At 35.8% G+C, this 576,716-nt stretch overlaps 1 protein-coding gene across 6 annotated transcripts; it reads right to left on the bottom strand.

The window, feature by feature from the left end:
* Nucleotides 1-4,083: 4,083 nt before the first annotated feature.
* LOC149534775 (ATP-dependent (S)-NAD(P)H-hydrate dehydratase-like) lies at nt 4,084-260,261 on the bottom strand. 6 transcript variants are annotated; one of them, XM_089807175.1, is made up of 14 exons: nt 259,855-259,901; nt 259,562-259,635; nt 259,365-259,442; nt 228,218-228,498; nt 194,714-194,790; nt 194,423-194,532; nt 193,976-194,090; nt 122,759-122,821; nt 121,898-122,088; nt 121,754-121,815; nt 121,513-121,579; nt 87,474-87,539; nt 87,247-87,378; nt 14,369-15,266 (listed from the first exon to the last, which is right to left on the bottom strand). In XM_089807175.1, exons 4-14 carry the CDS (start codon nt 228,303-228,305, stop codon nt 15,239-15,241), a joined length of 999 nt encoding a protein of 332 aa, XP_089663301.1. In that variant the 5' UTR covers nt 228,306-228,498; nt 259,365-259,442; nt 259,562-259,635; nt 259,855-259,901; the 3' UTR covers nt 14,369-15,238. The 6 variants fall into 6 exon arrangements, with proteins under 6 accessions (XP_089663299.1, XP_089663301.1, XP_089663302.1 ...); XM_089807176.1 differs by lacking the exons at nt 259,365-259,442; nt 259,562-259,635 and adding an exon at nt 231,812-231,861 and having other exon boundaries at nt 259,855-259,917; XM_089807173.1 differs by lacking the exons at nt 14,369-15,266; nt 259,365-259,442; nt 259,562-259,635 and adding an exon at nt 4,084-4,514 and having other exon boundaries at nt 259,855-260,261.
* Between the last annotated feature and the right edge of the window lie 316,455 nt (nt 260,262-576,716).

Here is a 576,716-nt window from a genome sequence, read left to right on the forward strand (position 1 = left end):
GAGAATCTAATTGACATTCCACCATCCAATGAGTTATTTACTTGGTAAAATAGAAGGAAGGACTTCTGTTAGATAGCAAAAAGGTTAGACAGATTCATCTTTAGAGGGAACCTACAAATATTCAACATCATGATGTAGTCTACTATTCTCCCTTCTATAGGTTTAGATCATTTTCCAGTCAACTTAGAAATTTCAGAGTAGCAAACACCCTCAAGAAGCCCTTTTAAATGTGAAAAGATGTGGTTCTTGGAAGAAAGCTTTATGGAAAATATTAGCCACTAGTGGCAAGAAGGCCCTCTTGAGGGCTTAAAAATGTTTTTCTTCATTTCCAAACTCAAATTACTCAAAGAAAATATCTTAAAATGGAAAAAAAATCATTTTAATAACATCTTTAAAGAAAAGTTAAACATAGAAGAAGACAGAAAAATTCTTAATGAAGAAGTTATAAAATATGGAATGGACAATAGTAAATTTGAAAAAGAAAAAGAACTCATGTCAAAACAAGAAAACATCCTCACAAAAGAAGAAGTATTATGGAAACAAAAATCTTGAGAAACCTAGCTCCTAGAAGGAGATCGTAACACTAAGTTTTTTCCACAACACACTAAACAATAGAAACATAAATAGAATCACCAAAATTAAAACAATAAAGGCATCTGAGTAGATAATCCATTGCAAATAGAAAAAAACATTTGTGAGCTACTACATAGATATATTAAATAATTATGAACACTCGAATCTATAGCCCAAAATACTATGATAAGCATAATTCTTAAAATAGTATATAAGGAGGACAATAAATTCCTTAATAAGACATTCACACTAGAAGAAATAAAGTAGGCCTTATTAGTATGAATCTAGAGAAATCTCGGGGCCCTGATGGCTTCCAAGCCTTTTTTTCCCAAAAATGCTAGACGATTCTAGGTGAGGACTTATGATAGGCCATAGAAGCTACTAGAAATCCGAGCTCACTCCTAGCACAAATCAACAACACCTTCCTATCTCTAATTCCTAAAAAACTAAACTATGAAAATCCAGGAGACTTCTGTCCAATAACACTATGTGGTGCAGGAGCATCTAGGTAGGCTCATGGAAGACCTAGGCCTCCTATGTTATTTTGGCTTGTAGTGGTGCTAGCCACCCCACTAGGTGAATAATAGGGTTAACCTAATCCTAGGTTGAGGTGAGTTAATGTGAGAAAGCCTAATGAGGCCTAAATTGCTCATAATTGCTTAATTAGGTCTAATTGAGCATCTTTGTGCTTAGAAGGGTAGAATAGTTAATAAGTGTTTTAAGGCCTTTCTTGCTTGTCTTGCATCCATTTAATGCTTTTCAAAAGGTTTTGAAATCTTTGGAGCAAGTTTGAGGTTCAAACACTCAAAGATGTAAAAAATGCTAAAAAATGACAACATTGACAACTTTTTGTTGCATTCGAGCAACTTTGTAGTTAGGAGTTAATAACTGTCTGAAACAATTTAGATAGGAGTTTGGATGTGTTTATAAGGCCATCCTCGAGCTTTTGATAGGGTTGGAAGTTTGAGATATTTTGGTGTGTACAAACTGTTAGCAAGTTAATTAGTTGCAATTTTATGCTTTTGAGGATCTTGGCATGTGAATGGATTGAATTTGGATCTGTAGTGTTTGGAAGCCTTAGAGAAAATTGATTTGTGATTCTGTACAATTTTAGTTTGTACTTTTATAAGGTTTTAGTTACTTGAATAAATTATTTTGTATTTTGTTTACCTGATGTTCTGAATCAAGTGTTTGAGAAAAAGGGAGTCATAACTCTCTCTCCCACTATAGGATCTATACAACCTCTTTGGATTTGGGAGATGACTCCTTGTACATACTGTACAATGAAGGAGGGGCCTTGGGAAGCAAAGTAAGCATTTTTGTGGTGACGCCCTAGGTGAGCCAATGATGCATGACTAGAGATGACAATATGCAATAGAGGTGATATGAGCGATTGAATACATGAAAAACTTCAATCAAAGTATGGATTGTGAAAGGAGGTGGTGTGTAGGAACCCCAACTGTAGGGTGGAGCATTGGTGAAAGGTTTTAAGGAGTATGACACTTGTTCTTGCTAAACTGGTTCAATTACCTTGGAAACCTTGATTTTTGGGCAACAATATAGGTTGCATTGTATGGATGGCTTGAGAGATTGAGACCTCATAAATCCTCAAGTTCTTTGAAAGGGGTGTTAGGATTAGTGGACATTTACCCCCTTGTTAAGGGTTTGCCAAGTTATTCCACTTATTCTTCATTTGGAGGGCTAATTGCTTGTGGCCTTTTAGCAAGCAATTTTGAGCAATTTTGTGTGATTCTTGGAACTCGATTAGGGTTTCATTTCCAATGGTGCAAGCAAGTCTTGGAGAATGTCCTAGTGATCTCTGAGATATTCACACCTTCATTTGTGTGCTAGTTGTGAGGTTGGGGTTGAATGTGGAGTCATTGAAGGAGAAGCCATAGACTAAATCAAGCTTAGGAATGATGAGAGAGAGTGGTTGTTTTTACTTAAAGGTGTGCACAAGTTCAAGGGCCTAGGAACTCATAGTTAGGATCCTAAGGAGATTAGGGTAGGAAGAAACTGTAATTGGTCAAGGGAAAGACCTAAGAAGACCCTAGAGACAGCTCGAGTAGGAGCAAAACTAGTTTGTCACATCATTATGCAACACCATTTACAAAATATTAACCAAAGCTCTATCTACTAGGCTCAAATTAAAAACTCTTCACAAACTTATCTCAAAAGAACAAGTAAGTTTTGTTGCAAAAAAATCAATACCAGACAGAATTATAATCATACAAAAACTAATCCATTCATCTCAAACTAAAAAGAAGACATGCATGCTTATGAAACTTGATATACAGAAGGCCTATGACAAAGTGGATTGGCGATTTTTGTGTAAATCTCTAGAAGCTTTTGGCTTTTCACATCAATTGATTAACCTTATCTATAACAATATTTCAATACCCAAATTTTCAGTTCTCATCAATGGGACACCAAAGGGTTTCTTCAATATTGCAAGGGGTATTAGATAAGGGACCATATCTCTCCATTCTTATTTATAATAATGGCAGAATCATTTGGTAGGGCCATAAAAGAAGGCCTAAATAGATGACAAGATCAAAGGAGTATTGGTCACTGATAATGTAGATAACATTACACATCAACAATTTGTGGGTAGCACAATATTACCAAGAGAAAGCACATTCGATGAAGCGAGAAACTATAAACATATTATTTACACCTACACAGAGGCTTTTGGACAAAAAATTAATGCTAAAAAATCCAAATTTTTCTTCTTCTATACCAACCCAAAAATGGAAAGAAATATTTTCCATTCGATGGGATACAAGAAAGGATCCTTCCCCTGCAAATACCTTGGCATCCAGTTGGAAAAAGGGGCTAGAGATGGCAAATCTTGGGACCTAATTCTTGGAAAACTAGAAAGGAAAATTGAAAACTGGAAAAATAGATGGCTCACTAAAGCAGGCCAAGTTACAAAAATTAAATCAATATTATCAGCAATACCATCCTACCAAAAATCTTGTCTACCAATACCAAAGGGAGTGAAAAGTAAAATAGACAAGAATGTTAGAGATTTCTTTTGGAGATAAAAAAGAAAAAAAACAAGCTTTGATCAAGTGGGAAAACATATGCAGACCCAAAGAACAAGGTGGTTTACAAATTAGAAAACCTGAAATGGCAGAATCAAGCTTTTAGAGTGAAACTAGTATGGAGGATGTATAAGGAGAAGAAAAACCAATCGGCAAAAATCTTTTATCAAAAATATCTTAATCATAATGACCACTATCCCTATTTCGAACTGTTAATCCTCCTTATGGATCCAAAACTTGGAATTTTATGATGCAATGTAGACCTATAATAAGTAGAAAATTAACTTGGGATATAGGTCAAGGAGAGGAAGCCTTATTTTAGGAAGATTCTTGGGATGGACTCCCCCCAACCATTAAAAAAACACTAATCAATCTTTGGGGATTCCACGTGAAGAATTACAAATATAAGATCTATGAAAATCAAACAGATGTTTAGAAATGGAAAACTTTAGATGAAACAAGATTATTTGGACATGAAAAAATATCTTTTTGAGTAATTTATTAATCAAAGACTAGTCAACCATACAGATAGACAAGTTAAGTTGATTTGGGGTGCATAAAACAAAGGATCATACAATGTTTAAAAAGGATATGAACTCATACTTAACTCACAATGATGGGAAAAGATAGAAATTCCACTAGCTCTTTGTTGGGATCCAACTTGCCTACCTAAAGTAGTGATCTTCTTATGGGAAGCTTCACTTAATAAAATTCTCACTACAAACAAATTCAGTAAAATGAGCTTCGAAGGCCCCTCAAGGTGCCCACTCTGTAAGAGAAACTATGAAACAATTGACCATCTCCTATTGCAATGCATCTTTGCTAAATAGTGTTGGCAATGATTATGCCACAAACTAAACTTGTCATCAACACGCCCTGGGATCACATTAAAAGCTAGCCAAAAGATGGTTAATCCAAGATTTACAACAACATATGGAAAATATTGCCTTCACTTCTCTTATGAGAAATCTAGAAAGAAAGGAATACAATAGTATTCAAGAATGAAGAAATGATGACGCAATCATTTTTAAACAAAGTAAAAGCTAGTATCACCAAAGTTCTCAATAATTATCTTAGAAATACTATCAAAGAGGAAGGGACATTCTCAAAATGGGATGCGATAATGAAAAAGAATTGGAACAAGATAATCAACCCCCCTATGTGCTATCAAAAAGACAATAAACTAGCTAGAGAAACTTGCAAATGGGAGCTTCCTCTGCTGGGATGGGCTAAATTAAACTTCGATGGAGCATCTAGGAGAATTCTGGGCATTGCTGGGCTAGGATGCTTAATAACCTCCCCTACCTCATGGATCATTAAAAGGGCCAAGCCCTTAGGCTCAATTTCTAATAACCTTACAAAACTATAAGCTTTAACAGAAGGTCTCAATCTTAGCTTGGATGTTGGGATCGAGAAAATTATCATAGAAGGAGATTCCCAAATAATACTGAATGCATTAAGAAAAAGAAACACCCCAAATTGGATACTTCAACCCTAGTAGATAAATTTGAAGAAACTAGGATTCTACTTAGGAAGGAAATAAGGAGATAGATATGTTAGCTAATTTGGGAGCAGATGGATAAGATGTCGTTTCAAAGAACAAGGTTAGTCTTTTGTCTACATGATAATATTGAATTAATAGTATAAACTAGGCATTTTTAGTAATAGTTATAGCCTATAAACAAAATTAGGATAAGGAATGAATTCAAGTATAACAATATTGTAATCTAATACAAATCAAAAGACCATCAAATTCTAAAGGAATGTAACTCCTAACCCAAAAAAAGTCTATAAATGTTGTTAGTGCTCCAATCGATGAATACAGTTCTTTTTTTCTAGTTACACTAGACCAAATAGTTACATTGTAAATGTTCGATACAATAGTATAAAACTAATAGAACTATCTTAATCGCTCTTACGGTCATAGATAAAAAAAAGTGACTTCAATCTTTTGAATAAACTCTAAAAACTTACATGTAATGTAGACCTATTAATATTTTGCAAATTTGGCTTCTGCGGTAATTCTTAGATAAAAATTAATGCGTCATCACTAAGGCTAGCATAACAAAGGAACCAGATCTTATTGCTTTAATTCCATATGTTATGTAGCTAGTTTAAAATGGAGATTTTAAAAAGGGAATCCATAAATGTGCAATCACAACATAGGTTTAAAACTACTAATATAGTGTGTTTAGGGTTTTTAACTTCAACATGGATTAAATAGCTTATAACTTAGAATCTTTCATATTTTGTATAATTGGTGAACCAATAAGCTTCATTCTATTGTAGTGATCTCTTGGACAGGTTCACTAAACTTTGATTGCTAATTATTTCTCTTCAATTTTAGTTTACTAGCCCTTCTCTCAAAGCCCTCTAATCATCAATATTAAAAATGATATTCTAATAGCACACTATTGATATATCTCAACAATGATAAATCAACATACAACTAAACCAATAATTCTGATCAATACCTAGTAAATTCACCCAATTTTAGACCCAAATATAAATGTCTATTGAAAAAGCTGAATAAGAAATCTTAAATGTTAAATAGTAGATCAATCTATCCAAATTTAAAACAGTAAGGGAATGAAGTTTCTATCTCTTATTTTTTTTAAAAATTATTCATTATGCATACTAACAATGATCTTGGCCAAATCTAGTCATTTTTTGTAGAATCCTTCACAAGTCGCCAAGGAACTCAAGAAGAAAGAAATTAATCAAGCTTGGATGGGGAAACCAATTTATAACTTTAACAATCCAAATTATGAAGCAAGGAATCAATGCGAGTATCCAATTTTGAATCATAACCTACCATAAGGAGTTCACGATGAGTTACGTTAAAAAATCCATCAAAGGTTCAGGCCTTTGTATTCATAATCAAGATTAAGGATAGAAATGTAAACAAGGAATACATTTTCTAAGAAGGTTATCTCTTTTGTCTAGATTAGGAAAACTGAGGTATGTCCCTTTTGAACTATTAATTTATATAAGACCTTGGTCTTGGACAAGACTAGAGGTTTTCTTTCTCTTTTCATTCCTACCAGTGCCCATTTAAACAAAGACATTGTACTTTATTTTAATAGTAATATAATCTATAGGGCTTCAGCCTTTTAGCGACTAAAAAATGTTGAATATTCACATAATTGTTTATCATGTTTACATTGCAAGTTTAGTTGCAGTGCCTAAAAGGGTTTGGTTCTCTTTTAATTGTTGATTTGAAATTAGATGAGTATTTGAGCTTGCAAATGAATTAATTTACACCATATTGGTTAGGTTTGACTAATTTGTGTTTGAATGCATATGTGATAAATAATTGGTTTATTGTTCTTAAGTTAATTTGCATTAAATAACATTAAAGAAATGAAAACAAAACTACTTTACCATAAACTAATCGAAACATCAATCTAATAAACTAACTAATTACTACTTGCTAAATTGAAACACGTATCTCAAACTAAAATAAAATATGACTTGTTTTGACCTTTAACTAGAAGCTCCTACATGTGTGATGAGTTCAATTGGTGATGACACCTTAAATTGAGGTACATGCTTAATAGGTGTTCTAAAAATGCCTATGAATGGTAGATGAGTTATATGATGAATGAATTAATACAAATTTAGTCAATTGTGCAGTGTTCTAAGCCATGAGTGCAGAGAATTTGATTATGAAAATCGATTTGAAAAAGGTAAGTGTTGATAGGAAACAAAATAAACATGGTCGATATTGGTTCACATAAAGGAGGCAAAGTACAAAACTCTACTTAAAGATAACTTGAAGGATGTATGGAAATATATTTTTCTTTTCACAATACATGGTTTAACGTTTAAACACAAGGAAGGTTCTCAATGTCCTAAGACAAAAGTGAATGTTAGGAGACAACAAAGACAAGAATATTATGATGCAAAACTTTCAAAATTAATGTTTTTGTATGCTTTAGAAAAATTCAAGTGACCATTATGACAACTATAAAAAATGTTTACCCATTGGTCAACACCAACAATTTTACCAAAGAAAAAAAAGAGCTTTATAAAATAAAAAATTAGGAATTAAGAGCTACACAAATGGGGATTGGGGTATACATAAAAATAAGGCAATGGAATTAAACTTGGTCTTTAAGAGATATAACTAATTGTAAATTTAGTCATATAATAACACTTTAGCTTGTGTAGGTAATGTCAAAACTCAAATTGTTGTCATTGGAACATGAGCAAAAATCAATGCTCAATGAGCTTCAATCATTAAATCAAACTATAGTCTTCATGGTCGTGTGGATGTTTACATTGTATGTCAACATTCATTATTTTACTTTAATTCAATTTTAATATGGCAAGGCACCCATTAGTTGGCAATATATTAGGTTTAAATTTGGTTAGGGTTTCATAAAAGGGTGTAGGAAGAGTTGTAAACTCCAAACACCTATTCTAATGCTCTTTAATTAGAAGTAAATTTTTAACTAAATATTTTGAAAATAGGAGGAAAAATGTCACTACCCCAAGAAGTAAAAAGAAATCTATGTCATCCCAAGTATATTTGAACCCCAACCCTTTTTATTTTTAATGGAAATATCATCAAATATTTTTAACTATATATTTAAAAACAATAGATGTTTAACTATCTTTAAGATGATCAAGGCACACCTAAAACATACCTAACCATAATTCGAATCACCAAATATCTTCAAGCCATTAATCCATCCTAACTAGCAATTGAAGAACACACACCCTTTTTTGTGGATAGAGAACAACCCACGTGATCTTTTTGCCTTGACGATGTCGAGGGTTAAGCACATCTTCCAATTTTATGTAGGAAAAGTGTGAAATTTTTTTATGAAAAGTTTGTATGTTTGTCTTATAAAACTTGATGATGATAACTTAATAGCTTAGGTGACTTTCTTGGAATAAGATTCAGAGGGTTCTTAGAAAAAATTGATGAGTACATATAGGTAGGGCCCTATATTTTATATAATTATTTTTATTTTTGATTTGGTGAACATAGGTTTTGAAGAGGCCCTAAAACCTGTACAAATATGCGTTTCAAAGGGCTAGAAACCCCACAAGAAAAGATATTCAAGACTAGTAATAAATAAAATCGACAAAACAAGATAGGGAAAAAATAAGAAAAGGGGTCGAATCAACAAGCCCAAGCACCCCCACCTCCACAAAAAAGAGATGTATGAGAAGAAAAAAGCTAAGAGAAACCAACATGCAACCCAATCAAATCAAACTCTAGCTAAGATTTTCCTTTTATCTCACCCTCATGGGAATGAAGGGTCATATCAAATAAGGAATGAGGAGATTTATGTTTCTTTCTTTTAACTATTATCCAACCCTCTTCCACCCTAGAAGCAACATCCAAGAAAGAAAACAAATCTAAGGGCCGAAAAAAGTAACACAAACAAGAAGAATTTGTGAAGGTGAAACAAAACCTGTAGATTTGGTTGGACAAGTAGAAGTAGTAGGTCCAACAAGAGCGTGCATGGCCCTTTATTAACACCACTACATAAGACATCATTTGATAGCACTAACATCCTACCACCATACTTTGCAATGCGACTCATGCATTCTTTGTAATCATTATTTTGAGGTTTAAAATCTGCAATAGAATTTACTTTTAAATGTTGAATTTGAATGATACATACACCCACCTTGGGAGGGTAGAGAAGATCCCAAGGAAGGGCCAACATAAGTAACAAGGACAACATGAATCTGTGAAGGTGAAACAAAACCTCTAGATATATGGTTGGACCAGCATAAGTAGTAGGTCCAACAGGATAGCGTATGGAGCCCTTTATTAAAGCCGCTACATAAGACATCGCTTGATGGCACTAACATCCTACCACCATACTTTGCAATGAGTTAGACATATTCTTTATAGTCAATCTTATGGGTTTAAAAATGTCTACAATAGAGTTTACTTTTAAATGTTAAGTTTGATTGATGCATCTTTGCCATAACCAAATTTTTACACAATGAATCACGATAAACTTACGTAGATCTAACTCATTTGATGTAGCCACTTGTGTAGAGAAAACCATTTGGTATAGTATAAATAGGTGTGACCCCTTGTTTTCATGTGGGGATACAAATCCTTTGAGTTGGATAAATTACATGTACATTGGATGAGCCTATTATGTATGCATACACTAGGGTCGATGAATCGTGGTGTAAGAGCAAATGTATCACTAAACATGTAATATTATAGCATATGAATTTATACTACATAATTAATTCTAGACAAAAATAGATTAATATATCACTAAGCAAAATGGGTAGCGAGGGCAATTGAGAAAATTAAAATTAAATATTTAAGATATCACAATAGAAACACATGTATTTAGTTTATAAGATAAATAAACAATAGTTTCAATTTACTCTATTTTCTTTTGGTTTCAAAAATTACAAGCATATTTATTTAGAGCAAAGATGTTTGTACTATAAATTTGATTTTAAAAGAAGGATATGAAAATTAAACCTTCTAATCTCCTTACAAACATCCACCAAGAAGTTCTTATAAATTGAAGCAGTGTCTCAAATGATAATTATTCACAAAGCCCCTCTTTTTAAATTATTTTTCAACATTTGCATATACATATTGGGAAGGTTAATAGGTACTTCATTAAAAAGATTGGTATCACAACAATAAAGACGAATGCTTCAATGTTCATGGATTTATTGAAATTGACCTTATGTATAAGCATTAATTTATATTAGCAGCACAAGTATACAAGTCAATAATAACATAATTTTCATGTCAAATCTATTAATTTTTTTAAATTATACTTTATATTAATGACAAATGTCAAATTATTATTATATGTGGTAAGAATTAGAATGAATGAACAATGACATCCAAGAGACTGAGCAGTCTATGGGACCACACATCAAAGACTTATACCATTCCATGTTCTTTTTGGTATCAACTTAACTACTATGAATACATATTAGAAAACCTATAGTTTTGTGCAATCTTGTTTCATCAAACACAAATGCATAACCAACCCTTCCTCAAATTGTCTTCATACTATGCATGAATATACTGATAGACAATGCTAAATAATAAAGTGTCATTATGTTTCGACACACTCTTTACTTTAGAAAATGCACATTGTTTCTTCCCAAAACCCGTTGAGCACTATCCATCTACCTATCTAAGCTCACAAATGATGGGATCCGGTTTTCAACTGTCACTAATAGTGTAGCTTTATTTTTTATTACCATTCGTAAGTAGTTTTATCTTCATGACCCCACATGAGATTGGGCTCTTTCACATAGTGGGGTTTTTCATCCCCCTTTGCTTTGTCCACATGACAACTTTGATTTTTTCTATCACACATCTTTTTATCTCTTCTTTGGTATTATGACATTTTTGCATGTCAATGTTCCACTTATTTAGCCATTCCTTATTTTGCCTCATCCACATCTTTTTGCGATCTAATGTCTCCCCAGCCACTAATTTGGGCTAGCATTGTCTATCCATGTTTTCAACTTTGTTTAAATAGCTTAACAAATGGATAACCAAAAAAGCCTCCATTGGGTACACAAGTGCTTCCGCCAAATGAATCTCATAACTAGCTTTTAGATTAGTAGTAATAAGATGTTTTGTATTCTTTCAAAAACTAATTTCCATTTGTTGTTACATCAGCTACTACCCCAAACCTCACAACCATACAACACAACTGGGGTGACTAGAAAACCAAACAGAGTATTATTGGTTTTCCAATACCAAAGCATTGCTTGTCTACACTGGGTTTGTAGCAAAAAGGAAGCTCTCCATCCCCTTACTTCCATTTAGTTCTACAAGTCTCCCAACTAAGCTTGTTCTGAAAGTCAATTCCCAAGTATTTATATTCATCCACAATCTCAAGCATATTTCCTCAAGGAGGAAATTAACTTCTTGTTGCTTCTTTTTGAAAGAGAAAATCATGATTTCAGTCTTGCTAGTGTTCTCCTTTACCCTAACTTCTTGATCAAAACTCTATAGTTTCCTCAAGTTTTTTTTCAAATCCTTAGTTGATTGTGCAATTAAAATAAGATCACCACCATAAAGAAGTAACTTGAGCACATACCTAGCAAGTTGGACAACCTCCCCCACAATTTTGTTTAACCATTCTCCTAATTTGTCAATATACAAACCAAAAAGACTAGATGAGAGAAGGAAGCCATATTTTACACCAATATCATTGTCAAAGCATTCTAACATGCCATCTTCTATCTTGATTCTACTCCAACCTACTCATAGAGTCTGAACTACAACTCTAAGCTCATTTGGAATCTTGAGTTCCTCCCTTCTTTTCCAAAGCTTGTCTCTAGGAACTGTGCCAACAACTTTTTTGAAATCTACGAAATAGCAAAAAACCTCTCTTCCTTGAAGGTCCCAAACTTTCCCAATAAGGTGTCTAAGAGTGAAGGGTAGAGTGTTTCTATCTAAACCAAGCCTTTCCTTTTTCTCTTGTCTTCTTTTTTTGTGCAATTGCTAATTTTGTACTCAACTTACCAAGATGTGGATTCACCATCGCCCTGTTTGATTGCTGGAATTAACCTGGAATAGGGAAACGGGAATAGGAAAATTGGAATAAATCTATTCCAATTTTGGCCCAAAATGAGAATAAATCAAATTCTAATTTTTTTTTGGAATTCGATTTATTTTCATTTTGAGCCAAAATTGGAATAGATTTATTCCAATTTTCCTATTCCCGTTTCCCTATTCCAGGTTAATTCCAGCAAACAAATGGGGCCCATAGTCCTTGTAGTAGTAAGAGGGATTCTTGAAATCGCCTCTTGTGGAGAGGTATAACCACGCTAGCTATCCATTCTGTCCACTATGATTGACATTGTTGAACTTGTTTTTGGATGTGAGGGGTAAGAAGTTTCGCTCCCCACTACAAGAATTCAGCTTACAGCCCATCAATATTTTTTGCTTTATCACTTGCTAGGTTATTTATTCCTTGTTTAACATCTTTCACCAGAAAAAGTTCAATAGACGTGTTAATTCTTGGACAAATACTTTTGTCTTGTATTCGTCCATAAATGACTTTTGCATAATCCAGCCATTGATTATCTATAGTATAGTTTTCAATTCTCTTTTTCCTTTGCTAAATTTCTCTCTATAATCCCTTAAGATTTTTTTTACCTAGAGAGATCAACTATTCCCTTCTTGAAATGACATATCTTCTTTTTCTGTTTTTATCAACTTCTCAAATATTATTTGGCTCTTCTTGTTTGATTCGTTCACTTCAATTGTTCTTTTTTCTGCCTTGCACTCTTCATCATACCATGGATTAGATGGGAAATTGTTGTTGACCCCTAAGAAACATGATCTTTTGCACATCCCTAGAGCTTTATGCATTAAAGGAACAAGCAGACTGCTACAAATATGGTCTTTCTTTTCCCCTATTTTCTTATGCAAAGGAATATCGTTTTATATTTGAAGATGATCCAAGGCAAACACAACTACTTCCTGATTTTCCCTTGAGAATGACTCTTCTTATGCAGGAGAGCACCTTTAGTTTTTTAAGAATTATAGTTGTAGACTCCCAGTTTCACAAAACATAGCGAGCGATCAGATTTCAACTCTATAGGACAAGTCCCAATATTGAACTCCAACAGTCTAGAGGTAGAATCTTGGGAACACATAACATAGTCCACAACACATTGACTGTTGTTGGTTTTACAAGTGATACATCCAAAGAAGGGCTAGTTTTCCATACCATTACATATAACCAAATCATATAAGTTGCAAATGCCTAGAAGCTCACTCTTGAAGTGAGATACATCCCCTTAGCATGATCCCTATTTTCTTCTAACCAAAAGAGGGTTGGCCTCTCCTCCCTCCTTCTTGTCCAACTGAATGGCCTAATTATTCATTCTCCTCACATTAAAGTCACCCACCAAAACTCTCTCCCAAGGCACTCAGGTTCGATATGCTTTAAAGCTGCATAAGGGCCCTCATTGTCAAGGTTCGTCTTTATATAAAACTTCAAATTTTGGGGGACAAAGTAACCGCATTCAGCCTCATAACATCCTTTTCTGCTGATTTCAGCCATATAAAACACTTGTTTGGATTTTCTTTCTCCATTTTTGTAATACCTCCCCACTCTTTGTTGATTAAAACTACAATCCCCCCATGCCCATTACCTGTTTTTTATCTGCCATTGCATACAGAAATTTTATCATAACCTTGAAAATCCAAGACTTCGCAACCCTCATGTTTGTGTTTCCCTTCTTCTATGGGACCCAAACCCGGTCCTCTTCTTCACGGAAAACCTCTAATACTCCACCTTACCATATGTAAATACTCCCGTGGGGCCCTGCATCCCTATTTATTGTGTGACAGTCTTTTGCTGATTTGAGCTTTGCCATTTTTCAGCCAAGCTCAATTCCTTTTTTCTCTTTCTATTTTTACCTTCTCCCATTCTTTCCTGCAACAATATCCACAAGTGCGAGTTGGGGAAGCATCCCAAAGCTAGGTAGTGACCTAGAGGAAGATAAGGAATGTGACGCAAGCATTGTGTTGTGTTGTATCATGAACTCAAAATCAAGTCAGAAATCATTTCACAATGTCCATGCAAATAATTTTTTTAATTGCAAACATTTCATCAAACTTAAAAAAGAATGGATTTTTAATTTTAGACAAAAGTGAAAATCAATCATCAAACAATCAAAAAGATGCTCTTCTGAATGGTGGCATTTGCCTTGGTTGCATGAATGTTACCTGCAAATAATAAATATGATCCTAATCAACGGCAAAAGTTAAAACATGCTATATATATTTTCTGCCAATGCTGTCATTAATATGTAACAATGCCAAAGTAATCCATCCAGAGCTGTGTCTCAATACAAAATTATATCATATCAACGAACAAAAGGGTCTCGCCAAATGTCAAGAATTAAAGTAACGATATGTGAAAGGCTCGAAGATTGGATGAATTTCTTCATGTCAATTTTGCAACAGTATCCAGTTCCTTTGGTACTGTGTCATCCTACTGAACTAAAAATGAAGCTCCAGAAGCAACACAGCAGTTTGAGTGTTATTACATTTTTCCTTCCCATTTGAACAGGATAGAGTTAGTTTCCATTTTATTTCCATCCTTACAAGCATTTTATGTAATGCATTTAGGAAGCCCTTTAGTAGGGAAGACAAAAAAAACCTAATTCTGTTCTGAGTAATGCACTGAAAGGCCTTTTTTTCTATTTCTTTATAATATGTATATTAACAATGTATTTCAGGTGCTTGCACTATCCACTTAAAAGATATGCATTGAAGGGGGTAAAGGTCTTTGAAATGATGATTCAATTTTAATTATGAACAGGAAACACTGATTGATCAGGCACAAAAAGATTTGTAAATTATTGAAAAAAACTTCTAAGATCATTCTTCCAAGTGGTGCCAAGCTTTTCTATTTTACTTGGTAGAGTCGTTTAGAGACTAAACTTATTAGACCTTCCATTTGACATCGTAAATAAAGTCAAATTTTCTCTTATTATAAAGCTGCTTCTGAAAACCCAACTGTTCAAATCAAATCTAGACTACTAGAGTTGGACTACCAAATATGAGCTCGGCTTCGATTGCAACTAGTGATTTTAAGAAGCATGTACTTATATATACATGACGACCATCACTGTGCTGGGCAAATGTCCTCCAAACTGCATAAATACAGCCAAAACTTAAATGTCAAGATCACATGCAAATAGAAATGAATAAATTTTCATCCCTCTTTTATCTCAAAGATCACATGCACACAGTAGTTGCAAAATAAAATCTCCTCTTCATTTTTGGCTTCATATTTTTGTTAAATTTCTTAGAATATCATGTACTGTACCTAAACAGATTTTGAAACCAAAACTTTTCTTGCTTGTATCTACACGAGTCACTTTTGATGCATTAACAAGCTGACGAAGGCATGGGAATGATATCGAAAAGAAGAGATAGAGGAGTAGCAATATAAAATGTTGGAGGTTATAATGAAATAGCAAGGAAGAGCAGAAATTCGTGAGAAAGAAAATCTAAGAAAAAATAAGAGTAATGCAGGGATAGCAAGATGGATATGGCCCATATGCAAGAAAATCTCAAGATTAAGTAGAGAAGAACCCATATTAATAAGTTAACCAAAAAACCGGAATTTTTCCATGTATGACTTCCTTCTGAATTGGAAATATGTTCAGTTTGCCTGTATGTTCAGTTTGCCTGTGGCTCTGACTAGGCTAAGAATTTTTACAAACAAATTCATTTAGAATTGTTACTATCACCTATTTGTACCTCAGCAATTCCAGAAGTGTCAAGGTGATTCTGGTTAGCAGCGGACATCATTTTTCAAGCAGTTTGTTTCGCATTTGAACAATAAAAAAAAAAAAGTAAAACCTTAACCCTTCAATCATTTTCACTTTGACTTGTTTGATTAGTCAAGAAACAGAAAACAAACAGTTTCTTTGTTGCAGGCAACAAGGTTTACAACATATAAAGCTTCCATGCTATATTTGTTGGGGATTCTAGTCAGAATGTAAATGTGGAAGTCTGTTCACGATAACCTTGGTCACTGTCGAGTAAATCTTAGCATTGTTGCTTGATCAAGAGCCATCCTGCTGTGAACTTGTAGTTAATATATGCAGCTATTGAGTGTACTTGTTGGGATAAGGTGACTCAGCCTTACCATGATTTATTGTTTTATTTGTGCTTTCTTTGAAAGTTGCTAAATGAAGCTGGATTCTTCCACAAGAAAAGACTTGGATCAGAAAAACATAAAGCTTATGTTTTTTGGTGATTTATTCTCTTGTGCTTTGTTTTTATGCAAGGGTTGTGCATAAGGAAGTTTCTAAAATAATTTGTAGATGTATTAAATGTAGATGCTTTAAAAACAGTTTCCTCTTGTACAAAAATTCTATAAGTACAAGGCATTGTTGTGGAGAATTAAGTGAGAGATGAGAAGTTATTTGCACAGGGTTATGCTGCCGGACTTTCTCTAGAATGGAGCAAGATGTGAATCTTCATGTGAAGGCTAAAAATATATTGTAACTTGTTGCTGAATAATTCATTAGCTTGATGGTTTGGAGGTTGGGGTTTTTACCTAGATATATTTTCCCCACATATATTTGTGTTCTCTATTCTGTCTCATTCTTATAGTTTTATGATTGTAGAATAATAATCTGTATGTCGTAATGCTGCTGAAATTTATTTAGATCAGTAAATTGCAATCACTTTCCTTTAAGGTTTTAATTGTGGGAAATCAACTATGTTTCTGCTTTTATGGCATAGTAGTATGCACTTGTATTTTCTTATTAGAAGCCATTCAAGGAACTATTGTATATATGATATGCATACTGATCTCAGATGACTTTCTTGGGTGCTCTCATTTCCCTTCAATTAGTATCAGAGCTTAGTTTTGTGAATTGTATGTTGCTTGCATGTGAGGATTCACATTGTTTTTGGTTTTGGGTATTTCTTCTATTAGGATTTCATAGCTTGTAGAGCTTGAAGAAGTTTGTTTTGAAGAAATTCATTGATAATTAATCCATTGATGAGTGAAAGTCTTGCAATTGATTTAGTTTTTCAGGAGACAAAAGACATTTCTTGAAGGATGGTGAAGACAGAGAAAATAGAGTTGGTCATGTTGAAATGACATTGATCTAGAGCTCTTGATTGACAATTGAATAATTCATAATGCACTAGTATGGGAAGATGTCGCTTTTGTTACCTAGAATGCATATAGGCTATGGAGTTGATAATTGTATGATATGGAAGCTTTTGGATAGCCTCTCTCTCAGATGCATGTACTAGTAGTGGTTGTGGAATTGGTCTACAAGTGGGCATGGAGTTCCTATACTATGTTTTCATCTTGGATGCTTATACATGCATGGCTTGGATTCTTGCTCGTTGGATCTAAGGGGTTTATAGATTTTCCTTAAAAATCTATAATGATGCTCATCTGTGAAAATCCATTATTCTAGATTCAATTGTTTGGTGTTTTTTTAGACTTCTGAGTTTTTCAAATGACAAATGGGTGTGGATGTGCATGGGTGTTCTTAAACACAATGTTTTTGCAAATTTTGCATTCTGAAACAAAAACTTGTGGTTTTTTTGTGGATCTATTGAAGAGCTATTTTCTAGACTCTGGTTCCTTCAGGGTGTTGTTGGATGAGATAGTTTTAGTTTTTCATGCATGCATGCTTTGTGCATGGTGAGAGGTGTGTTTCTTGCTCTCCATGGAGAGGTTGGTACGTGATCAGTCACCCGACATTTCTATGGTGATGTTTTGTTGGATTCCTAGACTATGGTGCTCAATGTGGACATAATTGGCAAATGAGATTTATGCTTGATTTGGTGTTTGAGTCATGTTGTCTACATGATTATTCGGTGTAAGACGGGGACCCGTCCTCCTCTCCACCCCCCTCCCCCCCCCCCCCCAAAAAAAAAGGCCGTCTCGAAGATGGGGACGCACCCGGGACTGGGGGACGGCGTCTCGGCGTTTTGGGCGATGCCACTTAGAGTGTCACCTTTGCTGGAGACGGCGAGACATCTCGGCATCCCCTGTGTAGATGCGGGAGGACACGACTGCGTCTCCTTTAATGCAGGGGGACAACGGGACATCTCCTGAGGCAAGCAAAAGAGGCACATGGAAAAATAAAAATTTAAGTTGAGGAACTATGTAACTCCTGTAGCTTAAATTAACAATGATTACTATTAGATAGTAGAATCTAGATACTCATACTATTGATCTGAAGACTTATATATAATAATATAGACTAATATTTATTATTTGTTGATGTTCAATATTCAATGTTCAATGTTCATTGTTTGTTTGTCATTTGATCATGAATCATGATGTTTTAGTTGAAAACTTCTATGCAATGGTCAATGTTTAAGTGTTTTACATCTTTGTATCTTATATTGTATAATTGTAGTACATCTTTTCATATCTAGCATTCTATGTACCATATGTATAGTATATACACCCCTGCTCCCCCTGCTAACACCCTCCCCACCACCGTCCCCCTCGTCCCCTACCGCCGCCCCCTCGCTGTCACCAAATCAAGGCCCCTCTACCCCCTCATCCCACCGTCCCCCCATCTCGCAAGATGGTGTAACTATGTGATTATTCTCTTTTGATCTCATTTGTACACATAACTAATGTAATAGTGGGTTTACATGTTGCAATGATTGGATCTACAAGTTATGTAGTCCGGTGGGTAGGCCACCCATTTAATTGTAGTGGAATAACTTGGATGTGGACTGTCTATATCCACTAGATTTGATTCAATGTTGTTGCAGACTTGTTAGCTGGCCTTGTTTGTGGTCACTTGTACATTTGTATAGTTGCTTTGGGATGAGAGGACGGATGATATTTGATTGCTTGGGTAGTCAGTTATCGAGTCCTATAGCATGGTGAATTTTCTTAGTGTGGAGATCTTGGTTTCACTTAGTGTGATGTATGGACCTTGATAATTTTCAGATTTGGGGTATGGTGTGTCATATGCTTAGATAGCTTAGTATCACATTTTAGTGGGAGCTTTAGCAGTGGTTGTATGTTTCCATCATATAGTGATGGATGATCTTCTTTAGTGTTGCAGATGTTGGAGGATGCCTTAGATCTTGTTGCTATAGAAGGGTCTTTCACATTTTTTGGTTCACTAGTTGGAAATAGTATCTTCGTGTGATTGGCGATGTTGACATCTTTAGGACTAAAGGGGTCCTTGGTAGAGATCTTGTTTATACTTTTATTTGATATGTTATCATGGTGGCTTCTATGTCATGGTTTTCTGTTTATTACCAATTCAGAGTTCTAACATGATACAGTTATTTGATATGATCACATCGAGCATGTTATCTCTTTGGAGATGGTTTGGATCATGATGTCATGTTCATGTTTCTTATTCCATGGTTGGATCTTTAATATTGATCTTGGTTTAGTTTCATGGTATTGAGTACTTTGATCATTTGCTTGATACTTCATGATAGTGCTATGTTGCTATGGATTTTTGCATGGAATGATTGATTACAGTTGCTTGTGGATACTTAGAGACTTAGGTGAGGCTAGAGTTCTCTTCATATGAGAAACATGTTGTTGAGATGTATACTCTTGATGAGATTTCAATAGGAAGTCCGAGGAGCCTATACCTTTGTTAGGCATGAGTTCAATAGACACCTATGAGGAGATTGTTCTTGGATAAGTCACAAGGTGACTTGCATATCTTGGAGGAGCATTCTCATTCCCCACTTTTGGTCTACTCGGCAATTTATCACTTGAGAGGTATTGCTTAATGTTACTTTCAGGTGCTTTATGTTTTCTTTCATATTCATGGATCTTGAGGTGCAGTTAGACGGTTCTGGAGGATTCATTGTGAGAGATGGATAACATGGTTATCTCCTTTAGGTGTATTTTCATTTATGATGACAATATGAGATGGTAGTGGGCTGATTTCCTGAAATGGGAAATGGAGTTGTTTGATCTTCTTTGAAAGGATTACATCCATATAGATTCATGATATCATGTTATATTTGATCTCTTGAGGTTGAACAATTCTGGATGGTGTTGTGGCTTTTCTCTTGGAGCTGTGAAGGAGATCATACTTTACACAACTGACATTTAGAAGTGTTTGTAGGAGGACATGCTACATGCTTATGATTTGCAGGTTCTCTCTTTGGTCTTGGTTATCTTCTTGGATGTTTTGTAAGAAACCTTACTTAGATTGATCTGAAAATTTGAACTTGGGCTAATAGAATTATATCAAACAGTTGGCATGTGACCACCGTATTAAACTATGAACCGCTGAAATATTTCGGTTTGAATAATGCAACCAATTAAACTAAGAAAGTTTACAGAATGTGGAGATCATTTATAATAGCAATCCTTAAACAAAACAACGATATCAGTTTAAAACCTTGTACAAACTACTGTCTAAAAATAAGGCAATGATCATAGAGCGAATACACAGCTACACCATTACATGAAGCAATTAATTTCAGTCATTCAAGTGCAAACAATAAAATAAAGGAACCTAGAGTGAAGTGGTTGTCTAGTCTTTTAATGATGTCTCCATTTTACTGTTCTTTGATTATATCTGTCCAGTCCTATTGCAGAATATATTTCGAGAGCTTGAGATCGAAGTACTTCACATTGCGATGACCTGCTATTGGTTGATATCTTGGTATTGTCTATACTTGCTGAGAGTAACCACGGGCCCGACTGCGTTTTACTCCTACCTTCATTCAATCTAGGATGTCCTATTGTAATTCCTATCTCACCCCCGACTGTCACACCTCCCTTCTGGCCTCACCTCAATTCCAGTCATGGGTTCTAGTTTCTGTAATCAATTCCAATACCTAACATGGCTCGTATCTGCTGGCACAGTTACACAGACTTACCACGCCTAGTCTCTATGTCTCTTCACTTCTGGCATAGACATGAAATCTAAACTTGCCAACCTATCTTACGCAATTGCTAGAGATCACGTGGCCTTCAGCCCAACTCTTCCTCAATTGTTATTGACCTCGCCTTTCACTAATCCGACTATGGTGATATCAGGAATGCCAGTACTGATGTTTGCGGTTGCTACAGCTACCCAATTTAATGCAATAATGACTTTCAATGTTGTTATTACTCAATACTAAGTCGTACTTGTTTTGGCCAATGAACCTTTAATCACCCTTCTTCCTGATGTGAAACTCCAACCTTCTGTAAATTGATGTAACGATCTCAATCTTAGTTCTAAAAGTACAAATGTGAGATGCTAGGTTTGCATCTAGTCTCATTCTTTTCCTCAAGGGGATTCATCCTTAGGAAATATCTAGTCACATTTAAGCAACTCTTAGGATTTTATAAATTAACATATATTCGTTGTAACAATCCCAAAGCAAATGCTTTCATTTATAACTTCAAGATAAGGAGAGGTACAAACAACTTGGCAATGACGGATAAAATACTATTTCATCTTTTAGTCACTTAAGTCATTTTGTCATAAAGTGACTTTAAATAATAAAGTACTTTATATTTTAACTTAATAAAACAATGTGACTTTAACCTTAGAATTTCCCATTTAAAATCTCATCAACTGAAACCAAAACTCCTGTGACTGGCTGGCATTGTAAATCATATGTCATTAGCCTATCCGGATGGAAAGATAGACCGACTCAACGCGATTATGGCTAGCACAGAGAAGGGGACATTACATGTTTGGGTTCACATAACATTGGTTTTTGATATTTATTGGAGCTAAGGTGGTCAATCTTTTGTGGTCATTTGTTATCACTCATACTTGATTGTTTTTTGTGATGACAAGATGATTCCTTTATCTCTTTTCTTTGTTGGATGTGGAGAACATGGGTGGAGACTAGATGAGAGAGATGTTTTTTGCAATATTTTTGCTATAGGATTTGCATATCTTTGTGGATGGTCCTTGGTACTGCATGGTTACACTTTCTTTGTGTTGTTATTAGTAGACTCAATATGCCTTTGATTTTTCAGATTTGACATTACCCATGCAGTGGGAGTTCTTGTATGTGTTTGGTCTTCATCAACTGGTTTTCACATAGAGCTTGAGGTTGCAGTTTATGGGTTGGTTATGTTGCTAGCATGAGTTTTTTGGTGTTGGATAACTTTGAGGTATGGGAGATTGGATGGGTTAGCATTTACTGTGGATGTTGTTTTCAATCTTGTGGGTTTATCAGTTGGATTGGACCAATCAGTTTGGTGGTTGTGCGGGCTGATGTTTTATCTTGTTTTCTAAAGGATGACTTCACAGTTGTGTTGGGCTGAGAAGTTGATGTTTTTGATGCTTCTATGTAGCTCATGAGAACAATGGAGTGGTGACATTATTGTGCAACCTTTGTTATCACTGGGATCTTATGCTTGTGTTGGTTGTACAGGTGCCTTGTTGGAGCACGAGAGCATGTGCTAAGATTTATGTGGTTTCATGAATGGCTGTGATGATATAGTTTTCATCAATTTGAATCTTGTAAGGTCTTCGATAAGTAGGAGATTCTTGACTCAGCCTTACCACGATTTATTGTTTTATTTGTGTTTTCTTGGAAAGTTGCTAAATGAAGCTCGATTCTTCCAGAAGAAACGACTTGGATTAGAAAAACATAAAGCTCATTTTTTTGGTGATTTATTCTCTTGTGCTTTGTTTTTACGCAAGGGTTTTGCACAAGGAAGTTTCTCAAAAAATTTATAGATGCATTGAATGTAGATAGTTTAGAAACAATTTCCTCTCGTACGAAAAATCTATAAGTACAAGGCATTGTTGTAGAGAATTAAGTGAGATTAGAAGTTATTTGCACAATGTTATGTTGCCGGATTTTCTCTACAATGGAGCAAGATGTAAATCTCCGTGTAAAGGCTGAAAATGTATTGTAACTTGTTTCTGAGTAATACATTAGCTTGATGATTTGGAGGGTGGGGTTTATACCTGGATATGTTTTCCCCACGAATATCTATATTCTCTATTCTATCTCATTTTTCTAGTTTTATGATTGTAGAATAATAATCTGTATGTCATAATGCTGCTGAAATTTATTTAGATCAGTAAATTGCAATTGCTTTCCTTTAAGGTTTTAATTGTGGAAAATCAACTGTCCGTTTCCGCTTTTATAGCATAGTAGTATGCACTTGTATTTATGTTAAGGAATTAACCTGGATAATCTATAGGTCTATGGGTGCAAATTGTGCCTAACTCTTACTATCATATACTCCATTATATGGCATTTGTAATTATTTATATCTGTTCTAAAGGTGCCGGCAATCAGAGTGGAACAAGTTTAGTTTTTCCTTAAACTAATCTATCTTAGTTTTAACTAATCTCTACTCTATAGTCGCCGACTTTGGATATATTAATTACTTGTTAAATATAAGGGTGATGTCCCTTAAGAGACATACCCCCTGATATGGATATATATGCTGGGCTAAGAAGGCAGTTTGGGGACACACAGTCACCTACAATCTGATCTCTAGGTCTTCTTTGTAGTGCCTCTCCCATTTGACTTTTGTAAGTCGTCCTCATGGATGCAATCTTGCTGGTCTTTTGTTGTGATGGATCTTGATTGTGACCTTGAGTGGTTTACACCGTTGAGGTGTTTGGATTTACATTTCTGTATCAATTGCTTTGATTATGCTTTTGACTGATCTATGAGATTATGATGTGATTTTGGTTCACTAAGGTTTGTGCCAGTGGTTACCAAGATCGAAATGGTATCATGAGGTTGTTCCGTGATTACCCTCTGATGTGTGCAGAGATTGCACTATGTTCTTTTACCATGCTACATTGGACTAGGTTCCTGTAGCAGTGGTTAGTCATGTTTATGACTGTGTTTGCTTCTGTGTTTTTAATGCAGAGTAAACAATCATTTTTAAATGCTTAAGTAATTAAAATGGGTTGTTCTTGTTGGATTCTTTGGTTATATGCTGTGGACATGTGCCTTGTTTTATTTTGATCTGAGAGATATATGTTACTTATGTGATGTTTACATTTGTGATGACCTGAGGGTCAAATGTTACTCTTTGATTCTAGTATCATAGATATTAGACTACTATGCTATTCAATTAATCATATTGCATGATGATGCCATTTTGAGATGACAGCGTGTTTTATGATGATATCTGGTTATCTGGTGTTTGGAGATACCTCTGATTTTGTTATGTGATGGAATTAATGCTATGGTTATTTACTTCATTCCTGTGTTGTTATGCTTTATGCGAACGTGAGTGATGTAAATAGATTATTTTAATATAATTAAATGAATGGTTAAATTAGGTGATTTAACGCATTATTGCTTTGGCTATGTTATTATATGCAATTGCACTTAATCGTGTTGTTTAGTGTGCAGGATTTATATCCCTGGCAGTGGCACATGGAGTTAGTGATTCAGCCGTTCATATTTTACCAATGTCGTCCTAGTATGGTTGACGTATCTTTAATTAAAGTGTTTAAATTAAACCTTTCGGTGATTGTTAAATCCGAACTCATTTGCATTATGTGATTAGACCAGTAAGCATGTCTGTGCATTTAGAGGTTCACATTGTTGCAAAAGTTGTTAAAGTGATTTCTGTGTTTTTGGGCTTACGGGCTTTTTAATTGATTTATTTTAATTTCTGGCAGCTTTGCCATAGATGAATCCCTATTTATAGGAATAGCCTGTTTTCGTTTGGGTCGATTCGGGGTTTAACTAGATTGGTTGGTTAAATGCCCTAATCGATTATTCACCCAAAAAGTGAATAAGTATCCAAAAAGGAATTTAATTCCTCACTTCTCACTTTCAAATTGGAAAGTTGGAGAGTAAAACCCAAAAATCCTCTTCATGAGGATTTACTGTTTTGTTCGTTGTGGGAGCTATGGGCATGGGATGGTCGCGAGGTTGGGCTCGTTGGATCCAGCTCGGGGAAACCTTGGATTGCCGCGATTTTCAGCTACTTCTGTGGGATATTTATTTTATGGTTCAGATTCCCGTTTTGCCCTTTTGGCTGTGAGGTAGGGCTTTCCTGTTTTATTGGTTCTGCTCCGTTTCTGCTTCTGTTTTTGGTAGCCGTTTGTTTGGAGGCTGAGAACTAGTGTTCCCCTCTGTTTTTGTATGCTAGTTCTACCCAGTTGGGCGGGTATGAACATTTCCCTATTTTTTGGGATGAGGGTTTGGGATTTTGCACTGTTATGCTGGCCGTTTTTGCATATGGTGTCTGATTCTATTTATTTTTGGATTTTTGGGGTTTTTGAACCCAAAGGCCAAATGGGTTTTTAATTTTGAAATTTTTCTAAAATTTGGAGTTTTTACCTCATTTTGCTTGCCACCCTATTTTCTCGGGTTTTCTTGGCACAATGTGGGTCGTGGACTTGGATGATCCGTTTGGATATCAGTCAGACCACTTCTGCACTTTTATGTTGCATTGGGATGCATGTTGCATCCGTACTCCCGACGTTGTGTTCGGTTGAGTGATTTTATACCTGTTATGGTTTCTGTTGGACCTTTGCTTTTGTTTCATGAGCACTAGGATTCGTGTAGAATCCATACTCTCGGATTGAGGCCGGTTGAGTAAGTTCACGACTTTTGGTCTTGTTGCATTATTGGGATTCGTGTAGAATCCATACTCTCGGATTGAGGCCGGTTGAGTGATTTCATGATGTATGGTTTTTTTTTTTTTTTTGGCTTTGGGATTCGTGTAGAATCCATCCTCTTGAGTTGCTTTCGGTTGGGTGTTTGTTTTGCATTGTGTTCTCATTCCTGTCCTTGTGTTATGATCTTTGTGATGGTGGTGTGCCACACACGAGTATATGCGCGTACATTTGTTGGGTGACTTGCGAGGCCTGATCTTTCGTAGATTTGCCGAAAGTTATGATCATTGGGGTTGGGATGGGAGTATGCATGCCCACAGGCACTTGTTGTAGGATGAGCATGGGTAGGGTAGGGTAGCATATGGAGGGGGCTTCTATCTCGCAGCCTGGTGACCTTAGTTCCATAGGGTTGGCGGAGGATAGGAAGTTTTAAATAAGTGATAACTAAATAAAATGTGACTGGTAATAAAACTTAAGATAATAAAATGTGTGTGCGGGGCCCTCCATTGAGGAGTTGAAATGCACGATCCAAGCTTGGGCTTTTCGATGCCAAGCGACTCTCCATGATGCTAGTCCCTACGTAGTAGCCTATTGAGTGTCTGACCAGGACCTGTACTCTTTGCATTGTCTTAGGTTCTTGGTTGCAGCCATCATACTGTCTGGCGTGAGTGCTAGCCTTGGATGTTCTTTTGTGTGTTTGTGGTTGGATCATTATCTCCATCAGCACGGCGGGTGTGGACCTATGGGTGCCACGTGGTTGGGAGGCGTAGCTACCTTCACCACTACTAGGGACCGGTGTACAAAGATGGCCTTTTGTCCTAGTGCGACCGTTGCTGGATGTTTTCACTTGGTACGTCGGGTTTCGGAGTGTGCTTTCTTGTGATTTATGCTTTCTTTGGGATGCTTGGATATCATGTTTAGATGATGTTAGTTTACTTGACGCATTCCCTTATCATGATGTTTAGCATATGATTAGATGATGTTATTTGATTTAGTAGTATATTTGTTGCTTACTGCTGTTTAGCATGTGATAGGTGATGTTATCTACGGTAGGATTATCTTATGCATTATCACTAGCATGTTAGATTTCCTTATATTGTTGCATGTTTTAGTAGTGGCGTCCCTATTACGACAGTACCGACGATCTGGTCGGTGGCTTGGGATGTTACGCGTGGGGGATGGCTAGATCCACGATGGTCTTATGATGCTATTGACGGTTGGGAGGAACAGCGCACTTATTTGGTTTAGTTCTAAAATATATTTTGTTCTTTGCGATGTTTATTTCAGTATGTGCTTTGCTTTTATGTTTTAGATGGTTAGATGTTCCTCTTTCCTTGTTGTTTGTGCTCTCGAGTGTTCATTCCTCGATTTATGTGGATCCGGTACTCCCCGGTGTGGAGGTTTCCTTGTTTGTTTAGCTTTTTGTTTGCGTTTTGTGTCGCGCTGATTTGTTTCCTCGCGCGAGATTGTATTTTCCTCGCGCGAGACTGTTTCTTCCTCACGCGAAAGAATACACTTCCGGCGCAAGAATGTAAATCTTCGTGCGGCGAGTAGGGAATCCTCGTGCGAGAATGTGAATCCTCGCGTGAAGCGGTGAAAGATCTCGCACGAAACTCTAGACCAATTTTCTTTCTCGCGCGAGAAACAAGGGCTATCTAGGCTTGTCGGATGGAAGTTCAGAAGTTGGTTTTGGGCACCCTTTTGGTTTTTACACCTTCCTGGTTCAAAACAGATTTTTTAGGGGTTTAAAATATATCGTTTAAGTATAAGTTGACGTATATTCCTTATATTTAAGATATATTTTAATATATGCGACGAATCTTTTGAGATAGGTTTCAGACCTCTCGGAGATAAGTTATAGATTCTAGGAAATTCCAGGGCTTTAGAAATCCAAACTTAGCCAATTTTCAGGGCTTTAGGATTTCAAGTTTAGCCAAATTTCAAGATTCTGCATTTTACCCCAGCTTGGTGTTTTGTTGATGAGTGGTCGTTTCTTGTGCCCTCATCTTGTTTGTGGTGGTTGTTGGCTTTGTTTGGGTGTGTCAGTTTGGTAGTGGCTTTTGGAGATTCGTTGGTTGCTGGGATTGTGGTGAAGTCTTCCGTTGCGATCTTTGTGATCCTTGTATTATGTTGTCATGTGCATTCATACTTGTGAAACAAAAAAAAATCTTGGCTTGATTTGAATCCTTGTTTCCAAGGATCTCCGAGTGGGGCATTACATTCTTAGCCTTACGGGTTATCTGCTATAGTTCAAAACTCCAGTTCATACATATATCAGGATATAGTCATTTCATCTGCACAATAAAATTCTGAAGACAAGTTTATTGTCAAGGTCATTCCTGTTCTTATCTAATCTTTGCATTCGTAGTCTGATCCTATTATCAGAATTTGCAGATAATTACATGGTATTAGAACCCTGTTAATCAGATCTAGGGCTCTGCAGGTTGTCAATTATCAGACTTGTTCATATGCAGTAGTTATCCTTCATTTCCAAAGGCATATACAATCAGGCCTGAGGACAGATTTGATGGAAAGGAACATTTTGAAGCATGGAAATTCAGAATCTTGATGATTCTCGAAAAAAATAATGTTAGACAGTTTGTTGATGGAGCATCCAAACAGCCACCTGTTGAACCTCACAAATCCATATGGTCCAATGGAAACAGGAAAGCCATTCAAATCATCTTGGATGGAGTTAAGAATGACATCGTACCTATGCTTACAAAACACCTAACTGCCTACGATATGATGAATGCATTACGAAATGCATTTGAAGTAAATAATGCAACGAGGGTCCTTGCACTAAAGAGACAACTAAATCACATCCAAATAAATAAAGGAGAATCAATCAACTCCTATTTTCTAAGAGTTGCTAGTCTTAGAGATGAATTGGCAAGCATAGGAACCATCATAAATGACACCGAACTAATGCTAATGGCCTTAGATGGACTGCCAGAATCATGGGAAACATTTGCACAAGGAATAAGTGCTAGGGATCAGCTTCCGGATTTTAATAGACTTAAGAATGATTGTCTTCAGGAAGAATCAAGAAAACTAAAGAAAGGAGGAAAACCCAAAGTGGAAGATGAAGAACTTCTCATTCTTAATGCCAACTCTTATAAAGGCAAGAAAAAACATTTCAAGAAAAATAAAAGAAATCAGAAGAATGGAAAGTCCAAGAAAAACCTATCAAAAATAAAATGTGAAAAATGTGAAAAATTTGGACACTTCAGATCTGATTGTCCGGAAAACTCCAAACAACAAGCGAATTGCACAAATATTGTTAGAGGAGAAGAAACTTATGATCCAGAGAATTGTGTTTTGTATTCCTCCTTATCAAATGAAATCTCAAATAAGTCATGGGTAATAGATAGTGGATTCTCGAGGCATATAACGGGATACAAAGAAACTCTAGATTTCTTGTCCAAGAAAGTCTACGGTGAAGTTACTATTGGTGATAACTCTACTCATTCAGTTAAAGGGATTGGTAGCTGCACTTTGAAGCTGAAAACAGGAAATACTCTCATTCTGAAAGATGTACTATATGTACCAGGGATAAAAAGAAACCTAATATCAATTACAACGTTAGAAGATGATGGACACAATGTTGCATTCATGGATGGCAAAGTACTAATTTGGGCTAAAAATTCTTCCACCAAGAAAGCTAAAGTAATTGGTCAAAGAAAGGGTATTTGTATGAACTAAATATAGAACCCATTCAAGCCCTTGTTCACAAAGCAAAAGATTCAAACGAAATATGGCACAGAAGATTAGGGCACCTAAACTTTAAAACCCTATCTACTGTGGAAAAGATGGTTACCGGATTACCAAAATTAAAACAAGATCACTCTAGTATTTGCAAAGGGTGTGCCCTAGGTAAAAGTACTAGAAGACCTTTTCATGATAGTACTAGAAAACAAAATAATGTACTAACATTAATTCATTCAGATTTATGTGGACCCATGTCTGTTCCCTCTCTTGGAGGATTCTGGTATTATGTCTTGTTCATAGATGACTTCTCTAGGAAAACATGGATTTATTTTTTAAAATGCAAAGAATCAGAAGAAATCTTACAAAGATTTAAGGAATTCAAAGCATTAACTGAAAATTTTTTAGGACATAAAATTAAAACCCTTAGAATAGATAATGGAGGAGAATACACTTCAGATTTGTTACTTTGTAAAGAATCAGGGATCAAGAGGGAGTATACTGTTCCTTATAACCCTGAACAAAATGGGGTAGTTGAAAGGAAAAATAGGACAATTATAGAAGCTACTAGGCTATGATTTTTTACCAAAATCTAGAATACTATCTTTGGGCAGAAGCCTCTTGTACAGCTCTATACATCCAAAACAGAAGCCCTCACTCCTATCTTAAAGATAAGACCCCTGAAGAAGTATTTACTAAAATAAAACCTAATATAAGTCATCTCAGAATCTTTGGATGTCTTGTATACATTCATGTGCCAAAAGAAAAGAGAACCAAATTGGAACCATCTGGGAGGAAGGGTATCTTTGTCGGGTATAGTGAAACTTCTAAAGCATATAGAATTTTCATACCTAGACAGAAAACTATTGAACTAAGCAGGGATGTAGTCTTTGAGGAAGATCTTGCATTCAAAAAGGCAATAAATTCTCTTGAACCCTCTCCTTCATCAAATTATGGAAGCATAAGTGAGTCTGAATCCCAAAGGGAGAACTTGGAAGAGGTTGAAAATGAAGTAAACCTTGAAGAAAGTTCAAAGAAAAGGCCACTTTGGGCCATAAAAATAGTTGAAGCAGCCCAAGATTTTGCTGCACCTTCAGGATCAGTCAGATAAAGTAAAAGACCTAAAAGATTCTCTGGTTATACAACAAATATGATTGATTTATCCAAAACAGAGCCAATCAATCCTTCTGATGCTATTAAACATCCTGCCTGGAAAGAAGCTATGACAGAAGAGTATCAATCAATTATAAAAAATGATGTTTGGGAAATAGTTCCAAGGCCAAAAGGAAAATCCATTGTTTCTTCAAAATGGTTATTCGAAATAAAGCATGCCGCTGATGGAAGTATTGGGAAATATAAAGCCAGATTTGTAACCAGAGGTTTTTCTTAGAAAGAAGGAATTGATTATGAAGAAATCTTTGCTCCTGTAGCCAGATATACTACTGTTAGAGCTGTCTTAGCAATTGCCGCATCTAAGGGATGGAAGGTACATCAGATGGATGTAAAGACAGCCTTTCTCAATGGGAAGATTTCAGAATAAGTCTATATAGAGCAACCAGAAGGATTTGAAACCCATGATCCAAAGGCCTTTGTTTGCCGACTCAAAAAAGCTCTTTATGGGCTTAAACAGGCTCTCAGGGCTTGGTATGAAAGGATTGATAAATATCTCATTGGCTTAGGATTCTCTAAGAATGAAGCCGATTCGAACTTGTATTATAAAAGAGATAAAGATGGTATGGTAATATTGATATTGTATGTTGATGATTTATTAATCACACATGATGACCATCTTATAGATCAGTGCAAGAAATATATATCAGAGAATTCGAAATGAAAGACTTGGGTCTTCTCCATTACTTCCTAGGATTGGAAGTGTGACAGAATGCTGATAGTATCATACTATATCAAAGAAAGTACACTTTAGATATCTTGAAAAAATTCGGAATGTGGAACTGCAAGTCCATGTCTTCTCCAATGGAGACTAATTTGCATAAACTTAAAGAAGTAGCTGTAGAATCACCTCCAATAGACTCTACTCTCTACAGGCAGATAATTGGATCTCTGATGTACCTAGTAAATACAAGACCTGATATTTGCTATGCGGTTCATGCTTTAAGTCAGTTTATGTGTGAACCTAAGGAGATTCACCTAGTTGCTGTTAAACATATTATGAGATACCTACAAGGTACTCTTAATTATGGACTCAAATATGAGAGAGTTGCTTTAGATTTGCATGGATTCACTGATTTAGATTGGGGTGGAAGTGTTAAAGACAGGAAAAGTACTTCTGGATGCTGTTTTAGTTTAGGATCAGCTATGATTTCATGAATTTGCAAAAAGCAGTCTTTAGTAGCTCAGAGCTCCATAGAAGCTGAATACATTGCTGCTCTCGAGAAGCAGTATGGTTGAGGAAGTTGATTGTGAAATTATTTGGGCAAGCCATGAGTCCTACGATCATTCATTGTGATAATCAGAGTTCTATCAAGCTCTCAGTGAATCCAGTTTTCCATGATAGATCCAAGCATATTGAAAGTCCTTACCATTATGTAAGAGATATGGTAGACAGGAATTCTGTGAAATTGGAATACATTTGTACTGCCAATCAGATAGCAAATATACTCACCGAACCTCTATCTAGAGCAAAGATAGAACATTTCAGAAAGAGACTTGGTATGGTTGACTTGTAATTCATTTTTGTACTATCTGATTATTAATAAAATGATAAATTTTATTTTGTCAGGCTATTGACTGTTATGGGCTCCACCATATGTAATCATTATTTAAGAGGTGACGATCTCTAAAATAATGAATACTTGTGTAATAGGCATTATGAGAGGTGACGATCTCTTAGATAATGTCCTAACAATAGATTTTACTGTAAGATCCAGGTGAATTTTAGATCATCTTGTGACATTGACATGTTCATGGGTCACAAATTGGATAAAGAAAGAATTCTAAAAATTCTTCGAGTTTATCCTGTATTCTAGTAGATCTTAAATTCAAGATCTAGTTGTGATTTAGAAATACCAGTTTCTATGAAGTCACAACATGTGTTTGATCACTAGTAGCAGTGATTTGTCATATCACAAGTTTCGTGATATGACTTTGTATCATATGTTTTATGATGCTATGTATTAAGAAGAGATAGACATATATAGAGTATTAATTCTTGCTTAACATCTGTATGGATGTTGCTAGATATAATATCTCTCTGTAGGATTATCAGGTTAAGAGGGAATGTTAAGGAATTAACCTGGATAATCTACAGGTCTACGGGTGCAAATTGTGCCTAACTCTTACTATCATATACTCCATTATATGGCATTTCTAATTATTTATATCTGTTCTAAAGGTGCCGGCAATCAGAGTGGAACAAGTTTAGTTTTTCCTTAAACTAATCTTACTTAGTTTTAACTAATCTCTGCTCTATAGTCCCCGACTTTGGATATATTAATTACTTGTTAAATCTAAGGGTGATGTCCCTTAAGAAACATACCCCCTGATATGGATATATATGCTGGGCTAAGAAGGCAGTCTGGGGACACACAGTCACTTACAGTCTGATCTCCAGGTCTTCTTAGCCTTACAAGTTATCTGCTATAGTTCAGAACTCAAGTTCATACATATTTTAGGATATAGTCATTTCATCTGCACAATAAAATTCTGAAGACAAGTTTATTGTCAAGGTCATTCCTGTTCTTATCTAATGTTTACATTCGTAGTTTGATCCTATTATCAGAATCTGTAGATAATTACAATTTACTTACAAGGAACTATTGTATATAGGCTATGCATACTGATCTCAAATGACTTTTTGGGGTGCTCTCATTTCCCCTCACTTGTGTTATGCAAACATAGCCTGCACACTATTAAAATCATTTTATTTTTCTGATTTATGTTAAGAAAATTAGATCATTAAGTGATTTATCATCTTAGGAATTCCAACGTTTTAATTTGTTTGGATTCTATAATGTTCCAGTGCTTATACACGAATAGATGTCTCCTCAAATTCTTGGATGCCAGGTAGTCAAGGAATGTGTACAGAATAGAGAGGTAACTGTAGGCCTTGTGGGGACGTATGGTGGCAAAACCGAAGAGGAGTGCAAATGGCCATATGGAATAGAAAGTTGCAGGGCTGTACAGTAGTATTACCTGATGGGCCATATGGTGATATGAATTGCAGAAGGTCGTACAGTCAAATTAAGGGATCTGTACAGTGGAGAGATATGTCCGTACGCTGAGATGGGAGACAGTCGTATGGTGGAGATGTTTGGCCGTACGGTGGCAAGGGAAGTGTATGGTGTTCTTAGGCAAGCTGTAGGGTCTGTAGGGTGAAGGGGTAAGGAGGGGTGAAAGGCTGTATGGAAGCCAAAGGAGACTATGACAGTCAAGGGAAGGCCGTACAGGGGTCAGAATTGCAGTACGGTGGTGGGTTGGGATGATATGTATGGTGAGAACGGATGCAAAGGCATTTGGCAATGCAATTCAAGATACTAATGAGATATATTGAATAAAAGAACTTGCAGATAATTAGAGACCAAATAGATATAGACTTGTGCTAGATAATAATAAAATTTCACATACAAATGATGCTCTGATTTTGCCAAATCCGAGCCAAATAATACATAGATGGAATAGGATGAGGGTTGAATCACACCAAAACCGAATGAAACCAAATAGGGAAAGTCTTTCACTTCAAAAATGGCCAACAACAGAGAACTCCAGCAGGAATTCGCAGTACAAAGAAATAATCCAAAATGCCTACCTAATGACTACCTATAAGCCGTGCTTAAATACCCGTTGGGGAAAACTTTTCGAGGGTGTACAAAGATAGCTGACGGCGACACAAACTACGGAAACAAAATAAAAATGGGTCCGAGATATGTTAAATCAATCGGCCCATTAACAATAGTTTGATCAATGATTTATTTTGTAACGGGAACATTAAAGATTCTAAAATGTGTGTTCAGTGATTGTTTTCAAAACTTGTTGATTAGAGATTATAATGGCAACCAATTCGAGCTTTATTTAACAACTACAATTCAAAATCAACATAAGTTCACCTTCATGAAGGTATATATTAATGATAGAAAAGGTTCCATGTGGTAGTGCATATGTTTAGATATGCAATGGGTCTGGTTATACATTTACAAGATAATATGATCAGATTTGTGTCATTCCTAGAATGAGAATCAAAGCTTGTCCAAAAACAAATGGTGCAATTGTGCCAACTCAAAAAATAATAGAATATATTGAAGAGGGGAAGGAAACAAATGTAACAAGTGTCCTTAGAATAAGACGTCCTTTAAGCAAAAGAAGATTGTCACAATGGCCCCCTATACCCCCATCTCAATAATGTCTTTGATGTTGTGATAGAGACCTACTTATTTTTGAGTAGGAATGAAGAAGAGTCCACTAATACTAGAACAAAAGCACCATTAGAGAGAGTGTTTCAAAAATGAATCTCAAAAGATCACTAATCAAATAGTTGCAATGCACCTCTCTGCAAATGATTTGTCATACAATGTTGTCCAGTTACCATATTGAAAAGATATGCTGAGAAAAGTAAATAGTGCTCCAAAAGGGTACATGAACCCAAGTTATGAGGTGTGCACCGACTTATTGTAAAATGCTAAGTTATCGTACTCATTGATCGACCCCCAAATTTGATAGTCGATTCGGTTGTCATTCGAAGTCAATTCAAATTTGAAGCACATTCGCTTTTTTTTCCTGATGAATTCATTGGAAGTGTCAGGCAAGAGCTTGCTCGAATGACTAACGAATTTGATTGAGTTTTAAATGTTTCGGTCGACTTAGAGTCAAATTTTTATGCGTTTGGACGAATTTTATTATTTTACCCAAATTTTTGGTGATTTGGATTTTGTGTTTGACTCAAAACTGACATGGATTTCAATTTTGACCTGAATTTGAGGTGGCAGTAAGCCTAAACACTAAAGTCAACCGCACATTTGCTATTGTCTTTAGACTTTCATTGTTTTGGTAAACCTAAACACTAAGGGAAAAATGATGTCCATATTATTTGCATTGACTGTCCTTTTCTTTATTAGTGATTACATTGTTTCTCTCCCTTACTAGGTTTATTTTCTTCTTTTTATTTATTAGTTACTTTTAATCTCTCTTATTTTCTAACAAGTAAAGTGAAAAGTTTCTATGATTGTAGATGTGTTTTGTTGATCTACTATAGCTTTTGTGACTGAAAGTTGTTTTTTGGCATTTTTAACAAAATAAAATGATTTTCTAGGATTATTTTTTCATTGTTCTTTTGTTTGTTTGTAGATTCAACTTTCAAAGAATGGTTGGAAGTGGTTCTAGTGCAGAAGACTCCATTTGACATGGGCACCCCTGGATGTACCAAAAAACTAAACCAATTTGCTGAAAGGAATTTTGTCAAATAGTATGCATTCAACCTCTTATTTCTCCGTTTAATGTTTTAAACCCCTTATAACTCCGAAAATCAAACGTTTATTTGTTTGTTGTGTTTTGTGCATGGAATTGGTATCATACAACATAAACAAGAAAGAAACTACAATAATATGCAAAGTGGAAATGAACTGCTGCTAATAAAATGTTATTTTCAGAATTCATAAAACCAAATACATGGCAGATTTATCAACTCACTAATTACTTCAGCAGTATTGACATAATACTCCAGCCCATACTTTCGAACTTGCTGCTAAGTGCTTTGTCCTTCAATCAGTCCACTACCTTCGTAATATCATTCCTTCAAAGCGGCATAAGCGTCGGAAAAGTAATGAAGAAGATATGAGCAAAATACCAAATCTGCCTGTAGCTGGAAATGCAACTAAATTGCCTGATAATGAAGCCAATTGGAAAGAATTCCAAAGGCCAAACCCCAAGGGAATGACGTCTAGAATGTTACAAGAGACGATAGACGTCCTCAAATGCCAAGAACGGAGCTGCAACTCACACACCAATTTTTTTTCATATTCAACCTGGCTAATGAAGCCACAAACGCTTCCTTTTATTCTATTTCCAAGGGTCCGCTCAACTCATATGGGCAATGTGGGATAAAAGATGTGTAGTATATAAAACATATATTAAAATACCCCTTATGTCTCCCTTGGGTACACATCCCCATAAAATAAATATTAAAGTAACACTTTAATATTTTACAATTAAATTAGAGGTTACTTTAATAAAACTTCAGGCATTAAAATGTATAGCAATCGGACTCCGAATAATGTGAGTGATAGCTCATCGGAAAGCTCTCACCGAGGAGTATCAAATCCAATCACCAAAATTGACCTGCACTGTGTCCTGCCGACTTACTAAAAATAGTAAGTATGCCTGAAACTGAGTAAATCAACTTCGTTTTGGCCCAAACTGGAAATGACAAGGCCAAAACACTCCAGGATCCCATTAAACCCTTCGTTAGCCCTCGGGACCATGTAGAACAAGGTTAACGCACACACACTTGGTCAACTGCTAAAATGGGGACATTACAGTCCACCCCCCTTGAAATTGCTTGTCCTCAAGCAATCTCAGTCCAGCCTGCTGAATAACCTGCTCACTCTCCCATGTAGAATCTTCCTCTGGCAGGTCTCTCCATTTGACCAAATACTCCTTCACTATCCTGTTTCTAAGCTTCCTCTCTCTGGTGTCCAGAATAGCCTCGGGTACTAACACAAGCTTCCCCTCCTCATCCAAAGGGGGTAAATCTGCAGAAGGCACTACATTCTGACCAATGGCTTTCTTAAGCCTAGACACATGAAACACATTGTGCACTCAATTGCCCTCTGGAAGCTCAAGCTCATAGGCGACTTTGCCCACTTTGCGAATCACCCTGTAGGGACCATAAAATCTAAGTTTCAACTTTTCAGCTCCGCTCTTCTTGAGCGATGACTATCTATATGGTTGTAGCCTCAAGTAAACCATATCCCCTACCTCGAAGCTACGCTTTATTCGGTGCTGATCAGCATACAATTTCTGTTGATTCTGGGCCTGTTGTATATTCTCTTTGAGCACTTTCAAGATGTCCTGACTATCCTGCAATAAGTTTTTGGCTTTGGGCACTCTATTGTCCCCCAAAACTAAATCCATGAAGCTAGGTGCTTCATAACCATAGAGTGCCATGAAAGGAGTCATCTTGATGGACATATGATAAGTGGTGTTATAACAATACTCTCCCATATGCAACCATCTGATCCAAGCCTTTTGTTGTGCAGTTACATAGTTCCTCAAATATCCTTCCACCCATTTATTCACAATCTCTGCTTGCCCATTTGTTTGTGGACGCTAACTAGTGCTAGGTGTAAGATCTGTACCACACAACCTAAACAATTCTTGCCAAAAAACACTCATAAACTTACTATCCCGGTTGCTGACAATGAATCTGGGCAGCCCATGTAACCTGAATATCTCTCTAAAGAAAAGATCTGCCACTTGTGCTACTGTGTAAGTGGACAGAATAGCAAAGAAGTGAGCAAACTTCGTCAAGCGGTCCACCACCACATAGATGCAATCCCTTCGCTGCACTCGTGGTAAACCAGTGATGAAGTCCATCGAAATACTTTCTCATTTCCTATCAGGAATGGGCAAAGGCTGTAATAAACCTGCAGGAAATGTGTGCTCTCCCTTATTCTGTTGACAAACCACACACTCCCTGACATACCTCTGAACATCATCCTTGAGCCCTTTCCATGAAAACCGCTCTCGGATCTGCTTGTAGGTCTTGAAGACCCCCAGATGTCCAGTTGTGGGTGCATCATGAAATGCCTTCAGTATCGCCTCTCTCAAATGTGATGATAGAATCAAATAAACCCTGTCCTGAACTCTGATCAATCCATCTATCACCTCATAGTGATCATCCTATATGGTACCTGAAATCAATCCAGAAGCCCAAGCATCTCCGACATACTCTGCTATAATCCGATCTCTCCAATCTCCTGAAATCTCTGCCAGAGCACATAAGTGAGGTCTCCGAGATAAGGCATCAGCCACCACATTTTTCTTACCTTTGACAAACTCTATGTCAAAGTCATAAGCCTGCAATTTAGTCAGCCATTTTTGTTGCCGGTCATTAAGATCACGCTGGCTCATGAAGTATTTAATACTGTTGTAATCAATCTTGATCACAAAACGTCCACCTACCAAATATGATCGAAATTTGGCCAATGCATGCATTATGGCCAACATCCCCGATCATAGACAGAATAACTCTTCTCAACTCCTCGGAGCTTCCTACTCTCGAATGCAATGGGATGCTTCTCCTGCATCAACACTGCTCCAATCCCATTACCTGATGCATCACAATGAAGCTCAAAAGGCTTCGTGAAATCTGGTAGAGCTAGAACTGGACATCAAGACATTACCTACTTGAAATGCTCAAAATGCCTTTGTGCTGCCCCTGTCCACACGAAGGCTGCTTTCCTGGTAAGATTTGTCAAGGGTGTAGCAATCTGTGAGAATCCCTTTATAAACCTCCTATAAAAACCACATAAACCAAAGAATCCCTTAAGCTGTGTAAGGTTTGTGGGAGTAGGCCACTCTACAATAGCTCTAATCTTTTTGGGATCAACCCGAACGCCATCTGCACTAATGATATGCCCAAGGTAAAGGAGCTCAGTCATGCCAAACTCACATTTAGATTCCTTGGCATACAATGACTCTCTCTCCAGAATAGATAACACCTCCTCCAGATGATGTAAGTGCTCCTCCCAGGTCTTACTAAAGACCAAGATGTCATCAAAGAAGATCAAGACAAATCTCCTCAGCTGCTTCCTAAATACCTAGTTCATACAACTTTGAAATGTAGCGGGTGCATTGGTTAGACCAAATGGCATAACCATGAACTCAAAGTGGCCATAGTGACATCAGAAGGCTGTTTTCTCAATGTCCTTTGCTCTCATCCTGATCTGATGGTATCCGGATCACAAATCAATTTTGGTGAAGAAGCATGCCCCATGCAACTTATCAATCAGCTCATCAATCCTAGGAATGAGATACCTGTTCTTAATTGTTTTCTTATTCAATTCCCTGTAATCGATGCACATGCGCATCGTCCCATCCTTCTTCTTTACCAATACTACTGCTGAAGCAAAGGGGCTCTTACTGGGCCTGATATGCCCCATCTCCAACAAATCCTTAATCGCCTTCACTATCTCATCCTTGTGTTTCTTAGGATGACGATAGGGAGTAATCATAACTGGTTTGGCTCCCTCCTCGAGCTCAATAACATGTTCCATCCCTCTGTCAGGAGGAACCCCATGAGGAATATCGCTAAATACTTTAGCGTGTCTATCAAGTATCTTCTGGATATCTGGTGGATGACTCTTTTCTTGTGGCTCTAGTGAAGTTGGCATAATGTAGCACTCTGTCGCCCACTCTATGTCATCATGACGAAAAAGTCTCTGCATTCTCCTCAAGGACACTACTCTGCAACCTCCATCTGAAAGACCTCTAAGTACCACAGTTCTGCCCTCATGCTGGAATCTCATCTCCAATTTCGCTAGGTTGAGTGTGAACTCCACTAGTGAAGCCATCCATGTCATGCCGAGGATGACATCATAATCTCCCATGTCCACAACATAGAACTCATCCTTCAACTCGTAGCCATCTCCAAACCTGATGTGAAGATTAGATATCTTCCGAGTGCATAATAATTTATCACCGTTAGCCACCATGGCTCTAAACCCATCATGCTCCTCTGTCTGTAACCCTCTCTTGGCTACCAACTGTGCATCTATGAAGTTATGTGTAGCCCCAGTGTTAATAAGAGATATCACTTTCTGCCCCTGGATAGTATCCCTGACCTTAAATGTGATTGCCTTTTGGGCCCCTGTCAAGTGTGCCAACGATCTATCATCCTTAGGAATGCTGCTCTCCTCTATAGTGTTACCCTCATCTGAATCGGAGTGCTGATCCTCCCCCTCTGACTCTGAATCTTCTGCTGCAAAATACTCCATTTGATTTCCCTTAGCCTTGAGAGAACATTTATGAGATAAGTCCCAAAGCTCTCTACACTGGAAGCACAACTTCTTCTTTCGAAGTTCATTCAAGGTTTCATTTTCTAGTCCTTTTGATCCTTCTTTGGGTTTGCTATACTCTTTTTGAAATGGTTTTTTGTCTTTGTCCTTGCAGTAGGAAGAATCTGTTGAATGGTTTTTTCCTTTGTATACCGAAGGGGCTAAATCTCGTGCCTTTTTAGTTGCTTCAGCTAAGGTGAGTGGATCATGTGCCTTCACCCAACCTCGTAATGGATCAGCAAGACCATCACAAAATAACACCACCAATCTCCTAGGAGAGATATCAGTAACAAGTACAGACAAGTGTTGAAACTCGGCAATGTAAGCATCCACAAAACCTGACTGTTTTAACTGTGCTAGTTCCTTGAAATGTAACTCGGGATCCTTAGTGTCAAATCTCTAAATCAATGTTTCGGTGAATTCCTCATAGGATGTAATCTGATTATGCCCCAAAGTCACCATGCCATGATGCCACCATTCATGTGCAACGCCATCCAAGTGCATAGCCGCATACTTGATAGCCTCCTCCTCAGGCATAGGATTTAGCTGCAAGTATGTATCTACCTTCTGCACCCAAGCTCGTGCAGTCATCTTCCCTGAAGCATCATAATAAGGTAAGGAAAGTTTTCCAACTTTCTTTCTCAACTCAAAGTTCTGATTCCTCCCTCCTGCTCTAGGCATGTGTCTCATCCTCAAGTCCATATAATCTCTGAGGGAAATATCCGCCTGAAACTCCGGTCCACTAGCCTCCCAGTCCCTCCTGAACTGATCCTGTAACTCGGTAATCTGCGGTTCGTTTACTGGTTGAACCGGATCTCTGGGTGGGAAGGTGGGTAGAAGAGGTCTCGAGCTCGCAATCCGCGCTGGGCGTGCAACGTGTCTAAAGTTATCAGTCTCATTCCCATTGTTGTCGTGTCCATTATTACCAATTATGTTATTCTCAGGACCATTGTTGTTGCCTTGGCCTCCATGGTTATTGTTTCCCCCATTGTTATTATTTCCCTCATTGTTATTCTTTCTGTTGTTGGCATCACCTGGATTAATATTGACACCCATCTATCTAGCCATGAGCTGCAACATCATGTCCATTCGCCTATTTTGCTCCTACTGCATACACTGCTCCTGCTGTAATGTATCCAGTAATTGTTTGAACATTACGTCCCCCTGATCTGGACCGGCATTCCCGCCTCTGCCTAATCCTGTATTCCTGTCATCTTGATCACCCATATTGTTGTCCTGATCAAAGAATATCTCCTCTGTGTATGTATGGCTGGATTCAATATCCCCCTGCACGGATGTACTAGACTGTTTGCTTTGCAAGTCTGAAATCCTATTTTGTCTTGCTCTGGTATCGTGGAAATTATAAGGCCCCTATCGCATGCTCAAACATAAATGCTTAGCCTGTTTTTTTTTTTTTTTTCTGATTTTAGTGTTTTCACATTTCGTCAAACACTTTTCCCTGTATCCAGCTGTTCCAAATTCCCTATAAGACCTCCACAGGATGGCAGGACTTATAGCTCTGATACCACTGAAATGGGCACCCCTGGATGTCCCAAAAAACTAAACCAATATGCTGAAAGGAATTTTGTCAAACAGTTTGCATTCAACCTCTTATTTCTCTGTTTAATGTTTTAAACCCCTTATAACTCTGAAAATCAAACGTTTATTTGTTTGTTGTGTTTTGTGCATGGAATTGGTATCATACAACATAAACAAGAAAGAAACTACAATAATATGCAAAGTGGAAATGAACTGCTGCTAATAAAATGTTATTTTCAGAATTCATAAAACCAAATACATGGCAGATTTATCAACTCACTAATTACTTCAACAGTATTGACATAATACTCCAGCCCATGCTTTCGAACTTGCTACTACAATGCTTTGTCCTTCAATCAGTCCACTACCTTCGTAATATCATTCCCTCAAAGTGGCATAAGCGTCGGAAAAGTAGTGAAGAAGATATGAGCAAAATACCAAATCTACCCGTAGCTGAAAATGCAACTAAATTGCTTGATAATGAAGCCAATAACAAAGAATTCCAAAGGCCAAACTCCAAGGGAATGACGTCTAGAATGTTACAAGAGAGGATAGACGTCCTCAAATGCCAAGAACGGAGCTGCAACTCACACACCAATTTCTTCTCATATTCAACTTGGCTAATGAAGCCACAAATGCTTCCTTTTATTCTATTTCCAAGGGTCCGCTCAACTCATATGGGCAATGTGGGATAAAAGATGTGTAGTATATAAAACATATATTAAAATACCCCTTATGTCTTCTTTGGGTACACATCCCCATAAAATAAATATTAAAGTAACACTTTAATATTTTACAATTAAATTAGATGTTACTTTAATAAAACTTCAGGCATTAAAATGTATTAGCAATCGGACTCCGAATAATGCGAGTGATAGCTCATCGGAAAGCTCTCACCGAGGAGTATCAAATCCAATCATCAAAATTGACCTGCACTATGTCTTGCCGACTTACTAAAAATAGTAAGTATGCCTAAAACTGAGTAAATCAACTTCGTTTTGGCCCAAACTAGAAATGACTAGGCCAAAACACTCCAGGATCCCATTAAACCCTTCGTTAGCCCTCGGGACCATGTAGAACAAGGCTAACGCACACACACTTGGTGAACTGCTAAAATGGGGACATTACACCATTTCAAAATTGACAGATGCTCCCCATTAGGGAAATATGTGAAAATGTTTCAAGCGATGTTGGGTGGAGGAGGTTATGTGTGGATTTGTAGCTATTACAAAGACGAATCCAGTAGCTCTTATAGTAGAGTGAAAGCATATTTGTGCTTTATTCCTCAAAAAGGCATTAATTTTTTTTTCTGGGAAGCCGAGAGTAAACAAATGCTACCTAAAACCTCCTTCCAAACCACATTGTGAACTAATACATTCAAAAACTAAATAAGCAAAGGAAGTTGCTAGAGGACAAATGCTTCTTATCCGTTGCAAAGTAGGTGGCCTACAAAGAGAGGAAAAATATCATCTGTCTTCAACAACCAGTCCCAATGAACCACTTACAGAGGACCCATCCATTCTTGCATTCTCCTCAAGAATAGATTGTAAGTAAGAGAGCAATGGGTCCCTTGGAAACGCCATTTCAAAATAAAGCTAGAGATATTGCCAACCAAGCCATAGTGAGATGCGTCCATGCAAATGGGTTGTCATTTAAAGTTGTTCACTCACCATATTGGCAATACATGGTGAGAGGAGTTAATGAGGCTCTAAAGGGATTCAAGGGCCTTGGTTATGAGAAGATATGCATTACTTTATTAGATGATGAGGTGGGCCGTGTAGAGGCTGCCATGCTGCCCATCAAGGATTCATGGAATGAAACAGGTGTGACAATGGTATCAAATGAATGGAAGGATGCAAGAAACCATCCTTTGGTGAATGTTATTGTAGTGTCTACAAGAGGTACAATGTTTTTGAAAGCTATGGATTGTGAAGAAAAGGTAAAGAATGGCCCTTTCATTGCAAACATTCTCATCCAAGGTATTGGGTAAGTTGGCCCTCAAAATGTTGTTCAAGTATTAACCGACAATGCCAAGAATTGTAGGGTTGGTGGCTTATTGGTTGAGCGATACAAACACATTTTTTGGACACCGTGTGTTGTGCACTCACTGAACCTAATGCTGATAAAAATTGGCACTAAAGTTGAGTGGATAAAAAAAAAATACGAAGAGGCACAGGATATCCACATGTTTGTCACAAACCACCATATTACGCAAGCCATATTTAGACAATTCTCCAAATCGGATTTCTTGAAGGTAAGTTCAATCGTTTAAACTTTAAACATGCTTTAGAAATCTGTAATATCCCCATTTTCAGCGAGCTCCTGCAGATGATTGAGTTAGTTCATTATAGCGACCCTTGTGAGTTGACAAGGTAATTAGAAGGTCCTAGTTGTGGACTTACAATTTTTAGTAAGTCTATAAGTCTATTTTTGGCAATGTTGTGGGTGACTTTGGCAGTTGGTCGTCACATGCAGTGGATGTGGTTATTAATTGCATGAGCTCTTATTTATTAACTACTTATTAAAGTCACATTATAATAATACTAATATTAAGAGATTGCTAAAACAGTTGTGTTAGAAAGTTTCAAGAGTTGAGTTTTTTGGGAAACTTTTGCAGTTTCTGAAGTTCTGTTCTTTTGGGAAACTTTTTTCAACAAGAGTATAAATATGAGCTCATTGCATCGGAAAAAGCACACTTAAATATTTATTTTCTTGTTGTTGGCTTTGTGGCATTCTTGAGGTTCTGAATTTTTTTGCCCTTGCTCAAGTATAAGGGTTAAGTTTGAAATTTTGAGAACCGCTCTGAAGTAGCATTGCAAATTGTTTCAGTTGTATAGCGATCTGCATCTCTCCTACTGTTCTTGTTGTGTCTAAATAAATTATTTGTTGGAGGTTATTATTTGCATTTATAAGGAGATCATCTAAAGAAATTACATTGATTTCCTTGCTATTAATTAGGGTTTGATCTTAACGATAGAGACTGTCATTTTTGCAATTGGATGCATCGTGTGGACTCTAATTGCGATTGCGACGTTCCACAAGGCCCAAACATCATCTTTGGAGACTGGGTGTTTTATTAAAGAGGCTGCGATTTAATACATAAGCCTTCATTTCATTTCAATTAGCCTACAAACACAAACAACAGACCCACGTGGTAAAATTGGAGGTGGATGTCTGCAAATTTGGGGCTGCATGATATATGTGGGCTTGCGAATTAATCAGGGTGATTGGCAGCTTGTATCAAGAACCTGCGATTTGGGATTGAGATCAGCATTTTCCTTTGCCAAGGCTTCAGCATCAAAGCACATTCACATAGGCAGCAATTCAATTATTGTTCAACTGGGAGGAGGCTCACGACAACCATACTGGTTGTGCAAAAATAAATCCAGGTTCCATTGATATTAGTTTTAGCAAAGTATATTTCTTTGCTATCATTTGTAATCAACGGGGTTAGAATATATAAAGGTTAATTTTTGAATTAAATATACTGAAGCTGATTTGTTTTCAACACTATTATTTCCACTAAGTATTCTATTATTGGTTGCCTAAAGATTCAATTAACAAACTCCGAGCATGAAACATATTTGTTTATGCATCAGCATTATGATTGCATTAAGCTTGCTTACCAAATGTTTGATGAAATTTAATGTTCCCGTTCTCCTGTATACCAAACAATGTTAAAATAATGGCGTGCGTATTTTGCCGAAGAGAGTGTACAGATCCGTACGGTCTTAGAATCAAGGAATGTTGGTGCAGGAAGTCCATACGGGAGGCCTGGTTAGGCCATATGGCTGAAATTGAATGTTTTGTATGGTGGAATTTGTTTGGCCGTATGGGTAAAAGGGTGTAGGCCATACGGTTGAAAGGGAACAGCCGTACGGTGAAAGGGAATGTCGTCCGGTGGGGAAATGAAGGAGGAAGGTGGAGGATGGAGGAGGGGTACAGGAATAGAGGGAGGATGCTTGGCCGTACGGTATAACAGGAGGGTCGTATGGATTCAAGACCGTACAAACTAAGATAGAAGGATGAGCGGTATTTGTCTTGTGTGTTATGAGTCGCAGACGTGGTATGAGTAGATTTGATTGAGATCTATGCCGGACAAGTAAACACAAGTAATCACGAATATACCAGATAAAGCCAACAAATGATGGTGCCTGACAATGGCTATACGGAAGATATTGTCTTATGATTGTATTTGCCAAGATACCTAACAACGCCAGTACAAGTATGGAAGAACATTCACAAATGGATAAGTATTTGCAAATAATGATGGCACACAATTTTGCCAGATACAGACCAAGTGAACATCGAGGGAATAGGGTGAGGGTTGAATCCCAGTGAAACTGCATGAGCCAAATAGAGAAGATCTTTCACTTCCGAAATGGCGAGTTACAGGGAACTCCAACACGAATTCACAATACAGATAAATATAATCCAAAGCATACCTATAGACTACCTACAAGCCGTGCTTAAATACCCATCGGGAAACTTTCCAAGGGTGTACAAAGATAGCCAACGACAACACAAACTACGGAAGCAAAAATAAAAAATGGGTCCGAGATACATTAAATCAACCGGCCTGTTACAAAAGTTTAATTAAATACATTTATTTTATGACCGGGACATTACAATCCTCTCGTCCCAAAATTTGCTTGTCCTCAAGCAAATGCCAACCCGGTTCTGGGAAACCTTCTGTAATCAGCTCCTTTAGTTCCAAGTCAGGGACTAAGTAGATCTTCTCGTCGAAATAAATTATGTCATCAATAACCTTGTATCTTTTATCGCGTACATAACCATCCATCAACTCACATGTAAAAGTGTTCTTGGAATACTCGGCCAATAGATGGGCCTGCCAATTATCCAAGGAATGCGGTGAAGTGTTGACTATCTTGTTTTTACTTGCAGCATCTGGGGCCAAATCCTGTTTAAAAATTGCCTCCATCTTCTTGATTGTGACTTCCCTCAATCCTTTATTTGACATTCCTCTTAGCAACACCTTCTTGCCATCCATCTCGAATGAAAAGTCCATCCTTTTGAAACTTTGAGTGTATTGGTCAAGAGTTTCCAACCACTGGATGCCTAAAATGATATCAATATCAATGAAGTCTATGACAAAGAAATCATTTGCCAGGGTATAGTTTCCCATGAAAATTTGTAGCCATGGGACCGCATGAGTGCAAGGTAATAAGGTTCCTCCTGCAACCTTAACCTCAAATCCTCCGTGCTCAATTATGTGCAGGCCTTTACTAATGACCAAAAATGAATTGATGAAATTGAGTGTGGCGCCACTATCAATCATAATTGGGACTTGTTTTCCGTGAAGTGTTCTGTGAACTCTGAAGATACCACCTCCAGTCGATGTAGTGAGGGTAGCAATGGAACCCCCTTTTTGTATCAAGGCATTTATTCTCTCCTGCTGGGTAATTCTTCATCAGTCGTTGTAGGTATTTGTTCTTCATCATCATCAGGCATCACCTCAATGTAATGAATCTTTCCCTTCCCAAGGCAGCGATGCCCAGGACCCCATGGTTCTTTGCACGTGAAACAAAGCTTTTTCCTCTGGAGTTCTTGCTAAGAATCTTCATCAAACTGAGGTTTTTTCTGCCTTTGTCTTCTTGTGGGGATGGTGTTGGTGTAACCGCATGAGTTTTGAAGGAAGATGCGGCCATGTCACACACCTTATTAATAGCTTTGTTGAGTGTACCCAGGTTGAACCCTTTAATCCAGCCTCTCAAAGGCTCTCTCAGCCCATCCATGAATAACACAATTCGACATCTTTCAAAGGTGTCTATGACTAATACGGACAGCCTTTCGAACTCAGTGACAGTTGTCTACTATGCCCATTTGCTTTAGCTGAGCTAGATCTTTGAAGTTTAGCTCAGGATCCTTCCCATCAAAACGATCAATGAGTCTCTCAGTAAACTCAACATAAGAGGTCACTTGGTCATGACTGAGAGTGACTAGTCCATGATGCCACCATTCATGTGCCACTCCTTCCAGATGAAGTGCTGTGAACTCGATTGCTTCCTCTTCGAGCATTGGATTGAGTTGGAAATAGGTATCTGCCTTTAGGACCCACGACTGTGCCGTAATGACTCCAGATCCATCAAATGGCGATAAGATCACCTTTCCGATCTTTCTCTTGAGATCATCATTAAAATAACCGCGATTTCCTCCACCAGAATATCTCATTCTTAGATCAACACAGTCTCTGTAAGATATATCTCCTTCCATATTTGCATCCGCCAATCTTCCTGAAGTTTTTCTTGCATTTCCTCAAAAGTGGCCTCTCTGTCTTTGTGTGGTGCTTCCATCCTTGGAGGGAAGATGGGTATCGAGGGTCGAGAGCGAGAGGGTTGAAAGTTTGTCCTTCCAAAAACAGAATCGTTGCTATGCCCATTTTGTTCTCTTGTTGTCTTTCCCTCGACCAATTTTTGTAGAGTTTCTTGCATAAGCCTTTGGGTTTCGTTGATTTGCATTTGATTTCTGTTCAACTCTCTTAAAAGATTCATGAGTTCTGTAGTAGGATCCTGATGATCTGCCATTCTATCAATAGGGTTATTTCATCTTCTCCTCCGAGTATAAACTTGCATTCACTTCCACAGGCAGGCAAGATCAAAAGCTTTGATACCACTATAACGTCCCCGTCCTCGTGTATATCGAACAGTGTTAAAATAATGGTGTGCATATTCTGCTGAAGGGAGTGTATAGATCCATACGGTCTCAAAATCAAGGAATGTTGGTGCAGGAAGTCTGTACAAGAGGCTTGGTTAGGCCGTATGGCTGAAACTGAATGTGTCGTACGGTGGAATTTGTTTGGCCATACGATTAAAAGGGTGTAGGCCGTACGGTCGAAAGGGAACAACCGTATGGTGAAAGGGAATGCCGTATGGTGGAGAAATGAAGGAGGAAGGTGGAGGATGGAGGAGGGGTACGGGAATAGAGGGAGGATGCTTAGCTGTACGGTATAACAGGAGGGCTGTATGGATTCAAGACCGTACAAACTAAAACAGGAGGATGAGCGTTATGTGTCCTGTGTGTTATGAGTCATAGACGGGGTATGAGCAAATTTGATTGAGATCTATGCCGGACAAGTAAACACAAGTAATCACGAATATACCAGATAAAGCCAACAAACGATGGTGCCTGACAATGGTCGTACGGAAGATATAGTCTTATGATTGTATTTGCCAAGATACCTAACAACGCCAGTACAAGTATGGAAGAACATTCACAAATAGATAAGTATTTTCAAATAATGATGGCACTCCAACTTTGCCAGATACAGACCAAGTGAACACCGACGGAATAGGGTGAGGGTTGAATCCCACCGAAACCGCACGAGCCAAATAGGGAAGATCTTTCACTTCCGAAATGGCGAGTTACAAGGAACTCCAACAAGAATTTGCAGTACAGATAAATATAATCCAAAGCATACCTACAGACTACCTAAAAGCCGTGCTTAAATACCTGTCAAGAAACTTTCCGAAGGTGTGCAAAGATAGCCGACAGCGACACAAACTACAAAAACAAAAATAAAAAATGGGTCCAAGATACATTAAATCAATCGGCCCGTTACAAAAGTTCAATTAAATACATTTATTTTATGACGGGGACATTACACAAAATGTCAAAAGTTAAATAATTAAGAAATGTAGTGTTTGTCAAAGCAAGAGCTAGTAAGGGTTCTTATAGTGGTATTAGAGCGGTTTCTTGCCATCTTGCATGAATTGGACTAAGTATTTTGATTTGTGGTTTATCTAGAAGATGTTTTGCAATCAGTATCATGGGAGATGATAGGGGATTTGTGTCAAGTATGCATTATACCTGTAGAGGCTGTACCATTACACCTAGGGAAGGTGAGCATGAGATACAATTTGGGTCTATTGGTAGTTCGGGTGGTTTAGGCCGTTTAGGAGTTAGTGATGTTGATGCTAAGATTGGCAGAGAGGCTATGCAAACATTCGGGAACTTGGTAGTTGAATAGCAGCATGAAGAGCACAAAATTATACTAAGGGGGCGGGCGGGGGGGGGGGTGAGGGGGAGGGGTGAATCAGTATAATAACAAATTTGTCAATTTAAAATTTTTATCCAAAAACTCAACTTCAAATGTTGAATGAACAATTCTACACATGAACACAATGACACAGATTTATGTGGAATCCCAATGCAGGAAAAAACCATGAAAAATAAATGTTTTGTAGGCTATGACCTACTAGAGGCTCCAACGCCTATGCTTATGAGCACCGACTCACTAGAAGCTCCAAGTCCCATACTTTGTAGGCACCGACCTATCGGAAGTACCAACCCCCATTGTTGCCTTCATGAGCACCAACCCACTACACAAACTTCTCTTCCACCTTGATACTGTTACTGACTCAATTGATGATGGACATTTTTCTTGCACAATTGTTCTTTCACAATTAAATATTTTATATTTGCATGTACTTCTCTTCTACGTTTTTCTTTTAACAAATCTGCAATTCTTTTCTTTTCTTTGTCTAAGAACTTATTGTCTTAAAAGCACACTCTTCTTATACTATTTATTTACTTCTACCTTATACACATACTCTTATATTCCTACAGTTTATATTAAAATCATAAAACTGAATATATATATGTTTGTTATATCACACAGCTGTCAAGGTCTGATATAATGTATTCTTTTTATTCTTCTTTCGTCTAGACACACTTCTCACCCTTACAATATAAATATATGCCCACAATCAAAATATATTCCTTTGGCCTTTTCACTTCACCGCTCTGCCCATTTTTCTCTTTATTTATTCAACATATTGCTGTGACGTTTTCACACTATCGCCCCAAAATTTTGGGGACCCCCATTTTTTTGGTTGCCTTAGCAATTTTTCGGTCCGGAGGTTTCAAATCTGAACATTTCACACCTTGGATGCCTTCAGGCCAGGATGGATTTGATTTACTGTGATTTGCTTTTTCACCCGGTTTCAACTTGATTTTCCGGAACAACCAATTTCATCCTTAGGCCAGACAAAATTTCAAAGAGCAACACTTGGTAGGATGAAATTGTAGATTTTGTACATAGACAATTTCTTTTGAAAATTTGGATATAATTGTGTAAATTTAGATAATTTTCAAAAGGTGAAATTTTGTTAGATTTAGGTTTTTGGAAAATCTTGAATTTCTTTTGTGAAGATGAAATCAAATTGCAAAACCGATTTTAGATCTAGAAATGATTTTATTTTTGTCAAAAATTTAAATTGCTTGGCAAAATCAATTTGAATTGAATTACAAAAAATTGGCATTAAATGGATTAAATTTGCCTTGAAAATTTTTAAGCCTTTAATAAAATTGGTAATTTAATATTGAAAAATCTGATTTTAATGATATATTAATGTCACGTCCCCTATTTTTCTAATAAAATTCAATAATATAATAAGTTAAAGAAATAATTAATTTTATAATCTTAAAAGAGAACATAATATTATAATATGATGGTAACAAGAAGGAATAATTAACAAGAAAACATAATATGATAATAATATTATAATATTATTATAATAATATTATAATATAACAAGAAGGAATATTTTAATAAAGGATGATTTTAATAAAATATAATATAATACTATTAAAAGGTAATATAAGATGATGTCAAACAAACCTTATTAATCAAAGGTGAAATAGGATTTTAATAACTATAATCTAAATTATAAATATAATTATAAGTTAAACAATTATTAAACTAATATTAATAATTGTTTTGATGGGTCATGTCTTTTGGAGATTATAATGGAGAACAAATTTAAATGGAAAGATCATCAGAAAATATGATAAGAAAATATATGGAAAACTCTGAGAATAATCAATACTATTAAGGTTTTAAGAACAAATGTCCCTATTTTCTAAATGGAGGAACTGGGGACATTACAATTAATTGCTAAATCGTCATTAAATGGAAACATTTAGCACCTCCAAGGCATTATTTACTTTCTTTTTGCAATTTTGGTCTAATTGGCAATTTAAAAAAAGTAAATTTCATCTTGGCAAAGTTAATTTTGAGCTGGGCATTTAATTGGGGGCCAGTTTTGTGTTCTAATTAATTTATTTTTTTGCTCCCAGGGGTCCCAGTTTGCCAGCTAGGAAGGATGAGCAAGTAGGGTATAAGAGGAAACTCTTTCCCCTTTTCTTCTCATTCCTCACTCCTCCTCTTTGGTGTTTAAGCGATTTTTTACTAAGGGAAGATTTTCTCTTCCTTGAGCGATTTTCCTAAAGCAGATTGGCATCTTCTCTGGGTGATTTTTGCAGTTGGGGCAGATTGGCATTATTGTTGGAAAATTTCTTCATGGTAGAGATCTCTATGTTTGGCGATTTTCCATGATTGAGGGCAGATCTGCACTCTTCTTGCTTGGCGAATTTTGTGGGAGCCGAATTTTGAGGAAGCCGAATTTTGTGGGAGCCGAAATTTGTGGAAGACAAAATTCCGATTTTCAAGAGGGGCTGCGATTTTCTCCTAGAGATCGGAGGATTTTGTTGGTGAAGAAAACAAGTGATAAAGTTTGATTTTTTGGCACATGCATGGGCAATTCCGAAAGCACTAAATTTTGATTTTTCCAGCTAGGGCCTCAAGATTTGCAAGGGGTTTGAAATTCTCGAAGTCTGATCCTAAATTTAAAAAAGAAGACCCGGCTATTGGTAAAGCTAACTTCAAATCATTTAGAGTTGAAAGGGGTCCTTAAGCTGATTTCTCTCTTTTGTTTTTGTCTAGATGTTGTCTCCCTTGGTTCTTCTTGCATTCATCATCCACCACTTCACCATCCCATCATAGGTTGACAAGATGGTAGATGTTAGTGCAAGCAAAAACCCTAAGGGAACAAACACTAAGAAAGACAAAGAGGATACGATGCCCAAAACAACTTTCTTCTCAAGAATGAAGGGAATAAATGATACCAATGTCAGTACAGTAAACATGATATAGGTAAAGGACAGACTAAAGAAAGGACAATCCCCCTTGGCAAAGAGGAGATACAAAAGGTAGTTGCACAGCACAGCCCAAGTGTTGACACTTCCATTTCAACAATGATGAGCGACATTGGGGTGGCACTCGATTTTGGAGACATCACAGAAGAGGATATCAATGAGACAAGACTTGGATCAAGATTGGATGAGTTAGGTAAGGTTGCTATCAAGAAGAAACATTTGAACACCCTTTCCTCCCTCAATGCCTTTATCAGATTTGCAAAAGAATATGAGAAGGATCATGAGAAGACACTACAAGCAGCAAGCAACATTATGAAATTGGTAGAGCTCAAGATAAAGCATACACCTTGTCCTCCCATGGAAGAGGTCAATGAAAGGCTAGCTAGGTTCATTGCCTTAGCTAAAATAATGAAAGAAAAAGGGAGAGTTATATTAGATCATTTCATGTAAGCCCAAGTGGCAATTTCTCTTTCTTCTAGAATAGGACAAGTGTCTAATTCTAATTGGCCACCATTTTGGTGCCTTCTCATTGGTTGCCACTTTTCCACTTTTTTCATTAGTCCATCGATGAGGTGGCGTCTTCTCATTGGCCGATGGGGTGGCAACCCTAATTAGGGTTTCTAAGATCCAATCTGGATTGTTGATTTTGCTTTTGATCTCTACCATCGGTTGTAATTTTGGCCTCTATATAAGGCCATTTTGCTCTCATTTGTGAGGGAGTTATGTTGGAGAATTGTTGCCAAAATACTATCAAAATTGTTCTCTATTCATTGTTGTGGCTTGCATGGTGGATATACATGATCATTTTGGTGTATTGCATGGTTCTTCTCAGCTCTCAAATTAAAGTAGGATTTCATTTCATGTTGTTAGAGTAGAAGTAGATGGCTAATTGTATGGTGATGTTAGTGAATGTTTGATAGGGATCTATAACTAGGTCACTAGCATCTTAGCCGCTGGTTAGGAAGCCTTGTGTGGTAAACTAGTTCTCTTTTCCTTTGAATCATTGCATCTATGGAGGTGGAGCCGCTAGTAAGCTTTCATTAGATTCAATCCCCATCCATTTGCTAATCTTTCCATTCATAGGAGTAGGAGTAGAATAGCGAGTAATTAAGTAGTCGAATTTCACTCTAAGAAAGTTAGGAAGGTAGAAGTCATTAGAAGCATTATTGCCTCCTCCTCGCGCAATCAACATTATCTGGCACTACACCTGCCACCCTCACTATCACCATCAACATCACCTGGCACTCATAGAAAATCATCACCATCTCACCAAAAACCCAAGTCATTCTCAAATGAATAGCATAAGGCCGCCTACGTGATTACCAGAAAATCACATCGATATACTGAGTTAGTATCCACAGTTCTAAGGAACATTAGAGTTATTCTCATGTCCCATGAGTATTAACTTTTCAATAGAGGAATTGTGTGTTTGGTACTCCATATCAGATATTCAATTGCTAATATGTTATGTGGTATAAAAACTGACCTCAACACATACTCTTCCATATATTTATATATATCAGAATTTGTAATTTGATTATATATTTTCCCTTTTACACTTGTCACACTTCTCCAACAGCTAACATTTTTTTTCTCAAAATATTGAACTTTATATTTATATCTTCACATTTTAATGAAACCGTAGGTCTCTTGGAATAAAGAGACTTTTCAAAGAAGTTATGTCTCGTGAAAAGATACTTCGTCATTTTAATTAATTTCATTTTATAACACTCTTTATAACTTCAATCATAGCTTTTGGTGATTAACTTATTACACTCTCTTATGTTTTGGATAAGTACTATGGCCAACACATAATGAAGTCATTATTATTTATCATAGCTTTTATTAGTGTGATCTTCACATAATACCTTTCAACCATATAGTCTTGCTTTTATTCTTTATTATTACTTAAGTTTTCTGCACTATAGTGAATGAAAGCAAACAAAGAAATATTGTCACTCCGTTTGATGTTTGACCTTTTCAGAATAATCTCTGCTACTTTGATCATCATGGGTTGCCTTGGTAATTTTATCGCTGACACTGCTTATACTATCTGTTTACTCCAACATTCACACAATGGTTCGAATATACTCCTCGTACACTTTTTGAAATTCCTGAAATATATATTGTATTATTTCATTGACTGTAAATTATTATCGCTGCTTAGATTTATGGCTATTGAGAAGTGCTACCATATTATTGAAGTCTTCATTTCTGTAAAGTATTTGACCTTCGAACATATCAGACTCGATGGCATAGACTCCATATTTGCTTCTGTATATACAATGATGTGCCAGGTTTAATAGTTGTCCATTGTAGTTCATTTCATATTTTGCTTGCTCATCCAGACTGCTGCATAGATTTTGTTCATCAATTATGATGACTGTCGACCTTGTAAGTACACATTAATCCATGGTATCATGTCTGACATTTCTAATGTTGGTGTCCATCTCTTCGTCAATTTCTTTATTAACTTTTACCAATAGTCTTGTCTACGGTAAGTGCTACATGCTGGAATATAATCATCACCGCCACATTAAATAATCACTTTCAAGTTTCAACCTTTACATGACTCCTATTTAGCATCATTGTCTTCTTCAACTACTAGCATCGCTTCTATGTTCTCATAATAAAATCGTTGTTTGTCATGGTCCATTCAATGTTTCTTGTCTTAGTGTTCCATTTAATAACCGACCATTATATTCTTAAAAGACATTGAATATAAACATGGTCTAGCATCAATTTTAGATATGTATAAGTTTTAAGGACATGAGGAATTTATCTTTATTAGTTTTTCTCCATCATATAATATAAAATGAGTTATAAGTTCATTCAACTTTGATGACATAGACTCAATCTATTAAAACTCCCTCCTTTTTACTTATTATTCAAGCCTTTGATTCTTGTCACAACTATTTGATAACTTGTTAATACTACTGAGTCTTTTCCAAGGAGCCAAGCCTTGTTTTACTCATTGTCTTTCTATCAATCTTATATCCATACTTTCTCAAACCTTTCACATTAATGATGCTTGTAGTTTTGTTCCTGCTCTCGAGCTCCTTTGACGTAAATGACAATATTTCCATCAATCTCCTAAGTTCCTTTGATATCAATGGCAATATTTTCATCACAACAAATGACAAGTGTACTACAACACTTGTCTAACACTCTACAGCGGATAGCATTTCCTTGAAGACGAAGTAGGGAGAGAGCTCAAGATGTTTCTATTGGTTCTCATAGATCTCAAGTCGAGGATAGAACCCGAGATGGTCATAGGAATAGGGATGCAGATCGGGTTTGAGATGATGATTGTGGTGGGTTAGTTGATATATTTGACATATATACTAGCACTCTTGATAAGCTGCAGAGGCCTATGTTTCTGAGACCCAAAGTGGATGTGGTTAGTGTTTGAGTTTGAGGCTGCTCCTTTTGCTGATGACATGGTGGCACACTTTGCGGAGTGGGATGCATTACCTTAGGCAATTAAAGAGGATCTGAACTTTGATAGGTTCTTGACTCAGAAACGGGAACATTCCAAGGTGAGGCCAACACCTAAGAGATTGAAGCCCCGACAGATAGAGTTACAACATGTGAGCAGTAAGATGACATTAGAGCACTTTGATGGTAGCAGGAGAGTTACAACTCGAGCATGGATCCATAAGCTCGGCACATATCTAGCTCTACATCCTATGTCAAAGGTAGGCACTATTAGATTTGGAGTGCTATATTTGGATGGAGTTACCCATGACTTATGGTACCATGGGTGAGTTTCTTTACGACATGATTAAATCACTTCCTATCAGGAGTTCGTGGATCGCTTGATCAAGAGATTTGATAGGAAGGATCCAGAGGTGTACTTCCGTGAGTTGGCTCAACTAAAATAGTTTGGTGAATTAGAGAGTTATATTTGTGAGTTCCAAAGGTTTTCCGTCATGGTTTATGATATTTTGGAGGACAGACAAGTGATGTTATTTATGGAGGGATTAAATGAGCCACTCCGTAGATGGGTGAAGTCATTCCCATCTTCTCTACAGGTAGCAATGAAGAAGGCATGGGACTTGGAGTCATCTTGAAGCAAGGTTGCTTCATAATCTTCTATTCCTCTGCCTGTTGATGATGAGTCCCTAGCAGTTGTTGAGCATAAAGGGAAGGCTAGGATACCAGTTCGAGTTTGGGATCGAAGAACCAGTTCGCTGGTACGTCAAATGCTTGAAATGGGGTTTGGGTTCATTAGTACAAAAACATGCAGAAAAAATATATATAAATATATGTATGCAGCCTACAAAAATGAATTAAGATTAGAATGCCAAATAGTATCATGAAAACAAAAAACACTATAAACTTGTAATCTTAGCATCATATCTATTAGCAACACCAAATATTAATAAAATATCGAGTTCAAGTATCATTGTTGTCATGTCCCTATTTTAAGATATAATTTTAATAATAATTAAATAAATAATGATAATAAAATTGTATTCAAGTATAGAAATAAGAAAAAAAATTACATATATAATATATTATAAATAAAATAATATTTATAATATTTAAAACAATTTAAATAATAATAAATTTACAATGAATAAATAAATAAATAAAATTAAATACAAGAGAATATTGTAGAAAGTATGTTATCTTTCTAAATAAGATTTAATAATAAATGATAATAAATATAGAATACATAAGTAAATAAGTAATATAATATAAATTAACTAAATCTAATAAAAGGTCAAGAGATGTAATAAATAGACGTGACTCTAAAAATTAAGGTATAAAAAGAAGGAGAGTTCATTTTAAAGAGGAAGGAAGAGGAGAAAAAGAGAAGAGTTAAAGAAGGATTGTTAGAAGAGGAATAAGAAGAAAAAAAGTGACTGTTTTTTTTTTCAAATATTTTCAATGATGAAAGGATGTGACTCTTTGAAAGGGTTGTAATTATGAATGGTTGTGACTCTTCAAAAATATTTTAACAATGAAGAGTTGTGACTTTTCAAAAGGATTTTGATTATGAAAAGGTTGTGACTTTTTGATAGTATTGTAATTATGAAGTGTTGTAACTTTTTGGCAGTATTGTGATTATGAAGTGTTGTGACTTTTCCACGGATTTTGATTATGAAGTGTTATGACTTTTCCAAAGGACTGTGACTTTTCAAAAGTACTATGATTATGAAAGTTTGCAACTCTTTGAAAAGGACACGAATGATAAATAAAACATGGGAGGATTAAAAAACAATTATGCCTAAGAGAGTTGAACTACATCAGAGTAGAGAAAGTAAAGAAACTAAACTAATATATATTGAATGTTAGGAATTGAAGTAATATATATTCTATGAATGATTATAAAATGAAAAAACTAAAGGGAACTAGAGGCGTGTTCATTTGATATGTTCATTTCATAAATAAATGTAAATCATTTGGTAGATAAAATTATCAAGATCAAGGATTGAGATGAGCACTTTATAGTTCTCATAAGGATCAAGTAAGAACTTGGTAGAGGGCATTCATTAGAATGTCGAGTTTCTTTTAAAAGAACTCAAAGATTAGAGGACATTCTTGATTGAATGTCGGGATTCCGAATTGGAACCCAAAGAGAGATTTGTAGAGAATCTCTAAGAGACAATGTATATTGTAGTGGTCAAACATATGCACATGTCAAAGATAACAAACTTGGTTAGAGGTGGGATCTCTACCAAGTAGTGTTACCAGATATCCCAAAGAGGGCTAAGAAAGATGTTCTTTATATGATGATTACCTAATTGAGATACAATTCTCACCAGAGGGTTAGGTGGTTTGAGAAGGAACTCTTCCGAAGGATTAGGAAGCGTAGTATTTAGATTAATAGTTGCTTAATCCAATATTTTTAATGTGTTTCACATACAGCTTTTCTATATTATACCGACAAATGGTTGCAAGTTACAACATTCAAATTTAATCCGGAAGAGGGGACATTACAGTTGTCTAGACTTTCAACAATTAGAACTTTATGCTAAGTTTCAATCATCTAATGGATTATCTTAATCTTCATCTTCTTCTTCTTCATCAAAGGCATTAATTGGTTCACAAACATTGTCAATGTTACTAATATCAACTGCACTAATAACATTCCTACTTTCCAAGTTGTCCAACGCTTATTACCTTTTCATTGTACAAAGAGCTTATTTGTTTGTAATTAACATCCTACTTGAATAATGTTATATAAGTAGCTTGCAACTCCCTTCACCTATTAAGGATGTTTAATGTTTCAAATATGATTTATCACTATACAGAGCTTCCAATTATTCAGACAGGGGCCATTATCAACAATTGGATATATAAATTTCACAGGAAGAAATCTTGAGGGCTAGTTTGTTTTGATGCAATAAATATTTGAACTTCAGAAAATTTTGTTTATAATGCTAAAAATCTTCATTCAAATTCTGTAATAATTGTTTTTTGCACTAACATATAGAATGGTTCCAATGGAACTGTACCTGGTTCGCACTCGGTCGACCTAGGTCTTCCCTAATTCGATCTAGGTTTGACCCAAAGGAACCAACCTAGTTGGGTTCAAACTCAAATGGAACCCAAAAGGGAACCGGGACCAAGACCAAGAACCGGCTCGAAATTCACTTGGTTGGAAGGGCCAAGGGGAGAACTATGTAACTAAGAGGGAAGGCAGTGGGGAAGTCTGATGATACTTCGAGAGACGATCATAGTGGTATGTGAGTCTATAATGATGTGGTTGAGAATGAGCCATCACAACAACATCAGGATGATGATGGGGATGATCATAGTGGCATTAGAATTTATACTGTGATGAGTGTGTACCGTCTTATGTTTGACTCACATGTTTAGGATTTGCATCAGGTGCAAAGTTGGTTTGTGCCTAAGCTGGATTGTTTGTAGGATGATTGCTTAGGTATAGTAAAGGAGAATATGCTCAGATATCCTATGAATTTGTCTGCTAGTGATGTCCTGACTTCTACATCATCATCATAGGTATTAGGTGATATGCTACAAGTCATGTTGTTGGTTATGATGATGTTGGCATGTAGTTGGTTTAGTGATGGCAAGGATGTCACATGCTTCTTTTGGGATCCTTGTGGAGGTTTCAATGAGATGCCTGATTGCTTGAGGACAAGCAATCTCAAAGAGAGTGGACTGTAATGTCCCCATTTTTGGCGAGTTCTTGTAGATGATTGAGTCAGTTCATTATAGTGATCCTCGTGAGCAAACAAGGTTTTTAGGTGGTTCTAGTTGTGGACTTACTATTTTTAGTAATTCTATTTTTTGGCAGTTTGGTGGGTGGCTCTAGTAGTTGGTCATCACCTGCAGTGGATGTGGTTATTAATTCCATGAACTCTTATTAATTAATTATTAAAGTTGCATTATTATAATAATGATATTAAGAGATATTGCTAAAAGAGTTGTGTTAGAAAGTTTCAAGAGCCAAGTTCTTTTGGAAAACTTTCGAATTTTGAAGTTGTGTTCTTTTGGGAAACTTTTGTCAACAAGGGATTATATATATGAGCTCATTGCATTGGAAAAAGCACACTTGAATATTTATTTATTTTTGTTGCCTTTGTGGCTTTCCTAAGGTTCTAAATTTTGTTACCCTTGTTGATGTATAAAAGTAGAGTCTGAAATTCTAAGAATTGCTCTAATGTGGCATTGCAAATTGTTATTGTTGTATAGCAATTTGCATCTCTCCTACTGTTCTTGTTGTGTCTAAGGAGATTAGTTGATGGAGGTTATTGTTTGCATTTGTAAGAAAATCATCTGAAGAAATTACATCAATTTCCTTGTTGTTAATTGGGGTTCAATCTAAACCATAAAGACTATCGTGTTTGCAACTAGAGGCACCGTGTGGACTCTAATTGCGTCTACAACCTTCCACAAGGCCCATACGTCTTTTTTGGAGAGCAGGTATTTTATTATAGAGGCCCCGACTTAATATGTAAGCCTGCATTTCATTTCAATTAGCATGCAAACACAAACATCAAACCCATGTGCTAAAATTGGAGGTGGAAGTCTTCAATTTCAAGGCTGTGTGATATATGTGCTTTGTGTATTAATCAAGGTGACTAGCGGCTTGTGTCAAGAACCTACAATCTAGGATTGCGATCAACGTTTTCCTTTGCTAAGGCTTCAACATCAAAGCAGGTTCACAAAGGCAACATTTTCATTATTGTTCAATTGGGAGGAGGCTATGATAACCATACTGGTTGTGCAAAAATAAATCCAGGTTCCATTACTATTAGTTTTAGCAGAGTATCTGCAATTTTTCTTTGCTATCATTTGTAATCATTGGGGTTGCAATAAATAGAAGTTAATTTCTGAATTGAACATACTAGAGCTGATTTGTTTTCAACACTATTATTTCCACTTAGTATTTTATAATTGGTCGCCTAAAGATTCAATAAACAAACTCCAAGCATGAAACATAATTGTTTATGCATCAGCATTACAATTGCATATAGCTTGCCTACCAAATGTTAGACGAAATGTCAACAATTAAATAATTAAGAAATTTAGTGTTTGTCAAAGCTAGAACCAATAAGGGTTCTTACAAATCTAGTCACTTTAGTTTAACAAACTTTCTATGTTTTGAAATTTTAAATCTAATACTATTGTTTTGATCTTACAAAAGGTTCTTCAGACTTGCTTTGCCTCGAACGCTATTGTTTGGAGATGCCTTGTCAATGTTAAAGAGGCATTGTCTAGAATGCTAATTGGTGTAATGTTTCATTTGTGACGTAATAACCCAAAATGGTAGCAAGTTACAGGAAAACACAGAATGGCCGTACGGATGTGAGGAGGCTGGCATACAAGGAGCAGATATGGGGGTCGTATGAACTGGAATGGAGGAAGGTATGGTAGGATAGATGTCACTAGGCAGGTCGTACAGTAGCAAACTAGACAGCCGAACAGTAGTCACCTATGACCGTACGGTAGGGTAGGATGGGGCCATGTGGATGTGTGGGGAGATGAAAGTATGGTGCAGGGCATCCGTATGAAGAGCAATGGGAGCTGTGAATGATGCACGGGGAGACAAGGAAGGCCATATAGTATGTGGAGAGGAAGGCGTCTAACAAGGGAGCAATAAGGCTGTACTATACGTGCTGCATGGGATCATGGACTAGTAGTGGGCTGTATGGTATGTGGAATTGAGCTATGCTTAGTAATAGAACAATACATTTGCCAATTAATATCAAAGCAATTGATTCAATTTGTTACCGGATATATCTATAAATATATGCATCCGCAACAAAGATGGTGCTACAATTTGCCAGATCCAAGCAAAAAAATACATAGATGGAAAAGGGTGAGGTTGAATCCCACTGAAACTGGAATAGCCAAGTAGGGAAGGTCTTTCACTTCCGTAATGGTGAGCAACATAGAATCTCAATAGAAATTAGCAGTACAAAGAAATAATCCAAATCGCATACCAACAACTACGTATAAGCCATGCTTAAATGCCTGTCAGGGAAAACCTTTTTTAGGGTGTACAAAGATAGCCAATGCCAACTCCTATCTACAGAAACAAAATAAAAATGGGTCTGAGATATACTAAATCAATCGGCCCATTAACAAAGGTTTGATTTTATGACGGGAACATTATAGTCCTCTCGTCCCAAATTTTGATTGTTCTCAAGAAATGAAATGTCGGATGTTGCAGAATGTACTCAATTTCCCACGTTGCATCATCCAACGGTCGGTGTCTCTAGTGTACCGAATATTCCTTCACCATGCAGTTTTGCAGGGTCTTCTCATGTACTTCAATGATCTCGGTTGGTTCCAATATAAGCTTCCCTTCTTCATTGAGCGGTGGAAGGTCTACAGCTACCGTGATGTTCTATCCCACAACTTTCTTAAGGCAGGAGACATGAAAAACATTATGAATGCGACTCCCCTTTGGAAGTTCCAGCTCATAGACAAGTTCACCGATGCAGCGAACTACACGATAAGGGCCATAAAATCGTGGTTTCATTTTATCTTTCCCTTTACGTTCAATGAGGATTGCTTGAATGGCTGAAGTCTGAGATAGACCAAGTCTCCTACTTTGAAACTTCTCTCATTTCAGTGTCTATTAGCATACATCTTTTGTTGATTTTGCACCCTTTGTAGGTTTTCCTTCAAGCATCTTAGGATGTCTTGCCCCTCCTGAAGCCACTCCCTCGCCTTTGGTGCGTGACTGTCACCCAGTACAATGTCGATAAATGAAAGGGGTTCATACCCATATAGTGCTTTGAAGGGTGCCATCCTGATTGACATGTCGTAAGTGGTATTGTAATAGTATTCCCCTAGGTGCATCCATTTGACCCACGCCTGTTGTTGTGCTGAAACGTAGTTTTGAAGGTAGCCTTCTAGCCACTTGTTCACAATCTCTATCTGTCTGTCTCTCTGAGGGTGGTAGCTAGTACTTGGCAACAATTCTATTCCTGCCAACTGAAATAGTTATGTCTAGAAGATACTGACAAATCGTCCATCCCAGACGCCAACAATGTTTACGGCTAACATGTGTAGACAAAAGACTTCTCCGAAAAATAGATCAGCTACCTACGCGGCTTGAAAATCTAAAGGGATGGTGAAGAAATGTGCATATTTCATCAGTCTGTCAACTACCACGAAGATACAATCGTTTTCGTTCACCTTGGGAAGTCCAGCAATGAAGTCCATTGAGATACTTTCCCGCTCCTGTTCTAGTATAGGCAAAGGTTGTAGTAACTCAACAAGCACAATATGTTTGGATTTGTTTTGTTGGCAAACTGCACACTCTCTTACATACTGCAATAGCTCTTCTTTAAGACCTTTCCACGAAAACCTCTCTTTGAGTTGTCTGCAAGTTTTGAGGAAACCTAGGTGTCCAACTAGGGGTGAGTCATGTACCTCCTTTAAGATTTTTTGCTTCAGTTTGGATTCAAGCACTAAGTATATCCGATTCTTATAGTAAATGATGTTATCCATCACTTTGTACCAATCATCCTAAGTGTTGCCATCCATTAGCTCATAGGAAAATGTGTTTTTGTAATATTCCACCAATAAATGTGCTTTCCAGTCAGCTAAAATCTGAGTTAGTAAGCAGATGGCAGGTCTCCTGGACAACGCATTGGTAGTGTACTGGTGCAAGATCTCGTAGGCTATAAGGTGTTGATTTTGCATCAGTACCCCACCAAAGCCTTCTTTGGATGCGTTACACTCTAGAATGAATGGTTGAGTGAAGTCAGGTAAGGCAAGTACTCGACAAGTGATAATACTCATTATAAGTTATCAAAAGTGCATTGTGCCCTTTCATTCCATTGGAAGGAACCCTTTTTTGTCAGATTTGTTAATGGTTGGCTGAGCTAAGAAATTCTTTTACAAATCTCCTATAATAACTGCACAGTCCAAAAAAACCTCGCAACTCAGAGAGTGATTTTGGGGAGGGGGCAATCAAGGATAGCTTGAATCTTCTCCTGATGAACATGTACTCCATATTTACTGACAATATGCCCTAGGTACAATATTTTTGTCATACCGAATTCACACTTGTATTGCTTGGCGAACAAAGACTAAGCCATCATATCCCCTAGGACTTCATTCAGATGCTTTAGGTGCTCTTCCCATGTTTTGCTATGAATAAGAATATCATCAAAGAATACTAGTAACTACTTATGTAATCGTTTGTTGAAGATGCGATTCATGCATGTCTAGAATGTAGTAGGTGCATTTGTTAATCCAAATGGCATGACTAGGAACTCATAATGCCCATAGTGACAATGAAAAGCCGTCTTCTCCACGTCTTCTTCCCTCATGCAGATTTGATGGTATCCAAAGTGGAGATCTATTTTTGAAAAATAAACCGCACCATGTAATTCATCCAACAATTCATTGATCCTGGGAATAGGATATCTATTTTTTATCATCTTTTTGTTGAACGCATGGTAGTCCGCACATATGTGCATCATCTCGTCCTTTTTAACCTATACTACTAATGATGCAAAAGGGCTAGAACTGGGACGGATCCATCCTTTCTCATGCAATTCTTGAATTGTCTTTTCAATCTCATCTTTGTATTTCTTGGGATGGCAGTAGGGAGTGGTTATGACTGGCTTGGCACATGCTTTTAACTCGATAGTGTGTTCAAACCCATGACGGGGAGGCATGCCAGGAGGAATGTCTAAAAGAAATTTATCATGAGCACTCAAGATATTTTGAAGATCGTCATCTTGGTGAGGTGTTCGTTGTCTATTTATGGGTTTTGCCAAAACAAAACAGTGTGCAACCCATGCAATGTCATCATGTCGAAAGATTGCCTCCATTCGATGTGCTGAAACTTCCTTCGGTCCCTCATTGGCCATTTCGCAGAGAACAACCTTCTTCCCATCAATAACAAAAGTGAAGTCCATTTGTTTGAAGCTCTGAGCGTATTCATCAAGTGTCTCCATCCACTGTATGCCTAGAATAACCTTCATATCATCTAGCTCCACTATAAAGAAATCCTCTGTCATAGTGTGGTTAGCCATGGTGATACTTAGTTGGGGAACAAGGTGTGTACAGGGCAGAAAGGTCCCTTCGGTGACCTTGACTTGGAATCCTGCACCTCGTACCAATGCTGCAATTCTCTCTATATGGTTTAGACAAACCATTTTGGTGTCCTTGTGAGGATCGTTGACTTCAAAGGGTAGATCTTCCTGTTCGTCCTCATCATCGGATACGACTTCAAAGTAGTGAATTTTTCCTTTCCCGAGGCATCTATGCCCAGGTTCCCACAGTCCCTTGCAGTTGAAACATAGTTTCTTCCTTCGAAGTTTCTATCTAGTACCTTTGTCCAACTATGAATTCTTCGGCAAAGGTTTATTATCTTTGTCCTTGGGAAATATTGGTAGTTTGGAATGTGAGTAACCTCGAGAGGATGACGTTGATAATGATGCCATACTCTGATCCTTCTTAATGGCCTTTGACAGGGTGGCGGAACTGAACCCTTTTACCCAACCATTTAATGGTTCTATCAGTCCGTCCATGAAGAGCACTATTTCTCTTCTTTCGGAGATGTCTGTAACCAAAACAGAGTTTCTGAAATTCTGTAATGTATTGGTTAATTGATCCAGTTTGCTTCTTTTGTGCCAATTCTTTGAAATTAAGTTCCAAATCTTTACCATCAAATCAATCTATCAATCTTTTAGTGAATTCCACATAGGTATTTATTTGGTCATGCCCCGATGTGATGGCGCTGTGATGCCACCATTTATACGCCACTCCCTCCAAATGTAATGCTGCAAATTTGATTGCTTCTTCTTTTGGCATTGGATTGAGTTGGAAGTATCGACCTTCATTACCCATGCTTGAGCAGATATGGATCCGAATTTGTCAAATGGTGACAAATTTACTTTACTCAACCTCCTTCTGAGATCATCGTTAAAATATCCTCGATTACCGCCTCGCTAATATCTCATTCTTATTTTTGCATAATCTTTGTAGGATATATCCTCCTCAAAATTCTCATTCTTCCAATCTTCTCTCAACTATTTCTGAACTTACTCAAAGGTTGTCTTCTTTCCTCCATGTGGTGCCTCTGTCCGTGGGGGTAAAGATGACATGGAATGTTCAAAGCGTGTTGGATGAGGGTTTGCCTTACCCAACATTGCGTCTGCACTGTGCCCATTTTGTTCACTGTATATCTTATTGTTTGCCAATTTCTTGAGAGTTTCTTCCATGAGTCGCCGAGTATCATTGATCTATGCCTAATTCCTCACAAGTTCTCTTAGTAGCACCAAGAGTTCGACAACTATGGGTTCTTGTTCCGCCATTCTATCAACCAAATGGGATCTTCTTCTCTTCCGGCTATAAATTTTCATTCACTGTCCACAAGTTGTCAAGATGGTTGGCTTTGATACAACTGTAATGTTTCATTCATGATGTAATAACCCAAAACAGTAGCGAGTTACAAGAAAACATTGAATGGTTGTATAGATGTGAGCAAGCTGGCATACAAGGAGCAGATATGGGGGTTGTATGGCCTGGAATGGAGGAAGGTACGATAGGATAGATGTCACTAGGTGGCTCGTACGGTGGTAAACTGGACAGTTGTACGGTGGTTGCCTATGATTGTACGGTAGGGAAGGACAAGATGGTACAAATATGTGGGGAGATGACCGTACGATGCAAGGCAGTTGTACGAAGAGCAACGGGAGGTGTGAATGATGCTCGGGAGGCAAGGAAGGTCGTACAGTGTGTAGAGAGGAAGGCATCTGACAAGAGAGCAATTAGGTCGTATGGTAGGTGCTGCTTGGGATCACAAACTGGTAGTGAGCCATAAGGTATGTGAAATTGAGCTACGCTTAGTACCAAAACAATACATTCGTTAATTAATAGCAAATATGGTGCTCCGATTTGCCAGATCCGAGCAAAGAAATACATAGACAGAATAGGATGAGGTTGAATCCTACTGAAACCAGAATAGCCAAGAAGGGAAGATCTTTCACTTCCGAAATGGTGAACAACAAAAAATCCCAATGAGAATTCGCAGTACAAGAAACAATCCGAATTGCATACCAACAACTACCTACAAACCGTGCTTAAATACCCATTGAGAAAAACCTTTCCGAGGGTGTACAAAGATAACCGATGGCTATGTACGGAAACAAAATAAAAATGGGTCCGAGATATACTAAATCAATCGACCCATTAAAAAAGGTTTGATTAATTATTTATTTTATGATGAGAACATTACAATTGGAGTGTATGGAGGCAATCTAATAGTGCCAAGATAGCTACCATTAAGGCATTGATACTAGATGAATCTTGGTGGGATTGTACTGAGTACCTTTTGAAGATCATCGAACCTATTTTGAGCATGATCTTATACACTAATATGAATAGGCTTTTCTTGGGTGAGGTATGTGATGGCATTAATTCCATGATTGAGGCTATTAGAAATACCATAAATGAGAAAGAGCAAGATCCTAATGAAAAACTCTTCAAGGAGCTACATGTAATCATGGTAGAGAGATGGGACAAAATAACTATCCCTTTGCATCTACTTGCCTTTGCATTGAAGCCCATGCTCTATAGCCAATCATTCCTCAAGGAGAGTACCACTAGAGTTGCCCCATACAAAGATCTTGCAGTTGCTCAAGGGTACAAGTCAAACCCTTTGAAGACTCTCTTGAGCACCTACAACTTGCAGTAAGGTCTGAATCTATGAGTTTCGCAAGCACTGATGATTCTGGTCTTGAAGCTCTTGAAGACAAGAACAATGTGCTCAGAAGTGGTGGTACATCCATTGACAAATGTACCAGCACTTGCAGCCCATTGCCATGAAAATTCTAAATTTATGAGTTCCATGAGCATTGATGATTGCAGACTTGAAGCTCTTAAAGACAAGAACAATGTTGATGCTCATAAATGGTGGTACTTCCATGGACAAATGTACCAGCATTTGCAGCCCATTGCCATTAAACTTTTATCATAGGTAAGTTGTTTAATTTGAAGCTGGAGTAGTTCTGGGATGGTTGACCTCTCGAGAAGTCTTGGTGCTTCACCTATCTGAGCATCACCTAGATCCAATGAGTGCTAAATGTTCCATTTATGCTCATGAAAAATGGGCTGATGTGAACCACTACTCATGAAACATTGGTTTGACTCATAAACTACACAGTTGAATCCTAATAGAAATATCAAAATTTGACTTTTTGTGGAAAGTATCTCCTACTTATCAATTGATGAGCTTAAGGGGCTTTCTAATGAATGGTTCATAAGGCAAAACACTTGTTGAAGGTTTTGCAAATGGGGTTGCAAGTAGAGTGGGTTTAATCAAGGAGGAAAATCCATAGTTAAGCTCGCTCAAGCTGGAGTAGTACTAGGATAGGTAACCTCAAAAGTCCCGATGTTTCACCTTTGTAAGCATCACCTAGATCCAATGAGTGTTGGATGTTTCATTTATTCGCATGAGAGATGGGTTCATGTGAACCCTTACTCATGAAACATGGGTCAATGAGTTTGACTCAAAAAATACACAGTTGAATCGTGATAGCAATATCACAATTTCACTTGATGTGGAAAATATCTCCTACTTATCTTAAGATTCTAATTTCTAATTTCATGTTGATAAATATTCAAAAATCTTCACTCTATAATTTCAAATTTGTAAATCTTGAATATTTGTTAGTTCATCATCTGAGAGGAATTGGAGCACATACTCCATCCACTCAATAAAATGTAACTGACTAAACTCCAAGAAGGCAGATAACTTGATCTTTGTGCATTCAAACTTGAGGCTAACAACTCATAAAGAGAATACTTACAAAAAAGGGGAGGCAAAACATTGGGATGTCGAACCAAATTCTGTGGAGTTGGAAGCCCACTTTGATGCACTTGCAATTGATGATGGTGATCATGAGATACATAGTGATGTTGAAGTTGAAGCTAATCTTGAGGCTATGACTGAGACTACTAATGCTAGTGGCACTAACCTTATGTTCCCATGCAGTTGCTTAGGTGGGCTTTGTGCTTAAATTTAAGCTGTTAAGTGTTCTCATGGACATTTTAAATTGTCTAAAAAAGATAATTTAGAATCTTTAGCTATTTTGGTGGAGCAGGTATTATTTAGCGATTGAAATTAAGCTAGAGGAAAAGAGGAGTGACCGAAAATAAGCAGTGGTTGCTTATTGCCAAAAATGCCACCTGGCTCTACAAACTCTTTTCCCTTTTATTTTTTAAGATTTTATTTCTACTTTGTCTATAAAATTATTATTCAATTAATTAATTTACATTAAAAATTTCCCGCTTTAAAATAAGCAACAACATATATATCCATGGGGTCACTAGCTCCACAATTATTTCCTAAAAAAAATGAGCAACCACTGCTATCCAAAATAAGCTAAGCAGTGACATGGGAACATGCTCTATTTGTGCTTGTAATCAACAACTGCCTAATGATGATGAGTTCCTCGATGATTTTTTATTATATTTGATCACATTGACTTATTAGTAATGTTGACATTACTGTTTTTGGTGTATTTTGACATTTTTCCATGACATTCGAACCAAATCGTTAATATATGTGGTGGTGTATTTTGCAAAATTGTTTTAATATTAACATACTGGTGTGTGGACTTATTTGCTGCAACATATTTTTACATACATATAAAAAAAAATTTAAAAACCTATATGGACAAACCCAAAATGAACTTGAACCCAATCCAAAAACAAATTGAGTGAATTTTGAACCCGAACATCGAACCCGCATCTGAACCAAAATCCGAACTGACAACTTAGGTAAAAAGAGGTAAAAAATATGAAAACTTCATTGACTCCCATTAGGTATCTATAGAAACAAACTAGAGTATCTAATATTTCTAATGGATGGAAGGATATTAGAAATCGGTCACTGAACAATGTGAATGTAGTTGCCACAACGGGGCAATGCTTTGATACCACTGTAATGTCTCCTCCTCTTATTAATATGAAAGGTATGGACACTTGTCTAGTAATTGCAAATTAGAGCATTTTCTTTATTGAAAATCTTCATTTCCTTATTGATGCTGACTTACTGTTATTTTTCTATCTCTTATAAACATCCAATTTATGTTGGTGTGCTTGATACACAGTATATGTATTGTCATCTTATCATAAGTTTTCAGTGTATGTCAAGAAGGTATTACTCTCTAAGACTCCGATCTGAACTTTATAGTGTCCAATGTATACATTATTCTTATGGCAATATTGGAATATCGGTAATTACTTCTAGAGCATATGATAAACTAGATATATGTCCCATTTGTTTTGATTCGAAAAGTCTTTCTATATTTATTTCACTGTAACCTTGATTTCAATCCCTCTTCCATCTAATCTGTAATCTCTATGAACTGCAATCTCTGTGATGGTTCGAAACTCTTCTTCAGACTCCCTTCTATGATGACTTCCATGTGCATTGTTATCCTGCTAATGCAATTGTTGGTTATATAATCCTCAAGCATTGATGTTCGAACAATATGTTCTTATCGCATATCCTCAACCAGCTATGCCTTTTGTAAATGGGCAATGAATGGTGAGAGTATATGTTTGCCTCTAAATTTTCTGATGTCTATTTGTCATGATAATGTGGCGGTAAAAGACCAAGTAATTTTCCTTTGTCTGATACAAGACATTTCCTTCAAATAATATTCCCAATCAATGGTCCCTTAGCATGTTCACTGGATGCCAAATTGTATATTATTTTCCTTTAAATCGCAGTCTATTTATCTCTGTCCATGCGTGTATGTGGGATTCTTTGAATGATTGCCTTGGTGCCTATAGCTTATTGCAATTTTTTGATATGTCATGATGCGTATGATCCATCTATTAGTTTCTCTACTTGTCTGTACTATCTCAGCGTTATTGAATCTGTTGCCAGGTGTTTTCATTGTGGCTCAATAGAATATGCCCTCCCGTGCTTGCCTGTAGTGCGACTATGCTTTTGCTCCCAGTTTGGTGTCTTTCCCTTCAACGCTGCTTCCTGTTGCTGATGAATTATTACTATATTTTATGACTATTGCCTGCTCCTTGTATTTTATGATTTGTATGATTCGATGCCTTCCCCTGCTCTACTTTAGTCATCTTCCTCTCTAATATATGAGTATGAGGTGGAGGTCATGACTATTCGTAGGCATATTGCTTTTATATTAAAATGTTTGATTAGTATATATGTATAATATTACAATAATAGATTTATTATTATCATTCATAATATATTTATTTTATGAATTTATCTACGTTATTTTACCAATAGAGTTAGTTATATTATACTATTTTCATAATACTGTTATTTATCAATTGATATAATATTATACTATATCAATTTGATAAAAATAATATATTTAATAATATTAAATTATGCTATAATACTTTTATTATTATTTTTTTATTAATATTATTTATTCAATTCAACCTTATAAATGTAGTATTATTATTTTATTTAACTTTAATAAGTGCAACTATAATTATATTATATTATATTAATTTATTTATTTATTCCCTATATTAACCCTATAATTAAAATTGATCTTGGAAATGGGGACATTACAGAAATTCATGGATTGTGAGGAGCAGCTGAAAAATGCACAATTTATTGTTAACATGCTAACATAGTGCATTGTGGAACTATGTTCTCTAAATGCAGTCGAAGTCCTAATAATCATCACAAATAATTACAAAGAAGATGTGGCAACCAATGAATTACTAATTTTGTAACCTCTAGTGGCCAAAGTGTTTTCACTTTCTGTGACAAGTATATGGATACTCTTGACAGTACCTTAATAATGATAAATTGCCCTGCTAACTCTTGTGATCAAAATTTTATTGCAATTTTCATAATTTTTGTTGTAAACTCTTTAAATCTGCTTTTTTTTTCCTATTTTCCAATTATTATTTTAAAATTGAAGTTCAATTACAATTTCAAACTCAATTTCCACTCACTTCATAAAATTCAACCATTTGACATTGAGGCAGAGGAGCTAGTTTCTATGTACTCTAAAATGCACCTTCATACCCATAAACATAATGAGCATAAGAGGAAAGGGGACTGAAGTTGTTAGATTGTAATGTCCCCATTTTAGCAAGTTCCTGTAGTTGGGCTTAGTCAATTCGTCAGTACAACCCTCACGAGCTAACAGAGTCATTTGAGGATCTTTGTCAAAAGACTTACTATTTTTAGTAGTGCAGTGGAGGCACCAAGCGTTTGGCTTCATCAACATTTCATGCGATCAATTTGTAGAGTTCATGATTATAAGTTATTTATTAAGTCAATCTTAATAAACAACCTCATCCTTTAAGTGTTATAATTTAAAAGTGTGTCCAAGAAGCATCTTTGGCGAAAGGTGTATTGGAGAAGCCATGTTGCAAATTGTGTTATAAATATGACTCCAAGGAGAAAATTGATCCTTGTGTTTTATTAATTCATTTCATGTGTTGATAAGGGTTTTGGCATTGGAAATTTGAGAGGACCGATTCCTCTTTACTGCACTTTGAGCCATTGCAAGATACGGTGAATTGTGCCTGTCTCTTGTGATTTAATTTCACAATCAAGTCTGAAAATCTTGGTGCTATTGTATACTAGGAATATTTTTCATTTGCAGTGATTTGCTACAAGAGATTCTACTAAATTGGGCATATACCTCAGCCTTCTATACTTTGGTGACTGTGACTAGAAGGTGATTTTGGTGCTGCAATTTGGAGTTGTTGTTACCTGTTACTCATACCTTGACTCAACAACATCCTGGTTGGCATTTGGCATTGTGATTGGGCACAAATTCCCAATCGGACCTCTGTGTTGGAATGCCACTAAAGGGTGTTTCTTTGAGCAATGCACATGCCATTAGGTGCAAGTTTCTTTTGTTGCCATGAACCTTTTTGACAGCCAGCATTCTACCTAGTGTGAGGAGTTTGGCACTTGGTTCGGGGCAATGTCCATTCCTTGACAGTTGGGATTCACTTGGAGTTGGAGTTGTACGCAGTTTCCCACATTGCTCAATCGCAAACAATTTATGCAACAGTCATATTCAAGTTCCCGATTTGATTGTAATTTCTTGAAAGTTGTAGTAATAAATTGTAACATTATGATTGCAAAGCTTTAGTTGGTAATTGGAATTTTTAGGAGTTGAATTGTTGATTGCTCCTTTTTAATATTTCATGTATATTTGAAAATACCAAAAATAAAAATTTCAAAAAACAGAAAAATTGAAAAAAACCAGAACACAAAAAAATCATACACTATAACATAGCTATAGAGTGAGCCAATAGGGCTCTTATAGTAGTATCAGAGCGGTTTCCTGTCAACCTGCAGGGATTGGGGTTTAGCATGGTATAGAGATTCAGACCTAGTATGCACTACACTCACAGAGGTCGTAATTCTCCACCTGTTGATGGAGAACCTGAGATACAATTTGGTAGCATAGGTGATAGGGGTGTTGGTGGTTCTGAAAGATCATGTGGTACAAGTTATAGAGATGTTGGCAGTGGTTCTGATATTGACATGGACGCCAGGGAGACTTTTAGAGACTTAGGAGAAGGTTAGCATCATTTTTCCAATGTGTTGCATCAACTATTTGATACATTGCAACGCATTGCACTCCCCAGAGGCCAGAGTAGGGAGAGAGGTACTAGGAGTGATTATTTTAGTTCACATAGGTCCAAGGCTATTAACGTTTCTAGAGTTGGTGACAGGATTAGAGCTGAGGAATGGATCAAATTTGATGAAAGGATTGACAAGACAAGATATACTAGTGTTTATGATAGGCTGCAATGGCATACTTTTGTTAGACCAGAGATTAATGCAGTTAATACAAAGACTAAGGTTGCACCTTTTGTAGATGATGTTGTGGTTCACTAGGCCAAGTGGGATGCTCTGCTGCAAGCCATCAAGAAGAATCTGAACTTTGGCAAATTCCTTACAAGAACACACTAGAGGTAGGCCTGCACCTGAGAGATAGAGGCCTAGACAGACAGACTTGTGTGAGGCAGCCAAAAAGATGACATTGCCCACTTCGATAGCAGTGGCAAGGTTACAACACAAGCTTGGGTTCATAAGCTCTATACATACTTAGCATTGTGTTCCATGACTAAGCAGGACACCAATCAATTTGTTGTACTGCACTTGGATGGAGTAGCTCATGATTGGTCATACCATGGGTTGTCATTACATCACGATCAGAGAGTTTCTTATCAGGAGCTTGTTGATGGGTTGATAAAGCAGTTTAATAGGAAAGATCCTGGGACTTACTTCAAAGAGTTAGCTCAATTGAGACAAACAAGTACCTTGAGGCCTTTGTCAGTGAGTTTCAGCAGCTATTCATAACGGTTTATGATATTTCTAAGAGGCAGAATGTTATGCTTTTCATTGAGGGTTTGGTTGAGCCACTTAGAGGGTGGGTTAAGTCATTGGATCCACCTACTTCGTAGGAGGCAATGAAAAAGACAAGAAATCTTGAGTCATCTACACCACAATGCAAGTTTTTTTTAGTGCCAACTATTTCATCCTATGATAGGGCAGCCCCTAAGAAAGATGATAAAGGTGATTTACAGCGTCCTATGGAAGCCCCTCTAGATCAAGAAACTTTGAATGATTCAAGGAAAAAAATATGCTTCTATTGTAGAGGACCTTTTGATGCAAATCATGATTGCCTTATGAAGCATAAAGGTTAGCATAAGATGATAGAGTGGTTTTATGATGATGAGGATAGTTCTAGTTTTTTCAGACAGCCAGCTGACTATGAGCATGATACACATGGGGCTTTAGGTGATGGTGATGGTGAGGATGATGATTCTAACCTCAAGGTTGTTTACATTTCTAGCATGAGAAAAGAAGGTTCTTTCAAGATGCATGGACTCTTGGTAGGGCAACATGTCATTGCTCTCTTTGATACATATGCTACACATAATTTCATTGATTGACATTTGTTGCCAAGAGAGGGATTAAGACGAAAGATTTTGCAGGACTTAGAGTGCAGGTGGCTAATGGTTATAACCTTACATTTTACAAGATGATTTTCGATCTCCCCATGAAGCTAAACAATTATTCCTTTAAGGCAGATTTCTAAGTGGTAGACATGGGCAGCACTGACATAGTACTTGGCATGAGCTGGTTGCATACTCTTAAGGACATTTACATCAGCAATGAGATGAGGATGAGATTTATTAAGGACGGCAAAACACATTCTTTTAGCCATCAGAAATAGTAATCTAAAGCAGATTTCTTTCTAACACATGCAACATTTAGTCTGGCATGATGATATGGTTTATTGGGCAACAAAGTGTAGGATGTTGCTCACATTGGACAGTACAGATAAGCCAGCCTACCACCCTGATATTCAGTAGTCGAGGACTAAACATTCTAAAGTGTTTAGTGATATACCACCTAGCAGGTCACTTGATAGAGGGATTGAGCACATTTGAGTTAGAGGAGGGTATGATACACATGGGGTTTTAGGTCATGGTGATGGTGATGACGAGGTTGATGATTCTAACCTCAAGGTTGTTTATCTATCTAGCATGAGAAAGGAAGGTGCTTTCTAGATGCATGGACTCTTGGCAAGGCAACATGTCATTGCTCTCTTTGATACAGGTTCTACACATATTTCATTGATTCACGTTTGGTTTCCAAGAGTGGGATATAGACAATAGATTTTGGGGGACTTAGAGCACGGGTGGCTGATGGTTATACCCTTAGGTGTAACAAGATGATTTCCGAGCTCCTCGTGAAGCTAAACAAATATTCCTTTAGAGCAGATTTCTATGCGGTAGACATGGGCAACATTGATATAGTACTTGGCATGAGCTGGTTGCATACTTAAAGACATTTGCATCAGCATTGAGAGGATGGAGATGAGATTCACTAAGGGTGAAAAAACACATTCGTCATCCGGAATAGTAATCTAAAGCAGATTTCTTTCAAACACATGCAATATTTATCTTGGCATAATGATATAATTGATTCAGGAGTAGAGTGTAGGATGTTTCCCACATTGGATGGTACAAATAAGCCAGCCTACCACCCTGATATTGAGCAGTTGAGGACCAAACACACTAAAGTGTTTAGTGATATACCACTTGGTAGGTCACCTAATAGAGGGATTGAGCACATTATTGAGTTAGAGGAGAGCACTAAGCTCATTATGACTACTCTTTATTGACACCCTAAGTGTCTTAAAGATGAGATTGATAAGACTACGAGAGCTTCTCACTATGGGACATATTAGGCCGAGTAATTCTCTATTTGCTTCATCAATGGTTTTGGTGAAGGATAGGACACTCAAGATGTGCATAGACTATTAGATGTTGAATAAGAGGACTATAAAGAATCGGTATCCTATCCCTTGGATTGATGAGTTGCATGCGACATGTTACTTCTCCAAGACTGACTTGAGACCAAGGTATCATCAAATCAAAGTCAACGAGTAGGATGTGGAGGAAGACAGATGTCATTGTGGCGATTTTGAGTTTCTAGTTATGCCCTTTGGCTTGACTAATGCCCCCACCACATTTCAATCTACTAAGAATAAGGTTTCCCATAGTCAGTAGTGAAGATATGTTCTAGTATTCTTTGATGACATGCTTGTTTAGAGTAAGACTCAGGACGATAACGTAGCACAATTGGTTGTAGTGTTGGACATTCTTGATAGGGCTTCCATGTATGCCAAGGAGTCCAAGTAAGCATTAGACATAACTGAGTTGTTGTATCTATGATACATCATCATTGCAGATGGAGTTCACATGGACCCTAGTAAGGTTCGTGCTATTTTGGATTTGCCTACACTAGGGAACCTAACACAACTTAGGGGGTTCATTAGATTATGTGCATTCTACTGCAAATTTGTGGCAAGTTTCTCTCGACACACAACTCCCTTTACTCATTTGACCCATAAGGGTGCTTTTGAGTAGACTTCTCAAGCACAAGAGTTCTTTGAGAAGTTCAAGGAGATCATGATGTTAGGCCTAGTTTTAGCATTGCCGAATTTCACGAAGTGAGGGCATTGGAGCAATTATTTCCTAGGATCGTCATCTCATGGCATTTGAGAGCAGGAAGCTGAGGGGTCTTGAGAGATCTTTCAGTGTATACGAAAAGGAGAGGTTGGCCATTATGCATGCTTTGGCCAAATTCAGTTAGTGGTTAGTTGGCAGCAATTTTTTTATTAAAATAGATCACAATAGCCTGAAGCATTTCCTTGGTCAGCGGGATTTGAATGAGAGAGAGAAAAAGTGGCTCAGTAAGTTACAGTCATATGATTTTGATATCTCCTATATCAAGGGTACTCAAAATGTAGTAGCTGACACCTTCTCATGGAGATCCCACTTATGTGTGATTACCAAAATAGAAGAGGATTGGAGACACTTGATCATTGCAAAGTATGTCAGAGATTTGTGGGTAGCTGCCATTGTTGATGGTAGCATTGAGGACATCAGTTACACCCTTGTAGATGAGTTGATTGCTTGCAAGGGGAGGATCTATCTAGTCCTAGGATCAAATGTTCGGCAAATTATTCTTTGGGCCTTTCATGATTCACCATTGGTTGGACATCCCGGCTTCTTCAAGACCTATAGGTGGATTCGAGAGAGGTTCACACAGAAGGGTTTGAAGTCAGATGTACAAGAACGTTGGAGAGTAATCCGTTTGTTAGCAGAGCAAATAGGAGCATACATATCTAGCAAGGTTGTTACAGCCACTTCCCATTCTTGAGTGGAAGTGGGAATATTTGTTTATGGATTTCACTATATGCTTGTCAAAAGCCCAAGACAGAGATTGCCTCTTTTTGGTGGTGGATCGCCGCACCAAATATACTCACTTCTTTCCCACCACCACAACTTATCCAGTTATTAAGATAGCAGAGTTGTTTTTCCAAGAGGTGTTTAGATTGCATGGTTTACCCCAGACTATAGTGAGCAATCATGATAGTTGTTTCGTAAGTCATTTCTAGCATGAGCAAATTGTGTGGGACAGAGTCGACTTGAGAACTAGTTACCACCCTTAGATTGATTGTCAAACTGAGATTGTGAATGAGTGGAAGGAAGGCTATCTATGGGATTATGTTTCATCACAGCAATGAGTTTGGGTGAAGTGGATACATTTATGTGAGTATTGCTATATTTCACTCACCACATGACTATTCAAATGTCCCCATTCATAGCTCTGTACAGGTATGATCCCCTTAGTTTCATGGACTTGCTATGTCATGATAGTAGGGTACCCAGTGTAGGTGATCTATTATAGGATAGCCAAGATATTATGAGGACACTGAGGGATAATATTTAAAGAGCACAAAATCAGCATAAGTAGTATGCTGATTAGAGGAAGATTGCTTGTTCCTTTCAAGTGGGCGATATGGTTTATTTGATGCTACATCCTTATCGGTGGTATTCCATCAAGAAGAGTAGAACTACGAACCATTATTATGGTCCCTTCTATGTAGTGAGACGCATAGGTGAGATTGCTTATGACTTTGGATTTTCCAAAGGACAACAAAGTGCATAATGTGTTCCATGTATCATGCCTCAAAAGGCGTTAGGCAAACATGTTGTCCCATCTTCCACCTTACCCCCGCTCGATGATGAGGGCAAACTTGAGTTGATCCCCGAGGCTATTCTGGATACCAAGGAGAAGTGTTTGTGCTGGTAGATCATCAGAGAGTTTTTGGGGAAGTGGCAAGAAATTTCAAATGAGGATACCACTTGGGAGCCTAAGGATATACTTCAACACCCTAGATTGCGATTGCTTGGGGACAAGCAATCTTGGGATGGCAGGTCTGTAATGTCCCCATTTTAGTAGGTTCCTCTAGCTAGGCTTAGTCACTTCATCATTACAACCCTCGTCAGCTAACAAATTAATTTGAGGGTCTCTATCAATAGACTTGCTACTTATAGTTAGTCAATTTTGGGTAGTGCAGTGAAGGAACTAGGTATTTGGTTTCATCAGCACTTCATGGGGTCAACTAATGGAGTTCATGATTATGAGTTGTTTATTAAGTCACTCTTAATAAATGACTTCATCATTTAAGTGTTATAATTTAAAAGTGTGTGCAAGAAGCATCTTTCATGAAAGGTGTAATGGAGAAGCCACGTTGCAAATTGTGTTATAAATAAGACTCCAAGGAGAAAATCGATTCATCTATTTTGCCTTGCATTTTTTTTATTCATTTTATGTGCTGATGAGGGTTTTGATGCTGGAAATTTGAGAGGACTAATTCCTCCTTGCTGCACTTTAAGCCATTGCAAGATATGGTGAATTGTGTCTATCTCCTGTGATTTAATTTCACAATCAAGTCTGAAAATCCTGGTGCTGTTGTATACCAAGAATATTTTCCATTTGCAGCAATTTGCTACAAGAGGTTCTGCTGAATTGGGCGTTTGAGTATCCCAGCCTTCTATATTGTGGTGATTGTGACTAGAAGGTGATTTCGGTGTTGCAAATTGGCATTAATGTCACCTGTTATTCATACCTTGACTGATTGGCATTTGGCACTGTGATTGTGCACAAAATTTCCAGTCAGACTTCTGTGTTTAGAAGCCATTGAAGGGCATTTCTTTGTGCAATTTCCATGCCATTAGGCATAAGTTTCTTTTGCTACCGTGGGCCTTCCCAATGGCCCATGTTTTGTTTGGTGTGAGGAGTTTAGCATTTGGTTTGGGGCAGCGTCCATTCCTTGATAGATGGAATTTACTTGGAGCTGGAGTTGTATGTGGTTTCCCATGTTGATCAGCTTGAAACAATTTCTATAATAGTCATATTGTAATGTCCCCATTTTTAGCAAGTTCCTGCAATTGGCTTGGTCATTTCACCAGCCCGACCCTCGTGAGTTGACAGTGGGATTTGAGGGTCTCAGTTGTGTGGTTATAGGTTTTCTAGCAGTCTATGGTGTGTTTTGGCTCTATTTGAGGGACTTACTATTTATAAAAAGTCAATCTGTTGGTTCTGATGAGCTCAATTAAGTTTGAAGAGTTGACTGGTGCTCTCAGTTTTTATTTCGGGCTTCTGGTTTGGGCTCCAAGAATCTTGGAGGGAGTATCTATTTATAGTAAGTTACCCCGTCAGGTTCATTCATAGTCTTTCGTCAGCAAGATCACTCTAGTGTTGTCAGCTTTCGATTATGATTCTTCTTCAATTGTTTTCGCAAGACGGGTGAATTATTATTATTATTCATCTAAATACGTTGAGGTTGCTATTTTTGTTGGTGTTTAATGTTGGTTGCCTTAGTATCATAGCTTATTGGAACCGGGATGAAAATTTTTAAATCATGGGTACAAGAAACTATGGCCTGGTGTGTCAAAATATTAAGTTATGAAGGATAAGGTCATTTTTGAGAGCCAAAAGTAATTAATAATTATAGTATATGGCACTTTGTTATATTTTAATATTATGTTGAGGAAGGTTATTATGTGAAGTTGCATTTGGGACACTTTGTGCCACTTGTAGATTATAAATATGAGCCCATTTGATGGGAATAAATACGCTTGGTTAATTTATATGCTTTTGTGGTTTTTTCTGAGTTTTGACATTTTGTGGCCCTTGCTGAGTATAAGGGTTGAGTCTGAAATTCTTAAATTCTTCGCAATTATGCTGAAGCATACAATTGGCCAACATCTCTTACTGTAGTTGTTGTGGCTAAGGAGAATAATCATGATTATTATATTGAATTTATGAGCATTTGGCTGAGGATTTGAGAAAATTCTAAGAATTTCTGAGTGGTCTATGCAAATTATGCTGAGTTATATAATTTGCATTTCTATTCCTCTGTGATGTTGCGTCTAGAAGAGATTGGGTATTGGAGTTTGGAAATTGAGACGTCGGCTGAATTGTGTGTCAGCCGACTAGATGGTCCCGGCAGTGTTTCTGTAGCCGACGGGGTGATGTCCGGCGGTGTTTCTATATTTTGTAGCCGACGTTGTCGGTAAATAGTTTGTAGCGGATAGAATATTTGTGGCCGACGGACTCCTTCGGGAAGGTTCGGCGGTAGTATTTATATCCCATCTAGGATCATTGTAAATTATCATTCATCTGCTATTGCGAATATTATGAAGCCTAATGTATGTTCTAGCATATGCAAATATTATTCTGCTATTATTGTCTATATGCGTTGATTTCTTTACCAGTACGGTAAAGAATTTGGCGTTGTTGCCTTATGAATCTGGAAGGTGGGAGGAATGAAGATTAATGCCAAATCAGCTTAACAAGATCGAAATAAGGCAAAGGGAAAAGATGAAATCCGTACTGCGCAAGAGAATTTAATTCTGGTACAGCAAGCCGAACGCCGATGGAGATTTCAGAAGATTGCCAACGAACACTGGAGCGCGAAAGAATTGTTGGAGGAGACTCGGCAGGGGGTGGAATCGGTGGAAGAAGCACGGGAGGAGTTCTTGAACTTGTGTTCGCCAAGGGAGGAAAACTCTGACGGAAGAGCATCAACTTGCACGGCTTGCAGTGCCAACGGAGCACGAGCGTGGAGTGATCTCTTCGTCCAGAATAGACTTCCACGGGAAACAATTTCAGAGGATCCTTCTTCTTCACCAAGGTTCGCAGCTGTCAACACCTCCGGTGCGGGAGTTCAGACTGTCGATGCGGGAGTTCAGACTGCCAGTGCGCAAGTGCAGACCGCTAGTGTGGGAGTTCAGACTGTCGGTGTGGGAGTGCCGACCGCCGGTGTAGGAGTGCAGACCTCCGGTGTGACAGTGCAAACCTCCAGTGTTGTGATGGCGGGACCCAAAGAGAAGCTGCCGAAATTTGAAAGCGATGGTACAGCCGACCCCATCCGACATTGTAAGACATGTGAGACGATCTGGCGAGCAAATGGAATCACAGATGCCAACGAATGGGCCAGGCAATTTCCAGCAACCCTATGGGGTGTTGCGATTGATTGGTTTTCGGATATGGATCCGCAAAAGCTGGATACCTGGGATAAGATTAAAAAGAAGTTCCTGGCGGAATTTAAACTCTTACGAAATGATAATGAAATCGTAGCAGAGATCTTCAATACGAAACAAAGGAAACACGAAACTGTCTGCGTCTATGCCAGGAGATTAAAAGACTTAATAAACAAAATGGAAAGCAAGCCAACGGATGGATTGCAAAAAAGTTGGTTTGTGGACGGCCTACGCTCGCAGTTGCGGAGGAAAATGAAAATTGTGCCACCGTCGTCATATGTGGATGCTTATAACAGAGCACTGGACCTTGAAAGTGCACACAAGACAAAGAAATCAACGCATATAGACAATAATAGCAGAATAATATTTGCATATGCCAGAACATACATTAGGCTTCATAATATTCGCAATAGCAGATGAATGATAATTTACAATGATCCCAGACGGGATATAAATACTACCGCCGAACCTTCCCAAAGGAGTCCGTCGGCCACAAATATTCTATCCGCTACAAACTATTTACCGACGACGTCGGCTACAAAATACAGAAACACCACCGGACATCACCCCGTCGGCTACAGAAACACCGTCGGGACCATCTAGTCGGCTGACACCAAATGTTTACCATACAGGTAAAGAAATCAACGCATACAGAAAAAAGAACAGAATAGCAGAATTTATTCGCATATGCCAGACATACATTATGCTTGATAATATCCGTAATAGTAGATTATTGATGATTTACAATGATCCCAGACGGGATATAAATACTACTGCCGAACCTTCCCGAAGGAGTCCATCGGCCACAACATTACATCCGCTACAAACTATTTACCCGTCGGCTACAGAAACACCGCCAAAAATCACCCCGTCGGCTACAGAAACACTGCTGGACCCATCCAGTCGGCTAACACCATCCCCCCCAAAAAGAAAAGTTGTCTCCTGATGACTGACAAAATATCTGAGACAAATTAACAAACAAAATACATTAACAGAGTGACTACAACAAGAGAAATTTGCTTCTGACACATCATTGTCACCTTCGTCCCGTGCCTCTAGCCTCTGCTAACACAACACTGCCTCCTTGATGAAGCTATCCTTGATAGCCACCTGTGCTGCTTTCTCTGTTTTCAATTCCACAGTACCCTGAGCCAAGTGTCGCTGCACTGCCTCCAACTGGATGATTAGCTCCTCCCGAGCTCTCTACGCATCCACCAAGATAGCCTCCCAGCCAACACCTACTCCAAGTGCCTCTAGTACACAGAAAGTCCATGCCTGCAGCAACTTCAACTCTTCTCCACTGGTCAGACTCCCACGACTGATATCCGCCACGACTGGGGGTCCAGGGGGCAACACCCCCGGCGGGGTCGAGGGGCAGCGCCCCCGCGGGGTCCTCGGGCAACGCCCCTCGCGGGCAAGACCAAATTAGCACTTCGCAACCCACACAGAAATGCACGGAACACACCATTTCTGTCATTATCTGCCGATTCTGCACTCTTTCTGGCAACCACGGATGTTTCCCCTTCCCTTTGGCATCATCTGTCACTCATTCTCAAGAAAGTTCTCGCCGTCGTTGAATCCTCCATCGTCGTCATTACAAGACTCCCTGGCGGTGACATCTGGAGGTACCTCTGTCATTTGATGTGTTAGAGGGAACAAAAAAAAAAAGAGAGAACGGGGGCCCCGCGGGCAACAAAGGAAAGACTCTGCGGGCAGTCTCCGCGGGTTTAAAAAAAGGAAAGGTCAGCGGGCATAAAACAAAAAGAACTCCGCCGTCTGCAGATTTCACCAAAAGTAAAACTCTTTCATTCCTTCGTCGCCAGCAGAACACTTCGGCAGGTTGCACGGGTGCATTAAGAGTGGTTTGCCGATCGGTAGTCTTGAGATTGAGAGGGGCAGGCAAAAGGTTTGGTTGCCGCATACTTTACTTGCTACGGCATTTTCAATATGTGCTCGCCTCTGCACTGTCTCATCCTACAGAAGTGCATGGCGTTGTCGTGACAGTTTTTGTGGGTGTGCAGGGCTTTCTACAAAAAATTTTTAAAAAATTTAAAAAAAAGCGACGACAGAATCAAGTTGTTCCGAATGAGTGACAGATAATGCCAAAGGGAAGGGGAAGCATCAGTGGTTGCCAGAAAGAGTGCAGAATCGGCAGATAATGACAGAAATGGTGTGTTCTGTGCATTTTTGTGTGGGTTGCGAAGTGCTAATTTGGTCTTGCCAGCGAGGGACGCTGCCCCTCGACCTCGCCCTGTACTGCGACAGGGAGCGCACCCAGGGCGCTGCCCCAAGACCCCGTGGGGAACCCCGCCGGGGGCGTTGCCCCCTGGACCCAGTCGTTGCGGATATCAGTCGTGGGAGTCTGACTAGTTGATGAAGACCTGGAGCTGCTGCAGGCATAGAGTGTTGTGTACCAGAGGCACTTGGAGTAGGTGTTGGCTGTGAGGCTGTTTTGGTGGATGCGTAGAGAGCTCGAGAGGAGCTGATCATCCAGCTAGAGGCAGTGCAGCGACACTTGGCTCGTGGTACCCAAGAGTTGGAAACGGCAAAAGCAGCGTAGGTGGCTATCGAGGTCAGCTTGAGAAAACAGTATTGTGTTAGCAGAGGCTACAGGCATGGGACGAAGTGAAGTAATGTGACAGAAGCAAATTTTTCTTGTTGTAGTCACTCTGATGATGTATTTTGTTTGTTAATTTGTCTCAGCTATTTTGTAATTGTCGTCCGGAGACGACATTTCTTTTTGGGGGGGATGGTGTCAGCCGACTAGATGGTCCCGGCGGTGTTTCTGTATTTTGTAGCCAATGTCGTCAGTAAATAGTTTGTAGCGGATAGAATATTTGTGGCCGACGGACTCCTTCGGGAAGGTTTGGCAGTAGTATTTATATCCCGTCTGGGATCATTGTAAATTATCATTCATCTGCTATTGCGAATATTATGAAGCCTAATGTATGTTCTGGCATATGCAAATATTATTCTGCTATTATTGTCTATATGCGTTGATTTCTTTACCAGTACAGTAAACATTGTGGAGAAAATCAAAGGAGTTCTTCATTCATACTGTGCAACTGCAATTTAGAATCGAATTGGTTGGGAGAATGTCATTTTGCTTCCACAGGAAGTGTTTGGTACCTAAATTGCATGTGCAAATCAATACAAGGCTGGGCGGATATATCCTTAACACCTACGATATCATTCTCTGCAAATCGCAAGGTTACTGCTGGGTAGAGTTTGAAAATTACTAAGGGCCGTGGCCTGAATTGAGGCAACTGTGGCATTGGATTGGAGGCATTTTGATAGCAGACCGATCAGTCTGGACAGACGGCTTGCATTAGTAATTGGAGAGCCTGCAGATACCATCAGTGTCTAGCCTTTCATGGCAATTTCAGCATTGATATAAGGAAGGAAGCCATAGAAAGTGTGAACAGGCCTGGGTGTGATAACCAATCTGCAAATTGAAAACAGGTTTTTGAAATTATATTTTGCAATTAGTATTTCACTGTTATGCTAAGAAGTGATCAGGTTCAACTTAGTTTGTTAATAAATGGAATCTACATTGTCTCTTTCATCTGATTTAGTATATCAGAATTTGGAAATCAAAGTTAATTTGTGAGCAGGCATATTGGTGGAGATTGTGGTTCAGCATTTAGTTCCAGTATTTACATTTAAATGTATTTAATTTGCAAAATCAAACATGCCTAAAACACAAATAAAAAAGTACATTCCAACATCATATTCAGTTATAACAGAGCTTGCTTGCCAAGTGTTTGATGAAATGTCAAACAACTGATTTTAAGTTTATAATTGGAGTTGTTGAGTTATAAATTATAATCTCGTCAGGATTATTACACATATTCAGGTTCCCAATTTGATTGCAATTTCTTGAATGTTGAAGTAATGAATTGCAACATAATAACTGCAAAGCTTTAGTTGGTAATTGGCTTTATTAGGAGTTGAATTGTTTAATTGTTTGTTTTCAGTATTTCACGTATATTTGAAAATATCAAAAAAGTTAAATATTTCAAAAAAAAATTGCAAAAACCAGAACACAAAAAAATCATACACTACAGCATGGCTCTAGAGTGAGCCAGCAGGGCTCTTGCAAAGATGTAGACGTAGAGTGAATTAACTTGGATGTTTCCATTGCCATATAGTATTCACTTTTTAAGATGTCAAATAACCACATTTTTACTAGGAGAAGCAGTGGGGCTTTCTTTGGTTTTTCTAATCTACCTACATCACTTCATGTGAATATGATGATGTTGATCTTGATGATGGCTCGTTGACATTGGTTACTGGTTGTATTATTTTAGCATTGACCAATGAATATCTGTCACAATATTCAAGTTCAACAAATTGATATCGAAATATATATTTAATTCATTATATTTATAATATTTTCTTTAGCCTATCCATGAGATGTAGAAGTCTGAAGTTGATAGGTTCCATATTTATGTGTGTTGGAAAAATTTACCGTGCCCCCATTTTTTCTTTTCATTTTTTCCATACTAGCGCACTGGAATCAAGTTACCTGTACTATGTACCAATGTTTTATTCCAATTTGGTGACTTGGAGAACTTAAGTACCAAAAACAAGACATCCATTCTTGTGGAGGTAAAATGGAATTATGAATTTGCCACATGTATCGCAAAACTAGTAAAGAGCAAGAAGGAAAGAGCCATGCTATCATAAAACATCTCTTCCAGCATGGTATTGAGATATATCATATATCTTTTGTCTTTGATCAGATCCTACAATGCTGCTCAAATGTAAAAGCCTCGAGAGCAGTAGACTTAAATAAATTACAAGTCCTATCAAACGTTGTCAAAAAACATGAACTTCGTAGCCAATGATTAAATCAAATTTTGTTTCCATATTTAGTATAGAATCAAACATGGACAGAAATTCAGAATATGTTTAATGCCTGGACTATAAATAAATAAATAAGTCAACTCACAGAAAAAGCAAAACTGTCAAAAAAAAACTATTACAGCATGGGATAAAGTTAAGAAACAGATGAAGGAAAGTTAGCTGATGCCAAATACCTTTTCCCAAGAACCTCTATGATATTTGTTGTCAGAGTGCTGCGTTTGTGTTGTTCAAAGGCCACACATGCTGCCTTCCTCATTAGCACAGAACCAGCGATAGCTCCTAAAATTGCTGGATTTGATGAAAACCTATAATTTATTTGAGGAATAAAGATTGATCAGCTTCTGGTCTCCAAGAAATAAACCCTAGTTTCAATCCAAACATTTAGGTATTAGCCACACACCTGAATTTCATGTCATCTTTGTCAGATATAGCTCCATATCTTGTCCATGACAAGAATACTGCAACACTGGAAATTTTACAAAAGCATGCATATTGTAGTTGTTACTTGCTCTAGCTGAGAAATACAAAAATGTTTCCTCCAAATAATCATGAGCCAGAGGCAAATGTGGAACTCCATAGAAAAGAAAAAAGTTGCTGACTCTGAATCAAGTGAACTTATGACACTAAACTTCCATAGCCATTGCCACCAAACATCAAGGGAGAAAGAATTAACTATTGCTATATTTCTCAAGTATGCAATGTAATAATCCCATTCTTTCCTTTGACATTCCCTCCAAAATCTTTATTATTCAATTCAATAAAATTATCAAAATATTTTCAGTGCATCTAGATGATCAGACTTTTATTGACCATAGCAGTCATTACTGATGCCAGTTGAAACTTGAAAGAGAGGAACAGTAGCAAAGATTAGTTTAATTAGCAATATTTTCCAGTGAAATACCTTAAATATTTAAATCAGAAGCAGGAGACGATCCTACAAGCTAGCATTCAAGCAAGATATTATCAATTTGTCCACATACATTATGTTTAATAGGCTGACAGAGGAAAGCTCTATTGTTCTATGAATCAAATTGGGTAGCAATATTTACAATCATTTTGATATACTTATTGAATGGCAATAAAAAATTTAAGCCTATTTAAGATATCTTCACAATAGAAACCTTGCAAAACATATAACTATTAGAAGTTGTGATATCGCTATCAAGATTTAACTGTGTAGTTTTTCTAGTCAAACTCAATGACTCATGTTTCATGAGTAGCAGTTCACATGAACACATCTGTTGTTGTCAGTAAAGTTAATAAAATAACCGACGGGTAGATTAGCATGTAGTTGGTAATTATTATGTAGCCGACGAGTAGAATTAATTATTTCCGAATGGGTATATGTACACCATCCGAAATGGACTTTGGATCATGGTTGTAATCATCATTGTAAGCACTGTGTAATCTCTTTGGCATATATACGAATAATAAAAGGAGTACTATTGTGTTACATGTTCTTGTCTATTGTTAATATGCATTAATAAACTATTTACCCCATACGGTAAACATTTGGCGCCATTGCCCAATGGACCTAGAATGAAGGCAGAAGAATGAAGACTAATGCCGAATCAGCTTAACAAAAATGAGAATAAGCTAAAGGAAAAAGATGAACTACACACCGCACAAGGGAATTTAATTTTGGCACAACAAGCCGAATGCAGACAGAGGTTTCAGTAGATTGCCGATGGACACCGAAGCACTAAACAAGGCAAGAATTTTTTAACCTATATACGCCGAGGGAAGAGAATTCAGATGGAAGGGAATTAACTCACACAGCTTGGTGTGTCGAGGGAGCATGAGCGTGGAGTGAACTCTTCGTCTGTGATACACTTTTGAAATGAACAACTTCAGGAAAACCCTTTTTCACCAAGTAACGCGGTTATCGAAAGTAGGACGATTGTCCGAAGCAGTGCAGTTGTACAGAACAATGCAAGTGTGCAGAATAGCGCGAGTGTTGTGCAAAACAGCGTGGGTGTGCAGAATAGCATGGGTGTTGTGCAAAACAACACAGGTGTTGTGCAAAACAGTGCGAGTTCTCAGAACAACACGGGTACTCGAAACAATGCGGGTGCTCAGAATAGCACAAGTGCTCAGAATAGTGCGGGTGCTCAACATGTACCTAAGAATCAAAAGAAAGTAGCAATGGTAGGCCCCAAAGAAAAATTACCGAACATTGCAAGACATGCGAAACCATATGGATAGCAAATGGCGTGATGAACGAGGATGACTAGGTTAGACAGTTCTCAGCAACCCTACAGGGTGTGGCAATTGATTGGTTTTCAGACGTTGACCCTCAGAAACTTACTACATGGGCAGGAGTTAAAAAGGAGTTTATCACCGAGTTTCAATTGCTGCGAGACCACAATGAGATAGTAGCAGAAATCTACACCACAAAGCAAGGGAAAAATGAAACTGTTTGTGTATATGCCAGAAAACTAAAAGAATTAATAAATAAAATGTAAAGTAGGCCAACAGATGGGATGAAAAAGAGATGGTTCATTGAAGGACTACGCCTGGAGTTGAGGAAAAAAATGAAGATTGTGCCGCCATCATCATACACCGAAGCATACAATCGGGTGATAGACATAGAGAGTGAATAAAAAATGAAAAAAAGAAGAAAAGTAGCTCATCTGACTCAAATGACTCATCTTCAAAAGAAGATAGCGGTGCTGACAAAAAAGGCAATAAGAAGGTCCGAGCTCTCTAGAAGGATATGATATGATGAAAGAATTTGAGAATATGCAGAAAGAAATGAAGGGAAATGAGCTATGGTGCACAAAATGCAAGACAAAAGTGTCGTCGGTAAATATTGTGTAGCCGACAGGGTGTGTGTCAGGATGTATGTCATCGGTAAATATTGTGTAGCCGACAGGGTATATGTCAGGATGTATGTTGTTAGCAAATACTGTGTAGCCGACGCACCCTTCGGGAAGGTTCTTGTTATGTAGCCGACAGACCCCTTCGGGAAGGTTCTTCGATGGGTATGTGTACACCTCTGGGATGGATTTTGTAATCAACATAAAATCATCATAAGCATTCTGTAATATCTTTGACATATGCGAATAATAAAAGGAGTTTTGTTGTTCTTATCTATTGCTTGTATGCATTAATTTCTTTACCCCAATGCAGTAAACAAGGTCACACGAAGGGGTCCTGTCCGAAAAACCAATTTTGTGATATCTGTCCAATTATGGGACATTCCACAAAAGAATGCCCCTTCAATATGAAAACAAGAGGGCATCAACAAGTGCTCTTGACACGAGATTTCCACGTCGGGAGGAAGTGAAAACACTAGCAATGACGTTGCCACTTTGGGTGGGTACAGAAATAATAGAAGAGGGCAAAACAACAATACCAACAATAATAATCGGGGCCACAGCCGAATTCAATACGATGCGAATGACCGCTTGATGGTTCAATGTCAAGCATGCAATTTGTGTGGCCACTTTGCACGAAACTGTACATCAACAAACGCACCAAAGTTGTTATGCAGATGATGCGGTCCTGGAGATCATGAAGATGTCAAGTGCTCGAAATCAGGAGTGAATTTGATCAGCATCGCTATGGACGAAGAAGTCTTGGCAATCACCCATAAACAAGCAAAACTATACCCCGACCCAATGGAAGAAAAGAAGAGATTGGGAGAAGTGTGGGCGAAAATTGAGAAAGCAACGCAGGCAGAGAAATCACAATTGAAGGACACTACCGGTACCTCAATGAGGAATTGCGTAGAACAAAACATCATAAGGCAGATATTACAAACTAAAATACCAATCAAGTTAAATGATTTGATCCTCACAATGCCTCAACTACGTACAACACTCACGAACATAGCCCTGACTATTAACTACCAGGAGAACATGAAAGGGAAAAAGAAAGCGGAGCAAGTGCAGCGGACCCAATGTTGCTAGCCCTCACATCCGGACGGCATTCGACGGTCGTAGAGATGGGCATATTAGGAATGGTCCTTTCAGACACAATTGTGGACGAAGGTTCAGGGGTAAACATCCAACCAGAAGATACCTGGAAGTTGGGACAGCGAACGTTGTGGCCACCTATGTTCCAATTACTAACGGTGGACCAACATGGCATTAAACCTCTTGGGACCTTGATGGCACAACCAGTGACTATTGGAACACAGTCGTTCCTACTTGACTTTGTCGTCATCCCACTGAAAAGGAGAGGATATGACGCCATTCTAGGCCAAGGATGGCTTGTACAAGCAAAGATTAAGCATGATTGGAAGAAGAATACACTATCAATAGAAAGCAAAGGACAAAAATTCATTATTGATTTACACACAAATGGTGGGCAAAGAAGCCGTATCATATGATTCTGAAGAAGAAAATGAAGGAAAGCAGCAATTGGAACCCAATGAGGAAAGAGTCCTATGGATAGAAGGTGGATTGACAAACGATGATTTGGATTCGATGAACGGCCTTTTCCACTGGTAAATGGAGGATTACGAGCTCTTTCCGAGCTGTAATATGTTAAGGGTTGACGAAGGTGAAAAAGAAAAGGGAAATGAATGTCTGAAGGAATATAGAGAAGCGGCGGAAGGAAAGGCGGTTATAACAAACGCTGAAGGGAAGAATATACAGTACGAACCCATGAAAAGGAAAGATTCCATCGTACGGTACACATTGAATGAACCGCACGGAAAGAAGATGTTATGTCAAACCATGGATATAGTAGAAAGGTGCCGGCAGCAAAGAAAACACTTCATACGGTCTGCATAGGAAACAAAGAGGAAGGGTTTAATAAAAGCTTCAACAGTACAGAGTGAAGGTTCTAAAATCAAGAATACAGTTATTGACGGCAAGAAGTGGTAGCCAACGGAATTCATGGTACCGAGTTTCAAAAACAAACTGGGCAATATGGAAAACCTGAGAGAGATCGTGTAACTTAAATAAACTTGATGAGTGACGATTGCAGGCACAATGGGCCACGGAGGTGACATAGAATAGGCGCAAAGCGTGGCATGATAAACACCTAAAACTAAACAAGTTCCAACCAGGATAGTTGGTGTTGAAGTATGACGGACAAAACGAAATCAAACTGGGCAAGTTTAAAGTCAAATGGGTCGGGCTATACCAAATCCCAGAAGTAGGTGATAATGGAGCAATAAAGCTATGGACATTAGATGGGTAGGAAATTCTAAAAACGGTGAACGGTTCCAAGTTAAAAATATATCATGCGCGCACTGTTCCATCATTGACGAATATTGAGGAGCAGTAAAAAAAAGAAAGAAAAAAGAGAACAAATTTTTTTTTATTAAAGATCACTGTACGGTAAACTAATGACCACCGTACGGTGTTTTAAGTGCCCCATCGTATAGCGTTTTAAGTGCCCCTGTACGGTGTTTTAAGTGCCTTCACCGTATGGCAAAGTGAGACCACCTGGCAGACAATAAACGTTAGGCAAAGGATGTAATTGCTGTATGGACATCTTATATTATATGTTGGCATTGTACAGTAAATAAAGGTGACGCAAGGAATTAATGGCTGTATGTCAATTTTATGCCATAGGATGGGCACCGTACGGTGAAGAAGAAGCTGAGTGATGGCCGTATAGTGCAGAAGAAGCCAAGGGATGATAGTATGGTGAAGGAGAAGCAGAGGGATGGCCATACAGAATAGGCAAGGAAGCATGAAGAGACCGTGCAAGGTCATATGGCATGTTTTGAAAACAATCAATCAGAGGCAGACCAAAGGCCGTACAGTGACTACAAAGACCCGTACAGCATATAAGATAGTGAATTGCAGTCAATCAGAAGTTGGTACGGCCGTATGGGTATTTCGTGGAGGTTAGTAAATTGTTGTGAGTAACAGAGGAAAGTTCGTCGTAATAATATCTAGGGCATCACAAAACCTGCATTTAGGCATCTTGCCAGGAGGGGAGCTGTTAAGCTCATCAGCATCTTGATCTATGAAGAAACCAGGGGTGTTTTGAAGATCTTCTTGAAGAATGTCATCAGAGATGTTGTCACTTACACTAAACACGCACGCCGAAAGACAGTGATCACCTTGGATGTGGTCTACTTGTATGGCCGTTTCCTAGAGAAAGAGTGCAAAAGAAAAGGTCGTACGGCCAATCAGATGAAGTAACCTGAACAAATTACAGCAGGAGTCTGATGTCTATATCATTCAGCTGTGCAATTGAGGGATTGTTTAACTATACATCCATAAAGCTTGAAGAAGGGCCGTACAAATCCGAACGGACTCCAGGGAAGGAAAATAATTTGTGTGCAGAGGGATAATTGACCTAACTAAGCAGAAGAACAAATGGAGTCTACAGGAAAGAGGAAGTGGAAGAAAAACTTAGAGGAAGGAGCAAAAAAGAAAAAGGAAGACAAATAAAAAATGTTCAGAATGAATTACACATGATGCCAAAAAGGGAAGGGAAAGACATAAACAGGTAGTAAAACATAAACAGTTGCCAGAAAGAGTGTGGAATCAGAAGAAAATCACAAAAATGGTGTGTTCCATGGAGTTTTGTGTGGCTTTGAGAGTGCTAATTTGGTCTTGGCGGCAAGGGCGCTGCCCCTCGACCCCGCCTTGTATCATGATAGGGAGCGCGCTTGGGGCAGGACCCCACAAGGGTGCTGCCCCTCAACCCCGTTGGGGGCGTTGCCCCATAGACCCCCAGTCGCTTCAGTTATCAGTCGTAGGAAGTAGGACCAGTTGATGAGACCTAGAGTTGTAGGCATGAAGTGTCTGTGTGCTAGAGGTGGAGAGAATAATAGAGCAAGTCTTTCGAGAGGGGTGATACGCTTTGAGGCACTTGGAGTAGGTGTTGGACATGAAGCTGTCTTGGTGGATGCATAGAGAGCTTGGGAGGAGCTGATCATCCAGTTGAAGGCAGTACAACAACACTTGGCTCAGTGTACCCAGGAGTTGGAAGCAAAGAAAGCGGCATGGGTGGATATTTTGTAATTGTCATCCAGAGACGACTTTTCTTTTTTTTTTTGGGGGGGGGGGGGTGATGTTTTCGGTAAAGTTATAAAATAGCCAACAGGTAGATTAGCATGCAGTCGGTAATTATTATGTAGCCAATGAGTATAATCACCCCTTCAGAATGGTATATGTACACCGTCCTAAATGGACTTTGGATCATGGTTGTAATCATCATTGTAAGCACTATGTAATCTCTTCGACATTTATGCAAATAATAAAGGAGTATTGCTATGTTACATGTTCTTGTCTATTGTCTGTATGCATTAATAAACTATTTACCCCATGCGGTAAACATCTCTCATGAGAATAAATGGAACGCTTAGCACTCATTGAATAATCCTAGGTTCATGCAAGATAATTTCATTCTTAATTCGCCCAGAAGCTATGAGTTTAATGTGCAAATAACCGAGAACTAGTGAGATAAAAAATTGTAACACTTAAAAAGCTTACGTTTTAGAAAGACATTCTTCTATTCATGTATAGTTTCTTTCAGCAAGCATATAGAGTGTTCTAGAGAACTATAAATGAGCCATATTTGTAATGCCCCATTTCTGAAATAAGATTTAATAATAAATAATAAAATCACATTAAAATATTTTTTAAAATTATTACTAAAATATATTTTAATCACAAGTTGATTAAGATTAATAAAAGGTTAAGAGATTGTAATGAAGAGTTGTGACTCCCTCAACATTGGATATAAAGAAGTGTTGATGTGGCTTTGTTGCACGCTATGCCAACAAGGTTAAAAGTTCTCACCAAGCACGAGTGCACCGACCAACATCGCATGTAGAAGTTTATCAGAGGATGAATCCTCATAGCTCCCAAGCACCTAGTAATCGGGTCTCGAATGTGCGTGGCTTGGCTTAGTTGGACGAGGTGATTGTTCAATATTTAAAGGGCATGCTAGTAATTTCATGCTATGCTGGGACATTGAAATGAAAGTTTATGAGAAAAACCATTTAACCATTAATAAAGAAACAACAAAAGATAGCACAAAGTTTAGAAACTACCTAACTATAGTCTACTTTCACTATTATTTCCATCAACAATACATGGTTGAAATAGAAACCTACTTAGCACATGGATACTCAGCAACCATTAACATATGCAAGCAATGAAATGAGACATTTAGTGAAAGCAAACATCATTCGAATATTATTCAAGCCAAGGACAGACACAAGAATGAAATAGAAATTCTCACTGTGTTCGGAGATGAAAGACACCAAGAGTGGAGCACAAAAGATCTCTTTATTCCAAAAGTAGCTACAAAGAGGCCACCTTCACTTGTTTGAACTCAAAATACCATTGCTCCAAGGCAACATCCATCATTCATTAACAAACTAGAACTGAAAATACAATATACTCAAAGTACATTTGGCCAACAAAATCATCAATTCCAACCGAACCTTAGAGTCAAATAATCATTTGTTTATACACAAGGTTAGTAGTTGTGAATCGAGAAACCAAACCCTACCAATCTACAACCTATTAACAAGTAGGTACTACCTGTAGAATTTGCACATCTTTCCTATTTACATTGTCGAAAGGGATAGAAAAGAATAGGGAAAAGAGAAAGGGGAAAGGAATTTTGGGGATCCGTTTCTTGAGGAAGATATTGCTCGTTACCTGACAGATCCAGTCTACTCATCCTTCTTGATCTGCCCGCTCCATAAATGCACTATCGTGTCCACTCTTCTAGTACTATCCAGTACAATAACCTTAAATGCTATGCTGGTACCTCGGGAAGTGCACAAGTATCGTGGCCTCTTATCACTTTTTGTGTTGGGCCTTGTCAACAAGTACTTCTGACAACATCTTTGGGAGCAATGGATGGTCAAGTTTGGGGGTATCATTAACACTTCTTGCTACAAAATGAATCAAAGAATATGGTTTCTGTGGTTTCAATTACCTCCGGACCAAAGTTTATACAGCTATCAAATTGTATTTAGAGGAAGCCATCAGGAGTATATGAGACAAGGACAAAATAGAGACTCCAATATATTAACAATATGGATATTCACAACATCAGAAGAAACATGGGAGTAGTAATACTTAAGTATATTACGACAATCACAACAGCAAGCTCATGAGTTTCCATAATAATCATACGCATGTTAGTGTCAAATTCTTCAAGTCATGGTTAATCAAGAGTATTGATAGCAAAGATAATTAAAGATGAACAGAATGAGACAAAGACCATCTATCAATATTTGACAAGAACTCACCTGACAAAGAGGAAGACGTTGATGAAAAGTGTGGTTTTGGAGGAAAACATAGAATAGCGATAGAATCGAAGAGTTTCCAAGTCAGAAACAGAGCAACTCAAATATGAAGATAACACATTTGAATTACTTGAAACAGAAGGGATCGAAATTTATGTAGTCAACATTAAAATTATGGAGCGATGAGGACTATGCCATTGAGAGTATGAAGTTGACTTCAGCTTATCATAAAGAAAATATGGATTGTGCAGTTGCCACATCATTTAAGGAAGACAATACAAATTTTATATAAAAGACCCGATGAAAAGAAAGATCCAAACAGTGCCATCGTGGAAAACTAGTGATGTAGGCATTCCATGTCACATATGGAATGTGTGATCTTGGTTTGGCAAGAAATCAAGAGCTGCGAAATGTCTAAGGAAAAACATCATTAAAACTTTTGGAGTGATTTCTATGAGGACGAGCATCGATCATACATTGTGAAAGAAAGAATATATAGAAGCAGCAATAAGACCAACTAATGTTATGCCAGTAATAGTATGAATAGAAGCAATGATTAGGCAGCAATAATATGTATGAATCAATGGCTGCAGTGATAGAGTTAATGTATTATTAAAGTAATTTGTTATAAATTAAAGCAGGAGACAATTAAGGAGCCAGCCCTGTCAGCATTAGAAATTATGTGAGCAAAGGATCATCTGGATCTCTCAAAACATACAGCAAAAGCAGATGTGTATGTTGCGAAGTGCGTCAACAAGGAAATCATATATCAGATATAAAACACCAAGTGTCAGGTTATAAAATGATATATTGCTGAAGATTTATCAACATGCATTGGCATTGTCTTTACACATTCAATTAGACACAAGTGCAATTATGATCATAAAAATAATTAAGTCATTAATGTCTGATTAAAAGAGCTCAACTAAAATGAAGAGGTACAAAGTTCTCAGGAGATGCTATCCTTGGTCAAAGACTCACAGCCACTCGTAAGATATAATAAGGGATATGATATTTGAAATAAGAAGTGTAAAGTATGAAGAAGTAAGAATAGAAGCACAAGTTTGAGCGCAGAATAACAGAAAGGTATTAAAAAGAAGAATGAATAAAGCATGTGAATGAATAGAGTATAGCATTTATATAAAAGTGTATATATAGATTGGAAGTATGAGGTAGTAATAAGGATACAAAGAAAATCTGAAGAAGTTTATGCAAATAGAATATAAGAGTTATGAAGATTTATATTATACTGAAATAAAATAAGGAGAATTATATCAGAGAGTGTAGAAAATTGATTCAATTGTCCATCATCAGTTGAGGTAGCAACATCCTCAAGGTGGAAAAAAAGTTTGTGCAGCTGGTTGGTGCTCACAAAGACAACAGTGGGGGTTGGTGCTTCCAGTAGGTCCTGCGAAGTGTGGGAGTTGGAGCTTCCAGTGAGTCAGTGCTCAAGATTGTAAAGGAACAAAGTTTATATTAAAGCATTTATTGTTGTGATTTTCTCCTGTATTGGGTTTCCATGTGAATAACTGTGTGTTTGTGTTCATGTGCATAATTGTCTATCTCATCATTTAAGGTTATTAAAGCAATTGTTTGGATAAAAAGTTTTAAATTGAAAAAGTCTTATTATATTGAGTCACCCCCCGCCTTCAATTGATTCAAAAAGTGTTATTATAATATACTGAAATAAAATAAGGAGAATTATATCAGAAAGTGCAGAAAATTGATTCAATTGTCCATCATTAGTTGAGGTAGCAACATCCTCAAGGTGGAAAAAAAGTTTGTGCGGCTGGTTGGTGCTTCCAGTAGGTCCTGCGAAGTGTGGGAGTCGAAGCTTCCAGTGAGTCAGTGCTCAACATAGGGGCTGGAGCCTCTAGTAGGTTGGAGCCTACAAAAGATTGTAAAAGAACAAAGTTTATATTAAAGCATTTATTGTCATGGTTTTCTCCTGTATTGGGTTTCCACGTGAATCATTGTGTGTTTGTGTTCATGTGCATAATTGTCTATCTCATCATTTAAGGTTATTAAAGCAATTGTTTGGATAAAAAGTTTTAAATTGAAAAAGTGTTATTATATTGAGTCACCCCCCCCTCAATATAATCGTGTGCTCTTCACTAATGACAGGTCTAGAGCTGGTGATAGATGTAGAGAAAAGGACCGAATTAGGATTGATGACAGGGTCGATAAGGTTATATTGGCAGTTGTGATAGGCCACAACAACCCACATTCCTAAGACCTGAGATGGATGAAGTTAGAATTGAGACTGAGGCTACACCCTTTGTGGATGATGTTGTTGCACAGTTTATTGAGTGGAATGCTCTGGCCAAAGTCATTAAGAAAAACTTGAATTTTTACAGAAATCTAACACGGAAGCATAAGAATTCCAAAGGCAAGCCTACTCTTGATAAGCCAAGGCCTAAATAGTCAAACTTACAAGAGTTGGCTAGTAAGATGACTCTGGCATATTATGATGGCAATGGTCGAGTGACAACTTGAGCTTGGATTCACAAGACAAACACTTATCTTGCTTTGCGTGCTACGCCTGAGGACACTAAAAGATTAGAAGTATTATATCTTGATGGAGTTGCTCACGATTGGTGATATCATGGATTGTGGGAATCTACAATGGAAAATAAGGATTGGACAAGACAAACAAATAATTTTGGTTTGAAATATTTATATCTCCCTAATATTAAGAAAATAAAAGACCTTGAGGAAGAAGATCAATAAAGTAGACTGGTACATTTATAATGAATATTTCCTAACCCATTATAAAAACTAGATTGGATCAAGTAAAGGTAAGGAAGGTATGATGCTAATGATTTACTTTTAATTATGAATATATTTTTATTGTAATTATGAATATATTTTTTGGATAATTTATGCTTATACATATATATGAAAGCATATATGTATATGTTGATATGGAGTACTAAGAGAGTGATTATACTATGGTTAATGACCTAAGATCAAGAGTCCCTATTAGGGAAGAGAGTGAACTTAATATGGTTATCAGGCTGGAATATACTGTTGAAGGTAACATGTGCACATGTGATAAGGGCCCTAGTTAGAGGATATCTCTTCTAGGAATGACTTTAGAGGGAGTACCCCACAGAAGATGGAGAAGTAACTAAGGATGGTATTGGTTCCCAAAATCGCAGATTGGAAATCCAAGTGCCTGCCACTTCTTCGATAGGATTCCGCAATCAATTCTGGCTAACGAACGAGAATTGCCTTGATTCCCCTCCACTTTAGGCTCCACTACACCTAGGCGGGTAGACCTTCTCCTCGAACCTGATCACTTGGTTCAGAGCTTTTCTATGGCAAATTTAAGCTTTGGAGTTCTCTAGTTGGCAAGGTCCTCGAACTCAATAAAATTGAAATTGGATGCTGAGTGTTTGAATTGAATGAATTGTATAAAGTTTTAATAATGAATCTGATGCTTGTAGAAGGAATATATAGATTTTCTGACTTCACTAATAAAAAGATCAGTGCCTCTGCTCATTCGGGCAATAGAGTCAACTTCAGTGAATTTTCGCGTACAACTTTATAATGTTTTACACTCTTTACTACCAACAATTAAATAATCAAGATGCGACAGATTAAATATATATGCAATCTTAAACTAGTCCAGATTGAACTTTAACTCCTCTGGTAGGGAGACAAACTAGACATAAATACGGAAACAATTAAATATTTCACAATATCTATGTTTATCAAGTTTAAAATGCAAATAATGACCCAGTCCACTTGTCCAAACATTAAAACATTTATAGAAATTAAAAATATATTATTATGGGCACAATTTAATAATATTTTAAACCCGAATGCCAAAAATAGATATGCTTATAGATTGAACCAGAAATAAAAATTGCACATAGAGACACTCCTTATGGATGATCCATCTATTCCAAATTTATCTGGACCACATGAAATTTACCCAATAATGCAATCCACAAGCTTTGTTCAAGAATTCATTTCTTCACCAATGGGAGAATATAATACATCATAAGTGCATCATAATATATTAAATTTTAAAATATGAATATGAATTGTGGGAATTGTTTTTTACATATTGAATTTATAATAGACAGAGAGGTGTCAGTTGCCTTTCCAGGCATCGCCTCCTTTCACAACAAATAGCTAAACACAAAACTTTAGTATAATTTCTGACTTAGCAATTAATGTTTCATGTTCTTTAAATGATGACCAAACTTAATTTTAATAGTTTAGCCGATGGTGGAACAAATTAAATTCCCGTGCTCCATATCCACAAGGGCTCCTCCTTCCAATGTGTAATTCCAAATGCTGCAATCTCTAGATGACCCACATGAAGCGCTCAAGTTTGGTATGCATTCAAACATTGACGTGAAGCTTTCCTTATCTAATCTTTGCTTTAAACTTGTCTTCATTCGATCCATATCTCTGTCGGGCCTGTACTATCCTCGAACTCCACACATACACATTTCCTCTGCGGCTATTCCTACAACAGATACAGAGAAGTATTAAAATAATTCACAAACAATCCTTGCATGATATTCTAAGGGCTTCCTGATGGTGTTCCAGGTTTGCACAATGATTTCTGATGCTCAAATTTGATTTTTTGTTGCCATCTCCTTGACATTTGGCTATCACCATCGGCGAAGTCTGAGACATGGTTTCTAGGAAAGCTCTGTGACTTTGAATAAGTGACACCACACATGAAAGCCCACAATACACTCCAAATCTAGAGAGAGATAATGGTATTTTGTCCAAACATGCCCTTTGACTATTGATACTGTAAACTTCCACATAACTTTGGTGAACGATCATATGGTTGCTCATTTTTCATCACTATACAGCAGTATCTCCAGACTCGAATAAGGTTTTGAGCATTGATATTGATTTCTTCTCAGGAAAATATAAAATGGCATAAAAAGTGATGAATATGTTAATTTTGGGTTGCGCAAACATTTCTGTGCAGATATTGTGTTTAGTATTTGGAGAATTCCAATGGTATCATGATAATAACTTTATATTGTTTGCCACTGCTGTTCATCCAAATGGTAATTAAGCTCGGAACCTATATGTGAACTCGAAAATCTTGCTCAATGAACTATCAGATTTTGTTATAGGACTATATTCATTGTCTGTGGCAGAGACATTTGTATTGTCTCTAAGTTGTTTTCCCTGCACAAATTGTCTGACTTGAGGCTCAAACCATTAAACAGTTTCCAACTTCCATACACACCTGTATATTTCTGAGATATTTAGGCTTCTCATATCATCTCCAGATTTCACGAATATGGTGAAGATTGTAACAATGAACTGCCCCTATATAGTGTTTCTGTATTGGACTCTCATTGTCCTCTGTTTTTCATCAATTTGACCTATGAATAATTCCCCTGTGACTGCAACTATAAGAAACATTGTATCACTTCGTTGCTACAAGTGTGTGCCAATCAAAAGTAAGTATCTCTAGTCATTAAAAAGTAATTCACCAGAAAATAAATGCACAAGAAATACCACTGTCATGATAGTTCCTTTTGAAATTTATGAATTTGACTTCACTAAATCCATTTTACTCACAATATTATCATTTAATTTCTATATACCCTTACAAAGAATTGCTGTTACAAAACACAAGCTTGTGTGTCTCTCATTCCTCCATATTATAAATATGTCCTTTTGTCATATATCTTTACTATATCTCATCCTTTGTTTATTTTGATTTCATGGTTGTCAGCATCCATCACTAACAGAAAGGCTATCCCATGTCAATTGCTTGCTCATATAGCTTGATGAAGATGTATGTTCACTGGTTATTACTTATATGATTACTTTAATTCCCAGTGGTACTGTACAAATATTTTATACTTGACCATTTTGCTAAACTTTACCCAATCATGATATATGCTGCTAGCACTGTAGTTGCTGTAATATATTTTACCGTTTGCTGAGTGTAGCCATTTATCACTATTTCTATAGACAATATGCAAGCTGCAGATGCTTTACTCACCTTTGCCAATAGTATTATTTCAATTAATATTCATAATATTTCAACAAGTTAGGAAAATTGTAGGTAATTTCCACTTTATTCAAACAGTGAGTTTGGCTTCTCGTACTTTCAATATTGGTAATGGGTACCTTAGCATTCTTGTCCATGCTTATAAATCCTTTGATATCATCAATTTTCAACATCATTTCACAAATGGAGACCTAAATTTTTAGGCTCCATCTGATGGTACTATAATTGATGATATTCTATTTGTAAGAATTTGCCTAAGGGCAAAATTCACCCAGGAACTAAGAACTCAAACACAAGCACAACTGTAGACCAGAAAGAGAGAGTATGATCAGAATGACGATATATTCATTCAATATGCATTGTGAAAATACATTAGGAGTGCCTATATCTAAAGGCCTCTGAGATACATCTAGAATGTCTCGAAATCAGCACCATGATATAACATACAACTAGGCACATGTCCACTAGATATGGGTTATCCTCCATTAAGCACAAAAGTATGTGCGATGATGAGAGGATAAGCCAACAAGGGTGTGACACGTAAATCAATGTTGTAGACACCATGTGCTAAAATAGAGTTGCGTACTTTTGTGTTGTCAACATGACAACTCAAAAAGGTGCGCAAACTCATAAGTGTCTCACAAAATAAACTAATAAAATAATGAATTAACCTAAGTAAACTTAAGTATAAATAGTGAATATGTATTTACACCAACACCCCCCTTAAGTGCAACTTCGGGGAATGCCCTTAAGCTTACAAAAACTAGGATGAAGTGCATAATGAGTCTCGGCTACTAGGCCATGTTAGGTACCCATGTACATAATGAAAATGCAATCTCTCATAAAGTGGAGAAAGAGGGAAAACCTCATGGGAAAATCCCTTCCCCAAAAAGAGAGATGAATAGGGATGCATGGATGGATGGAGTAATCAAGACCACCCCATTACGACATACATCCAGTATATACAATAGTGAAGAAAGAGAGAGACAAAACCTCATAAGAAAAAAGTCCCCCCCATAAGAAAGAAGAGGAAGAGAGACAAGGTAGTCCCCCCCCCCCCCCCTCAAATGAAGAATGCCAGGCAGTGAAAGCCGCTCCAATGAAGAAGCTGGTCAAAGAATGTAGAATGACGTTCCTCCCCTTTGGAAGAAACAAAGGCAAAGGTACAATCGTGAAGATGTACGTGGGCCCTGAAACTTGCTCAAGTATCCCTATGCTGATACTGATGGTCACCTCTTCCAATTGTGTTGAAAAGAACGAATGCAAATCTAGCAAGGATGTTTGTTGAACCTATTCCAATGAACCATCTATCTCCTCAACTGACAAAGAGACCTTCGACAACTGTTTTTCATAAGGATCCACAATCACGCCAACCTGTAAAGATTGATCATGTAGAGAATAGACATGAGGGTTAGAGTGAGCCCTTGCAACAACTGTAGAAGGATCACCTTCATCAAAGAGAAGATGTAAGTTGTCAAAGCTGTCTCCCAAGTCTGCAGTGTGTGACTCCATGAACAAACTTGCAATGTTTGCCATGTAGTCATTAGCTGAAGCTGGAGTTGGAAGACGATGTGTACCCTGTTGTGCTAGACCTTTCACTGTGGCAATATAAGCATGTGGACTAGACTGATGATGTGACCTCTCACCGCAACTAGCGATAGAACCCCACGTGTTTGAATCTGTTGAAGCACTACTGCTAGTGCCACTATCAATTTCCACTATGTATGAAGTGCGGAGAGGAGTAGAGGATAAGTTGGGTGAACTTTCCTCAAAGTGAACATTCTTCTCCACAAAAATCTCGTGTCTCAGGATCCATAAGTTTGTAAGCCTTCGCATTGTCTTCATATTCAATGAAGGTACAAGGCCTAGGTGTCGGTGCCTTGCATCTCCTAGAAGATAGGTTAGCCCATGCTAGACAACCAAAGACTCTAAGGTGACTCACAACTGGTTTTCTACTGCACCATGCCTCAAAAGGAGTTTTCCCATCTAAGGCATTATGAGGAGACGTATTAAGTATGTGAGTAGCATTGCAAATGGCTTCAACTTCTAATGAAGGATCAAGAGACTTGGCTTTAATCATGCAACTTGCCATATATTTGAGAGTCCTAATCCTCATAGCTACAACATCAGTCTTGTACGGACTGAATGCTGGCGGATTCTGAAGATCAATACCCTTAAGTCTACAAAAGTCTCTAAGTCTTCTGTCTACATATCTATTCTCATTGTCCACCCTTAGAACTTTGATTGCTTTCCTTGATTTGTATTCAACATGAGTCTTAAAGACTTGAAGCTTATGAACTACTTCATTCTTGTGATGAAGGAAGTAGACCCAAGTGAATCTCGAAAAGTCATCAACAAATGTGAGGATGTAGCAGCCTTGGCTGATTGAAGTCACTGCAAAGGGTCCTGCTAAAACCATGTGAACTAACTGGAGAACAACTGGTGCTCGTGAAGACTTGCCTTTATCATACTTCTCGAGATGCATATCCACTGAACATGATGAACACTCTCCTTTAAAAAAGCTGATGTTAGGTAGACCTTTGACCATGTGTTTTGAGCAAAGTTGTTGAAGATAGTGGAAGTCAAGGTGACCAAACCACTCATGACATAGTTTGATTTGTGAAGTAAAGTGAGTCAACAAGGCTTGAGAAGGAGACTTAGGCACAAAGTAGGAGAAGGAATAAAGCCTCTTGTCATCATTGACTTTCCCCACTGCAACCAATGAATCATCTCTAAGACCGCACCATCACTGAATCTGAAAAGAACTCAACTTTATGACCATCTCCAAGGTGAGTGATTTGGTAAACTACGAGGAGATTGGAGCTAAGGTTTGGAACGTAGAGAAGATCTTTGAATTCCCCATTGTCCATTTCCACATGTCCTTTCCCTTCAACTTCCATTTTAGTATCATCTCCCACGAAGATGTGTGGTACCTTTGACTGCTTCAATGAAAAAAAGTCTCCCTTTGAAGAACCCATATGGTATGAGGCACCTGAGTCAAGTATCCATTCCGAAGAACTTGTGTTTGCAATAAGTGCTTTCCCTTTTCCCTTTGAAGAGGTTGGAGTAGAATCCTTGGAAGTACCTGGCACTTGAATCTTGTTCTTCCTAAGTAGGTTTTCTAACTCATCGATTCTTTTAGTCTTGCAATGATGTACGTCATGATTTGGCTTTTTGCAATATGCATAAAAAAGTTTGTCCTTCTTTTCATTACTTCCCTTCTTGTTGGAAGAAGAACTGCCTTGTGAGGAGGATTGTTGTGTCTCAGATTGTGATTTCTACTTCCACTGCTTCTTCTTCTTGTTGCTTTTCCCTCCTTGACTTGATTGGTGCTCATCACTAGTCACCAAGGCTTTGGTCTTTGATGACTTGAAAATTCCTAAATCCATCAAGTGAGATTGTTCAACAATCAACATCTCCGCAAATGCATCAAATGAAGGCTTCTGGTAAGTAGATCCCATGGTCAACCTATGAGTATTGAAACTCGAAACAAATGAAGCATACTTAGAAGGTGGCCTCTTCAGGATGTGATGAATCAACTTTTCATCCTTCATGGGATTTCCACAATCTTTCAAAAGTGCCCTATCCTCATTGGCTTTGGTGATGTAATCCTAAATTGCGTCAAAGTTCTTTGGATCCAAGAGAAGTAGATCATCCTCAATCTAAAATCCCTTTTCTTCATCCACCTTACCATATAATGTTGCAAGTTTATCCCAAGTTGGTTTCGATTCTGTACAACTGGCAATGTGAAACAAGAGATCTCTATGAACACAAATCCTGATAACTCCTAAAGCCTATCAGTCTTGAGCTTGCCACTTAATGAGTTCTTTAGCATTAGTAGGTTTGGTAATTGTACCATCAACATAAAGACTATATCCTTTTTCCATTAATCTACTCCATGCAATATCTTTCCATGTAGAATAGTTGCGTCAAGTTAGAGGAGGGCATTTAAAACCCATGATGCAAAAAACGGAAAGAGCACAAAGGAGAGATACAAGAAGACAATACACAGCCCCCCTTTTCACTCAATCAAAAGACCACTCCAAAAAACATGTTGTTGGCACTTCATAAGTAGTGCGTGTACAATGGGCCACTTGTTAAAATAAACAAAGTGGACTTTCTAATTTCCTTTTACAACTACCTTTTGAGGCCCAAATCTATCACTAAGCACTATAGCTCAGATGTACAACAATTCTGAAAAGTAATCAAAGCTTTACAATGCAGAAAAAAGCCTGAGTTTTGAAAGTGAGATTTTGGTCCACACGACCCTAGAATCTGACTGGAGATCTGGAAAGTAGACAAAAAAATACACACTTTCACAAAAAATGGAACCTGAAAAAGTGACCAGATGTGCCCGTACGAAGCGTTTGAAGTTGCAAAATGCAAGATTATGCAGGTATAGTTGCCAAAAAATTCAATTTCTGAAAATCCTTGCACCAAAACCAGAAAATAACACCACCACTCGAAAATTTAGGAAATTTAGGAAATTCTACCCAATTTCAAAAAAAATCGCACCTGAATCGGAGTCTGGATGTCTAAGTTATGGGCTCGCAAAGTTAGGCTGTCAAATCGAAAAGCAATCTGGGGAGAGGGGTCTGAAAGAAAAACTGCGAGCTTAAATTTGACAGTCAAACGACCATCACAATAGTTATAAAATGCCTAGTTTTGACGGTCAGAAGGCCATCAATTTTAACACAGTAAAATGCTGATGCAGGCTAAAAATCAGCATACCAGGGGTGACGTAGTAGCTGACTATATCGTCCGTATTGTACAGACCGTACAGCTTGTACGTGTTGTTGTACGAAATAGCTAAGGTGGCAGATGATGTAGCTCCATGTGTACAATACAGTTGGAGCTGACGTGGGCAAACGTGGCAAAACAGTCCACGTAGCGCAGTTTAATTTGCCGTAGGGGTGCAGGCAAACGAGATGATGTGGACGCCAGGCTTAGTACAATAGTGTCGCGTAGTGCATCTGTGAAGTTGTCGCATGTGCAGTCTGTGTGCCTATGTGGCCATGCCAGGAGAGGACGCGTGGCAAGGTTTGTTTCGTTCCTCAAGCAACGCGTGGCACTGCGAAATCACTACGTTATCTGCAAGTTTTAAACAAGCCAGAAATGGTAAAAGATGTCGAGAAACGTTCCACAGGTGCCAAATTTACAAATGTCAGTGGAGGTTGTAAGATTTTAATCCCACATTCGTGGGTGGTGCAAGACCTGTGGTGTTTAAAAAACAAGAAGCCTGTAGGGTTAAATAAAGTGAGGAGCATGCCGGGAGTTACTCACCAGTTAAATGCTTTGTTGGTCCGGTGAGTTGTTCGTTGCTGGAAATGTAAAGGTCGTGGCCAAATTTGGTAGGCCGAGGCGCTGGAGTAAAAATGGAATAAGCCCGCCAAACAAATACTCCTCTATGAATATTCCTCTATGACAAAATAAAATATACCTCCAAATGGCAGAGCCAGGGTGTCACTGCCCGGTTGTGCTAAAAAAATCCTCTGTGCTGGGCGCCCGAAGGGCGAAAAAATTTCAAACAATTTGCAAGAAAAATATGACGGAAATACAGAGACTTTAAACTCAGATCTGAAAAATTAAATTGTAGACCAAGTAATGACCATACTCGAACTGTAAATCGGGGCCTCGAAGTTCCAATTTGCAAAATTTTTTTGCCTCACGATCAACTTTGGGCCAAGGTAGCTGAGTTTATAATCAATTTTCACCAATTCAACGTTCCGAACGCAATGGCGAGGTCAAATCTAGCTCTAGACGCTCTCAATTTCTTCAGTACTTCGGATTCGGGCTAAGGTGTTGAAGCAATAGTGGTCTCGAACGGCTATGTCATGAGAAAATCTCCAAGCTCTGATACTATGTAAAAATTTTCCCCAGGGCAAAATTCACCCAAGAACTAAGAACTCAAACACAAGCACAACTGTAGACCAAAAAGAGAGAGTATGATTAGAATGACGATATATTCATTTAATATGCATTGTGAAAATACACTAGGAGTGCCTATATATAAAGGCTTCTGAGATACATCTAGAATGCCTCGAAATCAGCATCATGATATGACATACAACCAAGCACATGTCCACCAGATATGGGTTATCCTCCATTAAGCATGAAAGTATGTGTGATGATAAGAGGATAAGCCTACAAGGGTGTGACATGCAAATCAGTGTTGTAGACACCATGTGCTAAAATAGAGTTGCGTACTTCTGTGTTGTCAACATGACAACTCAAAAATGTGCGCAAACTCCTAAGTGTCTCACAAAATTAAATAATTAAATAATGCATTAGCCTAAGTAAACTTAAGTGTAAATAGTGAATACGTATTTACACCAACACTATTCAGGACCTAGAGATCCCCAGGGGGGTTATTAACCCTGATGTAGAGACATTTTTAAGGTTGGAGTTAAATTAGAGGGTAGAATAGTATAGTTAGATATGTTATTGTTATGATTCTAACAATCGTTTGCAAGTATTAGTTGTCCCAAAATAACCCTAATAGTGGGGACATTACAAGCCATTTCGAGGTTGAGTTACGTCCTTGGATCCACCTTTACTTTAGGAGACCATAAAGAAAGCTAGGAATTTGAAGGCATCTACATCTACTAACTACATCCATCCTAGGTCTTAGGAATGTGAGTCTTTGTTTGCCTCAAAGCCTTCTAGTTCATCTTATGTCACAAACCCAAACTTATGTACTAATGCTTCAAATATACATATATATATTTGTTCTTAATATTCTCTAAATACACGAGTCCTTATTTAGTCAATGAATTTAACTATATTATAATATGTTGATAAAGAGATATACAACATATAGGTTATAGATAAATAAACAAATATAAATGAATGGTAGAACAAATAAAATATTGTTATAAATGATATGTTAAACATTAATATTTCGTATTAATGTTCAACATATATATTGATAGTAATATTGTTGAACATCATACTTTATAAAGACTAATATTCATTATTACTCAAAACTTAAAAAATATTAAAACCTACCAATCGGCATGTGATGTCCACTTATCTATGATATAATATATTTATAAAATTTAAATAATTATTATAAAGGATGAAACTATATAATATCTTAACTCTAAAGCTTCATGCAAATAAAATAAATATTTCTTACTAATCATGCCGGAAATAAAATTGCACTGGAGACACTCTTTATGAATGATCCATCCAATGCAGTTTGACTCGAGAATCACATAAATATATTTACTCAATAATTTGAATTCACGAGCTTAGTTCAAAACTTCATTTCTTTACCAATGAAAGAATAAAATATATCAAAGTGAATAAATATATAACTTGGGTATGTAAAAATTTGTAGGAATATGAATTGTCCCCTTTCATTTGTTTTTTACATCTATATTTATAGCCGATGGAAAGGTATTCACCCAACCATTGCACCATTTTATAACAAATAACTGAACTTTTAACCTTAATATAATCCTGATTAAATGTGATCAAGATTTATATAGTCTTGTGTGTTATATTTTTAAATAGAGGCCACACTGGGCTCGAACATTTCTTTCCATAAGTATACACTTCAACTCTTCCACTATATATCTCCAGACTTCTTCAAATTCAACGCTTTCCTCAAATGCATCCTATGTTGGACTCTGTCATTCCATTTGTCACACATATAAAATCCCCTCTGGTATGTGCTCTCATGGTGTTTGCATGGTGATCGTTTTATGTCCACAAAGGTTCTTCTGCAAATTTGCATGAATACTAAGATCATTGTTGAGTATAAACCTTTTGAAGTCCCAAATCCTTTCCTGTTTAGTCTTGGATGCTTCCAAGATCGTACTTCTCCATATGCCTGCATCAATAACAAAAAACCAATTAGAAATAAATTTATTAGAGAATGGTTGAAGTCATAAATATATTGTCCATGCTCAAACGGCTCTATGAGACGTGGAAATTAATAACTCCATCATTCCAGCATGCGTTTTCCTGATAATATTGCATCTCTTCATGTTTTCATGTAACCTGATGCTTCCTTGGTCTGTTCGTTCCAATTCATATTGTCTTGATATAGCTTGCATGGCATATTCTTGCAAATGAGCACTTTTTACTTCTTGTAGTATATCAGAGAGCCATTAAGGAAGCATATCAATTGTTCCAGATTTATTCCAAGAATGGTTAAACACCTTTAATAAGCGGACTTCACTCTATTCTGCTCTAGCCTTAGATGCAGTGGCATAATGTCCAATATCATTCCTTTTCTGAGATTAGCAGCAGTGTCATTGAAAACAAAGAAGTTAATGAAGACACCAGTAATTTGCTGTGCCACAATTGAGAACTTCAACCGAGTGAAAGATGACATAGCTTTATATGTATTCAGCAGGACAGTGTAAATAGTTGAGTGTCATTCTTTTCTTTGATTGCTTCATTGGGATGACTTGTATGTAGCGCTACTTCCCAATCGCATGTTCCATATACCTAAATAATCCCATTGTGGTAGTCTTCAGATCCTTTAATAATGGTCATACGATTATGATTGGCCCCTTACTCCTTGGCCAAGGACCACCGTAATCATCTACACATCCCTCCTAAATGAGGGTCCTCTAAAAGGATGCAATTCTACTGTTGAAATTCCAAATATTTTATTGACTGATGATTCCAACTTTTGCATTTAGTTTCCAATGATATCTCTTCACAATAGGAATTCATTCAGAATGTACTGATATACTGACGATTATCTTGTGATCCCATTTTTTGCTTTGCTGGAAGAGAAACAATTCATTATTCATGAGGACTGAATATCTGGAAATGATTGCTGATAGCCTTCATGTATATCACATGATCCTCAAATCATTGCTACTTCTTCCATGCCTTGATAATAAGTTCTGTTTGGACATTACTCTCAGTGGTCTCCACTACTGCATTTGGAAAAACATTTGCATCCTCAGGCACACCACTGACTTGTCCTCCATGTTCAGGGGGTATCCAGACAAAGACATGTTAAAAACACAACTTGTATCTTGTGAGTCAAAGCCTTAACATCCCTTGGTCATCTTTTCTCGAAATTCTCCAAGTCTTACAGTAGTGAAGTAAGACCCCTTTTGGCTACTTGCTCACATTGGTAAAGTGCTAGGTATAGTTGATGTGGATGCATATATTTTTAATAGTATTCCTGTAGGAAACTAAATCAATACAGTCCCTTTCCAATCCCTCATTCTATGGATCAAGAAGCAGGCTGGGAGCTTGTATATGTCGACATACAGATTCTTTTTATCCTGAGTGATCAACTTCCTTTTGTGTACACAATCAAAACAAGTGGCTTCATTTTACACATGTTCCTCAAAGTCCTTCATATATGTAACATACTTCAGTCAAGAAAATATGTGGAATAAATCATTTTACTTGCATCTTCAAACACCAATCAGGCTGATATAATCTCAGTCTCTTTCACAGGCAAAATCTTATCTTGTACACATATAGTTCTATGCTACAAATTCTGCCTGATTATGCTGTGCTGTTTGAAGCCATTGTTACCTTCTGAAGAAGACCTAACATTTATGTCACAAGTCTTTCCATTATGGACATATTCCTTGCAACCATATCGCTTAGGATATATCCACTCTCATCTAACTATATCTCATGAAACCTCCCCATCAGAAGATAGCTCACTGACACAATCATTTAAAGCTGCATCTGTACAATCCACATTAAAGTACTATCACATTCTCTTCTATGCTCCTTTAGGGTGAATAGAGATTACTACATGAAAATCGAGGAGCTTTATCCATAGAATAACATATAGTTTGAATGGTTGAAAACTAGCAGCACTGCTGAATGAAAATAATGATATGAAGCTTAAAAGTAAATCTTAAGAACAAGCAAGAAGATTCATAATTGATTAGATAAAAAATTCATCCTATGAATGAAATGAAAAATATAAATAGAGGTATTCATCTTGTGAATAGTTGGGGCTCCATCACATTGTTCTACATATATAATTTGATATGTATATGTAAATGTATATACAACATATGCATACAGTTATATATTATGCATATATAGTTGAATGGCAAGAATGAGCCTTTCAAAAATAATTTACAGATTTTCTCGTAACTGTAGTAGGTAATCACAGGTTGCTTATTTGCATGAAATATTTTAATTGGTCTTTCTTATTGAGATATTTCCACATGTAAGGAAGGTAATACACACACAAACACCCTTGCAACATAATCTAAATTTGAAATCTCCTTATCCCTGCTATTTAAAAATCATGAAAATCGTAATAAAATCGTAGAATTGAAGAGCATGTGCATTTGAAATAAATACCGCATAAAAATCATTTTAGAAGATTATTATATATAAACAATCATGTAGATTTCATATTTGCATAAAAAGTAATATGCATTCACGTTAAATCTTGTTTCATGTCTCCTACCTCTGCCTAGACCTCTAAGTTGTGCAATTAGCCTATTATGCATCCCGACAAGCTAGTCTAGTGTAATGGGCACCCCTGGATGTCCCAAAAACTAAACCAAATTGCTGAAAGGAATTATGTCAAACAGTTTGCATTCAACTTTTTATTTCTCCGTTTAACGTTTTAAACCCCTTATAACTCCGGAAATCAAACGTTTATTTGTTTGTTGTGTTTCATGCATGGAATTGGTATCATACAACATAAGCAAGAAATAAACTACAATGATATGCAAAGTGGAAATAAACTACTACTAATAAAATGTTGTTTTCAGAATTCATAAAACCAAATACATGGCAGATTTATCAACTCACTAATTACTTCAGCAGTATTGACATAATACTCTAGCCCATGCTTTCGAACTTGCTGCTACAATACTTTGTCCTTCAATCAGTCCACTACCTTCATAATACCATTCCCTCAAAGCGGCATAAGCGTCGGACAAGTAGTGAAAAAGATATGAGCAAAATACCAAATCTGCCTGTAGCCGGAAATGCAACTAAACTGCCTGATAATGAAGCCAATAACAAAGAATTCCAAAGGCCAAACCCCAAGGGAATGACGTCTAGAATGTTACAAGAGAGGATAGACGTCCTCAAATGCCAAGAACGGAGCTGCAACTCACACACCAATTTCTTCTCATATTCAACCCCCTAATGAAGCCACAAATGCTTCCTTTTATTCTATTTCCAAGGGTCTGCTCAACTCATATGGGCAATGTGGGATAAAAGATGTGTAATATATAAAACATATATTAAAATACCCCTTATGTCTCCCTTGGGTACACATCACCATAAAATAAATATTAAAGTAACACTTTAATATTTTACAATTAAATTACACGTTACTTTAATAAAACTTCAGGCATTAAAATGTATTAGCAATCGGACTCCGAATAATGCGAGTGATAGCTCATCGGAAAGCTCTCACCGAGGACTATCGAATCCAATCACCAAAATTGACCTGCACTGTGTCCTGCCGACTTACTAAAAATAGTAAGTATGCCTAAAACTGAGTAAATCAACTTCGTTTTGGCCCAAATTGGAAATGACTAGGCCAAAACACTCCAGGATCCCATTAAACCCTTCGTTAGCCCTCAGGACCATGTAGAACAAGGCTAACGCACACACACTTGGTCAACTGCTAAAAGAACGTGAAGGCCAAAAGATGGGATCATTACATCTAGGCACTTAAGGGATGAAGGGTGGCCTTATTATGATTATATTGCCTTAACAATATTATGTTAATATATGCTTTACCCAAACTGCTCAACATAAAATGTTATATTGCTAATATTATTTGGGCCCAGTAGTGTAACTTGTAACCACATCATATTCTTAGTGGCTGCACCATATCATTATTGCCACCTGTGTGAGTAGTAGATGTAATGCTCCATGCAACTGGTCTTGGGTGGGGTATAGGGGTGGAAGTAGCAGAGAAGACGGGATATTCTGAAATTAAGTAAAAACGCATTTCTCAATCAGATAAAACAGAGACTGAGTCTTAGGACAAAATCCCTAAAGACTTGTGCCTGGACGTCAACCCAGTTACTCCTAGTGTAAGTTCAAGCAGAACTTACCATTTCTATGCTCAAGTAGGTCTGTAGAAATGGATTGGCTGTTGTGTTTCCAATTGTTTTGAGACGATGATAGTTGCCATGAACCAGTTGCGTGGAGAGCTTCCAAATACATGGTCAACAATCCATTTGAAGAGTTCAGACAAAATCGTCTTGGTCAATGATATCAGAAACACATTATTATGGATGTGTAATGAAGATCCAACTTGTTCTTGGAGGATAGATGAGCCAAGCACCACTTATCCTAGCTAGTGTTAACATTCATTCTGTGTTGAAGGTGGATGCCATTAAGGTTGTGATTGATGTTCAATAGACATTTGTTCATCCACATTAATGAGTCATGAAAGTGGATCGGCAACTGTATGAATAAATTTCAATCTTCAATTAAAATTTATTCCAATCATATTCTAACCGTTCTGAAGTTTGGGGTCATGATAGTCTCCCCCTCTTGGAAAATGCTTGGCCACAAGCATTTTTATAATGTCTTGATGATTATTCCCAATTAAAAATTGAATTCCAATTCATCTTTGTGAGTGTACCATTATGTTGGTGTTGTTTCATCCTAATTTTGAAAAGTTGATTCTCATGTGAAAACGTATAAATTTGATTGAGGAATGCTTTGTGATCCCATGGTTAAAACTTGCCATATTGTTCCAAACTGATCTTAACACTTTCTGGATTGAAGTTGAACCTGGTTCCCAAAATTTATTTTCATCTACACCTTGGAGTGACTTCAAGCTAGTTTCTTCATACACCTTTGAGATGAACTGTCATATGTTTTGTCCACTTCAAACAAGGGGTAATGGATAATTTGAAAAATTCTTTTCCCACTAACCTCAGATTTATCTGTCCGATTTTGGGTAACATTTCAAGTGATCTCCTTATTTGTTGACATGCTTGATTGTCATACCTTATCCTCTTGATGTTGATGTCTCTTCCTCTTCTTTTTAATGATTTGCAGTTCCAAGACTTGTAGCTACTCCTCTGTCCCCACTTACCAAATTGTGTTTCATCTTTACATAGTTTTGATGTTAAATCAAGATGATTGGGCTGGATACAGAAAGTGGCTTCATATTTTCTTACACTAGAAGAAGTACCCCTCTTATTGTCAACTATGGATGATGAGTCTTCTTTGGTAGCTGAAAGGGAGTTTTTGTTAACAATCAATTCAACAAAACTTAAATTATGGTTTCAAGATTTAACCTCTATGTTGTCAATTCTTGTGCATGATATCACCCTTATCATCTTTGTGTATCCATGTACTTCATCTATTTGTGATACATGACAAGTCAATAGTTTGCTCTTTTCTCTCCTTGGATTTGTGGACTTTTGAAGGATTCTTGGGTGCTTGATAATTTCTTGTGTTATACTTCCTTTGGTTTTCAGTTTCACCTTCTCCCTTTGGTGCGACTACTTCCATTCTCTCCAATGATGCGTGGATGTGAGAGACTCGAAAGTACAATTGTTGTATTGCAATCAGTTGTCTCGTGTTCCTTGGAGTGCTCATGGCATTCATTTTCCCTTCTTAGGTCCAAATCATTACTACTTTGCTTCCTAGGAGGGTACTTTATTTGCTCCTACGATTGATCTTGTGTAATAACCCCAATAGGTTATAACTTCTTTAAACACCAAAAAATCTTTATACTTCAGTGGTTTGACATTTTGTCAAACACTTTGCAAGCAAGCTCTGATACCACTGAAATAATCCTGCTCAATTTTGATCTCAAAATGCTTATTGAAGGCTCGAAGAATTTTGTCAAACACTTTGTATACAAGGGGTCATATGACTGATATAACTTTTCAAATTGCTGCAATAACTCTTGTTTCGATTTGCATCAAAGAGAATGCTTACAAAAGACTCCAGATTTGTCTAAACAATGACCAAACATGAATGTGCAACTAATTTTGACAATATTCAATACAAATATGAGACTTAACTACTAGTAATATGCAGCTACAGCAACTAGTGATTATGACAAATACTTTGGATGCAACCTAGCATGGCATTAATGCACTTACAACCAATTGATATTTTGTCAAACAATTGGAATGCAAACTAATAAGCTGATCATCAAACTCTAGGCTTGCAATATAGTTAGTCTAAAAATTACAATGCTCTTTCAATTGCAAAATCCTAGCCTTCCTTTGATACCAATAATGCCAAATGGCAAACAAAGACAAGGACACTATGAAATAGTGAAGTGCTGAAGTTATATTTGATACTCAGCTGAAAACCGACATTTCTCAGAAAATATGCCAAATGAGAAGTGAAGAACCTAATTGTGGATGGCTGTAATATTTTCCTTCAATGCTGCCCCTTCTTCTTGCTTTTTTTCGGTTCTGCTTTTTTGGCCTGCTTTTTTCGGACTGCTTTTTCGGCCTGCTTTTTCGAACTGCTTTTTCGGCCTGCTTTTTCGGCCTACTTTTTTCAGCCTGCTTTTTCGGCCTGCTTTTTTGTACTCAAATATTTTTTTTTCAATGTAGCACAAATAGAAGGTTGAATTATCTTCCTCCCAGCTGCAATAATTCAAGTGATATTTCACACTCTCAAAATCGCCTACCAATTGAGAGTTTTCGTTCTCAATGGCCACAAATATTTTTTCTCAATGTGGCACAAATAGAAGACTGAGGTATCTTCCTCCCAGCTGCAATAATTCAAGTGATATTTCACACCCTCAAAATTGCATACCAATTGAGAGTTTTCGTTCTCAATGGCCAGTTGTGACTATTGCAGAAACCCTAGGTTCCACAATGCACATCAACAAACATCAACATCAACAACAACAAATCTGGATGATTAGAATGAAGCTCGGGGTGCCTATTTATTCTTTTTTCTCCACTTTCTCCAGAAGCTTCTAGAACATTATTTTATTTTGTCTATTAAGTGACTTTATAAAATATTTTATAATTCAAGTCACTTTATTAAATTAATTAAATATAAAGTTACCTTTTAATATTTATTTATTTGATAACTTTATAAATAATTAACTTAATACCACTTATTTATTTAATTAAAATAATTAATTAGTCATCCTCATAAAATATTCATTATTTTGGACAACCTAATTAATTAAATTAATTAAATCAAATTGCCTTCAAAATGGGGACATGACAATTATTTATTTGATAACTTTATAAATAATTAACTTAATACCACTTATTTATTTAATTAAAATAATTAATTAGTCATCCTCACAAAATATTCATTATTTTGGACAACCTAATTAATTAAATTAATTAAATCAAATTGCCTTCAAAATGGGGACATGACATCTTGTAAGTCGGCCGAAGTAACTTCTTGTCATTCTTTCTTTGGAAGGAAAGTAGGAAGTGTCGGTTTGTATTTAAGGGTATGATATCTTGAATATTCATCATTTCTTCTTTTTTCCTCTTGTTTGGTGAGTAATCCTACTAGCTTAGCCATTTTCTCTTGAAATCACATTTCGTCCTTTGATGAATTGATCCAAGTGAATGTTAAAGTCTTTAATTTTCACCCATTTTCAGCCCTTTGTTATTTATATACCGATTTCTCAATTTCTCTCATCTCCACAAGCTGGCAAGTTCATGAGCTCTGATGCTGATTGCAATGATCACTTTTTCGGATTATACAAGACACTGTGAATTATGTAATTCCTTATTGAAATATTTATTTATTTGATCAAATACACAATAATCAATGGGAATAAATGCAGATATAAGATAATCATGATATAGATGAAAGGTATGTCCAAATGCAAATGCTGCAATTTAAAATGCTCAAGAATGCAATTTACAATATTGAGGTTGTTTCTTATATAACAATATAATATATGCATAATACCAATGTGGTTGTATCTGATCTTCGTATGTGATGCACGCTGCCACTACATGGTGATATACTGATCTCAGACAGAGATATATGTCATCAATGATATTCTAACATTGTATATGCATCTTCTCTAAAATATGAGCTGTTTTTGATATACTGATAATGGTTTAGGCTTTTCGATTAGATTTTGCCACTGATATTTAAATGAAGTGCCCGCACCAGTGGTTGTTATCACAACCTCCTATGCTCTGTAACCAAGCACTTACAGAAAGGGAAAATATAGGTTTATAAAATATTGATTCTTCCTCCTTGCTGAGCCAATCGGCTTGCCTAAATATTTTCTTTGAAATATGAAAGGGTGCAATGGATAATTGTCGACCATCATAATAGATATTGTTAACAATTGTCTACCAATTATATAATTTTAACAGGAATTATTAATTACCAGCCCAATAATACTATTGGCTTTGTGCAATGGAGAATATATGATACCCAATCCATATATACAATGCATGGTAATTATTGTATGATGTATCGGACTTGACGATGCAAATATATGTTGGTAGCGATCTTTGTAGAGATATGTGTATGCTATGCTATGATCGATTCTTATATTTTTCCTTTGTCATCAATGGCCAAGGTATTGATGCATGGTATAATTTGATATTTTGCTGCTTTCTTGAAACAATTGGCATACTCCATCTGTTTCCCTTCATCCATGTATTACGTACTCTTCCAATTTGTTGTTTTAGATAGATTAATGGTGTTTTGATTCCCACAGTTACTTCCGCCACCCATAAGGGCTTTGACCGATTATGATAGACTTGTGCCAATGTCATTTCTCAACAAACAATGGATATCAACTGCATATCACACATCTCCATAGCCTTTGTCAAATTCTGCTAATAATATCCCTTGGACTAATTAATCATCGCTCTCCTTTATATTATTTCATGCTGATATTATTATGTTGGACATGTTTATCGGATTCAATTAATATCCAGGTGGTCTTTGTACCATTATTATTTGACATGACATATAGATATAGTTAGTGCCTCATGAACGGTGACCCTTCTACTCCATCAATAAGGTTGTGATTGATGTTCAACAGACATTTGTTCATCCTCTTTGATAAGTCATTAAAATGGATTGCCAACAGTATAAATAAATTTCAATCTTTAGTTAAAATTTATTCCAATCATATTCTGACCATTCTGAATTTGGGGATATGACACAACCCAAAGTAGGAGCATTTAGAGCTACATGTACCAATATGATTGGAGCAACAAAGGCACTCGAGATAGCAGCCAACCCCTTTGACATTGGCCCCCTCCTCTGCCTCTATGTCTTCCTCACCCCTTTACCCCTTCACTTTTGATTTATTGATGTTTTTTGTTGAAAGGGACAACAACAAGGCTAGTGGACAGATGTAGATGCAAACAGTAAAATAAGTTGTAATTAAACATGGTCACATTAATGTCTTATTCTATAGGTGGGAGACTAGTGTAGTACTGACTGTTTTATTAGCTGTTGTTGGTACAAGAAGGTTTGTGGTCTAACTTATACAACCTAGGACAGCACTAAGTAGTACGTGGATCTTGGTTAGGGTAAGGAACCTCACACTTATATCTCCCCATACAATAGCATATATGGTAAAGTGATATATGAGTAAAAGAGCATTTCTTTATTCATGTTATGCAAGTTCTCTATTTCTTTAGTATAATTTCAGTTGTTATTTACTGGGGTAAAAGAAATAATGGGATTTTTATTTTATTTTTTCTATAATCCTTTATGGCTGGTTCTGAATTTTCTGTCACTGATATAACCACACAAAATTCATTCAAGGGAAAAGATATTTAATATGTGAATAGAATTCCATATCACATCAATAGCTCTATTTTACATAGTATGTACTCAAGCTGAGGGTGGTAAACATTAGCTGGATTGTCTTATGATCATATCTGTATTACCAGCAAACTTTTATCTGAAGCATAGGACAATTACAGTACCTCTCCGAGAAAAGCCTTAGAAACGATTTACCCTCTTCAGGAAAAGTGCAGTTATTTAGCTAATTCCTGTCTTCTTTGTTAACAATCATACAAGAAACCAAGCACAAAGCCAGCACATACCAGAAAAATCACACAAGGAAATAGGTGCTACATTCAATACTGGCATTACAGGCCTTCAGGCAAGGTTGAGAAAGTTGAGTTAAATGAGCACCGACATAGAACATGATGCACTAAGGATTCTTTCTTGGAATGCCATATCCAGTGGAAAGATGAGATGCAAGAAAAGAATGTTGGAATGAAAAAGAAGGTAACATGATAAGAAGGAAAAATAGCAAAGCATAAAGAAAAATGTAAGAGAAGCATAAATAGTTCCAAACTAGAGACCAGGAGTATGGAATTCAATATGGGAAATTAACAAGTTAAAATTCAGGAATGGAATAATTATTGAACGCACAACTCAGGTTGGGACAGTGGAAACAAAAGCATTGCAAATTCAAACAGATTATCAAGATTAATTAAAAGTCTCACACTTGAGGCCACAAGAGTTTGGAGAGCCTATAATATACTAGAGAGAATTATAAAGAGATAAAAAAGATGCACCATTGGGGGTTGCATTACAATACATTTCAGGCTACCATTTTATTGAGGGAAGCCTGCATCAACCTCACTGAGCACACCTGCAATCGGTTTACATCCATTGTACAGACTTTCAAGTCAAAGTGGGCATCCCAGTCCACCTACTCATCTCTACTCTAGAAGACTAGTCGGTTTGGTAGGGGATGCTACCTGCAAATATGTTGAGAGAATAGGGTGTTATGTTCTGTTATATTTGTCCATATGAATGATCCACTGAGAAGAAAAGAAAATATCTGGACAGCTCCCTACGTGGGGAATCTTTATCTTTCATTCCAGATGTGTCAAGAACCTAAACCATTAACATGCTCACACGGGCTAATAGGCTCCCATAGGCCAACCACCAAACAGGAAAAATATATCGGACCAGCTCCCCTAACTTATGAATCTATGACTGCTGGAATCAATCATAAATGGTTTCTTTTATATAGAACTAGTAATGCAACTTTCACTACAATTGTAACAGTGATGACTAAAATGGGAAGAAACACCTAATATTCTTCTTCTAAATGCTTATAAGTTAGTTATAAACACACCTGTATCTTACTAGGTTCCTTTCATATGCTTTGAAACAACTACTTTGCAAATGCAGACTCACCTTTCTTCAAACTTATTAGTCAGCTTTACCAGGAGTCTATACGCTAAATTCAAGCAATGAAAAGGGATAAAAGAATTTCAAGACGTGATCATTCATCTATACAATTAAAAATTATATTTGCACATAAATTGCAAGCCTCCAAGCTCTAATACAAAAAGTCACTTTACTAACCTGCCAGAAAGAATATCACCCTGGCCACCACATCGACGAGGCGATCCAAAAATACTCACACCATATACTGTACAAATATACTTACAAATCAATTATTAACTAACCTTTCCTTGTATTTGATTACATATGCTCAGTAGCCAGAAGCAGAGTGCACAAAAAATACAGTATAGGGCAAGCAAAAGATCAGCATATACAAATTCCTGCATATATTTCAAAGCTGAATTCATTGCATTTTGCATACCTCTTCTCCCATCACTGATGAGGTCCAGTTTTCCCTTCTGTAAGATTGTCACTCCTCCCATTCTAAAAGAACATTCAAATGAATCACATAAGTCAAGGAAAAAATCTCGAAAGATACTATAGTAAAATACCACAATGATCATACTGCATAGCAAGCATCTGCAATTGTTGTGGGGCATCTTTATCTGTCATTCCATTGTTTTCCCCTAGATGGCTCTGATCCTGTTCCAACACCTTCTGAACTAGCCGTTTGTGCTCATTTACATTTGGTGTGAGTACTGCTAAAGAATATCCTGTCACTAGTTCAGGATTATTGGTCACAAGAAACAGTCCATCCTGTCGAGTGCAAGAAAATAATTATTAGAACACTAATCATCAAAAAGTTAGATCCTAATAATGATATCATTACAAATGTAATCAATTGAAATACACTTGTATCCGTCTATAAAGTGGGCTTTCCACTTCCAATGAGAATAACTGTTTTCATAACCATTCAAAAGTGTTTGCCCCTTTGGGTAACAGATTAATTCATCCGAGAGTGTACAGTGACAGAAAGAAACATAATGCAACATAATTTATCAGAGAACTCACAAAACCTTCTTCATTAACATCAGTGAATGTTTACAGCCATACATTTACCGAACATACTCACACAATGCCAACACAATATTTACAATTTTACTCCACAATAATCATGATTCTTGGACTCATACATTTTATTTTGCATCTCTTGCTCCTTTTCATCCTGATGATCGATCACGTAGTGTGATTCAAAATGTTGATGGTCAAAAATTTCAACACAGTCTAATCCAGAAGCCAATCATTATAATCGTAATGGATTGTGGAAATTTGATCTCTTTGACTCAAATACATGTCATATATAAGTGCTGAAGGGGTGTGACAAGTGACCGTCGTGACCATCCCAAACTACCTAACCATCTGACAGACTAACAAATATGAACAACATCTCATTATACCGACAACAAAAAGTAGAAGTAAAATATACCCCGTCAATAACAAGCGGAGTGTTGCCTCGTCTAGCAAGTAGAATAATTTCTCTCACACATTCCTGCAAGCATATGAACAAATGTTGCAGTGTCAGCTGTCATATACACAACATTCATTTTTAGCTTATATAAAATAATTAAGGCATCTACCAAGTGACAAGCAAACAACCCTCACCTGCACCCCTCCTAATGGATGAGGAAATTTGTAGAATTAACAAATATGATCATTTGCACTTAAAGCATGTAATGACCTAACCCAATGAGTCCTTAACTAACTTAATCACCTCAAATTATCGACATTTTTTTTTGCCTTGCATATATATTTAAACTCAGACATATAGTATATAACATAACAATCAAAGGATGAGTACAATTCTCAGATTAGCTATCACAATTGATATAGAATCATATTTTAAAATTAAATTTCTCCTTAGTTCACAAATTGTTCTGATTCTCACAAGAATCTCATATGATTGAAATTATTCTACACACAACACATATTTCATCCACACAATTATGGGTATAATCAAGCCTCCCTTGATAGGTCTATTTAGATCTTTTGAACATGCCAATCAACAACAATCAAGCAGCTCTCAAATACCGTTCACATGTATTCGCATCACATGTGTATAATCACAAATATTGAATAATAATTAATGAAAATATACTTCCCTATAACTCCATATTACTAAAATCCACCAATAAACAGTGGCACAACCTTTGCAACAATAAAAATGTATTCTTCAATCCAGAAGCAATAGCTAACCAATTAAAGAAAACATAAGGCTCACCAATGGAAAAAATAGTCACAACAATAGATCACAAAAAAATAGACATCAACACAATAAGTAAGAATAAGATCAATCAACAATAAACAATAATTCATCAAACAATCATTACAATAATAACAATAAGTGATTGCAATGCAACTATCATTGCAACAATGCACTAATGTAGCAACAATAAGGCACTGAATCATAAAAATTAGCGTGAATGCACAAATATATTGAATCGTGATACTCCATACAGCAACAATGGGAACTACTTTTAGGTCATTGATCAAATTTATTACTTAGAGTATAGCTATTATATAAGCATTTTTTTTACATGCTGATGATTTAATATGTTCAGCCCATACAAGTTCTAATGCTTTCTCAATAGTAGATTTGTGCTTAGCTATGAGAGGTCCACCCTCAACCTACCTATTTTGCTACAAGATCATGTGAGGGCCCTTCTCCCAAACCCTACAAGGGGAAACTGCCGCCTCACATTAACCCTTGACCCCAAGATGCATACAATCCCTAGGTCCCTAGCTTTAGTTATATAGAGAAACAAACGAATATAAGTGGGGGTTGACCAAACAATTCTATAGATATTAATGGATCCACAAGCAAGGGCCCTTCTCCCAAACCCCACAAGAGGGCACTGCCCCCTCACAATTCCCCTTGACCCCAAGATGAATATAATTCCTAGGCCCCTAACTTCAGTTTTATAGAGAAACAAATGAATATAGGTGGGGATTGGCCAAACAATTCTATAGATATTAATGGAGCCACAATTCCAATAAAATTTGCTTCTTTGGTTAGCCCAAATTAGTAATTTGATTGCCCATAGAACTTTTATATTTACAAAACCAAAGGAGTCACTATGATAATTAATGTATTTACTTGTTATTCATCAAGAGTTTATAAAAAAATCTAGTGATATGCATAAAGTCACGAATTAAATTATTATTTTTTTCCCAAAAAAAAAAGATTTTCCAATAAAAATTACTATTATTTTTTTTAAAGAAAAGTGATCCCAACATTTTATTTAAAAGTAAGGGGCTCATTCTTTAAGTTATTACTAATCATGTGACTCTTTCCCTCCACCTATTCTCCTAGTGATAAATATGACATTCATATCCTCAGAAATCCAATCTATATATTGGGTTGTTATCATCCAAGTCAATGGCATCATGAGACTACTTCCCTCCCTTCATTTTTCCATTAAGGAAAAGTTTTTACTAAGACAAGGTCATTCATATGCTATTGATTCAATTTGATCATTTTCATAGCATGACTAATCTTGAATAGGCTCCAATTATACTCACACTTGAAAAAACAGGAAGGTTTTCACATGGCATAGATGGCTAACATTTGAAGCTAGCCAATTTCGTTAACCGCACAAGAATCTAAAGACCCCCACATTCATCCAGATAGGAATCTTTAGCCATGAATCTCTATTTCTATCATTGTCGTAATATATGACCTCTTTAAGATTGGAATTATTGTCATGAACTTTTCCCATCAAGGAGGAAACGTAGTAAAGTTTGTATTGCTTTGTCATTTACCAAACAACTTCTTCATCTTTTTAGTTTGTGTGAGTTATTTTCCTTCATTAATGGCAATGCTTAACAAGAAATTATTGAGTGAATTAGGCTTAAGTCGATTCCCCTACTAGAGCGGTACATCCTCATTGATCTATCATCAACATAGAATGGTTATACATTGCAATGCATGGTTACCATTTGCTTGATTTCTTCATGCAAATTTAATACAACAAAGTGCTCTTTTATTAATGCTAAGACTACCCATATCAAAGTGAGTTTTACAAAGGATACAATTTCAATTTCCAGCAGTAATGTGCAAGGTGTTCATGGCTGCAGGTAATAATTTGGATTAGAAGTGTTTATGGCATGGTCAAAAACTCTGCGAGATATTGCAGATCTTACAATATATTGCGAGAGAAAATAGAGGGCGATTTTATCGCATTAAATCAGCATCATTTATTCAAAAAATCATAACGGTTTCTACCTCAAAAACTTGCCAAATCGGTTGAAGAGTTCCTCTTTTCCCTCCTTTTCTCTCTCTTGTTTTCTTATATAAAGGAGAGGTCATTGTAAATAATCATATTTTTCTTTATAGAAGAAGGTTGGGCTTGTAACTTGAAGGCTTTGTATTTTTTATTGCAAATCTCTGAAGTAAATAAAGAAGCAATTTTTATCAAACTTCGTGTTGCAAGGCTTGGAATCAATCTTTGTTTCTTCTGTTGCAGTGATTAATTCACCTTTGTTGCTTCTTTCTTTGTGAAGCGTTTGAGCATTTGGTTTTGGTTCTTGAAAGACTTTGAGCTTTTAGAGACGAGATTGCTATAGTTTGATATTGGCTGCAAGTATTAGGATTTAAAGACTTTGAGCTTTGTTAGTTGTTTGCCCTTTCGTTTCAAGAAGGTTGGTTGTAAGAGACTTTGTGTTCTTCCTATCAACCACACAAATCAAGTTATAACCACTATCTTAAGAATGTTCTTACGTCAACTATTAAGCCACTGGCATTATTGTAGCAATAGATTCCTTTTATTAAATTGCAAATAGTAGTTGTTAGTGTAGGATCATTCCTGAAATAAGAGGAATAGATCCAATTAACCACCCATTTGTTAATTCTAGTTGGGTTTCTGTTGTAGCCACCTATGGTAAGAAGGGGGCCTTACCTATTGCTGGGAGGAGAGATTATCTCACTGCACTGTTGCCTAAAGTTCCCATTTTGTAAGTTGTGGTCACAGTGGTTTACAAAAATTTTAGCCAACAACTTTATAACTAGATAAGTTACAGTGAAAAAGAGGGTATGTTAATAGATATTGTGTATACAGAGCTTCAAACAATGAAAATATTAGTGCCAAAAATTTCAGAAAAGAACCACGATGAATACATCAATAATAGATAAAAATAAAAATACCTTCATGAAACTACAAATAACAGCATTAATGAATGTTAACGCCACAATAGCGATAATATTACCAAAAGAGTCATTGTGCAAACCTAGAAATACTATCTGCAGAAGTAAGATGACAAGAGTCAAAAGTCACTAAGTAACAAACGATTAATTTAAACGGAGTAGTTTTCCAAGCGGCAACATACATTGGGATTTTAAAGTCAACGTTATACAATGTAAAGCAACAAAGAGCAAGCAAGTCATGCTAGAAATGATGAATCTAGAGAGGGGTAACATTGAAGAACAGCACCAAGTTTAAGTCAGATAAGAACTATCGCAAAAACACTTATCGGTAAAATAAAATGGATGTCGTTAGATGTTTTTGAGATAGATTTGTGGCTGAAAATGCTAATGAAGGGAACATGTAGAACCTATGTCATTTGACATGGCTCTCATCAACAAACGCTCGTTTTCATTTTGTGTCTCCACAGTGGAAAAGATTGGGTTCAAATTCTTTATCATACACCCCGAACACTTGTTTCTATGTGCTCTCATTTACTCCTGAGATGGCTTTCCATTATCAAGAAGTTATGAGCCATGTCTCAACTCTGAAGATGAATATCGACACATATTCCTTAGATAGCTGTAACACGATACAAAGACACACAGCATGAATGGAAGCTGTCAAGTTCTAAAAGAAGATGTTCCCTTGAATTTTCAAAAAACTACTGCACCAAGATGTAGACTCAGATCACTCCTATCTTGCATATGAATCTATCCTTCCAAGTATCCATGAATTTTCTTTGCAACGTTGAGAGTGTATTTGAGACAACAATGTTGCAGCCAAATGTATACGATGACCATATAGAATATATTAATTCGGCATAGTCAAGGAACCAACGGCACATGCATCCAAGTTCAGACCAAATACGGCTTCCATACTACAAGAAATGGGAAGAAATGAAAATGATTAAGGTCATGAAAAGGAGCCCAACAAACCTTATAAAGGAATTCATAATATTTCCCATGAGCCGATAATGATTACAATTAAGGAATTGTTTCAATAGCGATGAAACTATGTTCACCGCATCAGGAAATCTGATTCTCATATATTCAACATATGTCAAAGTGCCACCAAGGAAACGAGGGCGAGATTATTACAGATCAATATTCAATTGCATATATAGACGACCTTCATCCTGATGTTAAAGGTGGATTTCAAAATACACAGTGTGTGTTCCTAAGAAGCCTCAAAGAAGAATTAGAACAATTTCTTGTATATAATGAAGGCATATACAAAGGTCCAGAGAGATACAAAAAACATACTTCAAATGTATTGTCAAGAATTTGGAGAATTTGTGGAAACAAATTTAGCAAACTATAATCATCATTCATAACACCAAAAAATTATAGTTATCAATCGATACTTCCAGCAGTCACATTTTAGGAACTTTACTAATTTGGAGATTGATTTGTTAAAAGATAAAGTGATGTAATAAGGAGATGTGTCTTTTGTTTTAAATAGACACAACTTTTTAATTAGAAAGAGCCCATATAAATTGATAGTCTATTTTATGCAAACAGACATCGATTTTTTGAAACATGATATTGGGGGAGCATCACACAAAAAAAAAATCCATTTCTTGTAAGAAGGAATAAGGAGAAGGCATGAATTACAAAATGAATTAATCTATTATCTTTTCATGATAAATAAAAGTTTTCGATCTTCATTTTTTTAAAAGGCAAAGAGAGTAAAATTACAGTCTGGATCAATCCCTTATGGTCACCAAAGCGATTAGCTGATTATTCCTAACCAGACATATGTATTAGATCCTTCATAGCATTTTTGTTTGATAATCAAGGATTGTGTGAAGTGCACATATTTTTCCTCATTCGTTTCTAATTGGACTTCCCTCCAAAGAATTTTAAAAACCTTCTAGACTAACATTAATTGCATATATGATTGGTCTACCACATATAGAATACAAAAACAATCGATGATGTATGTCATCCCATAATGTTGTACATAAGTCTCTATTGTAAACTCTATGGCCCAAGTAAACAACACACTGGTCATTTAGAATTGTTGAAAAGTAATCATAAAATTCATATTCGAAGTTTGTGGTCCTTCTCTATATTTCATTCCTATAGAAATCAACTCAATTATTTATAAAATCCTATCTAAAACATTCATTCAACTTTATTTTGATCGAGTTCGAGGACCTTGCCAACCTGAGAATACACAAAGATTTAAATTCGCTATAGAAAAGCTTTCAACCAAGTGATCAAGTTTGAAGTGAATGTCTACCCACCTAGGTGTAGCGAAGCCTAAACTGCAAGGGAATTTGGATTATTCCTATTCATTAGCCAGAACTGATTGGGTGATCCTATTGGAGAATTGGCAAAACTCTTGGATTTCCAATCTATAATTTTGGGAACAAATAGGAGGTAAGAGGAACTTGGATTCCTCTGGGGAAGGCAAAATCAGCCATGCCTAGAGTAATTTTCTCTTTCACTTGATTTCTAGACACTCAGTTTCTTCAACTCAAAGGGTGCATAGATTCATATCAAATACAACATTTAAATATAAGAAAGGACTTTCTTATACTTATATTTCATATAAATATTGTCAAGAAATTTGAAATAGGTTTCAGCTTCATAGGAGTTATAATAAAGATTCTAGATTTTGGGAGTTTCTAAAAATTCTAGACTTAGCCAAATTTCAGAATTCAACATGCCTTGAATAGTTTTACCTTTCACAGCTTTTTCAGACTTTCTGAAGTCAAATTGAAGCTAGAAAAAGTATTTTCTAATGACTCTTACTCATTTCATCACAAGTCACTTGGTTTCAACTCCATATCCTTGACTAGCTTAGCCCAACTCTAGTTCACATCCCAAATAGACTAGACTTCGTAGTAGACCAAAATTGCTCGAACTCATCTTTTCGACATAGAGACTTGAAAATTGCTTGCAACTAAAAGTGCCTAAGACTGCCTACGAGCATCTAAGACCACTACTCGTAATGCTAAAGCAAAAAAAGAGGGGATCCCCATCTGCAATGGCATGATGGTGTAAAAACCTTACCAAAGGAAACATGGAAACCAGAGAAAGAAAATACAAGTGAAAATTGAGTTCAAAATTCTCAAAATTGCAAAAGAAAATTCCCCACGATCTACGCTAAAAAGCTCAAAAATCAGATATTTTATTAATTAAAGAACAATCAAAAAACTCTTGAAAATTATCCCAAGAGGCTCAAATTTTCATTTAAAACTTTGCCAAACTTTATAAAACCCAATTAACCCACTCCAATAACATGCAATGGTTGTAATGTTCCCGCCATAAAACAAATAATTAATCAAACCTTTGTTAATGGGCCGATTGATTTAGTACATCTCAGCCCCATTTTTATTTTGTTTCCTTAGGTAGGTGTTGTCGTCGGCTATATTTGTACACCCTCGGAAAGGTTTTCCCTGACGGGTATTTAAGCACGGCTTGTAAGTAGTTGTCGGTATGTGATTTGGATTATTTCTTTGTACTGCGAATTCTCGTTGGGATCTTCTATTGTTCACTATTTCAGAAGTGAAAGACCTTCCCTACTTGGCTATTTCGGTTTCGGTGGGATTCAACCCTCACCCTATTTTGTTTATGTATTTCTTTGCTCAGATCTGGCAAATTGGAGCACCATCTTGTTGCAGATATATATATATATATATATATATATATATATATATATATATATATATGTATATATATATATGTATGTATGTATATATATATATATATATATATATGTATATATATATATATATATATGTATATATATCTAGAATCTAATTGAATCAATTGTTTGGCACTAATTAGCGAATGTATTGCTCTAGAACTTAGTGTAGCTTAGTTTTCACTCACCGTACGGCCCACTGCAAGTTCTATGGACCAAACAATACCACCGTACAACCTAACTGTTCCACCGTATGGCCTAATTGTTGCTCCACCATACGACCTCCTGGCTGATGACTTGCACATCACCTAGCATACGTCCATGAGGCCTTGAAATCCACAGCATTGAAAACATCACAATATAGACACAATCCGTACATCATTCCCAATACCATACGGTCATATTTCTAGTATCGTACGACCATTTTTGAAGCTCTGTAGGACCCCTAACTGCATTCCATTATCACTGTACAGAATCCATTGGGGTTCACTACCGTCAAACATTAACATACGGTCATTCCATTGGCACCTCTAGCAAACAATTAATAGTCATTCCTTGTAAGAACGTGACAGAAGTAAAACGAATCATTGAAGTGGTATCAGAGCTAACCATCCTACCAGCATGTGGATAATGAATGAGAGTTTACAGCCAGCAGAGAAGAAGATCCCATTCGGTTGATAGAATGGTGGAACAAGAACCCATGGCTGTTGAACTCTTGGCGCTACTAAGAGAACTTAATACTCAGTGACTCATGATAGAAACTCTCAAGAAATTGGCAAACAATAAGATAACTGATGAACAAAATGGTTACAATGTGGACTCGGTGTCAAGTAAGGCAAACCCTCATCCAGTACGCTCTCGACCTTCCATGTCTTTCCCCCAACGGACAAAGGCACCACACAAAGGAAAGAAAACAACCGTTGAAGAAGTTCAAGCACAGTTGAGAGAAGACTAGAAGAATGCAAATTTTGAGGATATATCCTACAAAGATTACGCAAAACTGAGAATGAGATATTTGGGAGGCAGAAATCGAGGATATTTTACCGATGATCTCAGAAGGAAGTTGGGTAAAGTAAATTTGTCACCATTTGATGGATCTAAATCCATATCTGCTCAAGCATGGGTAATGAAGGTCGATACTTCCAACTTAATCCAATGCTAGAAGAAGCAATCAAATTTGCAGCATTACACTTGGAGGGAGTGGCACATGAATGGTGGCATCACGACACCATAACAATGGGGCATGACCAAATAAATACCTCTGTGGAATTTACTGAAAGATTGATAGATCGATTTGATGGTAAAGATCAGGAACTTCATTTCAAAGAATTGGCACAACTGAGGCCAATTGAATCAGTCAACCAGTACATTATAGAATTTCAAAAGCTCTTTGCTTTGGTCATGGACATTTCCGAAAGAAGACGAATAGTGCTCTTCATGGACGGACTAACAAAACCACTGAAGGGTTGGGTAAAAGGCTTCAATCCTGCCACCTTGTTAAAGGCCATTAAGAAGGCTCAGAGTATGGCATCATCATCAACATCATCCTCTCGAGGTTACTAACATTCCAAGTTGCTGGTATTTTTCAAGGACAAAGATAATAAATCTCTACCGAAGAAGCCATTGTTGGACAAAGCTACCAGACAGGAGCTCCGAAAGAAGAAATTATGTTTCAACTACACGGGACCGTGGGAACCTAACCATAGATGCCTCGGGAAAGAAAAAATTCACTACATCGAAGTCGTATCCAATGATGAGGACGAACAAGAAGATCTACGCTCCGAAGACAAACATCCCCACGAGGACACTAAAATGGTTAGTTTTTGCCATATGGAGAGAATTGCAACATTGGTACAGTGCGGAGGAACTATCGCCTTAGCCAAGAGCCCAAGGTGTATAGTGTTTCGTGTGCAGGGAACCCTTCAAGGACAAAGGGTCATGGTGATGGTCAATAGCACAGCCACTCTAAATTTTATAAACTCATCTGGTGAAATGAAAAGGTCTACCTCCTAAGACACACGCAGTATTCTAGGTCAAGGTCGCCAAAGGGACCCTTCTATCCTGTACACACCTTGTTCCCCAACTACGTATCACCATGGCTAACCACACTGTGACAAAGGATTTCTTTATAGTGGACCTAGATGATATGGAGGTTATTTTGGGCATACAGTGGATGGAGACACTTAATGGAGACACTTAATGAATACACTCAGAGCTTCAAACAAATGGACTTCACTTTTGTGTCGATGAGAAGAAGGTTGTTCTCCGCAGAATGGCCAATGAGGGACCAAAGGAAGTTTCAGCACATCAGATGGAGACAATCTTTCGGCATGATGACATTGCATGGGCTGCACATTGTTTTGTTTCAGCAAAACCCATAAATGGACAATAGACACCTTACTAGGATGACGATCTTCAAAATATCTTGAGTGCTCATGATAAAGTTCTTATAGACATTCCTCTTGCATACTTCCCCATCGTGGGTTTGAACATACTATCGAGTTGGAAGAAGGCGCTAAGCCATCATAACCACACCCTATTGCCATCCCAAGAAAGTCAAAGATGAGATCGAAAAGACGATTCAAGAACTACTTGACAAATGATGGATTTGTCCCAAAATAGACCTTTTGCATCATCAGTAGTATTGGTTAAAAAGGACGAGAAGATGCACATATGTGTGGACTACTGTGCATTGAACAACAAGACGATAAAAAATAGATATCCTATTCCTAGGTTTGATGAATTGTTGGATGAATTACATGGTGCAGTTTATTTTTCAAAAATAGATCTTCACTCCGGATATCATTAGATCCACATGAGGGAAGAAGACGTGGAGAAGACGGCTTTTTGTGGTCACCACGAGCATTATGAGTTCTTGGTCATGCCGTTCGGATTAACGAATGCACCTGCTACCTTCCAGTCATGCATGAATTGCATCTTCAACAAACCATTGCATAAGTACTTACTGGTATTCTTCGATGATATCCTTATTTATAGCAAGACATGGGAAGAGCACCTGAAACATCTTAATGAAGTCTTAGGGATCAAGAAGGCTCAATCTTTGTTCACCAAGCGATCCAAGTGTGAATTCAGTATGACAGAAATATTGTACCTGGGGCATGTTGTCAATAAATAAGGAGTACAAGTTCACCAAGAGAAGATTCAAGCTATTCTTGATTGGCCTCCCCCCAAAATTGCTCTCTGAGTTGCGAATGTTTTTTGGATTGTGTAGTTATTATCGGAGGTTTGTAAAAGGATTCTTTCAGCTCAGCGCACCATTAACAAATCTAACAAAAAAGGTTTCCTTCCAATGGAATGAAAAGGCACAACGCACTTTTGATAAGTTGAAAGAAGTAATAAGCACTTGTCCAATACTCGCCTTACCTGACTTCACTCAACCATTCATTCTGGAGTGTGACACATCTGAACAAGGCATTGGCGCAGTACTAATGCAAGGTTGACACCCCATAGCCTTGTTGTCAGTCAGGATCGCGCCTATAGCGAGATGTGAAATCTAGCCATCTTCCTGAAACATGGAAACTCTCTCAAGTGGTGGGTTGTCCTAAAACGAGAGATGAATCTTCGAAAGCTAGGCGAGTTCCTAAATTGTGATCACCTAATCCTAAATTTAATGCGAGATAAGGATAAGAAATGAATAATAAGTAATGAAAAAACTAATCCTAAATGAGGTGATACACCAATGGTTTTGAATGTAACTTTGATCAAACTAGCATGAATTACGAAAAAGACAATTGATTCACAATAATCAGACAAACATGTAACCACAAAAGTGTTTCTATGCAAGGACCGAGATCTTCTGCTTTGAAAGGGATACCTAGGTTCCACCAATTTTCTACAAAAAGACAATAATCACAAACATAGACCTGTAATCACTCGTATCAAGATTCAAATCTGCAATAAGGAACATAACTAAAATGAAGGCAAACACAACATTAACGTAAAAAATCCACAATATTACACGAGAATCAATGAGAAGGAACCGCTGAATCTCTATAATCAATGCTGGAAAACAATATCTGCTACAAATGCCCTCACAATCAACTCAAAATCTGCAATGTGCAAAAATTTGAATCCGAAAGGTCCCTCATAATGAGGTGAAATGTACAATATATAGAAAAATAACCCTAACTCGGATTCCAAGATCATGCCTAGAAAAAATCATCCAAAAATGATGAAAACTATGAAATAGCCTCTAAAAACTGCTCTCAACCATCTGCCCAACAGATAGATAACTCGAAAACTGCACAAAAACTGCTCTCAACCATCATGCACAAAAACCCAAACTCAAATGCATTAAGTAATTCACAAATATAGCATGAAAAACTACTCCTAATTATGCAATATATGCATAAAATAAGCTCTCAATATGAACTACATGCATAACGAATCATAACTACTCCATAAACCGCTAAAAATATCATAAAATATCCTCATCAATGCATGAGAAACTAGAACTGTACTTGGCCTCCATAAATAGCTTCATATTCAAGTGTTAACTGAATGTTCTCTTTGGGGTCCACTGACAGCTCCTTGCTTTTAGGCATTAAATATTTGAAATTCTTACAATTCTCTCTACTTAATTAATAAAATCAATGGTTTTATAATTGTAACCAATTGATTTATTAATTTCACAATAAAAGCTCTTTTTATTATATTTAATATTATTAACATGTTTATTAATATATATTTTTATCAATTTTTTACTTTTACTTTATAAACACGTCAGTAATATTAAATATAATAAAGGGAATGTGTATATATATTTCCTATAAGTGCTATAAATTATGATAAATCTTTTTAAAACTATAAAGCACTTATAAGAATATATATTTCCTTCTTTTTTTATTATATTTATTAAATTTTACTAAGTATTAAATGACACATATAGGCATTTATTTTTTTAATACTTAGTAAGACTTAAGTGAATAAATAAAAATAGAACTTCAAAAAACATACTCAAAATTGCCCATTTCCTTTACATGGACCCGAAATCCCTCTTAAAAATAGCAAAGGAATAATGTGAAATACAAGGAAAGGTAAAAGGCACTTGGTTTTGTTTGCACTTTGTTTATTCAGCTCACGCATGAAGGAAAGATGAAGGGTTTTTTATTTTAAACCCTAGCCACAGAGATCTTCTTCTTGCTGAAATATTCATCTGTGATTTCCTTTTGCCGCCATGATACTGGCCTTGGCCGCTGGTAATGGGTTTTCTTTGGTACTCACGGGTTCTGATCTGTATGTCTAGACTTATTCTTTGCTGGGCACGATTCTTGAACAAATATTGGACGGCCACAGAGATCTTCTTATGCGTGAGCTTGGATATGGGTTTTATTGATGACTGTTCATGATTTCTCTTTGCTGTGAACGCCATATCTTCTTTTGCTAGGCATGATTCATTGTAATTGCCCCATTTTAGCAGTTGACCAAGTGTGTGTGGGTTAGCCTTGTTCTACATGGTTCCGAGGGCTAATGAACGGTTTAATGGGATCCTGAAGTGTTTTGGCCTAGTCATTTCCAGTTTGGGCCAAAATGAAGTTGATCTACTCAGTTTCAGGCATACTTACTATTTTTAGTAAGTCGGCAGGACACAGTGCAGGTCAATTTTGGTGATTGGATTTGATACTCCTTGGTGAGAACTTTCCGATGAGCTATCACCTGCATTATTCGGAGTCTGATTGCTAATACATTTTAATGCCTGAAGTTTTATTAAAGTAACGTCTAATTTAATTGTAAAATATTAAAGTGTTACTTTAATATTTATTTTACGGGGATGTGTACCCAAGGGAGACATAAGGGAAATTTTAATATATGTTTTATATATTACACATCTTTTATCCCACATTGCCCATATGAGTTGAGGGGACCCTTGGAAATAGAATAAAAGGAAGCATTTGTGGCTTCATTAGACAGGTGGAATATGAGAAGAAATTGGTGTGTGAGTTGTAGCTCCGTTCTTGGCATTTGAGGACGTTTATCCTCTCTTGTAACATTCTAGACATCATTCCCTTGGGGTTTGGCTTTTGGAATTCTTTGTTATCGGCTTCATTATCAAGCAGTTTAGTTGCATTTCCAGCTACAGGAAGATTTGGTATTTTGCTCATATTTTCTTCACTACTTGTCCGACGCTTATGCCGCTTTGAGGGAATGATATTATGAAGGTAGTGGACTGATTGAAGGACAAAGTACTGTAGCAGCACTGTTCATGCGGCACTATTCACGCAACACTATTCATGTGGCACTATTCACGCGACACTATTCACGCAGCACTGTAGCAGCAAGTTCGAAAGCATGGGCTGGAGTATTATGTCAATAATGCTAAAGTAATTAGTGAGTTGATAAATCTGCCATGTATTTGGTTTTATGAATTCTGAAAATAACATTTTATTGGCAGCAGTTCATTTCCACTTTGCATATTATTGTAGTTTCTTTCTTGTTTATGTTGTATGATACCAATTCCATGCACAAAACACAACAAACAAATAAACGTTTGATTTCCGGAGTTATAAGAGGTTTAAAACATTAAACGGAGAAATAAGAGGTTGAATGCAAACTATTTGACATAATTCCTTTCAGCAATTTGGTTTAGTTTTTTGGGACATTCAGGGGTGCCCATTACAGTGGTATCAGAGCTATAAGTCCTGCCATCCTGTGGAGGTCTTATAGGGAATTTGGAACAACCGGATACAGGGAAAAGTGTTTCACGAAATGTCAAAACACTAAAATCAGAAATAAATAAATAAAACACAAGCTAAGCATTTATGTTTGAGCATGCGACAAGGGCCTTATAATTTCCGCGATACCAGAGCAAGACAAAATAGGATTTCAGACTTGCAAAGCAAACAGTCTAGTACATCCGTGTAGGTGGACATTGAATCCAACCATACAGACACAGAGGAGATATTTTTTGATCAGGACAACAATATGGGTGATCGAGATGACAGGAATACAGGATTAGGTGGAGGTAGGAATGTCGGTCCAGATCAGGGAGAGTTAATGTTCAAACAATTACTGGATACATTAGAGCAGGGGCAGCGTATGCAGCAGGAGCAAAATAGGCGAATGAACATGATGTTGCAGCTCATGGCTAGACAGATGGGTGTCAATATTAATCTAGGTGATGCCAACAACAGAAACAATAACAATGAGGGAAACAATAACAATGGGGGCAACAATAACCATGGAGGCTAAGGCAACAACAATGGTCTTGAGAATAACATTAATGGTAACAATGGACATGCAACAATGGGAATGAGGCTGATAACTTTAGACACGTTGCATGCCCAGCGCGGACTGCGAGCTCGAGACCTCTTCTACCCACTTTCCCACCTAGAGATCCAGTTCAACCAGCAAACGAACCGCACATTACTGAGTTACAGGATCAGTTCAGGAGGGACTGGGAGGCTAGTGGACCGGAGTTTCAAGCGGATATTTCCCTCAGAGATTAAATGGACTTGAGGATGAGACACATGCCTAGAGCAGGAGCGAGGAATCAAAACTTTGAGCTGAGAAAGAAAGTTGGAAAACTTTCTTAACTTATTATGATGCTTCAAGGAAGATGACTGCACGAGCTTGGGTGCAGAAGGTAGATACATACTTGCAGCTAAATCCTATTCCTAAGGAGGAGGCGATCAAGTATGCGGCTATGCACTTGGATGGCGTTGCACATGAATGGTGGCATCATGGCATGATGACTTTGGGGCATAATCAGATTACATCCTGTCAGGAATTCACCGAAACATTGATTGAGAGATTTGACACTAGGGATCCCGAGTTACATTTCAAGGAGCTAGCACAGTTAAAAAAGTCAGGTTCTGTGAATGCTTACATTGTCGAGTTTCAGCGCTTCTCTGTACTTGTTACTGATATCTCTCCTAGGAGATTGGTGGTGTTATTTTGTGATGGTCTTGCTGATCCATTACGAGGTTGGGTGAAGGGACATGATCCACTCACCTTAACTGAAGCAACTAAAAAGGCATGAGATTTAGCCCCTTCGGTATACAAAGGAAAAAACCATTCAATAGATTCTTCCTACCCCAAGGACAAAGACAAAAAACCGTTTCAGAAAGAGTATAGCAAACCCAAAGAAGGATCAAAAGGACTAGACAATGAAACCTTGAATGAACTTCGAAAGAAGAAGTTGTGCTTCCATTGTAGAGAGCCTTGGGACTTATCCCATAAATGTTCTCTCAAGGCTAAGGCAAATCAAATGGAGTATTTTTCAGCAGAAGAGTCAAAGTCAGAGGGGGAGGATCAGCACTCCGATTCAGATGGGGGTAACACTATAGAGGAGAGCAGCATTCCTAAGGATGATAGATCGTTGGCACACTTGACAGGGGCCCAAAAGACAATCACATTTAAGTTCAGGGGTACTATCTAGGGGCTGAAAGTGATATCTCTTATTGACATTGGGGCTACACATAACTTCATAAATGCACAGTTGGTAGCCAGAAGAGGGTTACAGACAGAGGAGCATGATGGGTTTAGAGTCATGGTGGCTAACAGCGATAAATTATTATGCACTCGGAAGATATCTAATCTTCGCATCAGGTTTGGAGATGGCTACGAGTTGGAGGATGAGTTCTATGTTGTGGACATGGGAGATTATGATGTCATCCTCGGCATGACATGGATGGCTTCACTAATTGAGTTCACACTCAACCTAGCGAAATTGGAGATGAGATTCCAGCATGAGGGCAAAACTGTGGTACTTAGAGGACTTTTAGATGGAGGTTGCAGAGTAGTGTCCTTGAGGAGAATGCAGAGACTTTTTCGTCATGATGACATAGAGTGGGCGGCAGACTGCTACATTATGCCAACTTCACCAGAGCCACAAGAAAAGAGTCATCCACCAGATATCTAGAAGATACTTGATAGACACCCTAAAGTATTTAGCGATATTCCTCATGGGGTTCCTCCTGACAGAGGGATGGAACATGTTATTGAGCTCGAGGAGGGAGCCAAACCAGTTATGATTACTCCCTATCGTCATCCTAAGAATCACAAGGATGAGATAGAGAAGGCGATTAAGGATATGTTGGAGATGGGGCATATCAGGCCCAGTAAGAGCCCCTTTGCTTCAGTAGTAGTATTGGTAAAGAAGGATGGGACGATGCACATGTGCATCGATTACAGGGCACTGAATAAGAAAACAATTAAAAACAGGTATCCCATTCCTAGGATTGATGAGCTGATTGATGAGTTGCATGGGGCATGCTTCACCAAAATTGATTTGCGATCCGGATACCATTAGATCAGAATGAGAGCAAAGGACATTGAGAAAACAGCCTTCCGATGTTACTATGGCCACTTTGAGTTCATGGTTATGCCATTTGGTCTAACCAATGCACCCGCTATGTTTCAGAGTTGTATGAACCAGGTATTCAGGAAGCAGCTGAGGAGATTTGTCTTGATCTTCTTTGATGACATCTTGGTCTTCAGTAAGACCTAGGAGGAGCACTTACATCATCTGGAGGAGGTGTTATCTATTCTGGAGAGAGAGTCATTGTATGCCAAGGAATCTAAATGTGAGTTTGGCATGACTGAGCTCCTTTACCTTGGGCATATCATTAGTGCAGATGGCATTTGGGTTGATCCCGAAAAGATTAGAGCTATAGTAGAGTGGCCTACTCCCACAAACCTTACACAGCGTAAGGGATTCTTTGGTTTATGTGGTTTTTATAGGAGGTTTGTTAAGGGATTCTCACAGATTGCTACACCCTTGACAGATCTTACAAGGAAAGGAGCCTTCATGTGGACAGGGGCAGCACAGAGATGTTTTGAGCATTTCAAGCAGGTAATGTCTTTATGTCCAGTTCTAGCTCTACCGGATTTCACGAAGCCTTTTGAGCTTCATTGTGATGCATCAGGTGATGGGATTGGAGCAGTATTGATGCAGGAGAAGCATCCCATTGCATTCGAGAGTAGGAAGCTCCGAGGAGTTGAGAAGAGTTATTCTGTCTATGACCGGGAGATGTTGGCCATAATGCATGCATTGGCCAAATTTTGATCATATTTGGTAGGTGAACGTTTTGTGATCAAGACTAATCACAACAGTATTAAATACTTCATGAGCCAGCGTGATCTCAATGACCAGCAACAAAAATGGGTGACTAAATTGCAAGCTTATGACTTTGACATAGAGTTTGTCAAAGGTAAGAAAAATGTGGTGGTTGATGCCTTATCTCGGAGACCTCACTTATGTGCTCTGGCAGAGATTTCAGGAGATTGGAGAGATCGGATTATAGCAGAGTATGTCGGAGATGCTTGAGCTTCTAGATTGATTTCAGGTACTATACAGGATGATCGCTATGATGTGATAGATGGATTGATCAGAGTTCAAGACATGGTTTATTTGATTTTGTCATCACATTTGAGAGAGGCGATACTGAAGGCATTTCATGATGCACCCACAGTTGGACATCCGGGTGTCTTCAAGACCTACAGGCAGATCCGAGAGCGATTTTCATGGAAAGGGCTCAAGGATGATGTTCAGAGTTATGTCAGGGAGTGTGTGGTTTGTCAACAGAATAAGGGAGAGCACACATTTCCTGTAGGTTTATTACAGCCCTTGCCCATTCCTGATAGGAAATGGAAAAGTATTTCGATGGACTTCACCACTGGTTTACCACGAGTGCAGGGAAGGGATTGCATCTATGTGGTGGTGGACCGCTTGACGAAGTTTGCTCACTTCTTTGCTATTCCATCCACTTACACAGCAGCACAGGTGGCAGATCTTTTCTTTAGAGAGATATTCAGGTTACATGGGTTGCCCAGATTCATTGTCAACGACCGGGATAGTAGGTTTATGAGTGTTTTTTGGCAAGAGTTGTTTAAGTTGTGTGGTACAGATCTTACACCTAGCACTAGTTATCATCCGCAAACAGATGGGCAAACAGAGATTGTGAATAAATGGGTAGAAGGATATTTGAGGAACTATGTAACTGCACAACAAAAGGCTTGGATCAGATGGTTGCATATGGGAGAGTATTGTTATAACACCACTTATCATATGTCCATCAAGATGACTCCTTTCATGGCCCTCTATGGTTATGAAGCACCTAGCTTCATGGATTTAGTTTTGGGGGACAGTAGAGTGCCCAAAGCCAAAAACTTATTGCAGGATAGTCAGGACATCCTGAAAGTGCTCAAAGAGAATATACAACAGGCCCAGAATCAACATAAATTGTATGCTGATCAGCACCGAATAGAGCGTAGCTTCGAAGTAGGGGATATGGTTTACTTGAGGCTACAACCATATAGACAGTCATCGCTCAAGAAGAGCAGAGCTGAAAAGTTGAAACCTAGATTTTATGGTCCCTACAGGGTGATTCGCAAAGTGGGCAAAGTCGCCTATGAGCTTGAGCTTCCAGAGGGCAATCAAGTGCACAATGTGTTTCATGTGTCTAGGCTTAAGAAAGCCATTGGTCAGAGTGTAGTGCCTTCTACAAATTTAACCCCCTTTGGATGAGGAGGGGAAGCTTGTGTTAGTACCCGAGGCTATTCTGGACACCAGAGAGAGGAAGCTTAGAAACAGGATAGTGAAGGAGTATTTGGTCAAATGGAAAGACTTGTTGGAGGAAGATTCTACATGGGAGAGTGAGCAGGTTATTCAGCAGGCTGGACTGAGATTGCTTGAGGACAAGCAATTTCAAGGGGGGTGGACTGTAATGTCCCCATTTTAGCAGTTGACCAAGTGTGTGTGCATTAGCCTTGTTCTACATGGTCCCGAGGGCTAACAAAGGGTTTAATGGGATCCTGGAGTGTTTTGGCCTAGTCATTTCCAGTTTGGGCCAAAACGAAGTTGATTTACTCAGTTTCAAGCATACTTACTATTTTTAGTAAGTTCGCAGGACACAGTGCAGGTCAATTTTGGTGATTGGATTTGATACTCCTCGGTGAGAGCTTTCCGATGAGCTATCACTCGCATTATTCGGAGTCCGACTGCTAATACATTTTAATACCTGAAGTTTTATTAAAGTAACGTCTAATTTAATTGTAAAATATTAAAGTGTTACTTTAATATTTATTTTATGGGGATGTGTACCCAAGGGAGACATAAGGGGTATTTTAATATATGTTTTATATATTACACATCTTTTATCCCACATTGCCCATATGAGTTGAGCGGACCCTTGGAAATAGAATAAAAGGAAGCATTTGTGGCTTCATTAGACAGGTGGAATATGAGAAAAAATTGGTGTGTGAGTTGCAGCTTTGTTCTTGGCATTTGAGGACGTTTATCCTCTCTTGTAACATTCTAGATGTCATTCCCTTGGGGTTTGGCCTTTGGAATGCTTTGTTATCGGCTTCATTATCAGGCAATTTAGTTGCATTTCCAGCTACAGGCAGATTTGGTATTTTTCTCATATCTTCTTCACTACTTATCCGACGCTTATGCCGCTTTGAGGGAATGATATTACGAAGGTAGTGGATTGATTGAAGGACAAAGTACTGTAGCAGCACTGTTCATGCGGCACTATTCACGCAACACTTCACGCGGCACTGTAGCAGCAAGTTCGAAAGCATGGGCTGGAGTATTATGTCAATAATGCTGAAGTAATTAGTGAGTTTATAAATCTGCCATGTATTTGGTTTTATGAATTTTGAAAATAACATTTTATTGGCAGCAGTTCATTTCCACTTTGCATATTATTGTAATTTCTTTCTTGTTTATGTTGTATGATACCAATTCCATGCACAAAACACAACAAACAAATAAACGTTTGATTTTCGGAGTTATAAGGGGTTTAAAACATTAAACGGAGAAATAAGAGGTTGAATGCAAACTGTTTGACATAATTCCTTTCAGCAATTTGGTTTAGTTTTTTGGGACATTCAGGGGTGCCCATTACATTCCTTCCCTTTTTGGTTGGACAGCAGCCTTTATGCTAGCCGTATGGAGTTCGTTGTGGGTTATATTCTGCTGTTGGTAGCCATTTTTATATGGCTGGCTGCTGTTGTAGATATCACTCTTTCTTTGGCAGCTTTGGATGCCATTCTTCCAGATTACATGAGTTTCCATCTTCACCCGGTTTTTATCCTGGGCGTACTGAGCTCTCCATGTGTAAGCCTTGAATACAGATTTTCTATGGGTTATGATTTGAGTTGCTGGTGATTGTATGGTAGCAGATCTTTAATGTTTGCAGAGGGCTTTTATCACTGAACAACCTGTCCCTTTTTCTTTGCTATGGTCGAATTTCTTGAGGGCTGTTGGAGTTCTTGGCTACAACTCATCATTTTATACTCTTCTTGCTAAAATGCCATGAGTTCTTTCCATGAGGGTTTGGATTTTTTTATGGGTTTACTGTGCTAGACAGATGCATCTTAATGATAACCGTAAGTTACTGAATCCTTTCTTCTTGTGAATTTGTTCACTGGTTATTTACTCTCTTCTCCATGTCTCAAATAGAAATGCTTTGTTGCTTCTCAGACTTTCTAATAAATGACAAAAAATAGATTTCTATTTGAAGTAAATAATAATTTTGAGCAAGTTCCCTCCTATATTTGTTTCCGTAATCACGAAGCAAACTAGATTCCATTTTAGTGTTATCAAACCACATTGTTATTTGGGTTGTTGCATTGTTGTTTGCAATATTTTGTGAATCTTTAGTTTGGAACTACTGTAGCCTGTAGTCAACAGCTCCCTTTAATTTTCTGGTCTCATTTTGTTACTTAATAGTTATACAGCTCCTTTCATTTTTTCTAATAGTTATAGCTTCCATTGCGGTTCTTAATTTTCAACCAATTTGTTGTGTGCTTTACTCTGCATTCTGCTTTGATAGACATGCTTACTTTATTCCATTTGTTCAATACATTTGCTCACCCATATATGTCATCAGCATGTAGACCCTTCTTTATCAAGTATCAACTGTTATTTGAGAGCAACTTGCTATCTTAGCTTGCATTTGGTAAGATCTTGCATTTGTCCCTTGCACTTGAGCATAATGCAATGCCTAATATGCCTTTTGTTGTTACTTTACTTGCTGGTAAATGCTCATTGTTACAGAATTTTCCCAATTCATTTTTGTTAAAAGATTTATGAAGAAAAATCTGCTCACATTATTCTTCACTTTTGGTTTGAAATTCTTGTAAAGACATTAGGAACTTCCATAAATGCTATTTAATATATAAACTGGTCTCTCTTAAATTTCTTCATCAGTTTCTCTAAACGGTTGTAAATATCATACCTCTTGATAAAAAAGTTGGAATCTTTTCTGTGCTGTATTTGATTTTGATCTTTCTCCCATACACTTCTATGGTTGAATATTATCTTCTTACTATTTAAGGGTTTCCTTTTCTATAAATCTGACCATCATTTGATGAACCTGCAATATATAAGTAAGTTGAATATAATAGATCCCTGTATCTGTACTTTCCTCATAAAAGTTTTATCCTTACATTCTAAGTACCAAGCAAGAGTAGGTTCCCTCAAGGAAGATATAACGAACCATGACATCTTGAAACTCATTACACATTGGAATCTTGCTGTAAAAATCTTATTCCTGCTTGATGTGTCGTATATTAAGAAATAATTGCAGCATGAGAATAGAGTCCTTTCCACCCAAATTTTGTTTTTTGTTCTTTTGTAATATACTACAATGTTGAAGTCCTTCCTATTTACTGCATCATTATATTTTTTGTAGCAGACTTCTCCCTTTTCCTATTGATTTGACACTCATAATTTGTTCTGACTGATCTTGTGACTGATTGCATCTTTAATTCTTTCTATATGCTGAAGTATACTTGCAAAGATCCTTGAAATTCCTTTACCCTAAAACTCAAACTTTATATGTCCTCCATGATTTGACCGAAAGGTCCCATACCTGTATTTTATGTATGCCCCCTCGACAGTCTCCTCTCATCTTCAATCTCCTGCTATGGTTCAACCGAAAGGTCCCATACCTGTATTTTATATATGCCCCCTCGACAATCTCCCCATGTCCTTTGCCTTTGCCGCTACATGATTTGACCAAAAGGTTTCACGCTTGTAGTTTATGCGTGTCCCTTCAATGATCTCTTCAATGTCTTCAATCAACTACATTGGTTTAACCGAAAGGTCCCATACCTAAAACTTATGTATGCCCCCTCAACAGTCTCCCCAATATCTTTTGTCTTTGCCTGAACAAACTCAGCCAAAAGGCTTCATGCATGTAACTTACGCATGATCCTTTCAATAGCCTCAAGTTTTCATACCTGTATCTGCACATGGAACAAACTCATTAGTATAAACATGTTTTATCTTCTTTTTTTCAGATTTTTCTTGCCTTCTTGCCTTTTAACATAGTTATCTGAATAACCACGTTGTAAGAACAATAGAGTATAGATGATAGGAAAGTTTTCCATTGCTCAGTTTATATGAACTGACCCATTTCTTCTTTCATTTTTTGCAAATTTACTCCCAGATGGAGATGCGGGATCAGCCCTTCAGCATTCAATGCAACAAACCTTCCATTCAGGCAATGGATTCCTTTCCTCTTATCTCTTTTTCAGTACTTTTCTGTTTGTACAATGTGTTTAATTCAGATATTTATATTAGGAGCTGAGAATGCTTGTAATATCTGAATGCATTATATTCAAGTACTACGTAAACATGAACACCTTGCATCTCCTCAAAACAGTTTTGAATATTTGAATAAAAAATGTACTATTTTGGTACTCGTAAAAAAAAAAAAGATCAATTCTCTTGTTTATTGATTCTTGTACTTTGCATTCTACATTCTTTTCATTCTATAATGTGTATTCTCAGCAACTAAACATGCTTAGTTAGCAGATAAAACATACTTAGTTTAGCGTATAACATAGCAATTTAGGAGGTATGTTAAATTGGTAACAAGCCTATAAGAGTCGAAAGCTTACACAAGCAAAGCGTTTGTATTCCATTTATGACAAAGAAATGTTGGCCATCATTTATGCGATGACCAAGTTACGACAGTATCCGGTGGGTGCCAAGTTTGTCATCCGTACTAATCATAATAGCTTGAGACATTTTCTCAAGCAACGGGACTTGAACAAAAGGCAACAAAAATGGGTAAGCAAGATTCAAGTTTTTTATTTTGACATTGAATATGTGAAGGGAAAGAACAATGTGGTTGCAAATGCCTTGTCCAGAACACCTGCCATTTTCTTATTGACTCAAATTTCAGTTGACTGGATAGCACATTTATTGGTGGAATATTCCAAAAACACATTTGCTAGTGAGCTAATGTGATCGGTACAAAGTGGGGGATGGCATCATTTACTATAAGAATCGGATATACTTAGTGCCTGAATACAAACTAAAGCAAAAAATCTTGAAGAAGGTACATGACTCACCCTTGGCTGAACACCCAAGTTTCCTCAAAACTTTCAGACAACTCAAGGAGATGTTTTCATGGAAAGGTCTTAGAGGACACATATTGCAGTATGTAAGGGAGTGTGCAGTTTGCCAACAAAACAAATCCGAACATACTCTACCCATCAGGTTACTGCAACATTTGCCTGTACCAAAACAAAAGTGGGAAAGTATCTCAATGTACTTCATTACTGGACTTCCCAAGCTGAACAAAAAGGATTGTATCTTCGTGGCAGTTGACACTAACAAAGTATGCACATTTCTTCACCATCCCCTTAGATTTTCAGGTTGCACAGGTAGCCGATCTATTTTTCAAAGAAGTCTTTCGTCTACACGGGTTACCCTAAAACATTGTTAGTGACCGGGATGGACGATTTATCAGTATCTTCTGGACAAAATTGTTTTGGTTGGCAGGAACAAAATTGTCACCAAGTAATAGTTACCACCCTCAGAGAGACGGACAAACGAAGATTGTGAACAAGTGGCTAGAAGGCTACCTTCGAAACTATGTTTCGGCACAACAATAGGCGTGGGTCAAATGAATGCACCTAGGGGAATACTGTTACAAGACCACTTACCACATGTCAATCGGAATGGCAACCTTCAAAGCACTATAGGCTAGACATCCTGAGATGCTTGAAGAAAAACCAACAAAGGGCGTAGAATGAACAAAAGATGTATGCCAACAGACATTGAACCGAGAGAAGTTTCAAAGTGGGAGACTTGGTCTATCTCAGACTTCATCCATACAAGCAATCCTCATTGAAGGTAAAAGGAAAAGAAAAAATGAAGCCACGATTTTATGGCCCTTATCGTGTAGTTCACCGCATCGGTGAAGTTGCCCATGAGCTAGAACTTCCAGAGGGGAGTCGCATTCATAACATTTTTCATGTCTACTGCCTTAAGAAAGTTGTGGGACAGAACATCACAATAGCTACAGACCTTCCGTCGCTCAATGAAGGGAAGCTCATATTGAAACTAGCCGAGAACATTTAAGTACATGAGAAGACCCTGCGGAACCGCACGGTGAAGGAATATTTGGTACGTTGGAGACACCTATCATTAGACGATGAGAAGTGGGAAGGAGAGTACATTTTGCAAGATCGAGCATTTCATTTTCTTGAGGACAATCAAAATTTGGGACGGGAGGACTATAATGTTCCCGTCATAAAATAAATAATTAATCAAACCTTTGTTAATGAGCCGATTGATTTAGTATATCTTGTGTTGGGTGGATATTTTACAACTGATAGTTTTGGGTAAAAATTCAATCGCACGATAGGATGACCAACCACGTGTGAGACAGAGTCTCTCCTTGTCATGTCCCCATTTTGGAGGCAATTTGATTTAATTAATTTAATTAATTAGGTTGTCCAAAATAATGAATATTTTATGAGGATGACTAATTAATTATTTTAATTAAATAAATAAGTGGTATTAAGTTAATTATTTATAAAGTTATCAAATAAATAAATATTAAAAGGTAACTTTATATTTAATTAATTTAATAAAGTGACTTGAATTATAAAATATTCTATAAAGTCACTTTATAAAAAAAATCAAGAGTTCCCCTTTTGAGTACATACATGGACTTTGCAAAAGGAAAAAAAGAAGTAATATTAAAACTCATGTATTATCCCACATTGGCAAGACGGAAGCGTGGAGCAAATGAGGAAGGGATTAAAAGAAAGAGGATAGCTCTCATTTATTCATGCTTGGAAATATCAAAGAAATTGGAAAATTTTCTGGAGATTATGTCTCAATAGTTTGGAGGACGAAATCCCTTCAAGCTGAAAATCTTGACACCATTGAAAGATATGGTCTTGAGATTCAACATAGTAGCAGTCCGAAAAAGCGGAACCGAAAAAGCAGGCTGAAAAAGCGAGTACAAAAAAGCAGTCCGAAAAAAGAGAAACCGAAAAAGCAGGCGAAAAAAGCGGATACGAAAAAGCAGTCCGAAAAAGCAGAACCGAAAAAAAGCAGGCCGAAAAAGCAAATCGAAAAAGCAAAGTAGAAGGGGCAGCATTGAAAGAAATTATTACAGTCATCTACAACCAGGTTCTTTTGTTAGTATTTCTTTTTAGGGTGTTATAAGTTTCAGCTGTAAGTGTGCTTTATACCAACATTATCATTTTGTAATCCATGTAAATGCCAAAAGTCTTGGCCATATTTCATGAGCATTGTATTAGAAATTTCATTGCAAATTAAAAAGATAATAGTTGCTGGTGTCATTTAAGCAATCCAATATCATTATTTATCAGCTAGTTAGTTTGCATACCAACTGTTTGTAAAACTGTTAGTTGGCTGTAGTTGTTCATTTCTCATGCTTAGATCATATATATGCACTAAATATTGTCAAAATTAGTAGCACACTCACGTTAGGTCATTGTGTAGTCCATTTGGAGTCTTTTAGCACATGATTCTCATTGATGCAAATTGAAAAAAGAGTGATTTAAAGCCAGCTGAAATACTATATCAGTCATACGTCCCTTGCATGTGAATTGTTTGATGAAATTCCTTGAGCTTTCATCAGCATTTTTTTGAGGGCAGATTTGAGGAGGGTTATTACAGTGGTATCCGAGCTTGTTTGCAAAGTGTTTGACAAAATGTCAAACCACTGAAGTATAAAGATTTTTGGTGTTTGAAGAAGTTATAACCTATTGGGGTTATTACACTCCTACCTTAAAGGGAAGGCTCCCCCTTCGCACTGTTCCTTGCATCAACTCAAGGTAAGCAAGAAGTTGAGAGATTTTATAAAATGGGTGTTACCAATATCCTTTCTTCTTACATTTCAAGAAAGAATCCACTTACTCATGGAGCGAGTAATGGGCAAGGTGAATCTCTAACTACACTTCTATCAAGAGCTGGAAACAATGATACCAATAATTCACTAACTCAAAGACTAGCTGAAAATGTACCGATTTGGCTCTAAGTCCGGTCCTACTTCTATATGAAAAGTTCTACAATTAGGGCACAAAGACTCCTAAAAGTATAAATACTTAGCTATTTTGTGAATTAAGAAAAAAATATAAGCTACAGACAAAGCTTCTAACTATATACTTTCACAATTGCTCCTGGTCAAAGCTCTGGCTTCAATTGCTTCTTAACTCTTTTCTATTCAATTCACAAGAACAATTACCAATAACACTTCTTAGATACTATAGCAACAAATTCCAAAATCGTGCAATCAGCATATGCAAATGCCATAAGGGTAGAAGCCATATCGAAGACTATGGAAATTGTTGATCTTCCAACAATGCGTGACATCATTGTCAAATTCAAGGCACCGAGAAACAATCTCTAAGATTGTTGTTTTGTTTCACATTAGTAGTTGTAGAAGAACGCATTACATGAAAAAGCATAATTATATGTAATGCGAGTTACATGTATGTAAAAGGATGTACGGATATCATCATAGGTGTTGTGAAATATTAAATTGTTTCCGTACATCCTTATCACATCTTTATAAACTCATGAATTGATTCTATGCTAATGTTCAAATTTCAATCCTTAGAGACACCTAACAATGGTTTTGATTGCTACACATATGATTTACCCCTGTAGATCTGGGAGTACTCATATTGTTCTGTATGCTGGTGTGATGCTTCAAGGTATTCCTTAATTCACAAAATTTAATTGTTGTTTCAAGTTCTTCAAATCTGAAGCCTTCTTTAGATCTCTAACTGATATTTATATCTGTAGCTTATATCAAAGCTATTTCAGATTTTTGTCTTCAGCATTTAAACATATATCAAATATATTCATATTGATGATAAAATTATTATATCAATGTATATTCAATGGTGTATGCATTTCATGTTATATCTTTGACTTTGGCATGAATGATTATCCCTTTTTTTTGGTCTCCAACATCATAAATAGGACTTAATTTTTGCAAAAATTTTAGAGTTCCATCAGTGGCTCTTTTTGGGGGCGTATGCTCCCTATGAGCATAGCGAGATCTCAGTTTTCTCTGAAGAAGCAGACCAAGCATTCATGCTTAACATGATGCAAGGTGAAAATTGGGTGGCCCCAGGCCCACCGAAATGAACATCAATTCTTTCCTCTATCAAACACTTGATTCTGATCATGTAACACCTCCTTTCTTCTAGTCATAATATGTCTTTCTTTCATCACTTCAATCTTCTGCCCATATATCAAACTTGTATTAGGTGCACTATCATCATAGATGATGTTTATTGGTTCTACTTCCTCAATGTAATCTTTGGGATCTGATTTATGTTTAGCCTCCAAGAAGTCATTAGGTGCCTTGTACTCTTTGCTGAATGGAAGATTCTCATAATCATGTGTTTGATCAGTCATCCCAACATTTAGATCAGACTTTTGAACATCTCCTTGCACACAATATGCTTTGTTCCCACATTCCTAATATTGCTTATCCTCACAAAAAGGCTTGGAGAATGGGTCATCTTCATCAATAGTAACTGCTTTTATATCAAGATCAGATGGGATACTTTGATGATTTTCAGAATCATGCTCAAATGTACTCGCCTCACTACGCCTTTCTAATTCTATTGCTCTTTCACATATTTGCTGCAGCTCCTGCTCATGGGATGAGCCAAAAGATGTTTCACCTTCTGAATATACTTCATGGGTTTCATCAATTTCAAAATCAGACCTACTATCTTCATCATGATACTAATGGATTTGGCTGTAGAGAAAATCCTCTTCATACAATGGATTTGAGAATATAGTGAATTCAAAGCTGTCTTCAATCACTTCTTCTTCAAACAATGCGTTTAGGTACATGGAGAATTCAGGCATACTATCATGAGAACTTTCATCTGAATCAGCAAATGTTTCATCAAATAGTGTACTAATTTCATCCTTCTGGGAATCATCATCTTCTTGACCAATAAGATAGATATCTTCATCAACAATATATCCTAAGACTTCCTCATGTTCATATGTCGTATGCAATTCTATATCATCTTCACTATATGATTCCTCGGAATGATCATCTCTTTTGTCCAATACTTTTTGAGAATGCACTATTCCATCAACTTGCTCACCATGGTGATTTGAGAAAAAAATTGGACCATTCCTTCCAACATGTTTTTGATACTCTAGATCTAACAAGGCTGAAATTTCCTCTACACTTAAAGAATCCTCTTCCTCATTTTCACAATCACCGTCATCTATAGGCATATAAGTATCATCATGGGCTGATTCTTCTTCAGAATGTTCAATATTTTCGTCTCTACTTAAATTTGAAACTTCACTTGACCCATTTGTTACTTCAGTCCTGCATTCATTATCCTTTGCAACTAGTTCATTATCCATGAGTTCAAGAAAGTTAAGAAATCAATGATCATATAAGAGGCCTAATTCCCGCATCCTGTAGAGAAGATCAGATGATGGAGGTTTGTATTCTAAAGGTATTTCTTGATAAACATTAAACATTATCATGAAGAATTCTGTTGCAGATTCATCTTCTTGCTTTTCTAAATTCAAATATGCATCCAAAGGAGATATATAACTCGGACTTTCATCCAACATTTGGAAAAGAAGCATCAAATTGGGATCTTTTGGTGAAATTCCCAACTTACAAAACCTTTTTATCAATTCCTTACGTGAAGGCATGATGTCTGAAGGTACTTCCCAAAAAATATCCACCATCTTTATAAACAAATGTGTCAATGTCTCGCCTTCATATCTTTCTAGATTGAAAAATGCATCTAAGGGATGTATGTATTCTTTCTCCATGGTGTAACATAGATCTGTATCCTGATCGTAGTACATATTTGTCCATGTTAGATAATCAAATCATCTCCTTCTAAGTCCTCTCCCTCAACAGAGTTACCAAATAAAACTTTATCGAATAGAGTCGCCACCTCTTTCAAGGAATGTATTTATCTTCCGAGTTCTTACTTCCAGCAAAGTATACTTCCAAACTAACTAATACAACTTTTGATACTAATCTACGAACTTAGAAATTCTAAGTAACTTCGCAATATGTATTGCGAGCACCTCTCCCCAGCAGAGTCGCCAATCTATTGGTTCCCAAAACCGCAGATTGGAAATCCAAGAGCCTGCCACTTCTCCGATAGGACTTCTCAATCAATTTTGGCCAATGAACGGAAATCACCTTGATTCCTCTGCACTTTAGGCTCCGCTACACCCAGGCTGGTAGACCTTCTCCTCAAACCTGATTACTTGGTCCAGAGCTTTTCTAAAGCGAATTTAAACTTTGGACTTCTTCGGCTGGCAAATTCCTTGAACTCGATCTTACTGAAACTGGATGCTGAGTATTTGGCTAAAATTTTAATAATAATGAATTTGATTTTTTGTGAAAAGGATATTTTTAATTTTCTGACTTTAATGACAAAAGACCAATGCTTTGTTAATCTGGGCGATAGAGTCAACTTCGGTGAACTTTCAGGTACAACTTCATAATGTTCAATGCACTTATACTGCCAACAATTTTAATAATCTAGATGTGATAGACCAATTATAATGCAATCTTAAATTAGTCCAAATTAAATTTTAACTCTGGTGAGGAGACAAACTGGACAAAGGTACGGAAACAATTTAATATTTCACAACACCTATGATGATCAAATCTAAAATGCTAATTGACCATGTCCATTTATTTGATATCAAGATCATATACAGAATTCTAAAATATAATTACAAAGGACAATTCGCCTATAGTTTAAATCTCCATGCCATTAATGATAAACAAAGAACATTTTTATTTTATTATTAAAATAAAATAATTTTATAGTAATAAAATAATGAAATTTCATTATAAAGTCATAGGAAACTTATTCCTTCATACAATTAATATAAAATACTCTCCTTATAAATGACTTGTATGTTCGAATGTTGAATCTTGTTTTTGCAAATGACATATTTTTCCTCTATTTATATGAAACAAATAGAAAGGATGCAACTCTTCAATTATGAACAAGTGTGCCTTCTATTTTAAAAAATATTTGATCTTTAGTTAATGGCACCTCTAATTATAATCGTAACTAATTGAACTTCCAAATGTTCCAAATACTTCCAGTTCTGACATGGATTGCCAAAATTATATATCTACTGCACTCTTGGCCATGTGTCATGATGTGTGAATCTGCTAATGCCGCATCTTTCAGAGATATTCCTCCTTGTAAAAACATATACTCCAATCCTCTGAAGATTCTTCAATGCAAAATGAATAGGATATATATGCTGTCATATATAATCTCCAAAATATTGTCATTAATTTCATTTTATCGAGCCTTCACTCTTAGACGTCACCACTTCAAACTTAACCATCACTGCCTGTTCATTTTCGTTTGTGTTATCGCTGCAGCCATATACAATTTAATTAATTTTTATCGCTTCTTTCTATTATTAGAATTGCTGCGATTAAAATAGTGTTGACCTACCATAACACTCTGAAGCAAATAAAAACAATATTTTGTTTTTTACTTTGTTACTGTTTACTGCATGGGGTAAATGAATTAATGCACCCAGACAATAGATAAGAACAGCAGAACTCCTTTTATTATTCACATATGCCAATTATATTATGCTTATGATGATGATTACAATGATCCTGAAGGGTGTATATATACTTTCCGAAGAACCTTCCCGAAGGGGTCCGTCAGCTACATGACAATTACCGAAGGGCCCGTCGGCTACATAACAAGAACCTTCCTGAAGGCCCCCGTTGGCTAATATACAATAGTGGTAAGTATTCCTGCCTGTCACGCGAGTGACTCAGGTTTGATCCCCGGCAATGGTGCCAAATGTTTACCACATGGGGTAAATAAATTAATGCACACAAACAATAGATAAGAACAACAGAACAACTTTTATTATTCGCATATGCCAATTACATTATGCTTATGATGATGATTACAATGATTCTGAAAGGTGTATATATACTTTCCGAAGGGGTCCGTCAGCTACATGACACTTACCGAAGGTTCCGTCGGCTACATAACAAGAACCTTCCCGAAGGCCCCCGTCGGCTGATATACAATTTTATTGACAACAGTTACTTCCTTCCACCGTCATGATTTATTATCTCTAATCATTGTTATTGTTTTATATCTTCATTTGTAGACTTTATGAACTGTGGAAGTCTGATGCGAAGGTCCTTATCACATCTTTATAAACTCATGAATTGATTCTATGCTAATGTTCAAATTTCAATCCTTAGAGACACCTCACAATGGTTTTGATTGCTGCACATATGATTTACCCCTGTAGATCTGGGAGTACTCATATTAAACTGTATGCTGGTGTGATGCTTCAAGGTCTTCCTTAATTCACACAATTTAATTGTTGTTTCAAGTTCTTCAAATCTAAAGCCTTCTTCAGATCTCTAACTGATATTTATATCTGTAGCTTATATCAAAGATCTTTCAGATTTTTGTCTTCAGCATTTAGACATATATCAAATATATTCATATTGATGATAAAATTATTATATCAATGTATATTCAATGGTGTATGCATTTCTTGTTATATCTTTGACTTTGGCATGAATGATTATCCCACTTTTTTGATCTCCAACATCATATATGGGACTTAATTTTTGCAAAAATTTTAGAGTTCCATTAGGCTCTTCATGTATCGAAGGCATACAAGCTTGTGCAGGCTTTGAGGGAGATATGATCATGATTTTCCCTTCTTCCTCTGAAACTTCTTTATCAAATTTTATTTCCAAATCCTCTTCCAATTCTGCTGCTGATTTTTTAATTGACTTACAAACTTGAAATGTTTTACTTCCTTTTCTGCCCTTCAACTTGAATTTGAGGGACTCTTGGCATTTGAAAATGAGGCACCATCTTTCCTTGTAATCTCCAATTCTAATTTCCTGCTAGGAGGACCAAAACTTCCACAATTCAGGCCCATCTTAGGATTTACTCTTTTGAGGCCTTTACTTTTCAACCATTGTTAGTGTTTACTAGGATGGATTGAAACCTGTCCACGATAGATGTACCTTCCTTTTGTTGCCATTGAATAGGAAAAGGACACTTCTTATCAAAGCCGACTTGATGAAATTCCGGATTAAGAATGTCGCCATCATCTTCAACTTGAAAATCTAAAGGGATTTCCAACATATTAAAATCAATTATTTGCTGCAAAGTTAATCTGTAGTAATCCATCTTGATGATGTCAAGTTTAGTTCTCATATCAATCCAAATGTCCTCAATGCGATGAACATGAGTATAGGCTCTTTTTATCTAAGAATTCATTTCTCAATAGTCAAAATCAAACCTAGCTTTGAACTTTTTCAATGTAATCAACTACAATTTTACTTCCAGATTCTTTGCTTTAAGCACAGAAACAATTGAATAATTGCCAATAGCCAAAGGCTCAAATCCGAGCCTATGTGAAGCATGTTGATCACTCTACACGTCCATGAGCTATCTAGCTAGTGCCATCAAAATGATTCGATCTATAGCATACCTAAGTAAGGTATACAGTTCTCCCTTGAAATATCCAACTCTCAAGTATGTGAAAGTAGGAAACTAAAAAAAATAGTCGTACCGGTTCAACTTCTCCCATGCTGCATCAAATACTCTCTTGATGGACAATTGTTTATCAAACAAGCACCTGAAATGTCCGAAGAAAGCATCTCGGACTCTTCTATAGTGGAATTTACTATTTGCCAAAGTGATTTAGTCATAGTAATCCCAAATAGGAACTTGAAGACGATCTCCTTTAGTAGAAAGATCAAAACAAGACCCCATGGCAGCAGTAATGTAAACTAGATTAGAATTCATATAGAAAGGCACTGATGTTCCCACATTACATATCTGTTGGTAAAGTGCAGTACTAATAAGTTCTCCCCAAAAGTAGTGTTCTTTATTCTCCATAATTTGAAACATAAACTTGTACATCCACAGCTCAAAATTAGAAGAATCTTTAAGGCCACAAATCTTGCTGAGAAGGATGATGAGATCCTTGTACTCTTGTTTGAAATTTGATCGATGAACAATCTTTGGCCATCTGCAAAAATTACTTCTTTTATTGTCTAACCAGTAGGTTGACATACTTCTGATAATTGCTCTTGCTCATTCCAACAAGCCAATGATGATTCTTTAGTCAAATCAGCACATTCTGATTTATGCAAAACTTTGAAGATTTGTTCTATAACCTCAAGATCAAGGCTAATGATAACTTTGCCGTCAGCATCTTTGATAGTCTTTGTCTTGGGAGTAAAAAGCCATGCACATCCATAAATGAAGTCAAGTTCTATGATCGCCATAGGAAAAGTTGACACCAAGTGAATGTTGCTTCTCCTAATGCGTTTCATTTCATGGCTAGCCGGAGCTTCAATTCTTTGTAGAAAATTAGCCACATTTACATAACCAATCTTCATGTCCAACACGTTATCCAAAACAGATGTGACTAAAGGAGTTGCATGAGCCAATTCTTTATCATATTAATATTTCATTTTGCCTTTGGACTTGGATGGCAAGGACATATCTTGTGCTTGTGCTACAACACAAAAATCCTAAAACATAAATACATCATCAGAAGGAACCTCCATACAAGTGAATTCTGGATCAGCAGTGAAGATTTGAAAATGGATTGGAGACTTCACAAACCCAACAAAGTAACCACAAAGAGAAAGAATATGCATATGCAATGGAGCGGAAAGTGGAATGAAATGATATGAAAATGTGAAAATGGAATGGAATGAAAATGTGTGAAGGTGAAACACATGAGAATGCGTGCAAAGTGAAAGTTGTTGATTTCAAAAGTGACTTAGCATTTTCAAGGCTTTATTGTATGAAAAATGAGTACATGTAACGGGAGGTGAAGGGTGAAATGAAAAGCAAATGCGAGTGAAGGATACACTTTACATGTATGTGCGAATGAAAGTCAAGATATGAAGTATGGAATGAGGCGGAAACATGTATTTACAAATGTAAGCGCAAATGCATATGAAGAGATGGAAATGAAAAATGAAGGTGAGATAAAGAGTTTTATAATCACTTTTGGGCAAAAGGATAAGTCAAAGTACATGGGAAGTGAAAATGACATCTTTTTTGACTTTCCAAAATATGACTTTTAATCAAAATCAGACCTTTTAGATGCAATTACACATAAGTCATTTCATGTAATCGTGTCGTGCAAATGGAAGCGAAAAGTGAGATGGGTGAAAATGGAAGCAGAAAATGGGATTACATGCATGTACAAATGGCGAATGGAATGAAAAACATGTAATCGCATTTCATGGAGTGAAAGATGAAGTGTCGTGACATGAAAAAATGGAATGTGAAAGATGACGATTCTTTCGCATGAAATGAAGCAAAAACAAGTTTTTGGAAAAAAACTTGTAACTTCTCCAAGTGGAGAAAATCCGGCAAACAAATGCAAAACACAAAACACAAAAGAAACAACGTACCTTCAAAAATAACTCAAACATGCCAAGATGCAATGCACTTCAAAGCTCCAATTCGAAATTTGGACTTAGGAAAGAATCAAAAACACGAAAATGAATGAAAACTTCATATTTAAAGGAAAAATGCACTTCCTATGGCAAAGATCTTCACAAATGGCAACCACCTAATAATTTCATGCATAAAATCACCAAGATAAGCATGAATTAAATTGCAAGAAGAAAGAAGTTAAATTACATGAAGATTAAGTGCCAAATAAGAAGGAAAATGATGCTCCAATGTTTGAAAAATTCTTCAAAAATGGTGAGACCTTTTCCAACCATGCAAATTCGAATGGGAGAGAGCAGCAAACAAGGAGAAATTGTTGCAAGATGCCAAAACGTGCCCTAAAAACTCCCCATATTCCAACATTTTTTAAGATGAAAACTCATAGGACATTTTTGGAAAAAATGTGTTTCACCAAGAATCTCAAACAAATCGATTTGATCTTTAAACACCAAAATATGAACTAATATGCAATGCGATCATCGAATAAGAGCAAATTGATTCATCTTCATGCAAAAACGTTGATCAAAAATGAAGATTTTTGGATTTTTCTTCAAAAACGTGCCCTAGGATTGGGCTTTCAAAAACGATTTTCAGCTTGTTAAATCCATCTTTGATGCAAGCAAACTCATCACCAAGCAAAAATGCCCTGAATGAAAACGATTTCGTTCAAATCCATGAAGAAAATCTTCAGTTATGGCCAAAATTGGATTCTTGGGGAGCAAGTGCATATTTTTTTTCAAAATCAGACTTTTCAATGAACACAACACATTTTAAAATATGCCTTCCTCCAAAATCAGACCTTTTGAGGTTAAATACATGTTTTAAAACATGCCTTCAAGTGAAATCGCACTTTTTGGAGTGCATAGCATGTTTTAAAATGTGCTTATGGGTAAAATCGGACCTTTTGAGGTCACTTGCACATTTTAAAGTGTATCTCACCTTTTAGATGCTTAGGCATAAAAACTTGACTTTTCATGTCATAGCATCAAAAAGGTTCACTTATTGTGAACTTTTGATGTAATGACATGAAAAGTTTCCTCCAAAGTGTGTTTACCATATGGGGTAAATAGTTTAATGCATACAGACAATAGACAAGAACATGTAACACAGCAGTACTCCTTTTATTATTCACATATATGCCGACGAGATTACATAGTGCTTCTAATGATGATTACAACCATGATCCAAAGTCCATTCCGGACAGTGTACATATACCATTCCGAATGGGTGACTCAACCATCACGTGTCCTTTCAGATGCTAATCTACCCGTCAGCTATTTTATGACTTTATCGACAACATGCTAATCTACCCGTCAGCTATTTTATGACTTTACTGACAACAAAGTGAATTTTATATGTAAGGGCATGTAAAGAATCCACTTTTCATAGTTTTTACATGCAATTGCATATAAAAAGTCCACTTTTGAAGCCTTTTAATCATGTAATTCGCTTAAAATTATAAAAATGTCACCAAATGGGTCAAAAACAATATTCATTTATTATATTGAATATAATACATAAACATCATTTTAAAGTGACATTTAAATAAGTATTTGATTTTTAAAACCAAAAATTTAAAATTAAACTATATAGTTATATAGTTACTTTAAATGAAAAATTAAAAAGTAACTCAACTTAAAATTATAACATAAAGTGCACTATAGTCACTTTAAGTTATAAATTTAAAGTAAAAGTAATTAAAAACATAACAAAAAGTGAGTATAATGTTCTATTTTTCAAAAAGTGTAATGTCAAATTGAAAATATAACATCATATTTTTAATTCGTGTTGTTGCATAAAAAAAGTCCACTTTTTGGGTACTAAAATGGCCATATCTCTTGACTGACAACTCCGATTGACCTCTAGGTTAGACTGAATCGAAGGGAAAAACGAAAGGCATGACATGAGCAAAACCAAAGGATTAAAAACAACCAAATGCAAACTCAAAAACAAAGAAAAGAATGATGAAGGCCTCAAAAATCAAGCATAGGCTCGACAAACAAAAAAACGAAAAAGACTTGATGAAGGCATTCAGTAAAAAGATTCATTATATCAATTGGTACTGATTGGTTGATCAATACTAACCAATTAAATAATGAACTAAACTCAGAGAAATGCGAAACTAAGCTTGAAAAAGTTTCGTACTGTTACCTACATTTTGTGGTGACAAACAAAATGTAGGAGAACATCTTGGACCCATTTTTATTTTGTTTCCGTAGGTAGGTGTTGCCGCCGGCTATCTTTGTACACCCTCAAAAAGGTTTTCCCCAAGGGGTATTTAAGCACGGCTTGTACGTAGTTGTTGGTATGCGATTTAGATTATTTCTTTGTACTGCGAATTCATGTTGGGATTCTCTATTGTTCGCCATTAAAGAAGTGAAAGATCTTACTTGGCTATTTTGGTTTCAATGGGATTCAACCCTCACGCTATTCTGTCTATGTATTTGTTTGCTCCGATCTGGCAAATCGGAGCACCATCTTGTTGCATATATATATATATATATATATAGAATCTGATTGAATCAATTGTTTGGCATTAATTAGCAAATGTATTGCTCTGGAACTTAGTGTAGCTCAGTTTTCACTCACTGTACGGCCTAAGTGTTGCTCCACCATATGGCCTCCTGGCTGACAACTCCCACACCACCTGCTGTACAGCCATAAGGCCTTCCACTCCGCAGCATTGAAAACATCACAGTATAGACACAATTTGTACATCATTCCCAATACCGTACGGTTATATTCCTTATACCGTACGACCATTTTTGAAGTTTCGTAAGACCCCTAATTGCATTCCATTAGCATCATACAGCATCCATTTGGGTTCACTACCATCGAATGCTATTGTACAGTCATTCCATTGGCACCTAGCAAACGATTGATAGTCATTCCTTGTAAGAACGTAACAAAAGTAAAACGGATCATTACAATGATAATTCGTATATTTAATAATGGAAACAAAGTTTACAATATGTAGGCAATTACGTTACAATGTTTAGACCAAACAAAAATTGAAGTTGGAAATAGAAACTACCTAAACAAACTAAAATGACCATTAAAGAGACATTACATTATTTTATACAAGGGACGTCTCCTTTCAAAGTTAATTGCTACCTTAGTAATTGACAAATAATTATACTTCTTTCAACCTTAGTTGCCTTCATAAACTACTATTATATTCCTTTGATCTAGGTTATCCCTTTGCTAAAGTCTTTATTCCATCGCATGGTTTTATTTTGCAATATATCCTCTTAGTTGAACACTAAACATTATTCTGAGTCAGAATTCACATTTAACAACTTTTATTATTTATTCTTTTGTCTAGACTCATAAGGCCAGTCCCTTGATTTGCTAATACATTGTCACCTAGGTTTACTATAATAAAGGCTACAATTTGTTTTTATTAAGCTTGTTACCATTAGTTTGGTAGGGATATGCATTTGCCCAACTAATATTCCCATGTTTAGACATTTTAAACCAATGCAAGAGGTAACATAAAATCTTAAAAGCATGGTGGACTGTCTCTATTTGTAGAAAACTATTTGGCTACATATCCAACTACATTGCAAATGACAATTTGAATGACATTCTCCACCCCAACTCTTAGTTAACTGCCTCAAACAAAATGCATTCTTGAATCCTTGCGATACGTCAAAGAACTTCAAGAACACCAAAGTATCAGTATAAGCTGGTAGAAAACTAATCAAGATCCTAATCTTACATTTTGTCCACCCATCAAATAACTCTTTATAGCTCTTTCCTATTGTATTCTCATTTGGCCTTCTACTATGAGCCACACACTTTTGACAACTTCCTCTAGCAATGGCATGCTGAAATTATGTTTTGTTAATGTCCTTGATCCTATAACAAAAATCAACACATTTACCTATTCATCCAAATATGGTGGAATGTAATGGACCTTCAATTTTCCACATTATTAACACCTATAAACATCAATAAGTAGGACATATCTTCCACAAAAGGTCAAATCATCATATTGCTATCAGGATTCAACTATGTAGTTTTTTTAATCAAATTCCTTGGCCCATGTATCATGAATAGTGGTTCACAAGAACTCAGCTCTCATGAGAACGAATGGAGAACTTAGCAATCATTGCATCTAGGTAATGCTCACAGAGGTGAGGCTTGGAGACTTCCTGTGAGGTCACCCATCCCAATACTAATCTGGCTTGAGCTTGCTTAACTACAGAGTTTCCTCTTTGGTTAAGCCCATTTTGCTTGCAATCCCATAGAAAACCTTCAGGAAGTGTTGTGCCTTATGAATCATTCACTAGAAAACCCCTTAAGCTCATCAATTGATAAGTAGGGGATATTTTCCATAGCAAATCAAATTATGGCTTTGGTATCAAGATTTAACCATGCTGTTTTTTGTGTCGGAGGTTCACAAGACCCATCTCTCATGAGAATGAATGGTACACTTAGCAATCACTATGTCTAGGTAATGATTACAAAGGTGAAGCACTAGGACTTCCCGCAAGGTCACCCATCCTGGTATTAATCCATTTCAAGCATGCTTAACTACAGAGTAACTTCCATGGTTAATTATAACCCTAGTGAAAAACCTTCAGCAAGTGTTGTGCCTTGTGAATTATTCATTAGAAAGCCCCTCCAGCTCATCAATTGATAAGTATGAGATTTTCTTTTACAGAAAGTCAAATTCTGATATTGCTACCACAATTTAACTGTGTAGCTTTTTTCATCAAACTCATTGACCCATGTATTGTGAGTAGTGGTTCACAAAACCCATCTCTCATAAGAATGAATGGGACACTTATCACTCATTGCATTTAGGTGATGCTCGTAGAGGTGAAGCACTAGGACTTCCTTGGAGGTCACCCATCCTAGAACTAATCCAGCTTGACCATGGTTAACAATGGAGTTTCCTACAAATGCAATGAGTGTGTTATATTCATTCTCATGAGAAATGGGTTCTTATGAACCACTACTCATGATAAGTGGGTCAATGAGCTTGGCTCAAAAAAATAAACAGTTGTATCATCTTGATAGCAAAATCACAACCTATAAACATTTCCATGACATTTATTGATATTGTTTTATTTTGATATTATATTTCAAGCAACCCAATTGTTAATATGTTGATGAATGTTTGCCTTGGCATGTAATTATTACTAAAATGTGATGATATGTTATGATAAGCTGGGATGGATAAGAATTTTGTGAAAATGATTGATTTCCATGTAGCCAAAAGGTAGCAAAAGTTGATGAACTGTTGTCGGCCTGCAGCAGACAATGGGAGTTCACAATCGCAGCCAAAGGATAGCCACTCTGCAACAATGATGATGAACACCTGTAATTGAAGTACCACATCTAGAGGAACCACAGCATGCAAGATTGTCATGAGGAACAAGTACTGTTAGAAATAAATTAATCGCAATATGCTTTTGTTGTACGATTTTGTCACTTGCCTAAACATGCCTCTAAGACCTGTCGTCGGTAGAAATTGTGTAGCCGACGGGATCATGTCCTCCGTAGAAACTGTGTAGCCAACAGGTTCATGTTGTCAGAAAAGATTTTGTAGCCAACGGGTAGATTAGGATTGTTTTGTAGCCGACGGACCCCTTCGAGAAGGTTTGGTGGAAAGTATTTATACCCCGTCTGGGTACATTGTAAATCATCTTATCTAATCTTATGCTCTGTATGTAATCTGTTGGCATATGCAAATAAAGGAGTACTGTTGCTATTGTTCCTGTTCATTATCTGTGTACATTAATCCATTTAATCTATGTGGTAAACATTTAGCGCCGTTGCCCCATGAATCTAGAAGAAGGGAGGAATGAAGCTTAATGCCAAATCAGCTTAACAAGGATCGAAATAAGATAAAGGGAAGAGGTGGCATATGTACTGTGCAAGAAAATTTAATTTTGGCACAACAAGCCGAACGTAGAAGGAGGTTCCAGAGGATTACTAACGGACACAGAAGTGTGGAACAATTGTTGGAGGAGACTCAACAGCGAGTGGAATTGGTGGAGGAAGCAAGAGAGGAGTTTTTGAATTTGTATTCGCCGAGGGAAGAGAATCGACTCGCACGGCTCGGAGTGCCAAGGGAGCAAGAGCGTGGAGTGAACTCTTCGTCCGGGATACACTTCCGGAAGGGACAACTTCAGAGGATCCTTCTTCACCACCGTTCGTAGCTCTTGAGTCCGTCGGTGTGAGAGTACAGTCCGCCGGTGTGGGATTACAAATTGCCGATGTGGGAGTGCAAAGCCACGGTGTGGGAGTGAACAACGCTAGTGTTGCAGGACCGAGCAACGCCCATTCACAAAATCCAATAGTGATTGCAGGACCAAAAGAAAAGCTGCTGAAGTTTGATGGCGATAGTATGGCCAGTCCCATCCAACATTGCAAGACATGCGAGACGACTTGGAGGGCAAATGGCATAACAGATGCAAACGAATGGGTAAGGCAATTTTCAGCAACCCTACGGGGTGTCGCAATTGATTGGTTTGTGGATACAGATCCACAAAAGTAAACAGCTAGGACAACATTAAAAAGGAGTTTATCGCAGAATTTCAACTGTTGCGCGATGATAATGAGATTGTAGCAGAGATATTCAATACCAAGCAGGGGAAGAATGAAACTGTCCGTGTCTACGCCAAGAAATTAAAAAACTTGATAAGTAAAATGGAAAATAAGTCGGCAAACGGACTTCAGAAAAGATGGTCCGTGGAAGGTTTACACCCAAAGTTGCAGAAGAAGAGTAAAATTGTGTCATCGTCGTCATACACAGAAGCATACAATAGAGCAATGAACTTGGAAAGCGAGCAGAGGACGAAAAAGAAAAAGAAGAATAGCTCCTCTGACTCAAATGACGACACATCTTTCGGAAAGGATAGCAGTGATGATGAAAACAGCAGCAAGAAGGTCTGCACACTATAAAAGGACATGATCCGTATGATGAAGGAATTTAAAAACATGCAGAAGGAGACAAAGGGAAGCAAGTTGTGGTGCACGGAGTGTAAGAGGGAAGGTCATACTAAAGGGTCCTGCCCAAAGAACCAATTCTGCAACATTTGTCAGATCATGGGATATTCCACAAAAGAATGCCCCTTCAATATGAAAACCAGAGAACCTCAACAAGTGCTCCTAACACAAGTAGCTTCCACATCAAGAGGGAACGGAAACACAAACATTGATGGTGCCACTTCGGGTGGGTACAAAAATAATAGCAGAGGGCAAAACAACAACAACAGTAGCAACACCAATAATGGCGAGATGAGTCGAATTCAGTATGATGCGAACGACCAAAAGATAGTTCAATGTCGCGCATGCAATTTGTGGGGCTACTTCGCCCGAGACTGTACAACAGCAAACACACCAAAATTATTATGTAGGTGGTGCGGACCTGGCGATCATGAAGATGCCAAGTGCCCGAAGTCTAGAGTGAATCTAATCACCGTCGAGATAGACGAAGAAGAGGTGCTGGCAATCACATGGAAACAAGCAAAACTATACCCCAACCCAACAGAAGAAAAGATGAGGCTAGAGGAAGTACAGAAGGAAATTGAGAAAGCAACACAAGCGAAAACATCTCAGTTGAAGGATACCACGAGCAGCTCACCAAGGAACTGCACGGAACAAAACATCGTACGCCAGATATTACAAACTGAGGTACCCGTCAAAATAGGCGATCTGTTGCTCACAATGCCTCAACTCCGATTGGCACTCACAAATATCGCGCCAACTGCCAAATTACCAAGAGAACCAGGAAGAGGGAAGGAAATTGCCACCGGTGGAGAAGACCCAATATTGTTAGCCCTCACATCCAGATGGCATCCGGCGGTCGTCAAGATGGGGATTCTCGGAAGTGTGCTGACGAACACAATTGTCGACGAAGGGTTGTCAGCCGACTGGATTGTCGGCGATGTTTCTGACGGAATGATTGTCGGCAGTGTTTCTGTAGCCGACGGAGTGATTGTCGTCGGTGTTTCTGTATTCTGTAGCCGACAAGTAAATAGTTTGTAGCGGACATAATGGTTGTGGCCGATGGACTCCTTCGGGAAGGTTTGGCGGATAGTATTTATATCCCGTCTGGGATCATTGTAAATCATCTTCTATCATTAATCTTATCAAGCATAATGTATGTCTGGCATATGCGAATATAATTCTGCTATTCTATTGTCTGTATGCGTTCATTTATTTTACCTGTACGGTAAACATTTGGCGCCGTTGCCTTATGAACTTGGAAGGTGGGAGGAATGAAGATTAATGTCAAACCAGCTTAACAAGGATCGGAATAAGGTCAAGGGAAAAGATGGAATCCGTACTACGCAAGAGAATTTAATTCTAGCACAGCAAGCCAACTACCAACGGAGATTCCAAAAGATTGCCGATGGAAACAGCAGTGCGGAGGCATTGTTGGAGGAGACTCAACAACAGGTGGAATTGGTGGAAGAAGCACGGGAGGACTTTTTGAACTTCTCTTCGCTGAGGGAAGAGAATCTAGACGGAAGAGCATCGACTCGCACGGCTCGGAGTGCCAATGGAACAAGAGCGTGGAGTGAACTCTTCGTCTGAGATATACTTCCGGAGGGGATGACTTCAGAAAACCCTTCTTCACCGAGGTTCGCAGCTGTTGAGTCCGCCAGTGTAGGAGACTAGTTCGCCCGGGTGGGAGTGGAGTCCACTGGGGAAAAAGTGCAGTTCACCAGTGTTGCAGGACCGAGCAACGCTTGTTTACAGAAACCAATCGTGATGGCATTACCAAAAGAGAAATTGCCGAAGTTCGATGGTGATGGTACGGCCGATCCCATCCGACACTGCAAAACATGTGAAATGATCTGGAGGGCAAATGGCATAACTGATGAAGACGACTGGATGAGACAATTTCCAGCAACCCTACGAGGCGTAGTAATTGACTGGTTTACTAGTACAGATCCGCAGAAGCTGGACAGTTGGAATAACATTAAAAAAGAGTTTCTGGCCGAATTTCAACTGTTGTGGGACGATAATGAAATTGTAGCAGAGATCTTCAATACCAAGCAAAGAAAGAATGAAACTGTCCGCGTTTACGCTAGGAAATTAAAACATCTGATGAACAAAATGGAGAATAAGTCGGCGGATGGACTTCAGAAAAGGTGGTTCGTGGAAGGTCTACGCCCTAACTTGCAAAAGAAAATGAAAATTGTGCCGCCGTCATCATACACGGAAGCCTATAACAGAGCATTGAATCTCGAAAGTGAGCACAAAACAAAGAAGAAGAAGAAGACTGGTTCGTTTGATTCTGACGACGACAAGCCTTCCGGCGAAGATAGTAGCGACGATGAAGGTAGCAGTAAGAAGGTTCGGGCCCTACAGAAGGACATCATCCGCATGATGAAGGAGTTCAAAAACATGCAGAAGGAGCCAAAAAGTAGTGAGTTGTGGTGCACAGAGTGCAAGACCGACAGTCATACTAAAGGATCCTGTCCAAAGAATCAGTTCTGTGACATTTGTCAAATCATGGGCCATTCGACAAAAGAGTGCCCTTTTAACATGAAGACAAGAGGATCTCCGCAAGTGCTTACACAGGAGGCTTCCTCGTCAGGCAGTAGCGGAAATATGAATAGTGCAGGTGCCACATCCGGAGGGTATAGGAATAATAACAGAGGGCAAAATAACAACAATGCGAACAATAACAATAATAATCAGAGCCGAAGTCGAACCCAGTATGATGCAAACGAATGGCCGATCGTTCAATGCCAAGCATGTAATTTGTGGGGTCATTTTGCGCGGGATTCTACAGCGGCAAACACACCAAAATTATTATGCAGATGGTGCGGACCCGGCAATCACGAAGATTCCAAGTGTCCAAAGTCTGGAATAAACTTGATCACTGTCGGCACGGATGTAGAGGAGGTTCTGGCAATTACACGGAGGCAAGCGGAGGAAAAGAGAAAATTGGGGGAAGCGCAGGTGGAAATTGCAAAGGCATTGTCGGCAGGGACATCACCGGCACCTTGGCAAGGAACTTCGTAGAACAAAACACTGTTTGGCAAATCTTACAAACGAAGATATAGGTCAAGATAAGCGACCTCCTCCTCACAATGCCCCAGTTACGGACGGCCATTCTGAATCATACATCGTTTTCGAAAGCAACGAAGGACACAGGAAGGAACAATAGGGAAGTGATGACAACAGACCCAATGTTGCTCGCACTCACGTCCGGACGGCATCCGACGGTCGTCAAGATGGGGATTTTGGGAAACATTCTGACAGACACAATTGTCGACGAAGGGTCCGACGTGAATGTGTTGCCGGAGGATACTTGGAAGAAGTTGGGAAAGCCGACGCTGTGGCCACCTACATTCCAATTGCTCACGGCAGACCAGCACGAGATCAAACCGTTGGGAACCTTAAAGGCGCAACCGGTAACCATTGGTACGCAACCATTTTTATTGGATTTTGTGGTCATTCCATTGAAAAGAAAAGGATATGATGCTATTCTCGGATGGACTTGGTTGGTGCAAGCAAAAGTAAAACATGATTGGAAACGAAATACCCTATCAATGGAGCGCGGAGGCAAAAGATTCATAATTGACCTGCACACACAAATGGTAGGTGAGGAGGCAGCATCGTCAAACCCAGAAGGTGAAGATGATAGTGACAATGAAGGAAAGAGGAGAATGGAACCAAACGACAAAAGAGTATTGACACTAGGAGGATCAAATGATGACGACCTAGGCTCGGTGAATGGCCTTTACCATTGGCAGATAGAAGACTACGAATTGTTTTCGAGTTGTAATATGCTAAGGGTCGACGAAGGTGAGAAAAAAGAGGAAAATGAGTGTCTGAAGGAATACAGAGCAACAGAAGAAGGAAAGGCGGTTACGCCTGAAACTGAGGGGAAGAACATAAAGTCCAAACCCTAAAAAAAGAAAGATCCCACCATTCGGTACACGGTGAATGGACCGCACAGGAAGAAAAGAATGCATCATACCATAAAATTACTTGAAAGGTACCGACAGCAAGGAAATAAGCTAGATGCGCGATGACCACAGGCACAGTGGACGACGGAGGTGACAGAACAAGCATAAGGCGTGGCATGACAAACTCAACAAGTTTTAGACGGGGCAGTTGGTACTCAAGTACGATGATCGAAATGAAAGCAAACAGGAGAGGTTTAAGGCAAGATGGGTTGGACCATATCAAATCCAGGAGGTTAGCGACAACCGAGTGGTAAAGTTGGGGACGTTGGACGGACAAGAGGTACCTCACGCAGTCAATGAATCCTACGGTGCCAAGATGTCATCGCCATCACCGTCACAGAATGATCAGATGATTCCCTTGCCGTCATCGTTGCAGAATGGCGACGCCTAGAGGCAAAATTGAGGTGCTATTTTCCTTTTGGGAAAAAAAAATTTTAAAAATTAAAAAAAGAAAAAAAAATTTTAAAAAATTTCTAAAAAAAAAAAAAGAAAAATATTCTAAAAAAAAAAGAGAGAAAAGTATCCGCGGGCTCATCCCGCGGACTGCGCTCTGCGGGCAGGATGTCCCGCGGGCATTTCCTCGAGGGGTGTCCCGTGGACCCTCCCCGCGGGCTCCGTCGATGGATGTCCCCGCAGACTCCCGCGGAGACCTTTCCCTCCAGCGTGTCTTTTCCGCGAGTTACCTTTACTTTTCCGCAAATCTTCTTTTTCTCTCTCCCGTGGACTCTGTCTTCTCCACGTGGTTCTAATTCTCTTCCGCGGGCTTGTTTCATTCCGCAGATGGTGCTCATCTTCCGCAGAGTCTGTTGCTTGCTTCCTGTGGGTTACTTGCCTCCGCGGCTGTATGTCCTACCCGCGGATGAAGAGGTGCAGGCAGAGTTTTTGGTGCGGCATACGCGGTTCACGCCACAACATTGCATCCGCTACAAACTATTTACCCGTCGGCTACAAAATACAAAACACCAACGACAGTCAATTCGTCGGCTACAGAAACACCGCCAGACCCATCCAGTCGGCTAACACCATCCCCCCCAAAAAGAAAAGTCGTCTCCTGACGATTGACAAAATATCTAAGACAAATTAACAAACAAAATACATTAACAGAGTGACTACAACAAGAGAAATCTGCTTCTGACACATCACTGTCACCTTCGTCCCGTGCCTGTAGCCTCTGCTAACACAACATTGCCTCCTTAAGCTAACCTTGATAGCCACCTGTGCTGCTTTCTCTGTTTTCAATTCCACGGTACCCCGAGCCAAGTGTCGCTGCACTGCCTCCAGCTGGACAATCAACTCCTCCCGAGCTCTCTACGCATCCACAAGACAGCCTCACGGCCAACATCTACTCCAAGTGCCTCTGGTACACAACACTTTATGCCTGCAGCAGCTCCAAGTCTTCATCAACTGGTCAGACTCCCATGACCGATATCCGCAACGACTGGGGGTCCAGGGGGCAACGCCCTCGGCGGGGTTGAGGGGCAGCGCCCCCCCGGGGTCCTGGGGCAATGCCCTGGGTGCGCTCCCTGTCGCAGTACAGGGCGAGGTCGAGGGGCAGCGCCCCTTGCCCCCAAGACCAAATTAGCACTTCGCAACCCACACAGAAATGCACGTAACACACCATTTCTATCATTATCTACCGATTCTGCACTCTTTTTGGCAACCACGGATGCGTCCCCTTCCCTTTGGCATCATCTGTCACTCATTCTGAACAACTTAAATTTGTCGTCATTTTTTTTTTTTTTTTTTTGCTTGCTAAAAAAAATGCTCACACCCATCTTCTACACGAACTCAATGAGAAACAGAACTCCAACAAACATCCGATGAAACGTCTCCTCCAACAATGAAAACCAATACACAGACAAGCCTTTCAAAGAACACCAAGCGGTGGAGATCTGAGTCCCCTGTCACCTCGTATCCATCATGCCAAGTCGATCATTGCACAACGGATGTCACTGTTGTTAAGGATTATCACCGAACGCACAAAGTATGCAAGGAAACCCTGTTGTATGCCCACAGAAAAGAGTTATAAGCCCGCGGAGGAGAGTTTGCAACGGACAGAGGACAAACCCGCGGAGAGAAAAAAAGGGGTCTCTGTGGAAAGAAGTCCGCGAGGACATCAAGCAGAAGAAGTCCGTGGGGACAATGCCCGCGGGACATCTGCCCGCGGAGCACAGTCCACAAGGACACCACCTCAATTTCGCCTCCAAGCGTCGCCATTCTGCAACGACGACAACAAGGGAATCATCTAATCATTCTGTGACGGTGATGGCATCTTCCTAGCATGGTAGGATTCGTTGACTGCGTGAGGTACCTCTTGCCCGTCCAATGTTCCCAACTTTACCACTCGATTATCGCCGACCTCCCGGATTTGATATGGTCCAAGCCCTCTAGCCTTAAACTTTACCACTTTGATTTCATTCCGATCGTCGTACGCCTTACGTTTGTTCTGTGCCACCTCCATCACCCACTATGCCTGCAGTCGTCGCGCAACTGGATTATTTCCTTGCTGTCGATGCCCTTCCACTAATTTTATGCTGTGTTGTAACCTTTTCTTTCCGCGCAGTCCATTCACCATGTACCGGACAGTGGGATCTTTCGTTTTCCTGTGTTCAGACTGTATGTTCTTCCCCTCAGCTTCAGCCATGACAGCTTTTCCTTCTTTCGCTTCCCTGCATTCCTCCAAACATTCATTTTCCTTTGTTTTGTCACGTTCGTCGACCGTTAACATATTACAACTCAAAAACTGTTCGTAGTCTTCTATCTGCCAATGGTAAAGGCCATTCACCGAGTCTAGGTCGTCGTCATTCGATCTTCCGTCTAGTTTCAATATTCCTTCTTCGTCCGGTTCCATTCTCTTCTTTCCTTCATCATCACTTTCGTTGTCACTTTCTGAATCTGACGATGCTACCTCCTCGCCGACCATTTGTGTGTGCAAGTCAATTGTGAATCTTTTGCCTCCGCCCTCCATTGATGGGGTATTTTGTTTCCAATCATGCTTTACTTTTGCTTGCACCAACCAATCTCGTCCCAGAATAGCATCATATCCTTTTCTGTTCAGTGGAATAACCACAAAATCCAATAAAAATGGTTGCGTACCAATAGTTAACGTTTGCGCCCTTAAGGTTCCCAACGGTTTGATCCCGTGCTGGTCCACCATGAGCAACTGGAATGTAGGTGGCCACAGCGTCGGCTTTCCCAACTTCTTCCAGGTATCCTCCAGTAAGACATTCACGCCGGACCCTCCGTCAACAATTGTCTCTGTCAAAACATTTCCCAAAATCCCCATCTCGACGACCGCCGGATTCCATCCGGAGGTGAGTGCCAGCAGCATTGGGTCCGTTGTCATCACTTCCCTACTATTCCTTCCTGTGTCCTCCGGTGCTTTCAAAAACAGTGTATGATTCAGAATGGCCGTCCGTAACTGGGGCATTGTGAGAAGGAGGTCACTTATCTTGACTGGTATCTCCGTTTGTAAGATTTGTCGTACAATGTTTTGTTCTGCGAAGTTCTTTGCCAAGGTGCCGGTGATGTCCTTCAACTGAGATGTCCCTGCCGACGATGCCTTTGCAATTTCCGCTTGCGCTTCCCCCAATTTTCTCTTTTCCTCCGCTTGCCTCCGTGTAATTGCCAGAACCTCCTCTACCTCCGTGCCGACAGTGATTAAGTTTACTCCAAACTTTGGACACTTGGAATCTTCGTGATTGCCGGGTCCGCACCATCTGCATAATAATTTCGGTGCGTTTGCCGCTATACAATCCCGCGCAAAATGACCCCACAAATTACATGCTCGGCATTGAACGATCGGCCGTCCATTTGCATCATACTGGGTTCGACTTCGGCTTCCATTATTATTGTTATTGTTTGCATTGTTGTTATTTTTCCCTCTGCTATTATTCCTATACCCGTCGGATGTGGCACCATCAATGTTTGCATTTCCGTTACTACCCGACGGGGAAGCCTACTGCGTAAGAAGCACCTGCGGAGATCCTCTTGTCTTCATGTTAAAGGGACAGTCCTTTGTCGAATGGCCCATGATCTGACAGATGTCACAGAATTGGTTCTTCGGACACAATCCCTTAGTATGACCGTCGCTCTTACATTCCGTGCACCACAGTTCACTACCTTTTGGCTCCTTCTGCATATTTTTAAACTCCATCATTCGAACCATATCCTTCTGTAAGGCACGAACCTTTTTGCTACTACCTTCATCGTCGTTGCTATCATCTCCAGCAGATTCGTCATCATCAGAGTCAAAGGAGCTAGTTTTCTTCTTCTTTGTCTTGTTCGCACTTTCAAGGTCCAGTGCTCTGTTATAAGCATCCACATATGACGACGGTGGCACAATTTTCATTTTCCTCCGCAACTGCGAGCGTAGGCCGTCCACAAAGCAACTTTTTTGCAATCCGTCTACCGGCTTGCTTTCCATTTTGTTTATTAAGTCTTTTAATCTCCTGGCGTAGACGCAGACAGTTTCATGCTTCCCCTGTTTCGTATTGAAAATCTCTACTACGATTTCATTATCGTCCCGTAAGAGTTTAAATTCTGCCAGGAACTCTTTTTTAATGTTATCCCAGGTATCCAGCTTCTGCGGATCCATATCCGAAAACCAATCAATCGCGACACCCCGTAGGGTTACCGAAAATTGCCTGGCCCATTCGTCGGCATCTGTGATTCCATTTGCCCGCCAGATTGTCTCACATGTCTTACAATGTCGGATGGGGTCAGTTGTACCATCGCCTTCAAATTTCGACAACTTCTCTTTGGGTCCCGCCATCACAACACTGGAGGTCTGCACTGTCACACCAGAGGTCTGCACTCCTACACCGGCAATCGGCACTCCCACGCTAGCGGTCAGCACTCCCACACCGGCAGTCTGAACTCCCACACCGGTGGTCGGCACTCCCACACCGGCGGTCGGCACTCCCACACCAGCAGTCTGAACTCCCACACTGGCGGTCTGCACTCCCGCACCGGCGGTTTGCACTTCCACACCGGAGGTGTCAACAGCTGCGAACCTTGGTGAAGAAGGATCCTCTGAAATTGTTTCCCGCGGAAGTCTATCCTAGACGAAGAGATCACTCCACGCTCGTGCTCCATCGGCACTGCGAGCCGTGCAAGTTGATGCTCTTCCGTCAGAGTTTTCCTCCCTTGGCGAACACAAGTTCAAGAACTCCTCCCATGCTTCTTCCACCAATTCCACCCGCTGCTGAATCTCCTCCAACAATTCTTCCGCGCTCCGGTGTCCGTCGGCAATCTTCTGAAATCTCCGTCTGCGTTCGGCTTGCTGTGCCAGAATTAAATTCTCTTGCGCAGTACGGATTCCATCTTTTCCCTTCGCCTTATTTCGATCCTTGTTAAGCTGATTTGGCATTAATCTTCATTCCTCCCACCTTCCAGATTCATAAGGCAACGGCGCTAAATGTTTACCGTACTGGTAAAGAAATCAACGCATACAGACAATAATAGCAGAATAATATTCGTATATGCCAGAACATACATTAGGCTTCATAATATTCGCAATAGCAAATGATTGATGCTTTATAATGATCCCAGATGGGATATAAATACTACCGCCGAACCTTCCTGAAGGAGTCTGTCGGCCACAACATTACATCCGCTACAAACTATTTACTCGTCGGCTACAAAATACAAAACACCGACGACAGTCAATCTGTCGGCTACAGAAACACCGCCGGACCCATCCAGTCGGCTAACAGATTTTCCCCTAGGGCGTAGCAAACCTGTAGGTATGAAGTAAGCGCGCAACTATCTTTTGGCACAGGTCTGTGGCAGTAACATTGGCATTCATCCGGATTGCCTTCTGGTAAGCCACGAAGAGGCAATTGCCGTCAACATTGACATCCTCACCATGGAAAAGCAAAAGAAGGGTACAGCCGTAGGCATTCTGAGCAAGATTTTTCCCCGTAAACTCTGCTTAGCTCATGGGAAGAGGAGGGTTGGAGGCGTGCAAATCAACGGTCTCAGACTGCAGAGAAATTTCAACATAAAGGCTTGTTTGTGTATTGTTTCTCATTGCCAGAGGAGACGTTTCAGCGAAAAATTGTTGGAGTTCTATTTCTCATTTGCGGAGGAGAGAATATTCGAGTTGGTGTAGAAGATGGGTGTGAGGGGTTTTCTTACCAACAAAAAAAAAAGGGAAAGGGAAGCATCAATAGTTGCCAGAAAGAGTGTAGAATCAGCAGAAAATGGCAGAAACAGTGTGTTCCATGCAGTTTTGTGTGGGTTCCAAAGTGCTGCCCCTCGACCCCACCGAGGGCGTTGCCCCCTGAACCCCCAATCGTTGCGGATATCAATCGTGGGAGTCTGACCAGTTGAGAAGAGTTGAAGTTGTTGTAGGCATGGACTTTCTGTGTACCAGAGGCACTGGGAGTAGGTGTTGGCCGGGAGGCTGTCTTGGTGGATGCGTAGAGAGTTGGGGAGGAGCTGATCATCCAATTGGAGGCAGTGCAGCGGCACTTGGCTCAAGGTACCGAGGAATTGAAAACAGAGAAAGCAGCACAGGTGGATATCAAGGTCAGCTTCATTGAGAAAACAATATTGTGTTAGCAAAGGCTACAGATGTAACGGGATGATTGTGGAAGTGATGTGACAGAAGCAGATTTCTTGTTGTAGTCACTCTGTTAATGTATTTTGTTTGTTTTTCGTCCGGAGACGAGTTTTCTTTTTGGGGGGGATGGTGTCAGCCGACTAGATTGTCGGCGGTGTTTCTGACAGAATGATTGTCGACGGTGTTTCTATAGCCGACGGAGTGATTGTTGTCGGTGTTTCTGTATTTTGTAGCCGACGGGTAAATAATTTGTAGCGGACATAATGGTTGTGGCCGACGGACTCCTTCGGGAAGGTTCGGCGGATAGTATTTATATCCCGTCTGGGATCATTGTAAATCATCTTCTATCATTAATCTTATCAAGCATAATGTATATCTGGCATATGCGAATATAATTCTACTATTCTATTGTCTGTATGCATTCATTTATTTTACCTGTACAGTAAACAAGGGTCTGGCGTGAATGTCTTACCTGAGGATACCTGGAAGAGGTTGGGACAGCCGACGTTGTGGCCGCCTACATTCCAGTTGCTGATAGCAGACCAACACAGCATTAAGCCTCTCGACGTCCTGATGGCACAACCGGTGACGATTGGCACACAGTCGTTCCTGCTTGACTTCATCATGATCCCATTGAAGAGAAAAGGATACGACGCCATTCTGGGCCACGAATGGCTTATTCAGGCCAAAGTTAAACATGACTACAAGAAAAACACTTTATCACTTGAAAGCAAAGGGCGGAAATTCGTCATTGATCTACACACCCAGCTGGTGGGGGAAGAAGCTCTGTCATCAGATTCTGAAGAAGAGGATGAAGGGAGGCAACGTATGGAACCAGATCAAGGAGTCTTGCGGTTGGAAGGAGGAGCAACAGACGACGATTTGGATTCTGTCAACGGTCTTTACCACTGGCAGATAGAGGACTATGAACTCTTTCCAAGCTGTAATATGTTAAGGGTGGACAAAGGTGAGAAAGAAGAGGAAAATGAATGTCCCAAGGAATACAGAGAAGTGGAAGAAGGGAAGTTGGTTACGGCTAAAGCTGAGGGGAAGAACATACAGTACGAATTCAGAAAAAAGAAAGATCCCACCATATGACCACGCAGAAAGAAAAGAATACACCGCACCATAAAATTAGTTGAAGGGTGCCGACAGCAAGGAAATAATTTGGATAAGCGACAATCGCAGTTACACTGTGCCACGGAGGTGACACAGAACAGATGCAAAGCACGGCATGATAAGCAACTGGAACTGAACAAGTTTCAGCCGAGGCAGTGGGTGTTTAAGTATGACGGACGAAATAAACCTGGAAAGTTTAAGTTCAGCTAGGTCGAGCCATACCAGATCCGTGAGGTAGGTGACAATGGAGCAATAAAATTGTGGACATTAGACGGACAAGCAATACCGAAGGCAGTCAACAGTTCAAAGCTGAAGATGTACCATGCCAGGAAGACTCTGTCATTGTCGTAGAAGGGCCAAGTCCGAACGACTCCCTCGTTGTCATAGAATGGCGAAGTCTGGAGGGATAACTGAGTTTTTTGTATTTTGTTCCAAAAAAAAAACAAAAGAAAAGAAAAAAAAATTATAAAAAAAAGAAAAAAGAAAGAAAGATTGTGGTGCTCGTGGACATTCCCGCGGATTACTCTTCCGCGGACAGGGTGTCCTGCAAGCAGTGATTGCCATGGGTTGTCTTAACCCCGCGGGTGTCTTGTTCCCCGCGGATACCTATTGTCTTTCGTGGATGTTTTCCCATGGATGTTCTTCGTATTCCTGCGGACTTCTGCCCTACTCTCTGCGGATGCCGATGCGATATTTCCTCCTATCTTTTCCACAAACGGGTGGCTGGAGGCTGCTTCACTTTTGTTTTTGCGAGCAGCTCTTCATTCCTCCCACAGGTCCCCTTCTAGTCCACGCACTTGCTTTGCTGTCCGCGGGCGACTTCATAGTTCCACAGGTTGCGTTGTGGTTGTGGGCTGCCTTGAGTTATGTCCCCTGCGGATGTCTTTGTTTCCCCTATTCCATGGTGTTCCTTGTTTTTCTGCAACTTGTTGTATTCGCGGTTTCAAATTTTGTTCTCCCATGGATAAGCACCCTGTTCTGCGGATGATGTTATGCTACTCTCCCGCGGGTTCTTTCTGAGATTACTGTTTGTTAGCCATCGCTCCATATTCTATGCCCGTGGCTTCTTTTCCTTGCATCTATGGATTCTCTTATTTCCTCTTCTCGGCGTCATTACTTTCCTCTTCCGCGGAGGTGTTTGAAGCCGTCGGGTCAGAAGCAAGCAGCAAGGGAATATATTTTTTACTTTCCTCTTCCGTGGAGGTGTTTGGAGCTGTCAGGTCAGAAGCAAGCAGCGAGGAAATATTTTTTTTTTTAAATCATATTCTTCACGGGAAGGCAAAAGTGACAAGAACCCTACATATTAGAGAGGCAAAACAGATGAAAGAAGCACAGTAGTGGACGAGTAGAAGTAGAAGCAAAAGAAAAAAAACGATGATAGATTGAAACAGTTCAGAATGAGTAACGCATGATGCCGAGGGGAAGGGAAAGACATAAACAGGTGGAAAACACAAGCAGTTGCCAAAAAGAGTGTGGAATCAGAAGAAAATGACAGAAATAGTGTGTTCCATGCAGTTTCGTGTGGGTTTCGGGGTGCTAATTTGGTCTTGGCGGCGAGGGGCGCTACCCCTCAACCCCGCCCTGTATTGCGATAGGGAGCACACTTGGGGTGATGCCCCTAGACCCCTAGTCGCTACGGTTATCAGTCGTGGGAAGTGTGACCAGTTGATGAGACCTAGAGCTACTGCAGGCATGGAGTGTCTATGTACCAGAGGCACTTAGAATAGGTGTTGGATGTGAGGCTGTCTTGGTGGATGCACAGAGAGCTCGGGAGGAGTTGATCATCCAGTTGAAGGCAGAGAAAGCAGCACAGGTGGCTATCAAGGTCAGCTTGACTAAGGAGATAGTATTGTGTTAACAGAGGCTACAGATGCATCGTGGGTTGGAGACCGGTTTGGTGCAGACACAGGATGAATGTGGAAGTGATCTATCTTGTTGTAGTTCGTCAATTACTGTATTTTGTTTGTTAATTTGTTTGGGATATTTTGTAATTGTCGTCCGGAGACGACTTTTTCTTTTGGGGGGATGATGTCGTCGGTAGAAATTGTGTAGCCGACGAGATGATGTCGTCAGTAGAAACTGTGTAGCCGACAGGTTCATGTTGTCGAAAAAGATTTTGTAGCCGACAGGTAGATTAGAATTGTTTTGTAGCCGACGGACCCCTTCGGGAAGGTTCGGCAGAAAATATTTATACCCCGTCTGGGTACATTGTAAATCATCTTATCTAATCTTATGCTCTGTATGTAATCTGTTGGCATATGCAAATAAAGTAGTACTGTTGCTGCTGTTCCTGTTCATTATCTGTGTGCATTAATCCATTTAATCTATACGGTAAACAAGACCGGGTTCTTCATTTAAGATTAGGAGATTTACATTGGAATTTATTTCTGAATTTTGTGTCACATCTTGAAGGATAATCCTCTTCCTACTTTTCAGGAATAATATATATTAGACTTTGTAAACGAAATGTAATGTGATTTCCAGCAGTTGTATTTTTCTTCAAGTACTAGTAGCAGCAAGCCTTGTATCAATTTGTATAGAGTTAGTTATGATGCAGAGTTGATTGACTGAATTTCATTTGCTTGGAGGAGGATAACTAACCCATGTAAGGGCCCACTTGAGGTAACTGCCACTTGTTTAAAGCTAGTAACTAGTGTTAAAATTAGGAACCAGAATAGCATAAAACAATTAGCAGATATCTAAAAACAAAAGTAACACCAGAGATACCCTGGGAAAACCCCCCTCCTTGACAGAAATCCTTGGCCACACCAAGAAAATCACTTTATTTAGCAATGAATGGGTCTGAATATAATTCACACAAAATACTACTTCTCACTTTAAAGAACACTAACCTATATCTGTTTGCAATGATATAGGTGCAGATAATTTTCTTACAGACTAAAGAATATCTTCATACAGACCTTATGTTACACTATATCATACTCACAATGAATAATGAATCACACACCAATAACAATATGTATCAGGCACACATAAAAATAATCAATAAACACTTGCGATGAATTGCCCATCCAAAGGAACCCACTGGCAGTGAGTTTACATAGTCTATGATCTCTACAGCCATCAGACAACTCTTCAGAAACTTGGCAGTGACCTTAAAATGACCAGCAGATATAGAAAAAGAGTCTTGAAGAATTCCAAATGCCACACGATAATAACCCTCAGAATGTATTATCACTGAGCAATTATTTACAAACTATCTGTGACCTGCGATCCACAAGGAATCACAATAATCAAAACAATGTTCTCTTGACACACTATATCTTCACCAATGCCTTCAGATATTACACCAAAAGACTTATGCATTAGCTAAACACGCCATATAACACAAAGGGTCAACAGCAGTTACACTTGCCCTTTTGTATTCCACCAAACATACAAGCCACGTGATCACTATGAACTGGGGACACTTGATCTTTATAAATGACAAGAACGGAAGTGACAATGAGTGGCCTAAACAATAGTAAACATTCAATGCCACAAATATGATAGCCATCAATACAGCTGCATTAAAGGCATGAAACATATATGAGCTGGCAACAATAACATGGCCTCACCATAACCATAAACAGGGCAGCCGTAAACAAATATGACAGATATGAGAAGGCTGAAAACTGAATCAAGAAACTATCATAGGTTACAGAGAATCATAAAACCCATTCAGAAAAATGAAAGCACAGTTCAGCAGCATAGACTCTTCACAATCTGAGTCACATCACTGAGAAAACAAATCTCATATACAATCTTGGCAACATATTGATAAAGCAACGAAGATGGATATAAGAGATCATGAGCTCAGCAGCATTGCAGCATAGCCCTAGGTGGGAAGATGGATATAAGAGATCATGAGCTCACAGTCATCGCTGGTCAAGTCACATGCCCAAAGCTACAACTGTCATCCATATTTCCCCCACCATTACCACTGTTTGGAATTCTTCACTTCCATTCTCCTAGTCTTGTTGAAATTGCTCATGTAGATCTGTGAGTTGAGGCTCGTTCTTTGGCTGTATTGAGCCCTAGGTGGGAAGATGGATATGAGAGATCATGAACTCACAGTCGCTGGTCAAGTCACATGCCCAAAGCTACAACTGTCATCCATATTTCTGCCACCATTACCACTGGTTTGTCCATGATTTCCACCATTGTTACCACCATATTTTCCATGATTAGCACCATTATTTCCTTCATTGATTCTGTCATCATTAACATCAATACCCATCTGTCTAACCATCATCTTCATCAAGAAATCTATCTGCCAATTTTGTTCCTGAGCTCTTTGTTCAACATGGTGCTTCCCTGTGCTAAACCCTCCAACATATTGAATAATCTTTATTTACTGGATCTCTTGTTTCACCCATATTTCCTGTGACCTGTTCACTTGTATGTCCTGTGTTCTCTTCACCTATAATCCCGTTTTCATCTGAATCCTCTTATCCTTCAGGGCATGTCCTGTTTCTATGCATGTATTGTTTAGTCCATAGTTACATATTGCAATCTGTCATAAAACTGTCCAATAATTTTGTAACCACCAGGATGGAGAGATATACTATGTTGAGATCAGTATAAGAGGCAACCCAGATGTATCTTTATGTTTTTTGTGTTTTTGCAATTTATTGAAAAGATGTAAACTCAAAAGCATGAAGATAACTATGAAATGTTTTACTACAAATAAGCAAATGCAGATTTGTGCTATAATATAAAATGGAATTGTTATTAATTTCTATTCAGCATTGACGCAAATAAATATAAAATCCTTCAACAGCAGTTTGATGCAATGATATTTATCAAAGGGAATTAAATAACCACAGCAATTACAACACAACTGTATCAGTTCACTGTCATAATTTTATTTCAGAACTAAAGCAGCCCTGGCAGGCATGTACGACCACCTTCTAATCAGCTTCAGACCAGGTACAACCACCAAATGAGCATGTACAGCACGTTAAACAATATCAGGCCTCTATGGCACCCTCCTTTAGCTCCTAACCTCTATGGCCCAATATTAGATGATTTCAGATTGCTGCAAATGAGAGTTAATGGTTGCAGACCTGAGATGTCACTGTTATGGGGGTTTCAGACTTGTATGGCCCCTATATTTTCCTTCCCAACTGAAGTGGCTCAATTCTGAGCTATACCAAATATGTTTGGCATGTATTGCTTTTTCCAAATGTATCTCCATCTACACGTTTCTCAGCCAGGTAAACACAAACACAGCTCAAACTCCTATCAAACTCTCCTAGCAACCAAGTATTGGCAAATGCAAACAATAATAATCTCAAATGGAATCAACTCGAGTTAATGCCTCTATCAATCCTCTTGACTGTCTCTTTCAACAGCGATCATAATGTCATTTATAAGGAATTTCATCCTCGCAAACTCTTGAGAAGAAGTATTCTTCAATCTGCCATAAACTTGCATTCAATCCAGCATGCCTAAAAAACTAGTACCAATTCTCTCTGGAAATGCATGGATGCCAGTGCTGATGCATTCTGATGCATGGCTCCACGAATGCCCTATGGAGGCACTCAGGAAGCACTACACAGGCCTACAGATGCTCATGGAGGCACTTTGAGCGCTTCCTAGAGCATCCACAGACCCGGGTAGCGCTTCTTGGGCACCTACATGGGCCTCCGTGGGCATCCAAACACATCTGCAGTACCAGCCAATTGTCAATGCCCAAAATCACTTAAACTCAGATTTTTGCATGTGCTAAATTGCTATATTTTATTCTTTATTTTCTCCTTTTTGCTCCTGAACCCTAAAATGGCCCTAAAAGATACCATTCATTGTTCACTCTTCTCATTTTGTTCGCAGTTGGGCTCTCTTCTCATTAGGTCTCCATTTTGACATTTTGAAAGCAAAGTCATTATTTTTCAAAAGGAACCTTCGTAGGGTGTCAAATAGCTTCTACAAAGAACTTCTAAGCATCTAAGTTAAGCATTTGTTCCAATTCTTGAGTTCTTTTACTGATTATTTTTGAGATGTTGATGAATTTTTCATGTTTTGGAAGAAATTATTCAATTGATTTTTCCATTTTCATATTTTTGTATCATATTTTTGCACTTGTATACTTGATGTTAATAGTTTATTTCTAATTTAACTTTTTTTTTCTTATTAGATTCATAGATTGTATCGTGCAAGAATGGCCACTTCTGGTAGTCAAAGTTCAATGGCAAGGCAAGGTGAACAAAGTGATAACTGCAAAATTATTGCAGGATCTCCATTATGGAGACATGCTACAAGATTATCACAAGTTTCAAGAGGTGGGTCATACATTTGGAAATGTAATGTATGTTATAGTAAACCATTACATAGCTCATATTCTCGCGTCAAAGCTCATTTTATGGACCCTGCTGGTAAAGGAATAGGAATGTGCAAAGGAAAGGAGATGACTAATTCACAATTAGAAAGATTTATAAGAGAACAAAAAGTTGTTGATTGAAAACTTTTTATCAACCTTCATCCAGAAAGAGCAAAATAAAATTGCCCATTGATCCAGTTATATCCTCCAAACATCATTTCTTCCAAGTACCTATACCGGGAGAGGAAGACAAAGAAGTAGAAGGTATTCCCCGCAAAAGAGGTTCATTCGATTCCACATTTAAAATGGAGAGAAGAGAGCTTGTTGATCAAGCCATTGCACGTTGCCTCTATGCCAATGGTTTTCCTTTCAACTTGGTGAGATCACCATATTGGAAGAAAATGGTAGTAGACATTAATAAAGCACTTACCGATTACACTAGTCCTGCGTATGAAAATGTGTGTACTACTCTTTTGCAAAAAGAGAAGACTGCTATAGAGAAACTTGTACATATTGGAAAACTTTCACTATATCTATTGTCTTTGATGGATGGAAAGATACAAGAATCTGGCCATTGATTAATGTGATTGCAGTGTCCCCCAAAGGGACAATGTTTTTTAGAGTCGTTGATTGTGATGGAGAAGTTAAGGATTCACAATTCATTTCTAGAATTCTCATTGAGCCCATTGAGATGGTGGGTAGTAAGAATGTTGTCCAAGTGGTTACAAATAATACCAAAAATTGTACGGGTGCAGGTGTTTTGGTTGAGAGTTGATACGACCATATCTTTTGGATACAATGCATCATACACTCCCTCAACATGGTCATGTAACAAATTGGTACCCAACTAGATCCAGTGAAGCAAATATACCAAAAGGGAGAGGAGATACAAATGTTTTTGACAAACCACCACATGTCACAATCTATCTTTAAATCATTCTCCAAATTGGAGTTGCTGAAGGTAAATTGTAATTAGTTAATTTCATTTACTTATTTAATTTGACTAAGTTTTACGTTCATGTTTAATTATCAAATTGTATATAACTTTGCTTAATATTTATGGACATATTGTTAACTTGCTTAGGTTGTTGAGATCCAATTTGCATCTCATACTATTATTATGAGACGACTTGTAAAGGTGCAAGAGGCATTGAGCCAAATGGTTATTTCTAGCCAATGAGGTGTATGAATGGCTTCAAATTCAAAGAAATCCCAAAAGGTCAAGGCTTTGGTCTCGGATGACGGTGGGCTCATGTACAATTTGTATTGGCTTTCACCGAGTCTATCATGCCTATGATCTACTTTGTTGATAAAGATTCACCTTGCTTTGGGACTATGTACGATGGCATGGACACCATGGTAGAGAAGGTAAAACTTTCCATACAAACACATGAGAATGACCCCACAATATGTGAAGTCTTATGCAATAAGGTGGAAGCAATCATTCATCATCATTGGGAGAAGATGACTACCCCATTGCACCTCCTTGCATATGCCTTACCTCCAAGGTATTATAGCCAAGAAATACTTGCTATGCTGAATAGTGTTGCACCATATATGGATGAAGAAGTTGCTAATGGGTTCTACAAAGCATTTGCAAGACTCTTACAACATGATGAAATGCACAAAAAGATGAGGCTAGAATTTGATTTATTTGCTTTCGGATCAAAACTTACTCCATATGCAACAAAGAAACGAAATGAAATGGGAGCTATCACATGGCAGTACATGTATGGTCAACCATACAAGCATCTACAACCTCTTCCAATCAAGATCCTTTCACAAGTTTTTTTGTGTTTTTTGTTTACCACTTGTAATCTACAATTTAATGGTTAACATTCTTTAATTTACTTTTCATTTGTATGTTTAATTTATGAACACTATCTGGTTGCAAGTTCTTCTGCTGCTGAACATAATTGAAGTACATACTCCTATATCCATTCAGTGAAGCACAATCGGTTGGACTCAAAGAAAGCTCAAGACATGGTTTACATTCATACCAACTTGTATCTTTTGTCTCGTAAGAAGGATGAATACAAGAAAGGGTCAACCAAGCTTCGGGATGTAACCCCTGAATGTGCAAACGTGGATGCAACGTTTCAAGATCTAACTACAATCATAGATGATGATGTTGATTGCATCATGGCACATGGTGCATCTAGCACAAGTGGAACTGTTTTTGGTTCAAATGATCTTGAACTTCCATTAGTTGGAGATGACGAGAATGTGGATTTTTTTGAGAATCCCTATGATTTTGAATCTAATTAGTTAATCTTGAGGCTTGACTCTTGATTGATCAATATTGAATCATGAAATAAGTTTTGATTTTGTAATTCAAATTGCATTGGAATCTTGAACTTGAGTAGTTTACTAATTAGTTATTTCAATTTGTATATTTGTGTTTGTGAAGTTTGAAGTTGAACTATCAATGGTGAAGTATCATACTATAGAATGATTTATTTTTGTATATTTCTTGCATTTTTTTGTTTATAATATTATAGATGCATCTAAACATATACAAAATCAAAAAAAAAAAAAAAATCGCACATTCGATTCTAGCGTTAGCATTGGCAACTTGGCTAAAAAAGAGCTCTTGAATTTCTTTTACAACTCTCATAAGAGCTCATTCACTTATCTTGCCAATGTGGGATAAATAACATAACTCTCTTTTGACAATTTATGTCTCCAAAGTGTTATAAAATAAAGGGACCCTTTAATTTAATATTTCTCATTTAACTGTAGTCCAAAATTATCAATGTTAACTTTATAAACTAACTTTATTAATACATAATAAATCATATCAATGATATTAATGTCTTTCTATCAATATTAAACATTTACAATCGACATGACATTGTTACTCGAGTTCTAGACCATGACTACTTACTATAAATAGTAAGTATGCCCAAAACTACCTCCAAACACCTCAAAATGATCTGCAACTGAAACTACTAAGGCCAAATGCCCTCAAAGTCCCTTATATATCTTCGCTAGTCTACAAGATTGTGGAAAAGTAGGCTAACAAACAATACCATGTTATAAGTGCTAGAAAGGGGACATCACAAGTCTAATATCAAAACACCAATGAACACTAGAAAAATTACAATATCGAATTAATGAAGTTGACTAATCAATGATTAATCTTAACCATCAATAATCATGGTCATTGATAATTGATACTAGGAGGACATCATTCAAGTCGATCAAAATAGAGACAAGAGAGCTTGTGGATCAAGCCATTGCACATTGCCTCTATGCCAATGGTTTTCCTTTCAACTTGGTGAGATCACCATATTAGAAGGAAATGGTAGTAGACATTACTAAAGCACTTACTGATTACACTAGCCCTGGGTATGAAAAGGTGTGTACTACTCTTTTGCGAAAAGAGAATACTTCTATAGAGAAAATTGTACAGCCAATTGAAACTTATTGGAAAACTTTCACTATATCTATTTGTCTTTGATAGATGGCAAGATACAAGAAACTGACCATTGATTATTGTGATTGCAATGTCCCCCAAAGGGACAATGTTTTCAAGGGTCGTTGATTGTGACGAAGAAGTTAAGGATTCACAACTCATTTCCAAAATTCTCATCGAGGCCATTGAGATGGTGGGTAGTAAGAATGTTGTCCAAGTGATTATAAATAATACCAAAAATTGTAGGGGTGCAAGTGTTTTGGTTGAGAGTTGATATGACCATTTTTTTTGGATACATTACAACGTACACTCCCTCAACATGGTCATACAACAAATTGGTACCCAACTAGATCCGGTGAAGCAAATATACCAAAAGGGAGAGAAGATACAAATGTTTTTGACAAACTACCACATGTCACAATCTATCTTTAAATCGTTCTCCAAATTGGAGTTGCTGAAGGTAAATTGTAATTATTTAATTTCATTTACTTATTTATTTTGACTAAGTTTTCGGTTCATGTTTAATCATCAAATTGTATATAACTTTGTTTAATATTTATGGACATATTGTTAACTTGCTTAGGTTGTTGAGATCCGATTTGCGTCTCATACTATTTTTATGAGACAACTTGTAATGGTGCAAGGGGCATTGAGCCAAATGGTTATTTCTAGCCAATGGGGTGTATGAAAGGCTTCGAATTTAGAGAAATCCCAAAAGGTCAAGGCTTTGGTCTAGGATGACGGTGGGTTCATGTACAATTTGTATTGGATTTCACCGAGCCTATCATGACTATGATCTACTTTGCTGATACGGATTCACCTTGCTTGGGGACTATGTACGATGGCATGGACACCATGGTAGAGAAGGTAAAACTTTCCATACAAACACATGAGAATGACCCCACAAAATGTGAAGTCTTATGCAATAAGGTGGAAGCAATCATTCATCATCATTGGGAGAAGATGACTACCCCATTGCACCTCCTTGCATATGCCTTATCTCCAAGGTATTATAGCTAAGAAATACTTGCTATGCCGAATAGAGTTGCACCATATATGGACAAAGAAGTTGCTAATGGGTTCTACAAAGCATTTTGCAAGACTCTTCCAAGATGATGAAATGCACAAAAAGATGAGGCTAGAATTTGACTTATTTGCTTCAGGGTCAAAACTTACTCCATATGCAATAAAGGTGATGGAGCCCAAATGTTAAGGCTCCAATTATGCTGACAGGATTCCCTTGGCTTTAAAAAATAATAAACCTTTAGTGGAAAAATAAACTGATCATGTTGGGAAACTCTCTTCCTTTGTATGTTAGCGATATTCAATGATTTCTTTACCATATCACAAAGCGTTGTATAAAATCCTAAAATTTCACCTGCATTCCATATTTAGTGATTCTCTAAACACGTCATAACTGGCCCTGAGCATTCAGTAACAGTGCTTCCAGATTTGGATAATGACAGCAACATTGCAATGAATAGTTTGTTGTAGCAAGCTTTAGTATATAGAGAGATGAGAGCAATTTCCTGACCTCGAGTTGACTATTGAAATTTAACATGTATCTGGAATGAATGAAGACCCACCAAATTCATATTCTTTAAAAACACTAAATTTTCTGTTCAAGCTTCAGACAGTGGAAAAAGTTTAAGTCTATCAGCTTCCCCAGATCAAATATTCCTGATATGGTTTCTAGAATATAACAGTGGTGAAGAATAATTGTTTCCAGACAACTCAAATCCTCAACACTTAATTTCTGAAGATCCTTACAGCTACAAATGTTCAAACGAATGATTAAAAGTTTATACCAGTGAGGGCCTTGCTATGGAGGAGAATGAGCACATAAGTTTATACATGAGTATGAGAAAAGGGAGATGGAAAATCTTCAGTGTATTCTCCAAATATTTAATGAGTACAAGTCATCAGAGTTGGTTCCAGATTGCCGCATGTCTTTCCAATATTTGGCAGAATTGTTGAGGGATTGTACTCATGCATCATCATAGTTCATAATGTTCCAAAGCTGTAATTCAGTGCTAGACATATACGGATCAAACAAGCAACAGGCTGAATGTTTTCCTGAGTGAATGTCTCATCAAGTAGACCATCAGGAGAATTCAAAAAATCCTTGAAAATACAAGAGATATCATCCAGAGCCCATCCCATGCCAATCATTTTATCAATACAATGATGTTCCACAGTAGCAGGAGTAAATGAATATATGTCAAGGAGAAAAAATAAACGTTTCAAAGCCTCAGAGAATTGCGAACACAGAGATGGGACTTTTATCGGAGTAAAATTAAGTCTCAGTCTTGAGGTTGAAATGAAGAGCATGCTCTTGAAATATCAAGGAACGAAAATGAACCCACATATAGACATTTTAAATGCAGAAGCTTATCAGGCTAAGCTTGATAGGTTTGAAGATAGGTGTATTGTGTGTTGGAACCATCAGGCATGGGATATTTATTTTTGAAAGAGCCCTGATAAAACCATGCACAAATGCCTAATAATAATAAAAGCTATGCTTCAAATTATTTCTCAAACTATGATTGCCCTTTGGAAGTTCAAGACAATTATGAAGCCTATGGTAATGATTTTTTATTATATTAAATAAGCTTGCGGTGGAGTTTGTGATTATTCAGAGGTAGCAATAAAATCAATTCATGGTATGCGTATGTCTTGGATGCTAAAGGAGTTGAAAATAAACAAGGGCTTTGAAAAGTTCATTATGTGCCGGCAAAATCAAATTAAAATTAAAAGGCTGAGGAGGTGCGATTATATAGAAGGAAGGAACAAATTGTGTTTTAGAAAAGATATGACCTTTGAATTGAAAGGGCATGGTCTTTGGAGAAGATATAAATAAGGTTAGAAAATAGATATTCGACATTCACATAGACACATTCAAAAAACATTCATATTCTGAAGAAGTTTTTCCTATTATTTGTATGGAGGGATAAGGAGCAACATTATGACTTTGTAATATAAATTCTATTATTTTATTTCTATAATAAACTAAATTTCTTTGTTTATAATAAAATTAAATGTTCTTTGCTTATTTTTATAAGTAAATTGTTTTTTGGAATTTTGTATACAATTTAAATGTCGGATAAGAGGACATAGTCATTTAGCATTTTAAATTCGAACATTACAGATATAGCGAAATATTAAATTGTTTTCGTATCTATGTCCAGTTTGTCTCGACTAATTTAAGATTGCATATTATTTGGTCTGTCGCATCTTGATTATTAAATTGTTGACAATTCAAGTGCATAAGAACTTTATGAAGTTGTAAGTGAAAATTCACTGAAGTTGACTCTATTGCCTAGATGAGCAAAGGCATTTGTCTTTTTATTATTGAAGTCAAAAAATCTATATATTCCTTCCTTCAAACATCAAATTAATTATTATTCAATTATACAAAACATTCAACCATTATTCAGCATCCAGTTTTCATTTTAATTGAGTTTAAGGACCTTGCTAGCCGGAGAACTCGAGAACTTTAAATTCGCTACAGAAAAGTCTTGAACAAGACAATCAGCGTTTAAGGTGAAGGTTTACCCGCCAGGGTGTAGCGGAGCCTGAAGTGCAGGGGAATCGAGAAGTATTCCTGCTCGTTGGCCAGAACTGATTGCGGAATCCTATTGGAGAAGTGGCAGGCTCTTGGATTTCCAATCTACGGTTTTGGGAACCAACAAAAGGACCAAAATGAAATGGAAGCTATCACATGGTGGTACATGTATAGTCAACCATACAAGCATCTACAACCTCTTCCAATCAAGATCCTTTCACAAGTTTTTTTGTGTTTTTTGTTTACCACTTGTAATCTACAATTTACTGGTTAACATTCTTTAATTTACTTTTCATTTGTATGTTTAATTTATGAACACTATCTGGTTGCAAGTTCTTCTCCTGCTGAACGTAATTGAAGTACATGCTCCTATATCCATTTAGTGAAGCACAATCGATTGGGCTCAAAGAAAGCTCAGGACATGGTTTACATTCATATCAACTTGTATCTTTTGTCACGTAAGAAGGATGAATACAAGAAAGGGTCAACCAAGCTTTGGGATGTAACCCTTGAATGTGCAAACGTGGATGCAACGTTTCAAGATCTAACTACAATCATAGATGATGATGTGGATTGCATCATGGCACATGGTGCATCTAGCACAAGTGGAACTGTTTTCGATTCAAATGATCTTTAACTTGCATTAGTTGGAGATGATGAGAATGTGGATTTTTTTAGAATCCCTATGATTTTGAATCTAATTAGTTAATCTTGAGGCTTGACTCTTGATTGATCAATAAGTTTTAGTTTTGTAATTCAAATTGCATTGGAATCTTGAACTTGAGTAATTTACTAATTAGTTATTTCAATTTGTATATTTTTGTTTGTGAAGTTTGAAGTTGAACTATCAATGGTGAAGTATCATACTATAGAATGATTTATTTTTGTATATTTCTTGCATTTCTTTGCATATACTATATATAGACACATCTAAACGCATAAAAAATCAAAAAAAAAAGAAATCGCGCATCCGATTCTAGCATCCGCATTGGCAACTTTGCTAAAAATGAGCTCTTGAATTTCTTTTACAATTCTCATAAGAGCTCATTCACTTATCTTGCCAATGTGGGAAAAATAACATAACTCCTTTTTTACAATTTATGTCTCCAAAGTGTTATAAAGGGACCCTTTAATTTAATATTTCTCATTTAACTGTAGTCCAAAATTATCAATGTTAACTTTATAAACTAACTTTTTTAATGCATAATAAATCATATCAATGATATTAATGTCTTTCTATCAATATTAAACATTTACAATCGACATGACATTGTTACTCGAGTTATAGACCATGACTACTAACTTACTATAAATAGTAAGTATGCCCAAAACTACCTCCAAACACCTCATAATGATCTGCAACTGAAACTACCAAGGCCAAATGCCTTCAAAGTCCCTTGTGTATCTTGGTTAGTCTACAGGATTCTGGAAAAATAGGCCAACAACAACACAATGTTATAAGTGCTAGAAAGAGGACATCACAAGTCTAATACCAAAACACCAATGAACACTAGAAAAATTACAATATCGATTTAATGAAGTTGACTAATAAATGATTAATCTCAACCCTCGATAATTGTGGTCATTGATAATTGATACACGGAGGACATCATTCAAGTCAATCCATACAGAGGATCAATCGAGTAAGAAGAAATAATAATCAACTTAGATAAGTACAATGATGAGGAATCAATATGAATTGATTAATAATCATACTGAGGCGATCATAGGTCAAATTAAAAGCTGCAATCAGAAGTAGCTAATTGGTCGACATGGACGAGGATTTGATGCAAACAAATCAACAAAGCATGAAGTGGTAAAATATAGCTGTCATCAATTAAGATAACTATTGAAGCGATTAATATGATTAGTAAAGAAAACGCACAATGACCAGCAATTATGAAAGGAATCAATTACACATTGGTTATGAATGGTGCAATCTCTTGAGGCAAAGATATGTTAAACGAATGGGCATGTCATTTGATATCTAAGAGATACAACCATTTGGTGATAATAGATACATACGGAGATTGAAGTCATTCTTTCAGGAATGCAAGCAAGCTAAGTCAATACTAATAATCGACTTAGATAAGTACAGTGATGAGGAATCAATCTGAATTGATTAATAATCATACAGAGGCGATTAGAAGTCAAATTAAAAGCTGCAATCAGAAGTAGCTAATTGGTCAACATGGAACAGGATTGATGCAAACAAATCAACAAATCATGAAGTGGTAAAATATAACTGTCATCAATTAAGATAACTATTCAAGCGATTAATATGATTAGTAAAGAAAAGGCACAATGACTAGCAATTATGAAAGGAATCAATTAAGCACAATTACACATCAGTTATGAATGGGTGCAATCTCTTGCCGAAAGATATGAAAGAATGGGCATGTCATTTGATATCTAACAGAGACGACCATTTGGTGATAATAGATACATACAGAGATTGAAGTCATTCTTTCAGGAGATCAGATTGAAACTTATTTATCTAATTTGGATCTGCTCGATAGAGCATTTACCTAGTTGGCATAAACCAGTTGCAAGCAATTAAATATAAATCAGAGAAGGCACCATAGTTGCAGGAATCAAGAGTTAATATCAGATCAGAAACAGCATTTTTATCATGGATACAAGAACGAATCTATATATCTGAAACAGAAGCTTTATCGCCAACTCATCATTGCATATAAACAATGACATATCAGATAGAGAAGCCTATTCCTAATTGTACAAGCATACTGACATCATCGTACAATATTCATCGTTGCACAGTTATATGGATATATCAGCATCTCAGACACAACATAATTGCTAACATTATTGAAAGGAAGTCCATTGTATAATTTACATTGATATATCAGAAAGAGAAGAACTGTACATATATATCCACAAATTGGAATACCTAATCTTTGCATACTGCAGTGATTCACTATCCAATCCATACAATGTTATTGGCAGATTGTACATATTAAGATAATCTCAAGTATTATCAATATATATAGACTTAATCACATTGCATATCTTCAATTGTCATAGTAGTGGTAGCAGTGGTATAGTCATAAATTTTATACAAAAGAGTTCATAAGAAGTATCAGAGATCAGCATTCATCATGTTAAATGAGACAATAAGTCTCTTGCAATAGAGTTTGCAAGGTAATTGTCCCTATTTCCCAAGTTAGCTAAAAGGGAGACATAACAGTCCCGCCCATGTTTAAGCCCAAGCAAGCTGCAAAAAGTCACACAGACAAGCAATCTCACAAAATTGGAGGGAAAAAACAAAATAGACTTCCCAGAGTAGCACTCAGGTCTCAACAACAGAGTAGACTCCACCCTTGACAATTTACACTACCATACAGCCTTCAACACTCTACATATTAACACAAGAGGGAACCCCTTATCAAAAGCTTGCACTCTCACCATGAGGAGACATCATAAAGAGTACCAATTCAAGTTACACTTAAAAGAATTTTGAACTATATTGGATAAATCTAGGAGCATGGTCTCATTTGGCTCAACTCTAAATCATCGCAGTGACCATTCAAACAATAATTTCCTGAGTTGGTGTAAAAGGCACAACAAAAAGGTCAAATTCTGATAGAAATTGTCCCCATCACAATTTGCTGAATCCATGAGTTCCCTTACAACATGTGTTTTTTTCAACCTTTTTAATGAGTCAAATATGCATAGTAATCATAAACATATATGTTTTCGAATGAACCTGCTTACATTGTGTTCTCTTAGTAACAATTTAACATATATGCACTTGTAAGAATTACGCTGCATGAAACAATTCTTTGTCCCAATTTTCCATCAACATTACTTCCAAAATCCTCCCTGACACATACCTAAATCAAGAACCAAATACAATTGGATGATGGAATAGCAACCGAGCAAAAGCACTATTAATTGACCGTATTATAGTTATAGGCATACTCAACTCATCGTTCTTTATAATGTAAGAGAACAGTTTCATCCATGTTAATGCAAAGGAGGAAACAAGGTAAACTATTGCAGTGTCTTCACTCACACCATGACTACAATGCAGACATGTATATGCAATTATCACAAGAAGTAAGAACATTACATACCAAAAGAAATGGATCCCTGCCAAGGCCAGGTCCAACAACAATGCAATCAAATCGTTCGATCCATTTGCTGACATCTGAAATAACTTTGTTGCGAACAGATTCTTTATCATCAACTCTGCCAGATGGTTGGCTATAAATCAGTTTAGGCAACTACTTGTTTATCAATAGATATCACTGGTCTCTCACAGGCAAGAATCTAGACGAAAAAATTCAAATAGTTTCAAGATCATTAAAAAAAAGGAAAAATCGCATCAATATTTGTTTTTTAAATGCCAACATATTTCTCTTATAAAGAAATAGTGAAATTGCATCTAGCATGGCAAGTAATGCCTCAGATACAAAAGTAGCTCAATAAATAATTTATAAATTCTATAGACTTAATTAGAAGAAGGAAAGGATCATTTAATAGAGGCATCAAATGAAAGAAAGACAGCAGCAAAAACACACTTGATGCTATAAGACTCTTCTAGAACAGGATGCACAATCAACTCAGGGCTGTAGCTCTTAATAACTATTGCTGCCTCTCGAGTACAAAAGACATGAGATAAATCTGCACCCTGTATCAACATAGAGACCAAGAGAAACAGATTTATGGCCTCCATAAAAGAAAATTAATCATGTAAATTATTTTGATCACAATAATATAATAAGAAATGAGCATATCTTAATGCTTGGTGCACTTTTTGATAGGAAAACGAATTAAAACATTAAGAAGGGTGATAACCAGAAATACTTAACTATCTTCAAGGCTGAGATTGCTGCAAAATAAGGAGCCCCAGTATACTCACGGCAACCACCAATTACAGCTATCTTTCCTGTAAATATAAATTACAGGAAATTTTATGAGATACAGGGTGAATGTGTTCCATGTGAGGCAATAACATTCAGACCATTGGGAATTAATAATGTCATCAGATAAATGGTAAATGATAGAAACAGAAAATTCAATTCGAATGATATAGAAGAGAGTATTGAACATCCTTACAACGAACTTTTGAGAAGAGGTGGCAAGAGAAGTAAAGCACTTAAACATATCTAAACTCTAATGAGATACTTTGAGATGGGGCCACTAGTTTTCAGAAAAAGAGTACAGATATACTTAAAGACAACAAATGAAAATACACACACAGAGAGATGTAGATAGATAGATAGATACAAAATATATTTTTTTATTTTTTTTAATGCATCATAGTTTTGGTGAACAAATTATTTAAAAGAGTAAATGTAACAAATGGCTTTTCATATCTAAATCAAAGACGTTTTATACTAAAACTCTCAGCATTTATATAGATAACTCAATCCTTTCACATGACAATGACTACATTTAACAATTAACAGAAAATAACTGCAATCATATTCAAGATCGACTATTAACCATTCATAACTATAATTTCATGGTCAGCTGAAATAAATAGATTAACGACTAACTATCATAATTGTAATCATGATAAACATAATCATATTCAATTGAAATAACAATTAACTAATCCTAACTGTAGTCATGTTCAATTGAAATAAATAGATTAACGACTAACTATCATAACTGTATTCATGATCAACGATTAACAAGTAAAGTAAATGCTTAACAAGAAAGAAAGGAACATACAAGCATCATCGGAAGATCTTTTATCTGGTTGTGCAAGCCTTGGCATTGGTGAGAGGAGAAGCATTGACATAAGCTTAACCTCCCAACCTTGGACCATACTTATCCCCATACATTCTATTATATTAGAATGGCCCTCCCTACCTCAGAATCAGGCTTGGGATGTTCTTCAGTCCGGCCACCCGAGCATTCTACTATTCTAAGTGTCGACTCAGTTATGCCTACATAACTAGCACTACGGACATCAAGTGATCATTAGATGGCACATATGCCTATAAACTACCTTGGCCAAGGATTTCCAATGGGTTCAACAACCTGATCACCACCGCTCGACTTGACAACAGGTTTCATTATAGGGATGAGCATGAGCTATATATATATATATATATTTCATTAAAGTTAATCACGTTTAACTTCTCTTTTGCTTTCTTGCAGATTGTTCCACCTCTTCACCATACATGGCTACCTTGCCTATATATATATATATATATATATATATATATATATATATTTTTTTTTTTTCTTTCATCTAAGTTAATCACGTTTAACTTCTCTTTTGCTTTCTTGCAGATTGTTCCACCTCTTCACCATACATGGCTACCTTGCCTACATATATATTTTTCATCTAAGTTAATCACGTTTAACTTCTCTTTTGCTTTCTTGCAGATTGTTCCACCTCTTCACCATACATGGCTACCTTGCCAGTGAGTCCCAGGTGTTTTAAAAATTTATGAGCATTCTGCTCTTGATATCTTTTATCATGAATTTCAACATTATATAACTTATTTCTTGGATCAAAATCATTCATACAAGTTCTCGATACATTTTAAAGAACTTTTCATAGAGGGAAACAATCAACTTCTTTTATGATGATTATGATTTCATCAAAAGTAAACAAACTGTACATTATGAATTACAGTGATTATTCAACAAGTAAGAAGAAACATGATCATGGACAAAGAAAGGAGGTTCAGCTATTATAGGAAAAGAACATATTGAAATGTTAATCACATGACCTGATGTATAAATTGATTATGTTGAATCCTTGCAATTCCAGATTGTCAATCTACTCTCCTTAGATGTTGCAGACATAACTATGCAATGTACTTTATTTTCTCTGAACCCGAGTTCATATGGCGGAGTTGTTGCTTGAATGGACGTTTATACTAGAAGATGGAGGTTTCGGTTCACAGGAATGTGTGATAACAGTGCTGAGTGAAATGAGAAAACGCATAGGTAATTAAGGAAATCGGGGTGTGCAGAATAGCAAAGTCGAGCATATAAATAAAAAAAAGGTGTCGAGTTTAATACACAACTCCAATTAAAAGAAAAGTCGTGCCTTTGTTTACCGTACAAGTAAAGTAAATCAACGCATACAGACAATGGACAGAAACAGCAAAATTATATTCGCAATAGTAGATCAATGATGATTTACAATGATCCCAGACGGGATATAAATACTACTGCTGAACCTTCCCGAAGGAGTCCGTCGGCCACAATTATTTTATCCGCTACAAACTATTTACCGCTGGACCGTCGGCTACAGAATACAGAAACACCGCCGGACCGTCGGCTACAGAAACACCGCCAGACCGTCAGCTACAGAAACATCGCCGGACCGTCGGCTACAAAAACACCGCCGGACCGTCGGCTACAGAAACACCGCCGGACCGTCGGCTACAGAAACATCGCCGGACCGTCGGCTACAGAATACAAAATACCGCCCGAACCATCCAGTCGGCTAACACCATCCCCCCCAAAAAGAAAAGTCATCTCCTGACAACTGACAAAATATCTGAGACAAATCAAACAAAATACATTAACAAAGTGACTACAACAAGAGAAATCTGCTTCTGTCACATCACTTCCACATTCATCCCGTTACATCTGTAGCCTCTGCTAACACAATTGTGTCTCCTCAAGCTGACCTTGATAGCCACCTGTGCTGCTTTCTCTGTTTTCAATTCCTCGGTACCCTAAGCCAAGTGTCGCTGCACTGCCTCCAACTAGATGATCAGCTCCTCCCGAGCTCTCTACGCATCCACCAAGACAGCCTCACAGCCAACACCTGCTCCCATTGCCTCTGGTACACAGAAAGTCCATGCCTGCAGTGACTTCAACTCTTCTCAACTGGTCAGACTCCCACTATTGATATCCGCCACGACTGGGGGTCCAGGGGGCAACGCCCCCGGCAGGGTCGAGGGGCAGCGGCCCTCGCCGCCAAGACCAAATTAGCACTCCGGAGCCTACACAAAAATGCACGGAACAGACTATTTCTACCATTTTCTGCCGACTCTACACTCTTTCTGGCAACCACTGATGCGTCCCCTTCCTTTTGGCATCATCTGTAACTCATTCTGAACAACTTGAATCTGTCGTCGTTTTTTTTTTTTTTTTTAATATCTGTAACTGCTTCCTCTACAATCCACCACAAATGCCTCTGCACAGAAATTCTTCTCCTTCTGGCAGAACAAGCACTCTTCTTTATGTCTCTGTTTCCTCGCGGAAGTCTGGCTGGGGGAGGGAATGGAGCCTGGCGAAAATGTTTTTTACCCACGGTCTTTCTTTTTCTGTCCGCAGCCCATTCCTTCGCCGGCGGCTAACTGGGCGAGGAGAATGTTATACCCGCGGGAGTTTGTGTTTTTATTTGTGCCGGAGGACAACTTTATGCCCGCGGGGCTTTTAAGAGCCCGCGGACAGACTGTCCGCGGGACCTTACACCCCCGCAGGGTTTCTCTACCCGCAGGGCTTTCAGTGCCCGCGGTCCCGCGGGACTTTAACTGCCCGCGGACAGGCAGTTGCCCGCGAGCCTCCTATCCGCGGGGCCTTCTTTTTTTCTTTTTTTTTTTGTGCAATATTTTTTTTTTTTTTCTTTGGAAGAAATCAAATAACAGAGGTACCTCCATTTTGCCTCCAGGCGTCACCATTCTGCAACGACGACGGAGTCAGGTGGCCATCCTGTGACAGCGACGGAGTCTTCCTGGCACCATAGTTTTTGAATTTGGATCCGTTGACTACCGGAGGTACCTTCTGCTCGTCCAAAGTTGATAATCTGATTGCTCCATTGTCGCCGACCTTCCGAATCTGATATGGTCCAACCCATCTGGCCTTAAACTTTTCTACTTTGATTTCATTCCGACCGTCGTATGCCTTATGTTTGTTCTGTGCCACCCCCGTCGCCTACTGTGCCTGCGGTCGTCACGCAACTGGATTATTTTCTTGCTGTCGGTGCCCTTCCACTAATTTTATGCTACGATGTAACCTTTTCTTTCCGCACGGTCTATTCACCATGTACCGAACAGTGGGATCTTTCGTTTTCCTATGTTCAAACTGTATGTTCTTCCCCTCAGCTTCAGCCATGGTAGCTTTTCCTTCTTCCGCTTCTCTATATTCTTTCGGACATTCATTTGCCTCTGTTTTCTTCCCTTCATCGACCCTTAACATATTGCAACTTGGAAACAGTTCGTAGTCCTCTAGCTGCCAGTGGAAGAGACCATTCACTGAGTCCAGGTCGTTGTCATTCAATCCTCCATCAAGTCTCAATACTCCCTCTTCGTCTGGTTCCATTCTCCTCTTTGCTTCGTCATCACTTTCGCCGTCACTTTCTGAATCTGACGATGTTGCCTCCTCGCCGACCATTTGTGTGTGCAGGTCAATTGTGAATCTTTTGCCTCCACCCTTCATTGATAGGGTATTTCGTTCCCAGTCATGCTTTACTTTTGCTTGCACCAACCAATCCCGTCCCAGAATAGCATCATATCCTTTCCTTTTTAATGGAATAACCACAAAATCCAATAAAAATGGTTGCGTACCAATAGTTACCGTTTGTGCCCTTAAGGTTCCCAACGGTTTGATCCCGTGTTGGTCCGCCGTGAGCAACTGGAATGTAGGTGGCCACAGCGTCGGCTTCCCCAACTTCTTCCAAGTATCCTCTGGTAAGACATTCACGCCGAACCCTCCGTCAACAATTGTCTCTGTCAAAATATTTCCCAAAATCCCCATCTCGACGACCGCCGAATGCCGTCCGGATGTGAGTGCCAGTAGCATTGGGTCTGTTGTCATCACTTCCCTACTATCCCTTCCTGTGTCCTCCGGTGCTTTCGGAAACGTGTATGATTCAAAATGGTCGTCCGTAACTGGGGCATTGTGAGAAGGAGGTCACTTATCTTGACTGGTATCTCCGTTTGTAAGATCTGTCGTACAATGTTTTGTTCTGCAAAGTTCCTTGCCAAGGTGTCGGTGATATCCTTCAACTGAGATGTCCCCATCGACGATGCCTTTGCAATGTCCGCCTGCGCTTCCCCCACTTTTCTCTTTTCCTCCGCTTGCCTCCGTGTAATTGCCAGAACCTCCTCTACATCCGTGCCAACAGTGATCAAGTTTACTCCAGCCTTTGGACACTTGGAATCTTCGTGATCGCCGGGTCCGCACCATCTGCATAATAATTTCGGTGTGTTTGCCGCTGTACAATCCCGCGCAAAATGACCCCACAAATTACATGCTCGGCATTGAACGATCGGCCGTCCGTTTGCATCATACTGAGTTCGACTTCGGCTCCCATTATTATTGTTATTATTTTGCCCTCTGTTATTATTCTTGTATCCTCTGGATGTAGCACCGGCGGTATTCGTGTTTCCGCTACTACCCGACGGGGAAGCCTCCTGTGTGAGAAACACCTGCAGAGATCCTCTTGTCTTCATGTTAAAGGGGCACTCCTTTGTCGAATGGCCCATGATTTGACAAATGTCACAGAATTGGTTCTTTGGACACGATCCTTTAGTATGCCCGTCTGTCTTACACTCCGTGCACCACAGCTCACTGCCTTTTGGCTCCTTCTGCATGTTTTTAAATTCCTTCATCATGCGAACCATATCCTTCTGTAGGGCACGAACCTTCTTGCTACTGCCTTCGTCATCACTACTATCATCTCCGGCAGGCTCGTCGTCATCAAAATCAGAGGAGCTAGGTTTCTTCTTCTTTATCTTCTGTTCACTTTCAAGGTCCAGTGCTCTGTTATACGCGTCCACATATGATGACGGTGGCACAATTTTCATTTTCCTCCGCAACTTCGAGCCTAGGCCATCCACAAACCACCTTTTCTGCAATCCGTCCGCTGGCTTGCTTTCCATTTTGTTTATTAAGTCTTTCAATCTCCTGGCGTAGACACGGACAATTTCGTGCTTCCCTTGCTTGGTATTGAAAATTTTCGCTACGATTTCATTATCATCCCGCAAGAGTTTAAATTCCGCCAAGAACTCCTTTTTAATGTTATCCCATGTATCCAGCTTCTGCGGATCCATATCCGAAAACCAATCAATTGCGACACCCCGTAGGGTTGCCGAAAATTGCCTGACCCATTCGTCGGTATTTGTGATTCCATTTGCCCGCCAGATCGTCTCACATCTCTTACAATGTCGAAGGGGGTCCGCTGTACCATCGCCTTCAAATTTCGGCAGCTTTTCTTTAGGTCCCGCCATAACTCCGGAGGTCTGCACTCCTACAGTGGTCGGCACTCCCACGCCGGCGGTCGGCACTCCTACACCGGCAGTCTGAACTCCCACACCGACAATCTGTACTCCCACACCGGCGGACTGGTCTCCCACACCGGAGGTTTGCACTCCCACACCGGCGGTCTGCACACCCTCACTGGAGGTGTCGACAGCTGCAACCCTTGGTGAAGACGAAGTATCCTCCCAAATTGTTTCCCGCGGAATTCTATCCTGGAGGAAGAGGTCACTCGACGCTCGTGCTCCGTCAACACTGTGAGCCATGCGAGTTGATGCTCTCCTGTCTGAATTTTCTTCCCTCGGCGAACACAACTTCAAGAACTCCTCCCGTGCTTCTTCCACCAATTCTACCCGCTGCCGAGTCTCCTCCAGTAGTTCCTGCACACTTCGGTTTCCGTCGGCAATCTTCTAGAATCTCCGTCGGAGTTCAGCTTGCTGTGCCAGAATTAGATTTTCTTGTGCAATACGGATTCCATCTTTTCCCTGCGCCTTATTCCGATCCTTGTTAAGCTGATTTGGCATTAATCTTCATTCCTCCCACCTTTCAGATTCATAAGGCAACGGCGCCAAATGTTTACCGTACAGGTAAAGTAAATCAACGCATACAGACAATGGACAAAAACAGCAGAATTATATTCGCAATAGTAGATCAATGATGATTTACAATGATCCCAGACGGGATATAAATACTACTGCCGAACCTTCCCGAAGGAGTCCGTCGGCCACAATTATTTTATCCACTACAAACTATTTACTGCCGGACCGTCGGCTACAGAATACAGAAACACCGCCGGACCGTCGGCTACAGAAACACCGCCGGACCGTCGGCTACAGAAACACCACCGGACCGTCGACTATAGAAACATCGTCGGACCGTCGGCTAGAGAATACAAAATACCGCCGGAACCATCCAGTCGGCTAACACCTTCTTGGCTTCTGCCGGTTATAGAACATTTTCCATTTCAAATTACCAAGTGTATAAATCGACAAGGAAAGAAAGGGAGAATAAATAAAAATAAAAGGTTGGGAAGAGGAGTTGGAAAGATCATAATTTTGAATATTATTATAATATCTATATATATATATATATATATATATATATATACATACACATCATTCATGTAAGTATATCAATGGGTGACATCATTTATTAAGTTATTTTAGTATAATGGTGTCATTTCATTTTTATATTTATATATTCGTGTAATATATATATAATGAAAGATGAACTAAAAACCTTGAGGTATGTTTTATATTTTATAATTGATCATTTTATGTTTAGATTATTTTCTTAATAGCTCATGTGGGTCTCATAAATGTATCCTGTGATCAAGTCATCGTATCCTTTCCAAAGAATTTTAAGGTTATACTTGCCGATCCTAGTGACTGAACTAAGCGAACATCCCATTCCAATGACCCCGTTTAGCAATGCTTCCCCCTCTTCATATTCTCCTGCAATCACCCATGAAAAACACTTTCGCCATAATAATAATTTCATAATAATTCATAAAAAACACATATTAATTGTTATTTTATATCAAACAACTGCTAATCACCTAATAACAATTATTGGTTAACGACGATCTTCATTAATAATTAATAAAACGTATATAAATAACTACCTATTTCGCATGATCATGAAAGAATAATTCCTTAAACCCAACAGTTATGAACAATTTTAAGATTAGGTCAAAATTTGGGATGTAACAGTAAAAGTGAAATGAAATAATAAGGTTTACAACCTTGGCTGCACCTATTGAGATCCCATTCAAAGCTTTGTATTTTGTTCTTTGTTTCTCTAACTTTTGGGTCTTGTTCTAATATGGCCTTTGTGGGCAAAAGATGTGGACTTATGCAGCAAAAGCCTGTCGGAGATGTGAGAGACTCAATATGAAGTCCCAATGACCTGCAAGATGTCTTTGTCCCCGTCTCACATCTTTGAAACTTGTCCCAAGGTAAGTTAATGAAGCAAATTTGAGTTCCTGTTCAGCTATTTGATATTTATTTGGATTCTGAATGGGTAAGATTGGAAACATCTATCCCAACCCTTTTTGAACTACTATATTTCTTTCCACATATCATTTAATGCCTAAGTGATTTTACATTTGCTTAAACAATGGTTTGAAACTTTGATACCCTAATTGGTTTTGTCAATTGTGCCCTAGATGGGTTTTTAATTTGCAAAAAAAAAGGTTTTATTTTGTGCCCTAAATGGTTTCAGATAGAAACAGTGGATTTCATTATATGAAATGCTTAGAGGCTAAAATGGGTTATTTCTTATTAATTATGAAATTGTATAAACTAATGATGTTATACATATTGAAACTAGTTTTATTGAGTAGAAGTAAATTTTGATGTAAGTCAAAAGTTATTAATACTTTGTTAAATTGTGATAGGTCTAACTACTTGTTCTAGAATCGAACACAGGAGTATCGTGGCCATTATGAAGGGGAGAAGGTATCACCAAGAAAGGGGGATGCTGAATAGTTGTGTTTTAAGACAAATTCAAGGGCTGGTAAGATTTGACATCATAGAGTCAATGCAACCTAGGTGACCAAGGTCATTAGGTCATAGGATCGATGATTAATGTCTTACTTTCCCTAGGCAAACTTGGAACCTTAATGTCGAACCCTTTTCTTATCTTACCACCCTCCTCACCTTTAATGTTTGAGGAATAACTCTTGGTATTATAGTTCATTAGAGGGAATTTTCTATCCATCCATTTTACCTTTTCTAAGATTATGTTATATTTTATTGATAAAACAAATTCAGAGATTAAAATATAAAAATGAATTATTAGAATTATTAATATTAATTACTAATATCAACTCTTATCATTTCTTTTAGTCTTCATATATATTCACATAAAATTAACACAAATTTCAACTTAGGCTATCTCTTTATTCTCCTTTGTGCTTTTAAAATCCTTTTCTTATTCAAAGAAGCCCGTAATATGCAAGGATACCATTTGATTTTAATTACTTTTAGATTGGTATTTGCTATGATGAAGAAAGAAATTGTGAGGAAGTCGGACGAACACTATGCAGGAGTGGCCGAACATCAAGGTCACCTCACATCATCCCACAATAGAGATTTTGCATGTATGTGCATAGGAGAATGGGGTAGAGATGAGAGGTTGGTGACAGTGTGAGCATGCATTTCTTTCTTCTTCTATTCTGGCTTGCTTTTCAAGAGAAGACTGAGAAGAGAAAAATAGTGAAAGCTAGGAAACAATTTGGAAGGAACGAGAAGTACTTTACTTGTTGTTCATCCTTCTCAATTGGTGCCTTTAGTTTAGAAGGGTTTTTATCATACATTTTGAGTTGAATCCACACGGAAGTGAAGAAATTGCTTAGGGCTCTACTTACAGAGACTCTAAACTGCCATCATATATCAACTAGTATACTTTCAAAAAGCTTATTTTTCGATAGTGCGGAAGAGTTGGAAAGAGGAAAATTCCTCAACCAGTGCTAGAAAGCTTAGTCCCTATCCACTTCAGACTGCATGGATAAATCTTACCTTGTGTGCAACTTGTGGAATTAAGACCACTCAGGCAAGTAGTGATTTCTTCCAATCATTTCATGGAAGAGAAAGTCAAATTAAGAGCAATGGTTATAAGGAATAATGTGTTGAAGTTTGTAACTGCGATAGAGATCTTTATCTCTGCTCTTATAAAATGGACATATGTATGTTATGACCATTATGGTCACCTTCAGATGAAAGAGATATTTGTGAGAATATTTAAGTCAATATTATATAAAAAAAAGATGTGCCATACGTCACACGAAGAGAGAAAGCGTATCAAAATATTAAGTGTTGTATATTTTGGAAATTTGAATGGTCTTACATTTGGGATTTATAAAGACCTTCGTGTGTAAGATGAAGAGTCAAATGCAATCTACTTATGTACTTGCTTGGCGTATTGTAATCAATTAAGTAAAAGCCTTGTATTATGAACATTTCTCGATCAATAAAGAGATATTTTGCTGGTGTGGCTTGGCTTATTCCTTTAAGTGGAAGGGTTTTCCTATGATAAATTATGTATTGTTTATGCTTTGTTATTGCTGTTTATCTATATTTTTGGGTCAAAACATTAACATGGTATTAGAGATAGGTTGTATAACAGCATATAAGAAGATGTTAATAATTTGATGTAAGGCGACAATGTTTCAAATTTCCTTGGATGTCGATTATATGTTACATATCTATCATTTTGGGGTTCCTCCAGCTCTCTAGTCACTTTTGGATATCGAGCCTTCAATAAAGGTTGGTATTTCTAAGATCTTTAAGTAGTCAGAGCCCTTCGAGTCTTTGTGAGAAACTCGTAGGTGAGAGTGGAAAATTTATCTATATTGCAGCAACAAACAGATGCATGTCTCTTGGTATCTTTTTGAGTTTTTGTGGCCTCTAATGGATGTCTAATCTGACCCCTGCAGTTCTTACATGTTGTATGATTTTGAAAGATCAAGTTCAAGACTCGCTATTTGAGTGGGTTATGATTGCTGTCATACATAGCATAGCAGGGGCTCAATCTACCATTAAAAGTTTCTATCGTGGTCAGTTATTTTAATGATTGTTTTATTAACGATGATAAAAAAATTTATAACTTTTTGTCTCTATGTTATTGCTGGCTTGGCACCGTTTTTACTTATCATGACTCATTAGTTTTTGTATCGATGATTGGGCTATATATGTGCTTTAATATCCTTAATGGAGATGGACCTTTGGCTTAAAGTCACTAATTACTCTTTCAATATTTATTTTTTCTTGTGGTTATTGTATCTATAAGGAAGATGGTCCTTAGCGTTTTCTGAGTCTCAGCTCCTTGATTTTCTTTTAGGCGTCACATCATATTTTTTGGCATCTGCTTTGAGTCGATCGAAGAAACTCTCGATCGTCTCAAATCTCAAATCGTTCAATTTGATGTCATTGTTAGTGTATCTTGAAGTCAAGGTTTGGAAAGAGGAGACTTTTTTTATTCTGGTTCTTCAATCGAACTATTCATTTAACATTCTTGAATCTGGTGAATTTGTATGCTTGCTGTGTCTGGTGAATTGTAGAGGTCTGTGTGTTTACCGTACAAGGTAAAAGGATACTTATTGCATGTAGTATAGCAAGGTATAACATAGAACAAATATTTTATTCATATACACAATATGCACTTCACTATTTACAATATGATTTAGATGATTACAATGATGATTCCAAAGTCCCTTCCGGACGGTGTACATATACTTTTCCAAATGGGTGACTCAACCATCACGCGCCTGTTCGGATACTATTCTACCTGTCAGCTACAATATAGAATTTACCGACAACACCATCCCCCTCAAAAAGTAAAGTTGTCTCTGGATGACAATATAAGAAAACTCAAAATAAACAACTAATTACATCAATGTATAGATACTAAGCAGAGGGTCCACGGCCTCAATTCGTTCATCTCTGTCCGTAGCTTGTAGACTTGCTCCTTCCGAATTTTCAATTCTGCCTCAGCCTCCATCTAAAGCTCCAAAGATGACTACATCATCCCAGCAATATCTCGTTCTCATCTACTACTCGCTCCTTCTCTGCTGCTAACTGTTCCTTCTCCGCTGCAAATTTTTGTAGCTGACTCTATCTAGCTAACAAGGCTGCCCTCTCGGATTCCCAAGTTGCCCTCTCCAATTCCCAGGCTGCCCTCTCCATGGCTAGCCTGGTAGCTGACTCCTCCCAAGCCCTCTCAGCTACTACCCAATCTGGCTAACTCCTCTGAAGGGTGTAATATGCCTCCCTATGTATCGCAAGTAAAGAAGGAAGATAAACTGTTGAAGATATTGTTCCGCAAGGCAAAGGCTAGAGGCTTCAAAGGAATAGGAGGAAGTATTATAAGGGATGAAATAAGGGAACCAGTATGGATGGGAATCAACGAAGAAGATAAGCTCTAGAAGGGGTTGTATAGGTAGTAAAGGTCATTCTGAAGTAGCCTAAGCAAATGAAAAGGGGATGGAAAGATCTAATGCAGGGATTATAATGTCTCTGCAGCATAATAGTTTCCAAATCTCTTCTCATTATTATTTCTGGATGACATCCTCTTTTCGTGCATTTTAGTGGCTGCACATCTTGGTCTGTTCATGCAAAATTATTCTTGTTCGTGTGTCTTATCGGTTCATGCCCTATTCATAATTATCTCATTATCACGTGCCTATATTTCTGGTGTGTAACTGCATCATTGTGAAAGTGTATATCAATGTGTGACATGGCATATTTGTCTTTTTGGCATCCTAATGCCTGTGACTTGTATTCACTTCTTCGTACTTCTCTTTTTTATGGCATGAGAATAAAGGGGATATATGAATCAAGAGTAATCAAATTGTTTTCTATGGTGTTTCAGAAGTAATGTCATTTCATTTATCTTTTTGTATGAGTTGTTGGTTGGAGTATTGAGAGTGATATTCAAGTTCTCTAGCATGTGTGTGTGTGTGTGTTTGTGTGTGTGTGTGTGTGTGTGTGTGTGTGTGCACGTGCGTGCGTGCGTGCACGTGTGTGCACGCGCATGTGTTTGTGTGTGTGTGTGTGTGTGTGTATCTTTTAGAGGGATTTCATATATTCCATTCAAATGTAGAGTTTGTGTGGAAAAATCTGGAGTAAAAGTCTGATGCCTTTAAAAGACTATTTAATTTAAGATTATCTCCTTGTTTGATGTAGCACCATGCCATTCCAATTTACATTCTACATTAGTTTTTGGAAGATCTATTTTTTTGTTTATGTTATTATTGATATTGCTGTTTGTATTGAGCATTAAACTCTGATCATAATATGATCACTCGAGATTTGAAAGAAAAGGCCAGCATACGGTGATATATGTTTTTCTTGACATATGTGTAATACGGGCAATAAATTCTTTGGCATTCTGGATCTAAAATTTGTCAATTCTTTGTATTTCTTCTCTTGAGTCGAGGATCAGCACTTTGGCTGGGATGAAGGCATTTAAGTCGCTGCTTTGTATGAGCAAAGATTTTATTTAGTGCATCATTTTGTGTATTCTGGTCTCAGTAGATGAACTGCACTTATTCAAATATTTTGTATATTTGGATCTTTATATTTCATATGTGCATAGAAATTTATTGAAATATAGGTTGGCTTCATCATTGGGGCTCCCGTATGTTTTGTGAGATAGTTATGCTGATGATCATTTGTATGAACAACCATATATATGAGGTTTTAATGTTCAGTCTCATCGATCATGATTGCATCACGTGTATACTAACTTGAATTTGTGCAAAAGCTTGTGAGTAGACTGGCAGATTTTTCTGGAAGATCTCAGTTCTCATTTTCTTTTATGGTGACATCCTTATTGAGTAATATATTTTTTTCATATGAATGCCAGGCTGCATTTTCTATGTATGTGTGTTGAGATTAAACATCAAAGAGATAAGTATTCTATGTATATAACAGGAAAGAGAGTATATCTTTGCTTCGATCTCTATGATAAGTGGATCTTATGAATTGTTATAAATCTCTCTTGGTTGCAGTGTGCAATGAGATAGTGAGAGATTTTGCAACATTGTTAACAGTCATAATACAAAAATGGTGGCATGTTATCTTCATTAAAAGAGGAAAATCATGGTTGAAGAGAGACTATTCAGCTTCAGAGGAAGATTATGTGACAAAGGGAGATGTCCAACCCTTTGAAAGTTTATGCAATAGTCAGCCATCTTATTGTGATGATTAAAGTTGTTCCTGCTGATAGGGGATCTCTGTTAAGAGAAAATCTCAGTTATTAAAGTTATCCCTACCAAGAGGGAATCTTTGTCAAGAGAAAATCTTAGTTATTAATATATTCTTCTCTACAACAAGTTTGAGGTGAAAGTACTCATTCCACCCTCTGCGTGTTGGTATAGTGGACCCGCCCTTTGCAAGTAGGCATGGTGGAAAATGTATTCTTCCCTGGGAGAAGTCTGAAGTGAAAGCCCTCGTTTCACCCTCTACGAGTAGGTACGATGGAACACCCTCTGCAAGTAGGCATGGTGGAAATGTATCCTTCTGTAGAAGAAGTGTTGAGATAAAAGCCTTCGTTCTACCCTCTGTAAGTAGGCATGGTGAAAGTCATGCATGTGACTCGACAACTCTATTTTTATGTGTTGATGAAGTAACTATGGTGAATTATGTTATGCTGAGATAACATATGATGATATTATACATTTAACATCTTTGATTGCAGCTATGTGTGCCAGCCTCATTAAAGATCTCTCTTGCTAAGAGGGAGTGTTGAAGTTTGTAGATGTGATAGAGATCTTTATCTCTGCTCTTTGCTTAAAGTCACGGGTAAACAGGTTTAATGCATAATAGAAAAGTAAAGAATGTAACACTGAGTTTCACAGAACTGAACTGTCGATTCCATTAATGTTCATGACAATACAATATAAGACAATGTACTTTTGATTCCTCTCTAATGCTGCTTAGGAGGTGTACACATAGTACCCGAAGGGGTACGACTCAACCATCGTGTTCCAACTAACCTCGATACTAGACAACTTACACACTTAAATAATAAATATTCCTAAAGATTTACAAACTATTCCCGAAAGTTGCATTTATTCCTGACAACATCATCCCTTGTCATCTCCTGTCATCAATATGGCGTTCAGATTTCTCCGCAACTAGTACACTTGCTGAGTGCGAATATTCAGATCTGTGTTATCTCTGAATTCTCCTTGACTACCTCCTTCAGCATCAATGTGACTTCCTGTAATTCAACCTCCTTATCATATGCTGCCTTTGCTACCTCATTTTCCTTCATTGCCTCTGTCAGTCATTGTTCCACCATACTCTTACCCTAAGTGCCTGCCTCTAGCTATGCTACTAGTACTGCATGCTCCGCTTCCAAAGCGGTCTACTAAGTGGCTAGTCGGGTAGCTATCTCCTCCCAAGATTTCTCTGTTGCTACGCAAGCCTCTTCCCTAACCTTCTCCTCTCGTCGCATTGCAAGAACCTCCTATGCAAGCAACCCGCCTCTATCCATTACTTTAGTAATAGCACAAAGGTATGTGTGTACATCCTCATGCCTCCTATCATCTGGTGGCATTTTGTCATCTGCTTGCACCATAGTCTCTACTTCGCCTCTTGGTGCTACTCTACTCTACTCTCCTATCTCTCCTGGCAAAGGTGCCTCCACATTTATAGGGACATCATTGTCCAACCACATTGCCTCCAAATGGAAGTCCTCTCTCATAGGAGACTAAATGGAAGGTTCCTGTGCTACAAGTGGAAGCAGTTGTCATGTCAGGTATGCACTTGCTTGGCCTGATGAACTGCTTTGTCTCACTGGCGTATGTTGTTCCTGTTCCGAAATACTCACATCCATGCTCACCGCAAGACTAACTCCTACTAGATCACGCAATAGGGCGACATCCACAGTCACTACATCATCCAACCCAATAAGCTCCAACCGAACTTGCTCTTGTGATCCATCACCTGCAATCTCCCCAACTCTTGTCACATTTCCAACCAAACCTTCGACTATCTAAGGCGTATCGGCAACTACTACAATGCTCTCCATGGGTGATAGTGTCGTTGGAGTGGCATCCATCACCCTCGGCTCGGCCACCCTCGGAACCCTCGTTGTTGTCACTATCGATGGATTCATATCTATTGCTTCTCTAACCTGACCAAATGTCGAAATAAGGGCATTGGTGGCAATGAGTGTCAAATGAGTTGTGCTAGACAACATAGGTCGTGAAAATAATAGTGGGGTTGCTGAAATCACCTCCACTTCCTCATCTCTATCCTCTTTTGTGTCATTTTCATCCTCAGACATCTCCTGGCGCCCGCTATTTGTATCCCCAGGAGCTAAGAAAACCTTTGTCCCCTATCTGGACCTCTTCTATCTTTCTAACTTTTGACCGCTTGGTGTGTCAAAATGTTCTCATCTCAAAATAGGGGGCTCGTTTGGTACAACTTTGACCTCTCTGATCAAAATGTCATGCAGCACTTGGTTGACAATGGCATCCATAAGCAATCCGATCGCATGGTGCGGCATGTAGAATGTCCTATGCTAAAGGGTCATAAATTCATACATATGCTTTGCTAATAATGTGCCCCAATCATAAAACCTTCCTCCCAGCAAGTTATTCATGATGGAGACCTGCTGAAATGAAGTGTCGCATGTGCAACTAGAACCTATTAGCTAACTTTTGACCAAGTCCATCAAGCATCTCCAATGCCCATCTCTAATAAACGGCCTCTTTATCCCCCTATTTTGTGAAGCTTTGTTAAACGACTCCCTCTATACCTCTATGAGGTCATCTCTGCAGATTAGTCGGATCTAGAAATCTTTCACCTCCGGAACCAACTTCTATGACTTCAACTCCAATTTATGCCCTTTCGCTGGTAACCCAAAAACTCACCTAAATTCGGATGGTGTAAAAGAAACTACTACCTTGTGGTCCATGTATAATATTGTGCTCTTCATGGAGACACTATCAAAGGTCTCACTCATTGCTCAGAGAGGGCCTTCAAAATCCTAGATGCAAAATATCAACATCTGTATCATCCATTGCACCTGCGCATGCCTCCGATTATCTTTAATAACCTAGTTGTCTGGTGTTGCTGCACTCTTGAACCACCACCTCCGACAATCCAAACCATTCAAGCCTTCAAACAATATTATGCATGGCCTCATGTGCTCTTTGGTCAGGGTTGTAGACGCTCTCGGTCTCCTCATCTTCTTGCCTTTGTCCATACTGCCTGTAACTTTTACGCCTAAAGGAAAAATCTGAGCGTTCTTGGTCATCTTGGAACTCGAACTTGGCAATGCTATATGCATCTTTATTCTACAAGAAGCGGTTCACTTTCCGGTTGAATCCATAACCGTCTTGCTTTTGTCATTTTGTGCAATAACTAATTTTTCCAATAACTAATTTTTCCAATGGTTGTACGGCTTTGCTTTTTTATTTTCACTGTATGCCACTTTTTCCTTCTCTAACAGCACTCTTCTTCCACCGGTGGCCTCTTCCTTCTCCGCAGCAATCCTTTTCCACTAATGACCTTTCTCCTTCCACGGAATGACTACTTGTGGGTTTCCTTTACCTTGTCCTGAACGAGCACTTAATGCTTGCCAAAAAAATTCAATGTAAATAGCTCACATTTATGTAAGATGATGCACATTTGTTCTTAAGTGTCTCGTTAATAGTCTTAATGTCACCATGGGTTAATGTTTAGATGGCTTCACACAAATGTGTCGTGTATTTATTGGTGTGCGATGGTTTTTATTTCTTGGGCAACGGTGGTGGTTTTTTGCCGACAGTTACATAACCGTGTGTTGACAGTCACCATGCCATGACTTCACAGTTCAGTGAGAGTCACCATGCGATGACTTCAACGTCTGGTGCCTTCTGCTTGCTTCTTATTTTCTTTTTCTTTCTTTTTTTAATATTCCCCTCTCCTAGGCAACCCGTGTCGACTCTACAACCCTCGTTCCTCTTATGGTACATCTTCAATTTTGAACCATTAACTAGATCCACTATACGAGCTCTTATGCACAAGTATGGCTCAAGGCACTAGGGGTATACGGTGTACACACAAGTTTGGTGGTACACACTTCAGGTCCTTGTAACTCCAAGCAAACACATCTTTGTACTCTGAAGATTTTTAATTTTGTAGCCTTCAACACAGGATCCCAATCATCGCAAACCAATATGTTGCACGAAATCTCTTCATCCTCGAGATTCATGACCCATATGGATGGCTCTTCGTACTTAATTGGTTTCCCTGTGTCAAAGTTTTAAGCAAGACTTTCATTCACTTGGGCTTCTCTTTTGTATTCCCTGAACTCCAACGAAAACACATCCTTCTCTTCTCCATCCATTCCTTTCACTGCATATTGCAACTCAGAAATAACTCGTAATCTTCCATTTGCCAATGGAAAAGTCTGTTCAATTAATCCATCTTCCACACATCCTTTGAGCTCCAGCACGCCTTCATCATTAGGCTCTATCCGATCTCTTCCCTCGTCGATCCCACCAGGCCCTCTATCGGATTCAGATTCCGAAGCCATCTCCTCACTTACCATTTGTGTATGAAGGTCGATAACGAACTTCCTTTTGCTGCTCTCCAATGAAAGCGAGTTTTTTTTCCAATTATAATTTGCCCTTGGTACAAGTAGACATTCCCTTCTAAGAATGGCATTATACCCCTTCTTTTTCAATGGAATCACGATTAAATCTAGCACAAATGACTGAATTCCCATGGTGACTAGCTGAGCCATCAATGTTTGCAGAGGTTTAATTCCATGTTGGTTTGCACCAAGTAAGTTTAAGGTGTGGGACCACGGGGTAGGCTTCCCAAGTTTCTTCCACGTCTCCTCTAGAAGCACATTTACCCCCGACCCACCATCAATTATGGTATCAGTGAGGATTGTCCCGAGGATACCCATCTCGATGACCGTGGGGTACCGTCCATTTTTCAACACGAGTAACATAGGGTCTACCACTGATCCTCTCGGAACATTTGGTTGTTGTGTGGTGTTGGTACTTGGTTGTACAGTGCAAGTGTTCAGTGATGTCATCTTCAACTGGGGTAATGTGTGGAGAAGGTCTTGTATTTTAATTGGAACCTCTATTTGCAATATCCCCCCTAGTATGTTATTCTCGGCCTCTGTTCGTCCGAAGGTAGTTGTAGCAACACGTGAATCCTCCTTTGCTTTCATTGCCTTCTCTATTTCTTTTTTCGCCTCCTGTACTCTCTGCTTCTCTATACGGGGATTAGGGTACACGACTTGTTTCACTTGACTACGAGTGACTATCAATACCTCTTTGTCTTTAATGTTGAGTAAGTTCACCTAAGGCTTCAGGCAATTGGCTTCTTCATCATCTCTAAGACTACACCATCGACACAACTTTTGTTGTGTACCATTTTTCTCACAATCTCAGACAAAGTGGCCCCACTGGCCACACACCTGACACTGAATCATTGGCTAGCCCTTCAAGTCGTATTGTATCTAGCTTTTGATCTCATTACCTCCTCACCAGTTATTTTTGGAACCCACCAGATGACAAATTGTTTGTTTGCTAGTTGGCAGTGGGTGCCCCAAAGGTAGATCGTGTAATGTTCCTATTATAAAATAAATCATTAATCAAACTATTGTAATGGGCCGATTTATTTAATATATCTCGAACCCTTTTTTTTTATTTTTTCTGTAGTTTGTCACCGTCGGCTATCTTTGTACACCCTTGGAAAGTTTTTTGAGGGTGTACCCCAATGGGTATTTAAGCATGGCCTATAGGCAGTCATTAGGTATGCATTTTGGATTATTTCTTTATACTGCAAATTCCTATTGGAGTTCTCTGTTGTTTATCATTTCGGAAGTGAAAGACCTTCCCTATCTAGTTTATCCAATTTCGGTGGGATTTAACCCTCACCCTATTATATCGCCTGTAACACTTCGCTCGAATCTGGCAAATCGGAGCACCATCTTTTAGAAAATCTCATTGAAGGTTTTGTGTTCCATTTTTTCATTATTGTTTGGTACTATTTGATGAATTTGGATCTCTAAAGTTAGCTTGCATTATTAAGTTTTCTTTCTTCCATCCGCACACCACTTCATCCTTCCACACTCCAGAACAGTCGCCAAATAGATCAATACATCAGTGATGGCATACTCTACTGCACAAGTTGCTCCTCTGCCACCATATGGCCACATAGCCCCACCCATACGACCCTCTCTTCATATTGTACGGCCTCCTCCGTCCAGCCATTCCCCCCATACAGCCTATTCCCCATATAGACTCCACTATCCACCATGCCATATGGCCTTCCCATCCTTAGTGTACGGTTGTCTACCATCTCCACTCCATCATTTGGTCCAGTCATATAGACACCGTACGGCCTCCAGTTGGCATCTGTACATCAATGCCACCACACCGTACTGCCTTCCAGAATCGAAGAAAAAGATTGTCAAGAGTAGTTGCGTAGGTCAGAACATTACAGTGGTATCAGAGCGCTTTGATCCTGCTAGCCTATGAACAATGAATGAGAGTTTATAGCCGGAAGAGACAAAACCCATTTCGTTGATAGAATGGCTATCGAACCAGAACCAATAGCTACCGAACTCATCGCACTTCTGAGAGAACTTGCGAAGAATCAAGCACGAATCAATGACACTCAGCGACTCATGGAAGAAACTCAAGAAATTGGTAGGCAATAAAATATCCATAGAACAAAATGGTCACAGCGCAGACTCGGTGTCGGGTAAAACAAACCCTCATCCAGCACGCTCTCGACCTTCCATGTCGTCTTTTCAAACACCATCCAGAGGGAAGCAACCGACCTTTGAAGAAATACAAGAACAACTAAGAGAAGATTGGAAGAATGCAAATTTTGAGGAAGATATATCCTACAAAGATTATGCAAATCTAAGAATGAGATATTCGGGAGGCGAAAACAGAGGATATTTTAATGATGATCTCAGGAGGAAGTTGAGTAAAGTAAATTTGTCTCCATTTGATGGATCCGGATCCATATCCGCGCAAGCGTGGATAGTGAAGGTCGATACTTACTTCCAGCTTAATCCCATGCCAGAAGAAGCAATAAAATTTGCGACATTACACTTGGACGGAGTTGCGCATGAATGGTGGCATCACGGCACCATCACACTGGGGCATGATCAAATAAATACTTATGTGGAATTTACTGAGCGATTGATAGACCGATTTGATGGTAAAGATCCGGAACTCAATTTCAAAAATTTGGCACAGCTGAGACAAACTGGATCGGTCAACCAGTACATTGCGGAATTTCAAAAACTCTCTATTTTGGTCACGGACATTTCTAAAAGAAGACGGATAGTGCTCTTCATGGACAAACTGACAAAACCACTAAAAGGTTGGGTAAAGGAGTTCAAAGCTGCCACCCTGTTGGAGGCCATTAAGAAGGCACGGAGTATGGCATCATCATCGGCATCATCCTCAAGAAGTTACTCACATTCCAAACCGTCGATGTTTCCGAGGGACAGAGATAATAAACCTCCGCCCAAGAAGTCATCATTAGACGAAGCCACCAGACAGGAGCTCCGAAGGAAGAAGCTATGTTTCAATTGCAAGGGACCTTGGGAGCCTGGCCATAGATGCCTCAGAAAAAGGAAGATCCATTATATTGAGGTTGTGTCCGATGATGAGGATGAACAGGAAGAAATACCTGCTGAAGACAACCAACATCACGACAACACCAACATGGTTAGTTTGAACCGTACGAAAAGAATTGTAGCTTTGGTACGGTGCGGAGGAACTATTGCCCTAGCCAGTAGCCCAAGGTGCATAGTATTTTGTGTACGGGGAACCCTTCAAGGACAAAGGGTTATGGTGATGTTGGATAGTGGAGCCACTCTAAATTTCATAAACTCATCTCTAGTGAAGCAAAGAGTTCTACCTACGGAGACACGCAAGATTTCAGGTCAAGGTTGCTGGAGGGACTCTTCTGCCCTGCACACACCTTGTTCCTCAGCTAAGTATCACAATGGCAAATCACACAGTGACCGAGGATTTCTTCATAGTGGACCTTGATGACATGGAGCTTATTTTGGGCATACAGTGGATGGAGACACTTGATGAATACACTCTGAGTTTCAAATGGATGGATTTCACTTTTGTTGTTGATGGAAAGAAGGTTGTTTTCCGCCGAATGGCGAAGAAGGGTCCGAAGGAAGTTTCTGTGCATCGAATGGAGGCAATTTTCCGGCGTGATGATGTTGCTTGGGTCGCACATTATTTTGTTTCGATAGAACCTATAAAAGGGCAACGAACACCTTTCCAGGATGACGATCTCCAGAAGATTTTGAGCGACCACAATAAATTTTTTATAGACATTCCCATTGGCATATCACCGCATCAAGGGTTTGAACATACTATCGAGTTCGAAGCGAACATACTATCGAGTTCGAAGCAGGAGCCAAACCAGTCATAACCACACCGTACCGCCATCTCAAGAAATTCAAAGATGAGATCAAAAAAATGATTCAGGAACTGCTAGAGAAAGGATGGATCCATCCCAGTTCTAGCCCTTTCGCATCATCAGTGGTATTGGTCAAAAAGGACGAGACAATGCGCATGTGTGTGCACTACCGTGCGTTGAACAAAAAAACAATAAAGAATAGATATCCCATTCCAAGGATAGATGAGTTGTTGGATGAATCATATGGCATAGTCTATTTTTCAAAAATATATCTCTGTTCCGGAAACCATCAGATTCGCATGAGGGAGGAAGACATAGAAAAGACGGCCTTCCATTGTCACTACGGGCTTTATGAATTTCTAGGCATGTCGTTTGGATTGACAAATGCACTTGCTAAATTCAAATCATGAATGAATCGCATCTTCAACAAATAATTGCGTAAGTACTTATTGGTATTTTTTGATGATCTTATTTATAGCAAGACGTGGAAGGAGCACCTAAAGCATCTGGAAGAAGTCCTAAGGATCATGGAGGGGCAGTCTTTGTTCGCCAAGCAATCCAAGTGTGAATTTGATATGACAGAAATATTGTACCTAGGGCATGTAGTCAGTAAATATGGAGTTCAAGTTCATCAAGAGAAAATTCAAGCTAACCTTGGTTGGCCTCCCCCAAAATCACTCACGGATTTGCGAGGGTTTTTTGGACTTTGCAGTTATTACCGGAGGTTCATTAGAGGATTCTCTCAACTCAACACACCCTTAACGGATCTGACAAAGAAGGGTCTTTCCAATGGAATGAAAAGACACTACTCACTTTTGACAAGCTGAAAGAGGCAATGAGCACTTGTCCCGTACTTGCATTACTTGGTTTCATTCAACCGTTCATTTTGGAGTGCGACGCATTCAAAGAAGGCATTGGCACGATATTGATGCAAGATAGACACCCCATTGCTTATGAGAGCAAGAAGCTTACGCAGACACAATGCCTATATTCCATCTACGACAAAGAGATATTGGCCATCGTACATGCACTAACCGAGTTCTGGCAATATCTAGTAGGTGCCAAGTTTGTCATCCACACGGACCACAATAGTTTGAGATGTTTTCTGGAACAACGGGATTTGAACGAGAGGCAAAAAAACTAGGTAAGCAAGGTTCAGGGCTTTGATTTTGACATTGAATATGTTAAAGGAAAGAACAATGTGGTTGCAGATGCTTTGTCCAAAAAACCCACTGTTTGCTTACTAACCCAAATTTCAGCCAACTAAAAAGCACATTTGTTGGTAGAATATTCCAAAAACACATTTGCCTATGAGCTAATGGATGACAACGCCAAGGATGATCGGTACAAAGTGGTGGATGACATCATTTACTATAAGAGTCGGATATTCCTAGTGCCGGAATCTAAATTGAAGTAGAAAATCCTCAAGGAGGTAAACGACTCACCCTTGGCAAGACACTCGAGCTTCCTCAAAACATACAAAAGTCTCGGAGAGAGGTTTTCATCGAAAGGACTTAAAAGAGATGTATTGCAGAATGTAAGAGAGTGTACAGTCTGTCAGCAAAACAAAGTCGAACATACTCTACCTGTCGGATTACTGCAACCTTTGCTGATTCCAAAACATAAGTGGGAAAGTATCTCAATGGATTTCATAACAGGGCTTCCCAAGGTGAACGGAAAGGATTGTATTTTCGTGGTGGTTGACAAAATGCCAACATACACACATTTCTTCACCATCCCCTCAAATTTTTAGGCCGCACAAGTTGTCGATCTATTTTTTAAAGAAGTCTTTCGTCTGCACGGGTTACTCTGATACATTGTCAGTGATCCAGATGGGCAATTCATCAGTATCTTCTAGACAAAACTATTTTGATTGGCAGGGACATAATTGCCACCAAGTACTAGTTACCACCCTCAGATAGACAGACAAATGGAGATTGTAAACAAGTGGTTCAAAAGTTACCTTTGAAACTATGTCTCAGCACAACAACTGGGTGTGGGTCAAGTGGATACACCTAGGAGAATATTGTTACAATACCACGTATCACATGTCAATCGAGATGGCACCATTCAAGGCTCTGTAGGGTACAAACCCCTCTCCTTCATCGACATAGTGTTGGGAGACAGTTGCGCACCAAGGGTGAGGGATTGGCTTCAAGAGGGACAGGACATCCTACGATACCTAAAGGAGAACTTACAATGGGCACAAAATCAACAAAAGATGTATGCCGACAGACACCGAGTGGAGAGGAGTTTCGAAGTAGGGGACTTGGTTTATCTCAGGCTCCAGCCATATCGACAATCCTCATTGAAGGAAAAGGTAAAAGAAAAACTGAAGTCACGATTTTATAGCCCCTACCGCATAGTTCGTCACATTGGCAAAGTCGGTTACGAGCTGGAACTTCTGAAGGGAAGCCGTATTCATAGCGTCTTTCATGTTTCATGCTTAAAGAAGGCCATGGGGCAGAACGTCACGGTAGCCACAGACCTTCCACCACTCAATGAAGAAGAAAAACTCATATTGGAACCAGCCAAGATCATCAAAGTACGTGAGAAGACCCTCCAAAACTAAACGGTAAAGAAATATTTGGTGTGTTGGAAACACTTGCCATTGGACGACGCAACATGAGAAGTTCACTTTTCTCCATTTTGACAAGTAGCCTATTGTAAACGCACTACATATAAAATGCCTAAAACATTCACTTGGGTGGGTTCTTTGATTGAGTGAAAAGGGGGGGTGTTTCTTGTGTTCTTGTGTCTCCTTGATATTGTGCTCTTTCTTTTGCATTATGGGTTCTTTTTCTAAGATAACACCACATTACTATGCTACTTGGAAAGAAAAATAAAGAAACCATTAGTTGAAAAAGGTTTACTACATTATGTAACTGGTGCAGCAAATAAACCTAATGATGATGTTGATGAGTCTCATAAAGAAGAGTGGGCATCAAAATAAGAAATGGCCCTAGGAACCTTGTTAAAGAATATCTCAGATCCTGTCAAATATCACATCAAGAACCTTAACAATCCAATAGAAGTCTGGGATAAACTTGAAGCATTGTATGGGATAATAGATGAAGATATGGCCTACACCATTGAGGAAAATCTTCTCAAATTAGATCCTAGGAATTTCGACACCATCAAAGACTATCTTACCCAAGTAGACATGTATAGGGCACAACTTAAGGATTGCGGTGAACCCATCAAGGATGGAAAGTTGATCAAACATGTGATGACTCATCTTCCTCCTGAATATGCAACTCTTGTTTCCAGTTATAATACTCACAAGTTAACAATGGGTAGTGCCTTCACTAAGCCTTCATTCAAGTCATTTTCAGGAATGTTGGTCTTAGAACGTGAAAAGTTAGTGAATATGGGAATTCTCCAGTCTTCCAAGACCAAAGCCTTGGAAGCTAATCAAGGGAATCCAGGTGGTAAAAATTCCAACAAGAAGCAAAAGCAATGGAAGGCTAAGCCACAAGATGACACATAATAATCTTCCTCTACGCATCAATCTTCCTTTACACAACAATCTTCTTCACAACAAGGCAAGTCTTTTTCCAAAAACAATAAGAAGGGAAACAACTTCAACAAAAGGGAGAAGAAAACTTGTGCCTATTGTAAGAAGATTGGTCATGATGAACATGAGTGTAAGGATAAGCAAATTGATGAGTTGCTAAACTTATTGAGGAAACATAAAATTGATGTACGAAAAGCCTATAAAAATAAGGGATCTTCAACCACTTCAAAAGGTAAGGGACAACCTTTGGTAGCAAGTACAAACAATTCTGAGGAATGGGTTCTTGATTCAGGGGCTACACATCATGTGGGTGCTTCAAGGGAGCATTTTTCCTCTTTGAAACTATCATATGTACCTTACATCTATGTGGGAAATGACACACAAGTGGAAGTTGAAGGAAAAGGGAATGTTGAGTTGGACAATGGCATCTTCAAGGATGTTCTTCATGTTCCCAACCTTAGCACCAACCTTCTTTCAATCTACCAAATAACTCACTATGGATGTGGCAACAAAGTGGAGTTCCTTCCTGATTCAGTTGTGGTGAAAAATCTCAAGGATGATTCTATGGTGGCAATAGGAAAGGCTAATCATGAGACAAGACTTTATTCTTTTTCCCATTTTGTGCCTAAGTCCACTTCCCTTGCCTTGTTGACCCACTAAAATTCACAAAGTAAACTATGGCATGAGAGGTTTGGACATCTCAATTACCACTACCTTCAACAACTTGGCAACAAGGATATGATCATTGGTCTACCTCAAGTCAAGTATTCAGAGGGTGTATGTACTGGTTGTGAAGCATGCAAGCATCCTGAAGAGAAGTTTGACAAGGGGAAGTCTTGGAGAGCTACTGTTGTTCTTGAATTGGTTCATAGTGATGTAGCTAGCCCATTTCCAGTACCATCATTTGGAAAGGCTTGTTATGTTCTCACCTTCATTGATGACTTTTCACACTACACTTGGGTCTTCTGTCTTGCTCATAAGAGTGAAGTGTTTGATAAGTTTATCACCTTCAAAGCTCAAGTTGAGAAGCAATCAGGGAAAGCCATCAAGATTCTTCGAACAGATAACGGAAGGGAATATGTGAACTCAAGGCTAATAGACTTTTGTACTCATTAGGGTATTGATCTTCAACATTCAGTTGCATACACTCCACAACAAAATGGTGTTGCTGAAAGAAAGAATAGAACCCTTAAGGAGATGACCACTTGCATGCTACAATATAAGTCTCTAGATCAAGTTTTTTGGGCAGGAGCCATGTGTTGTGCCAATTACATCCAAGACAAAAGTCCCCATAAGGCCTTAGACGGAATTACACCTTTTGAGGCTTGGTGTGGAAGAAAACCAAGTGTCAACACTTTAAAGTTTTCGGTTGTCCAGCATGAGCAAGGATACCTCCACAAAGGGGAAAGACATTGGAACCTCAAAGCAAACCTTGTATATTTGTTGGATATCCTGACCACATTAAGGCATACAAACTCATGGATCCAGAGACACATGAAATCTTCTTTGAGAGGAGTGTTCACTTTGAAGAGACTTGTCTAAGTTTGGCTCCTTCAACTCCTCCTTCCTCCTTTATGGAAAGTGATGATAGTGATGATAGTGACTTGGAAGATGATTTTCCTTCAACTTTGACTCGCAAGACGCCACCTTCGCAGGGTCCACAAACAATTGAGGATATTCCTTCTTCTTCTTCCACTAGACCTCCTTGGGCACAACAAGCACTTGATTCAACAGGTTCATTGGTGGGGAATCCTTCAAATACTAGGAGGACAAGATCACAACACAAATCATTTCCACATGCTTACATTGCCATTGCTTCTGATCCACAGTCATTTAAGGAAGCATTAGGGATTTTTGAATGAAACAAGGCCATGGAGGAAGAATATAACTCTTTAATGAACAACAACACTTGGAACTTAGTTCCTCTTCCTAAGGGAAGAAAGTTGGTTCAGTGTAAGTGGATCTATCGGACCAAGTTTGCAGTGGATGAAAATGTGGATAAGGCTAGACTTATTGCCAAAGGTTTCTCACAGGTTTCCAGTATTGACTATACTAAGACCTTTGCTCTGTTAGCTAAGATGAACTCCATTCGTTTGACACTAGCTATTGCTACAGCTCATGGTTGGGTTGTACATCAGATGGATGTGAAGAGTGCATTCTTGAAAGGTGGTCTTCTTGAAGAGATTTATATGGAGCAGCCACAGGGTTTTATTCAGGATACTACTTTGGTTTGCAAGTTGAAAAAGTCTATCTATGGTCTTAAGCAGGCTCCTCGAGCTTGGTATGCCAAGATGGATTCCTTCCTACTCTCAGCAGGATTCACTAGGTGTCATTTAGATTCGAATGTCTACATTCTTCAGAGAGATGACTCACACTTGATACTCATGCTCTATGTTGATGACTTGATCATTACAGGAAGTACTTCATCCATCATTGCTAGTGTCAAGACTTCTTTGCAGGATAGATTTGCTATGACAGACTTGGGTTTACTTCATTATTTCCTTGGTATTGAGATCACACAGTCTGCAGCTGGGATCACACTTTCTCAACCCAAGTATGCTCTTGATTTACTTGCTCGATTTTGCATGAGTGATTGTAAGCCTGCTCCTACTCCCTTTCTTTCAGGTGTTAAGCTAGAGGCCAAGTGTTCCACTCCACTTGTTGATGCTACATTGTATAGACAGTTGGTTGGGAGTCTCATTTACTTGACACATACACACCCTGACACAGCTTTTACAATTGGCATGGTTTCTCGCTTTATGCAAGAGCCACATGAGCTTCATTGGTAAGGCCGCCAAACGCATCTTGCACTACATACAGGGTACACATACACATGGGATACACTATGCAGCAAGTACTGAACTTCAATTAGTGGGTTATACAGACTCAGACTACGTAGGGGATCTTGATTCTCGCAAGTCTACTTCAGGTTATATGTTTCATCTTGGTTCCAGCCCATTTGTTGGCAGAGTAAGAGGCAAAATACTATTGCTCTTTCTTCTACTGAGGCTAAGTATCAAGCAGTTGTCACTGCAGCTATAGAAGCTATTTGGTTACAGCATATTCTAAAGGAGTTTGGATTTGACATACCTAAACCCACAATCATTCATTGTGACAATCAGAGTGCTATTGAGATCTCAAAACATCTAGTTCAACATCAGCGGACCAAACACATTGAGGTTCATATGCACTACATCAGAGAGCTAATACATGAGCAGGTCATTGCATTTCAGTATTGTCCTACACAGAGCAGGTTGCAAATATCTTCACCAAACCCTTCACTAAGGTCAAGTATCTTCATTTGTGAGATCTCTTGGGGGTGCAGGATATTTCACTAGGGGGAGTCACATGACTCTTCTCTTCTTTATTGTACTTATCTCTCTTTTTGGGGGAGGGTTTTTCCCATGAGGTTTTCCCTCTTTCTCTGTTTTCAGAGAGATTGCATCGCATTACATGTAGAGCATTGCATTTGTACATGGGTGCCTAACATAGCCTAGTAGCCGAGACCCATCGTGCATTTTTATCGTAGTTTTTGTGAGCTTAAGTGCATTCCCCTAAGTTGCACTTAAGAGGGGGTGTTAATGTAAATAATTAATTATTATTACATTTTACTTAAGTTTACTTACGTTAAATGCATTATTTTATTATTTATCATATAGACACCTAGGAGTATGCATAGTTATATGAGTTGGTTTGTTGATAACACAGGAGTTTGCATATTCATCTGAGTTGTCATGTAGACAACACAATTATTCGCACTCTAATTAAGCACATGGTGTCTACAACATCTCTTTATGAGATACACCTATGTAAGCTTATCCTCTCATCATCACACAAACTCTTGTGCTCAATGGAGGATAATCCACTCTTGGTGGACATGTGCTTAGTTGTGAGGCTTATCACTTTGCTAACTCCTACTCATTCTAGATGCCTTTATATACAGGCACTTCTAGTGTGTATGTACACATGATATTCTCATTAGTGTTATTTTGATCATCCATTATTGGTCCATATTGTGCTAGTGTTTGAGCTTCTTGATCTTGGTGTTATTTTTCCCTAAAGCAAAATCTTACAATTTTCAATGATGGAAGGATGTGATTCTTTGAAAGGGTTGTGATAATGAATGGTTGTGACTCTTCAAAAATATTTTAGCTATGAAGAGATGCGACTTTTCAAAAAGATTCTGATTATTAAAGGTTGTGACCTTTTGGTAGTATTTTGATTATGAAGTGTTGTGACTTTTCAAAGGATTTTAATTATGAAGTGTTATGACTTCTCCAAAGGATTGTGATTATTAAGGGTTGTGACTTTTCAAAAGGATTGTGATTATGAAGGTTTGCAACTCTTTGAAAAGGACATGGATGATAAATAAAATATGGGAGGATTAAAAAAACAATTATACCTAAGAGAGTCGATTTACAAAACGATCAAAGTAGAGAAAGTAAAGAAACTAAACTAATAGATATTGAACGTTGGAAATTTGAGTAATATATATTCTATGAAGGATTATAACATGAAAAACTAAAGGGAACCAGAGGTGTGTTCATTTGATATGTTTATTTCATAAATAAATATGAATCATTTGGTAGATAAAATTATCAAGATCACCCATAGAGATCAAGTAAGAACTTGGTAGAGGTCATTCATTAGAATGTCAAGTTTCTTTTAAGAAAACTCAAAGATTAGATGGTATTCTTGACTAAATGTCGGAAATCTCTTAGAGACTATATATTGTAGTGGTTAATCATATGCATATGTTAGAGACAAGAGGCTTGGTTAGAGGTGGGATCTCTACCAAGTATGTATTGTTAATGAGTTCACTCATTAATAGAGATCCCACAGGCCTTAGAAGGTGCTCTTAACATGATGGTTTCGTAACTGAGAGTTATTCTCATTAGAGGGTTAGGTTAATTTGAGTAGAGCCTCCTTCAAAGTATTTGGTGGATTCAGTATGGGAATTAGTACTTAGATAATTTAATAATATTCATCTTGTTAATTTCTAACAATTGTTTTATATTCATATATGTTTATGTTGTCTTTCCCATCTACTAACATTTGTTACAGGTTTTAAGCATCAAATACTCAAGATGGGAGAAGGAACATTACATGTGCTTTGTTATGTGAAGGGCACTACAGATTATGGACTTGTTTACTCTTGGAGTTCTAATCCTAGACTCAGTGGGTTCACAGCTTCAAATTGAGTAGGTTTTGCTGATGATAGAAAGTCAACTTCTGGATATTTGTTCAATTTGGGATCTGGTGCTGTCACATGGACCAGTAAGTAGTAGGCAGTTTCTCTCTCCTTTACATAGGGACAGGTAGAGAAGGTTGTGAAGCGTTTGGCTTCATTGGATGCTTGGGGATATGCAGATGTCACCAGCAGGCCCAACAACTTTGTTTGTTGATAACAAAAGCGTTATCAAGTTAGCACAGAATCCAATCTTCCATGACTGAACCAAGCATGAAGCATGTGGATGTTCACTATCATTACACACAGCAGCTGGTTGAAGATGTGACAATAAACTTGCAGTATGTTCCTACAGCAGATCAGACCGCAAACATTCTCACCAAGCCTCTTAGCCTAGATAAGTTTGTCAAATTCAGAGGACGGCTTGGTGTAGTGGATAGATTATTCATCAAGGGAGGGTATTACGATAATAGATAGTTTCTATTTCTATTTAATGGTTATCTATTGTAAATATTAGAATCTTTCTGATATTTAGTTAGTTGTTAGTTATATGTTAGCTAGAGTAGAATGTTTCTATGCTTGGGTATCATTTCCTAAGGAAGCATCGTTTATTCTTTTGCATATATTGATCTCTTGATCACTATTAATAACAAGCAAGTATTTTACCAATTAATTCCCATAATAAATAGAATATGGTTGCAATGATTCCCTATTTAAGACTAATATACTAGTCATACATTCAAAAAATTTAACAGTGAATGAGAATGAGAATGTTGTCAATAACAAGTAAATTAAGTCTGATTATGAGTGGTTACTCCAAAACTGTTTAAACCAATGTAAGCATGAAGGTTATCAAGTTGAACAATCTAGAAAGAGGTATGAAACTGAGAGATGTTTAATAAATCATTTATTAGGTTGCAGACAGAAACATTCATTAATCAGCAGAAGCTATTAATTCTAACTTTATAAATAATCCAAGTAGAGTTAGGGGTCATTTTGACATGAGACCAAGGTAGTCTGCAAATAGAAACTAAGTTAAAAGTTAGGTGGTCTAGCGTAGAATTCCTTCAGAAAATTTAGTTCAAGGAAGGAAAACTAGAGTAATGTGCAAGTGGGAAGGGTGAAATGTTAACTCTAATTGATTTAAATCCGTGACCAAGGTTTACAAATTATATGATAGTTGGATTAAGATCACTGGATACAATTGTAGTCAGGTGTCTTACTAAGTTAGCAGTTGGGCTATGGGGTACAACTGACTGAGTTGTAGGTCATCTTACAGCAGATCCCAGATACTTGGCACAACCATTGACCATCCCTTGCGGAGGGTCAGGCTTGCTTCAAGAATGAGTGGGCAAGGGGGATCGAGTTACGATCCATGGTTGGGTGGATAAATGCCCCAGTAATACCAATTCCCCCTTCTTGCTAGCTGCGACCTAGTCTTCAAGAGCAAATTTGCAAATCCATGATGCATTTTTTATTTTGAATTTAGTTGTAATGTACTTTCCTTTCTTAAAATGAAATTAGTTTTTTTTTTGAAAATGTAAAGTAGTAGGATTTATTTGAAACTTAATTGTTCAAAAAAAAAAAAAGTTATCTGTAGTTCTTTATAAAATATTAGCTATTTACAATATCCATTAAAAAAATTAAAGATTTATAACCAGAATTTACCACAATATTGATGTTATATGCATAAAATGAACCAAAAAAGAAAATCAAAATTAACAAACTAATGATAATTAGTATCCAATATAGTAAATGAATTATGACATTGTATGTCATATAGCTGTATATTTTCTATTCAAATAATTTCAAGAGGAAGGTATTATATGGTCATAATCAAATTCAAAAAACAAGTTAATAAATAATCATATTGCTGCACCGATCGCATCCAAATCAGTAATTGGTTCTTCTTCTGAACCAGATGCGATGGGACTAGCAGTGGTGTAATTGATCTTTTACAAATTGTATTCATAGATATTATTTTACTTTTTTTGCTCTGGTTTTTCTTTACTGTCATTTATTTATTTGAATCAATGCTGTTTTTTTACATATGTGTAATTTCAAGAGTCAGGTACCCAGAATAATAGCAGAACCCAGAAGATACCCAGATCAGTAGCAACAATAATGGTATGGACATGGGGAACTATGGAAGTATTTGGTTACAGAGGATTACAAGTACCTAGAGACATGTCTCGTAGTTTCCCTGTTTTAAATCGAACATTCCATAACCTCTGTAGGAACCATAAGACTGCGATAACATTTGCTAACCATTTTCAAATAGTGTAATGTTTTTCAATTGATAAACATACTTCTTTCTACTGCAATAGAGGATAAGTTAATGTTTGTCAACTTTCTTTCAACAATAGATGTGGTTTTCTGGGAAAGCCTTCAGAAGTAAATAGGCAATTCAATTGAATTGACTAACATACTACTTTCCATTGAAGTGAGCAATATTGAATAGATACTCCAATTTCAATAAATAGACATCAATAAAAATCATCACCTGCCTGCCCCTTATGACGGCCAATATCAAGAGGTGGAGTTATTGATTTGACCAATTCAAAGGCATTAGCCTGTGAAAGATTTTCCATGAAAGCTTTTGACTCAGATGGTTTTCCCCAAATAGTTCCTTCGGTCCTCTGTTGGCAAGTTACTACAAGCTCCGGCCTCCTATGTAAGGTCTGTGAGTAGGTTATATAATGAAGAGACTGGAAAAGAGCATAATGAACACCACTAGCATGATTGATAAAAATGGAAGGACTCTGCTTTTGCTTTCTATCAAACCTGCAGACAACTATCAGAAAACAAGTTATATAAATTAAAAGATAATTATTACAGAATATAGTATTTTAAGAAAGAGGAGCATTATGAGTTTTATAAAATTTTGATATGAACAATATGCAAAGTACTGTAAGTTCAGTTGCGCACTTTAGAGGTTTTCAAAAGCCCAAAACTATAAATCAGAATCTAATGAGTAAATACTGACTGAACTGTGAAAAATAAATATTTTATGAATGAAAATTTTGAAAATGAATGGCAAGCATACCATCTATTGAATACCACAGGGTGACAAGCATTGATGATACTCCCTAAAAGACTAAAACTGATGCTATATAAACCAGATTAGCCACATCATAAATTCTTCTCCACGCCACCAAATATTTTAAGCTGTGAATCTATTGAATTCATCTATTAAAGAAGCTTTGTTCTGGCAAAGAGAAGCTAAGAGAGCAACCTTTATTTAAAGAAAATAATAAATGCATTTAAATTGGGTAGCTAGACTCCAAAAATATGGTTTATAAAGAATGTCTTAATTCAATTTCTTAAATATTGAACTTTTAAAAACAGCCATTATGAAAATTCCTCCAAAACAAGTAATGGTTGCTGACCTTTTTTAACAATGGCTTGCCAAAACATTCCAATAATTCATACCATTTTAATACAATTACAGCATGTGCAATTTCCATTCTCAAATCTCAATTGAAAAACTTGGAGTCTACATTATGGCATAGTGCTTGCAAAAAATTCATAGACCTTGTAATGGCAAGTTATCTTGTTGTCAGAGAAAATCTAAATTTATTTTTACTGATAGACCACATGATATTGCTAATTTACATTTTCATCTGTTTGTATGATAAAAAAAATCATCCAATGATTTCTCATAAGGTGGTTACTAATGCCAAACTTCCTTGAATTAAATCAATGTTATAGCACTCCATGATTGTGTTTGAGAGCTCATTAATATTTTAAATTTGCAAGCTTTCTTATTTGTTGCATATGATCTTTATGTCCTTCGTTCATAATGGCATGATTCAGCTTATTTTTCATCAAACACCAGCGAACAAGTGGCCACTTTTGGGTTTGACAGTGTGGTCAAACAAATAATAAAGCTACAAATTCAAACCTGTCTATAACCTGTGACACAAAGTTTCTAGTTTGCAATGGTAATAAGACCTCTTTATGGCAATTCTTAATGATTCAACATCTCAGTCCAACTTTGACACCATCCTTCCAACTTGTTCAAATGTTTTGATCTTGTGAAATAGTGAATCTTTGTCTTCTTTAACTCATTGTCATGCCACCATTTTTTATCAGCTTTTCTATCAAGTTGCAAGAATGGGGAGATGAATGTCAATAAGAGATAAGCAAGCAAACTATAACTTTTTTATTTACCCGGGGATTATTCAAGATTAAAAGCAATGATGACTGAGCAATAGTTTGAAAACTCAAACAATTCTCACCTGATTTGCAAGAACTCACAAAATTGTTTGCAGCTGATTAAATTTTGCAATGAGTTCTGCAAGAATTTCATGACCATTTTGCAAGTAACAGTGTAATTTTTTGCCTGCAACTCACTTGATGAATTTTCCCCTGCAGTTCGCCACTGAAACAAATTCACAGACCCCTAATAAACTTTGACTTTAGTGTTTTGACATTTTGTCTTAGGCAATCAGGATCTCAGCATTCCATTGTTGAATGATTTAGAAAATGATTTCAAGGATTTCATGACAATAGGAGTGCATTTGGACAGATATTTGATTCATTTCTTTGTTTTCTTTCCTTTTCCAAATTTCAAATTCAAAAGAATGAGAACATTGCTGTTATGCTGTTGAAATATTCTCCTCTTTTTCATTGTCTAAAACTACAATGTGTGATACAAGGAGCCCATAGAAAAGTGTCATGTCCTCACAAATAAATACAAGGCCACTAAATCCCAGCCTCTCTTAATAGTAAATTTGGGCAATAGAAATTTTAGGGCTGACCATATGCAAGAAATAATTTAATCTTAGTAGACTGACTGATAATAGAAATGAAATATAATAGATAGCAGTATAAATGGCCAACTGAGGTTAAGGAAATCATTAGCATCAATTAAGATAGGATTAATGAGAAATGGAAATCAACTAGGATAATATAACATAAATTCAAGCATACAGAAATCAACAGAACATTTAATACAATTATCATACGTATCAGTGTATGTGAGGGAAACCATATATTTTATTGATTACCAAAAAACAACAGTGCATCATTCATATTCCAAAGTTCTTAAATAGAGGCCGATTGGTTAGGAAGACCAACCGACACATCCCCTCACTAACAACTACCCAACCCCAAACTAACTATCTTTAATTACAACATTGTATTATTAGGCCCTACATCTATCCCCGCCAAAAAAAAGAGGTTGTATTCCAAACAACTACCCGGCACAAACCAAAAAGAAACTACTTACTATTTTAGTTTGACTTTCTTTATTTCATTCTAATTCCATGCATGATACTTGGAGCCTTTAGGCATTTTGATTTTTTCCATATATGTATGTGTTATTGTTATAATGGAAGTACTTAGTATTTGTCATTTGATAATTTTCCATGTATTTATCTTCTAAAATGTCTATGGTGAATGGTTTATTAATGTTATGATATACATACTTGAATCTTGTCTCTAAATATATAAAAATTTCCCATGTTTTTAATCGTCGTCCCTTGAGGTCCTATCCCCTAAATTTTGGCTTTGACCCCGTACTCATACCAAAAACACATCCTCATCCCCTAAAATGTCCCTATCCAAAAAACTCCATGGAGCATACGTTTGAGCTCAAAATACTCACTTATATGATGAGCAAAACCAAAATTGGATTTTTCAAAGGGGATTACACATGTAGACAACAAGTTGTATGAATTGAAAAATGTGTGATAATGAATTATATGGTGTCTACTTATAATGGAGACATTTTTTCATTATGATTGAACGGGCAAGGAACTACCAACATAAAGTTTAAGTCATGTGGCAGCAGTGAAAAAAGTAGAGATAGGGAACATGGAATGCAAGAAAGTGGGGTTTTGAGATGCATTTGCATGGTGTGACAATGAGCTTTTTTTTCTTGTATGCTCCAATCATAGAACGAGGTTTTTAATCCCAACTACATATCCAAGCAAGATGAGGTATTTGCATATGCAATTTAGAGAAATGAAGACAAGACATAGAAGAGACAACACATAAACAAAACATGTGCAAATCAGAAAATAAAGTGAAGGATTACAACAACAACAAAATATATACAAAAAAGCCCTAAGATAAACACTAGAAAACTTACCTCTTCACCCAAAACAAGAGAAGAAGTCTTTACAAATCCTTGAGCAAAATCTGAATCAAATCCAAGAGATTATCGGATTTAGAAAAAGATTGCAAGAAGATGATTGTATAGACAACAAATCCTGACTCGATCCTCTAGCAATCGATAAATAATCAAGTCAAAATTAGTTGCTAAACAAGTGTGCTCAATGGAGGAATAAAAATGTATAAATATTGCAACCATTTTGAAGCATTCAAACCTAGAAATCATTTGTGAAGATGTCAATATGCATAGACAGCCAAAATTGGCGTCTAGAGGATCAAAACGCAAGTTGGATGGATGAGGATAAAGCTGGAACAAACATTTTATTTTTATTTTTTTGATGATGGAACAAACATTTTCACCCTAGATCTCCCTCTTGAATCAAAACGCATGGATTTGGAAAACAAGAACGCTCTTAATGAGTTATTTTTGAGCCATGATATGCCCTAGACGGGCTACTTTGATGTGGTTTGCATGTGCAAAATAACATGCAAATGCTTCTAAAATTTTTGCCCTTGTCTTAGAATTCCAAACAGAGCTATAGAACACACTAAAACGCATTTTTCCAACTCAAAAGACCTATGTTTTTATGTTTGAAATTGTCGCCCAAGGTTATTGCATGTGCGAGAGTTAAAAAATGTGTTTCTCAATGCCAAAAACATATGCTTTTGGCCTCCAAATCACTGCCCAACTTTAAAAGACAAAAATGCAAGTCTTAGACAAATAATCATGGGCTTTAAGAGCTTAAAAACATATGTGCTTGTATTTAAAATCGCCACTAATAACTTGTATGCATAAAAATGGGGTTCTTAGGAGGAAAAACATGTGAAACTAATGTGCACTCTTCTCCAAAATTGCCACCCAAGTCTTAGATAGGAAAAACATAAGCCAAAAATGCATAATAACATTTTTTTTAGAGTTAAAAACATATGCATTCAGGCTCAAAATTGTTGACCAACTCTTTTTGTCTAAAAGACAAGTGAAAAATGTATAAAGATGGGATTTTTGGGTGAGTTTACATGTTAAGACAACATGTAAATGAGGAGAAAGACACCACCCTTCCTTTCAAGTTATTAAAGATGAGCTTTTCATAAGCAAATGCATGTGTATATGGGTTTAAACTTACCACTAGAAGGCCTTCAAGTTAAAAAGTTTATAATAACAAGATTCTTATATGCAAATGCATCTTAAAGCCCCACTAACATATTTTTAGTTATATGCATTTGCATATATTTTAAACTCAAAATATGTATTTGCATTTAGAAAGCCCACTTTTATGCATTTGTGACCTAGAATATATTGATAGTGGAGTTTTAAAAGTGATTTGCATTATGATGACAAGCATTGTTAAATAAAAACTCCACTTAATTGCATTAAAAAGTATCTCATGTTAATATTTTTATATGTAACTATTGTTTTTGTTAGTGTATTAGACTGTACGTGTAATCTATTCTGATTTTTTCTCCAAGATAAGAATCTGATTATGAGTTCTTTCAAATAACAGTAACACAATGATAGAACCAGATTATATAACAGTATGATGATCAAGAATGCAGGAATACATTTAAGTTATCAACACTAATATGCACTAGAAGACTGAATTACATACGTCTTCACCGTGTCTAATAATCAATGGAGATAGCATATTAATAGATGGGAGAGTTGACCATGAGTCACGACCGATAGGCGTGACTCAAGTTGATTGTGACTCATACTTGAGTCACGTCTATCGGGCGTGACTCAATAGTCACCCTCGATAACCTTTCCAATATCAATGGGAGAATTATGAACTCGATTTAATAAGGCAATTGATAACATAGGAAAGAACTTCATTTATTTATTCATATACATTTTGTAATATATCTGAATATATATATATTACAAAATGTATGAGTATATTTAAATATCCTAAATATATAAGAATAACATAAATATCAACACAAGAGCTATTAATAAATCTTCATAATTTATGTTCAACTAATCTATACATCAACACTCCCTCTTAGATTAGTAGGATAAACACACAGAAGAAGTCTTTGATCAAAAGACTTCTTTAGACAATGTTAGATAAGTGTTGATTCATCAATGATAGGATATTCATCAACTTATATTTGACATTATGTAACATGAGTGTTAGCCTATCAAAATATCAATCACATGATATTCACCAAGCACTCTTGAGCAATGGCCTATCAAAACATCAACTGAATGATGTTCACCAAGTACTCAGTGTGGTATTGGCCTATCAGAATATCAACGCAAGATATTCACCAAGTACCAAAAATATATATGTACAAGCAACTTGTAGATAATCAATTTTAATGATATCTAACGCCTAGTGGTTGATTTATAAGATAAAGCCTTTACATGAAACAATTACACAAAGTGAATCATGCTACAAGTTATTGTAAGGACGTCACTTCACAACAACTTCTCCCAAATACAAGTAAAATCATTTTGAAGTCGTCACTTCTTAATGATTAACACAGGTTTCATAAATTTATATAATATATGTAATGTACAATAATCAATTTCTCTGAGACATTTCCTAAGATTTTACAATCATACCAAGTTCTTTACGAAAGTGCTCCAACTTTGTCTTAGCAAGTGGTTTGGTAAGAGTGTCTACAATTTGATCCTCTCTACTAATATATTTCAACTTGATTACATCCTTCTCAACCATATCTCGAACATAGTGATATGGTCTCTCGATGTGTTTTGATCTGTTATGAAACACTGGATTACAAGATAGTTTAATGCAGCTCTAGTTATCACAATAAATAGTAGTAGGTGGAAGAGGCTTTCCAAATAATCCAATAGAAGCTTTCTCAACCGTACAGCTTCTCTTGCTCTCATGGATGTAGCTATGTACTCAGCTTCTATAGAACTCTGTGCTACTAAAGATTGCTTCTGACTAAACCAAGATATCATTGCTGACACCAAAGTAAAACATCCTGAAGTGCTCTTGCGATTCTCCGACTTTCCTACCCAATCAAAATTTGTATATCGGCTTAGATTTAGTTTAGTTTTAGTGTATTTGAGACCATATTCAATTGTACCACTGAGATACTTGTGAAATTTTTTTGCTGCTACTAAATGAGTTTGTTTAGGTTCACACATGAACTGACTAAGAACATTTACAGCATAACAGATGTCATGTCTTGTGTTTACCAAATACATTAAAGAACCAAATCTATCGATATAGAGTAGGATCAACATTCTCAGAATCTTTTGTTGCTTCTTTTAGTTTCTTGAGGTTTGTTTCCATAGGAGTTTTCATTGCCTTGCTGTCCAACATGCCAAATCTTTTGAGTAGGTCTAAAGTATACTTCACTTGATTTAAGAAGATTCCATTTGAATGCTTCCATACTTCTAGTCCCAAGAAATAGTGTAGTATTCCTAAGTCCTTCATTTCAAATTCAGCTATAAGATCTTGTTTACATTTGTCAATAAGATGATCTTCTCTTGTAATCAAAAGATCATCAACATCTAAAACCATAATTAACATATCCCCCTATATTACCTTGTAATATAAATTAGGATTTGCAATGTTTTTAGAGAAACCAAGTTTAGTTAGGTAATGATCTATCCATTCATACCAAGCTTGGGGAGCTTGTTTCAATCCATATAAAGCCTTTTTTAATTTGCATACATGAGATTGTTTATTGTGTACTTCAAATCTTTCAAGTTGTTCAAGATAAATTTCCTCTTTTATAACGCCATTCAAAAATGCAATCTTTACATCCATTTGATGAATTTTCCATCCCCTAGATGCAACAATGCCTAAAACAGTTCTGACAAAGGTATATCTGGCTATTGAAGCAAAAGTTTCCTTATAGTTTATTCCTTCTTTTTGAGAAAATCCTCTTGCTACAAACCTTGCTTTGTGCTTATCAATATTTCTATCTGCAGCATGTTTAATTTTAAATAGCCATTTTGAGGAGACAACTGATTTATTTTTGGGTCTAGGAACAATATCCCAAACATCACTTTTAAGTATGGAATTACATTCTTCTATCATAGCATCTTTCCAATTTTGATGTTTTATTGCTTCTTTTACATCAGATGGTTCAAATTTGGAGATTTCACTCATTAATGCAATGTAACTAGAGTATATGTTAGGACGTTTTCTTTCTCTAATGAAATCTGAGGGAACGGAATTTTTCTCTTCAATTAGCTTTCTGGCCCATAGTGGTCTTTTCTTTTCCTCAGAAGTGAGTAATGTCCATAGGTTCAGCGGAGTTATTTTCCTCCATTAGAAACTCCCTCTCATTATCAGAGTTTTGTTCTTCTAATGTCTCTTCTAAATTTGATTCAATTTCATCCTTAGATCTTTTGTAAGTTGAATCTTCATCAAATATTACATCTCGACTTAGTTTAATATTTCTTTGTCCAAGGATACAAATACGATAAGCTTTGGAAGTTTCACTATATCCTACAAAGAGTCCTTTCTTTCCTGAGGGATCTAGTTTTGTTCTCTTCTCCTTAGGGATGTGCATATAGATAGGGCAACCAAAAAAATTTAGGTATTTAAGATCAGGTCTCTTCCCAGAAAATGCCTCTTCAGAGGTCTTGTATTCAAGAAGAGAGTGTGAACATCTATTTTGAAGGAAAATAGCAGTATTTGAGGCTTCTCCCCAAAGAAAAGTTTCAAGATTTTGATCATAATGCATTGCTTTAACAACTTCAACTATGGTTCTATTCTTTCTCTTAGCTATTCTGTTTTGTTGAGGATTATAGAGAACAGAACACTCCCTCTTGATCCCAACAGTTTTACAGTAATTTATAAAGATCTCAGAAATGTACTCTTTACCGTTGTCTGTTCTTAAAACTTTTATTTTCTTTCCAGATAGATTTTCTACAAGGGCTTTAAACTCTTTAAATTTTGTTAGGATTTTTTCAGACTCTTTACTTTTAAGAAAATAGATCAAAATCTTCCTAGAGAAATCATCCACAAATATGATATAGTATAAGAAACCCCCTAGTGAAGGAACTAACATAGGACCACATAAATCTAAGTGAATAAGTTCTAGAACTTCTTTGGATTTTCTTTGACTATTTAGAAATGTAGTTTTAAATTTTTAATATTCTTCTTCAGAGCACAACCTTTACAAGTTCCTTCATGGTATGGATGAAGTTTAGGTAGACCCGTTACCATTTTTCTTAGAGAAGGTAATCCTCAAAAATGAAGATGACCTAGTCTCCTATGCCAAATTCTATTTTCTTTGAAAGAATCATGAAGTAGAGTTGAATGAGTGTGAGAGTTAATTTGGTAAAGACATTCATGGCTGGAGCCAATCTTGTACACATTTTTTATGTTAGAATTCTTAAGCCAAGCTAAGACCTTTCCTTCCATAAATGTAACTTCAAATCCTTCAGCTTCAAGAGCAAAGATGGAAAGCAAGTTTCTTTTTATATGAGGTACATATAGTACCTTAATAAGTTCAATTGTTTTCCCTGATTTCAAATGAATAGTACATGTCCCTATTCCCATTACAGGATAGCTTGTATCATCTCCAATAGTTACTTCATCAACATACTCTTCCTTGATAGAGTCCAACTGTTCTTTAAAACCTATAATATGTCGAAAGGCTCTACTATCAATTACCCAAGTACTTGATCTAGTTGATGCTTCACTGAAGAGAGTTGAATAGAAAGCATTATGTTCAGAATTTCCATTTGAGTTTTGAGTGGTTGCAAATGATGCTTGTTGCTTAATTCTATCAGGACATTTAGATATCCCATGATGATGGAAGGCCTTTTAGAGTTATTACTATTAACTCCTTTCCATCACAGTCGTGTCCTATTGAAGAGAGTTGATTTCGAGTTCAGTTATTCTCATAAAGTATGAGGAAATTTTCTCTCCCTTATTCATTTTAATATTTGAAATTTTGTCCCTTAATGTGATAGTCCAAACAACATTATTTATCTCAAACATATTTCCAAGAGCATTGTACATCTCAAGTACAGTGTCTAGTTCTGAGATTACAAGAAGTAGATGAGTTTTTACACCATCCATAATGAGCTTCATGGCTTTATTGTTGTCATTCTCCCATTTTTCCAGTTCATCATTTCCTTTGGGTGGTGGTTCAGAATTTTCAATGAACTTATTTAGGCCATGTTCTTTCAATATGAGTTTTAGCTGTGGTTTCCAACCTGCAAAATCTAAATCACTTTCTAATCTGTCTTCTAGCCTCATGCCGTTCACCATTTTAAAATAATATTTAAATAAAGACTGATATTCAATTGCTTCTTTAAACCTGCTCTGATACCATGTTAGTGTATCAGACTGTATGTGTAATACTATTCTGATTTGTTCTCCAAGATAAGAATCTGATTATGGGTTCTTTCAAATAACAGTAACATAGTGATAGAACCAAATTATATAACGGTATGATGACCAAGAATGCAGGAATACATTTAAGTTATCAATGCTGATATGTACTGGAAGACTGAATTACATATGTGTTCACCGTGTCTAATAATCAGCGGAGATAGCATATTAGTAGATGGGAGGATTGACCATGAGTCACGACCGATAGGCATGACTCAAGTCGGTCGTGACTCATAATTGAGTCACGTCTATCGGGCGTGACTCAATAGTCACCCTCGATAACCTTTCCAATATCGATGGAAGAGAATTATGAATTGGTTTAATAAGGCAGACGATAACATAGGAATGAAATTCATTAATTTATTCATATACATTTTGTAATATATCTACATATATATGTACATATATATATATATATATATATGAGTATATTTAAATATCCTAAATATATAAGAATAACATAAATATCAACACAAGTTATTAATAAATCTTCATAATTTATGTTCAACTAACCTATACATTAACAATTTTAATGATATAATATGCAAAAGGACTAGAAAAACCCACCTTTGCATTAATAAAACATTAAAAACTATACTTATAAACTTCTAAGAATGATGTGAAATTTTTTAATGGGGTTCTAAACTCACTTTACGTATAAATGACATTTTTATTTTATACAATTATCAACAAAAATCCCACATTTAAAGGATTTTTTATAAAGACATGCAATCAGGCTAAAAAACCCCACCTGCAACATGTTTAAAACCAACTTTGTTCTAGGCCTAAGATAGCTCAAAACAAGTGAAATTTCAAGAGCTATAATCCTAGGGCAAAAGCAAGATTAAAAACTAAACATAAAAACAAGAAAACCGAAGAAAAGATTTGAAGGCTATCAAAAATTAAGTGCTTGCAGTCAGACATGAAAAACTCATTCTAATAAGCATTAAGGTGATTAACTTGATAGAAGCCCTCAAAAGGAATGCATAGATAATTCTATCAGAAGCACAACTCACGGATGACGAATTACCTTCATGGCACTTTATAAATACATTGAAAACATAGCGGATACACCTACAAATCCATGGGGAAATTACGTAGGGTTGCCCCAATTTTGTGATGTAAAAATTGAAGACAACAAATTGCTTAACTACACCTAATTTTGATAAATTTTCTCTTGTTACCATTTCATTGGGCAAAGACCCTAGGTTTGGATCAAGTCCGACTCCAAATCAAGTTCAAATCCAATCTACCCTAGGCATTGTCCAAGGTCCCGCAAACCATTGATGGGCTTGCCTAGGATGGAGCCCAAGCAATACATACAACAATTTTGGTGGGGATCAATGCTAAGGTCACAAATTCAATCAATTAATGTAATGTACCATTTTCCAAATAGGATTTGATAATAAATAAATAATTAAGTAATATAAATCAATAATAAAGAAGAATTTCATAGATAAATAATAATCTCAAATATAAGATAATTGAATGAATAATATAATGTATTACAATATACTTATAATAAAATTAAACCAATAATATTAAAAATAGGAAAGTAAAATAAATTTAGTTAATTAACTAATAAAAAATAACTATTAATTTTATTATTATAATTTATGAATAATTAAATAAATAATTAATAACAATAAAATTAAATAAATATAAGTTGTATGAAAAAAGTGCTTTTCTCGTGAAGTCTAACATATGAAGCCTAACACATGAGCAGATTTTGCAGGCCATAATATGATTGCCTATCTCTGCCTTATTTCGAATTAAAAAATATTAGACTGCATCCTACTACTACCAAGCAAAAGCTATTGTAGTTAAATTTTTCTTGCATCAGAACACGATAATTGGAGTGTGGATTCACAAGAGCCAAACTTCTGAGTTGCCTATTTGTGGAAGTGAATATGTTTGTCACATATTTATTGGTCTCTCATTAGCGAACAGAGAAGATAAAAACAAGAAGCAGCGAATGGGATAGACAGGCTGCAACCAAGCAAAATATTCAAAACTGGAAGCAATATCTCGCAAACATTAAAATCACGCATCCTGGACACTATAAACAAACTTAAGCAGGTTAGTGTGATGCTGTCTTTGACCAGCACTCTTAAAATTTCCAAAGGGTGAACTACTCTTTCGAAATACAAATAAACAGAGAGGATCATCTTCACACAATAGGGTTTGAAACTTTGGATAAAGTCATCCATTGAGATAAGGAATCAACATTTGTGGAGTACTTGTCTATGAAACAATTTATATTTTTTGTACAATTCCGATTCTAAATCAGAGACAAAAATAGAAGCATATTAATTCAAAAGGGATAACAATGAACTTTAACAAACAACGAACCTACATCTGCAAACAGCAAACAGTGAATGTCCATTGAATTTGAACAATGAACCTGCATTTTGAACATTGAAAGTTGATACAAATCCCAAACAAAAGAAGAGGAGCAGCACCTTCATAAAAAAACAAAAATAAAAAATGGCTTTGCGAATTCTCAACTACTTCAAGAACATGTCTCATACTTTGATAAAACAAAGTATGCAATATCTACATCTTTGCCCACTTCCAATCATTTTGAAATTCTGCAAAATGTCAAAAACTTTGATCCAGCAGGAAAGGGTACCGTCAGCAACCTGAAACCGGAATTATATAGCATCTTCAAATCGAGCAATTCTTCAAAGTCATCATCTATTGAGAAGCATCAGGACTAATTTTCAAAGACTAAATACTTCAAGAAAGCATGGCAAGATCCATCCAACTCTCAAGTATATCTATTCGCACAAAAATCTGAAGGGCAAGGGAAAAATCAGTACTTCTAACACAAGGAAAAGGAACGAAATAAGGAAAGCCCTAATTACGATGGCTCTGGCAATAGGCAAAACAAAGAAGAATGGATCACTGTCACCAAAAGAAAGAATCGTGTAAAGATCTCTCCCATCTTACCGAGTTCCAAGATTAACAACAGTTGGTGCCCTAATCATTTATCAAAATCTCCTACTTATCAATTGATGAGCTTAAAGGGCTTTCTAATGAATGGTTCATAACGCACAACACTTGGTGAAGGTTTTGCAAATGAGGTTGCAAGCTTTGGGTTTAACTATGGAGGAAACTCCATAGTTAAGCGCACTCAGGATGGAGTAGTACTAGGATGGGTGACCTCCCAGGAAGTCCCAATGCTTCACCCCTATGAGCATCACCTAGATCCAATGAGTGCTAAGTGTTCCATTTATTCTCATAAGAGGTGGATTCATGTTGAATCACTACTCATGAAACATGGGTTAATGAGTTTGACTCAAAATCACACAGTTAAATCCTGATAGCAATATCACAACAAAGGGAAAAGTTATAAGTATTCCTTATTATCTTTAGTATTACTTTTACTTCTTTTTTGTGGTGACCTTAGATTATTATATGTGGCACTAATTAAAAATATACTTAGAAGATTGAATATATATATATATGCATATATGTTCAAAGTATATTAGATCTTTATCTATATTGAAATGATCTTATATCATTTAGAAGTACCCAAGGGTATTATGTTAGTCTCTCTTTTACTCTTTTATTTCAATATGTACAATAAGATATATTTGCCTTGATTTTTTTTGAGAATGTTCTTGCAGGAAAAAGAAGGAGATTGAGATTCAGAGGGAGGCCGACATTTGATGCAACCTTAAAAGAGAGGGAGCATATAGAGGATATGATTCAGTCAACCTTTTCGTGATCTTGATCATATTAATTCAGAGGGAGTAAACCACATTGTGATGGATTCACCAATGATATAAATTTGAAATACACAAATTACAAGATGTGTGTAATAAAGGTTTAAATCAAAAGATCAAACAAATACCTTTGCATGAACAAAGGAAATTTGAGTCGTTGTGAGACGTTAACGAAGTTCTCAAGAAATCATCTGAACCATCTACGAGTCTCTCTTTGATGAATGAAACTTGACATATGAGTTGTAGATTCATACGTGACACAATCATACTCAATCAAGATATTGGCGTATTGTGGACGAGTTTGAGAAAATGGAAGGACATGTTCACTTCTAATGTTTATCTAAATGAATGTTTGGACCTTCAACGGATGAAAAGAGCAAGCTGGAACTTAGAAAACAGTTGTCATATTTGATACAAAATTGTTCAACAATACAAGAATGAGTGGAAATTTTACATTGTGGAGGGAATAATAGTCAATATTCCATTCCCGCTTGAACCTTATTTAGAAGGGAGATGTTCTATTCTCAAATAATCTAAAAAGACAATTTTTGAATCTTCATGTGCAGATAAGTATTCTTATCTTTTACATTTATCTGCTCTTTGTAGTCTCTCTCTTATTTGTAATTCTATACATACTGTATGGGTTATTTTCCTTGATCTTTTCCTTTATGTTTGAGGATATTCTTACCAGAAAAAAAGGTTGGTACTTTACATATGTTACCAAATATTGTACAGACTCAATCTAATGACAGTAGCTCCAAAGACCCTGATGATCAAGATGGATAAAGTGAGGCTCTTGAAGAAAACATTTTTGATGATTGAGATTATGAGATTCTTCCACATTAAGAGGGAGTATGACACTTCTTCTAAGGCAATGCGGGAGCTTAGAAGATTGCTACTCAGAGGGAGTCTAGAAATTCATGTGTATGACTGCATGATTTTGATCGGCCTACTCTTGAGTGCATCATGAGGAAGTATTGACTTATCACTAGAAAATCAAAAGATTGATATCAAATTCAGATGGAGTTTGACAGGTATCCTTGGGTGAAGAGAGCTTCTAAGGAAGTAACTAGAGGACCTAACTTCCAGGATCAATGTTCAAAGGGATAATTTTGAGGTGCAACACTTTGTAAATGATATCTTCTCTATGAGGAGAAGTTCTAAGTGAAATTTCGTGTAATGCATTCTTCTCTGTAAGAGAGAATTGAGGTGAAAGCTTTAGTACCACCCTCTAACTTGGTTCATGGTGGCTACTATTTCGCATATGATATGTAATGAAGGTGACAATCTTTCACTAACATATACAAACAGAAGATAATCATTATAAGATGACAATCTTATAAATGGTAGACCTGTTATCATGATAGACTTCATTAAGTTGTTATCTCAGAGTGTTGAAAGTCATGATAACGAATGTATCATAACAGACTTCATTAAGTTGTTGTCACAAAAAGATTAAATTTTTGAAATTGTGTGTTATGATAAGTGACGATGTTTCATATGTGTGAGGTTACTATTGTAAGGTGAGGACTTTATCAATAGTTGATCGATCTCCTAACACCAAAATGTGTTGGAGCATGTGTTATCATGGTTCTTCGGGCTAGATTTTGTTGGACACCTTGATAACCAGCTTATCATGATTCTTCTAGCCGGATTTTGCTGGACACCTTGATAATCAACTCATCATGGTTCTTTGGGCCGAATTTTGCCAAACACCATGAAAATCAATTGTTATGGTTCTTCAGGTTGGATCTTGCCGGACACCATAACTTAAATCTATCATAGACCACACTTAAAGTGGTGTTTAAATCCTATATTATAATTGCTTCAATTTTGTTTTTGCTAAAGAGGGAGTGTTGAGAAATTTAGCCTTATAGTGAATTGAATATCATACTGAGATGATATTGAAATCCCAATCTAGGCCAATCAGCGAGTTTTAAAGGATTTAGGGCTGATGGGTCTCGAGAAAACTCTCCAAACGATAAGCAGGCATTTGGAGGGGCTAATGACTTTTCAAGGTCGGGCAACAAAAGCTATAATAGAAAGGATAACATCTTAATCATCAGTAACAAGTACAAGGAGAGTCGTTGGATGGAGTACCAAAATTTGGGGCTTTTCGCATTTTGGAATAGCTTGGATTCAAGTGACCCTAATCTAGCAAAATGGTTGGAAGACTTTTGCAGGGAACGGGTAAGTATCTCTACTATGTCCAAGCATTTGGTATATCTTCAGTGTAAAGGCAAATTTATTAGGGATGAATTTCTTTCAGAATCTTTATGTTTTAATAAAGGCTTCAATGCTAAATTCTTCAAATGGGAGCCAAATTTCAATGAGTCTTCAGTAAACAAAATATGATCCCCAATCTAGGTTTACACCAAATCCTTACGAGCTAAACTAGTTCATTTCCAAATCTTAAAACTATAGGTTCCGCCATAGGTGAACTCATAGGCATCGATTCTAACTATTTAAACTCCAACGACATCAAGTCTTTTATCAATTTGGAAGTAGCACAAAAAGATTTTAAGCCTATTAAAATTACCACAAACCAATCAATTTACAATATAAAATTTGAAAAATATGAGAGATATATCCAAGAAATAATCCTAATGGAATCGAACAAGACAACAATCCCAAGGTTTACTGAATGGAACACAAATCTCAAATATGTATTTCCATCAATCTACAAAAGGAATAAACCTCGGACAAGAAAACCTTTATCCAACAACTTGAATCACCAAAATTTACCAGCAATAGAAAGGGCAGAAAAAGAATAGTTTATGCATGCAAAAACCGAATCTTTTTAGTGAAATATGTTACCTAGCACTGGACATAGAAGATGGGGAAATAGTGAAAGAAGATATGGAGAAAATAGTCATTAACAAGGATATCAACCAATCATAGGAGCAACAAATAAACTAGGATCAAACAGAGGACAAAATCAACTCTTCTCAAGAGAATGCTATGAATATAGTGGAAAGCAACAATTTTTAGGAAAATATCAACAGATTACAACAATGCGAAACTAGTTTACAACGAAATCTATTTATATATGATATTAGAGCAAATGTGATCATTCACAGTAAGCTAATTCACGACACAATGCTTATCCATAATGATATTAGTGATGAGCTAATCCTATGGGACAAAGCCGCACTTCCAGGAGCTCAATCAAATTGAGACAGCAAATAATAGCTCCGAACAAAGTAAGAAAGATGAAATAGATAATATTAGCTCCCAACCACAAAAGACAAACAAAAGTTCAAAACAAGCAAGTATAGATCCAAACCAGCCATTGAACTCAAAGGAAAGACTAAACGAGAATGACGAAAATAGCCATGATGGATCAAATAATCAAGAGTCAATTAATATCCCAGAAAATGAAACTCACACAGAAGAGATAACTAAATCTCAAAGTGGATAAATATTGGAACAGAACAAGACATATGAGGAGAATAAAATAATAGAAGAAAAAAAATATTGGCTTGACAGGGTCTATCAACAAGGATCAAGAAGGAGCTTCTCATAATGAAATAACAATAGAGACTCTCAACCAAAATGATTTAGAACACCTCAAGGTGACACGAATCTCATAAAAGAGTTCAGAAGATATCATTCCTAATGGCACGAGGAAGAGATCAAAGATATTAAAACAAAAATCCTACAAGTTTTCGCAGACTCCGATAGGAAGGAATAATCCATTTGAGGATAAGGTAATGGAGACAAGCATCCAAGAAAATATTGAACAAGATGGACAAAAGTTGGCAAAAATTCCTATAGAATAGAAACTATAAAAATTAAGTGTGAGACAATTCCAAATCAATTATGGGAGGAGTTTGGAATTCTAGCCCCATTAGATCAAAATCAACTAAATATAAAGGAAATCAAGGAAGAAAAGCATAAAGAAAAAATGGAAGCAACAGAGGATGAGAAAATTGACATTAGTGAACAAAAGATTCAAGAACTAAGAGAAGAAAGTGAAGATATACTAGACGAATCAATTGCAAATAGTACTCAAAATGCAAATGGAAATATTGATAAATTGGGCTTAGCTACAACCATGGAAGGCTCAAAGACTCCGAACTGTGAAAAACAACACAAAGAGAGGGGGAGGAAAATCATTAAATTAACTCAGAACTGCCACAACTAAAGCAAGGAATCAAAAAATGATTCAAGATGTACATTAAGTCGGGAAGGGGAAGAGCCTTCCCACAAAGCAATGAGGATAACTACATGGAACGTTAGGGGATTAAATGCCCCTAACAAGAAGCACTTGCTGAAGCGCAATAACTCTCTTTGAATCTGAAATTATTATAATCTAAGCTAAATAAAGGAGATAATCTAAGTAAAAAACTCAGTTTATGGAAAATTGAAATGATAGAAGCTACAGGGGCCTTAGGAGGCATTGGCATTATTTGGGATCCTAGAAAGATAAACTAGATGGGAGGGAAAATTAAAAGTTTTTGAAGTGATATTCAATTCACACTTATAAATGTATATGGTCCAACCCCAATAGTAGATAAGAGGGCATTATGGAATGAAATCAGCAATTTTATGGAAAATAATCCTATAGAAAAATTTTGTATAAGGGGGAATTTTAATGCCCTTTTAAACTTGGAAAAAAGCATGGAGGATCACAAATTACAACACAAGTGATGATAGATTTCAAAGAATGGTTTGCAAGTAATAATTTAATAGATATTTCGACAACTAATGGGTTAAACACATGGAATAATAGAAGAGTGGGATTTTGTTACATAGCGGAAAGGTTGGATAGATTTGTATTCAAAGGAGATCTAAGTACTTTCAGTTATACAATTCAATCTTCAATCCTACCTAATGCTGGATCAGATCATTTCCCAGTCAAATTAGAAATAATAGAACAGCAAAAAACCTCAAGAAATCCTTTCAAATCTGAAAAAAAGTGGTTTCTAGATGATAATTTCATGAATAACATTGAACAATGGTTGCAAGAAAGAAAATGTGAAGGATCCAAGATGTTTTGTTTTGTATCTAAACTAAAGGTTTTAAAGGAAAACATATTAAAGTGAAACAAAAATCATTTCAACAATAAATTTAAAGAGAAACTAGAAAATGAAGATGAATTAAAAAATCTAAACGAAGATGTAACAATAATTGGAATGGACAATGAAAGATATTCAAAAGAAAAAGTACTAGAGAAACAAGAAAATATATTAGCAAAAGAGGAATTATTTTGGAAACAAAAATCTCGAGAGACTTGGCTATAAGAAGGAGATTGAAACACAAAAAATTTTCATAACAATGCCCTAAATAACAAAAACCTTGATAGGATAATATAAATAAAAGATCGTGAAGGAAATATAATGGAAAACCCAACTCAAATAGCTGAAGTTTTTGTATAATATTTTAAAGACATTGTCAACAATTAAGAATATTCTAATCTTTCAACTCAAAATATAATGAAAAGTTCTATACCTATATAACAAAAGAAGATAATAAATTTCTTAACCAGAAATTCTCATTAGAAAAAATAAAAGTAGCCCTCTTTAATCTTAACCAGATAAATCTCCAAGTCCAGATGGATTTCAAGCCTTCTTTCAGGAATGTTGGGATGTCTTAGGTTACAATTTATGGAAAGCAATTGAGGCTACTAAAAACTAAGGATCTCTACTTATAGAAATCAACAATACCTTTCTAGCATTAATTCCTAAGAAATCTAACCGTGAGGGACCTCAGGACTTTCCTCTTGTTGCATTATGTAACACCATTTATAAAATACTAACTAAAGCTTTAGCTAACAGAATCAAAAACAATACTTCCTAAAATCGTCTCTATAGAACAAACAGGTTTTGTACCTAACAGATCAATTCTCGATAAAATTATTATGATTCAAGAAATCATCCACTCAACACAAATCAACAAGGAACCTAGTATGCTAATAAAACTAGATATACAAAAAGCATATGATAAAGTAGGCTAGAGATTCTTATGCAAGACAATGGAAGCCTTTGGATTCTCTCGTCAATGGATAAAATCTTATTTTCAATTGTATCTCAACACCCAAAATTTCACTACACATTAATGGAACACTAGAAGGATTCTTCAATATATCATGAGGGATAAGACAAGGAGATCCGTTATCACCTTTCTTGCTCATCATTATGGCAAAGGCTTTTGATAGAGCTATAAAGAAGGCTCAAGCAGAAGTAAAATCAAAGATGTTTTAGCAACAGAAGGTGTGCCTAAAGTAACACACCAATTGCAAACGATACTATTCTCCCATGCAAGAGCACAATGGAAGAGGCACGAAACTTCAAACAAATAATAAAATCATATATGGAAGTCTTAGGGCAAATAGTAAATGCTGAAAAGTCAAAAAATATATTTTTAAACACTCATCCAGGCATGGAAAGAAGCATCTACAACATAATGGGATATAGACAAGGTACTTTCCCATGCAAATCTCTAGGTATTCAGCTGGAAAAAAGGAGCAAGAGATAATAAATCTTGGAAGCAAATCTTAGAAAAAATATATAAAAAATAGAAAGTTGGAAAGGTAAATGGCTTACAATGGTTGCTCAAGCAACTATGATAAAATCAATACTCTGCCATTCCAACCTATCAAATGTCATGTTTACCACTCCTGAAAGGTATTAATAGAAATCTAGACAACAAATTGAGGAATTTATTTTGGAAAGAAACAAAAGATAAGAAAAACCAAGCAATGATTAAATGGGACAAAATTTTCAGACCAAAAGAGTTTGGTGGATTAGGAGTTAAGAATCTGAACTGGAAAATGAAATATTAGGAGCCAAATTAGTTATCACCTTTCTTACTCATCATTATGGCAGAGGCTTTTGATAGAGCTATAAAGAAGGCTCAAGCAGAAGTAAAATCAAAGATGTTTTAGCAACAGAAGGTGTGCCTAAAGTAACACACCAATTGCAAACGATACTATTCTCCCATGTGAGAGCACAATGGAAGAGGCACGAAACTTCAAACAAATAATAAAATCATATATGGAAGTCTTAGGGCAAATAGTAAATGCTGAAAAGTCAAAAAAAATATTTTTAAACACTCATCCAAGCATGGAAAGAAGCATCTACAACATAATGGGATATAGACAAGGTACTTTCCCATGCAAATCTCTAGGTATTCAGCTGGAAAAAAGGAGCAAGAGATAATAAATCTTGGAAGCAAATCTTAGAAAAAATATATAAAAAATAGAAAGTTGGAAAGGTAAATGGCTTACAATGGTTGCTCAAGCAACTATGATAAAATCAATACTCTACCATTCCAACCTATCAAATGTCATGTTTACCACTCCTGAAAGGTATTAATAGAAATCTAGACAACAAATTGAGGAATTTATTTTGGAAAGAAACAAAAGATAAGAAAAACCAAGCAATGATTAAATGGGACAAAATTTTCAGACCAAAAGAGTTTGGTGGATTAGGAGTTAAGAATCTGAACTGGAAAATGAAATATTAGGAGCCAAATTAGTTATCACCTTTCTTACTCATCATTATGGCAGAGGCTTTTGATAGAGCTATAAAGAAGGCTCAAGCAGAAGTAAAATCAAAGATGTTTTAGCAACAGAAGGTGTGCCTAAAGTAACACACCAATTGCAAACGATACTATTCTCCCATGCAAGAGCACAATGGAAGAGGCACGAAACTTCAAACAAATAATAAAATCATATATGGAAGTCTTAGGGCAAATAGTAAATGCTGAAAAGTCAAAAAAAATATTTTTAAACACTCATCCAAGCATGGAAAGAAGCATCTACAACATAATGGGATATAGACAAGGTACTTTCCCATGCAAATCTCTAGGTATTCAGCTGGAAAAAAGGAGCAAGAGATAATAAATCTTGGAAGCAAATCTTAGAAAAAATATATAAAAAATAGAAAGTTGGAAAGGTAAATGGCTTACAATGGTTGCTCAAGCAACTATGATAAAATCAATACTCTGCCATTCCAACCTATCAAATGTCATGTTTACCACTCCTGAAAGGTATTAATAGAAATCTAGACAACAAATTGAGGAATTTATTTTGGAAAGAAACAAAAGATAAGAAAAACCAAGCAATGATTAAATGGGACAAAATTTTCAGACCAAAAGAGTTTGGTGGATTAGGAGTTAAGAATCTGAACTGGAAAATGAAATATTAGGAGCCAAATTAGTTTGCAGAATGTATCATGAGCATGAAAATAAATGGGCTAAAATTCTATATAATAAATATCTAAATAGCTATAATCCATTATCTTTATTCCAAACCAGAAACCTACCTAAAGGTTCAAAAACATGGAGCTTTATGATGCAATGTCGAACCTTAATCGGTAACAATTTAACATGGGATATTGGACTAGGCACAGAAGCATTACTTTGAGAAGATTCATGGGATTGTCTCCCATCTCTGGATAGTTATGAGTTCTAACCTACCCAGTAACATCAAAACCACTCTAACAATTTACTTGGGGGAAATATGTAACTATAAACAAGTAATAAATCATAATCATATTGGAGGATGGAAGTGGAAATCTATAGAGGAGACAAATTTGACAAAGTAGGAAAAACAAATCTTCAAGTAATTTTTAAATCAAAGGCAAGTCAATCATAAAGAAAGAAGGGATAGATTGATATTGGGGGGCTTCCAAAAATGGGATATATAGTGTTAAAAGGGGCTACGAATTGATTATAAACTCACAAACATGGGAAAAGATTGATATCCCCTTAAATCTATATTGACGACAACCCCCTTTCTAAACAAAGTGGAAGCCAGCATTATAGAGGTAGTCAATAATAATATAAGAAATATGCTCGTTGAAGAAGGAACCTTCTCAGATTGGAACGCAGACATGCACAAAAATTGGAAGAATCTTATTAATCCCCAATGACCTATCTAAAAACAAATAAAAAAGCAAGAGAAGAGTGTAAATGGGAACCTCCCCTATCAAGACGGACAAAATTAAATTTTGATAGAGCATCTCAAGGCAATCCAAGAATAGGATGTATCATTCATCTGGAAGATGGATCCTGGATGGTAAAAAAAGCGAAGTATTTAGGGGTGTCTACGAATAACTTAGCAGAGTTAGAGGCAATGATTGAAGGTCTATAGATTAGTTTGGATTTAGGTATAAAAAAGGCTAATAATAGAAGGAGATTTGCAGATAATATTAAATGCAGTTGGAAAGATAAGTACGCCAAATTGGAATATGCTTTAAATTTACTAGACAAATTTGAGGAAACCAAAATTCAACATATATTCCAAGAAGGAAACAAAGAAGCGGATAGATTAGCAAATCAAGGGGTTGATGGTGAAGACTTTGTTATTAAGAATGATCTAGTTGTCCATGATTAACTAAAGCTTAGCACATCTGCCAACTTAGAATTCTTATATTCTAGATAAATATATCTCATATAAGTTTTAGTGTCTTTCCTGCAATTTTTAGCATTTAAATTCAAATTTTAGAAGGTAAAGAACTATCCAATACAATCAATAAAACAAATATGCTAAATATTCTAGAGTCAATCTGAAATTACTAATAAATATCTTAATAAGGCATTTCAGATTTCATCCTAAAAAACTAAGCTAAAGAAGCAAAAATAAATTTGAAAATTGGCAATCATTACATATTATCCTATTAAAAATGGGGTAGCTTAATTCATTTAATGAAACTCTTAAACTAAGGCTAAAGAACTCATGATAATAGAATTTTGGAGACTAACCTTTTTTGTGAGCTTGAAGTGTAAATGAAGTTGTAGGGTCATAGTGGTCTAATGTCAAACAAAAGCATAAAGAAGACAATGTAAACAAGTTAACGACTCCAAATTAGAACACCATCATTTCAAAGAATGCAATTCAAAGGTCATATACCTCCTTTAAATCCATGCAAGAAAAACACCAATTGTATGATATTCAATTATATAACTGGTGATTCTATATTTTCTAAAAACTTTGTAAAGATACTTCTAAACTGATTTAAATGTAAGGAAGGGTATGCCCTCTCAAAGACCTTTGTTAAGTCACAAAGACAAATGTATTTGCATGAAATCAAGACACAAATGTCTCAAACTACATTGGGGGTATTCTTCCCCGTTCTTTTCCCTCCAATGCTTGCATTTTGAATGGGAATAATTTGTAAAATATTTTGAATATGATATATAGGGCTCTTTGCTTTTTGCCAATGAAAAAAATTGAAATAAATATAAAAAGAATTAAAACAAAAAAAAAAATTATATCAAATAATAAAATTGGAATAGAATATAATTAAACTTAGTTAAGTTAATGAAGGGTCAAGAGGCATGAAAGGAAAAGTTGTGACTCCCTTAAACATGAGATATAAAAAGGGAGAAGAGAAATTCATTCCAAAGGGGGGAGAAAAGGGAAGAAAAAATAGTATATGAATTAATTAAGGGTATTAAATCTGAAAGATTGTGACTCTTCGAAAGGGGCAACAATAATGAAAATTTATGACTCTTTGGAAAGGCAACAATGATGAAGGGTTGTAACTCTTTTAAAGGGTGGTAATTATGAAAGGTTGTGACTCTTTAAAAAGGAAACAATAAAGAAATTTTGTGACCCTTAAAAGGAATTGTAATTGTAAAATCATTATGACCATAGCAAAGGCCAGACGTGATAAAGATTTAATTCTTCTCCACCTTGAAAGATATAAAGGAAGAATCTCATTTGCAAGGCAAGGAAGTGAGAGAAATTTGGGGAACAATATATTACTCTCAAAGGCAATAATCAAAAGTGGTGACTTGCTTTTCAGAGATTTCATCCCAAGTAAAAGGAAGAAACAACAGTTAAAGATTATTAATCAAATTTTGAGAGCAAATCCAAAGTAAACGTGATCTTGAAAGGGGACATTACAATTAATCATGACTTCTGAGTTTGACCAAAAGCCAAATTCACTGCCCCCCCCCCCCCTCGAACCCATCTGTGAATCCAAAATAACATGTGCCATGAAGGTCTATGCGGTTTTGGAAGTCTTAATTTGGGCTTGGTGTTGCACAACATGTATTGTGGCAAGAAATGCAATTGGGGCATTGCCCTCATTAAGGGCACTACCTCCAAACACTTGCAAGGTGCACTACCCCTAAACCCCCACCAAAACTCGTTAGATTTGCCAACTACTCACCTAATCCAAGTTTGTGAACCCTACTTCCAAGTTTCCCTACGCATTTTTGTCAACAATATCATCACAAAATTGAACAATCTTTCCTGATGTTGATTGACGTTTACTTGTTTTCCTTGTCATTTGGAAAATGAATCTTTCATAAGGGAAGATGATGTACTTAATGTATTGTTGCCCTCAATTTGAATGACATCACAAAATTGTGGCAACCCTACGCAATTTTCTCATGGATTCATAGATGCATCATCTTTGTACTTTATGTAATCTTGTTTTTGTGTTCTTTGTAAAGGTTTTTGTCAAGTTAATCCCTATAAATGCTTCTCATAACGAGTTTTTCTTCTCCATCTTTAGGTTTTTTTTTTTTATTAACCTTTCTTGCTAATAGTTTTTAATCTTGTTTTCCCCTTAGGTTAATGGCCCTTGGGATTCCACTCGTTTTGGGCTAACCTAAGCCTCAAACATAGATCTCTAGCTCAAGTTATAAAGGAAAAACTGGGGTTTTCCAGGGCAACATGTCTTATTAAAAAATCCTCCAAAAGTGGGTTTTTCATTGGCAAATGCATGAAATAAAAAAATTTAATATCTAAAATGGAGCTTCACATCCATTTTAAAATTTCAGCTCATTCTAAGTTGATTTGACCATAATTTTTAATGTTTTAATTAAAATTGGCTTTTTCTAAAATATTTTGATGTTAATTTATTAAAAACTATAGTTATATTAAATTTCATTACATGAGACAATTAACTGCATTGAAGATGGGGCTTTTACCACTCATTGCATATCAGCCACATGCAAATCATCTTTTAGAACCCACTTCCAATCAAATCTAAGTCTCAAATTCATAAACATGAGCTTTTTATATGCGATAACACATTTTTATATCATTTAACAAAATAAAATGTGTAAGTGGGGTTTTTAAGTGCTTTTGCATATTTAAATCTTATAATTATAAACCTTTGCTTGAAGGCTTTATAAGTGGGGAATTTGAACCCAATAACACATCATTGCATTCCAAAAGTTCACTAACATGTACTTTAACATGAGTTATAATTTAAATGCATAATGATGGGGAATTTGAACCCAATAACATATACTTTTGAACTTGCATGTGTTATTGCATTCATGAAACCCGTCTATATTTCTCCTATTGAAGCGTTTTGACTTGTAAATGCATATAGTGGGGTTTTGTAACCTAAAAGTGTGTGTTATTGCATTCTAAAATCCCATCTTTAATGACTTAAAGGAAGAAGTGTCTTTTGAAGACCAAACAACATGTGTTTTGTCTTTGAAAAGTACATCATTATGTTTTTATGTTATGTTTGGCTTTCAAAAGCACAAGGGTGGTGACTTTGAGATGAAAAACACATGCTTTTGAAGTTGGAAAACCCCATTTTCAGCTTGTTTTGCCTTGTATTTGTGACATGCATAATGAGGGCAATTTTGGAGTAAAAGCACATGTTATTGACTCCAAAAGTGTGTTCTTACTCATCCTTCCATGCATTTGGTATTAAAAGCATATAGTGGCAATTTTGGGGAAGAGAGCACATGCCTTCTTATTGAAAAAACCTGTTTTTGGTCATTCCTTATGCATTTTAAGGATGAACAGTGATTTCTTTGGCCAGATTCATGTGTTTTGAACTGCAAAAACTGCATTGTCTTCCTCGTTCTTGAGTGTTTTTGCTGCAATATCCTTGGGCTGCAATTTTAAGAGCAAAAACACATTGATTTGCATTCAAAACAGCCCGTTAGGACACATTTTTGCCCAAAAACGGCTCATTGTTTAGCATTTTCTTCCACCAAACCCAAACGTCTTCTATCAAAGGTGAGTTCTTTGGCATTACTTATCATTTGCAGCTTGCTTATCATTCTCTTCAAGTTGTTTTTAATGCCCTAGACGCCATTTTTAATTGCCATTGCTCATTGCATTTGCTTGAGTGAATACAGTTGCTATTTTTGTGCATTTTAATTCTCCAACTTCCCATCCTTGGCAAGCAATGAATCTTGACTCCAAAATGCATTACTTTCAAGAGGATTGAGTCAAGAAGTCTCTTTGCTGCAATCTTTTCTAAATCCAAAAATCGCTTGGATTTGCTTCAGATTTTGCACAAAGATTTGAAGAGGCTTATCATGTTTTTGGTGGAAAGAGGTAAGATATCTTGTGTTTTTTTTTATAGGGCTTTCTCATATATAGTTTTGTTCTTTTTATTTTTGCAAATCTCTTCATTTCATTTTAAGATTTGTATTTGTTTTGATATACAATATATGCCCCTTCTATCTTTCATCTCATTTCTCCAAGTTGCATATGCGAGTGCTTCATCTTGCTTGCATATGTAGTCGGAATTAAAAACTTCGTTCTTGAATGAAATTACCAGGGAAAGCAAGCTTACTTTGCAACATGCTTTTGCATTGAAAAAGCCCACCTTTACGCTTGCATACAGTTCATTTGAACTTGTTATATCGCTGTCATGTAACTTAAAAAGTGTGATTGTGATTGCTTGTGCACTTGCTTATGATGAAAACATAATAATTCATTATAAGTAGATGTTATGCTACTCATTTGCCATGCATTTTCCATGCATAAAGTTTGTTTCCCGCACTTGCTATTGCCCTCCAAAAACTCATTTTTTGGATTTTTCCACCATATAAGCACATATTTTGAGCTTAAATGCATGTATGCATTTGTTGTCCCAAAAGTTTCCAACCATCCTCCATTTGCAATGCTCCCAAAAAATCTCATTTTTTGAGTTTTTCCTCTATTGGAAGAGTTGATTTTGCTTAAAATCCTTCTCCCTTTGTTACTCAAAGGCCTTTCACTTATATCCTATATACATACTTTTCTAGATATGCAAAGTTCGAACTTGAAAGACCATGTTATGGCTTTTTTTGGTGTCTACAGAATAACAACATACAAAAAAAGTAATGAAAGATGGAACAATTGCAGGCATTGAATGCTTTCAAGATAGAGATGGAAAAAAACAAATGTGCTTTTCAAGATTCAGCCACCATTATACTGCAGGACAAGCAAGGATGCAAGTTTCTGTTCTAGATCTAGATACTTCCACCAAATCTGAGCACATCAATTGTAAATTTTAGTAGCATAAAGACCAACAATAGATGATGTAGTATAAGTTGTGTCTTGTCAAGAGCTTAGAATATAGTCATCATGTATTTGTAATTTGTAATTGATAGAGTACATGTAATGGAAAAACAAGATGTAATTACATGTGATAGTATGTAATGTTTCGTTCATACACAATAACCACGCGTGTGCCTAGGAGGAATAGGGTTGCACAGTAGTCTATAAGTAGATTTTGAGGGAATGGACAGAGGGGGAAAGCATTGGGATAGCATACGGTAGACCTAGACAAAAATTGGAGAAAATGTGAATGACATATAGTAGACAATCCATACAGTATTATTTGAGCTATCATATGGCAAGCAAGTTGCACCATAGCGTACAGTATTTGTGTCATTTGTATGGTAACATGGATGTCTGTACAATGTGTGTTGATGGTGTATAGTGAGCAAAGATGGTTGTACGGTGGAGGGAAGAGAAGTGTATGGCAATTTCAAAAGGGGTGTTCAGTGATAAAGTTAGAGTGTACAGTAGTATCCAAAGGGGTTGTACGATGAGCTAATTAGAGACATACATCGGTTGTTGTGCCAAGTGGAGTATTTGTCAATGATATGAATGTGTGGTGACGAAGTGAGTATGTGCCATCAAGAACAGATAAATATGAGATCTCAGTAACCATCAATTACTGATCGGAGAAAACATCCCATTGCCTATACATAGAGATTCGCCACAATGCACAAAATGCACTCCGAACACAAACGAGTTGCAATTTATAATGGAAACAAAGTTGCAATCAATGAGCTCCGAGTTGCCAGATCCGAACGAATGAAACCACACTAGAATAGGGTGTGGTGACACCCACCAAAACTGCCACAAGCCGAATACGGAAGGCCTCTCACTTCCGAAATGGCGACAATCAGAATTTACAAAGGAATTTGCAATACTCAAATCAAATCACACATACTAAAAATGACCTACTTACCAAACATAAATATCTAATAGATAAACTTCTGAGGGTGCACAAATAGAACTAACAACAAATTCTCACCTACGACATAAAATAAAAGATGGACCCGAAATATTCATAAATCAATCAGATTCCAAAATAAGAAATATTATCTATTTATTTTATTTGATAATGGGGACATTACATAGTATCACATACAGAGTTGTAACATGTAATCAAGTAGCAAGTGCTTCAGGCATGGAACTTTCAATGAATCAAAGTTGGTAAGAAGTTTGTTAGGGAATAAATGAACGTGGTTAAGGGCTTTCCCCTTCTTTCTCCACCTTTCTCTCCACTCTTTTCCTATATGAAAGAGGGAGTTCATTGTAAATAATCATCTTTTGGCAATGTAAAAAAAAATTGTCAATTTGAACTTTTGAAGACTTGGGTTGGAGGAGGACATTCCTATGGTTAGTAGTGGTTGTAATTACTTAGAGCTGAAGACTTTGGGCTTCAGTTATAAGTGGTTTTATTTAATTTTAGAGTGTCGAATAAGAGACATTTTGTCTTACTAGGTATTCTGACCGAATCAAGCCAGGCACAAGAGACTTAGGGTTCCTGTATTTGTTTCGCCAAATACAGAAAGTTGACTGCTGCCCCTAGTGTTTTTCCTACGTCAATTCCAAAGTCACCAGTATTGTCATAGCAATAAGACACTTTTTGTTAAGTTGAAAAGTTGTAGTTGTATGTAAATTGCTCCTGAAAAAAGAGAAATTGATTAAACCATCATTTTTGTAAATTCAATTAAGTTCCTATTGAAGCCACCTACGGTAAAAGGGAACCTCCCCTGCTACAAAAATTTTAGCCAACATGTACAATGCCTATTACTGTAATTCCATGATATAGATGGTCATGATATTTTTGAAAATCCATGTGATGATGCTTGATATATGACGGTTGATTGCTGATGTCTGACATTTTTTATTTTTCAATATGATTTATTATTATATATATCATGATGTTTGAGTTTTACTAATTGACATTGAAAAAAATATTATTTTTATGACGGTTTTGCTTATTATTATTTAATATATGATACTGTGTGGTATTTTGAGTGTGGTTAATGTTGTGGGTATGTGTGCATCTATTACTGTAATTCTATGATATAGATGCTCATGATATTTTTGAAAATCCATGTGATGATGCTTGATATATGATGGTTGATTGCTGATGTCTGACATATTTTATTTTTCAATATGATTTTTTATTATATATATCACGATGTTTGAGTTTTACTAATTGGCATTGAAAAAAATATTATTTTTATGATGGTTTTCCTTATTATTATTATTTAATATATGATACTGTGTGGTATTTTGAGTGTGGTTTGTGCTCTCTGTGTGTGCGCGCGCGCACATGTGCGTGTGTGTGCATGTGTGATAAATGACATTTTTTATTTTCAATATGATTTATTATTAAATATATCATGACGTTTGAGTTTTACTAATTGACATTGAAAAAAATATTATTTTTATAATAGTTTTGCTTATTATTATTATTTAATATATGATACTGTGTGGTATTTTGAGTGTGGTTAATGTTGTGTGCGCGCGCGCGCGTGCACATGCGTGTGTGCGTGGGTGTGTGTGTGCGCGTGTGCGTGTGCGTGTGTGTGGGTGTGTGTGTGTGCGCGCGCGCCTATTACTGTAATTCCATGATATAAATGGTCATGATATTTTTGGAAATCCATGTGATGATGCTTGATATATGACAGTTCATTGCTGATGTCTGACATTTTTTATTTTTCAATATGATTTATTATTATATATATCACGACGTTTGAGTTTTACTAATTGACATTGAAAAAAATATTATTTTTATGACGGTTTTGCTTATTATTATTTAATATATGATACTGTGTGGTATTTTGAGTGTGGTTAATGCTCCGTGTGTGTGTGTGCGTGCGTGCGTTTGTGAGTGTGTGTTGCGTGCACGCGCGTGCGCACATGTGTGTGTGATTTTTTTTTATGATTTTATGTATGAACCCAAAATACACCCAACCCACAGAAAAACTGACTCAACAAACAAATGAAAGCCCCAAACCCAGACCAGTACCAGAACTTGTAAAATAGAACTTCTAAAATCGTGAAAAACTAAAAGTAAAACTAATAACAATGAAACAAAAATATCAATTACGATAGATACAAGAATCTATTAAACTTAAACTAAAGAAAGTTCAAAACAGTAAATCAATCATAATGACTATCAAAAGGCATAAGTCCGCTGCAGAATTTATAAAACTTCTCACAGACAAATCGTACCTCTGCCCTCTCAATTTATGGGATTGAAAGGGGGCGACGTACAAAGATGTAATGTGAATTGTGCATTATCTAAGAGATCTGCACGAAAGGAAAGTCCATGCCCTCTCTCAGCTGAACTGACTAAACAGAAGGCAAACTTAATTTACCCTGCGTTCTTAGTTAACTGAAATTCAACAAAGTAAACAAGATACGATTACCTTAACCTTAGATGGAGGTCAGGACTTGACTTTAGTCTAAATTAGAGGTTATCTGAAACGGGCGCATGGATTAACTGTTTTATCAACAGCTATTTAAAGCTGTATCAGAACTAGAATTGAACCTCATGCTGTATCCTAACTTGAAATAAATCTTGGTCTTCTAAATTGATGTTGTATGGTAAATGAAACATTTATTATTGAAGAAGACTTTCTGATGTACTCTATCCAGGAAGCAGAAATCCCAGAGAATATGCGATTAATTGCCAAAATAATTGTGTCAGCTGGCGTCTTACCTCGTATGAAAAAAGCCCAGTCGAGAGAAAGTTGTTTTAGCCGGTCCTTGTAGCATTGTCGAGTTCATAAGTTTGTAGTTTGTGTGTCACAATATATATACTAAATTAATCAGGCAGAATGTATTTAAGCGAAGTGTCAAATTTATTCCTGGGGAGGAGTCAATACGCGCATGGGTTCGATACACGTATTAGTATTAGAGTTGAAACGTGCCTGCCCCATCGCGATGCCCCAATATCTGTGCTTACCCTCAAACCCAAACACGACGTCCCAATCATTCTGCAGCCATTGTAAGTGTGAGTGATTGATATGAGGTTTCGGCCATTTTTTAAAGCTCAAATCAAGGTCCAACTTGTGGGCTGAAATTTGACGGAATCTGGCCCCTGTGGAATGTAGTTGAGCGTATATCAGATTTCAGAATTGTAAGCGGCGGTAGATTTGTAATTGTTTTAATATTATTATTACTAGCAATCGCACCTTAGTGTGCAATAGGTACGCCATATTTTGGTGTAAATTTTTTTGCTTAACTAATACAAACGAGACATTTTATTTGTTCTTCATATTTAATACAATATGTTTGGTAATCAACAAGCACTTTGATAATTAGACGGGAGAGTGAAAGTGGCAAATATTAATGTGGAGGACTCTCCATACCTTTCTCTATATCCTTACTATCTCTCTTACTCTTCCCTCTACACCTTGCCCTCTTTCTATCCTTCTCTCCCTATATCTTCCCTCCTCTCTCTCCATATCCATATTTCTCTATCAATCTCCCTCCATTCCACTCTCTCCAATTTTATCTCACTATCTCTCCTCTCTCCCTCTATATATCTCCCCCTTTCTATTTTCTAATATCCCTTTACTTATCCTTGTTATCTCTCTATCAATATATTTCACTATTTATATCTCTTCCTATCTATCTCTCCCTCTCCATGTATCCCTTTCTATCTCCCTATTTATCTTACTATCTTTACCTCTTGATGGATCTCTAACTCTTTATCCATTTTTCTTCTATCCTTTCACTCTATATCTATCTAGACATATATCCCTCTCTATATCCATCCATCTCTCCTCATTCTATGTGTGTGTGTGTGTGTGTGTGTGTGTCAGTGCCCATCTCCACACCTCTCTTTATCTCCTTGCTCTCTCCTTCTCTTCCCTCTACATCAACCCCCTCTTTATTTTCCCTACTCTCTCTCTCTCTCTCTCTCTCTCTCTCTCTCTCTCTCTCTCTCATGTCTCCTCTATAAATATTTTCTAAATAGTATTAATTTAATTTATATCAAGACATTAGATTCTACAATCTATATTAATTACAATAGGCTTTGGATTCGACTATTCAAATTTCATTTGCCTCAAATAATGTTTCAAATCATACTTAATGAACCACCATCGAGAATTTGTATCAAGTTGACTTGTACAAATCTGATAGTATTATTTTCATATTTATCTTTACTTCTTTCTTCCAATCTATCTCCCTCCCTTGTTTGTATCTCCTTACCTTTCCTCACCCTCTCTCCCTCTATACACATATTTTCTCTCCCTACTTTGTCTATATCTCCTTACCTCTCCTCACTCCCTCTTCCTACATATGTAGGCTTTCTTTCTCCCTCCTTTGTTTCTATATCCTTACCTCTTGATCTCACCCCCTTTCCTACATATGTATCCTTTCTATCTCCCTCCTTTATCTCTATCTCCTTGCCCCTCCTCACCCCCTCTCTTTACATATGTATCCTATCTCTATGTATATCTATCTATCCCACTCTTCGTCTCTCTGTTACTTGTTTCTAACACATTTTTTTATCTCTCATTCTCACCCTTTCTACCTCTATATTTATCTCTCCCTCTCCTTGTCCCTCTATATATATATGATTCTAAAATTTTTTATATATTAAATATATATAATTAAATCATTAAATGACATATTTTCTCCGATTTCGGTTCTATTATTAATTATGTTGATTTAAGAACATATTGTTTGTGAAGCTTCCCTCTTCAAAAACTTGCACTTAGTGGATTGTTTGTAAAATATGCTACTCGCTCTTAATAAAAAAGTAATGTTCGACTATATATGAATAATGGTAATGTAGAGTTTAGGTGGGTTTGTAAAGATGGTATGGGTGTGGGTTGTGTCTGGCCATTCTTTCGCTTCATTTGGATGAAGAATGATTCAATTTGAGTCATTTTTTGGCTGCATAAAATGAAAAGATCTTCTTCCCCATTCATTCTTGAAGATCAATTATCTGCCTATCTTAAGGCCATGCTTTCATTTGATTCAAGTTGAATCATGTTTTTGCTACATAAAATACAAATATTTGTCTTCATATAAAATGTAGACAACCGAAGGCGGCGGAGCAACGAAGGCATCTCTGGTGCATTACTGCCATCGCACATTGCCGAGAGCAAGGCTTCCACCATTCTTGCTGGAAAAAGCATCTCCTCTCAACGCCACTTCCATCGCTCTCTTCTCTAGCTACATAACAAACCACACGCTCTCTGACCACATTGTTGCAGACGTCTTTTGTACGTGCACAAAAGTTGATTCAGAGTAGAAATTAGTCTCCAACCTATATGATTTCAAGAGCTACAATGATACCAAAGTTGAAAGAGAAAAGATCGTCAGTTCAAATTCGCCTCCCTTCATTAGTTTGAATTCGCTGCCCTTCTGGAAGATCAAAGAGTTTGAGGAATACATCCCGTCTCGATATATTCGATGTCCCTCAAGTAGCACACACTTCACGGATGGGGAAGGAAGAGCAGCTGAGCCAAGACTTCTCTCTACGTGCACCCTAGTGGAGACCTGGAACACCTTTTGTAATGACTGTCCCTACAAAATAAATGCCACATCAGCAATCTTCATAATATGTGAAAAAATCAGCGAGATTCAAAGTCTTTTGAATATAGACCAGTCAACATTAGTCGATTAACTATCATTAACTTTAATTAAATTGATACATATACATATATGCTCAAATTTAAAAGAAACTGTAAATTTATTACCAGATTACTAATACCAGATACCAGGTGGTATAACCATGGCGACCAAGTTGTAAAGAGCTCCAGAAGTTGTCTAAGAACACAAGGCGAGAATATTGTAGGAGTGCTTTACCACCCTACCACAAAGCTGATAAGCTTCCCTGGAATCTTTCCTTACATGAAAGACACCCAGCCCGGCATCGAGATGGTCTAAACAAGTAAAACTTAGAGGAGATAATGGAATTGTATAGTAATAAAAGTCATATTGTAAAACTAGTATACTAAAAAGCCACTCACAAATCCACATAATTAGTTTAGTATCCATCTTATAATTAGAGGAATTTTATCCTTATTTCCAATTCACATCATAACCATCATATATGCATGCGAAACATGTAAAAGAATCATAAGCAATCTATAATGTGACATCGTCAACATGCCATGTAAAATCATCATAAAATCATCACACAACTTTAATAGTTTGTCATTTTTATCATCACACCTTGTAAAATCTAATTAACTCCATATATAGAGGCATTACACCAAGACTCTCCTTTAACACATAGCACATCAACACACTGAGTAAGGTGTTAAATAAGACAAAAAGATGAACTTGGATCTTGTTTGATGTTCTTGTGCACCCTTTGGTTTTGCTGGTTTCTATCTCTTTCTTATTTGATAACTAACTTTCGTCATTTTTCCTTTCAAAAATAGTATTAATGTAAATAATCCATAAAAAGATTTATTATCCATTTTATAGAAGCATTGGAATTATAACTTTGTAAAACAAAAAAGAAACATTGTGCTTATAGCTTACCCTTCTAACAACCATTCTTGAAGAGAATAATAGAACAACTGGCTAGGGTAGATGGTGAAAATATTTTTTTTAAAGTCATGCTTGACATGGAATTTGTCAATATTTTTTGAGTTATCAATTCAGCTTGGCTATGGAGAATGGAACCATTGAAATAAGTGTTGCTTCTACAAAAGAGAATGCTAATAAGTTGAAGTAGCTTTCTCTAGTAGTGTCTCATCTTCAAACTACTTTATAGAATGCCTGAGGCTCCTTACCATCCTGAATTAAGAACTCCTTGATAACCTGTCCATCTAATCCCAATGGCTCATTAAAGTGATTAAAATTATAGATCAAACATTTTGTGTTAGTCTAAACTGTTGAACAAGGCACTTCATATTCATTGACAGTAGTACAAAGAGTACTCAATGACCTACCGCTTTGAAAATGAAGAGAAATATACTAATTTAAATACAACTAGAATGAAATTACCAGTGGCCAATAAAGTCATCCTCTCAATATAACTTCAGCATAGCAATGTGCACATAACCATTAGACATGCAAAAGTAAAATGTAACTGAAGTTAAAACATCGATAATCATTCCAAAATGTCTTGCCCTAGCAATTGAAACTTGAGCTATCTTGTTACATAACTTCAAATTCTACATACAAAAAGACCAAGAAACCCTCAAGAACCTACCATATCCAGCCTCTTCTCTAATAGATAAATTTTGATTAAGAAATCCTTGAAGAGATTGTGGCAACTCAGGATTATTCAAAAGTTTGATGAGATGCCAAAACCTGTGGGGTACGAAATTCAAAAAATGGGCATAAGACTGGTCCAAACAAGGGGGAAACTGATATGACCAAGGGGTGTGCTAGCTGAGCTGTGACACAAAACCCACAACACAAGCTCTTAGAACCTAATCTATGACAATCTTAGCACTATCTCGTTGGAATCATGTAAATCACAGACAAAACCAGGACTACATGACTCAAACCCAACTTGGCAGTATCCTCTCCCTCCTAATTCATGCCATATCGAAGCTACAGTTTCAACTGAATTTACAAAAAGAAACAAAAATTTATAAAGAGAAGGTTTGTATAGAGAAAACAATAAGATATAGAACTATAGTTTGTTTCCCTTTTGGAAAGTACATTAACCCTAACCCATCACAACCTGATATTAGAATTGTATAATTGTAAAGACACTAATGCATTCTTGTACCAAAAAGCCTCAATAGATATACTAAACTAATCACCAAATTAACATGATAAACATTAAAACAAAGAGTAGAAACTTGGAAGCCCGCACCAGATGAGGAGGAGATGGGTTTTTCTTTATCAACCTGATCAATATTAATGCTATTCTTAGCAGCACTTGTAGATGAAGAGGAAGAAGATTTCCCATTGTTCAGGTATTTAGCGCCTTTTTCCTCCAACCATTGTCCAAGATCTATGTCCTTCCTAGCTCTTCAAGAAAGTCTACCGCTCCAACTAGACTGAAACAGGAAACTGGAAAAAAAAATGCTTCATAGCCCCCCTTCACATCTTGTTATGACTTCTTTTATTCCCCTCTTCCCTTGTAACTGACCCAATTTTCCTTCTCTGAATAATGTAACTAACTCTTCCCCATATGTAACTGAACTATTTCTAAAGATTAGTTGCAACTTAACAAGATGTATAACTAACCTAACTGATTTGGCGCATATCTCCAAAAAACTCCGTAATTATTTCCTAATAAATAAAATTCCATTAATGAATTTTTTGTTAATTTCAAACAAAGACCACGTGGCATGATGTTTTCCATTTTGTTCGTTTTGTCAACAAATGGTTTGTGACACCTTTGTTCCGTCTGAGGCAGGGGAACTGTTGATGCAGACGTTTATTACTGGCAACAGAACCCAAGAAAATGATAGGAGGAAAAAGGTAGATGAGAAAGTAGAGGCCAAAAGCGGACAATAAAGATTATTTCTATGGTCGTCCATTATGTATAGATTGATGTCAGTCGTTGATCGATTAAATGAGCTTCTCCATCTCATATAAGGGAACAGAGGTGGACCTTTTTTTTGTTGAACAGTGAAAAGGTAAGATCTACGTCACAAATCCTCTTAATGGCAGTCATTCGCTCTCCTTGATTGTCTACCGTTGGATGTCAAACTGAGCCTCTCAACTTCATAGAGGAAACGCCTACGGCGTAAAAAGTAATAAATTTATTTGTAGTATTATTGTATCATTTTATGAATTATTTATATATAAGTTTTTCACTTTAGTCATATATCAATATTATTTTTCTATGGCCTAATTGGATGAATCAATTGAAATGATTTGTGGTTTTGTGAGATATATATTTTAGTGCTTGCAGCTAGGCTAAGTACTAGGACACTTTTTGGATTACTCTTTTAACTAGTTATTAAATGTACTCTCCTCTACCAATTAAAATTCATTTTATTTAATACTTTTCTATAAGTATTATGTTTCTTTAAAACTACATGCCAATTTTTTACTCTAAAATATGTAGATATTATTTTTTGAGATTTTGATTGGATGAATAATTCATTTTAAATATGTTGAAATATATTAGAATTAAATTAGTTAATTGATATTACATATCAAGGAAGTAATATAATATGGATAAGTATATCATTCTGATAAAACAATTGATTTAAGATCAATGTCAATTAATACTCAATGATATGAACATTTATCTCTAAAATATGTAAAATCACAAAAATATATACAAAACAAATTAATCAATTAAATTATATTGTCAAGGACTCTATATTAAACTTTACACATTATAAAGGTATTATAATATCTATTCACTTTATAGTAACATGTATTCTTTATAAATTATAAATAAATATACATATAAAATTTAAATTATAGGTAGCTAGATAACTATAGGCAAGTACTTAGCCACTATGTGGCACTTGTTAACTCATATTTTATCCTTCTAGCAATATATCTCCAAATCTGCAATCATTAACTCAACAAACAATCTTCATTTTATCTTTTTTGGGGTATTGATAAAGTATTGTAGTTAAAAGTGAACATTAATACAAGAAATTATTTGAAGATTTTGTAATAGTTTTGTAATGCAAAATATAATTGGTGCACAATTAAAAAATTTAGTGCATTGCTCTTTTTAGTTTATAATTCAATTTATTTATTAAATTTGTTAAAAATGCAATTACAATTTTATAGTAAATCTCAAATTTTGTATTATAATTGTACAAAGTCAATTAAAATTCTCATTCTATAATTATATATTAAATAGTTTTATATTGTACAAATATAATATATTAATTAAAATTAAAATCTATATTTAATATTATTATTATAATTAATGACTAAATTAGGCAAGTACTAGCTATGCTACATGGCACTTGTTAAATTCTCTCTCTGATTTGTTTTGGAGTGATGTAGGTAAGGGAAAGTGTTAATGTTGTAGTATAGATTTTTATTCTTTTATAATCATGACTAGGAGGTGTGATTGTCACATTAACGTACCTATTAAGAAGTGTTCTTCAAATATTTTTTTAAAACACTAGTTCATGGAATTCTAATAATTGGATATGTGGGTTATTGGAAGAGCGTAATACTATTATTTGAAATTTAGTTTATATGCAACTATAAATAAAGATATTGTTAATCTTTATATCCAAAACCAATAATCTTAATGGGTAATGGTTATTTCAAGGAGGTGTGGAAAGTCAATTAGAAGAATATTAATCATTTTTTTGTATAAATTTGTCTGATACATGAGATCAATTGGTAAGGCATTAGGAAAATGATGTTTGTTCAACAAAGGTCTAAATGGAGAGGTGATTACTTGAAATTCACTCTGTAACACTTACAAGGATCCAATAATAACTCAAGAACAAAACCTTTGAATTAGAAAGTTTCATTGCTAATAGGCTCATTTCATGATTTAGAGAGAGAGAGAGAGAGGGGGGGTGGGGGGGTGGAAAGATAGATATAGATAGGAGAAGAGATGTGACTACATAGGTCCACAAGGAGGGGAGAGAGGGGAAGAGATAGATAGATAGAGGGAGACTTGTATAGAGATGGAGGAGGAAGCTATACACTTGCAATGTTATTTTATGTCATTGTGGCTTGTCCTCTCCCTCTTAACATTTCACATCCTAACTAGTTTGCATGTCTAAGTAAACTATCAAATATCTTGTACATGTGTAATTGTAAAACTATAAAATATGTTCAGGGAACACGCTACTTTTGCTCAAACACCATTGTCATCTTACTCGATATATTATGGTTAAATATCAAAATCCATAAATTTCTTAATAAAAATCATTATTACTATTTTGTTAGATAACTGAGGAGGGTGAATTGATTATAGCCAGTTATCCTATAGGCCTTAAAAGAATTATGTACCAAACTCAACTTCATAGACTTTCAATTCAATAGCTCAGTAACCACATCAAAATGTTGTAATCAAAACTTGTAAATCTCATTTTCTTAATATACCAAGTATCAGATTTATTACTTCTCTGATACTGAGTTGCAGCATAATATAGTTAACATGAAATAAACTTTGAAAAACAATAAACAATCACATTTGACAAAAGTATTTAAAATGGAAACCTTATAAAGATAAAAACCATCTGGGGGGGTAGAAAGATAGATATAGATAGGAAAAGAGATGTGACTAGATAGGTCCACAAGGAGGGGAGAGAGGAGAAGAGATAGACAGATAGAGGGAGACTTGTATAGAGATGGAGGGGGAGGCTATACACTTGTAATGTTATTTTAGATCATTGTGGCTTGTCCTCTCCCTCTTAACATTTCACATCCTAACTAGTTTTCATGTCTAAGTAAACTATCAAATAACGTGTCCATGTGTAATTGTAAAAATATAAAATATGTTCAGGGAACACTCTACTTTTGCTCAAACATCATTGTCATCTTACTCGATATATTATGGTTAAATATCAAAATCTATAAATTTCTCAACAAGAATCGTTATTACTATTTTGTTAGATAACTGAGGAGGGTGAATTGATTATAGCCAGTTATCCTATGTGCCTTAAAAGAATTATGTACCAAACTCAACTTCATAGACTTTCAATTCAATAGCTTAGTAACCACATCAAAACATTGTAATCAAAACTTGTAAATCTCATTTTCTTAATATACCGAATATCAGAGTTATTACTTATCTTATACCGAGTTGTAGCATAATATAGTTAACATGGAATAAACTTTGAAACACAATAAGCAATCACATTTGACAAAAGTATTTAATGTGGAAACCCTATAAAGATTAAAACCATCTGGGAACCAGCAACCCAAAATATTTTCACTCTTTTGAAGTGAGCTCTGTCAAGCTCCAACCTTGTTAAAGTTTACATGCATTTTTTAGTGTGACATTGTTAGATGGCTTTCACAAAAGATCATCTAAACCTTACAATCCCTTAAAATTTCTAAAGAGCAGTCTTCTTTAAAGGACTCAAGCAAAAATTACTAATGAATGTTGCCATAAAGGATTTCATAGACTTTTTAGGTCTAGTTGATTGAGAGATATTTTTGCTACAATAGTAAGAAAGTAACAGTCAAGTGATTTGTTAGGTTTTAGTGCTACATTGCTTGTTCAAATCTCTATTTCACTCTATCTCTTCCTTTTGATCTTTTTCGAGTTGATTCACGCACCCGCACTTCTGCTTGGCACTTCCTCTACTGGATCTTCTCGATATTGTTTTTCTTAGTTCACCTTTTGTCTTCTTCTTCTTCTCAACTTCTTCTGTATCAATAACATTAGCAACTAAAAGCATATTGTTCATCCCTTTAAATAAAAAACATTTTTCCATTCTAGAATCTTCCAGATTTTGCCTCTTAATTACATATGTAGATCTTCATTTAGCTTAGGTTCAATGTATCTAGTCACTTGGTTAATACTATTCCACCTTGAAGTCTGTGCATACTTTAAAAATAGTAAATCTCTTCCATCAAATCTACAAAATTAATCTCATAGTTAATTTCATCCTTATCCTTTAGAATTTTTAAACATTCTTAATTTTCACCAAATGAGTTAATTTCATCCGTATCCTTTAGAATTTTTGAACATTATTAATTTTCACCAAATGTCAACCTTAAGTTAATCTTTTACAACTTTGTTCTTCATGATCATGCTCAATGAACATACCAACTTGCTTAGGCAATACTTGACTCAATTAACATGACATTTCAACATTCATTTTCAGGTGCTCAATGATAACTATATTATCTCCTTTAATATTGTATTCCTGCATTCACCTAATAGTCTAGTCAGTGTAACTTAAATGGCTCAATGCAACTTGTTTATACATCTTTCTTAAGATTATGTAAAGTAACCAGACTAACAATATATTAAATTAGAGTCCATTCAAGTTCCCATTAAATACCATACTCTTGTAAATTCTTTTATCATCATACTTTCTTCAAATATTCTTCATCAATCAAATCCTCTTCATTAATCAAATGATATGGCACTCTATTGAATTAGCATAAAGTCTAACCAACTAAGGCTTGACATCAATGACAACATAACAACTCATAAGACTCTTACATGTACATTAATCAACGTTATTAGTTGGGACTAACAATCTCCCCTTTTGACATTGATGACAACACATAAATATAAGATTTTATATTACAAAACATTGCATCATAAGTTAATCAAATGTATGCATTGACAACAACACAACTCTTCAACATTCTTTAAACTTGATTCAGGTTCTCTATAATAGATTTAGTAGTTCTATCTTGGTGCCTAACAAATTATACCCCTTTTGGCATACTTCACTTTCTTTTTAGCATCATCTCTTCATATCAACTTCTCCCTTTGACTAACTCAGTCATTCTCTCCCCTTTATCTCATCATCTCCATTCTTTTATGGATTCTCTCCTAGCTCATCATCTTCTCCTTGTACTTCACTTTATTTGTCCCTTTGCTTATCATCTTGACTGATTTTATCCCATTTTGACAACAATACCAAAGATGACTATAAGTTCTAATGTGAAACTTATAAAACCTTGTAGTTATACCTTGTACCTTATGTCATACCCAAAATTTTACAAGGCAGAAAAAAAGCACAACTAACATTTTTTTTTTTAAACAATAGACAAATCTGAAGATAAGATACATAATCTATACTTAAACTTGGAGATGTTAAAGTTAGTTGATGGGACGAAGATCGTTCCACTCGAAATTTGAATTTAAGTTTTCTATGATGGGTTTCTTGGTTGCCTATCAATGTTTGCAATACTAAGTTAAAATGATATTTTTGTTATAAACCCTTCATCTTCAATACTCTAGATTAAGACACTTCGCAATGCATGTGAAAATTCAATTTTTGAGTCAATGGTTCTAGGGTATAGGAATGCGAAGATGTTTTATGATTATCCTAATTATTTTTCGAACACAAGTTGCCCTACCACAACATACATATGCATCTTCCCCTATGTCTTCCACTTCATTTAGTTGCATAAATATATTCCTCTATGGTGAACTTCTTACTACCTATCTTTTTCTTTTCTTTACTTTGATCATTATATTATGCACTACTAACTAGTCTCTGTTATTATTTATTTGAATTGATTCTTTTTGTTTATTTAATTGTTTATTTATTTATTATTAATATTATTATTACAATTGTTTTAATTTACTAATTTATCCCTTAAATACTAATTTTATGCCCTATATACTTACCTCGCCTTTTCTTAAGACTATGCCCTTATTTAGTTATTTACCAAACAATATAAAATATATATACTTATTTAGAACTATCCCTAAGCCTATACTACAAGACCAACCCTTAACAATAAACTAAAATTAACACATATATTAAAAAAATTAAAATTCAAATACTCTAACTAACTCAACTACCTAAATTCCATTAATTCCTAATTCTACTCCTAACGTGCCCTACCCCCTATCTTCTAGCCCCCCCTTTTTTCCCTCTCTCTTCCCACGTGGGAAGGAGGAGGGAGGGAGGCGTGCTTCCTAAGGTGCCTCCCATCCTTAAATGCCCCCCTTTATGAGGTAGAGCCGCCAGGTTTAAAAGGTTGGAAGGGTTGACCTTATCCCCCTTCAACTTGCATTTTTTAAAAAAAATTTCTTTTCAAGCACCCCATGACATGATTGATGTCCAGGTCACCTCCTAAGATGGGGAGGTTATATATATACACACATACACACACACACACATACATACATACATACATTTATTGATTGATTGATTTATTTATTACTTATTTAGATATTTTATTATTGTTGGCTAACATAGTACTTTCATGCAACCATATGTCAATGTATATATATATATATGAATGTATATATATATATATATATATATATATATATATATATATATATATATATATATATATATATATATATATATATATATATATATATATATGTATGTATGTATGTATACATACATGTATGTATATATATGTATATGTATATGTATGTATACATATATATATATATATATACATACATGTATATATACATATATGTATACATACATGTATGTATACATATATGTATATATACATACATGTATATGTATGTATACATACATGTATGTATATATATATGTATATGTATATGTATATGTGTATGTATATGTATATGTATATATACATATACATATATATACACATATACATATACATATATGTATATATATTATATAAATATACATACATATATATGTATATATATATATGTATATGTGTGTATATATATATATGTATATATATACACATATATATACACATATATACACATATATACACATATATATACATATACATATACATATACATATACATATATATATTTGTTTACTACTTGGATAGCCTTCATTATTATGATAGTTCACATATATAATTTTATATTGCTAGGGGTAAAATATGCTTATTTTATTCTGATATTATTATTCTATTGACTATAATTTTTGGGAATAGATTTAGTTTGAGTTGCCATACATTTTCTAGCAAGTAAATGTGCACCTACAATCTTCTTTGAAGTTAAACTTTCACCTAGTTTCTTCATGCATTCTCTATAATTGTTTATACTTGGGTTGATAAAATTGAACATTGTATAATGCATTATAATACCTATTAAATCTGGCAATCTAATGTATTCCACAAAACAATTAACATAATACTAACAAAATCTAATTGCAAGATACTCTAATATGAACATAAATGAAATCTTTCTTTCTTTTTTGTTGGTAAATCCATGAACATCAAGTATTCAATTTACATTGTTGACATCCATTTCATGACTAAAACTAAATACAAATACATTAACTAATGAATTACCTATTCTACATCCATACGTATGAATCAAGTTTGAACATAAAATGCATTTATTGTATCTATGAGATTGGAGGATAATGAGTATACAAGAGATAATTTTTCTTTCATCCTACTAGTGCCATCAATGATACTCAATTCTTTATTTCAATACATTCATATTCAAGAAATAAAACAATGATATCAACACAATGAAATCCTCTTTCATGTCCATAGGGTGGTGAAATCAATATATCAAAATTTGCACATTGGAAATACTTTCTCACAATGCATAGATGTCTCACAACCTCTCTATTGACAAATGAAATAGAACAAAGGTAACACTCTTACAATATAATATGATCACACAATAAGATGGAGTTGCCCTCTATTTAATACAAATACAATAGTGTCTTCTTCTCCCATGCAAAGAAAAGGATTATATGAGCTCCAAGTTTTCAAAATTATCAAGTAAAACGTACAAAAGAGAGACAAAAATGGGAAACCATGGAGGCTCACCTTCCATCCTAGGCCTCAAGGAGGTCACCCACCGAGCTTGGGGAAACAAGGCACAAATGGTTGCACACCTTCACATTCACATATTATACATAACCATAACAACACAACTCAACACTACACAATTCACCCCACTCAAAGGCTTGCACATAGATTCAACAATAGAATCAAGATATAGGGTGAAGGTGGGCTCTCTCCATGAGAAGAATTTTAAATCCATGAGTCTCATATATTCACATAATCCCACAAGTAACATACCCTTTCAAGGCTTAACAATATCTTCCCTCTTCATACACCTCCTTATACCTCCCAAGAATACAAGTAATCATGAAGTCCATACTCCATGGAAACACATCAAAATCATCTCCACACATGGGAGAGTTTCTCAACTACATGGGTGAGCCTAACTAACCCCTTCACCCAAGCATCTCTTCCCTCCCAAGGGTGAGTGATGCTTCACACCCATTTACAAAAACAAACAACATTTACAAAACAAGATTCAAGGAAGAAATCACATAAAACTTCTCACATTCAACACACATTCAACAAGATTCTTCATAAAACCACATCTACACCATATCAAATCTACAATGCAATGAAGAAACACCATGGATCATGAATACCAACCTCACTCCAAGAAATGGCAAATGAAAGTTGTAGTAGAGCTCCTTATCCTCTTCCTCCAAACCCTAAATGTCTCTAAAGTTAGAGAGTGGGTAAGTGGGTTTCTAAGTTGGCTATGCCTCTATATATGACTCCCATTTTCGGATTCAATATAAAATGCATTCTTTTTGGGGTCTCCTAGGTCTTCTAGGTACTCTAGTGGTCACTATTAGCCCCCTAACTTAAAGTATTACCTTGGGTAGGGTTTATTTTCATCACAAATTTAACTTAGAGCTACTTTTTGGCCCTCACAATGCTGGGTGAAGTCAAATTTCAAATTTCGTATAGTGGTGATCTTTGTTTCCCTTACTAAGTCAAGGTGGTAAGTCTAGTTCTTAATTAAGGAATTTAACTTGAGATAAGGTGGCTTCATGATCCATCTTCAGAGAACATGTCATTTTCACATAACAAGTACAAGTGTCAAGTGACACACAAAATTCACTATACATCACACATGACATGTTCTGAATCTACTCATGAAATACATGCTACAAACATACATCTCACGTTTACAAAATAAACACATCACAATGAGGTTTATGAATCTTCTAAAGATTCACCTTGGCAGTGTCATATTAACATGTGTTTATACCTTGTTTCCCCGTTATGTTTCTATGGTTCCATTCCTACACACTAAACTCAAGCATCAGTAATCCAATGAAAAGTCACATATAAAATACATATGAAAGTAAAGATACATGATAATTTTGTTATTCTACAATTCCAATATAACACATTTCATAATTAACTTCCTATTCTCCATCATTTGCTTACATACATTTAATCATTAAACCTCAATAAATATCTACATATTACTGACTTTCCTAGCGAGATCAATTTAAGTATTTTGAATCACAACATAACTCCATTTTCTATCATAGTAGTGAAGTATTGAATAAATATCCATTAATTCATCGATTATGCCAATTAAGTCCTAATACAGATCATAATGGAAAATTACAAGGTAAATATTATCGAATAAGTAGCAAAATTTACTGTCTATCAAGTATCAAAATATATGTCGAGATATTCCTCCTAAGTCACAAAATAAAAATATAGTATCTATGCTATGATGGGTTGGGGTGAGGCCTCACACCTTATATTTACATATTACATCTATTTAACTATAGTCATTTTTAGAACTTTAGGAAATAGTCCTTAAAGACTAAACTCTTGCATTAACTCCAAAAAAATGTATCTATTTGTCCATGAATTGATGCTACATGCATACTTTCTTAATGAATCTTGGATAAGGGAAGGACCCCTAACTTACCTCTTAGATACTCAAAAACATCCTTAGGCAATGACTTTGTAAATATGTCTGCAATTTACTCTTTAGACTTTACATATTCTAACCTCACTTGCTTCTCTTGCACTTGTTCCCTTAAATAATGATACTTGATAGATATATGCTTGGTTTTTGCATGCATCACAAGATTCTTGGATATGTTTATTACACTAGTGTTATCACAATAAATAGTAATAAGCTTGGTAAATTCTTGCATTCCTTCAAACAATCGCTTAATCCAAACAATATTTGAATAATTAATTGTAGCAATGACATGCTCATCTTCAGTTGTAGATTATGATATGTAGTTTTATTTCTTGCTCAATGATGTAATTATTTTTTCTCCTAAAAAGAAATCTCCACCAGTTGTACTCTTCCTATCATTGGCATTTCCAACCCAATCAACATCAATGTAAACTCTAAATTCAAAATCACCTTCTTGTCTATACCATAATGCATATTCTTTTTTTCCTTTCAAATATTTGAATATCTTTTTAACAATAGTGAAGTGTGTTTCCTTTAGATTAGAGGAAAACCATGCAACAATAGCAATTGCATGTTCAGTATCAGGTCTAATGTGAACAACATACTATAATTTTCTCAATCATTGATTTGTATTGTGTCCCATTCACTTTAGCAGTAGTATCTTCCTTAGATAATTTAAATCTAGACACCATAGGTGTACCAACTAGCCTTGACTCATCCATACCAAATATCTTCTAGATCTCCTTAATGTACTTAGATTGTGTTACATATATGCCATCTTTTGTTTGATGAAGTTGTAATCTAATGAAAAATTTAATCTCACTAAACATAAACATCTTGAATTCCTTACTCATTTGATCAACAAATGATTTGCATAAACAATCATTACCACCAAATATGATAACATTCAAAAATATTTTAGCAGTAAGTACTTTTGCTTCATCTTCACTCTTCATGTATAGGTCACTATTTTTGCTTGTTCTAACAAACCAAATCTTAATAAAAAATGAATGAAATATTACATACCATACTCTTGGTGCTTTCTTCATTCCATATAATTCTTTGTTCAACTTTCATACCAAACACTTCTAATTTGGCTCAATAAACCCTTATGGTTGTTCAATGTATACCTTTTCTTCAAGTATTCCATTCAAAAATGAAGATTTAACATTCATTTGATATACCTCAAATTTCTTGTAAGTTGCATATGCCAACAAAGTTCTAACTCCTTCCAATCTTGCTATAGGTGCAAAGGTCTCACCATAATCAATACCTTCTTATTGAGCATAACCTTTACAAACTAATATGACCTTATTGCTTACAACTTCTCTATTTTCAGATAGTTTATTCTTGGAAATCCACTTAGTTCCAATTACATTCTTATCAGCAAGTCTTGGCACCAATGTCCATGTGTTCTTCTTCTTAATTTGATATATTTCTTCATTCATAGCATTGATCCAATGTTCATCATTAAGTGTAGCTTTTACAGTTCTTGGCTCAAACTCAATAATCAAACAAGTATTATCCTTCAACTTACTTCTAGCCATGATTCCAACACTCTTATCTCCAATTATTTATTTACTAATGTTGAATGATAAGATCATATATGATGTTGCATATTGGGTTAAAGGAATTAAGTATAATCTTTTGAGTGTAGCACATTTGAATGATTCAGGTCACAAATTAGAATTTTAGAATAGAAAGGTCAAGATCTTTAGTGGCAAAGGTAATATGATTGGAAGAAGAATGCAAACATAAGGTAACTTATTTAATCTTGATCATATTGTTGAGACATGCTTATTTTCTAAAATTGAGGATGTATGATTATGGCATAAGAGGTTGTGTCATGTAAACTTTGATAACATGGAGAAAGTTAGTAGAAAGAAAAGAGTAAGAGGCTTATCGAATCTGCAAAAAACCTGAGTATGCTACATGTAAAGAATGTCAGCTTGGTAAGATAACAGAGTCTAGTTTTCTAGCAAGACACACACTTCAAATGATATCCTAGAATTGGTTCATATTGATCTATGTAGTCCAATTGGTGTTGATAGTTACTATGGTGACAAATATTTCATACTGTTTGATGATGGTTATTCAAGAATGATGACTTTTTTGCTTATGAAGATGAAATATCATGCTTTTGATATGTTCAAATGGAATAAAGCCAGATTTGAAAAGGAAACTGGTAAATCTTTGAAATGTTTAAGATATGATAGAGGTGGTGAGTTTATATCTATTGAATTTACTAATTTGTATGCTAAGAATGGTATTAAAAGGCAGTTGTTTGCACCAAGCACACCATAACAAAATGGGATTTCTGAAAGAGAAATATGTCAATTGTGAATTGTGCAAGGACATTGATGATTGAGAAGGAGGTTTCTTATATCTTCTCGAGAGAAGTAATTAGAACTATTGTTTATGCTCTCAACCAAGTTTAATTGAAGAAGGAACAAATAAGACACCTAGTGAAATTTGGTATGGTCACACACCTAATGTGAGTTATTTCAAGATATTTGGAAGTGGGTGTTATATGCACAAGGATGAAAGGAATGGTAAATTTCATGTTAAAGGAGATGAAGGTATATTCCTTGTTTATTCATATAAGAGAAAAAAAACTTGTAAATGTTTGAACAAAGCTACGAACAAGATGATTGAAAGTGCAAATGCAAGGTTTGATGAGTTTGCAGAAAGGAATGATGTGCAAAGAAAGAGGGAACCTAAAGAGGACAACAAGTTTGTATATTTTTTATGAAGAGGTGAATGATACATTGCCCAAGTTACAACAACAATCCATTGAATGTCAGTCAATGAAACCCAAGTTACATAATGCTTTATTTGAGCATCAGATAGTTCAACCCAAGCAAGAAGTTGAATCCCTACCAAGAAAAAAAAAGTTGAAAATCAAAGGACTAAACCTATATTAGCCAAAAATGTTAGAAAGAATCATTCACCTGAATAGATAATTGGAGACAGAAGTGTTGGAGTACAAACAAGAAGTATGTTAAGAGATAATAGTTGTTTGATTGCTGATTTTAAACCAAGAACAATAAAGGATGCATTGGATAATGAATTTTGGATAAATATTGCAAATGAAGAGATTGATTAGATTGAGAAAAATAACACATGGACATTAGTACCAAGACCTGTTGACAAAAATGTGATTGGAATTAAATGGATTTTAGAAATATAAGTTGAATGAGAATGGAGACATGGTAAGGAACCAGGAAAGATTGGTTGAAAAAGGTTATACACAACAAGAAGGAATGGACTATGGTGAGATTAGAAGGAGTAATAAGACTGTTGACTTATGCTACATGCAAGAAATTTAAAGTATATCAAATGGATGTCAAATCTGCATTTCCAAATCAAATACTTGAGGAGGAAATATATATTTATCAACTTAAAGGATTTATTGAACCCGATTTGAAGAACGTGGTTTGCAAGTTGAAAAAGGCATTACTGTTGGAATTGTAATATAGACTAGGTAACTGAGAGGGGGTGGGGGGCAGTGAAGCAAGAACCAATAAAACTTGTACTTTAATTCACCAATTAAACATTCACCATGTAATCTAATCTAATTACATGCATGAGAGACTAAAATCAATAAAATATTCATAACTCTTTGACACAATATTGGTAACCCAAAAACCTTCCAAATAGAAAGTAAAACTGGGGTGGGGATGATACCCACAAGCTTTATGACTGCAATATAAACTTGGCCTGTTAAGGCTTACAATTGGACACTTCTAATGACTTGCCTTGTTAGGAGCAATAAGGACTATTAAGTCATCCTTGTTAAAGGACTTACAAACTTACAATGAAGTATGCACTCTATTAGGAGATTTGGAATAAGATTGTTAAGTCCACATTGTTAGCGGATTTGACTGATGCACCTATTAGGATGAGCTAGTGATTGATTTGCAACTTTGATTTTTTGAATGAGATTCCTTGAATTGTAGCAATCACCTGACTATGATAGATAAGTCTTTGTTTTGCCTTAAACTGTTTGTAGCCTTCTTCAATTTGCACTCATCTACTTCTTACTTGTTCACATACTTATTACATTTAGATATGATATAATGTATTACATAAATATCAATCCACTTAATTACCTTCTGGATTCGGCTACAATACCAAAGTCATCATAATTTACAAAATTGACCCACTAGTGTAACTCAAGTTCTGAAGAAAACTCAGTGATTTTTTGACACTCAACAAACACTGTTAACACTCGACAGACTCTAGTACTTAGTTGACATTGAAGCTTGGTCCATACCGATCACTTCAAGTAATAGGAATTTAGCCAAAATTGTATGACTCAGTGAACACTAAGAAACCTGATAGATATTGAATTACTCGATTGACACTACATGGCTCAGTCAACATTGAATTTACTTTGTTAACACTGCAAGCTTGGTAGACACTGACATACTTGGTTAACATTATAGAGCTTAGTTAACACTAAGATCTTCATCACTTGTACTATAAATCTTGGTAGACTCTACTATGCTCAGGCAATACTGTAAACTATCTTAGATTCTCAGTAGATGCTATGAAGCTCATCATGAATTGTAGTTAGATTGATTAGCTTGGTAACAGCTAAAACACTTGGTTAACACTGCTAGAAGTATGGTAAGCTTGATAGCAATTGTAGAGCTAGTAGCAATGAAACCAATTGACTAAGTGTTAAGTCACTAATAGAAAAATTGACCTTAATGTCAACAATTAATTGAAGCAAGCACCGAGAGCATGGTATGAAAGATTACATTCTTATTGATTAAGATTAGATTTTCTCAAACAAATGAAAATGATAAATATTTAAAATGTGAATTTGAATGTATGGTATTGATTGATGAAATATTTGTTGATGACATTATATTTGGAGGAAATGACATGTTGTGTAAGAAATTTTCTAATCAAATGAGTACATAATTTGAGATGTCTATGTCTAGTGAGATTAAAAAATTCATTGGTCTACAAGTCTATCAAACAAATAAAGGTATATATGTGACTCAAACTAAGTATTTGAATGAAATCTTGAAGACGTTTGAGATGGATGAGTGTAAGTCAATTGGTACACCTATGGTGAGTAGAGTAAAATTATAAAAAAAAGACACTATTGGTGAGGTAAATGAGACTCAATACAAATCTATGATTGGTAAATTATGGTATGTTGTACATAGTAGACCAAATATTGTACTTGTTTTTGGAATTGTTGCAAGGTTTTCATCTAATCCAAAGGAGACTCACATAACTGCTAAGAAAAGGATATTTAGATATCTAAAAGGAACTAAAGGTTATGGCTAATGGTATAAAAAGAGGATGACTTTATTCTTAAAGTCTACACAGATGTTGATTGGGCTAGAAATGTTGATGACAGAAAAAGAACAAGTGGTGGAGCTTTCTTTTTAAGAGAAAGACTAATAATATGGATAAGAAAGAAACAAAGTTGTATCTCACAATCTATTGATGAAGCTAAATATGTTGCATGTTGTAATTAATTGTTCAAATATTGTATGGATTAAGTAGTTGTTGGAAGGCATGCAAGATGAGGTAAACAAGCTTGTTACTATTTATTGTGATAATACTAGTGCAATAAATGTTTCAAAATATCTAGTGATGCATGCAAAAAAAAGTACATATCAATTAAGTATCACTACTTGAGGGATAAAGTACAAGAGAAACAAGCAAGGCTTGAATATGTGAAGTCAAAGGAGTAACTAGCAAATATTTTTACCAAGCCATAGCCTAAGAATGAAAGAGGTAAACTAGGGGTCCTTTCCCTATCCAAAATTCACTAAGTGAAGATGCATGTTGCATCAATTCATGGATGAATTGTAAGATCTTTGAGGAGTTGATGCATAGAGTTCACACTTTAGGACTATCTTGAAGATGAAAAATGATTGTGATGAAACTGATGTAAATAATATATGCAAGGTACAAGGTACAATTACAAGGTTCTATAAGTTTCATATTAAAATTTATAATGACCTTGGCATTGCCATCAAAGGGGGAGAGTATACCGAAGAGAGAGAATTTGAAGGAAAAGATCATCAAAAGAGGGAGAAGAAATAAAAAGGAGGAGAAGATTGGTGAAGAATACCTATGAACAAAGATGAATTAATCATATCCTAAGGGGGAGATATGTTGAAAAAGAATATTATTGCTACTAAAGACTATTGATGATACAAGCTGAGTTATAGAGATCCATAAGGATGCCAAAGAACTCAAAAATTTGTATTGTTGACAATGCATACATTTGATTATCTTATGTAATGTTTTTTAATGCAAAATCATATGTTATGTATTGCCATCAATAAAAAAGGGGGAGATTGTTAACCCCAACTGATAATACAATTGATAATGCTTTGAATATATTTATGAGAGTCATATCAGTTGTTATGTTGTCATTGATGTCAAGTCTTAGTTAGATAAACATTATGCTAACTGAGTAGAGTGTCATACCATTATATTGATGAAGAGGAGTTGATTGATGAAAAGGATTTGAGGAAAGTATGTTGAAGAAGGAATTAATAAGAATAGTATTCAATGGGTACTTGAGTGAGTTGGAAAGTGATAATGTAATATTGATTTTATTGTTTTACAATCGTGTAATATTGTAAAGTATTGAAGTACACAAGCTTATTCGAGTGACGAGGTTAATGAAGGAAGACTGTATTCATCGAGTAACTACAACATTGACCAAGTAGTTTGGTAAAGTAAGAAAAAATTTAGTATTTCCCAAGTAATTCTAGTATTGGTCGAGTGATATATTGCCTAAGTAAAATGTTATGTTTGTCAAGTAACAGCTGGAAGAACAAGTTTGGATAATTGGAATCTAAGGCCAACTTATGTTAGAACTTACAAATGTTTTGTTGGCTTGGTTTTTAACATTTTAAAGATTTTTCAAAATTCACATTGAAAAACTAGTTTAAGTGTATGATTAGGGTTTGAATTTTTCCTGATTAACTTTACCCTAGAAAAATTTCCTAAGTATGTTTTCCTATTGCCTCTTGTGCCCTAGGCTTTTTTTAAAAAATGGGTTTACATTGTTCACATTTTAAAGAATGCACATGAATTTCCAAAAAAACTTTAAATTTCTTTTGAAGCCTTTCTTTTATAATGTTTTCTCGATTGCCTTTTAAAATTTGTCGTACTTTTCCCCTACCCTAAGTCCCAACTTTTTATTAACCCAAGGTCCTATTATAATCTTTTTATCTAATATGGGTTACCTTTTATGTTTGAGTACTAACTAGACCACAACAACCCTTGATCTTCCTTAAGATCGAGGGTCATTGTTATATCGTTATGAAAAGAAGAGGATTTTTTAATTCATGTGACATGGTGATAGAGTGACACCTATCCATTGGATCCAACTATGGTGAAACTTTAGAACAATTCATTAGTGTCAATCAAATTTGAGATCAATGGACGTTGTTATATTGCTAACAACAGTTTCTTGACCTTTAGCTATAGTAACATAACGACAAGAGAACATGTGGAAGTGGTGGGGCATTTCCTTTTGTGGCTGGTGGGGTTGTCATATGAGGCAACAAATGTCTAGTTTTGATATATTGCTTTGTGAAGTAGGCTAGGTTCTTGACTTATTTTTATCCACTATTGATCTATAGATAAATCTAGGGCTATCATTATGAGGAGTTGCATGATTTTTAACTAAGGTGACATAACAATAGCTTGATATGTGGAAGTGGTAGGGTCAGCCCATGAAAGGAGTTATTGAAGGTTTCTGTTAGTATAAGGCTCTAGGTGTCCGTTTTTAATTTGTTGCAGATAAGAAACATAAGGAAAGAATGTGCTTGGTCATAGTTGTTGAATCTTGGAAGGATCAATGGTTGTCACTTTCTTGTTAACAAAAGTTTCATAAAGAATACTCATAGCAACATAATGATGATGTAACATGTGTCGTATTGGGCCCATCACTCTTTTACAATGTAGTCTTTTCTTAACTGTCAGATTAAATATTGATCAAAGGTCATCACTGTGTCAGTATGGAGAGAAGCAAGGTTGTTAACTGTAGTGACATAATGATATAATGACATGTAGCATAGATGATCCACTTTCAAGTAAGGCTGAAGTCTTATTCTTGATCATCAAATGCATGAAAGATCTAAGGTTATTGTTATGTCACTAGTAAGAATTGCTCAACCTTTAACTATAGCGATATAATGACAAGCCAACACTTGTCTTATGACATGTAATTGTTACATGGGGAGTGAAAAAAAGATGGGAAGGTTTCCATTTGTCATGATTCAATTGGTTTGACTGCCAGATTAGAAAGTAGAAGCTGAATCAAAGTGTAAATTGTATCCTAATCGTTAGATTTTTGCAAATCAACAACCCTATTTCAAATTTAAAAAACATGTCACTCTATTCTTTATAACACATTTATGGGAATTAAAAGCTTCTTGTGTAAATTGATATGAATATTACAATAGAGAAAATTAGAAATTTCATTCAACAAAGAGATTGTTGAGAGATTGGAGTGTGGTACCTACAAAAAATTGTTACTGTGTAGTGCTAAGTCATAAGTTTTTTCTAGTACCAACTATCTACTATAGTAATCCGAGATGAATCGACGAAGCCAAGTAAGTATTTTCTCTACTGATAAGTAGAATTATGGTATCTTATGATTGTTATTCATAATGCCTCCAAAGAAGGGTTTCTTCGGGTAGAGGGATTGTGATAATAGAAATATTCATCATGATTTTTTGGAGCAATTAAATGAATCCACTAATAATGCCACATAGATAAAAAAAAGTTAATCCCCATAAACCCTAGGTTAAAAGTAGCAGATGGTTTGTATGATAGGGGGAATTGGACCCGAAATGTAGTGACATCTAAGACTAGGTTACAATTATTCAAGAAATAGTTTTCTAAAATAAAATTATTTTCTCCTCATGGAAACATTTGGAATTTTGACCTAGGAAAATTAGTAGCCCCAAGAGGTTTTATGGACTCATGCCTTCTTACCACTGTAGCCCGAAATTATGACCCTATAGATTGAATGGTAAGAGGAAAAAATGGGGGAATGCCTAATAAATACAACTGCTGAGAAATCCAAGGAGTTTTTGGAATGGATCCTACTTCAAAGTATCATGAGTTAATTGATTTTCAGGGTTTGGAGAAGGAGTACATATCCCGCAAAGATCTGATCAAACAAGGGACATTGACAGGACATTTAGCCATAATTTGGAATTAAACATTGGTTATAGCCTCTACCAAAGAACCTTTTAAGAAGAAATTATTTAATTCTTGTACTATAGATATATACTTATGTTTGTGTAGAACTTTTGGTGAAGATGAGTAGGATTTTATGCCCATAAAGTTTATGTATATGATGGTATAAATTTCATCCTTTGGAGTTGATGTCATTTTTTATTTTGTATCTTTTCTGGAAGAAGAAATCCATGTGGGTTTGATAGGGATTGCAAAAGGAAAAATTAAGAAATTTTTTGGTTTTTACTCTATGTTGATGCACATGTTTTTGTCCAAAGGAGTTCAATTTTTTGAGAAGGAAATAAAATTAACAAGAGAGCATGATGGGAAGCCTCTACTAGTCCAATTATGGAGTGTAGATATGACTTGGGATGTAGAAGAGGCAAGTCTTGTAAGAGTTGACATATATTTTGCATCCAAATTGAGGAGCCTTTTGTTAACAGATAATCCTAAGATACCCAAATTGTTGTTGGACTTCATTAGGCCTATGGATTGCCCTAATAATTTGAAGGTCTCCCATAATTGGACAAATATTATTCCATATCTAGTGTCCATTATTTTTAGAGTGTATGGATTCCAGGGAACTCCACATGTGCTACCCTACCAAGTACCTCTTAAGGTAGGGTTAGCTGAAATTCTATGGCAAATAGGTGGATTGGAAGAGGCAGAGCTAATTAGTAGATCAAGGGGTTCCATTTTCCCATCTTATATTGTGGCTCATTAGTTTATAGTTACAAAGGGTGGTTGGATTTTCCTATATAAAGTGTTAAACCCATATAAAATGGTAGTCTCCCATCCTAGGTTCAATGATAGCGAGGGATTCTTTGAAGTCTTTAAACAAAGGGATAAGGCCAAGGCTTGCTAGCATGAATTCTTTTTTCTAGAAGATATAATGAGAAATGAATTCTCCCTCCAAGAACAAAAAATAAAGAAAGAAAAGTGGAGAGATTATTATGGGGTATTGGAATTCATTAATTATTTTGAAAAGAAATATAGTCCATTAAAAGATGCCAAGATATCAGTTGACAAAGTAAAGAAGTTAATGATAACTTTTGTAGAAATTATGGACACCATGAATGAAAAGAAAACCCTCCTTATCAGTGCCTATCCTAATAGAGAAAGGGAGGTAATGAAGAGATTATCTTTCACCCCTGTAGTAGGTTTAGGACAATTGGTTATTTAGAAGAAAACTGGTTATAACATAGTCAGAACTAGGGAGCAGATTACTACTAAGGGGAAGGAAAAAGTTGGATTAACCAGTAATGTTTTAACAAGAGGACTTCAACTAGAAGAAAGGCCTGTAGAGCCAATAACCAAGAGTTAGAGAATAGAAGAGAAGAAGGTGTCACAAGGGGAAGATTACACACCATCCCAATCTCCCCTACATATAGGATAAGAACAACTCACTGGAGAGAAAATTGAGTAGCTTGGATCTGAAGGTGGAGTGTTCATTACCACTATAGAATTAGAAGGAAATCCCAAAGAACCTCCTATGCCCAGCTTGGAATTGACTATGGTTGATTTCAAAGGAAGGAAGCTAGATCATGTAATAGAATATGCTAGCCATGAATTCTTATCTAATGACAAGTTTATTAAATCAAGAGCCTTCTACCAATTTGCATGGAGAATAAATATTGAAAATTTTGAGGAAAGATGTAGTAAAAAGAAGGTTGAGCAGCCAAAGAAAGAAGATTCAGTCATACAAGATGAGATCAAGGAAGAAATGATGCAATAATTTAGTAGTGTGACTCTTGAAGAGGGAAGAAAAATGATCAAATCAGCTAGAGTATTACTTCTTCAAAATTGGGACATTGCAGATGCAGTGGTGTTTAATATTGTTATGAAGAAGTTGAGCACTTAGGAGAAAAAGAAAAGGGCACTCAGTGGTGCTAAATATAGTGAAGACCATGCTACCTTAGTTATTTGGTCCTTAAAAAGAGGATTTAGAGCTAGCTATTCTCGAACTAGTGACTCTAAATTAATGGGTAACTTGATTGTCGAAAGAGTAGAGGATACTCCAAATGAGGATGTAGCATAATTAAATGTTGAAACAACCACTCTCTCTTTAGCCACTGCTAGGAAAGAGAAAAGGTTTATACAAGAGTTATAGGAGAAATATGAACAAGTCCTAGATGCCCACAATATTGAAGTCTAGAAAAGGATTAACCTTGAGAATAAAATGACATGACATAGAGGATAGTCTAGCAGGCTCATAATTGCTCCTCCTCCTCCCCCTGTGCCACCTTTCAATACCATCCCAATTGTGGAAATTCCAAGCACTCCACAAGAACCCCAACTCTACAAAGCTGAGGAGCTTGAAGATGAAAATGCAAAAATATGGTCATTACATCTGGAGTTGGGTATCAAACATGAAAACAAGATAAGATATACAATTTTCTATCTAGTAGACATGGTAGGGTGGCCCTCATTTTATGTAGAATGGTCAAAATTAATAGAGACATGGAATGATTTGATAAACAATGAGGCAACCTTAAGGCCAATTTTAAATAAATGGGTTAGCAAGGATGATAGGATTACAACCCTTTGTTGTCATGTCATAGATTTTTCTAATAAAAAGGTGGAAAGAACTTTTGACTAGGCTACTGATCTCTTAGATTTTGCCCATAAGAGAAATTTATTGCAGAGAAAGATAAATAATTGTTTCATTAAATAGGTAAAAAATTTGATCTCTTTCCACATGTACTCAAAGGCATGTGTTTAATAAAAGAAAAGGAGGAATTGGCTAAAGAATTGAATGAATTAATGAGCATCAGACTTAATGCAATTTTAAATGATGAAAAGTGTATTTGGTTTGCTAGAACTACATAGGAAGTTGTACAGGTACAACTATTTTTTTATCCTTTCAAGTAAAATTTTGTTGAGATAAGAAGAATAGGAAGAGAGGTCTTGAAGAAGGAATGAAAAGTATTAAGTTTCAACTATCTTGATGATGCATTGTTTGAAAAGTGGATAAAAGATTACTCATAAGCAACACAATTATTGCAAATGATAGTTGAAATAGAGAGTGTAGATAAAGTAGGGGCTACAGAAAAGGTGTAGTTAGTTGATGTATCAGTTCAAATAGAGGGAATAAATGAGGAACAACCAATTGCAACCGTGGACATGGAAGTTCAAATTGATGGTCTAGAAAAAGATCAACCAATTATGATTAATATCCAAATTGTTGAACCTGGTACATCATGCGTAAGCCAAGTGGTCCCATAGCTAGAAGAGCAACATATGCAACAAAGCCAATCATTGAATGTAGCAAATCAACAAGAAATTACTACAACAGAATTGACCCCACCACAAGAAGATCAATCATAAAGCCATTATGTTTCAAAGATGCAAGCAAACACCAAATTTTTTCTTTATGCGATAGTGATAGCTTTGTTCTTTTTGTAAAATCTTTTCGTGCAAAGGACATCTAGCCTTTTTCCCTCAATGTTTGAAGCTTGTTGCAACTCATGCTATATAAGTGAGTTCCCAAGGCTAGAGGATGGTCTAAAGTTTGTATAATTTTTAGTGTTTATGCTATTGTCTGTAGTCAATCTAGTTTTCTTTATGTCAATTATATGATGTATTCAATTTTGGAAGTCTAAGAATACAAATGGATCTTGAATGAAAAGACTATCATATCTTGAGTTATTCTTATGTTTATACCATTAATGTATTAGTTTCAAAGAATATTAATACAAGGAGGGAGTTCTGAATATCTGTGTCTCTAAATTCTATCTCCATTTTCATATGCTTATTATTTTGGGATTGAGTGAGCAAAGTTCATACAATTTAGTGCAACTTAGATAGGTTGTATGTCAATTTACTATTGTTTTTAATTCAAGGAATTAATTAAGTGCTTCCATAAATTGATAGGGTTTCTAATCATTTGAGAGGGATATCATAAGAATGGGGTTTAGGGCTAACAACTAATAATTTTAATTGCAAAGTAATTGAATAGGTAAAGTATTTACTAGTGTGACCATAGCAAATGGATAAGGCACTGATCATAAGTTGTGATGTAAATTTATGTAATTGTTTGGTTACAAAAAAAACATTTAAATCAAATCAATATTTACTTTTTCTATATGAAAAATCAAATTGTTGGTCATTACTTGTTTATATTAGTATTTCTCTAAATTATAGGTAGCCAATGTAATCAATGAGTCATTAAAAATCTAAGAAGAATCGTAACCATTATCTACTATAGGGGATATATCTAGAGAGAAAAGTGTGAATGAATGAACTGTGAAGAAGAATATCAAAAAATATCCAGTCATTTTCATCCCTAAGGAGCATTTGCCTTAGCCTTGTAGAGCCTAAAGTGTAGAGAGTCCTTGTGATTCTGTTGAAATGGGTCTGGATCTAAAGAAAATCTTGTTGAATGTGGGATATAGCTAGTCCTTAGGCTTGTCTTTGTCTTCTTCATCCTGATATTGGGTCATTTACAACTTGGTAGGGTTAAAACACCAACATTTTCAAGATGTTCAAAGGTTATAGTCAATTTGCTACAAGATCTACGACTGGAAAATTTCAATAAAGATATGATGATGGAGATTGAAGAAGGATACATATTAGTACAAATTTCTATGAATTTTTTTATCTTCTATGTTGCTAAGTACATTGAATATGAGATTGATGATTGTGATTAAGCAATAATATATGGAAGAATTTGGAAGCTTGAAGAATAGTATTTAAGGAGATGTTCAAGATATTTTTTGGTTATTGATTATGGTTATTATGTTGATGATGATGGCATTGGTGTCGTTGTGAATGCAAAGTATTCAAAAGAAGAACAAGGCAAGGTGAACTAAATAGAGAAGAGGCAAGAGAGGAGAAAAGTTGTTAATTCTAAGGTGTAAATCAATCAGGTGAAAGATTAGAAGGAGAAAGAGAAAATAATAGATATTTGAAAAAGAAAAGGTAGTTGCTATATTTAAAATATCATTTCTACTATTACCTTCTAACCATTGGAGTAGAAAATTTTGGAAAATTGAGTAGACCTAACAAGTCTATGAAATCCTATATGGTAACATTGATTAGTGATGTTTGTAAGTCACTCTTTAGACAGGCTCAAGGAATGATAATGTTTAAATGATCTTTTGGTGAAAATCCTCTAACAAGGCCACTTTAACAATGTGTATGTAACCCATAACAAGGTTGGCTCCTAACAGAGCTCACTTCAAAAGAGTGATTTTTTTGAGTTGCTAGTCCTAGGTGGTTTTTCCCTATATAAGGTTTCCATGTTAAAATCTTGGTGTCAAATGTATGGATGCTATTTGTGTTGCAAGTTGTTTTATACATTTTACATATTACTACAACTTGGTAATAAATAAGTTACTATAAGGATATAGCGAAGTTATTCTATTGATGCTCAATTATGCAAAGAACAATAAGTTAACAGTTTGATGTAAATTGGTTGAAAGAATTAATTGATAAGTTGGATGAGATCGTCAAGTATTTTCTATTGATTTTTATGTAGTTGAATTGTTACTAAAGTTTTTAAAGGGACTATAGGATAAATAAACATAGCTGATTCACCCCCCTCTTAGTTATCTAACACATAGTTCAAGGTGTTCTTACAACCTATTCTCTAATTGATGTAGACGAAGAGATCCTAAGATATCTTAGGGAATCTTCCCCTATACTTGACAGTCTAATTCCCACCATAACACAACCTATGAACATCTCATAGCCACACATTCAAGTAGTTAAATCATGGTCTAGGAACCATGCTCATGTTATTAAGTAATTCAATGTTAGACCATATCCTTGTGAGGACCTTCTCTTTCTAACAAGATTTTGTTTCTAGTAAAAGTTATTCAATGTCAATCTAGAACCCTACTAAACTATTTTTTATGGGTAATAGGTCAAAGCCAAGATTAATTATTATTATTTTATTATGATTAATTTTTATTTTAACCTTCTAAAAAATTATCAAACTAATATCTTTCACCACCAACCCTTATCTCAACAATATCATAAAACACATAAACATATATTGCAATTTTGTATCAGATCTTATCTATTGATGACAAGCATAAATATGAAAGTAAAAGATCAATGTGTAACACAAGATTTGGTAACCCAAAAGCCCTCCAAGGTGAAGGTAAAACTAAGGTGGGGATGAAACCCAAAAATCTTCACTACTGCAACAACAACGTTTCCTTGTTAGGGCTACAAGTTTGATCACTTCTGATGATCTACCCTATGAGAAATTTTCTCTTATCCTTTAGTTAGCACTCTAATGCTTGATATCAGATCTCCTCTTTTCAATTATTGATCCTCTCTCTGATCTGATATAACTTTTCTTTGCACTTCACTTCTTTTCTTGATCACTTTGTCTGAGTCTCTTTCAGAATTTCACTTCAAGCATCCAAAAACACACATGCATGCACCATCACTATGAAAATAGGGTTTGGATCCTTATTTTATAACCAATTAGATAAGGTTCTAGATCAAGATTAATGATCCAGATTTCTCCCTTTGGTTTCGTAAACCTTCCATTTTTTGATTGGTTAAACACCTTGCATAAGGATTAATGATCCCTGCCAAAAAGTGTAATAATCTTCTTAAATTACTTTTTGATTATTAAAACATGCATTAAGTCACCCAAAAATAGTGTGTTTGTGCAATTCCAAACAAATATGTCAACACTAGCTTGCTTGAAACATGAGCACTCTGACACTTGGTCATGACTAATCTTCATGTTGTCCCTCAGCTTCTGAATGCTCAGAACTCACTATATAACTTGACATGAATTGAATTTTTATATCTTGGCCCAAATTACCTTTTTTCTTACTTGACATACATAGTAGTACTTGGCCACCATAGACTTGCTTGACCTTAATTGTAATATGAAAAAGTCTAAATACATAGCTCAACCTTAGTAGGATGGCTTAGTCATAGTGATGACCAACTAAATCTGTCATAGGATTTGATGGCCTAATTTTTTGCTCACATGGTTTGTGCAAGATTCTTAATAAAAATCAAGAGGAAATGTACTGAGAGTAAGCTAGGGTTTGTGAAAAAATTGTTAGCCCTTAACAGAACCGTAGGCAAGTACTTTGTTTGATTATTTCGAAGTACATGTTCTTACCTTAAGTCTTGAAAGGTTTCTATTTTTGTATTTTGTAAGAGCTCCATATTTGATAAGTTGTGATTGTGTGAAGCAAAGAAGAGTGCATGTTCACATGTAGTTTTTGGATTAAGGTATTAGTAGTTGCAATTATGTGAATGAAGAAAAATAGTCAATACAAATTGTTGGCATGTCATCACAAAGGTTTAGATAGACAGTCAAAGATAAGTTGCGAAGGTACGATGAGTTAGTGCTAAGTTAAAATTTTTTAGTTAGCGTATCATTACAGGTAGTGTAAATGAACAATGTCTTAGAGAAGTGAAGTTGCAAATTCTTGTGATTATGTTGTCGTAGGGTTTAATTGCAGTTAAGATTTTCAAGTTGCAAGGTGGCGAGGGTAGTTAAGTTGAAAGTTATCGCATGCTCACATTATTTTTAAGTAGCATCTTAGGTTAAGATATGAAGCTGTAAGTGCAAAAGGAAAGTCATATGAAGCATTGATCATGCATTCACATGCCCAAATCTGGAGAAAATAGGTTGAGTTACAAAAATGCGAAAATAATATATGAGGCAGTTAAAAATGATGTCGTAGCTTCGCAAGGTTTCAAATGGTGCTGATGTTTTAAGATGTGAAGTGGAAAAATGGTCTTGTTCGCAATTGTCGCACCTATAAGTTTTAAAGCATAAAACAACTTTTCGACGACACAAATCTGAGCTAGATAAAGATGGGATGAACTAGATGTATGAAAATTTGAAAAAAAGCATAGATTTAACCTATTTTTTGAAGATTGGTAGGTTTTCAAGTGTGCCACCCTTAAATGCCAATTAAAGCTACACTTTCATCATAGAAATTGATAAAGCCTAGAAAGAACTAGGTTGTTATTACTATTTTCTCAATTGTTTGAATTTTTTGAGCAATTTCAAGGTACAAAAGTGATCTCAGAGTGATTTTTGTCCAAATTAGCATATAGAATTAGTGAAAACAATTCTAGAAATGGCCCAAAAGGAAGGAGAATTGATTGTACAAGAAGTAATTGAAGTACCATATACACCACCAAAGGCTCCCAACACATTCATTAAATAATGGATACATATCTTTCTTGGTTTCACTAACACCTAGAATGCCAATGACCTTTCTTTCAAAGACCCATATGCAATGTGTCGAGATGTAATTGTCCTTGACATAAATTGGTATGAATTGTTTTGGTTTTTCTATAAAAATAGGGTGAAAGAAGTTCCAATTTGCAACCCTTGGGTAAGAAATTTAGGAAAATTGATAATGCTAGAAGTATTTGTGGATGTGGATTTGGTCAAAGCATTAATCAAATGTTAAAATCTTGTAAATAAGTCATTCCATAGGAAGGATAAAAGTGTTTTTCTAGCACTGGATAAGGATACGTTCATAGAGGCATTTGATTTCGGTGGGCCTATGTCATTGCCCATTGATATTGAAGATTTGAATAAGAATTTCAAAAAGCATAGGAGTTTTTATGTGGGTAAAAACATGACTAGAAACATTCCCAAGGTGAAGAAGGAGGTAGGAGAGATTCCAAAGAGGAAAGATATTGATGAAGTCATGCCCTTGGTTTTCTTTTAGAGGTATTTTCAGAATACCATGTTTGGGATTGACAAAGCCCTAGGTATAGATGGAACTGTGAATGCTTCAGGGGCATACTATGTCATGGTTTTGAATATTCAAGAGCCTAATCATTATGCCAGATAAGATTTTGTAGAATACAACATTGAGAGTATGCTTCCCCAAAAGAAGGACCTACTAAAAGAAACCATTGTGAGTACAATGAAAGAAATTCATAAAGTAAGAGATCTGAATGGTTTCTTTGGAGGAAAGATGTATTTAGTACAAAATAAGATGAAAGAAATTGCTATTAGGACACCAAATTTTGTGCCTACAATTTTGGATAGTGAGGGTAAAATAAAAGATTGGGTTGAATGATCATCATCATTTGAGAATATCCTTGACCATCCTAGGTTTTTATCCTTTTGTAATAATGAAGTAAGTTCCAATACTATATATGATATGATAGATATACTTTACAAATTGGAAGTAGAGATGTCTAAGGTGGCCTCTGAAGTAAAAGCTATAACTGATGCTAAATAGACCAAGTGCTTAGAGGATCTCGACACAATCAGAGATATCATTTGGCCTGACATTGATACAAATATCACCATATGGGAGTTGATTGTAGATATCAAGGCATTGTCAACTAGTTATAGTGACTAGTTGTAGTTGAGATATAGTTCATAAAAAGTAAAATGTAAAGAAAAGGTGTGGATGGTGGTAGGAGCTAGAGACAAACTGAATTTGCTAAAGAGATATTTGTTGACAAACACCACCTACCAGTTTTGTAACTATATCTTAGTTTTGGGGCCAAGTACAAAGAATGTTTTGTTTGCAACAGAATAGGAATGTCTTTGTACTAATTTTTGATCAAGATTTTGACAAGTGTCCTCCCACCTAAATCTTGTTACAATCTTTTCTATAAAAAGGATTCACAAGATGTGGAGTAGAGGCCCAATTTTCTTATAATTTTGAGAATTATGCTAATGTTGTCAGTCCATTAAGTCTTTTGTCAACTTTATGATGTATTCTCCTATAGGTTAGAGAATGCAAGTGAATATTGGAGGATCTACTATTTTATTTTAAAGGTTTCTATAGTCTCACCAACATTTTTGCAAATTTTCAATGAAAATTAATGTGATGGAGGAAATCATGCCATATTTTGTCTTTGAATTCTATCTCCATTGTTGTATAATAGTTATCTTGGGATTGTTTAAGCAAGTTTTATGTAATTTATTGCAACTAGAATAGGTTGTATATCTATGTACTATTGCTTTTAATTCAAGGAATTAAGTAAATTCTCTAGTAGATTGATAGGGTTTCTAGTTATAGAACAAGTATATTCATAAGAATGGGTTTAGGGACAACTGTTGATAATATTAATTGTAATGCAATTAATTAGTTCAAAATGTTTTGTTGGGTAGACTCTGAATCCTAATGGATAGGGCACTGATCTTATATTCAAATTACATGTTGAAGAAATCATAGGGTTGCAGTAGGCATAAACATAAAAATCAAATCAATTTTACTTTATTGTATGGATAATTAAACTGTTGGTCAACACTTATTTGCACTAATCTCTTGATTGTCATTGTTAGCTACCATTGTCAACGATTAATTGTAGAATATAGAAGATATATGACCATTGTCTAATTTATAGGGATAGATATAGAAAAGATAAATATCAGTTGAATGAATTGTGAGAAAATTGCCAAATAATCGGTTATATAGCCATATATCCCTAAGGTGCACCCACCTAAGCTTGAAGAGTAGAGAATCTAGGTGATTTTGTTAAAGTTGGAGCCAGATCTAAAGTTTTCTTAGTTAAACATAGGAAGTAGCTAAGCCCTTAGATTGAGATAAGCCCTTAGAATACTAGTATCAGGCCTTGTCTACCTGGTAGTCTAAAAACACCAACATGAATGACTAAGTGTTTGACACTAATAGACAATGGACTGTAGGAATCAATAATCTCCCACTTTGACATTAGTGGCAAAAACACTTTGTCATGATTCAACATTACATTCAAAACTGAAAATAGTACTTTTCCTTAAACTATGAATCAATCTTCAAAATACTTCACTATATAAAACATATATACATGACTTCTGACATACTTACTCTGACTTCAAAATTCTCAAAGAATCATACATTTGATATCTTTATGACATATTTCCCATTTATTTTTGTCACTCATGGCTTTTGGGTGAAGGGGTCAAACCATACTTGTCCAAAAATAGTTTGTGAATTTGTATACCCATGACTAAAGCATTATCCCAACTTTATCTAACAAATTCCAATACTAAAATTTTAATATTTAGCTGAGTAGCTAGGCCAACTAGACTTTCTACATTAGAGAGATGTGAACCTTTGTTTACTATCTCCTTTGCAAGTGATAACTCTCTCTGCACCACCTCCAAATGAGGTATCAACATTGATTTAATGGAAATCAATTTAGCTCTCATTCTTCCATCTATGGCTTGCACTTCAGCAGATCTCCCTTGAGTTAAAATCAATCTATTAAAATGAATAGAACTTGAACTTGCATCCATGTTCAAAGAATGTCTTGTAGAGTTCAAATCTAACTGTAGCTTTTCAACCTAATCCTGGATATCTTTTGTAAATCTTGATACATAACACAATATCTTCTACAAAATTAGAATGTTTTTCACTACTCCTTATATATTATTTACAAGGTTAGAAAGTTCAACTTTTCGTATAACAATATCTATTGATACTTTCTCCAAAACTTTCTTCTTGAATTTGTTCTCAGACTAGTGCAATTACTTCTCATTGGTGTCTATATTTATTGCTATTTTCAACAATATGAACTAATTGGTCTATGATGGTAACTTTCTCATTAACATCTTTAATATCACATGCATAAAAAAAAAAATCCTTAATCTCATGTAGTACCTATTTATGTTGATGTTCCCTTCTCAATTCTTCTTGTCTAGATTTCCTAGCCAATAGCTCTCACAAAATTTGCATTTGATTGTATGCCAAGCTATCAGTGTCATATTTAGGGATCAATATAACTTCATTCAATGTTACGAGCTTACTAGGTAATCTCACCTACTTCTTAAACATTTTTTTCCTTGGGGTGTTGCTACTCGACAATGCTAGCTATGGTGAGTGTGATAAAATATCTACACTTGGTCTTTTTTTCTCTTATGCTCCACTAGTATCAATGCTTGTTGAAGATGAGTCCTTTTGAGTTATAATCACCTGTTGTTTAGTTGTTCCACTTTTCTTAGCTTTAGATTGTGTAGAAGGTTCTGCACTCAATATTGTCTATGTTTCTTTTGGCTGCTAACCCTATTCCTTGGTCACTGCATCACTTGGTGTCTCTGTCTCCTTAATTCCCTCTACAAGAGGTCCTGCGACTAGTGCTTGTATCTCACCAATAGTAGATTATCTACTTGTGATGTAATTCCTCTTGTGTTTGCAGTATGTACCTTTTTTTTATTTTGATCCGAGAGATACTTGTTACTCATGTTATTTTTACATTTGAGATTACCTATTAGTTAGATGTTATACTTTGATTTCTAGTATCATAGATGTTAGACTACTATGTTGTTCAGTTGATCATATCTACATGATGATGCCTTTTTTGAGATGATGATATGTTTTATGATGATATATGGTTATCTAGTATTTGGACATATCCTCTAATTACATTTATATGTTGGATTTGATGCTAGTTATTTACTTCATTCTTTCTTTATGATGCTTTATGTGAAAGTGAGTGATGTAAATGGATTATTTTAGTATAATTAAATAAATTGTTAGATTAGGGTATTTAATGCATTTATTTCTTTGACTATTTTATCATATGCAATTTCACTTGATCATGTGTTTTAGTGTGTGGGACTTATATCCCTAGCAATGACACATGGAGTTAGTGATTCAACTATTCATATTTAACCAATGTTGTCCCTATATATTGTTTAAATTAAATCCACTAGTGGTTTAATAAATCTAGACTCATTTTCATTATGTCATCAGACCCGTGAGCATGTCTATGCATTTAGAGGTTCACATTTGTTGTGAAAGTTATTAAGTAATTCTGTAATTTTGGTTTAAGGAATTTTGGGCTTAATTTAATTTAATTTATTTCCTGACAACTTTTTCGTAGATGAATTCCAATTATTTGGAATAGCCTATTTTCATTTGGGTTGAATTAGGGTTTAACTAGGTGACCTGGTTATTTGCCCTAATCCATTATTCACTTGAAAAGTGAATAAGTATCCAAAATTGAATTATATGCCTCATTTCTGACTTTTTGAAAATATAATTTGAGAACAAATTTCCAAATCCTCTTCTACAAGATTGTGTTTATGTTCACTATAGGAGTTATGGGCATGGGATTATCACGAGATTAGTCTCATTGTATCTAGCTTGGGGAGACCTTGGTTTGTTGTGATTTATGGAAACTTCTGTAGGATTTTTATTTTATGGTTCAGATTCCCATTTTGACCCTTTTAGCTATTAGGTAGGGCTCTCCTATTTTGTTGTTTCAGCTTCATTTATGCTTCTATTTCTAGTAGCTTTATGTTAGGAGGTTGAGGAATAGTGTCCCCCTCCATTTCTGATTGCTAGTTCTACCTAGTTGATCGAGTATGAAGATTTCCCTCATTTTTGGGATGAGGGTTTAGGGTTTCGTACCATTATGCTGGTCATTTTTGTATATGATGTTCAAACCTAATTTTTATAGGATTTTTGTGACTTATTCATCATTGGGGTGAATGGGTTTTATTTTCATTGATTTTTGTCAACGTTGGTTTTTTGAGGTTTTTGCCTCAATTTGTGTGCTGCCCAGTTTTTTTGGGTTTTATCGACATGGTGTTGGTCATGGATTTAGATTATCCATATGATGTAATTTTTATTAGTGTTGCACTTTTATGTTTCATTCAGATGCATGCCACATCCGTACTCCTGAGTTTATTTTTGGTTAAGTGTTGCTTTTCTTGTGTTCTCATCCAACCCTTGTTTTTTATGATCTTCGTGTTGTTGATGCCCCCACACATAAGCATGTACATGTGAATTTGTCAATTCTTGCAAGACCTGAACTCCTGGGTGATTCCAATAGAGTTATGTTCATTGGGGTTGGGTTGGAAATATGCATTACCTATAGGAACTTGTCATGTGATGAGCATGGGTATGTAGGGTAGATAGTGGAGGGGCTTCTCTCGCAACCTTGCTGTCATTTTCCCAAAGGTTGGCATGAAGAAGTTTCTAAGTAAGTGATAATTAAAGAAATAAATTTGGTAATAAAACAAAGATAATTAAAACGTGATACCCTATACGATTTGATCCTAGGGTATGATAATTAAAATGTCTTTCAATTTGATTTTGAAGACACTCAATGATGGCTTCCAAGGGAGTACCTTGGGAGTATTTTTGCAGTAGTGTGATGGCCTCGAAGGGAGTACCTTGAGAGTGTTTCCACACTAGGTTAGCTTGGGAATACCAAACATATTTCTCTCCACTATAATCCCTACATAGTTGACCCATAAAGTGTCTGACTAGGACCCGATCCACTTGCATTGTCTCATGATCTTGGTTTAAGTCATCTTTATTGTCTGGCATGAGTGTTAGCCATGTTTTCTTTATGTGTGTTTGTGGTTGTATCATTTATCTCCATTAGCATAGAGGGAGTAGACCTATGGGTTCCACATGGTTAGGAGGGGTAGCTACCTTCACCACTACAAGGGGCCGATGTATAGAGACAATCTATTATTCCAGTGCGATTGTTGCCTTATGTTTCACTTACCAGAGTATGTTTGCTTATGATTTATGCTTTAATTGGAATGCTTGGATATCATGATTAGATGATGTTAGTTTATTTGATGCATTCCTCTATTTGATGTTAGTATATGGTTAGATGATGTGATTCACTATTAGTTGGAGTATCTATTGCTTTATTTTTGATTAGCATGTTAGATCTTCTAGCTCTTATGATGTTATTATTTTGTAGTAGTGATGTCCTCATAAGATAGCTCTGACTATCTAGTTGGCTATTTGGAATGTTACACGTGGGAGATGGCTAGGGCCTTCGAGGTCTCATGATGCTATTATAGTTGGGAGGAACCACACAAGAGTTTAGTTGTTTATGTTCACTGCAATGTTTCTTTCAACATGCTTTTCATTTACTACTACGGTTTAGATGGTTAGTTGTGTTCTCGTCATGCTTCTCTTATGTTTGAGTGTCCAAGCCTCGATTTGGGGATCTAGTACTCCCTAGTGTGGAGGTTCTAAACTCTATTTTCTTCCTTCTGAAAATTTGTCAAAATGTTTCTTGCATTCCTTGGTGACAATGCTTTAGCATTAAGTGATACTAGAAAGTATCACACGCCCAAAGGAGATCTATCATACGATACTAGAAAGTATCACATCCGAAGGAGTTCTATCATACGATACTGGAAAGTATTGCATGCCCCTTGGAGTTTTGTCATATGATACTAGAAGAGTATCACATGACCATTGTAAACTCTATTGTCCAAACCCTAAAAGTATCACACAAAAATGTGAGAAATGTCATACGATACTGGTGAAGTATCGCCTAGGCTATATGGAAATATCACATGGGCCTATGAGAAAACTGCTCAAGCAACCAACAAGAACTTTTTGACTTGAATAAAAGGTTTTGGGAGATGTTTTGGATACCCTCTATGGAGTTCTTGAACCTTAGTGTTGGACCTTTTGAGTCCATGATGTTTAAGATTTGAATGCATTTTATGACCTCCATAGCTTTCTCATTTTTGGTCAGTAGTGACACTTGGAGATCATTGGTGATTGGATATTTGTTTAGTCTTCCATTACAATCTTTGTGATCTTTGCATGTTGATTTTCATGTGCATCTATACTTGCTTTAAAAAAACATCTTGGCTTTTATTTATCCTTCTTCCAAGGATCTCTGGGTGGGGCATTTCATGTGAGTTCATCCTATCAATCTGACCCTTTGTGGTTTGATTTGCCTTAGTAGGCTCTTCACCTCTCTTCTCTTCAACTACCAATCCACTCTATTCCTTGACATCTATGACTAAAGTCTTTTTTTGCATTCATTGCAATTGTTTATTGAAGTCAATAATAACAATAGGTTTTTTAGTTGTTGATAAAGTTGTTGCTTTGTTCCTTGCTCTCCAATCTTGAGATATTCCATGATTTGAATAATAAATAGATCAAATTTATCAATCAAAGTGTCTTTAATAAATTTTAAAGCTTTCTCTCCTTGTTCTGACTTGACAAACACTATCTTTGTTGGCTTGGTCAACACTGGATTCACAATGGGCAATGTATTGTCAAGGGTTTCACCCTCAATGATGATTATATATGTTTGTTTTTCCTTGTCTTGAGCCATTTTCCCCATAGTCTCTACCAACTATTTTGCATCATTATATAGATCCTCTGTATTATCTAGCTCAACTTGTTCATCTTTGTTTTCCTCTTCTACTAGTTGGTGGCATCAATCCAAATGCTTTATTCTGCACCAACTTTTTCTCATGTACTACTTCCTCAATTTTTTTTCTCAAAATTTTATATGTTCTATTTTTTGGTACATATTTCTTTGCAAACTCTCTTAACGCTATAGACATATGAGTCTTGTCTAAATTTGGCATCATCTAGGCTAAATTTGTTTCCCTAATTTGTCTTTTAGTAGACAATTCCCATTTCCAATTTGCATCCATTTTATTATATATTTCCTTGGGTAATTATTTTTCTAACTCAATGGGAGTATATTTAAAATCAACCACCATATCCAAAACAACGTGTTCAAATTTTTCTTTATCTCCTCTATCTAAAGAATCATACTTTACATGCTTGAATCCATTAAGGCCTGTTAAACTCCTAATATTTTCATATACCTTTCCTATGTCCTGAGTAGATTGCCTTGGAACTATCTAAAATTTACTCAGATCATCATATTCTATCCTCTCTCCTTCATCATCCTCCTCTTCATCATGTTTGATAATGAGTTTCCTACTTGATCTCTTCTTTTGACCTTGCTCGGTCTCCGTAGCCTCTGATTGCCTCTTCTTGGGAGAATTTCCCTTTGCTAGCCTAGTTATCTTTTTAGCTCCTTTCTTTGGCTTGATAGTTGCATGGGTAGCTACCTTGGATCCTTGTCTAGTAACTCTTCTTTGAGTTGTAGAAGAGGGTGGCATAACCACTTTCTTTAGACTCTTCTTGACCTTAGGATCAACAATTATAATCTTCTTTCTTTTAGGTACCCGAGGCTCAGAAACCACTAACTCTTTCCCTCTAGATTCATCTTCTTCATCATCTTCATCATCACTCTCCTGATCTTCCCCTTTTCCTTCAGTAATTTACAAGGGTTCCTCTCCAAGTTTGCCTTCAAAATATTGTACCATTTTCTTTCTCTTCCTATCCATCTTTGGGACCTTTGTCTACATCAACATCTTAATCTTTTTAGTTTCATAGGTGCCAAATGGCTTGGTAGTCTTATGAATCTCCTTTGATAATAATGTTGAAACTATTGAAGACACTTCATTAAAATTTACTTCATATTGCATCAACCTCAAAAATGAAACCCTTAGTATAAAAACATGAGCATAGGTTTAGTTAGTATCCATCATGAAACATATGTGATCATAATAATGATCAATGATCAACTCAGGAATTCTCATCCTATTTTTCATTTTTCTTTAGACTCATAAAAGTACCCATCCAGATGTCTTATAATTCTCTCCTAATTTCTCAATGTAACCATTTATCTATTTGGTTACTGGCCTATTCTTATCCCACACAATATCTCCAATGGTAGGAAATTAATTTTGTACATAAAAGAATATACACTGAATAAGTGAACCAAATTTACATGAAGTATTCTTTGCTTTTCTACATGACTCTTATTTTCTCAGCTAGATGAATCAACTGCAACTCAGCCAAATCATAACTATGGTCATTCTTGATAGTTTTATAATCCAAGTCTATTTCTATGCAAGGCACACTATTCAATCGTCTTGACTGATAGAATTTGTGAGCAATCACTCGAATTACAAACTCAATAACAAGATCATCAATTGCATCAATTGATATCCCTCGATGTTTCTACTTCACCTTGGTAAGTTCTTCAACCACATTTCTAGCTTGGCATTGTAAGAATTTGGTATAGCTTAGATACCATGTAAGAATTTGCTTAAGGCAATAATTCAACACCAAGATCAAAAAGCTCAATAGATAGCACAAGAGAGACTAATGATGATCCAATAAGAATCTCAATAATGATAAAAAAAGATAATGGATATCAAATTATTGGATATTAGATAATTGGATATGAGATGAATACACACTAGAAGTGCCTATATATAAAGGCAACTAGAATGACTAGAAGTCGAAAAAGAGATAAGCATCACAACTAAGCACATGTCCACCAAGAGTGGATTATCCTCCATTGAGCATAGAATTTTGTGTGATGATGAGAAGTTTACATAGGTGTATCTCATATAGAGATGTTGTAGACACCATGTGCTCAAATAAGTTGCTAACTCCTATGTTGTCAACATGACAACTCATTTGTCTATGCATATTCCTAAGAGTCTACATGATAAATAATATAAAAATGAATTATCCTAAGTAAACTTAAGTAAAGTGTAATAATAATTAATTATTTACACTAACACCCCCCTTAAGTGCAACTTAGGGGAATGCACTTAAGCTTACAAAGCTAAATTCAAGATGCAATATGGGTCCTGGCTACTAGGCCATGTTAGGTACCCATGTACAAATGCAATTCTCTACATACAATGTCATGCAATGCAATGCAATCTCTCTAAAAATGGAGAAAGAGGGAAATCCTCATGGGAAAAACCTCCTCCAAAAAGACAGATAAGTACAATAAAAAAGAGAATAGTCATGTGACCCCCTAGTGAAAAATCCTACACCTCATAAGAAAAAATACATGATGGTATCCCCCCATATTGAATAATCTCTTTCAAGGATGTCATAAAAAAAGAGAGTTCCCAATGCCTACAAATGACATTTCTCCCTTCAAGAAGAAGATACATGAAGTATAGGTGCAAGTATACTTCCCATTATGGATAGGAAGATGGATGAGGAATCCATATGTAGTATACTATGGATACTGCCTCTAAAGTCTACTCATATGTTGACTAGTCCTTGATGAATGTAGATGCCACAAGCCAATTTGGTGGATGCCCAAAAGAAGATGGCAAACAAGGTAACATGTGCATGTATGAAAGTGAATCAAAATCCAAAGACAAGGAATCATCCTTATAGGAAGATATGGGAAGATAAGAAATGTAGACTCTCGTCAATGATGAATGCACACCCATGAAAGAAGCTCCTTGATGATTGAAGAAGTTGTACTATGAAAATTGAATGATGTTCCTCCTTGTAGGAAAAAGTGGTGCCATAGGTGTAGTAGAGAATGCTCCCCAACTAGTAGGAAGAATCCTAAAAAGATATGATGTTTAATGAAACTGCAATACAATCTCCAAAGATTGATATGTCTCCTTTGAAGTAAAAGAGTCCTCCTCCAACTGCTGAAAAGAAGCGTTCGCAATCATGTCAGTCTCAAAAGTAAGATCAAGTGGTTGAGGGTCAGAGTGTTGACTCACAACAAGTGAAGAAGAATTATTCTCAACAAAAAGAAGATGGATGTCATCAATAATATCTCCCACATCTTCAATGTAAGACTCCACAAATAATACTGCAATGTCTAGAAGGAAGTCATCCCAATAAGCTTAAATAGGAAGACATGGTGTTTCTTGTTGCACTAAATCATGACCATCTATGGTTGGAACTAGATTAGTAGAAGCAATAGGTGCATTAGGAGGTATGATCTCAACTGGAGTTGTAGGTACCACAATTGGAGTAATTGGAGGTAGAATGTCCTTTGGTAATGGAGGGACTCATGGATCTCCATATGCTTCCCAAAGACACATCCAAATGTCATGAGGATTGCTTGCCTTACTAAGAGGAGCAAAAGATTCCTTACTCATACTAGTATACATAAAGAAAATAAGAAGAGAAAGATGTCCCCAATTAGTATTAGGTGGAAATATCTTCTAATATAGATAAGGAAAAACTTCCTTATGTTCTCTTAGATGATCAATCATCAAAGCACTCCATTTTTTATAGTTCCTTTTTGTCAATTTGAATCTTAAACTAAAGTGACTTTTTGACATGACTCCATGAGATCAAATAATGCATGCACCCCCAAAATGCACAAAAAGAAAAAGAAATCCCCCCCTAATGCATTATTTGGCACTTTATATTTAATGCAACTACAATGGTCACTTGCCAATTTTGGGTGTAAGTGGACTTCTGATTTTGATGGTTACAACAATAAATATGAAGCTATATCAGACTAAACAAGATAAGACATAAGACCTCTCAAGGATCTAATTAATTACAAGTGCTAATAGGCCAAAATGTGACCAAATTTAAAGTACTATGTCTATTACTCCAAATTGATACCAGATCTAGAAAGTAGACAAATAATCATGCACTTTCAAAAAAAATAGTACCTGAATATGTGTCCAGATGAGCTCGAATGAAGCCTTTAAAGTTGCAAAAATTGGGATTTGTGATTTGCCAAAAAATTCAAGAATAGAGATCTCAAACGTCCTACACCAATGTGTAGATCATGAAATTCTACCCCAAAACAAAAAAAAATTGCTAAAAAAATAGAGTCCATATGAAGGAGATATTGATGTTTGAAAATCACCTTTGTAATTATTTTTCTTGAATCGTTGCCACCTCACCTCCAAAAATCAAATGACTCTATATTTCACCTCCGATGTTTGATTTTGATGAAACAAAAGTTGATTTAGGGTTTTTTGACCTTCTAAATGTGATACCAATATCTGATTTGCACTAGCAAGCTCCAATCTTGACCTACAAAAACAAATCTCTCCAATGGCTATGCAATGAAACTCCTATGGCTCTAATACCATGTAAGAATTTGGTATAGCTCTAATACCATGTAATAATTTACCTAAGGCAATAATTCAACAACAAGATCAAGAAGCTCAATAGATAGCACAAGAGAGACTAATGATTATCAAATGATAATCTCAATAATGGTAAAAAATGATAATGTATATTAGATGATTGGATATAAGATAATTGGATATGAGATGAATACACACTAGAAGTGCCTATATATAAAGGCAACTAGAATGACTAGGAGTTGGCAAAGAGATAAGCAACACAACTAAGCACATGTCCACCAAATGTGGACTATCCTCTATTGAGCACAGGAGTTTGTGTGATGATGAGAGGATAAGTTTACATAGGTGTATCTCATAAAGAGATGTTGTAGACACCATGTGCTCAAATAAGTTGCTAACTCCTATGTGGTCAACAAGACAACTCATATGTCTATGCATATTCCTAAGTGTCTACATGATAACTAATATAAAAGTGCATTATCCTAAGTAAACTCAAGTGTAGTAATAATTAATTATTTACACTAATAGGCATCACATAGTCTTTACTCAGCTAGGATGGGGTAACCAACGACTTGATAGACGATCAATTTGAAGATCTTCACTAGCCCATTTTTCAGCCACAACTTCATCTCATGCACCTTGCTCAAAATGATCTTAATACACTTGACCTTGAGAACCTTAGGAAAGGTTAGGGCATTAGTAAGCCCTTTCTTAGCAACTACTATGTTTTCTTCCTTCAAAACTCCATTCTTGCACAAATTTTCATATGCATTACTTAGTTCCTCTAATTTCTCCAATCTTACACATGTGGAAAGATCACACATTGTGTACCATAATGACTATAGGAGGAATAAATGAAAATGCTCTAGATGCATCTCTATCCATCGTGACCTTAGGATAAGCCTTAAAATTTGGTAGGGGGAATGCATCATTTCACACAATTTGGGTATTACCATCCTTCAATCCTTCCTTCTTTCCACTTTCAAACGTAGAAGATGCCATTGCAAACTAGGGTTTGTAAACTTCTTGAATAATTTCATAAAGTAACCAAACTTGGTTGAAGTAAAATTTGCAAACTTACTTTTTTCGATGGTACACAAAAGATCTCTACAAGCTTCACACAAATCACTCTGGAATCACCTTTGAATCACTCTACAAACTCTAAATCATTGGGTGAATGAAGAAATAAACTAAAAATTCACTATATAGCTTCAAATGGTCAAAATACCCTTGAATTTAACATTTTGTACATATATTAGGTAGATTCAAAATGCATGACAATTGTCTTGACATCCATGAGATAACTCAACATTCATACTCCATTCACTAGCTCGGTCAACACACCAACTTCGTTGCAACATCATTTTTGTTCACAATCACAACTCAATCAACACAAGAGCTCAGTTGATAATGTGACTTGGTCATAACTGACATCTATACTGATGTTTGATATCAACTATACCCAACTCAGTACATGTTTTCTTTACTCAGTTCACACTTCATAACTATCCTAATGCATCTCATCTCAAGAAAAAATGGACTTCACTACATCTCATGCTAGGAACTAATGTATGATAAATCTTTTGAAATATAGTTTCTCGCACATCTTCTTGGCTTAGTTTAAGGTAGTGTGATCACCTAATCCATTAGATTAGGTGATCTTAGCTTCATTATTTCTATTGTTGTTTCCTTCATCCTTCTTTCTCCATGTTTGATTCATCTCATTTCTTGTCTATTCTACATCAAATTTGCATTTTCTTTTGTTATGTTCATTTCTTGGTGCTGGTGCTTGGGTCCTAAAGTTTTTGCTCAAATGTCCAACCTTATGACAAATATAAGAAACTATATTGACATTCATCCAACTCTTGGATTTACCTTTGAAATGTGTCTTAATATTATTTTCTACAATATGATCATATTAACCATAATAATGACAATTGTACCTTGTATTGTAATCCCAATTGTATGAGTTAGCTTGCTTAGGTGCATTTCCTTTCTTCTTGGTCATTGAATTAGGTTTTTGTCTTTGATCTACATTATTGAGCTCTATGTCCATACTTTTGATAGTTGTAACAATAATATTCAAATCTAGGTGCAATTGGTGTATTTATAAATTTGGATATACACTCATGTGCTTGGTGTCCTTTACTCTTACACTCAAAGCAATATTCATTGAATCTAGGCTTAGGGTTTTGCTTACTAGTTTTTCTGTTGCAAAAATTTGTTGTATGACCTTGTTTCCCACAATGATAACATGTAGGTTTGTTGTTCTTTGGCTTTGCATTCCTCTATTCTTCATTATTTGATGATTCTCCTTCCTTGAGATGATGAGTGCTTGACATAGCCTAGTCCAGATGTTGGAAATAACAAGTGGGAAGATTTACTTCTGAGAGGGGGCGGGGTGAATCAGAAGTAACTAACTTTAACCTTTTCAAATTCTTTTAACTGAAACCATTCACATGCATCAAATTTATCTAATAAACATGAAACTAAAGACATGCATGAAAATAGACAACACACAAATTTGGTAACCCAGAAACCCTCCAAAATTAGAGGGTAAAACTAGGGTGGGGATGATACCCACAAAATATCACTGCAACAATGTGTAACTATTCAGGGTTACAATGTTTGACCACTTCCAATGGTCTGCCCTATGAAAGGCATGTCCTGTTAAAGACTTTATACTCTATTAAAAGTGACCTGGTTAAAGGATTTCACTACCTTGCTAAAAGTAGGCTTGGTTAAAGGACTTTTGTACATTCACTTGGAATGCCACCCTGTTAAAGGATTTACAAATGTCTATTAGGCCAACCTAAGTCCATAGGATTTCCATATCTAATAAAATTGCTAGAAAGTATTAGAATACCTTTGACCTGATAGCTTTGCAATCTTCAATTGCTAATTCCAAATCCTTGTTCTGTTCTTGTTGATCTGATCCTTGGTTGATCTGATATGTCACTCTGCGAGGTTCTGATACTCTATTCTTCAACAACTGAATTCTGCACTGCTGCTTTGTTCTTCACTAAGTCTTTTAAATTCTCCTCTAAATTTTTCTATAGTTCACCCATACACTTCTCACATCTGCATGTACAATGGGGTTTCACTCTCCTTTTAAAGATTTTGAAGATTAGGGTTAGGTATGAATCTATGATCAATATTAAATCTTCATTTCCTACTCATTTCTTGCACTTTTCCTATTGGTTGCATGCCTTCTACATTTTTCTTATTGGCTACATGTTGATTACATAGGTAATGCAAGAGATTCAATCTTATCTTCAAGTTCCTTCAAGATTCATCCCATGTCGGCTCCAAAATTGGTTTACATCTGAGTTTGTGAAGGCACAAACTCATATGTTGATTCTATGTTACTCAACACATACTAGTTGTTGATGGTCAACACATATAAGAAAATTGGCTCACTCGGTTCCTATAGTAGTTTTGTTTCACTCGGCATCTATAGTGACTCGACATCTATACTCTTCTAGGCACTTAAACTTTGCTCGGCACCTAAAGACTGCTCGACACCTAAAGTTCACTCAACACTTGTTGAATTTTCTGGCTCAACATACATTGTAGCTCGGCTTCTATATTATACTCAACATTAACTTGAGAATTAGTTAAGTGTGTTGACACTCAAATGTCAAAACCATTCTGAGACCAACAATCTCCCCCTTTGACATGAGTGGAAAAAGCACTTAACTAAACATTATAAATCTGATCTCTATGAGTATACTACATATTCTATTTGGCATATGTACAAGACTTCAAAAACTTATTCAAAATTTTGTATACCTCAAAATCTTTTAACTCTCCCTAAGCTGATGTGCCATTACCATTCCTGTAACCAGAATTCTTGTGTTGAATATGTCTCGTGCCGATATATTTGATACTCTTTTCCTTGTCTACCTTTATTTGTATCTGTGTACCCTATTTCTGCTTCTTGTACTTTGTATTTGATCTTTGTCACATCTTGTAGTTTTGCATCCTTTTTGGATTTATTACTTCCTTAAAATGTGAATTTGAATATCTCCCCCTTTGGATATTCTTTATTTCTTCCATCAAAGAATGTATTATTTAACCATTCTTATTCATATCTCCTTCAAAATATTATATCTCCCCAAAATAATGAATTATATCCCAAAGAATTTATTATTCTCCCCCTTTTTTACACTTATGTCAAAGGGTCTTAAGGATAAATAGAATACTTTGCCAAAAAAAATTTATTTACCTCCATAATCATCTTGAGAGAAGCATCCCAATTATCTAAAGCTATCTCTAATGACTTGTGCTGGATGGTTGTCTTTGCTACAAGATGAACAAGGCCTTCTAAAGTAGAAAAAATAGGATCTTTCTTTAGAACATTTTCTGCATAGCCTTGCTCTTTATGGAGTACTTCTAGATGTGAGGTAATGGAAGATTGAATCTGCATCAATTTAGCCTTAATATTGGCCTCTTCTACTGTCAACACAACTAATTCCTTTTGTGTGTGAAGCGTAGCTGCAAAATGCTTCTCACTTTGAGCTGGATCTTTTGGTAGCTAAGTGCTAGAAATCTTTAGATTTTGCTCCAAGCTCAGTATCCTTTGGCTTGTTTCCTATGTGAATTATGAGGAATCACACAACTTGGTGTACAATGAGAATACATTCTCAAGTACTTTCTTCACTTTTTCAATCTTTTTTTCCATTTCAACTTGTGAAAGTGCTATTTCACTTGATATTTTCTCATTTACTTTCATCTAAAACTTCTTTTCTGACCATTCTAATAATTTGACATTAGTTTCTAGGTCCTCATTCTGTACTTGGTCCACAATGTTGGACAATTTCTCCATGATGGGTTGGGTTTCATCAGGTACTTGCAAGTTGAATGAATCAAGAAATATGTCCTTGATTTCCACTAGTGCTTGCTTTTGCTTATACTCATTTCTAAGTATCTCTTGTCTCTTTCTTCTCTCTAGTGCCTCTTGCACTTCATTTATCTATTGTAGGTTCATAGTTCTTGTGTCATAATTGGGTATGACTATTTCTTCATCAAGTGCAAGGTCTCCATAGTGAAGTACCCTTGTAACCTTGGTAGTGCTCAAGCTTGGTGCTGAAAGCTACAATGGTATTGCATCAGTGCTCGGCTTCTTATTCAGAGCCCCCGAGGTAGGCAAGTTCACCAATGTTTGTATTGCCTCTTGTTCCTTAGGGGTTTTCTCTACTTCTTTCTCCTCTTGTCCACTACCTTGATCAATGATGATAATCTATGTAGGTGCACCTTGGGTTTGTACTGTAGGAATATTTTGTCCTATTTGTTCCTTTGTTTGCTCCTCGGTAGTTTTTGTCACTTTTATTGTAGAATCAACCTTAGCATTTTTGTCTTGTTCTTCTTGCTCTTTGGGTCGATATGCTATAGTTGTGGGAGGTTGTGTGGATTGTTCTTGTGTGCTTTATTTCTCCCATTTTATTGCTGTTATAGCTTTCTGCTACTCATCAACACTCACCAAAATTGGATTTGTGCAAAGTTGTGCTTTTAATGTAGATTGCTAAAGGATCTTCTTGAGATTCTCTACAATTAAAGGATTGATGTTCTAAGCTGAAGTGTTGAGAACATCCTATATAGTTACTATATTTGTAGGTGTTGTATGTGGAGGGCTTGGTGGTGGCAGTTAGGTGTCTTGGACACTCTGTTCTTCCTGCTCTTCCTCGGCTATTTCCTCTTCACCACGTGTCTTCTCCACTATCTCTTTTTTTGTTTCTTTCTCTCCTTCATCTTTTTCTTTCTCTCTTTCTTCCTCTTTCTCATTCTCTTCTTCTTCTTCATCATTTCTATCATCAAATGGGTCTTCCTACCCTTCCTTTATAGTTGTCAAACCATATATTAATTTCCACATTTGTGTGGACTTTTGGATAACATCGTCAATTTGATTTTGGAAAATTTTGAAGGCTCTATATTTTGGTGCAAATTTGCTCCCATGATTCTTACTAGCCTTTGTTATTTGACCTTTAGTAAGGTCTGACATTACATGAGCCAATGTAGACTCTCTTATTTCTTTCTCCATTTTGAGATAGTAATGCCATTTATTCTCAACTAATGAGGTTAGCTCCTAAGGCATTGAATTGTCTAGTTCAAGTGGGGTGGTCTTGAACTTAGGCATCATAGTGTACATGGATTCTTCCACTATGTTTTGTTTTTCTTTTGACAATTTATTGAAATCTATGGTCCTTAGACCAAATAAATTTGTGTTATCTCTAATATCACTGCAAATAGTTTCTAATTTAGATGTGGTAGAGTGTCTTACCAATCTGAATTGTTCTTCATCAGACTCTGTTCTCTCTTCGTTTGATTTTGAAGGTGCAACAGAATTTCTTCTCTTTTTTTTCTCTATAGGTCCTCCTTGTTCTGTTCCCTTCTATTTTTCTTGCTCCTTTTCCCCTTGTGTTGTAGGCCTAGTGTCAACCCTTGTAGTTGGCTTGGCTAGGCTAGGCTTTGCTGGTTTCTTCTTTTTCCCTTTGGGCTATGCAAATGACTACTTCTGAGTTTTCCTTTTCTTTGGCTCAACCTTTGGTGCTTCTTGCTTGACACCTTCTTCTTCATTTTCATCCTCTCCCATACCTTGGGTTAGGGCAAGTGGCCCTTGATCTTTCTCTTCTTCATCACCCTTGTCATCTTTACCTTCTTCCTCTACTTCTTTTACAGTTCCTTCCCCAAATTTGGCTTTGAACTTCTTAACAAGCTTGTCCTTCTTCTTCAATGTGGAGGTAGTTTTCAACTCCATATCCACTTCACCACATCATACATTCCAAAATGTGGTGCATCCTTATCAATTTCTTCTACTAATAAAGTAGTTATTGTTGCTGATGCTTCATCTATATTTATCTTACACCCAAGAGGTGTCAACCATATCACTCTTGGTATGGCCACTTGTATATATGTATAGTCTATATCTACAAGAAAAAAAACTTCATTTACATGTTTCTTTACTAAGGAAACTAGAATTCTGAGCCTTTTCTTCATTGATTTCTTAAAATCCTCAAAATAACTAGTCATTAAGGTCTCAAAATTAGCTCCCATTTGCTGTATGTATTCATTGACTTGACCTATGATTGACCTATCATTTTTCCATGCCACTTTTCCAAAAGAAGGAAATTCATTATAAACATAAAAGAAAATACATATCAAAATAGCACCAAATTTGCATTGGGCTCCCTTTGTTCTTCTGATTGCTGCTAGATTTTCATTGATCTGTTGTAGTTATAGCTCTGCAAGATCATATGTATGATCCTTCTTCACCATTTTGTATCCTACATCCACTGCAATACAAGGCACATTATTGAGTCTGCTAGACTAGTAGAATTTGTGTGCAATGACCCTAACAACAAAGTCAACTAGAGGGTCTTGGATAGTGTCAATTATCATCCCTCTCTTGTTCCATTTTGCACCTGTGTTTTTCTGAATTGCCTCCTTAGAATCACTCCTAAGGGTCTTCAGCCGATCTAGGGTTGGGTACCCTATCACTCTATTTACAATTCTCTTTATGATCTTTATAGGGCCATCCTCTAACCATAAACTACTATCATGCATTCGGCTCAGCACTAGTCTAATCCATTCTTTCTTGAACATTGTAGGGAATTCTAGGGCTCGTGTTAAACCCTTTCTCTCAAAAATTTTATACTCTTCTTTCAATACTCCATTATTACACAATTCTTCATATGCCTCCCTCATTTCCATGTCACCTATAGCTCCAATTTTGCAGTTATAATATTTCCTTATGTATTGAACCATTACAACCTTTGGGGGAATGATGGATAGGGCTTCAACTGGGTCGTTCTTATATGTGACTTTAGGTATTGAATAAAAATTGGGTTGGCTAACCCCTTTGGATACTAATTGGACTTCAAATGATTCCTTCTCCTAAGCTTTTCTAGAAATAGAAGCCATTTTACACATTCTAGGGTTTTAACACGAAGAAAACACAAAACTGTGTAGCTCGACATAGTCATAAATACCTTGAAATCAATGGAATCATGCTGGAATGCTATTGAAATCTTCTTATACATTGGTTTCTCTACTTTGGATTTTATCTATGCTCTTTTGTGTCTTTGCTCTTCATTTTGGATGAGGAAAAATGAACGAAAATACGATAATATACCCTATTTTCATTGCATTTAATGCTTAGTACATTTACAACTATCTACTTTGCTTCTGAAGGATTCTACATTACTTAGCTTCCATTTCCTTTTCACCACTCAGCTCCCACTAGAGTATTATGTACTCAGCTTCAACTACAATTTCTTCTTCACTTAGCTTCATCTACCAACTTGGCTTTTGCCAATCATTTGGCTCCTATGGTCTTGACAATCAACTCAGCTTGTACTAGATTTTTACTTGGTATCTGAGGGCAACTCGACAACACTTGTGAAATCTTGAATTTTCAACTTTGCATCTTTGTTCATGCTGATCTATTCTTTTTCAGTACTTTCTTGTCTAGGAATTGATGTATGATAAAATTTTGTAAATTAGTCCCTTATGCCTTCTTTTGCTTAATTTAATGAAGTGTGACCACTTGATCTGTTAGGTGAAGTGATCTCTTCATTTGATGTTCTACTTCCATCTTTCTTCTTCCATGTCTTTTTCATTTCTCCTTTGATGTGTTCAACATGTACCTTCTCTTTACCTTTGTCATTCTTTGAGTTGGGTGCCTTTGACTTTGTTGGGCAATTCCTGCTGATATGACCAATCTTCAAGCAATTGATACATGTGGTTTGGCTCAACCATCTGGCGTAGTTCCTTTGAAATGTGTCCTTATGAAATTTTCAAGAGTGTCCATATTCTTGACAGTAATGATAGCTATACCTGGTGTTGTAGTCCCAATTATAGTGATGACCATGGTTACCTTCCCTTGTTGCCTGATTTGATGTCCACATAGGCTTTGATCTGCACTCAAAAGCTCTATGTCCATACTTCTTGCAATTTTAGCAGTGACCTTCAAAGTTTGGTGTTCTGATAGTCCTTGTCCTGAAGTTGTGTGCTTGATGTCCTTGTTTTTCACACTTATGACAATAACTTGCATTCTTAGGCTTGTCATGCTGATGGGAATTCTTGCTCTTGCATACATTAGAAGTATGTCCCTTTTTACCATAGAAATGACAAGTAGGTTTAGTGTTCTTATCTTTGTTACTCCTTTCTTCTTTAGTCTTGGAGGACTCTTCTTGTTCAATGTTGATGTAACCTAGTCTTGAAGTATCATTGCTAGCCCTTGGTGATTTCAGTAGCTGCTCAAAGTACTTGATGGCCTCATTAGTTTTGTTGAAGATTTTGACAATCTCCTTCTATCTTTTTAGGTCATTTTTCAATTGTTCATTTTGCATCTTCATTGTAGAGATCTCAATGTCCTTGACCTTTAGTTCATGATGTGCATTCATCATCTGACTTAGGGTGTCCAACTACATGTTTAAGATTCTTGCAAGCTCAATTGACTTTTCTTCCTATCTATTGGCAAGGTTTCTCTTGTCTTCTTCTAGCATAGCCTTGTCTTCAATGGCTCTTTTCTTTTGTTCAATTACCTCACAAAGCATCATGGCTTGTGATTATTGTTCAAGCTTGAGTATTCTAATTTCTTTTGCTTGAGCTCTATTCTTCTCCATCAGGTTTGCTATTATTGCATCACACTCTTTGGAATCTCCATTTGAAAATGGATTTGAGGTATCAATCTCCTCGTACTGTGTGCCATTCTTAGCTATGGCAATCTCTTTTCTTCCTTTTAAGGATTTCTTTAGTTCTCCTCTAGCTTCTTCCAAAGCATGTAAAGCAAGTTGTATGTCAATTGCCTGATTCTCCATGGTCTTCCCAAGTTTTTAGACTTCCATTTCTAGATCTTTTCTCCAAGTTGTAAGGCTCCTTCTCATGAGAACTCAACTCTGATAACAATTGTTGGAATTAACAAGCGGACAGATTTACTTCTGAGAGAGGGGGGGGGGGGGGGGGTGTGGTGAATTAGAAGCAACTAACTTTAACCTTTTCAAATTATTTTAACTAAAACCATTCACATGCATCAAATTTATCTAACAAATATGAAAGTAAAGACATGCATGAAAATAGAAAACACACAAATTTGGTAACCCAGAAACCCTCCAAAATGAGAAGGTAAAACTGGGGTGGGGATGATACCCACAAAATATCACTGCAACAATGTGTAATTGTTCAGGGTTACAATGTTTGACCACTTCCAATGGTCTGCCCTATGAAAGACCTGTCTTATTAAAGACTTTACACTCTATTAAAAGTGACCTGGTTAGAGGATTTCACTACCCTACTAAAAGTAGGCCTAGTTAAAGGACTTTTGTAAATTCACTTGGAATGCCACCCTATTATAGGATTTACAAATGGCTGCTAGGCCAACCTAAGTCCATAGGATTTCCATATCTAATACAATTGCTAGAGAGTATTAGAATGTCTTTGACCTGATAGCTTTGCAATCTTCAATTTTTGATTCTAGATCCTTGTTATGCTCTTGCTGATCCGATCCTTGGTTGATCTGATATGTCACTCTGCGAGGTTCTGATACTTTGTTCTTCAACAATTGAATTCTACACTGTTACTCTGTTCTTCACTAAGTCTTTTGAATTCCCCTCTGTATTTCGTTATAGTTCACCCATACACTTCTCACATCTGCATATATAATGGGGTTTTGCTCTCCTTTTAAAGATTTCAAAGACTTAGGGTTAGGTATGAATCTATGATCAATATTAAATCTTCATTTCCTACTCATTTCTTGCACTTTTCCTATTGGTTGCATGCCTTCTACATTTTTCTTATTGGCTGAATGTTGATTACATAAGTAATGCAAGAGATTTGATCTTATCTTCAAGTTCCTTCAAGATTCATCCCATGTCGGCTCCAAAAATGGTTTACATTTGAGTTTGTGAAGGCACAAACTCCTATGCTAATTCTATGTTACTTGACACATACTAGTTGCTGATCCTTGACACATATAACAAAACTGGCTCACTCAGTTCCTATAGCAATTCTATTTCACCCGACATCTATAGTGACTCAACATCTATAGTGACTTGGCATCTATACTCTGCTTGACACTTGAACTTTTCTTAGCACCTAAAGACTGCTCAACACCTGAAGCTCACTCAACACCTATTGAATTATCTAGCTTGGCATACATTGTAGCTCAGCTTCTATATTGTACTTGGAATTAACTTGAGAATTGGTTAAGTGTGTTGACACTCAAATTTCAAAACCATTTTGAAACCAACACCAAATGCATCACAGGGTCTTCTTTATAATCTCATAGCTCTTCATAGTATCTCACAACTTCTTTAAGTTTGTTCAACCTTTCAATAAACTCCTCATATATCAACTCATTCCTAAGGCAATCATTCTCAGATTTCAGATTTGAAATTTTCACATCTTTCCTATTTAGTTTTTTATTTGCACTTAGCAATTGATTGAGCATATCAAATTTCTTATGTGTGAGTTTGTACACGTTAGATATTGTTTCATCAAGTCTTGTGGTCATTTCTCTCTTGTCTTCATCGGCCATTGTCTTATCTTCCTCAACTTTCTTTTTCTATCTATTCACTTCACTTAGTCTTATTGGATTTCATGCTCTCTCTTCAATCCTTTTATCTCATCATTTAGTGTATTGTTCCTTTCCAATAGATCTATTATTGTTGCATCACTTTCAATAGAATTTCCATTGTCAAGTAGTCCTTCAATGTCTTTTTCTTGATAGTGAGTGTCATTCTACTAGATTGACAACTCTTTCCTTCTATTTAAGGATTTATTCAATTCCTCTCTTGTTACTTCAAGATGCTACAATGAAATCTAGATAATGATCTTTCCCAACTTATAAGCCTCCATCTCCAAGATCTTGAATCTCAAGTGGTTAGACTTATACTAAGAGAACAAAGCTCTGATACTAATTATTGGAAGTCTATTGGGAAAACAATATAATGAGGTGTGTGTGTGTGTGTGTGTGTGTGTGTGTGTGTGTTGAATTTGGATCTATACATTTTTTAACCTTCTAAACAATTATCAAACTGATATCTTTCATCGCTAATCCCTATCTCAACAATATCATAAATAACATAAACATATACTACAATGATGTATGAAATCTAATCACCCATGATCACAACCATAAACATGAAAGTAAAAGATCAACACATAACAAAAAAATTTGGTAACCAAGAAACCCTCTAAGGTGAAGGTAAAACTAGGGTGGGGATGAGACCCACGAATCTTCACTACTATAGCAATACATTTTTCTTATTGGGGCTATAATTTTGATTACTTATGATGATCTATGTTGTGTGGGGTCTACCTTGATCCCTTGGTCAGAACTCTAATTCTTGATAATGGATCTCCTCTTTCTAATCACTGATCCTCTCTCTAATTTGATACAACTCTAGTGTGCACTTCACTACTCTACTCGGTTGCTCAGTCTAATTCTATTTCAGAACTTCACGTCAAGCATCCAAATACACATATGCATACACTATCATTATGAAAATAGAGTTTGGATCCTTCTTTCATAACCAATTGGAGAAGGTTCTAGATCAAGATCAACAATCTATATTTCTCCCTTTTGTTGCTTAAACCTTCCATTTTTAAGATTGGTTAAACACCATGCACAGTGATTAATAATCCATGTTAAAAAAAAAAATCATTTCCTTAAATTACTCCTCCATAATTAAAGCATACATTAAGCTGACCAAAAATGGCTTACCTCATTGTTTGTGCAATTCCAAACAAATATGTCAATATTGGCTTGCTTGGCACTTGAACAGTCTTATGCCCAATCATGACTAATCTTCATGTTGTCCCTCAACTTCTGAATGCTTGGCACTCATTGTATAACTTGACATGAACCAACTTTGTATAGCTTAGCAAAAACTACCTTCTATCTTATTCAACATACATAGGAGTACCTAATGACCATAGGCTTGCTCGGAAATAACAATTGTTCAATCTTATCTATAATATGAACAAGTATTAATACATTGCTCAACCTTAGTAGGATGGCTCAGTCTTAGTGATGATCAACCAAATCTGTCATAGGAATGACTAAGTGTTTGACACTAATAAACAACAAATTGTAGGGATCAACAACTTGAACCCAAGACCTCCCACATAAGAGGCTTACAATTTATCATTGTATTGTAGGCTCTTGCCTCATGCTAAACTAATAATTTCAATAGGCATTTCTTAGAAAAATATGGTCCACAAGTTTGAGAAATCTTGGAAAACCTTTCATGAAAATGCAAGATGTGAAGAGTTGTAAATGAATTGATCCCATATTGGGTCCTTTGTCAGGTACACATTATACCATATGGTGAATATATTATTTCCTCTCCTAATATACCCTGTGATATTTACATTCAAAAAATTCTTTGAAAATAACCCTAACTATCTAAACCGCCATATTTGGTTAATGTTGAAGAATTTAACCATGAATCCCTAACACACCAATTGTTAGGTTTCTATAGGTATCATTGTTTCATATCCCTATTATTTAATTTTCCAAGTAAGAAAAAAAATAACATGAAGAAAACATTATGTAAGGGAAATTGTTGGCTACTTTTTCCCCCATTCAACCCATCACAGATAAATGATCTAAGAAAATTTCAATGGGTTGAAATATATTATAGCTAGTTAACACATCATGTTTTCTTTAGCTAACATTCATGTTATTCCTATTTTCCTACATTGTAGATTATTTTTTACCTTGTGAAATGACAAACTAGTTAGGATTTTTCATGTGACTCCATTCTATTTGGTAGTATTGGGCAACATTTTCCCATGTTTCAAACCCTGTGCATCTTAATTCTTCATTAATGGACATGGTTTTCCTTTCCATATCCTAATCAACTTCAAGGAGCATCATGATCGATTGTGAGATAGTGAGGTTGAATGAGACAATGTCATGTGGCAAGGTAAACATTTTGTGTTATGTCATTTAAATTTTCTTTTGCTAATTGTTGGGAAATCACACCTGTCATATGATTTAGAGGATTTTTTCCATCAATAATTGTGTTTTAATCTTTCATTAGGAGATTTTTCATTACAACTAGGTCATCTATTTCAATTCAAAAAAAAATCATCAGTGGATTACATTTTCTAATGGTTACTTGAATCCTTGTTCATGCATAGTGGTGTTACTTACATGAGGATTAACATGTTGTGTTAACAACCTTGGGCAATTTTTCTTCCAGCGACATAAATTGATTGTTTATGGTTGTGACATATTACCAAAGTTCATTATTTAATTTAAAGTGACTTCTTTGGATTTTTAATCACATGCTAGTGCATCCCCATACCTCTTTATTGATTTGCGGGGATAATTTTGTCCCTTTCTATTTGATAGATACATCCACTTGGCTTTTCCTATCAATTCCATGATCAAGTTGCATACAGGACCACTTTTTTATTTTTATATTCATTTATTTATTTTACTCTATTACTTTAACTATACTATGGTTGGGATTTGAACTTCAAGTCTAATTATGATTATGTTCAATATATAGAATCAAAGTTTGAAGATATTTATAGGTCATTATTTTTTTTATTGCAACAACATTATGCTCTACAATTGTAACTTTCCTTTTGCCTTGCATGAATATGATATATTGTGCATTTTCTTTGCTTATTTGGATTATTTCTCTTTTGTTCCTTCCAAGTTTGTATGTTTGTTTAACATACTCATGAATGTTGTAGTGCGTTTATATTTCCCTACAACATTTCATTAGTTTTAACCTACATGGGATTCATTGGACGATAGAATGAAGTCAAGATATGTGCATTTGGGTGTTTTATTCATGCTTTGGACAGCTATAGGCGAACAATAATCATACTTCAATCTTGTGCATCACCTCCCTTCCCTTTTAGTATTTAATTTTCATGTAGCAATCCCATTTCCTCAAAATTTGTAGTTAGTTGCATATTAATTTTAAGGAAGTTGACTTTCTTTGAAGATTCAATCTCAAAGTGTAAGTCCAACACTTGGAGGTGATTTCAATGTTACATAAGGTTTCTCAAGGATAACACATCAAAAAGGGGTGCAAATGTTTGAGTTAATATTTTTTGACATGTTTAGTATGAGCTAATCTAAAATCTATTTACTAAGTATTTGGGTGATATTCTTAGTGTCAATAGCCTTTGGAGGCATTCCTTCAAACACCATGAGGACTCTAAGTAAAAATATATTAGTTTCAAGAAATTATGGTATCAATACATGCAATATCATTTTTTATCTTTTATTATTTTCTTCAATTTCTATATGATTTTGCATTTTTTTGAATTCTTTAACCTGAATCCTTTTCATAGAGATACCTCTCATTTTCCCCCATACCATGAAATTTATACCCCTTCACCCTTATTTTTATCATCTCAATCAGAGTTGCAACCTAGTGTCTCCCAATAAACGATAGAATGAAGTCAAGATATGTGCATTTGGGTGTCTTGTTCATGCTTTAGAAAACTATAGGCAAAAAATAATCATATTTCAATCTTGTTCATCACCTCCTTTCCCTTTTAGTATTTAATTTTCATGCAGTCATCCCTTTTCCTCAAAAGTTTTAGTTAGTTGCATCTCAATTTTCAGGAAGTTGACTTTCTTTGAAGATTCAATCTCAAAGTGTAAGTTCAACACTTGGAGAATATTTCAATGTTACATAAGGTTTCTCAAGGATAACACATCAAGTAGGGGTACAAATGTTTGAGTTAATAGCTTTTGACATGTTCAGTATGAGCTAGTCTAAAATCTATTTACTAAGTATTTGGGTGATATTCTTAGTGTCAATAGCCTTTGGAGGCATTCCTTCAAACACCATGAAGAGTTTAAGTAAAAATATGTTAGTTTCAAGCAATTATGGTATCGATACATGCAATATCATTTTTAATCTTTTATTATTTTCTTCAATTTCTATATGATTTTGCAATTTTTTGAATTCTTTAACCTAAATTGTTTTCATAGAGAACCTCTCATTTTCTCCCATACCATGAAATTTCTACCCCTTCACTATTATTTGTATCATCTCAATCAAAGTTGTAACCTAGTTTCTCCCTATTCTTTCTTGCTCAATCTTTTGAAGGACCCTATAGAAATGTAATCAATCCAAGAGTTAGAGAACTCTCTGATTGTATAGACAATTTGGGCTTTAATTTTTAATGCCTTGATATAACTTTTAATCATGTTCATAATCCATAGTTGGGTCCAAATATGGGGGATATTATTTTATTGAACTTCCTATGGATAGTTGGTTTAGAGAGTTGTATGAGATTAGGGAGTAGTAGGGATGTGATAGATAACTATATGAGATGAAAGATGGTGTATATAATATATCTAATGAGGTTTGTATGAGATTACATGAAGAAAGGGCCCACCTAGTCTATCTCAAGGAGTAGCAAGAGAAAGAAATAAAATAGAGGTAGCTTGAGGAGGAACTTGTAAGATAAATTACTTTAGCAAAAGAAGAAACAAGTTTCAAGCTTGCTCAAATGAAAGCTTGTGAAGAACAAGAGCCTCCTAGACACAAACTTGCTAGCTTTAGGAGTGGGCCTCTTTAATTTTCATTTCAAGCTGTAAGAATCATAATCCAACACCTCCTCATATTGATGATTGTAAACCTTCATTTTTTCCCACATTAGAGATAGTATAGGGGCAACTATCAAGAGAAGATAGATAAATGTTACAATATAAGGTGGAGAAGGAAGAACATCACAAGGACACCCCTATCATTTAAGAGGAACAAAATGGTGTACATGAGGATACTCATCATCTTACACACAATGTCAGAACAAAGAAAATAGTCCAAACTAAAGAGTTTATTTATTTTTAAAGTTATGATATTGACTATTATGACATGGGGATATCACAAAAGATGTGGAAGATGGATTTGTATGATCATGAAGTCATCTTTATCCATCAAGACATCATCTCCTAAATGTGAGGAGAATATGTTGGAGTAGAAATATAGGAAAGAGCACACAATACCATTCACACTATTATAACAATTACTCAGTTGACAAGATACAAGTGTTGCAAAGAACATCAATGTTGTTAAGGTTAAATTCTTAGACCCAACACCAACAAAAGGATACCCCATACAATATCTAGCTCTACAACAAAATTGCAAGTTTCCACTAATATTGCTTATTTCAAAACATTAGGATGAATTTCACAAAAAAGGAGCAAGTGTATTTTTTACAAAAAGACAATACCCTAATGTTGAAGAGCTACTTTGCTCTTAGCATTGAGAAAGTATTCCAAAGTATAGTAATATGCATCCTATGCTTGTTGACTTGTCTAGTTTCTCAAGTGCATGAAAGAAGTAAGAAATAGATTAGAAAGGGTAAAAACTTCAACAAGCTAGTTATTGGATTTGTTTGATTTTTTTTTTTTTGTAAATATTTGTACATAGTAGAGTAGATGCTTTAATTTCTAAGAAGTGCATGTACAAACCTATTTCCTCCTAAAGATAATCAATTTTATTTTTTGTTGAGGTTACAAAGGTTGCATATTTTTTCATGGAGTCATAGGTGGGATAATAAATTGTTCCAATGTTGGTAATTCCATGTCCAATGAAATTCTTAAGGTCACAAATTATTTTCTTAAAAGGAAAGCACCCCCTCTGAGTTGCTAGAAATGTTGTCTATTTTTTCCCCCATTAAACCCATGATAGAGAAGTGATTGGAGATATTTTCAAAGGGCTAAAATTGGCTATACTGGGTTTGTGCACCATGTTAGTTTTAGCTAACCTTCATCTTATTCCTATTTTCTTGGTTCGTAGGGCTCCTTTGGTCCTTGTGAAATGGAAGACTAGTCAGTCTCTGCCACACCACTCCATTCTATTTGGTGGTGTGAGCCAATATTTCCCAAGTTTAAAAACTTTCCCATCTTTATTCTTCATCAATGACCATGGTTTTCCTAGCCATGTCATGATCATCTTTAGGGAGTAACATGGCGTCTTCATTTATTTGATATCTTATGTAACCTTAACTCCAGTATGGTTGGGGTTTTAGTTTTAAGTTTTATTTTGAGTTATGCCTAATCTATAAAGGAAAAGTTTGTAGATATTTTCTAGGTTCTTCTATGGTTCATTGCAATAATATTATACTTTGCAATTCTAACTTTTATTTTGAATTTCATGAATAAAAGTATTATTTTTATCTTATCTTGATAGTTCGATATATTGTCCATTTTCTTTTCTTGTGTGGATTATTTCTCTATTGCTCCTTCCAAGTTCTTGTGTTTAAGCTTCTCATGAATGTTGTATTTTGAACATGTTTCCCTACATATATGACATATTTTCACCTACACATGATTCCTTGGAAGATTTATTGGAATTATGATCTATGCATATTTATTTGTTATATTCATGTTTTGTGCAGCTATAGGAAAAGAGAGTAACACTATTCCAATTTGGTGCATCATTTGCCTTTCCATTTAAACACTTAATTTACATGATTTCATTCTCCCTTTTCCTCAAAAGTTTTACTTAGATGCATCCTAATTGTAAGGAATCTGAGCTTCTCTAGATATTTGACCTCAAGTCACAAGTTCCACACTTAGATGTTATTTCCATATTATACAACATTTCCTGAGTCTAAGATATCAAGCATGGGTACAAATATTTGTGTCACTAGAAACCATACTTTGTAATATTTGTGTCACTAGGAACCATACTTTGTATGTTCAAGCATCACTATCCAAAAGAATAATAGTTTATTATCAAACATTGTAGTTAATATTGATCATCAATATTCACTCTAGAAAAAAACATGGTTAATTTTTACTATTTCATAGTTACCCATATTTTATTATACCACAATGTTAATCTTTTATGTCAAATTTATACTCTGCAACAATGTACTCTTTAGAGTAGCAAAGTTTTAAATTATCTTGATTTCATAGCTAACATATGTTTTCTTACTAAATGTTTATAAATGATGAATACATATTGGATGGGGACTTGTGGAAAGAAAAGAGAATCCACATAGTTGTCATCTCATAAAAGATGAGTCAAGTTTCATCAAGAGCCTAAAACCCTACTTGTTATTGTCATATTTCAACATCTAACACCACTAAGATTGAAGGGTAGTACAACTATGAGGCAACCAAAAGTTACAATGCAGTTGAAGTTAATTTTTTGCATCTAACATGGATGGGACACTAAAATATATCGAGAAGAACAACATATCAATAAGGGATACATCAAAGAGATGGTAAAAAAAATCACCACTAAAGAATAATATCATATTGTTTAATGGTTCCAAGAGATAGTAGTAATCAATTATGGGGTATATATAATCATCTTAAAGGTAGCAGTCACTCAAATTTTTAAGACTAGACTGACAACTTTTAAGAAAAAATGACTTCAAAAGTCTTGGTGGTCAATCGTTAAGTTCTAACATCTAGAATTCACACTTCAAACAGCCAATGGTCTTGAAAAATATAGAGCACATAACCTCAACCTAGTAGTTATCTTTACTTTGTACAAGACATTGTCCAAAGAATATAATGCAAATCCACATAGTCTTTCTCACATATGGAATTGTGATGAAAATTTTGTTTAAATGAGAAAAAATAGGGCTATGAGGGTATTGGATAGAAGAGGAGGTAAGAGTGTCTCTTACATGATTCCTAATATTTTAGAGTATATTACCCTTCAATGTTATTTCAATTCAACCTTCTAATTATTTAAGAGAAAGAGGAAATTACAAAATTATGTCTATAAATTTTAATCAAGTGCTTGCATGTTAGTTCAACCACATGCATGTATAGCTAAGGAAATATCCATAAATTAATTGTACTACTTCATGACATTTATTCAAGGGATATTTTTCTAACCATTAAGAACTTGCTAATTTTTCTACATCATCTTTGGGGTTTTTCACCAACCATTGGAAGGTAAGGATGTTAGGTGTTGATATGTTGGTAATATCTACTCACACTTCTCACAAACTGAAGATTCTTGTTGTGATTTTGTTTTCTCCTTTCAAAACATACTTTAAATCTGAAAGAAAATCATGGTTGGTAAGGTGTCCCAAAATAAAAATCAGGAGAGTGGGAATTCTTGAAATGGGTAGAAAATATTAGTCAATAACACTGATTATTTCTAACATTGTAGCAACATTAAAAAGGATAAGGTTATGGCCCCTTAGTCTCAATGTACTAAGTAATCATGAACACATTCCAAATTAATGATTTTAATGATGCTTCAGTGGTGCATAAAATGTTAAGCCTCTTAGGAGTTGATGTTTCGATACAAGATATTATAGAAGACATTTCTCAAATTCATCAATTTGATTGCAATACACAAATGGAATGTGATAAGCCACCTCAAAGCATTGTCAAGATCTAGGTTGAGAATATGAAGGAAACTATTAGCCTTATATATAAGTGAATATCACCATTATTTTTGGTGGATGGCACAAATAGGTTTTGACTTGTAGGTTCAAAAAGGCATAGAATTCTCACTTTTACTTCACTAGCCTCAATTGTCCTACCAACTTTCTGTATTAATAAGTTGAACATATCATATTAAATTGGATTTGGTGCATATTTGATGCAAGAATCACCATAATGATATGTAGGGATATAAAAAAATCTTAAATCTTCCCATAAAAATTATGAACCATAAACATATTAGCAGGGATGACAATAAAATCTAGGTGAGTTGATAATACTAGTAGTTGTTAATGTATGGTAATTACATGAATTTTTTAATGGAGTAATCATTGATGAAGAAATACCTAGATGATATCATAATATAAAAGAAAAAGAAAAGAAAAGATAATAAGGAATCGTGTCTCCTTTATATGTGAAAATGTGGCCTATGTTAACACACACACTTCAACATGGTCCTTATTTGCAGATTCATCCCAGAATGAACATTGGATTATTCATCCGAAAATCAGCCGGCAAGGCGACCTATTGCCTTCTATCTAAAGGGGTTTTTCTTGTTAGATATCTTCAGATTTGAGGTGTTAAGCAACTAGACCCTCTATGAACAAAGGATTTAAAAGAAAATGTGACTAATCTATATGAGGATGTAGATTAATCTAGAATGGAGTATGCACGTTTAATCTAAGAATCATGTAAAAGAAAACTATGCTAGAATGTCTGCATATTATGCTAAATGAGATTAAACTAGAAAATGAATATCTTATGAAAATAATGAGCTCAAATGAATGCACAATCTAGCAGTAATTCGATGCAAATTCTCATTCAACCTCCCAAAATGAAGAGATGAGGGTCTCTTAAATAGATTTTCTTGGAAACCATCGACGGTTGAGATTGATTTCAATCAACGATCAGGATTGAAGATGAAGTTCAGTCATAAAGGAAGATTCCCAAATTAAAGGGAGTTAACTAAATCAGATCTGAGTGTAAGAGTTAGTCAACTTAGATAGACTTTAGTGTCAGAGTGAGTGATCTAAGTCATTTCCAATTTGATCAGTAGTGAACTAGGAATTTCCCTTTTTTGAATTGAAGAGAGATTTTGGAGAGATATTTAATTTAATAAAATGAGATATACTCTCATAAATATATTTTCTTATTAATTAAATAATTCTATTTAATTAGTTAGAGACACTTTTCTTATTTAATTAAATAACTTCATTTAGGTAATTAGGAATGACTTCTCATTTAATTAAATGATTTTGTTTAATTAATTAAAAATGGGCGTATTTATTAAATTAAATTAAATTTAATTCCATAGTACATTAGCCTTAAGAGATAATTTAATTAAATTAAAGTATAAATAATTAATAATTAAATTAAATCTTAATCAATAGGTTTAATATGACTAATGTGAGTCAATACTATAGGAATTAAATAAAGAGTTTGATTAATGCAGATTTAGGTTTTTTGCATTTGACAATTAACTCAAGTGGCGAGTAGCAGAATAAGAATTGCCTAGTGACATAGGACTTTAGAATCGATCAGAAATAGACCAGAATTGGTGATCATGAAAATAAGTCAATTTTGGGGTATTACATTTTGCCCCTCTTTGAATGAATGTGTGAACAACATGTTCAATTCAAAGAAAATTAGAAAGCATGATGCGAGGATCAAGAAATAAGATTGGTTCCGAAATTGATGATACGAAGACCAATTGATAAGCTTTTAAGGACTATCTCTAGAATAGAGCTTAATCCCATGGAATCCAAACAAAATGCCTAGATAACTAAAATTGATAAGCATTTAAAAGGTTTCTTTAGAACGAAGTTTGACTTTTAAGGATCCAGATAGAAAACCTAGATACCTGAGATTGATAGCATTTAGAAGATTATCTTCATAACAGAGTTTAACCTTCAAGGATCCAGATAGAACACCTAGATACCTAAGATTGATAGCATTTAGAAGATTATCTCCAGAACAGAATTTAACCTTCAAGGATCCAAATAGAACACCTAGATACCTGAGATTGATAAAAGATAACAAGGTCCAATCATGAGTCAAAGATTATCTCCAGAACGGAGCTTAAACTTCAAGGATCCAGATAGAAAACCTAGATACCTGAGATTGATAAGCATTTAGAAGATTATCTCCAAAATGGAGCTTAACCTTCAAGGATCCAGATAGAACACCTAGATACCTGAGATTGATAAAAGATAACAAGGTATAATCATGAGTCAAAGATTATCTCTAGAACAGAGCTTAACCTTCAAGGATTCAGATAGAACACCTAGATACCTGAGATTGATAAGCATTTAGAAGATTATCTCCAGAACGAAGCTTAACCTTCAAGGATCCAAATAGAACACCTAGATACCTGAGATTGATAAAAGATAACAAGGTCCAATCATGAGTCATAGAATCATCCCTAGAACAAGGCTTGATCCTCGGGAGTCGGGGTTTAGACTGTCCCAATACCTGTCCATTGAACTTTGAGAAGAGCTGTTATAAGGTTGATCAATTTGATGAAAAGACAAGATAGATGGCAAAGATGCTAGATAAGAGGGAGCAAGATGCCTCGAGTGATGAGATGCTCCAAGTGATAAGGACATAAGATAGGAACTATATGCCCCAAGCAATGAGATTGAGATTGAGTTACATTTAGTTCAAAGATGTAATCATCCTACCCCCTCAGGAGCGAAATTGAAAGATGACACACCAAAAATATGATGTAGGCAGCATAAAGAGATATTGGAGAAATCCAAGATTCAATAGAATATGGAAGAAATTAGAATGATCAGTAGATGATTCAGAGTCAGTTTAGTGTGCTTTTGAGGTCTAGAAGACCAAGTTTGACCATTAGTTGACTAGAATTAAGCAAAGTCGACTGGAGTTGGAGATTTTCAAAATGAATTTTACAAATATGAAGAATTTAGATTTGAAGAATTCCAAGAATTACAAAATATTAGAAAGATTTGAGCTACACAAGTGTTTGATCATGTCAGTCTCAAAATTTTAAAATGCATTTTTGAGGTAGTTAGGTGTGTTAGATTTCAAATTTGATCCTGAAAATGGATTCAGAACGGTCCAATTAGCCAAGGGGTGATTATTGCGCAAATCAGAGCACTTTGAAAATTTTGGTCAACAGCTATATAAGGGTCCAAGGTGTCATTTTCAAAATCATTTGAGCTTTTGTCTTATAGTGATTTTGAGCTTTGATAGAGATATGGTAGTGAACATGAGATACCATCATTTCAAGTGCTCCAAACGACACAATCGACCAGCAGACTACGGACCACCGGTGAGTCATCGATTTCCCATCTTCATATTTTTATTTTCACGCTTTACAAGGTCATTTAATGCATTTATTAGCATGTTTTTAGGGGGTCCCATCGGTCTTCATGTGAGACCTAACATCTTTCTTGTGAAGGTCTTCTTTCTTCACGTGAAGAAATAGGGTGTGATGTTTCTTCGCATGCGACGGGAGGATCTTCGCGCAGGAGGCACTTAAGTTTCGTGTGAAGAATGAGATTCTTCGCATGAAGGGGATTCATCTTTTGCGTGCAAAGATCTTTTCTTGTGCAATGACATGATTCTTCACGCGGGATTTGAGATCTTCACACGAGAGTTGGAGAACTTCAGGCGAGATTTCACGATTTCGCATGAGATTTCACAAACTTCGTGCAAAATCCCATGAAATTCATGCTTAAGAGTTTCAATTTCGTGCTCAAAAATTGCATTTTAGTTTGTTTTGATGTATCATTTCAACTTGATACCGATCATTTGTTTGTCATTTTTTTGTTGTGCATGCAGGAGGTCTTTGGTGATGTCGCATTCAGATTGTACTACCCACCCTATGGGGAGTTATTGTGAAGTCTTGATGATGCTGATCGAGCACACATTGCTCAATTGGGTTTGTCTTCACTGTGCTGAATTCCAGCTGTGATCGTGAATCACGGCTTACTGAGAACTTTGGTTGAGCATTTCCATTTGGAGATGAATACTTTTCATTTTCCGATGGGTGAGATGATGATCACCCCAGAGGATATATGGAGGATCCCCTTTCACGGTGCCAGGTTCATTTATGATACAGTGCCTAGAGCAGCTATAGAGGCACTGTCCATTGTGTTTGGGAGAGAGCTACTGAGGGGCAGGGCCATCAGCTGGGATGAGTTGATGCACACCTATGGACTGACACACAGGTTGGCATCTGTGCTTGCTATATTTTAAAGTTGTTTCTTATGTCTTGACAGAGGACAACATGGGTTGGAGTGCAAGTGGGGAGCTATGCTTCGCAGGATGTTGGAGGCACCTGAGATCTTTGGGTGGGGTCAGTGCATGTTGGCCCATCTTTTCCATGAGATGCACGAGGTCATCTTCCATGAGAAGAAGATGATGGCAACTAGAGTATATGTGTTGCAGATTTCGGCCTGGGAGCATCTTCCCATATGCAAGCCAATTTTTGAGGATGCCAGAGAGCCCATGGAGCCCTATATTTGCAAATACCAAGGGCACATTACCCAGGTCCACCTAGGTAAGACTAAGTAGTGGAGGATACGTCTTGATGACCTGGTGTCTATTGTATGGCGACCCTGGTGAGAGAAAAAGGACTGGGATGATGCCCCCATAGAGTTACCATGGATGTTTAGTTCTCAACCTCTGGCAAGAAGGACCACATCAATCATAGAGAGATTTGTGATCTCTCGAGTGTGGAGACAGTATGGCCAACCATAAGACATTTCTACTAAGTATTGCACCTATGCTAGGTTGTAGAAGGATTTTGAGCGAGGATGACCAGCACAGATGGATCCAAGGTGATACATGATAGATATTCGTAGCCTAGCTACAGTTCAGTGGGACTACCTGCCAGAGGTAGTAGATGCAAGGATGACACCTACATATTAGGCATTTTTGATTGACCATCTATTCTCATAGTTTATAGATCCAGTGGGTATGGTAGGGCAGGCATAAAGGTAGGTGCCCCAATAGCAACAGGCATAGCCACAGCTACTAGTTCAGCCACAACAACAATCACAAGTCTGGCACTGGGTACATCAGATGCAAATTCCTCCATGTCAGATGGGATCAGACCCAGGTGCCGGGGGCAGTGGGATAGGACATAGTCGATGGCAGAGATAGAGGATAGAGGATCATGCCCCTTAGCAAGAGGCTCCACAACAGCAGGTGCTACCACAACAGGAGGTGCCACCACAGCGATAGACACCAGAGATGTTGGATGAGGATATGCCAGATAAGCTTGCAGCTAGGGTATAGGACATGGTACAGTGGTATCGAGATCAAATTCGTGTGGCCTCCCAAAAGTTGGGGATCTATAGATTTTAGTGGTAGTCTGAGATGCATAGCTGGTGGAGAGACAACGAGAGATAGATCAACGGAGAGAGCATGCAGAGACTACCGAGCAGAGAATTAAGTTGGCGCAAGATGAGATATGCTTTCAGTCAGCTCGATCCACCTATTATTATGCTACATATATGAGTGCAGTACCAGATGAGACTCTTCAAGTTCAACGCTTTTTTTAGTATGCGTGAGAATTTGGAGGTGCACGACCTCTTGTCAGACTAGATATGCCACCGCCACCTCCACCACCTACTGCTCCTACTCCTCCTGGAGGTGAGGGTACAAGATAGAGTTAGATGCTCTGTGCCTAACTTTGATGTTGATCTTTGGCTATGTATCAAATGGTGTGCTAGCACCACATGTATCATTTTTGATCGATTGCACTTGAGTAGCACCCATTTTTTATACCGATCCATTCTTTTGATATATATATACGAGATCTTGAGCTGAGTATTCCTGTGTACATGTCATTATTTGTTTTCCTTTACTTTGATGTACATGAGATATTAATATGATGATGATGAGATACATGTTGTACTTTGATATGAATGCATATGTATTCTAATGTGATGTGATGTGATGTGATTATGAGCATGTAGAGTAGATGTTATGAGTATATGGATGCAATGCACATGGAAATGGACTAACATCTCACATAGTGTTGCATGTTTGTTGATTGATAGTGAAAGGGATTTCATTGAGGAGCTCGAATCGATAGACCGAATGCTTGTGTAGCCATGGAGAAACCTGATACATGTGGAGATGCCCCCAATCCTTCATTATAAAGGGTAGGAACAAAATGACCATCGAATTACATGCTTATGAAAATGAAGTATGTAATGCAAGACTATGTTAAATGCAACCCTAGGTCTGGTTACCAAGCCTCGATATTTAATCATCACCAGATATAGAACAAAGCTCATAGGTCATACAATTCCCACTGACATTGAAATCATGGAAATATGAATATAACATACATTATTGGTTTGTCAGGATTAAATGTAAGCATTCGAGGCACAAGAAGCCAGAATGAACAGAACATTTGTCCCTTTTAATGTAGCAAGTTATCATAAGCATCAAAGCATAAATGCTGGGATGACCAGAATGTTGCTTGCATGACAGACACACCAAACACACAGGAGATCCATCTTATGCTAAGTATTCAGTATTTATTCTATCCGCAACAACCCTTGCGTTCATAACCTAAGACAGAAGTATGCTATATATACTTGCAGTGACCCGTACGTTCACTTAGCAAGATGAGTATTAGTATTTACTGTAGCATGAAGAGTTCACTCCAACAAACAAGGAGAAGAACCAACATTATTGAAATATTCATATAAAAGGAGTCGAGGTACACACGGCCATCCAATACGAGATGGAGGCTCTTATAGTGGACACCCCTTTTATAGGAATGTACCAATTTGTTGGAACTAAACCACAGACAGAAAGCAAAGAAAAGATCATGCCCCCAGTCATTGCTTCTCTAGTCAAAGATGGCATCATCGAGTTGCTCAAGGAGATATGATAAAGAAAAACAAAGTAAACAAAGAAAGAGCTCAGTATATCCAAACAAGTATATCATTTTTAAGTTCAATTTTTTTGGGATTGATGTCAGTTGTCAATGTCCAGAACATGTTTGAAAGAAATCTCTTCAGTAGGGTGACAACAGTAGGCAGATGCAGTTAGAACAATTGGTGATTGAGATCAAAGAGGAATCTTCATGATGAAGAACCTAAAGAGGACTAAGCGACAGTAGACAAACATAGCTAGGATGACTGGTGATTGATGCAAGAGAGATCTTCCATAAAGGAATCTGGAGACGTGACTCAAGCAACAATAGGAAAACATAGTTTAAACAACTGGTGACTATTGTGAAAGAGATTCTATGAGGAGAATCTTGAAAAGAGTGACACTAGCGACAGTAGGCAGACACAGTGAGGACCACTGGTGACTGTTGTGAAGGAGATCCTATGAGGAGAATCTCAAAAAGAGTGACACTAGCGACAATAGGTAGATGTAGTGAGGACCACTGGTGACTATTGTGAAGGAGATCTTATGGGGAGAATCTTGAAAAGAGTGACACTAGCGACAATAAGCAGACGCAGTGACGACCACTGGTGACTATCGCGAAGGAGATCCTATGAGGAGAATCTCGAAAAGAGTGACACTAAGGGGGAATGTCGTTGAGCTGTGACAAGACTCAATCCATGGATACATGAGCAGAAAGTAGGAAAAGCAGGAAAGCAAAAGCATGAAAGCGACTATACAGAGTTGCCAGAAGATGTGTTGCAGGATGGAGCATTGGGAACAAGAGGTGCCTGTTTACCAGGTTTTCACCTTCTTGGCGAGATCTTCCTTTTTTTGCTACCATGATGCTTGTTTCTAGGTTTTCACCAATGGCACTTCTTTTTTGTTTTCCAATTTTTTTTGTATTTTTTGTATTTTTGAAAATTTTCAATTTTTTTTGGTGTTACCAAGGCACCTATTGCTAGGTTTTCAGCAGGGTAACAATTTTTTTTTTTTTTTCAGGACTTTTTCTGATTTTTAGATTTTTTTTAGGACATATAGATATGTACAAAGAGCTTATTGATTTCAGATCAACTGTAAAATCGCTTCAGGTGGAGAGTGTTGATAGGTTCTTTAAGCACTTCTCCTTCAGTTGTGGAAAGCTGATAAGCGTTGAATCCATATACTGCAGTAATGATATACAGACCAAGCCAATTTGGTTCAAACTTTCCCTTTTGTACTCACTATTGTTGATTCTTGGGGTTCTCTCTCAGGACGAGATCACCCAGTTGGAAGTCACATGGCTTGACCCTTTGATTGTAGCTTCTAGCCATTCTTTGTTGATATGCTCGCAGATGATCACATGCTACTTGTCGATGTTCATCCAGTAACACAAGCTCTTGAAGCCAAGCTATCCTATAGTCATCATTAGTGATAAGGCCCTTCATAGAGATTCTCAAGGTAGGAATCTTAACCTCTATTAGAAGCACAACATCCGCTCCGTACACCAAAGTAAATGGAGTCATGCCCATTGGAGTTCTGATGCTTGTCCTATATGCCCATAAGGCTAGGTTGATCTGGAGATGCCAGTCTCTCCCTGAATTATTGACTGTGTGATGAAGAATTTTGAGGATCACCTTATTAGATGCCTCAGCTTGGCCATTACCGTGGGGGTAATAAATGGAAGACCAATGTTGTGTGATTTTGAATTTCTTGCATAGTTCCTTAAGGCCTTTATTCTTGAATTGTCCTCCATTGTCAGTAATGATTGAGGATGGTACACCATATCTGCAGATGATGTAGTTTGTGATGAAAAGTGCTACAATTTTTCTATCAGCAACTATGAGAGGTACTGCCTCTACCCACTTCATGAAATAATCTGTAGCTGTGATAATGAACTTATGTCCATTAGAGGAGGTTGGGTGGATCTGTCCCACCAAGTCGAAGGCCCATTGTTGAAATGGCCATGTTGTAGTAGAGGGAATCAACTCTCTGGCTGGAGTGTGGATAAGATTCCCATGTAACTGACACTTCTTGCAGGACCTGGCATACTTGATAGCTTCTTGCTCCATTTTGGGCCAGTAGTAACCAACACGAAGGAGTTTGCGAGCTAGTGTCAAGCCATTGGAATGAGATCCGCAAATGCCCTCATGAACATCAATTAGTGCGCATTTGGACTCTTCAGGTTCTAAATGTACACTAGATTTGTGTCACACTCTAAACCATTCTATCCAAACGATTCTATGAGTTGGAATGCTTAGATGCCGGCTTAGAGCTCCCTATCCACGGAGTGCAAGAGAGTGTATTTCAAGAATAAGAAAGCTCTCAGATGAGCCTTAGAGATACTCTTCTTGCTAGTAAACCATGCAATGGGAGGTTCCAAAGACAAGATGGAAGAATGCAAATGTCCCAAGGAGTTCCTCAAGAATGCAATGCAACTAAAGATTAAACTAGAATGAATATGAAAAGTGCAGCTATTCTAGGCATGGATGAGAGTGTTACAAAACCATTATTAAGCTATGTGAGATTAAGCTACATGTAAAAATGAAACCTAAGCTAAGCTAGAATGCCATGATGCCATGGATGAGAGAATGTAGATAAGAAATAGAAGTTCTCCACAAAGCTCCAAAGAAACCTGTTAGAAAACCTACAGCATAACAATATTCAAAATATGGATGGATTGAGGGGGAAAGCTCTCTCCCTTTTAAAGATGTATGGACAGTAGAGATCAAGATGAAGATGGTGGATGATCAACGGTGGAATTCAAAAATAGGAGTGATCCATGTACACACACAAATCAACCAATAGAATATAAGTTGACTTGTCATATAAGAAAAAAGTCACAAAGCCTTTTCTTTTAATTGCAAAATAGAAAAAGGACTTTATGTGTGCACTTTAAGTGAGTTAGAAGAATGGGGTCTTTTATTTAATTAAAAGGGGACATGTTCTTTTAATCAAATAATGAACTTAGGATAGCATAGTCAAACTATAGGTTATTAAAATGTACCTTTTCTGATTTTACATGATATTTCCAACCTTTAATCAGATCTTTAAGATCAAACAACTAATATCACAAAGATCCTCCAAATTTCTCAAGAAACCCCAAATCCGGTATGCCAGAAATTGTGCCAAAAGCTTCACAGCTTCACCAATTATTAATAAATCTGAAAGTGGACATTTTTACAGAAATTTCAGCAGCATAATAGCCTACAAAATGACATTTCCAGATCTGTATAACCTTTACACAACAGTTCTCAAATGTAGGACAAAAACTATGCTCATCGGGCTCCCGAAATTAACACAAAAATGCCCGGAAACACCACACAACACTAATAAACTATCTCAGAAGTTTAATCACATCCCAATACATATATTCAGCTCTATTTTAACAGCTTAAAGTCTGAAATACAACATCAACCAAAACTGATATGAAATGCTCAACTGAAAACACCAAACTCATGCAAAAAACATACCCAAAAATCCACAAATCTACACTGTTCAGCACAAAGGCAAACTCTGTATGAGCATGCACATGGAATGGCTTCAAAATCTTGTCCTTAGCCTTCTTGGAAACCTGCAAACTCCCGTTCTTGGGTCTCCCTGGAAACCTACAAACTCCCGTTCTTGGGTCTCCTTCTCCACAGGTTTGGCAGCCTCTGAAGAATAACAAAGAATGAGCAAAAATCAAGTTCTCCTCCCTGCCCAAAATGCCTCCAAACCCCTTAAAAGAGGCCATAACCATAACTCACATCCAAGAGAGGTTAATGAAACATATTTTAATAATAATTTCATTTATTAGTCCAACGATTTCCAAAGATTAACCCCCCTTTTTTCGAAACTTCACTTTCTTGGGCCTGCCTGTCTTAGCAAAGATTATTATTTTTTTATTATTTGAAAAGGGGACATGACAAGTCCTCCCCTCCCCAAACATTTCTTGTCCTCAAGCAATGGCTGAACAATAAACCAATCAATCCACCTGGATCCCAAATGTAGTCATGAACTATACTACTACCAATTAACACAGGCTCCTGCAATATCCTCTGCAATATGACCAAGAGGAATCCATAATCAAACTGACAATTATAGCTCAACCAAACTCCAAAATCACCACCACCATAGTCAAAAACCCATGAGACACAAACTCTTAGAACATCAGAACCCAAGTAAAGTGGAAAAATCAAACTGCCAACACAATAAATACCATCAACGCATCCCACTGGCCTATATGAAATGTATAATCCAACTCTGCAACAATGGTGAATGCTCTCATATGAAACTATACCAAGTATGGAGAATCCACACACTGTACAACTCCTGCAATCAACACAACTCTGTAGATCATCAGCCACTGTCTTATAACCATAACTCCCATGCACCCCTGATGGTGAAAAGCCATCACAAGATGAACAACAAGAAATGGAACCCAAACCAAATTTTCCTACCATCAACTCCTCAACACAAGGATCAATTGCTAATTGATGTACATACCCTGCTGAAGCATCACTCCAAAAATCATGCTCTAAGTCATGTATTATCAAGCTATCAACTGTAGGACCTATCACCATGTCGTGCCCATCACAACTCTCATCCCGAGGCATCAAACTATTCCATAACTGATGATAAGCACTAGGAACCAAAGTACATCTCTGTATCATAATCTCATTAACATGGTCATCAAAGGTAAATTGATGAGCATACCTCACAGTGTAATGCCGATAGAATGCGCCAATCTCAGTCAGTGGCTCAGACTGTAATCCAGATGAAACTAATTGCAATTGATCATTAACCATGTTGGAATTGACTACTATCTCTAAAGAGATCACCAAGGGAGTAGTATTACTAGTAGGAACCATGCCAACTGTTGACTCGCCAACATCACACATGCTCTTTGATACATCTCTAGTCTCTATGCCATCAGTACTAGAGGCCACCACCATGTCAGGCATACAACAATCTGCTACAAAACCCAACTCAACTGAACCTGACTCTAGTGGGAATGAACCTGATATGCCAATGTTAGTATCAAGGATGGATGCATCCCCATCTCCACTGTCTCTGAAAATCTCGGCCATGGACATCCTCAGATCACCAAAAACCATAGCTTGTGACTGTATAGAATCAGGTAAAGACTGTAGCCACTCTAACTCCATGGTCGCCTTAGCCAAATGAAACTGTGACTCCTTGAAAGCCAACTGTGTACTCTCAAGAATCTCAGAAGTCACCTCAAGTTGCTCAGTAAGCTCACTCACCTCATCTTCCTTGGCCAACAATGCATCATATGCTGTACTGCCCCACTCCATAAGATCATCTCTGTTAGCTACCAACTGCATATAATTCTGTCTCAAAATCTGAATAGCCTCCCATAAAGAGTGGATCTCTCTCAAGGAAAGATAACTACCTTCCTGCTCATCACTAGTAGGAGAACCCCATCCATAAACTGCTAACAACTGACGAGCAAGATCAAAATGTTGGCTAGTGATAGCAATGTCTCAGTCACTAACTCTTAACTGATTAGGCACATGATGGCACTGGCTTGACTGTCTCCTACAAACCTCCTCTGATGCACTATCTAAAGGAGTATCCTCAAAGTCACTAGTCTCTAGAGTATTACAATCCATACCCTGTGAATTAAATCTAAAGCTCATATCAACATACAGAGTATCAAAAACATTAGCACTGCTATCCAACTCCTCTATACCCAAGGAAACTAAGTCTTCAAAACTGCCCACTACATCCTCCTGGATGTCATCAATGCCAATATGATCCTGGGACTCATCTGTACACACTGCCAAATATGAAATATCATCAACACATTCCAGCAAGTATGGTCGACTAGATATATGAACAAAGCCCAACACCGGTGTATAAAAACTAATACAAACATCAGATAAGCTCCTGGCACAAGAAAAGACAACACCGTGCAATCTGCTAATCAAATCCATGGTAGCACCCAAACAATCACTGCTACCAAAAAGTGTTAATGATTTACAATCAACTGAACCCCAAATGCCAATATAAGAATCTCAAGTCCATATTTGTAAACTAGAATTAGCTGGTAACTCAAGCAAAATCCTGACTTGAGTAATATGACCAATACCAACTAACTCCACATACCTGTCATGATGAGATAATGTAGTGACAATACTGTCTTCACACACCTTCAGCTGGCGGGATAAATCATGTGAAGTACTACTAGCCTCAACCTCATGTGACGAAGCATCTAACTGTGCCTGGTACTCTCTCTCAGAAAAGTCATGAATGCTCAATGTCTGCTCATCTACACCAGGTATCTCACCATCATGCACAACAACATCCTCATAATCATCATCCTTGAGATCAAATCTATCTATCACTCTTTGACTAAAATCATCAAATGTAGTTACCTGATCATGACCTTGAGTAGTCATTCCATGATACCACCAATCATAGGCTACATCTTCCAAGTGTAGACTTGCAATTTGAACAACATCACTCTCCTTCATGGGGTTAAGTGTGAAGAAGGTCTGTAATTTTTGTAGCCATGCTCTAGCTGAAATTTTATTTGTTCCATCAAAAGTAGGTGCTATAAACTTGCTTATTTTATTTTTGAGCTCTCTTCCACTTATGTCATGCTCCCTTCTGTACTCTTTCTTGGGCATCAAAGTGTTCATCATATCCACATATTCTCTAAAAGGAACTGAACCACGAAAGTCATCATCTAAGCCATTATAAGTAGCTCTTAATGTAATCAAGTTACATGTAACCTCTTCCATAGGATTAATGGCTGGATTTGGTACTGGTGGCTCATCTGTAGGCAAAAAAATAGTTTTGGTTGATTTAGATGGTGTGGATTTTAGATTTCTTGGCTCCTCTAAAGTGCTCCCTTTCTCATTAATAGATGCAACTCCTTGTAGTTTTTCTGTCAATATTCACAAAGCCTCTCTAGTTTCTGCCAAACTATCCACTGTTTGCTTCTGAGTATTTTGGATGTCTTGGAAGAATTTTTTTGCCATCTCATCTGGATCAGCCATACTTTTCCCTTCCTTGGATTTTGTACTTTTACTTTCAACTGGAGTTTTGATCAAAATTTCTTTATTCTTTTCTCGCTGCTAATATCTTTTTTTCTCTTTCACTTAGTTGCATGCAACCATAAATTTTGACATGCAGCTGATTAGAAGCAACATGCAACCACCAAATTCACCAAGAACTAACATGCATATGATTAGAAGTAGAATGCAACCATAAATTTTGACATGCAATATTTGGTTAGTTATCAAAACTAACATGCAAGATCTGGGTAGTTGTCAAAACTAGCATGCAAGATCTGGGTAGTTGTCAAAACTGACATGCAAGATCTAGGTAGTTGTCAAAACTGACATGCAAACTTCTACAACCACCAAATTCACCAAAAAATAACATGAAAATGATTAGAAGTAGAATGTAACCATAAATTTTAACATGCATTTTATTAGAAGAAACATGCAACCATAAATTATGACATGCAAAATCTGGGTAGTTGTCAAAACTGACATGCAAGATCTGGGTAGTTGTCAAAACTGACCTGCAACTTCTACAAACCCTCAAGCTGGCAAGATCATGGCTCTGATACCACTGAAATTTCCCTTTTCTAATTTTACATGATATTTCCAACCTTTAATCAGATCTTTAAGATCAAACAACTAATATCACAAAGGTCCTCCAAATTTGTCAAGAAACCCCAAATCGGGTATGCCAGAAATTGTGCCAACAGCTTCACAGCTTCACCAATTATTAATAAATCTGAAAGTGGACATTTTTACAAAAATTTCAGCAGCATAAAAGCCTAAAAAATTACATTTCCAAATCCGTATAACCTTTACACAACAGTTCTCAAATGTAGGACAAAAACTATGCTCATCGGGCTCCCGAAATTAACACAAAAATGCCCGAAAACACCACACAACACTAATAAACTATCTCAGAAGTTTAATCACGTCCCAATACATATATTCAAATCTATTTTAACAGCTTAAAGTCTGAAATACAACAGCAACCAAAACTGATATGAAATGCTCAACTGAAAACACCAAACTCATGCAAAAAACACACCCAAAAACCCACAAATCTACACTGTTCAGCACAAAGGCAAACTCTGTATGAGCATGCACATGGAATGGATTCAAACTCCTGTCCTTAGCCTTCCTAGAAACCTGCAAACTCCCATTCTTGGGTCTCCCTGGAAACCTGCAAACTCCCGTTCTTGGGTCTCCTTCTCCACAGGTTTGGCAGCCTCTGAAGAATAACAAAGAATGAGCAAAAATCAAGTTCTCCTCCCTGCCCAAAATGCTTCCAAACCCCTTAAAAGAGGCCATAACCATAACTCACGTCCAAGAGAGGTTAATGAAACATATTTTAATAATAATTTCATTTATTAGTCCAACGATTTCCAAAGATTAACCCCCCTTTTTCCGAAACTTCACTTTCTTGGGCCTGCCTGTCTTAGCAAAGATTATTATTTTTTTATTATTTGAAAAGGGGACATGACAGTTATAATCAAACAAATTGATTATTAGCAATTTGGCTTAAGTAAGTGATTAAATTAATTTAGCCAAAATGTTGAAAAGGGGGCTAATAGTCTAGATGACCATTTTTAGGTGATTACATTTGCCCCTCTTTGACTAATGCGTGATCGATCTGGGAACACATTATGTCAAAGAAAATTGAAGCCAAGTAGGCGATGATAGATATAGATGTCTGATTTCAAAGAATGAAATGCAGAAATAGATAGCAAGTCCTGAATGCATAGCCTAATAGCAATAGTAATGAACACTAGGAAGATATGATGTCAGAATTCAAGAAGAATACTAACACGTAGAAAAGAGGATAGAGTGAGAGCAAGTGAGAAGATCAAACAAATGCTCCTAAGCAGTGATAGAGTATTTCTGTCCCCTCGGGATCAAAATTGAAATGAGGTAAGGGGGTGCAAAAACTAGCTAGAAATGAGAAAATTAGAATATAGCAATGTCCAAGATGATAGATAGATTATTAGAACCCAAGAATGACTATATAAAAAAATTGATAAAATGCCCCAGTTTGACTAGAGTTGACCTTGAAGGATATAGCATAAAAATAAGGTCAAAATGAGTAGAAAGGTGATTTTAGACATAAAATAGTGAATTTAAGTAGATATGAAGCATAGAAATGATGAAGACATGAAGAAATGAAGATGCCCCAATGATGATTCAGAGATTAGACCTCAAAAGGTCAGCTAACTGCTCAGAAGAAAGTAGAATTTTAAAAGACAATTTTGACCATCAAGATGAACTCAAATTTGGATTTCGATCTCGAAAATGAATCTAGGACGTCAAAATTATTTAAGCGGTCAAAATTTATATAATGTGATGATAAGATAGAAAAGAGATGAAGCGAAAGATTAAGAAGGTGAAAAGACATGAACAAGAAGAAAGTAAAGAAATATATGAAAGCAGTTAGCCAATATGTCCACAAAAAGATGAAGAGAGAGCTCTCCCCATATGCAAGAATGCAATAATAAGCTAGAAAATGAACCTAAAATGCAAGCTAATATGCAAAGTGGTTTACCAGCAAGAAGCGCATAACATTTAGACTCTTAATTTCATCATTGAGCATTTATTAGGGACATCATGAGATCATACAACCATCACTAGTATAACTATGAGGATATGAATATGATCAATATTAGATAGGTACGTGGAAATCCAATCTAAGCATCAGAGACATGTAAGTCAAGATAACTACACGATTAGATTCCCTAAGTTTAATTTAGCAAGATTACACCTATATCAAGGCATAAGTGCCAGGATAAACCCTAAGTGCGGTCTTGCAAAATAGTCAAGAATTATACATTTATAAGTCAAAATGTTGAATAGGTCAAGCATAAATGTTTACAACACTATAGAAAAACAAAGTATACCCACAAGTAGAAATCAAGAAAATATGTCCCATGTCCCCAGTCTTCTAGTCAATGACATCCTTGAAAGACTATTAGGGATGGAACATATAGTAAATAAATCATCATAGACAGCACACAAAGTAGATAAAGATCAGCATATCTTAGTTGTTTAAGTGTTAAAGTGGGTGTGTGCAAGTCACTTGGCCATTTCTTCAAGACTTGATTCTGATAGTGAGAAATATCGCGACATTGGAGACCGTAGGTAAACTATCTGTAAAGTGTTGAAAAACACTTGATGTCAAAGTGGGGGAAGTGTTGAGAAACACTATTTTGTGAGTTGTCAAAGAAACCCTAATGCACAAGAATACCTCAAAAAGGCTAAGTAGTTATGCCCTCGAGACGAGGACAAGAAACAATTCCAAGCGAGGAAATGTGTAGCAAAGTGGATGATTGAGTTTGATAGACATAGGTGCAAGGGTTTCAAGTAGCACTTGTTTCCAGATTTTCACCACTTGACAGATTTTTTTAGGACTTTTTTTCAATTTTTTTGAATTTTTGAATTTTTGATTTTTTTTGGTGATACATCAAAGGGCCTATTGCTAGGTTTTCACTATGATGATCATTTTTCCAGGACATTTTCTAATTTTTAAGATTTTTTGGATTTTTTTCAACATCATATATGATTTTTTGGATTTTTTAGAAGGTTTTAGAGATCACTAGTTCTCAAGCAAGATCACATCATTTTCTCCTAATGTCTAGCAAGGTATAGGACATGATGGAGAAACAAGCCAGTGGATAAGCAATAATGCATAAGAAAGGAATGTGAAGCAAGTGAAAGTGATCCTCAAGAATTGACTCCTCAAGAGTACCCAAGCTAGGGAAAGAGGTGAAATAGTCATATGAAGCGTGTTTTGGATAAGCAATGGAAGAAATGAGCAAGATAGCATGTAGGATAAGCAGTGAAGCCAACAAGTGAGATAGCATGAAGCATGTAGTCCAAAAGAGTAGACATGTCAAGAGACTTATGAGAACCATGCTTCATTTATTATGATCAAGACCAAGGGGTCAACTAGATAGTATAGCAATGGGATAGAGCAATAAGAATAAAGCTCAAGATAGAGGCTATGAGTGAATGGGAGAGCACAATAGAAAATCTGGTGGATGAGATAGCCAATATGCAAAGATAGCTCAACATTGTCAAGATCAAAGAGAGAAGAGGGGATAGATGGATGATGGAAGAATTATGCATGATGCCTGTTTGCCAGGTTTTCATCATGGTACTTATCCAAGGTACCACAAGAAGTAGTTTTCACCATAGGATGGATTTATTTCTCTTTACTTTTGCTACCAAGGTGCCACAAGAAGTGGTTTTCACCAAGGCACATTTTCAATTTTTTTTCTTTTTTTTTTCAATTTTTCTTTTTATTTATTTATTTATTTTATTATTATTATTATTTTTTCTGATTTTTTAGAAAGAGTTGAAGCTATTTGAATGTAGATAATGCTCCTATAGAAAAGATAAGTCATGATAAGCCAAGACCATAGAAAGATATGCTCAAAGATGTTGATAGGGTGATGAAAGAGAAATGGTAGTAGGAAGAATATATGGAGGATAAGAGTTCATGTATAGAAAGGAGGTGTAAGCTTTAGAGGATTTCATGAGGGTAGCTGAAATACTGGACAAGATCAACATTGACACACACCTTGAAGGGTATTGGAATGATGGAGGAATCATGGATGAAATAGATTGAGGATTAGATGTATGAGGTGGTAGAAGAGATTTGGAAAAAAGTGGAGTGGAAGGCTTTGGAATATTTTTAGAAAGATTTTTGGAAGAAGATGGAATGGAAGCCTTTGGAAGCTTGAATGTCAACTTTGAAATATTTTCAATATTCAAGTCTTCTAAAAGAGACTTGGGAATCCATATAGCTTTAGATTTTCCTTTGGATACTTCAAAACACATTTCTTCAATAATGGGTTTAGGAACCCATATTTTCTTTGATTTAGCTTTTTTAATAGTGGACCTTTGCAGTCTCTTTTGTGCTTTCTCCTTCTTAGAATTCACATGTCGATTAGATGGGACATAGTGATCTTCATTTTTCAATGGATTCTTATGTTTATTCTCACTTCCAAAGGACTTGGGATTTGTGGATGAATAAGGATGATATGACTGGTTTAGATGTATAGATGGGTGAAAAGTCATCAAGGATGAGTGTCTTTGTTGATCTTGAGGTATGATGGGAGAGCTAGGAGTGGAAAGTGTAGGAGATGAAGGAACATAAGGTCCCAATATAGATGGAAGGTTTGAAGGCTTTAGCTTTGATGGATAAGGACCAAGGATAGACTTAGGAGATGCAAATGGATAGTGAAAAGGGATATCAACATCTTTAGAGTGAGCAACGTGGTCAAAGCCATCAATAGACTCATGAATACCATTGATAGGAACAACATTTTTAATAGAAGCACTTGAAGCTTGAGCACAATTTTGAAGTGGATATGGAGAAGTAGAACATGAGGGGATGCTTTGATCTTGACAAGTAGCTTTGGATAGCATATGAAGAGAACTTTTCTCATAATTTTCAGTAAGCTCAAGGGAGATAATGGAAGTGGTATCTTCATCATACTTAGGAGGTGGACAAGATTTAGGATATGGAGGGGAAAAATCTTGAAAGAGATGAAAGGGTGCTTGATCTTGATCTTTCTTGACATTTATAGCTTTTTCTTTTTGAGAGTCCTCTTGACATGGAGCCACTTCTAAGGACAAGGGATAATGAAAAGTGAATGGAGTAGTGCTTGGATTAGGCATAGTAGTGCATGAAGGTTGAGGATGTTTAGGATTAGTAGCATGGAAAACATTTTCATCCAAGTGAAGGTTAGCTTGAGTTTCTTTTAGAGATAGCCCTTGAGGATAGGCATAGTGTACGTGAAAAGAATTAGGTTCTTTATTTGATAAAGGCATGTTGGAAAGCTTTGAAGTTTTGGGAGATGCATGAGTGTTGGAAGAAGTGGAAGATGTAATGGAGCCACTACTAGACATAGGTTCATCAATTTAATCTTGCTCAAGAGAAGTATCCTTAGCACATGAGTCACTAGAGGTTCCAAGATCAACAATCTCATCATCAATTAGATCTTGGATTTTATGTTTTAGCTCAATGCAATCCAAAGTACTATGCTCATTATGTTGATGATAAGTGCAATAGATATCCAAGAATGGGTTTCCATATGAGCTAGACTTTGGTAACATGATGATCTTATTGCTAAAAAGTTTTTGCAAAGTGTCATCATAAGAATCTTCCAAGGGAGCAAAAGTTCTATTAGAAGTATGTCTAGGATCTTCTTGTTGTTTCTCAAGTGAATAGAATGCATTCATGTCTCCATCATTATCTTGGTCAAAGATAGGTCCATCATGAAATTTTGGAATAGGCTCAAAGGAGGTATCACTCGCTTGTTCTCTAAAGAGGTCTTTAGATCTAGAAGATGAAGACATTTGATGTCTTGAAGTAGAGTATGTAGACCTAGAAGAAGAGGATGACCTCAAAGAAGGTGACTCACATGCATGTAAAGACCTTAAGGAAGATTCATGTAGTGATGCAATCTTCTCATCTAACCTTTTCTCAAGTTTAGACTTCATTTCTGTCATGCGCTTAGAGAGATGAAGGTAAAAAAGATCATTTGTCTCTTCTAGTTCTTTGTATTGTGCATATAGATCTTGAAACTCTTTAGTGACATGGAGGATATCATGATCATCTAGATTTGGTTGAAGTTTGGTAGCACAAGGTTTAGATCCCATAGTTTTAGATGCAAAGCCAAGCATAAAAGAGCCTACAAGATAACTTGATGTTGAAACTATAGGAGGTAGAGTGTTAACTTGCCAAGATAGTAGAGAAGGATTTAAGTGACTTGTCAAACAATATGTCCAAGAAACTTATGACATGAATGACTCAAGTCAATAGCTAGGAAAGATGCCCAAATAGCCAAATAGATAGAGCAAGCGGGGTGACAAGTGAACAACTCTTCAACCCAAGAGTGTAGTCAAGAAATCAAGGCAACCATTTCAGCAAAAGGATAACTAGCAAGCGGACGTAGACCATGAAGATAGAAAGACCAAGAGCACCAAGACCAAAGAGTCACTTTAAGCATGTTCAAGAACTAGAGAAATAGAAAATAAAAATCAAATGATAAGACTCCCCTTAGCAAGCAACACAAGAAAATGTTTGCATTTGATGTTTTAACTTGGTTGACAAAGTTTGACAATAGTTGATAGCATAGCAAGTTTGATGTTCAAAAAAATTTTCTTTCCAAGCAAGATTGTGACACATGGAGTAGTCTTCAAACATTCAAGCAAGGGACAAAGAAACCTTGCATGATACGAGCATATTTGAGGTCTCAAAAGAATTTCTTAGAATTATCGTCATGTGTATGTTCAAAATATTTTCACAGGTATACCACATTCGAGAACACATCAAGCAATATCTACCTAGAAGTCATAGTTCATTACTCAACAACTTGGCCCACACTTGATGCTCCTTTGCCTTACACCAAGTGGTTTCCCACAAGAGATATTGGATTTGTCATGGAAATGTCATAAGCATAACCAAGGGAACACATATGGTGAGTGTAAAATCTTGGGGTGATCCGGGTAGTCCACTAGGATCGATCCTTGCACCAAGAAGTTGAGTGGCTAAAAAAGGTAGTTACTAACTTAGGGTTTTTAGATAGGGCTTCCATTCATTGTGTTCCTCTTGCTCCCAATTACGGGACACCTCACCTTGTGATGAATAACCGATCTTGCGACCACAAGAGTACCTTAAGCATTCTTGCCTAGTGATCTCCCTATGGTCAAAATCCCATAAGCAATCACACTAGGCGAAGATAAACACTACGTCTACCAAAGTTTTGTGTCTTTGGTAGCCTTGAGTTTATAGTGGGTTGGAAGAGCCAGGTAATCGGCTTGTCCCCACTTGGGTCGTTCCTCTCAGGTTGTCCGAGAGCAGGCCCTCTAAGGGATTCTAACTACACAAAGTGGATCAAATTTTGGAAGTCAAGATTTATGGTTCACCACAAGGGTGAAGAGCATACTCTCCTATTCCAATCATTTTCTCCCAAACATGCCAAGAAGATTCAATTACCCCTTGCTTTTGAAACCAAATGACAAGTCAAGATTTCTGATTCATCACAAGGTTGAAGAGCATACTCTCCTATTACCAAAAGACTCCAATCACAAGTTTTATGTGCCCATGAAAAATGAACAATTAGTCAATGCCACACATGAAAATAAAAAAGCAAGAAATTTTGAGTTTTTATGCTTTGGGCAGCCCTGCAAACAATGTTAGTAGCCCTTGCGCATTTGAAGCTTTGACATGCGTTCTTTTTATGCAATGTTTTAATTTTTTTTTCATAAGGATGGCAACCTGTAATCACAACTTGTTAGCACCAAAAGTTAGTATGAAATAAAATAAAAATCTACAATAAAAAGTGGTGAGTTGCCTCAAAAATCCAATTTATCTTCCAACCAAGTGCATGCAAAGAAAGTGCAAGTTAATCACAAATGCTCTCATTTTTACTCTTTGATTTTGATCTAGTCAACAAGATTGGACTTGTTTACTATGATTTTGTATCCAAAAATGAAAATGAAAAGAAGAGACCCCTATTAAAAATCAGAGAGCTTTCCAAAAATGCAAGAAATTTTAAAAAATCTCTTCATTTGCGCTCTAGAGATCAATTTTGTCAAAATAGACCAAATTTATCAAATCGAGTTTTTGATCTTTAATACGACTTCAAAATTCAAAACACAAAAAAAGAACCCCCATTAGAATTGAAAAATATTTTTGAAAATGTAAGTTTTTAAAAAAATTCGCTGATTTGCGATCAGAAACGGCTTTTTATGAAAAACTAAGAAAAGCTCATAACTCCCGAAAATCACATCAAAATGCTCTGCAAATCGAACTAAAACATTTTGAGAATATATCCAACCTGAAAAAAAAATTTCAAAACCAAACTCTAAGCGGTTTAAAAGATATGATCAAATCTTTAAACCAACTAAGTTTTTGACCTTCAAACCAATTTACTTATGGGTTGGCCTTAAAATCAAAGTGATAATTCTACAAAAGAATTTGATTAGATCCAATATGATGCTGTAAAAAACCAGAGATGAAAAATAAAAGCAAATGGAGCTAGAAACTTGATTCAAGCCCCACGGTGGGCGCCAAAAATGTACACTAGATTTGTGTCACACTCTAAACCATTCTATCCAAACGATTCCATGAGTTGGAATGCTTAGATGCCGGGTTAGAGCTCCCTATCCACAGAGTGCAAGAGAGTGTATTTCAAGAATAAGAAAGCTCTCAGATGAGCCTTAGAGATACTCTTCTTGATAGTAAACCATGCAATGGGAGGTTCCAAAGACAAGATGCAAGAATGCAAATGTCCCAAGGAGTTCCTCAAGAATGCAATGCAACTAAAGATTAAACTAGAATGAATATGAAAAGTGCAGCTATTCTAGGCATGGATGAGAGTGTTACAAAACTATTATTAAGCTATGTGAGATTAAGCTACATGTAAAAATGAAACCTAAGCTAAGCTAGAATGCCATGATGCCATGGATGAGAGAATGTAGATAAGAAATAGAAGTTCTCCACAAAGCTCCAAAGAACCCTGTTAGAAAACCTACAGCATAACAATATTCAAAATATGGATGGATTGAGGGGGAAAGCTCTCTCCCCTTTAAAGATGTATGGACGGTAGAGATCAAGATGAAGATGGTGGATGATCAACGGTGGAATTCAAAAATAGGAGTGATCCATGTGCACACACAAATCAACCAATAGAATATAAGTTGACTTGTCATATAAGACAAAAGTCACAAAGCCTTTTCTTTTAATTGCAAAATAGAAAAAGGACTTTATGTGTGCACTTTAAGTGAGTTAGAAGAATGGGGTCTTTTATTTAATTAAAAGGGGACATGTTCTTTTAATCAAATAATGAACTTAGGATAGCATAGTCAAACTATAGGTTATAATCAAACAAATTGATTATTAGCAATTTGGCTTAAGTAAGTGATTAAATTAATTTAGCCAAAATGTTGAAAAGGGGGCTAATAGTCTAGATGACCATTTTTAGGTGATTACACTAAACACCTAAGGAGTGTTTCGTCGAGACCTCTCCTATACAAATTGTTAGCAATAATGACATAATGTGAAGCATTATGGATTAGGTAACGTTTCTCATTCCAGGTCAGACCTTCTAGAATGGTTTGATTACAAAGGTAGGAATAGATATGATGGTAGCGAGATGATTCTTGTCCTATAATGGAACAGATCATGTTAGAATCAAGGGTGGCATAGGCTGGGTAGTGTAACGCTTCCACCAAGAACTCATGTCAGAGATCATTTTCAGGCATTTGTAGTAGAGAGGCCAGGGTGGCCATGGAATCAGTCGCTTTATTATCTGCTCGTGGAACTTACTGAAAAGTGATGTGTGCAAAATAATTCTTTAAGTCATCAACCATGTGCTTGTAAGGAATTAGTTTCTCATCCTTTGTTTGGTACACATCATTAACCTGGTTGATAACAAGTTGAGAGTCACCAAAGATATCTAATTGATCCACTCTCCATTTAGCTACAATTTTCATGCCATTGATCAAAGCCTTGTATTCAACAATGTTGTTTGTACAAGGAAACATAATCATGTATGCTTTGGGCAATGAGTATCTCTGAAGTGTAATGAAGAGTAATCCAACACCTGATCCTTGTTGTGTGAAGGACCCATCAAAGAACATAACCCATGTGTGGTGCGTGAGTGTTAGAATTGACTCATCTGGAAAATCAATGTTCATTGGCAGAAGACTTTGTATGGGTGCCTCGACCAACTGGTCTGCAATTGCTTGTCCCTTGATAGCCTTGTGTTCAATGTATTGGATGTCAAAATCACTAAGTATCATAACCCATTTAGCAAATCTTCCTGTGAGAGTTGCCTTACTGAGAAATTATTTTAGTGGATCTATTTTAGCCACGAGTTGTGTAGTGTGGGCAAGCATGTAGTGTCTCAACTTCTGGGAAGCAAAGACAACTGCCAAGCAAGCTTTCTCAATAATACTGTAGTTCTTCTCACAAGAGACCAATGTCCAACCCAACTAATAAATAGCTCTTTCTTTGTTGTCCTTATCTTCTTGAGCCAATAGGATGCCCAGAGATGTTTGAGTGGCTAAAATGTATAAAAGCAAAGGCTTCCCATGAATAGGAGGCATCAAGATTGGCGGATTGACAAGATATTATTTGATCTGTGTTAAGCTTTGCTCACAATCCTGACTCCAATTGAATTTCACATCCTTATGTAAGGTCTTTGTGAAGGGCTATGATCTATCCGCCAATTGTGAAATAAACCTACGAATAGATTGAAGCCTTCCCTGCAGTCCTCTCATCTGATTGGTGTTTCGAGGTGGTGGCATGTCCATTATTGCTTGTACTTTCTCTAGATCTACCTCAATTCCTTTTGCAAAAACAATGTATCCTAGCAACTTCCCTGATGTGACACCAAATGCACATTTCTTAGGATTGAGCTAAAGATTGAACTTTTCCATATGATCTAAGATGGGACCCAAATCTTGTAGATGAGTATTGTGTTTAGCACTTTTGACCAAGGTATCATCAACATAGTCCTCCATGGTTCTATGCATCATGTCATGAAAATTGTGTAACAACTCGCTGATACGTAGCACCAGTGTTCTTCAAACCAAATGGCATCACATTCCAACAAAAGGTTCCCCATGCACATGTGAAAGCCATTTTCTCCTAGTCTTTTGGCATAATTTTTATCTGATTGTATCCAGAAAAACCATCCATAAGTGAGTACATATCATAACTAGCCATCATGTCCACAATCATATCAATATTAGGGAGTGGAAAGTCATCTTTAGGACATGCCAAGTTAAGATTGCAGAAGTTTGTACAAACCCTTATAGATTTATCGTGCTTGGAAACTGGAACAATATTGGATATCCATTCAGCATAATCAATTGCACAAATGAAACTAGCCTTTAGAAGTTTCTCTAATTTTGCTTGGACAAGCAATGCAATGTGAGGGTGCATTTTTTGAAGCTTCTATTTAATTGGTTTGATGCCTGGTGTTATGGACAAATGATGCATGATAAGATCAGGATCCAACCCTGGCATGTTAGAGTATGTCCAGACAAAATTTATTTTCTTTTCCTTGAAAAAGGCAATGAATTGTTCCTTCTCTTCAAGTGATAGTGATTATGCCAAATGTATAATATGAGGATGTTCTTCTGTTCCCAGGTTAATTGGCTATGTCAACTCTATCAACATTGATGATTTGTCCTGAAAGTGACTAGGAAGGACATCAAATATCTCATCCGCAGGTGCCTTAGAGAGGTTTTCACCCTTGGATATGTCTTTTATTTTTACTTTTTTCAGTTCTGACACTGCCACAATGTGGTTTTCACCTTCATCCTCTGGGTTCTTACACAAATACTCAACATGACATGACTGATTAGATTTGACACTTTTCTCATTGGTGGAAGACGTTACAGGTTTGATAATGTTTAGGTAACAGGCGAGAGCATAGTCATTCTAAAACGTGGGGACTTCACTAGATGTATTAGGGTTCCAATCTATAAGCTCGGGATGTGTGAGTGAGAGAGTAGTGGCTAGTTCAATTGCATTCATAGTATAGTCATTAAGTGCTTGGACCAAAAATTTGAGACCTACGATGACCTCGTCCATAGGTGTGTTCAAATACCTCAGAGTATGAACATTAGTAATTAATGATTCTACGACACTAGTTGGATCCAACCCATGTGACCTAACCCTAGACGTTTCACCCACTTTGATTCAATTTTCATAGACATGCACTTGGTCAATGTCTTTATTAGTAGTCACTTCTAAAAGAGAATCAAACTCATATTCCTTAGAATTAGTGCTACATGGTGAGAGATTATAAAACACCCCAACAGTGATAGGGACATAGTCACCTTCATCCTCTGGGTTCTTACACAAATACTCAACATGACATGACTGATTAGATTCTCCCTTTTCTAAATGATATTTGAGTTGCTTAGTATTTTCCTCAAAAGAATCACTAGTATCATCCACAGTGCTAACACGTGGTAAAAAGTCATCTGGCTCAACAAAGAATTTAGCTATATCATAAGGGATAGGATGAGGATAAGAATTCTCATCATCAGATTCTTCCTCTTGAGTATCTGACTCAGCTTGTGACTCATTTTCAGATGAACTCTCAAGTTTGGGAATGAATTTATTTGATCCCAAATGGAAAGGGACCTTCTTAAACCTTAGGCCAGTTGTATCACGGTTGCTTCGAGCTCTTGCTTTGATAGGATCAATTAGGCCATTGTTATTGCACCCAATAGGGCCAGTTCCCTTGTAACCAAAATGTTTCATAAGCCTAAGACCAGGTCCATATTTCTTAGGAGTGTTTTCTCGAGCTTGTTCTATTAGGTCCACTGGAGCCTCTTCTCTGTAAAGCCATGAAGCAATGGCTCTATTTTCACTTTCATCTTCTAAGGGAACTGTAGCCTTGACAAAAGCTCCATTATACTTGGTCTGAGGTGTTAGCACGAATGACTTCTTTGCTTTTGAGGGTCTCCCATAATATTGACGAGACTCTGGGAGAGACGTTAATGACAACACTGGTTCAATGTGATACTCTCCCATACCAATTTCTTTTAGTTTGAATGACTGCTCAATTTGTTTCAGCTTATTGTCGTGATAATCAGTAGATTCACGGTTAGCAGGGAAAAAAGTTTTAGTAGCTTTGAGCATATTGCAGGTGTAGCTAGTAGTGGCAGGAATAAGAACTTCGAAGCCATGAAATGGGAACTTGATGAATTGGTGGTATGTGGATGGTACAATGCATCTCATGTATCCATGGCCATCCTAATAGAATGTTGTAGGCCAAGGGAATGTCAAGCACTTGATAGGTGACATCCCTTTCGACAGGACCAATGTGAATTGGTAAAACCACAAGACCTAGAGACTTTTGTTGCACTTCGTCATATGCTTTGATAGTGATATTTTGTCAAGGATCAACAAAGTCCTTAGAATAATTCAATTGTCTAAGCAGAGCAATAGAGACAATATTTAGGCTAGCACCGTTATCAATGAGTACCCGACAAACATGTGTTTGATGGATTATAACCTTGATGTGTAGAGGTTGATTGTGTGGGTGACTCAACGAGTTGTCATCTTCCTCAGAAAAAGTCATAAGATATGGTGAGGTCAGGTGACTCACCATGGATTGGAATCACTCAAGATCAAGATCTTGAGGAACATTTTCCTCAACGAGGGCTTTATCCATAATCTTCCTATGAGCAAGCAAGATTTTAAGTAGCTCAAAGATGGAGATTTGAGCATTAGTTCATTTCAACTGATCGAGAACACTATAACTGGTTGCAGTCAAGTTTGTTATGGGTTTTGCACCTTTTCCAAATGGACCAGCAAGGGCTTTGTCTTTGTGTTGTTCAATATTTGAAGTAGGAGGCACAGGGCCTTTGAGCACCAACTTGGCACGAGAGAAAGTAACATCATTAGCACAATGTTGTGAAGGTGTATTATCCATTTCATCAAAAGTAGGGCCCCTCAAGACAAATGGTGTCTTGGGTTTGTCATTATCTTGCTTGCCCTTAATGGTAATAACATCATAGTATTCAGAATCCATAGGATCAACCATGCAAATGACATTGTCATCATTGGAATATGTATAGTTGACCTTGTTGTAGGGTTGTGGTTTTGAAGTCTCTCCTTTTTCATAAGCTAGGAAAGGTTCTTTCAATGCCTTGTGATCAAAATTTTTGTTATGTCCATGTACCACAAGATCACCAACATCAATCATGTCTTGGAATTTATGGTGTAAGTTGATACAGTTGCTAGTTTTGTGTCCCTTGTTTTGGTGATACTGAGAGAATGAGGTCTCATTTCACTATGGTGGATGTGGTTGTGGATCATAGGGATGAGGTTTATCCATTGGTGAAATAAGCTTATGTTGTAGCAATGTTTTGTAAAGCACATCCAAAGGTTCTCCCAAAGGCGTATACTCTCGCTTGGGGCATGTTGTCCAAGAGTTTCTCAGTTTGTTTCTAGATGTCTTATCGTCAAGAGGAGGTTTCTCAGCATTTTTGGCCGCTTTGAGGTCATCTGTGAGATTAAATGCAGCTTTAGCAGGTTTAGGTGTGACATTGTCAACAACTCCATCATGTACAATTTCTCGGTTCTTGTTGACATGTTTGGTTTTTTCCTTATTGGAAGTGGAATCTTGTTTTATGTTTCTCTGAAGAGTGAGTTCACCTTTCTTGACCATAAATTCTTCAATAGGGATAGCCTGTGTAATCATGTCTTCAAAGGAATGTGGACCTTGTAGTTGGACTCTATATTCGAAATCAGGTAAGAGGTTATCAGTGAAAATTTCAAGCTTCTCCATTTCTAGAATTTTACAGGAATACTTAGTGTATAGTTGTCTCCACCTTTGGAGGAAAGTGAGGAAAGGTTCACCAACCTTCTGTTTAAGGTTGCATAGATCTTGAATATTGATAGGATGTTGAATGTTATGAGCATATTGCTAAACAAAGAGATTGACAATTTCATCAAACGTCTTGATACCAGGAGGTAAATGTGAGAACCACTCCAAATCCTAACCACCTAGGCTTCTAAGGAATAAATGCATGAGGTAGGTTTGATCGCGTATAAACTCCATAGACAAAGCACCAAATTCTCGCAAGTGATCTTAGGGATCAGTAGTACCAAAGTACTTGTCATATTTGGGTAGTTCTATGCCTCATGGGAAAGGCGACATGTTTATGCTTTTGTCAAATGGAAATGGACAAAGAGCATCCAATGTGTATGTCTTTATGGGTTTCTCTTTCTCATGCATCATTTGAGCCAATTGGTCTTGCATAATTTTCAATTGTTTTTGGAGTTTAGAGGTCTTAGTTTCTTCTTTAGTTTTGACAATGGTTTCTACATTGAAATGAGAAGGTAACTTTGCTCCCTCTTGGGCAAGTTTGAGAAAGTATTTTTCTTTCTCTTCGTTCAGTAGGATTCCCATGACCTTTTGGAAGTTTTTGTCTCTTTGACATTTTGCTATGTGTTCAGGGAGTATTTCCACCTCCTCCTATTCCTCATCGGTGTCATAGTCTTTCTCTTTCTCTTTATCATTCTTTGGTGGTTCTTGATGTCGACTATAACTACCATGCTCAAGTTCATGATTAGTCATTATAGGAACGTGTTTAGTTTCAGTGTGTTGTGTTTCAAAAGATCCTCTAAAAAAAGGATCAAACATCATTATTTGTAATGTAGGACCTCTACCTGTCTCAGTATCCTCTTGGTACAAAGGATTCCTAATTTGTTGTAGGTTTATGGAAAATGTTCGCTAAACTCAAAATGACTTGGTAGGTGAGGGAGATCGTGAAGATGCCTCACTAGTTGAACTAGATACTGATTGCATAAAGAAAGGTTAGCAACCTTTGCCATGATTATGACCCCTAGCACGGCCACGTCTAAGGTTATAAGGGTAAAAAAAGTTTTCGCTTCTGGTTGTGACAGTCATAGACAAAGATAAAAAGCTAGAACTTGGACAAGAGCTTCACTAAGACTGAGTCTCAAAAAGGATAAGATAATAGTAACAATGCTATTCACTAAGGCACAAATGGTCTGATTTAAAGGCTAGAACAGCCAGAGATTATGACTAATGCGACACAAAGTATGACAAGCATTAAGACAAGGACAAAAAATAACTTATGAGACAAGACTAGTCAAAGTGCAAGATACAAGCCCTTAGCAAAGCAAAGTGTCATTGTTTCAAGGTTGTTTACAGATAGAGAGTGACAAACGAACGTAGAAAAAGGCAGTGTGTAGGTCACAAATAGCTAAAATAGATCCAAAGTGGAAATGCTGACACAAGATCTCACGCGAGAAACTTTTACAAGCCGTGCTAAGAAGTTTTCTGAGCCGCACGAAGAAGTTTCTTGTCTCACGCGAAAGTTAGTGATAGTGATTTAATTTTGCGTGAAGAAGTTTAGAGGTTGCGTGAGGACTCATGACAACAATTTAATTTCATGGGAGAATAGAATGATTTTGCACGAGGAAAAAATGATTTTGTGTGAGATTGAAAAAGTTTTTGCGCGAGAAGGCAGACCAGTTTTAGAACAATGACTGAATTTGACAAGATTTTTGGACTTTTTGGATAGAGTAGATAGATTTATCAGACAAATTTGATTGGATAGGTAGTAAGGTTGATTGTGTAAGACATTTGGACAAAGTTTTCAAGTTTTTAATCTAAGAAAAGTGTTTAACAAGACAATGGGAAGCAAGCAGTAGGACTTTGTTGATGACTCGATAACAAACACACTTTATCCCTAGAAAGAAAAATTGGTAGAGAAGGCAAAACCTTTGTCCCACATCTTATGCACATGTGTGTACCTCACACAACCATGTCACCCCCTAGAGGGCGCCCGTGTTTTTGGTATATTCAAAGGACTCAATAGTATACATTGAAAAAGCACCCTTGTGGTAGGGGATGAGCATGTATACCACCTTCAAATGTCCAGTAGCATGCCTATGGTGAGTTCTACAGGAGAGATTCTTACCCCTCCTTGCACAAAGATTATGCCTCCTTTTGAAGGTGAACCAAGTAGCTTCTAACTAAGAGGTTTTTACTTAGCTTCCATTTGAATTAATCCCGAGTGGCTCCACAAGTGGAGTTGAGGCCAACAGCCCACACCAACATTTGAAAGTGTACACTACTTGCCTAACAAGCTAGGGATCAGTGCCGACCAGTGCACAAATAGAGCTTCCCCTTGATATGCAATATCAAGAATTAAGGGGAAGAAATTAATCTGGCTTTGGAGTCTTTCGCTCTAAAAAGAATCTTGATTATAGTGAGTTAGAATCTCTGGTGAAAGGAGTGTGCTCACTTGGGTCATTCCCAGAGGTTGTATCACTCCGGCAAGCCCTCTAAAGGATTGACAGGACTGGTGGTTTAGATCTAAGGGTTTGAGTTTCTAATTTCCCTCAAGGGGAAAGAGCACAATCCTCTACCTTATTTCCTCACACAAACACACAAGACAAATTAATTACCGACTTGGCTTAATCAATTCAAACTCATTCTTCCTTAAAGATTTTGATTCCCTTAAAGGAAATCATTGTCTTATCATAGAAGAGAACAAGCTTTGGAGAACCACCAAGCTACTTGCCTTCTTCAAAATGTGGTCTTTCGAAAGCATCTAGGTTTCTGATTCACTCTTGGTCATGACCTCCAAGAAGTGAAGAACATATTCCTGTATACACCCTAAAATGGTCACCTAGACTATGGGCCCCCATTATTCAATTTATCAATTTACCAAATTTCTTGAATCAATGGTTTGCAATATTTGATTAAATCAATTCAAATCAATTTCCTTGATGAAATTCGATTATTTTATTTCTAAGGTTGATCATTTTATCCTAAGTCTTATTTAATTAAAAGAAAATCTCCTCTTTTAATTAAATAAAATAAGTCCCCATTTAATTAAAAGGAAACCTCTCTTTTAATTAAATAATTCATCCGCATTTAATTAATTAAGAGAAAAATCCCTTTTTTAATTTAATTAAATATCTCCTATTTAATTAAAAGAACTTGCTACCTTTTAATTAAATAAAAATCCCACTTAAATATCTCTTGTTGATGAAAGGGAAATAAAATAAATTCTTTTATTTAATTTCTACATTTAAATGCACATATTTCTAAGTGGGACTTATCTTTTCACTTTCTTCTCAACCACTCCTCTTTTCTCATTGGTGGAATTTCGTCTCACATGGATCAAACTCTATTATCCCATATTGGTTGTGAGAAGCCTCTCACCTCCATAATTTCCTTTATAAGGGAGAGCCCTCTCCTCATTTTAGACACGAATGATGTTATTGTTATGCTGCAGGTTTGGAGAGCAATTTTTGAAGGAGTTTTTGAATGCTAAAGCTTTTTGTGCAGAACTTCTATCTTCTTGTCTCATTCTCTCTTGCACCCATGGCTTTCATCATGGGCTTTTATCATTGCATTTGCATGTTAGTTTAGAGTCATATTTGCTTTCATAAGATTAGATCTTGCTTTCATAGATTAGATTTTGCATTGTTCTTGCATTGTTATCATATAGATTAGTTTTCATCTCCATTTGCATGCATTTTGGATCTTTGAATCTCTCATTTCATGGTGTACTTGCATGGGCATGAACTAGGTCAAACTGAGGGCCTCCATTGCAAAACCCTTGCACTCCATGACTAGAGAGCTATGAGTCGCCATTTGAGACCTCATTCTTGAGTAATCTTGAATATAACGATTCATAGAAGTGTGCTCACATTTTAGGCATACAATTCCCCTATTCTTCCATCTTGCACCTTAGGAAGTTCACAAGCCCCTAATTAGACTAGTTTTGAAAGTAAGAAAAGAAGACACACATTATTTTTGTGGGTTTGAAATATGGTCTTTGACAAGCGTATCTTCAACAAGTGTCCTGCAAGCAAACAGTCAGTCAGTTTTTGAGTGGGTTGTAAAAGGAGTCTTCGGCTAATGTCTTGCAAACAATGGTTAAGCTGCAAGAAATCTAAAGGAAGAGGTCAAGACAAGCATGTTAGTGAAATCAAACAATCTAAAGATTGAAAAATAACGCTTAAAATTGAAACTGCTGTCACAAGATTTTGCACGAAATCCCTGTCAGAGCCGCGCAAATTTTTTTGGAGCCCGTGCAAAATTTCTTTATGGCTCGTGTGAAGAAATAGGTGCCACACAAAGTTTCGTGTGCTTAGGCACTTTCTCGCGCGACACACAGAGAATCTTCGTGCAAAGATTTTGGATTCTCGTGCGAAAATGAATAGTCTCGTGCGAAGATTCCTGAATCTGTACGAAATAGTACAGACAAAGAACATGAAAATGATTTTAAAAATGTAGAAAGAGGCCAAAAAAGTTGATTTTTTCAGCCCCATGGTGGGCGCTAGAAATGTATATGTGAAAATGTGGCCTATGTTAACACACACACTTCAACATGGTCCTTATTTGCGGATTCATTCAAGAATGAACATTGGATTATTCATCCAAAATTAGCCGGCAAGGCAACCTATTGCCTTCTATCTAGAGGGATTTTGCTTGTTAGATATCCTCAGATTTGAGGTGTTAAGCAACCAGACCCTCTACGAATGAAGGATTTAAAAGAAAATGTGACAAATCTATATGAGGATGTAGATTAATCTAGAATGGAGTATGCACGTTTAATCTAAGAATCATGTAAAAGAAAACTATGCTAGAATGTATGCATATTATGCTAAATGAGATTAAACTAGAAAATGAATATCTTATGAAAATAATGAGCTCAAATGAATGCACAACCCAGCAGCAATTTGACACAAATTCTCATTCAACCTCCCAAAATGAAGAGATGAGGGTCTCTTAAATAGATTTTCTTGGAAACCATCGATGGTTGAGATTGATTTCAATCAACGGTCAAGATTGAAGATGAAGTTCAGTCATAAAGGAAGATTCCCAAATTAAAGGGAATTAACTAACTCAGATCTGAGTGTAAGAGTCAGTCAACTCAGATAGACTTTAGTGTTAGAGTGTGTGATCTGAGTCATTTCCAATTTGATCAGTAGTGAACTAGGAATTTCCCTTTTTTGAACTAAAGAAAGATTTTGGAGAGATATTTAATTTAATAAAATGAGATATACTCTCATAAATATATTTTCTTATTAATTAAATAATTCTATTTAATTAGTTAGAGACACTTTTCTTATTTAATTAAATAACTTCATTTAGGTAATTAGGAATGACTTCCCATTTAATTAAATGATTTTGTTTAATTAATTAAAAATAGGCATATTTATTAAATTATATAAAATTTAATTCCATAGTACATTAGCCTTAGGAGATAATTTAATTTAATTAAAGTATAAATACTTAATAATTAAATTAAATCTTAATCAATAGGTTTAATATGACTAATGTGAGTCAATACTATAGGAATTAAATTAAATAAAGAGTCTGATTAATGCAGATTTAGGTTTTCTGCATTTGACAATTAAGTCAAGTAGCGAGTAGCAGAATAAGAATTGCCTAGTGACATAGGACTTTAGAATTGATCAAAAATAGACCAGAATTAGTGATCGTGGCAATAAGCCAATTTTGGGGTATTACATCTCCTGGAAAAGTGGATGAAGCAACAAGACACTTTAGAAAAGAAAAGAAAATTGTGCATAATGAAAAGAAAAGACATAAAGAGAAAAGGAAGAATATTGAAAGGAGATAAAGGAATGAGAGAGGGTGCTAAAGGAAAGAGAGATATAGGAAAGGGGAATTAAAGATAATTAAAGGTATTTGGAAATAAAAGGAAGTTAACCTAGACATCCTTTCCATCCACCCTTCTACCTAAACATCTTTTAAATATCTCACTATTTCTAATGTTTTTTTTTGTCTATGAATTATATTGCTCATGTACATTCACATGTTAGTACTATTGGATATTTTAACCCAATTCCAAGTCAATTGACCAATGTTCCACCACTAATCACAAAGGATGAGAATATGTTTTCTATTGCATTCGTAAAGACCCGCATGCACCATTGACATATCATTTTCCTATTTGATGTCCTAAATTTTGGATGGATGCATAAGTGAAAAAAGTTAAGGACAATATCAAGAGTCAATAAAATTGTGGAGAGTCTAAATAGGCATACTATTATTTGTATTATTTATACTACTAGATATGAAATACATTTACATGTTATACATATATGGATATAAATCACATTTATATGCGTTATGAATATATGGATAAAACATGTTTTATATACCTCATGTGTAATGACTCAACCCAAAATATTTTCAAATTTACCATCCAAAATGGACATTGTAGTTACATGGAATTTCATCTCATTAGCCACCCTTCAAACCAACTTCTACTCATTTACATATTGTTTCCACCACAGTATTGTCTTTCTTGCAGTTGAAATCTCTTTTTCTTCTAAACTATAATAAAATGGTGTATCAAATTATAGCTACAAGTGAAATTGTGTAATAACACACTCTTACTTGTTTTTTAATAAAATTTTCTTCTCTTCTCCTAACTTCCACCATATTTCTCATGAATTTTGAGAAAAAATCAATAAATACTCTTGAATTGTCATCATTTCAGCCAACTTTAATTTCATTCTCTCCCTTGTATTCTTTATTTTTCAAGTCATTCTACATCCACTATAAATCAAGAGTGGAACTAGATCACTTTACCATTTGAAGAACTCTATAAATTTTAATTATGTTGTAGAGATTGAGAATTCACTTTGAATGGAAGAATGTAGTAGAATTGAACACTACAAGGGTTGCAAATAACTGCATCTCATCATTTCCAAGACTATATTCAAGGGTGGACTTTGATTTTGTATTTGAAATAAGTCTTGTTTGTGTTGGTGTAAATAAGTATTTACTTATTATACTTTACTTAAGTTTACTTAGGTCAATGCATTATTTTATTATTATGTATTATTTTATTATTTCTTAGGTGAGACACTTAGGAGTTTGCATAGTCTTATGACTTGTCATGTTGAAAACATTGGAGTAAGCAACTCTAATTCAACACATGGTGTCTACAACACTGGAGTTTGCATAATTACCTAAGTTGTCATATAGACAACACCATTATTTGCTCTCTTATTTTAGCACATGGTGTTGACAACATAATTTTTCATGCTACACCTTTGTAGGCTTATCCTCTCATCATCACACTTACTCCTGTGCTTAATGGAGGATAACCCACACCTAGTGGACATGTGCCTAGTTGTATGAATTATCATGTTGTTGATTCCTAAGCATTCTAGAGGCCTTTATATACAGGCACTCCTAGTGTACTTTCACAATGAATTGAATATCATATCATTATTCTGATCATAATATTTTGGCCTACTATTGTGCTTGTGCTTGAGTTCCTTGGTCTTGGGTGAATATTTCCCTAAGGCAAATTCTTACATGGTATTAGAGCTGAGAGAGATTCTCTTCACATAGCCACTCAAGACCATTCTTGCTTCAACACCTCGACCCAGATCTAGAGAATTTGTAGATATTGGGAGTGTCTAGAGCCAAAACAAACCTCACCATTACATTTAGAGCAACAATTCAATGAAAATTGACTATAAATTTGCCTATATTAGGCCAAAGTTGATTTTGAGGCATAATTTTTTTGCAAACCGGCACCTAAAGACCTGATTTGCAAATTCGATATGATTGTTATTTATATCTGTAATTTGATTTTCAGATTTGTCATTTTAATTTTCTCTGCAATTCATTAGCATTATTTTTCTATTTTTGGAATATTTTTGAAAAAAAATAATGCTAGTTCGGCCTACAGAGATTTTTTTTTACAGGAACTGGGCAATGACACCCTAGCCCTACATGAAATATTTGCTTTATTATACCATTGACATCCAACGAGCCTCATTGAGCTATGTATTTCGGTGGTTACAATTTATTTAGTGGCTATTTCACACAAATTCTAGCATTGATATTTGACCATGACTCAACTAACAACCAACCTTCTCATAGTTTGCTTACCAGCTATAGAGTTTACCTTTTTAAACAAAGCAAAGTCTATTGCACTATTGATGTGGGATTAACTTTAATACTATCAATTGTCCTTTCTAAATCTCCAACACTGTGATCAAGAATCTCTGGCACCCGTAACCATTTCACAGTGGTGATTTTAAAGTCTCCAACACCACTGCTACAAGTTCCAGCCGCTATGCACCTAGCCATGCAACACTCCTCCTCAGTGCCACATGGCACATTCTGAAGGCCTCACACATGGCATGATGCCACTCTACTATAGACAGATACATGGACACCTTACCAATACACATCAACCCCAGGTGCAAACTACCATGTAGGAAGGATACATCAGCTAGGGTGACTGTACCTCTGCCATGTCAGCCCAAATCAACACAAGTAGACACATGTCACTTTCCATATGTATAGTTGGATGAGATGTCAGCAAGTATGACATTGCCATGTTAGCTGCCATACTTTTTTGTACACTGCTAACATCATCTAGGGGGCCCAATTTTGCTGTCATAATTTCACTGGTTTAAAATTGATGACCATATGACCGTTATTCCTAGCCAAATTTGAATTGATATGGTTGATCATTTGGATGTCAAATTTAACCTCATCTTTTATTGATCAAACCCCTCTCTAAATTCATTTTTAATTTGATAGTCTAAATTTTTGGGAGGCCATATCTCAGTCATCCGGCTCTAAATCAGGTGCAACATTTTTTGATTTTGGCTAGAATTTACTATACTTTTTAGTGGTATAGTTATTTTCTAGTTTTGGTGCACAAATTTGTCAAAAATTGCTTCTTTTGGTGACTGTACCTGTCCAATCCTTCATTTTGCAACTTCAATTGCTCCATATGGGCTCATCTAGACACAAAATTAGTTTTTATTTTTTTTGAAAGTGCATTGTTTTTGGTCTACTTTCTAGATCTGCCATCAAATTATAGGGTTGTGTGGACAAAAGTATCACTTTTAGAATTAGGTCCTTTTCTGCATTGCAATGCTTTGGTATAACTTCAAAATTGTTGTATATCTGAGATACATTATAATCTTCCAATTTTGAACTCTATAAGGAGGTTGTAAAAAGGAAAAATTAGAAGTCCACTAAGGCCAAAATTGGCAAGTGGCTATTGTAAATAAACTAAGTATAAAGTGCCAAAATCTTTCATTATGGGGGAATGGGGGGGATTTCTTGATTGGTGAAAAGGGGAGGTGTTTCTTGGTGTTGTGTTCCTCTTTTCCTTCTCTTATCTTTCATTTCTTACATCATGGGAAATTTTAAGTTTCCAAAATTAGCACCACATAACTATGCTACATGGTCCATTAAAATGTGGTGTCAATTAATGCATAATGAAGTTTCTCAATATGTTGATGGTACCCTTCCTAAACCAAAAAAAAAAGGAAATCCCTAGATGATATTTTTTTGGGGATTGAAAGCAAAATCCTCTATTAGATTAAGAAGTACAAGACATCTAGGGATTCTTGTGATGCCCTCAAAAACCTATATGGTGTCTAAGGAGGACGTTTATAAATTTGAAGATGAGCTTGTCTCCTTAGATCCTAAGACATTTGATTCTATACAGGATTTCATCATTAAGGTGAATGAATTAAGAATGAAGCTTGATGATAGTGGTAGTCCTATTAAAGATGACAGGTTAATCTACACTAGAAATGTGTCACACTCTAAACCATTCTATCCCAGTGATTCCATGAGTTGGAATGTTTGGATGTTGGCTTAGAGCTCTCTATCCATGGAGTGCAAGAGGCTAGTATTCAAGCGTGAAGGCTCTCAGCTAAGCCTTAGAAATGTGCTTCTTGCTAGTAAACCATACAAGGGGAGGTTCTTTGAGACAAGAGCAAGAGTGCAAAAATCTCAAGGAATCCCTCAAGTATGTAATGCAAGATGGAAGACTAAATTAGAATGGAAATGCAAGATGTAGGTATTGTACACTTGAAATGTGTCACACTCTAAACCCTTCTATCCAAATGATTCCATAAGTTTGGAATGCTTGGATGCTGACTTAGAGCTCCCTATCCATGGAGTGCAAAAAATGTACACTCGAAATGTGTCACACTCTAAACCCTTCTATCCAAACGATTCCATAAGTTTGGAATGCTTGGATACCGGCTTAGAGCTCCCTATCCACAGAGTGCAAGAGAGTATATTTCAAGAATAAGAAGGCTCTCAGATGAGCCTTAGAGATACTCTTCTTGCTAGTAAACCATGCAATGGGAGGTTCCAAAGACAAGATGCAAGAATGCAAATGTCCCAAAGAGTTCCTCAAGAATGCAATGCAACTAAAGATTAAACTAGAATAAATATGAAAAGTGCAGCTATTCTAAGCATGGATGAGAGTGTTACAATCCAAATATTAAGCTATGTGAGATAGATTATTGCAAAATAGAAGCTAAACTAACATGCAACATGAATCTAAGCTAAAATGCTATGGTATGAGAGAATGTAGACAAGAAATAGAAGTTCTCCACAAAGCTCCAAAGAAACCTGTTAGAAAACTTGCAGCATAACAATATTCAAAATGAGAAATGGATTGAGGGGGAAAGATCTCTCCCTTTTAAAGATGTATGGACGGTAGAGATCAAGATGAAGATGGTGGATGATCAACGATGGAATTCAAAAAGAGGAGTGGTCCATGTGCACACACAAGTCAACCAATAGAATATAAGTTGACTTGTCATATAAGACAAAAGTCACAAAGCCTTTTCTTTTAATTGCAAAATAGAAAAAGGACTTTATGTGTGCACTTTAAGTGGTTTAGAAGAATGGGGTCTTTTATTTAATTAAAAGGGGACATGTTCTTTTAATCAAATAATGAACTTAGGATAGCATAGTCAACTATAGGTTATAATCAAATAAATTGATTATTAGCAATTTGGTCTAAATAAATGATTAAATTAATTTAGCCAAAATGCTGAGAAGGGGGCTAATAGTCTAGATGACCATTTTTAGGTGATTACATTTGCCCCTCTTTGACTAATGCTTGATCGATCTGGGAACACATTATGTCAAAGAAAATAGAAAGCCAAGTAGGCAGTGATAGATATAGATATCTGATTTTGAAGAATGAAATGTAGAAAAAGATAGCAAGTCCTAAATGTATAGCCTGATAGTGGTAGTACTAAACACTGGGAAAATATGATGTCAGAATTCAAGAAGAATGCTAACACTTAGAAAAGTAGATAGATTGAGAACAAGTGAGAAGATCAAACAAATGCTCCTAAGAAATAGATAGCTGTAAGAATCAGCAATAGAGTATTTCTGCCCCCTCGGGATCGAAATCGAAATGAGGTAAGAGGAAGCAAAAAGTAGCTAGACATGAGAAAATTGAGATATAGCAATGTCTGATATGATAGATAAATGATTAGAACCCAAGAATGACTATAAGAAACTGATAAAATGCCCCATTTTGACCAAAGTTGACTGCAAAAGATAAATCATAAAAATTAGGTCAAATTGAGTAGAAAGAGGATTTAGATGTGAAAAGGTGAATAGAAGTAGATATGAAGCATAGAAATGATGAAGTGATGAAGAAATGAAGATGCCCCAGCGATGATTCAGGGATTAGACCTCAAAAGGTCAGCTAACTACTCAGAAGAAAGTAGAATTTTAAAAGACAATTTTGACCATCAAGATGAACTCAAATTTGGATTTTGATCCCAAAAATGAATCTAGGACGTTGAAATTATTTAAGAGGTCAAAACTTTATATAATGTGATGATAAGATAGAAAAGAGATGAAGCGATAGATTAAGAAGGTGAAAAGACACAAACAAGAAGAAAGTAAAGAAATATATGAAAGGAGTTAGCCGATATGTTCACAAAAAGATGAAGAGAGAGCTCTCCCATATGCAAGAATATAGGATTAAGCTAAAAAAATGAACCTAAAATGCAAGCTAATATGCAAAGTGGTTTACCAGCAAGAAGCGCATAACATTTAGACTCTTAATTTCATCATTGAGCATTTATTAGGGACATCATGAGATCATACAACCATCACTAGTATAACTTATGAGGATATGAATATGATCGATATCAGATAGGTATGTGGAAATCCAATCTAAGCATCAGAGACATGTAAGTCAAGATAACTACGCGATTAGATTCCCTAAGTTTAATTTAGCAAGATTATACCTGTATCAAGGCATAAGTGCCAGGATAAACCTTGAGTGCGGTCTTGCAAAATAGTCAAGGATGATACATTTATAAGTCAAAGTGTTGAATAGGACAAGCACGAATGCTTACAACACTATAGACAAACAAAGTATACCCACAGGCAGAAATCAAGAAGACATGCCCCATGCCCCCATTCTTCTAGTCAATGACATCCTCGAAAGACTATTAGGGAGGGAACACATGGCAAAGAAATCATCATAGAAAACACACAAAGTAGATAAAGATCAGCATAGCTCAGTCATTTAAGTGTTAAAGTGCGTGTGTGTAAGTCACTTGGCCATTTCTTCAAGACTTGATTCTGATAGTGAAAAAAATCATGACATTGGAGACCATAGGTAAACTATCTGTAAAGTGTTAAAAAAACACTTGATGTCAAAGTGGGTAGGGGTAGTGTTGAGAAACACTATTTTGTGAGTTGTCAAAGGAACCCTAATGCACAAGAATGCCTCAATAGGCTAAGTAGCTATGCCCCCAAGATGAGGACAAGAAACAATTCCAAGCTAGGAAATGTGTAGCGAAGTGGATGATTGAGATTGATAGACATAGGTGAAAGGGTTTCAAGTAGCACCTGTTTCTAGGTTTTCACCACTTGACAGATTTTTTTTTTTTTTTTTGGTGATACATCAAAGTGAGGTTTTCACTAAGATGATCATTTTTTCAGGACATTTTCTGATTTTTAAAGATTTTTTTCAGGATCATAGATATATACAAGATAGCTGAGCAGAAAGCCTCTAAGTATAGAACTTCTTCAAGTGTAGGATGTTGATAGGCTCTACAAGTTCTTCTCCCTCTGAAGTAGACAAATGGTAAGCACCAGAGCCAAATGCTGCTGTGATAATGTAAGGACCCAACTAGTTAGGTTCAAATTTCTCTTTTTGTTCTCGCTTTTGCTAATTTTTGGGATTCTCTCTAAGCACGAGTTCACCAACTTGGAACTCACGGGGTGAACCTTCTTATTATATTGTGTAGACATGCATTTATGATAAGCCCTCATGTGATCAAAAGTAGCCTTACGATGCTCATCAAGAGTCTCTAACTCCTGTACTCGCATAGCTCTATGGTCTTCATCGATTATTAACCCATGTAAGGAGACGTGCAAAGAAGGTATCTTGACTTCTAATGGGAGAACAGCCTCAGAGCCATAGACTAGAGAAAAGGGCATAGCCCCTGTAGGAGTATGAATAGAGGTTCTATAGGCCCAAAGTGCCAAATTTATTTGCAAGTGCCAATCTTTCCTAGACTTGTGAATTGTGCGGTGTAGGATTTTCAGCAGTGTTTTATTAGAGGCCTCAGCTTGGCCATTCCCTTGGGGATAGTAAATGGAGGACCAGTGTTGTTTAGTTTGAAATTTTTTGCACAACTATTTTAAGTCCTTATTCTTGAATTGCCCTCCATTATCTGTAACAATAGAGGATGGGATACCATATCGGCAAATGATGTGATTCAGTATAAATAGGGCAACATGTTTGCCTGTAGTAGCAGATAATGGTACAACTTCAACCCATTTAGTGAAATACTTCGTTGCTGTGATGATGAATTTATGACCGCTGGATGAGCTTGGATGAATCTTTCCTACCAAGTCAAAGGTCCATTGCTGAAATGGCCAATATGTTACAGAAGGGATTAACTCTCACCCAGGAGCATGTATCAAGTTGCCATGGAGCTGACATTTCTGATAGGACTTTGCATAACGTACAACATCAGCTTGCATGGTGGGCCAATAATAACCCACCCTAAGCAATTTTCGGGCAAGTGCAAGGCCATTAGAATGTGCCCCACAAATGCCATCGTGGACTTTGGCAAGTGCCTTCTTGGACTCTTCTAGCTCTAAACACCTAAGCAACGTTCCATCTAGACCCTTCCTATACAAGTCACCAGAGACCATAGTGTGAGGCATTATGAAGGAGTTGACATTTTTGGTTGCACGTGAGGGTTTCAGGAATAACCTGATCATGTAGGTAGGAGAAAATAGCCGCATAGTGCGAGGAATCATGATCCACAACAGTGTAGATCACCTGGTTATCTGAGGAATCATAAGCTGGATGGCGCAATTCTTCCACCAGGAACTCAAATCGTGATTCATGTTCTTGTAATTGGAGGATAGATGCTAAGGTGGCCATAGCATCAACAACCTTGTTTTCTGCTCTAGGAATCTGTTGGAATGTTACAAAGGTAAAATAATTACTTAGAGCATCTATCAAATTTTTATAAGGGATCAACTTGTCATCCTTTGTTTGATATTCATTATTCACTTGGTTCACAACCAGTTGAGAATCCCCATAGATGTGTAGCTCAGTTATTCACCATTCAAGGGCCATTTTGATCCCATTTGTTAATGCTTCATATTCTGCAATATTGTTTGTACATGGGAACAATAATTTGTAGGACTTTGGGATCGTATAACCATGAGGGAAAACAAACAACACCCCTGCTCCTGCTCCATTCTGTGTATGGGATCCATCAAAAAAAATCTTCCATGTTCTCTCAGTAATGTTCATGATTGAGGCATCTAGAAACTCAATTTGCATAGGTACTACATCTTCAAGTGGGAAGTCAGCCAACTGGTCAGCTATGGCATGTCCTTTGATTGCCTTATGTTCAACATACTAAATGTCAAATTCAGAAAGAATCATCATCCATTTAGCAAGGCGACCAATAAGTGCAGCTTTACTTAATAAATATTTCAAAGGGTCTATCTTGGCAATCAAGTGAACTGTATGGGCCAACATATAATGCCGAAGTTTTTGGGAGGCAAAAACTACAGCAAGGCATGCCTTCTCTATACTTGTATAATTTAGTTCATAAGCCACCAAAGTTTGACTGATATAGTATATGGCTCTTTCTTTACCCGTCTCATCACTTTGGGCTAAGAGTGCTCCTAGAGAAGAATCCATAGCTGAAATGTACATAATCAAAGGTTTTCCCAAAATGGGTGGCATCAAAACTGGCAGTTTTGCCAAGTAGCCTTTTATTTGGTCTAAGCTTTGTTGACAGTCACTGTTCCAAATATGGGTAGATCCTTTATGCAGATTTTTATTGAAAGGTTGAGCCTTATCAGCTAATTGAGAGACAAATCTTCTTATGGATTGTAGCCATCCTTGTAGACCTCTAAGCTAACTGATAGTCTTTGGTGGAGGCATATCCATGATAGCTTGCACCTTTTCAGGCTCAACCTCAATGCCTTTTGCTGAAATGATATAACCTAGCAATTTTCCAGAAGTGACACCAAAGGTACATTTTTTTGGATTCATCCTAAGTTGGAATTGTTCCATACAGTCCAATATCAAACTAAGGTCTTTGAGATGTGTGTGTCATTTCTTTGATTTTGCCAATGTGTCATCAACATAGTCTTCCATGTTTTTATGCATCATATCATGAAAGATGGTTGTCATTGCTCTTTGATATGTAGCACTAGCATTTTTGAGCCCAAAAGGCATGACATTCCAGAAAAAGGTACCCCATGCACATGTAAAGGCTGTCTTTTCTTGGTCTGCTGGAGCTATCTTTATTTGGTTGTACCCAGAAAATCCATCCATGAGCGAGTACATCTCATAACCCACAGTCATGTCCACTATCATATCAATGTTTGGTAGTGGAAAATCATCCTTGGGGCATGCTTTATTGAGATATCTAAAATCAGTACAAACTCATATGGATTTGTCATGCTTGGAGATAGGTACAATGTTGGAAATCCACTTGGCATAATCAATGGCCCTAATGAAGTTTGCATTCAATAGTTTTTCTAACTTTGTCTTGACCAGTAGGGCCACATGTGGATGCATTTTTCTCAACTTCTGTTTGACAGGCTTGACATCTGGTGAGATTGATAAGTGATGCATGATGAGATCTGTATCATGCCCTAGCATGTCAGAGTATGTCCATGCGAAGTTGACCTTCTTGTCTTGAAAGAATTGAGCAAACTGTGTCTTTTCTTTGTCTGACAAAGATTGAGCTACATGGATAATCTGAGGACATTCTTCTGTTCCCATGTTGATAGGCTGTTTAGGTTCAACTAGAACCGAAGATCTATCCTGGAAATAGCTTGGCAAACTACCAAGTACCTCATCTGCAGGTGCCTCAGAGAGGTTTTCACCATTAGATACGCCTTTATTTTTACTTTTTTGAGGATCAGACACTGCCACAATGTGGTTTTTGCCATCTAATTGCTTATTTTTCCTTTAAATTTTTTGACTGAGGTACTTGATATCTGATTCCGTCATGTTAACCATGGGTTCGCTAGTGGAAGAAATGACAGGTTCATTTGCGTTTAGATAACAAGTGATCTCATAGTCATTTTGGAAAGACCGTATTTCAGGTCTTTGATTTTGGATAGACCAATCTATGAGATCTGGGTAAATTAATGAGAGTGAGGGAGAAGTTTCAATGTGATTGATATGGAAGGAGTCATCTCTGGTGACTTGTGAAGTTGAGCCTATAGAAAGTGTCGCAAAAGAATCTAGCTCAGGAATAGTCTTGGAGGAACTAGCATGATCCATTGAGACATGTTGTGAGTCAAACTCATCCGACCCCATACTAGACCATTTGACTACATTGGGTTGGGTTGCATAGGCAGGAATGACATCCACCCCTAGCTTGCAAGATGCATTAGAGAGGCTTTCCCACTCATACTCGTGAGAATCTGTACTTTGACCGCTAGCTATGAGATGAGCAATATTCTGCCTAATTCGTCCTCTATTTATGTCCTCAGAAGTAGACCCTTCTTGTTCTTGTTGTTGGGAGGTAGAAGCTTCTTCATTATTAGTAGTCACTATTTCTTCTCCCCAAAGGAGGGAAGTGAGAGGAACAAAGTCTTCATCTTGTGCAGTAGTAGCAATTACGGGAGAGTCATCATTCTCCCATTCACTAGACATGAGCAATCTTCGATCACAGTTTGGTGTATTATTGTTTAGCCCAAAGCCTAGACCAGTGGTGTCTCGAGCATCACGACCTTGAGTGTGATTTAAAGGTTCAACTAGAGCATTATTACAACCAGTTAAGGATCCATGGCCCTGGTAGCCCATTTTTGTCAGAAACTTATAGCCTTTTCCATATTTTTTAGGAGAAATAGGAGTAGTCATTGTAACCTTTTTGTCTTCCTCTTCTCTATAGATCCAATCCCTAATGGTCTGTTCTTCCTTCTCTACTTCTAGTGGTATGGAAGATTGAACAAAAGTGCCAAAAAGTGTCATAGTAGAAGCAAAAGACTTCTTTGCAATAGTTGGTTTCCCATAGGACTGAGGGGAAATTGGTAAGGTAGCAATAGAGTCCAAAGTGTACTTGCCCATACCAAGGCTCATCATTTTTAGTTTTTGTTCACATTCTATGAAAGATGGTGCTAGATCATGAGAAGAGCGATTGTGTGGGACTAGCGTTTCAGCAGCAGATAATGTGTTGATAGACATGGAGTTGTCACTGGGGACAACTACTTCAGTACCATTAAAAGGGAACTTAATGCACTGATGGTATGTAGAGGGTACTGCTTGCATATCATGAATCCATGGTCGTCCCAACAACAAGTTGTATGCAAGTGGTATGTCTAAGACTTGGAAAATGACATTCTTCTCAACTGGACCAACTCTGATTAGAAGTACAATTAGACCTTTAGAAGGCCTTTCAACCTCATGATAGGCCTTTATAGTGATCTTGCACTTAGGATCGATGAAAAATTTAGACATGCCCAATTGTTGGATTACATTGAATGAAATGATATTTAACCCTGCACCATTGTCTATCAAGACTCGACAGACGCGGGTACGAAAGATCTAAACTTCGATATGAAGAGCAAGGTTATGGGGATGACTGAGAGCTCGGTCATCTTCCTTAGAAAAGGTGAGATAGTGAGGTGAAGAGATGTGGTTCACCATAGCTTGGAATTGTTCTGCATCAATATCTGTGGGAACATTGGGAGAACGTAAAGCTTTCTCAAGGATATCCCTGTGCAAAGGAGATAACTCTAGCAATTTAAAAATGGAGATTTGTGCTTGCGTGCGTTGCAGTTGGTTAATAAGATCATAGTTGGAGATTTTGGAAGTAATTGGTTGTTTAGATGATGAAGCATTTTTAGGATCATTAGCAACTTTTAGGACAACCTTAGATTGCCCCCTAGTGATAGCGTTGAGTGGTTCACCTTGAGAAGATGAAGACTCAACCACTTGGAGTACCACCTTGGGTCTAGTATCAGTATGATCTTGAGGAGTGGATCGTGTCCTTAAGACCACTCTTGGTCATTCATCTTCGGCATCATAATTTGGCCAGTTGTCATTGTTGGAGCTTGCCATACATATGTATTCAATGGGCTCAAGCATGCTTATAACATTATCAGTGTCAGCGTAAGCATAACTGATTTTGGCATCATGATTCTTTTTGGCAGCTACCCTTGAGGTCTCACCCTTCTCATATTTAGGTAATGGTTTTTGGAAAGCCTTATGATCAGTATTCTTAACAAGGCCATCTATAACAACTTTTCCAGCTTCGATGAGGTCTTGAATTACATCTTTGAGTTTGAAGCAATTCTCTGTGTTATGTCCCTTACTTCGGTGATAGCTGCAAGTATGATCTTCTCTCCACCATGGAGTTCTAACGGGTGGATCGTAAGGACGTGAGTTGTCTAGCAAGGTAACCAATTTTTTTACAATTAAGGTTTTTAAAACCACTTCATAAGGTTTGACCATAGGTGTGTAAACACGTCGCTTCTTTGCAAATTTAGAGCCTTTGTCAAAGGTTTGTGGTTTCAAACCTTCTTGTTGCTTTGCTGCATAGCTGGCATTGGAAAGGTTAAATGCAGGTTCCTTAGTCTTAGGAGTTTCCACTACTCCATCATTGACAACATACTTGTTTTTGTTCCATGGTTTGCCTTTGTCTTTACTGTTTCCATTGTTAATTCTATCCTTGTTTATGGCAATATCACCTCTTTTGATAGAAACATCCTCAATGCGATATGCACTTTCTACCATGGTGTTGAAGGATGTGAATAACTATTTTCTTAGATCAAAGTATAATTCAGGTACAAGCGTATTGACAAAAATGTCAATTTTTTCAGCCTCAGGCACTTTCCGAGGATACCAAGAGTATAAAGATCTCCATCATTGGAGGTATATGCAAAAGATTCTCCTAGTTTTTGTTTGATGTTGCATAAGTCTAGCACAGTCACAGGATGTTGAATGTTGTATGAATATTGTTGGATGAAGTGTTGCGCAAGTTTGTCAAATGTTTTAAGAGGAGGACTCAATTTTGTGAACCATTCCATAGCTTGTCCTCTTAGACTTCTAGGAAACAAACGTATAAGAAAGGTGTCTTCATGCATAAAGTCCATGCTAATAGCATAGAAATGTCTCACATGGTCGTGAGGGTCACCATTTCCATCGTATTTTTCATACATAGGAACCTCTATATCCTTAGGAAATGGTAGCATGTATAGACTCCTATCGAATGGAAGAGCACAAATTGATTCAACAAATGATGTCTTAGGTGGCTCTTTTGAAGTTTGTAGTTGTGCAAATTGTTTCCTTAGTTCCTGTATTTCTTCCCTTAAGATTTCAGCCTCAGTGGGCTCTCGTTTTGGAATAATATGTTCAACATTAAAACCTTGAGGGAGTTTCCATTCCCTAGCTGTCATGTATCAGAAGTATTGGTCTCCATTTTCCTCTAAAGCTTTGAGCATTAGTTTTTGGGCGAAGCCATCTTGTTGAAATTTGATCACGTCTTCGCTAGTTACTTCTTCATCACTATCATGATGAGATGGTTTAGGTGAAGAACATGCACGAGCGGCAGCTCTAGGAGTCCTTGGAGGCGTGTGATTACCATCATTGTTTTCAAAGGGATTTTGATGACAAGTTCCTTTATATCCTTCATAGCGTGCCTAATTGTCAGTTTCAGCTTGTTGATTTTCTCTCTCCCTAGCGTATATAGCCTCCAAAGTCTTTTGGGTTTCACATGCTTGTTCTTCTAAGCAACGTTTAATTTCATTAGGGTGCACCATAGTGACTATACCACTCGTATCCTTGGGTGTCTCAAAGGGTGTACCAAATGGATTTTCGAAACTATAAAGTGGGTTGTGCCGAACGTTAGCTATTTGTGTTTGAGCAAATTCGAGATTCTTATCACAAGGTTGTTTGCGAGGACATTTGGGTGGTGTTTCCAATTACTTGAAATGAAAGGTGCATGGCTACCATTACCAACTTGATATCTAGTTGTGACCGGCATGTAAAGAGTTGTCTTTGTTTAGTAGGACAAGAAAATCGAGCCGAATTTGAAGCTTTTACAATCAGGACTAGTCACTTGTCAAAATGTGATAGATGGCTTGTCAAACAGTGCTCAAGATCTTACAGCACGGGTGACTCGAGCCGAGCGGATGAGTGAGAAGCTCAATAGAGGATAGCTAGAATAAAATAATAGCTGAATTTTGACAAGTGATTAATCAAGACATTTCAAGACTTACATTCGACAGACTAAACCCATATTTTCAACCTAGCACAAATTCTTCACATACTAATACGTAGCCAGGATCAAGGGTGACCAGCGTGACACTTCTTAGACCAAATAAATCCAACTGCAAATTTTATTTTTGACCCAAAATGACTCTAGGCGATACTTTCTCAAAAGGAGGGTGACATAAGTTCAGCAAATTGTGTCGCACGACAAAATTTTAGGAACAATGCGACATATTTTGTTAAGGCGATAGATATTAGGCCCGAGTGCGATAGAATCTTGTAAATAGCGTGATATAATTTACAAAGGCATGCGACAGAATTTTTTGAAAAAAATGTCGAGCGATATTTCTTTTGAAAGCGTGCGATAGAGTGCCAGTTTTGTGCAAAAAAAGTCAATTTTTTGGTTTGAAGTTCGTTTCAATTTGTCAATCAGACAGTCGTTTCAATCAGACAGCATTTAGTTTTTGTTCGTATAAGTAAACAATGAGGTTTGCAAACAGTAAGTTTTGTAACATGTCGCAAAACAATTGATCAAGGGTAAAAACAACCTTTTCAATACGCACTTGGGATATCAGAACAACCTTCCTAACAACTTTTTATCGAAATTTTTATGTTACAAGAACGTTAACACTGGTCAAAACATCGAAAACAATAGCCAAGCAATCTACCTTAGAGTCACGGTTCATTACTCAACAACTTAGCCCACACTTGATGCTCCTTTGCCTCACACCCAGTGGTTTCCCACAAGAGATATTGGCTTTGTCATGCAAGTGCCATAAGCACAACCAAGGGAACACATATGGTGAGTGTAAATCTTGGGGTGATCCAGGTAGTCCACTAGGATCAATCCTTGCGCCAAGAAGTCGAGCAGCTAAAAAAAGGTAGTTACTAACTTAGAGTTTTTATATCGGGCTTCTGTTCATAGTGTTCCTCTTGCTCCCAATTACGGGACACCTCACCTTGCGATGAGTAACCGATCTTGTGATCACAAGAGTACCTTAAGCATTCTTGCCTAGTGATCTCCCTATGGTCGAAATCCCATAAGCAATCACACTAGGCGAAGACAAACACTACGTCTACCAAAGTTTTGTGTCTTTGGTAGCCTTGAGTTTATAGTGGGTTGGAAGAGCCAGGTAATTGGCTTGTCCCCACTTGGGTCGTTCCTCTCAGGTTGTTCGAGAGCAGGCCCTCTAAAGGATTCTAACTACACAAAGTGGATCAACTTTTGTAAGTTAAGATTTTTGGTTCACCACAAGGGTGAAGAGAATACTCTCCTATTCCAATAATTTTCTCCCAAACATGCCAAGAAGATTCAGTTACCCCTTGCTTTTGAAACCAAATGGAAAGTCAAAATTTTTGATTCACCACAAGGGTGAAAAGCATACTCTCCTATTACCAAAAGACTCCAATCACAAGTTTTATGTGCCTATAAAAAATGAACAATTAGTTAATGCCACACATAAAAATAAAAAAAGCAAGAAATTTTGGGTTTTTATGCTTTGGGCAGCCCTGCAAATAATTTTAGTAGCCCTTGCGCATTTGAAGCTTTGACATGCGTTCTTTTTATGCAATGTTTCAATTTTTTTTCATAAGGATGGCAACCTATAATCACAACTTTTTAGCACCAAAAGTTAGTGTGAAATAACATAAAAATTTGCAATAAAAAGTGGTGAGTTTCCTCAAAAATCCAATTTATCTTCTAACCAAGTGCATGCAAAGAAAGTGCAAGCTAATCACAAATGCTCTCATTTTTACTCTTTGATTTTGACCTAGTCAACAAGATTGGACTTGTTTGCTATCATTTTTTATCCAAAAATTAAAATTAAAAGAAGAGACCCTTATTAAAAATTAGAGAGCTTTTCAAAAATGCAAGAAATTTTAAAAAACTCTTCATTTGAGCTCTAGAGATCAATTTTATCAAAACAGGCCAAATTTATCAAATCGAGTTTTTGATCCTTAATACGACCTCAAAATTCAAAACACAAAGAAAGAAACCGCATTAGAATTAAATTTTTTTTCTGAAAATGTAATTTTTTTAAAACAATTCACTAATTTGCGATTAGAAACAGCTTTTTATGAAAAAAAAAGAAAAACTCATAACTCCCAAAAATTATGTCAAAATTCTCTGAAAATCAGACTGAGATGTTTTGAGCATATACCCAACTTGCAAAAAAAAATTTAGAACCAAACTCCAAGTGGTTCTAAAGATATGATCAAATCTTTAAACCAACTAAGTTTTTGGCCTTCAAACCAATTTACTTATGGGTTGGCCTTAAAACCAAATGATAATTCTACAAAAGCATTTGATTAGATCCAATATGCTACTGTAAAAAATCAGAGATGAAAAATAAAAGCAAATGGAGCTAGAAACTTGATTCAAGCCCCACGGTGGGCGCCAAAAATATACACTCGAAATGTGTCACACTCTAAACCCTTCTATCCAAATGATTCCATAAGTTTGGAATGCTTGGATGCCGGCTTAGAGCTCCCTATCCACAGAGTGCAAGAGAGTATATTTCAAGAATAAGAAGGCTCTTAGATGAGGCTTAGAGATTCTCTTCTTGCTAGTAAACCATGCAATGAGAGGTTCCAAAGACAAGATGCAAGAATGCAAATGTCCCAAAGAGTTCCTCAAGAATGCAATGCAACTAAAGATTAAACTAGAATAAATATGAAAAGTGCAGCTATTCTAAGCATGGATGAGAGTGTTACAATCCAAATATTAAGCTATGTGAGATAGATTATTGCAAAATAGAAGCTAAACTAACATGCAACATGAATCTAAGCTAAAATGCTATGGTATGAGAGAATGTAGACAAGAAATAGAAGTTCTCCACAAAGCTCCAAAGAAACCTGTTAGAAAACCTGCAACATAACAATATTCAAAATGAGAATGGATTGAGGGGGAAATCTCTCTCCCTTTTAAAGATGTATGGATGGTAGAGATCAAAATGAAGATGGTGGATGATCAACGGTGGAATTCAAAAAGAGGAATGATCCATGTGCACACACAAGTCAACCAATAGAATATAAGTTGACTTGTCATATAAGACAAAAGTCAAAAAACCTTTTCTTTTAATTGCAAAATAGAAAAAGGACTTTATGTGTGCACTTTAAGTGGGTTAGAAGAATGGGGTCTTTTATTTAATTAAAATGGGACATGTTCTTTTAATCAAATAATGAACTTAGGATAGCATAGTCAACTATAGGTTATAATCAAATAAATTGATTATTAGCAATTTGGTCTAAATAAATGATTAAATTAATTTAGCCAAAATGCTGAGAAGGGGGCTAATAGTCTAGATGACCATTTTTAGGTGATTACAGGTATGCTAGAATATGAATGAGAGTGTTACATTATCGTTATTTAAACTATGTGAGACAGATTATTGCAAAGAAATAACTAAACTAACATGTAAGTATGAATCTAAACTAGTGTGCAATGGTAATGAGAGAATGAGACAAGAAATGAGAAGTTCTCCACAAAGCTCCAAAGAAACCTGTTAAAAAACCTGCAGCATAACAATATTCAAATGAGGGATGGATCCTTTGAGGGGGAAAGCTCTCTCCCTTTTAAAGTTGTATAGATGGTAGAGATCAAGATGAAGATGGTGGATGATCAACGATGGAATTTGAAAAGAGGAGTGATCCATGTGCACACACAAGTAAACCAATAGAATATAAGTTGACTTGTCACATAAGACAAAAGTCTCATAAGCCTTTTCTTTTAATTGTAAAACAGAAAAAAGACTTTATGTGTGCACTTTAAGTGGGTTAGAAGAATGGGGTCTTTTATTTAATAAAAAGGGGACATGTTCTTTTAATCAAATAATGAACTTAGGATAGCATAGTCAAACTATAGGTTATAATCAAATAAATTGATTATTAGCAATTTGGTTTAGGTAAATGATTAAATTAAATTAGCCAAAATGCTGAGACGGGGGCTAATAGTCTAGATGACCATTTTTAGGTGATTACATTTGCCCCTCTTTGACTAATGCATGATCAATCTGGGAACACATTATGTCAAAGAAAATCGAAGCCAAGCAGGCAGTGGTAGATATAGATGTTTGATTCCGAAGAATGAAATGCAAAAATACAATAGCTAGTCCTGAATGCACAGCCTGGTAGTGGTAGTACTGAACACTAGGAAGATGATGTTAGTATCTGAAAAGAATTCTAACACCTAGCAAAGTGAATAGATCGAGAGCAAGTGATAAGGTCAAACAAATGCTCCTAAGAAATAGATAGCTGTAACAATCAGCGATAAAGTATTTTTGCCCCCTCGGGATCAAAATTGAAATGAGGTAAGGGGATGCAAAAACCAGCTAGACATGAGAAAATTTAGAATATAGCAATGTCCAAGATGATAGAATGATGATTAGAACCCAAGAATGACTATAAGAAATTGATAAAATGCCCTAGTTTGACTAGAGTTGACCTTGAAGGATATAGCATAAAAATTAGGTTGAAACGAGTAGAAAGGTGATTTTAGACATGAAATAGTGAATTGAAGTGGATATGAAGTATGGAAATGATGAAAACATGAAGAAATGAAGATGCCCCAATAATGATTTGGAGATTAGACCTCAAAAGGTTAGCTAACTGCTCAAAAGAAGGAAAAATTTTAAAATGTGATTTTAACCATCAAGATGAACTCAGATTTCTATTTCAATCTTGAAAATGGATCTAGGATGTCAAAATTAGCTAGGGGTGCAATTTTTGCACAATTTTGAGGAGTTTGCAAATTAGGTCAAAATGAGGTTGGAGGCTATAAAAGGGGTCCAAGTGTCATTTTCACTATTCATTTGTCTTTTCGTGATTTGAGAGATTTTGTGAGTGGTCCACATAGCATCATGGCTCAAGCAAACATTCCTCTTCATCGACACCATTTTGAGTGCAGCCGGTTGCACAACCGGCTAGAGCGATATGGGGCGCCAATAAGTAATTACCTTTTTGTCACTTTTTCAAACTTTTGTGAGCTTTTTCACACGTTTTAAGAGTTTTTTGGAAAAAAGTTGCATGATACTTTTAAAGTATCACACAGGTATTGAAATACTATTGCGCAATACTTTTTTTTCAAAAAAAGTATAGCACCGCTTAGTGAAAAGTGTCGCTGCAGCTATACCCAAATGTCACATGAAATTGTGTCGCACGCTACATGTAAAAAGTGTCACACTGATGCTTTTGATGCTTTTCTTAATGCTTTTTTCATCATGTGACTGTTACTGATGGTTGCATGTTTTACCTGGACAAGAGGTATTCCCGGCATTACAGATCAGAGCTCCCAGGGTGGTGGGTTTGCGCATTGTGGAGAATTTGAGCAATGATGAGCAGAATATTCTAGTGGTTATGGGCTTGCAGTGGGTTGTACAGATGCCCCATATTTAGGCAAACTATGATTTGTTGATTGTGTTGGCAGAGAGGTGGCATAGCGAGCATAACACCTTTCACTTACTGACCGACGAGGCCTCTTTTACCTTGGAGCACGTATATCGCATTCTACGAGTGCCATGCCATGGTGAGCTGGTAAGTTGCTTGATTAGTAGTTTTTTGATTTGGCGATTTCAATGTTGGATGCCAAGTGTATTGATGTTTAAGTTTGATGATGGCACAGGTGTACTATGATACAACCCCGACAGAGGGGCGAGCGCGAGTGTAGGAGCTATTCCAGGATGTGACCATTCTGGACCCTCACCTGAGTTGGGAGAGATTGATGAATGAGTATGGATATGATTATCCTTTGCCTAGCTTGTTATGCTCTTTGGTAGCCCAGGCCCTGGTGACAAACCGAAGCCAGAAGGGCTTCTTGCTAGGATGGGGTCGACTGGTGTATGATCTGATCTCTTAACCACATAGGATGCCATGGGGGACTGCCATATTAATAGAGATGTACCACGAGCTCCATGAGATAGTATACCATGAGGGTGGGTCATGGGCATGCAAAGTAGTGTTAGCACAGATCTGGGCTTCGGAGCACATCACTGTGATCTGACCATGGGTGTAGCCACGAGAGCATAGCTAGCCTTACATTTTTGGGTACAAAGGGTTCATCACACATAGACATAGTGGAGACGTGACCTACTACCAATGCATGTTTGATGAGCTAATTGCATTCACATGGAAATCATACCAGGAGTTTCGTAGATGGTCAGACTCATGGGAGCTTGACTATATTAGATATAATAGACCACTGGTGGGTCAGAGCACAGACATTGTGGAGCGATTTGTGATTAGTCACGCATGGCGACAGTTTGCAGAGTGGTAGGTGATATCAATGGAGACCACCACCTATGCCCAGATATGCACAGATGAGGGATTGGGATGGCTACCAATGCTGGACTATCATACAGCAGTTTGGGATACAATAACGGTAGCAATGACTCCCTGGGATTATCACCCAAATGTGGTAGATGCAGGGGTAGATTCAGGGTATCTTTATGAAATGTAGAGACACCCATTCCCTTAGTTCACAGATCCAGATGTGGCACCCACAAGAGTGGGATGCAGAGGCGGTGGGGGAGGAGGAGGTGGCGGGGGAGGAGGAGGCAGAGGGAGAGGGAGTGGGAGAGGCGATAGGTAGATGGAGGGGGAGAGCTCCCGAGCAGGGTGGAGGAGGATGCGAGCGCAGATGGTGTAGGAGGAGGAGGAGTTATCAGAGTCTGATGATGATGATGGTGAGGAGGAGGAGGTACCCCTAAGGCAATGGCGAGCGGTGAGGGTAGAGGCACTTGCAGAGTAGCCATCAGGAGGAGAGGATTAGGGTGCAAGGATCCATGCCTTAGAGGCAGCTCGAGTGACTATCATAGTATGGGATCAATAGCTAATGGATGAGAAAGCATGAGTAGATGAGCTACAGCTACACCAAGAGCAGGATGCCATGAGGTGAGAGGCAACACATCATGGTGCACGAGTTGCATACTATTATGCCACCTATAGGGGAGTGGTACCACCAGGACAGGGTCTTCTTGACTATTCAAAGTGAGCAGGTAGATCAGAGGGTGTAGTGTAGCCACCGAATAGGAGACAAGCTCCCCCACCAAGGCCAGCACCAGCCACAGAGGGTGGCATTTAGACATGATGTTGAGCGATAGCTGTGTTTTGATTGTACCTCATGTATTTTTGAGACATATATCCAAATTTTGGATCCCATATTTTTATATGTACCATGACACATTTGATATATATATGAGATACTGGATTTATCGATATTCTTGTGTACTTGTCTCAAAATGTATGTTTTAGCTTTCATGTGGTGTTTCAGTTGTTTTTTTTAGCTCATGTACATGTATATGCTCATGTGTATTGATTTTGATCTCTCATATGGATGGTAAAGACTTAAATGTTTTTGTGAAAATATGTGACACTTGGATAGATTGTATGTGATGTTTTTGGATTAACCCCTTGTGATGACATGATAGCAAAGAAATGTGGCAAAAGATTAAGGAGGTGAAAAGAAATGAAGAAGCGAAAGATGAAAGTAGCTAGCATATATGTCCACAAAGAAAAAAAAAAGAATGAAGAGAGAGCTCTTCCCACGTGTAGGAATGCGCAACTAGAAAAAATGACATGAACCTAAAATGCAAGCTAATATGCAAAGTGGTTTACTGGCAAGAAACACATAACATTTAGACTCTTAATTTCATCATTGAGCATTTATTAGGGACATCATGAGATCATACAACCATCACTAGTATAACTATGAGGATATGAATATGATCGATATCAGATAGGGATGTGGAAATCCAATCTAAGTATCAGAGACATGTAAGTCAAGACAACTATGCGATTAAATTTCCTAAGTTTAATTTAGCAAGATTACACCTGTATCAAGGCATAAGCGCCAGGATAAACCTTGAGTGCGGTCTTGTAAAACAATCAAGGATGATACATTTGTAAGTCAAAATGTTGAATAGGACAAGCATAAATGCTTACAACACTATAGACAAACAAAGTATACCCACAAGCAGAAATCAAGAAAATATGTCCCATGCCCCCAGTCTTCTAGTCAATGACATCCTTGAAAGACTATTAGGGAGGGAAGACATGGCAAAGAAATCATGATAGATAGCATGCAAAGTAGATAAAGATCAGCATAGCTCAGTCGTTTAAGTGTTATAGTGTGTGTGTGTAAGTCACTTGGCCATTTCTTCAAGACTTGATTCTAATAGTGAGAATATCGCGACATTGGAGACCGTAGGCGAACTATCTGAAAAGTGTTGAAAAACACTAGATTTCAAGGTGGGGGAAGTGTTGAGAAACACTATTTTGTGAGTTGTCAAAGAAACCCTAATGCACAAGAATACCTCAATAGGCGAAGTAGCTATGCCCTCGAGATGAGGACAAGAAACAATTCCAAGCCAAGAAATGTGTAGTGAAATGGATGATTGAGATTGATAGACATAGGTGCAAGGGTTTCAAGTAGCGTCTGTTTCCAGGTTTTCACGACTTGACATATTTTTTTAAGACTTTTTTCAATTTTTTTTGTATTTTTGTATTTTTTTTTTTGGTGATACATCAAAGCACCTATTGCTAGGTTTTCACTTAGATGATCATTTTTTCAGGGCATTTTCTAATTTTTAGGATTTTTTCAAGATCATAGATATATACAAGATATCTAAGCAACAAGTCTCTAAGCATAGAAATTTTTTAAGTGTAGGATGTTGATAGGTTCTGCAAGCTCTTCCCCTTCAAGAGTAGACAACTGATAAGCACCAGACCTGAATGCTGCTGTGATAATGTAAGGACCCAACCAGTTAGGTTCAAATTTCCCTTTCTGCTCTCGATGTTGTTGATTTTTTGGATTCTCTCTAAGCATGAGTTCACCTACTTAAAACTTACGAGGGTGAACTTTCTTGTTATACTGAGTAGACATGCGCTTCTGATAAGCCCTCATGTGATCAAAAGCAACCTTACAACGTTCATCAAGAGTCTCTAATTCCTGTACTCGCATAGCTCTATGGTCCTCATCAATTATCAACCCATGTAAGGAGACTCACAAAGAGGGGATCTCAACTTCTAATGGGAGAAAAAGCTCAAAGCCATAGACTAGAGAAAAAGGTGTAGCCCCTATAGGAGTATGAATAGAGGTTCTATAGGCCCAAAGTGCCAGATTTATTTGCAAGTGCCAATCTTTCCCAGACTTGTGAGCTGTACGGTGTAGGATTTTCAGCAGTGTTTTATTAGAGGCCTCAGCTTGGCCATTCCCTTGGGGATAGTAAATAGAGGACCAATGTTGCTTAATTTGAGACTTTTTGCACAATAGCTTTAAGTCCTTATTCTTGAACTACCTTCCATTATTCATAACAATAGAGGATGGGATACCATATTGGCAAATGATGTGATTCAATATAAATAGGGCAACATGTTTGCCTATAGCAATAGATAATGGTACAACTTCAACCCATTTAGTGAAATACTCCGTTGCTGTGATGATGAATTTATGACTGCTAGATGAGCTTGGATGAATCTTTCCTACCAAGTCAAAGGCCCATTGCTGAAATGGCCAATATGTCACAGAAAGGATTAACTCTCGCCCGGGAGCATGTATGAAGTTTCCATGGAGCTAACATTTCTGACAAGACTTTGCATAGCGCACAAGATCAGCTTGCATGGTGGGCCAATAATAACCCATCCTAAGTAGTTTTTGAGAAAGTGCAAGGCCATTAGAATGTACCCCACAAATGCAATCGTGGACTTCAAAAAGTGCCTTCTCGGACTCTTCTAGCTCTAAACACCTAAGCAACATGCTATCTAGACCCTTCCTATACAAGTCACCAGAGACCAAAGTGTAGTGTGAGGCGTTACAAAGGAGTTGGCATTTTTGGTTCTGCGTGAAGGTTTTGGGAATAACCTGATCATGCATGCAGGAGAAAATAGCCGCATAGCAGGAGGAATCATGACCCACAACAATGCAAATCACCTGGTTATCCGAGGAATCATAGGCTAGATGATGCAGTTCTTCCACCAGGAACTCAAATCATGATTCATGTTCTTGTAGTTGGAGGATAGATGCTAAGGTGTCCATAGCATCAACAGCCTTGTTTTCTACTCTAGGAATCTGTTGGAATGTTACAAAGGTAAAATAATTCCTTAGAGCGTCTATCAAATTTTTATAAAGGATCAACTTGTGATCCTTTGTTTGATATTCATTATTCGCTTGGTTCACAACTAGTTGAGAATCCCCATAGATGTGTAGTTCAATTATTTGCCATTCAAGGACCATTTTGATCCCATTTGTTAATTCTTCATACTCTGTAATATTATTTGTACATGGGAACAATAGTTTGTAGGACTTTGGGATCATATAACCATGAGGGGAAACAAACAAAACTCCAGCTCCAGCTCCATTCTGTGTATGGGATCCATCAGAAAACATCTTCCATGTTCTCTTAGTAATGTACATGATCGAGGCAGCTAGAAACTCAATTTGCATAGGTGCTACATCTTCAAGTGGGAAGTCAGCCAACTGGTCAGCTATGGCCTATCCTTTGATTGCCTTATGTTTGACATACTGAATGTTAAATTTGGAAAGAATCATCATCCATTTAGCAAGACGACCAATAAGTGCAGCTTTACTTAAAAAATGTTTCAAAAGGTCTATCTTAGCAATCAAGTGAATTGTATGTGCCAACATATAATGCTAGAGTTTTTGGGAGGCAAAAAATACAGCAAGGCATGCCTTCTCTATACTTGTATAGTTTAGTTCATAAGCCACCAAAGTTTGACTGATATAGTATATGGCTTTTTCTTTACCCATCTCATCACTTTGGGCTAAGAGTGCTCGTAGAGAAGAATCTGTAGCTAAAATGTACAGGATCAAAGGATTTCCCAGAATGGGTGGCATCAAAACTAGAGGTTTCGCCAAGTAGCCTTTGATTTGATCTAAACTTTGTTGACAGTCATTGTTCCAAATATGGTTAGATCCTTTATGCAAATTTTTATTGAAAGGTTGAGCCTTATCAGCTAATTGAGAGATAAATCTTCTTATGGATTGTAGACATCCTTGCAGACTTCTAAGTTGACTAATATTCTTAGGTGGAGGCATATCCATGATAGCTTGGACCTTTTTTCGGGTCAACCTCAATGCCTTTTTCTAAAATGATATAACCTAGAAATTTTCCAGAAGTGACACCAAAGGCACATTTTTTTGGATTCAGCCTAAGTCGAAATTGTTCCATGCGGTCCAATATCAGACTAAGGTCTCCAAGATGTGTGTCTCATTTTTTAAATTTAGCCAGTGTGTCATCAACATAGTCTTCCATGTTTTTATGCATCATATCATGAAAGATGGTTGTCATTTCTCTTTGATATGTAGCGCCAGCATATTTAAGCCCAAAAGGCATGACATTCCAACAAAACGTACCCCATGCATATGTAAAAGTTGTCTTTTCTTGGTCTGTTAGAGCTATCTTGATTTGGTTATACCCAAAAAATTCCATCCATAAGTGAGTACATCTCATAACCCGCAGTCATGTCTACTATCATATCGATGTTTGGTAGTGGAAAGTCATCCTTGGGGCATGCTTTGTTGAGATCTCTAAAATTAGTACAAACCCATATGGATTTGTCATGCTTAGAGACAGGTACAATGTTGGAAATCCACTCCGCATAATCAATGGCCCTAATGAAGTTTGCATTCAATAGTTTTTCCAACTCTGTCTTGACCAATAGGGCCACATCTGGATGCATTTTTCTCAACTTATGTTTGATAGGTTTGACATATGGTGAGATTGATAAGTGATGCATGATGAGATTTGTATCAAGCCCTAGCATATCAGAGTATGCTTATGCAAAGTTGACCTTCTTGTCTTGAAAGAATTGAGCAAACTATGTCTTTTCTTCGTTTGACAAGGATTGAGCTATGTGGATAATCTGAGGACATTCTTCTATACCCAAGTTGATAGGCTGTGTAGGCTCAATGAGAACCGAAGATCTATCCTAGAAATAGCTTGGCAGACTACCAAGTACCTCATTCGTAGGTGCCGCAGAGAGGTTTTCACCATTAGATACACCTTTATTTTTACTTTTTCGAGGATCAAACAACGCCACAATGTGGTTTTCGCCATCTGATCACTTATTTTTCCTTTTAATTTTTTGAATGAGGTTCTTGATATCTGATTCTATCATGTTAATTACATGTTCACCGGTGGACGAAGTGAAAGGTTCAATGGCATTTAAATAACAAGTGATCTCATAGTCATTTTAGAAAGATCATATTTTAGGTCTTTGATTTTGGAGAGACCAATCTATGAGATCTAAGTGAATTAGTGAGAGTGAGGGGGAAGTATCAATATGATTGACATGGAAGGAGTAATCTTTGGTGACTTGTGAAGTTGAGCCTATAGAAAATGTCGCAAAGGAGTCCAGCTCAGGAATAGTCCTGTAGGGATTAGTGTGATCCATTGAGACATGTTGTGAGTCAATCTCATCCAACCCCATACTAGACCATTTGATTACATTGGGTTGGGTTGTATAGGCATGAATTACATTCACCCCTAGCTCGCAAGATGCATCAGAGAGACTTTCCCACTCATACTCATGAGAATCTGTACTTTGATCCCTAGCTATGAGATGAGCAATATTCTGCCTAATTTGTCCTCTATTTATGTCCTCATAAGTAGACCCTTCTTGTTCCTGTTGTTGGGAGGTAGAAGCTTCTTCATTATTAGCAGTCAATATTTCTTCTCCCCAAAAGAGGGAAGTGAGAGGAACAAAGCCTTCATCTTGTGAAGTGGTAGCAATTACTAGAGGGTCATCATCCTTTGATTCAATAGACATGAGCAATCTTCGATCACAAGTTGGTATATCATTGTTTAGCCCAAAGCCTAGACCAATAGTGTCTTGAGTATCATGACCTTGAGTGTGACTTAAAGGTTCAACTAGAGCATTCTTACAACCATTTAAGGACCCGTGGCCCTGGTAGCCCATTTTTGCTAGAAATTTATAGCCTTTTCCATATCTTTTGGGAGAAATAGGAGTAGTCACTTTAACTTCCATCTTCCTCTTCTCTGTAGATCCAATCCTTAATGGCCTATTCTTCCTTCTCTACTTCTAGAGGTAGTGATGATTGCACAAAAGTGCCAAAAAGTGTCATAGCAGAAGCCAAAGGCTTCTTTGTGGTAGTTGGTTTCCCATAGGACTGAGGGGAAACTGGTAAGGTAGCAATAGAGTCCAAAGTGTACTCGCCCATGCCAAGGCTCATCATTTTTAGTTTTTTTTCACACTCAGTAAAAGATGGTGTTAGCTCATGAGATGAACAATTATGTGGAACTAGTGTCTCAGCAGTAGATAATGTGTTGATAGACATGGAGTTGTCACTGGGGATAACTACTTCAATACCATTGAATGGGAACTTGATGGACCGATGGTACCTGGAGGGTACTACTTGCATATCATGAATCCATGGTCGTCCCAACAACAAGTTGTATGCAAGTGGTATGTCTAAGACTTGGAAAATGACATTCTTCTCAACTGGACCAACTCTGATTGGAAGTACAATTAGACCTTTAGAAGGCCTTTTGACCTCATCATAGGCCTTTATAGTGATCTTGCACTTAGGATCAATGGAAAATTTAGACATGCCAAATTGTTGGATTACATTGAATGAAATGATATTTAACCCTGCACCATTGTCTATCAGGACTCGGCAGATGTGGGTATGAAAGATTTGAACTTTGACATGAAGAGCATGGTTATGGGGATGACTTAGAGCTCGATCATCTTCTTTAGAAAAGGTGAGATAGTGAAGCGAGGAGATGTGGTTCACCATAGCTTGGAATCATTCTACATCAATATCTGTGGGAATGTTGGCAGAACATAAAGCTTTCTCAAGGATATCCCTATGCAAAGGAGATAACTCTAGCAATTCAAAAATGGAGATTTGTGCTTGTGTGCATTGTAGTTGGCTAACAAGATCATAGTTGGAGATGTTGGAAGTAATTGGTTTCTTAGATGATGAAGCATTTTTAGGGTCATGAGCAACTTTTAGGACAACCTTAGATTCCCCCCTAGTAATAGCGTTAAGTGGTTCACTCTAAGAAGACAAAGAATCAACCACTTGGAGTACCACCTTGGGTCTAGTATCAGTATGGTCTTAAGACCACTTTTGGTTGTTCATCTTCAGCATCATAATTTTTCCAGTTGTCATTGTTGGAGCTTTCCATACATATGTATTCAATGGGCTCAAGCGTGCCTATAACATTATCAGTATCAATGTAAGCATAACTAATTTTGGCATCATGATTCTTTTTGGTAGCTGCCCTTGAGGTCTCACCCTTTTTTAATTTGGGTAATGGTTTTTGGAAAGCCTTATGATCAACATTTTTAACAAGGCCATCTGTGACAACTTTGCTAGCTTCGATGAGGTCTTGAATTACATCTTTGAGTTTGAAGCAATTTTTTGTGTTATGTTCTTTACTTCGGTGATAGCTACAAGTATGATCTTCTCTCCACCATGGAGGTCTAACGGGTGGATCACAAGGATGTGATTTATTTGGTAAGGTAACCAATTTGTTTGAAATTAAGGTTTTTAAAACCACTTCATAAGGTTCGACCATAGGTGTGTAAAAACGTCGCTTCCTCGCAAATTTAGAGCCTTTGTCAAAGGGTTGTGGCTTTGAACCTTCTTTTTGTTTTGTTGCATAGATGGTATTGGAAAGGTTAAATATAGGCTCCTTAGTCTTAAGAGTGTCCACTACTCCATCATTAACAACATACTTGTTTTTGTTCCAAGGCTTGCCTTTGTCTTTACCGTTTCCATTGTTAACTTTATCCTTCTTTATGACAATGTCCCCTTTCTTGATAGCAACATCCTCAATGTGATATGCGCTCTCAACCATGGTGTTGAAGGATGTGAATAGTTGTTTTCTAAGATCAAAGTATAGCTCAGGTACGAGTGTGTTGACAAAAATGTCAATTTTCTCAGCTTCAGGAACTTGCCGAGGGTACCGTGAGTGTAGAGATCTCCACTATTGGAGGTATATGGCAAAAGGTTCCTCTGATTTTTGTTTGATTTGGCATAAGCCCAACACAATCAGAGGATGTTGGATGTTGTATGAATATTTTTGTAGAACACATTGTGCGAGTTCATCAAACATCTTAAGAGGGGGACTCAATTTGGTAAACCATTCCATGGCTTGTCCTCTAAAACTTTTGGGGAATAGATGGATATGAAAGGTGTCTTCATGCACAAAGTCCATGCTAATAGCATAGAAATGTCTCACATGGTCATGAGGGTCACCATTTTCATCCTATTTGTCATACTTAGGAACCTCTATATCCTTAGGAAATGGCAACATGTTTAGATTCCTATCAAATGGAAGAGCACAAATTAATTCAACAAATGATGTTTTAGGTGGCTCTTTTGAAGTTTGTAGTTGTGCAAATTGTTTCCTTAGTTCCTGTATTTCTTCCCTTAAGATTTCAGCCTCAGTGGGCTCTTGTTTTGGAATTATATGCTCAACATTAAAACCTTGAGGGAGTTTTCATCCCCTAGTTGCCATGTATTGAAAGTATTGGTCTCCATTTTCCTCTAAAGCTCTAAGCATTAGTTTTTGGGCAAAGCCATCTTGTTGAAATTTGATCACATCTTCGCTAGTTACTTCTTCATCACTATCATGATGGGATGGTTTAGGTGGTGAAGGACATGTGCTAGTGGCAGCTCTAGGAGTCCTTGGTGGCATGTGATTGCCATCATTGTTCTCAAAAGGATTTCAAGGACAAGTTCCTTTATGTCCTTCATAGCATGCCTAATTGTCAGTTTCAACTTGTTGGTTTTCTCTTTCCATAGCGTATATAGCCTCCAAAGTCTTTTGGGTTTCATGTGCTTGTGCTTCTAAGAAACATTTAATTTCATCAGGGTGTACCATAGTGACTATACCACTCGTATCCTTAGGTGTCTCAAAGGGTGTACCAAATGGATTTTCAAAACTATAAAGTGGGTTGTGTCGAACGTTGGCCATTTGTGTTTGAGAAAATTTGAGATTCTTATCACAAGGTTGCTTGTGAGGACATTTGGGTGGTGTTTCCAATTGCTTGAAAATGAAAGGCATGTGGCTACCATTAAAAACTTGATATCTAGTAGTGACCGGCATGTAAAGAGTTGTCTTTGTTTAGTAGGACAAGAAAAGTGAGCCGAATTTGAAGCTTTTACGATCAGGACTAATCACTTATCAAAATGTGATAGATGGCTTGTCAAACAGTGCTCAAGATCTTACAAGATGGGTGACTTGAGCCAAGCAAACAAGGGAGAAGCTCAATAGTAGATAGCTAGAATAAAAAATAGTTGAATTTTGACAAGTGATTCATCAAGATGTTTCAAGACTTACATTCGACAGACTAAACCCATCTTTTCAACCTAGGACAAATTATTCACACACTGATACGTAGCTAGGACTAAGGGTGACCAACATGACATTCCTTAGACCAAAAAATCCCAATTGTAAACTCTGTTTTTGACCCAAAGTAACTCTAGGAAATATTTTCTTAGAAGGAGGGCGACATAAGTTCAGCATATAGTGTCGCGCGACAAAATTTTAACATGGGTGTGACACTTTTTGTTTAAGCGACAGATATTTTAACCAAGTGTGATAGAATTTTACAAGAAGTGTGACAGAATTTTGTACTGACCTGTGATAGATTTTTGGGTAAAATATTTCGCATGATATTTCTGGTGAGAGCATGTGACAGAGTGCCAATTTTGTGCAAAAAAAGGTCAATTTTTTGTTTGAGGTTCATTTCAATTTGTCAATTAGATAGTGTTTCGTTTCAGTTTGTATCAGTAAATAGCAAGGTTTGTAAACAATAAGTGCTTTAACATGTCTCAAAACAATTGATCAAGGGTAAAAACAACCTTGTCAATACGCATTTGGGATATTAGGACAACCTTCCTAACAACTTTTATCGAAATGTTTATGTTGCAAGAATGTTAACACTGGTCAAAACATCAAAACAATAGCCAAGCAATCTACCTTAGAGCCACAAATCATTACTCAACAACTTGGCCCACACTTGATGCTCCTTTGCCTAACACCAAGTGGTTTCCCACAAGAGATATTGGCTTTCTCATGGAAGTTCCATAAGCACAACCAAGGGAACACATATGGTGAGTGTAATATCTTGGGGTGATCCGGGTAGTCCACTAGGATCGATCCTTGCACCAAGAAGTTGAGTGGCTAAAAAGGGTAGTTACTAACTTAAGGTGTTTAGATAGGGCTTCTGTTCATAGTTTTCTTCTTGCTCCCAATTATGGGACACCTCACCTTGCAATGAGTAACCGATCTTGTGACCACAAGAGTACCTTAAGCATTCCTTCCTAGTGATCTCCCTATGGTAAAAATCCCATAAGAGATCACACTAGGTGAAGACAAACACTACGTCTACCAAGGTTTTGTGTCCTTGATAGCCTTGAGTTTATAGTGGGTTGGAAGATCTAGGTAATCTGCTTGTCCCCACTTGGGTCGTTCCTCTCAGATTGTTCAAGAGCAAGCCCTCTAAAGGATTCTAACTACACAATGAGTGGATCAACTTTTAGAAGTCAAGATTTTTGATTCACCACAAGGGTGAAGAGCATACTCTCCTATTCCAATCATTTTCTCCCAAACACACCAGGAAGATTCAGTTACCCCTTACTTTTGAAACCAAATGGCAAGTCAAGATTTATGATTCACCACAAGGGTGAAGAGCATACTCTCCTATTACCAAAAGACTCCAATCACAAGTTTTATGTGCTTATGAAAAATAAACAATTAGTCAATGCCGCACAGCAAGTTTGGGTTTTTATGCTTTGGGTAGCCTTGCAAACAATGTTAGTAGCCCTTGCACATTTGAAGCTTTGACATGCATTCTTTTGTATGCAAGGTTTCAAATTTTATTCACAAAGAGGGCAACCTGCAATCACAACTTGTTAGCCCACAAGTTAGAATGAAATAATCACAAAAACTATGAACTAGACCTCTATAAAATAGCCTAGAAATTTGCTAAAAAACAATAGTCATCCAGCTAAGAAGAAATTTGATCAAATCCCTCAAGAAAAGAGCAAAAATTGTCAAGCAATACTTGTTGCTGAACAAATGTCGTGCGATACTTTATAGTACACAAAGGCAATAGTTTTTGTGTAGACGATACTTTTTCTTTAGCCGTGCAACAGAGTTTTGCACAGAGGGCAACAGAATGCAGGCTTCAAGTGTGACACTATTTCCAAAAAGTGTCACGCGATAGTACTGTGAACTGTCACATGAAACTGGAAGAATGTCACCCAAAACTGCGACTGTAAAAAAAGAAGAAAGCATAATAGTAAAGGAAATGAAAGTGAAAATAGGGAAATGCAGGGCAAAATGTATAGTCTTGCCCCACGGTGGGCGCCAAAAATGTACACTAGAAATGTGTCACACTCTAAACCATTCTATCCCAATGATTCCATGAGTTGGAATGTTTGGATGCCGGCTTAGAGCTCCCTATCCACGAAGTGCGAGAGGCTAGTATTCAAGCGTGAAGGCTCTCAACTAAGCCTTAAAAATGTGCTTCTTGCTAGTAAACCATGCAATAGGAGGTTCTTTGAGATAAGAGCAAGAGTGTAAATATCTCAAGGAATCCCTCAAGTATGTAATGCAAGATGGAAGACTAAACTAGAATGGAGATGCAAGATGTAGATATGCTAGAATATGAATGAGAGTGTTACAATACCATTATTTAAACTATGTGAGATAGATTATTGCAAGAAAACAACTAAACTAGCATGTAAGTATGAATCTAGACTAGTGTGCAATGGTAATGAGAGAATGAGACAAGAAATGAGTTCTCCACAAAGCTCCAAAGAAACTTGTTAGAAAACCTGCAACATAACAATATTCAAATGAGGGATGGATCCTTTGAGGGGGAAAGCTCTCTCCCTTTTAAAGTCATATGGACGGTAGAGATCAAGATGAAGATGGTGGATGATCAATGGTGGAATTTGAAAAGAGGAGTGATCCATGTGCACACACAAGTCAACCAATAGAATATAAGTTGACTTGTCACATAAGAAAAAGTCTCATAAGCCTTTTCTTTTAATTGTAAAATAGAAAAAGGACTTTATGTGTGCACTTTAAGTGGGTTAGAAGAATGGGGCATTTTATTTAATAAAAAGGGGACATGTTCTTTTAATCAAATAATGAACTTAGGATAGCATAGTCAAACTATAGGTTATAATCAAATAAATTGATTATTAGCAATTTGGCCTAGGTAAATGATTAAATTAAATTAGCCAGAATGATGAGAAGGGTGCTAATAGTCTAGATGACCATTTTTATGTGATTACAGTAGTCCTATTAAAGATGACAGGTTAATCTATCTCATTCCTAATAAGCTGCCATATGAGTACTCCACATTTTTTTCTTCTTACAACACCACAAAGGCTACATTAGGGGCTACCTATCAGAAAGTCATTTTTTATCAATATGCTCAACTGTTGGATGATGAAGAGAAGAATTTTCAATCAATGGGGATTCTCTAGTTGTCCAAGTCTAAGTTATTGGTGGCCAATAATGAGGGTTCTCACACTTCAAATAAAGGAAAGGGTGAGATGAAGAAGTGAAAAAATAGCACAGGAGAGGATACAAAAAAGATAACACCATAATCAAATCAACAAGGCAAGTCTTCCTTGAACTCAACCAAGAAGGGGGAAGCTAATAAGGAGAAGAAAAAGTGTGCCTATTGCAAGAAGTTGAGTCATGGTGAACATGAGTGTTATCATAAAAAGATTGATGAGTTAACGAATATCATAAAGAAACACAAAGTTCCACTGCTTAATACTTATAAGGAGAAAGGATCTCCATCTTTAGATTCAAAGGGCAAAGGGCAAGCACTTATGGAAAACTCAAGCTCTTCAGTGGAATGGATTTTTGAATCAAGTGCCTCATATCATATGGGTTCTTCAAAAGGAGACTTTTCTTCACTGAAATAGTCTAAGGTAGCACACATCTTTGCAGGAGATAATACAAAAATGGAAGTTGAAGGGAAAGGAGATGTGGAAATGGAAAATGGAGAGTTCAAAGACATTCTTGTTGAGATAATGGGTGTTGCACACATTGCATAATATTGTTATATTTTATTATTTTATTTTTATTATGTAATGTTGTACCTAGATGGACGTGCAACATGTAAAGATTCTCATGAAATATTCTTGATGAGTTGTATTGTAACATTGTGATAATATTTCATGTAATTATTTAATATTGGGGAAAAGAATTAAATGCCCAATATTAAATGTGGGGTCAGTGGGTTAGGTAGCACATGGTTTATGTAATACCACTTGGTGATTTTGTGGGACTTGCTACTATATAAGCAGTCACAAGGGTGGTTGTTATAGAGAGGAAGAGAGACAAGAAAACAAAAAGGCAAGAGTCGAGCAGGACAAGGCTTGACAGGTTAGCCAAGGGAGCATTTGTGAAGGTTGAAAGCATGGCATGGGATGTGTGGATTCATGCTTGTTCACATAGTTTGCTCGGTTGTGGCTATGGCCATGAAGGCTTCCATGGTTGTATGGAAATGGTATTTTTGCTGAATAATACATGGTGATGGATGCTTTTGGAGGCTGGGTTTTTTCCCTTAATGAGGGTTTCCCAGGGTATATCTTGTGTCACAATTTTGTGGGTATGTTGTCTATTCTCTTGCATGTGAATTTTAATTCTGTGTTTATTTTAGATCTATTATGGGTTATGTGGAAATGGTTATATTCTTTATTGTCAAGTTTTCTCACAAGTGGTATCAGAGCTATGGTTTTATTATTGTAACCCTAGATTGAATCCATGGGAATGCATGAGAGGATAAAAAAAAAAAAGGGGCAAGATATACGAATGATTTATTGCAGATCTGAGGCTTTTGGGTTTGCTGTTATGATGGGATGTTAAAAGATTTTGGGCATGGGAAATTCTTGGACAAAAAGATTTTTTCAGATGTTTCATTTAAAATGAGGGTTTTGGGGGGTAGCTTGCAGAAATGACCTCCTGGGTAAAAACAGACCTCACCATTGGATCCGGGTCAACATTTCCATAAATTTTGATATATAATATGCCCTAGTTTGGCCATGTTCAGAGGAAATGAAAGAGTTTTTTGGTTTCAGCCCATGATGGTCGTCAAATTTAATCCCGTCAGAATTTTCGTCATTGAAAAAAAATTAAAAATGAAAAATCGTACTGAAAATGGTAAAAAGACCGTCTTAGTAAAATGGCCATAACTTTCTCTCAGAATATCGAATTTCAGAGTTCTTATAGGCGTTGAAAAGATAATTCAGAGCACTACAACATGGTGTAGGTTTGGTTTTGTGATTTTAAAATTTTGTCAGGTTTTAAGATCCCTAAAGTTAGATGTTATTTATTTTGAGCACGAATTGGGGCATAACTTGGGCATACAGAGTCAGATTTTGGACTTCAAGTAGTCAACGGAAAGCTCTTGGAGAGCTCTACACATTGGTTCAGATTTGGTGCAGGTTTGACATGATTTATTTGTTGATATATTGATCTGAATAGTTTATAGATATATTTTGACTATGGTAACATTATGAGTTTATGGCATTGGAGATTTAAGATTTGAAGTCATTGTATACTTAGTTCATATTTCAAATTGGTCTCATGATGATATGGTTATCAGTGTTAGGTTTGGATATGCATGATGACTTGTTGGGTCTATAAGTTGTGCAGTGTTGTAAGCGGTCTATACTTACAGGTTGCATTTATAGCTTGGTTATGGGTTGTCTTTGCCCATTGATCTTTCATTATTGATGCATATTCAGATTGGTGGCTTGGATTTGGGTTGTCTATGCCCTAAGTCACATGATTTTATCTTCATGTAGAAGGGATGAGATGTTGTTACCAGGGACAGTCATGGTGGAGGATTGTGGTTGACTATGCTGACAGGTTGGACATATTGAGAGCCAGATGCTTGGTTCATGGATGTGATCATGGTGCCATGGATTTTGGCATGACATGATTGGCTATACAGGTACATCCTTGATGTTCATTAGCTTGGAATCTGATTTAGTTATGGTGGTATATCTTCTTGGTTGAGGATCATGGTTATTTGGTTTCTTTTGAGGAGCTCATGATGTGCACTTTGAGTTCTTTGATGGTTTGATGCCTTGGTTGATTCTCATGGTTAGAGGATGGTTTTTCATGATGATGTCATGGATAGCTTGGATACACAGTTTAGTGGGAGCTTGTGACAGTGATGGGGTGACAGTGCAGGATTAGTTCCTGGTTTGATTTGGATCTTCATATAGAAGATGGATTTTATGATGCCATAGGTGACTTGGTACCACAGTTGAGTGGGAGTTGTTGGCATTGATATATTTATTGAGTGTTTGCAGATGTTGGAGGTTTGTCTTAGATCCTGTTACTGCAGAAGCGTCTTTGACATTTGCATGGTGCACTTGTTATCTTCATGGTGTTTGAAGATGGTTAGATCTTGAGGACTCATGGAGTTCTTGGTTATCTTCATGGTGTGTGGAGATGATTCTTCCTGGTATGTGGAGATGGTTTTCTTCATGGTGTGTGGAGATGGTTGCATCTTGAGGACTCACAGGGTTCTTGGCAAAGGTGTGGTTTATGCTTTTATTTGGCATGTTATCCTTGGTGTGAGGATGGTTTCATTATTATGTCATGTTATACTCTTGATACGCGTTTAGAGTTGTGACATGTTATGATGTGTTCATATGGAGCATGTTATCTCTTTAGTTGAGATGGTAAGATCATGTTGTCATGTTTATGTTCCTGAGGCCATGGTTGGAACTTTGACATTGATCTTGGTTTAGTTTCTTGGTATTGATTACACTAATCATAAGCTGGATACTTCATGATATTGCTATGTTGCATTTGGAGTTGGCATGGATTGATTGGTTACAGGTGCTCATGGATACTTAGAGACGGTGGTGATGCTGATTTCTCTTGGATTAGAGAAGTATTTGTTGGGACAGTTGATGGTTTCAACAGGAAGTCCCAAGGGTAGTCACCTGATATGGACTTGAGAGGAGATTGTTCTTAGATGAGTCTTGGTTGGAGACTTGGGTATCTTGATGAGCATTCTCATTCCCCACTCTTGGTCTACTCGGCGGTTTGCTACTTGAGAGGTATAGCCCATTGTTTCTCTCAATTGCATTATATTTATGCTTGTCTTTCATGGATATGGATCTTGAGCTATGGTACATGAGTTAGTTCTAGAGGGTTCATTTGAGAGATGGTTTAGCATTGGTTATCTCCATGTGCATATGTTGTTATGCTGGTTGAGTTTGGGAGATGGTTTTATTGGGCATTTTCCTTGGATTAGGAATAGTTATTCCTTGGTTTAGGAATTTTTTTATTGAATTTGATCTTCTTGTGAGAGGCTTACATCCATGATTAGTTATGTGGTATGGTTTGGGTGTTGTTGAGGCTTCTTGTTGGGGTTTAATGGAGGAGATCATACTTGCACAGTTTACATCTAAAGGTGTGTGTAGAAGGACATGATACAACTTTGATTTTCATGGTTTCTCCAGTCTTGGTTATCTTCCTGGATGTTCAGTTTTGCTTACGTTGGATTTGAGATTGGTTGGAGATTGTGATCACTGGTTTGTGCTCATGTATGTCATGTGAGAGATGACATGGTTATTTCTTTCTCTTTCCTCTGTTGGTTGTGGTGAACTTGGGAGAGCATTGGAGACTTGTTATGAGAGTTGTTCTTGCAGGATATTAGTTTATGTATTGTGGATGTCCTTGATACTACATGGATTCACTTCTTTGAGATGTGTTGAGTGGATTGGTTATAGATTTGACATTATCTTTTGCAGTGGGATCTTCTTGGTATATATGTGGCAGGTATTGCTCTTGAGACTTGTGATTGCAGGTTGCAGATTGGATATGTCGGTGATATGAGATTCACTTGTTATACCTTTGAGGTATGGATAGTTGGATGGGTTTGGCACTTTGTTGTGGGTGCTATTTCAGCTATGGATATTTTGACAACTACGGATACATGTGATTACCTTTGGATCAGGTTTTTTGTGCTTGAAATTTCAATTGGTACAGGATTTTATGATCTTCTAATGCGACAAGTTGGGTGGATTTCTCTTTGGATGGCTTCTATGTATGTCGAGTAGCAGTGGCATAATAGGAGGTGAGATCATTCATGTTTGAGATGCTGGATACTTTGATTTTGTTGCGGGTACCAGGATGGAGCACTTGGTGTATTTTGATCCATGATGGTGGATGTGCTGGGAGGGATTGTTCCCTTGTACATTTATGTGGCTACGGATTGACCCTATGCAATGTATACAAAAAGTGGGAGATTGTTGAGATAATGGGTGTTGCACACATTGCATAATATTGTTATATTTTATTATTTTATTTTTATTATGTAATGTTGTACCTAGATGGACGTGCAACATGTAAAGATTCCCATGGAATATTCTTGATGAGTTGTATTGTAACATTGTGATAATATTTCATGTAATTATTTAATATTGGGGAAAAGAATTAAATGCCCAATATTAAATGTGGAGTCAGTGGGTTAGGTAGCACATGGTTTATGTAATACCACTTGGTGATTTTGTGGGACTTGCTACTATATAAGCAGTCACAAGGGTAGTTGTTATAGAGAGGAAGAGAGACAAGAAAACAAAAAGGCAAGAGTCGAGCAGGACAAGGCTTGACAGGTTAGCCAAGGGAGCATTTGTGAAGGTTGAAAGCATGGCATGGGATGTGTGGATTCATGCTTGTTCACATAGTTTGCTCGGTTGTGGCTATGGCCATGAAGGCTTCCATGGTTGTATGGAAATGGTATTTTTGCTGAATAATACATGGTGATGGATGCTTTTGGAGGCTGGGTTTTTTCCCTCAATGAGGGTTTCCCAGGGTATATCTTGTGTCACAATTTTGTGGGTATGTTGTCTATTCTCTTGCATGTGAATTTTAATTCTGTGTTTATTTTAGATCTATTATGGGTTATGTGGAAACGGTTATATTCTTTATTGCCAAGTTTCCTCACAATTCTCTATGTTCCTAGCGTTAGCTCTAATCTCCTCTCAATTTACCAAATCACTCACTATGGAGATGGAAATAAAATTGAGTTCCTTCCAAATTCAATAATGGTGCACACTCTCAAAGATGATTCATTGGTTGCAATAGGGAAAGTTAATCATGACACAAGGTTGTATTCTTTCTCCCACTTTGTGCCTAAGTATCCTTCATATGCCTTGTTGACTCAATCTCATTCACAAAGTACATTATGGCATGAGTGGTATGGCCATCTTGCCTTTCGCTATCTTCATCAACTTTGGTCAAACAATATGGTCAAAGGTCTACCTACAACCAACTTTTCTAGGGTGAATGTTCAACATGTTCAATAGATATGCATCTAGAGGAGAAATTTGATAAAGAGAAGTGTTCAAGAGCACTAGTTGTTCTTCAGTTGGTTCACATGGTACTAGTAGGTCCTTTTGCAGTGACATTAGTCAGCCAGGGTCACTACATACTCACTTTCATTGATGACTTTTTATGCTACACATGGGTCTACTTTCTTCATCACAAGAATGAAGTGTTGGACAAGTTTCTAGCCTTCAAGACTCATGTTGAAACACAATCAAGGAAAGCCATCAAAGTTCTCCAGATGGACAATGAAAGTAGATATGTGTACACAAGACTTAAAGACTATTGCAAACTTGTGGGTATTGATCTTCAAAATCCACCAGCATTTAGTCTGCACAAGATAGATGTTGCAACACTGAGGATACAATATCTTAAGTCAATGAAAATTTTCATGATATTGTATCACCTAGTTTAGTAGTGTAAATTGAAAAATAACTATTAAATGGAGGTTTTAACCATACTAAACATGGAAAACACTTATGATAGGACTGATTGTTATCACCACAAAAGGAAGCAAACCAAGAATGGTAGGCTCCTAATGGTATACCATATGATGCAATGGATTTTTCCCTAATGAGAGGGGATGTATGCTCATGTTGTGCTCAATCTTCCAATGGATGGGGGTTCTTACCAAGTGTATGCATGGATGAGGGTTTTAACAATGGATTCATGGACTGATTCCAACGTTATAATGGTATTTTGGTAGTTTATGAGCTCTCAAAATAGCATTATAACTTTGAATGGAAGGTGGATTATTTTGTGAAGGGAGGAGGTTCAATTTATAGGCCAAGGGTTGAAGGAATGAATGGTCAAGATGTCAAGATGATGAGATGGTGAGGGAGGGTCAGGATGCACTCAAAAGGGAGCACAAGGATTGTGCTTGTTTAGCACCAATGGGGAGTTGACACTTGTCACAAGGAGGATGAGTGTGAGAGGATAGGATATGGATTGGTAAAAGGCTTGATGAGGGTGGTTGAGTATGTAAGAGTCATGTAAGAGATGTAAGAGAGGATGGGAGAGGTGTAAGAGACGTGTAAGGGTCATTTATGTTGGAGGGTGAGAGGAGAAGATATTTGTTGACTTTAGCTTGGGTTAACAAGTCTTAACCCATGTTTATGGTTGTGCACATTATTAGAAGGGGATTAGGATTAGCTTAGAAGAGGGGTTAGGGGATGAGTGATTTAGCTTTGATGGGATGGGTTAGTTAGGTGGTTTAAATGAGTTTAGTATGGGTGAATGGGTTGGATTAGGGGTTAGGATGAGGCTTTAGGGAAGCTTTTTGGATTTTAGACATTTTATTAAATAATTTATTCAATAAAATGGGAATATGGAATTAAATTGAATAGATTTGATTATTTATTCAATTTAATAGGGGAAGATAGATTTAATTGATAAATTGATTTTGGGTGATCATTTGATTTTATCAATTGGACTATAGTTAATTAAATTAATTGATTAACTAGGGGATGATGATTAATTAATTAAATAGTAAATATTTAATCAATAATGTCTTAGGAGATGACTAAATATGATTACTTATTGATGTAATCAGCTTTAGGTGTCTACATTTTGTCCCTCTTTGACATAGTGTTGAAACTACACTATTTCAAAGAAGTTCAAACACAAATGACATGAAGAAGACTTTTTTAAGCAACATGTTTGCCCCAATCTTGGGTAGAAGAGGAGAGAATGGACTGCATGATGCCCCCTCAAGAAGGTGGTGGGGAGATAAGGTCAGGCTTGACAACTTCTTGAAAGGTACAAGAATCAAGGTTAAGCAGGAGGACTTAGAGTGACTAAGAGAGGGGGTTAAGGAAGCTCATACTCTCACTATGGAAGAATGATCTAAAGGAAAACCTAATGCACAAGGATAAGAAATGGTTAAGAACATGGGTTAAGGGAGAGGGGGGAGGGTGATTGGATGTTTGAAATTAAGCCTGAGGAAGTGATTCAGAAGATAGTAAGGTTGGGGAGATTATGATTCTAGGATTAGGATTGGTGATGACTAAGGTTATGATTGATGCAAGAGCTATGATTATGATTGATGTAGGAGCTATGATAATTATTGATGTAGGAGCTATGATAATGATTGATGTAGGAGCTATGCTTATGATTAAGGTAGGAGATATGATTATGATTGATGCAAGAACTATAATTATGATTAAGGCAGGAGATATGATTATGATGGATGCAAGAGCTATGATTATAACTGATGCAGGAGCTATGATTATGATTGATGTAGGATTTGATGAATGAGATATGATTGTGATGTGGATAAAACTATTGGATGGGATGCTTGGGTAGGATGTGTTATTTTGTTAGGATATGATGCATGGATAGGATGAGAGTGCTTTGATAGGATGGAAGTGTGAAGTAATCCATTGAAGCTTGAGCTTGGGGGTGTTCCAAAGGGGAGCACTGCCATGTAGTTGAGAATTTATTTTGATATAGGAATATTGGGTATATGCCAAGGTTACTAAGAACATTAAGGCCTTTTGTACCAATATTACATAGGACTAACATGAAACAAACACGCAAGGATTGCCCCAACATCACACATGAATCGAAAAAGAATCAGAGTGGAAATGATATTGGGTTACCCACAAGCAAACAAGACTAACTCACAAGTAGAGAAACAAGATGAAAGAGACCTGATCAAGACCTCGCACTTGAATTGCCCCATTCATAGAACATCATGATATAAAAGATCATGGTGAATTTGAGGATGGAAAAACACAAATCACTTGGTAGAGATACTATAAGAATCAAAACTTGAAATCTTGAAAAGAAAATAAATCAAAAGAAAATGTAAATCTAGGAAAAAGTAACCCTTTTTCTAGAGAGATCAGTAGGACTAGATACTGACAGACCAAGATCAGATGAGAGGAAGGATGCATCCTACAAGGATCTATCAATAATATCAAGGACTAGGATGAGCTGGGCAATCATAACTCTTTAGGACAACATTTTAATGACAAGCGAGCTCGTATGAGGATTTGCTAAAGCACCTAACCAAGAGAACTGCAAGTTGTGATCAAGCATGAACTGACACGAAGAGATGAGAGATATACGATGGTACTAAGCAAAGGATTGATGTGCAAGGAATATACAGTTGATAGATCAAAGGATTATCATACAAAAGCTCAGCATGATAGGATAGTGGCAAGAAAGATAAAGATGAGAAGATTAGGGGATGAAAGGTTTGGGATGAGAAGATAGTGGATAAAAAGCTCGAGATGGGGAGATAGAGGAAAAGCATGGGATAAGGAGATATAGGGGATGAAAAGCTTGGGATGGAAAGATAGGAGATGAAAAGCTTGAGATGGGAAGATAGGAGATGAAAAGCTTGGGATGAGAAGATAGTTTGTGAAAAGCTTAAGATAGTGGGAGTAAGAAGCTCAGGATGAGGAGATAGCGAGAAAAGCTAAGGATTAGGAGATAGGGGAGAAAATGGATTGAGGGTTGGTAGGGTGATATGGATAAGGGAATGAGATAATAGAAGATAATGGGTGCAAAGGATGGATCCCAATGATGATGACCAAGGCATGCAACAATGTTAGGTGAAAGATTAAGAATGTGATCGGATGTGCAATGGAATGGTGTAGGGGATGGTAGACTTCTAGGAGCATGAGGATATGAATGGATGACATTGGGTTATATGGAGATAGCCTACTATTAGAGACCAATGACAAGGGATGTACTTGGTGATGGAAAGATGGAGAGATGGTGAGAAGTGAAAGGATAGCAAGAATGGTATGACTAGTTTGGGGATGACAAGATGAAAATAGGGCAAGGAGGGGGGATATGGACACAACATGGTCTCCAAGTAATATAGTGCCCCTAGTTACATTTTATTCAAGAGGAGGTGTTACATAAGGGGTGGGATAGGATGGAATATTTGTCAACAAGAGGATGAGGGAGATAGATGGAAGCTAGGAGAGGAAAGGGTGAATGAGCAAGGAAGATAGGGGATAATAAGGTTTGGTATATGAGGAGGATGGATGACTTTATATGGATGAAGGGATGGGTGGATAAAGGATAGGTGGATACAAACTATAGGTGGGAATGGATGTCAAAAGGATGACCAAAAGGATGTATTCATTGGTTGGCTTTATTGTTATCAAGATCTAAAGGAGGATGGGGGGTGAAATGGATAAGATGTGGTGGGTAGGGTGGGATGAGATGGGTATGGTGGGTGATGGAAAGTTCCCCCAAGTGTGCACTTCATACACAGTGGAAACTAATAGTGATAGTAGTGATAGTGATTCAATAGATTCAGATATGTGGGATCCTATTGACAGATATAGGGAGAGGTCACATCATCAGCACATTCCATATGCATACATTTCCACAATGATAGGTCCAACATAGTAGGGTACACCTAGTCTTCCAGCTCTAGCATTAGTGGATGACTTCTTGATAGATATTTCAGGTTTAATTGTGGAGTCACATATAGCAGATTTGGGAGACATCATTGGTGATATACATCTTCTCTTGATGATGATCCTTCTTCATTTATTATGAGGGCTCACTTTGACCCTCTTGTACATTCTCTACATGATCAATCTTCATAGATTGATATGATTGTGGATTCTTATGTACAATAGTTTCAGGAGATCTCTTTATCATTCAAGGAGATAGTTAGTTCTTTGAAATATGTTCTACATACATCCTTACTAGATCTAACCATGTTCTTTTCAGCATTGGAAGGGGTGATAGTCAATATTGACACAAGGACAATTGAGCAAGTTTTAGAGACATCATTGATCATTGAGATTCTTTCTACACATAGGGGAAGCATCTCATATGTACTTATGATATTGTTTCTTCCAAAGGGGAGGAACGTTATTCAACAATCATGGATCAACTTCTACTTTGGAGTAGCTATCACTAATCGACATTCTTCATTGAGGGGGGACTACCTTGTCTCCTTTTTCTTCTCTTTTATGGGGGGGACCTTTTCCTGTTATGGGGTTTTTTCCTTCTCATACTTCTCTTTTGTATATACTCGATGTATGTCATAATGGGGGGGTTTTGATTACTCCATCCATCCATGCATCTTGTTTTTTCATCTCTCTTTTTGGGGGAGGATTTTTCCCATGAGGTTTTCCCTCTTTCTCTGCTTTATGATGGATTTCATTACATTATGTACATCGGTACCTAACATGGCCTAGTAGCCAGGACCCATCTTGTATTTCATCCTAGCTTTTGTAAGCTTAAGTGCATTCCCCTAAGTTGCACTTTGGGGGGGGGTATGGTGTAAATAAGTATTTACTTATTATACTTTACTTAAGTTTACTTAGGTCAATGTATTATTTTATTATTTCTTAGGTGAGACACTTAGGATTTTGTGTACTCTTATGAGTTGTCATGTCAACAACACTGGAGTAAGAAACTCTAATTCAGTACATGGTGTCTACAACACTGGAGTTTACATAATTAACTGAGTTTTCATATAGACAATAGAGTTATTCACACTTCTATTTTAGCACATGGTGTCTACAACATAATTTTGTGTGCTACACCTTTGTAGGCTTATCCTCTCATTATTGCACTTACTCCTGTGCTTAATGGAGGATAACCCATACCTAGTGGACATGTGCTTGGTTGTATGACTTATCATGTTGCTAATTCCTAAGCATTCTAGAAGCACTCTAGAGGCATTTACATATAGGCACTCCTAGTGTACTTTCACAATAAATCGAATATCATATCCTTATTTTGATTATACTTTTTTGGTCTACTGTTGTGCTTGTGCTTAAGTTCCTTGGTCTTGGGTGAATTTTTCCCTAAGGAAAATTCTTCTAGTTTGTAGTGTTGTGTACATATGTATATGCCAAATTTATATAATATTTGTTTACACATTTAGGACCTTAGATATGGATTAGCTCATCTCCCATAGTATTTTTTAATTGATGTGTAAACACTTCTTTCATCTCTTATGTCATAGATATTATTATGTAAATATGTGTAAGTTATAAGTAGAGAACAAAGGATCATAGTGTAATAATTATAAGAAATCAATTTATAATGTATAAATGCAATTTATGGAATAAGGAATATGGACACAATTGAATTATATGGAGAAAATTACAATAGAGAATAAAATTAAGGGCACATGTAAACAAACTAGATGCTAAGATGAATGAGATTGCATTATATGTGGTTGTGCACAACATTTCCAACAATATTTACATCATAGAAAGACTTATCTACAAAATTCTTAACTAACCAAGGAAGGTCTGAGATGACACAAGAAGGATTTTACAAGATTTTTGAGATTTATGTCATAGTCTATATCTTTTAGAAGATAAGGATAGAATCATAATTAACTCTGCCATGGGGAATATCAAGCTCTATTGTAGATGGATTTATTTATACTAGTACTCCTCATACCAATTTAGATGAGATAAAATAAAATAAAATAATGACAAGGTAGAGAATGAAATCACAAGTGGCTTGGGAGAATAATAACTCTTTAAGGTCTTGCATTTTAAGTTTTCTAAGGGTGTTTGGGAAGATTCTCATAATGTATATTAATGAGGCATAGAAATCAAGAAATTCAAGATGTAGAACCTTAGTTACAAATTTGGGAATATAATAATGTTAAAAGAACAAAACATTGATAGTTATCAACACTAAGTAACAAAAGTAGTAAATAGAATGAGAGAGATTAGAGGAACTATGGATGAAAATAAAATTGTGAGAAAAGTTCTTTGAAAACTTCTTAAATCATATAGACCTAAGGTATATGATATTGAGGAGTGTCATGAAATAGTTAAATATACATTGGATAACCACTATGGAGTGAATTTTTTTTTTGAGATGAAGGTGTTGAAGTTGATGAAAGGTCAACCCTACAACTCCTAAGAATCACCTCCATGCAAACACTTGTCACAGAAATAGAGAAGCAAAAGCTATGGAGGCTTGAATTCACAGATCCACAGAAGAGGAAACATTCTTGATGAGAAAAAAGAGAAATTTCTATTATCAAAAGTGAATCAGTCAATAATTACAAAGAGAGATCATCCTTAAAAAGGAGATCAAAACCCTAAAAAGGTCTAACCTAGTTTGCATCATAATAATTAACTATTAGATGCCTAAAGTTTAGCTTAAGAAGACTAGAGTTAATTAGGAAATATATAATTAATCTAACACCCCCCCTTAAGATAAACTTAGGGAGTAGCTAAAATTCTAGAAACTACTACAGAAAGTAGAATTGAGTCTGAACAACAAGGCCTAATGAGGTACCCAAGAACAACCAAATCTCTGACAAGAGGAGAAATAGAAAAAGCCACATGGAAAAAATCCTACTCCAAAAAGAGATGGAAATAATGCTGAAAAGAAATTTGTGAATGACTAAAGAAGCCTCCAAACTAGGGAATGTCTTAGAAAATAGGAATAAAGATGATCATGAAGAACACCAATGAAGCATGTAGAAGCTACAAATCTCTATAAAAAACAACTACTGATCTAAAGAACCTCCAATGAAATAGAACCTGACTAGATAGAGAAGACTATAATCTACATTGAATCAGGAAGCACACACAGGAAAACAAATAAACTTGAAGATATAGAAAAAATGAAATACCAAAGCGTGAAGAGATGATCAATCAAACATGGAAGGCTATATCCAAAGTAGGAACAAAAATAAGAGTGTCTATATGGTTAATGATCCATCTAACCAAAATGCATAGTTACCCAGCCACTGCATCCACCTACTACATAGGAACAAAAAATGAATATATAGCTCACTCTATCAAACCAAGGAAGCATGAGAAACAACAAAGGAGCCATATTGAAATTGATGAAAGATCAACCACATAGATCTAAAAACCAAGCCAAACCTCATAAATAGGATAGGGGCATGAAGATCTGAATCTTTGATACCATGTTAGAGTTGATGAAAGGTCAACCCCATAGCTCCTAGAATCACCTACATCCAAACACCCATCACAAAAATAGAGAAGCAAAAGCTATGGAGGCTTGAATTCATAGATCCATAGAAGAGAAAACATTCTTGATGAGAAAAAAGAGAAATTGCTATTATTAAAAGTGAGTTGATCAATAATTACAAAGAGAGATCATCCTTAAAAGGGAGATTGAAACCCTAAAAAGATCTAACCTAGGTTTCATCATAATAATTAATAAAAGAATTAATTATTAGATGCCTAAAGTTGAGCTTAAGTAGAATAGAGTTAATTAGGAAATATCTAATTGCTCTAAAGAGAGGAATTTGGACCTAATAATGTCAAAAAGGAAGTTTCAGTCAAAGCTAGTAAAAAGTAGAAGATGAACATAATTCAAGCACTTATCCTAATGATGCAAAAGTAGAATTTTTGAAGATTGAAGAAAGATACCAAAAAATACAAAGGGAAGATACCTTTTAAATATTTTATGCATCTAGATGTAATCGTGGATTCCCTTGGTTTTTCTAACTTATTATCTAGGTATGGCATCATACTATACCTTGTCCCATATTTAACTATGGTATAGGTGTTCTCCCTACTATCATATTGGGCATCTAAGTCATATTGCTTGTAGTGCCTCTCTTATTTGTAGTCTGAACCTTGTTATATTTTGATTCAAGAGATACCTAATATTCTTCTTATTTGTTCTTTTGAGAGACCTGAGGGTCGTATGTTATACTTTAACTATGTTGTTTAGTTTATCATATCTTCATGTTGATGCTATTTTAAGATGATAGTAGGTCTATGATGATATTTGGTTATCTAGTATCTTGGACATATCTCTGATATTGTTATGTGCTGGATTTGATGCTATGGATATTTACTTCATTCTTTCTTCTTTATACTTTATGTGAGCATGAGTGATGTAAATGATTAAGCTAGGTATTTAATGCATTTATTGCTTTAGCTATAATATTATATGCAATTGCACTTGATCATGTGTTTTAGTGTGTAGGATTTATATCCCTAGCACTGCCACCTAGAGATAGTGATTCAACTATTCATATTTTACCAATGTCACCCCTATATGATCGATCTATCCTTATTTTAATTGTTTGATTAAACCTTTCAGTGATTATTAAATCAAAACTCATTTGCATTATGTGACTAGACTAGTAAGTGTGTGTATGCATTTAGAGGTTCGCATTGTCGTGAAAGTTGTTAAGGTAATTTCTAGGATTTGGAGTTTTTAGACTTTAATTTCTATTGAATTTAATTTTTGGCAGCTTTGCCATAGATGAATTCCTATTTCTAAGAATATCCTATTTTCATTTAGGTCAATTTGAATTCTAGATAGTCTAACTAGATATTTTCTCCATGTATGCTAAAAGAAGTGACCTGTTGGGAGTATGAATCAACAAACAAACATTAGTTTAAATGACATATGCATCAAGTACTTGTCAAAATAAAAAAATTAACTAATGCTTGCTTAATTTTTGCAACTCACATCAACCAACAAACCAAATCCTCAAGCAAACTCAAACAACTCAACAAAGGGTCCCATAAGAGGCCTTATTGGTGTGTTAATATTGGAGGTATGTTTGGTGTGCTCTCCCAAACACAACTATGTGATTGAATCTCTTGAATGGTGAATGTGCAAATGTGAGTGATGAAACTATGAACCTATGCTATATGAAATGAAGAACACCTCAAACAATGGCTATGGAAGAAGCCATGTTTGGAGGCATTGAAGGATGGAGATGTGAAATGCAACAAAATAAAATAAATTAATATGCAAGCTACACCAACATGTAAGTGAAATGGAGATGCAAATGCATAAACAAACTAGACTAATAATGTAAATACAACCTAAAAACCAGCTACCCAGAGTTAGTATGCAACCTAGAAATCACTATGAAAGCTCTAATATGAAAACTCCAAACTCAAACTAGCATGATATTAATGCAATTATGGTGGATGAAAATTCTTGAGACAAGATCCCTATTTATAGGCTTGAGGGAGACCCTGGGTGAGGTGGCATCTATGCGGCATCCACATAGTGCTACAAGGAGACACATAAGCAAGCCATGCAAGTGGTCAACATTTCAAAGTTTTCTCACACATGTGTAAGAAAACTTGGAGAGAAGACTGGGGGACAAAGCTTGCAAGAGGGAGTTGTCTCACACATGTGTGAGCACACACTTAGGCTTAAGAGGGGTTTAACAAGATGACTAAGGTAATTAAGTGAGATAAAATGGTGGATAGGCATAGGAGGATGAAAGCGATGGGTGTAGACTACGTTTTAGGCTAGGTTTAAGATTAAATTAAATAAGATATAATTTAATCATAAGTTTATAAGAATTAATGAGATAGAGGGATTTAAATAAATAGAATTTATTTAAAAGGGGAATTTATAAAGGATCATGTATTAAATAAATTTAACACATTAAGGCTAGAGGTATTTAAATTAAATTTAAATACCTTAGAAAAGTGAACCTATTTAATTAAATAAATTTAATTAAATAGGTAGAAGAACATGACAAGTATAATTAATTAATAAATAACTGATTATAATGTCAAGGGCAATATTAAATAAATTAATATAGTCTCTTAGGATGATTTTAAGTGTCTAGATTTTGCCCTTCTTTGATGTGATGTCGGAACAACATCATATCAAAGAAAAGAAAATATAGGTTGCCCTAGAGAAGATAAGAGTCCTAGGAGAAACGATAGAAGAGGAGGGTGCCCCTTCACGAAAATTGCACAAAAAATAAAATTTGGGCAATTTTCGCAAAAAGGTCTTTGAAAGAAAGGAAAAAGGACAAAAAGGAAAGAAATGAAGACATTGCATAACTTGCGGGCAAACAGGGGGATGAATATGGCTTAGGGAAGGCATGGGCTCAAAAGGGGGCCTTGGAGGGCCTATATAAGCCTCCAAGGGGCTCAAAGGTCATTTGCACACCTAGAGATCAAAGCATCCAGAGTAGAGATAGACCCAATTGATTGTTTGCAGCTTGGTGAGTGCATTTGGGAGTACCAACAAGTAGCTGAGATGGGCTCACTGATAAGTCATCTGATCCTCTTTGTCATTTTGGTAGATTAGGCTAGGGTAGGGGCATTTATTACACCCTAAAATAAGTAAAAAATGGTTAGGGTAGAGACTGTCATCTGCATAGACAACAAACGGGCGACCACATCATTCGTAGAGATGACAAGTTCTATCCTATCATTCGCAGATGACAAAGTGGGGAATGGGGATCTAAGAAGATGATAGGGTTCAACCTGTTGTCTGCATGGATGACAAAAAGGGAAATGGGGCATGGAGATGATAGTTTACCATTCATTGTCTTCACAGATGACAAAATGTTGTCGTCCATGCTAATTGGCATTTGTGTTGATCAACAGCTCTGCAAATTGGCATCTGTGCTGATCAACATCCACACATATCAGAATCTATGTTGATTGGGACAAATTGGTGGAGGACAAGGTATGATGCCCCATTTCAGGGACAACTTAGGCTTAGGAAACTAACCTTTTGCATGTCTATGTTGTAGAAGGAGATAGTGGTGTTTAGATCAAGGGAGCATTATCTACCGACCATGGTGCTAGAGCAGAGACTAATGGTTGCAGACTGGGGACACATCATCTCCACAAGTGGCTAGACCTAAGGGCACAGTTAGCACAACTATCGACCCTCATCAAGTGATGGCACACACCGACAAGGACCTTCCATCTACCTATAGGAGAGGCAATGCTCACATTGCTGGATGTGTGGCAGATTTAGTGATTGCCTATCCGGGGGACATATCCAGATTATGTGCTGGAGGGTTCAGATCCATATCTACAGGAGTGCTTTAGGTAGAGATGGTAGAGATTGCGGATGCACAGATCATGGCTAACGTGGAGAGGAGCCCTAGAGAAGAGACTACCCTGATTGGCAGTATATCTAGCATCTTTGATCTGGTGTATGCTACGAGACCATGCTAGGCATGGTTTTCCTATTGGCTAGGTGCAGGTGCTAAGCACCCTTCTACAGGAGGATGGAGGGGTCTACTAGTAGGGCTAGACCAGCCTGGTAGAGTTATATCATGATCTGCACATGTGTGTTTATCAGACACTGAGGATTATGAGGCTAGGGCTAAATCTACTGATGGTATGGTCCTAGGAGCATATCAGAGTCACATGATTGATTATGAGGTAGGAGACCAGATGTCTCGATGAGCCATTCACTTGCAAATACTGGCCTCTGATCTAGTACAACTACATAAAGTCTGTGGGATTTTGGCACCGATGTCTCAATGAGATTATCATGTTTGATTGGACTTTGTATGATGGGGTACAACATTGGCTACAGGTGAAGAGGATGAATTAGAGGATTAGATGTATCTCCATTTTACATAGACTGACTACTGGATTATTAGATGCTCTACTCATGTGATTATGTGCTATATGCCTTATAGTGTGCGGTGACAGTTTGGCAAGGTGCAGGATGTAGTGTTAGATAGATTTTTGTACCCTATCATGCCTTGAGAGTATGGTTGACTCTAGGGTCATGAGACCACCCTACGGTTAGCATAGAGCTCATGTTTATCGATGCATCTAGTGCCTTGGGTACATGGGTAGGATCGTGGAGATGCAAGCATGATAATAGTATACGCACAGTGGTGGGCAGCTCATTAGCTTGTGAGACTGACAGTGCTTGAGGCACCTCCTCCGATAGAGCAGGCATAGGGAGAGGGAGAAGGGGATGGTGGGCAAGTAGCAATGATGCCACCACTAGAACAAGGAGCACAAGTAGGGCCAAGAGGGTGTAAAGCCTATGTGAGGAGAGGTCCAGGGCCAGTACCAGCATAGGTACTAGTAGAGGCACCAGTATAGGCAATAGTATAGGGACCAAAGGTATAGGGACAAGGATAGAGATAGGGGCTAGCAGAGGACTCGAACATGGTTGGGGTTGAGTAGGATAGCCTCTGTGTAGAGGTAGCTTGATTACAGGGGGTGGCATAGGTATAGTAGGCACAAGTGAATAGCCTAGAGTAGGCTGTGGCGGCCATACAAGCATAGTTGTAGGTTTAGAGGGCTAGAGGAGACAGTGCACAGGAGGCCTTAGCAGCCCTATAGGAATGGGTAGATGTCGGGGAGTTCGCAGGTATGGAGGTCCATGTAGATGCTGAGGAGCTAGTAGAGCTAGAGAGACTTCGAGGAGAGGTGGCCACATTACAAGTCGAGCAAGCTACCCATTAGGCATAGTTGGATGGATACCGTAGGAAGAGGGATATAGCAAGATAGATGCTATAGCTTGGGGTAGTCATCAAAGTCATGTAGGAGGCCATCTTAGCCAACTAAGTAGAGGCACGAGCCATACAAGAGGCAACTTACTATAGATCATTATATCATGAGGTCGTGCTTGCTGACCAATAGCAACTAGATTTTGAGAGAGGTGCCAGCTCATGGACCACAAAGGGTAGCACCAGATCAAACAACAAAGACCTCCCTGAGGGGGGGATGCAGGGGGGTTGGGCACTCATAGCTAGTGATTTGATTTTTAATAGCGATCAATTTTGACAGATATGTGTAGATGCAACGAGTTTTTGATGATGCATTTGTACTACATGATTTGTATATAGATTGTATAGATATTATTTTTTGATATATACATGACGTGATTCGATGGCCCTATGTGTATATGGATTATGTGATGCATATGATATCTATGATGTGGATAGTAATGCTTGTGATGCAAGATGTGTGTGATGTGATGTTTCCTATGATGTATATATATGTATATGATGCCTAACATGTGGATGATGTAGGTTTCCTAGTGATTATGAGATGTATGCATTCCTTTATTTTACATGTATGTATATATTTATGAGATGTTTTATGATGTATATGCCCCTAGATGTGATGACTAAAATGGATGCATGTAATTAATGAATTGATGATGCAACGTAATAAAATGAACAAAATATCTAATGAACATTAATGAATGCAACCTAAATGTGGAATGAATGAACCTAATGAATAATTATCTGTCAAAACTTTTCACTCATAGAAACCAAGTAGCATAACATAGGAGGGGGGGAAATAAACAGAACCCTTGTCTTAAGCATGGCGCAATGACACCCAATATTACATGAACCCTAACTACATGATATCAAGAGATTTAGTTGTGTTTATATGAAAGAGCACACCTTGGTTTGATTTTGCAAATGAGTTTATGCATTATATGCCATAGCAGCATAAATGACATGACTCTTTTGTGTAGACTTAGAGACTTTAGAACAATAGGTGTAGTTTTCATAGTCATGATGGAACAAACATCATATACACCCTAGAGAGGTCTAGGTACACCCAAAGTCTTTTTAGGGATCTTTGGTGTAACGTGTACTAACCCATTGTCCCCATTGTGCAATGCATAAACATAACTTGAAAATGACACATATGTAGTAAAGCCTCAAAAAAACATCATACGACAAACAACACGTGTAGTTAATGAGAGTCATTCAGGTATGGCAAAAATATGGAAGATCAAGGCACACCATAAATGACTTCTATTAACACACAAAAATGAAATAAACCAAAAAGAGACCTCATGACCAAGTAGTCATTCAGTCCAAAGTTCCTACCAAGAACCTTAGGTCTAGAAGTGAATGTCATAATACCACCTATAGGAAGGATTCATCCTATGAAAGTTAGTATTGTGTGACATCAGGTATCGCAAATTGTTTGTTTGTTTTTGGAAAATGCTGTGAAAAGAACAAGTTTCTCAAATCATTAAGTCTCAAATGGTGATTTTGTTCAAATTCAGTGTGGTCACTGTTTGTGAAAAAGGTCAGTGTAATGGGAGAGGAAGGAACACTCGACAGAAAAATGCCTCGTGAACTAGTAGTCTCTCAAAAGATGGAGATGAAACGAAGCCTCACAGACAAGAGGTCTTTTATTGGATGCATGAAAAGCAAAAAAGCCAGATAGGACTTTGCACAAAGGAAATAGAATGGTGGAATGGAGTGAAGGGAAACGAGCCTTATAGACAATGGATCAAAATGCTTTTTTTAGGAACTTTTTCTTCTTTTTAGGCTTTTTTTAGGAACATTTTATGAATTTTTTTGGATTTTTCTAAATTTTTTGGATTTTTGTGGGACTATAAGAACACTATACAAGAACTGCAAAACTCAAGCATAGAACTGCTTGAGGTGTTTGATATTTATAGGCTCATGGAGTGGATCTCCCTCTAGAGTGGCAATTTGATATGCCCCAGAACCCTTTTTTTTGTAATGATAAACAGACCAAGCCAATTAGCCTCAAACTTTCCTTTCTTTTCATGGTTCTAGAGATTCTTCATGTTATGCTACAAAACTAAGTCACCCACCTCAAAATCTTGTGGCTTGAATTTCTTATGATACTAAAGCTAAAGGCAATGTTGATAAATGCAAAGGTGGTTTAGGGCCTTAAGGCATATCTCATCAAGGAGTTGTAGCTCTTGCAAGTGAGCAACTCTATATTCTTCTTCCAACATCAGATACTTGAGAGAGATTCTGAGGGAAGGAAGCTCAATTTTGATGGGTAAGATAGCCTCAAAACCATAAATGAGGGAAATTGGAGTGGCTCTTGTGGGGGTATGGATGGAGGTACGATAGGCCCAAATGGTGGGAGCAAGATGGAGGTGCCAATCACGACCAGCTACGTCAATAATTTTCTTTAGGATTTTCAAAATGGTTTTATTAGTAGCTTCAACTTGGCCATTACCTTGGGGGTAGTATTTGGTGGAAAAATGCTGGGTGATTCCAAATTTCCTACATAATGTGGCATCTTCTTGATTTTTGAAAGAAGTTCCATTATTAGTCATGATATCTTGACGTATGCCAAAATGATAGATAATGTAGTTCAAGATGAACTTCAAAATCTATTTTTCAGAGATGTAAGTTAATAGAATAGTCTTGACCCATTTTGTGAAGTACTCAGTGGCGACAATAATGTACTTATGGCCATTTGAGGAATTTGGGTATAATTGACCAACAAGATCGAATCCTTAGTAGGAAAAGGGTCATGGAGTGATGGTGGGCTAAAGGTCTTGGGTAGGAGCATGTATCAAATCACCATGCTACTAACAAGGAACATATCTCTTCACAAAATGATATGCATCTGCTTCCATAGTGGGCCAATAGTAACCTATCCTAAGAAGCTTTTTTGCTAATGTAAGGCCACTAGAGTGGGCACCACAAATCCCTTGGTGGACCTCTTCTAATGCTGTTCTAGCTTCACTTGAATTAAGACATTAGAGGAGGGTTTCATCAATTTTTTTTTGAAAAAGTGTGTCACCTAGGATGGTATATCGGGCAGTGCGACGATAAAGGTTTTTCTCTGATTTGGGGTGAGGGTTATGGGAATGGTTTTGTGACATAAATAGGCAAAAATTTTGACATACCATGGAGACTTTGGACCAAAAATCTCACACACCAACTCTGAATCAGTTTGCTCATAAGTAGGAGTAAAAAGACTCTCTACAAGAAACTCACATTTAGGATTATATTCTGGCATGGCAATCATGGAGGCAATAGTAGCCATGGCATCTGCTACTTTGTTATTAGCCCTTGGGATCTGCTGAAAAACTAATTTTGTGAAATGTTGTTTAAGATCCTCAACTATCTTGCAGTATGCCAACAACTTCTCATCCTTTGTGTGGTATTCATCTGCAACTTGTTTAATGACCAACTGTGAGTCTCCAAAGACAAGAAGGGTTTTGATATTCCATCTGATAGCTTGACACAACCCTATGACTAATCCCTCATACTCAACTATATTGTTTGTGCAAGGGAATGATATTTTATAAGACTTAGGAATGAGATCTCCTTATGGTGTAACAAAAAAAACTCCTACCCCTGATCCCTTTTGTGTGAATGAACCATCAAAAAATAGTTTCCATGGTGTAGTAGGAGTAATAGTCATAATGGTGTCATCTAGAAAATCTACTACTATGGGATGGTCTCCTAGAAGAGGAGCTTCAACAAGTTGATCTATAATTACTTATCCCTTAATGGCTTTGCATTCTTTATAAACAATGTCAAATTCACTCAAAATCAAGACCCACTTTGTAGTTCAACTAGTGAAGGAGGCTTTTGATAGAAAATATTTGAGTGTATCTATCTTGGCAATGAGATGTGTAGTATGATTAAGCATGTAATGGCATAGCTTCTATGTGCAAAAGATTACTGCCAAAAAAGCTCTCTCAATAGCAATGTAGTTCAACAAATAACCAACTAATGTTTGACTGAGATAGTATATAGCTTGCTCATTACCATTATCATCTAGTTGTGCCAAAATAGCACCTAAGACAACTGAAGTGGCTGAAATGTATAGGATCAATGGTCGTCTTGCAATTGGAGGGACTAGAACTGGTGGATTAGCCAAATATGCCTTAATTTGTTCAAATGCTTTCTGACACAGACAATCTCATTGAAACTTAGTGTCCTTGCGAAGAAAATGTTGAAGTGGATGAACCTTATCTACTAACCAGGCCACAAATCATCTGATGGATTATAACTTTCCTTGAAGACTGCAGAGTTGTTTCAATGTGGTAGGTGGAGGTATTTCCTTCAACTAGTGAAGAATCAAGTTCTCACCCCATAAAACCATAAATCCCCAATGTTCCTTTTGTCTGAGTTTCCACAACTCTCACAATGTCACACCCCTAGATTATTTCTTGAATTTTTTGAACCAATATAAAGGTTAAATATTTCTCCATACTTTTTCTAAAAACCCTATCTTCTTGTAGCCTATCCAAAGATTGGGGTTTTAAGGGGTTGCCTTTTGCATATTTTTTACTTTTCCAAGAGAAACCTAAGCATTTAAGGCATATGTCCCTTTTCAGTCACTTGGAATCAAATTATTGATGTGATGACTCATTTCTCTAGTTTATTGGTTGGTATAAACTATTAGGCATGGATTCAATTTCATGACTTTACTCAATTAGACAATTTATTTGTTAACTTATCATTTTCTAGATACTTCACTATTTTATCTTTAAGACATTCCTTTGTAAAATGATCCATCTAAGTGGTCTGCCTCATAATAGCTGTATAATAATCATGCCCAAGGTCATACTTAGGAATGGTGTATTCAATCTAAGGACTATTTTTTCCCACCATGAGGTGCATTTAATTTTGTCAACCTAGGGATGTATACTTGAAATGATCGGCATAGTATGTATACTAGGTTTCTTAATGAGTCATTATGCTTATGTTGTAGAAAAGTAAAATGCAATAAAATAACCTACACTAGTGCTGTAGGAAACTAACACACTTAACTCTTTACTAAAATGAATACTGGAAATGTAATTAAATACTAATATATATTCCAACTCAGTTCATCTACTATAACTGTTCTTACAGATGTTGTAGGAACACTCACAAAGTATGATGCTATTGGAAGCAACTTACAACTTCTACCTACAATACTAAAGATGCTTGAAAACAAATCTACACTATTCTAATCTAATCCACCTCCCCAGTGGCCCCCCTTGATTGGCTTTTGCTAACCTACTAACACAAAATGTAAACTAGGAGCTATTTCATTATGTTCCAAAAATTCCTTACATGAGAACGATACATAAAACTATAAAAACAACTCACTACAAGAGTCAACAGTTTCTTGCCATAAACTTTCTTCTAACTTCTAACACTATTGGTCTGATCCCTATAAATAGAAGATTGACACTTATTCTGAAATAGAAAAGAAAAACAAACTAACTACAAATCTGTCAGAGAAAAAGAAGGAAGATAATAGCTCATGGAATGAGTAATAAAGTTTGGACAACCACTTTGACACAATAATAAATGCAGAGAAAATATAGAAATTCTTCATAGCTCCTCCATACTAGCAGTCGTGTCCCTTGGTACCGTTATGACTCTTTCCATCATGGCTAAAGCTTAACATCTTCTCTCCTTGAATGTTGTTGGCTATCTTCAATGTTTCCCTTTGAATAATTTTGACCATCTTTAGCTTCCTTTGCTAATAGGTTAGTTATTATGCAAAGACATTTGCAAATAAGCATTATCAAATTAAATTCAAATATTAGAACACACATTTTGATGGTTATATGAAATATTGCATTATATATATAATATTGGCAAACCATGAAATACTATCTACCCATAGGTTAATCATCAGTTCAAGTAAACATAAGTTCACAAATGTCTTGGTCGAAGTAAAATAGAGTGTTTAAAATTATCATAAAATAAAGGCAATAGTTAGCCTCATCACTAAGGACAATATTTTTTATTATTTACCATAAAATTATTGACCTCTATTCATTGTTTCCAAACACCTTTAATACACCAAATCTCAATCTCTTTTGGAAGAAGACATCAAGGTTTCCAAAAAGTGCATATTTTGGCATATATACTAAGATCCTTATTTTTTTACATTTCATCTTCGTTGATGAATCTCTCAAATCTATCTCCTAGTTTTTTAAGAGTTTATAATTCCTAGTACTCTAAGGAAAGATTTAGGGAAAATCCATACAAATATTTTTGCAATGGATTTCTTTAAAGTTTGGGGATTATTCCTTGACAAACAAATCATGCTCTCATTAGTAAAGGGTCAATTTTTTAATATACAATACCTTTCTCTAGCATTTTTGCAAAGCATTTTGAGAAATCCATTAGAAAAAGTTTTAAGTTTGAATTTTCTCTTTGATTTCTCATCACATAATTTTCAAAAAGTTGACAAAGCTAGCAAGTCTCATGTCCATTCCATGAAGAGATATTTTTATTTGTACATTTTCACCACCTCTCTCCATTCTACATTCATGATTTGAAGAGAAATAACTCTGTTATATAAAGTTACTATACTTACCCAATCTCTTTTGTTTTTGGAATTTGTTGGATTATAGGTCTCCATTCTTTACCCTTAAAGTGTTTGAATCTCCCCACCTCATCCGATATTTTTTTTTCCTTAACCCCATTGATTTTGTGGAAGTCACTCCCTCTCTATAGAGATTCATCCCCATTAAAAGAAGACTTCCATTTTTTTGGTCCTCTAAAGCTCTTCTTAGAAGAAGCAAGATAGGATTATTGATTCATGGGAAGTTAATTTGTCCTTACCCTAACCACCCAAATTATTCTTGGAACCTTGAGCTCCTCACTTCTCTCCTTGTAATGTTATTTCCGCATAATCCATAATTTTTTCAAAAATTATTTTCAATGCATTAAATTCTTGAAATAAAAGTTAACTATATCAATAGTGTTAGTCATTTTTAACATTAATTTGAGACTCAACTTTAATTTTTCTATTAGTTTTTTATTTTTCTAATAATATCAAACATTATTATGATCATCATGATAGTCATTTTTTATTGTGAAGTGGCAAGGTAAGCTAATATTTAAATTAAGTATGTCTTCAATAAAACTGTCTTTCATGAAATTGAATATTCTATTGTAGTATTATTGACATTAATAAACTAAATCTATGTTATTATACATTATATTATTATTTTAATTTATTTATTATTTGGATGTAAATTTTTTTTCAAGAATGTAGATTATATGTAATTAATTATATATAACTATATTGATTTTAAATATAACACCAAAATTAACTATATTAATAATACACTATTATGGCTTCTTTGAATAAAATGGCGAGCAAATGGAAAAGGAGCAAAGTGAAAACAAGCAGAGCAAGCACTAGGGGTAGAGATGATAAACATATGATTCACGAAAAGCAACATAATAGTGGTCAAAACAGGCTTTGGCAGTCTCAAGATTGGGAGACTAGCACAAGCCATAGACCTGAGCTTTCAATCTATGACATACAATGGAAGTAAAAATATGATCTACCCTACTATGCCTTGAATCAAAGAGGTTTTTTATATTTATTGAATATCCTCTTAGAACCCAAAATCCAATCTATAATGTGGATCAAAATTAATCCTATCTAGATCCATCCAGCTTGTAACATCAAAATCATTGGGGTTACTCCACTATTTATACAAGCAACAAAGAAAAAATCAACAAAGTAGCAACAAAGGTATGATGCTCATGCCAACCCCCTCCAAAGGATTCATATCCCACGTCAAAACTATCAATATCTAAAGACAAGGTGGAAAATATTCAAATTAACTTGAAAGCCTAGAGATCATCAATTAAAACCCTAAAAGAAAGGGATTTCTTAATGAAATGAGGTAAAGGATGGTCAACTTTCCTAAAAACTCAAGAAATGGGTGAACAAAACTTGGGGCAAACAAGTGGCCATTAAAACCCTTCTGAATGCATTCTTTTTTATTATCATGGGAAATGCCCAGGAGAAAAATTGTGTCCTTTACAATGGTCCTTATTTGATGGATGTTGTAGGTTTCTACATCAAGGATTGGGTTCCCAATTTTCACCCACTCCAAGCCCAAATCATTGAAGTCCCAATTTGGACTTGAGTATACAACTTATCATATGAATACTGGAATGAGGAGACCTTTGAATAAATAGGGGATAAATTGGGTAAGTTCAACAAGACTGACAAAGAAATTGATAAATAAATTTTTATTATGTATGCCAAAATTTGTTTCTCTAGAATTCCTATCCCCTCCTGCCAAAGTCCATTGAAATTTGATCAAATGAAGAAATATGGTGGCAAGAAATTTAAGTCAAGGAAATTATAGAGTAGTATAAAACTTGCAAAGCATGGGGTCATACAAAAATAGATGGATTGTCCAATCAATGAGGAAAAGGAAAAGAAGATTCAGCCCTAAAAGATTAATTATTGTTTGTAATTGGCAAGTCACATTGTGAAAGTTTTCCCTCTACCTAGGCTTCTTTTCCTCAATAACCTAAAGTTGAGAATATCAAATCATATGGTTTGCCTCTTGGTGGGAGTTTCCAAGCACCATGATCTAGCTATAATGATGGTGGATCAATACTCTTTGTAAGCTAGCAATGAAAATTTGGACTCAGACCATATCCCTGGCTTCGGGGCTAGATTAGCCTCAACAATTATAAACAACAAATAGCTTATACAAGAAAACATTTCCTTGTAAACTAGTGAGGTGTTTGGGGATCCCAAGGACAATGTTGATATCCCTATGGATCTAGTTACAACAATATATTTGTTGGTAACTCCTCCTCATAGCTTGGCATCAGTGGAAAGGGAAAAAGCTAGCTATGGGAAACCTATTGAGGTTGAAGATTTATTGGGAAATTTGACTGAAGTTGGAATCAAGGAAGTTAGATCCGTTTCTCAAACTCAGGCTAAATCATTTAAAGATAAGCCAAGTAATCCTAGAGGAAGGAAATCACATCAGGATCTACTAGAAGATGCAGGAAACATGAAGGGAAAACAAAACAAAAATCTAGGAGAGACATTTTCTCTCCAAAGTGGCCATGAATTTTCTAACCTGGAATATTAGAGGCTACAATGCCCTTGACAAACATCATCTGATCAAGAGAGGTCTTGATCAAGGAAAATAGATGTCATTTGTGTATAAGAGACAAAGTTAGATGTATAAGGTGCAATAATAATTATTGGTGCTTGTCAGCTTTGGTCAAGTTTTTTCGCAAACTCAATTAGTGCTTCTGGGGGATTGGGATTCTATGGAATCCACAATTGGTTTCTACATCCCCTATTTTCAAATCAAGGCATTGGAAATTAATGCAATTCTCATCCCAGATAGTTAACTTCTCAGACCTGCACATTAATGTTTATGGCCCAATTCTAAAATACCAAAAAAATTAGTTTAGGAGGAAATCTTGAGCATCATTAGAGACTTCCCAAGGAAAGCCCTAGTCATTGTTGGTGACTTCAATTCAACCTTGTCATCAACTAAAAATCATGGAGGAAGTGGCCTCACAAGAAGGGTTCAGTTGGACTTTTAGAAATCTATTGCCAATAACTATCTCTAGGAAATTGAAACCAAAGGTAAGGTTTTCATATGGACAAACTAGAGGAAAGATTTCTCCAACATTGCAAAAAAGTTGGGTCATTTTTTTTTTTTAGGAGAATGTAACTCTCTTCCCCTCCTCTTTGAAGTAAGATTATGGGAATTCCAAGCTTTAATCACTGTCATGTATCCCTAATTGTTCAGAATCATTACATCTCAGCCAAGTGCCCCTTTAAGTTCAAATAGATGTGGCTACGAGACTCAGGATTCATGGAACTTCTTTCATCATGGTGGAACTCAACCCCATTGGTAGAAGGCAATAGAGACTTTTAATTTTTTGAAAAACTAAATTTTTTGAAACAGAAGCTAAAAGAGTGGAACATAACCCATTTTGGACACATGAATTCAAAGAAAAAAAGGAATTGGGAGGATATTTAGCATGCCTAAACTCTACAATATTAGAGGAAGGCATGGACCTGGTTGAATTTGATATAGAGAAAGATCAAATATAGAGATACAATGAGATTCTACAAAGGGAGGAAATATATTGGAGATAAAAGTCTCATGAAACTTGGCTCAAAGAGGAAGCTCAAAACACAAAGTATTTCCAATGCTCAATCAAGATGTTATAATGTTTTAGAATGATTGAGATGTAGGGAAAATTGGTTACCTCGGGTCCAAATGTAACAATACAACTTTAAAACACTCAAACAGATTAATCAAACTCAAATACCCACTCAGTCTCTATAGCATATCATCAACAATTTAACATTTCATGTAAAATTTTAACTCTTTGTCTCTATATGTGTCAACTACTAGTAGATAAACTACTCTAAAATATAACATGCATAAAAATAACATCCATACATGAAAATGATATTTTGACACCAAGATTTATCATGGAAACCCAATTTGGGAAAAACCACCAAGTAACATGCTACTAATTTTTCACTCTACTGAAGTGAACTCGATTAAGAGCCAACCCTATTAAAGGTTATACAACACACTATTAAATGTGACCTTGATGAAGGATTTAATCACCCTATTAGGAGTGGACTTGTTAGAGGACTTTAGAAAATTCCAGTAGAATGTTTTGTTGATTTAAGGATTTACAAAATGACTATTGGGCCAACCTTGATTAAAAGATTTTGGACTGATACAATCGTTAGTATGTAACAATAGGTTTGATCTATAAAGTACAACTCACTTTGAAAAATTAGATCTCCATTTTCTCATATGTTGGTTCATTGACTAGCCTCCATTGACATCTCCATCTCTAATTTGCTTGGCATCTCCTCAAGCAATCACACTTCACCTTTGTTATTCTCCTATTCACACCGTCTCCTTAAGATATCCAATCAACAAAAAATCAACCTAGAAATTCATTCCTTATGCCTCCTTAAATAGGTAATTCTAATCTTTTATTCTTAAACATCACTGCTGATCTTAAGGTTAGGTCAGATTCATCGAATCCTTCCATCTTCTTGTTTGCCTTCTTCTTCTAGAAACTTCTAATTAAGTCCTTTCATTTGATCACATAACAAACTCTCCTTGTGCGTTAAATGTGCTAGCTCAGCAATCCTTATCTTTCATGCACTTTGATTAGTTCAAAATTTCAATTGTATCAGCTTAAAAAATAAATCTTTCTCAAACTATAAATTTTGTTGTCACTCAAAAATCACTCTGTTATTTTTCTTGGTCATCACTATGTAGCTCAAAAATCACTATATTTTCTCACTCAACATCAACATGTTCACTCAACCATTACTATGCTCAATCATTACTACATTCCTTCATATATTTGTTTGGCAATAACTATCACCTGGCTTGAGTTTTTTTGCTTAGCTTCTACTTAAATTCCTTAATCTTCTGCTTTAGCTTCTTTGTTGGCCATGCAATACTGATACTCAATGAAGTTTATCCTTTTGAATTATTTCAACTCTAAGATTTATCCAATTGTCTTCTTCACTTTATTTATTGGTTGAATAAAATATTATTTTGTCAAGGACTAGATTATCAAGTGCCCATTGTATTTCCATGATACTTAACACATCTCAACTTGACCTTTTATTGGGTCATCTTATAATCTCTTCTTTACAAATCCTTTTCATCAATCAAATGATATGGCACTCTAAATTGTTAGTAAATATCTATCTAGTAGATTTGACACTCTATCTTTCCAATAGGTTTGAAATCAATGACAACATAACAATTGTTTGAATTGTAGTTTCCAACAATCTCCCTCTTTGGCATTGATGGCAACACTAGTCATACTTAACTTACTATAGTAGTTACCATGCAATCCAAAAATAAAACTTCAATATTGTATTGTTTCCTCCCTATGTATTTTTGTTCTCTCTTTCTTAGTTTCATTTTGATTCTTATCCATACAGTTTGAGGATGCTCCCTCTATATACTCTTCTCTGTAGAAACATATGTTTCCCTATTGACAATAATCATTCTCTCCTTCTGAGATATGAATGGTAACTTCCATGTAGTAATCTTCTTACAAATAATCTCTCTCTTTGATTCTTATCAATACTGTATGGTAACTCAATCGTGCAAATCTCTCCCTCTTTATCTAGTAATTTGTACATTCTCTCCCTCTTTGACAACAATTTCAAATACATACCTTACAAACACACATAAAATCACTGCTCTAACTAATATATAAATTTTATCTCAACATTAACTCCTTGTAGCTTCTTCTACTCACATGTCATTGTCTTCCTTCTCCTTTTCACTACTTTAGACAACTCATAAAGTGTGACCTTATACATCAATTTGTAAGATATTCTTCTCATAACAATTGATGCAATGCAACATCTCTTCTTAGTTTTCTTTAGTGTGGGGGTTGACCCCTAACATACCTGTTAGATACTCAAAAGAATCCTTAGGCAGTGCCTTAGTGAATATGTTAGCTAATTATTCCTTTGTATTTACATATTCCAATCTCACTAATTTCTCTTACACCATCTCTCTCAAGTAATGGTACTTGATCTCAATATAATTAGTCTTTGTATGCATCATAGGGCTCTTTGATATGCTTATAGCACTTGTATTATCATAATAAATCACAACAGGTTCAATGATCTCTTCCTTTAAGCCTTTCAACAATTGCTTGATCCATACAATGTTTGAACTATTCACTTTTACAAAAACATATTCAACCTCTATTATAGATTGTGAAATATAGTTCTAGTTCTTGCTTGTCCATGAAGTCAATCTTCTACCCAAGAAGAAATCTCCCCCACTTGAGCACTTTCTTTCATCAACATTTCCTACCCAAATAGTATTTTTGTAAACTTTTAGTTCAAATTTGTCACTTTTCTTATGTCATAGGAAATGGTCTTATGTTCCTTTCAAGTATTTTAGTATCCTCTTTACTGTCATCATATGATTTTCTATCAAGTTAGGTGGAGGCATGTCCATGATTCTTGACTAAAAGTGCTACCTTAGGATGCATTTTGCGTAACTTTTGCTTCACTGGTTTAATCTTGGGATCTACTATCAAGTGATGCACAACCAAACTAGTGTCTAAACCAAGCATATCTCGATAGGTCCATCCAAAATTGATCTTACCATTTCTCAAGAATTTAGTCATTGGCTTTTGCTCTTCATGACTTAGGGTGGCTTCAATGTAGGTGATTTGTGGATTATCCTCTGTACCCAAGTTAATTTGAATTGTGTCCTCATTCAAAATAGATGACTTTTTTGGTGGTAAAGATCTAAATGGCAAGTCAATCTCTACCTCTTCTAGCGCCTCTAGGAGGTTTTCACCAGAAGATGTGTGCTTTATTTTATCTTTTTCTTTATCCAAAAGTGCCCTAGAAGAGTTTTCACTAGAGGATATTTCTTTTTTTTTTTAATTTCTTTTTCTTTTTCACTTTTGTGACTAAGAGAGTTGACTTGGCTACCAAATTAGGCTTCCTCATTGTATTGGATCTCATGTTCGTAATATTGAAGATTCTTAAAGCCAAAGAGTGCCATTACTGCCTCATCAAACTTACAAATATCGAGAGTTGGTGGTGTGTCCTAAAGGTCCCAGTCTATCAAGTCAAGGTTGGTGAGAGGTAGGTCAGTGGATGAAAGGTCAACTATGGTAATGGCATGGACATAGGTATCTAGGTCATCCTCAATATATTGGAAGGATATTTCAAAGAATTCCTCCTTGTCAATCTCAGAATTAGATTCAACCGTACAATAATTGTCAGCAAAGGATACCTTAGGTTTAATGGAGCCCAAACCACATCCTTTAGGATAGCTATTAGCTTCTAAGGGTTGTCTCATTCCATCTTCTTTAGGTCCAAGGCCAGTACCATGATATCCCATTTTTTTAATGATGGGAGGGCCCTTAACATACTTATCCTTGGGGAACTCCACAGGTTCATCCTTTCCATCATAGTATAGCCAATCTAGAATATTAGATTCCATATGTTCATCACTAAGTGAACCCCAATGTTCAAATGTTGTCTTGTTAATATGCATAGTCTGTTTGTCTGCAGGAGGTGGCAATTGTGAAGGTTTTCCAAAGGAATGAGGTGAGAGTGGTAGTTATCCAACACACAGAGCATTTTCAAACTTTTACTCTCCCATTCCTAAATCAGTGAAAGTAACCTTCTTCCCTATAGTATTAACCTTAGTATCTCCCACCTTTTATTTTCCTTTGTGGGAATTGGAATCATCGTTGGCTAACTCTGGCACTATTGTGGAAGGTGATTCTATTATGGTGAGAGGCTTAGGTATAACTTTGGCAAACTCACTGATTGGACAAAAATTTGCTAGTGCACCTTCCAATCTTTTACAAAATGCAAAAGGTGTGGGATCTCCCTGAATTGTGACCTCTCTTCCTTAGTGGGGGAATTTCGAGCATTGATGATAGGTTGATTGAACAACCTTTAGTGTATGTATCCAAGGTCGACCAAGCAAAATCTTATAGGGAAAATCCAAGTCTAGGACATGGCATTCAGTATTTATGATAGCTGGTCCAACCTTTAGTGGTAACATGATAAATCCTTTTGATTGTCTTTCCCTCTCATAATAGGCTTTGATTTTTATCCTTTTATTAACATCTAGGAGGTCTTCTGGAAGTCCCAAGAAATGAATCATCCTTAATGTACATAGGTTCAAACTGGATCCATTATCTATAAGGACTCTTTTAATCTTATTTCACTATATAATGACTTCAATGTGGAGAGACAAATTATGGTGGGGAGAAAGACCTTGGAAATATTTATCTATGAAGACAAGGTGTTGTTGTGTAGCAAGATTTCCAATCATGGTGGTGAATTGGGAGGCACTAATGTTTTTAGGAACATGAGACTCTAAAAGAGCCTTCTCCAAGATTTCTTTGTGGATGGGTGATGTGGTTAGGAGCTCAAGAATGGATATTTGTGTTGGAGTCTTACCTAACTAGGATAACACATCATAGCAAGAAGTGGGCCTTTGTGAAGTGGATGGTGTAGTAGGCACATGTGGAACTGATGGATTAGTATGCCTGGGAGTGACAACTTGCAAAGTAAGTCTTCCTTGTTGAGTGGTTGCATCACAATCAGTTGCTTGTAGGACAAGGGTATTCACATGAGTGTCTACCTCTTCAATTTGACCACACATGGAGTCAAATCCACATATATCGTTGGTTTTTATTTTACCACACAAGGAGTCAAACCCTGATATGTGGTTAGTAGAATAGTCATAAGGTGATGCATTGGATATGGAAGCTCGATTTTCATTGTTCCTATTGTTGTTTCCATTATTATTATTGTCATTATTGTGATCAGGAAATGGTTTTTGAAATATCTTCAGCTTAGCATTTTTAGAGGGTTGGTCCTCCTTCTACCTCAATTTCTCCATCATTGACAAGATTTTGGATGAAGACTTTGATTTTTATACACTTGTTTGTGTCATGTCCTTTGATGTGATGGTATTTTCAATATTCATTTTCCCTATACCAATTTGATTTGGGTTGGTTCTCATCAAAGGGTTGTGTGTTAGGAAATACCATCAAATTGTGATCCACTAGTTTTTGAAATATGGCTTCCAAAGGTTCATGAAAGTTAGTGAACTTTCTATTGCGATCATAGTCATGGTTGTAATTGTTGTTGTTACAAGGGAAAAATTGTGTTTGATTGCAAGATTTTTGATTGTCATTGTTCGAATTGTTGTTGTTTCAGTTATGATAGTTGTTGTTTCCTCCTTGAAGGTTTTGCACATTTTTAACATCAGTGACACCATCATGTATGACACCTTTTTTTTTGGACCAAAATTTAGGTTTACTATTGTTGTTTGTGTCATTGTTTGAGGATGATTAACTATAATGTTTGATGGTACCTTTGTCCAAAAGCCCATTTTCAATGCTCTTTCCCCTCTTGACTAATGTAGAAAAATCTTCAGGGCTAGCCATCTTCATGTGAAAAGACATCTATGGTATCAAGTTTTTGATAAATATATCCACAAGGTGGGAATCCTCAATTTTGTAGGGCATGCAATTAGCAAGATGTCTCCACCATTGTAGAAAGTTTGCAAATGTTTCAGTGTTTCATTGTTTTGTATTACACAAATCACTTAATGAGGCATGGTGTTGAATGTTGAAGGAGTATTGTGCTACAAATTTTGCTGTTAGGTCATTGAAAGAAGTAATGGAACCCTTGGGTAAGTTCATGAGCCATTCTAGTGTGGGACCTCCAAGAATTCGTGTGAAGAGCCTCTTAAGTGATCTTCATTATAGGCTACTTCTTGACACAACACCAAGAACTCCTTGAGATGTGTGATAGGACATGTTTCTCCCGTATATTTGTCAAATTTAGGAATCTCAAAGTTTTGTGGGAATGGTACCATGCTAATAGATCTATCAAATGGAAAGGGACAAACTTCCTCAAAAGAGAAATCTATCACCCCTTTATTAGTCATGCTATGTACCAAATTTCGAAGTTCATGCAATTTTTGGACTAAATCTTGGTTTGGTTGGACTCGTGATTGTTGGGTATTTGTAAATCCACCTCCCAAGCTATAAGGAGTTGAAAATGTATTATGAGGTGGTGGAAGTGCACCACTTTGGCCAATGTATTGATATGTAGTTGTTGGAATTGGCATAGATGTTTTTACCATACTTGTTGGAATTTGCAAATAAGCAGAATACATTGGTTGTGTTGGAATTACCATTTGTTGAGTAGACATTTGTCCAATCCAATGTTTAAGCATCCCACAGTTGGACTTGTTAAGGTGGACTATGGAATACTAGCAGACATAGTAGTGTTGGGCATGGCACTAATGATTTGTTGGATATGTTCCACACTTAATTGTGGTTGTGTGATGCCACTTGATGTAGATCTAGCACTAGTTGTCACCATTGGTCCTTGGCTAGATGCTTGGGTTTTTTTTGGCAATATAGGAGCACCACCCTTCATAATCTATCTAAACAAGGTGGTCTCATCAAAGCTTGTAGGGATATTAACACCGTCTTTAACCAAGTTTAGGAAGATCTCAGTTTTGTTTGCCCTAATAGGATTTTCCATCATTTCAACATTGTATGGATCCACAAGGAATGTTCAAACATCATTAGGGATATTGTCATTGTCAATAGGGTTTTACTCTTGGTATACTTCCTCATCATTATTTCCCAAAGTTGTGTTGTGAAAAGGATCTTCTGGTTCCCTTAATGAGTCCAATAAGTGTGACATGGGATTAAATGTGAATATACTTGATCATGTATGTACCATAAAATAGTGACCAAACCAATGGGTGGACGATTATGGAAGAAAGAGGGGAATCTGGGAGAGAACTATTGAACCTTATGCAATGAAACGGGCCAATAACCTAGATGTAAACAAGAGAGCTTGGTTTAGCAAAAAAAGTGTGATTACTCACTATTTGGTGATGGAATTGTGATCCCAAATAAGAGATAGGTGTTTTCTTGTGGATAAAAGGTCTAGTGTTGTAATCGTGGAAGGTGTTCTTATGCCAAAATCTTTAGGTTCAAACGATCAAGTTTTCTAGAGGAAATTTGCAGATGGAAGACTAGAAGTGTGGAAAAAAAAATGATATGTGGAAAATATAGGTGTGGTGGTCACTTATACGGTTAACTCAATCCTCACTCACAAGGAACAAAAACTTGGGGTTTACTCCTAGGAAGGTAGACCAATTTCAAAGTTTTGCATTGTACTCAATCTATCATAGTGGTCTTCTTTGGCTTCTTCTTTTTGAATGTCTTTGATAGCATATCGGAATTGTTTTTCACCGTGTGCTAGGTCATCCCAAGGGGTGATGAAATCCCCAAGTAGGCCTCCTAAAAAAGAAAAACAAGACCACTTATTTTTTGTGCACCCAAGATCGCCTGAAGGTGCGAGGGGAGAGAATACATAAGTGGCCTCCGAGTTTAAAAGACACTTGTTCTTTCCCAATGAAGATTTAGGTTTTTTAATCTACTTGAAGACACATGTTTAAAGCATACAATGTTCTTTCCAACTTAAAATAATTGTCATAATAAATAAAAGTGTGGATTCATCAACAAGAAATTAAATCAAGTGTGTGCATAAAAAAAATGCTAAAAATGAAATCAATTTCCTTTAAGGCATTTAAGAGTATGTGAATTCATTTTAAGCACCAATTCCAAATGTTTTCTAGCCTAGAAATTCGTGTCAATTTCCTTAAAGCATTCAAGAGTATGTGAATTTATTTTAAGCACCAAGCCCAAATGTTTGCTATCCTAAACATGCATGTCCATTCCCTTAAGGCATTGAAGAGTGTATGAGTAAATTTTAAGCACCAATTCCAAATATTTTCTACCCTAAAAATACATTCAAATGAAATATGAGTAAATTCCTTTAAGGCATTCAAGATTGGATGATAGTAGGTCTATGATGATATCTGGTTATCTAGTATTTTGGACATATCTTTGATTCTGTTATGTGATGGATTTAATGCTATGGATATTTACTTCATTCTTTCTTCTTTATACTTTATGTGAGCATGAGTGATGTAAATGATTAAATTAGGTATTTAATTCATTTATTGCTTCAACTATAATATTATATGCAATTGCACTTGATCATATGTTTTAGTGTGCAGGATTTATATCCCTAGTAGTGGCACTTGGAGATAGTGATTTAGCTATTCATATTTTACCAATGTCATTCCTGTATGATCGATCTATCCTTATTTTAATTATTTAATTAAACCTTTTGGTGATTATTAAATCCAAACTCATTTTCATTATGTGACTAGACTAGCGAGTGTGTCTACACATTTAGAGGTTCGCATTGTTGTGAAAGATGTTAAGGTAATTTTTGGGATTTGGAGTTTTTAGGCTTCAATTTCTATTGAATTTAATTTTTGGCAACTTTTCCATAGATGAATTCCTATTTCTAGGAATAGCCTATTTTCATTTGGGTTGATTTGAAGTCTAGCTAGTCTAACTAGATATTTTCCCCATGTATGCTAAAAGAAGTGACCTGTTGGGAGTATGAATCAACAAAAAAACATTAGTTTAAATCACATATGCATCAAGTACTTATCAAAATAAAAAAACTAAATGATGCTTGCTTGAGTTTTGCAACTCACAGAAATGAACTAACCAAATCCTCAAGCAACCTTAGACAACTCAACAAAAGGTCCCATAAGAGGCCTTGTTGGTGTATTAAGATTGGAGGTATGTTTGGTGTGCTCTCCCAAACACAATTATGTGATTGAATCTCTTGAATGGTAAATGTGCAAAAGTGAGTGATGAAACTATGAACCTATGCTATATGAAATGAAGAACACCTCAAACAATGGCTATGGAAGAAGCCATGCTTGGAGGAATTCAAGGATGGAGATGTGAAATGCAACAAAAGAAACTAAATTAATATGCAAGCTACACCAACATGTAAGTGAAATGGAGATGCAGATGCATAAACAAACTAAACTAATAATGCAAATACAACCTAAAAATCAGCTACCAAGAGTTAATATGCAACCTAGAAATCACTATGAAAGCTCTACTATGAAAACTACAAACTCAAACTAGCATGATAACGATGCAATTATGGGGGATGAAAATGCTTGAGACAAGGGCCCTATTTATAGGCTTGAGGGAGACCCTGGGTGAGGTGGCATCTATGTGGCATCCACATAGTGCTACAAGGAGACACATAAGCAAGCCATGCAAGTGGTCAACATTTCAAAGTTGGAGAGAAGAGTGGGGGACAAAGCTTACAAGAGGGAGTTGTCTCACACATGTGTGAGTGCACACTTAGGCTTAAGAGGGGTTTAGCAAGATGGTTAAGGTAATTAAGTGAGATTAAATGGTGGATAGGCTTAGGAGGATGAAAGTGATGGGTGTAGACTAGGTTTTAGGCTAGGTTTAAGATTAAATTAAATAAGATTTAATTTAATCATAAGTTTAGAAGAATTAATGAGATGGAGGGATTTAAATAAATAGAATTTATTTAAAAGGGGAATTTATGTAAGATCATGCATTAAATAAATTTAACACATTAAGGCTGGAGGTATTTAAATTAAATTTAAATACCTTAAGAAAGTGAACCTATTTAATTAAAAAAAATTAATTAAATAGGTGAAAGAACATGAAAAATATAATTAATTATTAAATAACTTATTATAATGTCAAGGGAAATATTATATAAATTAATATAATCTTTTGTGATGATTTTAAGTGTCTACACCCCAATCAATTATTCACTCAAAAAGTGAATAAGTATGGAAAGAGGAATTTAATTCCTCACTTCTCAGTTTTGTAATTTGAAAATTTAAGAGCTTTCTCTGAAATCCTTTTCTAGAGGATTGGTTATCTGTACATTGTGGGAGCTACAAGCATGGGATCTTCTCAAGGATGGACTCACTTGATCCAGCTCAGGGAGACCTTGCTTTGCCGTAGTTTTTAGCATCTTTTGCTGGTTTATTATTTTATCAGGTCAATTTTCATTTCAGCCCCTTTTTTTGTCAGGTAGGGCTCTCCTATTTTTTTGTTTCATCTCAAATTTTGTATCTGTTTTTGGTAGCTATTTATCTAGAGGCTGAGAACTACTATTCCCCTTCATTTCTGTTTGTTGGTTCTACCCGGTTGGTCGAGTATGAACATTTTTCCAAGTTTTGGGAAGAGGGTTTGGGGTTTTGCACCATTATGCTGGTCATTTTGCATACGATATTTGAACCCAAATTTTATTGGATTTTTGAGGCTTTTGTACCAAAAAACCAAATGGGTTTTATTTTTGTTATTTTCAAGTTTTGGGGTTTTTTACCTCAATTTGTGTGCCACCCAATTTTGTCAAGTTTTCTTGGCATGATATTGATCATGGACTTGGATCATCCATAGGATGTCAGTTAGATCATTGTTTCTCTTTTATGTTGCATTGGGATGTGTGTCACATCTATCCTTCCGAGTTGTTATTCGGTTGAGTGTTATTTCTGCTTGTGTTTGTTGGAAATATAAGAGGAGTAACTAAGAGGGGAGGGGTGAATCAATTACTACAAAAATAAGTCCCAAATCCCCTTTGATGTCAGTACAAAATGCAAACAAATAACTAAATACTGTTGAACGTTGATAGACACATAGAGTGTTGTAAGTCAGTAGTAACTGGATTAGCTCAGTAAAAGATTAACATAAGAACCATTAGATGTTATCTATGATTACCATTACTTTAAATTAGTTGCAGACACATAAAGTAAATAGCATGAACACATTTGACACCAAGATTTAATGTGGAAACCCAATTTGGGATAAACCACCAATAGCAACTAGTTACTGATTTTCACTCTTTTGAAGTGAGCCCTATTAGGAGCCAACCCTATTAAAGGTTACAAAACACACTGTTAGGTGTGACCCTATTAAATGGTTTAATAAACCTATTAGGAATGGCCTGGTTAGAGATCTTGAGAAAAATTCAATGGGATTGCCACCTTGTTAAAGGATTTGAAAATAGCTATTAAGCCAACTCTATTAAGAGATTTAGATCACTACTACAATTGTTAGAAAGTAACAATGAAATGATCTAATTTGAATGCAACTTAATTACTAATTTTAGATCTTTTTTTTGGCTTGTACTTGATCCTTCCTAACCAAATATGACTTTACTACACCACAAGGATATTATGTTTATCCTTCAAATTTACTTCTTCTGCTTACCAATAGATCTTCAATCACATCACCATAATTCACATATTCTCTTGCACTCACACTTGCACACTTGCTTACCCACTTTGAAATTAAAAATTGACCTTATACTTATACCTTCCATTTTGTTAAGTTAGCTCAAATACAACTTACAATAATCAATATTTATCACTTTAGTTGGCTAGAATCAACAGATAGATCAATTGAACTCAATACAACAAAATAGGAAAATCCTTTGCTAACTGACCCTACTCGGTAGAAACTAATTCTGAATCGATTTCCTTTGTTAACCAAAAAATTCCTTGTTAACACTACAATCTTATGAAAATCCTTTGGCAACTGACTGAGCTCAGTTAGCACTAGTTCCATCCAACTTTCCTTTGTTACTTGAGTGAGCTCAGTTAACACTCACTTTCTACAACTTTCCTTTAGCACCCGAGTGAACTCGGTAGACACTACCTTCTGAATTAGGAAAACACAAGAATGCTTGATAGACACTAAGAACTGTCTTCACTACCTAAGTGAGCTTGACATATATTGAATGATAATGATTATGACATTTGTGTAACATCAAAGATAACACATAATTAATCAATTATATCCAACAATGTTCTCATCTAGCCCTTATGTTTGATCTTCATGATGGTGGCGTGCCACACATGAGCATGTGCGTGTGCATTTTTTGGGTGACTTGTGAGGCCTGATCTCCCATTTGTATTTCAATGGAGTTATATTCATTTGGGGTTGGGTTGGGAATATGCATGTGTATAGGCACTCATCATTTGATGATTATGGGTATGTAGGGTAAGGTCAGTGGAGGGGCTCCTAACACATCCGTGGTGTCCTAGCCCAGGTTAGTGTTAGGGAGTTTCTAATAAGTAATAATGTAATTAATTTTTAGAGAATTAAATAAGAGGTGCTAAGGGGAATGGTCAGTAATACATAGTCTTTGTGGTTAAGCTATGGACACAATATGTTAGCCTCCCAAGGGATTACCAGGGGAACGATTTTTTATCATGTTACCAAATCTCCACCAAGAGTCCCTACATAGTTATCCATAGAGTGTCTAACTAGGACCTATTGTACTTGCATTATGGCATGGTCTTGGTTTCAGTCTTCATTATTATCTGGCATGAGTGATAGTCATGGATATTTGTTTTGGTGTGTTTGTGGTTGGATCATAATCTCCATAGGCATGATGGGAGTGGACCTATGGGTTCCACATGGTTGGGAGGTGTAGCTACCTTCACCACTACTAGGGATTGGTGTATAAAGATGGTTTTTTATTCCCATACAACCATTTCTTGTGTTTCACTTGGTACTTTAGGTTCTGGAGTATATTATCTTGTGAGTTATGCTTTTAGTGGAATGCTTGGTTATCATATTAGATGATGTTAGTTTAATTGACACAATCCTGTATTATGATATATAGCATATCTTAGATGATGACTTTTATTTTTGGGATTACCTTATTTTTTTTTCTAGCATGTTAGATTTACTTATTCTTATGTTGTAGCATGTTTTATTAGTGACATCCTCATAAGACAACTCGAATGATCTAGTCGGTAGCTTGGGATGTTACACATGGAGGATGGCTAGAACCCTCGAGGTTTCATGATGCTATTATAGTTGGAAGGAACCATGTACTTATTTTAGTTGTTAAGTTCATTGTGATGTTATTTTAGTACATTGCGATGTTGCTTTCAGTTATTTCCGTTCACTACTATGTTAGATGGTTAGATTTAGTTCCATCTAGTAGTTATGTTTTGCATGTGTATGCCTTGACTATGGATCCAATACTCCCTGGTATAAATGTTTTATCTTCTTGCTTTATCCCCTTGTCTACCTTGGTGCATTTGTTTCTTTTCCTGGGTGACCATGCATCAACATTGGGCGATACTTTAAAGTATCACACACCCAAAGAAGAAGAATCATGTGATACTAGAAAACACCCATAGAAACTCTATCATGCAACACTTTGAAGTATCACATGCCCATAGGAGAAAGGTTGTATGATACTTATGAAGTATCATGCACCTTCTTGAGAAGTGTCACCCAAACCCTAAAAGTATTGCACTCCTTCATTAAAAAGGTTGTACAATATGGGAAAGTATCGCACTGTATTGAATTAGAGTATCGCTTGGGTTTTGGAAAAAATTGTTCAGGTAGATAGTGGACACTTTTCAGTTTGACCAAAAGTTTTTTAGAGGTGTTCTATATACCCTTTGCAAAGTCTCAAATACCTTGGAATTGCATTTCAAATTTAGTATGTTTTGGATTCAAAATTGATCGCGTCTTTCTATGGTTAGTCATTTTGGTTAATAGTGGTGTTTGGAGATTCATTGGTGTTTGGATGCATGCTAAGTCTTCCATTGTGATCTTTGTGATCCTCATACATTTTATGTTGTGGGCATCCATACTTGTTAATTTTTTTTTTTAATCTTGGCTTGTATATTTATCCTTGTTCTAAGGATCTTTGGGTGGGGCATTACATTGCCATGGATGTCATGTGTGTGGGAGGAAAAGTATTTCTATAAATAGCCAAAGAGAAATACACCCCATGTTATGCTTTTCTTATCAAAACAAATCAAGAGGAGAAGACATTAAAGAAAGAAGAAAAGGACAAAAAGAAGGAAGTAGGACCTAAGGAAGTAAAGGATTTTTTAGATACATATAATGTGATAAAAGAAAAAAAAATTAAAAAATAAAATAAAAGACAAGATAAATATATATGATTTAATACCCCTTTGATAGTTTACTTTTCAATATTGATGTTAGAATCTTTTGGACCACTTTTCATGTGTGTGTTCATCATTTTCATGATTATTATGTATAATTATGATTTTATTAATGTTATGGATTTACTTTCCCCATGCCTGCATGTGTATGCTTTGTGCGTATGTTTTATCTTCTGATTGATGTGTCCATGCCTTGAGAAATAGTATGGACTGGGATGGGAGTGGGAGAAGATGTTTTCCACTCAAGTAGAATAGATAAAGCATGATGCTAGTCTCCTGAGTGGGCTTGATATAGAATAGTTAGTAACCTTGTCTATATGAAAGGTTGATCTACATAGAATCACTAGGAAATCATAGTCTAGTGAGGCTTCTAGGAAAACCTTATAGTTGACTCATGTGATGGCACTTCCCTATATGCATCTTGGTTTTTCTAAATGTGTTTGTGTCCTCTGGATCAATTTGAATCAACTTTTCATTTTGTTTAGTACATCTTGAGTTAGAGAGATTTTTAGGATCCTATCTTTAGTTTTATGTGATTAGTTTTGTTGTTTGATATACGAATGGGGTTTCTTATTTTTTCCTCAATATGGTAGGAGTGGACCTTTGGTTCTACATGGTTTTGTGGTAGTAATTCTATTATCATTGAGATATGATATTCATATTAATGAGTTGGATGATCCTTGTAGTAGTTGCACTTCCTTATTCATCATTATTGATCATTATCAAAGAACTCAAAGTGCACATCATGAGCTCCTCAAAAGAAACCAAATAACCATGATCCTCAACCAAGAAGTTATACTAACATAACAAAATTAGGAATCCAAATCAATGAGTTCCAAATAATTACATGTATATCCAATCATATCATGTTAAAATTCATGGCACCATGATCACATTCATGAATTGAGCATCTAACTCTCAAAGTGTCCAACTTGTCAACATAAAATAGTCAATTACAATCCTCCACCATGACTATACCTAATAATTACATCTCATCCCCTCTACATGATGAAAAATCAACAAATCACGTGACAAAGGGCATAGATATCCCAAATCCAAGCCATAAATATGAATATGCATCAACAATGAAGGATCAATGGGAAAAGACAACCCATATCCAAGCCATAAATACAACCTATAAATATAGACCACCTACAACATTGGACAACTTGTAGACCCAAACACTAATAATCATATCATCATGAGACCAATCTGATATATAAGCTAAGTATACAATGACATCAATTCTCAAATTTCTAAAACATACAATGTTGACATAAACTAGCAATATTACTATAGTAAATATATATCATAAATTATTAAGATGAATATATCACATAATAAACCATGTTAGACCTACACTAAATTTGAACTAATATGTAGAGCTCTCCAAGAGCTTTTTGTTGATTATTTGAAGTTCAAAATTTGACTCTCTACAATGTATGCCCAAGTTATGCTCAAATATGTATAGAAAATAAATAATACCTAACTATTGAGATCTTAAAACCTAACAAAATTTCTAAATCACAAAATTAAACCTATGCCAAGTTGTATTACTCTAAATTAGCTTTACAAGGACTATAAGAAGTCTAAAGTCTAATATCTTGAGTGAAATTTATGTTTATTGTATCAATACAACATTTTTTGTGTGATGAAAATTCTAATTGGATTAAATTTGAGAGTTGTCGCAGCCTTAAACTAAAAAAGATTTTCATTTTCTCTCAACATGGCCAAATTAGAGTGTATTATATCTCAAAATTTATATAAGGGCCAACCTAAATCCAATAGTAGGGTCTATTTTTGCGTAGGAGGTCATTTCTACAAGATCCCCACTAAAATCCTCATTTAAATGAAACATTGAAACCACTCTTTTGACCATTAATTTAACATGCCCAAAATCTACCAATAACTTCTCATAACAACAAACCAAAACCCGTAGATCTTCAATAAACAACCTACAAAACCCATATATCTTGCCCTTTCTTTTATTCTTTCATGCATTCCCATGGATTCAATCTAGTATTACAAAAATAAAACCATAGCTTTGATACCCCATGTAGGGAAACTTGCAACCAAAAATATAATTGTTTCAAATAACCCATAATAGATCTAAATAAAGAAGCCCTTAAAATCCACATGCAAGAGAATATAAAATGTTGGCTCCTAATTTAATAAATTTTAAATAACCAAGTAGCTTAAAAAAATGCATCTAAGGGTAGCTAATTCATATTATGAATGTACCTAAATAGAACCTAGGCCAGCTATAAAGCAACTATCCTTCTTCACTTTAGGCTCTACAAAACCTACATAGGTAGATTCAATGCTCACAAACATAACCAATTCTAAAATATTCTCTTAGAATCCAAACAAATGAGATAAAACCCATCAATCTTCTATACTTAGGCAAAAAACTATATGTGTGCTAGCTAATTACACAAAATTGAAGTTCACAAGCTAAGTAGGGGTCTTTCTTTCAGCTCTACAAATAGGAAAGGGAAATAGTCACTTTGATGTTTGAATATTTCAGCATAACCCATGAACCAAACAACATTAAAATGTAGACCATATAGCTATGATCAATGCCCTATCCATTGGGTGTTACATAAGCAAAAAATATACATCATGATTTTTATGATCTATCCATTTACTTTGTAAATAGGATATCAATAAATTCACACTGAGCCCTCTACTCATTAAAATCCTTCCATAAGATCTATAATTCTATCAAAGTATGCTAAGCATTTACTTGATTATTTGAATCAACAACAAAATATATAATGACATACAAGTTGTTGGTGTTTGAAAACGTTACCCATTTCCAATTACCCTGATGAGTACAAAACGCATCTAGGGGCAGCTAACTCCCCTTATCAACACATCCATTCAGACACCAAGCCAACTATAAGGCTATACTCCTTCTACACTTTAGGCTCTGCAAAACCTAGGCGGGTGAACCTATAGATTCCTTATATGGTACTAGTTATCAAAGCATACACTGAATCTAATACAAAGCAGATAGAAACCCTTATTTCTCCTAATAACTTATGAAATAACATATATTTGCAGTAGCTAGATGCAAAACAATGAAATTCATAAGCTGACTGAGGGCATTCTATTTATAGCTCTTCAACATGAAAGGGGAATTCATTTGATTAAAGATGTTGATTCAACAAAACCTCAAATATGCAACAGTATAACCAGTGATCCTATAACTGATCAGTGCCTAATCCATTGGGCAATTCCATGAATTCAAAACATACATTTGTGACATTAGGACGTATCTCATATACCCAGACATCAGATCTATCCAACCACCTTGTGATTCAGACATCAGTGTTCATTCAAGTCTCATTCTCATGAAATATCCTTCTCAAACAACTAGTAACCCTGTTTAAACATATCAAGCATTTACTTGGCCCTTTGGTCCAATAGAAAAATACATCAAACATATAACCTGAAAGGGATGCAAATGGGTCTCAAATCTTTATTCCAAAACCACATAAGACTTACAGATTGCTAAGACAGGAGACAAGAACCAGAACAAAACTAGTGAAATTGTTGCTCATATGTATTCATTTCCTTGAAACTATACATTTAGATGCATAAAATTAAAACATGAAACAACCTTATATCTTAGAACTATCTATATTATCTCTACAATGATGTTCACATGAGAGTTTTGCTGAAGAAAAATGGTGTCATAGTCATGGAAACATGTCAAAATACTGGAACCAATGGTCTCACAGTGCAAAAACTAGAATCCCTAATGGTATCACAACAATGAACTTCTTCTTCCTAGAAACTGGAACCCCCCCTCTCCACAGAAGAAAGAAAGAATAGTATATCTAGGAGATGAATTCCTGGATTGAAACTGAAGATGACAAGTGTCCAATTGGAATTCCATCTTGTGCAACTGAAAACTTCTTTCATCTCTCTACCATTTGATCTGATTTTCTGTTTTATCATTATCTGCAACTGACTTGCAAAATATCCCTGTTGAAATGATGAAATCTTGCTGAGTCACCAAAATATCTGATTTACCCATTGAAAAGCTAGTGAAATCTCAGTTTTTACTGAATGAATGTGACTAGAAATCGACTCAAACTAAATTTTTACTGACTTTTAACCAAATTCAAGTCATCACCATGCTAGGAAACAATTCTAAACTTTCATATCTAAAAATAGTTGCAAGATAAGAACCTGGTAGAAAACCTCCTGTAGCATGAACACATTGCTACCTATGCAAAATATGACTCCAAAAATGGATAGCTCATCTTCTCCTGATTCCGGCGATATATAACATTGCCTATTCTACATTTCAGGAACCTCCTAAATATCAATTTGAAAATGACTCACCTAGTCGAAAAACTCAAAGTCTGCAATTGAAAACTTTCAAAAGAAAATTTAAATATTCTAAAGTTTGAACTTTAGAATAAAAGACCTTTTGATTTAAAAATCTTTGCTTGCATGTACTTTTTGAAAAATAATTAAAAATTATTTATCATAGTTTTCAAATTTCTACCCTAGCCTCCCAATCTGTGGTCAACCCTCCATTTTACCGATGCCACGTGTCAACTTTTGATTGGTCAACCGCTGCCAACAAGTGCCACATGTCATGCCTGCGATATCTACTGCCACGTGGTAGCTTCCCGCATTCTCGCAATATTTAAACCGAGCGCAGCTTCATATTGCGGGGAAGTGAGCACCCGTCGATCTCTGCCACTTGGCGTCATCTCGCACGTCCGCCCATCAACTCACCACATCAGCGTCATTGCATCTCTATTTAGAATTTTGTTGAGTCCCCTCTGACTGACGTCACTTCCACATCGACCACATGGGCACAGGGCCTCACACTCAACTAGCGCTTGTCTTGAAGATGTTATGTGATATGTTTGAAATGGTATTTAAGAAGCTAATTTCTAAGTTACCCACCCAATGTGGGATAAAACCATTTTGTACTCTTTCCCTTTACTTTGGTGAAGAATCAGTGCTGGGTTTGTTTCAACGTGTCTGGTCTCCTCATTTGTTTGACAGTGTGGAAACTTGCTTTGACTGTGCTTGTTTTATAGAGGACGGCTTCCTTTCTATATCGCATGGGAAACATCCACTGCCTTCATTGCCATTGCCCTGTGTTCTTTGTTGGATCTTCATGCTACTTCCTGCGGCTTTTATTGCCTTGTTAGCATGACAGACTCCCTTTAATGCGTGACTAATCATACTCTATTCTTTGCGTGAACTATAGAGGTTTTTTTATTTTGAAATGGCGTGTTCACCTTTGCTTTGTAAAAGTTCCTCTGTGGGTTGTTGTTCTAGCTCCTTGGCGGACTTCCTACATGTGTCTTGGTCTTCAATTATGTTTGACTGCCTTTTGCTTTAAACATTCCATCCTCCACTCATTTGGTTTGGTCGACATGACTCCTTCCTTCCATAGATCTGTTATATGTTCAATGTTCCCATCACATATGTCTTGATTGCGGGTTGCTCCATTATGAACGGGCTCCTCCATTTGTATTACTGTGGCTTCTTTCTTTATGCGAGTTTTTCCTCTTAAAAGTCGACTCCCCTGCCTCCAAATCCGCTGCCTCTGTTCCTGTGTGGAGCTGGTGGCTGCTTCCTGCGGCTTGGACTTTTTAATGTGAAGTTGATTTTAAGGTGTGCTCTGTTCTTTGTATGTGTGTAGGTAACCTGCAATTTTTATTACCTATTAACACCTCCCCTTCCTTTTAACTAGAGTAATCTTCCTACAAATGCATCTACCCCTCCACGTGGGCTTTCTCATTAGTTGGCGTCAGAAATAATGAGAGGTGTCTAGAGCGGGATGCCCTGTCTTTATTTCAATTAGCAACTTCTTCAACTCAAGGTGTGGTTTCATCTCATCCTTCTTGATGATGATTCGACTTCCCTCTAACAAAACCTTAATAAGATAAGCCATGGAAATTACTTTCACTATACCGCATCCCACAGATAATAAAATGAATGCAAACCAATATAGCGTCATTATACATGCTAGCTTCAGCTAATGTTACAATCTTCATAGTTTTCTTTATCCTTTTTATGGCACAGTTCATTGGTGGAGCTCCTCTGTATTGCCTCTCCCACACCAAAGACTGCCCCTGTCACTATTCCTTATTGGAGTCATGCTCTTCCTTGTTTTACATAAGCCTATCTTTTACCCCTCACATATATCTCTGTCATGTCTTCTTTAACAACACACTTGTCCTCTAGAGATTTTCTGATCCTTACACCAGAAAGAGTTGCAAGGGCCCCCATTGAAGTCATGAAAGAACCCTCTTGATGGAGAAAATACTCATACAGCTCTGCTAGAGACAAGTTGTAGAGAACATTGGTGGACTTTAGATCAACATCATTTGCGAGAGCAGAAGGAACCTCAATGTGTTTGGTAGCATGCTCGGTTTTCTTTTTTTCCTTTCATTTAAAACACTACCACCTGAGGTACTATGTGTTTGCTTTTTGGCACTCATGCCATTTTAATATTTTGTTGACCCTTATGTATAATCCAAGCTATTTATCTTTCAAAGTGCATGTGAATTCTTCCTGTCCTTTAGGCATCATTATCATAACCTCCTTTTGAAATGAATCATCCTCTACTCCAAAAATTATCAATCCTAGCAGAAAAAGTTGGACCCCAAAGTGGGTCCGGCTAAAAAAATTTCATTTCCAAACACCTGAAGTGCCAAAGTGATCCACTGACCTTCTCAAATTGATTAAAACCAAGTTCAACTACTGATTAATCAACTGAAAACCATTTTACCATTGATCTGCAAACTATCAAATTTACGCCAGGAGGTCCATTGACTGGCCTTGAAAACTGAGCCAAACAGATAACTAGGCTTTGAAATCTGGGATGTTGATTCTCTGTTCCACACACTTTTACCCTATCGAAGCTCGTCTCATGAGAAATTTGGGGTCAAAAGATATTCGTTGTCAAAGTTGCCTTCTCAGAATTACCTATAAGTAAACACATTATAAAAAAACAGAGTTCGAATTTGGCCTTGAAAACTGGGCAAATGAGCACATGGGGAAACAAAAACTGGGACACTAGTTCTTTGTCATTAGGACATTATGGATCTATGATTTGGGCTTATGAAAAATAAAAAGACGCAAATGGCAGACGCTCAAAATAAGCCACTTAGATTTTGCAGATTGGAACAATGGCAAGATAGTGATTTTGGCAAACAGAATTGACCTAGAAAAGTGTGCATACGAATTTGTCATGACCTAAAAACTGGCACACTTGAAGTATTTCTAGAGGACAATACAAGGGTATAATCCATTTGATCTCACCAATCACGGATCTCAAGTTATAACGCCATGAATAGGGGTACTGATAAATCTGCAAGTGCTGACCCCAGTAAAAAGTCATAAATTGCGTTTGGAATCGTGTTTGAAAACTGATCAAACAAACTTGAAATGACTCAAAATCTGAAACATAGGAAGTCTTTGATGTCTACCATGCAATGCAGAAGGAAATTTAGCATTTTAGTCAATTGGGTCAAAGTTATAGCACGTCAAACAGGGCTTCCCGAAATTAGGTGCAAAGTGCAAAAGCATAAAAAATAGTAACTAACCAACTTTGAGGGATTCAAAACCTAGTCAGATGAACTCAAAATGACTCAAAATTTGAAACGTAGGTTCTTGAGTATTGACACTAGATAATCTCAAAATGGCAAGTCATGATACATTTCTGGGTGCGAGATATTCAATGGCAAACACAGCCTCTTGTCGCTGTTTGACACTTCAGTGAAAAAGCAAGATTGCCAATTGTTCAAAACAGGACTCTGCCGAATAGCTCAGAATGATGATTTGACCATATGGAATAGGTAGGCAGGCTAAATGGAAGGTGCTAGAAGCATTAAACACCTTAGGGGTCTCGAATGGACAGCCGGGTACAACCAGGCACATATGCATTTTAAAAGCGTTTAAGGGCTTGATTTTTTCAATGGTGCTCAAAATCGGGAAGGTAATTTTGAGCGCCAACACAACTCAAAACAAACTACAACTAGTATATGTGTTCTTTGTCCACATATCATAGAAAATTGCAAAACTAAAAGACAAGAGACAAGATTTAGAATGAAATTATTGTAAATGTTGCTTTGTATTCATTTCTTTGAAACCAAATACATCAAGATGCATGTAAAAACTCAAGACAACACAAAATAAAATAGGTCTAAAACTAGTGTTGTACTATTTTCTCAAGGAAATACATTTGTTGTTCAAAACAAGAAAAAATGATGAAATAATGGTGGAATCACAACAAAGAGGCTTGCTCAATAAGATGGAACCAACTAAAATAATAAGAAAAGAGAAGGATAAGTAGAAGATGAAGAAATCCCTGATTTGATCTGGTGATACCATTTTTCCACTTGAATATCTTCCATCTTTTGAAGCAAATCCTCTCTCCTCAAATGGAAACCTAATCTGATCTTCATTATGCACAATAAATTGAGAAAATATCTTCAAAAGGATGATAACCCCTCTTGGAGAAAATATCAAATTTTCTACTAAAATTCAGCTAAAATTCCTACCAAATGCTTGGACAAAAAAAATAATGATGTTGGAATTACTCTCTCCAAGTTTGGCCTATACCCAAATGGCAGATTTGCAAGAAAATATCTAGCTGTCATGATTGAGAAACAAACAACCAAGAAGATTCAACTGAGAAAACACCCTACCATGAAAAACTTGGAACAAATTCTTACCATGGAGACCTCCTCTTGTTTGAACTAGAAAAATTAAAAATTTATCTTCTTCCTTTTCCAATGGTATGTAACACTTTTAAGTTTGATGAAGATTTGAGGCCAAACCCCTTTGTGAAAGATACGGGATGAAGAATAATTTATAGGGTCCATTCACAAAAAAATGACTTTATTATAAAGTGGAAAAATTTATAATAAGAATGATTTTCATTTAAAAATGTGGGGCCCATATTAATTTTTATAATCCCTTTAAATGCCTTTTTCAAGTTGAGTGTTCACTCTTATTTGGATAACTTCAAATAATTTTGAACTTTTCTGATTAATTTTCCTTCCATATGCACCAAAATCAAACTGATCAATCCCTCAGTGACACATGTTAGCACTTGATTCATTCATCAAGACCTAGTCATCTCCCTATCAACACCCTTAGGACAACCTTTTCATCCTCTGTCACATCACTGCCATGTGGCACCCTATGATTCATCCTTGGATTTGCTACTTCATCATCAACCTACATCACCTATTAGGTCCACCACTACTACTTGTTGCAATCTAATTTTTTTTGTGATGATTTGGTTTAGTGTGAGATCACCAGATCTTTCCATGTGTCCATCATTGATGTCACTTCTCACAACATCGACATGGGTCATGTGTCAGTTGCTAAGTCATCGAAACTGCCACTTGGATTCCTACTAGATGCTTCATCATCCAACCTCCTGCTAGGCATCCTGGGCCTACCATACTGCATGATTTTTACTCATTTGTCAATCTAGCTCCTAGTCACCTGCTCAATATGGGTTCTTGTAGACATGTGTTGACTTCTCATGCTTCTTAGAAAATTATGATTTTAGTCACATAAAAGCCTAGGACAAAGACCTGTAATCTTAACACCTTTATGCATTGACATTATCACCTCATTGTGTGCATCTAGACTCACCATGCCATGTGTCACCCATTCATATTTTTGCATCTTTTTCTCCAAACCTCACAAGAAAGCATTGTGTTGACACATGTCTTCCTGTTCTAGCTAGCCTCCTTGAAATGTGTGTCACATGTAGGGTTCTAATTCACCGGTCTGGTTACCACATCATCTCCAGTCATATAGTGTATTGTTCAAAATTACTTACTTATCACTAAGCTTGATGGGCCTCAAATGTACGTGTAACCACTTTCTCAAAAAACCTTTGTCTTTTCAGACACCTATTCAAAGGCTTGGATATGAAAAGAACAAAAAACTCTCCCACATAACAAAAGTGTGATAGACCCACAGGTGGCTTCTTTACCAAATAATGTCTCTTCTTTCTTAGTGAAAAATTACAACAACTAGTCACACAATCACCACCTAGGAAGATGACTTTCAATGTGATAAGAAGAATAAATTATATCATTCAAAAAACTTGTGGGCATCCAAAATCGGGCCTAGTTTAGTTGGGGACACTTGAAACAATCCTTTTTTTTCTTTGTGTTTTTGTGCAGACCAAAGGAGAGTTCAATACTAGAGACTCCTTAATTTAGGTTACCCTCATCAATGGGATGATGCATATCCTCAATTTCCAATCTATTATGAAGAGTTCAACACACATTATCTAGCAAAATTCACTCATCCATATTTAGTTTTTAACTAGGCACTCAAAAAACTCTTGCAATATTGAGTCTCAATAGATGACATACCCACAAAATGTGACACAAGATATACACTAGAAAACCCTCATTAAGGGAAAAACCCAGCCTCCAAAAGTATCCATCACCATCTATTATTCAAAAAAATACCATTGTAATACAACCATGGAATCCTTCAAAGCCATAGCCACAACCAAGAAATCCATGTAAAGTAGCATGAATCCACACATCTCATTTTATGCTTCCAACCTTCACAAATGCTCCCTTTGCTAACATGTATTGCCTTATTGTGCTTGACTTTTCCTTTTGCCTTATCTTTCCTTAAAAGTATCCCTGTGGTTATTTTTATAGTACAAAGCTCTGATTAAACTACCTAGTGGTATCACATTAACTATGTTCTACCAAACCCCCATTGATCCACATTTATTATTGGACATTTAACTATTTTCCCTATATTAAATAAATACATCAAATATTTACACAATGTTACTATACAACTCATCGAGAATATTCCATGAGAATCCCTCAATATTGTACATACATCTAGGCTCTCCTAGGTGTTACATTACATAGCAAAATAAAATAATACAATATAAACACTATTATAAAATGTGTGAAACACAAATAATCTCAATATTTTGACCTTGATAATTATTTTTCAAGAAAGTCTTATGTTGTTGCTAATCAACCTAGGCCATAGTGTAGTAGAGAAGGAGTCTCATAATCGCTCACCAAATGTTTTCATTTATTTGTCCTTTAAACATGTTTGTTTGATGCCCTTATGAGTAAGTTTATACCAACCAGGTGCCAATGATCCCACATTTAAGATATCTTAGAAGTTTAAGAATACCCTTAAGAAGGAGAATTAGATAGAAGAGAAGATCATTTCCTTTCATATTTACAAGAGGTAAACCAAATAGGTGCACATCTTATAATGATGCCATTGATGATGAGAAGTTTGAAATTCTATGGGATATTGAGCATCTAATAGCTCTAGGAAGAAAGAGTTAATTCCCCATGCTTTGAGACCTCCCCAAAGAAAAAAATTTAAATAATTGATGGAGATATCTATGGTAAATATGATGCATAGGAAAATCGTAGAAGAATAATAGGATTCCTCAAGATTAAGAGAGAGGTACTCTTGGAAGAGAGATAGAAGACATGGCCATAAATATTTGAAGAAGAAGAGATATAAGAATGTTAGCATGAATTCTAATGATATCCCTATGGGGGAGTATCCTATAATTGTTAGAGCATTAGAGAGACTGACAACATGACTATGTGTTTCATTCATGACTATGTTTGTCATTGATATCAACATATTGTGGAGATTGGTAGAGTAACAAACAAAGATCGAGATAGTATGGTTTGAGTTTTGAAGATGAAGTCAAGAACAATTAAGGACATGTTCTATAAAGTGTCTAGATTTAGTGGTTAAGTGTACATGTAGAAAGTCAAAGATTGGTAATAGATATTCAAGATTTACATACAAACAAAGTTTCTGAGAAGCAGTTTATGATGTTTGGATGATATCTCCTAATAGTGATAGAATATGGATGAGAAAAGTTTGACAAAGACAAAATAAATTCTGATGATGATGTCAGAGAGTGCATAAAGTCTAAGGTTACACGTGTGAGAAGTTGTAAAGATTGTTCGTTGATAGTATTATGTAATTATAAATATATGTAATGTAGCATGTTTTTTTAATAAGGTCCTATTGTAATTAATCGGGAAAGCCTCAAGGCTGATTCAATGAATTATTTTTAGGACTTGGTATAAAGGTTGAAAGTTATTTTCCCTCTAATCAAGGGTTTCCCTATTTAACATATCTGGTGTTATTGTGTATGTACATCTTCTTATGGTTGTTGTTTATATTGATCAAATGTTTGAGGTTTATTAAGGTTAATAAGAGTTTTTATATATTTTTATAAATGACTCACCCCCACACCCCCATCTTAGTTATCTTGGTGGATTGTACTTTCTAATAATTTGATGCAGGAGCATCCAGAGGTATAAGGGCAATCCTGTGTTACCCAAAAAAAATATACCTAAACTTAGTTTCTGTTTCATGTCTTTACATTTTTGGATACCCATTTGGCTCAAATAAAGGTTCCAATTCTCATAGTTCAACTATCAGTGCATTTGAAAATCCCGAAAAAATAGGAGCATGCAATTTGGTCATCATTTTGGTGACCTAGAAGGTGTGACTTGGCCAAATGAATGTAATTGAGATTTAGAGCATTCCAGAAAAAGAATCAGGTCAAAAGGCCCCACGGTTTGAAAGTTATTGTAGTTTTTTGGGTTTTGGAGACCTCCTAAGAATGCTTCAAACTTAGGTTTGGGGCATTAAATGACCTCAAAAAGGGTCAAAAAATGGGGGATGAGAAAAGCTTGTCCATAGGGCTATAGAGCGCTTCGAGAGCTTTCCGAAAATGTAAACGATTTGTCAATCGGAGCTACGGTTCAAAAGTTATGCCTCCCAAAAGTTCGGCTACCATTTTTGGATTCTTCTAGATTTGCACCGACTTCTAATGCGGCTTTTGGAACCTTCTATTTTGTCGGTGGATGCCTACTAGCACTTTCTAGAATGTACTCCTAGTCCTTAACCCTCCAGGGTCTATTTAAGGACATTTTTGGCATTGTAAAAGGCAGTTCGGGGTGGAGTTTGAGAGGAGGTGCTATAAGGAGAAATATTCTCCAGATTTATGTTATTGTAAGCCCTTAGGGCATGTTTTGAAGTTTATTTTCTCTGCACTGCTTTTACTAGCTTATTTTCTCAGTTAATATAATTCCCCCTTTCTATTGTGTCTATTCTGTTGTTGGGTTGTGTCCCCATCATAATTAGTATTAGAGCATCAAAATTCTTGATGGAAAAGCTTAAAAACTTAAGGAGATTAATGGTGGGTCATTTCAGAAAAGAAATTCCTCAGTTTGATAGAGTGAACTATGATAGCTGGAAAGATAAGGTGAAAAGATATTTGCTATGCATGGGTCCACAATATTCGCTAATCACAAAGAATGGAAAGACCATAGTCGAAGAAAGAAAAATTGAAGAATGTACTAAAATTGATAGAGATTTGTTCATGTGTAACATGCTTGCTAGAGAAGTAATTTTTCTAGCTCTTCCCAAAAATGAATACAGTTAGGAAAAATCTTTGGGATTATCTAGTCAAATTTGGAAAGCTTAGGAATCTACTTTTGAAGGTGATAAAAATGTTAAGAGGGTCAGATTAAAAAATTCTATATGTCTATTTCAAGAGGCTAAAATGATGGAAGATGAATATGTAAGAAGTTATATTGGGATAATATTAGAAATTATTGTAGGAATAAAGGCTTGTGAAGGAGCTAAAGAAAAATATGAGATCATATGGAAAATCTTGAAAACTTTGACATCGTCATTCAAGTAGACAATGCAGATTATTGAGCAAGTCATACCTATAGAGAAGTTCTCTAGAGAGACTCTTCTTAGAAGATTAAAGTAGCAAGAAAGTTTAAAACAAGTTGGAGATTTTCCTAGAGTAGACTAGCTTTAGCACACTGAGTATTTTTCCTTCCCTATCAAGGAGTGCAAGTCCCAATGGAGATCATGCTAGCAGGAGTAGATAAACATCTGAAGAAGAAAAAAATATTGAAGAGAACCAAATGGTAAGAAAATCTATAAATGTTGAACTTATAATGAATTTGGTCATTATGCTTCTAAATGTCCTAAAAGAGTAAAGAAGTACATAAATAATTTCAAGTCTAGATGGGCTAGAGAGTGTTTTTATGCAAATGATGATGATGAATTAGATGAAAGAGATCATAGTGAAAGTGATGATGAGTTATGATTTATTTCCATAAAAGTGGAAAGTCCTCAAAAAGAAGTTAGAGAAGAAAAAGCCCTAGTGTCACAAGTTGAGAAGAAAGTTGATTGGATCATAGACAATGGTTTTTCACATCATATGACTAGTGATATGAATAAATTTTTTGAGTTCAATAGTTGTGATGGAGGAATTGTTAGAGTTTTTAACAATGCAGCTTGTCATATCAAAGGAATAAGATCTATTACTCTTGATGGTAAAACTAACATAAATTATGTTTATTTTGTTGATGGATTGAAACATAATCTTCTAATTATTAGATAGTTTATTGACAAGGGATATCAATAATAGTTCACAAATAAGGCATGTATCATCAAGGATAAGAATGTAAGATGATTGGCACTATCACAAGATTCAGAGGTAATGTTTTTCAATTGAATCCAATAAAGATGACATGTTCAGTTGCTAAAGTTGATAACACCTAGTTATGGCATAAAAGATTTTATCATATAAATTTTGATAATATTATGAAAGCAAGCAATACATTTTATGTTAGGGATTTCTCTAAAATTGTAAAGCCTACAAAATTTGTGTGCAAGCAATGTGTTATGGCTAAGAAAAAGAAAATCCCCTTTCCTAGAAAGAAGTTTACTACAAAAAAAAAGTTGGAGATTGTTCACACAAATTTGAGTGGCCCTACAAAGACAAGAGGATTCTATGGGGAAAGGTACTTTATGATTCTTGTTGATGACTTTACTAGGATGATATGGGAAACATTCCTTAGAGAAAAGTTTGAAGCATTTGAGAGATTTAAGGCATTCAAGAATAGAGTTGAAAATGAGTTTGGATTAAAGATTAAGTGTTTAAAATCTAATAGAGGTGTACAATTTACCTCAAATGAGTTTAACAGTTTTTGTGAAGTGAATGGGATTAAAATACAAAATTTAGCCCCTAGAACTCATGAGCATAATGGTATAGCTGAGAGAAGAAACATCTATGCAAGTAAAGCAATAAGAGCTATGATGTTTGGAAATGATGTATCAAAGACATTTAGGAGAGAAGAAGTTAATACAATAGCACATATAATGAATGAAGTATAGATCATAAAAGGTACTAACAAGACTCCTTATGAATTATGGTTTGGATATGCACCATTAGTGAAGTATTTCAAAAAAATTGGAAGTGTTATATCAAGAGAGATGAGGGCATTGGTGAGTAATTTGATTCAAGAAGTGATGAAGGTACATTCCTTGGTTATTCAATGAAAATAAAATATTATAGATGTTTTAATTAGAGGATTAAGACTATTGTTGAGAGCACAAATGTGAAAGTGGATGAGAGGTTTGGAGCTCAAGAAAGAATACTTCATTAATTTATGATGATGAAGTTAATCCTAAGACTAATCAAGAGAATATTGAATTATTTTATGAAACTAACAATGATTTGTAGAATAACATCCAAGTTGTGGAATAGAGAGAAGAACCAAGATCTGAACCTAGACCAAAAGTAAGATTTGAGATAGTGACACCAAAAAAGAATTTGACAAAGAATCACCCTGCTGATTAGATTATTGGAAGAAAACACAGAGTTGTTATGACAAGAAATAAAGTACATGAAGAGTTATGTTTGATTTCTCAAGTAGAGCCTAAAATTGAAGATGAAGCATGCAAGGATGATCATTGGATTCAAGCAGTGAAGGAAGAACTAGATCATATTGTGAAGAATGAGACATGGAAATTGGTTTCTAGACTAAAGGACAAAATGTTATAGGAATGAAGTTGGTTTTTAGAAATAAGATGAATGCACAAGGTGAAGTTATGAGAACAAAAGTTAGACTGGTATGCCAAGGATATTGATAGCAAAAATGTATAAACTATGATGAGATATTTGCACGTGTTGTCAGAATTGAAGTAGTGAGAATGTGCTTGGCTTATGCAACAAATAAGAAGTTCAAAGTGTATCAGAGGGATGTATAGTCAACATTTCTAAATGAAGACCTTAAAGAAGAAGTCTACATTGAGAAACCTGGAGGATTTCCTTTGACAAAAGAAGGAGATATGGTATGTAAATTTAAGAAAGTATTATATAGATTAAAGAAAATACCTAGAACCTGGTATGTGAGGTTGGATAAGTATCTGGAAAAATTGGGATTTGCTCAAGGAATTACAAATAATAACCTATATTTGAAATAAATTGAGAATGGTTTATTCATCATTGTGATATTTGTGGATGATATAATCTATGGAGGTGATGATGAGGCAAGTGACAAATTTTCTAATGAAATGAAGAAGAAGTTTGAAATGAGCATTATTGGTGAGTTAATGTATTTCTTAGGTTTAGAGATTATGCAGAATAGTGAAGGTATTTATATTTCTTAGACTAAGTTTTTAAAAGAATTGTTGAAGAGATTTGGTTTAGAAAGTTGTAAGCCTATTGGTATACCTAGGATAATTGGTCACAAGTTATCTAGCAAAGATGAGACACATATTATTGAGTAGAAGAAGTATAGATCCATGATTGGAGGATTACAATATTTGACTCATACAAGACTACTTATAATAAATGCAGTTGGTATAGTAGCAATATTTCAAGTTGATCCTAAGGAATCACATTATGCAACAGTAAAGAGGATTTTTAGATATTTGAAGGGTACACTTGATTTAAGGTTGTGGTATGACAGATCAAATGATTTTACTCTATGTGCATATACTAATGTGGACTGAGTTGGAAATACAGATGACATAAAGAGTACAAGTGGTGGAGAATTTTTCCTTGGAAGAAGGTTGGTTTCTTGTCTAAATAAGAAATACGATTATATTTCAAAAAGCACAACAAAAGTAGAATATGTAGCACTAGAACTAATTACAATTGGATCATGTGGATGAAACAGGTGCTGAAGGATATTCAGATAGAATTTTCAGAACTTGTTATCATACATTCTGATAACACAATTACAATATGTCTAAGAATCCTTTGTTATATTCTAAGACAAAGCATACATCTATTCAGTATCATGTTTTGAGAGAGAAGGTTGTAGACACTACAAAATTTAAGGTCAAATTGTGATGGTAGTGTAATTTGTGGGTGATTTTCATGTTTTTGTTTGCAATTATCCCCAATGCCATCATAATATTGATGTTGGCATCATAATTGTGATGTTGGCATGATTATAAATAAAACAAAAAAGTAAAACATGACATTAATCATTCCCATTTTGTTTTGATTGATTGTGGAGAGTTGCACGCGAAAGAGGTTGGAGAGCTCCAAATGAAGGTGGAGAACTATAAATGTTGGTGGAGATTTCATTGTCATGTTCTTGTGATCACTGCATTTTGTTTCTATACCCTTGTGATTTTTGTATTTCATTGTCGTGCACTTTTGATCTTTGCATTTCATTGTTGTGCCCTTGTGATCTCTGTGCCCTTGCTCTACAATTTTGTTTCCATGCTATGCCCTTGTGATCTTCATGCCCTTGCTCTATGATTTTATTCCCCTATGTAAATGTTCTTTTCTTTTCCTTCTAAACATGTATCTCTTTATATTCCACCAGTAGGTGATTAGAGAAGCTTCTCTTTATATATATGTATGTGTATATACATAGATGCACACACATATGTGTGTGTCTATGTATGTATGTATATATAGAGAGAAGCTTCTCTTTATGTATATCTATGTGTATATATACATACATATACACATAATGTGTGTGTTTATGTATGTATGTATACAAAGAGATCTTTTTTAAGGTTCTTATTACATCTTAGCACAACAAAAAAATTGATCCAAGTGCATACATATTCTAGAATCCAAATAATAAAATAATAAAACTCACTCAACACATATACTAGCCACATATGCGATGACAACACCTATTGGTAAGTAGATTCCTCTTTTTCTCTCTCATTTTTCATGTGTTTATTTCACTTGAACTATTATTTCTTAGGGCACATTTTGTAATATTGGATTCAATTTATGTAGGAGGCGATGAGGACATTCCTGGATGTGCCTACGTTAGATATATGAGAATACTAAATAATTGTGATGAATTTCTCATGAGCAATGAAGATGGACGTCCCATGAGAGTAGCCTAACTTCTAGGTACTTTAAAGATTGATCCTTTCTTAAAGATTTTAGATGTTGGAGGGTGGGGAGGGGGGTGAGGCCAAATGAGCTTCCATCTTCACATGGTTGGTCTTGATTAATAGAGAATATTAAACTATTCTCAAAACCAAGTGAAGCTCAACATTAACCTATGATTGCATGATAACTAACTGTGTAAATCTCTTGGTTTTAGACAATGTAGAAGGAGGTCATAGTTCAATATGCAATCTCAATTCATTTGCAAATGGCATCAAGTGGAGCTAAAAAATGCAACAAGTTTTCATTTTTATCAGAGGTTTTTAGTTAGGTATTTTAGGTTATATACCATCATGAGCATTGTAACTTTGAATCTTATAGGCAAGGGTAATGTCCTCAGTATTCAAGCAAATCAAGACTTTCTATGTGCTAGCTTTTTGAGGACATTCTGTCAGCTATAACAAGAATAATTTATTAATTGTGTATTGTCTTTGATGATACACAAATGTCATAGTATTTTCAACTCGTGTATGTTGAGCTCACTTGGGTAGTGAAGATAGTTTTTTGTGTCTACCGAGTGTTGCTAAGTTTTCCTAGTTTAGAAGGTAGTATCTACCAAGTTAACTCGGGTGCTAAAGGAAAGTTTATAAAAGATGAGTGTTAACCGAGCTCACTTAGTTAATGAAGAAAAAGTTGGATGGAACTAGTGCTAACTAAGGTTACTTGGAAGTATCTATGCAAGTATGCAGTGTTAACCAAGTTCACTTGGTTAACATAGAAAAATTATTTCTGAGTTAGTGTCTACTAAGTAGGGTTAGCTAATGAAGGATTTTCTTATTTTGGCATACTCAGTTTAATTGATTTATCTAATGGTTCTAGCCAACTAAGAAGATGAATATTAGTTATTCTAAATTGTATATGAGCCAACTTGACAAAATGAAAGATATAAGTATAAGGTTAAGTTGAGAATTTGAAAGTTTGTAAAAGTATGTATGCATGGAAGATTTTGAAGATCTAATGATGCATTAAGAAAGTGAATCAGAAGGATAAGAAGAACATCCTTGTAGAGTTGAAAATATATATTCAATTAGGAAGGATCAAGTACAAACTAGAATAGAGATCTATAATTAGCAATTTAGTTGCATCAGAAATTAGGTCATCTCATTGTTACTCTCTAACCATTGTAATAGTGATCTAAATCTCTTAACAGAGTTGGATTAACAGCTATTTGTAAATCCTCTAACAAGGTGGTAGTTCTATTGAATTTTTAAAAGACCTCTAACAAGGCCACTCCTAATAGGGTGATTAAATCCTTTAATAGGGTCACACCTAACCGTGTGTTTTGTAACCTTTAACAGGGTTGGCTCCTAACAGGGCTCACTTCAAAAGAGTGAAAACAATAACTAGTTTCAATTGGTGGCTTTTCCCAAATTGGGTTTCCATGTTAAATCCCGGTGTCAAATGTGTTCATGCTATTTTCTTTCATATGCTTGCAACTAAGTAATGGTAATCTCAAATAACATCTAAAGTCTTGCATATTCAGTATTAATCGAGTTACAACATTTCATGTGTGTTTGTCGAGCATTAACAATATTCAATTTTTAGAGTTTATTTTGTACTTAAATCTAAGGGATATGTGATTTATTTTTGTGGTAACTAATTCACCCCTTCCCTCTCGGTTACTCCTCTTATATTTCCAACACTAATGTTCATGATGGTCTATAAATTTAAAAACTTAATAGACCTATTAAATAAATGTAAACATGGTGCATTTTCTCAAATCCACCTATTGTTTATGCATATAGAATGCTATTGCACATGCATTCTCAATTCAGAGTGGAAAAATCTTATTTTGGATGTAGAAAAATGACATGCACCAAAAGATGGGAAAACGATGTCACTTTTGTAGGTCAGGAACCTTTTTTTGTTATATTTTGTCATATGTATCCACATGAATATTAATATTTAATCACACATATCATTTAAGAATATTGTTTCCTTTATATTCCAGGTTGAAATTGGTGATCATATATTTCTAGATCACTTTCTGGTGGCTCACTTCGAAGTTTTGCAATTTGCTACTAGATTTATTCTTTATAAGGAAATAGTAAAATAGGTTTGTTGCTTTGCATTAACATGCAGAGTGAAATATTTTTTGTCCATATACTCTTTTTTAATTTAAATGCACAAGAATGCTCTTAGTGATGAACTTTCCCATATTTCTCAAGCTTATTTATGCAAATTTTTATGAGAAGTTGACTCTGCGGCTTTGCTTGGTTACTTTTATGGAGCTTGAGATTACTTTCTTGGTTTGCACCATGCCTCTCTATTTGAGAAACTAGAATTGAATACTATATTAGTAGTTCTTCAAGGATATTTTTTGGTCAATATGACATTTCTACAATTTTAAATACTTCAAACATAATAGTTAAGAATGAGCTTTGGACATTGAAAGGAACATTAATGTATGTCTACTACACTTGACCAGGAGGATAAGTCTATACCTGGACAAAGTAGACTATGTAACCTTCAAAAATTTCATCATCCCAATATGTTAATGGGTTAGCATCTCCATGAGAGTCCTCTTCAACTTCTCCTTATATTGAAAGTACATTTTTGCTTCCTTTACTCTTTATTTTTTTCTTTTGTTTTTCCTTGTCAAGTAGCCTAATATGTCTTTCTCATGCATAAATGTTTTTGCTATGTTATGAAAATATGGGATGAACTAAAATTTTCTAGTGTAATAAATATAGTTTTGATCTTGCAAGTAAATTTTTTTTTGGAAAAAATAACGATCTACAAATAATTTTTTTAAAAGAATGATTCATTGCAATGGAATTATATTTCTTGATATATTGATCCACCATATAGTTCTATTTGAACAAATAAAGCATGTGGATTGTTTCTTTTTTTATTTTTCTACTTGTTGTTCTAGGCCATCTAGAAAGTAAAATTGGTTTTAAAATATAACACACTCAAACATTAGACAATCATGCATCAGACATGTATAAGATGTAATCTACTAGACTTTTATTCTGTGTTGCTCTGAAATTAATGTAATGTGAATATGTGTTACTTTAAATGTGATTTATATTTATTGACCAATTTTTCCATTATGTCAAAATCCTCAACTAGTCCTTGACTAGGAAGCTAGAAAATAACTAATTAGCTTCACCTCATAAGCCACTAACTTCCACAAAAAATTGTGTATGTATCAGGTACATACATGTTTTCTTTATTGGAAAAAGCTATGGAAGATTGGTAAGATTGTTGTTGGTATTCCCAATCTAGATCAGGTACTAACATTTTTACTATAAAGAAGGTTTCTTATTCCTTTTAAACATCTAATCTAAATGTATGAATAGTAATAGTGTTGTTATCATAGTCATGAGTCATGAAAGACTATGAGCAATAGTGGAGAAGGACAACCAAATAATGAGAAAAATAATGATTTTCATAGTTGCAAAATGAAGTGATAGTGTAAACAAAACTAAAAATGGTGATAAGTCACTATTGTAGGAGAATAGTATCACATGAAGTTCATAGCTAGATGAGAAAATGACTTCAAATAAGGGCATGTAAGTTATTCAACGGAATCCCTATTACACTCAGAGAAGTAAAAAAATAATGAAAAAGATATTTTTTTCAATACATTAATAATAATGAATGCATAATATGTTGCTTGGTGAAATCTAGCTTGTAAAGCTATTACCAGTTCTTACATTGGGTGTTTTTGAATCCTTCTTTCTAATTGATGAACCATATCTATTTTGCAACTCACTTAGATTTTCCTTTACAGAAGCCTACCCTCCAAGCCTTGTAGAATTGAATTTGGGGCTCGCCAAAGTCTTCTTTTTTAACAGATCTAGTCTTTTCTTTTTTCTTTTTTTTTTCGAGTTGGTGACAATCCTTTTAAAGAAACTTCTAGTTGGAGGAGTAGCTATGGGTGAATTATGTTTTGTTGAGTCTGTCAGAATATTCTTGGTACCAAGAACATTTTTCTTAGTCAATGAGCTAACTCCTTTTCGAGTTGTATTCATTGTAGTATGATAATCCATATTCTCCTCCTCAATTGGGCTTTCCTCCTCAATAGGAAAACATTTAGTATGCTGTTGAACTTTCTTTGTAAACAAGTTGTAGTCTATGTCTAGGGAATTTGTGATAGTTCTGTCAAATAATATTTCACTTGCAGGGGTTAATAAATTTGAATAATCAATATCTAATGGATATCCCTTACCCTAGAATTTGATGGAGTTTTCTGAGTGATCACTTTCTAGTCTAATGAAAGATAAGCCCATCACACATCTAATGGTGTGTAATTTCTACACTTCAAAATTTGATTTATTAGAGTGAATGAGCAAAGAGCATTGTGAAAATTTGTAGCTTCATTTGATTTATTGAAGTTAGGCCAAGGGAAGGGGACATGACATTCAAGCCATTGACTCTAACCATAATGATTTATAGGTTTGCTGAAGTTTGTGCCACATTTTAAAAAAAAGTATTGCAACTATGAATGAATATCACATCAAACCAAACATTACAAATACAATATTAAATCAACTAGATTAATAATGGTAATAACATTCATATTTAGGGAAACTCAATGTGATTTCAAAATAATAGACTTATATTATATTTCAATATTGTGATAATGCCAAAAATATGGGTAACATGAATACTTAGATTTGATTCCATATACAGTGCCCAATAATACTCAAACAGCGATAGTAAGGAAACCTACCACAAATGCTAACCAAAACTTGATGAGAAACTTAGTACATCCACAAAAATGAGCATGTTTGGTATTCTAATCAATAGCAGATCTATATGGCTTCCATTTTAAGCTCCCAATTTTAGATGCTTTCAAAATGCTACATGTGAATATTAAGGGTTGTAGAGCCAGTGCCCAACTATTTGTGGGAGTCATAAGCTTGTACAACCCCACACAATATATGTTGAAATAAAGGACACAATATGTTTCATATGAAGAATTTTCTAAGACATGCATTAAAAGCAATAATTTGGCTAGTTGTTGTAATTGTGATAGACATTTTGATGGCTAGCCATCACTTGCACAACATAGCCATTGTAATTACAACAACTAGTCTTGATGGATGAACGTCACTTGTACAACATAACTATCATGTAGATGTCACAATTTCAATTACTGACTGGAAGCTTAAACCATCCCTTCCTGCTTCCAAGTTGTGACAGTGTTGGTTGTCACCATTATGATAGATGACCTTATCGTCATAATTTGCGATAAAAAAAGTATGACACCTATCCAAGAGGAGACAATTTAAGGTCCTATCACTAGGGAAATGGTTAGATGTCACAATTACAATGACCTGCCATCATAATTTGGGTCCAAATGTAGTAGTGAGAGAAAGAGATTAGATTGGGATATTTGAACACAAAGGAGAAGAATGAAAATATATTTACAAAGCCTTTTCCTAAGTATATATTGGAGTATTTGAGAGGTATACTTGGGGTTATGCCCCTACCTACTTCAAAGTAGATGATGCAAAGATTGCATTAGTCCAGTGGTATAGAGCACTATTGTTTATCTAGAGTGAATGTTGATGATGTTCCTATGGGGGAGTATCCTAGCATTGCTAGAGCATTAGAGAGATTGACAACATCACTGTGTGTATCTTATATAGCTACTTTTGTGATTAAGAGAGTTACTAAGTGAAGTATTTCTTTTTCTTTTTGTTAAACTTTTGTCCCTTTCTAATAAATTTTTAGAGGTGTCATACATCGATGTCATGAATTGTGAAAGTTCATGTCATTTTGAAGCATAAATTTATCTTGTCTCATACTAGCATTTTTATTTATGTAATAATCTTTGATTTTAGATCATGTTTTGACAACTCTTTTAGTCAAGGTGGTTTTACAAATGAAATTACTTCATGTTTTTTGTAAAGATAAATATTAATAGATAAATAGGATTGTTGTGAAGATATTTACTATTTTTTGTCTTCTATAGATGTACCTATGAAATTATATGAATATTATAACCTTTTTCCTGAATATGGCTTCTTTTTCTCATTTTAACAACGAAGGGATTGTGATATTTTATGCTAATTTACAAGTTAATAAATGCTCTATAATATTTTCAATCAAGTTTGTTTGACTGGCTAGTGTTTTGAGTTTTGTAGTAGATCTAGCACATTGCCTTAATATACTTTTTTTTAAATTTCCTTTCCTTCCAAAAAAATACCTATTCATGAAGAGTCTAATCTCAACCTTGAAGATTATTTTGAATGGTAGCATTTTTCTTCCACATTTTTCAAAATTCTATAGGATCTATTAGCTTTTTGAGATGAAAATTTTGGCATCAACACCTATCTCTACAAGTAACTTTTGGATAGATTTATTCTCATTTTTTGGAATCTTCTTCCTATCATCCTCTATCAGATTGGAAAATTATGGTTGTTAAAAAATGTTTGGAAGGATATCTATGTAGTTTTACTTTAAATAATTAGCCATAATAGATAGATTGGGTACATCTAGCAGAATGATGACATGACATTTCCCTCTAGAGCTCATAAAATATATATCATTTTATGATACTATATGGATATCATCCCCCTTCCATCATATCATCATTATTTTTTTCTTAAAAGTTCAAGTTGTGGAGGACCACTTGCTTCGTCAAAGAAAAGTAATCTTGGAACTCAGGGAGAATTATTTCATGGTACCAACTTGACTAAAGAAAGTATATCAAAATTATAGTGAATGAAGCTTTGAATTGGGAGATTGGATATTCTCAAGATCGCAACCTTATTATAAAATATAATGAATGAAAGAAACAAAGAACAATAAGTTGGCACTAAAATATTATGGTCCATATCATATCATGCAAAAACTACATAGTATTACATAAAAGCTAGAATTCCCACCAATAATAATGGTACATGCATTTTTTCAAGTTTCTTGTTTTAATAAAGTAATATAAAATAACCATGCCTACATATTCAATATTACTAAACCTTAATGAATGCATAAGGATCATATTATAATCATACTTCATTATCTAAAAATGTAGAAAGAAGATAAGTTCTATAAAAGTGAATTCAAGATGATGCATGTGAAGTTGAAGAGTTTATCATAAGAACCCTCAATTAGTTAATGTTAAGGACAATGCAAGTTTAAAGGGAAGGGAATGTTATGCCCTTAATCTTATAGCATGAATATGGTTGTGAGGATTCAAATTATGTCCACCTTAACTCCTAATTAAGTCATATTACAATTGTTACATTGTTATTTAGTTATCTTGATTGAAATTACATCTTTATATTAATAAAACTTAGTTTGACCATTGATCTATATTCAACATAAAACAATACACATAGTGGGTAGTGTACTTTATTTGTATATCTTGAGTTTCAATCCTTATTGAATATTATTAGAAGCACCCCCTTGAAGTGGACTTGGAGGTTTACTCCTTGAAGTAACATATTATTATCAAGTATTTAAATTATATTTCATATTATATCTTCTATTGTGCAAGTTATTCCATTTTACAGAACAAAAGGACTTAATGGTCATAGACATTTCATGTTATGCTTTTGTTTGTAAAAGAAGATTATTGAGATTTGACATAAGTAAGATTGTCGACAAGACAAATAATTGACAAGTTGTCATTGATGGCAACATGGAAATACAAGTGTAGCAAAAACCAATATGATCAAGGACACTTAGTCACGATCAATAATGTAAGGAAAAGTAACAAAAATCAAGAGGGAAAAAAACTCCAATCTACCCTTGCTAAAATTACACACTGAAGTCAACATAATATAGGAGAAACCATAAGAAAGTATACTAAACTTAGTGCACGTATGATCAGATAATCTTCTTTCAACATGCTAGCCATAAGGCCTACCTGGTTGCATCCATATACATTCAAATTACAATATATGATCTTAGATGCTCAAGCTTACAGAGCCAAAATTATATTATCTTCCTCTTATATAACTTCATTATTCTTTTCCTAATCTTAGATCTCAAAATATATAGCTAGCAAGACCACAAGTTAGTCTATCGGCAATTTATTATAGAATATAGGCCATGCCCCAAAGGAGGAACTAGAAACTTTTAAAATAGAAAGATAACATTCGTAGGGGAAAAGATAGGTTCATACATGATCCAAGAAGCAAACCCCAAGGCCATGGAATGCCTTGATACTACAAACAACCTCACCAAAGCCAAAGGTTACTAGAGCTGTCAGGAAATAAGCACACCTTGAACAAAGAGAAGGATAACTTTCACATATGAAAGAATTGATTTCCATGAGAATAGGAATAGGGTCCAAGATGGGTCCATATTAAGGAGCTACATTCATGGAAAGAGAAAAAAATGAACATCAAAGGCCATTCCATGAATAGAAAATATGAACAATAAATATGAATTCTTTTTTGGTTGATACAAGATTTTTAAAGTACCCAATGTGCTCCTACATTAGAAACCTAGGGTAAATAAGGACTGGTGTCCACATCAAGAATCCTTGAAATTCTAAGAAGTATCATGAAGATCTATTTGAGCTTGAGATATCCATGAACTATATTTAATTGGTTTATTCTGCCATTGAACCAAGTATTCTCTGTAATCTTTTTCTTTGGTTCTCTTCTTGATTCTAGCATCCAAAATTATATCGATTCCCTATCCTTTTCTTAGGATAATCAGATCTATCAGATGTCTCTTCATCAAATTCATAATACTCAAAGATATTTGGAATATTGAAAATAGGAAAAATATCCACATCCTCAAGTAATTTAACTTGAAAACCATTTCCACCATCATGTTTCTTCAAGATCTTACAAGGTCCAAACTTCTTCATCTTTAGCTTGTTGTATGTCCCAATAGGAAATATTTTATGAAAATGTACCATCACGTCATCTCCAACTTCAAATTTTTTATGCTTTCTTTTCTTCTCTTCTCTTTCTTTATATCCTTAATTACTATTAGTCGGATTACTTTTTACTTCTTCCGATTTAGCACTATTCCTTACTTTAGTATCCAATAACCTCAACTAAGTAGTTCCTCTAAGACTCATTCCATTCATAATATCAAAAATAATCTTCTTAGTACTTATGTTTACTAAATTGTTATAAGAAAATTCTACATGTGCCAAAACCAAGTCCCAATTAGAATGTTTGCCTCTAATCAAATATCTCAACATGTTACCCAAAACTTTGTTTACAACTTTAGTTTTTTCATCTATCTATGGATGAAATGTAGAACTAAGCTTAAGCTTAGTATTCAACTTCTTCCAAAGTGTTCTCCAAAAATAAATAGTAATCTGAGTGTCTCAATCAGAAATAATAGTCTTAGGCAATCTATGAAGTTTCACAATATCTTTGATGGTTTACTACATCCAATGTCTTTTTAAAAGATATGAAATGTATCATTTTTGAAAATTTATCAATCACTAGAAATATACAATCATTACCTCTCTGAGTTCTAGGTAACCCCAGAATAAAGTCCTGTTGGTACCCAATGTGGACCCAATTTTTAAATTTTTTAATGTGGGGTCCTGAACCTCTTTGAATCAAAGTTTGAAGCAGTTTGAAGTGGTTCGGTGGTTCAAATGGTCCATCTTGTAGGTTCAGTTCAAGCAAAGTTCATAAATTTAATGGTTCAAGTTCAGAGTTCAAAATCCATTTCAAAAGCATTGGTTGGGTTGTTAGATATAGATCCATGGATCTCATATTTTAGTTCAAAAGTTCATATTCTAAGATTTCTAGTGATCTCATTCCACATTCAAGTTCTAGATTTCATTCAAAAATCACAACATGCTGATTTGGAGTTGGCATTTAAATTTGAAGTACGAAGATAAATCAAATGGATGCAATGTATGCATAGACAAAGAAGAGACCCTAATGGGCTTTGAGTACTCATGACTCTTGAATATTATCAAAATATCATAAGAAAAAAAATGAGCATGAATTATTCAATAATTTCCCCACAAAGGAGTCATATTTTTAGTAGGTGATACTACCAAGATAATCACATGTCTGATCTCTGCAAGATGATAATTCAATGATGTTTATATTGAATGGGGGTCTTCAATTCTCAAGCTCAAACTATAATATGAGTGAAATTCGATCCAATTTCAAAAAAATCATCCTCTTTTAGACTGGTGATTCAAATTTTGAAGGAAGAGATTATTTGATAAAGATGCGAGCATATATTCTAATCATGGAGTTGCTGGGGCTGTCAACAGAACTTGGGCTACAAGTTTTATGAATGACATTTTCAATGAGTCATATTATACACCATAATAGATACAATACAGATTCATAGGAAGACTAATGAATGTGCACGGGCTCAGCAGAACCATTTTGTTATAAATCAAAAGTAACCCCCCATCATCGATTCCCCTCAAAGCTTTTGTGTCTGATGAAAGGTGCATGCATTCAACCAGTCATGGAAGGCTCTTTTATGTCTTTGGAGCGTATTTCTAAAGTCCAAGTGAATGATTCATTATATTTGTATTAAGAATGAAGGAGGTCTGCGAAATGCCAATCAGAATAAGACGTGAAAATTTGTCATTGGCATTTAAAGTCATCTTCTCCCCTTGCTATATATACATATTGTCATGATAGACATAGAAAAAGATACCAGGAATCGTGCTCAATGTAATCTCAAAAATTCACGGTGGCACGATGAATTTTTAAATCGATGTTAATGGGACAGTCTCCAATTGCAAGAAAGACTAAATCTAACACCCGCAGGTGTGTATGTGTCCAATGTTAAACACATGCGTGTAGATGTGGAAGTTTTGAAATAAGATCGAGTTCTGTTATAGTTGTTAGTGCATCCAACACACTGTCAAGCTGAGGGATATAAAGGAATGAAATCAATGTGTAAAGCATGAACGACACACATGAACCATTTTGTAGAGTGCCCGAATGGTGAATGGAATGAAGGAAGCCGCTATACTAAACCCATTATATTACAAACTTAATATAATGCGAAATGGAAAATTGGATTTCTTACTCTATGAAGACCCCGTAAATGGGATATGAACACCTCTCAAGTCATGAGTAAGTCTATTGCGTAGCTAAAGCCTGAACCATGGGAAAGTAATTTTTGCAATCTGTCGGCATGGAGAGTGCAAATGTGGAATCACAAGAATAGTCATAATGGTTGAATCAGTCAAAGGAATTGACAATTCATAATGCATTGGAAGAGATTACAGGTCGGTTGCTCCTTATTTAATTATTTAAAATGGTATTTTATTATAAAGTTTGCTCCTCATATACCCAAACCATGTGCCCCATCACCGAATGCAAAAGTTACAGATTGGAGGAATTGATTTAAACAACTCTCTTAGTGGTAAATAAATAATGGCCACCTTTCTTAATGAGACTGATGAAGCCATTCTAAGGGGAGAACCCGATCAATGAAGGCATTGATCATAGATATGAATTGTTTGCCAAATCAACCGTTGAAAGCTTGACAGAGTACCATCTAATTAGTTATGATTTCCATAACTGCTACAGTAAGACATATGAAGATATTAGCAGAGAGGAATCTCTCATTGGTCAAGATTAATGGTATTTGTACAATGAAGAAGAGGAGAAGATCCTTGTTAAACATATGGGAAGGGGCATCAAAAGCTCGTCAACATCAACATAGTTGGGTGTAACCACAGTCACATAACAAAATGATAGAGTCAGAACCTATACATGCAATTGAGATTGCTTTAGACTAAAATCACAGGAGAAGTAGGCAGCTTCTGTTTGAAGGTTTATGGTCGAGCCACCCAAATGCCTGTGCAAAGTGTCAGCTGCACAAGCAGTTCTTGCAGAGATTAGATTTGATATTTTAGAATTTATCTACATCGAGTGCCTTGATTTCATGCCAAGCCCCAAATTGTTAACAATGAAATGTTTTGGTATCTGATTCTGATAAGATCCCAAAGCCGATACCCTGAGGATGTCCAAGAATATGCATATTACACTAAAATATGGTAGTCCGTTATATTTGCCTACCTAAAATATGGTCGACAGCTAATATTTTAGCTGAATGCTTAATCTTCTGTGGAATTAAAATGGATTTTATAAAATTCATCACAAACCGATTATCCATTGGAAATTTTAATAAAGATATAAGTTGTAATGTTTGATTACCATAAAGAAGATGGACATTATGTTGTCAGAGGATATAAAAAAAAATGGTAAAGCACACATTTTCAAGAATAAGTTATTTAAACTGAATTGGAGCTGATAGAGAGAAATAAAGAGGCCAGCGAAAGGCAAAGGGGGTCCCATTTCTTTTCTTCCTAAGACTGCAGATTATGTGCTATAGTAAGAAAGGAAGAGTTTTCATATTGATTCCAGTTCTTTACAGAATGTGGGAAGTAGAGCGTGTGTTGATTTTCTTTTTCTAGAACTAAGTGTTAGAGAAAGGGATAAATTTTGATTTGTTTTATGTAATCCAAGGGAAGAGTTTCAGTTTTCTTTAGATAATGACTTTGACAATAAATGTGTATGAGGATCTTTGTTGTCTTTTACATTTTAGAGAAGGGAGACTAGAGGATAATTGCATCAAAACTTTGACTATGAGGCATTTTCCTTCCACTGATCACAATTTTTGTGTTGTTTTCAGTTTTCTCTAAAATACATTTCAATGTCACTATTTTCTGATTACATTATCATTTCAAGATATCTTTAAAAGCTCTAATTTTTCATTTTCTCAAAAGGATGGAAGGTACATTCTTCATTTTCACTTTGTAATGCAGCATCCAAGAAAATAGACTTTGTGTTATTTGTTGTTCTTTTCTTTTCAGTCACTTAGTTTTCGCATCTATTTCGTGTTTACGAGTAGATGTTTTTAAAACTTTTATACCTTCTGGTTAAAAGCATCCATATTTAAATTCAATGTAAACCATTTAGAGGGAGCTATACCCAATCAAATTCAGAGGAAGGTTATCAATCCAATGATAACCTATCCAACTATTAGTGCTGATTCAATTTTCCCATTTGGCCATTTAGAGTTAATTTTTATTTATTTCTTTGGAGGACAATCTGTTCACTAACAAGTCCATACTGATATCTTTCCTGAGTTTATTAGGAATAGTAAAAGGTGTACAGACCAATATTCTAACTAGTTCCTTTAGCTATCTAACAAATTATACAATTGTTCACTATTTCCTGAATATCCTTATACAACTGTGGCCAATCGTATCTCTCTAGAATTAATTTTACAACCATATCAATCCCAAAATGTCATGCAAGTCCACCACTATGTTTCTCCTTAATGATATTATGTCACATAGATTCTCTTGATATACACAACTAAATTCGTTTAAACAATATATCTTCCTGAATGAAATAATCAACCCACTTATCTTGCTCATCTATAATGTGAATCTTTAAAAATTTCCAAGGTTCTGCAAACTCAGGGCCAATTTCATACAAGTTTTTCAAATATTCAAATCTAAGAACTTCAAGTCTCATCTCTAATAGCAAAATTATTCTCCTACTCAATGCCTCTTCTACCTTGTTTGGCTGTCCACTTTTATGTCTCAAACACATTTTTTTTCATGTCTCAATCCACTTCATATGTTTTTTATTCAACTTATTTTGACTTCCTAAATATTGTAAGTCTTTATGATCAATGTACAATACAAATTTTCTAGGCATCAAGTAATGTCTCCATTTCTTTAAAGCTTGAAATATTGCATACAACTCTTGATCATAGAGTGAATATTTTCTCTTAGCATTATTTAATTTCTCACTATAGAAAGTTATAGGCTTACCTTCTTGACTCAAAATAATGCCAATTGCATTCCCACAAGCATCATAGTCAACTTGAAAATCTTTCTTGCAATGTGGTGAAGTAAGAACATGTAATTTTGTGACCTTTTTTTTAAATGTTTCAAATCTTTTATTTACTCCATGTGTCCATTTGAATTACTTTTTATCACCCCTTATTCTCTCTTTCATCACATTAAATATTAAACTAAAATTTATAATAAACTTCCTATAGAAACTTGTCAAGATGTGAAATGATCTAACTTCTCCAAGATTCTCAAGCATAGGCCACTCAAGTATAGCTTTTACCTTTTCAGGATCCTTCTTTAATCCATTGGTAGAAATCACAGAACTAAGGTACACAATATCCTCCTAATTCATACAAGAACACTTCCTCAAGTTTATCAACAAATTTTCCTTTTTCATCCTTTTTAAAACTTGTCTAATATGTATTAGGTGTTCCTCATTAGTATTATTGTCAGTTAGTAAGTCATCAAGATATACAATCACAAGATTTCCCAAGAATTTCTTCAAAACCTCACTCATCAACCTCATATAAGTACTAAGTGCATTAGTTAAACCAATGGGCACAACCAACCACTCATACAAACCTTCATTAGTCTTAAAATAAGTCTTTCATTCTCCCCCTTCTCTGATAGTAATATGATAATAGCCATTTTTCCAATCAATCTTTCTAAAATACTTTTCTCTACTTAAATGATCCCTAATATCATATTCTAGGAAAAGGAAACCTATACCTCACTATTATTCTATTTATAGCTCTAGAATTAGTTCACATGCTTGATTTCCCATTCTTCTTAGGTGTTAATATAGTAGGTACTATGTAAGGACTCAAACTTTCTCTCATCAAACCCTTACAAATAAATTCTTGCACTTTTCAATTCAGTTATTCATTCTCTATAGATGTCAATCTATGTGGTGCTTTATTAGGAAAATTAGCTCCAGGTATCAAATCCATACAATGACTGATACTTCTTCAAGGGGGAAATCCATCAAGTAAATTATCCAAAATAATATGTTGAAATTCAACCAACAAAGATCTAACCTCAATTGCATGCTCAAGTTCATCTTGTGTCTCAGTCTTCCTAGGGATTAAAGTAAAGCAAAAAAAATGTTTCTTCATGGCTTTCACAAACTAATTTCCTTCAACCAAGAAGACTCTAATTATAGTATAGTAATTTTCCTCAATTTTCTCATTTAAAGGCAATAATACTTGTCTCTTCCCATTAGCCCAAATAATACATTGATTCAATCTGCCATCTTGAAAATCTTTTCTATCATACTTTCAAGGTCTTGACAAAATAATATGGTAACAATCCATAGGTATAATATCACACAAGGCTTCATCAAAATAATTACCAATCTTAAATTTTAAAAGGCATTGTTTGCTTACCATTAATTTGTGTTCTTCCTTGATTTAGGAAATTTGGTAAGGATTGGGATGTCTCAATCTCTACAACTTAAACTTAGATACCAACTCTTCATATGCCAAATTATCAGAACTACTAATATTAATGATCACTTTACAACACTTTCCTTCAATATTACATTTGGTCTTCAAAAGGCATTTCCTTAAAATAGGTTCTTAATTCAATTGTTCATTCCACAAGGTTCTTCTAACCATAAGATTTTCTCCTTTCTTGGGTTCATTAGGCACATCAACTACTTGAATCAAATCATTTCTACTACTACTTCCTAATTTTAATTATGTATGTCCTTTACCACACTTAAAAAAAGTACATTTAAACTAAGATATATCTTCCCTCTTGCCAATATTGTTATTCCTAGATTAACCATAATAATTATCTCTAGTGTAGTTACCTCTTCCTCTCCTTCCATTATATTCTTTCCATTCTAATTTTCCTTTGTTATTAGATATATTATCAGATCTACTTTCTCCATAAGATCTACCTGTACTTTTCCAAAATCTTCCACCTCTTGTCATTTGCCTATGCTCTTATTTTTACACCATCTTTTCTTCAGCTTTTAAGGCATACAAATATGCTTCTTCAACACTTTCCATTTTCAAAAAACTAATCTCATCTTGTATAGAAGTTATCAAGATACTCAAGTATCTAGCAACCTTTTCAACTTCATCATCAATATGTCCAGATCTAATGTCCAACTTATAGAATTCCTCTATTTAGTCTTTCACAACTATCTCAATTTTTAAATTCTTCTTAATTAATTAACTTGATAATCAATAGGAAGAAATATATTTTCCAATTTATCAACCATTTTAATCCAAGTCTTGATAATTTCCTTTACTCTTCTTTGTCTATTAGTTTGAAAGTGTTACCATAAAAGAGATGTTGGGAATGTAATAGGGAAAGTAAGATGTTAAGAGCAGGGGGAGCGAGGGGGTTGATTAGGATCTACAAAACTTCTACTACTTCAAACATGAATCACATTCATACTTAATTCACCACACATATATTTTTCTTAACCTTAACCATGCATAATCAAATATCAACATGTAATATTAGATGTAACATCTAAAAACATGAATAACAAATATAAGCAATAAATCAACACATAACACCATATATGGTAAAATAAAAACACTCCAAGGTGAAAGTAAAACTATGGTGGGGATGACACCCACAAAATCTTCACTAGTACAGAGATAAAATGTGCATATTAGGGCTACAAATTTTGATCACTTCTAATGATCTACCCTGTGAGGGGTCTTCTATGGAAAGAGCTTAAAAGCTTGTTAAGTCTACCTTTGTCAAAGGATTTTTACATCACAATAAAGTGATTACTTTGTTAGGAGATTTATAAAAGGCTTCTTAGGTCCACTTCATTAAGATATTCACCTAATACACTGGTTAGAATGTAATCAATACCATGATCCTAATTTGGTTTGCACTTGATTGTTGATGACATGTCTTCTCTTTCCAATACACAATCACCTCAATATAATAGATATACTTTATCTCCTTTCTGCATTTCTCAATTGTTGCAGTCCTTCAACCTCTGATTCACCTCAACTGTGCAATCTTGTCTCTTACAACTTCAACCATGTAAAATTAGGTCTTAAACCCTAAGTAAACTAACTATTTGATGAATCTTCTAGATCTTGATCAATGATTGGGATTCATTTCTTTCATCACTTGACCTTTCCATTTTTTGATTGGCTAATCCAATAACATAGGGATTAATGATCCACAATTATAGGTGTAATTACCTCCATAATTGACTCCTCAATCATATAAACACACTTCAAACTGGCAAAAATGGTTTACCAATGAGTTTGTATCATTTCAAACTCAAATACAATAAAATGTGTTACTTGGATCATATAGCTTCTGGAACTCAGCTCTGCTTGTTCTAACTTGTTGTCCCTTGGCATGAACTTGATTTGGCTATGGCTAAATCTTTCTTTTGGATTGCTTGGTGCATGTTGCCTCCTAAATCAGTCAACAAATATTGAAATTCTTGGTGATGCTTGTGCACTTGACAACTATATTTTCCTTGATACCAACTAAACTTCTTCACTTTTCTACTTAATAGCTCAACATGTATGATTACTCGATCATAGTGATGACTAACCAACATTACCTAGTAAATGACTAAGTTTTTTGCACTAATATACAAGTTTTCCTTAAGGGTCAACAATCTCCCACTTTGGCATTAGTGGAAAAAAATACTTAACATTATCAATTAGTGCATACATAAAAACACTTGAACTTCCCCTTTGGGTATATTCCATACCTTATCTCAATAACTTTATATAGCTTTTTGCTCCTCGATATACAACATTTTCCCTTCTTGTGATCTTTGATTTTTGTATGTTTTCCCCTTGTTTTTGTCATGATTATTGTTTAATACTAAGATGGGGACTAGGAATTAAACCATACTTAGTAAAAAATAGTTTATTCCATTGCAAGATGAGATCCATTACTTAGTATTCCAATTAGCCTTAATTGTTTCAAGATTATGACATTCAATTTCCAATCTTGCTACTAAATCTACCATATTTTCTACAATGAATAAATTATGATTACTTTAAATTAGATCCTTGGTAATTTTCAAATGTCTTTGCATGACCCTTAAAAGAGATGTCAACAAGATTGAACTTGTTAGTCTCAGAATGGTTTTGACATTTGAGTGCCAACACACTTAACCACTCTCTATATTGGAGTCGAGCACACTACGTATATCAAGCCACAACATGAGCTGAGTAAGATAATCCAATAGGTGCTGAGTGATTTTCAGGTGCCAAGCAACCTTCAGGTGTTGAGCATGATACAAGTGTCAAGTAATATTTAGGTGTCGAGTCATAGACCATGCCGAGCAAAATAGGAACACAATAGGAGCCGAGTGAGATAGTTCTATTATATGTGTTGAGCATCAAGAATCAGTAAGTGTCAAGTAACACAAAATGCACATATGAGTTTGTAACTTCACTAATTCAGATGTAAACTATTTTTATGGCCGACATATAATGAATCTCGAAGGTTCAGACAGATAAGATCAAATCTTTTATATTTCCTATGCAATCTACATGCAACCAATAAGAAATATGGAGAAGGCATGCAACCAATAACAAAAGTGTAAGGAATGAGTGAGAAATAGAGATTCAATATGGATCGTAGATCCATATCTAACCCTAAGTCTTTGAATGTCTTTATAAGAAAGACAAAATCTCATTGTATATATGATGGATGAAGGAGTGTATGGGAAACTATACTAGAGTTCGGAGTAAAGAGTAAAAAGACTTAGAGGAAGAGAGCAGTAGTTAAATATTTAGTTGATCAGAACAAAGCAAGGGATACAAATGAGTATCAGATCTCAAAGGATCAAGATTAGAGTAAGAAGATCAAGTGCTTGTATTCAGAAATCAAAGGATTGTAAGCTATCAGGTTTATAATGTCTAATACTTTCTAGTCATTGTATTAGAAAGGAAATCCTATGTTGATAGGTTAGCTTAATAGCTATTTTGTAGATCCTTTAAATAGGTGATTAAATCCTTTAACAGGGTAACACTTCATGTCAAGTGTTTGTAAATCATTTAATCAGGTCACTATTGACACAGTGTAAAGCCTTTAATAAGGCAGGCCTTTAATAGGGCAGACCATCAGAAGTGGTCAAACATTATTGTTGCAGTGATTTTGTGGGTATCGTCCCCACCCCATTTTTACCTTCTTATTCCTGGAGGGTTTCTGCGTTACCAAAATCTCAAGTGTTATGTAGTGATGCATATATGTTTCTCATGATTGTTTAATGTTTATATGCATGCATGTTCATTTCAATAATATTTTATTAAGGGTTTAAAAGAAAGAAGAAGCTAGTACTTTTGATTCACCCCCCCTCTTTCAAAAGCATTCTTTCCATTAAGACATTTCAACAATTAGTATCAGAGCTGATTTCTCTCAAAAAGAAGCCTAACAGCTTGGAGGAAAAGATCTAAAGATGGAAGTTTTCAAACTTGGAAAGATCATTGAGAACCAGGTGATAGATGTGCATCTCACTCTACACAAGGTAGAAGAAGCTAGAGTAAAATTAAGAAAATCCTTGAAAAGAAGGAAAGACATAGCCATAGCTGAAAATGATATAAACTATAGGGAAATTGATACCACACAAGTGTTTGCCAATGGAGATATTAAAGAGTTTGATGCAGCAATAGCAGAACTGATGGAGAAAAACAAAGTTCAAGCTGAAGAGATAAGATCACTCAAGATGGAACATGAATCGCATGCCATAATGTTATGTGAAATCATTGAACAAAAGAAAAGAGTAGTTGAGGATAGAGTCATGATGAAAGATGACAAAAGGAATCTTGCAAACAGACTTGAAGAAAAATATACTGAATTAACAAGGATCTCAAACATGTAGATGGATACACTTGCCCAAATGATGAACCTTCATCATGAACTCAATATGAAAGATATTGAGATCTCTACTTTGAGGATTCAGAATGAACAATTGCAAAATGAATTGAACAAAGAAAAAGAGATAGCAGAGAATCTCAACAAGTCAAGTGAAGCCATCAAGTACTTTGAACAGTTGTTGAAATTCCCAAGATCAGCCAATGATACATCAGGACTTGGATACAATAGCACTGAAGTTGGAGAATCATCAAAGAGTGGCAAGCAAAGAAGTGACAAAGGTAAGGATTCTAAATCCACTTTTCATTACTATAATAAAAAGGGGCATATTGCTAATGTTTATAGGAGTAGAAAAATCAATCAGCCAAACACACCCAAAAGCAAGAATTACTGTCACAAGTGTAACATGTAAGGACATATGACACAAGATTGCAAATCCAAAGTCACAAGGACACAAAGATTTGATGGACATTGTTATAATTGTAAGAAGTATGGACATAGAGCATTTGAATGCAGATCAAAGCCTATGTGGACATCAAATCAACTAGCAAAAACAAAAGGGAATAAAAGTCACCACCATTGGGATTATAACACCAGGTACAACTGTCATTATTGTCAAGAATATGGACATATATCTGAAAATTGTATAAGGACTCACTTCAGAGGGAATTATAGCAGGTGGCTAAGTAAAACCACTTATTTTAGTTGCTTGAAAACTAGTCATATCAGCAGAAACTGTTCTACAAAGTCAAAGGCACCCAAGACTAAAGTAAATAAGGGCAAAGAAAAGATTGATGTGGAACACATCAGAACATACATGAAGAAGACATGGCAGAAAAAGAATGAATCAAGTACATCCAATGGAAGGGTCACTTCACCCACAAGGTCAAGTGATCATTTCTCATCCATTTAATCTCAAGATGAGCCTACGAGGCTGATACATATAATGAAGTATCATACATTAGCCTTAAACCATGAAGGAACAATACAAAGTATAAATCTGCATGAGCCAAGATGTCAAGACAAAAAATTTAAATGATGATGTCGAGCTGTCTTTGGATGCAGAGTAAAATTCTAGTGGATGTCGAGTTCTTAACAGTGACTGAGTTAAATAACTCCAATGGAAGCCAAGTGGAGTGGAAATGTAGTGCAAGTCGAGTAATGTTAAAATCCTTCAGAAGTCGAGTAGGCAGTTGAGCATTTAATGCGATGGAAATAGGGTATATTATCATGATTTTAATCATTCTTCTTCATCGCGATCAAGAAGCAAAGAAGAGAAAGAGAGCGGAGCAACTTCATAGCAGAGAATCTAGTATTCCAAGAAGATTCCAACCTCTTACAACATGTTTTCATTGATATTGAGGTATTTTCATTTGTGCCAAGCTATGCAGTTTCATATTTTTGTGTAAAGGAAACCCCAGTTTGCACAAATGGCTTTGAGTTCTAGGAAAACCCATGACAAAGAGTTGTTTGAAGTCCAACTAGTATCTAATGAGGTTAAGCAGCCTAATTTTTGCCCCATCCCTGAAGTTGCATACAAGAACAATCCCACCGGAGCCCTTTCTCGCATACCCCCAAAAGTTGTAATGGTTCAAGATGTAAGGAGATGCTAATTGTAAAATAGGAGCCATAGGGGATATGGAAATAAGAGAAGCCTATGAGAAGTTGTGTGTAGATGGAGTTTTGAAAGATGAATACAAAATTGCTGAAAAGAAGGGTTTAACACGAGTTTTGAGTTTTCCCACCGTATTTAAGACAGAATGGATCAAACTAGTGTTAAGCAGAATTCATGATGGTAGTTTGTGGCTTGAAGATGTTCCCATCAGGATAACAAAAAGAATCATTCATAGGGTAACTGGATATCCTACCCTAGATCAGTACAAGACCTTGAGAAGTGAATCCAAGGAGGTTATTGAGAAACACACAGGTGCCCAATGGAATAAAAGAGGAATGAAAATTCACACCATTCAAGATCCTCTCATTGAATTTTTTGTTAGAATTATTGCCCATAAATTCTATCAATCCAGCAGACTCAACAATGTGCCATGCATTACAGTAGATGTAGGCTACAAATTGGTGAAAAAGGATCATACTTATGATCTTGCAGAACTACAACTACAACAAATTAATGAAAACCTAGCAGCTATAAGAAAGACTAAGGGTGCCCAATGCAAATTTGGAGCAATTTTGGTTTGTATATTCTTTTATGTTCAGAATGAATTTCTTTCTTTTGGAAAAGTTAGATGGAGAAATGATAGAACTATCATATCCCAAATTGATGAGTATATAGAACAAATGGGAGACAATTTTGACACACTGATGACAAGCTATTTTGAGGATTTCAATAGAATCCATGAAGCAAAGGGTAAGAATACCAGTTTCCTTAGTGGAAAGACATACTAATGATATATGCTTCCTAGTTGATATTGATTTCATCTATATCCAAGTAGTAGTTCCAAGGGTGAGATGGCTAAGGCCATTTGGTTATGAGGTCAACATAGATGAAGCATCTGTAGCAATAACTGCATTATTGGCAAAAGAGATAGACAAGAGTGCCCCACACTTTGGCACTTATGATGTGGTAAGGTCAAAGGTGAATATGGAGTTAAAGACTGCCTCCATAATGAAGAAGAAAGATAAATTGGTTGTAATGTCCCTTTACTGATTTTTTTATGATATTTCCAGCCTCAAATCAGAACTTTAAAATCAAACAACCAATATTACAAAGATCTGCCAATTTCCCAATAAAACCCAAATCGAGTATGTCCAAATTAGTGCCAAAAACTTCACAACTTCACAAATTATTAATAAATCTAAAAATGGACATTTTTACAGAAATTTCAGCAGCATAATAGCCTACAAAATGAAATTTCCAGATTTGTATAGCCTTTACACAACAGATCACAAATGTAGGGCAAAACTATGCTCAATCGGGCTCCCGAAATTAACACAAAAATGCCCGAAAACACCACAAAACACTCATAAACTATCTCAAAAGTTTAATCACGACCAAATACATATATTCAGCTCTATTTTAACATCATAAAGTCTGAAATACAGCAGCAAACCAAACTGATATGAAACACTCAACTGAAAACCCAAACTCAAACCAAAAACAACCCCGAAAACACCCAAATCGGCACTATTCAGCACAAAGGCAAACTCTGTATGAGCATGCACATGGAATGGCTTCAAACTCCCATCCTTAGCCTTCCTAGAAACCTGCAAACTCCCGTTCTTGGGTCTCCTTCTCCACAGGTTTGGCAGCCTCTGAAGAACAACAAGAAAATTAGCAAGAATCAAGATGTAGAATGAGCCCAAAATGCCTCCAAACCCCTTTTAAAGAGGGCATAACCCTAACTCACGTCCAAGAGGGGTTAATAAAATATAATTTAATAATAATTTTTATTTATTAGTCCATTGGTTTCCAAAGATTAGCCTCTTTTTTCAAAATTTCACCTTTTTGGAGCCTGCCTGCCTTAACAAAGTTTTTTTTTATTTAATTATTTGAATAGGGGACATGACAAGTCCTCCCCTCCCAAATATTGCTTGTCCTCAAGCAATGAAGGTTGGAATTCTCAAGAATATGTGCTCCTTCCCAAGTTGCATCCTCTAGTGGTAATCCTTTCCATTTGACCAAATGCTCTATGATGCTCCTATTTCTCAACCTTTTCTCTCTTGTATCCAAAATCTCTTCTGGTATCAAAACTAATTTCCCTTCATCATCAAGAGGTGGTAATTCTGTAGATACTATGGTTTGCTAGCCTAGAACCTTCTTTAAGCAAGATACATGAAAAATATTATGTATTTTGTTGTTTGCTGGGAGCTCCAATTCATAAGCTACCTCTCCTACCTTCTTGATGATTTTATAAGGCCCATAGAACCTTGGCTTGAGTTTCTCTACCCCACTTCTCTTCAAGGTGCTTTGCTTATATGGCTGCAACCTAACAAATACCAAATCTCCCACCTCAAAAGATCTTTCAATCCTTTTCCTGTCAGCATATATCTTTTGTTGGTTTTGTGCATGTTGTAGATTATCCTTGAGGGACCTTATTATGTCTTGGCTTTGCTTGATGAAATCACTTGCTGCGGGTACTCTGCTATCAGAAAGTATTAGATCAATAAAGGAAAGGGAATCATAACCATAAAGAGCATAAAAAGGAGGCATACCAATAGACATGTGATGAGATGTATTGTAACAATACTCCCCTAGGTGTAACCATTTCACCCAAGCATGTTGTTGATTTGAAACATAGTTCCTCAAATATCCTTCTATCCATTTATTAACTATCTCTGTTTGTCCATCTGTTTGAGGATGATAGCTAGTAATGGGAGTGAGTTTAGTTCCTGCCAAATGAAAGAGCTCCTTCCAAAAAGAGCTAAGGAATCTATTGTCCCGGTCACTAACAATGTTTCTAGGCAAACCATGTAATCTAAAAATTTCCTTGAAGAACAATTCGGCCACTTGTGATGCCTTGAAATCAGATGTGATAGGAAATGAATGTGCATACTTAGTTAGTCTATCTACCACCACATATATGCAATCCTTACCTTGAACCTTGGGCAACCCAGTGATGAAATCCATGGAAATACTTTCCCATTTTTGTTCGGGAATAGGAAGTGGCTGCAACAACCCTGCAGGAAAATTTTGCTCACTCTTGCTTTGTTGGCATACCATACATTCCTTAATGTTTTTAAGGACATCCTCCTTCATACCCTTCCATGAAAACCGCTCTCAAATTTTCCTGTATGTCTTGAAGTATCCCTGGTGACCAGCCAAAGGTGTGTCATGAAAGGCCCTCAATATCCTCTCCTTAGTTTTTGACCCTGGCACTAAGAAGATCATGTTCTTGTAATAAATCAATTCATCAACAACCTTGTACCTGTTATCATCCACTAACTTATCCAAAATCTTGGTGGAAAATGAATCTTTAGAATACTCTAAAATTATGGAGACTTTCCAATCAGCAGAGATGGATGATAAGGAACACAAAGTGGGCTTTCTTGAGAGAGCATCAGCAACCACATTATTCTTTCCTTTCATGTATTCAATATCAAAATCATAAGCTTGCAATTTGCTTACCCATTTTTGTTGATGATCATTCAAATCCCTTTGGTTCAAGAAGAACCTGAGGCTATTATGGTCTGTCTTTACAATGAATCTCCCACATACCAAATATTGTCTAAACTTATGAAGTGCATGCATGATTGCCAACATTTCCTTATCATAGATGGAGTACCATTTCTCTGATTGATTTAATTTTTGACTCTCAAATGCTATTGGATGTCCCCTTTGAGTTAGGACAGCCCCTATACCTTCTCCAGAAGCATCACATTCAACAATAAAAGGTAAAGAGAAATCTGGAATTGCAAGCACAGGGCATGAACTCATTACCTCCTTAAGCTTATCAAATGTCTTTTGTGCCTCTTCTGTCCAAACAAAAGCTCCTTTCTTTGTCAAATCAGTCAAGGGGGCAAAAATCTGAGAAAATCCCTTGGCAAATCTCCTATAGTAGCTACACAACTCGAAGAAACCTCTCAACTGTGTAAGATTAGTGGGTGGAGGCCAATCCAAAATTGCCTGGATTTTTTGTTGATCAACCTGTACTCCTTTAGAGCTTATAATATGTCCCAAATATAGGATCTTTGTCAAACCAAACTCACATTTAGATAGCTTAGCATAGAAGGATTTCTGCTCCAAGATTCCCAAAACAGTGTCTATGTGCTTTAGATGCTCTTCCCATGTTTTACTGTATATCAAGATATCATCAAAAAATACCAAAAAAAAATTTCGAAGATGCTGACTGAATACCTTATTCATACAAGATTGGAATGTTGTAGGTGCATAAGTGAGTCCAAATGGCATAACAAGAAATTCAAAGTGCCCATAGTGACATCTGAAAGCAGTCTTTTCCACATCTTCACTCCTCATTCGGATTTGATGGTAGCCTGATCTTAAGTCAATTTTTGAGAAGTATACAACACCATGTAACTCATCAATGAGTTCATCTATGCATGGTATGGGATACCTATTTTTTATGGTCTTCTTGTTTAGAGCCCTGTAGTCTATACACATTCTCATTGTACCATCCTTTTTCTTGACAAGTACCACAGATGATGCAAATGGACTAGAGCTAGGCCTTATGAATCCCATGTCCAGGAGTTCTTTAATAGTTTTTTCAATTTCTTCCTTATAACCTCTTGGATGGCAGTATGGGGTTGTTATAACTGGTTTGGAACCCTGTTCTAACTCTATAACATGCTCAAAACCTCTATCTGGTGGTAATCCTGGAGGCAAATCATTGAAAATTATACTATGCTTATCAAGAATATTTTGAATTTCAAAATGGAAATTACCTTGATTCTTTGGAGAGCTTGTTGGTTGGATTATGACTCCTGCTGCCCATGTTACTTGTCCTCTTTGAAAAGTCCTCTCCATCCTCTTTGCAGAGACCGCCTTAGGTGCTCCATTCGATAACCCTCTCAATATGACTTCTTTCCCATTGGAATGAAATTTAAACTCCATAGTTTGATGGTTCATGTAATAGCCTCCGATAGAGTGCAACCATTGAACACCCAATACAAGATCTGTCTCCCCAAACATCTGTGTCCTGGAACCCATGGTTCTCTACAAGTAAAACAAAGCTTTTTCCTTCGTAATTCACTCCTAGTCTCTTCATCTACCTTCTTTTTTGCCACATTTGTCACATCTTTTGGTGGTAGTGTTGGGAAAGTCTTTTTCTGAAAATTTCCCTTGTGTTGCCAAAGATTTGGGGGTTTTTTATTAGTGATTGATTTCATAGGCACGCAAGTTTCAAGTTGCAAGCTTCTTTTGATAGCTTCCTGTAAGGTTGAGGGTGAGAAAGCCTTAACCAAACCCTTAACAGAATCTTCTAAACCATCAAGAAAAAGATAAACGATCCTCTTTTCACTCATATCAGGTACCATAACAGCCACTTTTTGAAATTCTTCTATATACTCATTAACTGATTTGGTTTGCTTCAACTTTGACAATTCTTTAAAGTACTCTTCATCATCCTTGAGGTCAAATCTATCTATCACCCTTTGACTGAAATCTTCAAATGTAGTTACCTGATCGTGACCTTGAGTAGTCATTCCATGATACCACCAATCATAGGCTGCATCTTCCAAGTGTAGACTTGCAATTTGAATAGCATCACTCTCTTTCATGGGGTTAAGTGTGAAGAAAGTTTGTAATTTTTGTAGCCATGCTCTAGCTGAAATTTTATTTGTTCCATCAAAAGTAGGTGCTGTAAACTTGCTTATTTTATTTTTGAGCTCTCTTCCACCAGATTAATGGCTGGATTTGGTACTGGTGGCTCATCTGCAGGAAAGAAAATAGATTTGGTTGATTTAGATGGTGTGGATCTCCCATTTCTTGGCTCCTCTGAAGTGCTCCCTTTCTCATTAATAGATGCAATTCCTTGTAATTTTTCTGTCAATATTCGCAAAGCCTCTCTAGTTTCCACCAACCCATCCACTGTTTGCTTCTGAGTATTTTGGATGTCTTGGAAGAATTTCTTTGCCATCTCATCTGGATCAGCCATACTTTTTCTTCCTTGGATTTTGTACTTTTTCTTTCAACTGGGGGTTTGATCAAAATTTCTTTATTCTTTTCTCACTGCAAATATCTTTTTTCTCTTTCACTTAGTTGCATGCAATCATAAAATATGACATGCAAGATCTGGGTAGTTATCAAAACTTGACATGCAAGATCTGGGTAGTTGTTAAAACTGACATGCAACTTCTACAAACCCTCAGGCTGGCAAGATCACGGCTCTGATACCACTGTAATGTCCCTTTACTGATTTTTTTATGATATTTCCAGCCTCAAATCAGAACTTTAAAATCAAACAACCAATATTAGAAAGATCTGCCAATTTCCCAATAAAACCCAAATCGGGTATGTCCAAATTAGTGCCAAAAACTTCACAACTTCACAAATTATTAATAAATCTGAAATTGGACATTTTTACAAAAATTTCAGCAGAATAACAGCCTACAAAATGACATTTCCAGATTTGTATAGCCTTTATACAACAGATCACAAATGTAGGGCAAAACTATGCTCAATCGGGCTCCCGAAATTAACGCAAAAATGCCCGGAAACACCACAAAACACTCATAAACTATCTCAGAAGTTTAATCATGACCCAATACATATATTCAGCTCTATTTTAACATCATAAAGTCTGAAATACAGCAGCAAAACAAACTGATATGAAACACTCAACTGAAAACCCAAACTCAAACTAAAAACAACCCCGAAAACACCCAAATCGGCACTATTCAGCACAAAGGAAAACTTTGTATGAGCATGCACATGGAATGGCTTAAAACTCCCATTCTTAGCCTTCTTGGAAACCTGAAAACTCCCATTCTTGAGTCTCCTTCTCCATAGGTTTGGCAGCCTCTGAAGAACAACAAGAAAATTAGCAAGAATCAAGATGTAGAATGAGCCCAAAATGCCTCCAAACCCCTTTTAAAGAGGGCATAACCCTAACTCACGTCCAAGAGGGGTTAATAAAATATAATTTAATAATAATTTTTATTTATTAGTCCATTGGTTTCCAAAGATTAGCCTCTTTTTTCGAAATTTCACCTTTTTGGAGCCTGCCTGCCTTAACAAAGTTTTTTTTAAAAAAAATTATTTGAATAGGGGACATGACATTGGTGAAGAAAATTAAGAAGAAATTTGGTGAAGGAATTGAGGCTGAAGCAGAAGAAGAAGATGATGATGATGATGAGGATGAACAAGAGCAAGGCCAAATGGAATTGACTCAAGGCTTAGGGGAAGACAAGGAGGAAGGTTTTGAGGAAGAAGAAGCCAAGGAAGCACCAACCCAAGCCAAGAAAAAGAAAAGAAAGGCAACAATATAGCCTCCAGCCCTACCCAAAACAAAGAAGGGTGCTAAGCCAACTCAAGCCAAGCCACAAATACCAGCTACAAGGGCTACCACAATGGCATCTTCACAAAAATCCAAGGAACAAATCAAAGAGAAGAAGAAGGCTATTGAACAGACTGGTGAAGTGCCGACAAAAAGAAGAAAATATGTAGCACAACCAGATTCTGATGAGGAGGAAAGAATAGAGTCAAAAGATATCAGCCAATTCAGAGTGGTAATTCATCCTCCAAAATCATCCTTAGATAAAATTTGTGAAAATATTAATAATGTAGATTTTACAAATTTGAAAAGCATTGCTTTCAACAAGCTAAATAAAGAAGAACAAAACAAAATAGAGGAATCAGTATATGCCATGATGGCTGAATTCAAGACTACACATCTAGAGCTAGACAACACCATGCCTAGATAATTATATGAGATAATTGAAAACAAATGGCATCATTGTCTAAAAATTGAAAAGGAGATAAGAGAATCCACCTTAGCATAGGTGATGCTTGACCTAACAAGAGGTCAAATAACAAAGGCTAATAAGAAATATAGTGGCAATTTCACACCAAAGCATAGAGCCTTTGTATTCTTACAAAACAAGATTGAAAATGTTGTTAGTAAGTCAACAAAAATATGGAAGTTGATATATGGCTTGACTACCATCAAAGATGGAGAAGAAGATCCCCTTGAGGGAAAAAACACAGAACATGAAGAGCCTATTGAAAAGGAGGAGGAAAAAGTAAAGAATATAGAAAAAGGAGAAGAAGAGAAGAAGGAAGAAGAAAAGAAAGAAGAAGAAGAGAAGAAGGAAGAAGAAAAGAAAGAAGAAGAAGAGAAGAAGGAAGAAGAAAAGAAAGATGGAGAAGAGAAAGAAACAGGTGAGGGGGAGGAGACACAAAAATAGAATGAAACAACAATAGCTGAGCAGGAGCAGCAAAAAGACTAGAGTGTGCAAGACACACAATTGCCACCTTCTAGCCCTCCTCATGTACTCATCACACCTACAAACACTATAATTGTATAGGATGTTCCTTACACTTTTTCTTAGAACATCAATCCTTTAACTAAAAAAGACTTCAAAAGAATCCTTGACCAATCCACACAACAAGCAAAATTATGTAAAGATCCAGTATTGGTCAGTGTGGATGAATTACAAAAGTTAGTAGAAGACACAGTTAGAGATAAGGTGAATCCACAAGAACCACCTTCTATCATCTCTACAGCTACTAGTGGTCAACTTCAAATGCAAACAGTTGTTTCATCAGGAATAGTTGATACCACAGTACAGAAGCCGAGTGCAGACGGAGAAAAAGAAGTAGAACAAATAGGACAGACTATTACATCTGATCCTATAGTACAAATACAAGGTGCACTTCCTAAAATTTCTATAATTGATCAAGGTAGAACATAGGAGAAGGAAGCAGAGGAAACCCCTAAAGAGCAGGAGGCAACAAAAACATTGATAAATTTTCCTACCTCAGGAACTCCTTCAAAATAGCCAAGCAATGATGCAATGCCACTACAAATATCAGCACCAGTATCAAGTACTAAAAAAGTTGCAAGGGTAATTCACTATGGAGACCCTGAATTAGATGAGGAGATAGTCATACCAAGTTATGATTCAAAAACAATAAGCATTGATCAAATCAATGAGGTGCAAGAAGCATCGAATAGAAGAAAGAGGCAGGAGATACTTAGGAAGGAGTATAAACAAAAGAAAACATTACATGAGATTAAGGACATCTTTATGGATGCCTTCAGTTTGTAGTCACCAAATGAGTCAAAGCATATAATGGAGCAATTATTAGATATTGTTGACCAGGTGAAAAATGAAGACTAAGAAACAAATGTAAAACTTATGAAATTGTCTGAAAGGAAATTGCAAGGGAAAGTATATGAGAAAATATCGAGTGAGATTGCACTTTCCCAGGTTGAATTGGCAAAAATGCTTGACAAAGTGAAAAAGGTACTTGAGAACATATTCTCATTGTACACAAAGTTGTGTGACTTTTCATACTTCACATAAGAGACAAGCCAAAAAATAATGAGCTTGGAGAGGAATCTGAAGATTTCAAGCATGCAATTACCCAAAGATCCAGCTCACAGTGAGAAGTAATTTAATAAAACACTTCACACCTAGAAAGAAGTAGCTATGTTAATAGCAGAAGAGGCCACCATCAATGCAAAACTAATACAGCTCCAATCCTCCATTACCCCACATTTGGAAGTACTCCATAAAGAACAGGTCTATGTTCAAACTATTCTTAAGAAAGATCCTAATCTTTCTACTTTAGATGGACTTGTTCACCTTGCTGTAGAGACTACCATCCAACACAAATCTCTTGAAATTGCTTTGCATAGTTGGGATGCAGCTCTCCGGATGATTATGGAGGTAAATAACACATTTTTGGCCAAATATGATCTTAACCCTTAGCTTTCTTTGACATAAGTGTCAAAAAGGGGGAGATATTACAAGATAAAAGAGGAGCATGATATACAACACATAGCACAAAATTTTGGTTACCAAGATAGCATAGATAATGGCACAATCAACTCAGGGGGAGTTACAATAATTTTGAGGTATATATTGTAAGTTACAAAATTTTGATCAAGTTTTTAAAACTCTATATATACCGAGAAAATTAGTGAATGTACTCATAAGGTCAGATAAATAATACTTAGTTAAGTGTTTTTGATACTCATGTCAAAGGGGGAGATTGTTAGTCTCAGAATGCTTTTGACATTTGAGTGCCAACACACTTAACCACTCTCTACATTGGAGCCAAGCACACTACGTATGTCGCACCACAACATGAGCTGAGTTAGATAATCCAATAGGTGTCGAGTGATCTTTAGGTGCTGAGTGACTTAAAGTGTTGAGCATGATACAAGTGCCGAGTAATATTTAGGTGCCAAGTCATAGACCATGCCGAGAAAAATAGGAACACAACAAGAGCCGAGTGAGATAGTTTTGTTATATGTGTCGAGCATCAGGAATCAGTAAGTGCCAAGTAACACAGAATGCACATATGAGTTTGTAACTTCACTAATTTAGATGTAAACCATTTTTATGGCTGATATATAATGAATCTCGAAGGATTAGATAGATAAGATCAAATCTTTTATATTTCCTATGCAATCTACATGTAGCCAATAAGAAAAATGCAGAAGGCATGCAACCAATAACAAAAGTGAAAGGAATGAGTGGGAAATAGAGATTCAATATGGATCATAGATCCATATCTAACCCTAAGTCTTCAAATGTCTTTATAAGGAAGAGGAAATGTCATTGTATTTATGATGGATGAAGGAGTGTATGGGAAATTATATTGGACTTCAGAGTAAAGAGTAAAAAGACTTAGAGGAAGACAACAACAGTTAAATATTCAGTTGATCAGAACAAAGCAAGGGATACAAATGAGTATCAGATCTCAGAGGATCAAGATCAGAGTAAGCAGAGCAAGTGCCTCTATTTAGAAATCAAAGGATTGTAAGCTATTAGGTTTATAATGTCTAATACTCTCTAGTCATTGTATTAGAAAGGAAATCCTATGTTGATAGGTTAGCTTAATAGCTATTTTTTAGATCCTTTAAATAGGTGATTAAATCCTTTAACAGGGTAACACTTCATGTAAAGTGTTTGTAAATCCTTTAATCAGGTCACTATTGACACAGTGTAAAGTCTTTAATAGGGTAGGCCTTTAACAAGGCAGACCATCAGAAGTGGTCAAACATTATTGCTGCAGTGATTTTGTGGGTATCATCCCCACCCCATTTTTACCTTCTTATTCTTGGAGGGTTTTTGGGTTACCAAAATCTCAAGTGTTATGTGGTGATGCATATATGTTTCTCATGATTGTTTAATGTTTATATACATGCATGTTCATTTCAATAATATGTTATTAAGGGTTTAAAAAAAAGAAGAAGCTAGTACTTCTAATTCACCCCCCCTCTCATAAGCATTCTTTCCATTAAGAAATTCCAACAGGACTATGATAATTTGTGCCCTTATTTTCCTCTCTTCCCATAGCAACTAAGATTTCCTCCCTTCCAAAAATCTCTATTTTGAAAAATGTATTGAGCTTGACCTTCCATCCAAGGTTAGTGTATCTCCACTCTTCTATAAATCAACATCAATTTTTTCCATTTGATCTCTTATTTCTTTTATAAATGATGGGATATAACATAGCTTCATAAATAATGTATTTACATTTTGAGCAATCTTCTCAAAATCATTTACAAGGGTAGAAAGTTAACCTACTTAACTATAATCTCTAAGACCTTTGCATAAGATTTTCTCTTGTATCAATGCTAGGGGCATTCAACTTCTCCATAATCTAAACCAACTATTCTTGATGATTGGAGTATGGCCATTCAAGTTCTCAACATAAATGGTTTCAAGGAATATATCCTTGATCTCATTCAATACTTACTTATGATGATGTTCTCTCCTTATTTCCTCTTGCTTGGATTTCCTTGCAAATAATTTGGTTAATGTCTTTAAATGATCAAGAATCAAATTATTTGTGTCCCAATTGGGGATCATAATAACTTCATCTAAGGCAACATACTTGCATTTCCACTAGAGACTTGATTTTCTTTTTCTTTATTATATTCCCCTTTGAGTCTAGGGTGTTGTAGCTCGACATAGTCAATTGTAGATCTTTAGTTTGTACACTTATGCTTAGTCTATGTATCTCATTGGTCTATGTTTGCTCCATAATTATTATTTGACTCTCAATAGTAGTCACTTGTTGTTCAAGTGCATTCTCCTTTTCCTTCTCAACTTTTGCATTGAGTTCACTTGTGGAACTCATTTTCCTAGCCTCCTTTTCTCCCTCAATTTGATGTCTTTAGGAACATGGTCTCTCACCTATAGTGGACTGGTCTACTTGATAATTTTGGCTCTTTTCATGCTTCTCTGCTTCAATATTCTCATTTACATTTTTATCATTGGCATCATTATGTTGTTCTAGCACTTGGAAATTTTGTTCTTAATTGCCCAACACATTATGGTGCTCAGCTTGTCCAACATTTATATCTCATTAGCCTTGTCCTTGACTAAGTATAAGAACTAGAATAGTGGGAATAATGGGTGTAGTTTCTACATGTTGTGTCAAATCATATGCATTAATCTTTGGATAGTCCTTTACTTCCAAAATCACAAGATTGGGGTCCATCAAATTTTCATGAGCTAGTATCTGCACCGACTCAATCTATATAGGATCTTCACTTTTCTCTCTTGGCTAAGCTATGGCATTTCATTTACTTAACACATTTCTTTCTGGGCTCTTTTCTAGTTCTTCATCAATGGCCACTGTCTTTGTTTTCCCTTCATTTAGTTTTACTAAATTGTGAAATGCATCAACAAGATTATCTTGGCCCTCATAAATATCTTCAATATTATTTATTTCCACATGCATGTGTTCATCTTTTTCTACTTCTTCCTTCTACTCATCCTCAAGAGTCGATCCTTATATTTTCTTCCATATCATAAGTCTTTCATCCACAACATTTTTAATTTTATTTTTCAAGATTTGATAATCCATCCTCTTAGGTACAAATCTATTATTGAACTCTTTAATGGATTTTGCAATTTTTTATTTTTTTATCTTAGGTATGACTTGGGAAAGTATGCCATCTCTAATTTTCCTTTTAGTTGTCAATGCATACTTCCATTTACCATCTATTCTACCATAGAGATCATTAGGTATCATGTTCTCTAGCTCTAATGGTGTATACATAAAGTTTTCCATCATATCTAACAATGCACGTTCTACTTTGTTCTTATCTTCATTGTTCAATTTATCAAACTTAATAAAATAGAATCTTTATAATCTTGCACTTCCTCTAATATTTTCACATACCTCATCTATTGTTTGGGACTTCTTGCACAGAGCCACTCTAAATTGGCTATTATCCTAAAATTTGGTCCTCTCTTCATCATCATCCTTTTAAACCCAAAGCCTTCTCCTTGACTTCTTTACTAGTTTTCAAAGATTGAGCCCTTTTGGATTATCCTTCATCTTTGCTACACTCTGGCCTTGAGCTGGTCTTGTAACTTTTACTACTCCCTTCCTCTATGGTTTGGTAGCTACAATAGAAGTTTACTTGGTTCTTTGTATTGTCACTCTTTGTGTTTTAGGTGTAGGTTTTGAATCCATTTTCTTGCCTTTACTTATTTGTGGTTCAACCACAACTACCTCTTTACCTTTGCCTTCAGTCTCTTCTTCTTCTTCATGTCCTTCTTCATCATTTCTTTCTTCTTTATTTCTCTCTTCTTCTTCTTCATCACTAGATATATCTTCTCATTTACCTTTAGTGATTTGAAGGATACCTCCTTCTCAACACCGTCACCCAAATCTCTCTCTAGATTCTTGATCATTCCTTTTCTCTTCCTATCCATTTTAGGGAACTTGGTCTCCATCTTTATCTTAGAAGTTTCATATGTGCTGAATGGATAAACTTCCTTATCTATAGGTTCATCTAGCAATGTTGTAATTATTGAAACTACCTCATCAATGTTAATCTCATAACATAGTGGATTCAACCATGCAATTCTAGGTATAACAACTTGGATATAATGCATGTTTATATCTACTAGAAAATAAATAATCTCATAATAATTTTCAACTAGAGACTTAGGGATCCTTTCCCTATTTCTAAGTTTTTTCTTAAATTAATCAAATAACCATCCAAAAGTATCTCAAAATTATCTTCTAGCTAACTTATTAACTCATTGATTTGTTGGGTGACCAACTTCTTCTTACTCATTGTTACATTACCTGTAAAAGGAAAATAATTTTTCACATAAAAGAATATAAAAACCAAAAAAGAACTAGACTTACACATTGTATTCTTCTCCTTCCTGATGCTTCTAAGGTTTTCATCTAGTTGTTGTAGTTGTAGGTCGACTAGATCATATGAATGACCTTTGTTGATAATCTTACAAGAAACATCAACGACAATATAGGGTACACTATTTGGTTGGCTTGATTGGTAAAACTTGTGAGTTATAACCCTCAAAAAAAGTTTTTCTTGGTGTCCTTTATGGTAGAGATTATCATACCACACTTATTCCATACCATCATTATATTAGCCTCAATAAAATATTTACTTTGGCACCTAATATTTTTCAAAAAAAAAATTGTCGTGTAACTAATCACTCGGTGTATAAATTAATTTGTGATTTCTCTTGGTCCAACCTCAAGCCATAACTTCATTTTATGTATTTATCTTAGGAAAATCTTTATCCACTAAACCTTGAAAACATTTTGAAAATCTAAGGCATAGTGAGTCTGGCCTTGGCAATATGCTTGTGCTCCTCCTTTAGCTTTCCATCAATGCACAATCTCTCATATGCATTCCACAACTCAAAATCTCCAACATCACCAATTTTGCACATATAGCATGACCTATCATGGATCATCATAATCCTATGTGGGATGGAGGATAGGTTACCAGATGCATCACCCTTCAATGCAATCTTAGGATATGCTTTAAACTTTGGTGGTTTTATAGCTTCATTATGAGTTAACTGAACATCCTAACTTTTGATAACTCTTCTTTCTTGACTATCAAACTCGATGTCATTTCTGTGTTTAGGGTTTAAAACTTGATTGTACTTTTCTTGGTGATAATACAACCTTCAAATCACTCTAATTATTGATGGCATGCTATAAGATCTTCACAAAAATTACTTAGCTTCATTCTAGAATCACTCAAACTCTACTTTGCTCTAGAATCTCAAATGCAAGGAGTTCAATATTATCAACAAAATTTATTGTAAGGATCAAAAATTCAATTTTAGGGCCTCATAAAATTCTTTATACATGTAGAGGGTGTATAATAGTTGTCTCATACTGTACTATAAAACTCGACAGTCACACTTCCTTCACTCTTCAACTCAAATCATGTAATAAATTGGTCAATACTAGTAATGTCACTCAACTACTTTACTTATTCATCCTTCAATACTAATAACACTCAACCATCTCTAGCTTATCAACTCAGTCTCCACACATTACTTGGTAAAATCTTCAAATATGTCCTAATGCATCTTAACTTATGTTGATTTGGACTTTTAATCTTTCAATATTAGGAACTAGTGTATGATTTAAAAAATTTATAATATATTTCCATACATACCTCTTCAATTAGTTTGTGATGGAGGAATCACCTAATCCATTGGATTGGGTGATCACAACTTCACCATTTGAACTATTGCCTAGATTAGTTTTCTAACATAGCACAAGGTAGGATAATCCCCAAAGGCGATGTCCTAGCCCCCAAAAATATAACCACACAATGGAAACATAATATCAAGAAGCAACAATGCAAGATCTGATACCAAATTACAATAATTTGTTCATAAAATATAACTAACTACATGCAATATGCCTGACTGTAAGGCCTTCTAGGTTAGGGCCAAATATAAATAGCAATTACAAAATCAATTCTACAAGATCCAACAAGATCAACTTACAAAACCCAATATTAGCTAGTCCAAATCCATAATTGGATAAGAAAAGCAAGAAGAATCCACACTTGTACTCTCAGGTCCACCAAGAGATCCTCTAGTTTCTAAGCCGCAGCTCTAGCTCTTCAAATTCACATCTATCCTTCATTTCATCCCCATTAAATGACTAAAATACTCCACAAGACCCCTATTTATACTAATCTAGGCCACAAGTAGGCCCAAAATGCTAAAAACTAAAATTAAATACTTGAAGAGCCACAAGTCAACCTGCAACAACAATTAAATGTTTACAAATTGATATCTAAGAAAAATCATGATATCTCATAGCTCTAATTTAATTAGAACTTTTGCTTCAAAAAAAAGGTAGAAATTTAGGTCCTCTACAATCCCTAAAATTCTCAAAGGCTGATTCATTAAGGATTTCTATGCATCCATCCTGAAAGTTGTGCACAAAAAGCTTTTCATTCAAACTACCAAAAAATTAATACTCTAGGAGAACTACCATATACCCTAACTTATAAATAATTAGGACTTTTCCCTTTAACTAGAGATAGTAATCTAGGCCCTCTTGAATCCCTAAAATTTAAAATCTCTCATTCATTGCACAAAATTAGTTATATGGCCTGCAAAAGGCACCCAGAAACAAGAAAAATATAGTTCTAGTAGCAAGGTAAAAATAGTTTAAACTTCAACTCAATCCATCCAATCTCTATAAAATCACGAGGAAAGGTTCTCTAATGTGTCTCCAACACATCACTAACCATGAAATAATAACTCCACCAAAATCCAAGCTTGATGCTCCTCAATACTTAACCAAAATCCCTCCAAACATGTAGGATTGTAAGCAAGCCTAGGATGCTCCTACATCAGACACCATACATTCAAAAAGATGGTCTAGTATCTAGAATAACATCTTCTGGGATTCAACACATAAATCCCAAATTGTTTCATCACATACATGTCCTCCAAGTCTTCAACTTGCACACTCTTTCCCTTGTTTTTCTTCTTCTTCTTCACATCAACCATAAGTGTTCCATAGGTCTGCTTTCTATGCTAATCTCCAACCTTCTCAGAATTTGTCAACTCAATTCAATTGCCAATACTCAGGTTCCTCCTATCAAGCTCTTCATTCTACAAAGGAATCAGGAAAAAATTCCTACCACCTTTCTTAATAGTAAACACATTCCTAACACAATCATGCATAACCCTGCAATCATACCGCCAAGGAATACCAAGTAACACATGACAACTATTCATATCCACAATATCACGTAACACTTGATCCTTATATTGCCCAATCTAGAAATCAATAAGGCATTTCTCTATCACTTCCAAAGAATTCTCACCTTGTAACCTACCAATCCCATAAGGATAAGGATGTCTCACTCTTTTCAAACCAAGTTTCTGAACCATCTCCTTAGCAACAAGGTTATTAATACTACCACCATATACAATCACCTTGCAGATTTTTCCACCAGATTTACAACAAGTCCTAAACAAACTAGTTCTTTGATAGGAATCCAATGTCCTCTCACCAATCAATACTTTTCAAGCTAGCAAACTTGCTCCTTGCTCAGGCTGATTGTCTTGGACTACAACCTCATTCACAATAGTAGTTGTCTTCCCAATTGGACATTCAAAAGATAGATGTCCATTTTTGCCACATCTAAAATAATTACCTCTGAGACACAGCTCCACCTATCCTTCTTTTTTGATTAGTGGGTTTTGATTCACTTTCAACACTCAGTTTAGCTTATGTTGAGCTATCTTGCTTCTCCTTTCCTCAAGGATTTCCTTGACATTTCCTCTTCAGCTTCCCTTCTCTCAAAGCATATTGATCAGCATCCTCAACTAAAGCAATATTTAGCATACCAACCTCATCCTAAATATTGAATCTCAAAACATTAATGTACCAAGCTACCTACTCATTTGAAAATTCTCTATTCCTAGTCTGAATAGTCAAGTTTTAGAACTCCTCAGTATAATCTCTCATAGTCATATCTTTCTATTTCAAATTTTGTAACTTCTTAAAAAACTTAAGTTCATAATCAATAGGAATGAACTTAGCCTTCAACTTACCCACCATCAATCTCCATCTAGTGATCTTCATTTCACCTTCCTCTTCTCCATCTCTTTGTAGTTCTTTCTACCAAAGAGAAGCATGTCCCTTCAACTTAGTTTTTTCCAACCTCACTCTAAGTGGATCCTCAATATCCTCAAGATCAAAGTAGTCTTCCAATTCACCAATTGAATCAATCGAGTCTTCAAGATTCAAATTACCAGAGAAATCAAAAACCTCCATCTTATGCTTCAACTTCAGTTGAGATCCAGGTCAAACAAACTAACTAGCCCTAATTCCAATAGGTCTCTCTACATGATTAGTTATGTCCTCACTACTTGATCCAGAAACTTCAAAGTCTTCAACAACTTCTTCATAACTACCTTCAGTACCCACATGCCTAGGTACACCACCTAAAGCACTTACAATTTCAACAATCATGTCACTCTTCATTAATGCAATCTTAGATCTGAAATCTGCTCTTATCTTCTCTAAGATTTGTTCTTCCACAACATCACTAAGATCATCAATTTCCCTAGGGTCCAATCTTCTTGGAGGCATCTTCCAAAATGTTATCAAACCCTAAGTGATAGATCCACCAATCTAGAAGATCAATCAACCACAAGGTCAACCTTCTTTGCAAATATTGGTGTAAACTACCTCAGCTTCAGTGATCTATCAACACACTCAAGAACAACCTTCACTCTGATACCATCTGATGTAGCACAAGGTAGAAGAATCTCCAAAGGAGATGTCCTTGTTGATCAAATAAGTAAGATCGACAAATGAGTGTCAACACACTTAACCATCTTCACTATACATGTCAAGTATATAATGGAAGTCGAGCCACAACTCTAACACATGCTAAGTTATAGATAGTGCTGAGTAGATCAGAAGATAGTATGTTTTGAGTCACTAATAGGTGTCGAGTAACATTGGAAGTTAATAGGTGCCAAGTAACACAGGAAGTTAATAGGTGTCGAGTAACACAGGAATTCTATAGGTGCTGAGTGACACAATAATTCTATAGGAGCCGAGTAACCAGGAAACATAGTGGATGTCGAGCAATCCAGAATAGATGGTGTCGAGCATCAATATTACTTCATGTGTCGAGAAATGTAGGATCAGCATGAAATTTTGTGCAATCACAAAACATGATGTGAAATGGTTATGCATGACTCATGATAGGATAAAAGGATAAGATCAAATCCTCCCATCCACCTATGCAATCCTCATGTAGCCAATGGGTGAATTTCAAGGGTTTGAACGGGAACACTTGAATCAAGGATGCACAATGAACCACTAATCTTTATAAGGGAGTCTTGATGCCATTAAACAATGTGAAGTAAGAGTTTGAAAAGAAGAAGGAAAAGCAGAGCCTGTTATTAAGGTCGTTGCAGAACATTGGTGTCAAAGATTTAGTGGAAAGGATGACATTTATATATCTAGTTGATCAAAATAGAACAAGGAACACAATCAGAAAATTAGATCTAGCAAAGATCAGTGATAGAAGAGTAGATCAAGTACCTGAGATCAGCATCAGAGATTGCATTAGATCAGGTGTATTATTCTAATACTCTCTCACAATTATATTAGGAATTTGGAAATCCTATTGAGTTAGGTGGGTTTAACAGCTCTATGTAAATCCTTTAACAGGGTGGCATTCTAAGTTGAATGTTCATAAGTCCTCTAATAGGGCACACTCCTAATAGGGTGTAGAAATCCTTTAATAGGGTCACATTTAACAGTGTGTTGTAACCTTTAACAGGGTAGGCCTTTAACAAGGAAAACCATCAAAAGTGGTTGAAATCAATTGCTACAGTAATTTTGTGGGCATCATCCCCACCCCAGTTTTACCTTCTTATTCTTGGAGGATTTTTGGGTCACCAAAATCTCAAGTGTTATGTGGTGATGCATGTTTTCTTCTCATGATTGTTTAATGTTTATATGCATGCATGTTAATTTCAGTTATATGCTATTAAGGATTTTTTAAAAATGAAAAGGTCAGTACTTCTGATTCACCCCCACCCCCTCTCAAAAGAACTCTTCCATTAAGACATTCCAATATTCCTAGCCCCCAAAATTATAACTACATAATAGAAACACAAAAGCAAGAAGCAACAATGCAAGATCTGATACCAAATTACAATAATTTGTTCATAAAATATAACTAATTACATGCAATATGCCTGGTTGTCAGGCCTTCGAGGTTAGGGCCAAATACAAATAGAAATTAATAAATTAGTTTTACAAGATTCAAAAATATCTAACTTACAAAAACCAATCTCAACTAGTCCAAATTCACAACTAGATAAGAACACCAAGAAGAATCCACACTTGTACCCTCAAGTCCACCAAGAGATCCTCTAGTTACTAAGTCATAGCTCTGGCTCTTCAAATTTGCATCTATCCTTCATTCCATCCTCATTGAATGATTAAAAGACTCCACAAGACCCCTACTTATACTAATATAAGCCACAAGTCAACCCAAAATGCTAAAAACTAAAATTAAATACTTGAAGAGCCACAAGTCAGCCTACAACAACAATTAAATGTCTACAAATTGATATCTGAGAAAAATCAAGATACATCATAGTTTTTATTGAATCATAACTTGTCCTTCAAATGAAAGGTATAAATTTAGGTCCTCTACAACCCCTAAAATGCAGAGAGGATGATTCATTAAGGATTTATGTGCATCTAATCCTAAAATTCATGCACAAAAATGTGTCATGCAAATTGCCATAAATCAATACTCCAAGAGAATTTCCATATCTACCAACTTATAAAGAATTAGGACCTTTTCCTTTAGCCAAAGATAGTACTCTAGGCCCTCTTCAATCCTTGAAATGTGAAGCCTCTTATTTATTGCAAAAAAATAGTTATATAGCCTGCAACAAGCACCCATAAACTAGAAAAACACAGTTCCAATAGCAAGGGAAAAATAGTTTAAAATTCAACTTAGTCCACCCAATCTCTATAAATCATGATGAAAGGTTCTCCAATGTGTCTCCAACACATCCCTGACCATGAAAGCATAAATCCACAAAAATCTAAGCTTGATGCTCCTCAATACTTAACCAAAATCCCTCCAAACATGCAGGATTGTAAGCAAGCCTAGGATTTTCCTGCATCATTTTCTTCTTCCATATTTGATTCATCCGATTTATTTCTTCTTCATAATTAACCTTTATCTTTCCATTATTTTGATTGTTATTGGATGTTGGTGCTTGGTTCATGTAATCTCAACTTAGGTTATTGACCTTCTAATAATTAAAACATACTCAACCAAAATTCCTCCAGTTTCCTTATCTTTCTTTGAGATGTATCCTTGCACAATTAGTTGTAATGTGTCCATAATTTCCACAAAATTATCAATTAACCCATGTATTGTAATCCCAATTTATAATATTACCTTGCCTATTTTCTTTGTCTTGACCTTTAAGCTTCCAATTTTTCTTTGCATTAGATCTACAATCTTGTGCCTTGTGACCATACTTCTAACATGTGTAGTAATAACCTTCAAATCTAGATATAACTTGCATCTTACTAGTCTTTGATTTTCATTCATGTGCTTGATATCCATGCTTATTACAATTGAAACAATTTCCCTTGCATTTGGCCTTAAGATTTGACTTACCATCTTTTCTCTAACAAATGATATGAACTCAATGTATCCTAATCCAGTAGTGTCATGAGGTCTTCTTTGTTATTTTAATTTTTCAATAAGTTGTCTCATAGCCTCTCCTATTCTATTCATCCTTTCAATGATCTCCTTTTTAGCTCTCAATTCAATTTTTAGTTGATTGTTCTCAGACCTCAGATTTTCAATCTCTTCCACCCTCCTAGTAATTTCATGATTGACACTTAATAACTGATTGACCATATCAAATTAATTGTGAGTTAGCCTCTATACCTCATTGATCCTCTCATGAAGACTTTTGGTCATATATATTTTGTCTTCACTTATCATTACCTTGTCTTCTTAGGCCTTTTTCTTTTGTTCAATAACTTCACATAGCCTTACTAACTATATTTCATGTCCCCTTTTTAGTTCTCCCACTTCTTCATTTAGGATGTTATTATTCTCCAATAGATCTTCTATTCTTGCATCAATTTTAGTAGATATTCCTTCATCATATAAGTCCTAAATGCTTTCTTCCTTGTATCCTATGTCATTTTGTTGAATTTCCATCTCCCTCCTTCTCTTTGAGGATTTATTTAATTCCTCCTCTATAGCCTTAACTTATTCATATGAAAGCTATAAATTAAGCTTTTAATTCTTAATCACATTTCCCAACTTGTAGGCTTCCATCTTCAAGAACTTTGACTCTCAAATGGTTAGACTTCTTCCTTAGAGAACCATGATCTATAAAACTTCTACTACTTCAAATATGAATAACATTCATACTTTATTCACCAAGCACATGTCTTTATTAACCTTAACCATGCATAATCAAATATCAACATGTAACATTAGATCTAACATCTAATACCATCAATAACATATAGAAGAAATGAATTAACACATAACACCAGATATGGTAATGCAAAAAAACCTCCAAGATGAAGATAAAATTGCGGTGGGGATGAAACCTAGAAAATCTTCACTATTGCACCAATGAAGTGTGCCTATTAGGGCTACAAAATTTGATCACTTCTAATGATCTACGCTATGAGGGGTCGTCCCTGCTAAGATATAACAAGATTGTTAAGTCTACCTTGATTAAAGGATTTTTACATCACAATAAAGTGAGTTCTCTATTTAGAGATTTATAAAAGATCTATTAGGACCAGTGTATTAAGAGATTCACATAAAAAACTATTTAGAATGTATTCATTACCATAACTCTTCAATTTGCACTTGATTACTGATGACATTTCTTCTCTTTCCAATATACAATCACCTCAATGTGATAGACATACTTTATCTCCATTTTGTACTACTCGATTGCCTTAGTCCTTCAACCTTTGATTCACCTTCAACTATGCAATCCTCTCTCTTACAACTTCAACCACATAAAATTAGGCTTTCAACCCTCCTTGAAATAACCATCTGATGAAGCTTCTAGATCTTTCTTAATGATTGGGATTCATTCTTTTTTCCACTTGGCTTCTCCATTTTTATGCTTGGCTAATCCCATAACATAGAGATTAATGATCTACACTTATAGGTGTAATTACCTCCATGATTTACTCCTCAATCATATAAACATTCTTCTAACTCACCAAATGATTTACCTATGAGTTTTTGTGATTTCAATCTCAAATACAACAAATTGTGTTACTCAGCTCATAGAGCTTCTAACACTTGACTCTACTTGTTCTAACTTGTTGTCCCTTGACATAAACTTGACTTTGCTATCAATAAATCTTCCTTCTAGATTTCTCATATGTTGTGTTGCCTCCTGAATCACTTAGAAACTATTAAAATTCTTGAAAACACTTGTGCACTTGATAACTATATTTTCCTTGATACCAACTGAACTTGTTCACTTCTCTACTTAATAACTCAGCCTATATGATGATTCAGTCATAGTGATGACTGACCAACATTTCCTAGTAAATTACTAAGTATTTTGCACTAATAGACAAGTTTTCTTTTAGGGTCAAAAAGGGAGGTATGCCCTTTCAATTTTTTATCTTTTATTCTCATGTTCCCATCCTTAGGGATACTTTCATAATTAAAGTACTTCTCACTCTCAAAGATCCAATCCAATAAGGCATCACTATCAAGTTTTTCACTGTAAATAGAAAGTTCAAAAGAAGGTATTGAATTTTCTATAGCCAAAGCCTTATAGAGTCTTTCCTCATAATATTCTTCTTCAGGTTTAGGATTAAGTGTTTCTACTTCTTCTTCATCACTGACATCTTCAAGACGTACTCCTCTTCTTTGGGCTATTTCAATATCTTCAAGTCTAGTTGCAACCTATCTACACATGCCCATTATGGAATTATTTTCATTTCCTCTACCTCAAAACATTTTGACAATAGTTCCTACATAAATAATAACCCTCTATAATTTGTAGGTCATAAGTTAGAATTATTACCCTACAATCAATCTAATTAGGGTTCTTTGTGATTCCAAAACTTTTCAGGGAAAGAAACATTCACTCTAATACCACCTAACACAAGGTAGGAGGGTCCAAATTCACTCCTAAGCTACCCTTGTAAAAGTTACACTTGGAAGAAAATATAATACATGAGAAACCACAAGAAATTATATTGAACTTAGTACATAGTTGATGCTACAATCTTCTTGCAGCATATCAAGCATAAGGCCTATCGGGTTGCAACCATATACATTTATATTCCTATCTACAAGATTAGAAGTTTGGGATTATAGAGCTAAATTTGTATTATCTTTATTCTATCTAACTTTATTATGCTTTTCCTAATCCTAGATATCAAAACATGTAGCCTACAAGACCATAAGTCAACTTGTTAGGCAGTTTATTATAAAATATAGGTCATTCCCCAAAGGAGGAATCAATGACCTTAAAATCTAGCAAGATAACATCAATAAGGAAAAAGATAGGTCCAAATATGTTTGAAGAAGAAAACCCAAAGGCCACAAAATTCCTTGATACCACAAATAACCTCACCAAAGCCAAACCCTTATGTAACTCAAGCTTCTAGGAAATAAGCACAACTTAAATAAAGAGAAGGATAATTTCTACATATACTAGTACATTAGGCCTCCATTTTTGACCAAAATTTTTGACAATAAGTCAATTTGGCTTGTTAATTTTTTTAAAATATGATCCCAACAATGTCAAAATTATGACAATAGTCAAATTTATCATCAAAACTTTGGCGACAATTAAGTTTCTTGCAAAATTTTGACATTGTCAGGATCATATTACAAAAAAATAAAAGTGAAATAGTTTATTTTGTTTTCACATGGCAGATTGTGGGTGGGAGTTTGGGCTAGAGTTGAGAGGAGAAACCATAGCAAGAGGTAACCCATATTGCATTTGAGGGTCAATTATATGCTTGCACTCTATGCTTGATTTTTGTTTCTTATTTTATTTAACTCTGTATACAAACAAAATAACCCTTATCGATGATCACATTTGAGAAACACAAATTGTGGCACCAATATTTTTGGGATGACTTCTTTTCAGTACTAATTCTATCCCCTTATCTTTTTCTATAAGTAAGGAACCAATCGTGGTCTCTAATCTAAATGAATGAGAAATGACAAAATGTATTGAGGGGCAAATTGAATCCAAAGTAGGAGACAATCATCAAAACACTAAACACCAAAGAAAAGTGAATTACCATACTCATTTCTTCTCCTTATCTTTATATTGAGACTTCCATACTTCTATGGTCCTCTAACCTTGAGCTAGATTCCATGTAAACATGTACATGCACAATGTATGTGTACCCAAAAAAACATATATGCATGCCCTAGCGTACAACACTCTACCCCTTCTCTTCACTCATGAATTAGGCTAGGGATCATATTAAAATATACATGCACAACACATATTGTATGTGCAATTAAACCTTGAAGAACACAATAACCCTTATCACATTTGAGCATCACAAACTGTGGCACCAATCTTCTTGGGATGACTTCCTATCAACACTAATTTGTAGCACAAATGCAACACATGGCACATATATCTAGTTTTTAATCTTCATATTGATTTCATATTTAGGTATTTTTTTATGATTTCTTTGGTTTTATCTAACCTACACATATATATTATCAAATCTAAAATGTTATTAAATTATTGTTTATAATATGTTTTCAATAGAAAAATTCATATAAATAGATAAAAACAATGCTTTGGTACTATGAAAATAGACTTATGAAGGCAAAAACCAAGCCAACAAGAAACTACCATGTAGGATAGAGGCTTGTGTATTAAAGACAATTTTATTAACGTGATCCTTTGCATTGGGTAGGAGGGTTGTAACATCAAACACAATCAATAGTTGTTGAAAGTAGCTCAAAGGGGAAAATCAAATCTAAAACGTTTGGAAAGTAAACCTTTTCTTAATGCATGTATTTGTGGTTTGATCTATTGTTAGAGAGTTGTCTACTATTGGTTTGATATTGTTAAAGTTTGTCATTTATTACTAGTTTTTCTACTGCTAGTGTTTCATCTTTTGTCTATTCATATATTGTAGGTGTGTTGCATATTGTTGGTTCATTTCTTGCTAGTGTACCATTTACTTTTGTATTTGATATAACAAATTTTTCTAGTGTACCACCTTTCCTTGGTGGTTTACATGCTTCTATTGTCCCCTTATTGATATGGTCAAAATCACTTACCCAAACATTTATGGTGGAGGATCCTCTTAAGCATTTTGTTGGATATCCTCATGGCAAACATCTTGCTTATTTTCTCTCCACTCCCCTTTTAACTAGGTGTTCTACACATCCATGTACGTGGCCCTCCTATTGTGGTTTAAGGGAGGAGGTTTTAAGATGCAAGAAATATAATTTTATCTCATAGTCTTTTTCTCTACAAATTTGATAGAGGTGGTGATTTCTAAACATTTTAGAAATGATAGTCTATTATATCTAAGGAAATGTACCTTTGTGCAAAGTTTTTATTTTTGTCATTTTCTACCTTTTTTCATATTAGAACATTGTTCTTGACATTCATTCATGGTTTTGAGGTCATCTCTCTACCTTTTTTTGAATCCTTTGGATTTTTTCTTTTAACCCCCTTATTGAATCTCTCATTATTTTTCTTGTTTGATTCAACTCCATACTCTACCTCTTCATTTTTTGATGTAGGAGCATCCTAGGTGTGAGGGAAATCTTGCATCAGGACTAGTAGACAAGGGGGTGACTATTTTTGGGAGCTTATTATTTTTAGTAAGTTTTTCATAGGAGCTTAAAATGTTCTAATTGTCTGTATGAAGGTTTATTTTAGAATTATAAGCCTACCATAAAAATCTCATTGCTCCAGCTTAAGTATCAAACAAGTTATTTCGAATTTTCGATGGAAAATTTTGGAGGAAAAATCTTTAAACTCAATTTTGAATGCCTTAGAGGCCTTGGATGAGGTCCAAAAACTTGACAAATGGGTGCTTGCACCAGTTAAAGGTTGTAGATTAGGAGCTGAGGTTTCCAAAAAGTGGTTATAATAGCCAATCAAAGCAACAGTTCAAGAGTTATGGCCTTCTAAAGTTGGGCTACCTAAAATTTCTAAAAATAAATTTCAAAGGTATATTTGGCTGACTCTATATGTATTGTTAGGGTATGTCAGCTCTAAGTATTAAATTTGAATGTCTAGAACCTTCTTGGGCAGCATAAAATTGCCTAATTAAGAAAGGCTCAAACATTGTCTAGGACAACTTTGGGTGATAGTTCATAGCTTTGTCTTGCAGATTACTATAATGAAGGTTCCCATGTTTGTTAGCATATTGTAATTTTGAATTCTATAATTTTTCATTTGTGGTGATAAGAAGAAGCCCCTATTTTGTTCTTGCAATTGTTGTTGTTTCTTTATTTCTATTATGTATTTATGGTATTAAGGGGAGCACCCCGCGTCATTTTTGGTGTGAATCCTACTATGTGGGCATTGGTAACTCTAGGGTTTGTTTCATCAACATATATTGTGCTACTACAATTTTATCACATCTACTTTTACTCCCATCAAGGTTGAAATATATTTTTCCAAGTATCTCCCATCTAGTGCAAGTCATTCTTTGTTATATGATATTTAGCACTATTTTATTAACCATGTCTTAAATCGTCAATATCTTGCTCTCATTGGATCAAATATCATCATGAACATCATATAGTGGATATGGTTTGTTGATTGAAATATTTATCACCACCAAATTTATATAATATCACTCTAAGATTCCTATTTGTAATAACAACTCAACTACTTACTGGATAAGTTGTACTTTTTGCAACTTTCTTCTAATCAAGGTATAACTCTCTCTTCCAATACATTTAGAATTTTGGGGTTTCCTTTAACTAAAAGAAGAAGATGAAAATACCCAAAGTTTACATAGAATGTGAAGGAAAAAAATCCATTTTTTTTTAATTTGTTAGAATAATAGGTTAATTTTCTAATTCATTAAAGAGTTTTCTATATTTTACTAGACATAGTTAAATATAGGTCATGTTATGTCATGTATAAATGATCCAAGTGACACTTATCATTATATAATTTAATCCTTGGCTGTGGTTTTTGATCTAGGGTTTGGGTAAGAGCACAAAGATGGGGACCAAAAAATTACCACTCACATTTTGGTCCCTGAAAAAGGTTATGGAATATGGAATATTGCATATGGTTTGGCATGCTGAGACTGAGGCTTGAGCACACCAAGCCTCTCTCTCTCTCTCTCTCAACTAAAGTTAAATGCAATCTTAGAGAAATAATATATACATGAAAAATAACATTTAGACATAATATTCAAATAACTAGTTTGGATCATTGATTTGAATTTTTTTTGTGCATATGTTCCCATCTAATTGATTATGATGAATATTTTGCAAGTTTTTAAATAACATAATAGAATATTTAGAAGGAATAAAGTAAAAAAAACTACAAAAATGTTTAGATGATATCCAACAAGTTTGTTCACCCTACAAATGGTTGGAACAAAAAATCCATGCCCACTGTGATGTGTGCAATATATCTATCAACCCAAAAAATGTGACCTTCTATTACCACAAAATGTATAACTATAGACTAGCAAAGACATAATTCAAATAAAATATCTATTTTCATGAATCAAATATTTTAAGAATTAAAAATCAGGGAGTTAAGAATTTCTTATCCTCCTACTAGGATTAGAAGCTATATTGTTTTATTGATGGAAATACCATTGCATGCCCACTATTGAGTACTCTTCTCTGTAAGATACATTTTGGCCCATAAATGAAAGAATGGATTCCTACTTCTTCAAGTACCTCAACCTTTCTTTAGGGTCCTATAAAGATTGTGCACACCCACAAAACCAAAATAGTTTGGATAATATCTAACAAATAATTTTATCCATGTACAATTCTACTTGTGCATGAATGTACAAGGCTTAGTTTGTGATGTTTAAGCTATCAGAATGAATAATGACATATTTATGCCTTTTTCTATCCCTTATTTTGGTCTATTTAGATGACATAATTTTGTTTGGAATAATATGAGATGAAAATTTCCAACATTTTGAGAAAAGAGCCCTAAACATTGCAATAACAAAAACTCGGTTAATAGAGGAAAGTTCCTATTTGGTGTCCAAAAAATTCAATATGGTTGTAATGAAGGGACTTCTAAGGGTCATAACTTTTAATTGATTTGACCTATTGAGTAAAAATTTTATGATGAGATATATCATTATTTCCAAAACACTAGAAATCAAGTATGGCTCACCAACTTGAAAAATAAAATCATATAAATAATCACCATTGTAATGGAAGCATTGATTTTTTTAATACTTCTTTACCTTAGACTTGTGATTGCAAGAATTATCATAGTGTTATACATTTTTTTCCACAAAAAAAAAACATTTCTTGAATTTTTATGGCGTTGATACTACTTTCTTAATTTTTTCTAGAAAACCAATAGAGGGTGAGAAAGTATGCGGTGTTGGATTTTTTATGGACTAAATCCTATAGGATCACTTGAAACCAAAATGATGGTTTCTATATGAGGGCATCAAGAGAAATTTTTTGTTTGATTATCAACCCAATGGATAAAATACAAGACATCAAGGATTCCTTCTTCACCAATTATGTTGTGCATGATATAGGTTTTAGGATTATTTAATTCACTGACATTCGCATCAATCACATTATCACTCTATCTTAAATAGTCATCAACAATCTATAAAGACAAAGTTTAAATGAGAAGCTTACCCTAGTAGACCCAAGGCTCAACCAAAAAGGAGACACCAACAAGCCTAATAACTAACTCCCCACTAGAAATGCCAAATCTTTATAGACAAAGATTGTCGAAGGAAAAAATGAGAAAAAAAATCTTCATTGTGATGACACAAAATACACATCTAGAAACCAAGGAAGCCCACCGACACAAATTATCCCAAGACATCAAATTTGAACTATTAATTATCCTCATGAAAAATATTGCATTTGTGTTAATAGAATTTGCTCCACACCTATTTAGTTTAAATATACCACACACACACACACACACACACACACATATATAGTATAATTCATTTGATAATTTGTTTAGATGTCACCTTACATAAGAGATAGTAATATTTAATCATTTAATTATATACAAGATACTACTAATACTTGTATGTTTATATTTGATATAATTTTATAGTCCAAATATTTATCTATGAAGAAAGTCCACGCCTAACAATATGAACCCAGAACAAAATAAGGCAACAATTTCTAGATTGTGGTCTCGATTCAAAAAAAAAGGTGATGGAAAATATTATTTTCCTTGCAAAAAATTCAAGGGCTTAAAGAATCAAAGAATTCTAATCACAATAGCTCAAAGACATTGTAGTAAACATGATCACATTAAAGGGGGAAAGGATTTTTGTCCTTTGGTGAATGTGGATTTCCAACTAGTAGAAGGTAATGCTCCCATGGAAGAAGATGATCTTGAGGTAGAGAACACAACTGTAGATGTTGGTATTAGTGCAATTGATAATGTGCTAGAGAGCAAGATTGAAGATGTTACTAGTGCAACTAATGAAGATGGTGATAGTAGCACATCTGATGATGATGATGATAAAGAGAACCTTGATATACCTATAATTGAAAAGGCACACGAGCCCCTATACCAAGGTTCCCAAATGATGCTTCTCTCTGTTGTATTATTGTTGGTAAACGTCAAGGTTATAAATGGCATATCCAATTTAGTAATCTCACGTATGCTAAGGTATAGTGTCATTTTTTTCATATTATATGTTAGCTTACCACTAATTTTATTTATATTAAAAAAAAAAAAATCATAGGTTGATAGGTGAGTCTTTGTTACCACCATCAAATATTCTACCTCGCTCTTACCAAGAATTATTGGCCATTATGAAAGATATTGGAATTGAGTATCAAATAATACATGTATGTCCCAATGATCGTATTATATATCATAAATAACATGAATTTTCAATAGAATGCCCTAATTTTCACGTTAATAGATATTGATTAGATCAAATAACCAAAAAGGTGCCTCACAAGGTTCTTTGATACATTCTCATTATTCCATGTTTGCAATGATTATTCTGGTGCACTAGCTTGGCACACTTTATGGATTACCATGTATGCAATAGAAGTCAAGATTACATTATACAAATGCCAATGGATGGTTCTATATTTAAGGATATAGAAGATAGGTGGTCAATATTTAAAGAAGAACCTAACAATCTGAAGCTTTCATTGGTAGCAAAAGATGTCAATCCATTTGAAGAGATGAGACCCATTTTTGTTATTAACAATACCATTCCTCCTTGGTATCAATAAAGAGGGAGCACATAATTTTAGCAATGATTGTATCACATATTTTTCCATTTAATATTCATCTAATCGATTTATAAGCACAATATCAAAATGACCATAATAATTATGTTTTGTTTATGTTCATTCAACTAGGTATGTACCAAGTGAAAGATATGAATGTATATATTGATCCATTGATTGATGAGTTGTTGGAGATATGGAATGGGGTCACTATGTATGACATCTCTAGACTAATTGGTGAAACAAAATTTTAACTCTGTACAATGCTTGTATGGACAATATATGATGCCCTTGAACTAACACATTTTTGTAGTATGTAAAACTATTAATACATATTTTTTCTATGTAACAATGCTAATGTATTTTGGTTATATATTTAAGTTGTGTGTGATAATTGTAAATATGAATCTTCTAGCACACATGTCATCCAGTTATACACAATCTTGTAAATCTTTGGACAAAGAGAAAATTTGCATGTCCAATTTGTGGTCCAAAGATCAAATCTCGTCATTCAAAAAGTTTAGGAAAGCAAGTGTTTGATGAAAATGTCCAATTTGTGGTCCAAAGATGAAATCTTAGCATTTAAAAAGTTTAGGAAACTAAGTGTTTGATGAAAATAGACACTTTCTCCACAAAAATCATTAGTATCAAATTATTAAAAAATATATTTTCAATGGAAAAGAAGAGACAACATCAAAGCCACAAAGAATGACACCTCACATATGGAACTTGGAATACAATAGAATGAATCATCAAGGTAGTATCATTCCATCTAATGTAGGGTTTTGTATGAAATTAAAATTTTGATACTATCTTTTGTTTAGCAATGATGTAATTGATGTTCATGAAGGTCATCAAGGCATTGATTAAAAACTTCCAAAAGGACTTTAAATCCATCCTAGACAATTTAGTAGGTCGTTGTACTATGAGCACCTCCCAATCATACATTTGTTTGATGCTATGCATATTGGAAATAGTTTAATAGAGACACTAAGGAAAATATTTGATGGAAGGTGTGACAAAGAAAAATTGGTCAAGTTTTTTAATGACAGTGATGAATGCAATCATGCATTGAAGTTTTTCCTTGAATCAAAGAGAAATGGGAACCAAATTAATACAAGTGCCATTCCTTGGTTAACACAACAACAAACTAATGCCATATTTGAAAAAATAAAAAAAACTACATTTCCCACAAGATTTGTTGTAAACATAAGAAGACTCATATCAAAGAAAGGTGATTTTGGGTTAGGGTTGAAAATGCATGATTGGTATACCTTTGTTAAGGTAAGTCATGTTGTTCTCTATTTACAATAAATTTGTAAAACATCATTTACTTTTCATTGTTTTATAATTAAATATGTTGGAAAGCTTATTTTATTATTATTACAATACGTTCCACCTCTATCTCTCCCACACAACTTTGACAACATGAGTGTCAAACAAGTTATATATGATCTTTTCAAATACATGAGGTTAGAAGTGTTATTTGTTAGATTTGTTGTATAGATATTATTTTTACATATTACTCTTCTTTTTCTGTAATTTATTGTATAATTTTTTGTAGAGTCTCATTAATATGTTTATGCATGATGAATATCTTCTAGGTGGTTGTCATATAAAGAAATTGATAAAAAATACATAAAGCATTGAAAGAGAGATTATCATCTACTTTTGTGGGAGATGCAAAAGAGTCTACCTTCAACTTTTTTCAATGCACAAGAACAATACCTCATACATCTAGTTGAGGAAATTGAATTGTGTGGACCTATACCAACTAGGTCAATGTGGATGGTTGAGAGGAACTTGAAAATTTTCAAGGGCTTGGTTTGACAAAGAGCATGTTCTGAGGGTTCCATGGTTGAGGGATATATGGTATACCAAACCATGGTGTACATTAGTGAATATCTTCCAAAGTTTGCATTAAAGATCCATGTAGATCACATTGGGGATCCCAACTCCATTAAAAAATTTAAATGGGAGTACTTGATGGGGAAAGGTAAATTGTAGAAAGTGAGAGGTAATTATAAGATGTTATTGTAGTTAATTAATTCTTATCCATCATCAATATAAAAATTTTCTAACTGGTCTATTTATTTTAAACAATTACTCGTGCATGGGATGCACTTCATTTATATATTGCAAACAATCTTTATTGGATGATGGTATGAGTTGAATGATCTCAACAAAATGGCCCATCATTAACATGGGAAAGTGATGCTTCATTGGTTAAAGAAGGTCATTACAATGGAGATCCCAATGTTATGCCAATGGTAATTGATATAGAAAAAGGTTTAAGAGGTGGAAAGGTATGTATAAGTTAATCTATCATGACCCATTTGTTTAATATCAACTTATGGATGAATGCATAATTTTGACATGTTTGAAAAATAATAGGTCAATCACCACAAAGCTATGTACTACAATGGTCATAAATTTTGCATAAAAATGGTGGATGACACTAAGAGAGCTTGTGATTCTAGGATAACTATAGTCTTTGAGGTCACCAATATTTTTTTCTAGAAAGGACACGCATCCTCAATAATCTTTAAAAAAATACTACAATTTTTTGGACAATATAATTGAGTGCGACTTTAATTACTTAAAACTAGTTCTATTTTTTGTCAAATGGTACATGCTATGATTGAATCAAAATGATCCTGATAGAACTATTATTGAACATGATAATGGTCATATTTCATTCATCATCGAAATGAAGATTATGGTTTAGGGATTATGATTATAGGGTTTAGGGACTAGTAGCATGGCATATGGTTTACAGGGATAGAGAGAGGGGAGAAGAAGGGAAGAGGGAGAGAGTGAGAGAGTGAGAGATAAGGAAGAGAGAGAGAGTGAGAAGAGAGAAAATAAAATTAGATTTTAGGACTTATGGTTATATAATTTAACATAATTGGTTTGGGGACTATTATAAGCTTATTAATTATGATTATAGTGTTTATAGTGTTTAGAGTTTTGGTCCTAATTAGGTTTTATGGAGAGAGAGAGAGAGAGAGAGAGAGAGAGAGAGAGAGAGAGAGAGAGAGAGAGATTTGGTTTGATATATGAATGGCATGGAGTTTATTTTATACATAAGGAAGCTACTAAAAGCACTTGTTATCATTTAAATTTTATATCTATATTTATGTAAGGATTGGTGTCAATACTATGGTTTACCTTGGTATGCTCATTTTTCTTCCAAATTTGGCATGTTGGAGTATTGGAGGATATTTTTACTTTCTAGTGGTCATCATGGTTGGTATTCTCAGTATGGGTTGGAGCATGAGAACATGGTGAACATTCGCTTAATACAAGATTGGCTAAGGGATTATTTTCTCTTTTCCTATGGGTGTATTTTGTTAGCATGAACCCTGATGATATTGCTATGGGGGACTATCCTATAATTTCTAGAGCATTTGGAAGATTGTAAGTATGATCATATATTGGATTCATGACAATGTTTTTCATTGATGTTAAGACACTAGTTATTCTGTGAAGATTGACAAAGAAGAAGATAGTGTTTGAGATCATGATATTCAAGGGTTGAAGATGAGGTCAACTATGGATAGGGAAGTGTTCTAGAGAGTGTCATATTTTTTTGGTTACAAGAGCATGCATTAAGTCAAAGACTTGTGATAGATATTTGAGATTTACAAAAGACAGTATACAAACAGAGTTCTTGAGATGTGTTTTTTGATAATTGGATTATATCCCCTAACAGGGATAGAATATGGTTGAGCATAGTTAGAAAAAGGTAAAATACATTACATTAATCACATGATTGAGTGCATGAAGTCTGAGGTTGTATGTGTGAATATTTGTGAATACTGTGAGATGATAGTGTTATGAATTGTGAAAAGATGTAATGTATCCTATATTATTTTATCTTAATGAGGTCCTATTGTAATTTTAATTTGAGAAAGCCTCAAGAATGACTCAATAAACTATTTTTAGCACTTAGTATTATATTTGGAAGAGATTGCTAGTGGATAATTGATCCTTTGGTATTTTTCTAAAAGGAATAATACAAAGGCTAGTTGGACAATGAGTTCAATTATCTTTCCCTTAAAGCTATTTGGATAGTGGATCCTTCTACCTATCACAACTCCCAATATGATTGAAATCTCCTTACAAGGATTCAAAGTCTCATAAAAAGGAATAATATGTATTGATGTATCTCATTGGCTCCTAACAAAGTCCATACTTTTGCAAGGAACTTATATATTATTGCATCATTTTGTGGGTACCATCCCCACTAAGGTTTTCCCTATTATCAATGGTTTCCCTAGTTTACAAATCTAGTGTTATTGTGTATCATTTTCTTCTTGTGGTTGTACACTAAGAAAGTGTCACACTCTAACCCTTCCATCCAAACAATTCCATGAGTTTGGAATTCTTGGATGTCAGTTTATAGCTCCCTATCCATAGAGGGCAAGAAGATATGATTCAAGTATGAAGGCTCTCAGCTGAACCTTAGGAGTACTCTTCTTGCTAGTAAACCATGTAATGGGAGGTTCCAAAGAGGAGATGCAAGAATGAAAATATCCACAAGGAGTTCCTCAAGGATTTAATGCAAGATGAAAGCTATGCTAGAATGAGAATGCAAATGTAGTTATTCTAAGTAATATGCAAGTGTTTCAAATCCAACTAATTACTATGTGATTTTAAGCTATTTGCAAAATATAAACTAAGCTATATGAAACATGCTTCTAAACTAGTATGCAATGGTGATGATAGAATGAGACAATGAATGAGAAGTTCTCCACAAAGCTCCAAAGAAAACCTATTACAAAACCTACAGCATAACAATATTCAAATGGTGGATGGATCCCTTGAAGGGGAAACATCTCTCCTTTCAAAGTCGTATGGATGGTAGAGATCAAGATAAAGATGGTGGATGATCAACAGTGGAATTCAAAAAAGAGGAGTGATCCATGTGCACACACAAGTCAACCAATAGAATATAAGTTTACTTGTCATATAAGACAAAAGTCACAAAGTCTTTTCTTTTAATTTGAAAATTAGAAAAGGACTTTATGTGTGCACTTTAAGTGGGTTAGAAGAATGGGGTATTTTATTTAATTAAAAAGGGACATGTTCTTTTAATCAAATAATGAACTTAGGATAGCATAGTCAAACTATAGGTTATAGTCAAATTAATTAATTATTAGCAATTTGATCTAGGTAAATGATTAATTAAATTATCCAAAATGCTGAGAAGGGGGCTAATAGTCTAGATGACCATTATTAGGTGATTACATTTGCCCCTCTTTGACTAATGTGTGATCAATCTAGGAAAAAATTACGTCAAAGAAGATAGAAGCCAAGTAGGTAGTGATAGATATAGATATTTGATTCCAAAGAATGAAATGTAGAAAGAGATAGCATGTCCTAAATGTACAACTTGATAGCAGTAGTACCCAACACTAGGAAAAAGATGATATCAAAATTCAAGAAGAATGCTAACACCTAGAAAAGCAAATATATCAAGAGAAAGAGAGAAGATCAAACAAATGCTCCTAAGAAATAGATAGTTGTAGTGGGTGGTGATAGAGTATTTTTGCCCCCTCGGGATCGAAATAAAAATGAGGTAAGGGGATGTTGAAATGAGCTAGATATGAGTAAATCAGGATATATAAATGTCAAAGATGACAGATAGATGATTAGAACCAAAGAGTGACTATAAAGGAATGACAGAATGCCCAAGTTTGACCAGAGTTGGCCACGAAGGATACAACATAAAAATTAGGTCAAATCAAGTAAAAAGATGATTTTAGACATGAAAAGGTGAATTTGAGTAGATATGAAGCACAAAAATGATGAAGACATGAAGAAATGAAGATTCCTTAGCGATGATTCGATTAGACCGAAGAGGATTAGCTAATTTCTCAAAAGATGGTAGAATTTTAAAATACAATTTTTACTATCAAGATGAACTTAAATTTCAATTTTAATCACAAAAATAGATCTAGGATGTTGAAATTAGTAGGGGTCAAAAGGTTATATAGATGTGATGATAGAATAGCAAAGAGACAAAGTGAAAGATCAAGACTATGAAAAGACATGATCAAGAAGAAAGTAAGAAAGATATGAAAGTAGTTAGCTAATATGTCTGTGAAAAGATGAAGAGAGAGCTCTCCCCATATGCAAGAATGCAAGACTAAGCTAAGAAATGAACCTAAAATGTAAACTAATATGCGAAGTGTTTTACCAACAAGAAATGCGTAACATTTAAACTCTTATTTCATCATTGAGCATTTATTAGGGACATCATGAGATCATACAACCATCACTAGTATAACTATGAGGATATGAATGTGATCAATATCAAATAGGTATGTAGAAATCCAATATAAGAATCAAATACATGTAAGTCAAGATAACTATACAATTAGATTCCCTAAGCTTAGTATAGCAAGATTACACTGTATCAAGGCATAAGCGCTAGGATAACCACTGAGTGTGATCTTGTGAAAATAGTTAAGGATGAGACATTTATAAGTCAAAGTGTCAAATAGTAAAAGCTTGAATACTCAAAAAAACCTTTAGACAAACAAAGTATACCCAAAAGAAAAATTAATAAAACATGCCCCATGCTCCTAGTCTTCTAGTCAATGACATCCTTGAAAGACTATTAGGGAGGGAATATATAGCAAAGAAATCAGCATAGACATCACACAAAGAAGATAGAGTTCATCATAGCTCAGTCATTTAAATGTTTAAGTGCATGTGTGTAAGTCACTTGGCCATTTATTCAAGAATTGATTCTGATAGTGAGAAATATCATGACACTAGAGACTATAGGTAAACTATCTGAAAAGTGTTGAGAAACACTTGATGTTAAGTTGGGGGATAGTGTTGAGAAACATTGTTTTGTGAGTTACCAAAGAAACCCTAATGCACAAGGAAACCTTAAAATGATTAAGCAGTGGTGCCCCTAAGATGAGGACAAGAAATAATCCCAAGCTAGGAAATGTATAAAAAATGTATGATTGAGACTGATAAATATAGGTGGAAGGGTCTCAAGTAGTGCCTGTTTCCAGGTTTTCACCACTTGGTAGATTTTTTAAGGACTTTTTTCAATTTTTTTGTAGTTTTCTAATTTTTTTTATTTTTTTAGTGATACATCAAAGTGCCTATTTCTAGGTTTTCACTAAGATGATCATTTTTTCAAGACATTTTCTAATTTTTAGGATTTTTTCAGCATCATGTATGATTTTTTTTTGAATTTTTTAGAATGATTTAGAGATCTCTAGTTCTCAAGCAAGATCACATCATTTTGTTAAAATGTCTAGCAAGATATAGGACACCATAGAGAAAAAAGCCAGTGCATAAGCTTAGATGAATAAGAAAGGAGTATGAAGCAAGTGAAAGTGATCCTCAAGGACTAACTCCTCAAGAGTTCCCAAGCTAGGGAAAGAGGTGAAATAGTCATATGAAGCATGCTTTGGATAAACAATGGAAGAAATGAGCAAGATAGCATGTAGGATAAGCAGTGAAGCCAACAAGTGAGATAGCATGAAGCATGTAATCCAAAAGAGTAGCCATGTCAAGAGACCTATGAGAACCATGTTTTGTTTATTGTGATCAAGACCAAGGGGTCAACTAGATAGGATAGTGATGGGATAGAGAAACAAGAATACAGGTCAAGATGGAAGCTATGAGTGAATGAGAAAGCACAATAGAGAATCTCACGGATAAGATAGCCAATATGAAAAGATAGCTCAACATTGTCAAGATCAGAGAGAGAAGGGGGGATAGATGGATGATGGAAGAACTATGCATGATGCCTATTTACCAGGTTTTCATCATGGTACTTATCCAAGGTGCCACAAGAAGTGGTTTTGACCAAGGAACTTTTTTTTTTTTTTTGAATTTTTATCTTTTTACTTTTTGAATTTTTAGAAAGAGCTCAAGTTGTTTGAATGTAGATAGTTCTCCTATAGGAAAGATAACTCATGATAAGAAAAGACCATAGAAAGTTATGCTCAAATATGTTGATAGGGTGATGAAAGAGAAATGGTAGTAGGAAGATTATATGGAGGATAAGAGTTCATGTATAGAAAGTGTAAGCTTTAGAGGATTTCATGAGGGTAGCTGAAATATTGGACAAGATCAACATTGACACACACCTTGAAGGGTGTTGGAATGATGGAGGAATCATGGATGAAATAGGTTGAGGTTTAGATGTATGAGTTGGTAGAAGAGACTTGGAAAAAAGTGGAGTGGAAGGCTTTGGAATATTTTTAGGAAGATTTTTGCAAGAAGATGGAATGGAAGCCTTTGGAAGCTTGAATGTCAACTTTGATTTCTTTTCAATATTCAAGTCTTTCAAAAGAGACTTAGGAATCCATATAGCTTTATTTTCTCATTATTTGGATGCTTGAGAGTGCATTTCTTTAATTATGGATTTAGGAACCTATAATTGCTTTGATTTAGCTCTCTTAATAGTGGACCTTTGCAGTCTATTTTGTGCATTTTCCTTCTTATTATTCACATATCATTTAGATGGGACATAGTGATCTTCATTTTTTAATGGATTCTTATGTTTATTTTCACTTCCAAAGGACTTGAGATTTATGGATGAATAAGGCTGATATGACTAGTTTAGATGGATAGATGGGTGAAAAGTGTCTTTGTTGATCTTGAGGTATGATGGGAGAGCTAGGAGTGGAAAATGTAGGAGATGAAGGAACATAAGGTCCCAATATAGATGGAAGGTTTGACAGCTTTAGATTTGATGGATGAGAACCAATGATAGACTTAGGAGATGCAAATGGATAGATATCAACATCTTTAGAGTGAGAAACATGGTCAAATCCATCAATAGACTCATGAGTAGCTTTGATAGGAACAACATTTCTAATAGGAGCACTTGAAGCTTGAGCACAATTTTAAAGTGGATATGGAGAATTAGAACATGAGGGGATGCTTTTATCTTGACATGTAGCTTTGGATAGCATAGGAAGAGAACTTTTCTCATAATTTCTAGTAAGCTCAAGGAAGATAGTGGAAGTGGTGTCTTCATCATACTTAGGAGGTGGATAAGATATAGGATATGGAGGGGAAAAATATTGAAAGAGATGAAAGGGTGCTTGATCTTGATATTTCTTGACATTTATAGCTTTTTCTTTTTGAGGTTCCTCTTGACATGGAGCCACTTCTAAGGACAAGGGAGAATTAAGAGGGAGTGGAGTAGTAGGCATAGAATTATATGAAGGTTGAGGATTTTTAGTTTTAGTAGCATGAAAAAGGTTTGTAACCAAGTGAAGGTTAGCTTGATTTTCTTTTAGAGGTAGCCTTTTAGGATATGCATAGTCAATGTGGAAAGCATTAGGTTCTTTTCTTGACAGAGGTATGTTGGAAAGCTTTGAAGTGTTGGGAGATGCATGGGTATTAGAAGAAGTGGAAGATGTAATATAGCCACTACTAGACATATGGTCATCAACGTAATCTTTCTCAAGAGAAGTATCTTCACCACATCAGTCACTAGAGGTTCTAAGATCAACAATCTCATCATCAATGAGATCTTGAACTTTATGTTTTGGCTTTGTACAATCAGAAGTAGGGCAGTCATTAGATTGGTGATAAGTACAATAATCATCCAAGAAAGGATTTTCGTAGGAGCTAGACTCAGGCAACGTGATGAGCTTGGTGTCAAGAAGTGTTCTTGAAATATCATCATAAGAATTTTCTATGGGAGAAAAAGTTCTCTCAAAAACATGTCTAGAATCATTTTGATGTCTCTCAAGAAAATAACAAGTTGTCAAGTCTTCATCATATTGGTCAAAGATAAGCTTGTTGGAAAATTTTAGCATATGCTCCAAGGATGTATAGGATGTATCATTTTCTAGCTCTCTAAAAAGGCTTTTAGATCTAGTAGGTGAAGAAAATTGGTGTCTTGAAGTAAAGCATGAACTAGAAAGAGAATCATCTGATGATGATGTTTGTTCCTTGACCATTTTCTCAAATCCAGCATATGTTTTTATCATGCCCTTAGTGAGACTAGTATAAGCAGAGTCTGAGGTCTCTTCAAGTTTATTGTATTGAGTGTGTAAGATTGGCAATTCCCTAAAGAGCTCAAACAACTTGGGATCATCTAGACTTGGTTGAGATTTGATAGCACAAGATTTAGATCCCATAGTTGTAGATGCAAAGCCAAGCATAAAAGAGCCTAGAAGATAACTTGTTGTTCAAACTATAGGAGGCAAAGTTTTCACTTGTCAAATAGAGGGTAGCAATGAGAGAATGACTTGTCAAATAATGTGTCCAAGAAACTTACAACATGAATGACTCAAGTCAAGAGTTAGGCAAGAAGCCAAGTAGATAGATAGGTAAATAAAAGTGAATGACTCTCCCAACCAAGCAAGACAATCAAGTGATCAAGGTAGTCATTTTAGCAAAACATACTCTAAAATGTAGCTTCCAGACCCAAGGAACCATGGTAAACCAAGTGTAGATACTTTAGAAAACCTAAGAACAAGTTCTAAGCAAGAGAAATTTAGTTTAGCAACTAGGCAAGACAATACAGTAACTCAGATGATAATTTGATAGTGTAAAATGTCGTACGATATTGTTCATAGTAACAGGATGACACTTTTTCTTGGTACAATAGTTTTTATTCAACAATGCAACATAACTTAGTATAAGTAGGAGATATTAGTCAAAGTAACCAGGTGATACATTTTTTGGACAAAAAGTATTGTACGATATTTCTCTAGAAAGGATGCGATAGTTTGCCAGTGAATTGTGAAAAAGACAGTGTTGACCCAAAAGTTTATGTTTTAGTTCAATAACTAGGAAATTTTTAGATTAGACAATGTGAGTTTTCAGTTTTTGTCAATAAATAGTATGGTTCGCAGATAGTAAAGGTATTTTCAATGTCTCAATTAGTTGAATAAGGGAAAAAGAAACCTTGCCAACATGCATATCATGTGATATTAGAAAAACTTTCTACCATGCTAACGAGATGTTCGATGTGAAAGAATGTTTACATAGGTTGACACATTTGAAAACATTAGCCAAGCAATCTACATTAGAGTCATAGTTCATTACTCAACAACCTGGCTCACACTTGATGATTGATTATAAGCAATTTGGTCTAGGTAAATGATTAATTAAATTAGACAAAATGCTGAGAAGGGGGCTAATAGTCTAGATGACCATTTTTAGGTGATTATAGTGGTTATTTCACTTGCTAATTATATGTTTAAAATTTAATAAAATTTATAAAAAAAAATTTGATTGGATAACTTATACACCCCCCCCTCTTAGTTATCTTAGTGGACTTTACTTTCTAATAATTAGTATCAGAGCATCAGGTCCTTGAAGGAAAATCTTAACAACTTAAGGAGATCTATGGTGAGTCATTCAAAGAGGATAGTCCAAATTTTGATGGAACTAACTATGAAAATTGTAAAGAGTTGATGAAGACACATTTGCTATGCATGGATCTAGGATATTAGATGATTACTAAAAGTTAGAAAGAAGTTATTGAAGAAGATAAGCTTGAAGATTGTACTGAAAGACAAAGAGAGTTGTTCATGTGTAATATGGTTGCTAGAGAAGTACTCTTATTAGCCCTTCCTAAAAATGAATACAGTCAAGTATAATCTTTAAGATTGTCACATGAAATTTGGAAAGCTTTGCAATATACTTATGAAGGTGATAAGCATGCTAAGAAGGTTAGATTACAAAATTGGATATGTTTTTTTCAGGAATCTAAAATGATGCAAGATGAATTTGTACAAAGTTAATTTTATAGAATGTTAGAAATCGTTGCTAGAATTAAGGCCTATGATGGGAAAAAAGATGAAGCTAAAATTATATGGAAGATTGTGAAAAAATTGGCACCTACATATAACAAGATAGTGCAAATGATTAAAAAAGTTATATCTTGCACATAGAAGTTTACAAGAGAAACTCTTCTTGGAATATTGGAAGTAGTAGAGATAAGTTTAAGACATAGTGGAGATTTTCCTATAATTGAAGTTGCATTCCACACACTTAACATTAGACCTACATTGTCAAGGAGTGCAACCACTAGTGGAGATTATTCTAGTAGCAATAGAGGAAGATCCAAAGAAGAGAAAAAGATTGAACAAGGAATTTCTCTACTTATGAAAGAGGAACTAAAGGTAAGAAAATATTTAAATGTTGGACTTGTAATGAATATGGTCATTTTGATTCTAAATGTCCTAAGAGAGTAAAGAAGTATAAGATGAATTTCAAGCCTAGGAGACCTAGAAAAATTCTTTATGCAAATGATGAAGATCTGGAAGCTAGTGTGGAAAGATTCTTGATGAAAGTGATAATGAAATTAACTAATAAGGATTTATTATAATTAAATAAAAAAGTTATGAAAAAGAAGTTAGAGAAGAAATGGCATTAATGTCAAAAGTTAAAAATAAGTAATATGATTGGATCATAGATAATGGTTGTTCACATCATATGACTGGTGATATGAATAATTTTTTTTGAGTTCAACAATTGTGATGGAGGGATTGTCAAAGTTGGGAATAATGTAGTTTTTCATAGAAAAGGAATAGGATATGTTACACTCAATGGTAAACCTAGCATTGATTATGTTTATTTTGTTGATGGTTTGAAACATAATATTCTAAGTGTTGGACAATTGGTTGATAAGGGATATTATTTGCAGTTTACAAAAAGGACATGTATCATCAAGGATAAAGATGGTAAGTTGATTTGTATAGGTACAAGAGAAAGAGGTAATGTCTTTCAGTTGAACCCTACAGAGATCACATGCATGGTTTCTAAAGTTGATAACCATTGGTAATGGAATAAGAGGTTTTGTCATATTAATTTTGATAACATTATGAAAGTGATAACTACACTTTCTATTAGAGATTTACCCAAAATAGTAAAACCTACTAATATGGATACAAGGAATGTGCTATGGAAAAGAAAAAGAAAAGATCTTCTTCAAGCAAGAATTTTGCTACATCAAAAAAGTTGGAGATAGTACACACAAACTTGAGTGGTCCTACAAAGATAAGAGAATTCTATGGTGAAAGGTATTTCTTGATTCTTGTTGATGACTTTACTAGGATGATAAGTGTAATATTTCTTAGAGAGAAGTATGAAGCATTTGAGATGTTTTAAGTGTTTAAGATCAGAGTTGAAATACTAGTACAAAAATAATAATATATGATTAAATAAACTTCTAAATTTTGTAGATATATGACTAATTTTGATCATGTGACCAATGGTAGTATATTGCAAAACATTTATCTCTTGACCAAATTTATGACTAATTTTTTAACCATTGATTTGATCATTTATTGTTTCTCAATGGTAGTTTATTTGGTAGTTTATTGTTGTTATATGGTGATTTATTTGGTCATTTATTTGGTTATTATTGTTGATAGATGATAGTTTATTTAATCATTTATTTATTAGTTGATAATTATTATTTTGTAGTTGATTTGGTAGTTGATTTGGTAGTTGATTTGGTAGTTGATTTGGTAGTTGATTTGGTAGTTGATTTGGTAGTTGATTTGGTAGTTGATTTGGTAGTTGATTTAGTAGTTCATTTGGTAGTTGATTTGTTTGTTGATTCAGAAGTTGATTTGATAGTTGATTCAATAGTTGATTTGGTAGTTAATTTGGTAATTAACATCATTTATTGATCATTTATATTGACTAGTAGTAAATATAGTTATCAAATGTATAATTTTTTCAATAGTGTAAATTTTAAAATACAAAAACATGATATAGACTTGAACTAAAACATAAAAGTAAATGAAAATATACACATGAACAAGCCACGACATACTAAAATTAAAATATTGATTCAATATCATGATAAAGAAAGGCAATATGCAATAACATGTCAAAATTGTCTAAAAGAGTACATAATATTAAAAAAATGTCAAAATTGTCTAAGAGTTTCTGACTCTTTCAAATAAATTAATAATATCATAATTTTATTTGTACATGTCTCAACTTAGAAACTTCCAAAGATTAATTTTTTGGTTATACAAATACAAACACGAGATTGGTTTTATCTTCTACGTGATTAAGAGTAAGTTACCAATGAAAGATAATAGCTTGAAAGGAAGAAAAGATGTATATGATCACTAGATTTTATGTGGAATATGAATCAAAGATAAGGCTAATAAAATATAAAGAAAATACACGATAACCAAATAATAATCTCAATTGTGTGCAATGAATAAAACAATCATTTAAGGAAATTTAATTACTATTTTGGTTTATAATACAACTAACAATCATATCCTAGTCAAGGAAACATAAATGTTTATAGCACTCATCTCAAGTTTAGTATCGATAGTTCCATAAATATCATGTGCATCCTCTTCAAAGTCAGTATAATCACTATCAACATTTTTGTTTCCTTTTTTATTTGTTTTCATATGATTGCTCTACATGTGGTTTAATCACCATGATTAGTTAATATAGCTCAATTAATTAAGAATACAAAATCTATAATAAAAAAATCCACAATAGCTATTATATTACCTCAAATTCAACATAACTATGATTGGGCTACAAATTCTTATTCAAAATTTCATCATGATCACTATTAATACTAGTAGCTCTGATGGCATAAAGATATTTTTGTTTTTTCATTTCTTTTATAAAATTATTTTGCATGTAGTTAAAATTGATAAAATCTTGGTGGAGAGGAAATATAATAAACCAATGGTGTGAAAGTACAATATCAACAATGTCATATATAAGAATCAATGCATTTGGGTAATGCTCTCTCTCTCTCTCTCTCTCTCTCTCTCTATATATATATATATATATATATATATATATATATATATATATATATAGAGAGAGAGAGAGAGAGAGAGTTAACTCACCAATAGAGCCTCTTACCTGATATGAATTCATGATTTGTGGTCATTCCATGCAAAAAGCATAGACTGAACAAAGGAAGTGAATTGAGAAACTTTCTCACCAAGACTATGTAAATAACTCATCATGTGTCATGTGTTTGTACCTTGCATTTGAGTTAGCATGATTTGGATAGGCTCTTACCTATGTGTTCCACATATGGTTGTGAAATTGATGTTGAAAAACTAGATTTCCACTTCATACTACACTTAGAGTTAGTAGGATCTATTTTTGACATATAATTAACAATATCTTCTACACCTGCTTCTCTACTATTATTTTCCACCTAAAATACAAGATCAATTTTAATAGAGTCATTTCAATAAAAAAAATGAAATAAATATCATACTATAAAATGAACCAAAAAGTCAAACACTTACTCCAAATTTATTTATTTTAGCCTACAACTACCTTGGCCAAATGTATATTGAGTCCTTACATTATTTCTTGCTCTCTTTCCTTTTTTAATCTTTGTCAAATATTCTTCAAAATGCATACTTTCTTTCAATACCTCCTATTGGTTGAGAGTTAAGGTGTTGTTAGAACTCTCTTTTCCCTCCATGATTATTTTTTTGCAATTGTATCTAAAATTATTTAGTAGAAGTCTCATCTTGTTCTTGTAACACTTTCTAGAGATTTTTCTACCAATAGTCTCAAAGATATTTTCCATTTTTTGTGTAACAAATTCTGTGCATTGTGGATCTTTCTCTGTAAAATTTGATTTTCAAATATCCAAATGGGCTTGACATTTAAACCCAACTCAAAGGCCCACCTTAGACATTTTTCCCAATGGTCTCACCATTTTTTGATACCTTGACTAAGAATGGCTTCTTCCCTATTAATTTCCTTTCTTTTGCCTCTCTTTGTATAGATCTATACAAATCTTGACTCAATTTATTTCTTTTAACAAAAGAAAGCACATCTTCTATTGAACCACTACCAAAAGGTGCACTCTAAGGCACATTAGATGCAAATGGACTCTCTTCATAACTTTCATCAAGATGCACATCATCATGTGCTATATCAAGTTGTGCATCATCACAACAACCTTTTTCACCAACTACATTTGTTGAATCACAAAAGTGTTGGCTTTTATGAACTAGAAGCACTGTATCTTTTTTTGGATCAAAATTTTCCTAGTCCTAAGGTCATATTTCATCCATCATCAAATCTTTCATCACTCCTTGTCTAAGCTGCATGGATAAGAATTAACCAAATTGTTGAGGATCTTCAAAGGCAATATGGATTTATACATCCCACCCAACCCATGTATCAAATCAATCCTCAAAACTTCATATCCAATTCTAATCCATCTCACATTCCTTATTATTCTTCTACCTTCAACAAGGGAAATCCACCCCATTATCCTTCATCCATGTATTATTCCCTTCATATCCCACATAATCCCTCAAACATAAATACTATTTCCAAAGGATTTGAGGAACTCAAGAATTATTTACTTTTCCTAGTAATTGGAGGTCAAAATCTAACATCTACCTTTCAAAACATATGTTCTCTTCCTTCATGCTTCCAATTCCATAATCCTCATGTCCCATCCAACCCAAATCCTCCATGTGTTTCTCCACACTTTGAGCTTAATGCCCAACATCTTCCCAATCCCCTACCTATCCATCAACCTCCACATAATCCTAATCCTCCAAATTCAACATCATCTCCATCTTGTAATAAGTATGTCTTTTTCCCACAATCATTGGTAGAAAGGTTGTCTAAATCCAAAACTAAAAATAAAGTGATCTAATAACCCAAAGGCATACACCCAATGCCATGTAATCATAGTTAATCACATTTAATTACACACTTAATCACAAGGAAAAAAACTTTCCTTTATACCAAGTCCTCAAAATAATTTATTGACTCAACCTTGAGGTTTTCTCAAATTACAACTACAATAATACCTCATTAAGATAAAATAATACATGTTGCATTATACATTATCACAATTCATTACATTTTCAGCTCACAATCTTTACAAATATTCACATGTGCAATCTTAGACTTCACACACAACCAAATCATCAATGTGATGTCTTATACCTCTATCTAATTGCACTCAACCAGATTCTATCCCTATTAGGAGATATAATCCAATTATTAGAAACCACTTCTTAGGAACTCTATCTATATACTATCTTTAGTAAATCTCAAATAACTGAACCCATTCTTTTACTTTATGCATGTGCTCTTAACTACAAAACCATGCCACTCTATAAAAAAATTCCCCAACTACGCTTGACCTAATCTTCAATCCTCAAACATTGCAATTTTAAACACTATTTGTTGCTCTATGATTCTTCATAGAATAACTAGTACATCAATGAAAAATACTATTATGAATGTAACATATGATCATAGTTAATATCTCCCAAATTCTCCAAAAATACTAGTATACTCCCCCACAGGAATATCATCAATATTCATGCTAACAATCTCCCCCTCTAGCATTGATGGAAACATAGATGGAAAAAAAATCTAAGCTCCAAGAATACCAAATATACCACTCTACTACAAGTACTTCACTATTGTAGTCATCTTTTTTGAAAATTCTCTTCATCAATCAAATCAATCTCTCATAGGAACATCTCTCCATCAGTTTTATTGCTCCACCATTGATATACTTCTCTATTTTTTTATATACACATGCTCTTTCATATTTCCATCTTATCCATTGTATCATACACATCTTCATCATTTCAATGTTCCATGAGATGTTTTTCATGTGCATCTTCTTCCCTATTGACATTAATGACAAAGGTATCATTATATTTATCTACTAGAAAAATATATTCATCAAGATCAAGTTTTTAAAGATGTTAAATACCATCTACAAATAGTCCTTTATGAATACATAGATACTCACCCCATAGAGGAAGCATTAGCATTTAGTCCAAATGAAAAATAGTACTCTATACCACTAGACTGATGCAACCTCTACATCATTTATCTAGAAGTAGGCAAGGGCATAACCCCAAGAAAATATCTCAAATACTCAAATGTATCCTTCGGTAAAGTCTTTGTAAATATGTATGTTGTATGCTCCTCTGTATTACTATACTCCAATCTAATTTATTTCTCTACAACCTTCTCACTAAAAACACAATACTTAATAGATATGTGTTTTTTCTTATAATGTAACACAAGATTCTTAGACATACTCACTATACTTGTGTTATCACAATGTATGACACTAGATTTTGTAAACTCAACTCTAATATCCTTCAACATCTACTTCATCCACATAATCTTATTACAATTATTTTTTTCTTCTACATACTTTTCTTCTACTATGCTATGTGAAATACAATCTTATTTCTTATTTATCCAAGAAACCAATCTTCCTCCTAAGAAAAATACTCCAGTACTTATACTCTCTCTATCACCCATATTCCTTTCCTAATCCACATCAGTATATGCACATAAGGTAAAGTCATTTGATCTATCATACCATAACCCAAAATTAGATGTTCCCTTCAAATATATGAAAATCCTCTTTACTATTGCATAGTGTGATTCTTTAGGATCAACTTTAAACCTCACAATAATGCCAATTGCATTATCTATATTTAGTCTTGTATGAGTCAAATATTGTAAACCTTCAATCATAGATCTATACATTTTCTTCTCAAAAATAGGTGTCTCATATTTTCTAGATAATTTGTGATCAAATACCATAGGTGCACCAACAAGTTTATAACTTTCCAAACCAAATATTTTTAACAAGTCTTTCAAATACTTAATTTGTGATAAGAAGATATTATAACTACTTTGCACCATCCACAAACCCAAGAAATACTTCATCTCACCAATCATGCTCGTGTCAAATTCCTTCTTCATTTCACTAGAAAATTTCTCACTTGCTTTATCATCACCTCCAAAGATTGTATTATCCAAAAACACTTCAATCATTAGTAAACCATTTTTAATTTCCTTCAATTATAGGTTACTATCTACAGTACCTTTAGCAAATCCAAAATTTTCCAAATACTTGTCCAACCTCACATACAAAGCTCTAGGTGCTTGTTTCAATCCATACAAAGCTTTCTTCAAGTTATAAACCATATCTCCTTATTTTTTAAAAGGATAACCTTTAGGATGCTCAATGTAAACTTCTTCTTCAAGTTTTCTATTCAAAAATGCTGACATCAAATCCATTTGGTACACTTTAAATTTCTTGTTAGATGCATATGCCAAAAAATTTATGACTACTTCTATTCTAGAAATAGGTGTAAATATTTCCTCATGATCAACACCTTCTTTCTAGGAATAGCCTTTACATACCAATCTTCCTTTACTTCTCACAACCTCACCCTATTCATTGATCTTGTTCTTGAAAACCCACTTAGTTCCAATAACATTCTTGTCCTTAGGTATAGGAACCAGTTCCCATGTATCATTCTTCTCAATCTGATCTAGTTCTTCTCTCATAGCTTGAATCCAAAAGTCATATTAACTAGCTTCATCTACACTTTTAGGTTTGACTTAAGAACTCAAATATAGTTCTTCTCTTTGTACCTTGTTCCTTGTCATTACTACCAATAATTAGATCAATAGGATGATTCTTTATCAATTTCTTGTTTGGTGTCACTATTTTAACTCTTATTTCACCTCTAGACTCACTTCTCATTACTTCTCTCTATTCCATAATTTTTACATCATTTTGTAATTCTGTGCCAATCTCATAAAATATCCCAACATTTTCTTGGCTAGCATTTGGGTTATTTTCTTCTTCAAAATCATAATCAAGTATTCTTTCCTAAATTCCAAACTTCTCATCAACTCTAATATTTTCACTTTCAAAAATAGTCTTAGTTCTTTGATTAAAACATCTATATGCTTTACTCTTCAATGAATAACCAAGAAACATGTCTTGCTTACTTATTGCATCAAACTTACCAATGTAATCTTCTCTATTAATGTAAAATTTACTTTCAAAAATTTTGAAATACTTAACTGAGGGTACATGTCCAAACCAAAGCTCATAAGGGGTCTTACTAGTACCTTGTCTGGTCTAAGTTCTATTTAATGAATATACTATTGTGTTAATTTATTCTCTCTAAAATGTATTTAAGACATTATTCTAAAACACCATATCTCTTGTTGCCTCTATTACTCATCTATTTTTTCTTTCTGCTATACCATTATGCCTAGGTGTCTTAAGAGCTGAAAGATGTCTTTTAATGCCATTTGCTTCACAAAAAATTGTTAAACTCATTCGAGGCAAAATTTCCACCTCTATTAGATCTTAAATACTTAATCTTTAATTTAGATTCATTTTCACTAGCAGAATTTTGGCAAATAAATGACTACACGACTAAAACATTTAGTCACAATACTAAATATTTTAGTCACATGACTAAAAGTGATCAAATTAAAGTACTATTTTACAATTTATAAGAATAAGTGATTAAATAAATGACCAATTTGGTCATGAAATAAAATCAAAAGGTTATACAACGATAAGTAACTAAATAAATGACTAAACGATTGATCACTACATAATTAGTCACCCAAAGATAAGTGCCTACAACACTATGGTAAATTTTGAGTCTCTTATTTGGGAGGTTAAATTATAGCCACTTAAATAGATGCAAAAGTGGTATCTTTTTCACAACATACATCAATTGGTTGAGAAACTTCATCATGAACTGCAAGAAGCTCTATTTCAATAGACTTCTCATGAATTTTTTAATAGGAATAATTTGAAGTAAAAAATTATAACACTCAAATATAGGAAAGAGGATTCTTGTGGCATATTTTATTTTTCAAGAGAATGTGGTTTCTCATCCTCATCACCCTATGTGTTGAGATCACATTTTCACACAAATAAAATAAGAGAGAAATAGAGTACCTAAAGGAAGGGACTCCTTTCTATTATGTCAAACCAAATTAAACTATTGGGTACCACATGATAATGAAAATAGAGAAAATTCTTAACTAGAATTATAATTTACTAAATTTTACAGCCTCTCGTGTGCTATGCCTTTTGAGCCCATATGCATCGACTCTAACAAATTATGCAACACCAATAGAGGCATATGATTTTCTAGCATCATCAAGTCTCTAGTTAATGATTCTACCAAATGGGTCTAACACTCTTGACACTTGACTGGCTTTTAAAGGATATTCATGATGTTGGTTTGTGAGGAAATACAAACACTCAAGCAAAAATGAGAGATCCAAATCCATGAGGCCTGTCAATGCTTCATTTTTTGTAGTCAAGGTTTTTTTGAAAGTGGCTTTGAATTTGGTGCTCATTGTTGGTTCAAATATATATTGAAACCATATAAGCTCATCATTTGAATGCATAAATGAATATCACTTAACTGTAATAAGCACTAGTCATTAGATCTAGCTAGGCACTGATGCTTAGAAAACCTGAGAAGCAACAATAATTTCTAGGAGGTCAATACCCATCATAAACTACTCGAGCTCAAACAAATCAAAATTTTAAAACATTCTAGACATAATTTACATATCATTACAAGATCATAGATTATTATTAATTATTTCAAATATAAAATTAAAATTATTTTAATTTGCTTAAACTTAAAAATGAAAAAAAAAAAGATAAATTAACATTTATAACTTATATTAATTGATCAAAAATAAAATTTAATTAATTTAATTTAATCAAATTAAAATATAAGTTTTTAATTAATAATAATTAATTAATTAATCTAGGATTGAAGAAAAAATATATAAGAGTTCTAATAATAATAGATTTATATAGAGCCTTAAGTACCTATAAAAAAAAGTAAATAAATAAATTGATAAAAATAAATAAAATCATTGACCTTTTGAAAGCTGATATATTTTTTAAAAAAAGATAAATTAACATTTATCATTATTATATGAAACAAAAAATGAATAGTTTACAATTAAAGTAAAAAAAATAAAAGAGATGTTTGGTGCCCATTATAAAAACAATAAAAAAATTGATAAAATAAAATTACCATAGTGTATTCCTTCAACGTGGGGCTCATAGTAACTTGGGGAGTAAAAGACAATTTAGTGGAGTTCATAACAAAATAAATAATCATGACCCCTTTGAAAGCATGTATATATGAAATGACAAAACAATATTACATTCCCCACATATTTGCTCTCATAGAGAATAGATTGGGGTTATGCAGAGGGCATATTGGGTCTATTAAAAAATAAATTCATTCATCTCTTTGAGGACAAAAGATCGATGTGATTACTCAATTTCTTGAGAGGATTGGGGATATAAGAAAAGACTATTTCAGTTGATTTGGCCTTCTTGCTTCATTCATCACTAGGTGAGTTAGCATTTCTTTGCTTGAAATCTTTAACAAATTTATCTAATTTGTACTATGCAATCCCTTGTAGGCATTATTAGTAATGCATTCATATGGGGAAACTTTAGGAGAGTTCTTATGTAGGAGAAGATGTTGTGTATTTTAGGTAGTACTTGATAGATATTACAATTTTCATGCACAAGAGCTGTAGACTGTAACATATGCATTACAAGCAGAGTTGGACATGACATTACCAAATTTTGGAACAAATTCAAGATTCTTTCTTTATTGAGTCATAGAATAGTGTAGGTTTCAAGTGTGGGTATATGTCATGTTTCTTCCAACACAAATAGTAAATTCTTAAAGCTTTGTCATGACCTTAAAATAGTTTTGGGGGCATTTCCTTAGAATGTTTTTCCACGTCTTTTCTAACAATCTTTTAATTGGATGTGGGTATTCCATTTTTGTTCCTTAAATGATTTAATTAAGCAATTATATTGGAAGCATCTGCTCATCAAGGCATGCATATATTTCTATTATCTATTTTTTGTGACTATAAAACATGCAATCATAGTTGAAATGCATTTGGTATACAATTATTTGTTCTTAGAATTATGAGTGGGGTTTCTTGAGGAAGTCTAGATATCTAATATTTAAGCATATTCCCACTATTACCCTTTTTTTTTCTTGAAAAGTGACGAGGCACTTGAATAATTTATTTATGTAAACTAGTTCAAAGTGCTCCTCGAAGAAAGAACTAGAAAGAAAAATTTGATTCCCAACCCATGTACAAGAAAAAATAACCTGAATGATGATAACCCAATTGGGCCCCTCCATGTTGATCCTCCTTAAGCAATTTTTTTGATAGTAGCAACAAACAATGTGTCAAAGAACAAGGGCATGCTACACATCGATGACTAGGACTAAAAGTTAATTATTAGGCTGAAACTCTTGCTAAATGATATCCCAAATTTGAGGAAGAAAATGTGACACATCATCTCCTTGGTGATCTCTTTGTATTGATAATATTTGCATATAATGTTCTCTAGATACCTGTATCTACTTCTTGATTGGTCTTGGCACTTTTCAGTTTCCTACCTTGAGTTTTAGGAGTTCCAATATATTTTCCCTTTGTGGAAGCTAATTGCAAGATGGAGAGGCCTTGTGAGGGATAACATACACATTTTCCTACAGAAACATCTCCTTTAATCCTCATTCTTCCCTGTTGAGAATTAGTGCCCAATATATCTTCATTATCAAAAACCTCTACATCTTTTTAAAATAAACTAGTCTTATACTAAGGAGTTCCTTTGACAAGAATAGTATGACTTGCTTCCACCCCTTCATGATCATCATTACTAATTTGGTCCAAGCACATATGTTCATTCTCTGCGATAAAAAAATTACAATGCTAATCTCTTGACATGACAATTGTATTATTATTTCTCATCTCTTCTTTCAACCCTTCTAAAATACTATCTAGATGTTCCTCTACTTGAAAAGTGGCATTAACATTTGTTAATATTAATCTTCAGGTTTCTTAACTCTAAATATTAGATTAGGTTTTCTTTTGTATAGTTTGTTTTTAGTTCCAATAGTTTTGTATAACAGTTTGTAACTATTATTTCCATCTCTTTTATAAATTTGTTGTATGTTTCTAATTGAGGAGAATATCAAATAATAAATGGTTTCCACTTTCTACATATTTTCATCTTGTTTCTCAGTCTGGGCCAATAGTGGTATCAGAGCATTGGAATTAATCTATGTGCAAAGCTTCTAAAGACTGGAGTGTTTTTGAAGAAGCAAAATAAAAGAAAGTGGATTCAGGTGCAATTGATTTAATTTTGATAAAGTTTTTACAACTTCATTACATTGCTAAATTTTGGCAAGAAAATTTCAACAATCATTTACAATCTGTGCAAATTGTGTTTCTTTATGTATTCACAATGCAATCTATTGTTTCATTAATTGGGGGAACATTATCTGGAAAAGATAACTGGATGGAATGGCATAGAAAGGTGGAAAATACACTCATATTTAATGATTTATGGTTCAAAATATGTGATGGAAATACTCAACCTATAGAGTCAACTGATGCTAAAGAAAAAGAAATATGGATATATAAAAATTCAAAAGCTTTAGCTTTGATAAGGGCTTTTGTTAACAGAGAAGTGTATCGACATATACAGGGATGCACACTTGCCTGGGATGCCCTTGATAAATTGAAAAATTTATTTGATTCTCATTTAGAGTTAGAGTTTATTCAATTGCAGTTAAAACTATTCAATCTTGAATTGAAAAATGGTGATGTTATGAGTCTAGCTTCAAAAATTAGAGCTATAAAACAAGATGTTGATGTTGCAAGTGGGAAAGTTGATATTTATCTCACAGCTTTTATCAAAGCACTTCTTCCAACACATTCCACATATCTAGAGTCTCTTCAAGCAAGCAAGCAATTAAAACCCATTACTTTTGATCTATTGGTTGAAAAGTTAGTAGAGCGTGAGAAAGCATTTGGAAGGAAAATAGATAATCCAAATGAAAATGTTTGTCTTGCTTATCAAGAAAATCCTATAAATAAAATAGCTTCAAGAGGTGATCATAATGATAGAGGAAAAGGTAGAAGTCAATGGAAGAAAATTGATAATCAGAATGATAGACAATTTTTATATTATATGTGGTAAAAAAGGTAGTCATGAAGCACATGAATGCAAACTCTCTTGGCAAAAGATAGAAAGTTTTAAAGGAAAATCTTTTAAGCAAAAAGATAAAACCAAAGTTTATAATTGTCATGCCCAAACTATGAGGGAAAAAACACACAATTTTTTTTTTTTAAATGTTAATAATAAAGAGGTACACTAAGGTTGAAGAGTTGAATACAAAATTTCAAGAATTGTAAACATGAGGATTGAATCAAACGTTAAATTTGAAACTTTTGTTATTAGATTGATATCGATCATTAGTTATATTTTTACATAATTATACTTAATTTAAATTTTCAACTTAATAAAAAACTAATTTCTTGATTAATCTAAAATTTAACATTTCAAATTTATACTACACTATCTTTTAGACTAAGCTAACTTTAATACTAAGTTCTTAGCATCCAAACTCTATTAACAAAATTTAATAATCATATCATACATTAATTAATTTATAACATATATGAACAAGTATGTTTACAAACAAGACAATGAAAGAACTTTTTTTAATCACCACTTAATAAAGCAAATCGATAACTAATGTTTAACTATTTAATAGTAAAATGTGCTAATATTAACACGTATGAACTACTCCACTAACTTTTAATTTAAAAAAATAACTAAACTTTTAAAACTAGTTTATATACAATCTAACTAAATCAAAACTACTAAAATATATATATATATATATATATATATATATATTTTTTTTTTTTTTTTACAATCCCTAAACAATAACAACTACTTATCATAATTAATGACTAACTTTTTTAATAACAAAACTACTAACAAATAAAAATGATGTTACAACATTAACATAAACTAATCTATACTAAACTAAACTAAATTACATACACATAATGCTAAACTAACCTAACTTTATCTCACACAAATCATAAAACATACCTAACACTACTCACCACCCCCTTACTACCCATGTGGCACCACTAAACATTAAATACCCCAAACTTTATGAGCTCAGCACTTCCAAGCGCTTTCCAAGGCACTCTGCCCCATTTAATCATGTGCAGACCCTCCTTGGAAAGTGGCAACCAAAGTTATTATGGGGGGGAAAAAAGAAGACTTAAACAAGTTTATACCAAATGAAAAATCAGTCATGACAAGACAAGTTGCACATTTCTATGGAGGGAAAACATGCTATTGATTTGCAAAAGAAAACTTTTTCAAAATATTACCAAGGTTGGCGCCAGGTTGGAGGAGAAAAAGGATGGGTGATGTCACCCCAACATGTGACAATTGACTTTGATTTAAAACCATATTTTCAAGACCATAAGAAGCTGGCACCAAGAGGGGGAATTTATTGCAATAAAGTTTATTTGGTAGGAAGGATATTTAGGATAGTTTAATATGTTTAAAAGTTTGTTTTTGAATTGTTGTATTTATTTATAATTTGATTAATTTAATTATATTATTCAACCAAGATATAAAAGGGAATCTTTTAAAGATTCTCTGTTACTAAGAGGGGAATTAAATTGGTTCCCCATACAAAAACCAGAGAGTATTTACTCTTTGGGCAAAAAAAAAATTTTGAAGTCTTAATTTATGCTAAGTATAGATTTTCAAGCAACTATTTTTTTTTTGACAAAAGGGGGTATTATTTTTTGATGGGTTTAACATAAAGTTTAATAGTATTGTTAACAATGCAAGATCCATTTTAACAACAATGCAAAAAAAATTTATTTCCAATAATCATGAAAACTGAACCTTCATTCATAACATAATTTTTTTGCTTTCAACATATAAGAAAACTCAAAATTTTGCCTAATTGAATCATCATAATTTCATCTTATTTTTGATGTGCATCCATATAACTGAAAATTATGATTAAATCTCATGAGAAGCAATAATCCTCAACCATTATTTTATTGGCAAACCTAATTCAAAGGCTCTGTCGGGAAAGAACCAAGAAGAAAATCCAGCGTCGTTGCCATTACAACAAAGTGATAAATACAATTTTCATAGGATTTCAATCCTGAATTTTCAACAATCAAATAATTTCCTTCATGTCCCTCATCAAGGGATCCATATCATTTTCTGCAATACATTGCTAAGATCGTGGAGAGAACAGAATCTGATCAGGTGTCAAACAAGCATGACCAAGAGACAAAATCAAACATGCATATTCATACTAGGTTTTCACAACAGGATTCACAATGAATCAAAACTAGGGAAAGGTGGATTTTTCCAATAGGAAATGTCAGACACAACACCAAAATAGATGCCCAATCAGGGCTATAAATCAAGAACTTTCATTCTTCCATTTTAACATGCCAAACTCATACAAGGTTTGTGCTAACAGGTAGGGGCCCATAACACCCTACCCTCTCTCTCTCTTCTCGTCCTAAGAAGAGACTTTACACTGTTGGAGTCCAACTAAAAAAACCTTTCCCAAAATTGGCCACTTCTACCCTATCCAAGGGTGAGTATTGCCAAAACACCCATATAAGAAAACTTCAAAATTCAAACAAGAACATGAAAGAAAAGCATTCAAGAAACATGGTTTCAATCCTTCCCAACATACCCAACATACATACAAGCATCCAAATAACAACACAATAGCATAAGCATGAAACAAGCATGAAAAAATTAGAACAAAGAAGATGAAGAACTCCTACCTTCACAAAGAGGTTATGGCAAATGATCAAATTGAGAAGAGCTATTCCTTCCTTGCCTTCAATCTTCCAAGACTCCTCTCTAAAAGTAGAGATTGGTTAACAACCAAAACTACTCCAAGAAGGGCCTCTAAATAAGACCCAAACTCAACCACCAAAAAGGGCAATAACTTCCCCCACTCACCTAAAAATCTAGAAGTTTCCAACCCAACCAATCCTAAGGTTAACCACCGAGTGGAGTTGAGGTGATGCAACTCATGATAACCATTTTCAATTTTGGCACAAATGAAAAAATAGACTTTTTGAGTGACCTCAAAAGTAAACAAAAGGGGCTTAAGGGGTGGAAAATGCCCCCAACTCATACCCATACCCCTTGGGTATAAAAATTTCATGTTTTAAAACCTTAGGAATTGATTTGGAACCAAACAAAAGCTAGGAATAATTAGGACCATATAACAACTCCAAAATGTAGATTAAGCACTAATTTGAATTAGGAGTAACTAAACTCGATTAAGAACAAATTAGCAAAAATTACACTAACTAAATCTGACTTAGGTCTAAAGGTTACATAGTTAACCCTAACTAGCTTGTTGGAATGCATATGCAAATTCACGAGTGTCAAGTGACACTATTAGAACACAGTTACGAACATTAACATTTACTGATCATAGAAAGATACATCCATACACCTCACAAAATAATTAAGTTATGAACAACAAGGTTTCCACAAAAAGCACATAGGGATCAGTTCTATTCTTTCGTCAAGTTTCTCGACTAAAATATCCTACACACTCATTGCACACATCAATAGTCCCATAAAATCACATGCACATATGTATATACGTATCAAGAATCACATAAATTAAAACATACATCTATAAAACAATCAGGGTTTCTCTCATCCTACTCATATTCTTAACCATTAAAATCTCTTAATCAAAGTGTTAATCCTACAATTACTTATTTCATCAACATACATATTCATAAAACATTTAAATGACAAATATCAAATATCTAAAAGTAACATCACACAACATGAAATAATATAATATGTTCAAAGCATCAGATAATGTCCTGACATCTCGAGTTGTGAGTATCAAAATAATAATAATGTATCACTATACTACGATGGGTCAGGGCGAGGCCTCACAATAATAATTATAAATCTTCAAATGATAAAATTCTAGGTACAACTCAATTTGCTTGTGATAGTGATGGTGATCAATATGTCCTTACTATTTCAGAATGTGCATCTACTTCCTCATGGTATGATACTTGGATTTTAGATACTAGAGCCACACAACACATGACATTTAGACGTGATTACTTTAAGGAATTTAATAAAACTGATTGTGGTCCAATTTACTTAGCTGATAAATCAAGTCTCAAACCTATTGGAAAAGGAACTATTCAATTGAAGTTGCCTAATCTTCCAAATTGTGTGCTTCATGATTTTTTATATATTCCTCAGTTACAATACAATTTATTATCTCTTGTATTGATTTGCCAACAAGGTTACTCTATTCTATTAAAAGATGCTCAGGTTGTTGTAAGAAAGAAATATAATAATCAAATTGTATTGACTGGAAGTGAGGATGGAAGATTATTAAAATTAAATGGGACTCCTACTCTTTCTAAAAAAAATTCTTATCTTACAGAGGAAGGTAATCTATCTACTACTATGTTGTGGCATGCAAGATTAGTTCATATATGTTATGATAAAATTCATATCATGAAAAAGAATGGTGTTGATGACTTACCTATTTTTCCTAAATGTGTTGAAAAGTGTGAAGCATGCATTCTTTCCAAGCAACATAGAAATTCTTTCCCTCAATCCAATTGGAGGGCACAAAGAAAATTACAGCTTATCCATTTAGATTTATGTGGGCCTTTACCAATAACTATTGTGGGAGGATCTAAGTATTTTATGTTGTTCATTGATGATTATAGTCGTATGACTTTGATTTATTTCTTGCAGCAAAAATTAGAAGCTTTTGAAACTTTTAAAAGATTTCATGTTATGATTGAAAATTAGGCTCAATGTAAAATTGGTACTCTCTGAATAGACAATGGTGGAGAATTTACTTCTCTCATTTTTAAAGATTATCTATTTCCACATGGGATTCAACATCATCTCACTATACCAGGTATTCCTCAACAAAATGGATTTGTTGAACGAATGAATAGAACCATCATGAATATGGTTAGAGAAATGTTATACTTTAAAGGAATCAAGTTGTATTTTTGGGGTGAAGTAGCAAGAGCTACAGTTTATCTTCGTAATAGGTCTCCATCATCAACACTTCACTAGGAAATTCCATATGAGGTTTGGTTTAGATATCCTCCTTCTATTCAACATCTTAGAATTTTTGGGTCCACTTGTTATGCTTTAATTCCTAAAGACAAAAGAAATAAGTTGCAACGTCATAGTTTTAAATGTATCTTTCTTAGATATTTTGAATCCTCTAAAGCCTATAGGTTGTATGATGAAGCTAATAAAAAACTCATCATTACATGTGATGTAGAATTTTGTAAAATAATTAGTCCCAGCTGTCTCTTCTTCTGAAGCTGTATATATTGCAGCATCTGAAGCAACTTGAGAAATTTTATGGCTTAGAAGGATTCTTAAAGAGTTGCAAACACCATAGATTTCCTCAAAACTACTCCTCATTAACAATCAATCTGCTATTAAAATGGCTAAAAATCCAATCTTTCATGATCGCACCAAGCATATCAACACGAAGTATCATTTGATTCGGCATCATGTAAAAGATGGTAGTATACAGCTAAAATATTGTCCCACTGTAGATCAGCCAGTAGATATTTTTACTAAGGCATTGGGCAAAGAAAAGTTTGAAAAGTTTAGAGGAATGCTTGGTTTAATTCCTTCAAATTAAGGGAGGTATGTTAATATTAATCTTCAGGTTTCTTAACTCTAAATATTAGATTAGGTTTTCTTTTGTATAGTTTGTTTTTAGTTTCGGCAGTTTTGTATAACAGTTTGTAACTGTTATTGTCATCTCTTTTATAAATTTGTTGTATTGTTCTGATTGAGGAGAATATCAAATATGGTTTCCACTTTCTACATATTTTCATGTTGTTTCTCAGTCTGGGCCAACAAACATTATGTATTTCTATGCATGCATGACAAGGGCATGCTTCTAAAGCTATACATGCATATTCTTCCATAGTTATTTTATTAAATATTGTAGTCACCTGAGTTACCATAATCTCATGTGTAAGCTTTTCTAATTGGTGATTACTCAAAACCTGAGCTTTGATATCCAAATTTTTTAGTGGAATTTCAATTGGTTTATCTTGAAGCATGAGTTATTGTACAATGTTATTTATTTCTTGAGGCTGAATGTTCATAAAATCATTAGCTTCCTTATAAATATTACATAAAGCTCTTGTCTATTGATGCATATTGGATGACCAACACAAACCATACAATGGGATGAGATTTGAAGTGGGCTATTGATAGGAGGATTCATAGAAGGATCCTTTGAAACCAATGCATCCCCACTACTCAAAACACAATAATTATCAAGATTAACAAGATAAATGTTGTCACTTTTTTTAGCTAGACTATAACTAGAAGGATTCGTAGAAGGATCTTTGCATACCAAAACATCCCCATTACTCAAACCACAACATTGATAAGTGACCCAATTTCTCTTCATGGTGCTGAACTAACTTAGCATCTTCAATATTAATTAATTGATTCTATGATCCATATTTAGACTCTAACCTTACTTGAGATGGTAAATATTTGGTTAATATTAATAAAAAACACACTCTAACTTTTCTACTCAAATCCTCAAAAGAAATCAGATTATGCTTCAAAAACACTCCCATATTATTTTCTATAAGCTCAAAAATATCTAGATCTCTATATTTTATAGACATTAAAGGAAAAGATATCCAAAATGGTATATAACATTAAACTCTAGGATTAGGAAAGTAATTTGAAGTCCATGGGACTATGAATAAACGTGCTCTATGACAAAACCATTTTTTGTACTTATAAGCATAATCTCTATGACCTTTGGACTCAAATAGATTAGTGAAAAAACTATAATTTGGTTCTAATAAGAAAATCTCCTTAGCCCCTTTCCAATTAGACTTGGCCCACATAAAAATATCTTCAATTTGTAATGAGGAATTCTAGCACTTACCTATTAGGGTAGTCTCCTTCAACAATGGAATATGACGGGAGATGAGGTTGTCAGGTAATGAAATCATGATTTCTTGATCCCTTTGAGTAGAAATCGTATCTTGTCCTGATTCTAATCCTATTGAGTATAAATAGACCCCATTTGTATTTTTTTTCTATTTTATCCTCTAGATTTTTGCAAATAGCTTTGGATTGAACATGACATGATCTTTGTGCTATGAACTTTCCTTATACTTTTGCACATTATGGTCAACTCAAGATTCTATATCCTTGAGACAATGCTCTTCTAATTGATTTATTTGTCAATCTTTTGAATATTGCTCATGAGGTACAATCAAAGATCTAAGAAATGAACCTAAACATATATCAAATACTAGTTAATTAGTTTTTTTGACTTCCTTTTGGACTTGTCCACTGTGCATCTTTTTGCATCAACCACTTCAAAATCCTGACAACCTTGAACTACTAGCCATGACACATCATAGCAGTTTCTATGTGCCATTTTTTTAACTTCATCATTTAAATGTGATTCTCTAGGTCTATTTTTATGGAAATTTAGATGAGAAGTCTAATCTTGAAATGTTGAACTGTGCATCCTATGCATGTTCCTCAGCTCTTGAAATTGAAATCTAGAGTTAACAAAAAGGGGCTTGGTCGGCTGGATGATTGCTTTTCTTCTGAAAATCTTGACAAACTCTAAAGATCCCTCAAAAAAATGAAGACCTACCTTATCTCTCTATGCAAATTTGTAACACTAAAACCCTACTATACTCCATCGAGTAACAACATTTGCTCGCAATACCATCCTTGTCACCCCCCACTATTACCCTTTTGTTGGGGATATTTTATAGAAATCGTCTCAAAGAAATTCTTACAAAAAAAATTCCTTGCTATCCTTATCATGAAAAATTTAATATACATTTTTGATGTACAAGAGGCACATGTGTCTTCATTTCATGCAGTTGGAATCTAATTTCATTTGAGATGCCAAATAATTTCATCTCAAAATTAGGAAAGTGAGGCAACTTAAAGTAGAAGTTTAGATATCTGATCTACAAAAGGGTATTTTCCCAAAATCACTATTTAACTGGGGATATTTATGGAAATGGTCTTAGAGAAATATTTTAGACATACACAAGGAACATGTAACCTCATTTCATGATTAACAATAATCTTTTCCATTTATGTACATGTTGAGTTCAATTTTTGAGACATGTAAAAGCTCAATGGAATGTACAATGATCTTATTAGGTTGTGCACTTTCTAATGGAAATTACAAGTGTATCTAGGCTATGTTGGGTCAAAAAATATTTAGAGCCTACAAAATATTCATTTATACAAATCACATAAACCAATCCATGCTTATGTGTAGTAGTAATCAACAATGTGTTTTTTGTCATCAACAACACTCAAAAGAAATAATTAGATTTGACTCCTCACTTTTTTCTAAATTTAACAAGCTTGTGGTTGTTCCATTATTAGATTGTTTCTCTACCCTTCTCTTTCCATATTGTTCAATTTCATCCTTTGGCAAAATATTTAATTTCTCAGGCCCTTCTTCCATATTAGCACGTAGTCCCAAATAAAATCCATAATGGTACACTATGATGTCAATATAGCCAACAAATTGACCAGTCATTATAGACCACGTGAAAATATTCCCCAATTCCTTAAGGCCAAAAAGAACATCCTTAGATAACTAATATGTTGATCAATAGTTATCTGGCATTAAGCTCAGAGCTGAATTTTGAGGATCTACTGAGCACGTCCAACTTATTCACCACTCATCTTTAGATTGATTTGTAAGTTGTTAATAAACCCTCATCATGTTTGTTGGCATTTTTTATTCTACTGGGTAGGTATTGGAGTACTTGCATGGGTGATAAATTTTTTATGGATAAGACTTGGAGACTTTTCAAAAGGTATTCAAGGAAATAAGATTTTTTTGCATTAAATTTGAAATCAGTGACACCATCTACAACAAATTCAGAGGTAACTCAAAACTTGAAACACATGCATATTTTATTCTCACTAGGTAAGCCTTGAATAAATGTAAGATCTCAAAATAATGACTCATTATATCTCCAAAAGTGACTACATTTAGCAATGTTTTGGCATCTTTTTTTTCAAAAATATTTTTTCTTCATTAATTTAGAAACTCAATTAATTAGAATGCACAATATTACAGATGAATCAATTTCATAGGTTGTCTATGAATCAATATCATACATATGATGAAAGAGTAGCCAAGGAGGGGGGCATTAACAAATATACATGTCCATGTAAAGATTATCTTGGTGGAAAGGTGAAAAAAGAAATGTGATTTTTGACACATGATTAGATATGGGCATAGTGGTATAAGTCCTTGCGCTTACAATTATTATGAAAACATGATAGAATTATATATTGTGAGATATGAAGAGGCCAGAAAAATAGATGAAGTAACACCAAACATAGATGAAGTGACAAAAATGTTTGATGATGGGTTTGAAGTTGATAGAATGTTAAATGAGGGACTAAATGATGATTGAGCCAAGTTAATGGAGGATTTTTTAAGGCTTGTGTATGCAAATTGTAAGTTAAGTCATTTGACAATAATCCTTCAAATTCTAAACATGCAAGTGGTGCATGGTTGGATAGATGAAAGTGTAGATCAGTTATTGGCATTATTAAGTTCATTGTTATTAGATGACTCCATATTGCCAACAAAATGAAGTCAATGTAAAAATAAAATCACTAAGCTTGGCTTAGGGTATGAAAAAATTCATACATGTGTTAATGGTTGTGCCTTGCTTTATAAAAATCTTGCAAATGAAAGTGAATGTTAAATATCTCATGAAGGGAGGTATAAACAAGGGTTAAAATCAGTTGTTGTTCCTAGAAAGGTTATTTGCCACTTTCCAATAATCCCATAGTTACTGTGAATGTATAGGTGTAGAGATATTTCTAAACTTATGCAATGGCATACCTAAAATAAGAGCATTGATGGAAAACAACATGTTCCAAATTCTAAGACATGGATGAAATATAATAATAGATGGCCTAATTTTTCTCAAGTTCCTTGTAATATAAGGATGGGTTTAGCTCTAGATGGGGTGAACCTGTTCTCAAATAAAAGTACTAAATGATCAACATGACCAATAATTCTAAACAATTATAGCTTTCCTCCATGGTTAGCAACTAAGCCAATTTTCTTAATGTTATCATTGATTATATCAGGAAAGAAAAGTGTGATTTCAGATAGAATAGATACTTATCTAGAGCCATTATATGATGAGATAATTGAATTAGGGATAGGAATTGAAGCAATTCAAACTTTAAGGGATGACCATTTAATCAAATTTACTTTAAGAGCTTGCTTATTGTTTACAATTCATGATCTTCCTGTACATGGCACATTGTCTGGTCTACCAATTCATGGAAATCATGGATCAAGGTAAACTTTAAGAAACCCCCTCCAAAAAAAGGTATAAAATATTGGCAAATCTTTCATTATTTTGAAAAACCAAATTATTTTTATTGGTGAATCTCTCAATTTTTTATTTCAAATTTTATTTACATTGGCAATTATTTTGAAATCATAATTTTTGAGTAGAAAATATTGAAAAATCTCAATAATAATAAGAAGTTTGTTAATCATCACGAAATATTACAAATCAAATTTGAACATGTTTTATCTCATGGAAATTATGAGGATAATTATATTATATTTTAAATCAATACTGAAAACTAAATATTGGTGATATATCCCTAAAGTAACTAATAATTATGATAATTAAAGGTGAATTAATTTTAATTTCTCCGATAATATATAATATTTAGGTGAATCAAATCTAATCATGTATTGAATATTGTGGCAAATCTTTGAGTTTAATTTTTTTAATAAAATAAATTATCAAGCGGTTTTAAATATTTTAGAACTAAATTTTTTTAAAATGTGGTGATTTAGGTTGCATTAAATCTTAAATTATTAGCAAAATTACTAGCAATTATTTTTCTAAAATTAGTCAATTTACAAATATTAGCCACTAGAAAATACCTTGCCATGGATGTCCTTGTAAATTTAGGGATTTTGTGAGACACTCAAGAAGCTTGCATAAGTGTAGCTATTGTGGGCATCATGCTTATGTTAAAATCGATCATCCATATCGTCAGAAAAAGCATGTTTTAATGGTCAAGAAGAGAATCATGTAGTGCCATTGCTAAAAATAGGTGATTACATTATTGAGATTGGACAAAAAAGAATGTCATTTATTGAAAGTGATGGGATTGATGGAAGTAGATATGAGCCATATAATAAAAGTGGTGTAAAATAGTTGTGCATATTGTATAAGTTTCCATAATTTAAGGATATTTCCATTAGGCATATTGTTTATTTTATTCATACTGAGAAAAATATAGCTTATGCTATTATAGAAACTCTTTTTGGTGCTTTTGATAATATTTTTTCTCGTGAAAAATTTTGGGAAATAAAGATACATTGAAATCTTTTGGTTGAAAAATATGATAATGAATAATATAGAAAACCTAGTGCTCCTTATGTTTGGACAAAGGAACAACGTGCACAATTCTTATAGATAATGTCTTAGACTCAATTTCCTACTATATATGTGAGTAGTAGCATTAGAAGCCAAAATAATATTAATAGTAGAAGAGACCTCAAGACCAATGACTATCATGTCATAATCAAGAATATTTTACCTATTATAGTAAATATGTAAAGTTTGGCAAAATGGCTAGGAATGGCAACTATAAGGCTAGGTCTAATATTAAAGAGAATGAGTTTACATGTATTAGAGCCTTCAAACTTTGATAGTTTATGAGTGGAGGTTGTTGACGTCCTTTGTCTATTAGAATGAGAATCTCCACCAATAATCTTTAACATTTCTATGCATCTTTTGATTCATCTAGAATATAATCTAGAGCATTGCGGCCCAATAAGAATGAGATGGATGTATCCTATAGAATGATATATCAAGGTTTTGAAAAAAATTGTTCGTACTAGGGAAAAACAAGAAGGCAGCATGTCTGAGGGATATTCAATGCAAGAGGACATGGAGTTTTGCATAGAATATATGAAGGATTTTAAAAATGTCAATCAATGTGTATGGGATAATAATGAAGATGAGAGAGTTGTAGGTGAAGTATTAGAAGACAATGGATGTTTCTTCAAACTCTCATATCAAGAAAAAATTGCAATACATAACTTTATTCTTCAAAACACATCTTCATTTGACAAGTGGTGAAGATAAAAAATTACACTAATTTATTCACTCAATTATATTTACAATTTTATATTTTTAATCTTACTATTTTGTGTCATTATTCTATGTAGAAAATATGAAGAAGATAAATTATCTTGGCTACAACATCGATCTCAAAAGCGTAGACATTATGATTTGACTAGATGTAATTCTTTTCCTAAACTTGAAAAGTGGATTGCTAATGAAATTAGTGATGAAAAAGGAGAAGATAAAGATATAAAAATAGAGGAAAGTGAGCTTTTGCAAGCTCCATATATATGGGCTATGCATTTTAGTGGAATGTGGGCTTACACTAGTAATATACAAGTGGAAGAAAAGGACAAAGGAAAGAAAAATTTTGATTTTGTTGTTAGTGTTGAATTTCTTGATGAAACTAAGAAGAAATTTTATGTTGGATTCATCCAAGAAATCATTCAAGTGGATTTTGGTGAAAACAGTCATATATTATTAAAATGTAAGTGGATCTGACCATCTACTATACAAGTTGATGAGTATGGATTTATACATCCAAATACACAAAAATTAAATGAGCCACATGTTTCTCCTCTTCAAATTAATCAATCATTTCCAATTGAGGATGAAAGAAGCTCAGGTTGGTCACATGTAGTTCAAACAAAGTCTTGTTCAAAATGAAAGATGGATGATATTTTAATGTACAAGAAGCACTCAAAGAAGTGGATGAAGACAATGAGGGATTGTTTGAAGAAGAGATTTTGATTATCAATGAAGAAATTAAGAGAGAGAATGTACTTCATCTCGCAAATGAGGATGATGAAGAAAATCAAGGAGATATAGACACGAGTGATCGTGATTTTGATCTTGCTAGAAATGCAAATGATTATTGATGATTCCCATTTTATGAACTTTTTTCAAAGACTCTTATGTTATTTTAAGACTATTTTATGTTTTAAGGATTTGACCCTTAAGATTAGTACTTATTTCAAAGATTTAATGAAAAAAGTTTCTATATGAATGTAATTTGGACATTTTCTATATAAAAATTAAGATGCAATATCTCAATATGTTTTTTTATTAATGTGTAACTTCTTAGTATTAATGTTTAATTTTCATCATTTATACCTTAACTAATTTCTATTTAGTCAAGAACTCTTAAAGCCCATTAGATGAAAATATTAGTAGCTAGCCATATTGTTGTAGTTTATGGATGTAAATTGAAGGGTCACAACTCAACTTAGGTGTACAAAGAGATTTAAAGAGAAAAAACTTTCAATATAAAGGTTCTTAGTTTAATTCAAGCTTTTTAAGGTAAACATCACCAATTGATCTAGAAACCTAATGTATCAAAAAGAATATTACAAGGTTAGTTAGGATTGTGAGTAGTGAAACATATAGTTCTAATAATTAATATTAACAAATGGAGAGTGGACATAAATAGGAAACAATCTATCCAATAAGGAAACATTATCAACAAAAAAATATGGCAACAAACAAGTTTCAAATAAAGTACTCCCCAAAAATAACCAATTTCTATAAAGCCAAAAAAAGTACTTCTACATGCAGTAATTAATTATGTGCCATTTAAATATTGTGGAAATAGTGAAACCATCCAAATGGAACCAACATAGATTGAGGAACACATGGATTAGTAGCATTTAAAAATAAGAATTTGTGAACACTAGTAGAAAAGTACCTCCATATAAGGCAAGGCTGATCATATATATTCCTTGCAAATCGTTCATTTTAACTTGATTGACTTGTGATTCCCTAAACTACTAAACTGAACAGTTTACATCCCATAGAAAAAAAATTATTCAATTCAAAAAATCAACATTACAAAGTACACTTAGACATGAAATTTACAATATCTTCCTTGCTACTGGAAAATAATACTACCAGTTAATGAATCAGGATTGCAACAAAGATAAAGGTGTCAAAATAAAAAGCTAAATGAAAATAAATGTGATTCATATGATTTGTCAACATGAATAGAAACTATCATGCTAACATTGAAGCATATTTATATAGGAAATAACCATACAGATTCAATTATATAGAGCACATAATTTGAACTTCACCTCTCTTTGAGATATTTACTACAATCACTTTTACAAGGTCTTTTCAAGGTGAAATTTATGCATAACTAAAAAATAACATTATACCTTCATCAGAGAATTTAATGTAAAATAAGAAATAGAAAAACTCATTTCTTTTGAAAGGTAATCTTCAAAAAGACCATAATTAGTATGCTAGACAAACAAACTATTAAAATATACAAGTAAAGGTCATAGGTTAAAATCCCCACCTTAAATTGTTGGTTAAGTACAATTTCAAAGATATGGGACCAGACATTATAGGGACTGCAATAATAGGACCTTGCAAACGGGATCCTTCTACCACCATAAAATGAGGCCAAAAGCTAAATATCATTTTAAAATGTTGAGGAAAACTTTGGTATTTTTGAGAAGTTGAAATCAATGGGGAGCCTTCCTATTAAGAGTTGTTCATAAATTGGTTGTTGCAAACAACACATAGTTGTTCATAAACACTTTCTTGTACTTCTTTAACATACTCCAAGACCATTACCCTTGAAGGGAGTTAGTATCCATGTGGCATGTCAATAAAAAGGAGTTAACCTATCACTCCATGGTCAAACTTAATATTGTAGAGTCTAGGCAGCACCTAAATGGTTGTCTCAAATCCTTGCCTTGGTTTTGTTCTAGAGATCTCATATTGTCATATATTCATTTCATCTTAAGGATAAACACCTAGAATATGATGCCTAATATTCTTATTTTTTGATAAACACCACCTTTTCTTAGCATGAGGAGAAAAACATTTAGCTACTAAACTCTCCCAAAAAGTAATGCTATTCCTAAATTCTTGGTGTCATTGATGGTATATATATTGCATGAGGTGACAAGCATACATACCATTCTCAATGGTGGGTTGCTTTGTAAAATATGAGGGGTTTGATATTGTGATGTTGTAAATAGTGTCATAATTATTATTTTTTTAGGATGAGAACATTGAACATGTTCTAGTGACGAGTGTAGTAACTATTTGTATTGTGATTGCTGAAAATTTTGATGTTGCATAATAGCCTACAACTACATAAATTGTCATCTCATTGCACATACCAATTGCCATCCCTATTTTTCCTTCCTTACTAGAACTACCAATCATAATGTTATAGGTCATAACGTTTGAGCAAAAACCCTATTCCTACATCTTGTGAAAAAGCTCTAAGGCTTGCGAAAATTACCTCAACTTAAACAATTTGTTGATCACAACATTGTAGAAAAAAATATTTGTTTTAAAATCCTTATCCAATCCTTCAAAAAAAATTCTGATAACTCTTGCAGCCTATTCTCCTTAATAATCCCATCCAGCAGTGTACTACATGTCACAACATAATATACTTAATTTCTTATCTTCCATTCCATGAAAAAAAATAGGAAGCCTTTTGCAACATGCCCCCTTTGCATAATCCCATGATTGAATGTTTTAAGCATAAATATCAAGGACACATTCATTCTTATTCATTAGTTCCAAAAAATGCATAGCCTTGTGCAAATTCCTTGCCTTACATCTGCCATCCATCATAATACTATGCATAGTGATATAAAATATGTGACTTTTCTTCAAATTTTTCTTAAAAAAATCTAAAGTATGACCTAATTTATTGGCCCTTATGAACCCTCTAGGATTGTAGGGATTACGATTTTAGATAATGATTTGTGTAAATATTTTCATAGAAGATTTTATGTTATCATTTTGGGAGTGGCAATTGATGACAATGTTGAACATAGGGACATCAAGAGTAATAGATGCAACTGAACTACTTTGTAAATATTTAATACTATTTCATACCTTTTATGACTAAGTAACACTCCCAACATGAAATTATAGGTGTAAATGGTAGGGACAAATGATGTATGAATAGTCCACTTACATTTTTTAGTGGCCTCCTCCAACTTCTCATTTTTGTACATAGTCTTAACATGATTATGAAAATAGTGAAATGTGTGGATGTATTTTTGGAATGTAGTTGTTGTAATATAGTGATTAGATTCCATAGCTGATGAGCCATCATCAATACAAACAACATATTGATAGGTGTGGCAATGATTTAAAAATATTTAGAAAGAATATCTGGAAATAATTTGACTAAATTGTTGGAAGTGTTTAGGCAGAACTAGTGATAAATATTCCCTTGAATAAATAGTATAAGACAAAAACATTGACTTGCCTTCAAAAAATAACATCAAATAATTGAAGTTGTTTGTTCTTCTTGAGTCATCCTTTCTGAGTTCTGAGTATTGAATAAGTTTGGCAATGGAGTCATCTTTATTTGAGATTTCTTCATGCTCTTAATAGCCTCAATAGTAGCTAATGCCCCAACAACTATTTTTATGTTGAGTATTTTCTAGCTTATATGCCCATGATCTAATGGTTGATAAGCATGTAGGTGAGACTATTCTAATTGTAAGAGAACATGTTGAATCTCTCGAGTGTATCCCAACTTGTTTGATGTGCTCCATGATACCACAAACAACCACATTAACTTTAAAATATAATAAAGAATATATATCAATTTCATATGAATCTATAAGATACTCATTAATAATTACTAACCTTCTAGGTCTTCTAAACATCAGTCTCCAAATATTGCTTCAATTTATCATCACAGTAGATGATTTTCATTGCATAACCACCTATAACATAAGATGGTCTTACAACTACATGGTATAAAATCCTTTTTTCTATTTCCTAAGAATCTTTATCATTTTTTCTATAACTCCTTAAGGTTTCTTTATTTTTAGTTGATTCGACATTGAATCAAACCATTCCTTGTCTTTAGCAGCATCTATTGAATCAAGAGATATCCCTTAGATACACATAGTGCCTTATGATGCAAAGGGTCTAAGGTTCCAACAAATTAACACCTAATTAAGGTGACATCTTGAATCATTCAAATATTCTTGTTCCTTGTCCTTTCCACCACTCCAAGTCTCAAATAATCTTCCCCCAACTTGCCTCCTAAGGATAGTCGGTCTCATGTAGACTCAATCTCCCACTTTAGGCACTAGTCCTACTAGCACTTCTCACCCCTAAAACCATAACCCATGCTTAGGATCTTGTTCCTTCACTCCCTTGGAGTCTACTAATGTTGTAGAAAACCTCAATGGGATTATTGGCCTTATTCAATACTTTTGGTAACAACAAAAACCAAAGAAGACTCACTTCCTTCACATAGGGCTAATTAGGCTTATTAGTTTATAGGTCTAGTAACCTTTTTTTTCTCCAATACCCCAAATTACTCCAAAAAATCCCATGAAAAACCTTATGAATTTGTAAGCTATCCCCTAGCACTCCAAGATTCCAAAATTTTAGAGTTTCACAACACCCATAACCTTATTCAATCTTAAGCCCTAGTTCCTAGCCTATTTTGTAGGCCTCTAGACTAGTCAACACTAAAATGCCTCTAGAACTATTCAAATCACAAACCAACCCACCATTCCAATTAAAAAATCAAATTATCTTTATAGGGATTTGAGGAATTCAATTAATTAGACCAACATGATCATGGGTGTGCTCTATACAAATTTCCACAAACTATCTAGACTCACATACTCCTAGTAGTCATCCTAGGGCATCACTCCATGGCTTGGAAACTAGCCATAAAAATTAAAAAACAAAACCAAAACACTATGTACGCTATCTAACCTATCACCCCACCTAGTTTTATGCACTTTCCACTATGGGGGATTAGGTTAGACCCATTTTTGTACAAACAACCCTGTGAAGGTAGTTCTCAGGCTAGTCAACAAGAAAATGTTGACACTTGCAAACCTGAAGTCTTAAAAATAAACTTGCCAATCCATATACAATCTTACTACACTATTAAGAAATGAAAAACTCAACAAAATATCCATTCAGTAGTCTCACACGTGCATAATTTTATGGTAAAACCTTCAAACCTTTAAAATATGATCTTCCATGCTCATATACCGTAGCATGGGTAGTTACAACCTCCAAAATTACCATTTTCAATTTCTTTCAAAAATTGAAAAAGTTGCTCAAGCAACTTTTGAGCAATTTTTGCTCCTTAGATCTTTTTGGCCAAATGGGTTCACCTAGGACCATTCTAGGACCTTAGATAGAATACTTAGGACCTATTTAGGTAACCAAAGACCTTAATTACCCATCCATAATCATATTTGACCTATTGAGGAACTTTTGGCTCAATGAGCAACTTTTTAGCAACCTAGGACCTAGTGAGCAACTTGGCTCTTACATTTGGATTAGTTGCACTCTAAGGACTCTTGGAACTTATTAAAAACACACACACCTCTTATAATCTCTAATCACTCCAAAAATAAAAATTAGGGAGGTACCATGTACCATACTCCCCTAGGACAAAGAAATCAAGTCCCTTGAGTTAGGAGATCTTCAAGGATGACCCCATGCTTCATAATGTTAGCTTCAATCATCCAGGTAGCCTCTGCATTAGGTAGTACCTTCCATTTCACTAGATAGGTCTTGTAGTTTCCCTTCCTAGTCTTCTTGATCACCTTAGAATCCACAATTCTATCTAGTTGCAAAGGTTGGGGAGTTGCTAAGTCTTGAACCCAATCTGCCCCTTCCAAGTCTACAAGAGTGTGTTGATCAACATCAGTATGAGTACCTTTTTAGGGAAATAAATCACACACATTGAAAATAGGTGATATCCCAAAGTTAGGGGGAAGTTCAACTTCATAGGCATTGTTTCCAAACTTGTGTAGGATTTTAAGAGGTCCTACCTTCTTCATCAACAACTTGATTGGGTGTCTCGTTGGTAGTCTTTCTTTCCTAAGGTAAGTGTTGAGCTATCATTTTGCCTGATGCTTAATTGTAGGAATCCTTTCAAACTCCTATCTTGAATAGCTGATCTAGGATTAAATCCAAGGTTCTGGGTGATCTTGTGACCTATTGGAATCTGCTTGGTTGTAGATAAATGGTTTGTTCACAAGGAGGCCTTTGCTGGTTCTGACCAATTTTAGATAAGATGTTTAATCTACTTGTTGTTTCAAAATTAACCACAAAAAGAGATGTTTTTTTTTGGTATTTTCTATTTTTAAATTAATGCAATCTAACAATGCAACTATATGAATTCCTAATTTAACCAAGTGTTACTAAAGAAAATAATGAAGATAAGGTAATGAGAGATGAAATAAACTAGCATGAAAGGGAAATTTCTAATTGACATAAACCATGGTAACAACATGTTTGCGAGTTAAATTGTTGAAAAGATCGAGTAGAAAATCAATTAAAGAAGGAGCAACGCTTCCTCAAATCCACTAATGCAATCATCAATGGAAACTAAGTAAAACTGGAAGATGTTTCACTTCTTATAAAACCACAAGGCCATGTAAAGTGTGCTCATGTGAGACGAGAAGCTATGTAGGAACAATAGGGTGATCTCTTCTCCAACTCCATACATTAGTGGAATTCGTCAACACGTGACAAACACCAGAACTAACAGATCTCACAATAAGATCAACACAACAAAACTATTGGCTCCATTATTATCATGAAAAAGAATCCACAAAAATAACACACTCTTAAAAGAATAACTACACTCAAAATGAGAACAACAATAGCATCTATTATTGCATCAAAATAATGGCCTAGAATACATGTTACATTCTTGAATTTATAAGAAAGCATCTCCTCAATTTGTGTTGAGAATGAGAGATCTCTTCATGAAAATATATAATTAAAACTAATAAAACAAATATAATTATGTAAAAACTAACTCTCTAAATGGTACTAAGTAGGACTCCAACCTTGTTTATATCAATTAATGGGTGCATGAGCCTTTACATGTCTTAAAATAAATAAAGAAGTAGTAGATATGAAGAAAGAAATTGTAAGAGGATCCAAGATTCATTGGAAGCTCTAAAAATGGAAGCTTGAATGTTTCTAGGAGTTAAACCACCATCATAATGTGTTTCTAGTACATGGAAAGCTCTAAATTTGGAACTAATAATTAACTGTCAGCACAATTTGGCACACCTTTGGAGCAGCACACCTTGATGAAATTTGTGCAAGGTGCTCAATTCACCAAAAAATGAAAGTTCTCAATTTTGAAAAAAAAAATTGGGTTTTTCTTAGACAAGGTCTATGAGCACTCTTATGTACTTATTTTACCCTTTTTGATGATTTATACCCTCTTATATCCCAACATTGTCATAGACTTGAACTCCTACTTCTTCTATCTGAACTCCCAAAGTACATGTGTTGAATCTTATCATTAATAGTTTCATAAGATGAGGAACTTGTTCTAGTTCATGTGTCCAACCTCTATGTCTTTTATCTTCAGTGTAAATTCATGAATCAAAACTTATGGGTGACTCCTTTGAAGGTGAAGGTTACCAGCTTAGCTGAGATCTCTATTGCTTCTAATAATAAAGATGTTATGATGATCTATGCACTTGCACATTATGTGCTTCACCTTTTTGTTATGTACACTTCGTGAACTATGAAGTCTATTCCTTAATTTTTTTCTTCTCTTTGATTGCCTGATCCTTCCTAGTCAGAGACCAGGTGATCTAGATTATCCAAAATTATCAAATGTTTGAAACTTTTTCATATCTTTTTTAACAAGCTTTTATATGCCTCTTTAACTAGCTTTTTCAAAGGTCTTCTACTCAAAATCTCAATTTGAAACTTTCATTAGTCCCTGAAACTAGGCAGCCAAAGGCTTGCTATTTTAGGGACTAAAATTAGATTTTCCGTCCTTCTTTCCAAAGGTGTAAACAATTTTGAATTCTGAGCTCTAGGTCAAAAGTGATGACCCCGACAAGTTAAGGATGCCTTTTTATTGGCACAAAAAGAAAAATATTAGTCTAGAGAGTTGAAAATCTAACCCAAAACAAACCCTAACTGACAAAAAAGCTAGCCTAAATGCTCCAATATAGTGAAAAAAAAAATTAGTCCCCCTTTTACCCCTTATATGCACAATAGCACATCATGCACACCTTGACAAGTGCACTAAGTGTGTTGAAAATTCATTTTAAGGAAATTTTAGCACAATTGCACATGTGCACACCTAAGTGAGGTGCACACATGCACATGTGCACAACTACAAACATGCATGTGGCAAGTGAAAATGGGTAGGAGACTTAAGTACATGCTTTGTTTAAAAAGAGTGCACACATGCGCACCTTGATGGGGTGCACATGTGCACACCCTTAAAATTACCTTAAGATTTTTGAAAGGTTCTTGGGGAGGTGTGTGCATGCACATCTTTCCTTAGGTACTTTAGATTTGGACCCAGTGCGTAGGGAGATAAGTGTGCACTTGTGCACCTTGGATAGGTGTGCATGTATGCTAATCTGCAAGTGCACATTTATGCACTAAAACACTTAAAATATTCTAATTTTTCTCAATTTTGACACCCTATACTTGTCCATTCAGAGGCTAGGATTTGATCTAGACTCAAGAAGATTTCCAAAAAGACCTAGGCCCCAGAATAGGGGTCTTGGAGACTAAAAATTTACTAGGGGGTCCCCATTTCTCCTAGAAATGGGGTGTATATTGTGAAACCACAACAAATAGCCTCAAGAAAAGGAAAGAAATGAAAAAGCCATTTCTTCATCAACAAGCATTCTTTTATCATGTATCCAATAAAAATTGAATCCTAGGCACTTCAAATTGCTTTCAAGTTCTTTGATAGTCAAAATTTTAGAATCTTTAATCTTCAAGCTCAATGTGTGCACAATGCATTCATTTTCTTTGACACTTCAAGGTGTAGTCTATCATGATCTTCTAGCAACAAGGAAACAATCTTCCACTCCACTGGTTCATTCATCAAGAATTCTTGCAAATCATGTATATCAGTCACTATCTGACCATGTGAGAGAATCCATTCTAAGGGCTCTTAATGGGTTATCCTTTTTTGTATTTTAAGTCCCGAGTAATCTTTTGAATCTTGCTTCATAGAGCTCGCATGTTTCCATTTGATTCTTCCATGAAGCAATTTCTATAAGTATTGGATAACCATTTCGGATAAGATGTTCAATCTACTTGTTGTTTCAAAAATAACCACAAAAAGAGATTTTTTTTTTGGTATTTTCCATTTTTAAATGAATGCAATCTAACAATGCAACTATATGAATTTCTAATTTAACCAAGTTTTAGTAAAGAAAATAAAAAGATAAGGTAAAAATAGGTGAAAGAAAATAACATGAGAGGGGAAATTCTTAATGGACATAAACCATGTTAACAACATGTTTATGATTTAAATTGTTGAAAAGATCAGATAGGAAACCAATGAAAGTAGGAGCAGTGCTTCCTCAAATCCACTGATGCAATCATCGATGGAAACTTAGTAAAACCAAAAGATATTTCACTTCTTATCAAATCACAAGGCCATGGAAGGTATGCTCATGCAAGACAAGAAGCTATGTAGGAACAATAGGGTGATCTCATCTCCAACTCTATACATCAGTGAAATTCATCAACACATGACAAAAACCAGAACTAAAAGATCGCACAATCAAATCAACACAACAAAACTATTGGCTTCATTATTATCAGAACAAGAATCCACAAAAATAACACACTCCAAAAAGAATAACTACACTCAGAATGAGAACACCAATAACATATATTATTGCATCAAAATAATGACCTACAATACATGTTACATTTCTAAATTTATAAGAAATCATCTCCTCAATTTTCTTTGAGAGTGAAAGATCTCTTCATGAAAATATATGCTTAAAACTAATAAAAAAAATCTAATTATGTATAAACTGACTCTCTAAATGGTACTAAGTAGGACTCCACCCTTGTTTATATCAATTAATGGGTGCATGATCCTTTACATGTCTTAAAACAAAGAAAGAAGTAGTAGATAAGAAGAAGGAAGTTGTAAGAGGATCTGAGAGTCATTGAAAGCTCTAAAAATAGAAGCTTGTCCTTCTCTAAATGTTTCTAGGAGTTAAACTATCGTTAGAATGCATTTTTAATGCATGGAAATTTCTAAATTTGGAACTTCTAGTTAACTATCATTGCACCTCTAACTTCTTCAAATTTTTTGGCGCACCTTTGGAGTAGCATACCTTTGGGGTAGCAGACCTTTGGAGTAGTGCACCTTGCACACCTGCACACCTTGATGAAATTTGTGCAAGGTGTTCAATTCACCAAAAAATCAAAGTTCTTAGTTTTGAAAATAGTTTCTAGGTTTTTCTCAGACAAGGTCCAGGAGCACTCTTGTGTACATTTTTTTTTCCCTTTTTGATGATTTATACCCTCTTTATAGCCCAACATTGTCATAAACTTGAACTCTTGCTTCTTCTATCTAAACTCCCAAAGTAAATGTGTTGAATCTTATCATTAATAGTCTCATAAGATGAGGAACTTGTTCTAGTTCATGTGTCCAACCTCTATATCTTTGAACTTCAGTTTAAATTCATGAATCAAAATTTATGTGTGACTCCTTTGAAGGTGAAGGCTACCAACTTAGGTGAGATCTCTATTGTTTCTTATAATGAAGATGTTATGATGATATGTGCACTTGTGCATTATGCATCACACCTTCATCTTGTGTACACTTTGTGCACTGTGAAGTCTATTTCTTGATTTTTTCTTCTCTATTGCCCGATCCTTCCTAATTAGAGACCAAGTGATCTAGATTATAAAAAAGAATCAAATGTTTGAAAAAATTTCATATCTTTTTTAACAAGCTTTTATAGGCTTTTTAAACTGGCTTTTTTGGAGGTCTTTTGTTCAAATTTTCAATTTGAAACATTCATCAATCCCTAAAATTAGGCAACTCAAGGCTTGCTATTTTAGGGACTAAAATTATATTTTTAGTTCTTTTTCCAATAGTGTAAACAGATTTGAATTTTGAGCTCTAGGTCAAAAGTTATGACCCTGACAAGTTAAGGATGCCTTTTTATCTACACAAACAAAAAAATATTAGTTTAGAGAGTTGAAAATCTAACTCAAAAAAACCCTAACAAAAAACCTATCCCAAATGCTCCAAATGAAAATAAAAGTCAGTCCCTATTTTACTCTTTACATGCACAATAGCACACCTAGCGCACCTTCACAGGTGTGATAAGTGTGTTGAAAAGTCATTTTAAGGCCATTTTAGCTCAATTACACATGTGCGCATGTGTACACCTAGGTGAGGTGTGTTAGAAATAATAGTCCACCAAGATAATTGAGAGGGGGGGTGAATCAGTTATCCAATAATTAAAACATATATCTTCTTTATACAAACTTAACCATTCAACCAAAGTAAAAAACAACCATAATAAGATGCACATGAAACAATACACCAGATATGTTAACTAGGGAAACCCTTGATCAAAGGGAAAACCCTGGTGAGAATGATACCCACAAGATGATGTACTAATATAAATATTCCTTGTTAGAGGATGGACCCTTTTAAGAGTGTATTACAACATTTAGTACATAGACTCCCTATTTGGAGACTTTGAATCCTTGTTAGAAGATTCCAACCCTTTTGGTAGTTGTGCCAACCCTATTAGGATTTTTAGTATAATGTATGCAACAAGAGCCCCCTACCCAAACATGCAATTTCAACTACAAGAAGAGCTCACTACTCAAGCATACAATTTACTATTATGTTCTTCTTCCCTTTGATCTGTTAACTAAACTAATCACTATCAGACCTTGTAGACCAGGTCACAAACCTCGGATCCAAATATCAAACCTTAGATCACACAATAAAACCTTGGCAATGAAGTTTCCTTCACTTTTTCTCTACTCTGCTCAACTTCACATTCTTCTCTGTTTGTTGCTTACAATCACTTCTCCATATCATCCACACACATATCATGATAAAGAAAAATGTCCTTCCTTTATACCAAGTCCATAAAAAAATTCCTTGAGTTGGCTACTAGACCTTCTCAATTAATTATTATAGGACCATATTAAGAACATGTTACACTTAGCGATAACATTAATCTTTCACCTTGCAACCTTCATATCTTTTTGTACACACGATATTATGATGAGAAAGATTGACCATGTCATCATCAACATGTCTTCTACACATCCTCAACCTTGATTCTCTGAATAAAAATTTTGTTAAGAGATATAACTAGTTTACCAGAACATGCCTCTGTAAACTCTATCTTAGAACAGACATCACCAAAACATACATAACTTTGTCTAGACTTATAATTTCTTCATCCAATGTTAACTGCATCTACTAGATACTAAGAAGTATCTCCCATAACTTTGGATAGTGTACATACTCAACTAGTCATCTGTACCAACTTGATCTTTCCACTATTCTTCTATCAGATACTAAAGAAAACTATTATGTTGACATTAATGAAAAACTCAATCACGAATCTAACATATCATCATAGTAACATATCTACAGTAATCCCCCATAGGAATATCATCAACATTCATGCTTCCAACAATCTTCCAATAAGGTACACACATGCGCATGTGTGCAACTACGCACATGCATGTGGCAAGTACAAATGGGGAGGGGACTTAAGTCCATGATTTGTTTAAAAAGAGTGTGCACATGAACACCTTGATGAGGTGTGCATCTGTGCACCCTTAACAATGCCTTAAGATGTTTGAAAGGTGTGCATGTGTGCACCTTGGTGAGGTGTGCACATGTGCAACTTTCCTTAGGTACTTTAGTTTTCGACCTAGTGTGCACCCTTTGGAGGTGCACACTTGTGCATGTGTGTAGGTGCACATCTCCAAAGGGAAACAAGTGAGCACTTGTGTAGTCAATGCATCTGCACACCTTGGATAGGTGCGCATGTGTTCTAGTACACAAGTACACATTTATGCATTAAAACACTTAAAATATTCCAATTTTTCTTAGTTCTGACACCCATACTTGTCTAGTCAAAGATTAGGACTTGATCAAGAATTAAGAAGAGTTCCAAAAGGACCCTAGCCCCAAACTAGGGGTCTAGGAGACTAAAAATTTACTAGGGGGTCCTCATTTCTAAGAGAAATGGGGTGTGTGTTGTGAAACCACAATAGTAAGAAAGTACCAAATACACCACTTTGAATTGCAAGTCTCTCCTTGTTTTGGTTGCCCTTGTCTTGTACTTTTCCACTTGGTTTTTTAAAGTCTCCTAACTTGGTCATGCATCTTTTTCATCTATTCTACAAATGACTCTCCTTTTCCACTCCTTTTTTCCATGTAAACTAAGATCTCTCAACTCCAAAAGCCCCCTAGGGTGAGTGGGGGATTTTGGAGTTGAGAGATCTTAGTTTACATGGAAAAAAGGAGTGGAAAAGGAGAGTCATTTGTAGAATAGATGAAAAAGATGCATGACCAAGTTAGGAGACTTTACAAAACCAAGTGGAAAAGTACAAGACAAAGGCAGCCAAAAAAAGGAGAGACTTGCAATTCAAAGTGGTGTATTTGGTACTTTCTTACTATTGTGGTTTCACAACACACACCCCATTTCTCTTAGAAATGAGGACCCCCTAGTAAATTTTTAGTCTCCTAGACCCCTAGTTTGGGGCTAGGGTCCTTTTGGAACTCTTCTTAATTCTTGATCAAGCATACTCTACCTGCCCTATGATGTGATCTCAAGATTGACCATGCTGCTTGGCCAAACACCTTAATAGGTTACCCAAAGATCTAATCACTACCTCAATTTTCCCATTAGATTGAGGATGATAGGCTTAAGAGAAGGACATAATAGTGCCTATCATCTTCCAAAGGATCCTCCAAAAGTTCCCTATAAATTTACTATCCCTATCACTCACTATGCTAAGTGAAAAACCATGGATCCTCACTATATCTCTAAAGAATAGACCTTCTATATGTGAACCATCATTTGTTTTCTTACATGGGATGATGTGTGCCATCTCGGGGAAACAATCTACAACCACAAATACACTATCATGCCCTCTCGATTCTTAGGGAGTCCCAAAACAAAGTCCATACTCAAGCACTCCCATGGCCTTTGTGATATGGTGAGTGGTTGGTATAATCCTACATCATTGTTATGTCTCTTAGCCCTCTGAAATACATGGCATTTATCCACAAACTTTCTTACATCAATCTATAGTCTAGGTCAGTGGTAGTACCTAGAAACTTGTTCAAGTGTCTTGTCTACCCCAAAATGTCCTCCCAAACTACCTTCATGCTTTTCTTTGATGATGTTTTCCCTCATGGAGCATTGAGGAATGCACAACAGGTGCCCCTTGAATAGTAAACCTTCCTATAACATGTAAATAGTGAAGTCTATTTTAAAACCATGCTTGAACTTGTCATTTACCTCATAGGCTTCTTTGAAGTCGTTATCCTCCTTGTAGAGGTCTCTTAGATCCTCCATTCCCACACTCTGTAATTGGATCTCTTGGATGGCTAGAACTCTCCTCTTGAGAGCATCAAGCTACTCACACCTTTCTTGTCCTTGATCACAAAGGTCAATGCCTACAAATATTCCACCCACTTGAAGTGTCTTTGATTAAGTTTCTCCTTCCCATTCAAGAAGATAAGGGCATGGTTGTCTATATAAACCATAAATTCTTTTGGAAGGAGGTAGTGCCTCCACTTCTTCAAAGCTTGGACCATTGCATATAATTCAAGGTCATAGGTAGAGTACCTTTTTTTTGCTTCATTTAACTTTTCAGAGAAAAATGCCACAGGGTTTCCTTCTTGGCTTAGCACTACTCTAATAGCTAACTTACTAGCATCATAGACCACCACAAAGAGTTGATTGAAATATGGAAACCTTAGAGTAGGTAGGGCTGCATTCATTCTTCTCAAAATCTCAAACCCTTTGTTTACTACCACTCTCCATTAAATTGACATTTGATGCCTCCCTTGATGATGTTGAGGATATGTGCACATGCATGACTGAATCCTCTCACAAATTTCCTATGGTAAGATGCCAAACCATGAAAAATCCTAACACCTCCTCTATATTTTGGTGTTGGCCACTCCAATATGGAGTTGACCTTATCAAGATCCATTTTAATACATCCATTGCACGCAACAAATCCAAGGTATACTAATTCAATTTTTAGAAACTCACACTTTTCTTGGTTGATCATCAAATTCTCTTGATGTAGCCTCCCCAAGACCATCCCAAAGTGCTTCATATGCTCCTTTTTGAACCTGATAAAGATTAGAATGTCATCCAAATACACAATAACAAACTTACCTATGAAATCTACTAGCACCTCATTTATTAGTCTCATGAAGGTACTTGGGGCATTTGTCAAACCAAAGGGCATCACTAGCCACTCATACAAGCCTTCATTTGTCTTGAAGCTTGTCTTCCATACATCACTAGGCATCACTCTAATTTTATGGTACCCTGACTTCAAATTCACCTTGGATAAGTAGCAAGAGCCTCCAAAATTGTCTAACAAATCCTTTATTCTTGGCATAGGAAACATATATCTAATGGTGATCTTGTTGATTGCCCTATAGTTAGTGCACATCCTCCATTTTCCATCTTTCTTAAGTGTAGGGATAGTTGGTATGAAACAAGGTCTCAAGCTCTTCCTTATTAGACCTTTTTCCAACAAATCTTGAAGGCTTCCTTGTTAGCTAGATTTTCCCCTGGTATCAGATCTATTTGAGACTTTCTTCCCTCATAGGTGGTAATTCATTGGGTACCCCATTTTCCACTACTTCATGGTACCTTTCCAACAACTACTACACTTCTTGAGGCATTTAATCTTCCTCTCTAGTCTCTTCTCTAGGCCTTACCACTACTGCACAACATACTCCTTTCTCTTTCTTCATAGCCTTTAGAAACTCCTTCCCACTCAATAGAATCATACTTGCCACCATATATTTCTCCTCCTTTGGCTCAGTCAAAGGGTCCATCTATAATTTTGTACCTTTCTTGGTAATCACATAACTATTTTGTTCCCCATCATGTATAGCCTTCACATCATACTACCATGGATGACCTAACAAGAGGTGACAAGCATCCATATGTACTATGTCACATAACACCTTGTCCTTGTATTCCCCTATCTCAAAGTCCACAAATGTCTAGTCATCCACTAGTATTTGTTTGCCCTTGTTCAACCAAGACACCTTGTAGGAAGTAGTGTGAGGTATTCTCTTGAGGTTCAACTTATCCACCATCTCAATGGATACTATGTTCTCAGTGGATCCAAAGTCCACTATAACTCTGCAAATCTTTCCATTTGACCTGCAAGTTTTTTTGAACAGGCTTTTCCTCTGAGGTGGCTCTACCACATTAGGTACTTTCAGAAAGGTCCTTCTCAACATCAAATTTTCACCATCCACCACTGGTCCTACTTTAGAAATAGGTGATTTGACACTTTGAGGTTCATCTTCTTGAACTAATAATGTTCTCCTCTCTCCCATGGATAATGAAGAATCTTTCTTAGGACATTTGCCCATGGTATGGCCCACTTAGTTACAGTTGTAACATCTGTCGGTAAAAATAGTACTGCCTCTTCCTTATGACTAAAACTTACCCCTAGGTGGTAATCTTCCTCTATATACCCCTGTTTGAAAAGTGTTCCTACTCTGGTTACCTCCATATCTTTCATTGGTTTGAATTTCTTCTAGCCTACTTGGTCCTAGTCCTCTTCCAAAGTTTCCTCTACCTCTGTTACCTCTACCTCTTTGTTGTGAATCATGCCTCCTCCTTTCCTTCTCTTCTGCCCTTAAAGCTAACTAAAAACACATGCATATTGTTGAGATCCATCATGATGATCTCATCCTAGATCCCCTGTCTTAGCTCATTAAGGTACCTTGCTACTCTTTCCACTTCTTCTTCTTGTCTTCTTGCCCTTAGGCTTATTTTGTTAAATTCCTTAGTATAAGTACTCACACTAAGGTCTCTTTGTCTCAAATTATTCAACTTCTAATATATATGAATCTCATAATCTATGGGTAGGAATTGGGCCCTCAACCTAATCCTCATCCTATCCCAAGACAAAATCTTCTTCTTCCTTGCTACTACCCTATCATCTTATATCATGTTCCACCATACTAATGCTGATCCCTTGAGCCTAGCCTTAGCATACCTAACTCTCTTCTCTTCTTGTACCTCCTTGTAGTCAAACTAATTGTCTATGGCTTCCAACCAATCTAGAAATTCCTCCCCATTCAAGCTGCCACCATAGTAAGGGGTATGCTCTATAGTGTCCTTTTTAAGAGAGTTAAAGGCATCCAAAAACACCTTTTTATCCTGATCCACTTTAGGATCCTTACCTCTGTTAGATGTCTCCCTTGAGAGGCTTTCATCTTCTTTCTCACTCTCATCTCCCCATTTTGTGATTCACATCTTACTCTTAGGATTTGTTTAAATAAATCCTTGATCAAATCCACTATGGCACCCTTTCTCATTGTCTTGGGTGGTATACTGTCAACTTCTTGGATATCTTCCTTATTTGTCATAAACCACACTAAAAGTAGGCTCTAATACCACTCTAATGCAGAGGGTCTAAGGTTCCAAGTTAAGGTTCTATCTTGAATCATCCAAATATTCTTGTTACTTGTCCTTTCCAGCACTCATAGCCTCCAAGACTCTTCCCCCAACTTGCCTCCTAGGTATAGTTGGTCTAGTGTAGACTCAATCTCCCACTTTAGGCACTAGTCCTACTAGACCTTCTCGCCCCTAAAACCCTAACCCTCACTTAGGATTTTTTTTATTCATTCCCTTGGAGTCTACTAATGTTTTAGATACCCTCCATGTCCTTCTTGACCCTATTCAATACTTTTGGTCACAAAAAAAACCAAAGAAGACTCACTTCCTTCACATAGGACTAATTAGGCCTATTAGCTTCTAAGTCTAGTAACCTTATTTATCTCCAATACCCATAATTCCTCCAAAAAATCCCATGAAAAACCTTAGGAATCTAAAATCTATCCCCTAGCACTCCAAGATTCCAAATTTTTAGAATTTCACAACACCCATAACCCTATTCAATCTTAAGCCCTAGTTCCTAGCCTATTTTGTAGGCCTCCAAACCAATCACCATTAAAAATCCTCTAGAACTCTTCAAACCTCAAACCAAACCTCCATTCCACTTTAATACTCAAATTAGCTTGATAGGGCTTCAAGAAACACCATTAGTTAGACCCAACTAGATCATGGGTGTGCTATATACCAATTTCCACAAACTATCCAGGCTCACATATTCCTAGCTATCAGCCTACGGCATCACTCCATGGCTTGGAAGCCAACCATTAAAATGAAAAACAAAACCAAAAAACTATTTACATTATCTAACCTATCACCCCACTTTTTTTCATGCATTTTCCATTGTGGGTGATTAGGTTAGACCCAATTTTGTACAAACAACCTTGTAAAGGTAGTTCTCAAATAGTCAACAAGAAAATGTTGTAACTTGAAAACTTGAAGGCTTCAAAAAAAACTTAAATATTAAAAATAACTAGAAAAGACTTAACTACAAATATCATAAACTTTTTCTCCTATTCCAATCCATAGACAACTGATCTAGACCATTAAGCGATAAAAAACCCAACAAATTGTCTATATAGTAGTCTCACACATGCATAATCTGATGGTAAAATCTTCAAACCTTAAAACTATGATCTTCCATGCTCATATACCCAAGAATGGGTAGTTAACACCTCCAAAACTACCATTTTCAATTTCTTGCAAAAATTGCTCAAGCGACTTTTGAGCAATTTTTGCTCCTTAGGACTTTTTGGCCAAATGGGTCCACCTAGGACCATACTAGGATCCTAGATTGGATACCTAGGACCTATTTAGGTAATCAAAGACCTTAATTAACCATCCCTAGTCATATTTGACCTATTGAGAAAATTTTGGCTTATTGAGCAACTTTTTAGCAACCTAGGACCTAGTGAGCAACTTGGCTCTTACATTTGGATTAGTTGCACTCCAAGGACTCTTGGAACTTATTAAACACACACACACACCCAACTAACCTCTAATCACTCAAAAAAATAAAGTTTCAATGGATTTAATCCACCAAACTATACAATTATACTATTGAACCTTTCTAATTTAATAGTATTCAAGGCATCCTCTATTGTTAGCAATTCAAACTATAGCCTACTACTACTCTTATAATCTATAGAGAAATCCCAAGGTTTGAATACATCACAATGATTTCATATCCTACATCCTACAAAGGCATGAAAATATGATGGGTCACAAATAGGTTAGAAACATAATCTTCATTTCTAGTTTTGTGTGAATAGGAACCATATCTTTCTTAAAGAGTACTTTGATACATTTATTTCATAAATTTTGTCAAACAATTCAGATCTCATGCATGCTTTGACATTTTTCATGCATATATATTAGGGTATTCATAATTACAACATTTGGTAGCAATTCACTTTTGTCTATCCATTAATGGATGTCCATACCTTTCTCTACATCCCCCACTCTAGCACATGTTGGTAAGAGGCTAACAAAGGTTGGGAAATGCTTATGCCATTTGTATTAGCAATCTATCAAATAGTTTACATGCCTTGTATATGCTTCTACATTTTTTCTACATATTTACCAAAGCATTCCCAACTATTAATATATCATACTAAAATCCCCATTCTCCTGGGATTTAATGGATGTTAATTATTGCACACGCAAAAAGGATGTTGGCAAACACCATTTGTGTTTTTTTGACAGATTTATCTCTGGTAATGGTTGTCATGTAAGAGAAAATTTGTGTATTGTATATGTACCTTTTTTTTGCTAGCCTATATCCTATATGTCTTTGTATTTATACACATTGTATATATATCCTTGCAATCTTTGTCATAGTTTAGTTTCATGATAAATTTAATATACTTGAAGAGACTCACATAACCATAACCTGAATGTTTTTTTCTATTTCCAAACCAATGGGTACCCAACTGATTAGCATAGAATATTGAATTCAAGTCTTCTAATGGACCACCTCTTAGCCTCTTTACTTGATCCTTTGATTAATCATCTATTTCATTGTGCTAAGGAAACCTCTTCAAATTCTCCCTATACTTTCTATTCTCCCATAATGTTCTTACATGTTTAGCCATTAATGCTCCTTTGATTTTTTTTATCTTTCCATGACCCTATCTTGTGGCCTCTCCATCCAACATGTTTTTTGAGACATATTTCTAGAGGACCTTTTATCCACAACATGCCTTCTTTCAACAAAAAAAAAAATCCTTTCATGGATAACTTCTCCCTTTTCATAATCACATCACTCACTTGGCTCCTCTGACCTTCTCTACTAGAAGTTGCTTTCTCTTCATTTCTAGAATAACTACTACAAGGTAGCTTAGTAACTCCCTTTTGTGAGCTTATATTATATTGGAATGTGGGGATTGTAGCTTTCTATTGAGGGAAGAATTTATCTTGAAGCAAAAATTGGAAAGACTATTTTTGTTAGGAATGGAGACTAGGTGTTGATCATTGTTGACTCTCTAATGATACAAAGAAATATCAATTCCTTTCAGTCTGTGTCTAGGGGACAACAATGTAGTATATCATACCAACATGTTATCTACTTAATATCTATGTATGTGTCTCTTGTAAATGAGAATTTAGTTTATCACTTCATCAAGGCCTAATAGACCTTGGAAACTAGATATTGATAAGACCTATTAGTTTGTTACATATCTTGAATTCTATGGTTCATTTTGTTTCCTCGCAAATAAAGTTTTATATACTAAAATATTGCATGGAATTATATTATGTAATTTCTATTATGGTTAATTATAGTTGTACCAAGTTACTAATTTATACATTATTACTTTTTCGGATATCAAAAAATGAAGAGAAATAATGTAAGGTGCAAATTAGATGATAGTGATCAAAATGCTGATATTCCACTAACATATTATGAGCTCTTTCATGACGAACATGTGGCCAAAAATAATGAATGTTTATTGTGTCTTGGTTTTGCAAATAGGCAAGTTGTAAATCAACTAAGAAGTATATTATTTGTTTAATACTAACTAATGAAATTTTTCAAGAAATATCTTTATGTATATAAGACACAAAATGGTTTTTTTTGGTTTTGTAGGAAAGAAAAAGAGTGCAAAAAAAATGAAGAGAAAAGAAAAGTAACAAAAAAAGATAAAGTGTTGCCAATTTGTAAAAGCCAATGCTTTTATGATCTAACAGATGTAGTTGGTGAAAAAGGTAGTTGTAATGATGCACAACCTGATATAGCACATGACGATGTGCATCTTAATGAAAATCATGAAGAGAGTCCATTTGTATATGATGTGCCTCAAAGTGCACCTTTTGGTAGTGGTTTAGCAAAAGATCTACTTTCTTTTGTTAAAAGAAAGAAATTGAGTCAAGATTTGTATAGATCTACACAAAGAGAGGAAAAAGAAAGGAAAATAGGGAAGAAGTCATTCTTAGTCGAGGTATCAAAAAGTGGTGAGCCCATTGGGAAAAATGCCGCAAGGTGGGCCTTTGAATTGGGTGTAAGATGTCAGGCCCATTTGGATATTTGAAAATCAAATTTTACAAAGCAAGATCCATAATGTGTAGAATTTGTTATACAAAAAATGGAAAATATATCTAAGACTATTGGTGGATAAATCTCTAGAAATTATTACAAGAACAAGATGAGACTTCTACTGAATAATTTTAGATGCAATTGCAAAAAAATAATTATGGAGGGAAAAGAGAGTTCTGACAACACCTTAACTCTCAACCAATGGGAGGAATTGAAAGAAATTATGCATTCTAAAGAATATTTGATAAAGAGTAACAAAGGAAAGAGAGAAAGAAATAATGTAAGTGCTCAATATACATTTGGCCGAGGTGGATTATAGGCTAAAATTTTGTCTTTTTGGTTCATTTTACATTATGACATTTATTTCACTTTTTTTATTGAAATGACTCTATTAAAAATTTTCTTGTATTTTGTGTGGAAAAGAATAGTAGAGAAGTAGGTGTAGAAGATATTGTCAATTACATGGCAGAAACACATCCTACCAACTCTAAGTGTAGTATGAAGTTGAAATCTAGTTTTTCAACATTGATTTCACAACCATCTATGGAACACACAATAAGAGCCTCTCCAAATCATGCTAACTCAAATGTAGGGTACAAACACTAATACATTAGGGGTCAATTTGCGACGTTAATTTGCGACAGCAAGAAAAGGTAATGTGGTTTTGGCTTTATTTTTTCAATTTTAGCCCGATGTCGGTTCAATTATGACGCCAGTGATATGTAAGAGAAAAAAAAAAGCCAAAACCCTCATTTGAATGAAATTGCGCGACACAGGGTTCTTCTGAAAGGAAAGGCGCGCGCATTGTAGGATAGCCTTTCGCATAACATTGGAAGTGTCGAAGGTACACTAATAACAAGATTTTTGTATTTGAAATAGATATTTATATTAGCTAACACCTTACAAGAATCACTAATAACAAGATTTTGTCTGGTTCAACGACACAACTATGGACATTCTATCAAGTTATCTTCAAATCAGGGCTTATTCAGGTCTCCTGAAATCCTTAATATTACTACTAACTATAACCGTCTCCTACATATATGCTTAAATATTTCTAAACATTTATTGATATCTTGTTGAGAAGGAGAATCTTGTTGCTGCAGAAGGCCTTTACCTTCACCTCCATTTCTCAAGGTAGTTTCGGGGTTGCCCTACTCTTCTAAGAAGGGGTGGGGTGGGAGTTGGTTCACGGGTGGGGGTTGGGACAAGAGCCCTCCATGGATGTTGGCTCTACGACTGGACCTGCTCCCTCCACCAACACTTCCTTTGACTCTGTATTTGGATTTGCAACTAGATCTACTGCATCTGAATCTACTCGATCCCGAGATCTGCATCGAAATATGTACCTCGGACCAGAATTGGATCGGCAAGGTAATAATGGGGTTGTTGGAACAGGAAGAGAAGCCCTTCTAGGAATGAGATTTTTCACTGTAATTTCCCACAAAAATAGAATTTAACACAACGAATAGACCAAGCAAAGAGTAAGAGAACGACTCATTCTCAGCAAAAATTGAAGAAAGTGACAGAAAACCGATTCACATTCATAGAAAGAGATATTTATTATACACAACAAATCCTTTCAATAGGCATCAAATTGAATGTAAATCAAGTGAAAAGACAGCATCCTAATAGCATACTCTTCCATACAGATTTATTTTATAGAATGCAGGTATTGTAACAAGGAGATCGGTAGTGGTACAACTCCATTAGACTGGTGATATTGAAGCAGAATATGTCAAGATTTTATATATCACAAAGAACCATTTTTTAGATTTTTGTATGGATTTTAGTATGATTTTTATATTCTAGGTCAGGTATGATATTGTCCATAAAAGCTAGATTTAACTCATGATGGACTTATACCTTAATCATCTAGGCCCCCTTCCTTTGAGTTGAAGCACAAACCTCAGTTTCCTCTCCATTTTGGAACCTTACCATTATTTATTCTATGTAAGAAAATTGGCATTCCTCCTTCAATACATGCCTTTCAATAATTGTAAACTTCACAATTCTAAATGGCTAAGAGGCATTAACTGCATTTTTTCTTTTGCCACATGTATTAAGCATTTTATATTTCTTATATGTACTAAACAACTATTAACCTATTCAAATTTAGTGTAATTATTGTATAAAGATATGCTTCTACTATTTAGTATAGTTTTTTAATAGCTTTCTCTTGATGTGGATATAGCTTCCTCTTGAATTTTTTATTTTACAATAGATAGCTTAGCTAAAAAATTAATACCAAAAGTTGCATTTATGAAAACCATATAGTGCTCTAATCTATTCTTGTATTAACATCACGTAACATTCAAATTGTGCAATAGAAGGACCATTGAGTTGTTTATATACCTAGAAGTGTGGCATGACAACATTCATTATGTTATATTTTTATGGACTAGTTAGGAATTGAACCTAAGATCTCCCATTTAGTAGTGAGAATATGAATTTGTGCAGCCTGCATGAAGAATCTCAAACTTTTCTAGCTCTTCCAATTTGTAATGCAGTGAGTTGATTTCAAAGAAAGCACTAGGCACTCCATTGCAAGAAGATAGTGTGCAAGCTAAGGTATGTCTCCAGTCATTCATTGGTCTCCATTACTAGGTATGTCTAAATTCAAGTATACTAAACACCTTTTTCTAGCAAACAATTTCTAAAAATAGGATAAATTTAAAGTGGTAGTGGTACATGGAAATTTTGTAGAAATTTGTCCCATAGTTGAGGGTATGACACTTGCAAAATGATTATTCATGCTCTATCACTCTAAGAAGAGAACAATTAATAAGAGTAGTGAGAAAGGGTAATTAAGATGGTAATGGCTATCCAACAAACTAAAACTTAAACATAATCTTTCTTAACATTTTATCACTTTAAAAATAGCGAGTACCCTAAAAACTTGCTAAGTAAACAAGTACAACTCAAACGTACTATGAGAAGAAGCGGAAAATGAAACATGAAAATAAATATTAAAATTCAAAGAAAAGACACGGTGAACATGCTATCAGTATTACAATTCAAAATAATAATATGTACGATACAAGAAAACATCAATGCAAGAGAATGCACATAATTATATTCTACATCTAGGTTCTACATAATTATCTCTCGCTCACATGCTTCCTACTTGATTATTTTACTTTGGCATATATGGAGCATGGTTCAAACTTCAAACAACTTGGCAAACTAGTGATTACATGCAGAAAAACTTAGTAATAGAAAAAGAAGTGGTTCTGGCATTTTCCTTTAGAGCAGAATCAAACTCAGAAATAGTTGGTTACTTATTTGTACTATGGCTGCAGTCTCGATCAGCTGAGGAATGAGAAGAGATCAAGTATTTCAAAGATGGTACCCAATACAAAGAGATAAGATCTCATAACATCATTAGATGTATTCCAATGGTACCTTTGGATACATGCACAATGGGATTTTACTTTCCATGAGGCAGGGCATTCAACATCATCATATTCGACTTTAGGAGTAGCAGCCGAAGAATTTCCCGCCCACACTTGTCAGTGCAACAAAATATATTAACTATTTGTTGGTAAACATCCTTCTATTTGGTGAATTAAAAACAAATTTCTGTTATACATAACAATTTTTCTGCTATCCAAGATTTTACTTGATGTTGTTTCTAGAAGAGATTGTATATGTTTTTTGAATCACAATGTTTTAGATCTCACTCTATGACAATCATATGGGATCTAGTTATGATCCTCTATATTCATATTAGAGGCTTTGATGTTGAAATTGGCTTAGCAAATAATCATGACGATGACCATAGGGTCTCTTGATAATTTGTTTGGTGACTAATCTATTTATGTTAAAGCAGGATGTATCAGCATTGACTGTAGCAAAAAAACAAGTTACACAGATGAAAACTTGCATTGTTACACTTACAGCTAACATTTGACACTTGGAGTTGATATGCACATTTCTTTGAGGTGGGTGATAACAAAGAGCTCATCAATTTTCACTGTGTTATCTTCTGGCTACAAGTCTACACCATTCTTCACTGTTTTTTATTTATACCTAATACAATTTTATTTTTCAAAATTTTTATCACTGCCACAGTTTTTGATAGTTGGCTTCTTTGTATTAACGCCTATAAGGAGCCATTGGATATTGGAAGATAAAGTTTATAAATCTCAGGTAGTTTGTCTACGAGATTTCTTTTGGATTTGGCTGTGTTACATTAAATGTTGAAGTAAGATACACTGATTTCAACCCATTCTAATTGATTTGTACAAATTCTTATAACCAGTTCCATATATTTAATTACATTTAGACACTATCTTTTAATGCTTTATTTCAGTGTGCTACATATTCTATTTCATATTTGTGATATATGATGCAAGTATTATAACATATGGAGGAACAGTCCATGAGTGGCGTCGCCAGTTGAAATGGTTTTAGTTTCAATTTTACACCATTTGATACAAATAATTAGTTTACCAATCGACCCCTAGGTTCATTCCATTTGCAGTAAAATCTTCATTACATAGAAAATGTTCACAAAATCTATGTCAATGCTCACACATCTTCTTGGACTTACGCAAATCTATGTGAATCCTCACACATTTTCTTGGACTTACGCAGGCACTATGTTGCCCTGCAGCTCTTGTTAAATATGTTATCAACTTGACTTTTCTATTAAAGGCTCTCATGCTGAATTGAAAGCCAGGTAAAGAAAAAGATATTATACACTATTTTGTTGGTACCCTGTGCAGCACAATAAACTTGTTCTTACTATAAGAAAATTTTATTTTCTTTTGTTTCATTGCAGATCTTCTGCTTGCATAGAGGTCTCTCCCCATCATTGGACACACTTGATAACATTCAAGCTTTGGATCGCATATAGGAAGTGCGTCTATACACATAAGTATAAACTTCTTCTTTTCCCGCAACACATATAACAACAATTTTAAGTGCTTGCAAGATATATACTTATGAATAAATATTACATCCTGATTTAAATGTATGAAAACAATTTTCATTCTCTTTAAGCTTCATTCATCTCAAGGTGCAATTCACAAACTCAAGAATAGTGGCTTTTGTTCTTCAGGATACCTTTAGGGGAAGAGTATGTGAATGCCCCCTCATGTCTAGAGTCCAGTTTAGAGGAGATGGCTATTTACACTGCTAAGGTTTGTTGAATCTAATTCTGAATAACATTGCTTGCTATTGTTGAATCTAATCTAATGTATATTTTAACTAGACTTGTAGCTTATATGTTTTCAAATTTTTGTTAGGCCTTTTAGTTTGTATAATTTGATTGCTGGAGAGCTTCTACAGCTAAGCAAGAAGGCCATTGCACGAGTTATAGCCGCACGCTCAGGTGTGAAAATTGTTTTTTTTTAATTCTAATGCATGTTTTAACTAGACTTTTAGCTTATATGTTTTGAAATTTCTTTTAATGGCTTAATGTTGTAAGGTCTCTTGAAATAAGACCTTCAGGCGATTGGTCAAAGTTTTACAAATAATCTTAGGAATAAAGTCAAAGAAAGTATTTTTAAAATATTAAAGTATTTAGCTAGGTCTAAGAAGATTTGTGTACTTTCGACAGTTTTTCTTAGTTTGTGAAAGTTGTAGACCGAAGTTTTCATAGCCCAATTTTTGCTTCCTGCAAAGAACGATCATGTCAGATAATATAAGTGAAGAACAAAATAGGGAGACAATCGCTAGGTTGTGGTCTAACTTGAAAAGAAAAGGTGATGGAAAATGTTATTGTCCTTGCAATATTTGTAAGGGCTTAAACCGTAGAAGACTGATAATCAAAATAGTTAAGAGACATTGTAGGGAGAATGGTCACATTGAAGGGGGGCATGACTATCATCCACTGGTAAGTCGTTCATTATATCATTTTAACAATTTATATACATATGAAATCACTTGATGATGAGTTGATGATCATGGTTTATTTATGTTAATCAATTTTATATAGGTTGATCTTCCCAGGGAAGTACATGATATGAACCACAACAATCCGAAGAATATGGTTTTCGAAGTGGAGGAACATGGAGGTGCAAATATCCAAGGTGAAGATAATGATCCCATGGAAGATGACGATCATGTGCCAGATAACACAATTGAAGAGGATGGTATAAATACATTTATCCATGACACATCTAGTCCAAGTGTATCTGATCATGATGATGATGATAGCCTCGATGTACCTCTACTTCAGAAGGCATATGAGCCCCTATACAAAGACTCCCAAACAACTCTTCTCTCTGTTGTATTGTTGTTGTTGAACTTGAAGGTTCTGAATGGTTTATCCAACATAACAATGTCACGTATGTTAAGGTATGTCATATATGTCTTTATAGTTAACAAAGGGTGAATAATGTACCACTAATATTGTTTATATTAACAACTTATATTTTTTGTTGTAGATTGATAGGCGAGTTTCTGTTACCATCATCAAATATTCTACCTTGCTCATATCGAGAATTAACTACTGTTATGAAAGATATTGGAATGGAGTATGAATCAATACATGCTTGTCCCAATGATCATATTATATATTATAAAGAACATGAATTTGCAACACAATGCCCTGTATGTCATACGAGTAGATATCGAACAGATCGACTAACGAAAAAGGTGCCTCAAAAGGTTCTTCGTTACATCCCCATTATTCCACGGATGCGACAATTATTCAGGTGTAGTAGCTTGGCTCAATTGATGGATTATCATGCACGCAATAGAAGTTGAGATGACATTATTCAAATCCCTACGAATGGTTTAGCATTTATGCACATAGAGGAAAAGTGGCAACACTTCAAAGAAGAACCTCATAATCTCAGGCTTTCATTGGCAGTGGACGGTGTCAATCCATTTGGAGAGATGAGATCTGTTTACTCAGTGTGGCCTGTTTTTGTTATCAACAATAACATTCCTCCATGGATGTCAATAAAGAGGGAGCACATTATGTTGGCAATGATTGTTCCAGGTATCTTATCATTTGATAGTTATTAATTTGCACGTACTTACAAATCTTGCAGTAAAACGGTCACAATAACTATGTAATGTTACTGTTCATTCAAGTAGGTAAATATCAAGTAAAAGATATGAATGTATATATTGAGCCTCTTATCAACGAGTTGGTGGAGTTATGGAATGGTGTCACTATGTATGACGTGTCTAGACCAATACGACAAAGACAATTTCAATTCCATGCAATACTTGAAATCCAACCCAATTGCATATTTGAGGCACGCGAGGGAAATCATGTATTCATCTGTGCAATAAAATCAATACGTGCAGGGGAAGAGCTTCTTATTGATTACAATTTGAATTGCATAGATACAAACGAGGCTACTATCATGGGGGTGGTACATACTATTAAACCAACTTCTAATCAATGACTCCAACATACCATTTAGTCAATAAATTTTTGGCTAACATTTTTATACTTCATCTTTGACACAGGGGCACAATATGGAGCAACCGCCTAGAGGGGATGTTGACGATGCTCTCGGCTCATCTACACATGAGCAGGTAAAACTCATTTGTAATTGTGTAAACTAGATAGAATCAAAATGTTATTTTTTTAATGTTGTTTTCTTTATTGTTTTGGAGTAATTCTGATAATACTAATACTATTGTTGTCACAGAGGGCTAGTGGTCGGAGGGAGGGAAAGGAACCTGCAGTCCCTCAGTAGGCCCTCCCTGAGGAGGACCCTTTCTATATCAATTTAGCAGAGACTGATGACCCGATCGGTTCGATTAAAATTAATTTAAAGAAAATTAGCAAAGAAATTCTACGTTTGGCAACCATAAAGCCTATGACTCAACAAATAAAAGATAGGGCATCTGAATTGTTGCACACCTCTGAGTCCTTAAAAGTAAGTATTAATGAAATTTTTAATTATAACAAGAGTTCAATAATGGTTTTTATGTTATGCTCTTTTATGGCATTAATTAAAATATGGATGCGTTGTCTTTACAGAGTTTTTTGCTTGATTTCGAGCCCCGTTCCCATGATGAGGGTGTTGCAGGTGGTTCAGGTAGATCGCATGTTCCATTCCCCACTTCTGTTTTCCACTGAATATAT

Source organism: Cupressus sempervirens, chromosome 10, assembly GCF_028749045.1.
Source record: "Cupressus sempervirens isolate cs-2001-9-10 chromosome 10, ASM2874904v1, whole genome shotgun sequence".
NCBI classification, from domain to species: domain Eukaryota; kingdom Viridiplantae; phylum Streptophyta; class Pinopsida; order Cupressales; family Cupressaceae; genus Cupressus; species Cupressus sempervirens.

Excerpts from the sequence above, each read along its gene's own strand:
- LOC149534775 (XM_089807172.1), bottom strand. The coding sequence starts at position 259,922 with ATGAACTCGACAATGCTACAAGGACCGGCTAAAACAACTTTCTCTCGA. Across the intron at positions 194,791-228,217 it reads CCGTCATAAGGGGCAGGCAG|GAAAGATAGCTGTAATTGGT; the intron begins GTGATGATTTTT and ends TTATATTTACAG. Across the intron at positions 121,816-121,897 it reads TTGCAGATGCTTGCTATGCA|AATGGGAGGAGTGACAATCT; the intron begins GTATGATCATTG and ends ATGTTCTTTTAG.